At 45.0% G+C, this 576,716-nt stretch overlaps 1 protein-coding gene across 1 annotated transcript; it reads right to left on the reverse strand.

Moving 5' to 3' along the window:
• Nucleotides 1-10,667: 10,667 nt before the first annotated feature.
• Nucleotides 10,668-404,587, reverse strand: ADARB2 (adenosine deaminase RNA specific B2 (inactive)). The gene is made up of 10 exons (XM_019716542.3): nt 403,676-404,587; nt 137,038-137,124; nt 129,633-130,486; nt 65,398-65,515; nt 56,023-56,191; nt 52,943-53,094; nt 45,290-45,458; nt 29,196-29,377; nt 17,344-17,522; nt 10,668-15,667 (listed from the first exon to the last, which is right to left on the reverse strand). The coding sequence occupies exons 1-10, from the start codon at nt 403,773-403,775 to the stop codon at nt 15,491-15,493; spliced, it is 2,187 nt and encodes a 728-aa protein (XP_019572101.2). The 5' UTR covers nt 403,776-404,587; the 3' UTR covers nt 10,668-15,490.
• Between the last annotated feature and the right edge of the window lie 172,129 nt (nt 404,588-576,716).

The following is a 576,716-nucleotide window of genomic DNA, read 5'->3' on the forward strand; positions in this document are numbered from 1 at the left end:
TTGGAAGGAGGCCAGGCAGCTCTGGCTGGAAGGGAGGATTGTTGATTCCCCGATTCAGGTGCATTTATGGAAAATGCTGTCATTGCCAGCAAGTGGTTGTGACCAGGCGTTCCTTAGTTACGCAGAGGATGTTTCAAGCACAACATAGAATGTATGAAAAGGATTTTTCCCTGAAGAAAGTGGTGACGGGATGTGTTAGGAAATTCTAATCGCAATGTGGACATTAGGTCTAAGTTACCTTAGCTAAATGTACGCACTACCTGGGTTGCTGGCATTCTGTCACCACGTTATAAACACTTCCTTTCACTCTCTGGGTGCTACCTGCCCCTGACACTCATGGGTTCTGAGCGAGTGGTCAGTTCATGCTCCATCCAACCCAAATCGGGCCATCAGGACGCTCCCCACAGAATTTTGGAACTAGAACTGAGAAAGTAGCTCCTGTTGCTTCGTCTAAGTGAAAAATAATGCAGATGTGTTGAGAGAAAAGAACTAGATTTGGATGCTCAGCAAAGCTGCCTGTCAAGAATGAGTGTGAAATGCAGATGGCGAGGGGACGGTTTTCACCGGTACGCCTTCCCAGACCGGGCTTCCTGAGACACTGCAAGGAGAAAGTCGTGAGGGGCTGCTTTCAAATTGGACAAATGTCCCAGCAGACATCCATGTAAAATCATGTCTGATTGGAGTTGGTGATTTAAATTCTATTTTTGTTTAGCTTGGGGAGTAGAATATTGATTAATTATTGTCCTTGTTTATGTTATTAAATATACATATACATATCTGTAAGTGTGTATATATGTATATATATATACATACATATATACACATATGTACACACATATAGATATGTATATGTAAATAAAAAAGTGTCAGGGTGACCACAAAGAAGAAAACCACCTTGGAAAGGTACAAAAGAAATGAGTAAAAGTGGTTACTGAAAGGGGGATGGGAAATGTAAATAACGGGCAGAAGTGATGGTTTAGTTTTTACAGTTTTTTAAAAAAACTTCAGAACCATCAAAGCACATCACCCAATATCTGAAAAGTTTCCCTCTTTAGTCACACACATAAGGTACCTGGTAGGGCAAATCTGACCAAAAGAAAAGAGGTTTAACATCATCCGTGAGAATATTTTAACACTTCCACAGAGACATTAAAAAAGAATGAATGAGAGACCATCAGGTTTATTAACAGGAAGGGTCAACATTCTAAAAATGTCAGCTCTCCCACGTGGGCAAGTAGATTGAGTGCAATTCCAATGCAGATTGTCCCAGAGTTTTTTGAGGGATTTGACACTTTGATTACTAACTTTATTTGAAAGACCAAAGGCCAGCTTTAATAAGATGCCCAAGAAGAGAAAGCAGGAGAAGGAAAAGGAAAAGAAGAAAAATATTTACCTTAAACCTGGGAAGGCTGAGGTCCATGAAGTGTGGAGTTGGCATCGGGACGGGAGAGGTGACCAAAGGGACAGAAAGCCAAGTCGATTTTTGCAAATGTGAAGACTAGAAAACTTTCAGCTCATATAATAAGAGATCACTGAAAAAAGTGGTTTAATCACTGGTTCTAGTGTTACTGGTTGCCCGTGTGGAAAAAAATAATGAACTTGGATCCCTACCTCACACTCAAAGTCAATTCTACATTATATATTAAAGGAAAAAATACTTCTTTAAAAGTGATAACATTTTTATGATTTTGAGTTAAACAACTTTCCAAAAATGCATTAACCATACTAGAAAAGATTGGTATATTCAAGCATATGAAAAGAGGAATTTAGGACACCTTACGGTAAAATCTTAAACCACAAATTGTAGTTGTAACATATGTAACCCACAAAAGATTCATATTCAGGAGAGTCAACAAAACAAGATTCTGTCTGTCTCTAGGAGAGTCAGAAATTGGACAGCAGACACAAATAGGTATGTCACAAAAGAGAAAACTGAACAGCCAATAAATGAATACAAAAATCAAAAAATTGAAAATTCAGGCCATCAGATTGGGAAAACTGCCAAGCATGTGGACTGTTGGAACGTTTGTCTGTACTGTTGGCTTGGGTGTAAAGCAATGCAGCCAGTTGGAAGGCGCTGTCCTGTAAGTGGACGTGTGTGTGCTTCCTGCCCCTGCTACTGCTGGGTATAAACCAGAACATAGTCTATTAAAGCGTGATGCCTGCAGACCTTGCGTGTCTGAAAATGAAGGTTTCTGGTACAACCCCAGAGCTGCTGACCCAGCGTCTCTTAGCACGCAAGACGCTGCACTGTGGACAAGCTCCCGCATCTGATTCTGCTGTCCAGTGTGAGAGCCACTGTCCCGAGGATCCTTTTGCACACGTGTACTAGTGAATATGTGCAAAGTCGTGCCACCAAACTGGAAACAACCCAACCACATCGACAGGGACTGCTAAATAAATCATGGCGCAGCTACACAACACATTATATAGTAGTAAAAATGAACGAGCCACACACAACTATGTGAAAGTGTTGATCTTGGGGACAGGTTGCATGAGAACACAAGCCACGGAGACTATGCACAGGGTGGAACCGTTTTTATAAAGCATGGCAAGCCCAAACTGCACGTGTAATTATGGTCAAGTGTTTTGGGTCGGGGGTGAAAACCCGAAATTCAGCTTGGTGTTCTCTGGGCTAGGAGTGGGGGTGGGGAGGGAGGCAGAGGGTGGGCCCAGTGGGCCCAGAATCAGCAATGTCCGGTCCTTCTTTGAATGGTAGGCACATGAGTGTCTGCTCCAGTGTTCATACATCTTAATTATCTTCACAAATATTCCTTTAAAGCATCTAATAGCACATCATTAAGATAATAGAAACAATTCTAAAGAAAACATGCCTGTTATTCCACAGGTGGATAAAGTGAATGTGGTAAAATGGGGGGGTTATAGCAGTATTTTTGACTGCATCTGTTTCAGGCTTATCAGTGCATAACCATATTTTATTCCCTTCAGATATAGGTTCTTTTTCAGCTCACAACTATGTAGTTTTATTATTCTAAAACGTCTGATTTCCACTCGGTGCGTCCATTCCATAGGAGGAAACACAAAGCCAATTTTGTTCCAGGATCGTGTTTTTGAAAAAAAATAGTCACTAAGGAAATTGTAAAACGGCATGTGTTACACTGTGTCAAAATTGGGTTGCTTTCAAATATGCTTTGGAAATCCTCGCTGGAAAGTGGGAAATGTAATAAGGATTTCATTTACCAGGTGCAGTCATAAAACAGTAAAAGTAGTTTTCTTACATTGCTCAGAAACTGGGACTGAAGATAATTTCAGATCCAGGAGACAATCCAAAAACTGTGTTCAGCAGTGGCCACATATCAGAATAATTTTTATTCTCACACTGTGTTTTGGGGAAAACCAGCTTTTTTTGTTGTTTGTTTTTTAAATTTTGTTGGGGAAGGGGAACAGGACTTTATTGGGGAACAGTGTGTACTTCCAGGATTTTTTTCCAAGTCAAGTTGTTGTCCTTCCAATCATAGTTGTGGAGGGCGTAGTTTGGCTCCAGGTCCAGTTGCCGTTGTTAGTTGCAGGGAGCGCAGCCCACCATCCCTTGTGGGAGTCAAGGAATCGAACCAGCAGCCTTGTGGTTGAGAGCCCACTGGCCCATGTGGGAATTGAACCGGCAGCCTTCGGTGTTAGGAGCATGGAGCTCTAACCGCCTGAGCCACCGGGCCAGCCCTAAAACCAGCATTTTTAACTTGAGTAAGCTTTGGTGGTTTATGTTTCTTAAGAACGTGATCATGTCATCTGAGTGGTTGAACTTATTGGCATAAAGCTGTTCATATTTTTCCCTCATCATCATTTGATACCTGTAGCATCTGTAGTAACAGTACTGACACTCCCTCCAAACCGCTGCCATAATGTCAGTAACAGGTTCTCCCAATCAGGGAGGTCGAATGAATATATCAGGTCTGGGTCCTTGAGGGGTCCCATGGTTTTGTTCAATCTCTGCACACTTTCCACAGGAGCTGCCTCTTGCTGTAGTTCGTCTGATGGGAAGTTTCATACCTAAGGCCACACGTATTTATAAACCCAGAACTGCAGACGTCTCTCTTTGAGGCGAGGCCACTTGTATTTCCCTTTTTCTGTCTATGAAGAGGCTGTGGTCGTACCTCCTTACCTCTCCTCATTTAAGGTCCCCACTCACTGTGACTCTGACCTCTGACTTAATACGGCTCATGTGCCCCCACCAGGTGCCCTTTCTTTCCTCCCAGTTGATTCAAATGCCACCATCATTCACTGCCCTCCCGCATGCAATTTGCCTGGTCACTCTGTCCTGTCCCTTGCTTTAATTAAAAACACTGTCATCTACTCATCATGTCCTGCTATGACAACTCTCACTGTTGTCATTATTTCATTTCTCCATGTTTTTACGTTCTGTTTCACCAACCAATCCGTCAATTCCTTGGGACCCGAGATCATGGTACATCTTTCTTACTGTATCTACGGACTGAGGGTGGTGACTTTATAGCAGGGCTTGGGAAGAGTGGTTACTCCGAGTATCCCTCAGTGACCAGCTGAAATCCCAGGCATGGTGGGAAAGCGTCATCTCCAAGTTGGACAGTAACAGGAGCCAAGTCTCTGTCGATGCCAACAGCTGTCATTGTCACCGTTTACGGAGTGTTCACTCTTCTCTGTACAAGTTATCTCATTGAATCCTCATAATAATTCTTCAGGTATTATTTTGTTTTTAAAAGAGGAAGAATCAGACTCCAACGGCAGTAAGGTGCCTCAAGACCATGCAGTGGACACAGGTCTCTGTGACGCTCTGGTCTGTGTGAAAACAGACTCCCCTCACCAAAAAGCCAGCTGAGCAAGCACCTGGGGTGCTGCTGTGGTGGGAGTCTGCTCGGAGCTCACGCAGTGTGAGGCAGGCAGATCTCGGCCTCCATCTCGGAGATTTCCTCTCCTTATGGTTGGGGCAGGTGGCTGGGACGCCTCCAGAGGTGTGTGGTCCGCACGTGGCCTTTATTTTCAGTCAGCTTGCAGGATTCATGGTACCTTTTTCTTTGAGATGCAGAGTATTCCTTCATGCAGAATGGCCGATTCTGCCTTCAGTCTGGTGTTTATGTGAAGACGTGTGACGTCTGGCAGGCAAGGGCTGTGTAGTGTCACATGGAAGGAGCTGGGCTGCCTCCCTTCAAGGAGAAACTCAAGCCAGAAAGAAAAGGAGGTTAAAATCAGATGTCCCAGCCAAGGTAACGGCATCACCTCCGCCTGGAGCTGTGATGTCTCATTAACAACCTTGGCTCTGCCCCTATACACTGATTTGGGGGTGCGGCCCCTTCAAAGTCCTCATGTGGTGGGGAGGGCTCCATGAGAAATGTTCACAGTCAGCTTCTTCCACCTGTGAAGTGCTGGGAAGGCTCATCCCAGCCACGGTGCCCCGAGGGGACACCCATCGAGCCCCGTGGTATCGTGTGGCAGTCAGACTGTCCCCCGTTCTGTGCTGTCACGAGCAGCAAAGTGTCATTCTCAGCCCAGAGCATCAGTGGGAGGTGTTTTAGTACAAACAGCAGCTGCAGTTCATTTTGCTGAGGTCCCACCTGTCCCCTACAGGAGACCAGGGTCACTGGGATGAAGGACTGACATGACGCTGGACACAGGTCCTGCAGTGACGACCACCCTCCTCCATCACCCCTACAGTCCCCTCCCCCTTGACTAACAGGGTGCCTGTGTTGCTGGTGTATGAACTGGGTCACTACCTGTTGGCACCAGGCGCACTTGCCGGGTGAGTGACGCAGAGCTCATCTGCCTGTGGGTCTGCCTGTTATCAGGCTGTGCTCTCTGTCTTGTCCGTTCTGGTAAAGGTGGGCATGGGGTCACCGAGATGCCCATGGGCACCTGAGCGGCAAACCCCCTTCCTGCCCCGTCACCTACTTCATGCTGATCAGGTCCCTTGCCCACACCATGGCTCCCTGCTCCCGCTGGTCTGAGGAGCCCTGGTCAGCCCAGCCACAGTCAGAATAATCCCTCTGACTGTGACAGTTGCTTTAACAACAGTGCGGCTCTCACTGTGTCCCCTAGCCGAAGCGTCCCCCCAACTACAGGTTGGGAAGTACAAGTTCTCTAAGCGTGTAATGGGATTATGGGAGTGGGTCCACTCCTCCCACCACATTTTCTACCCAATGGGGACACACTGTGTGGTGGCTGTTGGTTTATAGTACAGGCTACATCCAGAATAATGGCACCCCAACCTGTGGGGCCACACCCAGGCGGTGCCTCCGCTGCTTCTCTGAGAGCCCTTTTCCTCACCCTGTCTGTATGGTCTGACGTGTGCGGCACTGGTGGTTCATGGGTCACTGTCATACCGCCTTTGATCTCACAGGGTCCCTTGTCTGAGGTGGCCCCACAGTGTTAGATCAGACACTTTGTGCCTGGATGGAGCTTTGGCTAAGTCATCGGAGGCAGGAAAGACAGATTAATTCCATCAGGATGGATGGTCATCCTTTCTGGGGAAGAAGGACCCGGGCTGGTCTCCTCTGGGAGCCGCACCAGCTGGGAAGGCCCAGCATCAGGGGAAGAGCATCGATCTCTTCTGCTGGCAGGTGAGGTCATCCGATCTTAGCATTAGCTGGACCCGCCTTGATGGGGGACCCATCTGGGTATCCACGCATAGCCTCCGTCTCTGCCACCATGGCCACTTTATCCAGGAGCCCATTGTGCTGGCTGGGTGTCAGAGGACAGAGGTTGGCCGAGTTGTCATCTGTAGTGGATGCTCTCTGGGGTCATCAACCTGTGATACCAAGATGGCTACACTTGTGTCCCCTCCTGTAAGCCCAGCCACTGGCCTTTGCCAGACATCCTTGCCCCTGAACTTCCAACCTTTCTCCTGCTAGGCCCTTGGCCACCAGGTGAGCCATTTGTCATTGCTGATCAGTCTGTGTATATGAGTCCTGACAATTAAGTTTGTGAACTCATCCTAGAAAAAGTGCCACATACCTCACTGCTGAATATCACTACTGTCACCTTCGAAGTCCTCCCCTTGGGAAGCTATGCACTGACTCCAGCACCTGGTCCATCCTTCAAAGCCATTTTGGAACTCTTTTTCTGGAATGGCCATCAGAACTGTTGTCCTATTACACTTGATGTCCTGAATGTCATAAAAATGTCTTCCTTTCAATATTTCCTTTATCTTTGGGTAAAGAAAGAAGTCATTGGGGGCCAGATCAGGTGAGTGGATCACTGTTCCAATACAGTTATTTGTTTACTGGCTAAAACCTCCCTCACAGACAGTGCCGCGTGAGCTGGTGCATTGTCGTGATGCAAGAGCCATGAATTGTTGGTGAAAAGTTAAGGTCGTCTAACTTTTTCACGCAGCCTTTTCAGCACGTCCAAATAGTAAACTTGGTTACCTGTTTGTCCAGTTGGTACAAATTCATGATGAATAATCCCTCTGATATCAAAAAGGGTTACAACATCATTGCAACAATTGTGAACTTAATTGTCAGACCTCGCATTCTCCCCCGGAGCTGACTTTCTCTGCACACTAAGTAGGTCACCAGCCTAGTGCTTGGAGCCGCCCGGTGGGGACGTCCATTCAGTCTCGTGAGCTGCTTCCTTGAAATCAGCCTCTCAGTCCCGCACGTACGCCTGCTGGCCCTGTGTCCGGAGCGCCCTAACTCACACAGTGTGGACGAACAGCCTGAGCAGACAGGAGCACGCAGCCTGCTGCACTGAGCGCATGGAGCGCCAGGCGCTGTCAGAGCATGAGGCACGAAGCCGGTGGGACTCCTAGGAGTCTGGTCTCCTTGGGGACTGCACGGGGTGTTCTAAGGGAGAACATGCGTCTGCCACGTGTTTGGGGGTGGGGAGAGGCCCATGCTGTGAACGGGGTCAGCCCACACACCCCTCACCACCAGTGGGCATTTAATGTTGGCGAGTACAGTACCACTTACTTATTCTTAAGTGTGCCATTCCAGGTGACCAAAATGGGCATCTCTTTTGTCAAAGCCTATGTGTGGAGCAGGGACGTACTGCGCTGCTCAGACAGGACCAGTCACTCTTGCTGACTGTGGTCCTTGCTCCCGGGTTTGTCCTGCGGGTCCTTGGGTCTACCCCCCTGCGCCTGGGCGGCTGTCTCCAGGGCCCATTATTAACTGCAGGTCAAGGAGCCTGGTCAGTGCTCCAGTGGGGCCGTGAGGTGCTTCACACAAACGGGAACTGATGGTCGCTTTCATGGGCCTGAGACCTGGAGAGACTGCAGAGGTGTTACTTGACTGCCAGGGTTTCAGGGCCATGTCAGCTGGTGACAGGGCTCTGGTCACAGGGACATTTACACACTTAGCATAACTGAAGGGAAGCAAAGTGGAAGTCACATTTGCTGAGTGGGCTGACAACTCCTCAAGGAGAATGGGCGAGCAGGAGGTTTTCTAAGGAGGAGTGGCTTTGTATCTTGTGCAGTTGCGAAACGTTGAGTGTGAGACAGACGAATAGAAGCGAGTCGGCGTGCAGGCATGGGGTGCCTTCTGCAGGCCGGGATGTGCTGGCTCGCGGGGTCGCTCCCTCTCCCCCTCCCTGTATAACTGAATGTCAAGTGCTCGACACCTCTCTTGTTCAGGCTTGGTCCTCTTCCCTTCCTGGCCTTAATGTGGAAATGCTGACTCATTTGTTTATGTGGAGATCTTATGGGATACCTGCCATACACTAAGCACTGGGGCTGCACTAATTTTAAAAAAAGCAGCCACGAATCGCTGCCCTCGTGGGGTCACTTTCTGGTGGCCTCTCCTGAGGCTGGGAACACAGTGGCTTCTGTCCAGGACTAGCCCTGCCAAGCCCAGGTGGCAGCAGGTACACCCCAGGTCAGAGGCCCTCAGGTGGTCCCTGTCTTTGCAGGAGCCCCTCAGTTCCCCTGTGCTGTGCCCCTTCTACTAACCCCTCTATCTCACTCCACATGCACGCAGCGTCCCACTGCCGCAGCCCCACCCCACTCACAGCACTTGCCAGTGTCCACCCTTCACTGGTCACTATGTTTCTCCTTCAAAGCTCAGCCTTCCTCTCGGTCATCAGTGGTGTTTTCTGAGCCCTCAGCCTCCTTGCCCCTGTCTCAGTCAGCTCGGCTTGCATAACAAACACCACAGGCGGGGGCTTACAAACAACAGACACTTAGCCCTCACAGCCTGGAGGCCGGACGTCCAGGATCAAGGCCCCGGCAGGTTCAGTGTCGGGTGAGGACCCGCTTCCTGGTTCACAGACAGCGTCTTCTCCTGTGACCTCGCAGGGTGGGGGTGTGAGGGGGCTCTCTGGGGTCTCCTTTATAAGGACGTTCATCCCATCATGGGGGCTCCGCCCTCAGGATCTCATCATGTCCCAATGGCCCACCTCTGACCACTGAGGGTAGGATGTCAGCATATGTATGTGTGTGTGTGGGGAGGACACATTCAGCCCACAACATATATTTTTTTACACGACTGACCACCTTCCTGATACGCTCTTTTCTCCTGGGCTGTATAAGCGGCAGCACCTCATTCCCTTCCTATCTCCGTGATGACTTACCCTTCCCCACATGGGTCCAATTCCTCTTGCATTCTCTAGCACTTTCCAACCCTGGATTGCTACCAAAATCATGGAATCTTTGAGTGGACCTGACCTTGAAAGTTGGTCGCTGGGGCCACCTGCCATGTGCGCTCAGCATCTCTGAAGAAAAGCTAGCAGAGTTTGCACAGCACCTTTCAGTTTAAGAGAGTCCACTGTGTTCTGCTGTGCTCCTTGCCACGACCCTGTAGGGTCAGCATTCCCCACTCGAATGCACACTCAAAGCTCTGAAACTCTGATGCCATTTGCCCAAGCCCTCAGCACTCAGGAGCAGGATGAGCAGGGGGTCCTGTGGCTCTGGAAGCATCGCTGTCCCAGGCTCCGTGCTGAGCCCCTCCCCAGCTCTGAGTGGGCCCAGCTGACGGTAAACTGCTAGGGCTCAGTGCCAGTAAGTATAATTCTGAAAGGCTAAGGGACTGAATGTGATCGCTTTGGGGCAGGCCATCATCGAAACTTCCTGTTTCCCTGGGCCCTGTTCACTCTTCTAGGACATACTTGGGTGGAGGACTCTGCATCCTAAATGTCGGCAGTGCACTAACTTCCTACAGCCCTGTACCATCCCCACCTCGCCAACCCTCTCAGCCTGTGGAGCAGTGGGGACGAGGGCTGTTCCTCCCACTTGACAGTGAGAGAACCAAGGACCAAACCATGCACCCAGTGGCTTATTCCATCCTCTGCAGTTAACGAGCAGCGGAGTCAGGGCTGGGTGGCAGTCTTCCATCCCCAGGCCTGTGATGTTGTCTGGAGTTCACTCACATTAATTCTGTGAGGGTGACGAATGGGCTAGAGACTGTCACCAGGCAGGACCCACTCACAGACAGAACCTTTAGGGAAAGATGGGGTTCAGGGCGGAGCGTGCCATTTCTTTGCAGTGGGCAGACTCACTATGGTTCTAGCTGAACCCACACATCGTATTTCCCAGAGGCCCCTAGAACTCTGCCTGATGAAGAAAGGCCCAACATCCTAGGCCAGCACAATTTTACTTGATATTTTTATTCACTTAACAGAAACATTCACTTATCAGATATCACTGAAGTGCAATTTACAGAACTTAGAAGCAAATATGTAAATTCATATTTTAGGATTTTGGATTTTTTTTTACAAATATTACAAATGTACATCCATTGGTACAATATTGCCATTCAATCATGCTTTTTATGTACAAACCTTCACTTAAGAATTACTATTTGTTAAGTTAATTTTGCTTAAAAAATGCTGAAAATTAGTTGAAAGTTAACTGGGCACTGCTGGGAAAGTATTTTTTTGTTTTTACTGATGCATATACTGCAGAGTGATAGAAATCTAGTGCCTGTGCGAAAAGAGGCCCTAAAATCCAGGTCATTTTATCTTAGAGGGTGTTGCATCCCCCAAATTTTGACTGTGAAATGATGAGTTTGGAAACAAAGTATTACTATCTGCAGATTTGATACTGTCTGCAGTTCCCTGCAGAAGTGGTATTGTCTAGTCTAAATTTCTAGAGACGTGGCCATCGGTATCCCTCTTGGTGGGAGGTCTGACTGCGTGGACATGTTACAGGAAACCAGGAAAGGACTCTCGTAAACCCCTCTGGACAACACGTCACAGGAACCCATCAGACTCAGGCCTATTCTGAGTGTCCACCTGCTTCACAGATGACCGTTGTGGAGCTTGGGGCAGACACATGCCTGACACTCCAGTCCGAGGGAATCGGAAGTTTAGGATAGGGAAGGAAGGCAATAAAAAAGGGAACAGGAAGTGGAGGGAGAGGAACATGTGAGAAAGAAAACCAGAGAGGCAGTGCTGGTGGGAGAAGCTGCAGACAGTGGTGATTGTCCAGGACCGAGAGGGGCTGCATTTGTTGTCCCAGGCCGTCGCTGTGCAGTCTGCATGCCTTGTCTGTGTCAGCTTCCTCACCCCCGTCCTTTATCGGATTCAGAATTTGTGGGAGGAGTTTGACAGGAGCCAACAATACCCCAGCGTTCCCAGAAACAGCAGAGCAGCAGGTTGCAACGGGTCAGGACCACAGACAGGGTCGAGAGCGCCCCCATCTCTGCACGTGTGGGTCCCACCCACCTGTCCTGTCCCCACCTACCCCACGTCTCATCACTGTGCCTGCAGAAGCATAAAAAGGCCAGGAAGACCTCAGAGGGTTGTTCTCCTTGCTAGATGCTGCTTGATGGTGTTACAGCCTGTCCTGAATCGTGGGCTTATAATTTGTCACACGGCCCACAAACTCCGTGAGAACTTGGAGCTGGAAACGTGCAGGACGCAGACCCTCCTAACCACGATAGGTGACCAACGCGGGAACTGGACTCCAGAGAGTGGGGTAACCAGCACAGGTACAGCAACCAGACTTCTGCCAGGTGGTCATCGCGGTCAGTGCACAGGAAGAAAGGCTGTCCCTGACCCCCTTTGTCCACACTAGGAAGTGTGAAGTTTATAGTGTTTTGGGCCAATTGCGCAAATGATTTCATTAAAATGGCTTCTTAAAAAATGGGTGTGTTAGTTTTCCTAAATTAAAAATGTCTAAGTTTTAAATGTCTTTTTAAATTTTTTTAAACAAGATACTATAGACACATCTTGAAATTTATAGTCTAAAAATAGGATTTCATCAAAATATTCTAACTCTTCTATTCTGGGCATTGATACCATGTAGTTACTGTCTATGACTCTCCAGATGTGGTGAACAGTCTAACAAAGGAAAAAATTTTTATTGATAAGAACAACTCCCTGTGAAAAGGAAAGTATGTGGGAACAACATGAGCTGTGTTCACCTGCATAGGAAATCAACTTGATGTTTCTGAGGACTAAGACTTGTCACAAAACCAGTGGTGGCAAGAAAGATACATACAGACTCAAAGAGAACCACAGACATGAAAAGAAGTGATAGTTACAGACCCTCAAATCCTTTCCTTGGCAAAAACCAAAACCAAAGAAATCCTAAATCCAGTAACTTGCTGTCACATGTTGTTGTGAAACTGGGCGCTGGAGCTGGACAAGCAGAGCTCACGTAACCGTGTGACCTCCTGGCCAAGTCACGCCAAAGCCTGGCACGTGGTCACCTTTTGTGAGAACCAGGCAGGGAAGCTTCCATGGCTTATCTCCCTGACAGGAAAGCAACAGGTGCTTTGGAGGCAGATAAAGGTGGTGCTGATTTTATCTGGACATTAGACATAGAACTAAAAAGATGTAAATACAGAACATGGGGAGGTTGGGAACAAAGGAGCTTGAGCCATCAGGTGATGCAAAGTGGTGATTCCAAGGCAAATTCAGGTGGGCAGTGGGGGCAGTTGTGTAACCTGGTTGCCTGGGGAGCCCCTGCCATTATGTCTGTGCCTCTTCCTTTTGTTCTGCTGGGTCATATTTTCAGGGTGATTAAAGTCATGAACCATCTACCCATGCTTTGTTCTCCTTGTGGAAACCTCAGGTGGTGAAGTGGGTGTGGTCTCCCTCCAGACCCAAATTCACCAGATTTTCTGTTTAAAAAGTGCAGGGTAGACCTGCCCTAAGGCAGTGTTGGGACATCCTTTTGGACTTTGAGGCAGACAGTGAAACCCTCAGGCTTCCCCTTCTAGATCTTCTCTCTCTGGGAAATGACCTGTCCCTCCAGCCACACCGGTGCCTGGCCTCCCTGTGCCCGGCCTCCTGGCTGGGTCAGTCTTCTGGTGGCTCAGCTCTCCACCCTTCACTGCCCTGTGCACACAGCAAACATTCCCCACCGCCTGCCCGGTCTCCCCCATTTCCCCGTGCACTTGACAAGTGCCTCCACGGAGAGTGCCAGGCCAGATGGACTTCCTGCTGCACTGGAACCTTCTCTTGCTGTCAGCCTTCTTTGCAGAGCCTAGCCTCCCTTCCAAGGAGCCCCTGCCTGCCTCACAGACTCACCCCCACGATGGAGCCAGGGGGCACAGTGGTGCTAGTGTGTGGCTTTCTCCAGAAGTAGATGCTTGTGTTTTAGTGAAGTCTGGGTTGTTTCTGTAGAGCCACGGCCTCATGTAAAATGACTTGTGACCAAGCAGCTTTAGTTTGGGCATTGTGGGCGTGTTCACTATGGGGTAGGAGAGTACCTTCCAGGTCCCTTGAACCAGATCAGATGGGTGGCCCACGGTGCCCTCTGAAGGGTGCTGCATCCTGCATCGCCTGCCAGTGTGCACTCCGCATGGAAGGGGGAGCATTGTCTGGAGCAGCTGATGTAAAGCATACACCCTGTCCAGGCAGCAAGCTCAGGGCGCAGACTTCACCCCGGGATCCCTGTGCCCACCACTTTCGGAGAAGGGCTTCAGTTATTGGCGGCTGAGAGTCTAAATCAAATCCACTCTTAAGGATTTTGGATTTCTAAGCCCCACCCTCGTGATACATCAGATTATTAGAAACTTATATAAGCGGGCTGTTTGTACTAAGATTTCATTCTGTTTCCTCAATTTTTATAACGGATTAATGAGTCACATTTGTAAAAACATTTTCTTATATTTCGAAACTTTATCTTGGAGAAATTGTACACCGCAGTGCCTATGTTCCTTTCTAAAAGAACTTGAGCAACAAATTTGACCTTATATGAAACCTGGGAAAAGCTTCTGTTTGCATACTAATGTGTCTACTTCTTGTTACCATGTAACAAATATCTACACTTCGTTTCACTTTTGCCTGATTGATATTGTGTCTGTAATTTGTACCCGAATATATACAGCATGATGTTATACGTGCATTCCCTGGGTTAAGTGGGAAACCTGTATTCTCAGGCTGTACCCCAAGGTGGTCAGTGGGGATTCTAACCCGGAGCCCAGAGTCTAGAGCTGCCTGCTATGAAGCTTTGCTACTTAACACAATCTTGTAGTCGGAGAAATTAGAGACCTGTCGACTGGCAGGCGGGGTGTTGGAGATGAGTTCTCGGTGGCAGAGTGCAAGTCCAGGCGCCTGACCACCTCACTTGCGGGCAGCGCATCCTCTGTCCAGCCGTGTGGTGGAGGGTTCTGTCGTCTGACGTCTGCTCTGGCCAGGACAGAATCCTGCCTCTTGCGTTTGTGCAGTTGCTTTGAGAATTTTTTCTGTCGTGCAAGATGGTGATGGTGATGGGGAACCTAAAGGAATGGAGAGCTGGTAGGTCTTCACGCCCAGAGTCAAGGTTGTTTTGGAGGCTTTTGTGCTTGCTTTGTAAGAACAAGTTAGTTCCTAAGTCAGAATTTGGGCTAGGCCAGGATTTCCTCACTCCCTGGTGGGGAGGGGTTGGGGTGCTTGCAGACACGTAGGCAGCTCAAACTTATTTATTGGTACCGCTATCTGCCAGAGACACAGAGCTGTGATGGACGAGAGGGACACGGGACAGCTTGCGACACTCAGAGAACTTTAGTTTTGTCGCGTCTAGTTCCTTTGCTGTGTACCAATGGTCTCATTTCTCTGGTCTTGTTTTAGGGGTTCTTTAGTATCGTGCATCCTAAATGCTTTGCAAAAGGAGACGGAATAAAACACTTAAATGAATAATGAAAACGACAGGGTGTTCTTACTGGCTTCTTTGGGGAGGAGCCCATGGCTTTTCTCTTCACTTGTGGCTTATCTTGAAGTTTCTATAAGCTTGTGCTCGTGACAACTAAGTGCATCGCTCGAAAGGGGAACACAGCGAATGGTGCCTGAGGTTTATTTCTAACTGGCAATGCCTCGGGACCACCTTTCAAGGCTGCCACCTGGAGCCTCCAGCCTGAACAGATAGACACCATCCCTCTGACACACTGAGGAATCTCACTGCCCTGGTGCCTGAAGGTGGGCCGGCTGTGCTGATCCAGCCCGGGACTGGCCATCTGAGAAGCAGCACGCTCCTAGTTCGAGTCTGGTTGCTCCTCCAAGCATTGCACACTTGGGTATTTTTGGAACACCAAAGGAAATGAATGCACAGACCCGGTCAGCATGGTCTCTCCCCTCACGCCTGCCCACCTCCCATCTGGCCCAGGCGCCTCACTCCGTCTGAGGGCCTGGGGCCAGCGACTCAGAGAGCGAGAGGGAACTGGTCCTGCTCGGGTGGCTTCCTCACCCAGGTGCCCAGGCCCGCCTTCTGGAACGCCTTGAACAGCTGCTGTTTAACGGACTGGTAGGTGTGTGCCCCCAGCTTGGCCTCACAGTACATGGCCGGTGTGTCCCCATGGCTCGGTATCCGCGTGCTCAGCTGTGGGACGGGAGTGAGAAAGGACACGTGAACTACAGGTGGAAATGGAGTGCCCGGGCACTGCAAGCAAATGTTACCTTGTGCTTTTCCTTCTCACTTCCTTTGAAATGGAAAAGTGATGTGACAGAGAGACAGTATACCTGACATGCTGTGAGACTAGATCTCACTGTGTGTTCGTAAGCTCTGGTCACCTCACCTGTTAGGCCACAAAATACCAAGTTGTGCACCTTAAATGTACAGCGGTCATGTGTTTGTTATGCCTTACTAAAGCTCTTAAATATTTATTCTCCCCAAATTGACCTACCAATAAAATAAAGTCTCACATAAAAGCCAAACATAAAAACAGGAGCTGGAGTAGTAACCTGCAATCCTATAATTCCATGGAGAACCCACTTTTTGGGGAAAGTGCTTCACCAGGAGTGTGAGTGAATACTGGATGAAAATGAGCATGTAACTTGCTTGCTATTAAAAATCCAAGCACTGTGTATAGTTTTACTTTTTTGGAGGAGGTTTAGGGGTTCAAACTGGGGTGGGGGTGGTGGGGCTGTGGCTGGCCCTGGGAAGTGAGACATCGTCATCTTCGAGGCGGCACCCAGGAGGGTTTCGAGTTATGTTCTAACTGGCTAGGAGGACAATGAAAGCAGAATATTTCCTCGTCCTGAGCTGCGACAGGCACAGCTGTGCAGCCAACACAGGCAGGGACCACGTAGGGCCTGATTGCCCCAGGCAGCAGGGAGGTCAGAATACTGAGTCACACTGCAGGGTCCCCAGTGAGTAGAGACTCGCCTCCCAGCTTGCTGCCACCATCACCTTGAGCCTAAGCAGAAGAGGCCCCTTTGTTTAGCAAGACAGAGTTGATGGTGAGCGCTGACCTTTCAGAACCTCAACACAGACGCCCAGTGTGTAGAAGAGAGGACCCGTGCAAAGTGTCCAGAACAGGTGGGGAAGAACAGACTAGGTCCTCACAGGGCCCATGGTGCTGCAGGGGTCACTGCAAAGTTAGGAGCTGAGATGTGCGATTTCCAGTGTCCTCAGAAAAGACACAATGTTTGTTTTAAGACTCAGCATGTCTGTCCTGTTCTTCTACGGGCTGACAGCCACAAAAGTCACTTCTGTTTGAAGTCGCTGCTGGGTAAGAAAGTATGGAGGACCAGCTCCGCTGCTTTAATTTGTTTCTTTGTTTTTGTTTCCTGGGTTTGTTGTTATAACTTGTTATGCTTGGGAAAAACCTGCAAGTGTATATTACAATTTCAAACCCAGAAATATTGTTATTGTGTACTGTTTCTAGAGGAGAGCATAAGTTGATACTCAGTAGAAACAAGCAGCCTGGGGAGCTGGGGAGGAATGACTGCAACCCTCTCTGGCAGTCACTACCTGCAAAATTCAGGAAATCACCTACCTTCTCTGAGGGTCAGTTTCCTTAGATCTGCACTGGGAATAACACCGACTTGCAGTGCCTTGTGCAGGCTTTCCTGTGGGGTCCTGTGCTGGCCACACCAGGTGTCACAGTAATACCCCCGCCCCCAGCCGCTGGGCCTGCGGGGAGTTGGGGAGAAGGAAACAGACCCGGCAGCGGCTCTTGTGTCACGTGTCCCCCTGGCTGCAGACCCAACGGCTTTCTGTGGGCCCTTGGCCTTGGTGGCCCGCTGGCTTCCCGCGGAGGCGCCGTCACCCACCTTTCCATAGAGCCGCGCCCACCGGGCGGAGAGCACGTGCTTGCAGAGCCGGGACCAGCCCCCACAGCTGCGCTTCCCGGTGGTGGCGTCCAGGATCTCCACGTCCGCGTGGCCCGCCACCCAGTTCACGCTGAAGTGGGAAGACTTCCTCGGCCGGCGCGCCTCGGCGCTGCTCACGCCTGTGGGAACAAGTGGGGGCGAATGCATGAGCACCGCGGGTGGGCGAGCCGGTGGCCTCCAGCCAGACCCGCGGGACACGTCTGCGCCTGCGCGGATTGCACGGGGCGACACCTCACCTCTCGCTTTTGGCCAGGTCAGCGCTGCCTTTCAGCCTGACCCTGGCACGGAAGCCTCACACTGACAGTACCGGAACCACGTTTTTCACCTTTTAATTTAAGGGATTTTTAATTTAAGGGAGTCTCGTAATAAAGAAGCTACCGATTTTTTCCCTTCCTGCAAAGATTTGTTGATGGATTAATGGAGAAACAGCTACTTGGAAGCCGCCTGAGCACGCGCTGGACACCACAGAACTGCCCTGAGGCTCAGAGTTTTGTGGGCGACACAGACGCCAACAACAAGAACAAGGGGTGTGACAGTGCAAACTGATTAACAAGCAGCGTGACCCGAACAGCAGATGAAACCCTGGGACCCGTGCCACTGCCAGTGAGAATTTGAGGACAACAGAGCGTTAAGCCAAGCGTGGTACCTGTGCACTGCTTGGTCCCACGCCCTGAGGTTGGTCCTGTCCAGAAAGCTTCCAGAATTGGCAGAGAAGTCCATCTTTCAGTTTGTCCCTTCGTCAGGTCATACGCCCATTTCTATTCAGGAGGATAGGTTCTGTGGTCGCAGGTTCGCACAGCCACTCAGGAGAGGGATAGATTGGGTTGCCCTGCTCTGCGGCGGCACCTGTTTGCAGCCTGGGCGTTGCCACACTGGTAGCGTCCACCCTCTGTCACCCATTCCGAGACACTGGTGGAGCAATGCCTGGACCGCCACGAGCCCTGGGTGTGGCCTCGCCAGCCCTCCCTGTGACTCCGCAGGATTCTAAATCATCCACGATTCTGATGCTGCTGTGGCCCTCCCAGCCGTCCTCTCCCCTCTGGCCGTGTGTCCTCCAAGAGTGGGTGACGCAGGACAGAGCTGGCTGCTTTACTGCACTGCACTTAGGCCAGCGCGTGGCTGCTCAGGGGTCATAGTAGAGTCATGACGCACGGTGAAGAAGCCAAGGTGTTGGGAAGTGAAGGGCTGGGTGGCTCTCCGCGCTTGCAGCAGACACCCTGGGAGGGACAGCCAGCGCCATGTGAGTGCCTTCTGTGCAGCTGCAAACTGAGAGCTACAGACCGGGTCTTCCCACTGCCCACACCATCCCGGGCTTCTTGCCTGCACAGATTCCCACCCTCCACACTTGCACCCTCGGAGTTTGCCTTCCGCCACCTGTGTGGCCTGGCTCCAGACCAAAATCACCTGCTGACCTTCTCCTGGCCACAGGTAGGCAATACCAGACATCCAGGCTAACTCCATCTACAGCAGCACCTTCCTTTTCCTTGAAGTGAGTCCGTAGGGCAGCTACCCATGCTAAGAGCTGGGTAGGGGGACAGTCTGGTGCGTTGACCATCGAGGCCACCCTAGTGGGCCAGAGGAGGCAGCGGCTGAGGTTGGGGTGACCGGCCACAAAGAGAGGCCAGCGGTGCCCCAGGGCTGCACACCAGGCCAGGACCCGTAGCACCTGCCTCTCTCCCTCCCTCTTCCCCACCTTCCTCACCCTCCCCATTCCCTGTCCCTCTGGCCTTCTCCACAGTCAGGACTGAGTACTGAGGCCCGCAGCTCTCAGCATACACGCCGACTAGGAGAGGGCTGGGGTGCAGCCACACAGAGCGTCCCGCACGTGTTGGCTTCGGCTTCTACCAGTCTATCCAGCCCCACACATGGGGTCACGGGGGAGGAAAACACGGGCGCCGCAGAGAAAGGCGCTGGCTGGTGGATGGATCTGATTTCAGCAACAGCCACCTTCTCAGTGCCTTTGGCCCAGCTTGTTGGAGAAGCAAAGAGGTGTGTGAATGGGAAATTGGCTTATGCTGTGACAGTCGCTGGGATCACAGATGTGACTGTGTAAACCAAGTTACAAATGTTGATTTCTAACTCCAGTAGCCTTAGTAACTGCTGTTTGCAGTATGAATGGACGTGTAAGTCCAGTGATGATCCCCAAACATCTCCGGGACCAGAGGGGGGACACGGGGGTTGCAGGAATCTGGAAACTTACTTCCCGTCTTGTCTTTGCTCCTAATTTTCTCTGTGACCTTCACCATTCTTTTCCTGACTGTGCTCGCGGATAGTGACAACTCTTGTTAAAGGTCAAACAGGACAGATAGGTGCACTTGTGACTATGTCCTGTGCCATAAATACTATTTTCATTTGAAGGGATGAAAGGCAACTCTGGTTTGTTTCGTGATCACCATGTCGTACATCAGAAATGTTCCCAGTAGGGTCACAGGGACTTCCCCAGTCAGGGAGACCTGCTCACCTAACCATGTCCAGGGAGTGGAGTGACGAACCCATGAGGAAGGGCCAGAGCCCCTTTCACATCAAGTATGTTTTGTTTCATTTGTGTGTTGTTCAGTGGTTGCCTCTGTTGGAGACGTTATTATCTGTCTACTTACACTTTGAGTTTCTACTTTAAGGATTATCTTCCCTCTGTCTTCTGCCTGTAAGAAAAACCCTGCAAAGCAACCTGGAGGAATGGCAGTGCACCCTCCCTGCCCTTTTCCTCTCTCCCTCTCAGTCCTATAGACATAGCACCTTGAATGTTCACTAAATATTCGTGCCAGTGGTACACTTGTGACGTCACTATCGCTAGTGATGACTGCTGATGATACCCAAGGAGACCGACTCGGCTGACTCTAACATGCAAATTTGCTGATGTAAAGGAAAGATAATTATCTCAGAATGCTGGTGTCAGTCTGTGTGATATGCTCTCCCTGTGGGAAACCTGAGTGGCTGGACCACATGCTGTCACCATCACAGTGTCACCATGACAGTGACAGTGGGAGAGTTCTTTGTTATCCAGCACTCACTGGCCTTGAGCAAGCAGATCTGGGGTGGGGGTGGGCCCCAGGAGGCCTTCTTTTCCTAGTTCTGATGAGAAGGCCACGGCCAGCCCGAGCCACGTTTATTTGCTTTCCCAGTTTCCTGTGTTTCAGGATGATTCTTCCTGTTTTCTCCTTGTTTGTATCAGTCACATAGGTAACCTCTCTCTAAACATGGTTTCTAAGGAGCCTTATGCACATATCTGAATGGTCTCATTCACTGTGTATTGATTTTACAGTTTCAAATCAATTTCCCTTGCTGGTACCTTGTTGGCGCAGGGACCAGTCCACAGAGCGGGAGTTGTTTGGTGCTTCCTCTGGACCAAGGACTTCTGAAAGTGCGGAAAGAGCAGCAGGAAGGCTGGGCCTACTTCTCCCCACACCGATGGCACCCTCGGTGACGCTCACAGACGGTGCTGATTCCAGGAAAGCGCGTGTGCTCAGGCCAGAAGTGAGAAGCTGCTCTGTGTCTTATTTGCCCTCCCGCTGGCTGGAGGTGGGAGCAGGAGAGGTGTGAGTTCCTGGGCTCAGTGTCCCTGAAGCAGACGTCTGCATCCTCACAATCACAGATGCACCTGAGACCCATTTTCCTCACGATCCTCAAGGCAAGACACGAGCACACCCTACGGACCCAGTCCACCCCCAAGGGGGAGTGGTGCCCCCCGCCCCCCAGGCCACGACTCTACCTCCTGGGAGTGTTCAGAAACCACAACCACAGAAAGCGGCGGACAGGTCAAATCTGCAGTTGACATGGGACCAGTCCTAGCTGAGACTTAGGGACGAGCATAAGGTATGTCCGTTATTCTGCCGACAAATAAACACTCAGAAAACAGCACTGTGCACAGACAAACTTTGTTCAAGGCCATGGGCTCCATTTGCAAGTACACACGTGTGTCGCTCTGAGGGCCGGACCACCTCAGCCAAGCGTCTGCCACCTGCTCCTTGGCATCCCAAACGAAAACAAAGCAAATGAATCCCAGGGCCGGGGCGGGGGAGGGGGAACCCTGCCTTAACTGTGTGGCAACACTGGCACAATGTGGCTTCTATGTAGACATTTTATACTTTAACGTTGTAGCACCGTATTGGTTGCCTGGACTGCTGTCATCAACTTCTACAAAGTTGGTGAGTTGCAGCAAATAATAGAAATGTATTCCCTCATAGCCCCGGAGGCCAGCAGTCCAATGTCATGGCGTCACAGGGCTGCGTGCCCTCCAGAGGGTCTAAAGGAGGGTCCTTCCTGCCTCCTCCAGTTCTGGGGGCCCCAGGCCCCTGGGCTTATAGCTGCATCTCTCCCATCTCTGTCTCCATCTGCACATGGCTTCTCCTCTCTCCCTCTTCCTCTCTGCTTCTTCTTCTCTCTCTTTCTCCATGTCCACCAGCCTCTCTTATAAGGACACTTGTGACAGCATGTAAGACCCACTGACATAATCCAAGATAATCTCATCTCAGAATCCTTCACTTTATCACATCTGCAAAGGCCCCTTTTCCAAACAAGTTGACTTAGACCCCAGGCATCAGGCTTAGGCACCTTGGGGTGGCCGTTCTGCATCCGATTAGCAGCATTAACTTTGAATTCTAGAACTGGTCTAAGAATCCAGAGAGACAACGTTCTGGGGAAAGAGTCATCAGACTCTCGGTACCACTTCTGGCAGGAGGCCTGGATTTGAAGGTGAAGGGCTGCAGCTGCTTTCAGCCACGTCTGGTGCCCCTTTTCTCTGAGCCCGTCACTGGTGGGAAGCCCAGTGCTGCTCGCTGTCGGGATGGATGGCTGGTGAGAATGGGATGCCAAGCCCCCACTGGGCATGTACGGTTGGCTTTAGTTGGCTAGGACCTCATTTTGGAAACTTTTTGAGAAAACCAACAGAGGGTAAAAGAAAAAAGGTGACCTGAAGGGTGGTGTAACCTGGTGAAGGGCAGAGCAGGCTTTCCTTAAGTAGTTTCTTAGTAGTTATGTCCAGTATCTTGGAAAGAACCCTACCTCCTACACAGCTGCTTTATCAGCATGATCCCTCGTGGACCCAGTGCTGAGAATCTGTGGGGCCTGACACAGACTCAGGGGTGCTGGCCTCTGCTCGCTCACGCTGCCATATTATCCATCTTCTCGCTCATGTTAGACACCTTCTGTGAACATTTAGAGGAGCATTTCATTTCTAAGTAGGTCTGTATGAGAATAAGCAGGTCTCCATCAGCCTCCCTCAGACACAAACGCTCTGCCAGGTGGACTAATTCATGAAGGTGGTCTGACGTTTCAGTCACGTGCATATGACTGTGTTACTAGGAAACAGATGACGTTCAGATGTCACTTCTGTGACTGGCTGGCAGTGTGGCCTTTGGTAAGTTAATGAACCCGCTGACTACTGCGATTACCACTACCGCCACCACTTCACTTACTGCTACTGTCACTGTGACCTCCCTGGCCACCACCATTATTTAAGAGCAATGACCGTGAACCCACAATTCAGCCATGAAAATGAGTTTTATCATTGCTTGTGTAGCTATTAAAAGATGCCTCACTGTGAGAAAATCCTATATATTTTAAAAAGCAGTGTGTAAGAGAGACATTACTGAATTTTTTTAAATAGCTAGTGGGCTTACTATATTTAAAATGTAATTCACTTTCCCTAAATTAAATTGACACAAGACATTTAGGAATGTAATTTTTACATGAAGTGAGGCAGGTCTGTGTTGCAAGGTAACACTGTGTTTAATTTGCGAAGTGAGTGAAGCAGCTTCCAGGCGTGCACAGAATTACAAAGGGGCAGCAAAGAAGGGCCGCTTGGGTTTCATAGATGGCCAGACACCTATGGGAGTTATGTGCACACATGCACACACACATATACACACATATGCATACACACACATGCATATGCACACACAATGCACACACATCACAAATCTATGCACATTCACACATTCACACACATACACACATGCATGCACACTCCAGCACACATACACACAGTGCACCCATACACATACATCACAAATCTATGCACATTCACACATGCACACACATCACACACAAGCACACCACACAATGCACACAGAGGCACACATGTACATGCACACACACGTGTGCACACACCATTAATTTATGCACACACCTCACACACACGTGCACATACATCACACACAACACATACATGCATATGCACACACATGTGCACACATCACAAATCTATGTGCACACACACCACACATAGGCACGCACCTCACATACAATGCACACATGGATGCACACATCACATATGTACAGACATATGCACACATACCTCACACACACCTCTCCCACCCCTCACTCTACACACACCCACTTTTTTTTTTTTTTAACAGGACTTTATTGGGGAACAGTGTGTACTTCCAGGCCTTTTTTCCAAGTCAAGTTGGTGTCCTTTCAGTCTTAGTTGTGGAGGGCGCAGCTCAGCTCCAGGTCCAGTTGCCGTTTTCTAGTTGCAGGGGGCACAGACCACCATCCCTTGGAGTTGAACTGGCAACCTTGTGGTTGAGAGCCCACTGGCCCATGTGGGAATCGAACCGGCACCTTTGGAGTTAGGAGCATGGAGCTTTAACCGCCTGAGCCACCAGGCCGGACCCACACCCACTTCTAATGGAAGAAAACTAGTGACACTTCAGTGTGAACTTAGGGATGGCAGTGACTGTATTAATGCTGTATTAATGTCATTTTATTCATTTTCATTATAATCAACACAATCATAATTGGCAGTGGTTTTGTAGCTACTGTCTCATCTTGAGCACATTCCAAGGAAACTGCGCGGGGTGAATTAGGTTCTGGAGATCACGTGTGAGGAGAATGGAGGGTGGCCGTGAGCTCTTCCTGCTGAGATACTGGTGACAAGTCTTCTGGGCCCCTGCCAGCCTCAGGGGAACACACAGTATGAGAAAAAATGGGGCCATTACAGGTTTCTCTTGCTTTCCTTCATCTGCAAGGCTGATGCACTGGTGGCCCAGACAGTTGAACGCCAGTGCAGGGGGCATGTGCTGGGCTAGCTGCTGGCCACGCATTAATGGTGTTCTGTGAAAGTCTCTGTTGCCAGCGTGGGAGGCTGGGGTGCCTTCTCTAAGGAGAGTTTTCCACACTAATTTTCAGGGACTTTCTCCTTAGAGCCAATAGGACCATGACCTTAATTGGACCATAAATGACTGTGGTTTGTGTTCCTCCTAGTGTGAGAGGCACGGGCTCACAGGACTCTATCAAAGATGTGACATTTCCTCCACGGCAGGAAAAAATGTGAATATTTCATTTTATAACCTGATAATGCCCGATAATGGTTATCGGTTCCTGTAAGGATCGTCATTATTTCAAAAGATATGGGATAAAGGGACTTTTGGCAAGATATCATCAGTTTTGCTTCAAATCACATATATTTCACTGCTGTAATATCCCAACTGTATTAATAAGCCAGGTTTCATACTGAATAAAAAAGTGGATGATTTTCATGTGTTTTTATTCTCATTACCCATCTGGCATCATTTCTCTCCTGCCAAATAACACATGTAGTGTCTCCTTCAATGCGAGTCTGCTGGAGTCGAATCAGCTATGCTCTGTCTGGAATGTCGTCTTGCCTTCATTTTTAAAGGATACTTTTACTGGGTTAGATTTGCAGATTGAGGTTAATTTTCAGTCTACATTTTAAATATATTGTTTCCTTCTTTTTGATCTTCCAAGCATCAGTTAGCCATTCGATTTAGCTCTGTGGAAGCTGATCTTTTATTTTCTGACTGTTTTTTCGATTTCCTGTTTTTTTTTTTTTTAATCACTTTTACTGCCGAGGGGAGGATTTTAAACTGTTCTTCTGGGGGTATAACATGCTTCTTAGATCTGTGACTAAAAGTGTTCCATCTGTCCTGGAACATTCTTAGTTATTATTATGTTTTTAAGTATCGCTCCCACTCCATTTTTTCTCTCTTCTCCTGGAACTCTTTTTACATGTATGTTAGACGTTCTCACTCTGTCTCTTACTTTTTTTTGTATTTTCCCTTTGAGATGGTTAATTTTACATGTCAACTTGACTGGGCTGTGGTTCCAGATGCTTGCTCAAACACCAGCTGGACATTGCTGTGAGGGTATTTTTAGCTGGGACAGACCTTTAAATGAGTAGACTCTGAGTAAAGCAGATCACCCTCCATTATGCAGGTGGGCCTCATCTAATCAGTTGATGGCTGTAGGAGCAAAGACTGAGATCCCTCTAAGAGGAAGGAATTCTGACTCCAGACTACCTTTGAACTTGGCTAAAATACCAACTCCTGCTGGAATGTTCAGCCTGCTGTCCTGCCCTGCAGATTTCTGACTTGCCAGCCCCCATGATTGTGTAAGCCAATCCTTAAAATAAATCTATTTTCTAGTAGGAAAATGAGCATATCCCATTGGATGTCTTCTCTGGATTACAACCCTCTGACAGAGACAACACACCCTCTGTCTGTCTCGTTTGCATTCTGGGTGTCTCCTTCAGAGTGACGTTCCAATTTACTCATTCCTTCCTTGGCTGCATTTAACTTGCTATTAAACCTATTCTGTGCTATGCACACTGTTTTGTTTATTTCTGAAATTTTCATTTGGTTCTTTTTTCCCCTTGGCTTCCATCTCTCCCCTACATTTTTCCTTCTTGTTTTTTAAACCTTTTTTTATCCTGTTGAGCACAGTTACATGAAAGTCTGTGTCCGTGAACCCCCATCTCTGGAGCTGTGGGTCTTTTTGCATCGTCTGTTGTGTCTGCTGTGTTTTTTTAAGGTGGTCTTGTCTCCTCCTGTGCCTGCTGGTTTTTGTTGTGTGCCAGTGTTGTATCTGCAAATTTCTGTAGGATTATTTTGCTCTCTTAGTCCGATCATTGTCATTGTAATCTAAATTTCGGTGTGGAGACTGTTTCAACCTGCTCTGTGAGCCCCCAGGGACCTGCTTATGTAGGGCTCAGACTGAGTCCTGACTGACATATTCCCATACCCAGCTGTAGCCCTGCCTATTTCCTAACCCCTGACACCTTGACACTCTTCTTCCAGCTCTGCCCCCCACCCTCTTCTCTCTGCCCCCCACAGGTTCCTTCTCTCGTCCTCCAAGACTTTGCTCAGAAGTCACCCTCAGTAACATCTTAGCTGACTCTCTGATTACAGGGGAGGGTCACTTTTTAATCCCCTCTTTGCCTTATTTTTCTATAAAGCATTTACATTTTGTTTGTTTGTTTGTTTGTCTCCCCACTGGAATGTATTCACCTTTGGGTATGGATTTTCGACCATCTTATTCACTACTCTATTCCCAGCACAAAGTCGTCCCGTGCACATCATAAGTAATCAATACATATTTGTTGAATGATTAAATGAGCACCTGGATTATGTTGACTGCTTAATGTTTGGATAAATAAAATGTATTGACAATGGAAGTATTTTCCTTAAATTGTAAAATTCTCAAGAGCAATGTAATTAAATTTGATGTTCAATTCTTTTGTGAAACAAGTCCTTAAAATCATGGTGGAAATTAAATGAAACTTAAGTAATACACAAATATTTTTAAAATAACTCCCCAGAAGACTGAAACAAGGTTTTTGTATAATTTTAAGTTTACCATAACCTGTGGACCATTTAATGTGCTGAGGGAGATCAGTGCTAATCTATGGAAATGTGTTATTAAATAGTTCTTTGTTGTATCTAACTTTTTTGATCTTCATGCAAAAGGTATTAGGATTGTTTTCAGACTCTTCTAGCAAGATATATAATAATTTTTCCTCCCAATTTTTTCAAGGACACAGGAGGATAAGTTCATATCGCTAATGACTGTAGGACAAAGGAAACTGTCAGATATTTTTTTGAAGCTCATGTGTTTTATGTAAACATTTATGAAAAATTTGTAGGTTATTCCATAATATACCTGTGCTTGTTTAATATATATAAGATTGTGAATTACTTACTTTCTGCATAAAAGAAAATGTTTGCTTCTTGCTTCTGCCGCCAGGTTATTTTGCAAACCACTGTTAATGATCATCAATTTCAGGACTGTCTCCCGAATCAAAGAGGCCGGAGACCCCGTGTCAGATTCTGCAGCTAAGTGTGACAGTATTTTGGAAATTCAGCCTCACACAAAATGTGGACGTCAACAGCAACAGGTCCCATGGCACCCACTGCTGTTCCCTAAAGGGAGGCCCTCGTCCGAGGGCACTGTGAGGTGGTGTCCATGCGGACTTAAGGCCACTGTTGGCAGACGTTTCTGTAAGTGTCAAAGTTCTCTCTGAGAGAGTCCGTTGCTCCTGAAACACGATGTCTGAAAAGCCTTCTCATACACCAGCTAGATGTTTTTACTACTTCAGGAAAATGTTCGGTGAAGAAAGGCAACTGAGGCTATTGTCTGCGTAGCACTGAGCTGGAGTTTCATCACATGACAGAACCAACTCTCACATTCAATCCCTATGGTCCAGCTCTCACATTTCATTTTCATTGTCAAGACCTTGCCATGGGCTGTAAAATAATCCTGAGTTTAATCTTCAGGTGAATTAAGGGTGTTCAACACTGAGAGATATCTGTGAAATGCGCCATCAACACGGACAGACTTTCTCAGTCCTATCCAGATTTCCCCCTTTCTTGTGATTCTTCTTGATGAAGAAAAATGAAAACTGAACCTTGAGGTTCAAAGCTCTGACAGACCACACCGCCAGCAAAGTCACTTCCAGTGCACATTACGTTTCTCTTAGAAGAGTATTCAAAGCACAGACTTTAATTACTTGCTCTCCCCCACTTTCCGTGTCGTTGAACATGCAGTGACCAGAGTCGCGTCTCTAGGGTGGCTCTCCGCAGACAGCGGCTCGGAAGGATTCCGGTGCAGGCCCCTTGGGCTCGCCCTGCCCGAGGCCGGAGCGCGCGCCGTTGTTCAGGGACACTGTTGGAGCGGACGGAGAGGTGTCCTTGCCTGAACACTTGCTTGGCTAGTTAAGTCCTTCTCATGGATTATTTCTCTTGGCTCTCCCTGCCACCGCCCTGGGGCGCTGTTACCGCCCCGATTTTATAACTCAGAACCGTTTTATAATCCTGGGAATCAATCTTAGGCCAACTCTTAGCCACACGCTGCAAGCAGCGCTCTATCTTCCCATTTTCTCTAGCACATGATCTGGTCCAGGGACCAGCGGTCGCGCAAGCCCCTCAGCCGGGCGGAGTTCGCACTCACGTCCCGGGAAGCTCCCAGCTGTCCCGCGGAGGCGGCAGCTCTCCAAACCGCTTCCTCGCGGAGAACTCCACCGCGTCAAGGCCTTGTGACTCCTGCTCCTTCCAGGTGGCCGTCCCCATTTCAGCACGGGGACACGGAGGCTCGGCTGCGGAGCTGTGCTGGGGCGCAGCGCCCTGACCTCCGCTTCTGAAATGCTGGCTGCGCCCCCGTGCGCCACCCCGCCCGCCCGGATGGCCCGCGGGTTCCGCGCGTGCCCGCCTCTCACATACCCGGCCCGCCTTCGGAGGTCCTATTGGACACACGCACGATTGCTACAGTTTATTTCCACAGGGCACTGTGGCCACCGCAGTGGAAGTGACACCGTGATGCGCCGATGTGGGGCGGCCTATCGTGCATTCACTCGAAAATGTGTCCCCTTCCTACATTCCGAGGTGCACTGTGACCTTCCTCCTTTTCGGAGGTGTGCATCGCTGTAAATGTGCTGGCTACCTCTGAAATCGCCATTGGCTAACATGGGTAAAGTCTGCCCGGTGTGGTCCCTCTGGGGTTTGCGGGGGACGGCCTGCTGATGGGAGGGGAGTGTCTCTGGGGACCAGTCGTCTTACCGCTGAGGAGGGGCCGGTTATGCCGGTACGAGGTGGGCAGCTGGCCGATGTCCTCGGTCCGGTGGCTCATCACCCGGGAGAGGTGGCCGGTGTGGTGCAGACTCCCCACGACGATGCTGTACAGGTACACGGGCTCGATGAAGTGGCAGAGAAGGGCGCCCTGCAGGCCCAGCACGTTCCACCTGCAGGGAGAGGCGGGGGTCAGCCAGGACGGGAGGGGCCACCGCGCGTCCCCCCACCAGGCAGGCCCAGCAGCAATTGCTGTGCAAGGTGCCTGCTCTGCTCCTGAGGTGTCACTGTCCCCACCGTGCAGGCGATGGAGCCATGGCCTTTGGCCTTGTGGCCACTACGAGCTCCCTAAGTGCTGGGGACCGGGTCTGATGGTGGTCTGCATTGCAGTGAGTGTGACCTCCTTTCTGGAAATGAATTGTTAGATGGGCTGGAAGCCACATATTCTTCAAGGGACTTAAAATTGGATTAAAAAGATGTCACTCTGTCCCCATAGTGAATCTGCATTTTTCTTTATATTAGTTGGGAAATATCAGAAATGGAATTTGTTTACTTCAGTGTAGGGACAATGCTCTCTTCCCTCCCTCTGTCCTCAGCAGTGAGCAGGACCTCTCATGTTGGAATGAAATGACATTAGTAAGTGACCTTGTTCTGCTCTGGGGTGGTTTTGATGTGAGACACCCAATCAGAGGTGAAGGGCGAACCCATTTTCTCTGAAATAAATAAACTCTGGCTGAGTGTTTTTGCTTCTTCAAGCGCAGATGACAGGAACATTTTAAGATGCCCCCTCACTTTGGGAGGTGCACGTTACATGGAGCTGATGAGCAAGGCGGCACATTCTGTGGTTTGCACTCCAACAAATGTGTTTAAAATCCAGCCTCCATCAGCAGCAAGCATCACGCAGCTCATTTCTTACATCATTGTTCTTTTCATTAATTAACATTTCTCCACGTTAGAGAGGTTATTGCGGTGCCTCTGGCACATTCCTCTTCATGATTAATAAGGACTCATTACATTTCTCTTTCCTGAAGCGGTCAATTAACACAGAACCCTTTCCTTTAATTACCGAGTGCTGAAACCAGTGCGCCCTACCTGGAGAGCAGTCAGCTCCCAGAACCTGCGACACCAATTGCTTTACAAAGTTCTCTTTAAATTTTATTTCAAAAACATGAGCAATTTAGCTGGTGATATTAATCTGCCTCAAGAGCATCATGGGGAATGAGGAGCATCTTTTAATCTCATGCAAGAAAAGGCAGCCATCTGGCCGGCGAGGCCCTCCGCCCCCCGCGCCCCCCGCAGAGATGCGGTCGTTAAGGTAATGTGTTCATCTACATAAAGCTCGAATGGAATATAAAAGGTAATATTTATATACAAACAGTTCAGTCCTACAATTTAAGCAGTCGTTGGTTTCATGAAACATTTACTTTACTCTGTCAGATTTCCACAGCTTCACTTAGAAAAAAATAACAGTGGTCACTTCTGTAAGTCCTGTCATTTGTCTCAGAAAGGAAGGAGCCGGCGTCCTTTGCGTGATTGTAATTTTGCCAGAGACTACATGGCAGAAAGTTCGGGAGAAGCAGACATTTCTGAAGGCAACACAGTACTTACCACAGATCTTTGGGACCCCTCAATGTGGCAATGTCCTTTCTCCCTAGCCTCTGTTTTCACCTGGACACTACACTCTCATGTGCAGCCTGGGCTCTGGGAGCTGGTTGCCAGAAGCCCAGTGATGAGTCTGTGATGTCCTAGCTGTTCCTGGATGGAACGGCTTTGATGTCTGAGTGGGTAAACCGGAGACCAGAGCTTCTGAGCAGTACTAGGGACAGACCAAAAAGTGAGGAAAAATTTCACTAAGTCACCTTCACTTAGTGTTTCGCATATCTCCTCTTTAGATCTGAAGAGGCTGGAAAGGTATGCCAAGAAGATAAACAAAAGAATACATTTGCTGGTTAGCCTATTTCACTAGAAAAGTGCTTGGTATGCATTTTTAAAGTGTATACTTCACTTTCGACCGAGATACAGGCTTTCTGGTGTTTGTATGTGTTGATGAGGGCAGTCGGTCTGGCAGCGAAGGGCCTAGATGGAGCAGATCAGCAGTTATACGAGTATGTGGAGTTACATTCTATGGCGAAGGGTTCTGGGATGCACACAACCTCAGTGGGTGTCATTATTTCCAGATACTTAGGGAAGTCTTCACACTTCTTATCAATTAAAAGCAGGGAAATGGACACTTGCCCTCTTGGTAAGAAAGCACTTTCTAGAAATAAGCCACATCTTGAACAATAAAATTAGTTTCCTAGAAGACACATCACTGCACATTAGGCCATCTGCGTATGGCTTTGAACAGAACTTCTGGAACATGTCTCAGTTGTGATTCTAAGGGGTTATCTAAAGACAGATGACTTCTCTATCTCATTTCCTCCTAATAACCTTTACAATAAAGAGAAAATCAACCTTCTTCTTGCCTGGCTAAAGGAGTTGAAACTTCCTCAGCTAACACGATCAATAAAAACAAATGTCTTCCTGAATAGAAACTGGAGAATTTTCAGCATTCAGGATTGAATGGAAAAATGCCTCTCCTTTTGTTCAAACAGCTGATATTCTTGCGATGTTGACAGAGAAAAAAAAATCCATGTCTAGTTTTCAATATAGATAATCCCTAAATAAATATATTTTTGTCTGTTTGTCAATCACTGAAATACCAAAGATAAGTGAGGGAGAGATCTTGGGGAAAGGCTGCCTTTCTTTAACCAAGAGAAGCAATCTCCTCACTCAGTTCAAACGTTGGCCTCCAAGTGTTGGTGGAAACAATCTCGGGTGGGTCCTTCCTCAGACGGTCACCATCCATTTGCACCTGGGACACAGAACAGCGGTCGCCGGTGCACGTCTTGAGCAGTTGTTGTGCCTGCCTGTTGTTTCTGCCTCCTTGACGTGGCCCCGAAATGAGACGTAACTCTAAAATAGCAGTGAACTCTGCTGCGTCCTTAGCACCATCACAGATATATGGCATAAGAACTGACACACAGATAAGTGGAACAGAATGGAAACCCCAGAAATAAACTCTGACAGATGTGATAACGACCCGTGTTCAGCAAGGACGCAAGCATTGCCACACGGCAGTGGTTTCCAACTTTGGTCCCCTTGGGCTCCTCTGGGGACTGTTGGGAATCTCCTGCAGCTGGGTTTTCCATTCAATCCTGAATCCACTGGACTCCAGGAATCCAGTGTGGGCAGCAGTGCCCCCAGGTGATTCTCAGCTAGGGCTGAGGACTGCAGTGAAGCAGGCAACACAGACTTTGGAGTCAGAAAATCAGGTGAAACCCACAACCTGACAGCAGTCGGCTGGGTTACCCTTGCCGCTTCCTGCTATTCTGAGCAGCAGTCTACAGCAGGTCCTGAGACCCTGGGGCGGGGCCGGCAGGGGCAGGGCTAGCAAACCTGGCAAGTGACTGTGATGGTCTCCCTGGCCATATGGCCATATAGTAATACAACTTCTCCATTAAGCAAGTCTCCATCAATAGTAGTATGACATCTCTAATTGTGAAGGTCACAGACTGGGGGTTGAAACTGTCCCCCTCCACACCCTCCACCACCCCAATCTCAAGTTTCTCCCTCCCACTTGTTTGGGAGGTAATAGTGCCAAGGGAGGAGCATTTTTGCACCAAGGGCCCATCCCTTTTCCAGCCTCCTGATATCTTCCCCTGGGCCTTTCTAAGCAAAAGAGACCAGTAACCCTTCCACTGACTTAAATCACTGCTAGGAATTCATCCATGGATAGACACTCAATAAAAGGCCAGGATATCTGTACAAGCAGTCATGAGAGGTGAGAGGCCTGTTTGCAATTGCAAAGCAAACTAAACGAAACAAAAAATTGAAGATAATCTCATTGCCTCTTAGTAGGGAATGATTCGATAAATGATGGAACATTCACGGAAAGAACAGCGCTAGGACCACTAGGACTGCGCATGGCCTGCCTGACCCCGGGGGGCATGAGTCACCATGTTCCCAGGTTCCTGCCCCACCCACCTGACCTCCTGGCTGCGCCTTCTCTTGGCTGGACTGCTTCCCTTTCCTAGCCGCCATCCCGTGGGTACCTCTCTCCCCACTCCCTTCTTGGGCTGTGAGCTGGCCAAGTTAGGGGATTTGCCGTTGCCATAGAAACCATGTATGTGATCATCCGGTCCTCACTCGTGCTGTCACCTCCAGTATCTCTTCGTCTTGGGTCCCAGCCACAGCACTGTGATGGATCCCCAGTAGTCCATGAGCAGAACTTCTGGCTGCCAGTCCACGCCCACCTACCAGCCATGAGAGAGTGTGTCATCCTGAAAGTGAGTCCTCCAGCCCCAGTGAGCAGCCATGTGGCACTAAGACGTGGCAGCCCCATCCGGCTCTGCACACACAGAAGGTTTGCAGCAAAACAAATGACTTGTTTCAGGTCACTGAGCTTTGGGATGACTTGTTACACGTAGCAGATGCCTGGTGTGGGGCCCGTTATGTTTCGGAGCTGACCTGTGGCAACCAAGAACTCCTCAGGAAGTCCTACTACAGTCTTTGCACACTGTTGGTATTGACAGCAGAAGTGGGCAATGGGCACCCCAGAAACACCGGTTATTCTGCTGATGGGGCCATGACACCATTGGGCCACTTCAGGCTATTTCTGGCTGACAGGCATTACTTTCACATCACACAATGTCTCGTTTCTCTTCTCTTCAACCTACCTATAAAATGTCCTCTCTCTTGACATGACATCTCTGGGTACGTCTACGCCCCAACACACTGGTGACCCATAAACATCCTTGGAGGACCAACAGCGTCACTCGTGACTCGATTGTTCCCAGTTGTGTCTGGTTCTCAGATCCTGACAGTTCCACTTTGTCCCCACCGCCTGCATGGGGCAGTGGCTGTGGGACCACATCCAGTACAGAGAGCCTTACCAGTTGCTGAGTTGTGGTCTGCAGAAGGGCTTCCCCCGGGACCTGCTCCAGAGCCCTGGGCCTTCAGCCCATCCTCAGAGGTGCTGCATTGGGCCTCTCGGTGCCTAGGGACAAACTACTTACCCTAAGGGATGCCTTTTTAATCCTTTTGGGAATTCAGAAGCTGTGGACAAAAGCTCTGACCTGTGTGTGCTCCACACAAGCTCCCGATCCAGCTGTTTCTTCTTCTCCCTGGACCTCAACATCATGGTCCCCACCTCAGCCAGCTGGCATTCAGGCCGTTTGGGAACCGTCTGTGCATTCTCTTACTTTGGCATTTAGCCCACTCCTGTTTCCTCTTAAAGTCCGTGTTGTTTATTTGCCTAACTAGGTTTTTGGCTTCCATTCGGCAGAAATGGTGCCTCTCTTAGCCTTTGCCAGTGGGGTGGTTGGTGGTTGGTGGGCAGTCGTTGGTCATTAGTGGTTGGTGGTTGATGGGCAGTGGGCCAGGGGCCTGTGAGCCGTGGGCGACTGCCTCAGACCTGGGTTTACTTTGAGGTGGTGGGGGTAACTGGTAGCAGACACAGAGCATTATTGATTGTTGCTGCTGCTTTTATATTGGATCAATATTATTGAATTTATCACTGACTGCTTTCATCACTAGAGATAGTATAAGATTTAACATACAAGTTATAATAAGATTACCACAGTTTTTGGTAAAGAAAGTATAAAAGGCTTCCTATGAAACAAGTGGTGAAAATTAGGGGCTGGGTGTTTGGGGAGAAGCTGTTTTTGAAGGACCTGTTTATTGAGACTGGAGAAATGAACAGCCTGGTCTCAGGGGAGCTGGTAACACTTCAAAAGTAAGGTGGCCGCCGGCAGGTCTAAGAGGAAGGGTGCCAGGGGCTCTGCTGGCGGGCTGGCAGCAGAGAGCACACACTCAGTTTGAGGATGGTGAGCAGCAATCGATACCATCAGGACTAACTCCCTCTTCACAGCCTGAAATTCAAGTTCAGGAGCCAGACACTGCCTTAGTCCCCAGACAGCCGCTGTAATTTTTTACAGTTCGTTTTTATGGAGAAAGTTTTAATCTGCTCATTTAAAGACCCATGGCGATCAATAATCAAGCTTGGGTACTTAAAATTAGAAACCATGTCTAAAGGAACATTAGTTCCAGAAGGTTTGGATTTTTATATGCCACTCAACTTTTGATTGTTAGAGACAAAAGCGAAAATCTCCTGTTGGTTTCCCCCCAATCTTCAGGAGACTGGTGTTTGCTCTTCAGTGAGAGTGCAGCCGTGGCCGTGACAAGATGTTTGCTGTCATGTGGCCTTGATACATGGAGGCGGAGAACTCGGTCTGTTGTACCCCTTTGAGCTGAAGGACAAAGGGACTACCATTTCTTTGGTGTGTCACCCAACCTAACTTGTGGGTTTGAAAGTCAGTTCTCACTGACGTGGTGACACAACCCACTTGCTGCAGTTTTGTTCCGTTTCACCAGGTGATGTTAATGGTGGCTTTTGAGGGTGGATTTCACTCAGACTGTTTCTGGTTCTGTCATTTTCCAAAGACCAAGTGGGTTGGGCTAAGTGAGTAACAGCTCTTCCCCGGGGCTGCTGTAGCACACCACCACACACTGGGTGGCTTCAAACAATGGAAATGTATTCTCTCCCAGCTCTGAAGGCCACGAGTCTGAAATCACGGTGTTGGTGTCAGCAGGGCCATGCTCCCTCTGAGGCCCCAGGACAGTCTACTCCAGGCCTCTTTTCTAATCGGCCTGTGGTTGCGGCCATCCTTGGCATTCCTTGTCTCATGGACACATGGCTCCAGTCTCTGCCTCCTTCTCCACATGACCTTCTCCCTGTGTGTCTGTCCCAAATGCCCTCTGCCTCTCTTATAAGGTAATGTAGTTGCATTGAGAGCCCACCTGAACAACCTAGGATAAGCACTTCCTCTCACCATCCTTAATTTAGTCCCACCTTCATATTCACTCTTTCAACACACAAGGTTATAGCACAGGTGAGGACATGGACATATCTTTTTGGGAGCCACCATTTAGCCCAGCACATCTTCTGCATCTCTTGTTTATGAAAACCTACTGTTTACCCTCCACCATGGGCCTCTTACTCTGCTGTGGGGAATATGTCCCAAGTACGTACTCAGAGATTTGGAAAAAAGCTTTTGTACAAAGATATCTTGGAAAAGTTACTCTCAAGAGTGACAACTGGGGAACATTCCAGATATCCAGCCACAGGAAAGTATGCTGAGGGCATAACTATAAGACACAATGTTACGCACAATGTTACCGATACAACACGAGACACGATGTTACACACCATGTTATAGACACAACATGAGAAATGATGTTATAGATACAACATGAGACACTATATTACACATGCATTAAAGTGCTCATTATTTTAAAAGAAGCCACAATTGTAGCATTAAGTAATGGCTTGTGAGCACACTGCTATAAGAAGCAAAACTCCTACAGCAAGAAAAAAGACATGTTTAGGAGAAAAGATGAAAGTAAATACAGCAAAAGCTGATTGCTGTTTTCTGAATATTGGGATATTGGCTGCATGGTTACTTTCTACTTTTCACTTTTTCCTTGTTTTTCTTTATTGTTTTTTATTCTTTACAGAGGGCCTGTCCGATCTGCGATGGCCGCCACTTTGAGCTGGTTCTCCAGGAGCAGAGGTGTGATGAGCTGATCTCCTAATACCATCTCAGTTGTCCCTGTTTACCGTGTTTTGCTTCAGGGGTGTGGATGGTTGTCTATGGCCATGGGGACTTTTGGGTCTTGTTTTGTTGTCGGGCAAAGCCAGTTTACCCACAAGGACCACTGTCTGCCTGGAGCTTGGAACTGGCCTTTTACTTCAAGGTGATGTTTTTCTCCAGGGTTTTAAGTAACATTTTGCTTTTTCATTTTGACCGAAAAATAGAAAGGAGAAGGTATTTTACTTTAAAATAAAATAATCTCATGGCCTAAAATCTTCCTGGTAATTCTGATGACTCTTCCAAACAAAGAAAGCAGATTTTGATTTCTGCTGTGTTCAATATCAAAATTATTTCTAAAGGAAGGAAAACTTGACTGGTGTGTGTATCCCCGCTTCAAGCTTCTGGGGTGTTTTTCCCATTGAAGCAGGAAAAAGAGTCTCGCTGAGATCCAGGATTCTCTGTCCGCATCTGATTTAAGGGTTGGGCGTACAGGCTCTGGGTGGCAGTCTGTCAGACACCTCCAAACTCCCACTGCCCAGGGACATCCCAGGCACTGCTTCCCTAAAGAGCTGAGGGTGACATCAGTCAGCTGGCCTGGGGACCCACCTGCATTCTGACTGAAGCCATCAAGAAAGCAGATGTCATTAGCTGTGCCAACTAGTGGACACACCTGGCACATCACACACATTTCCCTGAGCTGCAGGCCCCATGTCTTTGAAATGGGCCGGACAACAATGACATCAACAGTATAGCAGCCCTCTTCCCCTTGGAGAGTCAACCTGAGTACTGGACTTAACCTGGAGAAATGAAAACATTGTGTAAAATGTGCGTATGCAGGGGCGGCCACTGTCCACGTTCAAGGTGTCCTGGCTCAGGCCCCAGGTAGCACTTGGCCTATGTGGTTTCTTACTCTCCCCTGTGGCCCGGTGCCACCCCTCTACGTCCCAGCCCACGAAAGCTCTACCCTCCCTCTCTTTGAGTACTCGCAGCCCTGAGATGCAGAAATCGCCACTGTAGGGGACCTTGCAGTTTCTGTGCCAGATGCAGGGCCAACTTTTCCTGTGTCCTCTGTAGAGCAGGTCATCTTGCCCCCATCTTCTATTGGCTCATTCTGACCGTCATAGGTGATGGACAGGTACAGCCCCACCTTCCAGAGAAGGTGCTCTGACCTGCATGTTTACTGGTGAGAAGGCTCTCATTTTCCCAAGTCATTTGTCAGGTCACCCAGCTGGACTTCATCCATGGCTCCCAGGCTGGTCTCCGTGAGGGGCATCCATGTCCTTGAATGTTCCTTATGTCTCAGGATGGTTGTATGAAAGCCAGGGCAGTGGGCATCTGCCCAGGCCCTGCAGTGTGTTCTAGAACTCAGGGAGGGCACAGGGGTGCATAGAACATGGGCTGTCTTTTGGAGTGTGTCATCTGTTAGGCGGACGAGATATAACCCAGGGGAACAGCTACAGGAGATGAGATTCTTATCAGGGGAAAATGGTCCTTTGGGCCAACGATGTGCAATCAGTGAGGTTCTCAGTGCACAGAGGCAGGTAGGTCCCCGCAGGCTGCATACGACAGGGGTCCTTCCCTTAGGAGTGCAGCGCTTCTTCCACATGTGGCTGAATGTTGATCCTTGAGAGGGGCCACAGCCAAGACAACATTTCAAGTAGATCGGAGTGAGGGTGGGGACAGGCCTAGTGACATCTCAGGGTTATCCTGAATGGGGAAGAAAGATGCTTCTGGACAGAGGGAGGTGTGCAAGAATGTCCCATCTGCTCACATGGGCTGACCCTCTTACTTATGACAGAGAAATCCGTTCATGAAGTGATTTCCCGAGAGACGTAAAGGTCTCGTGTCAAAGCTCCATGCCACTGAGTCTCAGGGGACTGACCTTTCCGATAGGGCTCTCACCTTGACAAAGAATGGGAACAGAGATGAGCCCCATCAGTGAAGCCCGTCCCCCTTTTCTTTCACACCTACGCCCCAGCAGAATCCTGACTCTTATCCTGGGTCACAGAGAACATGGCGTCAATGTGGAGAGGACTGAGGAAAGGCTCATTGGAAACATTAGATGATATGCAAAGAAATGTGAAAAATTAGCCCATTGATGGAACTCTAGGAAGTGTCCTCACAATGTTTTATGGCTCATTGTAAATGACTGTAACAATTTCAGGGTTTCTGTAACATGCTTTACTGTAAAACTGCCTTTCCACTGACATTGTAAAATGATACCAATTGTTATTCATGGAGTTCCATACTCAGAAGAATGCGTGCTGTGGTCTACTTTATATGATTACTTAGGAGTTATTGACCCAAATGGTGAGACGTGTGCGTTCCTTCTGATCTGCAGGTGGGAGCTGGAGCTGTGCTGACTGCTGGGTCTTCTGATATAATCGGATCCAGTTCATTTTGCACTGGCGTCAAAGGGGCTTCGCAAAGAGCCTTACAGATGTGTCTGTGGATGCACCGTCTCTACCTTAATTAAAGCTACAATCTTACTCATTTATTTTCATTCTAATACAGAAATGTCACATGAAATAGGTGATGAAAGCAGTCAGCCTGACATTTCTGCTTCATGGCTGCTTCGATAATACTGCAGTTGTTAAGGGAGAAATTTCTAAACCACTAAATACATGTGACTGTGGGCTCCAGGCAGCATGTGGGGTAAGACCCTGGGCTACTTCCTGGGAAAGAGGCAGCGGTTGGACTTGGCTGTGGACAGCTCCCATGCTGGTGGGCAGACACGTGACACTTAGCTTTGGCAGCTGAGGAGGGCAGACAGCAGTGCAGAAGACACAGTTTTCATCTTTCCAAAGTTGTCTGCATGGGCCCTGGGAGGGTCCAGTTTCCAGGTAGGGCTCCATGGGCCACCGCATTCACACGTCACACCGCAGCGTCCTGACCAGCTGGGCTGCGCTCACCCAGCATTTCCTGGTCCTGACCACAGCACAGGCTTCCCATCACCCAAGGGGCGCAGAAAAGTACAACGTTTCACGCCTCAGTCAGCTGGTTGAAGGTCACACACGGCCTCTGTCTTCCCTGGTGCTCATGCTCCCATGCTTCCTTGGTGTTCAGTGACCGGTACAGGTCTTGTTTCCACACATTCACCAACTGGCGAGTTGTGTTCCCAACAGGTAGTGTCATGACAGCAGCAAGGACAACTTGATGGGTCAGCCCCTGCTGGCTCCGGGCTCTGTCTCTATGGTCATACGTTCCCTTCCCGCTTGACAAAGCGTGGCTGACACTGGATGTGGGGGTTAAACGCCACTGTGGCCCTGTGTCAGGAGAGCTTTCCTCCACCTTCCCCATGTCCACCCCCACTGTCCATCGTCTGCTCGTCAGTGTCTGCCATGCCTGTGTGTGTTGGTGCTGAAGGGACATGTGACACGGAGCTCGCTGGGAGGGAGCCATTCTCAGGAGGAATGCGGACTCAGGGGCAGGTTATCACTGATACGAACAGGGGTGGGTGTGAGGGGCGGGAGGCAGTTGCACGTTGCTCACAGTGAGGGGGGCGGTAGGGCAGGGGCATCCATGGCGACCTGAGCCTCTCCTCTCAGAGGTCAGATGCTGGGGCCCATCCCAGGGCAGGGAATTTGAAGGAGTGACATGTCCTAGGGCATTGGGAAGATGACAGTGACTCCCTGCTAGTCTCAGTGAGTGCAACCTCACAAGTGGTGCAGACGGAGGCGAGGTGCTCATGGAGAGAGAGGCTGGGTGAGCATGGACAGTGCCGTCAGGAGCTCTGGGTCAGAAAGGAAGTCACAGCCACAGGCCCAGGAGGAGGCTGGACTCAGATGCGTTTGCAGATGACAAAGACAAGCTGATAGGATGACCGGGCAGTTTCAGGTGGAGGAGGCAGGATGACAGGGAGGCGGGAGGAGGTGAGTGATGGGGATGGTCCTCGAGGGGCCGCAGCGCAGATGGAGCAGGACAGCAGAGGTGGCCCACCATGGTGCAGGGAGAGCTGCAGGCAGCTTTTCCCTCCTGGCTTGTTTCCCCAGAGGTAGGATGTGCGCCTTCTGGACGCCATTCCTGAGAGGTCATGGTTGTTGTCTCGAGTCTGTGAGTGGGAAGGGGGTCTCACGTGTCCGTCCTACTGGCCCCCTGCCCTCTACTCTCACACACCCCGAGTCTGGGCTCCTGACCTGTGACTTCACTGCCTCCCAGGAGACACAACAGATGGCAGAGCTGGCCTGACATAGTCACTTCCAGCATGTGCACTTGTGTGCGAGACCTCTCATGACACTCATGTTCAGTGGCGGGCCAGTAACAATCGGCTCACAGAAAAAGGCACTGATTTGTAACTTTTGCCAGTTTCCGAAGTGTAAATATCATCCCTGTGGCCTGTTTCAAGTGACCAGTGTGACGTCACTGAGCACAGATTTGGGTTGAGATGAGCAGTAGCAGGCATGTCACCCTGGGGACACAGTGGGTATGCGTGACTCCAAGAGCAAAAATAATGGTAGAATAATTAGGAAGTGCTGATTTTGAGTATTTGTTGCCTTTGTTTCACTGTAACCCATTCAGTTGTAAGTTTATGTAGTTTACTTTTTAATAATGGCTGTATTTAACAATTGGCTTGCAAAACTGCCCGAAACAACCAGCTCTTGCAGGTCAAACTGGCTGCAGCACGCATTATGCTAGGGCAGTGCATGCTGGTTATACGAGGTCTGACAATTCAGTTCGCAAACGCATCCTAGAAAAAGTGTTACATACCCCATTGCTGAATATCACTACAGTCACCTTCCAAGTACTCCGCTTGGGAAGCTATGCACTGACGCCAACACCTCGTCCACCCTTCAAAGCAATGTTGGAACTCTTTTTCTGGAATGGCCTTCAGAGCTGTCATCGTATTACCCTTGATGTCCTGAATGTCATCAACATGTCTTCCTTTCAATATTTCCTTTATCTTCTGGTAAAGAAAGAAGTCATTGGGGGCCAGATCAGGTGAGTGGGGAGGGTGTCCCAATACAGTTATTTGTTTACTGGCTAAAAAATCCCTCACAGACAGTGCCGTGTGAGCTGGTGCATTGTCGTGATGCAAGAGCCATGAATTGTTGGCGAAAATCTCAAGTCGTCTAACTTTTTCACGCAGCTTTTTCAGAACTTCCAAATAGTAAGCTTGGTTAACTGTTTGTCCAGTTGGTACAAATTCATAATGAATAATCCCTCTGATATAAAAAAAGTTAGCAACATTGTTTTGACTCTTGATTTGGACTGACGGAACTTTTATTTTCGTGGAGAACTGGCTGCCTTCCATTGTGTACTTTGATGCTTTGTTTCAGGGTCGTATTGGTACACCCACGTTTCATCACCAGTGATAACACAGCCCAAAACATCGTCTTGCCTCTCCAAAAGTTCTTGGCAAACTTTGACTCTCCTTTGCTTTTGTTAATCGGTGAAACTGATTTTGGGACCATTTTTGCACAGACCTTTCTCCTGCCAAGATTTTCAGTTAAGATTTTCCTAACTATTTCTCTATCAGTGTTTACTTGGTCTGCTGTGCTTCTCACTGTCAGCCGACGAGTTTGATGCACAATTTGACGAATTTTTGCAATGTTTTCATCTGTTCTGTTTGTTACTGGCTGCCCTGACCGCTCTTCATCAGTGACACATTCTCTCCCCTCAGAAAAACATTTAATCCATTTGTACACTGCTGTTTTCTTCATGGCATTATCCCCATAAACTTGGACTAACATGTCCCTGATTTTACTTCCACTCTTGCCAGGTTTAACAAGAAATTTAATGTTTGTTCGTTGCTTAATTCAAACTCATTCTCATGACGGCACACGACAACATGCAACAACAATAATGAACGCCACTTGGCAAAACACCACCACACGAACACAGCTCTGAGACACTGATATACCAAGGATAGGAAACCTTACCGAGCTGTTTGTACAGTGCTGCCAATGTAAGCGCATGGTGGCAAGTTCTTGAACTTAATTGTCAGACCTCATAGGTCTATGGCCATGTGTGTCCTGCCGCCATGTTACAGGCTCTGGAAGGAGGGACGGTGTGCACGCAGCCCTCCCTTCACCAAGCTAGGGTATTTCACCTGCATTTGTGCACGAAGTGCCTTCTATTTTGAACACGACGTGAGCCTGAGGTTTAATCTCTATTTGTGCATGACACTCACAGCTGAGGGACATACAAATAGGGACACACAGCATCATATGGCCTCTATGAAGCCTGTGCATAAATAGTGCAGATGTTCATGGCCTGAGTCATCAGCTCAACATATGCTCCTGCTCCAGACCAGCAGCGGCGGCCCCATTCTGAAATGGTTCATTCCTCGTGCCGGGCCTGAGCCTGGGGGACACACAGACGCCGCCACGCCAGGGGCAGGCAGAAGGCAGAACCACTTCCCTCATCCTTATCATCGCCCCTCCTCCCCCTCCTCCTCACCAACAAGTGTCGTTGGTCAGGAGCCACACGTGCACATTACTGCAACACGAACGACCCCTCAGACATACAGATGGCCCCTCAGATGCATGAGCAGACGAGGTGGTACTGGAAGTTCCTGCAGTATCTGCACGGGGTGTGAGTGGGTGGGGGGAACCCACTGGGGCAAAGGGCATCCTGGGTGGCCTGGGGGGGAGGGAGTGCACATGAAGTGCAAGAGGTGACAGAGGTGGTGGTGTGTCCAGGAAGAGGGGTGGGAGAGGGAGACATAGCGAGACAGAGACAGACAGACAGAGACAGAGACAGACAGAGACAGAGACAGAGAGGAGTGATAGGAAAACAGAGAGAAGGTGAGAGAGGAGAAAGCAAGCAAAAAGAAAGCAGCAGGAAGGTAGGGGCTCTCAGGGGACTCGTAGCAGGAGAGGAAACTTGGCACCGTGCCCCCTCCAGGTCCCCTCCCCAGTACCATTGTGGTCTTACCACCAGATTTTGGGATGAGAACTGGGTGAGTGGAGGGACTCCCCGTTGAGCCCCAATCCACCTGGCACTTGTGGATGAATCCTGGGTCCATTCAGGGCAAGCTGTCCCCCAGTCTGTCCAGAGCCAGGAGGTCACCATGTCCCCACACATGTACCCTTCCTCAAAAGCATTCTAGAACCTTTCTCTATCCCGGACACTGTTTGAAACCCCCTGGAGGGGATGGAGTGTGGACTTTGTCTTTTTAGTAGATTATTAAATAGATGTTATTAGAAAACGCACAGTCTGCTTTGGAGCAGCTGTGTCGCCATCAGCAGACCTCTCATCAGCAAACATAATGCGGGTTTTAGCACATTTAATTTGCTGTAGGACGTTTAAGATCACAGAGACCACGGAATTTCAACTCTGCAGTGTTAATTCACTGCATTTTCTAGGGAGTCAGAGAGTTAACTTAGAACACAATGCGGGAGGTCTCCGGGCACCAGGAGCATGTCGGGAAGGAACTTGTTGCTCCTTTTTCCAGCTTTGTGGGCAGATGAAAATAAGACAGAGCAGGAGTGCATCTTCTTCTGAAGGACGAGCTGGTGGACGATGGCAGCCTTTCCCTCAGATGCAGACTCAGCACTTTGATTCACTGTCACTAGGCTGTCCTGCTGCCTCTGCTTGGCCAGGAGCAGTCAAACCAGGCAGTACATGGCTTCATTTCTCCACAGCCACTTGGTAGTTCCCCAGAGAATCTGAGAATTGGGATCCCTGTTCTCAGGGCTGAGGTCTGGTCTGCCCTGCAGTGCTGAGAGCAGGGAAAGGAGGCCCTGAGGACGCGGGACTCTTGGCAGGGTCTGCAGCACCTGGGGACTCCTGGTTGCAGGAAGTCCGGCCTCATGAGTGTCTGGGACCACGTGCTGGGACCACGCCTGGGATGGTGCACGTGGCCTGGGTGCTGTGGGGCACCCTGCCACCCTCACGCTTGCCCTGCTCTCCCTTCACATCTGTGAGACCAGCTTTCTCATCTCCTGAGAGTTCAACCTCAGAACATTCCACGTGGAGCATCTCAGGGGGCAGTGTGGCTGGAATTGGGGCCACGTATGAGAAGGATGCGCTGTTTGTACTTGGTGGGTAGATGGCAGGTTACTGAATTTACCTGAGTTTACAGAAGTTCTGATTCGCTCTTAACACGGGTTTTCCATGACTACCTTGCTGCCAGCACTGGGGGTGGCTCCATCAGGGAGACTTTCACCCTCCACAGGAACCCTCCTCTCTCCCAGGGTGTCAGGGCCTGGGGAGCAGGTGGCCCCCGGGGGTGCTGAGCTCAGGTGGGCCAAGTGGATAGCACAACTTGCCTTCCGATCAGGCTGTGAGCCTGTGCCCAGCCCATCAGACAGGGACCTGCACCAGTGTTGCGTGTGTGTGCATGCAGTGGCAGCTTGGGCTTGCCAGGCACATGCTCGCTTCAGGCACCCTCTCTGTGGGCACATGAAACGCAGAGTATGGTCTATGAAGGAAATGGACAGGGCTTCCCTGGCTCCACTTCCTGTGCCCACTGTCCCTTGGGCCACCAGACCACGGAGGGGTTGTTACCTGGCGATCTTGTCTGTGCAGGACATGGTGACAAGCTGCTCGCCCAGCAGGACGCCGTCCCACGTCTGTACTGCGCTGGCGCTCCGGACGGGAACGGTGCCCTCTCCAGACTCAATCTTCGTGCGCAAGTGCCCACGGAATTTCCTGACGATGTGTTTGCTGCTGGTCACTAGGAGATAAGAGGTGGCGTGAGAGGCTGGGACCCTGTTTGTCCAGAGACACACAGGCTCCCCAGCCTGGAAGGCTGGAGGGGGAGTGAGCCCAGGAACAGCTCGAGGGACCCCGGTGCCACTGCCAGCAGATTGGGACTCGGAAGCATGAGTCAGTGTCAGGGCCGGGAGGACGTGGTGAAGAGCAGGCTCCAGCGCACACTTTGAGAGCGGCTCGGCCCCCTCGCACAGGGCTGGAGAGCAAGTGTCCGAGGCTCTGCAGCCATTTGGTTACAGCCGCTCAGCTCTTCCCCAAAGCACAGAGCCTGGGACAGGCCAGCGAGTGAGGGGCTGCCTCCCCCTCACTGTGGACACGGGTTTGAGTTCCATGTCATTTTTACATGTGGAATACTATTCTTACCACACTTTCAGCCATGTAAAAGTGTCAAACCATGCTTCACTTATGGACCATACAGGAAAGGTGGTGGTGGGGTTTGGCCCAAGGGCTAAAGTCTGCCCACCTCTATTGTTTCCTAGTTGCCTAATGTTGGAAAAGTTACAACCACTGTGACGCAGGTATTTCATACTAAACCCGGGGTAATAACGGTGCCTGCTCCTAGGCTGTGGGCATTAAATGAGACAGGACACCTGACAGTGTCAGCACGTGCCGCTTATTACGGATGGGCTACATTAGGCAGGTGCTCTCCTGCACCCTACGGATGGCCCTGTGGTCCCTAACATGCGCGTGCGTGCGCGCATGCGTGCACACACACACACACACACACACACACACACACAAACACACTACACACCCCATAGTTATTTGGAGAACTAGTTTGAACAAGTGGAAGATTACTTTTCTTTCTTTCTTTAAAAAAGTTCTGTACTTTGAGTCTGGACACTGTGATATGGAAATGGTTAATGGCTTTGCATGCAAATTACATATAACACTGCACAGTGATCCCAGCATTTACATACATGTTATGGATGAATATTAGATGCATTCTTTAAAACTTTCTATTGCAGTTTGAGAAGTTGTGGAGATGCGGTTTCTCTGTCACTTATCCTTACTGAAGGCATCAAATAATAAATAACATGGATTCACGTGGGTACCTTCTCTTACATACCTTGACTTAACTTCCAGTATGTTTTCTCATTGTTTCTAAGAACTGAAGTTCCTATACTACATACCATCATGCCAAAAGGCCATCTCCTGGGAAAAGAGATTGCTGTATGTCAGAGACAGTAAACTTTTGAGAGGTTTCAATTGCTTTTTGATCCTCTTGCCAACCAAGTACTTGATGCAAACCAATTTGAACTGGTCTGTGAGTCATCCACAGAAGGAAGGACCAAGGTGACAGACTCAGCCTGGGTGGGCACAGCCAAGGACATCCAGTCCTCCTCCTGGTGAAGCACAAATCTCTTCTTTGCAACTTTAAATGGCACTAGGTATCAGATGATGATGGCGATGGCAATGATGATGGTGATGACAATGGTGATGGTGGTGATGATGACAAGATAGTGATGGTGACAATGATGATGATGATGGTGATGATGGTGATGATGGTGGTGATGGTGGTGATGGTGATGGTGATGATGGTGGTGATGATGATGGTGATGGTTGTGGTGGTGATGATGGTGATGGTGATGATAAATTGAACATTAGATAGTTGACATAACTCAAAACACCTGAGGCAAACTTTGGTCTGACCTGACTTTTTATACTGTCCAGTGGGGTCTTTATAACATCAATTTCCAGTGGCCAGCAGCACTGGGAGAGTGGAGGGCCAGCATACCAAACAGTCTGCAGAGTTTACCACATGGTAGGGACCTGACTCTTCTATGTGAGGAATATTTTCTCAGGGAATGTGATACTTGCTGCCCCTCTCTTTCTGGTGATTATAGTGTCCATATCACTCTCTCATGCTTCAACCACTGTGTCACTTTTCAGACCTTGGAAGTTGCCTATTATATTGAAAGGCTTTTCTAAATTCTTACCCATTGCTTCTGCACAACTAACTTGCTTTCAAGTAGACTCCATAGTTGGTAATGACGTGACAAGAGCGAGGCCTGGCTTGAGTAACAACTGGTTTCTAGAAGCTACCAAAGCTTTCAAGTAGATTAATTTTTCCTGAAGAGCCAGGTGCACAAGGGGCTCCTGACAAGTATTTATTGGAGGGGGTGTTAAATCTCAGGCTGCCTTCTCTAGCAGCTCCCTGATGAGCTTGATCAGTGGTCTTACACAGCCCGTTTCCTCTGGCTCTTTCTTGCCTAATTGCGAGAGGCAGGAGGGAGTTGAAGATGCCACTTCTAGCAGAACAAAATGCCGATCAAACCAGAAACTGCGGGGAATGGAACTTAAATATCTGTAGTGGGTTTAGGGCATGTCCTACAGTGGAGGTGTGTCACGTGAAAAGGCTGCCTGCCATGTGTATGTCCATGAGAGTAGTCTAATCTAATTCTAATAGCCCAAGTCATCAGACTCTTCATTACAGTGCTTATTAACCTGAAACCCTTACATTTGGAGACTGATGTCAAGATAAAGTGAGGATGGTAATACACCTTAGGAAATTGTTCACGTAAATGCTTTATTTTTAGGAGAGAATCAAAAGGGGATGGAGATAAATGGCAATCGAAAAAGTCCATGTAGGGAGCCAAGATCTATCTAAAAAGTGACACAGGGTTGCTGTAAGGCTGTAAGGGAGAGAGAGCCAAAAAAGGGAAACAGGTATAGGAAAGGAAGAGAATGTTTTTAAACACCAAATAAACTTAATTTTCAAATCATCTTTATTTTTTTTTAAGATTTTTTTTTTAATTGGGGAAGGGGGACAGGACTTTATTGGGGAACAGTTTGTACTTTCAGGACTTTCTTCCAAGTTAAGTTGTTGTCCTTTCAGTCTTAGTTGTGGAGGGCGCCGCTCAGCTCCAGGTCCAGTTGCCATTTTCTAGTTGCAGGGGGCACAGCCCACCATCCCTTGCGGGACTCGAGGAATCGAACTGGTCACCTTGTGGTTGAGAGGATGCGCTCCAACCAACTGAGCCATCTGGGAGCTCAGTGGCAGCTCAGCTCAAGGTGCCGTGTTCAATCTTTAGTTGCAGGGGGCACAGCCCACCATCCCTTGCGGGACTCGAGGAGTTGAACCGGCAACCTTGTGGTTGAGAGCCCACTGGCCCATGTGGGAATCGAACCGGCAGCCTTCGGAGTTAGGAGCACAGAGCTCCAACCGCCTGAGCCACCGGGCCAGCCCCAAATCATCTTTAAAAGCCATATCCCAGGCCGGATAGCTCAGTTGGTTAGAGAGCAGTGCTTTTAACAACAACAAAGGTTGCTGGTTCGATCCCCAACATGTGCCCACTGTGAGCTGCACCCTCCACAACTAGATTGAAACAACTACCTGACTTGGAGCTCAACGGTCTTGGAAAAACACACTTAAATAAAAAAATAAAATAAAATAAAAGGCATATCCCAGAATCAATACCTGTGAAGCAATCTACTGTTTATTGTGATAATGTCTACAGTATTTGTCATGTGGTCACGTGGGAGTCCTTTGTCATAGTTGATGAAGATAGTGATGGTGACGATGGCGAATTAGGAGGCCATTTACATTTGTTGATGCTGCAATGCATGAACATGACCATATAATGGATGCGTCTCTAACTCGGTAAGCAAATCTGAAGACAGGGACTTCAGCAAGTGCACATCAGGTTCCCTGAGTTCCTATGGGATTGTGGGCTTACCTACTGAGTGGCCCTAATGTACAATAAGTGGACTAAGGCACACGAGGCACTTAGCACATGCTTGTGAGATTTGGCATAATCATGTGATTTCTCATGGCATCTAGAGGGAGATAGACTGGAAATTTAACTAAGCTGTCAAACTCTTGGGAAATGGCAGCAAATACTGAATTTACCGGGTTATTTGAGAACCTGTGAAGAAAGAAGACTTCATGAAGGATGCTTGTGGGTTAGTGGGAGGACAGTAAGTAGTTGTCCTACAAGAGCTCAGGCACAGGGAAGTGTCCTGGCGCTGTCATTGCTCTTGTCCATTCTGGTTCTTATCAGAATAGCCTTGGGTCTAGCCCCAGTCTCCCAGAGCCAATTAGGACCAGATCATCCTCGTGGGACTGGTCTCCCCCAGTGAGACACTGTGAGTGGGTAAGGTCAAGACCTCCCTCTGTGGCCTGTGGCTGCAGTGGCTCCATCCCCACCGGGAGCGGCCACACCTGCCTGACCTTTGGAGACACCCCCATAGACCTCCTGCACACACAGACCTTCCCACCGCACCAGTCGGGGCAGGAGACAAATTAGGGCTTCCAATCCAGGGCTGGAAACATGGCGAACCCTCAGAATCACCAAGGAGCTTTCAAAAGTACAGGCCCTGGGACCCCACCACAGTGAAGGCGCCAGAATCTTGGGGGAGGCATGGGCAGCAGGAATCTGTATTGGTGGAAACTTCCCCGTGGTCCTGACAGACAAGCCAGGTGTGGGGACAACCTGATCAAATGCGTGGCTGCTCGCAGGCCACACACCTCTGTGATGTCTCAGACCAGTCAGTACTGATTCCGTTTTTAGACTCCAGGGAGAGAGAATTTATGATCCATCCAGATGAGTGCTTTTGAGAAGAAAAACCTGGGGAATTGAGAATTTCATCAGCCACAGGCATCCGAGGGACCGGATGGGCAGGGTCACGCCAGGGCTCAGAAGCCCATGGAAGCTTTCTCGCCGAGGGACAACTGAGGCCAGGACAGCCCCGGTAGGTGGCACGGTTGCTCGGTAGCCGGTGGGAGTCAGGCGTTTGCTATAGTCAGACTCGGTTCTCTGCCGGCCGTCTGGGATGTGATACTGGCTTCCCAGGTTTAGACCCAGGGACAGACTTTCCTTCCTGTGCTCGCTCTGTGTTCCTTCGCTCTCTAAGGGCAGGGGGACAATGCAGGCACCTCTGTTCAGAGCATCTCAGACATAGTCAGTCATAGATGTGTCTGCAGACCCATGTTCTCATGTCTGTGTGTGCTATGCCCATGCCTACATATGTTCTTATGTACACAACACGCACGCACACATGTGCTTATGCATACACACGTGCACATAGTGTATATATGCTCATGTGTGTGCACAGTCATGTGCTCATAGCCATGTGTGGACTTGTAGGTACATGTTCTTATGTTGTGTGCACACACGTGCTTATGCATGTGTATACTAGTCTGTGCACATACTTGTATGAGTGTGCCCACATGTGTGCTTATACCTGTGTGTGTACTTGTGTGTGTATCTGTGCTTATGCACGTGCGTGTGTGTGTGTGTGTATGTGTGTGAGAAGGAAGTGGGTAGGAGAGTCGGGCACAGCTGCGGTGCTGTGTCTGTGTGGAGATGTACAAATGCAGAACAAATGAGGGTGTAAGGATAAAATGAGCTCAAGTGACGGGGACCATGCAGGGCAATGCTGGCAGAGAGAGGGCGGCCCCCGGAGAAGCAGGAGGTGGGAGGCCTTGGTCTCCAGGGCGGGGCTTCTGCTGGGTCGTGACATGCTCGTCAGAACTGATGACAACATCGGTAGGGGACGGTGCAAGTCTGTTTTGCACGTATGGACATGGCGATACTGCTGTGACCTTTGGGCTGTGTGCCCTGAGTGGAGGGACAGTGAGGCTGGGTTCCTGCAGGGCTAGCCTGTAGGAAGCAGACAGGCTGACCTCTGGGAGTGGCCCTAACAGGCAGGGTTCCCTGCGGGCTGTCCCCACGGCCTCTGCCCAGTAGGAGCCCCTCAGAGCGGAGGTCCTGGCTGCCTGCATCCCCTGCTCAGGCAGGGCTGTTCAACCCTCTTGAAAGAGTAGCAGAGAGAAACACGTGAGAGAGCCAATGCAGAGCCCGCACCCTTGATGTCAGCAGATTCTCTCTAACATGACAGTTATTACTGAGCCTTATACCTTCCTTCGGAGAGCAGGGAAATTGAAGTCTGTCTGGGAGGCCCTCCCAAGCAGGAATTTGGGGTTTCCTGCCCTTACTGAGTGGATGAGGAATAGTGATGTAGGGCTCTTGGCAGCTGGTCTGTGGGGGAACAGGCCAGGGACCCTCCTTGGCACTGGAGCAACACCAGCCTTAGTAACTTGGGAGCAGCACCTCATTTGTGTCTGGCATATCTGCAGCCAAAATGTGAGGAAAATGTTTTATTTTGTTTTCTCCTACTAGCACCTGCCACTTCTTAAAAGCACCATGAAATAAAAGACATCTGTGCCTGAAAGCAAACCCCAGGGCACATGTGAGAACGTGTGTGTTTGTTTTTCTAAATCACTGGCTTTGCATATTGGAATCAGGGCTGTAGAGGCCGCAGTGGGCGCCTGAAGTGCAGAGGTGGGGGCCCAATGACCTGAACAGACCCTGTGGGGACAGAGCCAGGAGTGCAGTTTCTAGGCTCTCAGCCTCATGTGGAAAGGTGCTGGCTCAGGTAGTAAATGGCCATCAACTGTGATTGGATGGCCATCAGCTGTGGCTAGTTGGCCGTCAGCTATAACCAGTGAGCCATTGGCCACTAATATAACTGTCGTGACTACACTAGCAGAAAATGGGGGCTAGCAAGAAGATGATGGCTGAGTTAGCAAGCGCAGATTGCAGTTAGCAAGTAGGGTTGATTGGTTGGCAGAAAAGCAGACAGCAGGTTGCGGATAGTGTGGTTCCTGCCTCCTGTGTCTCTAACCCAGCCGCCAGTGAGACTATAGTGGTATGACTCCCCTACCTATGGCTCCGTGGGTGTTCCTTTTTGGCCTCACCATGTCCTGCGTTCTTATATGGGGAGCGGGACCAGAGACCCTGCCTGACACCCCGCGTGTCAGACCCTCTGCAGACACCGGTGGCTCAGGTGGGGCTGGGGTTCCCGCCAGCAGGAAGCTGCATGAATTAGGGCAGCCCCACATGTATGGGTCTCCTCCCAGGACTGAGGGCCACTAAACTGGGTCTTCACGATGTCAAAGCGTCTGAGAGAAATGGAGCGCTAATCCCAGTAGCTCCACAGGCCACGTTTCAGTTGTCTATGGGTGTCAGGCTCATGCAGACCCAGCCTGATGAACATCTCAGGAAAAACGATCGCTCCACGTTATGTCCTCTCTCTCTTTCTGAGACGGCATAGTAGTGAAGGAACACCCTGCCTGACCCCACCTGGCCCACCCAGCCCCTCGCCCCTGGGGCAGCGCCTTGAAAGGTCCTTGATACTTACTGGGTTCCATATTCTTGATTCTCAATTAGACTTGATTCTTCCATTTACTTTTCATAGAGTGTTGTATGGAATGAATGTTTGTGTCTCCCCAATTTTTCTGTTGAAGCCTAACCCCAGTGTGACAGTGTTAGGAGGTGGGGCCTCTGGAAAGGGATGAGATCATGAGGGTGGATGACTGGGCAGGCCTGCAGACGCCACAGCACACACACGAGGTCTGGGCACAGATAACCTAGGACCATGTCCCACATGGAGGACAGCGTGGGGCTGCTTGTTTAAAAAGGTAAAAACGTGGTCTCTTACGGTCCGTGGTGATTTCGTAGGGCGAGTTGAGGCGCGCGTCTCCGCAGGGGGACGTGCTCACGTACAGATGGAACAGGGTGTTGTCCCTCAGCCTATAGCCTCCGTCCTTCAGCCGCACAAATATGGAGCGCTCCGAGTCCTCTCGACGCTGGCTAGGGGCAGAAAGAGGCGTAGTCACTGCTGCAGACCAAGCCAGATGCGTCCCACCTGGCGGGCAGATGCTTTTGTCCCATTTTGTCATTATTCCCACTTTCCCCCTCTTTACCCTTGCGTGGAAACCTTCCGAATAGCTGGAAGCAAACACAGCAAAAACCCATCCTCAACACCCTTCCCCAGCAGTCACGTTTGGGCTGATCGTTCCCACAGCCAGCTTCTGAGTAGACATGAACCCGGGTCTGTGTCTCTAAAACGGGGCTCACAAGCATCCTTGAGGGCACTGGGGGTTCCACATGGCCTCCACGGGCAACACGCGTCTGTATTAAAGGAGAAAAGGAACTTTGACAGGGGGCAGGGCTTGGCTGCCTGCCCAGCGAGGAGCCCGGGGCCTGTACCTGCTTTCCTTCGGCATCTAGCCCAGGTAGTCTCCAGCAAATCCAGTGGCCCTCCAGTGCCTGAAGGGCACGCTCTTTGCCCTTGGCCCACAACCGCCCATAGTCGTCACACGCTGTCTCCTCCAAGGTGCCGACGCCCCGCAGGGCACTGAGCTGGCGCGGCTGCTCCCTTCCCAGGCCCAATCTCACTAGCCACAGTCTCTTCTTTCTGCCGCTCTGGCTGTTTTTACATGTTCTGCCCCATTGGTGACGGATTCTTGCCTGCTGGGCCTGCCATCACACAGGCAGTAGAACAGACATTTTCTCCCTAGGAAACCCTCGAGGCGGCCCACAGCCTTCCTGCTTCCTTGCTTCTGCTCCTTCCGCTGCCAGGCCCCCTCACTCTCTCAAAGTGCCCCCCAACCTTGGAGCAAATGCAGAGCCTGGCCTGCCAGGGGACTGTGCTCCATTTGTCACCTTTGCTGGCTTTTTGCAGTCATTGCTCATCCTCCCATGGGGCAGACCATACCCCTCCCAGCCTGTGGCACAATTCCATTGCTCGTGGGTCACTCCCTAGAGCCCCCAAGACCCCATGTTAGTGGGTTTGAGGGACACTGCTTCAAAGGACGTGGAAGCAGCTGGGAGAGGCAAGGAAGAAATGTTTCTGGCAAAGACACAGCCATGAGTGCCTGTAACCACACACCTCACCGCAGGGCTGCATCTGGACGTGTCACGAGCTCACGTCCACCTGCAGTTCTGCTCCTGTGGTTGTTATAAAGAGATGGCAGCCAGTGCAGTGATAACCTGCGCCTTCCGGTGGCCCGAGCAGGTTGCCTGAGGAGCTGGAGCATGTTTCCCGGGGTCTCTGGGCCCCGTGCTTTCCGCACCTCTCTGAGAACATGCTCAGAGGAGCAGGCAAGAAACAGCCACTGCAGTGGTGGCGCCAAGAGTCAGGGTCTGGGAAGTGGGGTGCACTCGGGGCTGTGGGGTGTAGGAGAGGGCCAAGGTTGAACCTGGCCTGTGTTACAGATGTACTCCGAGCTGCTGGTGGGGGACATGGGAAGTTGGCCTGGGCTTCTCTGCTGGCATTTGAGCCCCGTGGCCTGGGGTGGGACAAGGTCTGGGGAAGGAAAATGAAAGGGCAGGCTGCCTTGCAGCCTGGAGTCTGAGAGGAGGCCGCACCTTTGTATGCTCTGTAAGAAGTGTTCTTGGCTGAGAAACTGTCAGAACAGGTCGCAGACAAGGGTGGAGGAAGGCACTGAGCTCTCCTGCGCTTTTCTGCTGGCCAGACACACCGAGCCTGGTGAAAATTCTGGGGCCTGGGTCCCCTTTGAAGTGGGCACAACTTCGTCAGAATGGAGTGGAAGTGTCAATATCACCACTACTCTGTCATGTTGGGATGCAGGGAGTTGCTCCGCGTAACAAAGCTCTGTCCCCACTGTCTCCCAGAGACAGCTGACTTTCTGTGAGGTTGTCTTTCCTTCTAAAATCTGAGGTTAGTTCTGGATTAATCATGGGGGCCCACGGTGGGAAGAATATTGTCTTCACTGAAACCCACAGGATGGGGCAGCTGTTACTCTGGGGACACCTTGTACGCCCCTCTAGCCAGCCCAAAGTCCTATCATCACCTTGTCTGTGGCATTTAGAGTGTGAGTGATGTGACAGCTGTCGGTGTGGAGCACAGGGCAGCTGTGCCCTCACCCTCTTTTTGAACGGTGCCCTTGACTTTGGATGCATGCTGGCCTCGTGATGAGAGCCCTGTGCCTGCGGTCTGTGCCTTTACTGTGGCGCATAGTTGTCATAGCGACCCCCTTGCTATGCGTTCAAAGTTTGTGTCCCCCCAAATTCCCATGTTGAAGACGTACCCCTCAGGGTGGTGATGTCAGGAGGCGGGGCCTCGGGAGGTGATGAGGTCACAAGGGTGGAGCCGCCATGATGGAATTAGTGTCCTTATAAAGGAGACCCAGAGGGCCCCCTTGTCCCTCTCTCCAGGTGAGGTCACAGGAGAAGATGCTGTCTGTGAACTTGGAAGCAGGTCCTTACCAGATACCAGACCTGCTGGGGCCTTGATCTCAGACTTCCGGCCTCCAAACTGATCTGTCAGTGACTCAGCCCCTACCTGGGGTGTCTGTTACAGCAGCCTGAGCTAAGACACCCCAAATGTTTTCCTAGAAAATGTCATCACATGGGATGGGTGTGTGACACGGTGTGTTCATACATGTGGGCATGCGTGTGTGGGGGGGTGACATGTGTGCACCTTGTAGATTGCCTGCTGCAGCTACAGTCACCAAGGGACAGGCAGGTGTTCCCTGGAGGGAGACCTGAGCATCATGAGGGAGAGTCTGGAATTTCAGCCTCCGACTGGCCTGTGTGGCCACATTGCTGGCGCTCAGAGGACACTGCCCATATGAGTAAAACCTGTGCTGTCAGGGCAGCCTGTCCGCCACATGCAGGGGGTCTGCTGGGATGCAGGGAAAACTAGGGGAGCTGGCCTAGGTCACCAGACCAAACTGGCGTCCATAGCCAGTGTCTCTGGGACTGGCCACTCACCTGAGGTGCAGCTCCAGCTGCGCGTACAGGAAGTGGAGTAGTGCCCTTCGTGCCACCGTCTCCGCATGGCAGTCGTTGACCACCAGCCCCTGGTCATTGAGGTACTCGCCGCTGATGCACTTGGTCCCCGAGGACAGGACGATAACCTGTGCTTGCCTGACATCCAGGCCTGGGGGACAGAGAAGATGTCATAACAGCACCCTCCCTGAGGGGCGACTGCTTTCCTCTCTACCTGCCTCATCCCGCAAAAGCCCGCTGTCCCAGCCTCCCCGTTCTCCCACCCACAAGCCTCCACGTTTACTCAGGCTGGCGAGCACCACATGGCTGCTGTGACGGGGCTTTGTGGAGGCAGAGCGAGTGCTCGGGTGGGCCACAGCCACCTTGTTTCAGGTGGTACAGCCAGTGGGAGCGCTCCTTCCCAGACTACTCAAAACCCCAGTGTGTCTCTATTTGACAAGCACATTTGTATAGCAGAGTCCTGAAAACAGAAGGTGTGGTGGACACCGTGAGGTGCCCTGTCACCAAAGAAGTGACAGAGGGCCTCTGCCACCTACAACCTGGAGGGAGAGCAAGCAGGGGGGCTGCTGGTGTTCAGGCTTCAATGCCAGAGTGCAGAGGCCCTGGCCGATTGCGCCATCATTACCCAGACAGACCTCAGAAATTCTGCTACCACCTCCCCCTGGTCCGGCGGGGTGAGAATTACATCTTGATTCAAAGATTTGCTGATGGGAACATGTGGTGCCTAGGAGGGGGGTGGAGGCCATGGCAAGTGTGGGCTGTGCAAGAACAGGACTCTGTCCACACGGTGGCCCCCCCGCCCCCGCACTGTCAGCCTTTGCCTCGGAGGCAGCCCAGGGCTCCAGGCAAGATTCCTGTGCAAATTCAAGACCCACAGGCCATGCGCTCACTTTGCCTTCCTGAGTGGAACCTGCTGTCCCTTAGAGCCACCAGGACCTGGTGATGAACTGAAACAGGTGCCTGAGTCCCCAAACGTGCATCTCTAAGTCACCTGGGACCTGGCCAGTGATTCCTACTAAGAGTCACTGCTTTTCTAATTTCCTTCTTGGGGCTTCGCTTGGACCGAACAAACCTCTGACTGTGGAAGTCAAAGCTCATCATCCCGAGGAGTTGGAAGTGCGAGTGTCACACGCTCAGCCATCTGTGCCCCAAGAGCACTCGTGATAAGTGTGGCGGGCCTTGAGGGCCACATGGAGAGGCCATCAAGGCTAGCTGACCACCATGCGAGTCACAACAGGATGCTGGGCCCAGCGTGTCCCCTCCCAGAAGTGCAGGGATGTCTGGTGGGTCCCGCACAGACATGGGGGTCCTGCTGAGGCTGTGGCACACGCTCTCCAGGGCCCCTGTCTGGGCCTGGCCTGCCTTTGGGGCTGCGTTTCAGGAGTGATGTCTGAGCTATGGAGTTTCTGCTTCCAAAACTCTCGCTTCCTCCTGAGGACAGTGCCTGATGCGCGTCACCAACAGCCATGAATGGCGCTGAGTTCTCTGATTCAACCCACACGCTTTCCATTTCCCCTAAAGAGCCACAGGACAGATGGGAGACAAGCCGCAGGGGAGACTGCCTCCTGTTCCATCGTGCTTTCTGTCTCTGGAGGTTGCGAGCCCTTACAGCTCCGCGGGAGGCATAGATAGGCAGCCCTCCCATTGCCATCTCATCTCCGCTTCCCCTCTTAGGGGTGGGCCCAGCTGTTTCCTGGGCCCTGCACACCAGGCTGGGCATGCTTTGCGGGTTTATGCTGACAACTAGGAAACAAGGCTTCTGTCTGCTGGCGGCTGTCACATGTGACCAACGGAGAAAGTGCAGTCAGCTCCACGAGGACCGGCCTCAGGAGAACTTGTGGAGCACCCCGACTGTTGTTACTTTTAATGCTCTTTACATATGGTAAGAGAAGGGTTTTGAGGTCAGAGTCACAAAGAGGGCAATTTTCTGACCCTCTCTGAGCCCAGGCTCCCAGCTGCAGGATGGGGGCCATGTTGGCTGCTGCCTGGGGACCCCCTGCCACCGCTATCTTGGCCTCAGCATGTTTTCCCTTTTCCCGCCTAAGACGGGCTCACGAGCCCTCCATGCCTGGCAGATGCCACGACTTACTCTTCACAGGACTGTGCTCATTTTGACCAGTCAAATGAATCTCATCAACAAAAAGGATATTCTTTGCAGGAATGGAAACAAAACAAACCCAAAGGGGCCTCAAGTGCCATATCTTTGAAGTGTGATTTATTGGGAGAGTTTTCTCAGGAGAAACTTGGAAAACATTCATGGAAACAGGCTAGGATGGGGCACCAAGCCAGGCAAAGAGGAGGTGTCACTTGCATGTGGTCTCAGCCTGATCTGATAGAAAACTGTTGTGCAGCGTGCCACGGAATCAACCTGCTGTGCAGGAAGGTGCTGAGCCACTCCCACCCGCTCGCTGGGGGCAGGGTCCCAGGCCCAGTGAGGGGCCAGGTATGGTGCCAGCAAGTCGGTGGAGAAGCAGGACTGAGTACCTCTCTCTCTATTCCTATAAAATGGCCATTGAGAGCAAAGCTAGTGCACTGAAGGCCTACGTGAGCAAAGGTCCCAGAAAATCTGAACGTACTGCTATCTGCGGAATAAATAGAAAAGGTGATCAGAGCTCCCCGCCAAGCACCAAGCCCAGTTAGTGTTGGGGGAAATTAACACCACTCTTTAAGCAGCAGACAATTTCATGGCTACTGGAGGTGTTGCAGAGCACACAAAGATAAGGAAAACCTTCCCGTTGTTCTTATTGTTAAATGCCTACATTAGCGATCTACCCACTTAACCAAGACTAGATAAGAAAGAAAACAACAGATGTCCTTAGTAATGGGTATGAAAATTCTAACTAAAATACTAACCACCGATCATCAGAGGAAAAAAGCAATATAGTCATCACTGCAAGATGGGTTTATTCCAGAAATGCAAAGGTGGGTTACATTTAAAAAATTAAAATGCAATACGGAACCTGATTATAACCACAGACACCAAGAAGGCATCTGACAAAATCCAAAAACCACTTTTTCTTTTTAAGGAGAGTGCAGGTCACAGTGGCCCATGCGGGCATCGAACTGGCAACTTATTGTTATCAGCGTCACGCTCTAACCAACTGAGCTAATTGGCCATCTCCCCAACTTTTAATAAAAATTCAATATGTAGAATAGATGGATTTTCCCAATGTGATTGTATATACAGAGGGTGCCCCCAAAAATGTATACATATTTTAAGAAAGGAGAACTGTATTAAAATTATAATAATATATACTGATAACAAAAGATGAATATAAGTCACGTTTGACTTCTGCAGTTACAAGAGGTGCTCAAAGTGGTTACCATCAGCGTCCAGACACTTCTGATTACGGCAAACTACTGCTTGAGCAATGTTGACCAAAGTGTCCACTTGTATACGTTTTTTTGGATCCCCTGTACACCACCCCCATCATGCTTGATGGGAAACCTAGAGGAATTTTTACTGCACCTAGGACCACAACAAGAATGTCCACTCTAAGTCTATTATTTAACATCTGCTGAAGCTATCAGCCAACACAAAAAGAGAACTTAGGTATGATAATTGGTAAGGAGCAGGTCATACCATCACTGTTTGAACACGTTGTGGTTGTATACGTGGAAACCTCTAGAGAACCCAGTTGAAATACAGGTATAAACAGTAAGCGAGTTGATCAGGTGATAGGGTACAAGTTAATATACAGAAATCAATAGCTTTCATATTACGCACACAACTAGTGAGAAATGAGTCCATTTATGATAGCAGCAAACAAGATAATAGGCATGAGTTTTAACAAGACATGAGCAAGAGCCATAATGAATAAAACATTAAAACCCGACTGAGAGACACCAAGAAAATCCAAACAGAAGATGTGCCACGTTGCTGGTTGCGAAGACTCAATGTCTTGCATCTTCTTTAAAGAGAAGGTTAACGACATTTCCATAGGAAGAGCACTAGAGCTTAGTTTATGACAGACAACCTGGTTCAAAAGCATAGTTTTGTGATTTCTGAATCACACAAGCGGAGTGTAATGGTTCACCCAGGAAATTCTGAAGAAGAGAACTGATTCTAGGAGGCCAGCCCTAGTGATACCAGCTCAGGGACAAATCACCTGTACCGATGCATGAAGTCGACAAGTGGAATGAAACAGCGAGTCCAGAGATTGACCTGAAGTCATGCAGGAATTTAGTGTGGGGTAAAGATAATAACATCTCACCCTGAGGGGCAGACACATCATTCCATTAATGACGTCCAGTAATGGAAGAGCTATCTGAAAATGAAGTTGCATCTTACCTTACACCACATACCAGGGTAAAGTCCAGTGGATCAAAAGTTTAGATGCAAAACATGAAGCAGCGCACATGGATGTTTATGGTCGCTTTGTTCATAATCACCTAAACTGGGAAGCAACCAAGCTGCCCTGCAGCAGGTGACAGATAAGCAGGCTTGTTCTGTAGGTGGAGATCCCCATGTGGCCTGACGGGAGTGAGGGACAGTGAGTCTGCTGTGTCACGCAGAGACAGGACACATGCCTCACCTCACATGCCACACGGCTCAGAGACAGTGCCAAGGCTGACACGGACACACAATCACTCAGTGACCCTGACCCCACGTGAGGGGCTGACTGGTGGCTGTGCCTCCCACGGAACCAAGATTCCACCAAACTTGATGAGCTGCAGGTGAGGCGAGAGGTGAACGTGGGGAGGAAACAACAGAGCCTTGAGGTGCTGTGGGGGACATGATGGCTTTCCCAGGGTCTCTGGGCGGCCCCCCATGGACACAGTGAGTTGCATGGCTAAGCCCCCTGTAGGAGGTGGTGAGGTGGGGGTGGGAACCACACATTAACAATCACGTTTCAGCTGTTGGGCTGATTTGTCTATGTGACAACAATGCGTCTGGTGTACATTCCTAAATAAATTAACTCAACTTTTCCAAATTTAACTTTCTGGGCTCAGGGACTGGGCAGACCCACTGTACACACAACCTTTCTCTTGCCCCCTGGATCTTTCTCCTCTCTTCCCATCAGAGCTGACAAGGAACTTGTTGGTCAGTATGAGATGTCGGTGACCAAGAGGCGTGAGGCTAGAATGAGGCCCGAGACACTCCTACCACAGTTCCTGAGCACCATGGCCTAGCCCTCCTCCCTCATCTGCTTCTGTGGGGAGAGAGCAGAAAAGTCTGCTAAGTTTGCAGGACACCTCCTCCCTCTCCCTGCGCTGAAGGGGCCGATGGTGGGACACGCAGCAGTGTGGGACAGGACGAGGGAAACTGGGAGAAGTGCAGACACTGAAACCACTAGGGGCCTGACCTGAGCCAGCAGCTCTGTTATGTGACACTGAGAAGATCGGGCCTTGTTTGCCACGCTGCTGATCACGGTCTCATTTCCCACAGTCAGGTGTGGCCCTAGTGATACAGCTTGAGAATACATGAACTCCAGGGTGGTGTAAGGTGGCTTTAGAGACAAAAGGTGGCCAGGTTGGCTTGCAAGGCGGCTACCAGTTGTCCTAAACACCAGCTCTGTGAGGGTCTCACTGGATACAAACATGGTGACGTCACACTTAGCATCCTACCCCCAAGGAAGTAAGATGACAGGGACCCTGCTGTTGGAGGACTGTCTTCCCATTTGGACGCCGTTGTGCACTTCGCCCCACTGAGAACCCGTTCTTCTAGATCAAAGGGACACGGATGCGAGCGCTGACGGGAGTGGCTGGGTGGCCAACAGGATGCCTGGCTGGAACTAGACACAGAAGCCATGAGTGAGAAGCAGAACACACATGTGTCCCAGGAGCTGAAGGCCGTTTTTGTAAGTGGCCACTTGATTTCCCCATTTGTCAGGATGAGGGCGTGGGACGTGTTTGAAGGGCTCAAAGGGGGACTCTGAGCAGCGCACGGATCCCATCTCTCTGACGGGCACCTCTGTTGATCTCATATTGAGTTCTTTCTTTTCTTTGTGTGAGTTACTTTGGGCTCAAAAGGCTGGTGACCATCTGTTTGGCGTGTTCAAAAAGCTTTAGTCAATGGCCAGTGGCACAGGGAGGCGCTGCCGTGAGACGGTGTGGTGGCTGGCCCTGCTCCTTCCTCATCCTTCCCCCTCCTGACTCGTCAGACCACTGGCTCATCCTCTTAGTGGCCTGTCTTCAGGAACTCCACAGGCTGTCTCCACCCCTGCAGTGTGACTGTCCTCCTTCCTCACCTGGGCGGCACCCTCTCCCCGGTCATCAGCACAGGTGACAGTCCCCTTCCCCAGGCTCTTGCTGGAGGCCTTCCAAAGCCCATCACAGTGTGAGTTATAACAGGAAAGTAAAATTCAGCAATTTATTCTTCAATGTTCATAAACTACTAATTAGTGAAGCTTTACCTCATAAAGTCTCACTTTCCTATACGTTTAGTTCGTAGAGGCACTGCTGCACACAAAGCAGTGTATTCACGGGCACTTTTTTTTCCTTTGTAAATCTTATTGGGGAACATGGGGGAACAGTGTGTTTCTCCAGGGCCCATCAGCTCCAAGTCAAGTTGTTGTCCTTCAATCTGTAGCTGCAGGGGGTGCAGCCCACCATTCCATGCGGGAATTGAACTGGCTCGCGCTCCAACCAACTGAGCCATCCAGCCTCCCTTATATTTTTTATTACTGGAAAAATTACCTTATTTCCAACTTTAAGTTATCTTAGGTAAGCAGTGTTTTCAAAATTTATTTGGAGTGTCCTATTGTGACTAAGAACATGCTTGCAAAACAATTGTTGTTTTAAATAATCATTTATGGTAATTTCAACATAAACAGTGAACCTGCAACATAAACAGTGAATAAAAAAACACTTTTACTCTCATTAACTTTTTGGTCAAAGGCGTATAGAATTAAACTAAAAGTTTATGATTTTACTTTAAGGGTAAAAGAATGTCCACTGCAGGAGAAAATATTTTAAAACAATGGACTAAAAGCTGAAGACGTATTCTTTGAGGACAATGCTGAGGAATGAGGAAGTCACGAAGGAGGTGCTCGTACACGTTTGCACAAGATGAAGTTCCACTTCCAAGGGAGAACAGTGCGCCAATATTCTATTCATGCAAGTTAGGAAACAGAACCACATAAACTCTTCTGTCCTTTCAGGGAAGTTCTGCAACTTCTGCTCCTTGTTCTACCCAACACTCCGCTCCCTGTCTCTCTGAATTGCCTTCGTGAGATGACGTTTCTCTTTTGGGGGGTTAACGTATACCGGGCTGGCCTCACTTTTGTCCTGGGCCAGCAGCACTGCAGCCCCGGGGGCCGCTTCCAGCTTGCATGCGACATGCAGGCCCACACGACCTGCTTCTGCGAGAGGCAGCCCAGATCTGCTGCTGTTCTGCTCCACAGCGGCTCCTGAGCAATTCAGGTAGAAGCAGCCGGGCCAAGCCTTTCCACTTAGCCTGTCTTCAGTGTGTGTGTGTGTGTGTGTGTGTGTGTGTAATTGAAGGGTACAGCACATTGGTTTTCATTCCTTCTTTACTGTTATTAAAGTTTACCCTTTGACATCTATGAGTGCCTCTCAACAGGGCTATTAAAAGCGTTTTTAGTGTATCAGTCTTTGTTGTGTGACACTGTTCTGAACCTTCTCTCACATCTCTGCTTCCAACCACTAAGTTCTAGGAATGCCCCCAGACATTGAAAGCACTAAACACCTCCACACATTTCCAAGCCCTCTAGGAGGACGGTACAGTCCTGTGTCTATGTTTCCTTTTAGTCCAAGGGAACTTTTTGAGTTTCCCCAAAGCGTGGAAAGATATTGGACAATGACAGCCCCAGAGCTGGGAAAATACTGAAAAACTGCTCAGCAGATCACGCTGACGTGTGCTTTTGGGGTTGGGAATATATTGCACAAGAAAGAGGACGCGCTGTTTGGAGTCTTTCCTTCCCTGCCTCGCTCCTTCACATTCATGGGTGTGACCGACTTCATTTAAACTACATTATCCTGGGATCTGTGGCAGAAAATCCGTGATACTCCAAATTTTAAAACTTGCTAATATTTTGTTTCTCTGATCCTACAACTCTGTGCACATAACCCACATTTTCCATGTTGGATTTACATTGTCCTTTATGACCCATTCATTCCCCTAAGGATGGAAGGCCCCTGCAGGCAGGCGCGTGGTCTGGTTTGTTCTCTGTGCTGTCCCAGATGTAGGCCACGCACTGGTGCCTCAGTGAAGAGTGTATGAACAGGAGGGCAGAGTTACTGACGATAGCACTTATGTGGCACTCATTATGGGCTGGCATCTTCCTAAGTGCTGTATCTCCATGAATGCTTTAACCTTCCAATGACCCGCCTGCCTACTATTGTCCCCAGTCCCAGAGAGGCTGATTGGCCCGTGGAGCTGGGACCCAAACCTAAGCCCGGGCTCTTTGCCTGAGCCAGCCCTCACTGTTTCCCGGGTGGGCACGTCTGGAGGTGGGACTGTGTCTTTTCTTGGCACCCCTGATGCATGCAGAATGGTGCCCAGCCTGTGGCTGCATCCAATTAATATCTGCTGGGGGCTGGACAGGAGCAGGGCCGCATCTGGCAGTGTGCTTCTGATGGAGGGGAATAGGGCATGTACCCCAAGGAGGCAGGCTCATCAAATGTGTAAAAGGAGGCTGAGTGTCATGGCTTAGGCGCACGTGTGCCACCATGTCACTGACGAAACGGAATTACCTTTGACTTAGAGCAGGGGCCTAATGAAGTGACTTTACCTTTCAAAGCATTTCATAGATTTTATCCCACTCACCAAGTGTCACTGTGAAGAAGCATTTTTACTTCCAATTTAAAAGGTGCCCCAAATGGAAAGTTTCTGTGATTGAGAAAGGACTTCTGTCTGTGAGCAGTGCGGATGGAGGGTCCTGGCAGGAAGCGGTGAGTTTAGTCTCCTGTGATAGATTCTTGGAGGGGGGTGTCTGCACCCCAGCGGGAAGAGTTTGGGACTCTCATGTGAACTGGATTCTCAGGACACATGGTGCTTCTGTGTCCAGAGGAAACGCATGGGGAGGGAAAGGAAGAGATGGAGGAGGAGGAAGCCTGGCCCAGCAGCCTGCCTGACCTCGGGCGCCAGCTGATTCAGGTACCGCCAGTGTTGCCCACTCTTGACAATGAGATGGGGAAAGTGCCTGATAGCAAGGGGACCGGCCAGGGCCTTAGTTCACCTTTCTTCATGGAAACTGAGAGAAGCTTGTGCAGAGATGGCTCTTAGAACTATGATTTTGCTGGTCAGGTCATACACTTTGTTACTCATCCCTCTGTGTCCTACTTTTATTTTCCTCTGCATTTCTGTGATGGAAGGGGGCATCTTTGGCTCCCAAGGCCAATACTGACTTCCCTCTTCTGATGAGATTCCCACAGGAAAACAAGAGACCTTACCTTTGGTCATGACGATCCCCGCCAGTGCTCTGTGGCGGGCATGCACAGACGACGTCAGGCCCACGGTCAGCTCGCGGAACTTCTGCGTGACCAGCTGGGACACGGAGTCAGCGAATTCCTGCAAGACAAGCACCAGGCCTCTTTGGTGCTGAGTGCTCGGCGCTCACGCCCTCCCTTCCTTCTCAAAGCCATGTCCCCACGCGCAGTGCCTGGAGGTCGCCCTGCACACAGAGCCCCCACTTCACGCACTGTCCCCCCCCAGGCCTCGGGAAAGAGTCAGACGTTGTATCAGATGGGCTGTGGGTCCTGACTCTGAGGAATCAGTCCCAGCTTGGCCGCCTGGGAATGAGGCTGCCTTCACTTGAGCAGTCCCTTTGTAAGACAACGTGTCTGCATCCTCCCTCTCCCTGCCTCTCCAGGAGCAAGCTCCTCGCTGTCCTGAGGGGAGCCTGGGCACCTGCACTCTGGACAGTTGGCTCCCACATTCTCCCCAGTACTGCTGAGCCAGTTTCTAAGTACCCCACTCGTACCAGGGACTGTCCTGGCTGAACTGCTTCCTGTCACTCACTCAAAACCTCTTCCCTTCATGTTTCTGTACGCGGGCCGGTGCACACACGTGCACACATAGGGAGGCGTACACACACATGCACACACAGAAACATACATGCATGTACACACAACACAATACATACCCACACATATGCACATACACACATTCAGACAGTGCATCCACATGTCTGCACACATGCAACACACATGGAACACACATAAACACACACACACACCCCAACTTGATATAACCCCCATTACTGAGTTGCCCTAACGTGCCTCTGTCTGTCTGTTAAAGCAGCATGTAGGACATCACAAGGCTGGTGTGGCCCAGGGCATGTGGCTTTGCCGCCTACCTTCCTCTGTGACACTTGCCCTCTGACTGACAGCAGGGAGCCAGGGTCAGCACACCTCTTCCGAGTGCCTGTCGGATTTGGGGCCTGGCCCTGCACTGCTATGGCTATTCCAGGAACCCCACAGGTGACAATGCCATGCCATTGTGGCTTCCCTGAGGGGTATGATGCCAGATCACCTCCTGGAGGTGACGATTAAGGCCTGGCTGGCTGGAGGCAGTGGGCCACCTGTCTGGGCATGGCTGTGTATAGAACGTGTGTCCTGGGGCCTCCCTGGCTCAGCCCTGACAGAAGCCCAGCCAAGTGGCCAGATGCCTCCCCTTGGGGCAGGAGCCACAGAGTCACGGCATTTTAGCGATGAATCCTGGAGGCGGTCTTACCCTTTTGTGTCCTCAAAACTGAGGTCCAGAGAGGGTGGGCACATAGTCCTGGGCACCTGTGAGTGTCTGCTGGACAGATGACCACAACCTAGGCAGCTTAGAAAACGGGAACTTATTATGTCACAGTCTGGAGGCCACAAGTCCAAAATCCACGTGTCAGAGGGCCATGGTCCCTCGGGACCTCCAGAGGTGGGTCCTTCCTGCCTCGTCCATCTTCTGGGGCTCCAGGCAGCCCTGGCTGGTGGCTGCATCCCTCCCATCTCTGCCTCTATCTTCATGTGGCTTCTCCTCTGTGCCAGTCCTTTTCTGTCTCTTCCAAGGACACTGTCTCTGGACGTAGGTCCCCCTAGATAACCTGGGATGATCCCTGAGTTCAGATCCTTTGTCATCACATCTGCAAAGACCCAGTTCCGGTTCTAGGCATGGGACGTGGACATGTATTTTGGGGCCACATTCAGCTATTTTTGCCTTGCTGTTTATTCCCACCCTGTGCTATAACAGACAGGATGGTGTCTGGTTTTCTCAGTGAATTTAGGTAATTGTTCTATTTCTTGGAAGAGCCTGACTTCTTAATTTGAGTGGGAAGGTGAATCAGCCTTCTCTGGGCATCCAAACCATGACCTCAGACATCATGACGTCACAGTGCCCTCGGAGCCCCAGCACAAAGCGTTGGCCTTATCCTTCCATCATAAGGATGGGCCCCTGACAAAATAGTAAGTCATCCTTCTGATTGGGAGGCCAGTGCAGGAAGCAAAGGACTGAGGGCAGCGCTGAGGGTGGGGCTGGAGCGGCCAGGGTTCCCTGAGAGCCAGGCGGCCTGGGAAGCCCCCACAGATGGCCTCCCGGCAGCTGCTCTCCAGAGTCAGATTCCAGCAGCTGCCTGGGTGTTCACCTCGCCTCCCGAGACTTAAGAGCCTTAAGGGCAGAGAGCACATCTTTGGGCTCCAATTTCATCTCAAGGTTCTGAGTGTCTGCCCCACATGCTGTGACCACAAGGCGCTGCTCCCAGCATGCCTCTCAGTGGGCTTTTCCTTCTGTTTCCAATGGGATTTTCGAATGTGCCAGAAGTGATGAGATTGCCAACCCAGGGAACAGGTAGTTACTTTGTGTCTGCCTGACAGGGCCCAGCAAGGCTCTCAGAACAGGATATCCCAAACCATTGAGGATAACAGAAAACCCACAGAAATGCCCTTTGTTAGGAAGTGCAGGACCACTCTCCATTACTTAGAGATGCAAAATGGACTTATGATGCCAGTGGCGTGACCACACGATCCCACTGACTCCTGACAAGGAAGCCACTAATGCCACGTCCAACTATTGGAGGAGTGTCACCAAAATCGTGCAGCAGGGACGGTGGCAGGAGAGGGATAAGCACAGAGCCTGATGCCATCCTTGCTTCACGTCCACCAACTGGACAGCCCGGATCCACCGGGCAGCCGACAGACAGGGAGACGCAGCTGGGGGTGGGTGCGTGGCAGGGGCTGCCCAGCAGCCACCCCGGGGCCCTGGATTCTCCCCGTGCTTGGCGTCCATTCTGCACTACTGAGCCCCGAGCCTCAGCCATCCCCTAGAGGAGCCATTTCAGGAAACGCTGGGGCAGAACCCACAGTAATGTAGTTGAAGTCCGGCATTTTCACAGATGAGGCCTTCCTCCATTCACTTGGGGTGGCAAGGTGTGTAGGCCCACGGGACTCTGGGTGGTGTGGGGACAGAGCCAGGGGAGCGGTTTCCAGGCTCTCGGACTCACATGGAAAGGTGCTGGCTCGGGTAGCAGATGGCCATCTGCTGTGACTAGTTGGCCATCGGCTGTTACCGGTTAGCCATTAGCCACTGATATAACTGCCGTGGCCGCGCTAGCAGGCGGTGGAGTGTGGGTTGTGGACAGTGTGGCTCCTGTTTCCTGTGTCTCCAACCCAGCGGCCGGCAAGACCATAGTGGTATGACTCCCCTATCTCTGGCTCCGTGGGTGTTCCTTTTTGGCCTCACCATGTCCTGTGTTCCTATGTGGGGAGCAGGAGCTGAGACCCCGCCTGATACCCTGCATGACAGTGGCCTGTGCTGTGCAAGCCATTCCTTGAGTGACAGTGCCGGGGACCTCTGCTCAGCAGCAGCAGCCTCCACTCAACACGTGACTGTGACCCTGCTCCACCCCCTGCCTCTACCCAACTTGCTGAGAGGTCCCCAGCTGAGAGCCCAGTGCCTGTGGGGAGAGATCCACGCACAGTGCAGCCCCTGACCAGGTCAAGGTCGATGGTTAGAGCGCCCCTCCCGGCAGGGCAGGGACACTCACCCATCCCAGGGTGTACGGTGGGGGCCCCCAGCCTCATTGGGCAGCTCCCTTGCACAGTTCTATTGCCAGTTAAAACAGTTCTTCATATGCACATCGCCATTATTCGGGCTTCATGTAAGGAAGTTTTCGTTTTTTAGTTTGTCCGTGTTTGGTGGATTGAAATATGCAATAGGAAGTACAGATGAGGCAGCAGATGCTGACTGGACTTTGTGCCAGTGAAGTCACATAGCTGCGCTTGTTCTGAGGGCCTGTCTACACCCCTGCAAGGCTGTGCCCACGAAAGGCACTGAGTGGTGGCTGGTGGGAAGGTGGGTGCCTCAGCTGGGCTGAGAGGTCGCTGAGTCATTCACGGGGGTGTCATCCCAGACTCCCATGTGCTTTCCCCAGGCATCCCCTCTGGCGGCGTCCTGCCCCTCCCTTCCAAACCAGGCATGAACCATAGTGGCCTTTTAAAAAACTTCTCCCTCCCTATATCTCTTTTTAGGAGTCCTCTGCATTTATGTTACACATGCTTCTCAATTAACATTTTATAAAGGTGAATATAAAAAGAAAAACAACAACAATTCGTTTAACTTCCCTTATGTTGGATGGTGGACTGTCCAGTTCAAACGTAGAGCTGTTTGGTTAGCTGGCCAATGCGGCCCTCTTTGGTATTTTGCCAGCATCACTTCCTAGCACTGCCTTGAAAAACCTCACTGCGGTTTTACAAGTTGGGATTTAATGGAATGTTTACGTACTGAACTAAGGAAGAACAATTATGCTGAATCGTCTCTATCAGAAGAAAGAGCATCTGTTACAGGGGCTCAGGGAGTCTTGAGGACATTTTTTGGTTTTTGATTTTGGAAGCGTCCAGAGAGGCTCAGCCTTCCAGGTTTCTGCTCTGCGGCCTCCGGTCTCCTCTAGGAAGCCGAGGCAGGCGCTCCCCCTGCAGGCCAGTGGGGAAGTGCTCGGCTTTAATTAAATCACACCCACGACTGCCGCTGCAAGTAGCGCCCCATAGCTGGCTTTGTGGGCGCATGACGTTGTCCTTGATGGCACAGGGCATCAGGAGAGGAGGCAGAGCTGGACGTCACGTTGGGAGACAAGTCGTTACTGATTTAACACCGGGGATTTTTTATGTTTTAATCACTGGGGATTTAATACAGACACCCAACTTGGGTTACTGCAAATCCAGCGAATCAGACCCTGAAATAATCTGCTTTGCTTCCGCACCTGGCACCTGGTCTATATTGTGCTCAAAAACTGTGTCTACAGTGCTCAAAAACAAGCTCGTGCCTCCGATTTTCATACGTTCAAATTCCAGGGTCCGTCCTAGGGCTGTGAGGATTTTGTCCAGTCTCCGAGGAGGGATAAGTGCAAACTACTCAACTTAAAGAGTATTTTTTGAGCATGTGGACCAAGCTGTACTGTATTGTCTAAATTAATGTGAGACATTTCTCTTGCCTGAGCGTAGAGACACCTCATAGTATGTTAGGAGCAACTGACGCCGTCAGTTTTGGGGCCTGTGTCCGGGGCCTGGCAGCAGTGGCCATGCTGCCTAGGAATGCTCTCCTGTCTCTGTCCACTGGATGTTCTGGGCAGTAGACAAGTAACCTCCTGTGTCTACAAAGTCCCACTTCAGGGCCCTGTGAAGGCTTCTCCATGATCGTGTGTTTCCTCCAACCCCAACAACTCTTACATGCTGTGTCCTTTTTGGTGCAACCTGAAAGAGTTGTTTTTCTTTCTGCTTTATATGCCGTGAATGTGCAATGTACTGTAGCCCCAGGGTGGACAAGGGGTCAGTATTTTTACTGACTCTATTGGTAATAGTAATTAGGGCCAATATAACTGCAAGATCATGACTTGTCAGACATGTTCTAAACGCTCTGCGTGTAACTGCAGTTTAGCCTCTCAAACTGCTTCCTGGTGAGGGGGCTCTCATAGCTCCATCCTATTAGGGGTCATGTGAATCAGTTACAGAGTAGGCAGCCTAGGATGTGTGTTTTCCATGTGGCCGGTGTTGGAGTTGTGTAGACATTTACAGGAGAGAGAGGTCACATCTGGGCTGTGCCTGGGGCGAAGCACTCAGGGAGAGCTGCCTGGAGGAGGAGCCAGGCTTGACCTGGGCCTGAGGCCTTCCATCAGCTACACTGGCAGGGAGTACAAGGGCAGGAAAGTCTTCGGAGTCACAACCTGAAGAAACTGAGGTGGGATAGTCTATTTCTGGGGTCAGGCGGTGAGTAGTTCTGTGTGGCCTGTGAGAAGGGCTTGGGCAGTGATGAGAGATTAAACTGTGAAGGCCCCAGGGAGATAGCAGAGGACCTGGATTCCCGCTGATTCCACAGCTGTCCCCTGACAGCATCCTTCGGCTCTGGCCCCAGGGACACAGCAGCACAGGAAGGAGGTGGAGGGTCATGCCCACAGCCTGAGGTAGACAGTAGGCAGGGCCAAGGGATGAATGACAGGCCTGCTTTGCAATACAGAAAAGACCTGCTCCAAAAATCCTGAATAATGAACCGAGGAGTCACTTGCAATGTAAATTCTTTGTTAAATATGGAAAAGAGATATCCAGCTGTCCTCATTATTGTGGTGATTAAGCAACTTAGAATATGCCTGCGTCTAAAGGGTCCCTTGCTAGCAGGAGAGGGTTCATGTGGTTCCCACGCCATTCCTGGCGTCCCTCAGCATTTGCACCAGGGGGACGTGGCCCCAGGGACAGCTCCTCCTCCTGGAAGCCTCCCGAGCTTCTCTCCCCGCTGCATGGAGCACACATGTGAGAGCTGCACGCTGATGCTGCTCATGCACAGTTTGGCAGCGGCCAGACGTTTGGAACAGAAACAATCAGAGAGAGAGGATTTGGCTTCTGCTGAGACAAGGCTGATAATCAGGTGCTTCTGTTCCAAAGGTTAAGTGGGGATGGTGGCCCCGTATTTAATGACCTGTGTGTTATTGTACTTAATGGAAAAGCAAAACCAAAATGCTACTTTAGCTTCCGCTTGTGGCCACACTCTGCCTGTTGGCCCCAATCACCATGGCAAATTACCAGCAGTACTCACATAGGAAAAATCAACTTCACATAGCAACTCTGGAAGGCTCGAGCCTCACTCATTTCCAACACTGATATTTCGAATGCCATAAATAAATAAAGTGTGTTCAAATTTGCAATGGCGGTCCTCAGGGTAAAGTTGACATTCAGCCAAAGTGGTAAGGATATTAAAATCGATAGATTATGAAGGAGAAATCCTTCAGTAAATATTTTCCTGTTGAAATCCTGTCTTTGGGTTTGTAATGCTGAAATATCAAAAAGGTTAGATTTGCATATGGGTGGGACAAGCAGAATTGGGAGCAGTGCCCAAGTAGCCTCTGCTGGTCCCTTCCTCAGACTTTGTTTTGCAGCCCCTGGTGGTGCTCTGAGGAGACAGGGAGGGGGGTCTGGGGGTTGGGGGCAGCCTGCCAGTGAGGGTCACCTGCCACACTTGTTGGAGTGTGTCCTCTGTAAAGCACGGCCACCCAGTGCCGCCCCTCCCGCAACTGGGAAGCCTGGAGAAATGCTGCGGGAAGCATCATCCAGCCACCAGACAGCAAGTTAAGGCCGCAAATAATCCCGGTGAACAGGAGACGACCCCCCGCCCCCCACCATCCTGACTTCCATCTCAACACCCTTTGTATTTCTGGGGGAAAGTCTGTCTCTAGGTCTTGGCCGCGACTCCTATTTGCTGGCAATGACAATGAAGCCTCATTCATTTCAAAGTCAGGCACTGGTGAAACCCAGCGTCCACCCAAATAATTCAAATGATCTGACTCTTCAATTATTCTATGTCTCAAACTACCCAGAGTCCAACAGATTTAGAGAAAGCATGAAAGATGAAATCCCTCATCATAACCATGGTGTCGTGGAAAAGCCCCCAGTTTGGAATCAGAAGAACCGGGCTTGACTTCCGCCCCATCTTCGCCTAGCGGTGTGACTGCCGATGGGCAGTAAGAATCTCTGGGCCGTGGTTTCCTCGCGTGTAAAAGAGGCAACATAGTAACTACCCCTGAAGTCCACGACTCTGCTTCTTGGCACAGAGACCTAGGGCATCACCACAGAGCGTTTCTGGATAACGTGTGTTCTTTAAAGGGGGAGAGCCTGCAGTGTCCTCAGAAGCTGTCACACCCATGGAGACCATGTAAAGGACATGGAGACAGCATCTGGGAAGGGCCTTGTTCCAGGAGCCAGGGCTCGGCGGTGCGACCAGACCTGTGTTTCGGGAGCGCTGATGGTGCCAGGACTGAGGGCAGCTCAGGCGACTCAGGGCCGAGTCCTGGCTTGGGTGTTTCAGCTGACGTGTCATGGACCTCGCGGCTGGGAGGCACTAGGCTGTGGCAGGTGGCGTTTCCCAAAGATGGCTGTGCCCGTGTCACCCACCCTCTGGCTCATCTCACCAGCAACCTCCAGGCTCCCCAGCTAGCAGCCAGCTCTGTGCCCTCTCTGTGGAGACTGTCCCAAACACAGAGCAAGGAGGAGCTGGTGGCAGGTGACTTCTGAGCACCCTACACGCCACACTCCTGTGCCTTGTGCCTCAGTGCTCCTTTAGGGACCCAGCCAGCAGCCAGCAGCCAGCACCAACCTCCTGCCCGGCCAGCCTTCTGGGGAGGGGGTCTTGGCCCCCGGCTGTGCTGCTCACCCAGCACCCTGTGGAGCAGAGGGGTGCGTCCCACAGAGCCCACCCAAATGGCAGGCACCTGAGCAAAATGAATGATCACGTTGTTTTAGCCACGGGGTTTTGGAGTAGTTTGTTGTACGACAGAAGTGACTAACACGGAGTGGAGACCCTGAGGAGTTTCTCAGCTGACGGCTGACAAACCGGCACTTTGAAGCCACGCAGGTCCAGATTCACATCCCGGCGTTGCTACTGAGCAGCGGTGTGATGTGAGCATCATTCAGGCCTCAGTTTCCTCATCTCCACAACAGGAGAGTTGCCTACATGGTTGGATTAGTACAGGTGAAATGAGATAGCAGGTGTAAGATGCCTCATGTGGTGCCCAGCGCTGCACTGCACACACCGTATCTAGGACTCAGGTAGTAACTGTTGTCATTATGATTGTCCAGACTTGTGCGGACACAAAGTTTCTTAGAAACAATGTAGAGATACTTTCCACTTAGTTACCTCATTAGGAAAATTGAAGTTTTCTCGGTAGTGAGCTGTTAAAGCCCATGTTTTGATCCAGTGAAGCAGGTGCATGCCGTGTTGAGGGGTGTGTACGGCAGCCGTTCTGGAAAGATTTCTGTGATGCTAAGAGCTCTCCTTGGTCCTCCCTCCCCCCTGCCGCCAGCTCCACCCTCAGCTTGATGGCTGCTCTCCTAGAGTGGTCTGTGAACAAGAACCCGAATAGTGAGGGACTTGGAAAGCTGCATGTGTGATGTTCAGTCCACACCCTGGGCACAGATGTGCGGCACATCTGGGATCTTAGGGAGAAATCACATGTCAACCGTCTCATGCAGTCATTTTTAGTGAAGACATTGTCAATTTTGGGCGATGAAACGCTCACAAGTCAAACTATTTGCTTGATCTTTTATCAACTTTAAATTTGTTATTTTTCAATTTAGTGTATTTTTCAAGACACTATATTTGGCAATGATGCATTCGAGCATTAAATAAATGTGGTTACGCTGACTCGCCTTACTGGCTGCTTGGCTGTCTATACTTGTTTCCTGACCCTCTGTCACGTGGGGTGACAGGAGGGGTCTCTGCTCCCGCTCCCCACATAAGAATGCAGGACACGGTGAGGCCAAAAAGGAACACCCACGGAGCCATAGGTAGGGGAGTCACACCACTATAGTCGCACTGGCAGCTGGGTTGGAGACACAGGAGGCAGGAGCCACATGATCTGCAACCCGCCGTCCGCTTGTCTCTGCCAACCAACCTCACTTGCTAGCTACAACCGGTTAGCCATTAGCCACTGATATAACTGCCGTGGCTAAGGTAGCAAGGTGCTGTAGTGGTGGTCTAGTTGTGGCGTGGTGGAGTGCTGATTGCCTCTCTGCTCTCCGGAATCTGCACTCCACCACGCCACCGCTATGCCAGCACTACAGCACCTTGCTAGCTTAGCCACGGCAGTTATATCAGTGGCCAATGGCTAACCGGTAACAGCCGATGGCCAACTAGTCACAGCTGATGGCCACCTACTACCCGAGTGAGCACCTTTCCACGTGAGGCTGAGAGCCTGGAAACTGCACTCCTGGCTCTGTCCCCACACCCGCCTTACTGGCTGCTTGGTTGTCTGCACAGTTTTTCAACTTCAGGTTGCCTCCTGTCTGGTTTCGCCCTCTGGCCACATTGTTTTGTGGCTGTGGTCGGAAACAGTAGCCTCATTAGCCGCCTGAGGACGAGAACTCCCTCCCCCTCAGTGTGGCAGTCGCGATGTCAGCTCAGGTCACAGTGTGGCCTTTCAGAGCGCACGGCTGCGGACGCCCCTGCAGGTGAGTTGAAACAGAACTGCTGTCAGAGCTGCGAATGTGGAAAGCTCCGCTGTGTCCACGTGGCCGGAGTGTTTCCAATGTCACTCCACATCTATACCTGTCCCTTGGGGAAGGGAATCGATCAGAATGTACTGAGCAAGACACTAATGAAAAACAGAGACGAAAACAGCCAGGCTTTCTTCATAGAAAAGGCCATAATACACAACAGGAAATACGAGATGTGGTGACAAGTGGCCGATGTTTCGCAGGACTAACTACGTCAGGTGCTCGATGCCCCATGCGCCTCGTGTCCTTGATCTACGTTGCCACCCTCAGGGGCAGGTGCTCTTACTACCAACTTGACTGGTGAACCAGGCGAGGCTGAGAGGGACCTGAAGTCAGGCCAGTCCCATGGCACGGGCTCAACCACCGTGGCCTCAGCAGAGACGCTGCGGGGAAGAGGGTGGGGGGCACCAAGCCGACTTACACTTTCAGACCAAGACGGCCCTGAGCCCAGTGAATGTCAATGGAGTCACACGGGTGGGAGGCGGGAAATCTGGAATTCTGCTTCTTACACAAACTTGGGTTTTATGATTGCCTTCAGTGCAGGAGTTTTGGGAGGAAATAACACCTAGTGATTAGAGGTAGACTTCCTGGGGCAGGAGGTGACTGCTCCTGGCAGGAGAGCCCCCGGGGACTGTCTCTGGGTCCACAGGCCCTTCCTGGTCCTTGGAATCAGAATGTCTGGCAGTACAGCTGTGCTGGCACTTCCCACAACTGCGCAGGCGAGTCTCATGTGCACGGAGTTTGACACCTCTGTGACAAAGACTCTCTCATTGACCAGACTCTACTCCAGCTCCCTTGAGCTGTCTTCTGGGCCTCTGTGTTTCTCTCTGCATTGTCCAGTTTTAGCAGGAATCCAGCCCCCACCCTCCATAGCTGACCAAATGCCTCATCCCTGACCACTCCCAAGTGATGTCTGATCACCTCACCTGTTTTTGGCAGGAGTCCTGGTTGGTGGGTTTAGCCAGAAGTGCCCCCCCCAACCCCGCCTGTAACCTTGATGTTCCTTTTAGTGATTTTTCTGCTCACCAAGCCCCACCTGCTCCTGGGTTTAGAGCACACTTCCCACGCTGTACTGAGCTGAGCTCAGTCTCTGCCCGCTGCAAATTCCACCATAGTGTCCTCCCCTTGAATCAATGCTTCCTTACTTCCTTTAACAAGTGTCACTGTAACACTGTCTATGAACTGGAGAGGATCTGATGGGCAGAGCAGTGACAGGACCTTTGTCTGTAAAAGCACAGAAGGAGGAAAGCCAAAGTCACAATCAGGGTGGCTGAGCTGGGGTGACCACGATGATTGTGACAGGCAGGCCAGTTGCCCCACCCATACCTCCTGGGGCCAGAGAACCGCAAGAGCAAGGAGCTGCACCCATGCTGATATATTAGTCCACCTTGTCATCTTCTCCTAGTTAGCCAGTCCCCCAAGTGGCTGCTGTCCTGCTTCCTTTCACCGGCTCCAGGGCTGGGCCCTTGGGTCCTTGTGGTGCTACTGTGTTACCCCACCAAATTCAGCCCCTCAGAGGATGCCCGCCGTCCTTACTCCTACCTCTGAAACCAGCTGGACCAATCCAGAAGCAGGACAGCAGGGTCCACTCTGTCGCCCCTGGGGCTGGGCTTTCAGCTGTGGGTGGTTTGCTGGACAAGACTTTGTCTGTGGACCAGACTGTGTGATGGGATGGATTTCATAGACAGGGCTGGGGGCTGGTCACACTCGTAAACTCCAAACTAGAGTCGTGAAGACATTTTAAATCTTGTATTGTTGGCATTTTAAAATTCTACAGGATTAATTACATTAAAGAAACAGAGATCAACAAACAGCAAATGTTGGTGAGGATGTGGAGAAAAGGGAACCCTCTTGCACTGTTGGTGTGATTGCAGATTGGTGCAGCCACTATGGAAATCAGTATGGAGGTTCCTCAAAAAACTGAAAATGGAACTACCTTATGACCCAGCAATTCCACTCCTGGGTATCTATCCAAAGAAATCCAAAACACTAATTCAAAAAAATAGATGCACCCCTGTTTATTGCAGTGCTATTCACCATAGCCAAGATATGGAAACAATAAAAATGCCCATCAATAGATGATTGGATAAAGAAACTGGTGCATTTATACAATGGAGTATTACTCGGCCATAAAAAAGAATGAAATCTTACCATTTACAACATCATGGATGGACCTAGAGAATATTATGCTAAGTGAAATAAGTCAGACTGAGAAAGACAAATACCATAAGATCTAACTTATATGTGGAATCTAAAGAGCAGAATAAACGAGCAAACAAAACAGAAATAGACTCAGAGATACAGAGAAAAAAACTGATCATTGCTAGATGGGGAGGGTTAAGGATGAGGGAGAAGATGAAGGGGTTAGAAATTGCAAATTAGTAGTCAGAAAATAGTCATGGGGATATGAAATACAGTATGGGGATTATAATCAATAATGTATATATTTTGTAGGGTGTCAGATGGGCACTGGACTTATCAGGAGGATCACTTCATAGACTGTGTCCAATGCACTAGACACCTGAAGCTACAGTAGAATAATACTGAATGTCAACTGTAACTAAATATATAGGTACATATAGTCACAGGACGTGGAGTACAGCATAGGGAATAGAGTCAGTGGTATTGTAACAGCTGTATACGATGTCAGAGGGGTAGTAGACTTGGGGGTGGGTTATCACTTTGTGAGGTATGTAAATGTCTATTATGTAGCTTTGTACACCTGAAACTAAAGAAAGAAAAGAAGAAACAGGGAAAATGAAGAAAACCATTTTCTTTTTAAATCAAGGGAAAAGTTACGTGACTGGCTCGTACTACGTTGGTGACAACAGTTTAGTGATGTGAGGAGCTGACCTCCTCCTTTTTATCGCCCCGCCCCCCAAGTGTGGAAAATACCTAGATTACATCCTCCACGTTTTGCTCTTTATTTCGTGAGCAAGCCCAGCCACCGTCCAGCTCACGAACGCCTCCAGTAGGAAGTGATGGGAGGACCAAAGGCTTGTGGGGGCTGGGTTATTGTGAATCATGCAGGGGTCCCCTAATTGGCAGGAGCTGACCCTGGGCTGCTCCCTGGGGACCAGGTGTCAGCCAACGAGCATTTTTTGGATGAGGAAACCAGGCTCAGAGATAAGCTGACTTGCCAAAGTTGGTGGGCAAGTCTGTGGCAGGGCTAGAATTCCCATCCAGACGTCTGAATTCCAGTGTGACATGTGGGTCTTGTCCACAAAGGCAGACATGCCTTCCAAGGGCTTTTTACTGATTGAGGATTTCAGAAAACACCAAGTAAGAGATCCCATGTTCATTACCTTGAATCATGGAGAGCTGAGGGCTCTGTGCAGAGATAACTGTGCATCTGCCTATAGATTAAGTAAATTTGTAGTTATTTACAAATGGTAGCCACAAATCTGTTTACACATGTGGAGAGTAGTTACTGCTTTAACAATCAACCTAAAATTGGAATACAATAACAAGGTAGAAAATAAACTAAAACTGCATTGGAAAAATGTAACATTTCTGTTTTTGTTAAACTGGTACTTTCTGATGTACTCAGGAAGATATTTTGCATCTGGGTTTAATTAGAATCTTTAAATTCTCATTAGTGTGCTAATATGAGGATGCTAACAGATGAGGTCCTTTGTTTGGGGTTGATTCATGGTTGTTTGAGTTCATCTGGATTGAAAAAGATGTAAACAAGAAGAACCATTTCAATGCATCAAGAAAGAAAAGAAGATTCCCAATGGGAAAAGCAGTTGTTTCATACAGGATATAATACTCACTTTCCAGCTTCTGTGAAATCTACGGAAAGCTTTTTAGTAATTGCCTGAGTAATAAAGGAGGTGAACACCAGTTTTGCGACAGTGCCACTAACGTCCATGTCACTCTCACTTCGAAATGCCATAAAGGATAAACTCTCAGGCCCCTTTATCTTATGACTTTGGCCCGCAATCTGCTTTCTTTGCCCTGCAAATAGGCTCTGGAGAGGAGAAATGAAGTATATTAAAATTGCTTAATTCCTAACAATGTGTCTTGAGGCCTTGACCGAAGCCAGACCCATCACTGAACAGCATCTCGAGAGACCTGAGGCCAGAGAGACCCATCAGCTCTGTATATCTGTACGCGCCATGTAGGAGGACGATGGCCCAGGAAACACCTGTTCTTTTGGGGAACTGTCACACATTAGAAAGTCATTGCCCCCTGTGTCCCGAACTCACACCTATCACCTGGACCCAGTGCTGCCACACTCCCTGGGACTAGAGCCAAGCCTGGCTCACTGCACGCGCCACCCAGCTGGCACTGTTGCACCCACGGGCTGGTGCAGGCCTCGCCCCACTGGCAACAGTCCTTAAAGTCGGGAAGATGTGACTCTTCCTTCAAATGAACAGACATCAATACAAGGCTACAAGGAACACAAAAAGAACACAGGAAAAAAAGAAAGAAGACTCAAATAAATAAAATGAGAAATGAAAAAGGAGACATTATAATGGATGTCTCAGAAATGAAAAGTATCATAAGGGACAACTGTGAACAATTATATGCCAACAACTGGATAATCCGTTGAAAATGGGTAAATTCCTAGAAACTTACAATCCACCAAAACTGAATTAAGAAGGAAATGAATGCCTGAACAGAATAATAACAAAGAAGGAGACTGAATCAGTAATAAAAAAAATCTCTCAACTCTATCTCAATTTCTAAAAATGTTTAAAAAACTCTCTCAAGAAAGTACCAGGTGGTTTTGTTGGTGAATTCCACCAAATGTTCAAAGCATTAACACTGATTCTTTTAAAACTCTTCCAAAAGATAAAACAAGAGAGAACACTTCCAAACTCATTTTATGAGGCCAGAGTCACACCGATACCAAAGTCAGACAGAGACACGCAAGAAAACTATGGGCCAATACTCCTGAACTTGCGTGCAAAAATCCTTAGTGGAATCCTAGCAAACCAAATTGAACACAGCATTAGAAGTGACAATGACCAAGTGGGATCGATCCCTGGGACACAAAGACAGCTCACCATAAGTGACTCTATGGATGGGCTACAACACACAACAGAGTGAAAGGTAAAAACCACACGGTCACCTCAATAGATGCAGTAAAAGCCTTTGACAAAACTCAAAACCCATTCGTGATAAAAACTCTCAACAAAATAGTACAGAAGGGAGCTCGTCAACACACAAGGGCTGTGTGTGAAAAGCCCACAGCTAATGTCGTGCTCCGTGGGGACACTGAAAGCTTCCCTTCTCTGACGCAGGGGAAGGGGCGGGTGTCCAGTCTTTCCTTTCCTTCACTTCACTGAGATGCAGTTCACACACGAGGATTGCACGTGCAGCCTTACTCAGCACAGCGCTGGGAGTCCCAGCAGAGCAGTCAGACAAGAGCGAGAGACAAAAGGCATTCAAATCGGACAGGAAGGAGGAAAATGGCGTGTTTATTGTTTACATGATTATATGTGGGGAAAGCCCTGAAGGTTTTCCTGAGGTTTCTGTATTTCGATGCGTGTGTACATATCCTATGTCCCATGGGCTGAAAGCTCCTGGAAGGCCCCAAAGTTACCTCTGTGTCCCTGGACTTCGAAAGGGGCTTGCCAGGCCATGGGACTCATAAATATTTGACAAAAATAAGCATCACAAGTGAAGCAGTAGCTATAGTCTCTTCAAGCCGGGTAATATTTCAAACTTGTTTAGGACAAACATGAAATCAAGATGACTCTGTTGGGTGTATTCTGGTGGAAGCAGAATTATGGGAGAAATCCTTTGGAGTGAGTGGCAAATAGGTTTTCATTAGATGGAAGTCTAAAGGTGAAAGGGGTTGGGGCAGGGGTGGGGGGCAGCCTTCATGGCTAAGGAGCTGGGTGTTTGTTTTGGGGACGAGAGGCCTGAAGGGTGACTTGGGTAGACCGTTGTGTGCACAGAGAAGGGGAGCGGGACAGTCACAGTGGCTGGCACTATGGAAAGCCCTTCTTAGTGCTCTAGAATCTGGCGCTTCTGCCACAGACTGAAGCATCTTCTGTGGGGTATCTTCTTCGTGTCCCCCTGAGCTCTCTCCAAGACTTGGATCCCTCAACACCACTCAGAAAGAAGCATTTGCGGCCAGAGCTGCAGGCCTTAACTTGAGTTGGTCTGTGTTAGGTGTGTGTCCAGATTGTCTAGTAGTGGGGAAAAGAGGGGGTGACCTCTGAATGCCCCGTGACCTTTCCTGTGACAATTACTTTGCCTCTGGATAGCTTCAGTTCCTGCTCTGCTTTGTGTGTCGCTGCAGAGAACGGCTGTGCCTTCCTTCCCTGAGCCAAGCTCGCTGGGCAGTGGCTGTCCGGACTGGCAACTTTGGGCAAAGACCCTGGACCTGAAACGGAATGGGACTTAAAATCACCATAAAGGCCTTTTCTCTACGATGAAAGGGGAGCTGTTTTCTATTTCTATTTCTAGTTCATGTTCTCTGGCTTCTGCACACGCACTGAATGTCCTTCGGAGTTGGGGGGAGAATAAAGCACCCTTGTGACACGTGATGTCAGTGGGTCTTCCAGGCTCTGAGCAACACAGAAAGCTCATTAGTTGCTTTGGGAAAATGTGGAGTGGCATACACCCCAGGGTCCCCAAACCCTGGGTCCCCAGATACCTCGCGGGGCAAGTCTCAGGAAGATAGCTGAGCTCTTAGGCCCCCCAACGCACTATCTACCCAGCTGGGTAACACTGGACAATGGTCAGTGACTATGTCCCTCCCCAGTCCTCCATCACTTGGCCACTAGGATGTGGGGCGCAGGCCTCGAGGGGGCCACGCATCCTGTATCACACTTCATGCAGTCAGCACAGCCTGTGCCTCATTCCCCTGGGACCTGACTGGTCATACCCTGGCTGGACACCTGGGCTCAGGAGCTGCGCCATGAACCCGGAGCCCCCAGCACATGTTCCTCTCTGCCAGGCCTGCCCTTTTGTTAGCCCGCCTTGTACCTCTCCTGCTCCAAACCTGGACAGTTAGCTGCACCGTCCAAACCACGAGGCAATGTCATGCCACTTCTTTTTTTATTTTTTTAATTTTAATTTTTAATTTTGTTTTTAATTTTTGTTTTTAATTTTTATTTTTTATTTTTAAGGGGAACAGGACTTTTATTGAGGAACAGTGTGCACTTCCAGGACTTTTATTTTCCAAGTCAAGTTGTTGTCCTTCAATCTTAGCTGTGGAGGGTGCTGTTCAGCTTCAAGTTGTTGTCCTTTCAGTCTTAGTTGTGGAGGGCGCAGCTCAGCTCCAGGTCCAGTTGCTGTTGCTAGTTGCAGGGGGCACAGCCCACCATCCCTTGTGGGAGTCGAACCGGCAACCTTGTGGTTGAGAGGTTACGCTCCAACCAACTGAGCCATCCGGGAGCTCAGCGGCAGCTCAGCTCAAGGTGCCGAGTTCAATCTTAGTTGCAGGGGACGCTGCCCACCATCCCTTGCGGGACTCGAGGAATTGAACTGGCAACCTTGTGGTTGAGAGCCCACTGGCCCATGTGGGAATTGAACCGGCAGCCTTCGGAGTCAGGAGCATGGAGCTCTAACCGCCTGAGCCACAGAGCTGGCCCTGTCATTCCACTTCTAAGGCACAGAGCTGGTGGAGGGAGGGCTGCTGACCCAGCCAGAGCATGTGGGGCTGCTCTGGAAAACCTCAGAGGGGGGGTGGGGGCTAGGACAGGGTTACCATGGCAACTGGGTGAGTGCAGGGCACAGATGTGCAACAGGAAGTAAACCCAAGTCTTTCTGGTTGAGTGTGATATGCCCTTCTCTTTCCACACTTTCTGTCCTGGTCATCCACCTGCTGAGGCTTCCAGTGAAGATCTTTTCTGTTCCCCTGCCTTCCTCAGTGATGTCTCAGCAAGGTAGCCCCAGTGCGACGATCCAGGTTCCCAGAAAGGGTCTGTTCTCACTCACTCCACCCGCCCTGGGCACTGGGTGGAGTCAGGCCCCCACTCTGACGGTTTTATTCCTGTCCCTGCTTGGAACGCAGCGTCCTCGTTCTCTCATGGGCCTGTCTCCTCCCTAGACATTGTCCTCCTGGAAACTTCCAGAACCCAGAGCACTGCTGGTCTGTGCTGCATGCCAGAAAATGTGGCCACATTTGGCTTTGTGTGACCTCTCCTGTGACTTCTAATCTGTCCAAAAGGGACTTTCAACTCAGTTTAGAGAAGCTTGTGGACCAGAAGCCTTTGTCTTCAGGCTCCATAGAGCTTAGGGACTCAGGAGACACAAAGTAAATTCTCGTGGAAATAAAAGGTTTAGAAAAATGGAAAACATTACATAAATTACCTTTTCAGGATCAATGACTATCACCCTACTGTGGAGCCTATCTACTCCCTTAATTAGACAAAATGCTTTTGCTCTGAAGCCAAGCTCTGGTCCTTCTATGAAGACATTCCTTCCCAAATCATTACAGCAGTTTTGAGTTTTTCTGATACAATTAGTAAGCATTTTGTTCACAGCATATTGCACCGGGAATCAAAGGTCGCTTATCGGTCTTGGAACCTGTCCTGGGGCAGCCTTGCTGGGTTCTGCTCTGCAGGTTGTCATGGGTTTTGTACTGTCCGGGAGGAGGTGACTCAGGCGCTCCGTGCGGGGCTGGGGGCAGTCACATAGAGGCCTGGCCACCAGTGCAGTCTGTTCTCCAAATAGGGTCCTTGCTAAGGGGATGCTTCTGACACAAGAACTCATTCTGGCTTTTCTTCAATAACTCGTGAAGAGAACAAACCCAAAGTTGGGTGTAGCAAGCATGCTGTTAAGATACCAACATTCTTTGAAAAGTTCAACCTTTTTAGGAAAGTCTATGTCACATCCAGAAAGAGAGGGAGACAGAGATTAAAGCGTTTACTTTCCACGAGGCCTGCTTTGTGCCCCTGCCCACTGCCTTTTCCTGTGTGCATCTTAAATGTTGTTAAAAGGTTTTGCAAAGCAAATCTTGTGTCTGTCGTGAGTGCCTCCATTACAGGGGACTCCCTCGGAGGGCTGGAAATGCCAGACCAATGGTTATACCAATGGAGGTCCATCCAGTTTCTGATAAAAGCAAAACTGACTTATTTTTTGTTTAGACTCCACTGCTGTTGGCAAAGCTTCCTCTAGAGATGTATATCATCATCCTAGCTCCCTTGGTTTGTCATCTTTTTTCTTTTTTTGCTTTGTTTTGCAACTGACAAGGGAAAAAAAAATCTGACATCAACCTTGGAAGATGGTAATGCATTCAAGACTGTATTTTTCCCTCTCAGATATGATAAAAATCTTGCCTAAAACCATGTCCAACCTTTTCAGCAGAAAGTCCAGATGGCTGTGCAGCCTGTGTGACAGACTGCACTCATGGCTCTGTGCACAGTGTCAGCAGGGCAATGTCTTTCTCGCAACACAAATGCAAAACAAAAGACTGCATTTGTGGTTTGGGCGGGGCTGGGGGCAAGGAGGGGCGGCTGATGGTGGTCTGGGAAGGGACCTGCAAGCAAAGAAAAAAATTTTAGAGCACGCTCAAAAGACTACCTCACGCGGATGGGAATTTTACCAGGTGGGGCAGGCGGCAGGGTGAGAGACATGCAGAAAGTCAGCTGCACACGGTGCAAAATGGATTATTCAAGGAAAAATGTAACTTTCCCACTGCTGAAGATGAACTATTGCTGATGGGATCAGTTAAGTGTGCAGCTGTGTGTCTCCAAGCGGCATCTCTCCTAGGACATTTCATTCCTGATGTGCTGAAATTTCTCACCAGCAGTGTGTGTAAGAACAGGGGCCCAGGAAAAGTCTAGACGGCAACAGGAACTGGTGGGAGTGATGTCTTTGGTCACTTTTTACTTGTAACCCAAATGGGTAACAATGCATCGTGCTCCCTTTGCCAACCAGCTAGCACATCCTGGGGTGGAGATTGGAACCATTTACAAACATAGCTGACGGGCCTTTGTCTTTCTGGAGATGTGTGCGTGTAGGCCGGACAGTCTATGTTAAAGCTGGGGAGACTGAGGTTTTCCTCTCTGAGGTCTTCCTCCAGCTGCCTCCTGCTTTTCCATCAGTGTCAGGTCCCCACCCAGCGGAGGTTGGCGCCATGGCATGGAGCTTGCCTGTCTTTCGCTCATTCATTGTCACACCTTTGGTGGGGTTCCAGTCAACCTACATCCTTCTTGTGCTCAACTTCACCTCAGCCGACAGCCACTCCTAATGGGCCCCACCCAATGCCAACCAGTGTCTGCACCAGAGCATGAAGTGTGTGTGTGGGTCCTCAGCCCCAACTGCATATTGCATTCTCCTGGGGAGGTTTACAAACATCCGGTGCTGGGGCCCCGAGCTGGAGGAGAAGCCCGGACATGGCTGCTCCAAGAGCGATGCCCTGTGCAGCTGGAGTGGAGCGTCACTGCACGGCGCTAAGTAGCTGCTTGTGCTGGGAAGCAGACGCTCTCTTGCTGTGAGAACATTTTGAACGTCTTCATTACTTGTGTTCGTCTCATTTCAGCTGTTGAAACTCCGGTGTTACTGGATGGCCAGTACAATGTCTGTCTGGCATCACGTCGTAATGTTTAGGACAGAACATGACATGGTGACATTCGTACGAGTGGGCTGGCTGATTGATGGGGGCTGAGACATGAAGCCGACACGGGAGCGAGGAAAGTCAGACGAGCGAAAAACGAAGCAATGACCTTCAAGTGTGCTACAGATGTGTGGGTTTCCATGTCACTTGGACACCTGTCAGAAATGTGTTGAAATGAATTGATGTGCACTTTTTGACCTTTTAAAGCCGTTTAGGTAACAGGAAGGTAAGATACCACAGTTTCATTATAAAAGATTGGGGACAATACCAGAGATCTTGATGCGACTTGGAGCAGGCTGGATGGCAGACTCCATGGGCAGCGCCGCCTGGAACGTGACTTGCTTTGTGCTTTTGTTTTTTTATCCATTGATGGGGTTGGCCCTGCTTCTAAAATCCTGCTTTGTTTACAGATGAGAAATAGCTGAGTATGTGCAGGGGCTCATTAAGAATGTTTGGTTTTTAGAGTTACCTAAATCTAAACCATAGAATAATAATAAGTGGCTTTCTTTCATTTGTTACTTCAAAGTATTCTTCAGAGAAATCTTTTTTAATATTATGTAAGATGGGAACTGTGGCTTCTTTATAGCCCTGTTAATTCATAGTTGCTCGCACGTCTCATCTCCTGGGCGTGCAGCTTCCCTACACATGCTCTCGTCACGGAGACTGCAGATGTGCAGAGGGCAGTGCAGTGCTCAGGGCCCTGAGCCCCACTGGCCTTGCGAGGTCATGTGTAAAAGTAATGTCGTGCACAGGACAGCATACAAGTGATTTCCACGGAGGGGGAGGAGTGAGCAAGTGGTTACTATTTGTGAGTGAATCTGTCTCAACAGGCTGAGTCCATGCAGAGCCCATGTGGAATAACACACGGCTCCAGGAAGGCTGAACTATTATTGTGTCCCTCCCTGTGGCTGGTTGTGTTTCGTCAGAGATGCTCACTGGTCCCAGCCTTCTTGCCACACCATTGTCAGGGGAAATAACTTAAAAGCCCTCGTATACCTGATGCCCTCCTCACAGCCCCCAACTGAGACCCCTGATGGGGGGAGGCCCGAGTGACACAGCTGGTGGCGGGGGCCGTGACAGTCTAAGGAGCAGAGGGCCAGGGCCATGGTCATGGAGGTTGGGCAGGCAAAGGGGAAGGAGGCAGAAATGACAACAAGCCGAGGGTGGCCCACACAGCTGTCACAAGCGTGCTGCGGTTCTCTCCTCCTCGTGTCCTCTAGCCACAGTATGTAACAGTGGGGAGGAGGCAGCCTGATCATCTCCGCTTCAAACTGGATGGCAGAACTGGACAAGTCCTGGCTCTAGGATGAGTGGCCCTTTCAATCCAGGGCTTCTCCTGCCAGCCGTCCCCTCATGTCAGTCACAATCATCCTCTGGGTCTGGCTTTCCAAGTCACCTAGGGTCTTTGGGCTGCAGCCTCGTTACCTCTGAAAGGAAATGCTGGCATTAGATGAGCTTTTCTGATTCTGAGCCCGTCCTGACCTACGGACTGCTGGGTTTCCCAGGACATCGGCTGCGGATGCCCTTCCCGCGTCTGCCCAGCCCAGTGGCTGTCCTCGCTCACCATGATAGGCCTGGCTGCCTCCTTCACTGAGAAGCACTTTACTGATGCCCCTTTGGAACTGCCTCTTCCCTCCTTCATCAGGGAGACCTTCTCCTGTCCCAGGCAGGCCCTGCTGATGGGCTGTGTTCTGTCCTCGCCAGCAGATGCCCCTGTTCTCCACCTTCAGCCTCTCCTCGACTTCTGCTTATTTCTGTATCTACTTTGGTTGTGTCTCTTTTCCTCCTACACAAATACCCACCTCAACAAAATGTCCTGGGACAAGTCGTGTCCTCCCATGTTCCTGTCTACCTGGAACCTCAGAATGCAGCCTATTGAAAACAGGGTCTAGAGAGCATACCCTCCTGCATTTCAGGCGAGCTCTACACCCAATGACTATATTTATAATAGAAAAGCGAGAGCAGTTTGCACACTGTTTTGTAAACGAGCAGAGGAGGCCTGTGCATGCTGGTTGGCTTATTTCTTCATTGCTGGCGGAAGCCCATTCAGAAGGCTGTGTGTGCCCAACTCAGAATTGTACACATTCAGTAATTACAAAAAGGCCCAAACAAGCAGGTTTCTAGCCACTTAGAGATGGCCTGCTTTACATGCCCCACAAACCTTACCAAAAGCTGTTCCCCATTGATAAGGTAGTCCTTCGGCATTCTCTGACCCAAGGTCCCCCACCGGACTGCTGAGTGACCTCACCTTGACACGGAACACCCTGCCCACGCCCCCTCTCAGCCTGGGGCCTCCCCAGCCTGCAGACCTGTCAAACCTCAAATAACCCTCGTGCGTGCTGCCTCCGCCTTATGGCTGTAACTTCTTCCTTATCTGCCTGGAGTCTTTACAGACACACACCCAAGGGGGATGTCACACGTGTGACAACAGACACAGCGATCAGAGCAAGGCATCTACAAGCCAAGACAGGTACTGCCGGCAGCCCCAGAAGCCTCAGGGCCGCAGAGGGGATCCACCTGCCAACACCTGGATTCCAGGTGTGGCCTCCAGAGAATGAGTTTCTGTTGTGTCAGGCACTCTGTTTGTGGTAATTGTCATGACAACCCTGGGAAGGTAGTACTCAAACAAATATGACCTTTCTCTCTACCATGCGAGGTCCCTGCTGTGTCCAGGGCTGTGAGGTGGCACATTTTTACCACATTTAAAAATGAACACAGATGCCTCGTGGTGGGCAGCCTGGATGTCCTTCCTGTGCCACCTTCTTCTGGGGAGCAGACCTCTCCCCCTCACATCGGAGATTGCAGGACATGGATTATTCATTCATTTATTTGTTCAACAAATGCGTATTGAGTGCCTCCTGTGTGCCCCACGTGGTTTTAGGTGCAAACACAGCAGGCAGTGACCTTCCTTCTGGGATGCTGACATGCAGTGGGGCCACTGCCCGGTGAAACAAGCAACAACACCGGTCCACAAGGACAAGTGAAGTTCCTTACCATGACTTTGCCACATGGCATGTGGGAACCACCAGCTGTGACTTTTTGCCAACGGAGGTATTTGCAGTGGTCTAAGGGCCAAGGCCATGGGATCCCTGAGATCTCTGGGAGCAATGTCCAGAGCTTAGTATTTCTCTCCAGCTGACAGTAGGGTTTACCGTCCGCCACGTTTACAGCGTCTGTCTGAGACGGTTAGTGACTTCGGAAAAGGTACTGTGGCCTGTGCAAAATACATGTGAGGGAGCCTGGAGAGACGTCCTCGACATGCCATAGAGCAGCCCGACTGAGAAACAGAGGGGCTGCCCTTGGAAGGAGCAGGACCGTGGACAGCGACCCCCAATACTGGTCTCAGGGGCCGCCCTCACTGCAGCCCTGGCCTCTCCTGTCAACACTGCTGTTGACTGAATCACAGGTTCTGACTCTCCTCAGGGGGTGAGCCAAGCCAGCTGGAGGGCAGTGCTCACAAACATGCTCAGTGCCAAGAAGGAAAGGTGTGCGCTCCTAGGAGGTCACCCAGGAGGGGACTTGGCCATGCAAGGGATCAGCAAGGGACCCCAGACTAGGCAACACGAAGCAAAAACCTGACAGATGGGCAGGAGTTGGTCTGTGAAAATTGGAAGGGGACCATCCTACCTGCTGAACATGTAGAGAGTTTGATCACTGAGAGGAGCTAAGTGTGGCCACTGCGACGCGGGCCCTTCACTTCTGCTTCCTGTTGCCCCTTCCACTTTGTTCAATGGGGCGGCCCTTCCCCTGGCTGCCCCTGCAGGGTCCAGCTCCTCTGGCCCCTCACAGGAAATCCTGTCATCAAATTGTGTCCCGGCCCCTCTGTGACCTGCCTTTGCCACTCTGTGCCTGAGATCTGCCTCTCCCTGGGCTCGTCTGTCTCTCCCCCCAGGACTCAGGTGTCACCTCCCCCAAGACCCTGCTCAGACAGATGCCACCTCCTCTATGAATTAATTCTCCTCAGCTGCTCCCGTGATACTTAAAAGCTATCTCTCTGCACATTAAGGTGTAGTTTGTTCACTCATTCAATAAACATTTACCAAACCCTTATTCAAAATGCTACTTTAGGTGCGTCCCGGAGGGCAGCAATTGTGTTGTCTTCATTTTCAAATTCCTGGCGCCTTAATCATTTTTTTTTTCCGGAAAATGCATTTGGGTTTGAAATGAAAGCACCGATTTGCATCAGCTCTGCCAGGCACGGTCTCGATGGTTTTGGGCAACAATCTACCCTTTTTCTTTCATTCCCAAAGCCTGTATAATACCTTCGCTTGTCCACCTTGACATCAAAGGAGAGACAATCAGGCAAACGGGTTGAGTACAAAGCAGAGCGATGACACAGATGAAGTTTCCTTCTCGTCAGGTGTCTCCACACTCATGGAGACAACCAGCCCCACTGCCCACCCACTCCCAGGCCAGCATGTGTCCCCATGGACAGTCAAAGCCTGTCCCAGGATGGGGGGACATGGCTGTACTTAGTGGAAAGCCCACGTCTCAGGGTAAGAGTGTGGGGTCACAGGCGCGTCCTCCAGCCTTCCCTTCCATCTGATGACAGCGTCGCTAAGGTTTCCAGGCGAGAATTCCCGCCCGTTCTCAGAAAATTTTTTTGCTTTCTCCTTCCCGAATCCCGAGATATAAACTGTTTTCTGTTCTCCACAATGAATCGTTTCCACAAAGTGACAGCTGATACTACCAACCACCTGGGTTCAAGGAGCCGATTTTCCCGATTTCCCGGCCAACTTTTCTTGGGATTCAGGAACAAGAAAGCGAAAGAAATTCCCGAGAACAGGTGGGAATTCTCTCCCGGAAACCCTAGCGATAAATAGGAAAAATGTCTAAGATACTTTGTGAGCAGTACGTTTGTTTCCCATTGTGGGTATTACTGGGCTCAAGGGGCCGATTTTCCCGATTTCCTAATCAATTTTTCTGGATTCAGGAATGGGAAGGCCAGAAAAATTCCTGAGAATGGGTGGGAATTCCCACCTGGAAACCCTAAGCATCACCACATTATGGGCACCAGGCCCACGAACTTACAGACACTGCACCACACTTAAAGATATATGACAAAATGTCTCAGCTCTCTGCTGTACCCCTGAAACTAATATAACACTGAATGCCAACTGTGACTGAGAAAAAGAAAAGAGATACAGGACAGAAGACAGAGCTATTTAATTGCATTAAACATCTAAGACAGGAGGTATTTAACTTCTGAATGTTCATACAAATCAACAAAATGAAGGGGCCAAGCCAAAGTTGTTAGTCTGGCTGCCACCAACAGAGGGCAATGTGGTTTCCTAAATGGGTTTAGAAGTGGACAGGTGGAGTCCAGCACCTACCTGATTAGAAAGAGAAGGGCGTCATGTTATTAGGACAAAGGCCACTAGGATAAAAAGCATCGAGGTCTGGCATAAAATGCAGACACCAGCATCACACAGACACAAGCACACCTTTCTCTTCTTGACCCTTCCCTTCCCCTCTCTCCCCAGGCTCGTTACTTTGGCTGATTAAATACGAGGATGACTAATTAGACTCGAGAGTGACTATTGGGCAGCCCTGAGAAATCATTACAGAATGTCCTGTGGTTTATTTTCTGTCACTGAATTCTGTGCTGACAGCTCTGGTATCATCTGTCAGGTAACTCATTTTTAAAAAGAGACTTTAATTTTTAGAGCAGTTTTAGGTTCACAGCAAAATTAAGGGGAAGGTACAGAGATGTCCCATAACCCCCTGACTCCCTATGCACAGTCCTCTATTATCAAAGTCCCCACCAGATGGTACATTTGCTACAACTGATGAACCTCCACTGACATGTCACCATCGCCCAGAGTCCACAGCTGAGACTATGGCCACTCTTGGTTTCGTAGCTTTTGTGGGTGTGGACAAATGTGTAATGACATGTACCCGCCATTCTAGTGTCACACAGAGCAGTCTCTCCGCCCTGAAATCTTCTGTGCTCTCCCTGTTCATCCCTCCTCACTCCCCAACCCCTGGCAACCTCTGATCTTTTCCTGTCCCCATAGTGTGCCTTTTCCAGAGTGTCATAGAGCTGGAATCACACAGCATGCAGCCTTTTCAGGTTGGCTTCTGTCACTTAGTCATATGCATTGAAGGTTCCCCCTGTCTTTTCATGGCTTGATGGCTCATTTCTATCTAGGACTGAGTAATATCACCCTGTCTGGATGGACACAGTTTATTTATCCATCACCTGCTGAATGGTAGCTTGGTTGCTCCCAGGTTTTGGAGATTATGAATAGAGCTGCTGTAACACCCGTGTGCCGGCTTTAGTGTGGACAAATTTTCTACTCCTTTGAGTAAACACCAAGTAGTGAAATTGCTGGATTGTCTGTTAAAAGTGTGTTTATTTTTGTAAGAAACCTCCAACCCGTCTCCCACAGAGGCCGCACCGCGTCCCCCCACAGTGACTGCTTCCTGTCGCTCCACGTCCTCCAGCACTTGGTGTCATCTGTGTACTGGACTGTGGCCATTCTAACAGGTGTGCGGTGGTGTCCTGTTTTAATTTGAATTTCCAGGTAACTAAGTTTTGATCATACAGTTTACTTTTTGGGTGATTAGCAGGTTGGGGAATGCTCTAACCACAGGTCACCTCTTTCCATTTTTCTTTTGAAAGAACAGGATAGAGACCATGGAATGAATATACTTCACTAGCATTTTATTTTCTCAGCTGCACAGAGTTATAAAAGTGGTTTTCTAGGACAAATAGATGTGGTTTCTTATAAATTGATTTTGGCAAGGATCAAAGTCTATCAGACCCATGACTGAGATTTCTGTGGGAAAAATAAAACAGGCAATAATTTGTCTATAAAATTGGGTTCTTTCACTAGCGGATATTCAGACTAAACCATACTCCCCTCCCCCCAGTAAACTATCATACTTTAGCGGATTGTAGGAATTTACACTTGTGGGAATGAGGCTTTGGGATGTTTCCGAGGTTGCCTCTAGGAAGTCGGAACTCTGTACCCAGAGGCGACCGATAATGTCGACTGTCACTTTAAGGACGCTGAGCAGTGAACTCGATTAAGAAAAAATGGTGCGATTTCCAAAACACCGTGATGGGGAGCCCAGCTGGGCCCTTGAGGAGTCAATCTTATCTTTGCTTGCAGACCACCTACTCTGTGCAGGGTACATTCTTGGTCACCACAAACACTTTTCAGCTGGGAATGTGTGGCATGACCCCTGCCACGAGCGGGGCACGTTGAGAGGACCGGGGCTGTTCCCAGGACAGGGGTTCTGAAAGTCTTGTCTGTGAGGTGCTTCTGGGTGGTCAAGGTGGGGGGTTCAGTGGAACAATTACCTGCAATTAGAAGCAATGCTTTTTTGTTTGTTTCTGGCTTAGATTTAAAATTTGAGAAGTGGTGAAATGGACTGGGACCAGTGACCACCATTCCAACAACAGGTTATCAGTAAATCACTTTCTCACTTTTACCCTGAGCACCTGCCCCACGGTCTGGCCCTGCCTCTAGGCAGGCCACGTCACAGACGTCATTCTGGGCTGTGAGTGGGCACGGAAGGGGGCTTGTGGGAGGACTCTGCTCCCTTCCTGAGTACTGCCTGAATGTTCCTCCTCCCCGGCTGTGATCAGGCCACTCCTCAGCTTCCCTCAGCTTCTCCTCCTGTGGACGATAGCTCCATCTTGCCAGTCTGATTTTAGAGGCATCGTCCCACCTGGAATTTCCAGCTTCAGCTTTCCCTGTCCTCTGGAACTGCGTTTAATTTCCATCCGTCTGTTTCTGTTCTCAGACCCATGTGTTCCCTTGATTACCTTCCACCCTTCATCCCCCATTTTAACATGGTTCTCAGTTCTTGATTCAGTGAACCCTCTATAATTTCCTGCTGCTTTCCTGCTTCATTCATTCATTCATTCATTCATTCATAAATGTTGATTGGGGGCCTATTTTGGACCAAGTGGTAGGCCAGGTATGGGGTACAAGTAAAGATAAGACCTGGTTTGGTTGCCAGGCATAGTGACAAACAAGCCCATGTGTGCTGTGTATAGACTCTAGATGAGCAGCCCCATGGGGTATTGTCTGCGTTAGAGGTGAACGTGTCTGATAAACTGGGGAGCATAAGGGCCAGCTGGGAAACACCTATTCTGTGTTTGCATATATGGGTGACCCTAATAACTGTCCTGGAATGAAAGAAAGAAAGAAAAGGGAGAAAGAAGGATCCACCCAAACATCCCCTCCCAACCCTCAGGGCCACAGGGCCAAAGGCTCCATTGCTGAATTCATCTATTAATCTAACGGATGGGGGTTATTGAGCACCCACTGTATGCCAGGCACTGTCCTGGGCAGGATATGGGCAGGGCTCCTCTGCTTCCATCAGGACTAGGATTCCGGGAGCCCCTGGCGGTGTGGTCTTGTGGTTGGGATGGAGGTGAGTGGGAAGGAGAGGACAGAGGTGAGAGGAAGAGCCCCACTGTGCAGCCAGCACCCCAGCATTGTGAGGGGCTCCCCCAGCTACCCTCTGTGTCCCCTGAATCTCCCTTTCCCTGGAGGAGATAGGGTTATAAAGACAATGAATAGTTGTCACTTGGATTTAAAAAAACTGAAATTAAAGGTTGAATTTATTTACTATTAAGTTGAACCATATGAAATTGGCCATATTTTGACTTACAAGGATGGCAATTGCATATATTCCAACCTAATAGCTAAAATGAGTGCTTTGGAGTAAATGTGGATTTCAGTGCCTCAAATGATTTCTACACTGGTCCATCAACAATCCAGACTCGGCTATGAGCAAATGAAATGTAAGACAAACACAGCAGTCCCGTTTGGGGACAGTAACAGAGCTGGGCAAAGAGTGTAATTGTGGGTTAACCAGAAGATCGGAGCTCACACCTGGCCTTTGCCTGTGTTGTGGGTCTGGAGCGAATGCTCTCACCAGCGACATCTTACTTTCCACAGAGAGCTGGCGCTGGCCAATCTGAGTGTGGAGAGCACGTAGAATGGTGGACACTGCCCTGGTGCTGGCGTCCGCCCGCTCACCCAGTGCCGATGCCTGAGTGCCCAAACTGGCGTCTGTGCTGTGGGTGATGGCATTTCTTTGGCTACTGGTGTCCACAGTGACTCAGCTTTTAGGGACGACACATGGCACAGGCATGGGTGCAGCCTAGACCTGAGGCCCTCATGGCAGGATGAGAGGGTCCCTGAGGTGTCTTGTGTTGGTTACAGGTGTGCTGTGGAGATGCACCTACCAAGGACAGTATTCTTTACATCCTTTAGCTGCTCATTGAAAGCAGGTCAACAAACTGACAAGCGCATCTTTTAGAAAATGAAAACAAACCATGCCTGGTGTCTCTGTCTTATAAGGAGGGTCCACACCTGTGAGCACCTGCACCTCCAGTGCACACACCAGATCGAGTGTAGATGCGAAGGACTGGTGACAGGGTTGCGGCACCAAAGGAAGCATGTTTGCTGCCTGTGCAGGTGACAGAGCTGTGATGAGAAGGACAGAGGGGCCACGAAACCTTGTACAGCCGCTGGCTTGGGAGACTCAGAAGACTCAGGCCCGAGCTGCAGGGCAGTGTGCCTCTGCGGCCCCATGTGCGGGAGTCAGGCTGAACCGTGCGTCTTCTGAGCCCAGGAGCCTGCTGGGAATTGGCTAGGTCAATCCAGGGTACATTGCTGGTGGCAGACATCCCATGGGAATGACTGAGTCACAGCGACCAATGTCCTTTCAGTCGGGGCAGATGTGCTTCTGTACGGACCAGCTGGAGTGTCTCCCTGAATATGGAGGAATGGGATGGGACCTGTCACGAAGGCCTAGGTCACCCGCCCAGTGAGGCCTACCAGTCAGGTCAGTAGATCGAGTGAGAAAAGGGGTCAGGACTGCTATCCTATTCCTCCAAGCCGGCCCGTCCCTGCCCGTGGGACCCCGTCCCCATGAAAGGCTGTCAAGGACGCCCCAGCCACCATCCCCACCCTGAAATGATGGAGGCGTACTTAAATAAGCTTCTTTCGGGAACCAATGGGCCGCATCCTAAGCTTCCCTGAGAACTGAAGTGTAATTTAAGAAACGGGAAGAAATGATTGAGTTGCTGTCCTAAGCCCCTGAGAGTGTCTGTGTTCACTCCCCGGAGCAGGCTAATCCCCGCCAGCGGCCCCCGTGGAACCCTTAATTACCAGAATCTCATTTCCCCGTTGCACGTTCTACCTGAGGAGCACCTGTCGCTCAAAGAAACGCATGTGAAAATAGGTATTAAAATCAATAATTCAACTTGGAGGTGAAATGGAACAGAAAAATAACTTTCTCATTTGCTGCTCCCGGATGCCAGGCGGCCACTTTCTGCTGATGACTAATTCCCACTCTGTGTCCCCCCACCCCTAGCTGTCCCTGACTGCTGTGCAGGGGTGGCAGAGCCTCCGCCAGAATTTGGGGTCTGTGTTCCAGCTTCTGCACTTGCTGGAAACAAGGACAGTAACTTCTACAGCACCAAGCCCCAGGCCCCCATGAGAGGCACGAGCCACTGTCACCTCCAGAGGGTCCAGGACTACCCCAGGGAGGCCACGGCAGGTCCTCTTAACTTCTTTGCATTTCTGTTTCCATCCTGATCAGATTTCAAAGCTCAGCTGCAATCCCCCCATCTCTGGGACATCTCGCGTTCCCGTTTCTGCGGTCTCGTGAAAAGCGCTAAGGTCAGTAGACTGCTTATTATACTCTGCGGCACTTTATATGCACCCTGCTATTTAGTTCTTGCAACAACCCTTTGAGGCAGGCCTGCTGCTTCCCCACAGAGGGCAAGTGACTGGCCAGAACCACATGACCAAGGCTTCGTTCTGATTCTTCTCTTGTTTTCCTCTACTGAGGTGGGATTTACATACAATAAGCAGTTCCCAGAAAGATGTGCGATGGGCACATGCACACCCATAAAGCCACCAGCACTTCTCTCTGAGTTCCTCACTGGAGAAGAGCTCAGAGTCTGTTTCTGCCTGACTTCAGTCTGTGTGTGGTGTGGGGGCATCTGCTAGGGCCCTCTGGGGTCCTGGCACCATGCCCTGATGCAGAACTGTAAATGCTGGGCAACTCTCAGACACGACCCTCTCACGTGTGCCTCCATGGCAGTGGCAAGGGTCCCTGATAGGCGGCAAAGCCCCAATCATTCCCAGCAGTGGGGCCCTCTCTGTTTGAGTCAACAGGAAACGGGAAAGAAAAGCAAAGAGAAGGAGCAGAGGCCGCAGGCAGCTGTGGGCCCTGCTTGTGTTATGCCAAGCTTTTCCCAAAATGTGCTTGTCATCGGACTTTCCTGTACTCCAAATGCTCGTGGCTGTGCTCCCAACAGGCCTCCAGCCAACTGGCGATGCATGTGCCTGGCCATCAGGAGATGTTGTACAAATCCATGCTGTCTGTACCCCAGTCATTTGACACGTTCTGGGGGAAGGTTTTAGCTCTAGCGCAGGACAAAGGAAGGAAGGACAGTCTGAAGCCCCAGGAATGTGGTGAGAGGAGAACTCAGGATCTGGCGACTCGGAGGCCCTTGGTAGTGTCTGGCCATTCATAAACCTGGTTCTCAAGGTCCTGGCTTGTTTAGGTATCATCACAGTTATTATAAAAGTCACAGCAGATGACCCTCGCACGCGTGTTTCCTGGCCAGTAAATTAAGTTCTCCTTAGCAAAACCGAGAAGCAGCCAGCTTTCTTTGATGCCCCCCTCCCTTTGGCAATGACCTCTCCCAGGACAGCACATGGCCAGCCATCCCTGCCCACAGCCAGCTCTGTCACCCACATGTGGAGGCCACTGCTGGCCCTGCTGTGGACATTTCCTTCAGGAGGCCAGGGAGAGTCCCCCCAAATGGGTTGAACCCAGCATCTCCCCTCACTCCCAGCACCCACCCCGAGCCTCGTCCCTCCTCTTCTTGCAACCTGGTGAGCAAGGGCGTCATATCTCCACCCAGCTGTACAACCAGCCTCCCTTCCTGCCGCTGGCTTCCTCATCTCCCACCCTGCCCATCCTGGGGCCTTCCCACAGGGCTGCAAACACTAGCCCAGGTAGACAGAGTGTGGGCTGTGCCCCACATGAGCTAAGGTCCCCAGGTGTGGGGACAGTCTGCTCTTCCTGGAGTGGCAAGGCCTCCCTGTAAGGCATTTCCATCAACAATCAGCAAAAACAGAAGCATGGAAATTCCAGATATTTGAAAGGTTCAGAGGTTCTCAAAAGGAGAAAGCAGACCACCCACCTGAGTGCGCTCAACTCGGAGGTGGGCTCCAAGCACACCTCAGGCGCCTCTCTCGCTCTGGCATATACTGCTGTGGGCACAGAATTTCCTAGAGATTTCCTCCCCCTCTCAATGATAAAAGGAGAAAGAAGTGTCCACTTAAAAAAGACTAAAGGGAGCTTGGGCCACCGGGCCCTGCAGACAGCCTGGCTCTCCTTGCCTATCGTCACGGCCATGATCAGCCTCGCAAGAGCAGCTGCTTGGTGGAAATATCTGAGTCCACACGGCCCCTCCAGTGGGAAGCTCTGCAGCGGGGTTTGTGTACCTCCGCTGGCCGCAGCACAGGAGGGGACCGGGAGGTCTGCAGTCCTCTGTCATCAGGCTGGCCAGAGCGCGGTTTCTATGGTCTCCAGGTTCACTGCTTCGTGGTGCCCAAGGCACGGCTGAGAGAGCACAAGGTACCCTGAGAGCCATTGTCGGAGGAACTGCCGTGTCCGAGGCCTCCCGCCAGCCGCACATCAGGAAATATTGACGTGGTACTACTCGACTTTCGACCCTGACATTTGATTTGTAGCTTTAGGTGTTCTTTTTAAATTCTAAACAGTCAATGAAGGATCAAAGGAAATGTCATATTTGCAGCCTTCCATCACAGAGTGACACCTCGGAAGCCAGAGAGGGGGTTGTCCAAGGTGGCTTCCCGTCAGCAGGTTCCACCCTGACACCCACTGTGGTCAGAGGGGCTCAGAGCCACCCCTGGTCAGGCTTCCCCTGCACCCCCATCGCAAATATTTATCACATTAAATATCAGCCTCCAGAATATTGCCTTCGTTTAAGCTTTTCACGTCCCAATGATTTTTTATTATTTCCATCGACCAAAGTAAATGAAGAAAATGTTTTAGACTACACTTGAAAGCATGTAAAAATCAATAACTGGATTTTAAAAGATTTAAAATGTCTTGAATACATTCATTTCCAAACATATTCCTCTGATCTTTAAATAGCTTTTCTTGGAGCATAACATTTTTTTTTTGAAAAGTCAAATATGGAGCATTAAGGGTATAATTACCATTTTAATTATAACTCAATCATTCTATCTGCTTTGCATAGAAATTAAAGCTTTTATGTCAGGATTTCTGGGCACTCACAAATGTTCAGGAGCAATTAATGTTAAAAGTTTAATTTTTTTTAAAGCGGGTATGAACTTTACAGTCCTTAATTTCATTCTTCCTTAGATTGAAAACCAGAATTACTGCCACTCGCAATTTTATTTCCAGAGTGAATCCATTCCCACTTGTGAGTCAGTGCCAACACCCTTCAGCCCCCTCCGGGGGCGGGGTGCACCCCGAGGCCCTGAGTCCCACCCCTGCTTGTGGGCAGAGGGACCCTGCACGAGTTACAGTCCTCAGTCCCCTCACACGTGCAGCCAGCACCGCTGCCACTTGTGGGACTGCGGTGCGAGGAGCCCCAAGCTGTCAGGCACCTGCCGGAGACAGGCCCTGGCACACACCTGGGCTGTGCTCCTGTTTGCAGACGGGTCTGAAATAATCCGCACCACTCTGAGAGCTGCTGATTGTCTTCCTGCCCCAAACAGGATTGTTGAAAAGCGCAAGACCTCTAAATTCTTTGTATTCAAGAAGCAGAGGGCTACTTTTATTAAATGACTAACTGTAGGAGCGCTTTTTGTTTTGTTCTCAGCCTCCAGGCGCACTGGCTGAGGCCTAGGGAAAGGGACCAGGCCTGAAAGTCTCATTTTGCATGAATGAAAACAGTGTCTGGCTGAAACTAGATTTCCAGCGCATTCAGCCCAGAGAAGTGATCGCTTTCCCCTCGTTTTGCTGCAGACGCAGCTCCCTGTGCTGAAGCACAGGCTGCAGGTGTGGGCATGGTTGCGCGCGTGTGCGTGCGTGTGTGTGCGTGCGTGCAAAATGCAGCCTGGCTATTTTTCTCCCGTTAAGCCCCCAGTTCCGATCTGGTCCATTTCCTTCCGCACTGCCACTGCTCGGGCTGGAAGGAAAGTCATTTTCATGTGCACTGCCGTGGCAAAATCAAATAATTCCATTTTTAGAAAGTCCGCGGAGCGGGTGCTTCCTCCCAGTGTGTTTTGCTGACTGCCTGTCCCTGCTGTACTTTCTACTTCAGCCTGTGTTGGAGCTGGCATGTTTCCCTCTTGCACAGACATCTTATTTTGCTGCTTTATTAGGAAAAAGGACAACGGAGGCAGGCACTCATAATTCAAAAGCAATGGTCACAGGCCCTGTCTACACAGGGAGTGAGGGGGCTCCTGGGCCTTACTGATTGGCACTTTGGCCTGCATAACCCTGAGCTGCCAATTGGGCCGCCAGGTGATCTAACTGCCTAGAATTTTCCAGGCCAGTGGGGATTTCACGCAGCTTTATTATTTCCAGGGAAGGATAATTTTCAAAGATCTGAGTAAATATGACTGGGGTTTAACAGCTCTGGAGGACTTCGTGTGTGAATGCGTTCAGCTTTCAGAAGAAGCCCCTTTCGTGGACACCATCTTCGGGTTTGGGTTTGGTGCACTTGGGGCGTTGAGTCCCAAAGCGTCCTGGCTGTTTCCATTTGCTCCTCCTGCGTCCCCTGGGAGCCAAGGGCACATAAGGGCTCCCAGGCCTGCATCCGGCCAGAGCCCAGTGGGGGTGCAGACAGAACTGGGGGCCTGGGAGAGGGTCAGGTAGCCTCTGGAGTGAGCAGCATCCCCAGGACCTGCTGCTGTCCTCCCTCAATTCCCATCCCTCTCTGGGATGTGCTGTCCCCGCCCCCTTCTGGGCCCAAGCCACACCTTGGTCCTGGTGTGAGTGTGGGGTTCCCGCTGACCCCGATCCACAGAGCCCCACCCCGTCTGAATGGGTTTGAAATGTTTGCTACTTAGACACCTGTGTTCTCTTGGCTGTGCCATGGACGGTGGTGAAGGATAGACTACAATTTTTTAGACAAAGTAAACTGCTTGTCCCTTCTCAGTGCTATTGTGATGAGTTTCACAGGAACACATACAAATAACAGAAACAAAATCCACCCATAGGGAAGGTGCGTGGGTTGCAGAGCCTGCCAGTGGGAAGGACATCAGCCCAGGTGGGTGACGGCACTGCTGGGTTATGTTGGCACCTTCGTAAAGCCGGAACCTCCCAGAAGTTCCTCTTACATTCTAGTACTGATTGTTCCCTGCAGGATGTAAGAGCCCCCCACAAGTGGGAGGAGGGACCACAGTCAGGCAACAGGTAACTTTGGAAAGACAAACCCTTCTAAGGACACAGGAGCAGTAGATGGCTCGGGTTTTCAGTCTCTTCTGCTTTGTTTGTACATTCACCAGCTCAGCACATCAATTTTGGGGCTGGAATGGTGTCTGCACCTTTCTAGCCGCTGGGACGTAGCAGGGTGAAGGAGAAGGCACCACCTGCCCTGGTGGAGTCGACATTCCAGGGGACACATTTGAGTCTCAGTTTCCTCTTCTGTAGGACAGATGGGATGACAGTGCTCGCTTGCTCAACGCAGGGTTGATACAACGGCCACATCGGGGGAGGCTTTGTGATTCTAAAGTGTCGTCAAATGTAATCTGTCCTTGTCAGAAAGAGTAACAGCAAGCCTTGGGTCCCCTGTTACTGTGTCAGGGTCCCCACCCTAACCACTGGAGAGCAGTGTTCTCAAACACACCCTGCAATCCCCCATCTCCAACATGCATCTGTATTAGTAGAAAATTATGCAGAACAGACAGGACCAGGTCCAACAACTTATAGACATGGTGAGTAGCCTTGACTTCTGATGTCTGCCATACGGCTCCTTCCTAAATCCTGGCTGAAGACTATTTTTTAAAAAAAATCCCAGAACCTAAAAAGAAAGATACTGACACACCCTGACAGTAACAGCTACTAAGACAATGTGGAACCACCACAAGAAAAAGCCCTGGCCTGTAAGACAGGACTGTTACCCACAACAGCCTTTCTAACAGACAAAAGCACAATATGTGATCGAGGGAGGGGCGGGACATCATGGACCAGGAAGAAAATGATTATTCAGTAAAGGTTTCTAGAATGACTGGTAAGCAAGCATAATCTTGCTCCTGGATCATACCTCAAAATACATTACAGGTGGGTGGAATTTAACATAAAAATAGCAGAAGAAAACAAAAATGAATATTGACTAAACTTCCTGGGGGTGGAGAAGATATTTCAAAGCATAAGAGCAGGAGAACAAATCATAAATTCAAAAGATTGACTACTTAGAAATTAAAAATTTCTCTTCATCCAAACTCCTCCATCATAATCAAGACAAAAAGCAAAACACAACACATGTAGCCAGTAATGATGGATTAGCAAGGTCTTGAACAAAATGGTTACGATCATGACATCTCTGGTAATAGGAACTCACTACATGAATCCCTCTCCTACCTGAACTTGAAAAAATTCAAATTTGAAAGGATAACTGGTACTTTTCCTATTGTAGAGCACCGGAGACTACGCACATAATTGTTCCCGCTTTGCCTGGCATGTGACAAACCCTGTGGTCACTCACAGGACCAGCTTTTAGCTCACTGCTTATTTCCTGGGACACCACTGTCCCTCTGGGAATCAGAGTATAGCTACAGTAAGATGGCTGTAACTGTCTTTTCTTTTCTTTTCTTTTCTTTTCTTTTCTTTTCTTTTCTTTTCTTTTCTTTTCTTTTCTTTTCTTTTCTTTTCTTTTCTTTTCTTTCTTTTCTGTTCCTCCCCTCCCCTCCCTTTCCTTTTCTTCTCTTTTCACCAATACAAACCACTTCCTTTGGATGGGCTCCCAGAGTGGAATCACTGCATGGGTGTGTGTTTCTGCATCCTCAGTGGGCACAGAGCTCACGAGGGCTCCCTCGCCCAGCCTTCTGAGGGAGCCGTATGAGGGTTGTGTCACTGGCTCACACTCAGCGGTCCCCAGCTGCACCATCCCTCCTGTCAGAATGGGGGCTATACATGGAAGCTGAGTCACTCATCCCTGGCCACCAGAGGCCACAAGTGTTTCTCAAGGCTCTGGCGTCTAGCAACATGCTATGGAGAACAGAGCAGGTCTCAGTAAATGCTGTTAACGCAGCAAAGTGGGGCTGCCAGGAGTATTAGAATTTTACATGGGAGAAGCCATAGTTTGTCCAAATGAATAAATGAGCCAGACTTCAGGTCTGGTGCCTGGTGTCTCTCCAGTGACACCGTACAGGCGCTCTGTTGATTTTGGGTGAGCTGGTCTCATGAGGGGCCTAGGCAAGGGCTGCCCTTCACCTCTTACTGTCCCCTTAATGAGGGCAAGGTGCCCTCCCACAGGCTAAAAATGACTAGAGCAGGTACAGCAAAGCTCTTAGTCATTGCACACACAGTGTAACGCCACCTGTGAAGAGGGCATGTTCACAATCAGTTATCTAGTCACTTAGGTGTTGACTTGACAACTGTCATTCTTCCAGATAAGATGGGATTTGATGACAGGCTGCTGGGCCCTATACATTCATTCATTTTCCATAATGGGAGAAGAATATATGGTGAACTACAAAATCAGAGACAGATGATACAACAGTTCTGTAAGGAAAACACATTAGAACACAGAAGGCTGGCAGGCAAATGATGACATGTCTGTGTGCTGGTTTTCAGGCACTTGGAGGGTAGGTGGTGTGGATGTGTCCTGCGGCACTGTGACTATAAACAGAGCAGAACTGCTCCCAAACTGGAGCCTCATGACAGCGTAGGATTATTGGGTTAGTTCGTCAATGAAAACATATTTTACTGCTAAATGTTCTGGTTACACTAAAGAGTGTAAATATCCGTCCCCTATACAACAGGTTTCATTCCCACTCCCATCTGTCAGATGGGCGCATCGTATGGCCCCACAGTTAAAAACCAATATGCTGCATTTTGCCATGGATAATGTGCACCCACATTTTTGGCCCAAACTTTCAGGGAAAAAAATCTTTCATTTAATTTTTTAATTCAAATTTTTATTTGTTTGTACTTAGGTACTTGTTTTTTGTATTATAAAGGCATTTTAGCATTTATTTTTTAACATGTTAAGGTACAAGAAATTTTATGTAACAAATAATTACAAAACACAAGAACAGATACAAGGTACAAGAAATTTTATGTACCGGTAACAAATGTACGATATTTATGCATCATAGAAGACCAAGAACTCTTCGTAGTTGCAAGTTCGTTGTAAGTTCAACAAACGAATTATCATATTCCGGGATATTATTTTGCATATGGATATCGTTATTGATTTCTTTAAGAGTTACACTTTTAACTCATAAGCATAAATAAAAGAATAAAAAACATTTATATAGGTACAGAATTAGTACTACCCATGTATAATGCACATTTTTATTTTTCCCTCACAAATTTGGGCACACAAGTGTGCATTATACACGGCAAAACACAATAAGTACCAAGGACTGTTGGTTGGGTTTGCCGTCTATAGGTTCCCCTTGTGCCTGTGATCACGTGGCTCTGTCCTCCCCCACTCTGCAGGGGCAGGTGCACAGCCTTCCTCCCTTGTGTTGGGCTCTGCCATAAACAAGCTCAGGGGGTTGTCCTTATTTTAAAGACTGCAGCCCAACCTGCACTCCTTGAAAAGTTCCTGTTGGGAGCTAAGACTAGCCTACCACCTGCTGTTCTCAGGTAGAGGATGATGCTATAGTGTTAGCATCCTCCTTGTAAATACAAATGTCATGCTCTGTTCTTGGGAGCTGCCAAGACCTTCATCCAGGGCTGAAAACAGCACACACCTGGGTCCCCCTGTACTTCAGCATGACAGAGCAGCTCAGGGATGTTTCTTCCCATTGGATCCAACTTCCCATTGTGGGAGTGGACATGGGGATAGGAGAGAGAGCGGGAATGCGTTCTTCCTTCCACATCCTCCTCCTCGGTGGGGTGACAGCCCGAGGCAGAGCTAGATCCTCCTTTTGCTTTGTTTCCATGCCGTCCTCTCTCCTCCTTGGAGCAACCCAAGTGTTGGGCTCAGGAGACACTAATGGGTCCCTGGTGATGTTTCTAACTAACACAGCACCAGAGGAAAGTGCAGGCCTCATCATCCTCGCTCTCTGTTTAATGAAAGTCTCTGAAGCTTGGTGGGAGGCCACGGAGGCACGGCAGTCATTAAGGACGGCCCATAGACTCGATTTCCTGATTATGGTGCTGAATCTCACGTTCTGCTGGTAGGAAGAACTCAGACCCATTTGATAAAACCTTTGGTGGAAGCTATTTTCTCTTTTTCACAAATCTCAGCATAGGGTATAAGAAAAAGCCTGGGCCTCAATGCCAGGTGGACTTCAGACTGAATTCAAATTCTGCTCTCACTTTCTCTCCATCTCATTCTCTTGGTCTCTGTCCCTGTGTTTGTCTCTGCCTCTTTATCCGTTTTTGTAAGTCTTCAAACTATTAACTATTTGAGTGGAGTTTTTCATTGCTTACTACGAGTTTTTCATTTAGGCAATAGAATGAATATGCTGCTTAGTTCAGGGAGCATCAGTAAACTGAGGAATGATGAGAAAAGACAAAGGGATATCACCGAGGCTAATACTGAGGAAGGAGAAAGAAGCATTAAAAAATAACAGGCAAGGGAATTTAAAACATCTGATCATTTGGGACCATTTGTGAAGGAAACATAGGGAATAGTCAAACAGATTGGAACAGCCATTGAGAGCTTCCTTTCATTGTAATAGAAATTAATCTTCTGAGTTCAAAATGATGGAAGATCTAGAAAAATATACTTAGTTACTCCTTTTAAGAAGAAAAGGCACTGCATTTTTAATGATTCCTATCTAAATTACTTAGAGAAAAAAGTTTGGCACTTAAAAATATAACTTTCCATTATTTCAAAATTCATACTTTTTGTCTTTTTCTAATGTAGGTAAGATGGCATCAGTAGCACAGGACTGAGAGAGACTTCATTCAACTCTATTTACCACCTTTGGCACAAGGAAAAAGAATTAAGACTCCACCGAACTCATCACAACAGTGCTTGAATCAGGAAAATAATGCCTCTTCAGTCTGTTTGTGGATAGGCTTTAAAAAGTAAATCAGGGCTTCTAAAAGCACTGGAGGTCATAAGGAGGAAGTCCTGCTTCCTCTTGTTCAGTGAATTCACATATGCGTACACTTGGGAGAGTGCCTAACTCCTAGTGAGAGCTACATGCCCTTCAGCTGCCACAGTCATCACCGTCTTCACATACATCACTGATTCTTTAAGATATTATCAGTGTGTAAAAGCACAGTTAGGATCTGGATGGTGAAAAGTACAAATGCTAATGAGAGAAATCAAGGAAGAGCTAAATTAATGGGGATACATATTATGTTCATGGAAGACAAACTGTAAAAGTGTCAATTCTCATGAAACTGACCTATAGTTTAATGCAGGTCTTACCAAAACACTAGCAAACATTTCCATAGATGTGCACAAGATTATTCTAAAACTTATATGCAAAGGCACAAGTCCTAGAATAACTAAAACATTTATTTCATAAAAACTGGAAGGAATAACTCTACCCAACACTGAGGTTTCCTTGAAAGCTGCAATAATCAAGACTGTGTGGTACTGGTGAGAAGACAGACACATAGATCAGTGGAACAGAATAGAGAGCCCAGAAATAGACCCACACGAATATACACAACTGAGTTTTGACAAAGGAACAACAGCAATTTAATGCAGGAAGAATGCCCTTTTTGACAAATGGGTTAGAGCAACTGGACTTCCAGAGGCACCCCACCAACCCGTTCTCCCAAAACCCATCACTGTGTATCCCACACCTTAACATAAAGATTAACTAAAAGTAGTATATCATAGACATAGATTCTTAGAAAAAAATAGCATTTCTGGATCGACAGCAAGGCAGAGAAAGCACGATTGACACTGAAAGCACGATCCATATAAGAAAAAATTGAGGAATTAGATTTCATCAACATTGAAAGCCTTTGATTTGTGGAAGACCCTCGGCAGAGGAGGAAATACAAGGTACGAGCTGAGAAAAAACACTTGGAAATCGCAGATCTGATAAAGAACTAGTACGTAGGACTCTCAAAATGCGTCAGTGAGAACGAATGATCAAATTGGAAAATGGGCCAGAGATAGGAAGGGCTGTTCTAGTGAAGAGGCTACGTGATAGAAGCTTGGCACGCTGGCCTGGAACTCAGTGTCATGTTAGGGACTTGGTGGGTACCCAGGCATTTTGCTTTCTTCGGTAGTTAGTATGTGATACAACGAGGGCCTCTGCCATGAATGCTGCAAATAAACTGAGCTCTGTTCAAGTCTTCAGTTCAATGCTTCTTTCTGTTGAGCTGTTCAGACATTGTTCCATACATCACTGACTACTACTGTCATCATATTTTCCAGGTGTCCTGGAGCAGGGCCTGGCTCCCCCTGTATTATTTATAAAGTGGGGAGAAGGTTCTGTTGACTTCCCCTGGGTTGTGTCTGTGTCACTTCACCCTGCATAGTTTTGGCGCGTAAAACCTTTATTTCACTATGTTTATCAAGAGCTGGAGCCTGAGAAACAGCTCCAGAAATTTGTCGCTGTGCTAATTTATGATATGCTGAGTTTAGACACGTTGCTCTGAGTCAATACGAAGTTTGCACTCTGATGCATGCAGCCTTGGCAGCTATGTAGATAAAGGGCTTAACAACACGTGCAATATTACGTTTCAGCATGACAGAGAGCTTCTTGGCAGCTGGTCGCATATTTTGTGCCTACTGCCAGTTGAGATGTAAAAATTGTTGGACTATTTATTTCTAAATGGAAATCCAAGCTCTAACAATAATGAAAGTGTGAATAAAATAATAAGATAAACCTCTGTTATTAAATTTGTTCCAGTGATTCTTAAGAATCTAAATAATTAAATCTATTAAAATGTATCATTTGTCAGAATCTTTCAAACTGGAAACAGAATGCCCTGACATTTTTATACGTTAAAGCAATTGTCTGCCTGGGGAGAGGTGGCTAGGCCTGGCTGGCACCCTTGCCAGTTCCCTTGACACCAGCGTTTCCTATAAAGGTCCTGATGCTGACCATTTCCAGGCTCTCTGTTGCCCGCTCTCTAATTCACAGCTTTACTCTCCCTTGTGGCTACGGTTTAAGCCCCATTAGCTTCCTCCTGAACTTTGCCCTCTGCTTAGTTACTTTGGAAGCTGAGAGTTTTTGCAGACAGCCTATTTAGATATCTTATTAATTGCTCCCCAAAACACTGCCTCTTTGGCTCTTTCAAGGTCCACAGATGGCAGCTTGGGGCAAACAGCATCTCAGTCACACATGGGCACCAGATTCTGGTGTCACAGACCATCCTGGGTAAGTGAGTTGTCTCCTGGAAGCAGGACTGGGCAGAAGTGTTCCTAGGGGTGGTGGAGCGGGACTTCCTGCTACTTGTTGAGAAGGTCCCAGAGTGCACGACTTACTCAGGGCCAGAAGTACTAGTCAAGATATGCAGAAGAAATAGTTTTTTCTCTTGTTTATCCTAATCATATCTGGATATGACTGGAGTGTTTTTCTGGACTGAAGTGACATGTTCAGTGTTCAATGGTCTCTTCCCTTTAGTGGTACTTTATTATTTGGGTATTTCCATAAAAGCAGGGAATAGCTGCCTAATAGCTGAATTTTATCCATGTTCTTCTGTACCTAAAGATGGAAACTCCTTCAGCAAGGAGGGAGAAGTTAGGGCTGATTCAGCCACATGCTCACTTGGTTTCCCATCATGCATTTGGACAGAAGTCAGCAGCGCTTGGAGTGTAACCAGGAGATGGCCTTCCTGGTTGGGGCCAGTCATAGTCATGGCCTTGAGGGCACCATGCTTGAACCCAGTGATCTTCATTTGATTGTATGTGATTTTGCCTAAACTGGTTTTGGCCACTTATTCCACATATGAGGTCAGACAATTAAGTTCTCAAACTCAACCTAGAAAAAGTGCTACATACGTTATTGCTGAATATCACTACAGTCACCTTCGAAGTACTCCCATTGGGAAGATATGCACCAAGGCCAGAGCCTAGTTCACCCTTCAAAGCAATTTTGGAACTCTCTGGAATGACCATCAGAGCTGTCATCATATTACCCTTGATGTCCTGAATGTCATCCAAATGTCTTCCTTTCAATATTTCCTTTATCTTCGGGTAAAGAAAGAAGTCATTGGGGGACATATCAGGTGAGTAGGGAGGGTGTTCAAATACAGTTATTTGTTTACTGGCTAAAAAATCCCTCACAGTCAGTGCTGTGTGAGCTGGAGCATTGTCGTGATGCAAGAGCCATGAATTGTTGGCGAAAAGTTCTGGTCGTCTAACTTTTTCACGCAGACTTTTCAGCACTTCCAAATAGTAAACTTGGTTAACTGTTTGTCCATTTGGTATAAATTCATAATGAACAATCTCTCTGATATGAAAAAAAAGGTTAACAACATTGTTGCAATAAGTTCGTGAATTTAATTGTCAGACCTTATATACATAACAATTAATTTACAGATGATAGAAACGACTCTATGCATGTAATTTGTAAAACATGCATAAAAATAGAAATTAAAAAACAATGAGACACACTCCACAAATGAGGAATAGAAAGTAATGTCCTCAACCCAGTAAAGAGCCTCTACAGAACCCACAGCTCACATCATGCTTAGTAGTCACAGACTGAATGCTCTCACCCTGAGATTGGAGTAAGACAAGTATGTCTTCTCTCAGCTCTTCTACTCAACAGTATACAGCAGCCTCCTCCTTATTCAAAGGGAGATACATTCAAGACCCTCAGTGGGTGCCTGAAAGTGTCGATAGCCCTATATGTACTGTATTTTCCCCATACCTACATACACTACATACACTTCTCTTTGGTATATTAAATTGCCAGGATCATGATGCTTGCACTTTGGGGCCATTAGTATGTAAAACAAAGATGACTTGACACAAGTACTGTGATACTGTGACAGTTGATCTGATAACCCAGACGGCTACTAAGTGACTAATGGAGAAGGGGTGGGGAATTGTATACAGCCTGAATATATATGGGACAAGGGTGAGATGGAGCAGAATAGTGAGAAATTTCATCATGCTACAGACTTGTACACAATTTAAAATTTATGAATTATTTATTTCTGGAATTTTCCATTTAATATTTTTAGACCTCAGTTGACCATGGTAACTGAAACCACAGAAATAATGAAAGCCTTGGATAAGGGGGGAATGACTGTCCTGGAGGTTCTAGCTAGAAAACATAAGCTTCTAGAAGAAAACATAGGAGTAAATCTTCATTACCTTGGGTTAATGATTTCTTAGTTATGACACCAAAAGCGCAAATTGAAAAAGGAAAAATAGATAAAATGAGCTTCATCAAAATTGAAAACTTTTGGGAGAGATCCAAGAGGCAGAGTAGATAAACACTGTGCCTATGTCCTTCCATGAACACATTGAAAGTACAACTAAATTATAGAACAATAAACCTGGAGAGCCATCTGAAGTCTAGTGGAACAGAAATCCTATAACTAAAATTATAAAGAAGAAGTCACGTTGATACTAGTAGGAGGGGCTGAGATGCAAAATGGGCCCCAAACCTCCGTGTGGTGGTGGAGAGATATCTTAGTCACAGATGTTCCCCACAGAGGAGTGAGGAACCCCAGCAGCCCCTCCCAACCTCCCCAGCCTGGAATACTGGCACCAAGAAGAGGAGCCCCCACAACATCTGGCTGTGAAAAACAGTGGGGATTCTGACCATCCGGGTGGGATGGAAGGCTGTAGGAAACCCAGGTATCCTCTTAAGGGAGCCCATGCACAGACTCACTTGTGGGCACTCACCCTGGGCTCCAGTGGAGGGATGGTGACTTGTGGAGTGTTGGAGGCGTATGGGGACAGAAGGAGGTGTATGGCTTCAGTGCGAGGGCTTGAGGACAGTCAGTGTCTTCCCTGTGATGAGGCTTCATTCCCTGCAGCCAGCAGGTGGGCACCACCTTTCCTGTGTTGAGCCCACCCCTACACTAACGGCCAAATCTGAATTTGATTGGTCTGGTGAACTCTGATGCTCCACCCTGCTAATTCACTGGGCCCCTGCCCCACCCAACTCCCCCAATGCCACAAGCACTTTCTCCCAAGCAGCCAGCCCCACCGACATTGTACTCTTTCTTGGAAAAGTATCAGAGTCCGTGGGCCCCAAGCAGGCAGTGACTGGCCTCAATTGCACTCTGAGACTTTTGCTGAATAGCTCCAGGCTCAGCACTGGCACCAAACCAGAATTTACATTAACCTGGTGGCCACAACTTGTCCCACTCTAGTGACTTCCTGAGACCCTGCCTTACCCAACTTGCATATTGCATGAGACTTTATCAGTGGCTGAACTGTAAGGGAGCCAGCAGGTGGCAGCAGGCCTGGGGGTATCCTGGCATTTTGCAGAGCTACCCCTGGTACTGGTGGTAGCCATGCTTGGTTTGCCGTGTGTCCTCCAGGTTTAGCACAAACAGAAAACAACTGTGGACCACTTTGTAGCTCCTACCACTTAGTCCCTGGCTGGTCACAGGCAGTGGCTGACCTGGGCCTGCACTGGAGCCCCTTGCAAGTGGCCCCAGAACCAACACACTTAGAGGTTGGCTTCAAACCATAGCAGTACATACAAAGGGTGATCTCAAAAGGCATCAGAGCCTGCTGGGATGAATCCTGCTTTGTGTGGTAAGCCCCCCCCCCAAGCAGCCCCTAAGCCATGGATGAGGCCAAACCTCATAGCCAACCAGCCTGAGGGTGAATCCCACCCACTAATATGCCAATAGCAGTAATGGCTCAACTATAACAACAGGGAACACAAAACCCACACAACGGACACTCCCTGAGCACCTGGAGCAGGTGATCAAGGAGACTGTGCCAGGGCTCCACATGGCACCTACTACATAAAGTCACCTGGCCAAGACTGGGAGACATAGCAGATCTACGCACTACATAGACAGAAACTCAGACAGGCAACCAAAATGGGAAAACAAAGAAATAAGTCCCAAATGAAAACCATGAAAAAACTCAAGAAAAAGAACTAAATGAAATGGAGGCAAGCAACCTACCAGAGACAGAGTTCAAAACACTGGTTATAAGGATGCTCAAGGAACTTAGTGAGAACTTTAACAAAGAGATAGCAAGCATAAAAAAGGATGTAGGAACCATAAAAAAGAACCAGTCAGAAGTGAAGAATACAATAACTGAAATGAAGAATACACTAGAAGGAATCACCAGCAGACTAGATGAAGCAGAGGATCGAATCAGTGACTTGGAGAACAAGGTAGCAGAAAACACCCACTCAGAAGAGGAAAAGGAAAAAAGAATCCAGAAAAAGGATAGTTTAAGAGACCTCTCAGACAACATCAAGCATAACATTCACATCATAGGGATACCAGAAAGATAGCAAAGAAAACAAGGGATTAAGAACCTATTTGAAGATATAATGATTGAAATTTTCTTAGCCTGGGAAATGAAATAGACATACAAGCTCAGGAAGTGCAGAGAATTCCAAACAAGATGAACTCAAAGAGGTCCACACCAAAACACTTTATAATTAAAATGGCCAAGGTTAAAGACAAAGAAAGAATCCTAAAAGCAGCAAGAGAAAGGCAACTAGTAACTTATAAGGAAGCTCCAATAAGATTGTCAGCTGATTTCTCAACAGTAACTTGGCAGGACAGAAGAGATTGGCACAAAATATTCAATGTGATGAAAAGAAAGGACTTACAACCAAGGGTATTCTACCCAGCAAGGCTATCATTTAAAATCCAAGGACAGATAAAGAACTTCCCAGAAAGGAAAAGCCTAAAAGAGTTCATTAACACCAAACCAATATGACAAGGAACGTTAGAGGGACTTCTTTAAGATGGGGAAAAATATCAAAATTATGAATAATAAAATGGCAATAGCTACATATCTACCAACAATTACTTTAAATGTAAATGGATTAAATGATCCAATCAAAAAACATAGGAGGGCTGAATGGATAAGAAACCAAAACCCGTACATATGCTGCCTACAAGAGACTCACTTCAGATTGAAAGACATATGCAGACAGAAAGTAAAGGAATAGAAAAAGGTACTGTATGGAAACGGAAACAAAAAGTAAAAAATCTGGGGTAGCAATACTCATACCAGACAAAGGCTATAAGAAGAGACAATGAAGGACCCAGTAATCCCACTTCTGGGTATTTATCTGAAGGAACCCAAAATGCTACTTTGAGGGGATGTGTGCATCCATATGTTAATTGCAACACTGTTTACAATGGCCAGGATGTGGAGGCAGCCTGGGTGTCCATTGATGGAAACCAGATAAAGAGGAAGTGGTACATATGTACAATGGAATATTGCTTGGCCATGGAAGGGAATGGGTATGGGTTCTCACCATCTGTAGCAGCATGGATGGACCTGGAGGGTATTGTGCTGAGGGGAGTATGACAGACAGTGAAAGACAGATGCAATGTGGTTTCACTTATATATGGAATATAAGAACAAAAATAACAAACAAAAGAGAAAAACTCATAGATACAGAGAATATTTTGATGGTTGTCAGATGGGAGGGGCATTGGGGAAGTGGGTGAAAGAAGGGGAAGGGATTAAGAAGTACAAGTTGGTTGTTACACAGTAACATGGGGATGTAGGGTGTAGCATAAGGAATATAGTCAATAATATTGTAAGAACTATGTATGCTGTCTGATGGGTACTAGATTTGTTGGGGTGATAGATGGGAGGGGCTTTGGGGGACAGGGTGAAAAAGGTGAAGGGATTAAAAAGTACAAATTGGTAGTGACAAAATATAGTCATCGGATGTAAATCATGGGGAATATATTAAATAATATGGTAATAACTATGTATAGTGCCAAATGAGTACTAGACTAGTCAGGGGGATCACTTCCTAAATTATATAAATGTCTAACCACTCTGCTGTACACCTGAAATTAATATAAAGTAATATTGAATATAAAAAAATAGAAAACTTTTGTATTTCAAAAGACAGCATCAAGAAAGGAAAGGACAACCCACAGAATGGGAGCAAATATTTAAAAGTTATTTATTAAGTAAGGGACTAGTATCCAGAATAGATAAAGAAATCTTATAACTCAGCAAGAAAAGGACCAAAATAAAAACGTTCTAAGAATTTAAATAGACATTTCTGCAAAGAGATATACACTGGACAGAGGCACATGAAAAGATGTTCGGTATCATTAGTCACTAGGGAAGTGAAAATCCAAAGGACAGTGAGACCACACTTCACATCAGCAGGACGGCCGAGATAAAGAAGAGTAATGAGGACAGGTGTCGAGGAGTAAAGAGGAGGAGAAATCAGTACGCATGCACCTGCGGTGCGATTGGAGAATGATGCAACCAGTCTGGAAAGAAGTTTGGAAGTTTCTTAAAATGTTAACTACATTTTGTAAAAGCAATTCCACTGCTAGGTGTATACCCAAGAGAAATGAAAGCACATGTCCACACAAAAAGGTGTATTTAAATGTTCATAGTAGTTTTATTCATGATAGCCCCAAAGTGGAAATGACCCAAATGTTGAATGGTTCAGATGATGAATGGATACATCAGATGTGGTAAAATCTATAAAATGGAATATTATTTGGCCATAAAAATGAATGAAATATTGATACATTGTACAACCAGACACAAAAGGTCTCATACTGTGTGATTTCACTTACATGAAATGTTCAGAACAGGCAAATCCTGAGAGACAGGAAGCAGACTGGAGTTTGCAGGGCCTCGGGGAGGGAAAACATCAATAGGTGTTTTTGGGGTGATGAAAGTGTCCAAAATTGGATAGTGGTGATGGCTGCACAGCTCTGTGAATATAGTGAACACCACTGATTGTGTACTTTAAAAGGAAGAATGTTATGGCATCTGATATACATCTCAATGAAGTTGTTATAAAAATGACAGTAAATACAAAGTTCTAAAAGTTCTAGATTTTCTTCTTTTAACACAAATGAAGCGTCTACACAGTCTGCACTTTGGAGACTTTACTGCACGAAGCTGACCAACTGTGGGCTCCCCCACTGGAAGGGTTTAGCGAGCATCTAGGGGTCTGCAGAACTCCTCCACCTGCAGTGCCGGTTGCTATTTGGGTCATTTGCAAGGCTTTCAGAAAAGCTACTCTTGCAACTGTTGCACAAGCTACAAGACTTGGATGCGATGTCACTCAGAATGCCACCCAGTGACATGTACATGTGAGCATTGGGATCTGTGAGCCTGAGATGTAAGATCCTGAAACATGCAAGACTGGAAATGTTTGTTAACCAGCATTGTTTTGGGGACATCTAGTAGGTGTTAGATATCTTATGCTGATTAATGAAAATCATTCCATTGGCATAGTTTTGATTTTGACATAGAATTCAAAGGGCTTTAAGACAGCACAGATGTTTGCCCACGGAGGGCAGAGGAGAGAAATATCAGAGAGAAATTGCTGAGTGAAGGACCCATGCCTTCTACTGGCCCCTCCTCCTCTTTGTAAAGTTTTGTAATTCTGGTTCTGTGATAGTGTCTAGTCAATACAGAAACAACTGGCTGGTTAATTAAGTTACTTCAGATTGGACGTTATCAATCTATTTGAGAAAAAAATCTCCAAACTTTCAAATGATTTGTTCCACTAACTTGACTAATTTATTAGGTCAAAGTAATTGATCTGCTCACATCAGGAAGCCCAGTTACTATTTTCCCTCTTTCCAGAATGTGGTTATCCAGTCCCCGTCCCCAACCCCTCCCGTCCTTAAAAGAGGCAAATCCAGTGTCAATCCGCAGACATTTTTGTTGACAGCAGAGAACTGTTTGCAGGGCCGTCCCTGAAGTCTGTGTCCCTTCTGTTGGTTCCTGACTCCAATTGCAAGTGACCAGCTCAGGATGCAAGTCCCTAAGCTCATTAAAGGAAAGTGCTTGGTCTGTTTTTTTCTCATTCAATTGCCAAGCTCATTAGAAGTGCCCTAGGCTTAGCTGAGTTAACTCAATTTTTACTGGCTCTCCCCTTGGTTGTGATTAACTTTGGTGCCATAATTGCTTACTTTGGAGTCATCTGATGTTATACAATAGTTAGGTGACTGGCGTGGCATTGCTGGGAAGAACGTGGCTCCTCGTGTGCTCCAGGCACTTTCATTGGTCCTTCCCGCAGCCCCCCTGCTTCCCCAACCTTACGGGACAGAAGGGGAACCAAGTGCCCAAAGTCGTGTGGGGTGTCACGGGCAGAGACTCAGACCCCGGGCTCCCGTGCAGACTGCCTCCCCATGTGGCGTAACTCTAAGGGGGCTGGTGGCCTCAGAGCATAATTGTCCTTCCATGTCAGCATACGTGTCATCATGCTAAGACATAATGCTCATAAAACATTTTCTCCAAAGTGTGTGATTGACAGAGAGGACTTCACACAGGAAGACAGGAGTATGTGCAGAAGGCTGGGGTCAGGGCGGGAAGGTGACGGGCTGGGGAGACAAGTCATCAGTTGCACACAGTGCCATGGGGGAGAGGGGCACTGTGTTTGTGCCCCAGCAGGAGGAGCTGCTGCTTTCAGGGATGGGGGAGGCTGCCTGCTGGAGGTGGTGCCTCTGTCTATTGCTCTCGCCCCTCAGGCTTCCCGCCAGGCCGGTGGCCCTGCCCTAAATGCAGCCCCTGCTTCTGGTGCCATGGATGGTGGGTGCTGCAGTGCTCTTCTCACAAATGCAGGCAAACTCATAATGGAAAGGCTCACACGTCAGGTTATTGGAACCAGCGAACAGTTAGACCGCAAGCATAGTGACAGTTATTTCTGTGAGAATGTGCCTTTCACCTTTTGGACCGGTGGAACCAGGACCAGAGGCAGACTGTCTGCCATGTCCACCTTGCTGTGTCGGCTATGGAGGAGGAGGGCAGTGTGTGCTGCAGGCTGGGTGTACGTCATGCAGCAAATGGATGGACTACTGACCAGTTTCTTAGGGATTAATTTGTTAATGACATGTAGTATGGAAGAGACCAGGCCCTCTTTGGGGTGACATGCATTTGAAATGCCTTGATTACTGTGGCTAGTGTTGGGTGCCGTCAGCAGTAATGTTTGAAGCTGTCATGTGTGAACTTCACAAATCAATCCTCTGCTTCTTGAAGAGAGAAGTGCTTCAGGGGAGTAAGAATGTCTTCATGCACCTGTACACACACAGACACATATATAAACCAATAATTTATATATGTATGTTTATGTATACTTATGGTTGTACACAGTTGCCAATCTGGCCACTTCCAATAGGTTCTTTTATTAAGATTTACAAGCTCAGTAGATGAATCTTTAAGATCTCAAGGTGGGTTATTTTCTAAGCATTTGAAGCTTTCCTTTTATGAGAAAAGTTGTTTTCACAAAAGCCAAACACATTTGCACAGAGTTAAAATTGACTTCCTATTTTACCGTTTGATTTTTTTTACAGGGTGTGTGGAATTGCTTTGAGCAGCTCCCGTGTGTAGGAGCCAAGCTGTGCTGTCTGTCTCTAACAAAGGGCCTTTATTTCATGGGATCTGAGTTAGCCCTCTTTTCTCAGTTTTTACTGGACTCTTACGTATCTCTCCAGCAGCACAATGAAATGTAATTATTTGTTCTTATTTCACACGCTTCCCAGAGTTTAATTCTGAATTTCAGCATCACTAAGAATCATTTGGGGTATTTATTAAAAATGCCGCCCAATACATTCTGATTTGGTGAGCCCAGGGTAAGTGCCCCATGTCTGTGTTTTTAAATATGACACATAGGCACAGCTTCTGCAGGGAGTTGTTGGGCCACAATTTGGGACACCCATTCACCAGCAGTGAGAAATTCTCAAGGACGAGGATTTTATCTGTGTTCGTAGCACCTGATACACAGCCTGGGACTGAGTACTTTCGTTAAATATTTGTAAGATGGATGGATGGATGGACGGGTGGATGGATGGATGGATGAACAGATAGATGGTCAGATGAATGGATGGACAGGTGGACGAATGGGTGATGTGTGGATGAACAGATGACTGGATGGATGGGCAGACAGATGGATGGTTGGATGAATGGATGGACAGATGGATGGATGGATGGATGGATGGATGGATGGATGGATGGATAGAACAGTTGGATGGCCAGATGAATGGATGGACAGATAGATGAATGGATGGATGGATGGATAAACAAGACCAGTCTCTTTGCAAGTAGGCCTGATTGTTTGCAGGCATTAGTTGATCTATGAAAAAACTTTGGCAGTCATTCATGTCTGTTCTAAATCAGAGAACATATTGGTGTGTCTTAAATAAGAATAAAGAAGCTCCTGGCTAAATGGGAAATACTTTGTCACTTTTCTCAGATTTCAAAAGTCACCAAAGCAAAACTTGCACATCCTGATTATCTCATTGTTTTTTGCAACTAACTCATTGCTTCATTTATCCTATTTACCTCATACAAGTCAGAGATGTTTGCATCACAAATAAACTGCCTTCCAAGTGCCTTGACACTGAATTTGGATTTGAATAGTGGTAAATGGGCCTTCACATTTGGCTGTTGTGGTTAATATGACCATTCATAGCATGTTTCCACAGATCTCCATAACAAATATAAACATAATTAGCTAGTATTCAAAAATAATTTGGTTGTAAAATCCAGTGATTTCCAAACATGTCTTCCATTTTAAGAAACATCAACATGCAAACACTCAAATTTACAGAATGCATAAATTCAGCACCAATTCATTTCAAAATTAGTCACTGCTGTACTAATTCTCTGCAGGGTGCTTTCACACAACGGGATTCCGTACACACGTAAAAAATGTTACTTACTTTGCAATAATCAGATTAACTCTCACCAGGCGCAGTAGCACCTTCCTTAGGGCAATCTATTCTTGGGTCTTTCATGCTTAATGTGAGCTTCTTAATGAATTTTTTCATGTTGCCTTTGTTTCCTCAGTGTGTTAAACACTCAGTGTCTAATTAACACTCTGAGTATTAAAAGGACATCGTTGGATTCTTGCTCATTTCTAGCCCTTGTGATTCCTACTACATAGTGTGGACCGCTCCCCAAATATTTACTACAGGAACGTCCTTGCTGTGGAAAGGCAGATACAGTTCTGTAGTGTGATGTGCGAGTACCACATGGCCGTGGAAGGGAATGAAGGGTTTGAAGCTTCCTTGGGTATTTCTTCTTGTTATGAAATAAGAGTGACCTTTGCAACTCCATTTAGGTTCAGCTGCTTCTGAATTATGAGGTGCTCCTTGTGGAAAAGGTGTTTCCTATAGCCTGCCACCCTCAGAGGACCACCGAAGTTCTCTGTAGGAAAAATGACATTTTCCTCATCTGTTGGGGGCTGCCCACGTCAGGTGAAATTTTGTTATTGTCCTTGATGCTGGGAAGAATCACTATCAGGGTCTTCCAGCTCATTACTTCCCGTCTCGGGGGTGGTGGTGGCTTTGCTCCATGTGCAGCCTCTCTGCTGTCCCCTCCCACTCCTCTTCCCTGGAAGCAGAGGTCTTGTCTGACAGAAGAGGACTGGGCCACCGGGAATCAAGGTAGGAGCACGTGGAACTCAGTGATTGCAGAACGAATTCAAAGAAAAGTTACTTTTTCATGTAAAGATTTGCTTTCTGAGTTTTATATATAATCAAGAATTGACTTTTACCAAGTCCGTTAATCCCTGGGAGAGAAGTGTAAAGTATACCTACACAGTCCGTGTTTACAAGCATGTGGTGCAGGGATGTGTGCTTGCCTACAAATTAAACTCCAAACTGTCCAAATAACCACATACTGGGAGAGACCTGATGCCCAGACTCATGTCACTACAGACAAATGGCACAGCTGTGTCACAGGAGGGAAGAAGCATGGAGACATGGCTGCTGTGACTGGTGAACGAGGCACCGGGTTTGAGTTGCCACGTGTTAGGTGAGTGGTCTGGTCTCTGGTGTCAGGGAGCCTGTGTGCAGGCGCTCATGTGTCTACCCCTCACCCCTGTCCTCACCTCCTGACACTCTCACGGGGATGGGGTGGAGGCTTAGGATGTGATAGGGACACTGATTCTTTTGTTTAGGTCATTCCAATTATCCAGACCATTTCACTAGATGGGTTTCATTGTATTTAATCCCCATTCTCAAATACCAGGCGACATTAAGGGACTGAGTCATAAAATCTTTCAAGATAGCTGGTCAGAGGTAAAAGGGAGCCCTTATCCACAAAGGCGCCTAATTGTTGAGTTTGCCTCCAAGGTCACAGTCCAATCCAGCCGACTTCAGGTCATGTCAATTCCGTGTACTGTTACACTGCATGGAAGCATTGTTCATTGGGGTGGACTTTGCTCTGTCACTTAGTCTGGCTGTGGTGCTTTGCAAAGTGAATTAGGATCATGACACTCATTACCATGTCCCGACACAAAATCATCTGTTTTAAATGAGAAACACTCAGGCAAGTCCGTGTGGAGACTCCCAGCCCTGTGGGCATTTCACTGGAAACAGGAAGCAGAATGGAAATGTGACAGTCACCTCTCCTGTCAGTCAGGCCAGCTGCTAAGTGCTTTGTCCACACCACTCCGCAAGTCCAGCCCGAGGCATGGAAATTCACTCAGCCAGAGGTGAGCATGTGGGGCTGCAGCTCCAACGTACTGATCACGGCCTCTGATCCCAGTAACTGCACTGTGGATGTGCTTCAGCTTTTATCATCCTTCCCCCATTCCCAATTTCTGTGCTTCCGACCCCTGGCCAATAAAATGTTCCGTTTTAGCCGCTCCCTCTTTCCTTCCCCGAAAACCCTCTATAGAGAAAATCAGGTCCAACTAGTCATCAGGGTATATCTACAATGATGCAGGATTTAAATATTGCATGAATTTCCCATGTAGCGGCTTCGCCTGCCCTGAAAACGCCTGCTCTAATGAGAGCCAGGAGCCCCAGCCTCTCGGATGGCTCCTGGAATTCCAGCATGGGTGGAGGGAGAGGTGAGGGGCTTCTGGGCTGGAGGAAGCCACGCTGGTCTTCCTCACATCTCCTCCAGCCAGTCGGTGCCAGTGACAGACGGGTTCCCAGATCCTCGGGAGGACTGAGGCAGACTGTGTCCACTTCAGTCTAAGCTCACCTCCACGTGTTGGTCACCGGCGGCCTTTGCAGGCTCCCAGGCTCTGGATTTCTGTCTTGACATCCTTTCTGATTCTTGGGTGGATGGCTCCTAGCTCTCCCCACATCAGTGTCTCTCTCCCTGGCAATCCAACGCCAGCCCGGCCACAGCAACCCTTGTCCAGAGCTAACGTGCTCCCCTAGTGAACTGAGTCTGCAACCCGGTGATGATGTGTCACAACTGCCAACGGTCTCCCTTACCGTCTACAGACATGGCTTAGCAGAGAAGATAGGGGTCATCCTTTTGGGCCACATTCCTGCCAACTGTCCCTTTCACATGGGGAGTGGATCAGAACCTCTCTTCATTCATTTAACAGCTTGTGAAGATGCTGTCAGAGACCGTGGGCTAGGTTTTTGTGGCTCCCACTCTCCTGCGTGCCTCTTTCTTCCCATCTGCTTTGATTACAAAACGGATGAAAACAGATGAACAAAGCAGAAATCCCAAACCGGCCCCGTGCCGAGCAGACTCGTGCTAAACTCTGAATAATTGCCAAGTCAATACTTCCACTAAGAAAGAGAGCTTGTCTGGCATCTAAAAGCTGAGCAAGTACTGTGGGGACAGGTGGCCCAGGTCCACCTACGACAGGTACCGACTGACCTGAGATTGTGTGCAGTGTTCAAAAAGTATCCCCAACAACAAAATACAGAGGTTTGGAACGATCCACCTTGGATGAAGCTATGCTGGTGGACGCTATCTGGGTGGCACTACTGCTGCTCTCCTTGTGCTGACAGTCTCCTGAGAGAGCAAGAATGCTGATAGCTGCGTAGAAAAGGAGCACGTCACACATGTGATTGTGGCCTTCACGTGTTCTGTGGCTGCAAACAGGTTGAGAAGCACGTCGGTCTAGAATTCAATTAACATCGCCCGGAAAAGCACCTGTCCTATGCCACTTTTCCTGAAGCTAAATGTCAGTCTCTTGGCATCAGTTGTTTTTCCTGAGACAGCTTTACCGACCCATGGCCCCTCCTGACGTTTGTGTCCCAGGCTGCATGGACCAAGGTGGCCCTAATGCTTTTTCCAGCCAGACTTTGACCTGAATTCAGGTGCAGATGGCAAGACAGTGAGCTTTGCCGAGGGGGCTGCGCGTCCGGGGGGCTGTCACATCTGGACCCTCACAGCTCCTTTTCTCCGGCTCATGCTCAGATATGCTTGTTGGGGTGAAAATAGTGACAGTCCCTCACTGCATTTATTGTAATCACCAACACAGGGAAAACGCCCGTATTAAAAGAAAAATTTCTCACGCTTGCTGTTTGTATAGCAATTTTTTCTGTAAGCTTATAATTTTGAGTACTTGACTGAACCCACAGTTCCATTGAATGCATTATTTAAGAAAAATGTTTAATTGTGGTGCTATTGTCACAAACAGTCATTCTACCTTCCATGCGTCATTGGGCCCTAACACGTAGGGGTGAGGGTGACAAGACGGTGAGGGTGCAGGAGGGAGGATGGGGGTCTGCGAGCAGAGGGTCTCGCCACCCTCATGTGACAGGAGGGAGAGTGACATGGCGAACATAGATTCACTCCAGCCCTGGGAGCACTGGGGCAGTCACTGTTTTTTACCTACAAATACCACGTAAGGAGGGAGTTGATCATAAGAGGCACAAGCTGGATCTGAACAGAGCTGAGTCCTTGCATTCCAGATCGTTCTAGGAGAGCTGAGGGCGGCAGAGTTGTGGACCGCCTCGGGATGCTATGTATTTAAACAGGAAGACATCCAGCAATCTCCTACCCTTGTAAAGCGCCTTGGTGGTAAGAAGTGGGTGTCGCCCCATCTCCCTCTCTGGACACCACTACAAGGCGGGTGCGGCTCAGGGACAGCTGTGTGGGGCACACGTCCCACAGCATCACCACAGCTTTCTCCTGTCTTCCTGTGGCCTCCGTTCCTTCTTCGGTTTGGAAAGCTAGATCAGAATGGAATACACTACTGGAGTGAGAGAAGAAAAGCTCTGCTTTGGGGCAAAATGCTGCAGATTGCATGTCAACGTGGTGGTGCGTTTGTGTTTGTTACTTGTAAGTATTCCCAAGTGTCTGCTGGCACACTGTGGGCGTCCTGCACTGGCTTTCATTTGCCCAGAGTGTGAGAGCTGGAACGAGCATCCAATATCGTCCCTGCTTCTCAAGACAAGGAAGCTGAGCCCAGAGGAGCCTGAGGGCCTCTCAGCAGCAGTCAAGGGTGGTGGGGGCTCTGGCAACCCCCTCTTCCCCAGCCAGGCTGAGCCCCAGCCAGGCTCACGTTGAGCCCCTCTTCCTCAGCAAGTCCCTCTCCCCACCCCTCTCTCTTTCTCTCACAGACAGATCATGGCTCTAGGGCACTTGTGGCAGTTTGCAGTGTGACAGGCTGTGAGGGGCCATGACGGTGGCAGTGGCTACAAAAGGTTTCTGATGGGAAGGTCATTCCCTCTGCTTCTAACTCTCAGGAAACATCCTTGAGGCGTTCCAAGGAACCACCTTGCCTGTTTTACTCAGGGTTCCTCAGGAAGGGCCAGGGTCTGGGGTATGGGTTCCCCATGTGGGCCTGGGGGCGCTGAGCTCTGTCTCCTGAGAAGACCCTGCACATTGCAGGGTGAGCTGGGGGGTGGTCCGCTGTACAGCCCCTCTCAGGCCCACGGGTGTCCCAGCTGTGGCCACCCAGGCCACACTGAGTCCTGTGCCTAGCCACTCTGTCCCTGTGGCTGGACTGTGTGCTGCCCCATGGCCTGGGCCCGACATGGCCTCTGTGCAGTGGGCAGTGGCCTTCCCAATCTTGCGCCTGCTGTGTTTCTTCCAGTCTCCCTGGCCCCTTGAGTCTGGGAGGCTCTCTCTCTCTCTCTCTCTCTCTCTCTCTCTCTCTCTCTCTCTCTCTCTCTGATGGTCCTCTTTGCTGTCTCTGGCTCATTTGCATGCTGGCATTCTCCCATTGGCTGGCTCTCTCCTTTCAGTGTAACAATGCATCTGTCCCCAAGGAGGAGGGGACCTGGACATCGCAACAAAGGCTGCTAAAGAAGGGCAGGCTCTCTGCTGACAGAGGTGGTCTCCTCATCTGGGGACTGCTGGCGAGCTCCCAGCCACCCCCACTGATCCAAGTGGGAGTCAGCTTACTGAGGGATACTTCTCCCGCCTGAGTCCTGAACTCATTGCCTGGCCTTTCCCATGAGCTCAGGGGCTCGTCTCTGAAACACAGCACACCATTGGGAGTAGGGCTCCTGCCCTAGGAGCCCTTTTCTTTTTTTCTTTCTTTTTTTTATTTGGGAATATTGGGGAACAGTGTGTTTTTCCAGGACCCATCAGCCCTATATGAAGTCACTGTTTTTCAATCTAGTTGTGGGGGGTGCAGCTCAGCTCCAAGTCAAGTTGCTGTTCTCAATCTAGCTCTGGAGGGAGCAGCTCACTGGCCCATGTGGGACTAGAACCGGCGACCTTGGTGTTATGAGCACTGCGCTCTAACCAACTGAGCCAACTGGCCGCCTGCCAATAGCTCAGCTCCAAGCACAAGCCGTTGTTTCTCACTGGTCCATGTGGGAACTGAACTGGCGACCTTGGTGTTATGAGCACCGTACTCCAACTACTGAGCAAACTGGCCACCCAGGAGCCCCTTTTATGCTCCCTGGCCAAACTCTGGGATCTCTCAAAGTCGGTCAGCACTCCTGTTCTGGCCACGTTTCTCTCTGTCTGGAAAGAGCAACACTGTCACTGTGCCCAGTCAAACATGCCACCATGATAAGCGTGTCCGTTTCCTCAACAACCCTGTGCAGGTGCTGGGGTCTGGGGAGAGGCCAGCTGGCATCCGAGGGCCCCTTCACTGTCCCCTCAGCTGACCAGCTGGACTCTGGGCAGAGGACTTAACTTTCCTGTGCCCCAGTGCCCTCGCCTGGACAATGGGAATGTGAACAGTGCCACCTCCAAGGAGTTTATGAAGTTTGAATGTGCTATTATATGCAAAACACCTAGAACAATACGTGACCCCCAGTGAGCCTGAGAATATTAGCTCCTAATGTTACCATCACCACCATAAATAGTGGCTGCAGAGTTGCAGACAAGTGGTGAAGCTTACTTTAGAAGCTCTGCTTAAATAATCAAGCCACATTAACTATATTTAAAAATGCCAAACATAGTAGTGGGAACATATAGGCTTAAACTCATATTTAACTCCTTACCAAAATTGCACCAAACTTGTTTCAGGAGGGAGTAAGACGGTGGAGGCTATGGTCTAGAAGTATATTGTGCACACCATGTAGTGTGTTTATTTATAAACATTGTACGTTGCATATACGTTGTATAAATGTGTATTGCATAAACATGCGTTGTATCACATTGTGTATATTTTGTATAAATGTGTTGTTAAGCAGCTACAAAGCCTTTAACACCCTCATTGAGGAGGGATTTTAGGAGATTTTTTCCATGGGTCATGACAGTGAACTGACTGTCCCTATAGTTCTAGTTGTCAGTGTATCTTCTGAGGAAACAGGGAAATGAAGAGGGGAAGTTCAAGGCCAGTTGGTTATGTGGAGGGTGGCTGCCTTTCTCTCTTCATGTACCACAAGAGGGTGCGTGTGGTTACAAAACCCAGGCAGGCAGAGATGTTAAAGGAAGAAGGCGTCTGGAATGATCACAGCTTCAGCCTGGGCAGGGTGGTCACAGCTGACTGGGAGAACAATTCCAGGGAGGCAGAGCATGCCGGGCCCCACTGCTGGGGGTCCCCCTGAGCTGGAGCTCTGAGCTTCGCTCTAGGGCCTGGGTCAGCCCAGGCTGTGCTGGTGGGAAACAGCAGAGTTCCACACAGGCCCACCTGCTGGCCGGTGACCAGGCTCCAGGGTATCTTGATAGGAACGAGGCCCACTTGCCCAGGTGTTGGCTGCATCTGCTCCAGGAGGGCGGCCTTAGAGAGTCAGGGTTGATTGCACTGGTTATGGGTGCACTGGAGGTGGTGACCATTTTAAAGCCCGTTCTTAGGGTTCTACAATTCTGGATAAAACAACAATGTCCTTTTTCTCCTCTTGCCTCCTTCCACCTTTCCCAAAACCGAGTACCTCGGACACACAGCTGTTCATAGCTTCTAAGAAACAAGAATTAACTTCAGACAAGCCACTCTTAATAATCAGGAGAATTTCCTCCCTCTCTCCTTAGAGAATTATAGAATTACTGAGAATTGTTGGGTAAGAAGGGCCCCTAAGTGATGAGTTTCTATTTGATCCTTCACCCATGTACGCACTGAGATCGTTTTGGGGAGAGAAGTCTCACATTCATTCCCTCCAAGCCCTTTATCATTTTATGCATCAGTGAAACAGTGACTGTTAGCACAGACGAGTAAGGGAGTTCATGGCGGCCACTAAGAGAGGTTCTAGATGGAATTCAGGACGCGGACATGAATCTCTGAGTCCCAGCCTGTTCAGCACTGGTTACCTGGTCAGCACCCCGCAGATGACACACTCACAGTGAGCAAGATGGATGCCTGGTTTCCAGCTGGAGGGAACTGTGGTGTCTGAGTGTGGGAACAGGAACAGCCCCAATCATGGTAGCCTCCTCCCCCCACCAGCCGAGGACTCTCAATGTCACTCTCGGAGGAGCAGATGCCTCACTCTTTCAAGAAAGTTGATTGGACGGCAAGTGCAGTGGCATCCACCCCTTCAGAGTGCTCCTTGCAGGTTTTTACCCGAGGGGCATTTGGGGATGAGGCTTACTCAGAACCTCCTGACCACAGAGCAAGCATCCGACCACTGTGCTGGTCCTGCTGTGATCCTGCTGTCCAGGCCGAGGCCCAGAGCACAGCCCTGAGGAGGTTCCAAGGGCGGGTTACCCAGTGGGGCAGTCGAGTGACTCTCCTGCGTGAGGGTCAGAGAGCAGGTTCCCAGCTGCCCCTCCAGCACCTACTGCTTCTCATGAAGCCTGGACCACGACGGCACTTTACACCTGCACCCCATATGACACTAGGCACCATCACACCTGAAACTGTTTTCACTGATTGTTACTGCATTTCACTGAATGTTACTTAAAGAGGTAACCCTCCACTCAGACAAGACCGACCTTCGGTTAAAGCACTAAACTAGATATTGTCTCTCAGCTTGCTTCTGTACAAATGTGACGCAACATGTGTGTCTTAGAACCAGACTCATGGCTTATCGTCCCCCGTGTAGGGCAGAACCTGGGACTTTGGGCAGGGAACATTAAATACTGGTGTTGGTACCCAAGTTCCCAAAATTGTCTGTCCGGCACCAAACGCCCCTGCCAACCTCCAGGGTGGGGTCCTCAGAGCTCAGTGGCTGGGGGACCTGCCTTTTCTGGGAGCCAGGCAGTGGTTCTGGGAACGTGGCAGGCGGGGGTGCCTGGCCTACTCTCCAGGAGCAGCTGCTAACAGTGTCGTGCCACTGGGACTGGAGCTCAGGCCCATGGCCCAGCAGGACCAGGCGTCTGCCGTATGGGCAGGGCCTTGGGCCCAGCAGGGGAACAAACAGCATTTACAGGGACTCTTGGAATCTTCTTTTTAAAGATGAGTCCCTGAATCCAGACCACGTTCAAGACAGCATTTGAATTTAATGAAGCCACTGATGGTACCTGGTCCTGGGTCCCCTGACCCACCTTAGCCCCACCCAGCCCGGGTGATGGGGCAAGGGTACGTAACGAGCCTCAGGATGGCAGTGCCTTGGGTGTGATGGATGGCTGACAGCCTTCATGCTGCTCCGTGCCCTCCATCATCCAGTCGGGGTGGTTAGCGGACTGTCAGAGAAGAATAATTTAGTGGCTGTGGCTTTAACTGATGTGCCACAACTGGGCTCAAATGATTGTTACAGAACGGCGGTGCTCCCTGCATGGCGAGCTCGCGGTGACACCATGAGAGAACACGCTGAGGTGGGAATGCACCGACACCCTTCAACTTCCATGAGGGTTGGGGCGGGCAGGGAGCAGGGGCGGCAGGGAACACACCACCACCTGCCGCACAGGGGGACCTCTGAGAAGGTGGCGAGAAGACAGAGCCATCGAGGTTGGGGGCAGGGGTTGTCTGTGGCTCATGGGGCCGCAGGGGGCACAGTGGCTTCCTTGGGCGTGGTTGGAGAAACAGAATTAGAAGGAAAGAGAGGAAAGTAATGAAATGTAGGTGCCAGGAGAGAAAGGAAGCTGCGACGCTCAGGGACCTGTGATGCTGAACTTCTTTGCAAACACCCTGTTTCCACCTGGACTGTGTATTGCCTGAGGGAGGGTTGAAAGGAAGATGATGGAGATTGTGGTCTAAATCCTCCCACCTGCTCCCGACAATGTGCAATAAATATGTGAAAATAAATGAAGGCTTTGGGGGTGAAGATGGTGGGAGGAACAGTCACCCCCATCGGGGTTCCTTGTTCTGTGTCCCTCACCTGGCCGGGCTGTAAGGAGAGGACCTCTGTCTGACACATACTTACTGAACGGCGGCACTGGGCATGAGGCGTGCATTGTGTGCCTCAGAGAGGGCCGCTGTGCAGCACTTGCCGTGCTCCCTGAGGTGTGTGCGGCCTCCCCGTCCTGGGTGCTATGACGGGATCGCGACAGTGATGGGAGCGACCGCCTACAACCCCGGGTACTTGCTGTGGATCGGTGCTGGGCTGAGTGCTTTTGAACCCTGTAAAATGTTTCTCCCCGAACTGACACCAAAGTGAGTTAAAGAGATTTTCCTGCATCTGATACATTAGCAACGCCCACAGACAATTCTCAGAACGCTGAGAAAGGTAATTTGCATAAGCAGTCAGAAGCCTGGGCATGGGGTAAGAATTGTTCCCAACATGTGAGAAATGCTACCAAGGTATTTTTCCAGTGAACAAGGGGGAACCAGCATGAGAAAGCAGACGGTTACTGGTGTGAAAGCGCCAGAGAGTTGATGGTGATTCGAGGCTCCCAGCCCCGCCCTGGTTCTGAGCTCCTTTCATGCAGCCGAGGGCTGGGCCCTCGGACCTCCCCTCTGTGTGGCACGGCCTGGGTGTCCACACAGGCACCTATCTCTGGTTAAAGTCACCGAGACCAGCCGACTCACATTCACTTCCCTTCCTCCAGCCTCCCTAGCGAGAAGCTGCCCGCAAACTGCCACCAACATTCATTTTCACCTCCCGCTGACCCTCCCTCGGCAGAGTGTTCAGCGCCCAATCACTGAAGGGCCCGCTGACGCCACCGGCCTTCTTGTGTGGGGCAGCGGCCTGGTCCCCGAGCTGCCTTGTCCGCCTGCCGCTGATGTCATCGCAGACATCACCTGCCTTCACGCATCCTCCCACCCCTATGCCAAGTCCGAGTGTTGATATTCTCTACACGCCCAGGGCTCTGTCTCCAAAGCCTGACGCGCGCTAACAGTGACGCTGGGACCAGCCAGTCGGCTTTTCCGGGAGGGGCGTGGGGCGCTACATACAGCCACTGGAGCAGAGGGGCTGCCGGCTGCCCGTCCCCGCTCACGGTCGTCCTAGCATCCAGCAGCTACCTGAGAATTCTCACCTGGGGCAATAGGTGACTTTTGCTCCTGCTGGGCACGTGGCCGGGCAGCCGGATGTCGAAGAGGGCCTGGAGGGCGGCCTGCGCGGCCTGGCCCTTGGCCAGCTTCTTGCTGCGTCCCGAGCCTTCAAACGTCCTCCCGTCCACGCTCACCGCCATGACGAACCTCCGGGGCCGCTCGGAGAGGCACACGTATCGCAGGCCGGCGCGCAGCTGGTTCAGCAGCACCACCGGGTTCCTGTCGCCCGGTGTGACCAGGTCCAGCGTGCGGCGCAGCAGCCGCCCCCGCCGGAACGCCGCAGACAGCAGCTCGGGCTCGGCGGGGCGGCGGCCCGGGAAAGTCGCGCTGGGCGCCGCCGGCTCAAACTCCTTGAACAGAGTGTCGGGGAAGTCGGCCTGGTCCGAGGTGAAGTCCGTGCAGGGGCTGGGGCCGCTCCCCATGGCCAGGTGCGCCTGGCAGGCGTTGGGGAACTGCACGAAGGAGCGCAGGGCCAGCTCGGCCGCCCGCATCTTGGCCTTCTTCTTGGTGGGCCCCGTGCCCTCGAACGTCAGCCCATTCACCTCTACGGCCACGGCAAAGACGGGCGCGTGCACAGGGCCGGTCTGGGACACCATCCGGTACTGCAGGCCCGGCCGCAGCTCGTGCAGCTGGACCAGTGCGTTCTTGGGTGCCATTGACCAGGACAGCGTCTTCCAGATGAGCTGCACTTGGCACAGGTGGCCACCGTTGCCCTCCTCCAGGGGCCTTTTCCTCTTCATGCCGGGGACGCCGCCTCGGGCCCTGTCGCCGGAGGGCGGCGGACGCGCCTCCAGGTTGCTCACATTCCGGTTTTCCTTCACATCCGCGCTGCTGGTACCTGGAGGTGAGAACAGACAGCGTGACGCAGGGCCCTCAGGTCGCCTGACGGCAGACACCCCTGCCAGGGACCGTACTGCACACGTGAGCCCGGCTGTCAGCTGGCACCCTCTCCGGGCCTTTGGGGGCACTGTCTGTTTCCATGCTGACAAGAGATTCTAACCCTTCCTGATCCCAGAAAGTGGGGTGTGGAAGCGAGAGGAGCCGGACTCTCTCACGTCTGCTCCTCCTGCTGCTCTGAGTGCGGATGTCACAAGCCTGAGGACAGCCTATCTTCTGCCCCTCTCTCCCAAAGCCACCCCCAAAACCAAATGAACACGTGGCCCTTTCTTTCAGCTTCAGGCAATGCTGAGGGCCTCACAGGCCTTCCCTGCCGTGTGGTGGTGACCAAGCTGTGGTGTGGTAATAGGCTGGGACACCTGGTAGCACTTATGCTCCGTGACCAGGTCTATGTACTACAATGTGGAGGGATCTCAGAACTACAGTGTTCTATGATAAAAGCAACTTGCAGAGTCATACATAAAGTGGGGTGTCGTGAATGTAAATGATAACAGCACAGACATCACACCGTTGTTTGTGTAATCAGGTGATGAAGCTTAGATACCCCTTTCCCAGGAAACAAGGAGGACATGGGATGGGGGCCCACAAAGGGGCTTCCATTGTAGCTCTGCTCTTTTACGTCTTTTGCAAGAAATTATATGATTTAAGTTTAGCAAAGTCATCATCCGCTAACTGTGGGTGATGGATTCACGTAATGATAATTTAGCTGTTCAAGACTGGCTGTTTTGGACCACTCTTCACCAGTGAGGCTGTCCCCTTTAGAAATCCTCAGCTAGGACCCCCACAGAACCACATGGCTAGAATCCCTGTTGCCTCCTGGTGGCACCACTGGTGGAGAATAATAATGAGAAGGGGCACAGAAGACTCTTGGCCCACCAGGTGCCCCCCACCCTCGACAAGATTCTTGTCTGGGTTCTGGGGCTGCAGGGCTCCCAGCTTGGGTGACGCCTCCTGCCTCCATTCCCACCAGTCCAACTGGAGGTTTTCCCGGCAGTGAGAGGCCTGTTTTGAAGGTGCTAAAACCTCCACGCCCACAAGCTTTGCTCTCTAAATTGTGGAGGTTCTGTTAGTATTTTCTTGAGCGGTTTGCTGCTATAAAACATTAGGTCTGCAGAGGTAATTTGTTCAAAGGAGTCAACCTGAGCGTTTTAATGTTAGAGGTGGATGGCGTCACTTGCAGACTATTGTAGTTGAAACAATTACCTACTGGCATCAAGAACCACATGTCACCCTTCTCTGTGAATCACTATGCATTTGTGTCCACACAGCCAGGAACTCTGCCATGGGGAATGTTTCAGGCCCAGGCCAGTAGATCGGATTAACCAGGCAGTTTTCCAAATTGAACGTAAAGATGGGGGAAAAAAAAAGAAAAAAAGAGAACGCAGCTGAAAGGCCCCCACAGAAGAAGGCCTAGAAAGTTGCTGGGAGCTCTAATTTCTTACTGATTTCTCGTGGTGTGGGGGTCGGGGGACTGGCATATCAGATGGGTTCTGTTGCCTTATCAGGTAGAAAGGTGTATCTTGGAGCAGCAGCCTTCACGGCTCCCCGGCCCCCTGCGCCTGCCATCTGCACTGAGATTGCTTCCATGCTCTGCTCCCCCACAACGCTCAATAGCCAATGATGACAGTCATTATGAAAGTCTCCGTGGCACAGACACAATTATCAGATAACTAATAACAGTAAGAACTGCCGGGCCCTGTCCTGCACACAGTAGCTAGAATCTCTGGGTGTGATGTTACCCAGTGGCTTTTGCAAACAATCAGACTAGGGATCATGCTCTCGGGTCAAAGTCCTCTCCATCCTTTATGTAAATGTGACCTTGGGCAAGTCCCTCAACCTGTCCAAACTCCATTTTCTTAAGATGGAAAAGGTGGGTTTTAATAAATCTTGCCTTATAAGATTATTATGAGGTTGGACTACAGGAACACATGTCATAGGCTCAGCAAAAACCCTGACATATAGGAAAGTCTTAACAGATTATTTGAAAATACAGTCATTCTCCTTATCTATGGCAGACACATTCCAAGACCCCCAGTGGAGGCCTGAAACAATGGCTAGCACTGAATTCCACACATGCATACCTATGATAAAGTTTAATTTATACATTAGGCACAGTAAGAGATTAACAGCAATAACTGATAATAAAACAGAAAATTGTAGCAATAGACTGCAATGAAAGTTAGATGAATTTGCCCCCCCCCCGCCTTTGATAGCCTATCTGATAACTGGGACGACTACTAAGTGACTAATGGGTGTGAAGCGTCCACAGAGTATATGCTGGACAAAGGGATGAGTCACGTCCTGGGTGGGATGGAGTGGGACAGCACAGCATTTCATCACGATTTTCAGAATGGCACACAATTTAAACCTTAAGAATTGTTTAATTTTGGAATTTTCCACCTAATCTTTTCAGGTCAAAGTTGACCAGGGGTAACTGAAACTGCGGAACGTGAGACTGAGGATAAAGGGGCGGGGCTAGTGTAGCAGGAAAGACAGTGACAGACACTTGTAAGCCATTTCTTTTTGTCCAGGCCCGGCCCAGCTGCTCTCCCTGATTATTTTAGATGCTGGAATCCTGCAGAAAGTAGGGGTCACAGTGCCTCTGGCTCCCAGGGCTGTGGGGCCAGGTTGGAAGACAAACATTGATTCTCACAAAGACTTCCTGGAACCTCCCAAGTGTCAGTAATCTGGTTCCTGGGTCAAACGAGGGGAAAGTGGCCCTTGCCTTTAGACGCTCGGTTCAGTGGGAGAAGCAGACAGATAGATACTTGTGATCTGCACAAAGTGACATGCTGTACCAGTGGCCCTTGGGGCCCAGAAGAAGGAGGGCAGAGAGACCTGCCCAAGTTGGAGCTGCGTGAAAAAATGCCAGCTGGTTCTTGAAAACCTGCCACCGGTTTGCCAGGTCCCCGCGTGAGCTTTCTACAGGCATCAGCTGTGGTGTCACAGTTCACATCTCCTTCCACATGGCGGTCCACAGGGTGGCAATACCTCCCCGACCCAGGAAATGAGTCTCACTTTCTCTTCATTTCCTTAATAGTTTTCACTCACTCTGTGGTCAGGAGAAAACCTGGAGGTAACAATTCAGGAAGCCAAGAACGCTCTCCCTCCTGACTGTGGGCTGGAGATGCTTCCTGCTTCCGTGGGTCTCGGCATGACAGGGGCAGATGGTGATGCCCCTTCTGCTCCCTGGCCCCAAGGGTCACCTTTAGGGTGGAGGGGGATTGTCCCCAGTAGGCTCCTGTCCTGTACAACCCCCCCTGGGGCATGTCGCCAGCGTTTAACCTTTTCCCTGTGCATTTAGGCAGCCTGGGACTGTCTGGTTTCTGCTCAGGAAATGCAAAAAGGAATTGGACATGGCCTTACTGGTGATCAACCCACAGACTTGCCTGTGTGAATGGGGAATGGGGGGTGGAGTGTGTGTGTGGGGTATGTGTGGGGGTGGGGGTGTCACACCGCTTTGGAGCCCTCAGGCAGGCAGGTGCTTTCCTCGGTCTCAAGTGATTGTGATGTGTCCTATCACTTTCAGAGGCCCAGCCTTGCCTGGGAGCCGACCCCAGGCTCACATATACTGCGAGCCCTGGCCGGTCACCTCTGGGAGAGAAGAGCATGGCCGGGACTCCATATACTTGGGGGCTGGCATCTGGTTGGTGTGCAGATGGACTGGGCCACACTGGGCTTTTGTGAGTGTGAGTGGGGACAGTGTGTAAAGCGATGTGGCTCTGGCTTGTCCATGTGTGAGAAGCACAGACAGGAGGGGCCACGGGGCCTGGTGACTCGGTCCTGGCATTGCTGGCTATGCACGGGCCTGACACCGGTGGCTGCTGCATCAGGCCTGCCATCAGGATCAGAAGCCTTCCTGCAAAGACCTGTCTCACGCTGCTGTGAGCCGTGGCCAGGGGGCCGCCTTCCCTCCAGCCCCCGAGCAAAGGGCGTGGGCTGTGCAGACTCCAGCCCTCATGGGCACTCTCAGGTCCCGAGGAATGCACAGAGGTGGTGGGCTGGGTCAGTGACCACTCCCCTCAGAATTCCAAGAAGAAAGCTTGCAGGACCACCAGCTTAGGCACAAAGGTTAAATAGCATGGCATAGTCGGCACACTGTCAGCCGGGACCCACCCTGCTGACCACTGGCTTCCAGGTGGGCTCATGGGCACTGTCCTTGCTCAGGCTGAGTCTCAGTCTGCCTACTGAGGCCTGAGCCCAGCTCATCCCTGGACACTGCAGCTCTGCTCCAGGCAGCAGCAGAGGTGGGGGCAGGAGAGACGGTCCTGAATGGGGAACCCACCCAGACATACCCATTCGAAAGCTGACAGATAACAACAGGGGCTTCAAAGCCAGGGTATGTGTCCTTCTACCAGCCACCCTCCCTCTGCACACACGTGTGTACACACTGCACACACATGCACATGTAGTGAACACCTACCTCATGTAACGCACACATCACACACACACCCATCACACACCCACCATACCCACATCACACACCCACCACACACCCATCACACACACCCATCACACACACCCATCACACACCCACCACACACTCATCACACATACATACACCCATCACACACCCATCACACACCCATCACACACATACACAGGCCCCTCCAGGGAAGTGGCCTTCACTCCTCTTCTACCTTCCAGTGGCATTTGGGCAGCAAACTGACAGACTGCATGGGCAAAACTTGTGCCAAGTGTGAAGACAAGGCCGTCATCTGGAGCGTCGTCTCTGAGCGGTGTGTGAGGAGAGGGTTTTCTGAGTATGTTCACAGCATGTATTACAAAGGGGGTGACTAATCCACTGGTAGAAATTTCACTGGTAGATTTTCTGAGCATTTCAAAGGCATTTTAGTATGTAATAAACAATTAAAAGTCATGCTTATCTGCGGGTTTCCACCTGTCACCAGTGAGCAGACTCAAGGAAAATAGCCTTAATCCCTGATGGTGGCAAACCTTGACAGAGCCTTTATAGATCCCAGGCCCTTGCCTAAAATGTCTTCATGCACTACGTCATTTGATTCTGCCTCAAAGCCATGACTCAGGATGCGTTACTGGTCCTGTCTTGGACACGAGGCTCTGAGGGCCTGAGCGGTGACGTGCACAGCCCAGGGCTGTGGGGCAGAGTGAGATGGTGTTGAAGGTCTTGCCCACACTGGCCCTCTACTTCTGAATTGTGCCTGCCTCAGATGTCGTCAGGAAGGGGAGAGACAAGGCCCTGCTGGGGAGACTAACCCGGCTGGGGTTCCCACAGCTTGGAGGGAAGACGAGTGACAGTAAGATCGAATTTCTCAAGCTCGCAAAATATTGGCTCAGTCTTAGAAAATTTCCAGTTTAGATCACACAAAACAGAAGCAATCATCTGTCCACATTTCCCTTTGACTCCATCTTTGCTGCGGCCCTGACCGTGTTCCGACTCCCACGTGACTTCTGCTCATCCTCTACGCCTGTCCTTTCTCATGTAGAAAACGAAGGACTCAGACTAGAGTGTCGCTAGGGTTGGCTCTGGGGCCAATGTCCAATGACTCTGTGACTTTGCTTTTGTGGAATAATCCAGGTCACTCACCTCAGTCTGTTATGTTTTCTGGGGAAGGGCTATGCCTATGGTGTGTTGTGTGTCTTACAAGCTGGTGGCAAATGGAGAGCATTCCTGGGCCACTGCTGCTTCTCGGTCACGTCAACAATCCTAGTGACCACCAGGAAATAGTCCACGTCCTCCCTCTCCCAAGACCACTGGCACCCTCTGAACTTTTTCTGGCTGAGACGGTAACCCATCTATTAGGTAATGCTGAAACACAAGAGGTATTCACATGGTTTGGAACGGTTTTCCCTCTTTGGTGAAATGCTTGACAATATGCTTGCAAAACAGGCAAGTACAATGTGTGCCAGCCACTGCCAGACTCTCTTACACTCCAGTCCTGGCAGCTCTGCCTCCTCAGTGGTCTGACCAGGGGCACTGTTCAGGTCCCCTCCCCAAGCCAGCTTCTGGTTCCCACACCACACTGCTCAGCATCTCTCTAAGTTCACGTGCCAGAATGTTTCCAAGGCAGGCACCTGTCCAGCTCTTTCCTTGTTGAAAAATTGTACCGTGCTCAAAGAGACTGTTCATTTTTCTTCTCTATCTCTTCTCTCTCTCTCTTGTTGGGAGAGGAAAGACAGGAAAGAGGAGAGAGATGCTTAAGAGAACTTTTTTTAAAAAAGTATAATTCCTGGAGTTTTCAATAACATAGTCACTGCTAATATTTTCCTACCAACCAGGTGAGGGTGGCTGTCCAGGTGTGCACAAGGTTCCAGATAAAGATGGGAGTCCCGGTGGGGACGGGATTCCAGGTGGGGATGGGAGCAGAACCTGCTGCTTCGGGAAGCCTAGAGAGCCCCCCCGCCCTGGCATCACACCAAGAGTCTTAGTCTTTGGTGACAGTGAAGGATACCCCTCAGCACATTGGGCTGGGACCGCCCCCACCCCCACTCTTCAGGGAGGGAACTGCTTACTTAGATTGTCTTCATCCTCCGTGTTTGTGGCCCCAGGGCTCAAGTGCTTGAAGGGAGAGATGAAGGCTGACAACATGCTGACTTTGTCTGGAAAGAAAAGAAGAACAGGAAATGCACTTTTGACATCGAGTTTCAGAACAAGTCAGTGCTTTCATATATTCTTATTACTGAGGGTTTGGACAAGTGAGGTTGAAAGGTCGTTTGGGTTTCAGCCACTTAATTCTGGTTCAGTCTTTTATTGAATTTCTGACAGCATTTTATCAAATCCCTCTCTCCATCCAATTTTAAACTTTATGATTTCCATCTTTCTTCTCTTCTTATTTTTGGCATATCTCCTCCTCTTGTTCCATGTCCCTCAAAACTTGAAGTAATCGTCTCCAGGGCAACAGCTTTGCCTGAGCCCACAGGATGCTGAGGGGGGCAGAGCCTGCCAGACTGAGGTCATTTCACAGAGAGGAACTAAAGCAAATAAAAAGACCCCACAATTAAATGAGTGTCGTGCAAATAAAACTAAGACTATTTTTCCCCTTTAGTGGAGAATTTGCTTTGTGGGCTTGAAGTGCATGAAAAAAATGGACGTCGTCCAAACTGTAAAGTGTACTGAGTGTGTGTTTGAACAGAAGTAAAAGAGGGGAAGAGTCAGAAGAAGACAAGGGGGACAGTGATGGTCTGCAAATGGGAGTGTGCAATTGAAGCCGTGAGTGGAATCGCAGACACCTCTGCCTGACGCACCCCCAACCTCCACCCCAGTGGGTGAGTAAAGGCAAGACTGGCCCAGCATTCCGGGCACTGGGCACCTCCGAGTACAGCAGGTGGGAAGAAATGCTGTGTGAGCCACAAAAGAGGTTCTATCCGTGACCTCAGCAGTTTCCTTCTCAAACAGAGAGGTTAAGGAGGTGTGGAGTTGTAAGAGTGACGTACAGACAAATGGGAGAAATTAAAAAACGACACATGAAGGGAGCCGAAAAAAGAACATCTTGTTTTGTAGGTTCCACTGGCCCAACTCAGCCACAGAAGTCAAAAGCACTTGTCCTAAGCAGAATGGAGTAGCCTGCCACCAGGTCCCTCCTTCTGGTGTCCTCCCCGCCCCTCCCCCACCGCAAGCCTAGAGGATTCATGGTACTCCACAGGAATCTTGACCACATTGTTAAAACACCACAGATGTCACCACTGCCTATGTAGTGTGTGACAGGGCTGCGACAGAGTCATGCCTGCTGCTCCTGTGGTTGGCTTGTCCAGGGCCTGGTCAACAGGGCTTTGGAGACTTTGCTCTGTGGGCACTTCACATCCACTCCTGAGGGCAGGGTCTTCAGGGAGGTCACTATTTGCGTCAGGCGGCCTCTGCCTGCCTCTGTCATCAGAAAGGAGGACTGTTGATGGCACACGTCCTAAGCATGGTGTCCCAAGACACGGATACCTAGTGGTTTATATGCAGTTAACCTGCAGGCGCCCAGACCCTGCCTGAAGCCTGCTCTTTTTCTGTCCATTCTCAGCCTGTTTTCTCTTTGGCCAAGCTTTCCAGAGGCCAGGGTGTTTACATTGACATTCATTCCTGAGCCTGTTAACAGCTGTTGTTTCTAGTAGGGACGGGCAACAATACAATGTTCACTCAAAGAGAACAATAAATAACTCACATACAAAGTGCGGTTCCTTCTTCATTCTCCCAAACAAGAAGAATAAGCCAGGAAGGACTGGCCCTCCCCAGCCCCTCGGCCCAGCCTAATTTACTGCCATGGAATGAAATCTCTTGCTTGAGTTATAATTTCATTAAGGGAGCCAGTAATATTGCACAAAGAGTGTGAGGCTCAAATGATTTAGGCTGGAGCATCTCAAAATGAAATTACAATTTTCTAATAAAGCAGGATTACCCGTCCAACACCCACAGAAACACACTAAACCATTTCACAGCTCACCTTAGCAAAATTGTGAGATATTTAAAGATTGTTTTAGATCCATCAAAGTTCTCGCTTCCTAGGGGTGCCAAATTTATCAAATAAAAAAAATGTAGGCTATCTTATACTAGTCAAAAATGAGTTTTAGATAAACAGCATACTTTTTAAGGACATATACTGTGTTTCCCCGAAAATAAGACCTAACCGGAAAATAAGCCCTAATGGGTCTTTTGGAGCAAAAATTTATATAAGACCTGGTCTTATTTTTAGGGAAATATGGTACCTCCTGGGAGGATCAAGAAACTATGTTTCCCCGAAAGTGAGACTGGGTCTTATATTAATTTTTGCTCCAAAAGAGGAGCACATTTCCGGTTAGGGTTTATTTTAGTGCTTAATTTCCGGTTAGGTCTTATTTTTGGGGAAACATGGTTCATCGCTAATAATGTGTGGGACATACGTATATTAAAATTTATTTATTCTTTATCTGAAGTTCAAATTTAAGGTAAAGGACTTGAACAGACATTCCTCCAAAGAAGGCATATGAATGGCCACTATGCACATGAAAAGATACACAGCATCGTCAGTCAGTAGGAAGTGCAAATCAGAACCACAGTGACAGGCCCCCTCACGTGCATCAGGATGGCTGCTGTCAACATAACAACAAATAACAAGTGTGGGTGAGGCTGTGAAGCTGGGACCCTTGCGCACTGCTGGTGGGATGTGAAATGGTGTGGCCTCTGTGAAACAGCAGCCCCATTTCTGGGCACATACACAAAAGAACAGCAGCAGGGACTCAAAGAGATCTCTGTGCACCCACGTTCTCAGCAGCATTAGTCTCAATCACCTAAAGGAGGAAGCAACCTGTGTCTACCACCAGATGACGGGATAACAAAATGCGGTCTATGTACAATGGACTAGTACTTGGCCTTAAAAATGGAAGGAAATCCTGACACCTACTACCATGTGGATGAGCACTGAGGACGTTATTCTCAGTGACATAAGCCAGTCATAAAAGACCAGTACTGTGTGATCTCACTCATATGAGGTCCCTAGAGGGGTCAGATCCACAGACAGAAAGTAGATGGTGGTGCCAGGGCTTGGGAGGGGGATAGGGAGTGAGTGTTTCATGGGGACAGAGTTTGGGAACATGAGAAAATCCTGGAGATGATGGTGGTGATGGAAGCACAACCGTGTGAATGGACTTAATGCCTCCGAACTATATACTTAAAAATGGTTAATGTGGCAAATTTTATGTTATGTACATTTTACCACAATTTAAAAAATAAAAAATAATTTAAACTTAACTAATATCTGTGTTTCACCCAGTAACCCTATCTCTTCTATGCCTTACCAACTTCCTCTTTTTCTGTCCAGGTGGGGATCTCACGGGCCTGTGAGACAGACGGGACAGAGAGCCAGCAGAGCCGCTGACCTCTGTCTGCTGGCCAGTCCCTGGAGGCTCCCCACACCACGTCGTCGTGCCAGGGAACTACCCAGAAAGCATAGGAGCTCCTGGGGAACAGCTGTTCCTAAGAGAGGGTGGGCCGTGCCTTTGAATGTCATTAGGAAAGGGCTGAGGAAGTACATTTTATATTTAGGAAACGACAGCAGAGATGATTGGATGTCAGGTCTCTCCTGGCAGTCGTTTCCCTGGCACACGTTTGCCAGGCTGGTGTGTACGCCAGTTGGTCCCCTATGAGCAGAGCTCCTCTGTCCAAACAGTTCAAGCTTTTGTGTTTTTCACAGTCACCTTTTCTTTTTTGGAACAAAGTTTCTCATGTGGATTTTTTAATTCTTTTGAACAAATTAATTACATACCAGCAATCTTATTTTATGAGCCTAGGAGGAGGACAGGAGACAGTGCCAGACAGGGAGGGATGGTTGAGGTGGTGACCAGCACCAAAGCTTTCTTCAGATTACAGGGAGCCCTTGTCAGCTCCCTGACCGGATTCATTGAAAAGACACTGTGAGCACAGCTATGTGGCATTTCCGCCTCCAGGATAGACTAGTCGGGGATGGGAGGAGAAGCAGAGGGAGGAGAGGGCGGAGGGGTGAGGCTGGTGTGGCCTGGCCAGGCCAGGTCTGGGGTTGGGGCAAGACACTGGATGTGGCCTGGTTTGCAAACGCACTGGCCTTGCCCTGCATGGGGCGGCCCCAGTCAGCCTCTGCCCGCTGTCCCCTGCCCATCCGTCTTTCACAGTCATCTTTGGAAAATCTGGCTTCATACAGGTTTCTGAGGAAAAATGAAGACCACACTTTTATTTTACTCAATTCTGAACATTTTGGGTATGCAGAGAGAAGCTGGCTAACAGAATTCCCCACACTTCCAGCACCCGCTCGTCATAAGGTCTGGAAGAAGGAGAAGGTGTTTTCCTGGGAAGGCGGCTGGAAGGGGTATCGGGCGCTCCCTGCTCCCCATGCCTGGATACTCAGCCCAGGTCCAGAGTGTCTGCCATGAAGCGCCCGAGACGCGCCCACCTGGACTGGCCCTGGTGTGGGACAGCGCCTGGGGCTGTCCTCTTACCAAGTCATGGCCAGGAAAGCTGTGGTCACTGTCCGTCACTTGTCCCACCACCATCTCTAATGCATTGTTTGAAATGGCCCAGGACGGTTGCGTATAAACCAGATCACTCATTGCAAAATAAATGGCTCTTGTTGAAATGATTTCCTATATTTTTGGAGCTGGTGGGGAAGCATTCTCAGGGGGCAGGAGCTCTTTCCCGGAGCCATAGGACACCACCGTGGCTGGGGATATTCCTAACAAAGAATAAATATAACGCAGTGATGACACAGAGACAGATAAATAGAACAATGGAACACAATAGAGAGTTCAGAAATAGTATCATACCTATCTGATCAATCGATTTTCAACAAAGATCTCAAAGTAACACAAGGGCGCGAAAGAAAGTCTTTTCAACAAACAGTGCTGGGAAAACTGCTCACCATCTCGGGTAAAATGAATTCTGAGTTATACTTCATACGACACATGACAATTACCACAAAATGGATCATAAACCTAAGTTAAAAGCTAAAACTATAAAACTGATAGAAGAAAATATAGATTACTTTCATGGTCTTCATGTAGGCAGATTTCTTAGACAGTACATAGAAAGCACTAATCATAAAAGAAAAACATAAATTAGTTTTCATCAAAATTAAAAATTTCAGCTCACTGAAATACACTGCTAAGAAAATAAAAACTAAGCCTAATCTATATTAAGATAATGTATTTATAATCAAGATAACTGATTTTTGTCCAGAATACAAGAAAAATTCTTGTACTTAATAGTAAAGGACAAACAAAAAATCCACATTTAAAAAAATGGGTAAAATACCTCAATAGAAACTTGACAAAGAAAAATAAACAAATAGCCAGTAAGCACAAGCAGAAGTGCCCAACGGCATTACATGCCACAGAAATGCAAATCAACACCATGAAGAGGTATCAATACACACCCATTAAAACAGCTAAAATTAAAAAGAATGATAATGCAAAATGTGGACAAAGATGAGATAAACTCTCATACGTGGGGATTATAACTTTGGAAAATGTTTTGCTGTTCAATGTACATCTCTTCTATGACCACCAGCGCCACATCTAGACATTTACGCAAGATAAATGAAATATATATATATATATATATATATATATATATATATATATATATATATATATGTTCAACAGAAGACTTGTAAAAGAATGTTTAGAGAAATTTTATTCATTATAGCTCAAAATTAGAAACATCCCAAATGCTCATCAACAGAAAGATGGAGAAATGAATCCTGTTACATTTATACAATGAGATTCTATCAGCAATAAAGATGATCGAAGTCTTAAAATACGTTGTGATATGGATAAAACTCTAAAACATTATGTTGAGCAAAAAAAATCCAGGTGCGAAACAGAACATGCTATGTAATTCCATTTATACGAGGTTCCAGAACAGGCAAAACTACTCCTGGTGAAAGAAATCAGACAGTGGGTCGCCTCTAAGGGTGCAGACTGGCTGGGAAGGGCCTCAGGGGTCTTCCTGGCATGATGAGAACATTCTAGATTTAGACAAGATATGTGTTAACTGAGTGTGTCCTTTGTCATTGAACCATAACACATAGTCTGTGCACTTCTCTGAATGTAAATTATACTCCAAGATTTAAAGATGTTAAAAGTAAAAACCATGACAACAAAGTAAATGAAAAGAAGCAGCCATCACCCTATTATTTAATCTAGAAAGGGAAAATGGAGGATGGAACAAAATGTTATTTAATCTATAAAGAAGAAAATTGAGGATGCTAGATATTAAAGAGAGGTGTCTTATACGAAAGGGTAAATTTTTTTTTTTTGCTTAGTTTGTAGATTTGAAAGCTCAAGTGTATTACAAAGGCATTAATGCTGCAACAAGAAAAGTCGCCCCCCCCAAGGATAAGACATCCTCAGATTGGTATCAAGACAATTGAATATACGAGAACAAGGGAGAAGTAACCAGAGAGTGGCATGGAGCCCCAGAACGTGGGCGCATGGAGTCAGAGCTGTGAATGGCAGGCCCAACTACGCACGCCTCAGAGCCCGGATCACTCAGTTTACCCACCATGATGACGTGAGGAACTGAGAAATGGTTCAGGTTTTCGGAGCCTACTTTGTGAAATCAATGTTTGCTTTCACAAGCTGTTTTGTTTCTAAACAATTTATCAAAAATTTTTACCAAGTAAGACGAAAATTACAAAAACACCTGCTGGTGCATGAGCACATATCAGTTATTCAGAAAATCCATTCATGTGAAACAGTGTGTCTGCTGGAAATTTTAACAAAAACTAACTGAAGAGAATATCTGTGATCACCTGAAGAAGTTGAAAACTTATGTCCACACAAAAACCTGCACGGATGTTTATAGCTTTACTCACAACTGCCAGAACCTGGAAGCAACAAGACATCCTTTAGTAGGTGATGGATACCTGAACAAAAGCAAAAACAAAACAAAACAAACCGCAATTTCTCAAATGTCCAAGAACTGGATCTCCTACTCTGCCCCTTGAAAAGCATGACTGTTTCATGGACGAGTTACTTGGAAAAATGACACAGATTGAGCATTTTTGTTCTGTCTTTATTTCAAAGACATAAAGCGTAGTTTTGTCCCGTGTCTGCCTTTTGTAGGGCACGCGCACTTGCATCTAGCACAGCTCAGCTGTCTTGAGCAGTTATGTAACTCGAAAAGAAGGGGACTGTTGGAAGCCACAGAACTCTGTTGGCCCCTTTGGGCTACAAACCTCAGCCTCTTTTATAAGTTCCCTTCTTCTGTTTTCTCTTCACCAAAACACACTCTGACAGATGGCCTCCCTCAAGCCTGACCCACTTTCTTTCACGACCGTATATTCTAATCAATCACAGGTATGTTTCTAACGGATGCAGCTTCTATCCAAACACAAATGCAAATCAGTTTGAACAGGTGGGCTACCCTGGGAAGCAAGAAAATAATGAACCTTCATGCAGGCAAGAGAACGGAATCACGTTTTGGGGTAAAGGCAAAGAATTCCCTTGCAGACTTTCAGGAATGTGTATTTTAAAACAGTTTTCAAGCTGCCACCCTGTGAACAGCACAATAGTTCACAGTGGCAATAGGACTCTGGGTCTGTACAGAGCTTCCAGGTGGTTTGGTTGTCACAAGAATCAGACCTTGTAAGGATCACTGTTGGCGGTTTCTAGGTGGATAAGACTCGTGGGTTTCATCTGGAATGGGTCCAATAAGCAGGCACCACCAGCCTACTGTATGTTACACATTCACTGTTTGGGGCTGAATTGTGTGCCCCCAAAATTCATGTTGAAGCTCTGACCTCTGGGACCTCAGAAGGTGACTCTATATGGAGATGGGTCTTTACAGAGGTGATGAAGGTAAAAAGAGGTCATTGGGTAGGTCCCTAATCCTGTATGACCCGTGTCCTTATAAGAGGAGGAGATGAGGACACAGACACACAGAGGGACGACCACGTGAGGACACAGGGAGGACGTCCATCTGCACCGCCTGGAGAGAGACCTCGGCAGGAACCAGCCCTGTGACACCTTGATCTCCGACGTCCAACCTCTAGAATGTCAGACAGTAAATATCTGCTGTTTAAGCCACCCAGCCTGTGGCATTTGTCATGGTGGCCCGAGCCAACTAATAACATTCAGCTAATAGTGCAAGTAGTTGCACACCTGATTAATGATTTCAAATTCTGACACTAAGAAGGGACAACACAGTGACCTGTCCTGGCCATGGAGACCTTGAGCATCAGGGAGGCATCTTTCAGGAGGATGCTGGTTACCTGAGATCTAACAGCTGACAAGAGTGTCCACCATTGATCCAGCTCAGAGATGGCCTTTGAACCAGGCGGTCTGGCTCCAGAGCCAGGGGTTAGCTACATTGGGGGAGGGGAGACCACTCTGGCACAGGGATGACACAGGCAAGGGCTCTGACTAGTCCCCAGGGTCCAGCTAAGCTCCTGGACTTGGCAACTCTGTCTGCGTGTCTCCTCACTACCCTGGGCATGGAGCCTGAGGCCATAATAGAGGACTTAGTTCTGAATTGGGGGCCCAGAGAGGAAGAGGGCAGCACATAGAGATCCTGGATTGTGAGAGATGAGCAGGAGGAGGAGTGGGGGATGGGGACAGACAGAGGGGAAGAGGGAGACAGACAGAGAGAGAGAGAGAAGAAAAGGGAGAGAGAGAGAGCGAGAGAGAGGAAGAAGGAGACAGAGAGAGTGGGGGGGAGGAGGGCTCATTAACGATGAGGCTGAAATCCAGATGCAGGTCTGCAGAATTACCTCACATTTGCCTCCGGGGATAAGCAACGCTAGGACACCTGTTACTTAGGGGACACGATGGCCAGTTAGAAACCCCGGGTAGGCACACTGCAACCTCGACCAATCCAACAGAGATTCTTTACTCCAATTTGCCTCTCCCTGGATGGGCTTAGAATTGGTTATGAGATGGTACATTTCAGTCTGGACTGGATTGGGTTTCACAGCTTGTAAGTTGTGACCGGGAGGTTATGGGCTCTGCCTGAGATTCCCTGAAGGATAGAGAGGGGAAGGAACAGACTGAAAGGAGAAAATGGAAAAAACACACATGAATTGCCCCATATTTCTACTCCAAGGAGTTGAAACTTCAGAATGAACCAGCGAGACCTGCTCTTTGAGGATCCCCAACTGCCTTGCTGCCCAGAAGGTAGGAGCCTACTTATCCTTTAAAGACCAAAAGGAGGGCTTGGAACATATGACTCCTAAAGTCCTCTTCAAAGTCCTCAAGTTCCATGGGACATAATACCCAAGGGAAGGTTGCTGTGGGCTTCTGGTAGCTATGAGAAATATTACCAACTAGGCATGTGAAAATATGACCTCTAATTCATAGGAGTTAGAAGCACAGCCCTCAGTGAGTTGTTTGGCAAAAATTGGGGGTTCCTTATAGAATCCATCCCTTTCTCAGGGCTTAATTTTTAAGGCATGTTGTCCTCCTAGATAGCTTCCCCTCAAAGGCAGAGCACTAAGACTTCCTGTACTAATGGGAGATACATCCCAGGTTGGATTTTGACCAAGCCATGCCCATGTGCTCTGAGAGCCCTTGTAGACCATGCAGACATTTGGGCTTGGCATGTGCATCACATCGCAGTGACACTTGGCCTAATTTTGGAAGTAGAGGGAAAAACCTAAAAACAAACAAACAAACGAACAAACACACCTGACTGCTCTGTGCTCTTCCTGACAGCAATAGCAGGCAAACACACAGATGGTCTGACAAGTGATTGATGGAGGAAGGTTACTCTTTGCAAGAAAGTGTATTTACATTAAAAAATATGTATCTAAACGTGTGTGTTCACACTTCACTTAGAGAGACTCATAGCCTTCCAAATTCTCTGCCAAGGCACCCAGTGGCTTTGCAAAGTCTCAACGTTTTTCATTTTATGCTCCATTGAGGAGTGGATACGTGTAGAAAGTGGATGACGTCATTCTCTAAGCTGCTCTAGCATCCTCCATGAGCTTTGAGGTACAAGGGCTACTTTAGCCTCTGTGCCCTCCCTGCTAGGATAATATATCATGCTGGATGACTAGTGTTTCAGACCTGATGGCCATCCAGCCTGGACATGGTTGTATGCCGCCTTCTCTCTTTGGGGCAGTGAAGATCCACACCAGTAACAGATAATCTGGTGAGGTGAGCAGATCACATTCAACTGTGACACTATTTGAGGCCACTTCAGACTCTGAGATCAGACGGGAAAGCCTGTAGCTTCTTTTAAGAGACTTTCCTTCTGCCAGGACCTGTGCAGTTGAAGTTCACTGGAGTGACTCCTTCTGAGCTTTTCCACATGCCAAGAGCGTGGCTGGGTGCAACATGCTGCTGGTAGTACATGCATTCCAGAATTTTTTGGGCAGTTAAGAAAGTGGCAAAAATTAGAGCTGTTTTGAGTGTTAGAGATGCCTTACAGAATCTGCCCTTTTACACAGGCTGAAATACATTTCTCAAGTTGGGAAAATAGACATGTTCTTGCTTTTTTTTATTGTCCACTCGTCAGCCCTCCCATGCTGAAATGTGCACTTGGTTACTCTCACGGCACTCATGTCCATAGATACTACCCCTTTCCTAATTGGGGAGAGGGCACTGTGGCTGTCATAGGAATCCCCCAGTTCTGGAACGTTCTCTTCCTTTGCCGTCAGTTGGCTCTCAGCTGGGGCAAGGTTGAGGTCAGCTCCAAGTGGTGTGAGACTCCAAGAACAATGGGTCAGAGGGAGCAGGCGGGCTGGGGGTTGGGGCTGACATGCAGAGCCTCCCTTGTTCACCTGGCTCTGAGGACCAGTGAGTCTGTGAAAAGTCACAAGAGGTGTTGGGCTGTGATTCTGGTCAGGTGTTCTGTCAGATAACCAGCTTGAAGCTGGAAATTCTCACGAAATCAACACTGAACCCCAGAGACCTACACGAGTTGTCTGAGGACTGTAGCTAGTGAACTGCAGAGATAATGGGAAATGTAATTCTCCATACAACAAGTGCTAATCCTATGCTGATTGTGGATTTCTCGTCCCTAGATGTGTTTTTTCCCAAATCCCTCCTTCAAAATTGTTGGTTCTTTATAAGTTCTGCAGCCTGCTTCCTTAGTATCCTCTCACTTCTCCGCCCTGTTTTCTTTGGAGACCTGCTAAACCCAAATCCTGTTTTAGTGTTACATTCCATTCCTGTTTTATAAAAGACCGCCTAATTAGTGTCCTCTGGCCATGACCGCTTCCTTGTGCAATCTCCCACCCTTCCTGTGCGAACCTGCCTTTACTTACTCCAGGTCACCAGATTCTTCAAGCACCAAGTTATGCATTTGTGATGGTTACTTTTACGTGTCAACTTGATCGGGCTATGGGATGCCCAGATACACGGTTAAACATTATTTCTGGATGTAAGTGTGTGTTTCTGGAAGAGATCAGCTGCTGCTGGTGGACCGAGTGAGGTCGATGGCTCTCCCCAATGTGGGTGGGCCTCACCCAGTCTGGGAGGAACGGAGGACTCTCCCTCCTTCCATCTGGCTCTTAGGCCCTCCTAGTTTTCAGGCCATGAGAACTGGACTAATCTTGGAACCTATATTGTCAGCTCCCTTGATCCTCAGACCTTCTAACTATTCATTTGGGTCTCCGCTACCCTTTCCTTGGTCTCCAGCTTGCAGACGGCAGATTGTGGGTCTTGTCAAACTGCGTTTCCTCTGGCGTGCCGGTCTGGGCTGTGGTTTCATGGGAGGCTGTGCTGAGCAGCGTCTCCATGATTCCTGGGCTGCCTTGTCCTGCTTTGCCCAGCAGGTATCTGGTGCCAGTCTGCCCGGCGTGTCCCTGTCAGTCTGCTGTAATTATTAGCAGCACTGGCTCACTCACAAGACTGCCCCAGTTTGGACAAGAAAGCACAAGGCCATCCTATTTACAAACAAAGCTCTCATTGGAAGCGGGGAGGCTGAAGGCCATCACACTTCTTCTTCTCTGACGCCCTTTCTGTGAGACATCATGTGGATTGTTTTAGAGGCATTTCTGAATCTCTGCTCCAAACTGCAAGGGTATCTCCTGTCAAGAACTAGCATGCGCAGTGTTTCTCTGACCCTTTTAACGCCATCAACTCAGGGGCCAAACTGAAACCCTTGATACTCACACTCACTGCTGTCCTCCCTCCACGTGTTAAGCAGGTCACCCACTATTCCAGAGTGTCCCTTCTGGCCATTCCTTGTTTCCCCACCCCGCTCTTGCCACATTTGCTGTCATCTGGATTTTTGCAATGATCTCCCATCTGTTATGTATCATCATGTCATCATCATCATCATCACGGGGCTGTTGTGAGAATGCAGTGAGACGCAGAGGTGATAAACAGCAGGGTGCCTGCCGTGGAGCACACTGAATACCGTCAGCAGTGATCGGTCACGTCCACCGACCTCAGCACGTGTCAGAGGACAATCATTCTCTTCAACTTCCCAGGGTGCCTGTGGCATTCCTGAAGGCAGTTAGGTAGAGCATTGTTTTTATTTTATTTTCTAACATTACTTTCATTATTTAAGGTATTGAATTGAACTCATTTGGAACCTAGAAACAAGATGTTATAGAGCCCCCTGGCAGGGCACCATACCCTCGGCTGACTCTCTGTCGCCCGTTGTCAACACTAATAATGTCTTCAACACTGTTAGAAACTTGCTCATTTCTCATATGAATTACGTACTCTGTAACTGAAAATAGAACACTGATCACACAAGTCTTTGTTTAGAGAGCAGGTCAACCTGTTAGTATCTGAACTTGCGCGTCTAAATTTAATTACCTCCCCTTAAAATGGAGCTCCTGGCTAATGTATGAAAATGGTATTTGTCATTGTTAAGCTCCCTAATAGGCTCATCTAGCCATGCAGCCCATCTCAGGCCAAGTGACACTGCTCCTAGAGGCTGCCCTGCTGAGCACGGCCGCAAGATCAAAGCAGCCGTGTGCTGCTCCGACATTCATAAGTGATGGGCTCCCACGTGTTGGCAAATGTAGGTCCTATGGAGTGTTGGTGAGATGCCCTAATTCCTGCCACCTGAGCCACGCCTACCTCTAGGCCTCAACTGCACGTGTATCCTTCACGTCAAGTGCAGTCTCTGGTCAGTTGGGGCTACTGGGACCCAGGGTGGAAATAGCATGCCCTTCATTCATTCCATCATCTGTTTATTCAACAAAGAATTATGAGCACTTACTATGCCCCAGAAGAGCCCAGAGCCGCCCCAAGCAGCCTAGCACTGCCTGCTTGCCTTCTTTTCTGCATGGCCTGCCTCACCAGCATCAGTGCTGTATGTCCTACTGTGCACCTCTCCCAACTAGGATGCAGACTTCACACGCGGGAGTCCCGTCTGCTGTCATTGGGCTGCTGTGTGCCCAGTGTCTGCAACACTGCCTGGCTCAGAGCAAGTGCTCAGAACTAGTTTTCAAATCACGGAATGAATGCAGCTCGAGACATCTGACCTTGAATTAAGCAAAACGATCTGTTAGCTTCTCTGGTGTCCTGTTTTGAACACTGCTGTTCTGTGCCGACAGTGTCTGCTGGTGTGACACACCACCTCTCTCTCTGCAGAGCTGCACTGGGGTCCCCTCTGTGAGCCCCTAGCCCCATGATCCACGATCCTCGTTTCCTTCCCTAAATTGATAGAAAACATCCTTGCAGTTTGGAGCAGAGATTCAGAAATGCCTCTAAAACAATCCACGTGACGTCTCACAGAAAGGGCGTCAGAGAAGAAGAAGTGTGATGGCCTTCAGCCTCCCCGCTTCCAATGAGAGCTTTGTTTGTAAGTAGGATGGCCTTGTGCTTTCTTGTCCAAACTGGGGCAGTCTTGTGAGTGAGCCAGTGCTGCTAATAATTACAGCAGACTGACAGGGACACACCGGGCAGACTGGCACCAGATACCTGCTGGGCAAAGCAGGACAAGGCAGCCCAGGAATCGTGGAGACGCTGCTCAGCACAGCCTCCCATGAAACCACAGCCCAGACTGGCATGCCAGAGGAAACGCAGCCCATACAGTAGAAAGACACATTGTAAGCATCAAAGACAACGTGAAGGCACCACCCACACTGGCCACAGCCAAGACAGTGAATGGTGTGCTCTGAAGAGCACATCCCGTTTCCACACGTTCCAGGACTTGGACTTGGGTTATGGAGAGCAGTCCACAGACACGGTTGGCAGTGTGGTTCCACTACGCTGTAATAGAGCGCTTATAAAATAACCCTATTTCAGTAATACCAGTGCTGTAGTAATCAGGGTTCTCCAGAGAGACAGAACCAAGAGACTGAGAGAGAGATTATAAGGAATTGCCTCGCTCGATTATGGAGTTTGATCAATCTAAGTAAATAAGTCAAGTTTTCATGTGGACTTTCAGGCACGGGGACTGGTGGACAGAGCTCTGCAGCTCCGCATGGTGTCAACCCACTAGCGCACGTGACCTCTGGGCAGCCTGCGTCCTAGTTTACATGGAAAGCCACGTCCACCTCTGGGGAGGAAGGGCTGGGCCTGCTTTGGCCACAGAGCCTGCAAAAGCCTAGCTCACAGGCAAACTGGAAGTGCCATGTGGGGAGGTGGGGGTGTGTGTGGGGGGGTAGGGGGAGACGGACCCCCACCAGGCACAAGAACCACGGGGAGTCACCCCAGGAAGCCTCGCCAAGCGCAGTTCCCCTGGAAAATCTACTCTCAGGACCTGGCTCACTGTGGAGACGGAGCCCCAGGTAGTAGTTTACAGGCTCTCGGCCTCATGTGGAGAGGTGCTGGCTTGGGTAGTGGATGGCCGTCAGCTGTGGCTGATTGGCCGTCAGCTTTAGCCAGTTGGCCAATTGGCCGCTGATGTAACTGCTGTGGCTACGGAGGAGAGCCGAGGAGAGCCGAGGAGAGCGGAGGAGAGCGGAGGAGAGTCGTCGGTCAGTTGGCAGAAAAACGGACAGCAGGTCGCACGTCCAGTGAGCCCAGCCTCCAGTGAGACCATAGTGGTGTGACTCCCCTACCTATGGCTCCGTGGGTGTTCCTTTTTGATCTCACCATATCCTGCGTTCTTGTGTGGGGAGCGGGAGCAGAGACCCCGCAGGCCGCCGCGCATGACAAATGGCGCAGTGAGCAGGGTCTCCCGCATGACACTCACATTTCGGCTTTGAGGAGAGCCACGGGAATGTTCACCTCGGTTCATAGCGTCAAGGACATTTGGGCAGAACCGTGCCTTCAGGGTCAAGGCTGGTTTACAGAGGCACATCATCGCCTGTGAAATCTTAGTTCTTATTTGTTCTCGTGAACAGCAGGGGAGGAGAGGGCAGTGTGGTGGGTGGACTTTTGGTAAGATCCACAACGTGCGTGCTGCTGTCTATTAGATTCCATGAAAATCAATCTGCAACCTAGTTCAGCCTGGTTCAATTAGATCTTAAACGATTTAATTTTGTTTCGGGCGTGTTCTTCCCATCTGATGGTTGGCCTGAGGACATACAGTGATAAAACACCTGAGTTACCAGCCACTGCGCCCCGGTCTGGGTGGGACTCACAGTTCAGCACGGGGTTGCAGTGGTCTGGCGCCGGGATAGAACTGCAAGCTTCTGACACTGAGAGGCTCATTTTTTATGCTTCTGCTGCATTCCACATCGTTGGTAATAAGTCCTGGCAAATGGATGATTTAATTTGCCTGAGAGTGCGTTGTTGTGCTTGGACTCAGACCCTCTTGGACTCAGACAGCTGAACACTCTGGAGAGTAAGTATTTGGGGGTTGGGCCCAGTCTGGTCTGCCTAAGCGCTCATGTGTCAGGGTGCCAGTCACCCTCAGGGCTCACAGAAAACTGGAGTCACCATCCTCTGTTTTGAGCCTGGAAGCTGGAAGCCGACCAGGATGAGAAGTACCTTCCAGCTAACAGGCTCGTGCTCTTTGGAGCGCCTTACATCTTATTTCATGACAACAGAAGCCATTTGTTCCAAAAGGAGGAGGACCAGTAGGTAGACCCTTTCTTTGAACAAAGGACGTGTTGCCAGGGCTTCCTCTGGGCGTGGTGCACGAAGAGCCACAGCATGGAGGGTTGTATGTGAACCTTGAAAAGTGCACGTGGAGACAGCTCAGCTTAAGAGCCTTTCTCAGGACCTGTCAAGCTTCTGGGGACACATTTCCGAGTGTGTCTCGCGCGCCTTGCCTCCTGGGACGCACATCAGGAGCCATAATGGGGGCTGTGCATCTGGGTCCCTGGGTGGCGAACGGACAGCCTGCCCTTGAGGGTCAAGACAGCCAATAACTGTGCAAAGACGGAGCTGCTCATTTTTGGGCTGTCACTGCCTTGCTGGTGTTTTACAGCATCCCTAGTGCACTGAGTGTCAGGGTGGGCGCAGCCCAGGAGAGCGGGCGCCACAGTGCGGGGTTAGGGACGCATTTGCCCTTCAGAGAATCAACCCCACTCCCATCACCTGGGCGTTGGGTGGAAACTTAGCATTGCATGACTCAGCAGGATACTTTCAAGTACCCACAGGGCAGGGCTCAGTGGGCACACCCTCACGGCCTCTCTGTAGGTTACTAGTGCTACCCAGAACCTCAGGTCACTGAGAGCCTCGTCTCTCCGTGAAATCCTCAGGCCAAGGGGATGCTTAGTGGACCCCCGAAGGCAACATGATGTACAGTTGTTTGGAAATCCCCAAGATGTGACATGGAACAAAGTGTATCTAGGACCATATTGCTCATCCCCAAGAAAGAAGTGGATTAATTCCCCAGGGCATGCATTTTCTATCAGTTCCTTTTGTTTATAAATCCTTGAAGAACACGTAGTTTGTTTCAGCAATAGGATCCTACATCTCCCTTTCCACCCAAATTAAATTAAATCCAGGTAGAAGCTTTACACACACAATTCCTGGTGTTGGAGCCAAGTGGGGATGCTGAGCCCCCATCCCTGTGCCCGCCATCCCTTGGGCTGTGCTCCGCATTGCCCCCCCCCCCCCAGCTCCCTTGGGGCCACGTGGGTGCAGTCAGCAGCTGGTGAGAGAGTGTGTTTCTCATGGTGCTCCATGTCTGTGATGGGCACGGGCTACATCATCAGTTTTCGTTGACTATGTCTCAAGAAAACGGTGGAAAACATCAATTTTCATGTATTACCTCAACTAATACTCATGACAATCTTATGAGGTAGCCGCTGTTATAAGAAAGCTGAGGGGTGGTGAGATTAAACAATTTGCTGAGATTCAGGCTGTCTGACTACCAGCCTCCACAGTGATCTCCACCAAAGAGACTCCCCGAGCGGATGTATTTTGGGGAAATGTCCTATCACACCCACACATTCGCAATTATATTGGAAAGACATGTACCACAATGAGAGGTTTATCGAGCCCTTTGTGTAGACACTTTGATGACAAATGTTCTTTTCAAAACTGCCTGCCTTGGTAGATTTTTATCATGATGGACGGGCTGAGTGTGTCATCCACATCCTCGTGCCACTGTGTTTCGTACACTGCTTGCTCTCACCAAGGGCTGATGGGCCAGCCTGTATTGCTGCCTTCGATATGTCACACCTGCTTCTGTTGCTGGACGTGGGGCTGACAGACACTCTTTGTCCTCAGGACACCATGGTTACACCTGCTTCTCATTCAGTCCTACAGCTTTGAGCACAAGCTCTCCAGGATGTGGGGAGTGGACAGTGGGTGACCTGCTGGCAGGTGTGCTAAGGGTGACTGAATGGTCAGCCGGTTGTCTTCCTGCAGGGTCCCCTTTCTCTTTCTTAATCTGCAGGTTCCCTACATTGTCACTGTGGGTTCCTAGGAATAAACATGGCCTTGACTTTCCCCCATGGACTGACGGTCATGCAAACTTTGGAGAAACTCTCCGATAATCTGACTTTTAGGCCACGATGACGTAGGACGGACAAAGCAGTGTGTTGGGAAGTACTGGGTGAGCACAGGGGATGATGAGTAAAGTGTCATGTTCCATTTTCTTGGGTTTTCTGAAATGAAGATGCTTCAGGTTAGACGGGGAGCTGACACCCATTGTAACTGGGGCGGAGGCCAGGGCCGTGATCGGTCGAGGGCCACCGAGGGGATGAGCCCTCACCATTTGCCGTGCCCTGCAGCTCCATCAGGCTCGTCCATCCCTGCTGCCCAGGACCTTGGTTCCTGCCACATCCTGGGCTGAACACAGGGTTACTGGCTTTCTCATTCGAACAGATAATGGGTGCAGGGGAGAAACAACAGGGTGGTGGTGGGGAAGCCGCACAAAATGGCAAACAGGAGCATGCCCTTCACAGGAAACCCTCTTCAGATCGCCTGCCTGCAGGGCCCCATGGTGACCTGGACCTGCAGGGAGACTCCCGTCCTCCGTGCAGCATCCACAAAGCCACTGTGTTTGTGGCCCGGCCTTAAATGAAGTATTATTTCACACAAGCACAAGACCCACCAAGGTAGTCCTGTTGGGTGGAGGGGCTGATCACACAGGGACTTGCTGGCCAGCGGTGAGCACCACCTGTGGCACTGTCTCCCTCACTGTCCCCCAGGAAGCCAGGCGATGGCCTGCAGGAACGTGCAGCACCTGTCTGTCCTCTCTTTCTCCTGTAGGTGCTGCTGGAAGGGGAGCAGGGGTCCACTGTCCCAGCACCTCCAGGGAGTGGTTCACGGCCATTTACAGGGTGAGTCTGGTGGGATTACCCCTGGTCACCAGGGCCGTCGCAATGGTTATCGACTGACCTCCCCTTTTGTGGGGCTGGGCTTCCCATAAAAAACATCAATTTGGGGGAGACTGGAGTCTAGCCAGTTATCATCCCTGCAGAGCCGGTACTCGGCTCTGGGCTCCTCGTAGCACAGCCCTCCATGCCTATCTGTGGGGTGCGGGCATCGGGCATCAGCCAAAGCCTGCCAGGGTGCCAGGGTCTCCTTCCCACAGGGAGCCTGGAGCAGGCCGTTCTGGACTTGGCAGGCTGCTGGTTCTGGCCACATTCTAGCCCAGGCAGTAAGCGGGTGTCTGGGAGGCTGCAGGTGGGACAGAGCATGTGCTGGCATTTTTGGGTGCAAGAGGCATTTTTAGGCACAATAAGCATTTTTAGGCAACAAGCAGTCAAATGTCTGGAAATAAGTCAATTCTTCCAAGTACATAGAAGTAGGTCATGTTTCCTAAGACACTCTGAAACACAACAGGACGCTGGCATGGTCAAATGAGGCATGATTTCAGTCGTTTCATTTCTTAGTATAATTTGGACACTCTAGGGGAAAAGAAGTCCACACCTCAATTTTTGTGAATTTTCTTGGGAAAGTTCCCTTTTCTGTGGCATGTACTTTATGCCGTGGACCAGTTCGGATGTCCTATGCCCCCTTTTTCAGTACGGCTGCATCGTCTAGGGTAGGAAGACGTCACCCCCAATGCTGCATCTCAGGCAAATAATGGAGTTAAGGAAATGGGCATGGGGACAGTGCTGGTTTTAAGAAAAACAAGACAGAAGCAGGTTTACAGATACACCAAAATGTCAGGTGACATTATTTGGCTGGGGAACATTTCACCTTTTCTGGGTCTAGGATTCAACTCTCCATTAGCACATGATTTAAAATTAGAATTGAGCATGTGGAAAGGGGAAACTCACTTTAGGTAAAACTCTCTAAAAAAATCAAGTGGGATCAGTTCAAGAGAGGTTTTTGCTGGCTCTCACCTAGTGTTATAGGAAAAGTAAGAGCCACTTTATAGGGGGCACGGCCTTCCCAGATGCAGGGCCTTAGATTGGGGTGCAGCCACCCCAGTGAATGAAGGGTGACCCCGGATGCTGCTGACACAGTGGTTCTTTTAACTTCTCATTATGCCTCTAAACAGTTCCTGTTACATACCCGGGAGAATTATGTCGTCCAAGGTTACTGCTCAGACAACCTACAGAAAATGATGGTTTTCCTCTTATCACACGGATCTAAATGTTAACTAAGTGCTTGTTAGCTTTGCGCATTGTCAGAGGCATTCATTAGCTCTGACATCTCTGGGTTTGTGTTTTAAGCCTCTTTAGATTAAAGATGAATCAAAGTGACTCAGTTCTGTGAGTTTTGGACTCGAAATCAGAGTCTCTGGACATTATCCAAGTGTAAAGTGTAGCACAAACTGCCTTTAAAAATTAATAATTCACAAAATCTATGGGCTAAGCCCAGTCTGGCTTGAGAAGATAAGTAAAATAAATATTGTAAAGTCAATTTTTAATAATCTGTGGCATGGAATTTAAGCACAAGAGAAAACATTTAGCAATTACGCAGGCGCACTGGGCGTGTGATTAAATGAGGATGATAATACGCAGAAGCCGCGAACCTTCCTCGGAGCGGGACACACCGCCGAAGGTTCTCCTCCAGCACCTCGCCCGCCTCCTGCCGCTTCTTTGTTTAATGAGTCCCTGCCTTGAGGTGCTCATGGTACGTGGTTACTTTTATAAGTATTTTTACACCACAGCTACGTGTGGGACTGACACACGTAGCAGAGACAGATGCGTGACAAGGGGCTGGCAGATGAGCACAGCCATGGAAGAGAAGATCATTAAATCCGTCACTAGGCTGCTGACCAGAGGTCGGGGTGCCATCTAATTATGGAGATGGCACATTTACATCGGAGGCATTTTATTGTAAGAGGTTTATACGCTTTGGACTTAAGGGTGATCTCCTGACTCTGTCTACCATGTAACGCGAGCCTCTGATGTGTGGTTTTCCATGATGAAGAATAAAATCCCTGATGTATGATGGCAGGTCGTCATCTTCCAGAAAGAGTCACCAACATAAAAGGCAAGGAAATGAAATAGCCTGACTGAAACATAGAGGGACAGAGAATACAGTTTTCTCTGCGGCTGAGAACTGCACTGCATTCAGGATGGGGTTCTGGAAGGAGAAAGAGGCGGTGGGATAATGTGATTCTGGAGGACCAAACAAATGAGAACACAGTCCCAAAAGAGGCAGCATTAGCCTTTCTCAGTGTCGAGCTCAGCACATGCTGCTCCCCAGGACTTTGCACCCCTCGTCTACCCTGAGTCTGTGTGTAGATGGGGCCGAGAATGTCAGCAGCCCTGACTCATCCCTCTGCCTCTCTGTTCTCATGGCACCCTGGCCGCCTCCACTGCTCCCATCGCAGAGCTTGTGAAGGCCACTGGCTGCTAGGAGGTGCTCAAAGCTCACCCTGCACCCTGATTAAACTGCTGCTAGGAGGCAGTGTGGTGGCCAGGTCCCCCGCACCGGTGGGGTACTGAGTGAAGAAGGAAGGGGGCGGGGACACGTCCTTGGACTTGCCTGGATTTAATTCAGACAAAAGCAACCCTCTGCCTTAGACTGTGAGTCAAAGTTTTTGTAATGGACTGAATGCGTGTGCCCACCCCCCAACCCCCTCCGCACATCCATAGGTTGAAACCTAACCCCCAAGACGATGCTATTAGGAGGTGGGGCCTTTCGTCTGACCTTGTTTGGAAAGTGGCTGGAGGCACTGTGCTCTAAGCGTGCAGTGCTGGGCCCGAAGCACCTGTAACTGGAAAGTTTTCTGAGTGAAGGAACCCAGCCGTCTAGAAGCCCAGCTTTGGGCCAGCGTCTCCCAGCCAAGCCCTGGCTGGACTAGTCCCTGGAAAAAGCCTCAGTGTTTGACCTCCACACACTTGCCATCCAAGGTCAACAGGAAGAATGGAGCATGGCTGCTAAGGAATGTAAGAGGATGGTGAAGGTACACGGAGTCAAATAAGCCAAGGGCATTGGTCAGCCGTATGCCTTTCCACAAGGTCAGCAGTTGCCGGATGTCTGATTCTGTGACTTATTTACAGGGACTGCCATCCTGGAATCAAGTGAGTGCTCATGAGTGAGGCGAGAAGCCACTGTCAAGTTCCAGGCCAGGTGAGCCGCTAAAGCTCCAGGGGCACTTGCAGAAATGGACCCAACCTGGTCAGTGTCCTGAGGGGTGGTGTGTACCTAAGCTGCAGGTGGTGGTCTGGGCAGGGCACAGAGCCCTCCCACATTGCGCTAGGAACACTGCTGAGGATGCAAGCACCGTTCCAATAACACCAGCTCATGCCCCCTAGTCCCGAGTCAGTCACCCAAGAGCAAGTCGGCTGCAAGTTACCAATACACAAGTTGACGTGTATGACAATGACCACTAATTGATCAATGTGAACTGAAGGACACAGGCTGCACAGTTATTCGAACTGGAAGGGACCACTGGGCTTTCACAGTCACTCAAATTTAGAGTATGAGGGGCATCAGTGTGCCTTTTCCGGTCAGATGCCAAACTTTCCCTTCCTGTCCCCAGAGCATCCTGCTGGTGGGAAATGGCTGCATCTTTCTACAAATGACCACTCAGAGCATGGCAGCACCAACACCCACCCTTTTGGTATTTACACCTGACAAGCCCTGCAGCTAAGCAGTGCTGTGAGGTGGGCAGAGTAAGCATGTTCCCACAATTTGCTGTGCAGCCTCCAGCCAGGACTAGCCCTCTCTGTGCTCAGCGTCCTGCAGTCTCTCCACGGCACTCCATCTCCATCGCCTGATACTAGCTCACCTGTCCAGCTGTGTCCCTGTCACCCTCTCCATGGCCCTCCACCAAAGCTGGGGTCCCCTGTGCGCAGGTGTGTGCTCCCAGCTGCATGCAAGTCCTCACCATCCAGCTCCTTCGCTCCTTCTTTTCTCTACTCATTGGAATCCCATTTATCCCTTATACCTAGTTCAGTCCCCACATCCTCTCTGAGGGATTCCGTGAGTCTCACAGAAACCTCTCCATTCCCCTTCCTCCTGCAACATTCATGGTGTCAAGCCGCTGGCCAGACTCGTATGATGTGTGTTCATTGCACTCCAGGAGATGTTACACTATCCCTGACTCACCTTTACATGTCCCAGTGCCTAGTGGGGTTCTAAGCATATAGTACACAGGTCCTCAAAGGCTTTGTGGATTGGTCTTAACAGAATTGTGGGAGAATAATAAAGTTTTTTGTGTGATTTTGGGAGTAAGAGGAGTCCAGGGCCTAGTACCCAACTATCTCCTCGTCCAGTGGACACGCTGTTTGTCTGTCTGAGGGCGAGAAGAAATGCTGTGCACCCCACTGGGCATGCATGTTACTGCCCTGGGCCCAGGTCTCAAAGAGGCCGTGCTTCCCACAGCCCCTTGTGGGCATCCACAGGCTTGTGATAAAGTTGCGTGTCCTACTGGGGTGTTTACAAAGAACTGTCCTACGCCACTGGAGAGCTCCACTAAAGCTTGGCCCAATTTTCCTGGATTCTATCCTAGGAAAGTTTCAGTGCATCAGGAGATGGAAAAAAACCCCAGAGAGAGAGAGAGAAAGAGAGAGAGAGAGAGAGAGAGAGAGAGAGAGAGAGAGAGAGAGAGAGAGAGAGAGAGAGAAAATAGAAGGCACAGATGGAGCTTGGACACTTTCTCGTTGCTTGTTCCATATGATAGAACTCGACACATCTGGTCTGCTACGAAAAGCATCTTTGCAATAATTTGTTTGTCAGTATCCATTGAGAAGACGATCTGTCATCCTGTCGCGTTTTGGGTGCCCTGAGATGTTTGAAGACAAGGTTGGCCACAGATTGGAACTGTGGCCAGCCGGGAGTGAGTGGTGGAAATCACCAGCTGTTCTAAGTGACATCAACTGTGATATTTTTAAAGCTGAAATTTCAACCTAACCTCTCCAAAGGCATTTAGCAGCTGCACAAAAAAAGCTCATCACTGGAACAGAAGGATGAAATTCCTCCTCATGTCCTGATGTGTGTGTGCACGTGTGTGTGTGTGCTAGTACGTGTGCATGAGTGTGACTGCGTGTGTGTGCACACACTCCTGTGTGTGTGTTTGACCCTTATCACTTAGTACTGGCTGGGAAAACAACACAATGGGCAGTCAGACTCCCAAGAGAAAGGAACGTCTGTCTTGCTCATGGTATTTTAAGGCTTTCCGGTCAAAGGAAACATTGCTTTATTCCATAATTTGTCTTGGTTTGCAGACACAAGAATTGAGATTTCATTGTATTGCTTCATTTGGTTTCATGATGGTGCAATCTGGTCACGGCTGTCCCCTCCTTATCTTCGCTGTATCCCATTCGCCACCTGCTTCCCAGGACACATTGCGTTAAATGACATGCATTTGTTTAAATTTCTGTCTCCCTGAATAAGTTTTAATCTTCCTCAGAGCACAGAGCCTATGCCTCACCCTGGAACACAACAAACACTCAGCAAATGTTATTTGTATTCAGTTAATTTAAGTTTATATCATTCGAGCATCATGTGAAGGGTGCTGACCTGTCACACTTAATGTTCGGCCAATCCTTTGCATCTCCCTGTCCGTTTACTCATTCAGCAGGTCTCCGCTGGGGAACGTACTGTGCTCCCTGTCCTTTGTCTCACAGGGAACCACCAGGGCCTCTGACAAGTCTTCTGAGGTCTCATAACTTGTCTGTTATACCAACAAAAGCCAGGCTTGGGGACCCGTTAACCCTGCCTTCCTTGTACTTCTCACGTGGCAGCGAGTTGGTTTGTATCCTAATGGCTCCCTGTGAGACAAAGGGCAGGGAGCACAGTATTTTCCGTAGCAGAGACCTGCTGAATGAGGCCCACAATTGACTTGAATACACTGTAATCTCCATGAAGACATCCTGGGCATGGAGCGGACAAGCTGGGGTAGCCCAGCAAACAGTGACTCCTGCCCGAACCGTCGCCTTCTGGCTGTAACTCAGTTGTGAGGGAAAGATGTGCAAAGGAGGGGGAGAGGGAGGCCGTGGTGCAGAGCGGACTGGGTGGCTGAGCTCCTGAGCACCTTTCTCAGAAATGCTGAACAGCTCTGGAGGCTGTGGTGCCGTTTGCGTCCGTGTTCAGGCAGCTCACTGGGGCTCTGCTGCATCTGTCAGAGGCTGTGCTTGTGTTTTGTACTGGATCCAAAATAACAAAACAAAAGTAATATAGTGTTGTATAAAAGAGACTGTGGTTTAAAAAATGGGGCTGTCTGGGCTCCTGGGTCCGGGGCATGAGGCCAAGCAAGGTGGCAGACAGATGACCCCCGCAAGACAGCAAGCCACAGGTGTGGGCAGCGTTAGGAGGGCTGCATGGTCCTTTGAAATGTACAGTTCCATTCCCTTGGAATGAATCAGGTATTTTACAGTAGAAAAACAAACCAGGAGAAACCTACGTCGTTCTGGGCACTGAGCTTTTGAAATCCTCTCCTTTCCCTTTTTCATTTTATTTTACTTTTCCAGTGCTGGTGTGAAATGGAAGACCACACGGTGGTTTGGAGAACTGATAAAGTCGGTGAGCACACATATCTATCTTTACAGGTTGGGGGGGGAGGTAGAAGGAGCACCCTGTCCTATTCCCGAACCCGGAAGTCGTTCGATTTTGTCTTCCTCCCCCCAGCATGGCCCTAAGGCCAATTGTAAATGTGGAGGGGACGGGGCTGAGCTCCGAGCACACACCCCAGGACAAGAGGCGGGGTTTGTTGCACTTACGACAGCAGGCACAAGGAACACATGAGCCATGTTTCTGAGACTGCGGGAGCCAGTCTCCCAGCGAGCTAGAGCACGGAACTGAGGTCTGGCCAGAAGAAGCAATGAACCAGGTGTGCAGACAGGTTGTTCCCAGTCGCCTCTCGTGTGCCCACACTTCAACCATTTGTCCCTTTTATACCTGAGTAGCCCATCAAAATCTTAAATAGGTGGTTTGTGTTGGACAAAATACAGAGGTGGCCAGCCACCCAAGGCAGCAAAGAAAAAGCCAGAGTTCTGGGCCGTCCTCCAGCACTTCTGTCCTCAAGCCCTGCCTGGTGCCAACGGCCTCCAGTGGTGGCTCCAACCTCTGCTGTCTGGTCCCTGCACTCAGCCCTTCATTCTCTCAGCCTCCAGCTGCCCATTCATACTGGGACATCCACACGTATACCAACCACAGTTACCAGTATTAGGGTAAATCCACCACCAACCCATGAGGAAGGCAACTGAGACCCAGAGAGTAATTTGTTGAGTGTCACCCTGCTAATAAGGAGAAAACCCAGGTCATCTGAATCCAAGCCTATAGTTTTCCCACCCTGCCTCCCTCACTCTAACACAAAGGGGGCTCACATCCTGACTCAAATTTCTTTCTAGGAAGGAAGTTCTCTCTCATTGGAGAGCTCAGGATTTTCTCACTGTTGTTTGGCAGGCATGAGATGCTTGACATTTGCCAAGGGAGCCAGACCTCCACCCCATGGCACCAGATGTGTCCCTGTGTCCTCAGAAGAGTCTGGTTTTGCTGTTGTTATTGTGGATGATGATTTCTTGTGGCCTCACTTCATCACACTAACCAGTAGCTATTTACTTACCTGTGGCTATATTCCTTTCTCTACAGATGCACAGCTCAGGTCAATTATAATGAAATGGCAGACTTAAGTACCAACATATCAATAATTACCTATGTGGAAATGGTCTAAACACCAATTAAAAGACAGAGATTGACAGAGTGGATTAAAAAGAAAAAAAAAAAAAAAAGAAAACCATGATCCAACAATAGGCTGTTTACATGAAATTCACATCAATTACAATGACATAGATAGACTAAAAGTAAATGGATAAAAAAAGATTTATAATTAACTATTAATTAAAAAAAATCAGGGGTGACTGTATTAAGATCAGATAAAGTAGACTGCATAACAAAGAAAATTACTAGAGACAGATGGAAATTACATAATAATAAAATAGGATCAATCCACCAGGAAGACATAACTATCCTAAATTTGCATGAACCAAACAGAAAAGCTGTTTGAAGTAAAAACTGATAGACCTGAAATGAGAAATAGACAAATCCAGAGTTATAGTGGGGACTTCAACTCCCCGCTCTCAGTGATTGATGGAACTACTGAATTGAAAGCCAGCAAGGGCATAGAAGAACTGAAGCACACTATTGACCAACAGGAGCTAATTGACATTTATAGAATATTCACCCAACAACACAGAACACACATATTTTTCAAGTGTTCATGGAACAGTCATCAAGATAGACCATATACTGGGTCATAAAGCCAATCTGAACAAATTTCAAAGAACTGAAATTAAACAGTGTGTGTTCTCTGACCATAATAAAATTGAACAGGAAATCAATAATAGAAGTCCAACAAGAAAATCTCTAAACACTTGGAAATTAAACCACACGTTCCTAAATTAAATAACCCATATATCAAAGAGGCAGTTTCAAGTAAAAATACACTGAACTATATGAATATAACATACAACATTGCAAAACAAGTAGGATGCAGCTAAAGCTATGCTAGGAGGGAACTTTATAGCCCTAAATGCCTACATCAGAAATGAAGAAAAATCTCAAATCAATAATGGAACTGTAACAGCTGTGTACGATGTCAGAGAGGTAATAGACTATGGGAAGGGGGATTATCACTTTGTGAGGGGTGTAAATGTCTAATTGTTACATTGTTTTGTACACCTGGAACTAAAAAAAATAATGATGATAATAATAATAATTAGGTTCCTATTTTAAGAAACTAGAAAAAGAAGAGGAAAACTCAAAGCAAGTAGAAGAATGAAATAATAAAGGTAAGAAGTCAATGCAGTTAAAAACAGGAAAGCAGAGACAATCAATGAACATAACTGGTTCTTCAAAAAAATCTATAAAACTGATAAACATCTCGCAAGACTGAGAAAGATAAAGAGAGAAACACAAACCACCAATCTCAGGAATGAAACCTGAGGCATCACTACAAACCCTGTTATCATTAAAAGAATGATAAAGGAACATTGTCAACAACTTTATGTTCATAGACTCAACAGCTTAGAAGAAACAGTTTCTAGAAAACGGCAAACTACAAAAACATAGCGAAGACGGACAAGCTAAACCTATAGTCTTATAAATATTAAGGTTCTATGATGATGATGATGATGATTATTATTTTTTTAAATTTTATTTTATTAAATTTATTGGGGTGACAATTGTTAGTAAGATTACATAGATTTCAGGTGTACAATTCTGTATTACATCATCTATAAATCCCATTGTGTGTTCATCACCCAGAGTGATTATTATTTTTTTTAATTTATTTTTTAAATTTATTGGGATGACAATTGTTAGTAAAATTACATAGACTTCAGGTGTACAATTCTGTATTACATCATGTGTAAATCCCATTGTGTGTTCACCACCCAGAGTCAGTTCTCCTTCCATCACCATATATTTGATCCCCCTTACCCTCATCTCCCACCCCCCACCCCCTTACCCTCTGGTAACCACTAAACTATTGTCTGTGTCTTCTATGATTATTAAAAGAGCTGAACTTGTAGTTAAAAATTCCCCCCAAAGAAATATTCAGGTCCCACCTCCTGTTTACCACAGATTCAGTACCTCTACTTTATGTCCTCATGACTCCTACTCTTTTCCTTTATAATGCTTATCCAATTTGTTAAGACCATATTTATTGATATGATTATTTTATTGAAGTTTCTTTTTCTTAACCCTGTAAATTCCATGACTATGCTACTTTATTCACTCTGTGTCCCCAGCATGATGACTGATACCTCATGGGAAAAGCACAGCTATTAAATGAAAAAAATGAATGAACGATCTCTGGGTGATAGAAACATAACTGTTAGGTTGCCTTATTTCGATTATGACATATTCAGAAATCACTTGAGAATATAGAAATTGATTTTGTTTAACTTAGCAGTGTCTGTGTCATTGAGCACATGTTGGCTTATGGGAATAATCAGTCATTCCAGCTAGTTAGAGAAAAAGTAGCTGGAGGTAAGAACAAAGCATATGTCCCCAGTTCTTTAAAGCTTTACAAAACACTGAGGTTGTCTTCCTTTTCATGAAATCTCAGCTAATTACTGTGATCTTTCCATCCACACTTTTGCTAAGAGCATATTTTCATTAGTGTATTTCTATCTAGGGTGCTCACTTACTTTTCCAAATGAAAAGTCCTGAGTCGTGGAGTTCTAGATCACTCTAACGAAGGTCGAGATTTATATGCATTTGCTTTGGCAGCCTAAACTCGCTGTTTGGCTCCTGGTATAGGTTTAAAAAAATTTATTCCAATATGAACAAAAAGGTCCCAAGGGTTCCAACTTTTCCTTTGTCTTTCCTTGTTATTGATTTTTGTACTTACTGGGTCAGTCACCTTGGGGCTGACCATGCAGACCCCAAGGTCAAGAATGGGTCTTCCTACTCCCTGATGTGCCCCAGAAACTTGCACAGCAATAAGGTCCCATGAAAGCTTCTTGCATGAATGAAGAAACGGTTGAGTGAACAATTAATTTTAAAGGCAGTCCTAGGTAGAGATAAACCTGGCAGATACACATACTTAAAAAAGAAAAGTGAAGAAACGAATAAACAAACCCAACAGCTTTCTGCTTTCTAAAGAATTCAAGCTGGCATATCAACTGAACATAAGCTTTGGGAATGGCAATTATCGTGACCGAAGAGGAAACAAAATGAAGAGAGAATAATGAAAGATGTTCGTTGCACAAGAGAAAGGACAGAAATGAGGTAACCACAGTTGCAGCATTCTCTGATGCAACCTGAGTTAAGACTGATGCACATCATGTGGCCCCAGTATGCTTTGCAGGGAGGGTAATGCAGGTCTTTAAAATGTTCTGTTTTTATTGCTTAATAGCCCAATAGGGGACCATATGGTTTGTGACTGATTTTAAAGTGATTTTAGGACAAGAAGACGGAACCTTCAACAAATGCTGTCACCTGGGAAGTGGATTAAATATGTGAATACTCTACTGCATGAAGGTCTCACTGATTCTATTTATTTATTTATTTAATTAGTTTCATGTGTACAAAACACTGTAATAGTCAGATATTTATCATTTATACCCCTCACAAAGTGATATCCCTCCTCCCCCAATCTACTACCCCTATGACATCACACACAGCCATTACATTTCCACTGTCTCTATTCTTAATGCTGTACTTCACTTCTTATAACTATAACTATAACTATATGTATAAAATTGTAGTTGACATTCATTATTGTTCAGCTTCAGCTTCAGGTATACGGTGCAGTGATCAGGCATCTACATCTTCCCTGAGGTGGTCTCCCTAATGAGACAAGTGTCCATCGGATACCCTACAAAATCTTTACATTATTGATTACATTCCCCAAATTGACTTTCGTGATCCCATGGCCATCTTGTGGTTGCCGATTGTGTTTTCTAATCCCCTCACCTTCCCCCTTATCCCCAACCTTCCCATCTAGCAACCCTCAGTTTTTCCTCTATGTCTCTGAGACTGTTTCTGATTAGTTCATTAATTTATTCTATTCTTTAGATTTCACATATAAGTGAGATCATATGGTATTTGTCTTTATAACTACCCTGTGAAGAAAATTATTATTCCTGTTTTGCAGATGTGGAAACTGAGGCAGGGAGGGTAAATCGTTTGACCCAGTTCACACAGCTGGTAACTGGAAACGGAGGGTCCCAGCCCGCTCTGTCCAGTGCCTCACCCAGGACTACCTCTTTCCAACCACGAGTGGCATCAGTACAGCGCACCATCACACTGATGGGGGAAATTTCCAGAAGAAGAAGAATACAGATGGTTTGAAATACAACACATTTAAAGGATGGGTAGTGGGGGTTTTGTTTATGTGTGTAGAATGTCTGAAAAATTTAAATAGCTCCTTGAGAACTGTAATAATTCTATAAATATGGGTCTAAAGTAAATTTGGAAAATGAATGAAATTCCCACTGAGACGTGTCTCGGTTGACCTCACACTGCAGCATGACTATTATACTGTTAACCATGGTCCTAATCGAACACACAATTATTTGATCACTTGCGAGGTGGTGCATATTGGACAATACTAAAGAACAGCATGGCTATTTACTATTTAGGAGTGGATTCAATCAGAAAGAACTCAATATTATCAACACGGAGTTAAGCAAAGAGTGAGTTTTGGATTAAGCTATTAGATTGAGAGGAAACTGATGAGAGAAGATTTCAGATGACAGAAGCAGGTGATGTTAACAGAAATTCCCATTTAAATAGAAATTGGAAATTGTTTTACTCATCCCTATTTTCACCTTTTTAAATGAATACATCCAGTGAACGTTCACCTGCGCCAGGGTTCAGATCTGGCGGGGGAATCAGAGGTGGGTGAGGACTGGTGCTGCCAGCCTGGATGGTCAGAGACCCGGAAGTTAAAATGCTTGCTCTCACAGCTCAGCAGGGGCGCTGAGGGCAGAGAGGGGCCTACATACCCGCCCATAAGAGGTGCCCCTGAGCGGTGGGCTGTTCCGGCGTGGGTGGGCCAGCAGGACCTGCAGCACTGGCCACGGGACGGCGGTGGCCAGTGGGCAGCGGCTTTTAGGTTGTAGCCTTCATGCAAAACTAATTTGAGGAGCTTTTTGTAATTGTGGTACAACTGACACGCACCATCGTATTGGTTTCAGGTGTACAATGTAATGGTTCGATATGTGTTTACACTGCAGCGATCACAGTCTGGTCACTGTCTGTCACCACAAGAAGTGACAGAAGGCTTGAACCTCTCAGGTTATTTCTGGTGGAGGAAGCTGGTTAAAGATCATACAGTCCGGCTGCCGTGAGCACTAGGGCCGTTTAGCTTGTCTGTCTCCGCCGTGCCCCGCCCCAGGCTTTCTCAGTTGCCTATACTGAGGCCCACTTGGATGGGACTCTGGGCAGTGTCTTCCCATGATCTGAGCTGCAGTGTGGTCCCAGCTTTTCTGCACACCTGATGGGCCGGACATCCGTGCTGACATCACTTGTTCACAGCCCAGATCTCCAGCACAGGCACTTGTGATTGGCGACATGCCTGCCTCCACATTCAACACTCCCCGTCACAAACAGGAGATGGGGAGACACAGAATGAGGCTGGGCTTTAGAGAAGGTGCTAGTCTACACATCACCGTTTCAAGAAGAAAACCAAGTCCCAGGAAGGGGGATGCATCTCCTTTCACAAAGCCACTTCAGTGAGAGCACGCGGCAACCTTTCTCCCTTGCTGGTGCTTGTCTTGTTATCTGAGCACATCAGCTGAGGTGAATGCCATTATCTACAAACTCAGTTCAAAGCCCAGTCGCCCCCTTTGTAACTAACATGACTTCATTCTGTAACAGAAACAACTTACAAGGTTCTCACTGTATGTGTGCATACTCGCGAGCACACAGTGAAGAACTTTATTCACACATCACAAGTCCTTGCAAACCACTTACGTATATCAGCTGTGTATTCATTTTCTAGAATTTTACAAAATGGAGAATTGTCATGAGGGAAACCTATAATTTCCTAACAGCTATTATATTTTTACTCCTTTTGCAATTAGCCCAGATCACTTTGTTTTAAAGAAACTTACTGATTTTCAGTCTGTTCAAATGCTGGTGGTGCTCAAACACTGGTGGCATTGGTGGTTTAAAAGGCAGTTATGTCTGGTTTTTCATTCAAAGACTACTTTGATAATACAAAGAAATAATATACGACAATGTGAGGACTGGAATTGGGTTATTCTTCATATAATACTTTGTAGTTGTAAACACCTTTGTAATAATAATTGAAAAAGCATTTGCACAGTGAACACCGTTTTTGTTTTTTAAAAGTTTCTACCTTCCAAAGCTTTCAGGGAGCAGAACATTAAAAGATGTTAATGCACACAGATGCGTCTCAATTTCCCTTGGGGGAGAAGCTGCCTTAACTGCCATTTCAAGTTTTACATTTTTGCTCTAAATGAATGATTTCATTTAAATAAAAAGGTCTTCTTTTCTATGATGAAAATTCATGTGCTTCATGTAATTCTGAAGTGTCTTGATTTATTATCTACTATATTCTCTTTTAAGGAGAATATTCTTCTAATGATAGTCTGTAAGAACCCATATATTTCTTGCTGTTTGGCATTTTCTATGAATCTCACCGTATATGTGTTCATGCTATTTGGATAAAAATTTCGAAATCTCTAGTAGCTCCATATTTGGACAAATACAGTTACAGTTATTAATGCGCTCTGTTCACCTGCGCGAGCCTGCCTCCTGCGGTCAGCTGTGTGCAGGGACTCTCAGGGAGCTGAGCATTCTCACTCGAGAGAAGGAGGATAATGGAAAAGTTCTTTCTTTGTCCTCTAGAAAAAAACTATAAAGTCTGTTAAAATAAATTCAGAAATTTTTTTGTAAAAGATGTAAATAAGGAAACGTTTTTCTATGAACTCATAGGTACGCACATGCATCTGTATGTATCGTTAGTTTTAGTCAATATATAGTTACAGTTCCCATGTTTAGAGTACATCTATAGGGTGATTGCTCATATATATTTATAGTACAAATGCTGTACGTCAGAAGCCACTCCTGTGAGGACATTTACAGATAGACATGTAGCCATCATTTTATAAGCAATGTCAGTCGGTCTTTGAGATGCATGGTGTGCCAGCACAGTGCTGATCTAAAAGATGTGATGAAGGAACTTTCTAGGCCCAAGATGGAGCTGCTCCTGCCTGGAGGCCACGGCAGCAATGGGAACTTAGATGCTTCTGTGTCTCTGTGAATGCTCTGCTCAGCCAGAAAGGCAGTGTCCAGTCGGCCAGCTCCAGCCTTCTGGAGCTCTCTTCTGAAAGGCTGGCTCTCTGGGCCCTGGCCTACCAGATACTCTTCCTTGTTCTTCACTCTTTATCCTATGAAAACTTCCTGCCATCTGCCCAGGCTGTTCTCAGAATGGAGATTATCCACTTCATGAAGGGTTGGAGAAGCTTGTTTGTACCACCTAAATTGTCTTTCTCAATCATTTTTAACAGATGTATATGAAATAGCTCCTGCCTTTAAGAAATTTGAATTTCAAGAGAAGATGACTCAGTTGAGCAAATTGGAAAATTATTAATGGCAAGAAATGTGAAGGGGGGGCAGAGTGCCTGTGAGGGCTGGGAAAAGCCTCAGAGTGGACTTCCCGTTTTGATGGGCCCTGGGGTCACGTTTTGACAATGACCCCATATCCTGTGGGCAAGCGAGCATTTCAAGCTGAAGCTGCAACAGGACAAAGGCTTGCAGGTAAAAACTGACGTGGAATGCACAGGAAAGTGCAAAAAGGTGAAAGTGGACCAACGGTAAGATGCCTGCTGTATGTACTTGGAGTAAATAAGATCGGAAACAATCCATTTAGTTATTCTGGACAAATGTTCGTGCAGTTCTTATTTTTTGAAGACAATTTGAATAATAATGATAATAGTAGCTACGATTTTCCTAAGTCCTTTACACATATTATTTCCGTGGACTGTCACATTTGATCCTTCCTATTAGGTTGGTATTACTCTACACGTATGCAAAATAACTCAGGAAATAAGGTCAATCATTTTTATTTATTTCCATGAAATTTTAAGTAGTACTTCTCCCCCCCAACCAGTGACAATCTATTAATGCTGTAATAATCAAAAGGGATTTTAACATTTGTTGGAATGCTCATGCTTCTAATGCTAAGTAGCAGACAGTCTTCTTTAATGTCCAAAACTGACACTGACAGCAGCACTTTAGTTTCTGTATTTTACACAGAGGAAGGAATTGAGCTCAGAGAAACTAGGTAACTTGTGCTAATTCTGTTATTCTGAAGTCTCTTTTTTACAGTGCGGAATAACAAAGAGTAGTCATTCAATTTTGTGTTGCAAGTCAGTTCATAACAAATGGTGTGGCTCTCCAACATGCTGGCCCCAGGCAACGAGTCACAAACAAAACAAGATTCAAATAAGTGGCAGGGTGGGTTTTAAGCCATGCATACTAAAAGAATTCTTGCAGTAGGATCTTTCTATAACTTTCTCATCACTATGAGGTTAAATATGCCAAAGGGATGGCATATTAAGCAAATGAAATTTACATCATATAATTATATAGTATCTGGATTATTCACAATTTCTGACCCAATAGGTACTTTCCCATCTTCCACGAAGCCATCTATGACCAGAAGAGAGTGGCAGGCCTCTCTCTTGGGTAGGCCAGGTTTCCCAATGTCCTCTTTGTTAAATATCATCTCTGTGACACCACAACCAAACATTTCCCCATGGGGTTTGTATGATGATCTCTGTTTTAATCTACATTTCAGATTTTCTCTGTGTTCGTGGGTGTTCACGTTTCCTGTCTCAGATACAAAACCACAACACAGGCTCATAGAGAGGGCTGTGCAATGCTTGAGGCTGAACTGGAAAACACCAGAAAACAGGGAACCAAACATTTTCATGTAATAGCTGGCCTGTTGTTTCAAATAACAACAGTGTTATTGTAGGCTCGCCCTTCGCCAGCCTACAGACAGTAAACATTTTCATAAAATGAAAGAATCAGTAGCTACCCTCTTGAGAATAAGGCTCTCGCTACTTATGAAATTAAATGAAAAGATCAATAAGAACTCAGTCAAACATTATATTGTATCTGATCAAAACACAGAACATAGCAAAGTTCAGTGTAACACTTTGTCTCTTTTATTTTTATTTTTTTCCTCATGAAACTGGGAAGGGTGGCAAAGAGAATGCTGACCTTGTATATGATAGAAATGGACCAAGACAAGCTTGGGGACAGTGTCCCCACGGACTGAATGGATGACAACAACACAGAAAATGGGCCAATGCAATCAGCCAGTCTGGAAAGTAAGCTCACCAGGCTCAAACCAAGGTCACAGCAGCAGTGTAAATGTACCTCAGAGCTGCAGTGAAGAGGGACAAAACATGGCAGCTTGGGGGGTGGCCGATTGGCTCAGTGGTTAGAGCGCAGTGCTCATAACACCAACATCACCAGTTTGATTCCCACATGGGCCAGTGAGCTGCACCCTCTACAACTAGAGTGAAAAACAACAGTTTGACTTGGAGCTGATGGGTCCTGGAAAAACACACTGTTCCCCAATATTCCCCAATAAAAACTGGAAAAAAACCACCCCAAAACACGAAAGCTTGGAAGGCTGTGCTGGGAAAACACCTGTGAGGGGGAACCCTGGAGAGAAGTGCATGGAAGAGGGAAAGAAACCAAGTTTCCAAACTGAGACCGACTGCAAACTAATTCAAAGTTCTCCTCTAAGAAATCACAGACCACATGGAAATCACCCCCAAAACAGCTGATCTCTGTCCTCTTCTTGGAACTTACTATGCTTTTTCAGCAGGGGCCCTTCCCCTGGCCCGTGAGAGACACGCTGGGAATCAGAACCGATAGCCACTCTCACTACAGAGCTTTCTTTGCCATTGTTCTCCCTCAGAACTCTCTGGCCTTAGCTCTTTCCTACTCGGCAAGCTAGTTAAGTCTCACATGTTTGTAACATACACCATTTGTTCGATGCTGTGAATGTTTGGTCTGTCACACACAACGTCTGATTCCCCTACCAAATTAAGCCAATACTTGGTTTAACCGTGTGCTTCAGCTTCTAACCTTTCCAGGTGTCTGTTGGAGGAATTGTCTGTGTGTGGGAATGAGATATAAGAGTGAGAGGGAAATACGGTGGTTTGGATAGGGCAGTTCAGGAGCACAAAAGAAAAACCTCTACAATGGGTCACTCGGCATTTGAGAGGAAAGAGAAAACAGCTGAGAACCCCTCAGCCCTTTTCTTGGACATTATAGTCCCAGATTGGACTGTCAAAAATCTCTCTCATCGGGTGCAATCTGGCTCCTCCAGGGAGAGCCTGTCTTTTGAGCACGCTTTCCACTGTGCTTGTGAAGATGGGTCTAAAGGTGACACTGCCGCTCACTGTGACCATCCTGTAGGATGGTGAACAAAGGGGGCGGGTGAAGGACGTGGCGCTGTTAAACGAGTGCGTTGTGGTGTCTGGAGCAGGGCATGGGGTCTGGAAGCAGCAGGCTGTGTCCCTGTCCTGCCACTTCCTGGGCAGAATTCCACCTCTTTGGGCCTTCACTTCTCCATTTCTGGAAAGGAAATACTATTAGTATTATTTTATTATTATATTGCTTCAGTGGTTGTTGTGAGAATAGGAACGGACCTCACAAACTTCCCAAATAGTACACAAATACTACAGTAATAATAGTGGCAAGAATAAAAACAGTCAGTGTTTATTGGACATTTACAAACTACTGTTCTAAGGACTTCATATGTACTAATTCATTTAATCATTACAATAACTATTATTTTTATTTATTATTATTTTTAGGTTTGTTATTAGTATTCCTACTCTACAAAAGAGCAAACTGAATACAGCCCAGGTTCCATAGCAGAGAATGGGAGCTGGGTGAGGACCCAGGCCGCCTGGCCCAGGGCCCCACGGGGCTGCCATGTGCAGAGCCAGCTCTGGGCAGGCAGCCAGGGACATGGGCGCATGGTCCTGTGTCAGCTAACAGCTGCGCTGTTCAGGGGAAGTCACCGGAACTCTCTGAGTTAGAGTGTACATTTGTTAAATAAATAAAGCAATAATTTATATCTATCTTCCAGTGTTCTTGTGAGGGTTAAATGTTAATATATGAGCATTCACCTATTATAGTATTTGGTTCATAGTAGATTTTGATAAGTGTTGCTTTTTCGTGTATTTATTCAATCATTTTTTTTAAACTCCTTAATACTCCTTTCAAAGTACTTGACTTATACCCAGGGAAGTTTGATTGTCTCAGAAGGTTTCAAGCTGTGCAATTGTCAACCCTTCCATTTCATTCTTCCCTTAATTTAATTACAGCTCTTGGTTTCTTGAAGCTTATGACTTCATTAAGAAAATGTTCAAAAACTGAGTGTTTAATCACTTAAGTGCAAAGCATGCATGGACGTTCTTAGTTAATTAAAATTAGTGGTAAGCATATGACCCAGCAATCCCTCTCCTGGGTATCTACCCAAAAAATCTGAAAACATTTAGAGATAAAGACACGTGTGCTCCAATGTTCATTGCAGCTTTGTTTACGGTGGCCAAGACATGGAAACAACCAAAATGTCCTTCGATAGATGAATGGATAAAGAAGTTGTGGTATATATACACAATGGAATACTATTCGGCGGTAAGAAAAGATGATATAGGAACATTTGTGACAACATGGATGGATCTTGAGAGTGTAATGCTGAGCGAAGTAAGTCAGACAGAAAAAGCAGAGAACTGTATGATTTTTTCACTGATATGTGGTATATAAACCCAAAACAACAAAAGAACAAGACAAACAAATGAGAAACAAAAACTCATAGACACAGACAATAGTTTAGTGGTTACCAGAGGGTAAGGGGGATGGGGGGTGGGAGATGAGGGTAAAGGGGGATCGAATATATGGTGATGGAAGGAGAACTGACTCTGGGTGGTGAACACACAATGGGATTTATAGATGATGTAATACAGAATTGTACACCTGAAATCTATGTAATTTTACTAACAATTGTCACCCAATAAACTTTTAAAAATTACAAAAAAAAATGAGTGGTAAGAGTTTAATTATGATTTAAATGCCAGCATTGCCCAGAATATTATGACGGTGGGTCACGACGGGGATCTCTGCAATAGGACGGACTCAGGGCTGCCTGGAGTACATTAGACCATTCAGAGCAAATGCTTTGTGCTGGAAGTTGGGAGCGCAGGACACTTGTTCTGCCTCTACAAATATCTAAGGTTATCCTGAAAAAAATCACTACACCTCTTTGGGAGTCAGTTTTCTATAAAATGGGATGTTTGACTTCTTTCCGGAAGGTGCTGTGCGAACCACACGATTCCCCAGTGGTCCATGGCAGTGAACAAGCCCCTTAGCCTTGGGTTGGAGGAGGAGCCATACTATGGAAGGTGTGCTGTGGGATGAATGTGGGCCCCAAATCCATGTGCTTACCCCCCACTCCAGTGTGGTGGTGTCAGGAGGTGGGGCCTCTGGGATGTGAGGTCATGAGGGCGGAGCCTCCAAGACGGGATCAGTGATCTTATAAAAATACATGTTTCTCTGTCTTTGCTCTCCACCACGTGAGGATGCAGGTAAGGACGCCGTCTGTGAACCAGGAAGTGGGTCCTCACTAGACTCTGAACCTGCCGGGGCCTTAATCCTGAACATCCAGCCTCCAGACTGAGAAATGAATGTCTGTAGTTTATCAGTCCCCAGTCTGTGGTGTTTCCTATAGCAGCCCGAGCTGACTGAGACAGGGTGTCACTGAAATTTTGAAGGGAGAACAAAACGGGGTGAGAACACAGGAGTCCAACTATACAGCTTTTGCATTTTTGATGTAAAGAAAGAAAGAATCAAAAACATAAGATTAAAATTGATGTTCTTCAGTTGTCAAAGGTGAGAAGTAATCGTATGCTTTGTGGTGTCTGATACACAAACTACAGATGTTTGAAACTTAAGAAAAATAACAAATGGAGCCACTTTATGATGGGGCTGGACCTGCCCCCCAGAGGGACTGCCTGGCACGTCTGACACCTCAGGTCTTTGGGATGTCAAAGTAACCTTGGGCTGGGCCTCAGAAACATTGTGTCCTAAAGAAGTGTTTGCAAAGATAACAACAAAACAGATATTATGAAGATGGGACTGATGACTACCGACTGAAAATTAAAAGCACTGTTTAGAATTAGCACCATTACATCACGTTATCTGTACCAATAGCAACTCCTTTCTTCTGTGGATGGAACTGTCCCCTTCCCTTTCTCGTAAATACCCCGGCCTTTGTCTCTTCATTGGAATGTTATGTGGGCTTCTGCCTGAATCAGTGCTTCCTGAGTAGCTGTTCTTATTGGTCTCAAATAAACGCTGTTGCCTCTCACTTTGAAAGGCCGTTTATTTTCAGGTCAATGTGTGAGCCATGTTGGATAACACATATGACAACGGCTGTGACGAGGTGAAGGGAAGGAGAGCAGCTTCACCCTGACTTGCTCTCTGCCTCCAGCTTACAGAGTCCCCACTGCAGCAGACTGGTTTGGCCTTGTCCCCAGACCAATGAGTGCTGAGCTCATTTTGTCTGCTGTTCAGAGTCCCCTGATGAAAGATGCCAGTGGACAGTGGCCCCCAGATGGGCACCAGTCACCATGTCCGGTTGCATCTTAGCTCTTGAGAGCACTGGTCTGACACAGTGGAAGGGAGTAACATTCTAACTGTCACCTGGTGGCATCCAGGCTGGAGGGTGTGGCCAGCATACGGCAACAATATCTTCCCGAGACTAGTCAAAGTGGCCCAACCTCAAAAATGGCTGGAAACTGGGAGGTTATGGTTTTAACTCTGATTTTATACCAGAAAGATGCACTAAGGTTTATGCTCTGAGGCCCGGTTTTTAGTTCTCATTGATGACAAAAATTGTTTTCTTAGTGAGACGGCCCAAAAGTTGGAACTAAAAACAAAACTATTCAGTTTAACATAAGGCTTTTCACTTCCTTTTCCTGTTTTAAAAATCTAGAGCCAGTCCTTAGCTCTCTGAAAACTAAGATGAACACAATAGAACATAATTTGTCAAATGACGTAGAGTATCACATGAGGTGGGCCGTGTATATTTTCATTACTTAGGCTTCCTGTCCAGGTGAATTTTATGTGCCACTCGACCCAGCATGACCAATTATTAGCCTCCTGGGGGAAGAAACTACACCCTTCACTTAAAAACAAAATTACAGCAGAAAGAAAGGCAATACAAACAAACAGGGAAGGAATGGTTGTATCCCCACCGTATGAAGAAACTGCCTCCCAGAAAGGCTGGCAATCTGACTTAGTTCCCACTGGGGGCCCGAAGGAGGAGTGGGGAAGCTACTCATAGGAATAACATGTCCAGGGTTTTATTAAGAGGAAGCGGGGTCACAACCCACAGACATGCTCTAGGGGAGCACGCAGTCCCCATCCGCTCCCCGGTTTCTGACCATGCAGGTGCCCCTGCCCAGCTGACAGCAGTCACAGCTGCCACTGTCCCTCCCTTCCTCATGCCCTTGCGCTTCTCCAAGCCCTGCCCATGGCCACGACACCCGCATGCACACATCACACACACAGTCACACAGGCTAATCTTCCCACAAGACCCGCGGGAGAGCCAGCGCCTGCGAGAAGGCCTGGGGTCTGCACTGTGCACATGTGCGTCCCTCACACGGGATGCAAGAGTATGGGGCGTTTCAGCCCCTGACAGCTGGCTCCGTCTTGGATCTCATCAGTCTGGATAAGACAAAGCCTATCTCCCCTGATGTAACCCCTTTCTTTTTTTCCAGGGAGATTTGCGCGTGTACTGTTATCAGTGTCACGTGCCCACACTGTGGACACTCTGCCCTTGATTGTTGCTGCTTTTCGGCCAGTGTCCCTTCATTTCTTATTTTTCATACTTGACCCTGGGCCCCTTCAGCTCTTGCTTCCCATCCTTTATCATCACCGTTATCCATCCCCTCCTCACGGTGTTTAAGTGTGTTCAGTTTAACCTAAAAGTAGAAAATTTTAAGAAGTCACATTCCATCGATCCACTCTAGTCTCCCCCTTGCTCTCCCAAACTTCTCCCTGACCTCTGCTTCTCTTCACTTGACACCTTCCATGTCCTCCTACACTAGCAGTTCACTCTGCTCCGTAAGGATTCTTAGAGCAGAAATCAGATTCTTATCCAAAGAGAATTCCCACAGCAGAAGCCTAATGGAACACGTGTAAAATTAGGTCCTTGTTAGCAGAAATTAAAGGTATTATGTACAAAGCAGGGACGGTGACCTAGCCCTGGGTGCTCTGTGCAAATCAGTTCCCACAAGACTGAAATATAGTCCATGTCTCCAGGTTTAATTTCATTTCTATCAGGCACTCAGAGGCTGAATTAAGAACTTTCCAGACCCTAATTTAGTTAAACCCTTAACTGTTACCCTCCAATAACACGGCCATTTCACTGAGTAGAAGAGAAAACATACCAGTGAGGTCAACCAGCCAGGGCACAGCGTGGAGGCCTCTGTGTTCTAACTGCGTCCCACTGGCCTTGGCAGGAGACTCCAGCCGGGATAAGGGATCACGGCTGCGATGGCCGTCCTGGAAGTGCACGGGGCTCTGCCTTTCTGGGAAGAGCCCTCACGGAACCTCTGTACTGAGTGCACAGGCGAGGAGGGCAAGGAGAGAGCCTGTCTCTGCACTGAGACGAAGGAGTTCTTTACGCAAAGCCTCGATCCTTAGTTAGAAGTCCATTTCTTTTTCTGCCCTAAAAATTGGTGATGGAGCCAATACCTGGATGTGGCCCCTGGGGCTCAACCCACTGGGGAGCCTGAGAGGTGACACAGAATGTGCCTCAGTTGTCCCACCTGAAAGACCAGAAAGTGGGGTGCTCACCTGCCACACCCCCATCACTGGTCCTAGGATCGGGTGGGGAAAACAGGGGGTGTTATCTCCTTGGATACTCTAGCTGGTCTGCCTGAAATGGCCAATAAAGTTCACATAGAGTCAAAAGTTCTTACAGAAGAGGCTATTGACAGTGTCTGCTATGTGTCCTCCTGAGACTGTTCTAGAAAAGGAAAAGAAAATTTAGAAAATGACTATGTCCTCACCTCTTCGAGTCTCGCCATTTTCTTACCGAAGGCTCTGAGGAGTCGTGTAGTGAAGAAAAAGAAGCCTCGCCTGGTTAACTTCGTTTAACTCGTATTTTCTGTAAAGACTTCATGAGAGGACACTTCTCTCTCTCTCTTTTTTCTCAGGGAACACCTAGTAATGTCACTTCATGAGATAATAAACTAGTGACCCAGGTAAGAGTGACTGCACCCTTTTGGTGTGAAAGTTGGTACAGTTCGTGCCAATGTTTGTCCTCCGGGAAAGGAGAAGATGGCCGAGTGTGGGTGTCACCCCGTGGTGAGCACCACAGGTTACACCAGTGTCCTGGGTGGCGGTGCTGCCAAGGCCACGTGAGGGTCACAGTCTGAAGGGAAATGAGGTGGAATCCTGGATGCACACGCAGGCTGGAGCCATGACTGTGCCAGGAGGGGACGCGGCTGATAAGCATGGGAGCTGCAGACGTGGGTGAAGAGCCCAGTGGGACATGCGGTCATTATAGGGGGACACACGGCAGTCAGCGCTCTTTCTCTGTCCCAGGTGAGAGGCAGGGGAAATTTTGGCAATTTGCTTACAGACTTAGGGAGAGGAATGACTCTGGGTTTTATTTTTCAGCAAGGGGTCACAGATAATGTCAGCTGTTTTTTAAAGGACAGATGCATGAAAAACAGGATGAAATAATAAACCTGGACTTCAGACGATGGGGACTGAGGTCCAGGCTTCCCTGCTGAGCTCTGTCCCCATCTGTCAGGGGCAGGTGACCGGCTTGCAGGAAGATGAGCTTTCTTCAAAGTCAGAATCTCTGCTTTAATGTGTCATGGCAACTTTTCAGTGTCAGAACCTGGGGGCATGATGACTTAGAAAATCGAGGGATGTGACAGATGTGAAAGCACTGGTTGTTTGTGACACATCCTATAAATCTGAATCCCTGTCCACAGAAATCACGTCAGGGTCCCATGTTTGGATAACCGAGGGAGAATAGTCTGGTTTTCTCTCCAGGTCTTCCTGGTTTATTTCTAATTGCCTAAAGAAGTCCTAGAACATAGAAGTTGATGACAGGGGTCCTCAGAGGCCAGACTGCTTCAGAATCTCCCAGAGGGCCTGGCACACCCCCTATGGTGTCTGGTCCCACAGGTCTGGGTGGTCCTGAGACTCTGTGTTCCTGCAAGGGCAGATGACACCTGCACTGCAGGTCAGGACCACGCTGGCAGAATCACTGGTCTTCACTGTGTTGGTTGTTACCTCAGAGGGACAATGCCAGCAGGATGGTGGCCCCAGGATCCCCTGCCCTTGTTTCCACAGAAATGACATTGGATGACTAAAATGACTGAAACAGCTCTAGGAATCAGTCCAGACCTGTGGTAACCAAGCAAACGCCCATCCAGAAAAGCCCTTACAGCACTGGGAAAGTTCATGGTGTTTTGCTCACCCCTGGCCTGCCCTGTTCCTGCAGTGGGAAGGTGTGGACAGGAAGAGCCCCAGCTCCCAGAACCTGTTTGCAAGTCTGGCTCACCTGGGGGCTGCCCAAGACACTGGTTTCTGTCTTACCTGAAACAGAACAATTGTCGATCAATAATTCTATGTCCAGCAAAATCGTCCCTCAAAAATGAGAAATAAATTAAAACATTCTCAGATAAACAAAAGCCAAGAGAGTTCTTTACTGCTAGACCTGCCCTGGCAAATGCTCAAAGGAGTCCTACAAATTGAACTAGAAAGACGCGGACAGTAACATGAAGCACGTGGAAGTATAAAGTTCTCCAGTAAACATAAACACAGTGTTACGGAATTTTGGCTCATTAACTACACTCTTTATTCTTTTACAGAACTTAATCTATCTCAATGGGTATAAAGATATAATTTATGACATTGAAAACATAAAATGTGAGTGAGAAACAATCACAGGAAAACAAAGAAAATCATAAAAATCACAGGAAACAAAAGAAAAGTAGATAACTTAATCTAAATTAAAATCTTTTGTGCATCAAAAGACAATCAACAGAGTGAAAAGGCAACCCACAGAATGGGAGAAAATAATTATATATGTCATAGGGGAGTTAATATATATGAGGTGGGATCACAAAAAAAGGTGCATGCTGCTGCCGAGTGCCATCCCACGGAAGGCAGGGATCTTCATACGGGAAGCGGTGCATCAAACCTTAGGAACAGCGTGTGACAAGGTTCAACTTGTTCAGTGCAGTCAGTCGGGTGTGAGCTACGGTTGAGAGAAGGTGTGTTTTAAAGTGTGCCGTAAATCACCCTCCATCATGACAACGCTCCGTGTCACACATCGCTCCTGGTATATAGCAGTTCCTGTCAAATAAAAACATTTCTGTGTGTCCTCATCCACCTTATTCACTGGGTCTGGCACCATGTGACTTCTGGTTGTTCCCCAAAGTGAAAATGATTCAGGACATCGAGGCAACCATGAGAGTACAACTAAAGACACTCACAAAAGAGGACTTCCAGAACTGCTTCAGAAAATGGCAAGAATGATGGGATAAGGGTGTTTGAAGAGAAGGGGAATATTTTGAGGGAGATTAATGGCAATGTGTCTTTTACAGTAATACTTTTTTTTTAATTTAAACATTCCCCATATTATTTGATCACACCTTATATAAAGAATTCCTATAAATGAACACCAAAACAAAACAAAACAAAACAAAAACAAACCCCAAACAAAGAAACAATCTGACCAAAACATGGGCAAAGGACATGAATAGACATTTCTCCAAAGAAGCCATACAAATGGCCATTAACCACATAGAAAGATGCTCAGTGTCACTAATCATTTGGAAAATGGGGATGAAAACCACAATGAGATAGCACCTCCCACCCATTAGCATGGATAGTATAATATTAAAGAAACAAGTGCTGGCGAGGACGTGGAGAAATCGGACCCCTTGTGCACTGCTGGTGGGAATGTAAATGGTGCAGCTGTTGCAGAAACAGTGTGGAGGTTCCTTCACAAATGAAACATGGAATAACCATATGATCCAGCAACCCGACTCCTGGTTCTGTACTCACTAGAACTGAAAGCAAGGACTCTACGAGATGTTTGCACACCCATGGTCATAGTAGCATCATTCACAATAGCCAAAAGTTGGAAGGAAACCAAATAGATAACACAATGTGGTCCATCCACAATGGAATGCTACTCAGCCTTAACAAGGAGGGACATGCTGACACATGCTGCAACATGACAGACATGGAGGATGTTATTCTAAGTGAACTAAGCCAGACAAAAAAGGGAAAATACTGTAGGATTCATATATAGGAGGTCCCTAGAGTTGTCAGATTCACTGAGACAGAAAATAGGTGGTGGGTGTCAGGGGCTGAAGGAGGGGGTAGGGAGTGAGCGTTTCATGGGGACAGAGTGCCAGCTTGGGAAGATGGAAAGTTCTGGAGATGATGGTGGTGATAGATGCACAACAACGAATGCACTTAATGTCACTGAGCTGTGCACTTAAAAATGGCTAAGATGGTACATTCTATGTTATCTGTATTTAATATGTGTATTTAATCCCAATTAAAAAAATGAAAGAGAGAAAACCCTCCAAAGGCCAGGCTTTAGGAGCGAGTCCCTGCCTCCTAATATTCTGTAGGGACTCAGACTCTTCCGTGTGGCTCTTTTACTATCGACCAGCTATGAGGTCATTCACGTCCTAGAAATCTGCTTACAGAACCCAGGGTGAGACTCAAATTCCTCAAGGGTTCTTCCCCCTTCCATGGAAAGAGTGAATACCCTGTTACTGAACGAACAACATGATTTTCACAGGTACGGGTTATTTACAAGCCAACGCTAAGTCCTGCTTCTGTGGACAAGTAGTCAACAGATGTCTGCAGCCGGGATTGCAGGTGAGAAGAAGACAATTTGTTGGGGAGCAGATGCTCCCCCGTTCTCCCGCCAGATGCAAATCAGGCACCACCTGGAGGAAGTTTAATCATTTGATATGTATTTAAAAATAGTCACTCTATGAATTTAAAATGTTAATTTATAATGACTGTGATGAGTAAAATAATTAAGAAATATAAATTTACTAACTTAGGATGGCAGGTAATTCAGACTATGATAATATTGAATTACTTGTGTACCTGTAGCTAGACGTAAGTAAACAAAAATGAAACAAATCTTCACAGAAAAGAGAGCGGAAGCAATGGCTGAATAACAACGCATGGAAAAAAGGGATCTGACACGTTTTTAATGGGAAGTTAAGCTCTGCTCAAAGCTAACAGTACACTTACGTAATTCCCTTTCATTCTTGAAAAAGGCTTAGTGGGGGTGTTTTTATTTTTTTTACAGTATCAGAAAAGCTTTCTACCTGGGATTGTTAACATTTTTAAAAATTAACATTTTCACTACTACTATTTTTTAGGGAATTAAGCCATTTATAAATGTCAATTTCTGAATTTCTTATGCATACAAACCCATTATTTCTAATTCATCCAACTACAGACTTATTTTCCTGGAAGAGAATTCTCCAGAAGAAAGCAATATGCATGGAAACTCTTCCCTTCTCAGCTGTCAGCCCAGATGTGTACATGACAGCAAAGGAAATAACATGTGCTCTTAAGCCAAGCGCATTTCCTTTACTACGTGTCACTTAAAAGATTGTGCCTGTTCATAAGTTGATCAACCGCTTTGTAAATGAATGGTGACAAAATCTCACTCATATTAGGACATTCAGAATAAATAATCTGGTTCTAAATATTTGTATACTTTTCCTGGCAAACATACACCTGAACCGAGTTAAATATATAATTCCACGCACAAGTAAATGTTTCAAATCATTAAAATAGCCTCTATCTAATTTCCCTAGGGACCAGATAGAGCGAAAGCTTAGAGAACTTTTGAGACCTCATCTACTAGTGACAAAGAAGGCAATCTGTTTCCTGGTCCCCGTGCTAAACAATGCTGGGATGGAGCAAAAACAAACTTGCTGCTTCTCTGGGAAATATCTGATCCTGGGAACCAACTAAATAGCTGCCTTATCAACATTGGGACTCATACCCAGACCACCTGTGTCAATGTCTTTATCCCAGGCCCAGAGCCTCTACACGCCCTGCCCTCATTTCCCTGTGACACGACTGGGCCCCATCAGGTGACACTGTCCCTTGTGCAGGAGCCGAATAAAGTTGGCTTTGGTTGATTAACAGGTCACCTGGAGGTCTTTTTGGGGAGTTGACAGCTGGCATTATCAATAAGCAAGGTAAGCTCAGGACGTGCGCGCGCGCTCAGAGTGTGTGTGAAAAGGGTCATTAGTCCCTCTGCTCCCATGCACCCCCTTAACCTTTTATTTGTGTGTGTAAAATGCAAGACTGAGACTTTAGGGAAAACAGGATCTTCTGACTACTTGAGAAGGATGAGTTCCTTCTCTTGAAAAGAAATTGCATCTCATGATCTCCTACCGTGTTTCCCCGAAAATAAGATTGGATCTTATATTAATTTTTGCTCCAAAAGACGCATTAGGGCATATTTTCAGAGGATGTCTTATTTTTTCATGTACAACAATCTACATTTATTCAAATATAGTTGTGTCATCTTCTTCTGGAACATCGTCATAACATACTAAATGTGTCCGTCTGGCTGACGATCTTAACTGAGGCTTATTTTCGGGGTAGGTCTTATTTTTGGGGAAACATGGTAGGACAGATTTTTTTACCCTAAACAATGCATTTTGCCTGAAAAAATAAAATAAAAAACTACAAAAAAGTCTTATGATTATAATTTTCTGGTCACTGAAATAAAAAATAAATTTAGGAAGATGTGTCAGCTTTACTGCAGGAGATTAATGACCATAAAGGCTGAGTAGAGGTGTGGCAGTGAACAATCATTAGGGGTGTTGCATTCGTAAACCCCATTCCAGAGGGAATTCAAGTCAGTTAGCATGAGCGATCAGAGCTCTGAGCTGACTTCTCACGTCAGGCTCCCTTTTCTGACGCTGCTGTGATGAGGCTTCTTCCAGCCTCTCTTCCATCAGAGATGGCAGACACACTTCATTAACCCACAGCCATAAAAGCACCTCATGGCCTTTAGGGCCTCTCTTATGCCCTAATACATATCCTAATATGTATATATCGGCATCTTGCAAGTCCCCAAGGGAGGACCGTGTATGTCTGCACTTAAATTTCTTGCAGACACTTCCCGTCTGCAAAGCTCGCATTTCAGCTCCAGACCACCTGTCTTCCCTGATGTGATGTGCAATCTAGAAAATTAAGCTCCTCTGCTTTTTGATATTAAGTGCACGTTTTTATTCATTACCAGACGCAGTGGAGAAAAGAAAGCAAGAAGCCAGTCCCCTGCTCAAGAGCTGACGGCAGCCCTTCGTGACCCAGTGTCCCCAAGAAGGGCTGTGCACTCAGAGGTGGAGGCTCTTCTTCCTCTTCTCTGACGCCCGTCATTTGTAACTGTGTGTGCTCCGTGCTGAGACACCCACTCTTTCAGCAGTGCCCTACTGTCCCTGCATCTGCCGTGTCACTGCATTGCTCAGGTTTCCTTCACGGCCTGATTTAACTCCAGATTTTGGGCCAAGTTGGTCCCTCAGATTCCCACGTTGAGTCCTGACACTCCAGGGCCTCAAAGTATGACTGTATTTGGAGCTGTGGTTTTTAAAGAGGTGGTTACGTTAAAATGAGGCTTTAAGGTGGGGTCCTGGTCCTGATCCACCAGGACTGGCGCCCCATCAGAGGGGGAGACGAGGACACAGGCATACACAGAGGGACGAGCACGTGAGGACACAGGGAGAAGTCGGCCGTCTGCATGCAGGGAGAGAAGCCTCAGCAGGATCCCGCCCTTCTGTCCCCTGGGTTTTGGACTCCAGGCCCCAGACTGAGAGGACACATTCCTGCTGTTTGAGCCCCGTGTGTGGTCTGCGGCAGCAGCCTGAGCCGACTGATACCCTCCAGGCAGATTGTTGTGAGCAGGACGTGACTATTAAAGTAGGGGCCTCACACATGCTTCTGTCTCCCCACAAGGTCAGACTTTATGAGAATAAAGCTGTGGATCTAGTCCTACTGACTCGGTTTACCATGGGCATTAAGCAAGGCTCCGGCCAGAGGACAGCCTCCAATAGCCGAGGTAGAGCAGTTTCACACTAGAGGGTCACACCGATTTGCAAGCCATAGGCAATTAGGCAAGGTGAACAGTCTTACAAAAGAAGGATGAGAGAGTCTGGTGTCCAGCGAGAGTCCCTTCGGCGCTGGGGTGCGGAGCATCGGGCATCAGTCTGGGCTGGTGAGACAGTCAAGAGGTGAGGTTTCAAGTGCCCCGTCTGGAATGAGTGCAGGTGCGGCTGTCAGCTCATCGGCTGAGGCCTGAGTGAGGAGCCGTCAGACAGCTCTGAGCTTCTGCTCGAGACTGCAGTGTCCCCATCTGCAGTCCTATAAAGTGTCCAGATGGTCACACTCCACCCTGTGCCTGGATTACCTGATTAGGGCGTACACTGGGTACACCTTTCACAGGATACTTTGGCATGATTGTTACTTTGTGACTGACGTAGCCATCAGAATTATTAGAGTCCATTCTATGTTCATAATTAATGCTCTACACAGAGATTTTTCTGGATGTACGGTCCTGAACGCTGACTGCTGTCCTTGGAATGCAGTCAGCCTCCTGTGAATGTGATTTTGAATGATTCTGCCCCATCTCTACCCACATAGGAAATTTCTCTGTGCCAGTGTATTTGTGCTCAGCTCGTGCCTTCTGGAAAATTCCCAGCATCCTCTCACCAGGTCACATCAGGGCACCAGGGACACTCATCTCCGTGCTCAGAACTGCGACTGCAAACGCACCCTCGCCTCCCGTTGCCTGCCTCCCCTCCCTCGCTCTGGCCGCTCGTGTCTATGGACACTTCAGTGATCGGGGGCTCCCGTCAGAAAGCTCTGGATGGTGAGGTGTTCAGCGTATGTAGCAATACTCATGACCTCCCCCTGAAGTACAGTTTTTAAAATTTGATACTAGATGCGCTCAAAGCGGGACACATCCAATAATCAACAGACCCGATGTGAACAAAGCAGTTTTGTGTACAGTGAGCTGATAGGTTTTATGGCCAAATTTAAATGCTAATTTGAACGTGATATATTCTGTTGTTTTGGATTATCGTTACTAAGACAGAGAAAAGTGGTTATTTTTGACTCAACTGAATTAACTTTGAAATTAGAACCTGCTGCGTGTCGTGGATGGGATGTAAGGAGGCTTTGTAAGCACCGGTCTTACACTTGAAACCTCGACAAAGAAATGTTGTGTGAACGACATCATGGAAAATGCCTCAAAACCAAATTATTTCTGTGTCAGAGCTGCTCACGGGAGCTCTGGCTTCGGTGCCATTTTCCACTTCGAACATTTGTCCCATTGTCTTTACCGCACACGCATACTTGTCAGGCTGCTGTCCCCATGCTTGGCTCAGAAAATATGGTCACTGTCGTGACAGTGCTTCCCAGAGCAAAGAAGTGAGAACCCACTCATGATTCCTTCATCATGCAGTGGAGGACTGATTTCTCACTAAATGCGAGTGGAGAAATTTCAGGGGCACTTTAATTCTTTCCCTGCACATCATTTTTAAAAAGAAATTCACTCTGATGAGGAAAAGTGTGTTTTTCAGAGGGATTCTTAAAGACACAGATGGCTCATGCGTTTGCTGACCTCTGACAGCTTCCCAATAATTGTCCCAATTAAACAAGGTCAGTCCCCACATCTTTCTTTCCTTGAAGCAGCACAGATGATGTAGCAATTAATTTAATCACTATCTTGCAAATGGGTTTCTATTTCCCGAAGCAAGACTAGTTAAGGCTGTCTTTTCGCCTGCCTGCCCCACATTGCAGGCGCAGCACCTTGCCCCTTCCATCTGCAGCACTGCGCCTCCAGCCCCCGGCGGCAGTCTGGGCCTGCGTGCACCTGTGCCTCACTTCAGGCTCTGTGGCTCAACCGTCCAAGTGGTTATGCTCTGTGTTAGCATCTCACAGTGGCTTAATGTCCCCAAAAACCTTTTGGGAAATAGAGATGGAAGGGGGAAGTAAAATAGTGGACGTCGTGGACTGAATGTTTGAGTCTCCCCCAAGTTCATACGCTGACACCCTTCCCCCAGTGCGATGCTGTCAGGAGGGGGCCTCTGGGAAGTCAAGATGTCACAGGGTGGAGCCCCACGATGAGTGACCTTACAAAGGAGGCCCAGAGAGCCCCCTCCTCCGCCCACTCTGTGAGGCCACAGGAGAAGACCCTGCCTGTGGTGTCTGTCACAGCAGCCCGAGAGGACAAAGGCAGGAATGATTACGGCTTCTCCCAGGAGCCCGGATGACCGTGCAGTCTCTGCCCACTGCTCAGGCCGTGTCCAAACCAAAAAGACTCAGGGGACTATGGTGGCTTAGTCACGGGATGCAGGTGTGTGGGGTGGAGAATTACCCATTGGTGTACGTGTGTGTCTACATATTTATATACAAGTATGAATAAAAGAACCTACAAACATGAATATTGTCTGAAATGAGAGACAGAATCACAACACACTTTTGAGGTTTCTATAACATGCGGTTTGCAGACATGCTTGTCATACGTGCTCCCTGCTGGCCACTCGGCTTCCGTCCTAGCTGCCCCATGGTCAGTTCTGAGACTTTTTGGAGACGCCACCTTGCAGCAGTGTGTGTGGGAAATGGGGACACTAAGTGGGGTCCTGAGCGAGGTCATGACCCCGGGGTGGGGGTCAGGGTGGGTTTATGAGCCACCGAGAGGGAGATGACATCCATGGACTGGTGAGGAATGGAACGGGGGTGCTGGAGAGGATACCCACTCTGAGCTGGAGGAATGGGTGTGGGGAAGCCGCTCTGGTTCTTTAAGGGGAGCGGAGCAGACCTGGGCGATCACTGAGTTTCGTGGCTGCCTTGTCCAACCTGCTGTTACAGGTCACCTCGTGTGTGCTCCCCGTCGAAGGCTGCCTGCCTCGGGCTCAGGGCGCAGCACGCAGGCTGCCAGACATGTTTGGTGTGTGAATTAGCAAATGGGAAACGTTGGAGGCCCTCCTCCTGGGGAGGGCACGATGACAGTCCCAGCAGTTTAATGTCATTGGCTCTCCCGCTGAAGGCAGTTAACCCGGACTTAATAAATGTGCCTCTTCAAATCAGTAATGAGTCCTGTTACGGCTGATGACTGAAATGCCTTCATTCTTTTCTGGTGTAAACAGTCAACAGATGACCTGTTTTATTTTTTACAATATACCAAAATGATTCTGTCTAAACTTACATGGCTGAAAGTGTTTTCCACACAGACCCACTTTAGAAGCTACTTAAATATATTGATTTCATCAAAATTAAGAATGTGTGCTCTTTGAAGTGTACTTTAAAGAGAACGAAAAGGTAAGTCAGACAGGGAGAAAATATTTGCCAGTCACAAACCCAATATAGGACCAGAGTCCAGAATATGTAAAGGTGCTCAACAGTAAGAAAATGAACCATTCCCTAAAAATACAGAAAGGATTTCAGCAGACACTTCGCTAAACAAGAGATTGAAGGGCAAATAATAGAGGAGAAGACGATCAAGGTCCTGGTCACCAGGGAACTGCAAACTTCAAGGACCATTCTCACAGAAAGAGAACAGCTAAAGAATATCAGCTGACAATAACAGGTTCGGATGAGCGTGTGGACATGGGGACTGTCACACGTGCGGCTGCTGATCCACAGCAGCACAGCCCTGGCACAGCGCCTGCAGCTTGTTTATGAAGTTCACCCTGGCACCCTCCAGGTGACCCAGCAGTGCCATGCCTCAGCGGTCACCCAAAGGACGTGACAACTTCCCTTCCTTCACACGGGAACCTGGCTGACTGTCTGTGGTGGCTTCGCTCAGAATCGCCCCAAATGGATGCAGTGCTATTGGCCTTCAGTGGGTGACAGAGGATAAATAAACTGGTGACAGCTGTAATGCAGTACCACTCAGCGACAGGATGGAATGCTCTGAACAGAAGTCTTAGGTGCTTCGTGCTCAGGGTAAGGAGCCAGCCTCAACGGCCACTTGTGGGGTGGCTCCACTGGTGACAGCCTGGAAAAGGCAGCGTTACCGGATGGGAGACAGGTCCACGGTTGGGACTGGGGGAGGAATTGCCTGCAAAAAGCCATGAGGGATGTTTCTGGAGTCATCACACTATTTTATGTTTTGATAGTGCTTTTAAGACTGTGCTTGTCAAAGCTTGTAGAACAGGGCACTAAAAAGAGTGAATTCCACTGTGTGTTATTATACCTCAATTGATCTGATTAAAAAAAAATGGTGAGGGCAAAAGAGGCAGCCATGGCCTATTTTTAGTTAGAAAATGTCAGAAAAGGACTTGTAGCATCCCTCTGCCCTGCGTGCTGAGTCCTTCAGACGAGCAGCAGCTGGAAGCACCAGGATTCTGGTCTCTCCTGTTAAAACACTGGGTTTAATGTTGGCTTGATAATCTTCATCTCCACACTGTAAACAATAGTATAAATGGAGCCACTTTGTGATGGGGCTGGAGCTCCAGCCCGAGGAATGACGCCTCACACCTTTGAGATGTTAATCCAGGGCAAAGTAACCTTGGGCTGGGCCTCAGCAACAAAGTGTCCCAAAGATAACAAAAAGCAGATGTCATGACTACAGGCTGAAAATTTAAAATGTTGTTTACAATTAATGTTACTATGTTCCATCATCTGCACCCATTGCAACACTTTCCTTCTATGGATATAATTAATTGTTCTCTTTCCCTTGCTCATAAGTCCCCATCACCTTTGTCTCTGCATGAGAACACTGTTCGGGCTTCTGCCTGAATCAGTGCCTCCCAATAGCTGTTCTTATTGATCTCAAATAAATGCTGTTGCCTCTCACTTTGAAAGGCCATTTATTTTTAAGTTAACAACTGTCACAGCTCCAGCGCCCTCCCTTCCCCCAGGAGAACAGTGCCCGTGGAGAAAAATGCACACAAATAATGGGTTTGTAGATACAGATGGAGAACAGACAGTGGGAACCGTATTCTTATTTTCTTCTGTTAATTTTTAATGATAAGAAAGGAATGACCAGTATGGACCTGGAGGACATTATGCTGAGTGAAGTTAGCAGTCACAAAGGACACACACTGTGTGATCCCACTTGTGTGACATCCTCAGAGCAGTCAAATCCCTAGAGACAGAAAGTGGGGAGGTGGGACCAGGGCTGGGGAGAGATGGGGAGCTGGTGTTTAATGGGGACAGTGTCAGTTTGGGGAGGTGAGATGACTCCTGGAGATGATGGTGATGGCTGCACACTGAGCTATGCACTTAAAAATGGTTAATATAGTTTAATTTAGTCTATGTACATATTTTTAAAATAAATGACTAAAAAGAAGCCAAGAAAAAGGAATGGTTCATCACCTCTCATGCGAGACCAGTGGACCGACTCTCATGCGTGTGCTTACTTTCGAGAATGGCCTTTCCACAGCTGTGGTGGGCCCAGACAGAAGCTCAATAATAAACAAGCATCTCTGCCTTCACGGGTACTCTGAGCTTTTCTCCATCGTCCACTCTCTTTTGAGCCCATGACACTGTTTTGGGAGCCCTGGTGCTAACAGAGGCCTCTCTGTTGGGAGGCAGCTGGGCAGGCTCTGGCCACCAGGTGGGGAAAGGGGGGTGTGGGTACTGAGGCGAGCAGTGTCCAGTCTGTGAGGTGTGAGTGTCACCTGTTAGGGACATGGCAGGGAGGACTCACATCATCCCTGTAAAGCACTATGTGTGGCTCACAGCCCACAGTGAGCCTTCAGTGGAGGTGGGCATATCAGTGTGGCAGTTCGATGCCAGGTGGCCTGGAAGTGTAAGTGGCCCCGGCCAGGTGCAGGCCCCTGCAGACAGGAGCAGGGCTCCCTGCCCCGGAGGCACCCTGGTCGGGGCTCGTCCAGGTGCCTGGCTCATCCGGTCCTGGCAGAGCCCGCTCTGGCGTTGCGTTGGATACCTCGGTCCACTGGCCCGCGTGAGGCTCAGGTTCTTGTCGGAGCATGACTGACTGTCGTTTAGAAATTTTTGGCTGTCTGTTGTGCTGCTGAAGGTGTTAGAGTTACAGGTGTGGGGTGCAGACTGTTTTCTCCTTATGGGAAGGATCAGACTGAACACCTAGAAAGCCTGCAGACTGCGTCAGAGCACGAATCCCAGGCCTGTGGCCAGTAGATGCACAGATGGTGTGGGCCAAGGGCTGCTGCCAGACCCCACACCTCACTCAGGTGGGCAGGGAGGGGGGCCACCTGCAGTCTACCAGCCTCAGCCCCATATGCCTGGGGAGGGTCCTTACAGTCCACTCCCTGCACTGCTGGCCTTTCTATGGAGATGTTGCCTAAATTCCCACGCCCCCATCACCGGCCGTCTGGTGGACTTCAGAGGGAGTTCCTGTTCAGACTCCTCGCTGACACTTGCTGATGGCTTCAGGTGAAGGAGAAAAGGAATTTAAGACGGTCTCCTTCTCCCTCCTCCCTCCGAGGCACATGCAGGTCAGGACATCCGGGTGGCGCAAAGAGACTGTGTTCCCAAGCAATGTCACATTGTCACCCCATGTTCAGCAGAGTGTGAGTGCTTTGTAAACAGGTGAAGATGCTGTGAAAATGCCATGTACACAGGTGACCAGGACAACACTCATTGCTTCTCTTGGGATCCCTAGTCGTGGCAGCTGCGTCTCAGTGGTCAAGGTGATTTGTCCAAGATCACAGCGGGTCACAGGGGGTAGAGTCCGGCTATGCTGTTGCCCTCAGACAGCTTGGGGTCCCCAGGGAAAGGAGATCAATCGGCTCGAAGACATTTTCCTCCAGGCTGTGTCACAGTGACACAGTCCCCACCCTCCCTTTGAATTCATAGGGCTTCTCCATGCCCTGTCCCTGGGAAACCCAACATGAAATTCAAATCTGTCTCTGGAGGATGAGCCTTCTCACTGTGATGGTGCCACTAGCCCTGTTGTCTGAGGGCCCTTCTCCCCATCTTTGCACAGATTTGATGTCAACATGAACTGGACCCCAGGGAAAGGCAAAATTTGGCGCAGTCCTTGAGTGTTGAGTGCAGACGCAGGGTGATTTTAAAGAGAGGAAGAAAAATGGAAACGCTGAATGCAGGTGTCACTTTCCAATTTTTGAAGGCTTGGCCTTGACTCTCCTTTGGTTTCAAATCCACTTGCTGGGTCTTTCTCTCCCTCTCCTGCCATGTTTCAACCCACTCTGGCAAACCAGAGAGCTCGCTCTGGGTGTGTGTCCATCGTGGAAAAGTCACAGCACTTTCTGCCTGCGCACAGAAACCACTTAGTCCGCATCCATCTTTTTAGCACTTTAAATGGGTGTCAGTTTAACTCTTGGCTACTGATTGGAGAGAGACACGATTCAGGGAAAACATTCTTGTAAAAAGGGATTATTGGTTTTCATGCTTCTGTCAGTTCTAAGCAAGCGTTTTTTTTTTCTCTTTTTTTTTTTTTCTGATGGAAACAAACAAAAAAGCCCAGTTGGATTTTCTAGCCCAAATTAGGGACTGCACAGCTTCCTGGGAAATAACTGCCTTTTTCCTTGTTTCCTTCTCAGTGCCTTAAAAATTGGACTGAGCATGGTTAGCACATCGGAAGCCGTTCTAACTGTGTTTTTGTTTTGGGCTGTGTTAACAGATCAGAGCCACATGGCCGCCACTGCTGGCACCACAGCTGCAGGGAGGCTCAGAGACAGGGCGAGGTGACAGCACAAAGGGCTCCGTGCCACCTCTGTGTGAGGATTAAACCCTCCGCAGACACCGCGCCGTAGAACCCATGCTCACTGGCTATTAATTGGTCAGCCTCGTGCCCAGGGCAAGGGAAGCAAAAAACAGGAATAGTGTAAGCAGTCCTGATCCTGCTCGTGCACTCCATGCTTTGGGAAAATAAAAACAAATGTTTGTGCTGGCGAATTGTAAAATCCCCTACGACGCCCTTTATTCCCTCTTGTGCTTTTAAATAGAACGCATTAAGCTCGCCAGGGGTAGCGGGATCTGGCACGGTGCCGCGTCCCTCCTCCTGGAATGAAAGCCGTCTGTGTGATGAGGACAGTGAGGCCCAGTAATTTACTACTTCGGCTGTAATGTTCAATGCTCCCCACTGCATGAAGTGAAGCTTTCTGTCCGTAATTACGGTGGGTGACAGGACTGGCACACTAATGTGCTCCGCTATTTAAAAGACTTTCTTCTCAGCCAACATGTTTTTAATATGTCTTTGGGAAGGCTGCTGGGATTAGTCCTCTCCTTTTTGTCTGCGTTTTCCCTTTTAAAATATTATCACTTGAAGATTCAAATATTTGTGAAACCGGAAAGGAAAAGGAAATTTTAAAATATAGTCAAACCTTGTTGTCTCTTTAGTCTGCCCCAGAGTTCTGCTTTCAGACAGAGACCCACAATGGACCGTCAGCGCCACCAGAAACGGAAGGAGACACTCTGGGCCTCTTGTTCTGGCATGTGACAAGAGCCACCTTCTTTCTTTGGGTAAAATTGCTCCCTGCTGGTGGGGTGTCAGGCGGGGCTGGCCACCTGCTGTCCCCTCACGACATGGCTTTGTCCACCTAACCTTCACCATCAGTCTCGATGGCGCCCCTGTGTATGGCTATCTCTCAGCATGCAGTACCCTTCCAGCACCCAAATACTCTACGGTGGAAAAGGCAGACGCAACTAATGGAAATAGCAGACACCTGAAGGTGCTGAAGAATAGACTGTGTGACTAAGGCAGGACTTTTTCACTCCCAGCAGAGCAGCAGCACCATCTGCTCTCGTCCAAGGAGGAAGGGACCATCCTTGTGACCCAGAACTTCAGCTGCTTTCTTGTCAGAAGCGGAAGTGGCCACCATGTCGGGGAAATCTGACGCTGAAAAGGAGCCAGGATGGTCATAGGAACTAAGGGTCCATGCCCCAGAGAAACACCTTTCGTACTTTCCTAGTTACCGGGTATGAAATCTGAATACGCCGGACATTTTGTTATTTTACGGATAAGATGCTGTAGCTCAGAAGGCTGAGGCAGTCTGCCGAGCCACACAGCATGAAGGACTGTCCCCTGCTCACCACCCACATTCCTTCAGTGCAATAGTGCTTTCTTGTGATTCAATCAATGGCCCCTAGGAGTCGGTGGTGGCTTTTGGCCACGTCCACCTCCTCTCTTTCTGACAGAGCACGTTGACCACAGATGCTGAGAGGGTTGTTTCCATTAGAGATGAGACTGTAGGCAGCTGATGTGGGCTCCCCAGAGCAGAACACATGGTGCCCTCACTGCTCTCTGCGAGACACCTGTTGACAGCTTAAGGTCACCGCAGGGTGTGGCCATCCATTGGTTGGCAACATGCAGACTTTTCAGATAACATTTAGCGGTCACATCTTGACTTATGCCATCTTTATTGCCTTGTATGAGTTTGGAATTATTATTATTGTTACTTTTTAGTATTCTGATCTTGGAATTTGTCTTTAAAAACTGCAAAAAGTTTTGAAAACCATTAGATACTTCAGATTTCACTTAAGCTCTCTGATGATGATTGCCAGTTTTTTAAACACCACACTTTTACCATGTTATATATGTTAAATTTGAGGGCTTTTCGAGAAGCTCAAATAACAAAACTCTCTAGAATAGACTGGTAGAACGAGGAAGTAATGATCAGGTAGGATAATAATTCGCTTAAGAATTCTGACATCAACTTATTTAACTGAGTGGTTTGATGGCAGTTTTCATAACTGACATTTATTCACTCCTACATGTATCATATATTTTTAAAACAGGACATATTTAATATATACACTGTGATGAGTTTGCAGATATACACCCATGAACCCATCACCATAATCAATACAATAAACATATCCAATACCTCCGAAAGCTTCGTCCCACCCTTCTTTTTCTGGTGGTGAGAAGACGTTACTCTAGACACAAGCTCTTGCCACAGGTTTCGTGCACAGAACAGCAGTTTTCTCTGCAGGGGTTCTGCTGGACTCACTCATCTCAACCACTGACACTATACCCTCTGAGCACCCGCATGTCCTCCCCAGCCCCTGCTACCACCTTTCTATTCTTCATTTCCTATAGTTTGACTATTTTAGATTCCACATCTGAGTGGGACCATGCAGCATTTGTGTTTCGGTAATTGACTTATCTCACTGAGCATAATGTCCTCCAGGTTCATCCATGTCGTGTGACGGCAGGGTTTCTTTCTTTTTAAAGGCTGAGTACTTTTCCATTGTGTATATACTGGGGGTGCCAAAAAAAAGTATACATATTTTAAGAAAGGAAAAAACTGTATTAAAATTGTAATACTCAATGTATACTGACAACAAAAGATGAATACAAGTCATGTTTGACTCCTGCAATTACAAGAGGTGCTCAAAGTGGTTACCATCAGTGTAATTTTAATACAGTTTTTTCCTTTCTTAAAATGTGTATACATTTTTTTGGCACTGTCTGTATATACATATTTTCTTTATCTGCCTGTCTTTCAGGGATATTTAGGTTGTTTCCATATCTTGGCTATTGTGAATAATGCTGCAATAAACATCTTAAACTCTTCCAAAAAATTGAAGAAGAAACACTTCCAAATAAACTTTATGTAGTCAGCATTACCTTGATATCACAGCCAGACAGACACCACAAGAAAACTATGGTCCAATGTTCCTGATGAACAGATGTAAAAATCCTCAATAAAAAATTAGCAAACTGAATTGAAAAGCACATTAAAAGGATCATACACCACAATCAAGTGGGATTTCTCCCTGGGATGCAAGGATGGTTCAACATCCACAAATCAATTAATGTGACATACAGATGGGCAACAGGTACATGAAAACTTAATCACCAGAGAAATGCAAATAAAAACCACAATGAGATACCACCTTATTCCTGTCAGAATGGCTATCATCAATAAATCAGTAAACAACAAGTGTTGGTGAGGATGTGGAAAAAAGGGATCCCTTGTGCTCTGTTGAGATTGCAAATTGGTGTGGTGATGATGGAAAACAGTATGGAGTTTCCTCAAAAAATAAAAAATAAAGTTACCTTATGACCCAGTAATACTACTTCTGGGTAGAATTGGAATCAGGATGTTAAAGAGATACTGCACTCTCATGTTCACTGCAGAGTGATTCACAAATATTTTTAAATAGTTTACTATCTATGAGTCACTGTCAGGTAATTTTCGGGGAGAAAGAGAAATAAACTAAGTGCTGTTATCCTGTAGATGAGAAGAAGAGACATGAACTCTTCTAGGGGTGATGACAAATAGGAAGAAGTCACATGCGAGAAGCACAGATAAAGTGTTGAGAAGGTCCTAGGAAAGATGACATCCACCAGAGAGATTTATAAAAGGGCCCAGAAAGGAGGTGGACAGCGTGAATCCGGATGGATGATTGAATCTGGAACTTGTGGAATCGATCCAACCAAACGAAAGACATAATCAGGTCTTGGAGACAGTTATGAACAGGACTTGCATGGGGAATGTGAGCTGTTCAGTTTGGAGGAAGTGTGTCCTTTAGAGGATGTGAGGCGGGAACTCGGATGTGACTCTGAGTAGTCTGGACTTTGTCAAGGCAACACTGGAGAGCTGCAGGTACCTAGAACTGGAAGGCCCCTTGTAGCTTTTACCTAGCCTGACCCTCTCCCTGATGCATGAGTTCTGCGTCTAGCCACAGTTCATCTGGGGGCAGGTCCCCTGAGCCACCGAGCAAGGGCATGTCTGTTTGTGCAACACAACTGATACGACTGCTTGCCACACAAGCCCATTTGTGGGCATTATGTGCTTATCTGCTTTGTCAGAAGGTGCATGAGTTACTCAGATTTGAACTGCAATGCATACATCTTTCCAAATCCAGCTATTGGAAATTATAAGCCAAAATATTGATGAAAACATGCATTTCTATACACTGTAGGGTTATCAAATGACAGATAACTAAAAATACTAGCACTACATTAATAGAAATTTATCCTTCACAGAATGAAAAGTGGCAACTTGAAATCATGCCTAACTCAAACTAACATTAAGCTGTGTTTCTAACAAGCATTCCTCCACAGACTGTGGGATCCTACTTATCTGTGGGTGCATGTGTTCACAGGCACTTTGGACCAGCTAGGAGTTATCGTAAACAGAATTTCAGCCTTTATTAACTCGGAACACTAATTTTTAGTACACTTTATGACTCGTAGTGACCATATGTAAATAATATTCGGATATAAACACAGATAAAAATCTATGGAACCAATTGTTTGTAAGAACCCAGGAGAAGAGAACCCATAAAGACTCTGTCACATTTCTTAACAGCCAGGCACCCTACTGCGGAATGATCCTGAACGAGTGCTTTGTCAGCCTTAAAAGAATGTGCACATACTATTCCACAGAGATTTTACTCCCCAGCCAGACCTCCCCAGAAAGGTTTTCTTGTATTATTATAATCTACCTCCTTGTCAAGTCTACCTCCTAAAACCCACAGGGCTAGTAGAACTCTATTTGTACATGTCTTCAACTATCAGACAAAAACTAATTGTAATTATTCTGTATTTCATTTTTTTTTGGGAGGGGGTCAGAAGAGAAACTAAGGTATCATGTTTTCTTGTTAAACTTTACGTTGCTTAATTGTTCACATTATTGCATCCTGGTGAGATGTGTTTGCTGTTCAATCCTAGCACCTACTGCATCCCCCAGGCTTTCCAGGTTCATGTGCCTTAATGATTTTAGGACCTATGTCCACATCTAACATAAGACAAGGTGAAGGACAGCACCTCCACCTCCTATTCTTCCTGTGAACAGTAGTCTCTGGGTGTGGTCTCTGACCAACGTGGTAGTCTGGTGACGGTCATTTATACAATTACAAGATGATGAGTTATGCTGTAATTTAGCTCACACTTCATTATCTCACCCTTAAAGAAAAGAGTTCAGTGTAAGAGTTCAGCCCATGTGTTGGGTACCTACTGTGTGCCTAAGAATGGGACTGCAGAGATGGGCATGATACTGCGTCTACACTTGAGATACTGCTTTTGAGAAAATGGGTCATTTCAGAACATTGCGGTGATGGCAGTGGTAGGAGAATGCATGGGGTGACTGGGTGGGTGAGAAGTGGCCATGATCATGACATCCTTCACAGAAACCCTCCCTAAAGGATCAGTAGGAGCTGCCCCAGCACAAGGGATTTGGGGCTCTAGGTGGAGGGACCTGGCTGAGCGAGTCTGAGGAATCAAATGGCATGGCGTGTCCATGAGGAGGCAGGGATCCGTGCGCTAGAGGGTCACGCATGGGCCAGTGCAGGAGTGGGCACCAGGTCAGAGCGAGGCTAGTTTGTCCATTGAGGGATTTGGACCGTCTCAGGAAGAGAGGCCAGTTAGAAGATGGAGCAGTAATGCGGGACAGTAATGACGGTGCCCACAGCTGCAGTGGCTTCTTGGAACATTGGAAAAGGAAATTTGTCCAGTGTAATTTCTTCGTAGTATATCTTTGTGATCGGTTTTAAGTATTCATAAATGGTCTATGGGATGATCTTTCCTAGAATTTTCCCTGAGATTCCTATGACACCTACTGAGCTTTTGTTTTTAGAATATACATTCATCCCTTTTTGAAAACAGGAGATATTTGCTCAGATCCCATACCTAGGCCACTTCCCCATCCTTAGAGTGGAGGAAAAGGGTTACACAAAGAAAGAAAGGCATGTTTGAAAATTTGGGGTTAGAGTTCACATAGTTTTAAGGAACTAGCAAACCAATATGATTAAAATTGGGAAAGAAATGAGGAGAGGGCAAAAATAAGGGAAAAAGTCGTGGAAGACACTGCCGACCATTTTAAAGCTTTGGAATCTTATCTCAAGCACCATAGGACTCCACAGGGGAGAGACATGGCCAGTTTTGTGCACATAACGAATTGATCAGACCCAGGGACAGGGGCTGGTGGTGTGAGAAAGGACGAGGACGTCAAGCCACAATCCAGCAGAGGCAGAGGATGTCAGCAGGGGTCACGAACACTGGGCAGAGTGGGATGTTGGGGCCTCTGCTACTTGGTGACGGACGGAGCTTAGTTGTGATGCTGTGCCCTGCTCAGAGCAGGCTCTCCAACCACACCTCCCCCCTCAGTCTCCTCATCTGCAGGGTGGGACATTACTTCTCCATCTCACAGGTTTGCTGTGAGGATGACTTAAACCCCGTAGAACGGCATGGGGAATAACAGAAGTACTGGTTGCTGTGAGTTGATGGATTTGGGGCGGATTTGAGGCATGTTGGAGGTGACGCCTGCGTCCTGTGGGCAACGTGGCAGACATGGTGCTGTGGCCAGAAGCCAGCTCTGGGAAGGGTCATTCTGGGGGGTTGTGGCCCTGACACGCATCACTTCTGTGCGGGATTTTGGGGAGAATGTACGTGAAAATGTGAGATAGATGGTCTTTGAGGAGCTGTGGAATCAGCCCAGGAAGCAGGGGCTGTGGCTAAGAGGCAGGCGTGAGAAAGAGCCAGACGCCTTTGGGAGGTGACAGAGGTAACCTGTCTGAACCAGCGTGGATTATGGAGGGTGTTAGCGGATGGAGGAGAGGAAGAGTTAGAGTTGCATTTTAAGTAATCCCGTTATCACCAGAGTTGGTGTTGTCTGCATGAGAATGATAAAGACTTGAATTCAGTGCTACAAGGATGGAAAGGAGATATTTCACAGAAACATAGCTCTGTGCGACCTGCTGACTTGCAGTATGGGCTCAGGGCAGAGAGGTTTCAGATTGGACAAGTGGGGTAGATCCCCATGGTGTTCGCCAGGATGAAAAATGCAGAGTCAGACGCGAGTCTGTGGGGGAGGGAATGTGGTGAGTTTGGTCCTGTGGTCCTTCAGGTGGGCTGACCAGCAGGCAGGTGGGTCACTTGTGGGAGCCAGGGCACCCGGGTGACATCCCGGGCAGGTGCTGGCCCTGGTGTTTCTGGGGTGGAGTGGACATGAGCCCTATACCAGAGGCCGTCAGCGTTTTTGGGGTGGAGCGGTGGACAAGTGCATTTTGAAAATGATGCCTGATAGGACACCGGGCAGGGCCCCAGGCACACGGGCGCCATCTCCTTCTGCATGTGGGCGCTGCCACGCTTTCTGTTCTCCAGCGTGGACATAAGGAAAATATGGTCCTCAGGCTGCTGTTCCAAGTGTTTCTGAGCAGTTTTCTTCCTTGGGGTTTATTGATTTATTTTCTCACATATTTCTTTAAGGTGATGTGACAGAAGCCAGCACACTTTTGTTCTAATCTCCTGCTTTTTGTCCCCAAAGTACAGATTGTTGTGCTCTGGGCCTCAATTGCCTCATCTGTGAAAGGGGAGAATGACGCTGTACCTGCCCAACTGGAGGGATTGTGTGAAATTTCCCGGGTGACATGCGACAGAATAGGAGTCTTCAAATGGCCCTTGGAATTGCCCCACAGCCTGAACGACTGTGAAATGGAGAAGGGTACACATACTAAAAACAGAGGCAAAAGAGTGTGATGCCTTCTCTTTTTTACCTGGTAGGCTCTTCCATATTTTTTAAAGTGCGAGAGAGACCTTCCAACGGGAATTCGGAGTGTTTTATGCTTGATGAATATTTTGCATGAATTTTGAACTGAAGTTGGCAGATACAGGGCTGAGCAGTGGAAAGGAAAACGTGTAAGTCAGTTAACCTTCTGTGTTTGGGCTTTATCTCCAGACGCAAAGGCCACTGGGATGAGTCTCCACAGGCCGCCAGGGGCATAAAGCTGGGTTTTGTGGGCGGATGAGAATGGTATGTGTTCTCTAGCACAGAGTCTCCAGACCTGGTGAAAAGTCATTTGTCTTAGAGGCAGTTAAACAGGATGGTGAGAAAAGTCTCAACTCCTTTGAAAACAGCTAAAACACTGCATTTTCAACAAAAGAAATGCATTTTGAAAGTGAGAAGTTGTTACTACATGATTAAAGAGAAAACTGGAAACTAGGAAAGTAAAGCACCTTCTCGATGGGGAAAGAGAGAGGGAGGGGTGAGGAAGGAAGAGAGAGTAAGGGATCGATGGAGCAGAGGGATACAGAGCTCTGGATGGAGCAGGCAGGACGGTGGGGAGAGGTTCAGTGGTCCGCAGAGAACCTGGGAGAGCAGGGTGGGGACCCCAGGACGGAGGCAGAAGATGGGGTGACTCACGGGGTAGGAGGGTGCAGGGAAGAAGCCCAGGCCCCAGGGTGCCCCCTCTGCTGGGTTGCACTCACCTGAGAGGGGGAAGGAGGCTCAGGCCCTGCCCACCAGCAGAGGGGAGCTCCACGCCTGGGCCCTGGGCCAAAAGTCCTCGTAAAGCTTCCAATTCTTACATTTAGGGTAAGTTCAGGGTCTTGAAAGGGGGCCCGAAGCTGCCTGACAGCCTAGGAGACCTAGACAGCCTGGCCAGTGCTGATTGCTTCTGCTTCCATGGAAACGAAAGAGGTGGGGAGACAAGGTAAGGCTTTAAAGACAGCCTTCTTTTTATAAGTTCCTGTACCTTATCCTTTTCCATCTGCCGCCGTTCCCATGGCAACCAGATCGCAAAGGCCAGCAGCAGCCACAGCTCTTATTTGCACAGTGGATTCTGCCAAGTGTGAGAGTACCTGGCTCCTCTAGGCAGGCAAGGGCGGCCTGTGCAACCAGAGCCCCAGAGTGGGCGATGGAAGCGCCAGAGGGCTGCGGACGCCCTGGCCCTCTGTTGTGCAGATGAGACTTCAGATGCTGCACCCCGTTGGGGACACGTGAGTGTGCTGGCCATAGCAAGTTCACCAGCTGCAGACGACTTGTGGCCCACAGTATTTTCCTTCCCTAATGAGCAGAGATAGAAGTATTGGGCTGCCTGTGGGTTGGAGAGTGTGGGGAGCCATGGTTGCAGTTAACTTTAAAGCCTTAACAGAATGGCTCGGTTTATACTTAACCTATTTCCTCCCCCTGAAGCAATTGTCTCTGCCTGCATCTGGAGAGTGCTTGCATGCTGCTCAGGAATGTGGTGGGAGTGGCCAGTTCCCAGAACAGAAGGCTGATGCCTATCAGGGCAATTGATAAGATAATTACATTTGGGAGTTTCAGTAAATTTTGTGTCTCCTGTGTTAAAGTTAAAGTTTTACTGTTAACTAGGTAATGCATTTTTGTACTTGCTAAACTGCACGTCCACAGAAGGTATAAATTCTGGGGACAGAATAAACTCAGGGTCTCCAGGAACACTGGGGTCCGCGATCGCCATCATCAAAGTGTGAGTGCCTTTTTTCATTCCCACTCCCCTTGTCAGGAACCGTTCGACTCGTGGCGGCTGGCCCGCTACAGGAGAGTAGAGGTCTTGGGACAGATCATGGCAATTCTTCCTGGAATGCTCCCCCAGCACCAGTTACTGCCACTGGAGAACAGTGTTCTGCCTCTTCTGTGCCAGTTGTGTGGATGTGGGGCAGTCACACTTCTGTAAACCCTGCATTTCTCCTCTGACCAGAGGACTAATAACCCTTTATCAGACATGGCTATTGCCGTTCCTCAAAACTCCGAAAACAAGCATGGGGCTATCAGTGTCTCAGTAAACACAGGCGGACCACAGCCTCACCCTGTGCATCTCTCGTCGGATGCGAGGCTGGTGATAACTTTCAAGGAGCTCTTGCTTTGTTACTATTAACCTTGGGTTTCTGGGGCAGACTAGGCCCAGAGGTGAATTTTATGCTAGATTTAAATTGACTGTGGGATTTCTATGGGCCACAAATGTCTCTGAAAATCTGAAGGCAGGTGTGGGCCTGCTCTCCAGAAATTCTGGCCAGGTGCACTTTTATCCCCTGGGAGGGACTCACTGTTTGGAAGGCCACCTGGGGGAAGGCCCCCTCCTTAGAGAGCTTCAAACTGGTGCCTTGGGGACATCATCATGCTCAGGTTCACTACGTGATCACGTGTCGCTGTTCAGTGTTTCTGCTAAGTGAAGACTCTCAGTTCATTAAACCTTCAGAAAACCTTGCCTGAGCCCATGAGTAAAGATCTGGGGACGCAAAGGTAAGTAAGATACCAAAGCCACCTACACTCCAGTTGTGTACCAGCCTCCTGGCCCTCCCCCAAACACTGTGAAAAGTCCCATCAAATGTGTAACATTAATTTTTCCATTACTGTTCTCATTTCCTCAGTGAAACCGAGCTACACTGACAACGCAGCTGACTCCCAGAAGCAATCCCGAAAACCTAAGGTCGAGACGCTACCGCAGGTCCCATCCTGACTCTGACACAGGGCGGGAAGACTTCAGCGGCCGAATGGACTTGGAGTTACAAGATTCTCTCGTCTCTTCCTTGCTGTCTTAACATCCCTGCTGAAGTAGCTTAGAACGCTGGGCCCAACTGTTAAATCTGGGTGTCACATTTCTGTACACTGACATAGTTTGCAAGATTTCAACATGACAATATGACAATGGGCATAGCCCCTGGCTGGGAGCCCTGCGTTCCACAGTGTTGGCCATGAGGCACTAAATGGGCATCTGCAGAGGAGCAGGACTGCGAACAGATGGGTCCCAGGCTGAGGGTTCCAACCACCAGTGCACTGTCCCCAAGGGACAGGCTGGGTTCTGGGTTAGTAAGCACAGCCTGGGAGGCTTGTGGGAGGTCGCATGTCAGCATCTCAGCTGCAGGACAGGCTCTCTGGGTTGACAAGAACTCCAGTTAGTAGCTGGGGGGACAGAGCCCAGTTCTTACTGCAGGAGTGAGACCAGAGGCTGGGAAGCCAATTCCAAGGGACTGGGGTCAGGGCAAGTGTCTGCGACACAGACCAGAACGTAGGCAAGCCACCCACCATGTGGACCCAGGAGGAACCGGAAGAAATCCTGGCATTTGAGAGGTGTGCTGGAACCTCTGCTGGGGCAGATCGCCCATGACACATAGGATAAAAGTTAGGGACAACAGAGCCTTCTGGATCCTCCTCGGGGAGATGGAGCTATGTAGCCAGCCTTGGTAGCTCAGATTCTGGGCAGCGTGAAGACTTGCAGACAGAGAGCTGGGAGCAGGCAGCTAGAGGGGTCTCGGCCTGGACCTGGCCAGCAGCTCTGTGCCTGAGGCAGACGAAGCAACAGCACACTGGACACACGTGCCATCCTGGGTCACCTCTGCCTCTGTCACTTGTCATCTGAGACTGGACAAATGACCGCCACCTCTGGCCTGGTCTGGAAGTGAAGGGACAACCCTCCTCTCCTTGAAAGGTCGGCATGAAGATTGAAGAAGACCGATGTGCAAATATTTTCATCCAGTGCATATGAATGTTTTGGGGGAGCATAGAACTAACTCTAGGAAGCTACCTTACACCAGGTTTTCCCTGCTAGCACTCATGGGAATGGTCTGCACACCTGCCGTGGCTTGCCCTCTGAGGACACTGCTATGACTCAAACTCTGAAACTGTCTGCATGTCCAGCTGCTGGGCACCCGTGACTTTCTCAAGTGGTCAGAGACAGTGCGTGGCTTGGGCAAGTCAGTTCTATTTCCTGGGGACAGTTTGTACAGCTGTGAAGTGGGGCTACAATAACTACAATAAACACCTTTCTAATGACAGAATCTTGGCTGTGACCAAAACACGTAGTCCCTGAGGACTGTACACCCTCTGGAAAACAATTCAACAAAATAAGTGCCCAATGAAGGAAGAGGATGGCCTGATGGGTGCTCACAGAAGCTTGCTGCTGGCCTGCCTGGGTTCAAATCCTGGCTCTACCCCAATAGCTTTGGGACTTCTTAACCTCTGAGAGTCTTAATTTTGTTTCCCTCCATAACTATAAAAATATTATACCTACTTAACACCACCAAATTGTACACTTAAAAATGATTAAAATGATAAATTTTATGTTACATATTTTTTACTATAATAAAAAAGCAAAGAAATAAAAAATCCAGCACACACACACACACACACACACACACACACACACACGCGCACGCGCACATGAACCTCTCACTTTACCTTCTTGTTCATGCATTGAAGGGACACTACGAGGACACAGCCCCGTCAGCACTGCATGTGTGGAAGCTCATGTGTAGCCCGTCTTCAGTCTGTGTCCTAGGCTTCCCCTGAGATGCTGGTACACTTCCCCCATGAACAACAACTTCACAAAACTGTAATCTAGTCAAATGTTTCTTTACACTTTGCAAGGAAGCCCAGAACTAAGTCTGTAACAACTTATAAATTGTATAGCTGTATGTCCTAGCTTATAATCAAAATTATCTTTCTATTTTATCCTGTTTCTGGATGTGATTTTAATATTTCTTTCTCAATTTTTTTTTTCCAATTCTTTTTTTTTTTTTACATCGTAAACATTCTAACAACTGACTTCAATCTTCTTGTAAACTGTGGTGGGCTAATTATTATAACAAAATACATCTTTGAACCTATAGCACACCTTTCAGTTTTCCCTTGTTTCCTTTTTTTCTAAAAATCTCATAGACTATAAATTATAGATTCAAATGATGCTGAAAGTAAAAGTGAAAAAAAATAATGAATTTCAACATAGCATATTTTAACAATTTCCTCTGCCTCCAACAACATAGTTATTTTGTCAGTTGCTTTCTGGACCCTGTCTGCTACAGGGTTTGGGATCTAGACAACCCACTACTGGAAGTACAGGCTCGAATTGTGTAAGTGGCATGACCCTTAATGGCAACTTTACAACTCGGCAGTAATTCCAGGAAAAACTTAGTCATTTTGTTTTAGCTGTGCAAATATCTACAGAAAACCACACTGAGTTCTCCAGTGAGCAGATAATTTTCACCAGTATTTGGCTGGAGAAGAAACAAAGATCTGTCTGGAAAACTCAGGGACCCCTTTTTTTCCTTGTAAGATGCTGTTTTTCTGATCTCTCAGTGGGTGCTTTTTACACTGTTTTTCTGATCTCTCAGTGGGTGCTTTTTACACGATAACACCCAGGAAGTCAGTTTGTTACATGACACCAATGAAAATTTAAAAAAATAAGGTGCTTCTTCCAGCTCCAAAGTGGACAAACTAATGCTAAAACAAAATAAACCACAAGAACAACAACAAATGTGGGGCTGGCTGGGTCTAGCTGTTATTTCTGAATTGCTGGTGGTGCTTGGAAACTCTTCAGTTGTCACACCTGCTTGTCCTTGGGAGACTTCCGCAGCTCTGTTTCAGGAGGTAAACACAAGGCCCACAGGCTGCCGAAATGATGGCCTTTAGTAGAGTTAGGGCTGAGCCTGTAACGACTGCTTCCACTTTCCCTGTATTTGCAAATTGCAGCTTTGGAATTGCCCCTCCAGGTTCAGAAACAACACGGAAGTGACTTAGACGGAAACACCCTTCTCATCCCACTGGGTGCCAGGGGGTTTCTCTTTTGCTGAATGAAAAAGTCAGCCTTCACTTATTCATGACACAGATACACATCAAAGCCACTCTCGGATCTGTCTCTCCCCACGTATGCCATCTTCCCATTCCCACACCCTATATTTCTTGTTTAACAAATTGCTCTTCAGGTGATGTATTCACAATGAGCCCATAAGCACGGCTGAAACACAATTTCCTGCTAGCTTCAGTCAAAATACATTAATCCTCTGGATATTTCCCCAAGACAATACTATCTCTCACGTGCAGACTTTATTTCTCTCCTTCGGCTGCAAGGGAAACAAATCCTTGAAAATTGGTTTGAAAAGTGACACACAGGAAAGTCAGGGCAGAAATTCTTGGTGTGCACAATTTTCTTTACCCTCATGTTTCTGTGATGCCCTGCTTGTTAAACACTCACGTGTGAGGGAAATGAAGAGTAAGAGGAATCCCCCCACAGCCATGTCTCTGTGTAGATGCCTCCACACAGCAGCCCAGACAAGGGCCAGAGGCAGCAGCTTGGCGACAGGTGAGCTTGGCTCTGTCCACTGCCTCTGCCGGGGACCCAGCCCTGGGCTCAGGGGTAGGAAGCACTTGATGCAATGTTTAAAGATTCTGGCACCTAAGCATTGATTCTCCTGACCACTCATCTGTCGGGACTTACGCACGCTCTGCATAGCTCAAAACATGAAGACCTGCCTTTATGTGTAAGTAGGGATGTAGGAGGTAAGTGTGCATGTGTGATCTATGCTTCATGCATGTACGTGTGCAGAGGAACATGTAAGGTACCAGGTATGGATGTAGGCATGTAGGGACCCAGGTATGCATGTGTATATGTATGCATACATGCACGTAGTAAATCATGTATGCAGTACACATACATGTAGTCATACAGCATGTATGTGCATATGTATTTAGGTACACATGTAGGTGCCTATGTAGGTGTATGTGTAAGCATCTGTGTATACATGCACATATGTAGGTAAGCATGCAGGTTGTTGTGTAGACACCTATGCACACGTGTAGGTACAGATGCACGTGTGTAGTAGGTGAGTGTGCACATGTGTAGGTACAGATGCAGGTGTGCAGTAGGTGCGCGTGCACACGTGTAGGTACAGATGCAGGTGTGCAGTAGGTACGCGTGCACGTGTGTAGGTACAGATGCAGGTGTGCAGTAGGTGCGCATGCATGCGTGTAGGTACAGATGCACGTGTGTAGTAGGTGCGTGTGCACATGTGTAGGTACAGATGCAGGTGTGCAGTAGGTGCACGTGCACGCGTGTAGATACATATGCAGGTGTGCAGTAGGTGCACGTGCACATGTGTAGGTACAGATGCAGGTGTGCAGTAGGTGCGCGTGCACATGTGTAGGTACAGACTTACCCATGACTCACTTTCCAGTCTCTCTCGCAGCCTGCTCTGCAGGGATACCACCATGCCAAGGGGCAGACATGCACACAAGGTAGAACACTAACCTGCTGCTGCACTCCTGTCACTGTGTCATGACACATGCCTGATAGGCAGTAATAATGCTCTATCTCACAGTGAAGGCTGTGAGAATAATGGTGATGACAAATCTCCTTTGTCCATCCAACCACCGCACCCCGCTTTCATGCACTGGGACAATAACGGCATGTGCTGGAGCCTGGCCAGATTCTGACTTCTAATGTCATCTGAATGGGTGAAATGTTGGCCTTGGCTTGGAGCCCTCAAGTTTCCTCAGATGAGAAATGAAATATGTGACTTTCCCTGCCCCCTCTGGTTGCATCATCAGATTTCAGCAGTTGAATGTTTGAGGAAGGCTGGCAGGGGATTAAATCTACTTCAGGTGGTGAAAGCTCAGAAGTGATGTGTGTCTGGCACATATTTAAGAGAGAAAAGGCACAATTTCTGGAGGTGCCACATCAGCTAATCACTCACCCAAACTTGGTCACTGGGCCACTGATCTCACTCTGTGATTATAAGAGAAACATTAATGTGCGCGTGCGTATGTGTGCATGTATATACGGATGTGTGTGAGTCACATGTATTTATTGAGCACCGATACACAAATAACTATAGCCTTCTAGCTGGCAACTATGACCGAGATCTTTTTAAATTATTATTATTAATTAGAGTTTATTTGGGTGACAATTGTTAGTAAAGTTACATAGATTTCAGGTGTACAATTCTGTATTACATCATCTATAAATCCCATTGTGTGTTCACCACCCAGAGTCAGTTCTCCTTCCATCACCATATATTTGATCCCCTTTACCCTCATCTCCCACCCCCATCCCCCTTACCCTCTGGTAATCACTAAACTATTGTCTGTCTCGATGAGTTTTTGTTTCTCATTTGTTTGTCTTGTTCTTTTGTTGTTTTTGGTTTATATACCACATATCAGTGAAATCACATGGTTCTCTGCTTTTTCTGTCTGACTTATTTCACTTAGCATTATAATCTCAAGATCCATCTATACATACTTCATTATGTATATATACCACAACTTCTTTATTCATTCATCTATCGAAGGACATTTTGGTTGTTTCCATGTCTTGGCCACCGTAAATAAAGCTGCAGTGAACACTGGAGCACACATATCTTTATGGATACATATTTTCAGATTTTTTGGGTAGATACCCAGGAGAGGGATTGCTGGGTCATACGGTAATTCTATTCGTAATTCTTTGAGCAACCTCCACACTGCCTTCCATAGCAGCTGTACCAATCTGCATTGCCACCAACAGTGTATGAGGGTTCCTTTTTCTCCACAGTCTTTCTGACACTTGTTACTATTTGTCTTGATGATAAGCCATTCTGACGGGGTGAAGTGATATCTCATTGTGGTTTTTATTTGCATTTTTCTGATGATTAGTGATGTTGAGCGTTTTTTCATATGTCTATTTGCCATTTGTATGTCCTCTTTGGAGAAATGTATGACAGAGATCTTATCTGCTCTTTGGGAGATGATAAGTACAATTCCTGAATATTCTCCCAAAATTCCAAAGCATTGATATTCCACATGGGTAACTTTAGATGCACGAGTGAGTAAAACATCTGTTGAACTGAATAATATAGACAAAAAGTATGAAAACTTGAGGGCACGGGGTTGGGGCCACAGATGTGTGGGGACTGTCAGTGTACCTGGAGTACCTGGGCTGGTCTGCAAAACAGATTTGCTTTGCTTGTGTGTTAAACAGTCAGGACTGCTCTTCTGCAATTATATTTGAGTGCGTTCTTCTTGGTGTACGCTTTATTTTCTTATTTTCAGAGATAGGGGAACACAGAAGTCATTATCGACCTCAAGAAAAAGCAACAATGCAGAGTAATGCGGGACAGCGCTTAACACTGGGCCTCAGAGTTGGGGGTCACAGAGCTGGGTGAGGCCAGCCTTGGGAAGGCCTATTACCACACAGGAAGGTGGGCCCATTTCTGCTGGGTATATCAAGAGAAAACAGAGATCTCAACGTTTGTGTGAGGTTCTCCAGTTGAAAATGCCAAGAAAATAGCTAACAGCGTTGGAATTCAGACATATGAAAGTCTGTGCACTGGCTTTGTGCTTGGAGGAGGAAGGGAGAAAGAATACATCAAATTTTCTTAGTTTTCAACGGAAACCTTGCTAACTGGAATTTCTGTGGGTCTCTAACTGCTCTGTGTATCCGAGGCCTGGAGGACCTGTGGGCACAGAGCCATGTGCTCTGAGCCCCAGGTGGCCACTGTGCTGGACTTCAGCCTCTCTCACCCCCTTGGACAGGGCGTGTGTAGCTGGGCGGGGATTAGGCAAAGGGTTTTCAAAGTCCCGGGTTGGTTCTTGTGCAAAGGAAGTGCTCAGGAAGACTGTAACATTTAAACTGCTTCAGCTCTGCTACAAATGATTTAGACAAGCAAGAACAACCCCCCACTAAATAAACATTCTCCACACACACGCATCCCACTTAAAAACCAGAATCATTTGGTGAGCTACCCTCTCACTGGTGCAAATCTGCAAGGGGGGCCCAGCAGAGGCGCTGCGGTTTTCCGGTTTTCCGTAGCTCTCATGGGGGAGGAAACGAAGTGCCCCTTTAGTGAGGGGACAGCAGAAGCAGGGGTGTGGCCGCCTCTGACAAGGAACATAACTGCACAAGTGAAGGTCACACAGCTCCAGCTGGGACACAAACTTATTTCTAAGACTGAGCCATACTCAAAAACACAAAAAAGGGATGGATCTAGACTGCAACAGGCAAAGTTTAGGAAAAACAGTTTAAGGACATAAAATGATCAAAAACATGTTTGTTGTCCAGTCATGTTTTCGGGCTTGTGTTCACTGAGCACAGATCACAGCTCTGCAGAATGAAGAGTGATCAGAGACATAAAAGTCACAGTGGTTCTCACCTACCGTGACCTAAGAGGAAATGCCCAGGAAATGCCCTGCCCTTGGCACCAGCAAGGACCCGCCAGGATTCCAGAGAGGAGGAAGGGGCAAAAGAAAAAACAGACAGAAGGGAATGAATCGAATTTAGAGCAGACTGCAGTCTTTCCATTGTACTAATTTAAATACTAATATAGCAACTCCTCATTTTATGAAAATCGCAGAAATTATGTGAGAAGGCCATATTTTTGTTTCTTCATTTGCTTTACAAAATCATTCAATATGCAGTATCCATTCTATTATTTTTATACATACTAAAATCTCTCTTAAACGTATGAATACTTTATAAAAATTTATAACATATTACAGATTTTTGAGGCAAATACTCTCTTTTAAAAGATACAGACATCATTGCAGGTTTGGTAAAAAATGGATGTGCAAAAATCCTGCAGTTGACACTGCCTTTTTAATTATGTTAAAAAATGATACACAGCAAAGTGAAAATGGTAATATTTGTTCACACCACAAGTCAGTTTGGGTGGCCAGTGGTCTGTGTCTGGTTTGCTGCAGGGTGACACATGGCGGTTCCTACAATTTGCTGTGGGCAGAAATCTTAATGACGGCCACTGCTGGGTAGTGCTCTGCAGGGGGCATTACCAAATTGGTGTAAAAATAGACGAAAGGCCAAATGCCCAGGGAGATCGCAGGGTCTCACTGAATACATATTTTCCCCCAAGGCTGTGTGATCCTTGATACGCAGGCTGCAGGACCCTCTGTTATCAGTTAGCCTTCCCCTGAGGGAAGAGATCCTTAGTACTGGGGAGAGGGTCAGAGTCACCTGTGTCAGCCATGCTCTCTGTATGTCACGGCCTACGAGGGTTCTGATGATGAAAGCAGACCTCTTCTCCTAACCAGGGTCCCATTCATCTATTTCCATTGGATGGGAAAGACTGTGATAATTCTGGGGTTCTTGAAGCTCCTTCCTGACAGGCCTGCATTTTAGACGATTTCTTCTTGGTCGGCAAAATGGGAGGAATACATTCTTGTCGTATGATGCTTGCCCTCCCCTCAGAGAAAAACTGGAGGGTGTCCTCTACCAGGTCACAGACGGTCGCTCTGCTTGACGACACACAGAGCCCTGCCATACATTGCTCGGCTCAAATCGGTCAGCTTCATCCTTCCAGTTTCCTCGGGCTGCATGAGGTGTTGTGGCCAAATGTTTCCCAATCTGCTCATTCCTTAGCCAGATTTATTCCCTGATGTTTTAACTCTAAGACATTTGACCAACTTTGCATTTACTCATGGACACCCACAGACTCATGTGACCTTGTGTCTTTGGGCGAGATATGACCATGCATTTCTGGAAGCTTCCATACATTTGGGCACTAGATGTGGCTACACCATCTGGTAGTATTTAACCATTAATCCATCTTTCACATCTGCCAGCATCCTCTGAAGTAACATTTTTCTGATTCCAAAGGAACATATATCTTCACAGCCCCGACTTAACAGTAAATCCACAAATCTAGACTTTTCTATTTGCACCAGCAGGAGGAAGACAAAAACCTCAATCTCAGACGTTGTTAAACTACGAGGAAAACATGAAGTTGGAAAATGTTTCTGAATAGTGACACTTGGGTAAAAACCACCTCAATTATTTCAACCTGACCGGTCTTTGACAGAGATGAACTCTGAATTTCACAAACAAGCACTTTTTAAAGCCCAGAATGAGAATATTCAGGAAGGACCAACTACACCACAATGCTAGTTAGGAAAAAAATTGGGTGATTCAGGCATATTAGGATAAAAGGAACAGAGTGAGTGACCAACATGCTTTCTTAACTTCTCTTTCTTGAGTGTGATACCTTGTGAAACTAAATGAGACAGAAAATATTATAGGAAATTTAAATTAAAAATATATAATCTTCATACAGTGAGGGCTTATTAATGCAGGCTGTTGCTGTGAATGCAAAGACAGCTAAGACACTGGCATCGCTGAACCAATGAACAACCTAATGGGTGGGAAGCAGAAGCAAGCATGATGGAAGCACGTGTGTGTAAAGCACCATCGCCAAAGAGCAAGTGAGCCAAGGACAGTGTATGTGGGTCTGGAGGAGGGTAGGAATTTGTCACCGAGGAGGCAAGGATAGGACACTAAGAGCAGGCCATAGTATGCTATAGATTATATGGAAACAATAAAGGACCGTAAGGTAAATGCTAAAATTATCTTGTAGGTATAAGCACGTCATTGTTTACAAGACATGCTCAAATCCGTTCATTCAAATGATCTACATAAAAATCCTGCAAGGTAGCTATTAATCCTTTTTTATAGCCGCTTAAATGGCTCACTGGAGGTCACGTACAAACTGAAACCCCAGATAACCTTGGTTATCTGGTGTTTCCGTTTCTGAGGCCATCTGCCTCCCATCACGGGAAGTGGGTCTGCAGTAAGTCAGGAGGTAGGCTGCCAAGTTTAAAACCTCAGGGTTTGCAGTGATTAAGGAATGGGAACTTGAAGTCTAAATTAAGGCAGAATGCTTCATATCTGTTAAAAACAGTGAACAGTACTTGGCTAAATTAATGGTCTTCCCAATTAGTCCTCACAATTTTGCAACTTCTTTCTAGGAACTATTTTGCACATTTTTAAAAATTGAGGCATAATTGACATGTAACATTGTGTACGTTTCAGGTGTACGAGACGTGCTGATTTGATCACTGATGTGTTGCACCACGCTTGCCTTCCTAGAGCTAGGTGACATCTCGAACACCTCTGTCCTGTCACAATCTGATTACAAATTGGGCAGACTTGTTAAAAACTAGACATTTTTTCCAAAGAGGACAGTCAGATGGCCAATAAGTGCATGAAAATGTGCTCAAGATCCCTAATCATCTGGAAAATACAAACCAAAACCACAACGAAGTATCACCTCACTCCTGTCAGAATGGGTATCATCAATAAATCAACAAGTAAATATTGGAGAGGCTGTGGATAAAAGGGATCCCTCAGGCACTATTGGTGGGATTGCAAATTGGTGCAGCAACTGTAGAAAACAGTATGAGGTTCCTCAAAAAATTAAGAATAGAGCCACCTTATGACGCAGCAATCCCTCTCCTGGGTCCCTGTTGTGGGGGTGCTGCTCCTCCCACAAGTCACATGAGGCCACAGCAGGACCAACTCGGCCACAGGTGCGGAAGGGCAGCTTTCAGCCTTCTGGACACAGAGCAAAAAGCAGGCCTCAACTCCCAGCAAATGTGCCCCAATGAGCCCTCGTACATGCATGTTCACGGCAGCACAATCACCAAAGGTGGAAACCTTTGGTGAGGGGATAAAGAAATGGTGGCAGATGCATCCGACAGAATACTCCTCAGACATAAAAAGGAATGAAGTACTGACACGTGTTACAATGTGGACGAACCCCCAAAACATTATGCTCTGAAGGAAGCCAGACATAAAAGACCACATATTATGTGACTTCATTTATGTGAAGAATCTAGAATAAGTAAATTCATAGAGACAGAAAGTGGTTTCCAGGGATAGCACATGCCCGGGGGTGGGGAGCAGGGTAGAATGCACAGTGACTGCTGACTGGGTATGAAGTTCCCTCTGCGGGGGATGAAAATGGTCTGGAACTAGTTAGAGGTGGTGGGTGAACAACATTACAAATATACGAATGTCCAATGGAAATGAATTCTTCTGATTTAACCATTTTACACTCTCGTGGATGCACAGCATTCGTGCGCTGCCCCTCGAATGGTTAAGAAACAACTGGTCACAAGGACAAAAGCCTTTAGTGGTGTGTCCACCCTTGGGTTTGGCATCTTGTGCCCTCATTCTGCCTGACAACTTAGAGGTCCCAAACCGATGCCCTGTTTTTACAGAGAATGAGAACACAAGAGGCAGGACCGGGCTGAATGACAACACCACCCCGAGGACAGTCTGCACAGACCTCGCTCCCACTGAGCCGGTGGTCGCCTTCAGTCACTTATCTTTCCATACACACACTCCTTCCGCAAGACGATGAGCTGGTCTGTATAAGACTTCAGGGGAAAGGAAAGGAAGAGGAAAGCAGAGTCACAGGATGGGTCTCACGCTCCCCCTGCCATTCCTGGTGCAGCCATTCACCTCCCTGCACCCAGCTTTCCATGTGAAAAAGGGAGAACACGTCCCTTGCTGCCCAGCTGGACTGTTGTAAAATTCACAGGAGATAGGACTTGAGACAGCTGTTTTTAATTTGTAAATTGCTACACAACCAGGGTTATCGTCACAGCTCTAGATCTCCAATAGTTTATACCACTAGCCTTCATGTTGTTGAGTTTTACTTTGTGACTTAGCATCATTCATTCATTCTGTAACTATTTATTGAGCCTTTGCTTTTTGATTTTGGGAACTGAGCAGAGAACAGGACAGGAAAGGTCCTCAGTTTCACAGAGCTTACAGTTTAGTGGCACAAGACAGGAAATAGAGAAAGAAGAAAGTGGTCATGGCATACCAGGTGGTAGGAAGTGCTACACTGGGAAGTACCACAGGGTCACATGATGAGGATGTTGGGAGGGGTGTCTCTACAGAGTGGTCTCTGTGGGTTGAATTGTGTCCCCCCAAAAAGATATGCTGTAAGTCCTAGCCCCAGGGCCTCCGAATGCGACCTTAGTTAGAAATAGGGTCCTTGCAGATGGAACGAAGGTAACTAAGGTCATGGAGAAGTAGGCTGGACCTTGATCTGATCACTGGTCCTTGTGAGAAGACAGAAACCGAGGGAGAACAGACAGCGTGGGGCGATGAAGGCAGAGACGGGGTGGGTGCGGCAAGTCCCCAGGCATTGGGGAGTCAGGTCCTCCCGAGAGGTTTGGGGGGAGTGTGCCTGCTGACTCCTTGGCTTTGGACTTGTGGCCTCCTGGATGGTGAGAGGATAAACTTCTGGGGTTGTGTGCGTCCCGCCTGTGGCACTGTTGTGAGCGCCTGCAAAGGCATTCCGCTACACTTCAGTCTCTTCCTAAAGTCAAGGAGACGTTAACCCCTCAGCAGGGCCCTACGTCCCTGTGTGGTACTTGTGACGCAAGTGGGGAACAGAGTCCCGGCACACAGATCAGATAGAGTGAGTAACACAGCTTTATTTGGGAACCAGTGTCCCTCCAGAGACCAACGCTCCAGTAAGCACAGAAGGTTATACAGAATAGAACAGAATTCAATAACGAACCAAGTTCCAGAGTCAATTGAGGTGGTGAAGGTCCCTGTTCCGGGAGAGACGACTGGGCCCACGACGGGTCTGAGGCGAGCAGATCTTGCAGGGAAGAGCTTCCCAGAGCCCGGAGTATCGCTGCTTGCACCTCGCAGAGCACTCTGTCCGATAGTGTCTTGCTCAGAGCCTCGCACAGGGGCTTAGCCGAGCACCCAGTCAGACCGTTCACAGCACTGCTCTGGAGCTCTGCTTTTATCTTCTTTCCCTGGGACTTGTTTACTTCTTAGGTGATAACCAGAAGTTTTGGTGAAGGTGTTCATCACTCAATTTTGTTATGCTCAGTTTCACACAAAAATACAAACATGTTTACTTTCATGTGTATGCTCTAAACATAATCATGTTTACTTTCACTTCACTCTTGTCAGTCTCACACATGTGCGGCCATAGTCCTGTCCCTACTAGTAAACAACTTGCTTTGCAAACCTCAATCCAACATATATAACACATTTTACATGCTCTATACAGGGACCTTGTTCTGGCAGCTCTAGGAGATAAATATGTAGCCAAGAAGGTCTCTGCAAAGTGAAGGCCTGGGAAGGAGGGAAGTTTGTGGTCCCCAGTGCAGGCAGGCACAGGCATGGTGTGTCCCACTCACAGAGTTGCAGGGGAAGCTGGGTGCCACGGGCTGGCATCCTGGCATGTGAGGGGAGCTCAGAAAGGGAACGAGGACTTGCAGGGTGAGGGAGGGGTTAGGGCTTCAGGCCCCAGAGAACCGTACATGTGACCATCACTGACATTGAGTGCAGCTGGGAATACTGGACCCTACGCAGTCTCCCCAAACCATATTACACGCTTCCAAACACACAACGGATAGGCCCACGCACATTGTTGTAGCCATCTGACATGATCTTCTCTGCTTCTGTTCAAGGGACTTAAAAATGCTTCAGCATAACTTCTAAACCATGCAACAGGGACTGCCTACTGCATGTCTCGGCTAGGTCATAAAGTATGCTCCAGACCAAAAAGTCAGTGTTCAAATTTCTGGCAACACAGTGTCTGTCATTGCATTTTACTTTTGCTATTTAATAACGGAAGTGTTTTTGTAATACTTTGTGAAGTGCTAAGCGGTGCAGATAAGGGAAAAATTAATTTCTTATTTTTTGTGAATTCATCATGTATGGTAGGTTTACTCATCTCTTGTTGATTTCTTTGGCTATATTTTCAAACTAAGTCTGTGTATTCTAGTTTTAGACTGTGATGGGCTCAGGTCAGGAGTCTATCCAGAGGGGGAACAATGTTGAATTGCTGTGTATCTGTGACCCACCAAAGGGCACTGGCGGGCAACTAACGGGCCTGAGTTCACGGTTGTCAGCACTTTCTGGTGACCTGACCATGGTCCTCTCCTGGCCCACTGGGATCTATTTCCTTATTAATTAATTAATTCGTCCATTTATTTACCAAATTTATGAAGCACCTGGTGCTGGGCATGCGCTGCTGTAAGATGAGTGTGGTCCTGCCTTTGATCTGCATCTTACTCCATTCGTTTGTTCTCCTATAAACAGACTTTCAAAGCTTGAAGGAATGAGCACATCTTTTTACAGTCTCCATATCTCCTCTTGGAAATCAGCTTTGGGCCTGAGGTTAATCAGCCACCTTGGATTGAAATACTGTCCTGTGTGGATTTCTGCTTCTTGTTTACTTTTAAATATGGACATATACGCGTATGTGGCAGATGGAAACACTTCTCTTGTTAGGGAACTTCTGCTGGATTACTAACGCCACAATAACAGCACCACCAGCTACGAATACTAAGTGAGAATAACCCTTTGTTCTAATTTTAAAAATATGTGGACTAAAACAGCACTCATGGGGACAATAACCCACACAGTAGATTAAAAGCCTGTTAAATGTTATTTTCAGCTTGGCAGAACACCAACTGCTGGGTTATCCTTCAGATCTACTGCTTTTGAATATGGCAAACTTACCGTAGCCAGGTGACAACACTAATGTGTCATTTTAGAGTGTAAATAAATGTATAAACAAATGAACTTAAGTTATTCTCTAATTCCTAAATATAAAATGCAGGCTGAGCCAAGGGGTGAGTTGGGGGGCTTTTAACTCCCAAATGTCCAACATGTATCCCACACACCCTAAATATGTATATAATCTAGTAGGAAGTATGCCTGCTGAGTTAGTTCAGCTTGAAGACAAACCACTTCTCACTTCCCTACCCTCACCAAAGTATAAACCTCTCCTATATGAAAATCTTGAGTTACCTCTGGTTAAAAACCTAAAAGCTGTTATTGGGTTAGTGATTTTCTAGACATTCTCTCTTTTTTTTAAATTTTAAATTCTCAACCAAATCACAGGTATAACTTGTATTTTTCTGTGCAGGAAACCTTAAATCATCCACTAATTTTAAATAGTTTGATTCTGGTTAAAATAGTTTTAGACCACAATTCACATGATATGGTTGATTTGAAAATTGTTTTTACCATAAACATTAGAGGTTGGCAATTTGAATTGTTTAAGTCTTGCTACAAAATCAGTCTTATAAGAATACTTCCTCAGTTACACATGTGGCTTTAGGAGAATTACCAGTAAAAGCAAGCAGTTAGAAGATCCATGCTATAGGAAATATTCCAATTGTGGGTCTAATATGTAAAGTTCATAGCAAGAAGTTCACCTTTACATTTATTTATAAAATCCCTCAGAGAATTTCTACCTCACTAAGGACAAAAGGGGAATTCATAATTTCTGAATTCAATAAGAAGTATCTCAGAGGTTATGCTGCCAAGTAAAAATGCATCCAGTACAGTGCCACTATACAATGGACTGAAACATGTACACCTAGAATAATGACTGGAATTCCAGGTCCAGTGCACATTTGGGCAGAACATATTCTTACAAAAATTTTGGAGCAGACTTCAGTCATTAAGATGTGTGAGCTTTAGAGATGTTCCTAGTCACTGAGTTAGAAATAGAGACTAGAACCCCATAATCTTGTTTGGGTATGAAGAAAAGTACAAACATTCTAGTCATCATGGTGTTGTCATCATCAACATCACAAGTGCCATCATCACCACCATCATCATCACCATTATCACCATTGTCACTATCATCACCATCATCACCATTATCATCACCATCATCCCAACCACCATCATCACCATCATCACCATACAACCACCACCATCATCACCACCATCATCACCGTTATCACAACCATCATCATCACTATCATCACAACCATCGTCATCACCATCATCACCACCATCATCACAATTATCACAACCATCATCACCATCATCACAACCATCATCATCACCATCATCACCATCATCACCACTATCATCACCATCATCACCATCATCACCATCACAACCACCACCATCATCACCACCACCATCATCATCATCATCATCACCATCATCACAACCACCATCATCACCATCCTCACCATCACAACCACCACCATCATCACCACCATCATCACCATCATCACAACATCATCATTACCATCATCACCATCACAACCACGACCATCATCACCATCATCATCACCATCATCACCATCATCATCACTATCATCACCATCACAACTACCACCGTCATCACCACCATCATCACCATTATCACAACCATCATCATCACCATCATCACCACTATCATCACCTTCACAACCACCACGATCATCACCATCATCATCACCTCATCACAACCATCATCATCACCATCATGTAACTGAACTTCTATCTTATGGTAGGTGATGAACACTGGGCTATGAACAATGTGTACGTTATTGTGTACTTTGGCTTGTTGGGCTGAGACATGAGATAGAAATAATAAAATATTATGGAGTTTTAGAACAGGTATTTATAACACCATGTCTCAGTGGCAAAGACTAGGAGTATAGACTCAGAATCTTAGATCCAGTTCTATCTCTGGCAATCACCAGCTTTTGATCTATGGCATATCCCTTAAGCTCTGAAAGCCTAAATTGTCTCATGGATGAAATTGGGTAATACTTGCCTCAGAAGTTGTTGTGAATTTCACACAATATGCTTATCAAAATGCCCATTTTTCAGGAAGAAAAATTAAGCTCATTCAGGTTAAGTAACACAAGGAAGCACCGCTATCAACTGTCAGACTCTGCATATGAAATCAGGATCTTTCTGATTAGAGAATTCATCTCCTAATCACGTGTCTATATTGACTCCATCATATGGGATAGTGCACGTTTATTGCTGCTCTCCACTTTATGGACTCACAATAAATTTCTAAATAAGCTTGATAAAATATGAAGAAAATTTACTCCTTTATTTGAGATGGATTTTTATAATGAGATCATTTAAAATAAAGGTCCATTTATAAATTGTTTTTTAATCCATCAGCTCCACTCAGTTCTCTTAAAGTTATTGTTCCTCTTTCCCTTATAGATAATTGATACAAAACTACTAATAAGTTATATATATATATAATATACACTTATATAAGCTATTATATGACATATATTATACAATGTACTATATATAATTATATATTGAATTTGGTGCGCCTATGCATGTAATGTTTTAGATTTACGTGCCCAGAGTTTCCTCCAGGTTCTCAAAAGCAGTCTTCTTTGTAGTGAACCTCACAGACCTTTTGTATCAGAATCTCCAAGGTGTCAGGGCCAGGGCTCCACCCAAAACAATCACTGAATGTGGAACCCAAGACTCTGCATTTTAATAAATGGCCCACCTGCCCCTCTCCCCGACAGCAGAGTGACTCTCAGTGTTTCTGTACACACACACACACACACACACACACACACACACACACACACACTCATGTATCTGTTTCTCACAACCATCCTAGCTTCAATTAGAAACAAAAAAACGGTGAGCAACTTCCAAAGAGGCAATTCCACAGAGGGCCCCAATCAAGACAGCTCAAATATATCGCTCTCCTGCAGTCTGTTTTGATCCAAGGGTAAAATGTACAGTAACCAGGGGAATTTATGGACCTCATGTCCTTCAGACAATCCTCTATAAATATCACTTCCCCCACTGGGCATTTCAGGAGGATTAGAAAACAGAATTCAAGGTTTCCTCTCCTGACAAGAACCTGTAGCCTGGAAATTCAGTGTCTCAGCTGAAAACAAAGCCCTTTGATTTGTTCGTGAGCTGGGCAGAGGGCAGGATGACGATTTTATTCTCTTCTTTCTACGAACTCTGCCGGACTCAGCAGTCATTGCCCTCCTCAATCCCAGAGCAGACCGATGACAAGTGCTCCACTTTGGGACTAGCCTGGTGAGATCTGAAATTGGAACTGGAAGGGTGAGGCAGGTCCAACACACAGAAGCCAAGGCCACTGAGTGGAAAGGCTGGCGACGCTCACTTGTGAGCCGGACCATTGTTCTCACAGACGGAATAGCGCTCATCTGGCCGACCGCAATCCAGTGGCCAGAGGTCCTTGTGGCAATGCTGGCCCCCAGGTTGGATACTTGGATGTTGCATTATCCACAGCTGCTGGCCAGTCATGGTACCGATGGGCCACTTCCTGGACATTTCCCACCGTGTTTTCTGTTTTCTATTTCTTACATATACACCAGGAGAGAAGATGTAATTCTGTGTTATGGAGACATATATGTATGCTCATGCACGTGCACACACACTCTTCTGAGACAGAAAATGTGATCTGTAAGCCACATGCCTCTTTCAAAAGGCAGACATTCCCTCAAACGCTTCCTGTCGCCCCTCCTGACTCTCAGTATGGTGACCCATGGAAGAAGGGACTCCACCAAGTTTATTCATGTCTGAAAGGAAGTCGAGCTACGACACACCAGCCCCATCTGTGAGCCCTGTGCCTGCTGCCCGTCTCGGCAGCCTCCTGCTGTTCACACACCGCCTAAAGTTCCTTCACTCCAGAGAGCTGTACCGGGGTGGAGGTGGGGGGGGGCAAGGGGCATGTTTGCTGCTTTAAATCATCCATTTCCCAACCTGCATAAACTTCACATTTCTTTTTTCCTCATAACCCCTATCAAATAGAAAAAGAAATGGGATCATGGTGTCTGATTATTGCAAAAAAAATTGTTATGCATGTAAGAAGGAATTATTTTTCAATAAATTGTGTTAAGATATCTGTATTTTGGGTAGATCTCAGCACTAGCACAGCCATATGGTGCCATTTCCTTTCTCCCACCACTTTCCTCATCTCCCTATTATTATTTTGTGCTGCAATCTAGCATATTATCTTAATTATGTTTTAAATGACTTTTGGAAAAACATTAGGAAATGGCAGTGAGACGAAGCCTAAATGCATATATAATGTGCACATTCTACAACCAGACTTTCAAGAAAAAAACTAAACAAAAACCATTTCTACTTCCACTATCTAGGACTCCATTAATTAAGTTACACCACCACCCCTGGCATAATACATACATGTGAACTTGTTAGGAAAAAGGCATCTAGTGTGAACATCAGGCTTTCATATGGGATTTATTAAAGAATAAAATGAAAAGGTTCCTGCAACCTCAGTGAGTAAATACTTGTCACTCAGATTTCCTACATGTAACCTTGTAACTGCACCATGAGAATTTATATTTTTATACTGTTGTACTTTGTATTTGGATGGAAAATCATCAGGGAGCATTAGCCCTTCAAGTCAGAAACTATGTAAGGATACTGATATGTTTACTGTGCAGGGACCCAGTACCCCAGACTCAGGAACGTGAGCTTTGTCCTGCCACAGACTCAGCGGCGCCTGCGTGAGCAATGTCCCCACCCCTGCCACATCACCCTGAGACTGCACATTTGGGGAACTCTGCCAAACTTGGCCTTGCCACTGCTTCCTCAGGCCCTCTGCCCATTTGGTCCCATCTCTGCCTGATAAGCAGCATGGTGGGCCATGTCACCTGTGAGTCCTCCAGCTCCCTCTCTCCTCCCGAGGACAAAGCTCCTTCCCGCGGTCACGGCACTGCTTTGGAAAGACTGTCTCCACTCTTCCACCTTGCACCGCGGCCCCTCCTTTGGCCGGGCTATGGTGGACACGATGATGGTGGGAACCCCTTCCTGTGGCCTCCCAGTGCTACAGTGGGGAGTCCATTCTAGACGTACTTTAAACAACCAGTAAATGTTTTGTATAAATTATTATCTGGCATGTTTTAGATCTGCTGGCAAACATTTTCTGTCAAGGGCCAGAGAGTTGGCATTTAGGGCTATGGGTGCCTGTCACTGCTGGGGGCACATGGCTGAGTCCAGTCTCTTCTGTTTGTGCTCACAGCCACGTCTGCTCAGAGCCATCCACATCCAATTCCCTCTCAATCCCTCAGAAGCTGTTTAGTTAACTGCCTTGGTCCTAGTACCGCCTTCCAGATTCTTCCAGAAGCATCCACCCTTAGATCTCCCTCTCCTCATTTTTCAGAAAAAGATAGTAATTGGTATTTACTGTAAGAATCAAAATAACACTGAAACCTGGCGTTGGCAGCCAGCCCCTGCGCTGCATGTGGGTGGCAGTTGTGCAGCCTGCACCCCTCTGGAGCACCCCACACCCCCGTCCTACTGTGTTGTCCTATCAATTCAAACCCTTTGTTTCACCAAACTCCGCCGCTGCGTGAAGGCACGCAGCCCATCTGGCTCTGATTCTCCTCCAATGTCTTAGTGTGGATGTCCTTGCAGACGTGTGGCCTTGTGGACCTCACACAGCCGGGCGGGCCGCCCTGAGCCTGTCGTCGTCCACCAGGGCTCAGCCGAGTGTGCAGTGATGCGCCCACTCTGCTTGTGTGTGGGTCTCTGCCCGCTCTGCTCTAACCCAGCACGTCAGGAGGTGCCTTTGCACTCTGGGCTACACGCTCCAGATGCCAGCCTGCAGGCTGGGGACAATGGGCCACACAGTTTTCATCAGCCCGTGACCAAAGGAGAGAAACAAGGACACTGAGGTGGAGTTTTTATAAAGCTGCACGTTTTCAACATCTAAATAGTCCTTAGCAAGATTTCTACTATTTGTTTTTACGACTTAGACAGAAGATTTAGTCCTTCATGGTCTCACGATGTGCCAGACATCATTTTGTTTTGAAATTGTACTGAACTGTGCGGCCCCCCAACCTGGGGACTGCATGTTACAAACACACAATCAGCCCAGCACAAGTGACAGGCTCACTGTCACCATGTTACCTGTCCATTCCACTTGAACCTACATTCTGCCTCGTCGGGAGATCTGGAAATGACGGTGCAGCCACATAGGACCACAGGCATGAAAGGAAGGCAGAGCCAAGTGGTATTAAAGTCGGCCCTTCTTTCTCGCTCTTTCTCTGGTTAGTAACAAAGAACTCAACTGCCGCTTTCCAGGAAGTTTCTGGTTGGGTAGCTGAGTCGCAGGCAGTTAAGTGATCTCCCCGCGGCATCTTCTGACACACACACCTTCCCACTGAAAAGCTGGTTCTGCTCGAGTTAGAACCCAATCACCTCCCAGCCCTGAGCCATTTGCTCCAACTACTAAAGCAGGGCGCCCCGCCGGGGGGCATCCGGCTACGCGGCACCCCACAGCTGTGCGGTCGCCTTCCTTGCCATCTGTTTTTCAACAGACATCTTTTATTAATCAGACCCTGAACCCTTGTCCATTAGCTCTGTGTGCGTGTGTATGGTATGTTAAAATAAGAGGTAATAAATACTTTTTTTATTTTATTATTTATCATGACCTTTCTCATCCTTGAGATAAAAATCAGGACACAGTCTGATAATTGGCTAATTGTTACCAGTTATTTTTTTATTATCGGAAGATCTCCATTAACCCTTGATTGGATAATCCATTTTACCGTGTCTTTGGGTACAAAATTGTGCATCTAAATTATTAGGTATGTTCATTCCTTGCTGCGAGAATTCTTCAGAATATTTTTCACATAAAGAAGAATATTTCTTCTTTTGCTATTGGTCAGGAAGAAATTTAATGACATGTGACTTTGACTTTGGGGGGAAATGTTGGAATGCTTCCTGGAAGCTCCCCAAGTGATCCACTCTGAGGTCTAGAAAGAGCTGGGGGGTCACCAGTGCGCCCTCTGCTGTCATGTGAACGTCAGCTATGGCACGCCCGTATCTCAGAGGCCAGCAAGTGCCTCCCCAGGCCCTTTTTGGGCCTTTCTGTTCACTTCTTTCGTTTTTCTTTTTTCCTTCTGTTCATTTCAACAGCATCTGTTTAGGCAAGCTCTCCCAGAAAAACACAGGTTGGGGCTAATACTGACAGCGACACTAATCCTAGGTGCACTGAGCCCCTCTGGGTCCCATCGTGTCCTCCTGTGAAGCCGCCAGCCCTGGCGGGAGCTGGTCACTATGTCCATTCACAAGACAGCAGAGTCAAACTGAGCGAGCTGATACAAAGTACCTGAGACTGAAATGTTTCTGACCCCTTAGGGCTGAAGGAAGACTTGATGTCCTCATTCTTCAAATTGTTATTGAGTGACACTGGTATTTGTTATATAATCATAACAAATAATATTGCATGTAGGATGGTGGGAGGGGCCGTCTGCTGGTGAGTGGTGGGGTGGAAAATCTCGTCTTAAGTGAGAAGGTGCCAAGCCCTGGAGTTAGGAAGGAGAAAGGCTAGACCAACTGGGGAGAGATTTGAAACCAAGGTAGCAGGAGGCAGGGGCAGGGCCTGCCTCTCTCAGGTCTCACAAGTGCCCAGGTCCCAGACCTGGATGCTGGTGCTTTTTCCTGAGCCGGCTCAAAGTCTATTCCAGCTCCCTCAATTCACAATGCTAATCTGACAACTGCCTTGTGGAGTTTGGATTCCTCCCAGTGATGGTCACACTTGGTCAGGGTGACAGTTTTCGACAACAGGGATTAAAATCTGCTAACATGCAGAGCAGCTGCGCCAACGTGCATTCCCACCCGCGGTGGTTGTGTGAGGGCTCTTTCTCTCCTCAGCCTCTCCCACACTGCGACTGCTTGTCTCGTCCATGGTAGCTGTTCTGACTGTGGTGACGTGACATCTCACTGTAGTTTTATTTGCATTTCTCTGATGATTCGTGATGCTGAGCAGTTTTTCCTATGTCTATTGGCCATTTGTATGTCCTCTTTGGAGAAATGTCTTCTGCCCGTTTTTAAAATTGGATTGTTTGTTTGTTTTTTGTTGAATTTTACGAATTCCTTACATATTTGGAATATTAGCCCCTTATCAGAGGCGTTGTTTGCAAATATCGTCTCCCATTCAGTTGGTTGCCTCTTTATTTTGTTGATGGTTTCTTTTGCTGTGCAGAAGCTTTTTAGTTTGATATAGGCAGTGTGGACATTCCTCAAAAAATTAAGAATGGAATTACCAATAGGATTCCCAGCAATCCCTCTCCTGGGAATTTACCCCCCAACCCCCAAACCTGAAAACATTTATCCGTAAAGATATACATGCTCTGATGTTCACTGCAGCATTCTTTACGGTGGCCAAGACATGGAAACAACAAAAGTGTCCTTCGATGATTGGATAAAGAAGGTGTGGTATATATACACAATGGAATACTATTCTTCTATAAGAAGAGATGAAATAGTGCCATTTGTGACAACATGGATGGATCTTGAGATTATCATGCTAAGCAACATAAGTCAGAAAAAGTCAAGAACTATATGATTTCACTGATATGTGGGATATAAAACTGAAAGTAACAAAGGAACAAGACAAACAAATAAAAAAAAAAAAAACCCTCCTAGACACAGATAATAGTTCAGTGGTTACCAGAGAGTAAGGGGGAAGGGGAAATAGGAGAGGGAAAAGGGGATCAAATATATGGTGATGGAAGGAAAACTGACTCTGGGTGGTGAACACACAATGTGATATATACATGATGCATTACAGAATTGTACTGTACTCTTAAAACCTGTGTAAGTTTACTGACCATTGTTACCCCAATAAAGTATAATTAAAAAAAATCTATGAATGCGGGTTACATTTCGGGCATTAGTTTCTGCAGTGAAGGGAAACGAAGACGCTTGCATGTCTTCCTGCCCCACTTGCGAGGTGGCCCGGAGCACGGGTGAGGAGACGGGTCTTTCCTGCAGGAGTGCTTCTGACTGGGTCTGAATCATGATGCCAGGTGTGGAAAGTAGCCAGCGCTGTTGTCACTGGTATACACATGGCTCTCTTGGCACAAAAGGGTGGGGAGCCAGTGGGAAGAAATCTGGAGGCACCATCCCTTTAGTGTCTGCCTCCAACTTCCTGCCATCATCTCGGTGGCTGGGCAGGTAGAGATGACTTGGCTTTTCATGGGTTCCTTGATGGTTCAGACACTAGTAATATGATCAGAGCTTTTCTCTGATTTTAGGGGTATTTGATGTAAGCTCCACAGTTTATTAATAGTGTGACATCAGGCAAACTATGGAATGTCCCTAAACCTTATTGTTCTGAACCACATGATGGAGATAAAGACAAACACCCAAGTCACATGTTCGTCAAAGCCCAATGAAGTCCCACGCGCATCTATAATCTATTGGGGCACAAGCCAGGAAGCCCGAGAACATTACTGACTTTGATTGACAGGTAAGTTGGAGGGAACTGCAGTGGACAGTGAGCCATCATGTGATTTGACCTCCAAGGTAGCAGGAGGCAAGTCCTTCCATCTTCAGGACCAGCATCTTGCAGAAGTTTAATCAATGTCTCCTTTGACGATCGGTGTGGCAGGTGGAGCGCATGCGGGCAGAATTGAGGCTGCCCGTGTCCTGACTTGAACTTCAAGCCCCAGCTCCCCCACGTACAAAATGAGAAGAATCCAGCAAACCTCCCTCAGATGCTTGTTTGGAGACTCACATGAGAGCTTGCACGCCACCTACATATGGTATGGACTTATGGCGTCTGTTCACACTGGTCTCTGAAGAGGCCACACTCATGCTGTTGGCCTCTGAGAAATCAGCCTGGGTTTTAGTGGACATGAGAAGTCCTCAGAGCTCCAGCAAGTCCTCCCCTGACCCGGGGCTCCAATGAGGGTGGTCACTGTCCTGTGCCTCCAGGTGAGACAGCTATCTGACCCCCCTCACTGCAGACACTGGGAGGAGCACAGCCTTTTCTAGAAGAGCAGTCCATTAACAGACCACATTTCAGAGCATCGCGTGAAGAGCTGGGTCCATAAAGACCCCAGTAATCATGCTTGTTTCCTGCTTTTATTGGGTGCCATGCAAGAGCTGATGAGTGTGTTTTTCAGACTAACAGTAACAGTATACTGAACTAAAATGCCATTCCTGGATAAAATGATCAATCTCTTTGACTTCACCAGTAAACACGTCCCACTGGGGGTCACTCATATGCTTTTATGGCCTCCCTGTCAGAGAGGGTCCCATCACCATGCTTGATAAACCACTCTTCGGGGCCTCCTTTAGATTTTATTTTGCACGCCGTCATGGGAGACCATAACCGATAAATTTAGGCCAATGTGTCCTCACTATTAACTAACCCCACAGCAGCCCTCTGGGGCCCGCCAGGCACAACCCCGCCCGAGAATGCGTGCAGGATATTGGAGATGACGCCCACCATGGGATGGAGGGGGAAGGACTGACATGCAACTCTTTTCTTTGCCATTAGAGTTACAACTTGGCTAAATGTCATTTAGTCAAAATGCTGGATTCGGCAGGATTTGCAGACAGGACTGACTGTTTGTCTTTAATACATTCATTGACTCACAGAAGAGGCATGAGGTTATTTGTTTGAGGGAAGGATGTGCTGATGTGCAGGTTCTCATTAGGTCCGTCAGGCTCAGAAGCGTCCAGCCCAGATTAAGCTCCAGAGTCTTCTCGGAAAACATCGTAACAGCTGTGCAACGGCAAAGGGAATTTAAATGACTCCGAGAGGGGGGTTTATAGGAGCATCAGCTCCAGCCCTCTGCATGCTATGGAACCACAGGCACGGCTGCTTTGTTCTGTTCCTTTAAAAAACTGTTTCAATGTCTGAATTGCTCTTGAGGTTCCGCCATCTTGAAACCCCATTTGCTTCTAATTACGCTTTCAGCCACTGAGGACACTTATTGACAAATGATTATATTTAAATGAACACTCATATTTAAGAGGAGTTTTAGGTTAACTGTGGGAATAGCTTCTCCTTTGAAGTTCATGCTCATAAACCTGTTAGAAGATCCTCGGAGATGAAGGAGAAAACCAGTGACACCTCAGGATTCTTAGGATCTGTGATAATTATTGTGAATCTTGGATCAATATTCTCATCTGTTGTAGTCACTTCTTCACAAGAACTAACCTAAATCTGCAGCGGAATGCTAAAAACTTTGTCACAAAACCAGTAATAATCAGATATCAGTTGGAAGGAACTCTCGATTCTGAAGTATTTTTTTATTTGCTGTTTCATTCTATTTGTTGGTGTGTGTTTCCTGAGGGCTGGGTGGCGGTATGTAGGAGCCCTTAGAATATTGCTGCATCCCAAGCTGAGTCCCTGATTTCAGCACATGATTGTTTACAGGAATGTCTTTTATTAATTCAACAAATATCTACTGAGCGCCCACCATATGGTGGGCTTTGTTCTCATGCTCAGGAGAGCAGTGAACAAAACAATGGGGATCTCCTTTCTCATGTAGCTAGAGGAGACAGAGTCTATGTGTGCATATGTGTGTGCATGTGTGTGTGCTTTGTGCATGCATGTGCGTATGCGCGTGTGTGTGTGTGTGTGTGTGTGTGTGTGTGTTTTCGCACGCTTGTGCAATGAGTCCTTTGGAGAACAGAAAAGCAAAGCCAGCCCAACAGGCAGTGCTGGGGCTAGGGAAGGCATTGCACTGTTTGGTTGGCCTGTGAGCAAAGCCCTAAAAGAACGGAGTGATGAACGTGAAGATGAACTGAGAGCTCACTGAGAAGAGAATGTCACACCCTCTGGACACAGGGAGAGACCACGTGCCTGACACCAGCCGTCTCCTCACAGATCAGCTCAGTGAGGGTGGCATCACTACATCCGTCTCATAGATGAGAAACCTAGCGTCCCAAGAGTGAATGCTGTTTCTGAAGAAATTAAGGTCACGCAACACTGAGCAGGAGGGTTGGGATTTAAATTCAAGTGCTCATGACTCCACAGCACATTGTGTGTCCTCCAAGTTGCCGCTTGGTGGCTGGCGACACTTTCTCACAGGCTAGTCCTTTGCCGCAAGCGCAACGCGAAATGTTCTGTCATACAGGGAGATGTGGTGCAGGAGGCCGACCGTATTTTCCCATATTTTCAATGAGAGGAAGTAGGATGGGCGCTGCTCTCGCTGTGCTGGGAAATATCCCTAATCCGCATTCCACCCACATTTGTGTCCGTCACAGAGCCGTTTACACAGCGGGCATCCAGCAAAAACCCATTGCATAGAACAGAACCTGCCAAACTGATTCCTATGAAACATGCCTGGCAGTTTGTTGGAAAGTTTACCTGTTCTAAGAAACCTGTCTTCACCTTGAGCTACGAGAAACCCATCGATTGATGACTCGTATATCTACAGACGTTGTGTGAATACGCTCAATGACAGGGCTTGCTGTTCTGTGATTTTGCGTGGATCCCAGGTGTCACTGCATCACCGTGTGGGTCACTGTGGTACCTCAGGGCTGGTCAGGTGGCCTGGCTTCTCCATCCTAGTTCAGGGTCCCTTTTTCTGGGTGCGTCTGGGACTTTGGTGGGTTGTAAGCAAGTGGAGTGCTCGATACACAGCTTATACACAGACCCACACAAATATGAACAGCTGCGTTTGTACAAACGATCCAAGAATATACAACGGGGACAGTCCGTTCACTAAGTGGTGTTGGGAAAGCTGGACAGCCGCTCGCAAAAGAATGACCACTGTCATATACCGTACACAAAAATTAACTCCAAATGGAAAGACTTGAATGTAAGACCTGAAACAATAACATACATACAAGAAAACATGGGCAATAAATTGATGGACCTGGGTACTGGAGGGGTTTTGTGAACCTGCCCCAAAGGGTCAGGGAAGGGAAAGCAAAAATAAATGAATGGGACTATATAAAACTAAAAAGCTTCTGCACAGCAAAAGAAACCATCGACAAAATAAAGAGGCCACCAATCGAATGGGAGAAGATATTCCCAAACAACGCCTCCGAGAAGGGTCTCATACCCAAAATAGACAAGAGACTCATCCCAGCCTACATCAGCGAGACCTTCCTCTGCAAAGCACCACCGGGGTGACGAGGGTCTGTGACTTTGGTGTGGCCGCCGTGACCCAGGGCTGCCCTGACCTGAGGGGCGCCATGATCTGACATCTCCTGTGATATGTGAGTGGAAGCCCAGGGACCATTTCCATCTGGTGGGTGAGGGAGAGCTGGGGAACAACAGCCTCCTGCTATCGACACAGGACTCGTAGCTGATCACATTTCCTGTCAGCTGCTGAGATGCTTATGGTTTGTGCTTGAAATGCTTTCACTCGTGAGCCCATGTTGGTGTCCTGCCAACTCTCTCTGGCTTCCCCTCATGGTTCCTCCCTTGATTGTGCCCTCTTTTTATCCTACTATGTCTAGTTGAATTAGCCATTCAAAATGTTTTTGAATGAGAAGGTGTGCCAACAAACCAGCAAAATCGTATCAATTTATAAAAATATACTTGACGTCGCTGATGTAGTGCGCTCCTGGACACTGGGAAGAACGGAGTCAACATTCTGGGGTAGCAGTCTGGGACTTAGTACAGCTCCCTTCCAGTGTAACAGCAGTTAATCCTCAATGGCTTTTCAATGATTTAAATCAATCAATTTGGAATTTTAATGTCTCTCAGTGACCCTGTGATACGTAACATGATTTTCAAATGTCTATTTCCTGGAAAACATTTTCCATCTAATGTTCATCATTCAGTAGATACCATTTCAATCTGGACCAGAGTTACTAGGACTTTCTGCAATAATGGAAACTTTCTATGTCTGGGGTTGTCCAATATGGTGGCCATCAGCCACGTGTGGAATTGGAACACTTGCTCTGGGGTGGGTGAGACTGAGAAACTGAATTGAAAATTGTATGACTTGAGTGCAGCACAGGAACCATCCTCAGCAATAGTATAATGACTATAATGTGGTGCCGGGTGGTCCTAGACTCATGGGGGTCGCTTCATAAACTATACAAATGTCTAACCTCTATGTCTTATCCCTGAAACTAATATGATACTAAACGTTGACTGTAACTGAAAAACAGAATTAAAAAATTGTGGTTAAAAACTTAATTTTGATGAAATCTGAGGACCCACATGGCTCATAGCTACTGTGTTCGCGCAAGTCTTAAGAGTGATGTGTCAGCCTGCCACCAAAAGGCTGAAGATGACAGTGCACTCACGTGTCTGATGGATTTTATGTTGTGAGAATAATAAATCTTTTATGAAGAGGTATTTATAGCTTGCGAAGTACATGGAAAATTGTGAAATTTGGCTGCATGGCAAGAAATGGTGCAGCTGCCTGGCTCATGCCAAGGCCAGTGTTGAGTACTGGGTTTTAACACTTATGCTGGAGAAACAGGCAACTCACACAACTTGAGGCAGATGGTGACCATTAGGTCACGGCAGAAGAAAACAGAAAAAGAGGCCAAAGAGAATCAAATGGAGAGGTCACAATGTGAGCGAGTGCCGATGGCTGACAAGATTGAAAAGTCTTTGTTTTGTAGCTGAAAACAAACCTACGGGCTGCGTTCAAATTAAATTTTAGCTGAGGCTTTTGGGAAAAAAACAGCAGTGATAGTACAGCATCACTAAAAAGGAGAAAACAGGAGAAAAACTTCAATGGCATGAAGCCACCCTGAGGGCGGCCTCAGGAAGCGTGGGGGGTCTGGAAGCACACGGCCTCTTACCCAGCGCCCAGCGGTCACGCGCGCATCACGTGGCCACGCACAGTCTGAGTGACGGTGTCTTGAGCCCTGAGCCACCGACCAGCAGCCAGGTGAGTGCGGGCTCAGGTGAGCACAGGCCTGGTGCTTTCAGGAGGAAACTCCATCTGTCCGGCTCCCGCTGGGACCAGTTAGGTCCTCATTCACACAAGCTCCCACCTTCTGAGAACTCATGTCACAGGACAGTAAGGACACCATCCCTCAGTCAGCGTATAGCCAGGACAGAAGTGAATATAGCCCCTGCCACCTAGAAAGCTTGGGGATGTGGGACAACTTTGTAACTTCTGCCCTTTACGCAATGGAAGGACAGACCCTGTTAACTGCCCTGGCTGCCCCCAAGTGCCCATCTGGTCCTGTAGCCAGTATCACTCAGGGGCCCAAGAAAACAGTGACCTCAAATCCAAGAACACCTTATCCAAGCCCCGGAAAAATCAGGGAGCTGCCTGGCACTCAGTGACCGCTGGTGCTTGTGGAGGCGAGGCAGTTCTTACCCGGTGCTTCTGTGAGCAGCTCTCTGTGGCGCCCACGTGATCCCACGTGTGCGTTTGCTCCTGATTTTTGCTCTCTCCCCAGCACTGAACACACCATCTGGGACTTTCTCCATGTTCTGCTTCCGTATGTGTGGGCACGGAAGCTGAGCCCACCTCAGATTTAGGGCAAAGCCTAAGCCCAAACCCAGCCTGGCACCCTGTTGTGGCAGATGTCGTGGGCTCCGACCACAACGCTCACCTTCCACTTCCAGGGACAGTGAGCTTCTAGCTGCATCGACGCTGCTGTGCCTGAGGTTTCTCTGGGGCTGGGCCCACCGGCCACGTCAGGGTTCCCCCGTGTGCCGGGACTGGCCTGTACTAGAGCTGAGAGCTGTCACCCGGACCCCCGGGTGTGGCTCTGACGTGTATTCTACATCAGACCCTGCAGCCTCCGCAGGAGGACTGACGCCAGTGCCCACCGGGTATTGGCAGGAGGGGGTACCCCTTCTGGATGCCTTTCTCCCTTGTCTCATTGTCCTGTCACTCCAAATGAGCCATCTTGCCCCAGTCCTTGCCCAAGTGTCTGTTCCCACCTCGGGGAGATGGGGGCCATCGGGAAAGGTCTCTGATCAACAACTGTAGTTAATGATGATGCAACAGAGGCAGCTTCTGTCTTTTATCTTCCGCTTTCACGCTGCGTCTGGCCAGCTCATGCCTCAAGCTCCCTGACGTGGCCCCTCGGCACTGAGCCTTTACCTGTGTCTGCTGTTCTGCTCTTTGGAGAGGAAGGTTGGCCTCATCTCCTGCGGTAATGTCACCCGGTTTCATGCCCTCGTAGGGCCTAGAAAAGATGCACTTATTTTACTGGGTCACATGCGAGCCTCATGTAGAGAGTGGCCTGTCACAGGGTCCCTGTGCACACTCCCGACGGTGATGTAACAGGAAACACGAGATCACGCTGGGAAGCACACGCAGGATGATAACAGTACAGCCACCAATGGCTGCACAGAGGCGTCTGGACTTCAAGGTGTCGGCGATGGCAGCAAAGGGGACAGCAAAGGGGACACGTGCCGGGAAGTGTATCCCAAACCCGTAGGAGCAGGGAGGAGCAGGTGTGTCCCCATGTTGGCTGCTGCTTTCCCGGGTGCTTAGCCACACTCACTGAGGTGCGACATCTGATGCAGACGCCAGGCTCCCTGCCCACTGGGGGGAGGGTTTCCATCAGGAAACTTCAAATTTGAAGTTAGACGCAGCTGCACCGAGTGAGAGACAGATAATGTCACTCAGGCGCTGGCCCTGGAAGTCACCCTGCTTTCTGCCATCCTTTACTGGAAAATGGCAGCATTTGCTACATGGTGAATTGGACAGGAAATAATTCTAATTTATCTTTCAGATCAGATGGTTTAAGCAAATTCATATCAAAAAGCAAATTTTCCTTGTCCTTCTTCACAGTTCTCAGTACAAGCCAAGTGAGGTGGAGAAACCCTGGATGCTGTGATTTTCTCTGGGCAGAGCAATCATGGAAGCTGGGATCATGGGTGAGACGCCCCCGAGGTGTGCAGTCTGTGCATCCCCTCTCGATGTGCCTGGGAGAAGATAGGGACCCACTTGCTTTTCTCATATATTGGTATTTAAGTTTTTGTATTTATTATTTCCGTTTCTTATTTTCCCGGTCTGCTTACCTACTGAATTTGCTGACACCATACGCTGCTTAGGTTTCTAATTAGCAATTTTGTCAAGATGCCTGCGCACAACCCTCCCAGGAGAGCAGGCCCCTGGCAGCCCAGCCCCCCATAACACAGATGGCGAGAACAGCACTCAGCATCATGAATTGCTTCCAGCTTTGTTACTAGCCACCTAGGAAATTCTTTAGTTTCATTAGGTCCCTGTTTCCTCACCTGAATAACCAGATGTAAGCTCGAGGGGGACACTGTTTCCCACAACTACAGGCCCAACATGGAGGACCCAGCCTATTATGTAGTAGGTACTCACTAAATGATTCTCGAGTCAGTGAAGGATGGCATAATGCACATCTCTTTCAGTCGTCAGTCACCAAGAAACAGACTTTCTAAGTGGAACGGTAAATCAATTCAAAGATAAGACAACAGATGACACATAGCAGATGATATTTAGTTTGGGTGGAGGGGACCAAGCCCCCCAAAATATTCTAGCAATGAAACTTAGGGACACAGAATTCTTCCAATCAGATCAGAAAAGATCATGTTGACTAAGTAGTTTTGGAACCTCCGTTCCTCTTAAGTAGAAACAGCAGTTCAAAAAGATGAATTCACAAAGATGGACATTTATCTAAGACTCAGTTTTATCACAAATCTTACTCCAAAACCAACCAACTGAGCAACCAAGCAACTCTCTTCACCATATTCAGTTCCAAGAAAGTGATGACTTTTAAAGTTACTTAATGATCAAATTTTATTTTTACATTTGTATCCACTGGTATGCCCTGTGCATGGAACCCCTGCAGCACCTCTGGAAACATAAATAGGTTTAATGCTTCAGCATGTTTCCTATTAAAACCATGCTCTGTACATCAAGTCTTGTGCAGGGAAGGACACTCCTGACTCCCCTAAGGGGTGCATCTACCATGGGAAAGTCCCCTGGAGGAGTCCGCTGCAGCTGAGCCAGAGATGGCACCACGTCTCCAGCGCCCAGTACACGGACCCTCCACAAGCCGTGTGTGTCCTCCGGGCTCCACTGACTTGTCTGCTGCTCTGATGTGTTCATTGTATTATTAGACCATGAAAAAGTCCAGGATTTGGACTTTCCATTGCATGTTACCAAGGCCACAGACCCAACCATGTTTCCATCTTACATGTATTTTGTAACTCTATTCTCCCTTTGCTCTCTTGAAAGAGTAATGATAGGGCATCACGTAATTGCCCCACAAGCTACATTGTATCATCTGGGAATGTTTTTGCTGAGGCTGAACTGCTTTGCGCAGATACTCTCACTTAGTTTCAGGGCCCACGCTGCCTTTGACCCAGGAAATCCACTTTCGAATTTATCCTAAGAAAGTATTGGATAAATTTGCATTGGCATATGTGAGAGTTTTCATGACAGTATTTCTCACCAGATCAAAAAATGTAAGCAGTATGAGTATCCACTGAAAACTAAATTAGGTTGTACAAGGCGAGGGAGAATGTGCAGCCTTTTATCTTGATAAAACATTCACTTAGGAGTTTTTACATACTATATTGTTAGGTTAAAAACTCAGTTTTTGAGTGGTATGCATTGTATGATTCTGTTTTTGTAATAGTTACATATATGTATATGCATAAAATATATCCAGAAGGACATGCACCAAAATTATAAGAAGACTTATATCTGGGTGGTGGGATTATGAGTCATTCTTCACTTTCATTTTTAATATCTTATGTATTGTCTAGATTTTTTACCATGGGCAAATATCATATTTTTAAAGACAAACAAGCAGGCAGATAAAAAGCTAAGTTTAGAGAAGAAAGAACAATGGGTCTGAGTCCTTTGCAACACATGATAACAAGTAAGACAACTGGGCTGACCAGTGGGTGCAGACAGCACTCGCCGGCTACTAAGCTCCCGTCCACTTTTGACGTCCCAGCACAGAGAGGCAGGAACCAGCTTGTTCATGAGCTGGTTGTTTGGTGGAGTTGCGAGACTACAAAACCTGACTTCGTGTCACTCCATGTTTATCTTTGCTTGATGTAGGTCACTCCCTATGGGAAGAAAATGAGGTACAATAACCTCACAGACTTGCTGGGTGATTGGCTCTTACAGATTTCTCAGAAAAGGCATCATTTTTACGTAATGATGGCATCAAACAACACCTCAGGATCTGCCACAGGTGTGACACTGAGAGCAAACTTCCCAGACAGCCTGGGGCCTATCCCATTCCTGAGAACGAGGCACGACTGTCATATAAACCAAAATGCTTAATTTGGGAGGACCCTTTGGGGAAGGTCGAAGGACTTCATCTGGGTCCATTCCATCGTCTTCCCATACTTTCACTGCGACTTCAAAACCAGTCACACTAGATACAACAGTTCACCCGGGAAGCTTGCTTTCCTATTCAAATGTGCTCAACAAACGAGATGGCGGTCCCTGCAGGCTGCGTACCCCGGCCGTGTAAGCTACATGTTAGTCGTGGAAATTCTTCACAGCAGCCATGTGCATTTTAGCAGCAGGTAACAACAAGGTTTCGAAGTGCAACACCCAGGTATGAGTCCTGACTTAATGACTCATAACAATTTTACATATTTTAAAAATCCCTCCAATTCTCAGTGCTGTCATATATAATCCTTAGTTAAAAAGTCCAGAGCTGTAAATCTTACCAGTGGCTCTTAGCCGCATGCTTTATTTGTCCTGTGTTTTCCCCACGGTGTAAATGCCTTCTCACTGGCCAGGGTGAAGATTACGGTGTTATTGGTTATAAAGCCTTATAAGCTCTCTGTTCGGGTGTGTGTTTCAAAACTTGATCTCCCACACTAACTAGGACCGCCTGTCCGCCACAGAGAGATGCTGAAGGATGGAGCGGACGAGGTGGCATGCAGGACACCGCTGCCGCCTCTGCCGCCCATCTACCTCACGCAGGAAGAAGGCCCATCACAATGCTACCGGCAAGTCAGTGGGGCTAACGGATGCAATCTGAGGTCATCACGGTTACTACTCTCTGTTTTACATTTGCGTTCTTCACAGGGAAAGGATGGCAGTTACGTATGAGTCTCTGCTTAATCGGAAAGCAAATAGATTAGCGATAATAACAAATGACTATCCACTTAGATATCTAACCTAGAAGATGAAAAAAATGTTTCATCATGAGAGTTTTTAATGAGAATCATAACGTCCAAGCATGTAAGCAAAAAGATGGTGCAGTCTAGACATCCCTTGAGATCCTACAGATCTGAACATTAAATGCCAGCATGACTGGGTGACATTAGTTACCCGGCTTTATGTGGGTGAGTGAGCGGTAGGCACCTCGGAGCTTTCTGGGCATCTCACCTCCTGTCAAGAGTATTTCGAGGGCAGCTTGTCTGCTGCCTCGGTCTTTAGTTTTTCAAGGTCCAGCATTTTTACCGTGATCCAATCCCAACACACAGAGAAGATTCAGACCCTCTATTCTTCATCAGCACAGTGATTTACCCCAGTCTTGTACTTCCCAAATTGCTAGGAGTGCTTTCCTCCCCCCAAAACCAATGGCAATAATCACAGGAATAAGGTCACAAGTCATTTACTCTAGGGTTTAACTCCCTCTAAAATCTGTTAGATACTCCACAGCTTCGTCTCATCACCATGGCGACTCAACTCTGACTATTCCCACTTCTAGCCTACTGTCCTTACTCTACTATTCTGTGTTCTAGTCCATCTCGTTTATTTTATTACTCACCATCCATCCATCCATCCATCCATCCATCCATCCATCCATCCATCATCCATCCACCCATCCATTCATCCATTCATCCATCATGTCATCCATCCATCCCTCAATCCATCCATCCATCCACACATCCATCCATCCGTCATCCGTCATCCATCCACCCATCCATCCATCATCCATCATCTATCCATCCATCCATCCATCCATCATCCATCATCCATCCATCCATCCATCCATCCACCCACCCACCCATCCATCCACCCACCCATCCATCCATCCATGTGTCATCCATCATTCATTATCCATCCATCCATCCATCCATCCATCCATCCATCCATCCATCCACCCACCCACTCACCCATCTTCCTTCCTTCCTTCCTTCCTTCCTTCCTTCCTTCCTTCCTTCCTTCCTTCCATCCATTTCTATTAAATATTTCATTCATTTATTCAGCACATACTATGCTTCAGACAATTCTGAGGAATATGGAGGTAGGTAGACAGATAGATGATAGACGACAATAATGTATTATAATCATCAAAGTTATTCCCACCACAAAAAAGAAATGATAATTATGTGACGTGACAGAGCTGTTAACTATTGCTAGAGTGACAGTCATACTACAATATATAAATGTGTCAAGTCAACATGTTGTACACTTTAAACTTATACGTTACATGTCAAATATATTTCAATAATAAAAAAGTGTATAGGAGCACTTGTAATAAGGATGTTTCTAAGAATGTGAAAAAAGATGATGGATGATAAATGCCAGATAGATAAAAGATAGATGGATGGGTAGATAGACGAATGGTGGATGATAGATAAACCATGGTATTTGTGGAACACAAGAATTTGTAGGAGAATCTGGAAGTAACAAATTCTTGAATACAATGGGTACGTATGTATTTGGTGCAGCAGAGGAAAAACAAGGCCTGAGCTTTATGATTACTACACATAGAAGTTTCCATGTTAACAATCACTGATTACGAGTCCACTAAGTTAACAGTTATTCCTCCCTAAAATTCAGTAGCAAAGGTATAAACTAAAATTTAAGTTACTAGGGTTCCCTAATTATGTTTTTTTTTTTTTTCCTATCACAAACATGCATTCATTTTCTTGGTTTTTGGGGCAGTTTTTTGAACCGATCGGCATCCCAATTTTGGGGTTTTGCCAAGTTCCTCAACCTAGTTGATTATGGGTCAGCAAGAAAGCTGTATTCCTGAGCCAAAGCCTGAAAGCTTTGGAGCAATGGCTCTAATGAAAAATTTAATATCTCTCGTTTTCTCTTTCTATTGCCTTTTTGTTTGGTTTTCAAGGAAATCTATTTCTGTGAGTGTTTGCTGTAGGCAGGCAGACACTTCTGTTCTCTTAGCCTTAGATTAAGAGAACAGTTCAGCTGGGTGGCTGCTTAGAGGGCAGTGGTGGGAACGGGTCAGAGGGTGGCGTGTATATGTGTGTGTGAGCCTATGCACACACGTGTGATGTGCACGTGTGCTATGGGGCTGCAGGAACCACGGGCTATGGATGTGAGACACCACGTGAAAGCTTGGGAGGCTATGCTTAAATAATACTTCCAGCCTCAGAACTGGCAATCTGCCAGACGTGAAACACACAAAATATAGAACAGTCAAACCTACATTTGAGCCTCAATATGTAAAGGTAATTTATATCCACAAATACATAATGCTACCTTTTTGCCCTTCTATTTTCACAGCTAACTGCCAATTTGAGTAAGTGTCCTGCTTTAGTGATGAGCTTTAGTAATAAAATGATAATAACTTCACAATAAGGACCACATTTTATAAATCCTGACTTTCACATCAGGAAGTTACCCCAGGAAATACTTTATGTGCTAATAGCTGTAAAAAAAGGCAGTGACCTGACTTAAATAATTTCTTTCTCTTGGGTATTTTTGGGAGGAGGAATTTCAGGTTGTACTTGTAATGTGTACATGGCAAGTTACAAACAATCATTTTTATGTAATCCTATACTTTGAAAATATGAAATAATCATAATTAAAGCTACAGCATAAGAATAGGAAATGCTGCCATATCCTTTTTCAGAAGTCATCTGGCGGTGGGGTGGGGGGGACCTGAAATCTGAAAAATTTACCTCATTTACTACAATTGTTTTTACTCTGAAACCGTCTGGAAATTGTCCTTTGACTCTTCTGAAACATTCTTATCTGTGTGTTGCATAGTTTACCTAAATGGCCCAGTTCCATGAAGGGAAGGCCTTTCAACTCAAAGTGTGTTTAACAGCCTGACAGCTGGCCCACCTCTGCCATTAGCACGCCCCCACTGTGATTTCTGGTGAACTTGCAGAAGTGCGTTAGTGGGCACTGGTGAGGGAGGTGGCCTCAGCTAGGGTGGCACATGGACGCCTGCCCTTACACAGCTGGCCTTTTGTCAGTGCTGGGTGCTGACTGGGAGGGGCGGGCATGTGTTAGGTGGCTGGCACCCTAGGGAAACACTAGGTTGCAGAGAGCAGAACCGAGTATGTGCTTGGAGAGGACACAGATGGGAAGGGAGACGTGTGGCCTGCAGTAAGTGGAATGGGCCTTAAGGGGTGTGAGGCTGACCTCTCTCCCTCTGCCTCATTTGCAGGCCAGGGATGAGCTGTAGCTGGCCACACCCACCGTTGAGAAGTGGTTTTGTCATCTTGTGCCCCCAACACACACATTTAGCTCATGGAGCAGAGGTCCCACACATAGGCACAGATGGCTGCTTTGCAGCACAAGTCCTGGAACAGGAGCACCCAGGGCATTGCAATCTGCTTTCATCACTATTTCTTCCAAGTAGAGAAAACAGCTCTACGGTTTGCAGAGTTGCACTTCCAAAGCAAATCGTACTCAGGCTTTGGGGAGAGTATAGGACCAGTGAGTACAGACAGAGAAGTTCACCATGGAAATATTTACTCAGGGAGACAAGTTTGTGTTCTTATGTTGTTACTGTGATTGACTTAAAAAAAAATTCAATGAAGAAGTTTAAAATATCCCCAAACTGTTACTTATGTTGCTACTCTTAGTAAACTGCATAGAGTAATCAAAATGCAACATTAGGCAGCACACCCTGTGAAGAACGGTACCTCAGAAACACTGGCCTATGCTGTAGGGACCGGAGTGCTTCTACAAGGAAAGGAAGATTATACTTTTAGTGTACTAACAGCATCAGCTAGCAAATAAGGATGCTACAAGGACAAGAAGTAGCAACTTAAGTAACAGTTTTGGGAGTATTTGAAAACTTCATCACCGATTTTCATTGTAAATCAATCAAAGAAAGTCATCAACAAAAACGAAGCCCAGACCTGTGCCCTTCACAGGACAGGCCTGCAGGATGCTGCTTCAGTTGTGAACATACTGGGGAAAAAAGCCCATCAACGCACACACACAGGATGGTCCCAAGGTAGAAACACAGTGCTGGGTGATGCTATTTGGTTTGGTCCAATGGGAGGAAGATATTATATTGGAATCATTTTCCTTCTGTTTGATCACGCATTTTATTAAAAGAGTGAGAAAATCTCTCGGCTTGAGATATTTAAGGCTGCATTGGGGAGCGTGGCAGACGGATGACAGAGTAAAAATGCCACAGCTGCAGGAAGTGGGTGAGCGATGGCTCTTTGCTGCTGCTAACATCCCAAAATCTATCATTCCAGATGCACAAATTGAAATCATTCACTAAGTAAGAGTGCTGCTGAGCTGCACCTATAACGACCCGAGAGTAAACAGGCACGTCCCAGGCTGACAGATGTGCCCAGTGAGAGGTGTATAATCACGCCACCTCCGAGAACAGCCCCTGCTGTATGGACGCCGCTCTTTCTGAGGCAGCCAGGAATAACCAAAACGCACGCGCAGCGTCTTGCCCAGGCCACAGCAATGGATGGAATGGACACACAGCGCCGGCGACTCCGTCTGCAGCTGTCAGGCATGCTGCGCACTCTGCTGACATATGCGAGCTGCAGCAACCCCACCTACCTGTGGGCTCAGACCCTGCTCCCCAGAACCATCAGCCTGCCCCGCCCTTCCAGCCGACACCAAGTAACACTGAGATGTGGTTTTCATAATGCCTGGCCACATTGCATACTTTTCTTTGTGTGACCCATCTAACCTGTCATGTATGCAGAACTGTGAATAGTTATTTATTGAGTGAATAACTATGTGAAGTGCTCAGTTGAAATTCACACAGATGCTAAATGAGGTCATGGGCTGCCTTGCGCAGTCCTACGAGGTTCACATTTTTAAGCCATGGCACAGAATTAGCGTGATCTGTCTGAGGCCTCCAGCATTCACACCCACTCCATTCCTCGTGGTTTTTCCATGTGTGGTACCCTGCCAGTGCTGACATGTGACCCCCGTGCCCTTTGGGTGAATCAAGTCCTTCCTTGGGCGGGTGATGCTCTCCACAGTCAAAATAATTACCATATTTTGCCGTGTGTATTATAATGTGCACTGTTTTGCCCAAATTTGTGAGGGAAAAATAAGGATGTGCATTATACATGGGTAGTATCTCTTGCTATGTAAATGTTTCCTTATGTATGTAAATGTTTCCATATCTATATAAATGTTTCTAATTCTTTTATTATTGCTTATGAGTTAAAAGTGTAACTCTAATAAGACAAGTGCCCATCTGAGGAGTGTAAATGTCTAACTATTACATTCTTTTTACACCTGAAACTAGTAAAAAAAAAAAAAGTGTAACTCTAGAAATCAATAACAATATCCGCATGCAGAATAATACCCTGGAATATGATCATTGGTTTTGCTGAACTTATGACGAACTTGCAATGACAAAGAGTTCTTGGCCTTCTATGATGCATAAATGTCATAAATTTGTTACTAGTACATAGAATTTCTTGTACGTCGTATCTGTTCCTGTGTTTTGTAATTATTTGTTACATAAAATTTCTTGTACCATAACATGTTAAAAAATAAATGCTAAAATTCCTTTAGAATACAAAAAAAGTACTTAAATGTAAACAAATACAAATTTGAATTAAAAACATTAAAACGAAAGATTCCCCCCCGAAAATTTGGGCCAAAAACGTGGGTGCACATCACATTATACATAGGAACGCGTTATACACGGCAAATAGGGGAGCTGTTGCTACATTTGGTCAGGAGATGAACAGCAGAATGAGGCAAAACAAGCCTGAGAGGAAAACAGTTTTCCTCAATGCTTGAACAATGCACAGAATAGGGCTTTGAAAGCACGTTTAGCTAGTGGCGTGTTGTCCCACGTAGTGTCCCTTTGGGTCTCTGTGGCCCTGTCCCACGGCCTGCGCATTTCTGGTCCTCACACCCTCTCTTTGCCACACCAGGACTCTGCACCAGATGGTTTTGGGTGCACAGGTTGTCACCTTTGAGATGGTTGAGACTGTGGGAAGCCAAGGGACCACGGCTGTCCTCTCTGTGCCACCTTGCGAGGCTCCCCTCACAGACTCTGCAGAACACGTTCCCACTCGTAGTCACTTAACAACCTCTTTTCTCCAATCTTGGATGTGCTATAACTGTGTCTCAGCCACCCCCTTAGGTGGATGGGGCGATCTGGGGACCCTGAACCCACGGCAGCCAGCACCGACCTGTCAAACTTGCCCACCTCCGTCGTCTCGCCTCTGCTGCTACAGGACCTGCCCCTGCATGGGCCAGTGTGAGCCCCAGGTTCTGTGAGCTCCAGGACCCCACCTTCTCAGGTGGGATATGGCCTCTCTTTCACTCTTCTATATTCTTCCCCCAACTACATCCTTAGTGCCAGACTTTGAACATTTTCAAGTCTCTCCCATTAAAAAATTACAACACTTATCTGACACCTCACCTTCCTCTAACTCTACAGCTTCAATGGGGTGGGGGGGAGTCCTCCAGGGACATCTGAGAATGTCTGGAGACAGATGTGCTTGTCACAACTTGAGGGGTGCTACTGACATCTAGGGTAGAGGTCAGTGGTGCTGATAAACATGGTGCAGTACACAGGAATGGCCTCCAGTAGCCAAAGAATTATCTGTCACCAAATTCAACGGTGTCAAGGTCGAGAATGGGCTGTAACTGTTCACCTGGGAGCCACCTGCTGTCACTGTCTCTCATCTTTCCTCATCTCTGCTGATGTGTCAGCCACCGCACTGGGACTCTGCCCCATGACCCTACTGAAGCATCACCCTCAGAGACCACTGATGACCTCCTTCCTGACAGCAGGTGCAGACATCACTCTGCTCTCACCTTGCATGGCCTGTGCAGCTCAGGCATCCCCGCCCGGTCTTCCTCTCTTCCTCAGTTTTCTTCACCTAGTCTCCACAGCCCACAGTCACGCGTAGTCAGTTAACTCCCTCTTTTCTCCGATCACCCAGGTCCCGAAGAACCCACTTTGTCTCTGTCTCTGGAACTGTTTCTCCATCTCATCTCTACCATCCCCATCCAGGTTCCAGCTCACCTGGTCCCTCAGGGGCCCCCTAACTATCTGCCAACTGAGATGACCTCTCCCTGATCTGCTCTTCATGAGGTGGCCAGACGGGCTTTTCTCATCATAAACTGAAGGGTGACACCTGTGTACTCAGAGCCCTTCAGGGGGCACTGTCCTCTTCTGTTCCCTTCCTTCCGAGATCTGCGAGGTCCTGTGCAGTGAGGGGCCCCCCAGACACCCCAGATGCATCTGGTGTCACGCCCCTCATCTTCCCGCCCTGCTCATCGTGCCCACTTCTGACTCAGGGACTTGGCACAGCTCCACACTCCTCTTCACCCGTCTGAGTCCTGCTCATTCCTCAGGTCCCAAGTCACTTGTCACTTCCTCACCTTTCCTGACCTTCTCGTCTGTTTATTTGTGTCAAACCCTTGAACTGGAGGCCTTCAAAATGGTCATCACATCAAAATAACTGATTGAAGCCTGGCTCAGGTGGACACTGGGCCAGGCAGGCTCACTGCACACCGGGGCCCAGCGCCGGGCTCTCCATGGCAGGGTGTCACTATAACCACGGAGTGAGCCAATGAATGAGCAGGTCCTGTCCTCCTGAGACAGCTCTGCTTAGTTTACACATCTCTCCTTACAGGGCAGAACTAACAAGGAGGCTGTCGTGTACCTCAGGTGACAGGCGTGACCAGCCTCCCAGAGGACAGCTGAGCACTTCCTGGACCTGACTGTTTACAGTTCCTAGACTGAAACTCCTCTGTCTGGCTCCGACGTGGACCACAGATCTATACTATTCCACTATTGCAACTCAATGAAGCATTCTGTTCATGGAGGTGGTAACTCTGCCGGCTGGTCTCTGCTAGAGTGAATAGTGAGAACACGTTTCAAATCCAAGTTTTCTTCCTCAAAATGTACCATCAAAATCCACATCTGGTTTCCAGTATCGCTTCAGATTTCTTCCAGCTCTTTGTGTTTTCTGCATGCTGTTTTCAAAACACATTCCATAGTGTCTCAGACTGCAAACTGACACCAAATACTTCACGTCTGCAACTGGAATCAGAGCAAAACACCACTGGGCTCTGTCCCGAGTTAAGACTGCTCACACAGTGTGCTTTCTGCAGGCAGCGCCTTACGTCACCCGTGCGCCTTGCCCTGACTGTGTGTGGGTGGTGGCTTCCCCTCCACAGTGCCAGGCTGATCGCTAACCCGTGTTCTGTTTTCTTTCTTCTAAGAAACCAACACACCCGACATCGAGCAGTTCTTCACCCTCACAGCCCTCGAGACAGGACCAGCTCTCCCCATACTAGTTCCTGTCCTGACCTTGGGTGATCAATGGCCCCCTCGGCCCCATTAAGGAATGGCCACTGTCTCCACATGGTGACGTGCCCTCCTGTGGTCTGTCCTGTGAACCCTCAAGGCCCTGCCCAGAGCAGTGCCCGTGTCAAATGGCCTTAGGGGCGATGGAACCCAGAAAATCCTGTGTTCTGCTGCTGTTTTCTCCCCAGAGCATCTGCAGGGGTTCTTGTCTGTGGATACAGTTGCTCTGAGGAGTTGGCTCACGCGCTGATGGAGGCTGAGAAGTCCAAGAAATGCTGCTGTTTTGCTGAGGCCCAGGAGTCTGTCAGTCTCGCTTCAGTCCCTCTGCCTCTTATGGACACTCTCTGCCACCCTGCCCAGCCTGGAGGTGGCCTGACTTTCTGGACCACCAGCAGCAGGAGTGGCAACCAAATTAGTTTTTCAGGCTGAGCCAGTGGCCTGTGGGGTGCTGAGGTTATTGGGGGGCCTGGTGGGAAGTGTGAGGGTGGACGGTGGCCTGCACCTCTCAGTCAGGAAGGGGGGGAGGCGCTTCCCAGGCTCAGGTGCCCCATCAGCAGCGGCCCATGCCTACGGTGGCACCTCCCTGCTTGGGGACACCGCAGATGTGCTGCCTTAGCAGTGAGGCCATATGTCAGGGAGAACCTGGGCTGCAGTAAAGCCAGGGCCGAGCCCGCAGGTCGGGGTGCTGGCAACCACTCCCATACTTGTCTGAAACACCGCCTTTTCATCTGCCTCCAGTGACAGCCCTCTCGCTGAAAACAGAACACATCTAAATTCCAAATCTGCTCTGAACTTCTAGGGCCATGGTGGCCCCTTCCAGGCTTCTGCCAGCTCTGAGCTCAGCCCCTGGTTGTTGGTTTTTTTTTTTTTTTTTTTGCTATTTTTGGTATTTTGTGCAGATTCCCTTAGGAACATGGGGCACAGATCATCCCAGGGGGCCTTCCAGACTTAAGGTCACTTCCAGTGCCAGGAAACAGAGGACGCCCATTTCTGTTGCTGCTCCCACCTCGAGCCGCAGCCCTGTCGCCAGCCGGGAACCCCGGTCCAGGCTGCCTCTGCCTCAGTGCCCCTCCTGAGAGAGGATGCATGGGTTCATCTAAGTGAAGGACACACACAGTGAGTGGGCCCAGCTGTGAGTGACAGGCTGGTGATGACTGGGGCTGTGGCTTGGCTGAGAGGCCGGGACATTAGCTGCTGACTGCTCTCGGAGGGGGATAAATGCCCAGGCAAGCCCGGGTGGGCCAGAGAGGGCGACCTTGCTCAATAGTGCTAGCTTTTCTGGATTATTCTGCAGAAACCCTTTAATGCCAGGTAATCAAATGGGACGTCACTGCCCCTGCCCTCTCAGTTCACAGTGAGTGTGGCAGGTGTCATGGGTGGGATCATGAACCCATCCAGGTGGCACCCTGTGCGTGTGAACTTGGGCCAAAACTTCCAAGGCCAAATGAGGACAGGCCACTTCCCCGATAGGGCAGTGAGACATCACGTCTAAAACAGAGCTGGGACCTGTCAGTACACGCAGCCCCCACGGTTCATCAAAGCCCCTGGGCAGGGCCATCAGCATGTCATCCCGCAGACACTGCTGGCTCAGGAAAGCCAGGGTGACTGAGGTAATGCCACTAGGCCATACCCAAACGCCAGCAGTGACGACTGAAAGCTGAAATGTTTCCTTAGGGTCAGGTAACAGAGGCCCAGGGTTCAGAGAGTATGTCGAGCAGGAAAGTGGTGTGGTCAGATCAACATTTGCTTGTATTTCTCTGGGTCAATGGGTTTGAGGGGAAGAAAACCACCAGAGACTACGTAGACGGATCACAGGCGCCACCATACTTATTACCTTGGACCTGAGGCTCCGGAAGTCATGCACAGCTCAGGATTCACACTCAGTAAGTGATGGGATCAGAGTCCAGCACAGTCCCCCTCCCAGAGTCTGTGCCACTAACCAGTCTGTCACGTCATGACACTCACCAGAAAGCTGGGCAGTTGAGTCCCAGGTTCAAGGAAGCAGGCAGGCCTGGAGATGCCTCAGACCAGCCAGGCTGGCTGTGGGCCAACATGCTCATTGGGCAAATGTCTGAAGGTCTCGATGCTGGAAAGATGACACACTGGTTCCCAGGCATCTGCCTGCTTTGCCAGTTAGGCATTAGCTAGGTGCAGTTGTCACAGGAAGAGAGGCCACAGAGGGAGGTCAGGAGCGTGGCACATGGGAGCTGTCCCCTGGCAGTGAAGGGCACAACCTCAGGAGGACAGTTCACACAGCCCTCTGAGTGGAACCCTGAGAAAACAGCACCCACTGTCCCAGACTCTGTGTGCCCAATGGAAAGCAGGTAGAGGCAGTTCTGCAAGTTATGTGACTGAAACGTGCATTGGGACATTTGGGTACATGGCCACCATGGACAAAGTGAGGCCAGAGCAGAGCCCAACACACACATGGGTGAGGGACCCCCAGCCTGGAGTTGGCAATTAGAGACACAGACTGTGAGGAAGCAACAGGAGCCCCTGATGGAGAAAACACCACCATAAGCAGGGGTGGTTGGGGGGCAGGAAGGATGGAGAGACAGGCAGAATCTCTGGGGAACAGGACTTGAAGAATGAAAGGCACAGAGTCTCAGTGGGGACCTCATGGTCCTGGGGTCAGCCGAGCACTCTCATCTGACCCCGTGTGCCGGGCTGGCCTCAGGAAGGGTGGCTGGCAGCCTCGTCAGGGGAACGCCGGATCTGGTGGGGGTAGGAACCAGTGTCAGTCATTTGAAGAGCTGGTGGACAGGACGGTGGGCAGATTCCATCTCTGGTCTTTGAAGGAACTCAGCTTGGAAGGAAAAGGTGGGAAGAACCCACAAGCTCCCAAGTCCAGAAGAAGGTTTGCTAGAGGGCCGTTTTCAGGCCGGGGAGAATGGAGACGGCATGGAGATGCGAGGCAATGGAAGCTGTGCAGTCGCAGGAGGTGTGGGAACTTAGGACCAGAGCACCAGGGCGGGTGGAAACAGAAGCTGGTCCCGCAAGCCTGTGACAGAACACATACCCTCCTTGGAGCGAGATAAACATGGGGGTGTTGGCACATAAGGCCAGCACACGAAGGTCTATGGGCATACTGAGTGGGGCAGGTCTTGCCACACTTACTAATACCCTTTTCTTATCTCATATTTCAATAAAGAGCTTTCAAAAATTTGGCGATGGCTACTTTAGAAGCAGTCGGTCCCCGGGGAGCACTTGCTTACGATCAGTTGATTAAGCTTCGCCTCCCCTAGTCACCTTCATTTCTCTTGCACTGGGAGCCCCAGGGTTCTTGGAGGTCCAACGGCAACACGGGCTTTCACTAACCCCCTGTTTGAAGACGGAAGCGTACGTGCGATGCCTACTGATGCTCTGGGTGTCCAGAATGGGCTGAGGGACACCGAGAAGGCATGGTGGCCATCTGGAAAGACCCGTATATTTTAGGACAGTTTATAAGTTCTGCAATGCTCCAGTGTCACGAGGGCACAGGCCCCATGGAACCCCAGAACTATGCACCCCCTGAGCTGTAGGAGGTAGGGGCCACAGATTCTATAGCAGTGACGTTGTCACCCCATGCTGGTCCACGTCCTTGATGTCCACATGTTCTGCAAAGCTCTGTAGCCAGAGCTGCTATTGCTTCTCTGTTTTCACAGCTGTTTCGACTCTGCAAACTCCTGCTGTTTGGGGGTGGGGGCAGTGTGCAAGTGTTTCCCCCTCTTTTTAAATATCTTCCCTGTCCTGTGAGAGACAGCAGGAGCACATTCTTGTAGGTCTATGCTTTCCATGCCTATGTGACGGCACAGTCAAAGGGAGCCTGAGGCAGGGTCGGTCAGGGGCTCAGAGCCACCAGGAACCGAACCAAGGCCCTGGCACTGGCCGGTCAAAACGCCAGGCTCTTAGAGTGTAGCAGGAGCCGGTCATTACCGCTTCCTTCGTGGTGGTCGGAAGCTGGCCCCTAGGTGCTGCCAGCATCGGTGCCTGCTCCGGCCTGTGTCTCTCCTCTGTCTCCAGGAATTGTTACTATATGTGCAGTCCCATCACTGATCGGGGCACGACATGATGGCAGCTGGGGAGCGGGGTGCCAGAGCTGGGAGGACCGTGTAGACAGGTGAACGTGTGACACAATCAGACCCACTTCTCCATCTGCCAGTGATGACAAGCTAAGGTTCTGATGAGACGGGACACTCATGTTCCTGCCCCCACCCGTCATGGCTACACCCCACAGGCCCCGGGGTCACGACAACCTGGGTGTCAGAGAAGTCAGGCTCTTCCCTTCCCGACCTGAGAAACGTGAAGCCTTGAGTAGGATGCCTCCTGACGGTTCATAACATTTCCCCCAAGAATTGGTCTGATTTGCAGGTGAAATGAAATGAGCTTCTGATAACTTCCCGGTCTCCGTGCATCTAAGTTCTGGGTAAACACACTAGACCGAGCTGATACCGTGCTCTCTTCCCTCAGATTAAATATATCTTGTGCTCAGATTTATCCTGGCACTTTATGGCTTCTGCAAATGACTGCCTCAGAGCTGCAAAGTAATTCCACACTGTCATATTTGTCTTTGGAAATTGTAACAAATTATGGTGATTTATAACATCAAACTCAACTCTTGCATTTTTCCCCAGACGGCCATGTCGCTGATGGCAAGATTCTAGGCCATTCATTTGTTCTGTGAAGAAGGTGACAGTGACACATGTTTCATCTCCCTGGCACGACACTTGCTTTCCCTTTGAGGGGAGTCTGTCAACATAATTCAAGCTGTCACCGCACCTTCGCCCAGGGTTCCAACACGTCTCTGGCCCTGTGTACCTGCAGCCTCCCAATAAGAGGTGACTTCCCCTCCAGGCTGCATGAATGGACGGATGTCCTTGTGTCAGACCTCATCCTACCAGTCAGGGGGAGTCAAACCCCGACCTGTCATGGTGGGAGGACAGCCTGGGACCACAGCCACAGGCCAGGCATCCCTGTGGTGGAACACAGCCTTCCCTCCCAGGCTTTTGTCTCCGAATCCAAATGGAAGCAAGTGCCAACTCTCATGGTTTCCTGGACAACTCAGAATCCTGGCCTTTACCAGTAGAAGGAAAATGGAGAGATGCAGGCACAGCAGCCCAGGACACTGGGGTGGCCTTAGAGTGAAAGGACTGAGGTGTGGCTGGTTCAAGCCATGTGCTGTGGACTGAACTGTGTGCCTAAATACATGTGTTGAAGCCCTAACCCCCACCAAGACGGTATTTGGAGGTGGGGCCTCTGGGAGGTGATTAGGGTTAGGCGAAGTCATGAGGTAGGGCCCCCCGATGGCATTAGCACCCTTATAGGGACTGACACCAGAGCGCTCTCTCTACCAGGTGAGGACACAGCGAGAAGGTGGCTGCCTGCAAGCCAGGAAGAGAGCCCTCACCAGAGCCCACCACACTGCCAGCCTGCCCGCACATGTCCAGCCTCCAGAACGGTGAGGAGTACATGTGTGTTGTTTAAGCCCCAGTCTGGGCTGCTGTCACAGCAGCCGAGCTACACCCCAGCATGTCATCACTGTGCAATCCTCAGGCTGCCTTTGCCTTGGTCACCTAGGGTCACTCCACACCCAGCTGGTGGAACCTACTAAAAATGCAGTCTGCTAGTGACAGCTCCCCTCCCTCCCTCCCTCCCTCTTCCCCTCTTCCCCACGCCCCACCCCCCAATGTAGGCGCTGGCTCCATGCTGCTGCTGGGCGGTCTTCACAGCCTAACACATCCCTCTTATGGGTTTATTTCATAAACACCTAAAGTCATGGGACCAGGACTCTGACTTTGAAGACTGGGAAACTCTTTTTCCTTAAATTATCCTTAGCAAAATGAAGTCAAAACTGTCCCCACCCCCCCTTTTTCTGTTTAATTGGAAGTGTTTTCGGAAATGCCAACAGCCGTTACTGTGAGAGCAAGTCAGCTAAGCAGTCCAATATGAACACTTTGACCAATGTCAGTGATGCATGGAGGCACTGAACATGTCACAGAGGCCATGGGAGAGGCCCCCCCAAGGAAATTTGGGGCTAAAATGATGAAATGACATTGCCAACCATGCCAGAGCATCTGCCTCTGGACCGAGCTGTGTGGGGATTTTTCTTGACCTGTTCTATAGTTGCCAGCTGCCTGAGTGACAGGTGTCCAGAGTGGATCAGCAGTGCAGCAGTGCCGTCACTTTCCACGTGTGTTGTTGGAAAACCTAGATGCTGAGCTACGTCCTCCTCACTAATGGTCACAGTGGTGCCTCCTCTATGCCTTGGTCTCGCTTGGTACGGATACATCACCCGCTGCCCACGCCGACCCGTCAGTGGGCTACAGAAGGCAGGACACTTGGCCTGGCAGCCCGAGAGGTATGTCTACCACGTCGCTGGGACAATGCTAACTATTCGGGCACCATTTCTCTAAAACTGCAGAAACACACCCAATTGAAAGGTGAAGAGGAAGCTGGGCGTAAAAGAGGCCACGGCCTTATGGGACCTGCTGTCACCCCACCTGGGAGAGCTACTGTGCCTTCACCTCAGAGAGATTTAAAGTGACACACTCCTGTTTGACAATTTTGCTTATATTTACAGGGGTGGATCAAACGTATATTTTACATGATCAGTGGGAAGTGTCAGAGTGAGCTGCAAATAAAGGGGTGACAAAAGAAATCATTTCAGTAAAATTACATAATGTAAAACAAGTCATTGAAACAGCTACACTAAGTATGGCTTGCAGGCAGCCCCATGTTATGCAATTTCTGACACTCGGCAGAGAGGTACCAGGTCTGAAGTAACTACAGTGAGAAAGCAATTTGCAAAATTTCTGTTCTTTTAGCTGCTTTGAAAGCAGTGATAATTTTTTTTTGTAGCTGACAAGTGAACAAAAACCAATAATTGAATCGTACCATTTTACCCAGAAGGCAGACTGATAATTAGAGGTGTAGCAGACAGACTGGATGTTATCTGAGTGTGGCAGCTCTGATGTTTTCTTTTTAAAGCTGAGAACCAAATCAAGGCCCCTTTCCCAATAGCAGTAAAAAGGGGAAACAGGACTCCATTTCCTAGTCCTCCTTCCTGGTTGGCATGTGCCTTCTTCTTGTCCCTAAATGAAGATCTAGGATCCTAATTTGGGAAGGTGTGTCCACCTGGGAAGCAAAGAGAAGTTCTCAGTAGTTGGCATGGTCAGAAATATAATACAAATAAAGCCAGTTTCTGCCACGAGGGAGCTTGGGAGCAGCAGCACCCACAGCCACCTGGCCCGACTGCCTTGTGAACGATCCTAGGAGGACGGATGCACCCCTGCGGGTCTCAGAAGAAATGTCCCTGACTGGAACATGGCTTAGCCCTGCAGCAAGAAGACTCACTCAACTCATGTTTTTAACTTGGGGTTTGGTCGCTGGACTGTTGCAGCCCTGGTGACATTGAGAGGTGAGCACCCCGTCCTGCTGGAAGCTGGAGCAGACGGGCCCTCAGGGCCGAGTGTGTATGCGACGAGGGTCGCTTTTGTCTTTGGACTGCAAGTGTGTAGGACGGTGGCATTCGTAGCTGGAAAAATGTGAGTCAGATGCGGAAGCCTGAGCAGCACTCGGGAGGACTCGGGTCCTCTCTGTCTCCATTCAGCCCTTCAGACTCTAAAAGGAGATGCCCTCGAGGTGGGTGTGTAGAGCCAGCCCAGGGTTTGCTCCCACAGTCAATATGCTAAAAACACATTTTAAAATAGCTCCCCACTCCTTTTAACAGCACTCGCAGACAAAGGAGCTGTTATTTAGTATCCCATTTTTGATAGCTCATTGTATCTAAAAGGAGATCAATTAAAGCACTAAATCTCTCAAACTTAATTGAAGGACAGTGCAGACAGCCCAGAGGCACAGATGATGCCGTCCCCTGTGCATTTATTTAGTCCTGGCACATCCGTGGTGCCAGCGAACCCCTGCTGATGAGCACATGTCACACGGAAAAAGAAACTTTGGCATCTGAAAGAAGATAAATTGCCACCAAGTTTATTCTTCAATGGATGATGGGAGATTTTGAAATAAAAGTATCTCTGACAAGTGATGTGATGGGACTATTTGTGCCTGAGTTCAGAATGATCAGGAACTAGCATTCATCATCTGTCCTTCACAAAGAGTGGGTGCTGGTGAGGCGGTGCCAACAACAGGAGTGTCTCATCTGCAGTGGAAGGCGCAAGTTGCCCATTCAAGTAGATTTTGTCTTTATTTTAAGAATGTATCTCTCGCAAAATGGGGCTTTGCCGTGTTTCGAGGAGCCCACCAACAGCTCTGTTGAATGCAAGACTTGCAGTTGAAGGAAGAGCGTGAAGTTGATGGCCCAGGGGCCCATGGTTTGTGCCATGGTGGCATCTGTGCATAGTGGAGCTGTCCTGCATGGGCCAGGAGATGGGGCACAGCTTGCTGCCAGTGCAGCACGCTCAGAAACCTCCCGTCCAGGTCTGGGCTTTGCATGAAGTCAGAGCTGGCAGGTGGCTATGAGAAGGGTGAATGCAGCCTGGGGCCTGCATGCACAGTCCAATGTATGCATAGCGTGTCCATGACACGCAGTCTGTCACACACATGTACATGCAGTCTGTACATACAGAGTCTATATACCACGCGGTGTTTATACTATATATGTGGATACATGTACACGTACATAGAAAGCACAAACACACACACACTCACACACACAGTTTAGACCAGGACTCTGACTGTCCCTAGGACATTCAGGAGGCTCAGCGAGTTAACTTCTAGAAAACCCCCAATTACAGGGAGTTAAAGATCAGCCCTTTTCTCTCCCACTGTCTCTCAGTGTTCGCCTCCAGGATATTGAGGTGTCAGTATATTGAGGTGTCCAATCTGAATACCATGTGCAGTGCTGTCACCATCACTCCTTGCTGCATACGGAGTACCGGTGACACCATAAAGATATTTTCTGAACCAAACACGCTCACTATGATTAGCAAGCATGACTTCTCAAAGGCTGCACGTGTACTGCAGCTCACTCTCGTTTTCTATCTTTCATACATTTAAAGGTATTTCAAGATGATTGAAGTCAATTAAGCTTTGGACATTTGGGCAATATTTTCAATTCCCTCAAGATAAACAACAGATACTTTGGGATCAATATAAAGAAAAGCAAATTAAAATCCATATAAAGACAAGGAGAATGGCTTTCCTTGCACGCCAAGAAATCTCAGTGAGTGAATGCTGGTAGCAAATGTGATATTCTGGAGAGCTTTTTGTCCCTCAGGCTGAATTCTTTTTTCTCCCTGTTCTCCTCCTTCCCCTTTATGAAGAAGGCTGCTCTTGGCCAGAAAGGGTTCTCTCCCATCCATGGAGACCCTGTTGCCATAGCAACCAGATGGTGTTACCTCCTCATGGGTGTTGGGGAGGCATCAGGAGGTGGTGCTGGAGGGGTGATGGCCAACTACACTGTGCTCTACAGAAGCAACAGCAAAACCCTAACATCATCCAGCACAGCACCGGCAGGCCTGATCCCCAAAGGTGTCCCCAAGTACCCTGAGCAAGGCACATCTGGACAGCCTCGTGGGCATCTGCTCAGTTCCCTGAAGTACTTGAGGGTTGAATCATTAAGCCACGTACAGTGGTTTAACTTGGCCGGGCATAGATTCATGCCTTTATAACTGCAGCCTCCACTTAGGAGAAACGTCCCTGTCCTGCTACAACTGGACCCTCAACTGTCACTCAGACCCAAGGGCAATTCTAACCTCGGCTCCTCCTTCTCCTTCTCCCCTCCACCCAAGTCCAATCCCAGGCAGAGGGAAACAGGGGTGCAGGATTCCCACATGGGGGTGGAGGGATCAATTCCCTTCCCAGCTCTAAAATTGCCACCTGCAGCTCAGAGGTTGAAACACCTATGTGTCTGTCTGTGTCTTGTCCTTTAGTAGAACAGGGAAGATGCACAGCGCCCATGCAGAGGAACACACAGCCCTCACACACCAGCTCGCTACCCAAGTCACTGCAGAAAATGTAGCAGCGGCTGTCTGTGTCTCACCTCTAAGACAGAGGGCAATCCCCTTACAGGGGTCTTTCTGCCCATTAAGGCGGACAATGAAATCTCCATAGAAAGGTCCCTTACAGCCAGAGAATGGTAATGATTTTCAGAAGACCACATTGGTTCAGGGTAGAGACAATACTGGAGAGGTCAAAAGGGTCCAGAACCCATTACTGATCAGCTGATAACTATTTCAATGGAAGGATCCTGGCAAATTGCTCCCACAAAGCTGGATAAGCTCTCAGTGTCTATCACCTAGAGGCTGTGCACAGCCGGCCCATTGGCCCTTACAGGAGGGAGCCTTTTGTCGAGTGCTAACGATTGGTGTTTGGGAAAGTGCGAACCACCGAGTAAGCATCACATGTCAGGAAGGGACAGCTCTAGAGATTGTCTCCTGGCCTGGGGTGGATGCAGCACACAGCCTGGCCGGCTGGCAGAGTGAGCAGGAACTGGGCCAGAGGCCAGGCTCCACGAAAGTGAGACATGGACATGAGAGATGCGTGATGTGGCTGGTGTAGCCCATGTAGTGACAATGGGCAAAGAAGGGGCTATTCAAGAGATAGTTGGGAGAGAGAGTCTCTAGGACTTAGAGATGAGATAATTAAGGAAAAAGAGGCAAATAAAACAAGATTTTCATGCAAGTGAGTTGGCCACTGAGCACAAAAGTGTTAACTCAGCAGGACTGTGTTGCTCAAACCCTTTCTGTCTTCAGCACTGACACCTGGACAGCTCCCAGGATGGGCCCTGGCCTCTTGGAATGCTGTGACATCCCTTCTTTTTGAAAAAGATTCTGAGTCTTCATAAACGTAAACCTGAAAGGGGTCACCATGGTAAATGTGGGTGACTCCAGGTGAAGAGACACTTCAGTACTCAGTCCTTCTCTTTCTCCTATCTGGTAGGTTTATTACCAATCAAAACACACAGACGGCATTATGGAGACAAAGTCGGACAAAGGACCTCCTGGCCCTCCCCCCACCTGTCCCGTTCCACGGGTAGAGCTGTGGTTGTGCTCTCTGAGTGGCACATGTGTCTTTGATTTTGTTCTTTGCTCTCTCTGTGCATCCACTATGCTCGAACTTGTCCTGATAATGTGAGCAATAGAAAGAATCTCCTCCCCCCAAAACCCAGCAATTTTTTTTTTTTTTTAATAAAAGGCTGGAAGGGGCTTCAAGGTGCACACACACACAAACGAGCCAACAAAATCCCACACACCCAGCAGGACCCAGGAGGCTTTTCTCTGTCTCTCCAAGGGGTTCTGAGAATGGGGTCCCTTGAAGCCTCCCAGGAGCCCCTCTTCCTTGTGAGTTCCATGACTGAGGTGCCCTTTCCCTCTGTACTAGGCGAACGCATACAACGACACTTGCTTCCTTCTTCCAACCTGTGACTGAGGCTCCAGCACTCTCTTTGTCCCTTTGATTTCCCTGGATTTCCTGGAAGTGTTCGCCTCCAAGCCCCCTGGACAATCCCTTCCTCACTGTGCCCCTGGCCTGACAATGGGGGCAGCCACTACTCCCCAAGAAAGCTCATTCTTTTGAGAGTTTCAAGGTAATTGTATGATTTCTGCTGGCTCTGGAAACCTCCGTGCATCTTAGGTCTTTGAAAACCAAGAATGATGCGGCCAGAAAGATGTTGCAGTGGCTAATACCTTTGTGAAAGGGTGAATCCATTTCCTACCTGACTAAAGCCAACAGCTCCAATGAGCGAGCACACCGTGGTTTACTGAGACTTAAAAGGCCCACTCTCAGCCGCCCTCAGGTCTGTCATTGTCACACAGGTTTGCATGGGGGCCATTTTAATGGAATGCACTTGAGGTCATCACACAGCTTCAGAATTTAATGATATTATTGTGAAACTCGCTTACAGAGCCCTTTGAACTAGTTGAGACCTTGGAGAACATTTTGTAGACACCCAAAGTTTACAGGTGAGAGAGCTGGGACCCCCCGGGGTTAATCATTTGGCTGACAGATGGCAGATCTGGGACTCCAGTCACAGTTTTAAGTTGCTATTTGCGCCACAACAGGATGGAATGACACAGAATTCAGAGCCATCAATGTGCTGTGTTTAAAAATACAAAGAGCACTAGGAAAGGCCTGTTGTGGACTGAATTCCTGTGGTGAAGTCCCAACCCTCAGGACCTCAGAAGTTGACTGTATTTGTACAGTCTTGCTCTCACTGACCGAGTCAGCAGCTCTGATGCTTCTCTTGCCTCTGAAAGGAGTGGCTGCTTCAGAACACATTCTGTTTGGGAGATGCCACCCTGTTTGCCAAGGACTTCTGGGCAAATGACACATGACTCGCGTCAAGTACCCAGTGTCTCTTCAAAGCCAGAGGTCACAGGACCTGGACGCCCAAAGCCAGCCCCCTTGCTGGATTAGTTGGCCTTCAGGGCTCCATGTCCCCTTAGCCTTTTGCAAGGCAAAGGGTGCTCAGAATTTTCTGGATGCAAAGTGAAAAGTGACAGGATTCACATGGTCTCAGCTTCCCAGAGCACCAGCCTCCAACCTGGCAGCTACAGAAAGCAAGCTGCCGGGGCTTAAAATTGATCCCCCCAAACCACAAAAAAGAAAAGAAATGAATGCATTCCACTTTCCTGCGCATTATTTAATAGGACAATTTGCTTTAGCCAGTGCCCTCATTCCTTCTTAATTAGATTGTTAGTATAATTAGGCTCTCACCAGGCTTTGCCATGTGTGGATCACATACATTGTCCATTGGTAACGAACTTAAAAGGTCAGGAATCATATTAAATAAAAAACTGACATAGTTCCTCAGTTCCTGCCCCTAAAAGAATGACTATGCTTAGGGCCAGGGTAACTCAGGAAAGTCAGAAGCACACGTGTCCTCCCACCGTGGGTCGGTCCTCCTTTCTGCTCTGCACCCCGTGGTGGCCCAGGGACCTGTGCCCTCACCCAGCACTTGGCATTGTTATGCCATTGGGTCTGCACTTTCCAGCAAGCACAGGCTCTGCAACTTGTTAAACTTTTATTATTTTTAAAGCAAGAAGTCTTTCTTCCAAGGAACAGGAACTAAAAATCAAGGAGTGGTTGCCCCGGGGGATTGCCACTGTGGGGTCCTCAGGGCCTGGAATCTGCTTTCCCACATCTTTCATCCCCTTGGTCAGTGATGGACCAAAGTCTCGGAAATGGGCTAAGTCGAACAAGGGAGCTGCTGCTGTGACAGGGAAACACCGTGTGACCAGGTGGGTCGCAGGCTCCTGTTGCTGAGCTGGCTTATTGGGTGTGGTGTGGAAAGCAGCGTGGTTCTGAATGTACTGCAGCAGTCACAGGGCCTGAGCTCACGGGATGTCCCCACCCAGGGAGGCTGAGCTGGGCGAGGGTGATGGACGGGCTCTGCTGGGCTTCCTCCTGTGCCTGGTGGCCCTTCATCACCAGGACTCTGGTGACCAGAAGCCGGAGGCCTATGAGAACTCTACTGCAGGTACACGGTGGCCCTCTTCACGGCACTGTCCCTCTGATCCCGACAGGCTGGGGTCCCCTCACTGGAGGGAAGGGGCATGTGGGGATGTGAGCAGATCCGCTCTGGATCCCCTTCTGAGACGGGATGAGGAAGGCAGGTCACTGTGCACCCACAGGGGCCCCCAGGCACAGTGGTTGGCTCAGCACTGGGTTGAGGGGGGTCCCAAACGGTAAGGAGCAGAGAACAACTTTCTTACATCGATCACTAAATCTACTAAGAAGAGGAAGGAGGAAAGACTTTCAGACCCTCCGGTGCCACTGACGACCTTGAGTTGGGCCTGGTTCAGGGGGAGGGAGGGATCCCTGCAGGCACTTGCGTTGTCTACAGCTTCTGTTTGTTTTGGGATTTGTTTCCCATGGAATTGAATCATTCATTCATTCATGCATTCATTCATTCATTCAGCAAAGATTTATAAAGGTTTTTGAAGTAGAAACTGTACCTCCGCCTCATGGTGTGTGTCCATGTACTCTGGGGACAGTGAGCACAGAGCCCAGAGACCCAAGTTTGAGACCCCTCCCCCAGTGACAGGGAGCACAGCCCCTCCCAGCCCTGGTGGGTGTGCCATCTTTAATCATCAGATACCAGGTGGTTGATAACACTAGGAAATTACTGTTTTAATCATTAATTACCAAATAAATGTCACTTTGCTGGCATAATATATGCAGTGATTTCTGTCATAAATTGACATCTGTAAGTCATAAATTGCTTAGTTTTAGCTGCTTTCAATTGCTGAATTTTTGCAAGCTGCATGGCACATGCATTTTGGACGTGGTTCAGAGTTCCTGTGCACGGAGGCTTCTGAGAACTGGCACTCGGTCGTGCAAACACACGATTTGGAGGGCCAGCCTGCAGGGATCCCTCCCTGGCAAACGCATTTTGCTGATCACAGCCACCTTTAATCAGCCCGCCTCACAGGAGCTACAGTTCCCACCGTGGAAAACGGAAATCTAGGGGGAAGTCTCTCTAATGGGCATGAGACCTTGGGAGGCGTCCGCCTTGCTCAGAAACACCCTGGCTTCCTCTGATTCACACAGGCTGTGCCTAGAGGAAGTGTTCGTCCTTTCTACCCAGAGGCCCCAAAATACCAGCATTTGAGGTGGCCCTCAGTAGGTTAAGAAAAAGAAGGCACTTGGAGCACGGCTGAAAAACTCACTTTCCTTCTTCTAAGCAGAGATGATCACGGGACTGCCATGCTCCCAGGTTCCCACATGCATGTGCAGGGCAGGTGTGTGTCCCACCTTCCCGACGCTGTCCCCTTTGTGAACGAGATCCATGCTCACTTAGGTGAAGGGGGCCTTTGGAGCAGGGCCAGGAGCCTGCGTCCTGTGGCCTCGCCCAGGCTCCAGAAGGGAGGGGACGCTGGCAGAGGCCCAGCCGTGGGTTCTCTCCCTGGGTGCCCAGAAGGGCCTGCGCTTTGTCCCTCTCTTTCTCTCTGGTCTTGCGGGAAGGACCCTGGTTTCGTTTGTGCAGGGTGGCCGGGCCCTGGGCTGTCTACCCACATCTAGCTCAGTTTCTTTCTTTTTCCTTCCTTTTCCTTTTTTCCTTCCTTCCTTCCTTCCTTCCTTCCTTCCTTCCTTCCTTCCTTCCTTCCTTCCTTCCTTCCTTCCTTCCTTCCTTCCTTCCTTCCTTTTGGCTTCTCAGCCCTTCCCTAGCCCTTGGAACCAACCCGCTCTTTCCATTCCCCTGTTTACTCAGAAGTGGCTTTTGTTCTCTTGTTGTGACCCTGACAAGAGCCACCCAAGCTCTCTCTCACCCAGGTTACACTAGAGATGAAACTGTCATGACTGACCCCTGGCTCCTGGCAGCCCTTCCCGGCTCTGCTCACCCTGACGTCCATGGAGCATTGTCAGCCCAGCTGTCCCAAGTACGTATGGCTTCCACCCGCGACCGAGAAAACGACGTCAGAGCTGGATGGTAGTCTCCTTCGTTCCCCACGGCACACACAGCACCGGAGCACTGCCCGTTCATTAGCTCCTTTCAGATTTCAGCAACATGTTTGCACGCCTGTCTGCACCCTCATTTCTGAGACCTCTTGGCTACACTGGTAAAGGGCAAACATCTTAGACACCGTTTGTGGCTCAGTCATCCTTCTAAAGAAAAGGGGAGGCTGACCATGTGCTGGGCGCAGAGCGTCTGTGATTTCTGGGAGCGAGTCAGATGTCCGACCCGAGGAACCACATATGCTCTGGGCAAGGACACAGAACAGGCCTGACTAAGCCAGTGTCCCTGCATCACATACGTTAGGCCATACAGCAGGGCTGTGACTTTATAAAAACATGTATGTCACGCATGTTCATGAGAAAATGATAACATATTAAACGTAAGAATGCGAAGGTTTCCTTGCCTGTATTTTATACGCTCCACGTTATCAGATCTTAGAAGGTAGGGTCACAAACCCTCAGCTCTTCACAGCATTTAACATGATGCCAAGTGATAAAATTCACAGGATAAGACAGACAATGACCCCGGGCTTACATTTTAATAAGGGGCAGAAGCAGGGGGATTTCGGGGGCAAACGACGGTTCTTTACTCTTCACCCTTTCTAAGACCAACTGCAAAGAAAGCCTCCTCTCCCCCATCTTGTTTCCTTAAAATTCCTTCAAGGGAAAACAAATCCTTTTTCTTGAGAGAGCTTTCAAATGGGGTGGGGATGCACACATTGTTTAAATCTTGGCTGTGTGTTTCCATTTTCATTAAGGACGAGATTCTCAAACCTCATGGATGCTGGCAGCTCTGCTTCTGTGTCCTCCAAACCCACACTATCAGCAAACCTGCAAACATTTCCTCAAAACACACTCTTTACTGCTACTCCCCACGGCACTCCCCAAACTGCAATGTGCATTCGAACCACCTGGGGTCTTTTTTTAAAAATTAAGTTTATTGGGGTAATATTGATTGATAACATTATATAAATAAAACCTGAAGCAATAAAATACATAGGAGACAGCATACACACTAAATTTACGGACCTTGGTCTCAGAGGACTTTTTGTGAAACTGATCCTAAGGGCAAGGGAAGGAAAAACAAAAATCAATGAATGAGACTATGTCAAACCCAAAAGCTTCTGCATAGCGAAAGACACCATCAACAAAACAGAGGCAACCAACTGAATGGGAGAAGATATTTGCAAACAACACTTCCAATAAGGGGCTAATATCCAAAATATATAAAGAACTCATACGCCTCAATAGCAACAAAAAACCCCGAACAATCCAATTAAAAAATGGGCAGAGGACTTGAATAGACACTTCTCTCAAGAAGACATACAGACTGCCAACAGATATATGAAAAAATGCTCAATGTCACTAGCTATTAGGTTTCTTGTTAAATGAAGATGTCCATTCGATAGTCTAGGCTGGGGGTGGGATTTGCATTTCTATCAGGTTCCCAAGTGACAATAAGCTGAGGTGCTGTGAAGTTCACACAGCCTTTGGAGCACATCTGCCTCCTGAAGCATGGACCTGCAGACCCTACCTCACTGATGGAAGATTTTAGTTTGTGGAGCGTTGCCCCCTTTCACCTCTCTTTCCAGCATTGTTTTTGGTGACCTCACTCTCCATGAAGTGAACATCTGGTCTTTAATTGCACGAAATTTCTAGCTGCACATATCTTGCCCTTCATCTCTGTTTTCTAATCGATTCCCCCACACATGACTCCTTTGAAACCTCAATTTTAAGCACCCTACTTTCCAAATACTGCTTTCCTCCCAGTTCCCTCAGCACCAGCATCCCCTGCAGCCATGCCTCCCATCCGCTGTGCCTGCCGTTTTTCTTCTGCCTCCACTTCAGAATCCCTATCCACTCTTGGCTCCTGGCACCCTTGCCCTCTGCTGCTGTCATGCCCAGCTGGAAAAGCCCTGAGTCACCCCACGTCCAGTTGGTTCCAACCCACAGCCTCTTTCAGGTCTGCACTGACAGTGTGAATGCTGGCTGCAGAGAAACGCCAACCCTGGCTGCTGGCGTCACCTAAAATTCATCGCCACAAGCCTCCCTCAGGTCCTCATATGTCGTACCAACCCGATCCATCTCCTAGTTGATTTATAATGTCATTACATAATAATCCCACGTGGGGACTCTTCCACAACTCCTCTCTCAACTCCAGCCTCCAACACTCCTCACCTCCCTCCCTCTCAGCTGCTGAGCACGCTTTTCTGTTTTCTCCGAGGACACTCGTATTCCCCCAGCCACATACACCCCCATGCGTGCCCACACCTTACACCCCACCTTCTACTCTGACACAGCAGGGAGCGCTCTGGCTCTGACCCAGGCCACTCTCTCTCTCTCCATCTCCTCCTCCTCCAGTTACACTCCCCAAGCTTGTTTCATCAGGTTTTCATGTTTTATGGAACAAACTCCATTAGCACAAAATCTCCCGACAAAATCAGTCAAAGCAGCCCTGTGCCCTGCCTTCCCTCTGCACTGCATTTCTCTGTCCGCATTCCACCATGTCCTCTGAACTCTTCGATCTGAGTTCCCCAACGTGTCACCAAGAGCACATACTTCTCTAGCTTACCCACAATCCCCATGCCACCTCTCCTTCTTGGAAACTTCAGCAGCATTTGACCTGTCCTTCCAGAACCATCTGCTCTGCCTGCTGTCAGGACATCCTACTCTCCTGGTGTCCTCCTCCCTTCCGGCCATTTCTCCTTGTCCGTCTGCTTCGTGGGCAAGTTTCCTCTTCTCGCCCCTCAGATACCAGTACCCAGCCCACAGCCCTAGGCCTCACCCTCCCTCTTTACCACCATGCTCTGTGGCCTCTTTCAGTTTCACAGTCTTAAATTCTACACCCCACCCCTGCACTGACAAACTTTCATCTCCACTCCTGTCCTCCTTGAATCCAGGCTCCTGGGGACACAGAAGAAGCTTGCTGAGTGTCATGGTCTCAGAGCCCGTGCCTTCACAGACTCTCCAGACAGGAGTTAGCAACTCCGTTTGCTTCGTTATTTAGGAACCAGAAGCCCCATTCATCCTCAGTGTGTCCTGTTTCCCTCTCACTGCACATCCAGTCCTAACAGTTCAACCCTGAAACTGTATTGCACAGGTGACCACCTCTAGTCAGCCCCACCCCTGGTTCCTGAGACTAAGATGCCATCATCCCCAGTCTGGGCTATGACAGTAGCTACTGGTGGCAGAGTGTGATTTTTAAGAAAGTGTAGTTCTAGTTCCACCTTCTCCAGGTCCCAGTGGGCCCGTCTCCCCCTCTCTGCCCCCAGTGGGGTTTTGTCCCCTCCTCGCTATGGAATGCAGCAGAAGTGTGCAGCAGGATTCTGAGGCTACGTCATCAGAGGCATTGTGGCCTCTTCTGTCTCTCAGCTCCACACTACTGACCACTGGCCAGATTCTGAGGAAGCCCAGGCCACACATGTCTGGCCAAGAGCTCAGGTCTCAGCCTCAGCCAGTGACACCATGAGAGGTGGTACTGGGCCAGCCTCCCGATGGCTCCAGCCCAGCCTTCGAGGCCCCCCATCGCCCACCTAGGGGAAGAGAGCAGCTGCCAGGAAGCTCTCTTTCCAGAAAACCCCAAGGCTGTACCCCCTCCATACAGGTTTGTGCTCAAGTGCCATATCCTGAGACAGGTCCCTGAGTGCCCCATCTACGCTGACACCTGAACCTTGCCCAGGCCCTCAGACATCCCATATCTTGCCCTATTTTTCTTCACAGCCAGCATCATCTCTCAGTGTATTATACATTTATTACCTGTCGTGTCCTACTAGAATTCAAGTCCAGCAAGAACCGATGGTTTGTTGTTCACACTTGACCTCTGTGCCTGACACATAAGTGCTTGACAAGTGTTTGATGTACGGTGGTGTTTTTGAGGGTTAAACAGAGTAAGGCAAACTCTTGACAGTATGGCCACCTCTGAGAGCTTGATGGGCCATGTGCACATGAGGCTTTCAAATGCCGACACAAGTAAGTTCTGGAGACCCACTGGCCACATAGCACCCAGAGTTGACAGCTCTGCTGAACACTTAACATTTGCTAAGGGGGTAGATCTCGTGTTAGGTGCTTGCTACCAAATAATAATAATAATAATAATAATAATAATAATAATAATAATAAAAATACTAGGACTAGAGGAAACTGTGACGTGATGGGTGTGTCTATGGCCTTAATGGTGGTGATGGTGTCACAAGAGTCCTTATGTCCCCAAACTCATCGAGCTGTGTATGTTAAACATGTGTTGATGTGTATATGTCAATAATACCTCAATAAAGTGGTGTAAAACATAAATAACATGCTGTAAAATCATATCAAAGTCCAGAAGAGAAAGTGGAGGGCTCTGAAGGGAAGTACCAAATACGCACTTTCCCCATCAAGGGCCCCACTGCTCTGCACAGAAATGCAAATTGTGCTGCAGATGGAAGGAGGCTGAGTAATGTCACCATATGGATGCAAGCCTTAGCCACTGAATTCTGGGGACACTTGCTCTTGAAGCTGTTCCCGATCACGTGATAAGTTACCGTCTCTGGAAATACCAATGAGCACGGTGAAGTCACACGTTTCCTAAGATTCTGCAAGTGGCTGGGGTCCTGTGACTACGTGGGGACCGGATGTGGAGGTCAGCGGGCAGGGGAGCGTGGCCCCAGAGGCCAGAAGCCGTCTGTCCTCCTCTGCGGGCCGGTCTCAGGACATGCATCCTGTTGAGGAAGTGGCCAGTGCTCTTGGTGACACTGACAGATGCAGGAACATAAACGCTGAGTAAGAGATTCTTGCCCAGATGTTGACAAAAGGCAGGGAGAGCTCAGAGGTCAGTGACATGTGGGATAGGGCTGAGAAGTGAGGCCAAAGAACAGAGGCACACTGGACTATTCCGCGATTTTGCCCTGGGTTCCCTGGAGGCGATTTTAGAAAATTTAAGAAAGTTCATAGCATTTTTTTTTACAGATTTGACAGATCTTTGCATCTTGAAGTGGGAAACAAAAATTATGGACTAAAGAAAGGCAAAAACAAGAAAAAGAAACACAAGCTGGTCTGCCGGTTACAGCTTGCAATTGTAGCCGGTGATCGAACGTCTCTGCCTCAGTTTCCTCATTAGGACAACGGGGACAATAGCACCTCCTCTCCCAAGGGTGTTGGGAGGTTATCACGAGGACAGGATAAAGTGTGTATAACGGTTAGCGTCGCTCTCTGCCACTGCACATGCAGAGTAACTGATGGGATGCTGTCACAATTATCATCATCAGTCTCCTCCACAAAGTGTCCCCTCCATCCCCCGGCCAGAAAGAGTCACTTCTGTCACCCAACTCCCAGCGCCGGGAACCTCTCCTCAGACCTCCTGTATGCTGTGGTGATGGTGGCCTCGCCTCATCTCCCACACTAGGCAATGAGCTTCTGATGACAGTAGCCCGACTTTTTCATCTTCTTAACCCCTTTGGCCACTTTAATGGTAAAAGGTCACTCATAAATGTCTGTTGGATGAATGACAGGTCACAAATACAGTCGGGAGCCTGTGGAGCAAAGCCCTGCCCTATGAATGCACGCGCGGGGACAGAGACAGAGAGACACACTTGCTCTGGGTTCGTTTCCTGCCTTGTCTGACCATTGTGTCACCTCTGTCTGGCTCTGTGCACACAACCCCTCCAGCGAGGCCTGTGCTGCCATGGGGACACTCGTCTTCCCAGTTCTCGTGGGAGCGGGGCTGGGAGCCCAGCATCTGTACCATATGACAAGGCATCAGCGTTGCCTCTGGTTCTGGGCAGCCTCCTTATCAGTTTCTAATTTTATCCTTGAGCTGCATTGCGATGAGCTGCAGAGGAGAATGCCTTAGGAAATGAGTATTTTTACCTTAGCTCCTGTCTCCATCCTAGAAACCAGATGTGTCCATTTGCCACATCTTCCAACTAGTTAAGGAATTAATTGCCTGTAAATCTGATCACCTTTACCTCGTACTCTAGACACATAGAAATCATTTTCTAAGAATATCATTTTTTCCCCCTGAAAATGCAATACTGCTGCGGGTTTTATAAGATATTACGCTCAAGACTTTCTTGTAAATGACTTTTTGAAAGAATGACAGGATTGAGGGCTGCTTGCTTTTTATCCCTACATTTCCATACCACTCTGGGATATTGGCAATTATTATTTAAGTCAAAAAGGAAACAAAGAATAATGTGCATCGTTCATCACCGCTTCCTCCCTTTAATAACTGATTAAGTCACCTCTGAGAACCCCATTTAGGATGAAGCAGTTCATTCTGGGCGTGAACATGCTGGTTTTCAGCAGCACAAGCAGCCTTTCTGGTCCCCGCATATATACATTCACGCATCTAACATGACCCCAAACTCCAGCACAAGTCACCCGCTCCTTGGTGCTTGCTTTTGTGCCATATTCGTTTGCGAAGTTTAGCTCTTCAGTGGTATTTTTTGACATTGTGTGCACGACTATTTGAAGAGTTTTCAGGAAAAGTGGGCTTAGATTGGGATTCACCCTGAGACTGACCTTTCAGTGAGATGCATTAAAAATGCTATTCACTAACTCTGTGTATTTGGGCCACACTGCTGTATTTGGGCCTGACTGCCCATGAGTATCTAACCTTTGAGTTTCTGCCACCAGAACGGGAAAATTCATACACCACAGATGCTTCTGTGATGTCAGGGACATAAGACAAGTGGCCCGGGAGATAACACTCAACTTCCAGTTCCAACCAGCCCCCCTCCTAGGTGTGCATCCTCCAGCTGACCTTTGTAGTGTTAGCTTGTCCTTCCTACAGAAGGTCCTCTGCAGAAGCTCAGGCTCATCACCTTGGGTGATGGTGACATGCTGCTCATTTCTTAGGATTCACCAGTTTAGCACGAACTGTTATCCTCAGAGGACAATGGCCATCAAGGAGGCAGACCTTCCCAGGGAAAGGCCAAACTGAAGCCAGTGGATGCAGGATGGGACAGGGGCCAGTGGGAGAGCAGATACAGAGACAAAGGAAGGTGGGGTGCTGAACGGGGCTTGGGGACAAGGATGAAGTCACCCTCCCGGCACTTCCAGTAGGATCAGGGGCACGGCTATTCTGGAAACGTTACCCATATGATAGTGACAAATGGAGAACAACGCTGCTTTGATTGTACAATTAAAAAAAGAATGTAAAGATGATTCTGGGCCCATAACTCGGAACAAACACCCACTGAGTTTGTTGGGATCCCCGGTGCAGAGTGAGCAGGTTATTAGCTCTTCTTCGTTTAACAGAATTAAATCAAGTCCATTTATTTATTTCACTAAATAGGTATTGAATAATGGGAGACCCCCCCGAATTTCTAAGGATAACCGTAAATGTGTCCCAAAGTAAGATACATTGAAAGAAAGAGCGCCTCCGAGACTTTCTCCCCGGACCCGCCTTGGACGCCTGTCCTCAGCCGAGGCCCCGGGTGCGGCGCATCGGCCGTCGCGCTAGCAGAAGATTGCGACGCAGTTCTGTGCTCGTGTCTGAAGCCAGGACACAGGTGTTACTTGCAGCCTCACGGGAGTCCTTACAGAGCCTCGCTCACAGCTCACGTCAGTGGTCTGCTGCCACAGACACTTCCTCTTCGTGAGTGTAGCCGGTGAAACAGCGCAGCGTGCGAGGCTGTGCGCGCGACACCGCCGCTGGGCTTCAAAGGTTCAAATGAACGGGGATTGCGGCCACTCGCCATGAGGACGTTTACTGAGAAGCCGCAGAGCCCAGTGTCAGCACCTGCCCGTCAGTGTCCTCCGCTGCCTCTCTTCAGTTGCTGGAGGAGCCAAGGCCCTGTTTTGTGGGGTGACTGTGCCAGCCCCAAAGCCTTGCACTGTCATGTGGAAAGCCACCTGCATTGCTCCTGCGGCCACATACTGGTGAGTCTCGTGGCTTAGCTGTGCCCGGGGCCCAGCCTGCTCCTCAGTGGTTTGCTGTGTGTCTCACACCCCACGGCAGAGACGGAAAGGGCTGCTCTTCTCTTCCGCTTTAGCCTACTTCTTATGTAGAAAGAGAGGGAAGTTCGGCAGAGACGTAACTTTCTAATGTCCCTGCTTCTGACCACTGGGGTCATGGGAAACCCCAGGTGGGGGCCCACCATGCCTCAACTCATGTGAACAGTGTGTGAGGTCGGGGGAGCATCTTATTCTGAGCACCCCTGGTCCCCCCAAAGCAAAAGCAGAGCCTGACACGGAGCCGTGCTCTGGTGGTTAGTTAGGGAAACTGTTCAGGGACAGAGTGAGAGACTGAGCGGGGTGGGCAGGGATTGGGGGTGGTCATCCCTTTGCTGGCCGACCCAGGCAGTGAGGACATTCCCTCAGTGGGGACCCAGCCCTGCTGTTATTCACCCCATTCGTCCAAGTCCCTTTCCTAAAGAGCATGATGACCCCCACGTGGGAAAGTGAAAAGGGGTCTTGGCGATTATGGACTGCCCTGCCCACACCCACGCTGGCTACGTGGCAATCCTCCATGTGTTTTCATTGTGGGCCTCTCCCTCCTCCTGTCCTTCCCCAGGCATAGACCACTCTAGGCCCACCTTGCACATACCTGCCTATGCATGGAAAAAACACCCGGGAGGACCTGATAGACAACATGCAGACTCGGTCATGTCGGTCAGAAACCCCACACATGCTGGGACAGGGGAGCGTGGACCGGGGAATTCAGGAAGTGTAGATGGTGGAGTATGGGACACCGGCCTGCACTGCCCTGCACAGACTGTTGTGCAGGGTAAAATGGGACTTCCCAGTCTGCAACGACAGGAGGGCTGGCAGCGAGAGGTGGGTGCAGAAGTTGGGTAGGAAGTCAGGTGTCCTCACGGCTGGTGTCTCCAGAAGCCTCTCGCCTTAGCTGTCTTCCCCGTGTCCTCACAGGGTTATACCTCTGTGCATGTCTGTGTCCTAATCTCCTCTCCTTAGTGACCTTATTCCAGTGACCATTTTACCTCAATCATCTTTGTAAAAACTCATCCCTACATATGGGGTCTGACAATTAACTTTGTGAACTTGTTGAAATGATGTTGCCAACCTTTTTTGATATCAGAAGGATTATTCATTATGAATTTATAACAACTGGACACACAGTTAACCAAGTTTACTATTCAGAAGTGCTGAAAAGGCTGTGTGAAAAAGTTAGACAACCTGAACTTTTCACCAACAATTCATGGCTCTTGCATCACGACAATGCACCAGTTCACACAGCACTGTCTGTGAGGGAGTTTTTAGCCAGTAAACAAATAACTGTATTGGAACACCCTCCCTACTCACCTGATCTGGCCCCCAGTGACTTCTTTCTTTACCCAAAGATGAAGGAAATTTTGAGAGGAAGACATTTTGATGGCATTCAGGACATCAAGAGTAATACGATGGCAGCTCTGATGGCCATTCCAGAAAAAGAGTAAATTGCTTTGAAGGGTGGACTAGGTGTTGGTGTGGGTACATAGCTTCCCAAGGGGAGTACTTCAAAGGTGACTGCAGTAATATTCAGCAATGAGGTGTGTAGCACTTTTTCAAAGATGAGTTCGTGAACTTAATTGTCCAATGTTGTACAGTCACCTTCTGAGGTGCTGGGGGTTTGGGCTCCACATGTGAACTTAGGGGACACAGTTCAACCTGACAGGCTGTGTCATTACCTGCCTGGGCAGGTGGTGTGCACAGGACAGTGGATCCGAGGGATGTTTCTGGTGTGTGTAGCCATGCTAAGTGGGAGAAACAGGGACCGCACTGACAGGCAGAAAAACAGAACCCACACGAGAAAGCACTGGGAAGTCAGATTTCAACAGGCAACGAGGCCTCCTGACTGTCTTACAGGTTATTGGGCTGAACCAGTTTTGTGGGTGAATTAAGATTATTGATAGAACATAATGAATCGATAGCCGTAAAACCTTACGAGTAGCGCTAATTAATTCACCCCTCAGGAGCAGAGTGCCTGGGACTGCATTTTATGAGCAGAGCAATTGTACTGTTTTTGTTTCATAAAAAAAAAAAGAAACTAATATATTCCCCTGGCTGCTTAAGAAACTGTGATAAATTAATGGCCAGGCTTCTCGGCTCATTAAAAAGGGAGCAGTTTGATCCTGTGTTTCCACTGCTGATTATTTGTGTGGCAGGAAGAAATGCACGACTGTGCCAGCTCACAGGTGGCAGTCCTGGGGAACGATGGCCCCTGAAGATGCCAGAACAGCATGTTCCCCATTGGAGAAAAACGCAGAGTGAGACAAAACCGACCGCAGTGGTTTTCCAGCGTGAGTTCCCGTGGGATCAGGGAGGCCCATAAAACATCCTGTTTCTGACATTCCTGTCTGCTGCCCCATGTCACAGACACTGTCACACTGGAAACACGTGGCCTGTCGGTGCCTCATTGCCCCAGCTTCCTCCCACCTGCCCATGCACCTCTGCGGGGCCTCTCACCTGGGGTGTTGGTGGGCCTGGTGATGGCCAAGATTGCTGTGGGTAAAGGAGGGGCTGGGGTTTCTAGAGCAGGGCCCTGCAGATGGGAGGGTGGGGGTGCTGAGGGTGGGACAACAGCTTCCGGGACAGGCAGGGTAGCTCCCGTCTTCCTTCCACCATCTTTTGCTGGAGGCCCTCTTCCTATCAGAGCACAGTGAGAAGGGGATCTGCGTCTCCCAGTGCCACTGGAAATGGGCAGTGCAGTAAAAACAGGAAAGCCCGGGAGCCCTTCCCACATCGGTCCTCAGTGCCTCCCAAGGGAGCAGGACGAAGGGGACTGTGTGCAGAAGGGGCTGCCATCCCCTTTCCTGGGGCTGATCAGGCCCATTGCCAGATACTGGGAGCTGCACTGCACCATCCAATGGTGGGAGGTGCTGGAAATAACAGGGAGGGATTTCCTGGAGACCAGGCATTGCCCAGGAGTGGTCCCATGGGGTTCAATTAGGTGCTGGGGGACATGGAGATGGTAAGATGGTCTCCATCAGATCCAAGCAAAGTGAGGAAATAATGGGCACTTAGCACAGTGCCCAGCACAGGTAGGACTCAGAGATTAACAATCCTTATGCAGTCAACTGCCCTTAATAGACTCTTGCGTCACTCCCAGGGGCTGTGAGGGACATGATGCCCCCACGACCCACAAAGTCCTCCACCTTGGAATTTGCAAAGCTCCTCCCCCCAAAAGCATTAGAATAACTGTGAGTTAGCACAGAGGCCCACGATATGGCCAATCACTTGGCACTGGGTTCCAGGCTTAAATAAAAACACAAGATGGCCATTTAAAATGAATGATTTTCACGTAAACAACAGATGGATTTTAGTGTACGTATGTCCCAGAGAGTCGTTCCCTTCACATCACAGGTAGACAGGGTGGGAAATCTCACATGCATTCTAAGTGTGAAAGAAGACGAAGCTTAGGAAGGTTGCTTGGCATTTCCCCAAGTGACACAGACAGGATGTGGCAGGATGGGACTCCACCCCAGGCGCTATAAGTGGAACAAAAGGCCAGTCACAAACCCTTATGGAGCATTTTAGACCAGTTTAAACTAAGCTTTAAAAATAGTTTTTATTAAAGTTTAAACATTTTTCTTCAATGAATAAGTACTAATCAGGACACTTGCAAATTAAAAAAATGTTAACTAGTTTCAGCTCATTACCAGTGGCTACTTTGAAACCTGCATGGAGAGTGTTATTTTGACGGCAACTTTGAAGTTAAAAAGTTCCTGGCAGTAAAAGTGTGTGGTGGGTCCAATGGGTTATCACACACTGCGTGTGCCTGTGCGATTTTCCAGTGGGACCTCAGTGAAAGGGGCCGCTGGCTCCCAGATCCTCTTCTAAGAATGCTTTTCTCTGGTGCCAGTGTTTTTACACCACGCAGCCCCTCCGTACACGCACGCTCCCTGGTCGCAGTCACTGAGGAAAGGACGTCAGACCCAAGAGGAGGGAATCTGTGGGGAACACCTGTGAACCTGGCTGTGGCGAATCAACTGGGTGAGAGGACCTGGAGTTGGGAGGCAGGAAGACGGAGCCACTGAGCGGGGAGCAGTGATGCGAGAAGAGCACTGCCTCAGTTTACACCTGCCTTCCAGCTGCAACGCGGTCTCGTCACCACGGCACACCCACTTTTCTCCGGGCGCTCTCCCATCTCTGGTAAGAGAGGTGATGCGTGCTGCAGGCCCCTTGGCCTGGCGCCACCGGACAACACAGGAAGACGCGGTCACCTTGCTTACACTGCTGCTGGCTGGGGTTCAGTCCAGTCACACACTTGGTTTGCAGGTGATTCATGCAATTTTGCTTTTCATTAAAGATGAAAATGGGGAAATTATAGGATATGCATAACTGGAAGTTAATCATCACTCTGTCGGGACAAAACAATTGTTGACTACATCTGAGATACTTTCAGCTGCAACGTGGATACAACATAACATGCAAATCAGTGAAATGGACTCTTTTATTTACATTTAATACAGTCGTAGGCTTTGAAGGGGATCCTAAAACGCCCTCCAACCAGGTGTCATTATGGCATTGCATTAAAGAAGCCCAGAACCTCGCTTTTCTACACAGAGCAGAAATGCTTCATAAAGAATCAAATCAATTGTTAGTAAAATTACATAGAGTTCAGGTGTACAATTCTGTATTACATCATCTATAAATCCCATTGTGTGTTCATCACCCAGAGTCAGTTCTCCTTCCATCACCATATATTCGATCCCCCTTACCCTCATCTCCCACCCCCCATCCCCCACCCCCCTTACCCTCTGGCAACCACTAAACTATTATCTGTGTCTATAAGTTTCTGTTTCTCATTTGTTTGTCTTGTTCTTTTGTTGTTTTTGGTTTATATACCACATATCAGTGAAATCACATGGTTCTCTGCTTTTTCTGTCTGACTTATTTCGCTCAGCATTGTTTCTCAAGATCCATCCATGTTGTCACAAATGTTCCTATATCATCTAATAAAAAAAAAAGAATCAAATCAAATCAAACTTCAACTCAGAATTTGTGGAGTTTATCATATGATGGAGGAGCAATGAAATACATCCCTTCAGCTGGAGAATTCCTTGACCCCAATGGACGTCTCTAACCTCAACATGGATTCTTCCTCATCCCAAATTCTCTGCTACATGGAATCTGAGCTCTGAGTTCCCCAAACAACACTGCACAGTGTGGCCTTTCTGTGTTTCACGCGGCATTTCCTCCTGCGACCGCTACCCTCGTCCTCGTATTGGTGGCGGCCAGTGCCCCTCTGCAGTCCTGTCTGATGACCCAACCCTTATCCCTGTTCATAACACTCTCCACTCTCACAGGATTTACAGTTTGGCACATGAGACTGACAAGCAAATCATCTATTACAGAACAATGCCCTCTAATTGTCTGAATGGTGTGCCATAGTTCCAAAATAGCGATTATATCTTGGTCTGGTATTATTATCTCTTCATGGGTTTTTGTTTTTGAGATGAAGAAATTTGTCTTAAAGCTTTACAGTGGTACCTTGGTTTTCGAACGTCTCCGTTGATGAACATTTCGGTTTACGAATGCTGTAAATTTTATGGATCTATGGTATCATTAGATAGTAAAATTCATGCTAAATTTGTAGTTTTAGGGGTTGATTTTAAAAGTCTGGAACGGATTAATCCATTTTACCTTACTTTTTATGGGGAAACTGCACCTTGGTTTTTGAACATTTCAGAACTCGAACGGTCTTCCGGAACAGATTACGTTAAAAAACCGAGGTACCACTGTATTTTAAGATAATTTATTTTTTAGAATAGTTTTAGGTTCACAGTGAAATGGAGAGGAAGGTGCAGACAACTTCCCTGTACCCATATTTCCAGGCTTCTCCATTCACTCGCAGAAGGACATCAATCACCTCCCTGGAAGGTAGGGAGTGTGGGTGTCCACAATACCTGCACCTTGAGAGCAACTGGGTTCTGGGCCTGGTTGCACTTAACTGCTGTGATCTTGCCTGGGTTATAGCCTCAGTGCAAGTCTGTAAAATGGAACAACAGCACTGCCACACATGGGGGTAGTTTCTGAGTATTTAATAGTACCGACCGCATGGGGTCATCTTTAGAAATTACATGCATATCTATGTGTACATATGTATAGATTTCTACATCTATGGAGCTCTAGATACACACACACACACACACACACACACACACACACACACAGACAGATGATTATATATGTCTATATAGAAAGAGAGACATAATGGCACACATGTGCATATACCTGCCTCTATGTGTGGATCATTTGTCTATCTATCTATCTATCTATCTATCTATCTATCTATCTATCTATCTATCTATCATCTATCTACACAGTGATGGACCGTCCGATTGCACCTGTCATGAAGCAGGAGGCAAACTGGCTCCCGCCCTTGGTTGTCCTGACTGCCTGTGTCACGGAAATGGTTATCTGGGGGGTGGGGTGGGAGTGCGGGGACTGGCAACATGAGAACTTATAACCACAACCACAAAGGGCCATGAAAATAAAACCCATGCATTTTTTTTCACCTGATATAGTTTCCGTCTTCACTTGAGAACAAGGATAATTGCAGTTACTGAATGACCGGCGTGCCTTCATTAAAGCGAAGCTGGACTCTACGGCCTGACCCCTGACCCCTCGGCACGTGGGTCTGTGTCCTCATAACCTCTCCATCTCTGGTCAGATGTGTAGACTGCAAGTACCTTCCCAGCTCTGCTGAACACAATAGTTTCATGAAAGATGACCCGTGGGCCCTCTGAGAGCACGCGCATGTATGGACCGAGCCTATTGCTTCTGTCTCCTGCAGACAGCACTTACATCTCCTCACGGTCAACATCACTCTTTTTCCTGGTGGTTGCTGGGTGATAGGACCCCGTCTACCATCAGGAAGTAACCATTGGTTGGGTTTTACTAAAAGCATGAACCATTCGCTAGAATCACAATGGCGCTTCATGCTTCCCATCACTACTGACCAAGGTCACTTCTATAGAGGCCCATTGCAACATTCAATGCTCCAAAAAGTTAGGCTTCCAGGAGGGGAGTGCAAAGTGCCACACTGTGAGATGGCACAAGGGGTCACCACTTTACAGGAGTGACAGAATTCTGTATCCTGGTAGGACCTCTACCATACAGGCGTGGTCTGAAACACCTATAGGTATGTGCATTTCACAAAGGGCTTTCAAATGTGCTGTGTTACTCGGTCCTTATGACCGTCTATGAAGCAGACAGAGCAGCATTTCTTAGAAGAGGATAGGCTGGTGTGAAGAAAATCAATGAAGATCAGGAATTAAGTATAAAAGGAGCCAGTTCTCCCCTCCAACCCGAGGTGGTGAGTCTCCATTCTTGCCCCAACCATGAGGAAGACGAAAACGCTGGCTGAAGGGATGTGAGCGCAGCCACTTGGGTGGATAGCCATGGACTCTGGGACTTACAGAACTCACGTGGGCTGCAGGACAGTCAAGAGGGTCCAAGGCGCGTTCTCTGTGCTTTCGCACTCACTCCACCTCCAGAAAGCAGTGAGGCCTTGCATGTGTGGATCAGCACAGGCCGATATTTCCAAGGGCATTTAAAATGGGGCATTGTTCTGATCGCTCGGGGCCTTCCAGACACTGGGAATTAAGTCTCACCTCCTCTGTCGGGTGGTGACTGCGGATGTTCTTGGGACCTTCGTGTATCAAGTGAAAGCTGGAATCAACTTTTCCTGGAAAACCAGGAAAATGGACTCCCTCCTAAACAAATAATGAATTCTGGGCTTCTCCTTGATTATTCAATGTTAGTTAAACAACATCATTGTTATTATACTAAGAGAACAAAATGTGTTGCCCAGGTGTGATTTCTATTCAAAAAGTAGTTTGGATTTGTGAGTGGTATAAAGGGATACATAAAACAGCAACTTTATTAACTCGTTAAAATGTGAAACAATAAACAGAAATGAAATACAATGTAATGAAATCAATATGTAAGCTGGGGTATTTTTAATTATAACTTAAATTAACCAGCGTATTTCCATTGTGGAAGAATTAATTTCCGAAACAAAATGAACTCTATAAAAGGATACTCAATTACATTGGGGAATTGCAAATTTTCTGTCTTCTGGCACTCAAAAAATTCTGTTTTAAATTCTGGTTAAAGTTATTATAACTACTTGTGTACTCATTTTCCCTACCAAGGGTTCTCATCTCCTTTCTTGTTTACACAGAATTTGGCTGTAAGATTGGTTTTCTCCTAAACAATGGCTATGACCTCAAAAAAAAAACAACACCAAAAACAAACAAAGAAAACAACGCTTTCTGGCATGAAGACTCCTGATTGTCAACTGAGTTCCTCGGACTCTCAAGGGTCTCTTTGACAAGAGAAGGAATGGTGAAAGCTTCACCCATCATCCAGAAAGCAGAGGAGCTCAGTTTTATTTGTTTTAAATACATGACTTTCTTGCTTACTGAAAACAAAAAAACAGTGCTGGAGAATCACTGTGGCCCAGCCAGGGCTGATGACCCTCCTCAGGTAGGTCTCAGCAGAAGCAGCAGCTATGTGAGTGTGCTCACAGCTCTGGTGCCTCTGCTGGTGATCGGATCCCGGGCACTTACAGAACGACGCAGGTGAACCTGGGGCTTAGTCTGGGCTCACGGCTAACACATGAGAACTGGTGCCGATATCTTTCTGGCTCCTCAGCTCAAGAATTTGGAACCAAGCATATTTTGTCTGTGCTAAACACTATTAGGACAGGGGACAATGAAGTTAGCTCCAGGAAATCCTTGTTTCTGGATGAGAGATGGTGAGCTGATAGCACTGGTTTACCGAGACCAAGCTGGTTATACACTAAGGGCTCACTTCAGGTTTCTCGCCTTGCACACCAACGTCTCCCAAGCTCTCCAGTCTACACTCTGCCCAGTCCCGGCCAGTTGGCTGCCTTGCAGGACCTACCTTATCGTCAGCCAGCTCAGGCCCTAAGACCCTAACATCCTTTAATTTTCCCATTTTGAGACCCTCCAGATACCATGTGAAGGCGGTTTCTTTCTGACCTGCAGTAGGTCTGAGAAACTCAGTGTGCCTTTGTCAGTAAGTCCTCTCGCGATCTTTTGGGGGAGTCGGCAATCCATATGAGAAATGTGACAGGGCACACCGTGTGTACCCATGTGTAGGTGGTCCTAAGGAATCCGACTTGGGGATGTAGGGTGAATGGCTGTGCTTCAGGAAGATTTGCTGGGAGCAAGCAAGCAGGCTGACGGTCAGGGTGTGGCACATCCCAAGGGCCATCCCTATGCAGGGAAAACAACAACAGCACACACCTGGTTAAGGGATGACTGAGTAACAGGGAGTATGTGAGTGCAACAGTGGGACAAAGGGACAAAAGCGAAAAGAAAGAACTCAACTTGATGCTTCTAAGTGCCTGTACCGTGTTTCCCTGAAAATAAGACCTAGCTGGACAATCAGCTCTAATGTGTCTTTTGGAGCAAACATTAATATAAGACCTGATATTATATTATATTATATTATATTATATTATATTATATTATATTATATTATATTATATTATATTATACCCGGTCTTATATTAAAATAAGACCGGGTCTTATATTAAGTTTTGCTCCAAAAGATGCATTGGAGCTGATGGTCCGGCTGGGTCCTATTTTCGGGGTAACATGGTATTTGGGCTCACATTCAGCTGTGGCTAATGTGTGCAGGTGATCTGGTTTGACCAAAGTTCACGGGGGAAAAGGTGCAGAGTGCTCGGCAGGTGACAAGGGTGAAACGGCCCGGCAGGCAGCGCTCTGTGCAGACAGGACGCCATCTCAGGCCACCTCACGGACCTAGCAGAGTGGTATGGGAATGCCTGGGGCCCATTCGCTGTGTTGCCATTAGGTGGGTGGATGCCGAACTTCAGAGGGCTTGTGATAAAGCACAGATTCCTGCCCCGCCCCACCTCCAGTTCTGATTCGGTGGTCCGGGGAGGGGTTGAGAACTGCAGACAGACTCATGATGCCCAGCACTCTTCAGGACAGGTGGCCAGGGTTTTGCTCTAAGTGCCACTTCCAGGCCCCCTGAGATGGCAGGACTCTGTGGAGGGTCAGGCGGGTGACCACTATGCCTTGAGTTTTAGGGAGATCACGTCTGGGGCCAAGGGTCATAGTGGCCCCTTCTGGTCAGCATGGGTCGCCTCCCTCCCAGGAACCAGGGAGCCCCTCAAGGTTTAGTGAGAGAAATGACATCACTTCTGGAGGAAGGAGTTTAACAGTTGAGTCAGCACCAGAAATAAATTCTCAGCCCCGAACTAAATTCTTCTGGCATGTGAATTCGCATTCATCTCTGTGTCTTATGTAATTCTTTTGGCCACAAAAATGAGCTGAAGTGATACGAGGCTATTTCTCTCCATTGTTTGTCCCTCTTAGTCGGAATATTCATATGTTCTAATGCACAAATTGTAATATGGTTCCATGAACTCTACACTGTCTTCTTTCCTTTCAAATCTGAAATTCTCCTGAATTCTGAATTCTGAAGCATATTCGGAGCAGGGATGGTGCACTGTGTGATGGGATTTTTAAGGACTGGTATTGCCTTACCAGAACCTACTTACCATCAGCCCAACTGTCCACCTTAAGTGAGAGGAAGAGGGCTAACAGGTTGTGTCCTTAAAGATCCAAATCACAGCAGCAGCCGGGGTGTTTTGCTCCCTCCAGACACTTCTTTACATTGCTTCATCCCGGTGGCCCCCAGCTCGTCTGCTGACACTGGCTGACTAGTGGCCTGAATTGAGAGTGTCCCCACCTCCATGCTCATCTGCATGTCTTATTTTGGAATGCCCTTTCATTCCCCACTGGGGTTCTGTTCCTATCAAGCAGCTGAAGTGCATTTATTGGTGTATGCCTGGGCCCAAATATATTCAGGGTGCACAGACAGTGGATTGCATTTGGGGCAGGGTCTTCCCTGGATCTTTTGGGGTCATTTCAGGCCCTTGCAGGTGGTTCTGCTCCCTTACCTTCAACGTCTGAATAGTCAACAGAGCACTGTTCTGTTTGCCATTTTCTCATCCACATTAAATGAGCCTCCAACCTCTGTCTCCATCACACATGCACACACATGCACACACACACACACTCACACACATGCACCAGGCATCCCCCAGCCCCTCCCATCTTGTTTGCTGAGGCAGAGGACTGCGTTATGCTTGTCCAACAGGATTCCACGTCTGCCACTACATGGAAAACTCCTTAGGGCAGAAACTTGGTTCAGCACAATTTCATCTATTATTCAGCAATCTCCTTGTAGCTCTGGTATCTTGTAAGTGATAAATGATTATAATGAAAGCAAATCTGCTCACCAGTTAGTCTCGGAAAACGCAAGATCAAATTCTTCCCGTCAACATTATTCTTGAGCTCATGAGCCCGAGAGAGAGGGGAGCTCTGAGCCTCCTGGGAGGGGTCTTCTGTGTCTGTTTAACCCTGCATATGGGCACATCACCCCGTCTTTTCTCCTCAGATCCTTATTTTATAGTGGGATCACTTGACAGTGAATTTGAGATCCTGCCTGGGAAGGCTCCAGAGTAGATGCTGAGAGCATCAGGCAGCAGAGAGGGATAAAACCCTCATGGCAGTAATGCGCTCAGTTCCCGCTCGGTTGATACAGACACGTGCTGCCCCTGACCCACCAGCCTCCACAGCCATCCAGTGTCATCACAGCTCCCCAAGCTCTGCTCTCCTGTTTCCCTCTTTTCCTTCAACACAGGCTCAGGCATACCGTGGGCGCTCGTAGTCTCGAATTTAATCTTAAACAGGATTCCACGTCTTAAACATCCTGTAGGTTACTTGCAATTAGAAATAAAAATTGTGATGATAATAAAGAATTACAATAATTTACCAAGCATGTACCATTGTGCACTGTTACTGTCAAATAATAATAAGTGAGAACTTAAAGAAAAAGGAGAGGGTTCTATGCTTTTAAGACTTTGAAAATGTCCTCTTTATATCCATTGACTGGTGGGTTGATTCATTGATTGTTCATTTGCTTATTACTGTGGAACTCCTCAGAAAAGTCAACATGCAAACATGAATGACTTCTTTCCATACTTGCTTGACCCCCACTACTCTCCTTCTTTTTCCCTAGTATAGTGCTTGGTGGAACAGTCTGGGACAAATCAGAAGACGAATCCTTGCCTGAGATCATCATTGGACAACATTCAAAGTGCTTCCGTGTGCACATCGTATAATCACGACCCCCAACACACAGTTGCCTGCACAGGGCCTGCTGTGGACGCTGAGCAGCAAAGTGCATGGTTAGAATTGCTTACCTGCTGACTTAGAAGCATATTTTTATTATGACACACGCTGGCCTAGCGATTGCACTTTCGCGTGCACAGCCACGGCTTTCTTCTCCCTGCTTTTTGCTAAAGCCCTCAGCGACGGGGCTATTGCATCTTAGCCTCCAAGCGCTGACACTTTCCACTAAGGTCACTGGAAGAGATTTTGGCATGGGTGCCTGCTGGGAGCCAGTGCTGCTAATTACCTGTCAAATGGCTCAAACTCTCCTAGTGGGTGGAGCTCCCACAGTCTGGGCTCCGAGCATTTGTCAACACCCCAGTGTGCCAGCATAGGGACACTGACAAAAACTTAATAATGCCTTTAATGCTACTGGAAGCTTTCATTCATTTTCTTCATTGACCAGAAGACTCTTTTTCAGAATTAACATTTCAAGCAGCTTAAGTCACTGGAGCAAGATAAAGTGAGTGTTGGAAAGCAGGTAAAGAGCCTCAGCTATTCTGCAGCCAGTTGCATGAGTTTAGGTCCTGAAAACCCTGTGAAAAGTGACTCTCTGAATGTTAAACTTAGGGTTCATGTCACTCAACTCCTTCACTGTGTCGGGGAAACCAAAGCCCCAAAGTTTGACCTGTCTGTGACCAGGCTAGTCCATCCATTGATTCGTTCGTCTGCCCATCCATCCATCACCAACCATCCATCCATCCATCATCCATCCATCCATCCATCCATCCATCCATCATCCATCCGTTCATCCATCCATCCACCCATCCATCCATCCATCATCCATCCATCCATCCATCCATCCATCCATCCATCCATCCATCATCCATCCATCCATCCATCCATCCATCCATCCATCCATCCATCCATCTGTTCATTCATCCATTCATTCATTCAGCAAACATTTATGGGGCACTGACCCCCTGCTCAGTGTCCACTGGGATCAGCTTGTGGAATGGGGAATGTGAGGCATGTGAGAAATGGTCTTTGCTCAGGGAGCTGGGACTTGTGGTGAATCGGTCCCACTCGCACACACTCAGCATAAACAGTGCAGGGAGCTGAGTGGGGCCTGGATGCACAGAAGTGCTAAGGCTTAGCAAGTACTGAGTGTCCCCCAGGCAGGTAATCTTTGAGCTGGCCTTTGGGGAATGAGTACAAGCTTGCTAGGTGGAGAAGAGGTTGTGGCTTTGCAGTCAAAGGAAGATGGTTTTTAAAGTCAAGAAAGGCTCTGGAGAAGGGCCTTTGATGCACGATGGTGGGAGGAGAGCCACGGGGAGACCAGCAAGGCTGGAGGCACCCAGCAACAGAAGGGGGGGGTCAATACACGAAATCTTCCAAGGTTGTTTGGGAGGAGCCAATACCATCAGATCTGCATTAGAGAAAGTGGTGTGGGGGGTGGGCTCAGCAGGGAGCAACGGGGCCAGACGGCAGCTCTAGAAGCCACTGCTGCAATCCGGGTGAAGGCTGAGGGCTCAACATCCTCTGCTCCTGTGGGAATAAGATGCCGGGCTTCTTCCCTTGGCTCCTACAAAGACTCCAGAGGGAAGACAGACGACATACCCAGATTGGCGCCTGTCCTCAGGTGCTCACGGTCCAGCCGAGAAAACATTAACCCAAGTGAAGCTTTTTAAAAATGTTTTGGCACTGACAATACTGGACGTCACAGCTGGACACTGCAGCCTTCTACATAGACTGGCACGCTTCTATATTCTGAAGCTTGGAGAGCCATTTCTGGGGGCCTCATTGCCCAGAATGAGAATCTCCTGCGTGACTTTCTGTGTTCTGAGTCTCCCACGGTTAGTGGCATGGAACAGCCTTTTCCGCCTGTGCTTTACCATCTGTCTGCATAGACCGCTGGGTCTTCCTGGTCTTCCCGTGGATTTGCTGGAGAAACAGGAAAGTCGGCCTAATTCATGCAGTGACTGCCAGCCACACGCAGTTCAGGTGATAGATCTCGTTAGGATTTGTCTTGTAAGAATTCATACTAAAGGGTGGCAATAACAGTCTGAGACAGAACTCAACGACAATGGCGTGCTCAGAAAAGAAATGAAAGCAACTGCAAGGATCCAACACCACAACAGTTTTTCTCGTATCTCTTGTTCTTAAAAAAAATTAAAAGCACAACCAATCTATCTTGTTTGCGGACAATACGGTTCAAGTACAAAGAGAAGTTACCTGTGTAGAAAGAGGGATGCTTTTTGCCTCCCTGCAAGTCTCATTGCCCATAAATGATTTAATATCACGCAGTCCTTTGCGTGTTTAGAAGCCCCGGGAGATGCATGCTGTTCTGGGCAGGATGAGAGTCTGTCCTACAGAAGCTGGCCCAGGACAAGCCCTCTGGGCCTGCAGTGGCCCAGGAGATGGCTAGTGATGACCAGATAACCTGTGATGGGAAATGCCAGGGCTGAGGGCACAGAGGGGCACTGCCAGGAAGGTCTGCTGGCTCCTGTGCGAGGGCTGAGATGGCCACATCGTTCAGGGGACAGAGAGGAGGACTGCAGGACAGGAGAGAGGTGGGGAATGGGCCTGACGTCCTGGTCAGCCGGACGCAGCCTCTCTATTCCACATCCATCTTTGGTGCCTGCAGGGTCCTCCCAGGCCCAAGTGAATGGGGCAGCTTCCTGACACTGCCCTCTCAGTGGCAGTGTCTCCGGTTAAAGGGAAAACAAATCTTTTGCATGGAAACTACGAGACCCACGAGCATCACCAGAGCCACCGACCACAGTGTTGAGGGAGTGTGATCATATAAGCACAGAGTGCAAATGCTTATTTATATATTATACTGGCTGTGACTTTCTTGTGAAGAGGTATAAGCCTTCATTAAAATCCTGCAAATGACAGTAATGAAATGAAAACAGAGCCTTTCAAGTCAAGCCCTCTGGGTTTGCTTCTTTTTCTTTTTTGATATGTGTGTATGTAGCAAAAATAAAGCAGATGTTTAGGTGACTGTGATAGAAAGGTTTTTGAAAATCATCTTTAAAACAGTTCCCCATCACCCGATCTTGCTCAAAGCCCATAAATAGAGAGAAGCCCCTCTAGAAATGAGTGGTAAACTGCGTACGTTTTCTGGAATGGCAAAGCTGGGCTACACTCCAGTCCACGAGCCCTGTTTCCCTGGGAGCCTGCCCGCCCCAGAGGCTGAGCTGAGCAGGAAATGCTGCCCCAGGCTATGAGGGCGCTGCAGAGCATAGGCCTAGCAAGGGCCACCAGGAGCGGCTGCACGGGGAGCTTGGGGCCCAGCGGTCACTTTGCGGCCATTCCCTGACAAGGGTCAAGACCAGTAAGTGCTCTTGAGGGAGGGATCAGCTCTGTGCGGGCGGCGGGTCTGGAAGTGGCACGGGTTAGAGGCTGTGCACCCGGAAGAGAAAGCAGAGGGGTGACCAGGCGCATGGACAGCCTGGAGCTGGAAGACCTGGTCACATGTGCCCAGCCACACACACTGGTTGTGGCACACCACGGCAGAGGGCTCACGCTTGACAAGTGGGGACTCCTGTCCTACTGGATATGTACTAAACACATATCTCCTTCCTTTGCCATGCATTTGAAGAGTGTAACTTATGGGGTTATAAGAAGGACTAAAAAGAAGTGTCACTGATAAATTAGGAAATGTGTTTTGTGAACTAACAGTATATCTTAGACATAAATTTCTAAGTGCTCAGTTTCTGACTTGGTCCTGACAATCGTCCATCAACCTGGACTCGCTGGAGAAAGGGTCTCAGGCCTAGGTGCACACGGAAACCACCAAAGGCCATTGATATGCTTACTAGGACATTATCAAGGCTTCACTTATGTACTCCCATTTGCTGATCTGAAAAATGGGGACGATGACAAGTCCAAATTCACAGGGTTACTGTAGAGATGAAGTGGGACAAACAAAGTGCTTAGTGCACTGTGTGACTACGAACATACAGTCACTAATGTTAGCTGCTAATATTGTCGTCGTTACTGCTGTTCTGCCACTAGGATCTCACCCACAATCCTGTGTGTCACGCATGTGGCCCACACATTGTCCTTGATGTGGAGGTTTGGGGTGGGTGTGCACCTCAGGTGGCTTCAATGAACACTTCAATATGCTACCATGGTACCTTAACAGATATTCCATTTGTCCTTTGGAAGATGTGGTTCTCCCTACAATCACACAAATTGACCCTAAGATCACAGAAGAGAAATGGCCAGCTCCCAGGCTGCTGCTGAGGAGTATGTAACTGATAATGACGACAGTGACAGTGAGCTTGTGTCAGGAAAGGCCGTACGCCCACCTCCTTCCCCCAGGGGCATAGCGCCACTGCTGGCAGGAGCAGCCACTCTTAGCAACCCGTCACTGAAGAAGATACTGGATTTGGGACAGATTGGGCCCCAACTTCTGGTTAATATTTTAGGATTCTGAGCAGATGCTGCCCCATGAAATTTACAGGTAGAATTCATTTGTTTGGTCCCCACTGTGTGTGTGTGTGTGTGTGTGTGTGTGTGTGTGTGTGTGTGTGACTGGATGCACACAAGCCTACGTAGAGGGCGCAGGGACTGTACAGTCTGACAGCAGGGGCTGATGGTCTGGTTCAGTCTTGTGAGGAAAGAGCAGGCTGTGATGCAGACAGGTTAGAGAGTCGTGTCCACCTGCTGGCAGGTCACACGTGGCGAAGTGGCTGACTTCAGGAGTCGCAGGAAATGTCCAGGGTCAGAAGCTGCAGTTCGAGGATGTGCCTTGTAGGGCTTGATTTTGGATCAGTCATCGATTCACAGCAACACTTACAAGGGCCAGCATGGGTGACGTCTCAGGACCATGGATGCCTGTTCTTTATTTCTACATCCAATCTTATTGCAAATGCCTAATGCAATAGACATTAAGATTCAAGTAGGGAACCAATACATAACTGCAAGCCCGTGGCTCCCGGCTTGGATGAAGGTTTATTCCCACTCTCACATTCACTCCCACCTAACAACAGCATGTCTGGGGCAAATTTCCACTCTGAATGCAGTGACAGTGTCAGTGCCCCGTCACAGGTTTGTGTAAGGACTCGGCCAAGTAATGAGTATGCAGCACTCAGCCTGCGGTCCTCAAAATAGCTTGGCTTCCAGTTGTGGCAACAACCACAGTACAGCAGGGCCTACTCAGCCACAGGGGCTATTAAGTACAGTTTCTTGGAAGAAATCATCTCTGTGTGTGAGCTGCCCGAAACAATCAGAAGCAAAACCAGTCAGGTTTTCGTGGCCCACAGACTGACTGCTCACAGCAGGAAGCCACCTGCCCGTTTCCTTCCTCCTTGAAACTCCTAATGTAGTTCCGAATTTCAGAGAGACCAGACTGGCTCTGAACTTGAGACAGGGCACCCCATGTGAACAGGCGAGCCCAAGGACTCAATGACCCAATGGAAAATGTCATGTAACAGGTGGATATCATCAGGTGGGAGCTAGGTAGTTATTAGGTAGGTATCGTGTGGATAACAGGTAGGTCACAGGTGGGTATCAGGTGACTATCAGGTGCGTGTCTGGTAGCTATGAATGTGTGACCATCGGAAGAGAGTCTAAGGTGGGCCGCCCGGATCCCCTGCGATCTGATTCTAAGCCTCATTTCTGTCTAATTCTCCTGCCAGCACTCCCATCTCCTGCAGTGTGGTCTCGTTCGCATTGTCCCCTGCGCCCCAGTGAGTTTCCTCACCTCAGCCTTGCCAGGTGCTGTCTAGTTTTCTGAAACAACATGATGTAAAGATCGTCTGCTTCATAAACGCCTCTCTTACTCTGCTCCTCCCCGTCTTCAAGTGCTGGTGCCGCTTCTAAAAATCTCACAGCATTTAATGTCTCTCTTGCCAGTATCTATATTTACTTTATACATGTTTTATATTTTGTTTCTATTATAAGTACTGTATTTATAGTGTATGGCTTATGTTTCGTGTGTATATTACAGATACACACACATTTATATTATGTACATTTAGTTTATGTTATACATTATACATCACACTTCGCATCATAGTTTAGGGCCATGGACTCAAATTAAACTCCCCGGGTGCATCCCCTGCCCCCTGCCCCTGCCACTCACCGAGTAACCTTGGGTTTCCCTGATATTTTAGGCCTGAGTTTTCTGGTAATCTAGGGACTGTTGTGTTGTCCATCCCAGGAATGTCAAGAGAATTGGTGTGTTTTTCATAAAGCTCCTAGTTCAGTAAACTCTTAACTGCTTCTGAATCTTACACCCTGAGCCGGGCCTGCCTTGTAGGTCTCCCATTAGATGTGGGTTACGGGGCTGAAAATTTCTGTCTGTGAAAAGAAAGCCCCCTGACATCATGCCTGTAGCATCTGCAATTACTCTGATTAGAACGATTTCCTGGCTTCTAAGGGAAGCCTGACATTTACTGAGTATCACCCGTCAGCTTCCAAGGGCCATGTGGGTGTGTTACTTACACTGCGACTTAAGTGTCTCTAGTTCATACTGTAATTCACACATATATTCATTACAGGGCATATAAAATGGTCACAAGTATTGTAATTGCATGAAATTTTAGAGTTGTGATCAGTTATTCTAGCATTTTGAAATTACACAGTAAGAAACTGAGTCCAAAAATTTTGGCAATTTGTAGTTACAAGCTGTGGTATGAAGCCACCAGCCATCATCAGAATTTATATCAACTTTCCAGCTCAGTTTCATTGTGTCGGCTACTATAGGACCCAGATAAATTCCACCCCAACCCCGAGGGACCTTGCTTTATAAAGCGGAAACAATATTAGTAGTTTCTCTGGAGTTAGTGGGAAGCACTCAGCCCTTTTTGCATTATCTCATTTTAATCCTTACAGGAATTCTTCAAAGCTGATCTGAGGTTTGTTGTTTACAGAAGAAACTGATGTGAAAGGTTTAAGTTACTACTCTGTGGGCTCCAGGCCAGGAGCTGGAGGAGAGATTTGACCCCAGAGCCCGTGGTGTCAGCACTGCTAACAAGAGAATGGCGTTGATGGAGAATTATGCCAAGATGAGTGTGGTGTCGTGAGCTCTGCCGCAACTTCTGCAGACACTCCTGATTTACGGTGGTGTTTATTGGGGTGTTACCCCATTGCAAAGTGGGGATGCATCTGATAAACCTAACCAAGTGAGCAAAAAGCACAGCTTCGCCTGGCCCCATACACGGGCTCAGAACACTTGCATTAGTTTCCAGCGGGGCCACGTCACCTCGCTGCCCTGCCCAATGTCATGAGAGAGGATCGTACCGTACACCGACAGCCTGGGGAGGGATCAAAATTCAAAGTACATTTTCCACTAAATGCATATTGCTTTTGCACCCCTGTAAAGTTAAATAATTGTAGGTTGAGCCATTGTCCGTTGGGAACACACCAGAATTAGAAATATTTTGGCACAATTTAGGAGATGAAACAAAAAAACACAGGATTTGCAGTGTTTTGAATCCTGCATGTGGAATTTAGTACAGCTGTAGTGTTGGAAAGTCACTGTCTTCTGTAAGACTCAGTCCCTACTCTGTCAAATGTGAGCGATCGTGCACCTCATCTGGTGTGTGTGCATGTCTGTGAGTGCGTGTGTGCGTGTGTGAAAGAGAAGGAGACAGAAACAGTGTTTTCCAATGACCCCTCCAGCCTCAGGAGTCCATCCGTCCGTTCACAGGGGATGCAGAAGACTAAGGGCTGGGGAGAAAGCCCCTATGCAAAACGCACTCTTCAGCTTTTACAACAAGGAGGAAACACAGTGTTTCACTTTCAAAAACTGCCTGGCAATATTACAGTGGAATCACACACACACACACACACACACACACACACACACACACACGCATGTCTATGTGCACACACACATGCATAATTTGTGTATATACACATATACACTTATACACTGTCTGACATGGGTATGCTACCTCAAAATGTGCCTCTTTGGCATAAGGACTATTTCCAGAAACAGCAGACAGAAGTGGAACTCTGAAAACAGAGTAGCACTTTCCCTTTTGTAAGGGAAATTTACATTTATAAAGAAAATCTCCATTTGTAAGGGTGTTCCCCTGTCAGTACCAGGGGAAGGATGGCTTAGATGGAGAGAGCACCGGCTTGCATGGCATAGCAAGTCTTAGCCTTGTGGACTGGGCTTTCCTGTGACCTCGCTTCCCCAACACCCTCCCTCTTGCCCCAATTTTCTTCCTCTGTTTTAGCTGAAGAAGGTATTGGAGACTGAGTTCTGGCCGCCTCTGAGTTACTCCTCCCTGAGGTTGTTAATCTGTCTTTTTTTAATAAGGGCCCCAGCTGAGAACCTGGAGGGATATAAACATGTATATATATATTTCCTTCCCTACAAAACACACACACACACTTACACTTTAACACTAAAGGACTAAAGGTCAAAGTCAATTTTATAGTGGCAGCTGAAATCATATTTAGGGGTCACCTAGGGAAGGCATGTGAAAAAAGGGACATGAAACATAGATGTTCCATGAGTAAGTCTGCATCTTTTTAACAGTTTACATCAAATATCCTTTCTGGGACAACTTGGGGGTGGAATGTGGAAAACTATGGGAAGAAATAATGAATTTTAAGCCATTTGGTTGCAGAGACTGTCTTTTTTCACATAGAAGCACATAGTATAGTCTCTTTCTTGTTAACATCGAGCAGGAATAACCCATAACCCATATGAAATCTATTATCTATAAATTTATTCTTACCTGTTAGTTTATTTTTTGGGCCTACTCCTCTTTAATGAATAAGAATGTAATAATAAATTAAGGCACCAACTGTACTATAGTATATGATGTATTTTATTTCGTTTTATATTTAAAGGTTGCCCAACCCTTCTGGTAATAAATCTGGTGAGGAAGTTTGTGTGCATTAACCTCTAAATAAAACTACAATTTCCTCTGAATTTTATCATTTGTGCTATGCTGAAGAAGCATGACATTTTTATCTGTTCATTCTGAGCTAAAACTCAGAAGCCTGAGATAAGAAAAAGGGCAAAATAGTATGGTCAGAGAATTCAGAAGGCATATTTTCCATGCAATTATTTTTGTAGTAGCAGAATAAAACCATTTATTATATATAATGGAGTTATACTAATAAATAGTGTATTAACGTTCCCTACTGAGAAAATAACAGAGATGATGGAAATCTCATCTATATGAAACCAGGCTGAGTAAGCAGTTTCGACAGATTTCCAGGGAAGGGCAAATCCGCTTTCAGACTCCTCTCCCTTTCTGTCGGTCTCACTGGCAGGTCCCACTTGGTCTCGGTGACCTCACAGCTCCTGTGCCTCTCATCCTATCAGTCGGTGATTCAGAGGGACTCTTCAGAGGTTTGCTGGTCACTAATCTAATCAGGTTTTTCTGATTACGGGCAGCTCCTATGTTAATTATGTCATTGTGCCTTTTATCAGAGACACTGTGGGGTGTGGGGCGAAGGTGGCCCAGATGTCACTTGGCTGCCCTTTCTTCCATGTAAATCTCTGATTCCGGTTAGAACAGAGTGAGCAGTCTCCTCAAGGAAGCCAAGTTCAATGCAATCACCAGGGCGATCCTTTCCCGAGGGGTGGCCTGGGCCCCAGGGGGCAGCAGTGCCTCTTGCTGGTCAAGAAAGCATTCTTTGCAGCTGGAATCAGTAATAAGCCCTCATTTACTTGTAACTTATTTTTATGATGTGTAGGTTCTATTGGGGCAGAGAAAATAAACTTTATTTATTGAAATGATAGCAACTTTTGGTTATTACACAGATTTTCTTAGACAACACCATCTACCATACAGCATGGCGACCGTGGTTAATAATATTGCATTGCATACTGAAATTTGCTGGGAGAGTAGACCTTCAGCATTCTTATCACACCAAAAAAATAAAAAGGTACCTATGGGAGGCGATGGACATGTTATTTATTAATAGCTTGTTTGTGCTGATCCTTTTCACAGTACATACGTATATCAAGCCATCATGTTGTACATTACATATATACAATTTTCACTTGTCAAGGTTACCTCAGTGAAGCTGGAAAAAATAACAGCGAACCCCCACCGTGCAGCTACCACCATATGCGGACCCAAGAGATTCTTGACATTTAAAGAGGGCCCTCTTCTCTGAAAAGATTGGAATTTCTGCTCTAAGGGATGTCTCAGTACCAGGAAAGGTGACGCTCAAGGGCTTCAATAATAAGGACTGGAATATGAATTTGTGGAAAACTAGCGAGCGTTTAGAGGAATGGCAGCATGTCATTTGCCAAGTTTATCCTGTGTGTTGGCACTTTGGGGTTCTCAAGAGTATCCTGGTAGCTCACTAGAATGTAAAGCTCTGCCCCCAACCGACCTGGCACCCTGGGGGCCCAGCAGTCTGCTGTCCAAGCTTCCAGGTGATGGGAGGTGGCAGGTGAGGCTCTTGGCTCTGAGGGGCTTTCCACCACAGGGGAATTACACCTTGAGAAGGGGAGGAGGAGAAGGTTTGGGGCCTGTCAGAGAAAGTGGAACTTTGAGCAGGAGGCCGATTGGCTGGACGGGTGATGAGATGAACTCTCCAGCCCCCGCCACGTGGCCTGAGCTGGCACGGCTCTGAGAGACGCTAAGCTGGCCACGGAGTCCTGCCATTGTCACGAGTGAGAAGAGTGGCCCAGGAGGCACACTTCCGTCTGGCTGGACATTTCTTTTCTCCAGATCCTTGGCTGGGAGGTAGCAGGAGGGACTCTGCAGAGGCTGTGTTGGGACACTGGTAGCTGTTTTAGTCCCCGAACCTAGGGAAAAGGGAGTGGAAACAGGCAGGAACCTGTCTCCCACCCGGACACCGGGGCTGGAATGAGTGGGCATATTCAGATAGTCCTGAAATTAAAATGATCTTAGTGAAAGACACATGCTTTTGTACCATTTTGTACCACTTTTGTCTACCTGACAAATTGCAGGGCCAGTGATTGTTGACAAAGAATAAAGTAATCCACAGCCTACTTAGTTTAAGTACCTTCTAAGGGGAAGTGAGGACTGTTGACTTAAAAACACAACACAACACAAAACAACAAAACAAAAACTCATGTAGGAGATGTGTAGTCACTAGCATGCACTATTTTAATTTATACAATCCAATGAGATAATTCATTACAAAAACCAGGTCTTTTAAGCTTTGATAAAGGACAGTGGGATAACATGGCATCCAGTCTCATAAGTCTGGGAAGCATTTTGGCCTCTGTGAGCCTCTGAGGGCTGACCTCTGACCTCTGTGTAGGGCTAATAATGTAGACTTCCAGGGGTCGGTAAGATTTCAGTGGAACAGGGACTTTAACAGGTAAGTGCCGGCAGTTGTAGCAGCACCAGCCAGCTTGATAATCCAAAGACCACCACCTACGGTTATCTACCGGTCACGCCCAACACAGCTTTGTAATGGTGTAATGTACCCCAGGGTGAGCTCCTGAGGTGCTAATCCTGTCACTCCCGGGTTCAGTCCACACGTATTTACTGAAAACTGATCTCCATGTGGTGGAGCTTCTAAAAAAAGATAAAATTGAGTCTCTGCCATCAAATCATTTATCATCACATTCATGAGACAAGACTTATGGAAATGAAAAGTGATATAGGATATAGTTTAAAAGCAAGAGCTAAAGTCCGCGGCATAGCCTGGAAAATCTGTGGAATATTGTAGGAGAAAGAATATTTTGAGAAAAACTTTTCTACTTGCCTCACAGTTTATTTCACAGATTTATGCTAATCGGCAACTTGTCCCAGAGCTAATGAAGTCAGCTTGCCTGTGCTCAGGCTTCACCATTTGTCCAAGGGAATTTAAGCTGTTATCTCCAGCAGGAAACAGTGAATATGCAGTGCATGGAAGTGGCCTCTCAGTCTCGGCAGTTGTCCTCAGCAGAGAGAGGAAAGGAGGACGGAGAAGAGTAGGGAGAGAATGAAGGAGGAGGGAGGAGGGAGAGAAAGAGGGAGGGTGAGAGGGAGGAGAGAAGAAGGAGGAGGGAGGAGGGAGTGGAAGGAAGGAGGAAGAGAAAGAATACAGAAAGCCCCTCACTGTGCCATATTTCCAACTGCTTTGTCTAAAGCCTGTTCAGCTCCGTGGACGGAGCCTGACAATTCTGTCACGTTGGCTGTAACTTCCAAACGCAGTTGAGTGATGGCATTGTCTTTTTGCTGCCCCTGTAAATTGTTTGGGTGCACATGGGTAATACAGGAGGAGAGAAAGAAGGACGAAATGATTCCACCAAACTGTAAATTAATGCGCAGAGCCTTGGGAACCCGGAGGAAGGATGCGGCTGGGGGAAGGCAGGGGAGATGGCACTGTCTCCTTGCAGGGAGCCTGACCTGACTCCTAGAAATGCGCGTCTAGGATTTGTTTAGGTCACAGTCGGGATGGAAATGAGCTTCTGAGCTGCTGCTCCACACATCCGGATTTAATAGACTTTTTTCCACTGATAAAAGACCACTAATGAGTTCATTTTCAAGCTATTAAATTGGCTATAATAGCTAGTTCTACTGATGATTGCAACAGACCTGCTGGTCACAGGGGGTTTTGTCTTGGGGTTAACTGTTTGCTGTCTGGCACTGGCATCTACACAGCAGGGTGGGGAGTGGGACCTACCAGCTGCTGGCTCTGTTTGTCTCTGCATCTTACCTTCCTGTGCCTGGGCAGCTTACACGCCAGGACCCACACTGTCTCACCTTTCTTGCACCCATAAAAATTGCTAAATCATTTCACTCTTTATTATAAATTTTGACTCTTAAGTCAGAATATTAGCTTACTGTGTGTGCCGAAAAAGACACATCTATGGGATTTTGCCTGTAATCGTGAAAATGGGCCTGAAAAAGAAATGTCATTGGGATGCGTGCATCTTTATTGGCATGCTAAATTAAGCATACGGGTGTGGCCAGAATCAATACATTAGGTTTGTGTGGACCATGACTGGGCTGCCGTGGAGCTGAAAGGAATTTGCTCCTCCTGAGACTATAGTCATTATAACGTGTGCAATTAGCCAGTAGCCTCTCCAGGTGTCTGGCTTAAATACACTTCTCCAGCATTTTAAGGCAAGTAATTAATAGCAGGGCTGCTGGCAGCCTCAGTCTGCCCTTAGCATTATGAGTTTAGCAGGGTGCTTTCAGATCAGCACCTAATGTATTCGTTTATAATAATTTTGTGTTTAGCTATTTAAGTAAAGGTGCCTGGAGACCTTCAAGCTTGGGCAGCCACCAGATGAATTGGATTGCTGATTTTATTATTATTATTACTGCCTGTTTTCCTTTTTACGATTGTTTTATTAGGAGGGCCCCAATAGGTCCAAGATCTTAAATTGTGCAGAGAGACCCATTTGGGGAGGGGATGGCAACAACAGGAGGGGTCCAGAGGGGCTGCAGGGAGATGATGGATGAAAACTGGAGAGGAACCTTGAAGGACCAGAAAGAATCACCGGTGATAAACTGTAATGTGCAGTAAGTGATGACCAACGCGGATCTCTGGCTGACTGTGGCCAGGGGTCACTCAGGTAGTCTGGTGACTAGTGTGGGGGTGGGTGGCAGTTCCGGGATGACCACCAGGAGTTCTACTGATAGCACAAGTGTCCCTCTAAGCCAGGGCTGAACGAAGGTCTCACTGCTTCATGTAGGTCTCATGAAGGAAACCTTACAGAAGACCCACCTTTAAATTGGCACAATTCTTTCTGCCGCCCAAGCTGGAACAGGCACGTCCAGGAATGAACTCACCTTTACCTTCTGCCTTCTCAAACCTCTTACTTGGCTTCTGTTACAAGGGTTACGTTTCTGCATGTGTTCAAAGGCGTCTTCTGGGATAGGCCTGAGAGTTTGGGGTGTGGGGGTGGTTTTGAATAGAGACAGAACTGAGAGAATGAGGCACATTGGCCCTTCATCCCTCCTTGGGCTGGGTGGTTCATTCGGGACCTTCAAGCTTCCTCTTCAGTTTTCATCCATCGTCTCCCTGCGGCCCCTCTGGACGCCGCCTGCTGTTGCCACCCTACCCCCAAATGGGTCTCTCTGCGTACCTAGCTCATGGAGAACCGATGTTTGTCTCCCTCAATAATGCGTCCCTTTGTCCCCCTTTTTCTTGCACAACGAGTGGCTCTAAGACAGGGTCAGAAACATGCTTCCTGCAGGTCTAGTCTCCAAGCCCAGTACGGTGCCTGGCTCCCCATCGATGTTCAATACGCGCCTTGGGAAGGTCACTTTCAGTGACCAGCAGAGTTTTCTGACAAAAACCCTGGCAGGGCCCCAAGGGGCCTGTACACCTGGGACAGTTTGCTCGGGGTCCACACAGTATTGCTTTGGGTTCTCATCAGCCGTGTCTGTCACTGCGAGTCCAGGTGCGCCCAGCTAGAGGAGCCAGTGTGGCACCACCTCCTAGTGGTCTGCCTCGAGCCTCCCAACCCCCACTAGTACCTCAAGGTCAAGAGCTCTTTTTGTTTGTGTCCCAGGATTAACAGGGTCCCTGGACATATTACATGCTCATCAATATGTGGGTATTTCTTCCAATCTTATACTAAAGATTCAAAGATAAAAACAACAAAACACCAACTGTAATAAAAGCCATGCAAGAATCCTTCACACATGAAAGCATCACTGCCCTGAAGGCCACAGACACATCCATCACCTCCCTGAGTTTCCTCCAGCCCCTTTAGTAGTATGATTGTCATTATTTTTGCGTGGTTAGTAAGAACACGTAAGATATACTCTCTTAGCAAATTTCAAGGACGCAATGCAGTATCATTACCTATTGTCACTGTGCTATACACCGATCCCCAAGACCTACTCATGCTGCATAACAGAAACTGTACCCCTCAACCAGCATCTCCCCTTCCCCCAGACCCTGGCACCCACTGTTCTACTCTCTGCTCCTATGAATATTGACTATTTTAGATTCTACATATAAGTGAGATCAGATGGTATTTGTCTTTCTCTGTCTGATGCATTTCACTTAGCATAATGCCCTCTAGGTCCTTCCATGTTGTTGTAAATGTCAGAATGCCCTTCTCTTTACAGCCGCATAACATTCCAGTCTATGCATATCCCACATCCATTCATCTGTTGATGGACACCTAGATTGTTTCCATGTCTTGGCTATTGTGAATAGTGCTGCACTGAACATGGGGGTGCAGACATCTCTTGGAGATACTGATTTAAATTCCTCTGCTATACGCCTGGAAGTGAGATTCTATGGTTTCATGGGCATATACTTATCCTCAACCTCATACGTTACGTATATTAAACATGAACAGCTTTTTTAATGTGTCGAAAAAATTAAACTGTATCTTTTGATTATTTGTAAAGTTCTAAAGCCTTCCAGAGAAGCCCCCAATGCAGGAGAAGTAGGCAGCCCTTCCTCCATGGACCAGCTTTTCTCCTAAAAGGTTGAGAAAAGTCACACATCTCAGAGTGATTCTGTTAAAAGCAGCTGATCTTTCCTTTTCTCTTTGGACCTCCAGATGCCAGAGGCCCATAAATCAGAGTGCGTCCTAGTCGCTGCTAGGATCTGCACTCCTTGCTTCCTCATTCACTTATGCTCAGAACAAATAATTTAAGGCACTAGACAGTAGCCGTATATTTGATCCAAGGGGGAAATTCACTCCCATTCCTTTGGAAATCGCTTGTCTAGATGATATTCTCTTTCTGATAATTGATTTTCTCCCCCTTGCAGCTTCACTAATCAAGACCTACATCCCGTGACCTTCTCCCCCCCACCCCCCACGATCAATTCAACGGAGGGTCTTACAGGGTAAGAACTTGGCTTCCTTCCTTATCTTTGTTACTCTTGTCCTACACGCACCTCCGTCCTCTCCCTCTCTCCTTGGAAACAAGACTCTGTCCTCCTGTGACATTCTTAAGACAGGAATATGACATGTACATTAGATTGAAGGAAGGGAGAAAAAAAAACAATTTTGCCTTTGGTGTAATTTCAGCCCAGAAGTATAGGATTCATTCTAGATGACCTTAGCTCAAGGTGACTTGATATATTTTCCCAGCAATGAGGGTATTTTTTTGTGTCTCTTTCATCCACCCTTTCACTTCTGGGAGAAACCCTAGCAGTGGTGAGTAAATAAATAAGACAGAGCCCTGACCACGCCTGGCCTCCCACCACCCTGTGAGTGGGTTCAGTCAGACACACAGGCCAGGAGGATGTCTTCTCTGTCTTCTCCCGTTTTCATTCGGAGCTGAGCGACGCTTGTCTCCAGCATCACAGGAAATGAAGAAGGGCCACTTATAATAGGGCTACATGGTGCGTTGCAATTCCTCAACCCAACCTATGGAAATGGCATGGGAATGGCTGTTTTCTGTCCCTCCTTCATGGCTAGCAGGGTCCTTTCTCGTTTGGGACTCCATCTGTTCGTTAGACTCTGGTGGTGCTGTCTGTAGCACCTACGCGTGCTGATTCCAAGCGTAGGCTCTGAAACTGAGCTTTGCATGCCGGTGGGTCTTGGGAAGGCTCTGAGTTCCAGCTGCTGGGAGGGTAAGGGAAGCGGGAGTAGGAAGTTGGCTGTACTGCCCCCCACAGGGAGTGAGAGAGCTAGAGCATCTTTCAGCACTGTCCTGAGTCCAGGTGGGGGCCCGGCTCTTCCTCTTCTGCACCAACCCCTCCTCTGCCGTCTGGCAAGGTGGCTTTCCAAGTGGAGACCTGGGGGCACCCATGGTGTCCACCAAAATATAACCATTGGCCGAAACCCATGGACAAGTAGGGGGTACTCACTCAATTTTGTTGAAGTAAAGACTTTTGAACAGTGCTAACCATTGTTCAGTAGAGATCACCCACTCCTAACATTATTTCTCGTCACAGTGCTGAGGCAGCCACTGCTATTGTCTTCATTTATGGAAGATTGGAGCTGAAAGACGTGAAATAACTTGTCCAGATCATAGGTGAGTATTGCAGCTGGGGTGGTACGGACCTGGAGACTGTGCTACTGATAATCCTGCCGGCGCTGAGATCAAAGAAGTGGCCAGTGCACCTCAGCCCCCGGACCGGGTCCAGACAACAGTCTACATTGTTTGCTTGTTTTCTTTTGCAACTTGTTTTATTTATGTATATATTTTGTTTTTATGACCAGCTAAAAATGTTTTTTTAAGTTTTTTTTTAAGTGGTTGCATTTTAACTGCTTATCTAAGTGCCTACGCAATATCCTATTTTTGCCTTTGGGCCTGTAAGGCATAAACAATTTGCTGTCTGAACTTGAGAAAGTTTGCTGAACTGTCTTTTAAACTATTGGGCTGTAGTAGTGGTTGGTACTGAAATAAATTTTGTTCTAAATTAAATAGCGTCTGAAGTTTGGATGAAAGGCACTGATAATGAGGCGTGAGTAGCTTAACACCCATTTCACTCTAGAATACTGGAGTCAATCAATCACGGCCCATGCTGATTACATGACCTCTAGCAAACATATAGGTTCTCAGAATGATAAAGGGTCTAAAGTTAGCTCAGCAGGATGTGTATAGCAGAGATTAGAACAACTTTGCTACTACTCTAATACCTCAAGAATAGGGGTGTGAGGAAGGAGAAATATACAAGGAAAGACAATTACAATTTACCTATAAGCGAGCCATACATTCTTGAAAATCTTTGGGGCAAAGTAAACATTGATTGTAACTGAAATATATGTCCTGGGTATTGGTCAGTTGAGTTATCTAAAGCCATTCCATGGAAAGTTTTTCAAGCAAAAACATGAATTTTATGATTCTCCAACAGGATGTCTGCATAGTTTTTTCCTGTTCTTCTTGTCTTTACTATATTGATACTGATACCCATGAAGACATTTTCAAACCTAAGGATCACCTGCACTTTCAAAATGAAATTTTAAAGTCGGCTGCTGCAATAGTCTGGAGTAATTTGTCTAGAATTTCAAGAAACAATGTAGCCACCCAGAACAACAGTGACTTTTAAAGCAGGTGCTCCTTTTAGTTAACGTTGATTTGATGGTCCAGAGTCGTCCATGAACACTTCAGTGTATCCAGGTTCCCATGTTGTAATCTTGTTCGTCCATGAGCTGAGATTCAACTGGTACTTGTCTTGTGGTTCAGTCTTCAAAGGTGGAGTTGAGTAGTCAGGATTCTTATTAGCTGGCTTCTGTTGCTTCATGATTAGAACACGAAACCTCCACCTACAAAGCTACTACCGTGTTTTCCCGAAAATAAGACCTAGCCGGACCATCAGCTCTAATGCGTCTTTTGGAGCAAAAATTAATATAAGACCTGGTTTTATTTTAATATAATATAAGACCAGGTCTTTAATATAATATAATATAATATAATATAATATAATATAATATAATATAATATAATATAATATAAAAGACTGGGTCTTATGTAAGACCCAGTCTAATATAAGAGCCCTGGTCTTATGCTATATAAGACCAGGTCTTGTATTAATTTTTGCTCCAAAAGACGCATTAGAGCTGATGGTCCAGCTAGGTCTTATTTTCAGGGAAACATAGCAGTGAGCTAAGCTGGGGCAGTGAGCTGAACGGTGCCGAGACCAGCACACCAGGGGTTAACCACGCTTGGTAGCACGGATAGATTCAAGTGGTTTATTTCTCCAGGCTTACAAATTTGATTAGTATAGAGTACAAAGCTATTAAAAATATGACCTTTCTATTGGCAAAAAGCCAGATAATAACTTTGTTTGACTTGGTTAGTGTGATAGAGTGCTTATTCACATGGAAATAAAATGACTTTTCTTTACTGGAAATTATACCTTGAAGTCTAAATGTCCATCATCGATATAACACACAGACAGACATGTTAATTCAGGCCTGAAAGCAGCCAGAGCTGTGAAGTAAAAAAGTACAGCATTTCCATCTTCTGGAAGGAAAATGAATATTTTTGTACAGATGTCACCAACTTAAAACGGCGAAAGGCAAAAACTATTGTTTTCAGACAAGTGAAGTAAAAAAAGTTGATTACACTATATTATTAGAATGTAAAAGTGAGGATTTATTACAGCCTTAAAAGCAAAATAATCAATAGTTTCTCCTTACACTGGTATTTTCTCCTTGGGATTTTTGAACCCAGGAAAACAAGCACGTTTAGACATACCAGTCCATGTTTTAATTTGAGTATCATAAAATACAAAAAAACAACGTTTTTATTTTCCTAAATGATGGATTAATTTTTGAAAGTTTGTAAACCTGGAAGTGTTGCCACTAGAGTTTACAATGAGTGAATGAAAATGTTGGCATTTCGTTGTCTAGTTCCCATGAGTAGGATAGGAAAATAAGTTCTCTCTGTGTGTTTGTAGGGAGGAAATGTGTGTGTTTCAGCATTTCATGGAAGAATGTTATAAAAATACCTGTTTTCTGTTGGGTGCAGGCAGAGAACCAGAACTCTGGGTGGGTGAATTCTCTCCTTTCTCGGCAGCTTGTAACTGAGCCGTGATGCGTCCTCCCTCCCCTTCTACGCCCTCTGTCTACAGAGATGAGTTTGTGACAGAATGGTTAAAAACAACCAAATGAGTATTTTTTTCCTCTGAGGTCTAATATTTTACTTATTTTAATTTTTTTTGCTATTAGAAAATGATGCAAAATGGAAATGGTACAAAAAGGTGTGAAGGAGAGTTCTAGGAGGAGTCAAGAGGAGCGCTGGGCTGCATGCCCTACTTTGCTGTCCAGGTTTGCTCTCCACACTCTCTGTCCACTTGCTGCTGACGCCTATGGATTTGCCTTCCTCTCCTGTGATGCTCAGCTAGCAGCAGCGTGCCTGGGCTTCAAGACTGCCCGCCCATTGCCAGAGCAGCCCATGTGTTACTTCCGACCGTGGAAATCATTTTCTTGGGGAGGAAGAGCTGTTGTCTCAGGCTGACACCCCAGCGGTACTCATCACCCAGCGGCACTTGACCTGGAAGTATGATGGAGTGGACCCCAGGGCCTGAGCTCTGTGCTATTTCCCTCAGAGTCTGAACACGCAGGTCTAGGAACTGGGGTAGGGTGGGGAAGTGAACTGGCCCCTCTCACTATTACATCTCACAGAAAAAGTTGTTTTTTCCTACCCCTATTACCTTGCGCATGGTACATTAGAGGTGACAGTGACAAAAGGAAGTGCACTTCTACCAGAGAAGATGGCCAAGGTTTCTTTAAATAGGAGGCTAAGACAGCCATGGATATCTTCAACTCCTCAGTCCCTAAAACACTTGGCATAGAAGAGGCCATGTTCCTGAATGCTCCCATCCGACGGACCAGGGACACTGATGTTGGGAGCACACAAAATTCACCAGCCCTCTGATGTCCACTGAGTTTGTCAATGGGAAACTATGACCGTCCAGTAAGGACAGACCACTGAGGATGGGATCCTGTGGGAATGAAGCGTTGAGCCACCCCATCATGTAAAATAAAAGTCTAACCAGCAAGGGGTTGGTGAAGCCTAAGAGAAATTTTACAAGGTTGGTGGCAGAAGAGAGAGACAATGATACACTTAGGCTCTGTAATTGCTTCAGAAGTGAAGAATATGGCAGCTGTATTTTTTGCCAATTAATTATCCCTTTCTCCCATTTTTATTGCCACCGTATAGGAAAGACATTGACGGCGGCTTACATTTCAATAGAGGATACCAGTAGGAGTGTGAAATCATCATTCAAAAATACCTCTGCTGGTGTAACTCTGTATTTCTTTTATTTTGGGGACTTGAATATTTTATCCAGGAAATAAAGAAAAAGAATGAGGGTCAGAAGGAATGAACTGTACTGGGGGCTCTCCACCTGCCTGTCTACATCCCTTCTCCACCCTGTTACGCTCTGCTTTGCATCCTGGCAAACTGACCTCTGAACATTGTGTCGCCTCTGGATTCTGTTTGCTTCAGCCAATCGGCCCTGGCAGGCCTATTTCAGGGGGTGGGAGAAGAACACTGGGGGCTTTATCACCAGCCTCTGTTGGGCAGTTGCTGTGTTCCTTCCTCCGAGATCACAGCTTCTCCTGGACGGCTCTACTCCCTCTGTGACAGATCACCCTGAGTTCAGATAACAGCTCCCTCCCGTTTCCTGAAGCAATGGTTTCCATCTATTACATGTTCTGGCTGTTTCCCCACCCCCTTAGTTCTCCTAACATTACCAACACCTTTAAGAACTTTCTTTTTTTTAAATTTCCTTACTTATGACATCTATTGCCCACCTAAATTGGTACCCCTAAGTTCTTGTCTTTGTTCTAACACATGCCTTTAGGCCTGTCATACAATTGCTCCTTAAATTCAAAGAAAAATGGGTCATGTATGAGCTTTTTCTCATTTAAGATCTTGCGATTCTAGCTTTATTTAAAAAATATCCACCACTACTACTATCATCTCTTTACTTCCATTCAACAACAAAAAATTATAATTGTTTGTTGGATAACATTATGTTTATCAACATTTTAAACAAGTCCTCTAAAAGTAACAAACTAAAGAGGAAATGAAAAGATTTGAGTAATCCTGAAAACTCATATGTCTGTAGGAAATGCTGATATGTTCAATTAGAAAATTTTGTCGTCGTTTGCCAAAGTAATTTTTACCTCTAACAAGTAATTTTTTTCCAGGTATAAAGTTGTAAAATTAGATCTTAAGTGAGGTCATCTATTAAAGTTGAGGCAGTTAAAAATCTGTGACTTGGTGATTGACAGTTGTTCAATGAATTAAATAAACAGGATAAGAGCTTTGTTTTTGTAGAGAGAAGTTGCAGCAGGCTCAACAACAACAAAAACATTAAAACCACTAAAAATATATTGCAGGTGGGCATTCTGGCAATGGCCAGTTGAAAAGATCATCAAATCCTCTCCTCAAAAAGCAACTATAAAACTGAACATGGCCCACACCCTGCAGATGGTAGAGATTCTGCCAGATTAGAACAAGCTGTGAGGACCTGAAGCCTCTTGATTGTACTCAGTGGCTCACTTGATTTGGAGCAAGGGATGATGTGAAATAGACAGTAAAGGAATTAAAATAGCACACTCAGTCATTCAAAGAGAGATCTGAGAAACAAACAAACAAAAAAGGCAGGAAACCAAAAACAAAAAACAAAATGTCAAATGTAAATCCAGCCATATCAATGATTGCATTAAATATAAGTGGTCTAAACACACAAATAAAAAAAAGGCAGACATTGTAAGATTAGGTAAATAAGGATTTAACTATAAGCTGTCTACAATACACAAACCATAGATTCAAATAAGTTAAAAGTAAAATAAACGAAAAACTACGTACTATGCAGACAATAGCTCCAAGAAAACTACGTTTGTTGTATTATTAATTGATTGAATAGTTTGATGGAAAATTAGCAAGTATATGGAAGACTTAAACAATGATATAAACAAACTCAACCTAATTGACAAATATATTCCATAAAATAACTGCAGAGTACACAGTCTTTTGAAGTACAAATAAAGCATTTTACAAGTAGACAATATGCTAGGCTATAAAACAAATTTCAATAAATTAAATGAAGTCAAATCATACAAAATATGTTCACAATAGAATTAAATTGAAAACAAACAAGAGAAAGATATTTGGGAAATCTCATATTTGAAAGTTAAACAATTAACCTCTAAATAACCTACAAGTTAACGAGGAAATCACAAGGGACATTAGAAAATATTCTGAACTGGATGAAAACAAAATTGTCACATGTCAAAATTTGTGGGGTGCAACTAAGACAGTACATAGAGGGCAACTTGTAGCTTTATATACCACCTTCAGAAAAGAAAAAGGTTCTCTAATTGGTAACCTAAGTGTCTACCTGAAGAAAACAGAAAAAGCAGACAAAATAAATTAAAGAAAGATACAATAAAGAGTAGAGCAGAATTCAATGAAATAGGAAATAAACAAAAACCAAAAAAAATTGACAAATGTTTAGGTAGACTAACCAAGAAAATAGACAAAAGCTACAAATTACCACAATCAGGAGTAAAAGAAGGAACGTTACCACCAATCTAGAGAAATTAACAGGATGATAAGGCAATGCTATGAACGTATTTATACCCCAAATTGAAAAAACTTAACTGAAATAGAGAAGTTTCTGGAAGTGTATAGATTTCCAAAAGTGAGTAAACAAGGAATGGAAAATCTGAATAGACCTATAACAAATAACAAAATTAAATTAATAATTAAAGTCCTTTCCACAAAGAAAAGCCCATGCCCAGATGATATCATTGGTGAATCTATTAAATATTTAAAGAAGAAATAATAGCAATCTTTCACAAACTTAGAAAATAGAGGAAGAGGCAGCAACTCCCACCTCATTAATAGTTCTAATGTCATACTGATGCCACACAGAACGATATCACAAAAAAGAAAAATATAGACCAATGTTCTTCATGACTGTGAATGCAAAATCTACAAACAAAACATTAGCAAACCAAATTCAGCACCATATAAAAAGATCAAGTAAGATTTTTGCCTGTAATGCAAAGTTGGCTTAAAAGATTAAAAACAATTAATTTACTGCACCATATTTATTAAATAAAGGTCAACAACAACTGATTATCATAACAAATGCAGAAAAAAGCATTTGACAAAATCCAATTCCATTCATGACAAAATTCCTCAGCAACAGTCAGTAGAAGGGAATACTTTCAATCTGAAAAAGGACATATATGCAACACAACTAATGACTGAATGCTTTCCCAGAATATCAGGAACAAGGAAAGGATGTCTACTTTCTTACATCATTTGAACATTATATTACTGGTTCTAGCTAGTGTGGTAATGTAATAATAATAATAATAATAATAATAATAATAATAATAACCAAGCAAACAAATAAATAAAGGCAGCCAGCATGGAAATAAATAAATAAAACTGTGTTTATTTGCAGTTAAAAGTATTGTTTATGTGGAAAACCTGATGGAATCTATAGAAGAGATAGTAGAAGTACTAAGTGATTTTAGCAAGATTGTAGGATTCAATATTAATATAAACACATCAACTGTATTTTTACATACTTGTAACAAATAATCTGAAAAGAAAAATAAGAAAACAGTTCCATTCTTGAGAACATCAAAAATAAATAATTAGGAATAAATTTAACAAAAGAATTGCAAGGCTTATATCCTGGAATCTATGAAACATTGAGGAGATAAATTAAAGATCTAAAAAAATAAAGAGACATTCCATGTTAGCTGGTTAAAAGACTCAATAATGTCAGGAGAGCAATTCTTTCCAAACTGATCTGGATTCAGTGCAAACCCTGTGAAAGCCAAGAACACTTTTCTTTTTGTAGAAAATGACAGGATGATCCTAAAATGTCCATGGACATACAAAGGACCTAACAGCCAAAACTATTTTGCAAAATAAGAACAAAATTGGAAAATTTGCATATCTGATTTCAAAACTTGCTATAAAGGCATACTAATCTAGATTAATTGAACAGAATCAAGAGTAATAAATAAATGCTTACATGTATGGGAAAGTAATTTCTACAAAGGTGCCAAGGCAATTCAATGGGTAAAGGATGTCTTTAAGTGGTTCTGGGACAGTTATATAACCACATTAAAAAAAAAATGTACTGAGACCTTTACTTCACACCACACACAAATATCAACTCAAGTGGATTATAGACCTGAAAATTGAAAACTTCTAAAGTAAAACATAGGAAAAAATTTGACAAATAATTCTTAGATACAACACAAGAAGCACTATCCATAAAAGAAAAAAGTGAAAAATTAGACTTCATCACATTTTGAAATCTCTGAGTTTCAAAAACCATCAATAAGGAAACGAAAAGATAAAACTTAAACTGGGAGAAAATATTTTCAACATATATATCTGATAAACGATTTTAATCCAGAATATATAAAGAATCTTACAACTCAATAAGAAGACAAAAACCCATTAAAAATGAGTGAAAATATAAATGATAATTCCACCAAAGACGATATACTGAAAGCAAATAAGAACATGAAAAGATGCTTAATTTAACAGCATTTTAGTCATTAGGGAAATCCCAACAAAATGCTTAAGATATAACTATACTCCCACTAGAATAATAACTCTAATTAAAAAAATACTATTCAGACAGTTGAAGGAGTGAACTTCTGACATGTGCTACGACATGGATGAGTCTCCAAATATACTGAGTGAAGGATGTTGGAAGTAACACAGCACATAATGCCTGGTACTACTTCTATGAACTTTCAGGAAGCAGCAAGAACAGACACAGAAGGTGGATTAAGGGTTGCCTAGGGCTGAGGTGGGAAGGTTTCAGTGCACGTGGTCATGGGGTAGGGAAATGTGGAAAACTGGATGATGATGGCTGCTCAACACTATACATTCCCTAAAATCACTGAGCTGTACACAGTATAGGTGAATTTCAGTGGTACAAAAATTAATCAGTAACCCTGTAACAAACATTCTACTGCAGTGTGCGCGGCACCACTCTAGTACCACTTTATTTCCCTTGTGCACGACTATAAACAGCGTTATTTTGGAAACATTTTTGTTACAAAAGCAGATTTTATATAGCCCCTGTAAGCCTGTATTTTTGTCACTAACCATAGAATTCCATTGCTGGCACCAAATCCTGCATTCTCCCGCAGGCTTCTCTGTGTGTGGTGCTAGGTCACAGGGAGAGACCTTTCCGTGGAACCTGTCTCTGTACCATTCAGCTTTCATTACCTTCTCTGTCATTATATAATCTGCCATTTTGAACAAGTGCTTTTTCTCTGTGCATGGATTCTTTGTGTCCTTGAATAGACTGGCACGTCCTGAAGACAGAACCGGGACAATGCTCCCTGTTGCTCTATAATGCAGCATGAGGGTGAAGCTGATATTACCGTACACAGTGGAGGAACTATGGCATCTGCCGTGACACAATCCTGTGGGTGACACTGTTATTCTGCTTATCTCATGACGATGCAAGTGAGGGCAGCGAGGTGAAATGAGTCGCCCAGGGTAACACAGCTAGGCAGAAGTGGACCCGAGTGCCTGACTTTTGAACCCTGAAAGACCATGTCAGATTCAGCCCACAATTCCTGGCACAAGTGGAGGCACCGTTGCTTTTCTGTAGTGTGGCTTTTCAACAAGTCATTCGAGTCACAGCAATCATACAAATTAGTGTGCTGTCCTATCCTGCTGTCACCAAAGCCAGGCCCAGGACAGCTTGGGAGGTGGTGGTTTTCCAGACATGGCTGACAGTCGTCCCGACAGCAAAGCCCCCACCCTGGTGACATCTGTCATCACAGACCCAGTGAGTCTTCGCGAGGTTATGACAATTCCCCCCTTGAAAAATAGCATTGATTGATATGTTTTCAAGAGACTGACACATGTAACTCTTTATTAAAAAATTATTAAATAACTCCTTGAAATAAAAAGGCAGTCATGTAATTAATAGTTATGCACTGCATGACAGCATAATTATTCATTACCGATATGCAGGAACAAAATGACTTCTAATTTCATCTCAGAGTCTTTAAAGGTAAAAAAAAAGTACTTTAAAAGGAAGTAAACTAGGAGGAGAAGATGGCTTTTGTAAGCGCTTGAAATTTTTCTCGGAAGAAAAATAATCTAGAGATTAAATGACAGATGATGTCATGCTATATTTACTTAAGGAGAAGCAAATGACTAATTAAAACTCATGTACACCTCAATAAAAATAAATTTAAAATATGCATGTAGAGAGGGGTGTCTAACACTTTTTCCCACTGTTGTTTTAGCTGAAGATTATTTTTTGAGTTCTCAGGAAAAATGTGAATTTACTTGTATCTGTTCAGAATTGCCAAAATGCCTCTGTAAATCATTCAGAACTAATGATGAGGCCAGAGATACATGTCCCAAGAGACATTTTCTAGCTTGTTTTCTGTGACGCGAACATGAGTCTGGTACAGGACAGCAGGGCTCAGTGACAACTCAGGCAGGGCATCCTGCCCTGGGCTGGCTGGTTGCACCAAGGCCTAAGTCATTTCTTTCTCCTCGTCTGAGGGGAAGTGCCTCTTCCAGGAGTAACCGAGAGACAGGCTTTACATTTGATATCCAGACCAAAGGACCCATCAGAAGTGGGTGAGGTAATGTAGTGCTGGGCCAGTAGGGCCCTGCGCCACAGGAAACAGAGGACCCGAGAGCTGCACTGTGTGCTGAGGCTAAGCTTATACTGGGTCATGGAGCAGCACCGCTGGGCTCTCCATTTGCTTCAGAACTGGGGGCCGTGAAGAGTTTGGGAGTATAATCAATTTAGCACTTAGCAAGACGAAACTGGCAGCAAGATGCAGGACTGCAAACTTGGACCAGTCAGACACGGACACGATCAAGGCCGACAGCCTGCAGTGGCTTGGGCCCACACGGCCCCGTTCTAACTCCTTCAACATCGGGAGGCGTCCTGTCTACCCACCTCACTCCTTCCTGGTCCGCCTGCTGCCTTCCTAAGCTCCCAGCCAAGCAGCTAGGTGTTCCTGGCCATGCCCGTCGTTCTCACTTCTGTTTCAGTCCTGCCAACCCTGTTTGGTCCTGCCTGCCTCTTTCCCACTCTTTTTATGCGAGATACCAGTCTCCACTGGACTTCCAACACAACCCTGCACCTGGCCTGTTGTCCCTGGTTTGTCTTGACCTTCAAAGGTGACCTCCCTGGGTGCCCATGATTTCCTCCTGCCTGTCCCTTCCCTTCCACCTGTCAATTCTTGTGTGTGCACTGCATGGGGCTGGCTCCAGAGATTAGGAGTTTCTGGCCATCACACATGGAAAACTGACTTCAATTCAAAACTTACAGTGACTGCCTGTTTTTTGTGCTATTTTGAGGCCACAGCTGGTCTGAACAGGGAAGAATGACCTAAATGATTCTCAGGGCCATAGGGAGGGTAGGGTAGGGTGGGGTGGCCAGAGACTTGTAGAAGTCTGTCATTCCTACGACCCATTAAAAGTTATTCATGAAGTAACCTACATTTTCTGATGGTGCCGAATTTTGTATTTTGTGTAACCAGATTCAAATGTCTGCTCTGGTTATCCAGCTCCGTCCCCATCCATCAAAATGCCTCCTTGTAATGCATCGTCTTTCCGCTGTGCCCTACTTGTCTGCTTCGCTCTCCTTGCCTAACTAACTCTGGGCTCCCTTCACACCCAGGCTCAGCACGTGCGTGTGCCGGCCCACATATCCTGTGCTCCTGGGAGCTGCTCATCATGCCAGCCTGCATTCATGGGTGCCTGGGCACACCACCTACCTGAAGCTAACTCCTCACGTCCACTGTCAGCTTCTCAAGGACTGGGGCTGAGCTTATACATTTTAATAACTCTACATGCACGAGAAGGGGCTGACGAGCTTCAGATTGATTTATTGATTCAGAGGTGGCTTTTCTAGCCAAAGTTACTGAAGATTAGACTCCTGGAAGATTGTGTCAGGATTGGAGACATGAAAAGGACGTCAGGGATCCTGAGTGCAATTCCATGGAGTGTGGGGCCAATCTGTGCATTCAGGATTGCTCTGCAGGGAGGAGAGGAATTCCTGCCCCTTCTTTCTCCTCAGTGCCTTTCCGCCTGAATGTTTTTTCTATCTCACTACCTTCTCATGTCTGCTGGAGGTTAAAGGTCACAGCCCAGCATCTAACAAACCAACTTGGACTCTAAACCTAAATCTTAGTCTTTCCACAGAGCTCTTAAAGAAAGTTCAAAAGTATACACAATGCAGACTTGTGTAGCAGTTAATCCACACAGACAGCGCTGTGGCGTCCAATGAAAATTCCTCATTTGTCATAGGAGACGAAGACGCAAAGATACTGGTGGGTATATGGGACACACACCAGGTGTAGGAGGGGTCCCGCCTTCCTCACTGCTAGGGTTTCCAGGCGGGAATTCCCGCCTGTTCACAGGAATTGTTTTTGCTTTCCCCTCCCCGAATCCCGAGATATAAACTGTTTTCTGTCCTCCACGATGAATCATTTCCACAAAGTGACAGCCGATACTACCAACCACCCGGGTTCAAGGAGCCGATTTTCCCAATTTCCCAACCAGCTTTTCTCGGGATTTGGGAACAGGAAAGCGAGAAGAATTCCTGAGAATGGGTGGGAAATCCTGCCTGGAAACCCTACTCACTGCACAGCCACCTTCCTTGCTGAGCTCTGGTTTCTCCTCTTGGCTTCTACCCTTCCCGTCAACTACCTGTCCTGTACTACACTGAAAAAAACTGTGTGAAATACAGCTTTTGAGAAATCTAATGTCGCTTTGGTCACTTTTCTACTCAAGATGACGTAGCAGAGGACGTGGGAACACGATGGAAGGTGTCTTGGCGGAGACCACATACAGTCTCATCCATGTCCTCCCACTCCGGTACTTCTGTCTGGCTCTTATCACAGCATGTCTTTAACATTATGTGTAACAGATATGCATATGTCATTGCAATACAACTCTGTCTCCTTCCACTAAACTGGTCACCTAGAAGTCAGGGTCCTCCACCCGTGACTTCTGTCCCCACCCCTGCAGCTCCCACACACGCTTCCTGCATGGCCGAGATGAGGATGAATCCGGTAATGCTGGTGTTTACCCCATGATCTCTATGAGGGAGAGGACCAATTTTGGAGCCGACAAGTCCAGACGACAGTCAACGTGATGCTCACTTAAAGTCATCTTGTTTTTCATAAATTGGCAACGGCAGTCTTGTTGAAGGAAAACGAAGTGAATCGTGCAGGGCCAAATGCCACGTGGCACTAATCATTTCTACTCCCAAATGCTTCTTGGCTAGGGGTTGGCACTCTGACCAGTCCTGGGTGGCGAGGACACTTATATTCAATGATAACCTCTTAGTTATGACGATCAGGACCTACCATGTACTAGTTAGGGCTTCACGGGGCGCTGAGCCCCGCGCCTCTGTGAGGCGCCCCCAGCGGAGAGCAGGTGGGAAGGGCCATAAAGAGGAGCAAACCCGGCTGCCCGCTGCCCTAGTAGCGGATCGCTAGCTGGTCTTCCTAAACCAGCACAAAGCCTTTGTCCCTCTGTGACAGGGGAGGCCTGTGGTGGCTGTCCACCTGCCCATCCGTCCATCCATCGTAGGGGGAAGACGTGACTTGGCCGTCCTTGGAGAGCACAGGTGAGTCGGAGAGTCCTGGGATGAGAGTCAAGAGATTAGGAAATCCAGTTTTCAGAGGCTTCCTTCTGCGTTTCCTGATCCGCCCGGGGATGAGCTTCCAACACACCGCGAGGGGCCAGCGCGGCCTCATCAGCGCTGTGACCACCAAGAGTAAATCCTGCGTGATGGATACTTCCGCGATTAATTGTGTTCTGTCGCCATCAGGCTGCGTGGTGATCAGCAGTTTGCTAGGCTGTTAATTATTTGTTTTGTGGCTCTCAGGCATGTTTTCAAAACATTTAAAAATTCTGCCACAGGGATGGCACAGGGAGGGGTTTAATGAGACACCATTCTGCATAAGAAAGACAAACGGACATCTTAACACGTGGAAGTAGTTTACTCATGGCTTTTTTCTTCCCAAGCTAGTGCTGACAAAAATGTGTTCCCAGCATTTCACCGGGTGTCAGGGGTGACGCCAGCCACCCTGGATTTCCGGTGTATTACGCGCACGGAACCTGTCACGTGAGGGGGTGTGGATTCCAAATGAGGGGGCGTGGACTCCTGGCCTGGCCGGCCTCCACCTGTTTAATCAAACACGTCCAGTAGCCCACTCTGAGTGGCAATGGACTCAGAAAGGCTTTCGTGGTTAGTCTGTTGTCCCCTGGACGTAATGGACGAGGTGAGCCCCCTCAGCCTTTTCTCTGGGTTCACTGGTGCCCATTGTCAAGTCACCACGTTTCAGGTGCCACACTGTATTTCTGGAGATTGGGCTTTAATTCAAGGCAAGTTTGTGCTTCTTTGTTTCATGCAAGCACTGGGCATGGAGCTGGAATTCCATTTTGTTTCCTGAGGGACTTGGGGACTTGGATTAGTACAAAGTGCAGGACATAGGGCACAGTCCTTGTGTTCTCGAGGCTTCACGAGGAACCAAGTGGAAGGTGGTCATTGAAACAAGGGCTTCCCTCATGAGGAAAGGGAATCAGAGCTGCTGTTCACAGGGGTTTCCAACATCCCTGAACGCTGGACTGGGAACGTGTGATTTATATTCAGCAGGTTTTGTTTTAAATTCTTTTAGATCTTTGCAGTTACTCTGCAGACTCCCCTTTCCCTAAGTCCCTGACCTCAGCTCCACAGCCTTCCCCAGTGACTGGATAGACCTGGGTCTAGAGCACACTTTCTACCCTCACCTTGGAGCTCTCCCCATGCAGTTTTATACCTCCCTCTCCCCCAAATACAGCATTTCTAGAACAATTGTGGTTTTATTCCTGCTAATGCTATTCATTTAGGCCTGATGGTAACCTCTTTGTGATGACGTTCAGGTGCCCACAGTTGGATTCTCATTTATTTTCTCCAACTTGGTCTCCTCTTCCCACTGACCCTGACCCCATCAGGTCCAATTTCTCCCATGAGTAGCCACAGATGTCCCAATATTTCCATCCCTGGTTCCCTCCTGCCACTCCACACACTCCCGGACACCTCACAAGGCCCCACTCCAGTCCATGTCCTTTAAAAGTGTCCCCCAAACGCTGTCCAAAATTTCTCTCTCTTTTCTACACCCTCTAGGCTTGTGATCTGAGACACAGAATTGAGCACAGAGAAACACACAGTTCTGTTCTTTCCAGAGACTTCCTGGGACAAGAAATGGGAAACACTGACAGGCTGTGCTCCCACACTTGCTGGAAACCCTAAGAAAACAGAGGATCTGCTGTCCATGGGACAGGACTTGGTGCTTTTCCAGTCACTGTTCTGTGGATCCCACAGCCGCCTTGCATGGCCCTCAATAGCGACCTACTGAAGAAAAATGCACCAAAAAAAAAAAAAATAAATAAATAAATTGAACGCAGACGCTGGGGTGTAAGAGAAACATTGAAGTTAGACATAGAAAATGAGAGAAAATGGGGGCAAGGAGAGAGAAGCTGACCTCATTCGTTTGTTCATTCATTCATTCATTCATTCATGCATTCGTTCATTTGTTCAGCATCTGTCCCTTGAATGGGTCTTATGTCAAACCTCTGCAGTGCTCCAAGCTCAGCTATTTGGGACTTTGCTGCTTCAGGTTACCTCGCCAAGGTCCTAAAGCCTTATTGACTGGGGTTCCAGTCCACTTATAAGAGACGACCAATCACTAGGTAGTTTGGCTTTCACTGTTTCAACGCAGAAATAGGAGAAACTGATTTCTTCCTGTTGAGCCATTCTAGGTCTGTGAATGAGACAGACAGGGCTCTACCCTGATGCAAGTCCCATTCTGGTGATGGCAGGGGCAGATGACATACAAATGAAATGATTTCACATGGTGATGAGGGCTCTACTGACATGAGCAGAGCACACAGGTGGGGATGACAGGTGCAGACTTTTCAAGGATATTATTCACTGTTGTAGCCGTGTGTGTCTTGGGGAAGAGGCGTTCACTAAACTCAACTCTTGACCCAAAGAACTGGATTGTGTACATTTTTGGATCATCGGAAGCAGCCTCAGTCTTCATTCTGAATAGGTTCAACTCTCTGGGTCATATTTGGTGACAGTATCTCTGCGCTGGGTGGTGAAGGAGGCATTGTGTCTTGTGTCCAGAAGCTGTGGTTTTAGTTTCAGGCAAAGGAATGCTGACACCATAAGCCACCTGTCAGTCCATATATCCATAGGGGTCTATGGTAAGATTTACATGCATTTTAGATTTCTGATTTACAGAAATGGAAAAGAAATGCTTATATCTCAGTAGAGGCAGCTCCCCATTCAAACATGGCAAGAGAATGGTCTTTGAACCCAGGAATCCCAAAGGACAAGAAGAAGACTAAGATTTGTGATGCGCTTAACAGTTTACCAAGTACTTTCCCAAGAGGGCCTCACACCAGGCTGTGAAATGTCCACTCTTCCTTCCCTCCCTCATTCTTTTCTTTCTTCCTTCTTCTGCTCCATAATTCCTATCGAGAAACCATGATCACCAGGCACTGAGGTCAAATTTGGGGCACAGCAGGGCAGGTGCCTGCCTGCCATGCACGTGCCACGAGGCTGCTCTTATTAACCTCAGGTCACATGCCCAGGGACCAAGTAGGCTGGACTCAGAGCCAGCTGGTCTCATTTAAAAGTCACATGATCTTTCAAATGTACCATGTTAGGATGCAGTGAGTATGTTACCACAAAACTGTAATGAACAATGGTAGGAAGCTGGGCTGGAGGGATGGGTGGATAAGTGGATGAATGGATGGATGGATGATGGATGATGGATGGATGAGTGGATGGATTGGCAGGTAGAAGGAAGGATGGATGGATAAATAGGTAGAGAGATAAGGTAGATAGGTCTGGTTATTTGATGTATTTTTAATGGAGATTTTGAGTAAAGTATAACACTATATGAGGATAGAGAGAAACAAAATATTTTTCATTCTGCTCTAGCTACTATATCTAATAAAATGTGACTCTACTTACATGCCTTTATAAAGGGTAATGTGTAATTTTAAATGGTGATTTGTAAAAGCAATTGTGAGAATTTAATCAGATTATTGTAGCTATTTTGGAAGTATATTGTGTCACAGAAGTTCTAAATAACTTTCTTCTTTCCCTTAAAATGATCACCTTCCTCTTCTAATGGCTACTGAAAGGTGTCTATGGTGTGATCTTAGAGAGGACCCCGCATGTGTCAATTCTTTGCAGAGAAGAGAAATGGCAGTGGTAGGACTGAGAGACAGTTTAATGAAATGCAATCGATTTTCAAAGTTGTAAATCTTAGAAACTTAATTGTTGTTAGCCAATGCCTAAGCTGTTCCTAAGTCCACAAAGGAATCTAATTTGGATGATAAGCTCATCATTGCACTAAACGTGAAGAAAGACAACACAGAGCTTTCTAAATTGCTTAAACACACCCAGGCACTCACGTGTGCTGTGCACACTTCCAGTCACACAGGGCTGGCTCAGAGTCCTAGATTTGTGATCACACACATGCCCATACGATGGGTCCTATGAAGGGGCTGTGGGGCTGAATCATAGCCCTCATCGCCCTCCTGAGACAAGTGTCATTGGTCACCAAGTCTGATGGGAGTTGGTGGGAAATCACTGACCTGGAACCCTGGGAAGTCAAGGACAGATGGTAAAGCCTCTATAATCTCTCTGAAGCACTCACGTTGCAGACAGACCCCCCCCCCCTCCTATTCAATTACAGGACTGTTTGAGTGGCATTTTAATGAAGACACCTCACAGACTAGTTGTAACCAAGAACTAGTTCTACCCGGATGCTCCTTCTGGGTTAGCCTGGTATGCCGTCTCACACTGTGCAGTGTGGGGTGCTTTCCCAAGTATTTCTACAGGAAGGTTCATCACCTGACCCTCCTAACTGGCACATGGCATAGACTGGCCTGGGGGTCTTCCTGATGGCTGGGGCAGGCTGTGTGGCAGTCCTGGGTTGCACTGTGACAGCCCTAGGACTGCAGCTGAGGACGTGCCACTCTGGCCAGTGCCTTTGTGTGCCCACAGCACAACTGTGACCTGAAGCCCAAGGGTGTGTTTGTCAGGGTCGCACGAACTGTTAAGATCCTCATGGGAGTTGTTCTGGGGCATCTCGATGGGGCTTTTTGCCAGCCTAGAGTAACACCAGGCCTTTCTACACTCTTCTCACACCTCCCCTGCTCAAAGCCTCCACCCCCACACCCTTCCTGGTGCATGTGACTCCTTGCCTGGCTTCCTTCCTGCTCCCTCTCCCCCATCACCACCAAGCCAAGCACACTCTGCATGAGTCTCTTCCCTCCACACCAGTCATGATGGGCACACATGTGGCCAGGCCTGCCCCAGGATCAGATTCCAAATGACCAATTTCTCTAGCCGGAACTGCCCTCAACATGATACTTTAAATTTTAATCCAATTGTGGCAAAATTTAACTCCAGCATGTTTTATTTTGAAATCAGCTTATAGACATAGTTCATTAGAGATGCTGCTTGGTGAAAACACAGGGTCACTCTTCTGAAATTCCCCATGTCCCCAGCCTATTTAGGCTGGTAACAAAAGTGACCTGGCACCTGGTTATTCTCAACCCTGTTCCTTTAACACGTGGACCTTCCAGTTACTAGGATCAGACAACATACAGCCCGCTGATCCCAAACCAGAGAAGGTCTTCCTTCTGGTCACCGCTGCTACCCAGGAAGGAGTTTCTTCTCAAGTTGGCAGGTGTTATAACTCCAGGTGTAAAAGGTGATTGCAGGTGACTCTGCCAAGTATTGTCATATACTCAGCAACATTCTGTATTTGTATTTTATCACAGTCTTTCAAGTTACTTTAAGAGCATTACAGGCAACACCATATTTGTACAGTTTTTCCAGTTGATACACTTTAAAGAGGTGTATGTGTGTGTAATAAAAATACTTTAATTGAATTCATTTCATTACCAGAACAACCAATACTGGTTAACTGAAAGCAATATCAATGTGCAAATATTCATTAATAATCCAGCTTTAACTAGCTCTAATAAGCTTTTCATGAAAACCAGTAGGTACTTTCCAAAACAAACAATTCTTAATTTTTCTGGTCTATTTTCATTCTAGTCAATTCACTGTCACAGCTGGATGCAGCCGAGCAAACCGATCTGTATTTACAGAAGCCAGTTTTCACTTAAACCCGTTAGGGCGGGTATAAACTGAAACATTTCTCCAGCATCCAATACATAGTAAATAAAATAAGTGTATTTGTAGAACTGAAAAGATCATAATGTACGCTGCAAGGGTTTATAGCATTTTTACAGCTTTGCATTAATTTTACGCTGGTGCCTTCTGCTTGTATCAGCCCTGCTTGTTAAGGTTAGAAATATACAGAAGCTTAATAGGTTATCTTGCGAAGGACCCTCTCCATTCATTAGTTAAGGCAGTTAGTTGTCAGGGAAAATGCTCACATGTGCTCCACCTCTGTGGGAAGGCGAGGGTAGAAGAACCGGCAGTCCCAGGGAATGTGACCTGCTTAGTGCATCGCAAATGTGTGTTTGACACAACTTGCCAAGCATCTGAAGGGTCTTCACCTAAAACAGCACTGAGCCTCCAGGTCACATCACCTCAAGCGTACTGAAAGCCCTTATGTCAAATTTGCTCTTGGAGAGAACCCACCCTAAAAGGCCCAGCTCAGATGTCGCTCCTACAGTTCTGCAAAAATCTCTAAAGTTCTCTGTACGCGTGCACTCTAAGACATCACCATGCCGAACAATGGTCTCTCACACATCCTCACAAGGAAGTGAAAGCTCTCCCGATGCCTGCGCGTGGGGTGATTCTGGCCCCTTTTAGCTCCCTAGGATTTCCCTTCAACCCGGCTCTGGCTTTCCCCCCGACTCCATCGTTTTCCTCTCTGATCTATCCTTGGTGTTGCTGTGCGGGGTCCACTCCACGTACCTGGAGGGCTCTCCTTCAGCAAACAGCTACCAAGAGCATGGTGAGAATCCTGAAGTTGGTGAGAAATGAGCAAGGCTGCTGAGGGGGTAGACACAGTGCCTCTGGGGTTCATGTGTGGGGGTCTGTGCTGAGGTCTGTACCAGGGTGCTGAGGTCTGTACCAGGGTGCTGAGGTCTGTACCGGGGGCACTGTGCCTGCCTTCCATGCAATGTTATATAGGTGATGGCTTCCCAGCATTGATCAGACAAGAGAGAGCTCATCAGAACACGGGCAGCAGGCACTAGGAGCAAGAGTGACAGCGAGGCTGAAGAAAAAACCCATGGGTTCCTGAAAAACCCACAAAAGCAGATGGTGCCTGTTTAACGTGTTCTGCTCACATCAACAACTGCTGGAGATGGCACAGGACTATGGTGAATGTAAACATGATGTCAATGAGAAAACTTTGAAGGCACATTTGAACTTATTCAATTTGAATATATGTACATGTGTATGTAGTATATATGTATGCATATATATATGTATGTACATGTGTGTGTGTATAATAATTCCAACCAACAATTTTTGGTTTCTTTTGTGTAACTTTTGGCACTTACAGCAATAGGCCTTTTTTTTCCTGAAAAATGTCATTATGTTTCAAAGCTCTCTCATTATTGAAAGCTGTTGGTTGAAATCTTCGGGGAAAGTGCTCCCAATATGACTGAGCAGAACAGGGGCGCTGCTCAGCACACTGTTTTATTTTAAATGTTGAGATTCTTTTACAAATGGCTGCCCTCCAGATCCCATCAGACCTGTCAGTGAGGATGTAAATTCTGTTTCATGGAGTCCTTACTCTTCTGAAAGATGAGTGAAATTTCATGGACTTGCAGGGATAGCCTCAGGTGCCATTCTTCAGAGATGCTTCTCTCTCGATTAGAGCTATAACCTCACAGGGCCCTCTAAGTCTCCATCACTCGTGAAAAGTGCACGTCTCATGAAAACTCACATACACACAAAAGCAAATACGCTGTCCTTTAGTAGATGGTGAAGAGTTTTTCTTAAATAATTTCTCTCAATGTGGACTTTTAAAGTTTTCAAATACTTCTATGTAAACTAACTCATTTGTTCTTGGACACTAAAGAGTGAGAAAAAAAAAGAGTGAGACAGAATTCATGGCAGAATATGGGGAAAGTGTTATGATAACTTTGTGTCTCTTATCAGTGCATCTTCTTCTTTTTTTCCTTTTTATCTTTTATTAAATTTATTTGGGTGACAATTGTTAGTAAAATTACATAGATTTCAGGTGTACAATTCTGTATTACATCATCTATAAATACCATTGTGTGTTCATCACCCAGAGTCAGTTCTCCTTCCATCACCATATATTTGATCCCCCTTACCCTCATCTCCCACCCCCCACCCCCCTTACCCTCTGGTAACCAATAAACTATTGTCTGTGTCTATGAGTTTCTGTTTCTCATTTGTTTGTCTTGTTCTTTTGTTGTTTTTGGTTTATATACCACATATCAGTGAAATAACATGGTTCTCTGCTTTTTCTGTCTGACTTATTTCGCTCAGCATTACTCTCTCAAGATCCATCCATGTTGTCACAAATGTTCCTATATCATCTTTTCTTACTGCCGAAGAGTATCCCATTGTGTATATATACCACAACTTCTTTATCCATTCCTCTATCGAAGGACATTTTGGTTGTTTCCATGTCTTGGCCACCGTAAACAAAGCTGCAATGAACACTGGAGCACACGTGTCTTTAGCTATAAATGTTTTCAGATTTTTTGGGTAGATACCCAGGAGAGGGATTGCTGGGTCATATGGCAATTCTATTCGTAATTTTTTGAGGAACCTCCACACTGCCTTCCATAACGGCTGCACCAGTCTGCATTCCCACCAACAGTGTAAGAGGGTTCCTTTTTCTCCACAGCCTCTCCAACATTTGTTACTATTTGTCTTGTTGATGATAGCCATTCTGACTGGGGTGAGGTGATATCTCATTGTGGTTTTGATTTGCATTTCTCTGATGATTAGTGATGTTGAGCATTTTTTCATATGTCTATTTGCCATCTGTATGTCCTCTTTGGAGAAATGTCTCTTCAAGTCCTCTGCCCATTTTTCAATTGGATTGTTTGTTTTTTTGTTGTTGAGTTGCATGAGTTCCTTGTATATTCTGGATACTAGCCCCTTATCGGAGGCACTGTTTGCAAAAATCTTCTCCCATTCAGTTGGTGGCCTCTTTATTTTGTCTATGGTTTCTTTTGCTGTGCAGAAGCTTTTAAGTTTCATATAGTGCCATTCATTTATTTTAGCTTTTACTTCCATTGCCTTTGGAGTCAAATTCATAAAATGCTCTTTGAAACCAAGGTCCATAAGTTTAGTACCTATATTTTCTTCTATGCAGTTTATTGTGTCAGGTCATATGCTTAAGTCTTTGATCCATTTTGAATTAACTTCGGTACATGGTGACAAATAGCAGTCCAGTTTCATTCTTTTGCACGTGGCTATCCAATTCTCCCAGCACCATTTATTGAAGAGGCTGTCTTTGCTCCATTGTATGTTTTTAGCTTCTTTGTCAAAAATTATCTGTCCATATTTATGTGGTTTTATTTCTGGTTTCTCAATTCTATTCCATTGGTCTATGTGTCTGTTTTTCTGCCAATACCATGCTGTTTTGATTATTGTAGCCCTGTAGTACAAGCCAAAGTCAGGAAGTGTGATACCTCCATTATTGTTCTTTTTCCTTAAGATTGCTTTGGCTATTCGGGGTCTTTTGTGGTTCCAAACAAATCTGATGATTTTTTGTTCTATTTCTTTAAAATATGCCATTGGGATTTTGATGGGGATTGCATTGAATCTGTATATTGCTTTGGGTAATATGGCCATTTTAACTATGTTGATTCTTCCAATCCATGAGCATGGAATATCTTTCCATTTCTTTGTGTCTTCTTCAATTTCTTTCAAAAATGTCTTATAGTTTTCAGCATATAGGTCTTTCACGTCCTTGGTTAAGTTTATTCCTAGGTATTTTATTCTTTTTGCTGCAATTGCAAAAGGAATTGTTCTTTGTATTTCTTTTTCTGAGACTTCATTGTTAGTATATAGGAAGGCAATGGACTTTTGTACGTTGATTTTGTAGCCAGCAACTTTACTGTATTCGTTGATTATTTCTAATAGCTTTTTGGTGGAGTCTTTAGGGTTTTCTATATATAGCATCATGTCATCTGCAAAGAGTGATAATTTAACTTCTTCCTTCCCAATTTGGATGCCTTTTATTTCTTTCTCTTGCCTGATTGCTCTGGCAAGGACTTCCAACACTATGTTGGAAAGCAGAGGTGATAGGGGACAGCCCTGTCATGTTCCTGAATGTAGAGCAAATGGCTTCAGTTTTTCACCATTAATTATGAGATTAGCAGAGGGTTTGTCATATATGGCCTTTATTATGTTAAGGTATTTTCCTTCTATACCTATTTTATTAAGTGTTTTAATCATAAATGGATGTTGTATCTTGTCAAATGCTTTTTCTGCATCAATTGATATAATCATATGAATTTTGTCCTTTATTTTGTTTATGTGATGTATCACATTGATGGATTTGCAGATGTTGAACCATCCTTGTTCCCCAGGGATGAACCCCACTTGGTCGTGATGAATAATGTTTTTAATGCATTGTTGTATTCGATTTGCTAGAATTTTATTTAGGATTTTTGCATCAGTATTCATCAGAGACGTTGTTCTGTAGTTTTCTTTTTTTGTGCTGTCCTTACCAGGTTTTGGTATCAGGGTAATGTTGGCCTCATAAAATGAGTTAGGGAGTACTGTCTCTTCTTCAATGTTTTGGAAGAGTTTGAGCAGGATTGGTATTAGATCCTCTTTGAAGGTTTGGTAGAATTCACTAGTGAAGCCATCTGGTCCCGGACTTTTGCTTTTGGGAAGGTTTTGGATGACTGATTCAATTTCATTACTGGTGATCAGTCTGTTTAGATTTCCCAGTTCTTCACGGTTCAGCCTTGGAAGGCTATATGTTTCTAAGAACTTGTCCATTTCTTCTAGGTTGTTGAATTTGGTGGCATATAGTCCTTCATAGTATTCTTGGATGATCCTTTGTATTTCTGTGGTGTCCGTGATATCTTCCCCTTTTTCGTTTCTGATTTTGTTAATTGGCGTCTTCTCTCTTTTTATCTTAGTAAGTCTAGCCAAGGGTTTGTCAATTTTGTTAATCTTTTCAAAGAACCAGCTCTTTGTCACATTAATTTTTTCTATTGTCTTTTTGTTCTCTATTTCGGTTAGTTCTGCTCTAATTTTTGTTATTTCCTTTCTTCTGCTGACCTTGGGTTTTACTTGTTCTTCTGTTTCTAGTTCTTTAAGGTGTAACATGAGGTTATTTATTTGGGAGTTTTCTTGTTTCTTGAGATAGGCCTGTAATGAGATAAATTTCCGTCTTAAAACTGCTTTCGCTGCATCCCCAAAATTTTGGTAGGATGTATTTTCATTGTCATTTGTTTCTATGTATCTTTTGATCTCTCCTCTAACTTCTGATAAGACTGTGATTCCTTCCCTAGGGCAATTTGGGCTCGTTCTTGACTTAAGGTTCTGTCTGCTGCTGTGTTAGCCATCACGCCCAGTGACTTGCCTCCTTAGTTGACATGGCATAAGCAGAGAACACCTTCTAGGTCCAGGATGCTTTCTGATGCACTGCTGCTATTTCTCTAAAGTTATTTGTATGAGACGTGCCGCATGGGAATGTGCAAGTTAAAGTGGCAAATTTAGGCGTCTGGTTTTGAAAGAAAACCAGCAAATATTTTTGTGTGAGTAGGGACAGTGGGAGCTCCGCCCACCAGCAGATAAGCCTTTGAGGTTTGGGGATAGAAGGGGTTTGATGATACGAGACTGTTATTGACCTGGGGAAACTGTCCAACAATAAGAAGTGTCCTTTCCAGCTCCCATCAGCTGCCATTACATTTCTTGCATCACCCTGTCAAATTCAACACCCAGTATAAATGAAGCAACTTCTAACCATTCCAGAAGAGACTGAGTGACAGCTACAGATACTATACTTCAATATATGGAAATAGCTTCAAAATGTCATTAACTTTTGAATTAACAATGAGCCTTGATTGTTTGAGAAAAGGTGACATATTTCCCCATTTAGAGTTTGGGACAAGAAGTTAATTTCAATGCCCAAAGTACATATATTAGAGTAATGTGGTGTCAAATAAATCTTTTAGCATTATAAAAACAGCATTTATAAAGCTATAATGAATGTAGCTAAAGGCATGCTTTCTCAAACAGTTTTACTCGATTGTTCTACTTTCATTGGTGTTTTTCCAAGCCAGTTACAGTAAGGGGTGTACATTTCCAGCTAACGTTCATTGAGCGTGGACCATGAGCCGAACACAGCTTTCGGTGCGCATGTGCACTGTACAGTTTCTTACAGTTACCCCACAGAGAGCCTCTCGTCATCGCCATTTGCAGGTGAGGATGGAGACTTTGGATTAAGGACATTGTCTGAGGTCACCTACCCAGCAAAGAGTGGCTCCTGAACCAGCCAGTTCCCTGGAGGGTCTGCAGCCAGGATCTCTGCTCCTCTGTTGACTCAATGTCCACAAAACGAGGCAGTCAGACCTACTCTCCACCAAGAGAGAGGAAAGCTGCCATTCGCTCAGCATCTTCTGTTTGCTTAACACGGTTGCCAGGTGCTCAAATATTTCGAATTTCTACACCCATGTTACAGGTAATATTGGGACCTTTCTCCCCACCCCCATTTTTAACTAAAGCAGAGAGAATGTGACTGACTTGCCCAGTTACCAGTTGCCATTTGGGATGGAATGGTCTCTGTGAGTTTCTCTGTTTTGGAATATCAGGGCCATTATCCTTCACTACGATCAAGAGGTTTGTGTGGCTGGGGTGGCAGCACTAAAAACATGTATCCAATACAATCAGAAAGTTCTAGAAGAATAGGAGGAGCCATGGCTCTGTAAACAACCTGCAGCCCTTCTCTCCATCCAGCATTTGCTTTTAAACTCTCTCCTTCTGCATGCTTAGTTTTTTAATGGGACAAGCTGGAAGGGGAGTGGTGGAATGTTACTTTCCCTTTTAGGAGGATAATCACTTATGATGTGTTAAAGAAAGTGGGTGAAAACTGATAAATGAGCCTAAAACAATTCTATCTTTTAGTGAAAGTTAAAGGCAAGTGTCAGAACTTACAGCTTGTCACAGCTAAAGGGGCTCAAGTGGCCCATTTACGTTTTGACTAGAATTGTGAGGAAAACATAACTGAGAGAAAAATAGAAAATGGTAGATGCTCTAAACTAAGCGTGTAAACTGAGCCAAACATTTTACAGATAAAGGACCAACAAGAAGTGCATCCTACCGCTACCTGGGGGATGTATGTGGCTATGTTATACGTGTTATGTGTGTGTGTGTGTGTGTGTGTGTGTGTGTGCAATATGCATATATTATATACACACACTTTTATACTATCAATATGTATTTTAGGGGACGTCCTCTGAAACACTATTAAACTAGCAAAAGAAATATCTTCTGCCTTTGTATGTCAGTTGAAAAATATATTAGTGAGAAAATTACTTTTGAAAAAGAGACAAATGATAGATAATGAACTTTATTAACAGAAAGGAAAGAATATGAGAGGGAATTTCCAAACGGGAAAGCAGGTGAACACGCTCGTACTCACAGGGAGCAAGCGGCTTCTTACTCTTACCTGGGATGACAGCAAGGGCTGCAAGCTCACTCCTAGCTAAGGTAAAGTGTACTATGAACACAGAGAAAGTTTAGTTTCTTGGGAAAAAAATAATTGTTTCTATCTTCATGCTTAGTTGCTCTTGCTGAAAGTCAAAATCAGCTAACTTCAAGAAAAATTTCAGTAAATCACAAATACATATCCAAAGAAAATAATGTGGAAACGCTGAATTACACATGTGAGAACTCATGCTATTTAGCACCTGATGTAAAATAACTCAATACAAAACGGTTAAGGCACTTAAGTCTAACTCAGCACTGACAGGGCATGAAGTGTCTCCGAGAGCTTAAAAGCCTGCGTGCTGCAGTCAGATCACCACTATGAGATGGGTTTGCTCACATTTTGACCTGCCATGTGTGAGCCCACAGTAACTGAGCTCATGTGCTTATTGTAATGTCATGGAAACTAATGATGGGAACAGCCCAGTATCAGTCCTTAAAATTGTACTGAGTGTTGTTTAAGCCAGTGTTTTTACAGGAAAGGAAAGGTCTGCATTTCTTTCTAGAACATAGGAGCTATTGGTCTTCAAACTGAGAATCCCCCACTGCTAACAGAGCAGCGTAGGCTGTATTTTATCACTTCCTGAGAAACGTCGTGTCTCAGAATGGGGCAGTTTCTTGGTGTCTCCACATCTTTTTTTTCAAAGTGTGTGGGTGACTTAAATATTGGTAAAAATTATCAACAGCTAAAGGCAGTCTTATGCACATTTTGGCACATTTATTTAAGTATTTATTATAATTAAGAATGTCCCAGTTCTTATTTCTCAAGTTATATATTACTGCCAATTGGATCATTTGATCAGAATAAGCACATCACATTGATATAATTTATCAATAAAATACAGCAAGAAAAAACTCATCTATTAGAGTTGGCTTACTACCAGTAAGTACAATTTACCTTAGAGTTTTCAAAATATAAACAAACACGCACTCACAAACGTACACACACACTCACATACTCACATACACTCACTCACCACTCACATACTAACACACACCCACCACTCACTCACACACTGACACACACTCACCACCCACACACTCACACACACTCACCACTCACTCACACACACTCACACACTCACTCACATACTCTCACACACTCACCATTCACACCCTCTCGCACACACACTCACACACACATACTCTCACACACTCACCACTCACACACACACTCACACACTCATGCACACTCAGTCTCTTGGCGGTGACCAAAGGTGTGTTCTGGGAGAAAGGTGAGAGGCACACTTGTGCAGCACCAACTCCTCCAAATCTGGTCCATCACTGATTTAATTATCAATAACATCAGCATTGACTGGCCACCAGCTGCACGCCCAGTGCTAAGAGGCTTGCAGGCAGTATCTTATGTAAGTTAAGGAGGATGAAGGAAGTCTCCTCCAGTTCCCAGATAGGGGAACTGAGGGCTGACATACGAAGGCCACAGAGTTGGGATTTAAAACTCAGGTCTGACAAACTCTGACACTCTGCTTTATCCTAAGTAAATTGTGCCCCATAACAGTGAAAAATAGAGTAAAAAAAATCCTATCTGCAGGCCATTAGTGATTTTTTAAAGTAGAAGTACTGAAATCTCTCTTTGCAGGATTTTTAATATAGTCTTTGTACCTATATAAACTTAGCCACCAAAAGGTCAGTGATTCTATTTCTCCCCTCCCCCTCCCACACTCACTCTTGTATCACTCACTACAATTGTCTTGTACTCCAGATGCTAAATTGTCCCAGACCAGAAAACAGTGGACCATTCCCAGGGCTGGGCTACCGGGAGGGCAGCTCATAGTGGGACCTCAGATTATGTCATGATTTTATTTCCAAAAAAAGGTGACTTCAGCTTCACAAAAGGTGAGGAAATGCATGGACAGGGCAGAGGAGGGAGGCCATGTGACCCCTTAGAGAACAGGAAAGACAACCAACCTGCAAATGCTGACTCCACTGGTCAGCACCACGGACAGCTCACCAGCTCCTCAGTCTTGTCTTAACCAAATTTTGCTGAAAAGAGGCACTCTGGCCAACCTGCTGCGTCTGCAGAAACCCAACCTCAGGTCTCTAGCTCAATTCTGAGAATGATGAGGAGCTAAGGGAGTGACAGTGACAAGATGCCTGGTGGACTCGACGGGTCTCCTGGAAACTGCGAGTACCGGATGCTGCATGAGGTCAGTTGTGTGGAACCCGTGCTGAGTGCTGGGTCCCCCGTGCCTCATGAACGCACAGCCTGTGACTGTCTCCCGCTCCAGGCTGCCTGGAAGGCCGGATGCACATGGCCAGTGCAGGGAGACGCAGCACTCACCGTGCCATCGACACAGGCTGAGGATAAATGACCAAATTCCCTGTGTCAACCACAAAGAGCTCAAGTATAATTTTTAAATGCAAGAAGTATTTCTCCAGGGCTCTGATATTTTCTTCCTCTGGCTGCAGCAGCATTTGCGAGTGTGCCAAGCTACGCCACTACTGATTTACTGTGCTGGGAGCGGCACTCCATCAACGTCCCTCAGCTGCCACTGCCACCGAGCTCTCCCTGTCCCCGGGCATCTTGCTTACAGAAGAAAATTATTCACTTGCTTGTATGTTACATGCAAAACAAACTATTTTTAGCTGCCTACATCTATCACCTCACTTAGCTACCAAGGCTTGGTTGGGAGAGCAGAGAGAAAAAGGACAAAGGAATGCTCAGGCTTTTCCTTGCAAAAATTAAAGGAGCACACGCTGGCGGTGACACAGGTTATCATGGGCAGTGACAGAGAAATGTGCAGGCTGTTCCAACTGCTGTCACAAGAGGTTTGTCTTGTCCTGCTTGGCACCAGCCCGGAGTGGACAGTCAATGATACGCTGGCATGCATGCAATTTTTCTTGTCTGCACAGAGCTCCCTGCCACTGACAGAAAGGGCAGGGAGCCTTTTAAATGACTTTTCGGATAAAGTGATAGATTGCATTAGAACCAAACTCCTCTTTTTGAGGCTTCGGATTTTTATTTTGTTTTATGAATGTTTAAATTTATGACATGAGACTTCACTCTTAAAAAGATGATGCCTAGAGATCATTCATGTGTGACTTTGTCATGCTAATTTTCATAGGCACTTTCAAAACGGTGTGTCATGTGTATGCCGACACTCACAGGAAAGATGGCGGCAGAAGATAGGATTCCAGTTTCTGGTTAACTGGAATCTTCACGTGGTTACTGGATGTAAAAGTAACAGACATTTGGCAAAAACCTCAACACATGGAAAATTTGCTTCTGAGAAGAGAGCCAGTAGGATGCTTGCAGGGGGCTGGAGAAAGTGACCGCCAGGAATGTCTCTGCTGTGCTGACATGCTGCTTACCTAAGCTGTCCTGTGGCACAGCTGCGTGGAGCAGCTCTGCAGTGTCAGGCGGGGCCGAGCTGAAAGATGGGGCTTCAGGAAGTCCCTGCTGAGGAGCTAGAGGGGCTGGGGTAGGAGATGCACATCGACCCATGGAACCCCGAGAAACGCATGGCTCGTGAAACTCTCTGCCCCCAATCGATGCCATCAGGTGGCAGCAGATGGTGGAATACACGAACATAATCACTTCCCACATAAAAGCCTCACACTTGAGCTCTTGAAACTAGCAGAAGACAGTATACATCTAAAGACCAAATCCAATTGTAACAGCTTCCAAACTTGGTCTAAGGATTTCCTCAAATGAAACTAAAACCAGTGATTTGTGTGCGTGTCCAGGTATCCAGTTCCCAGATGCTGTGACTTCTGACCCAGGTCTTCCTGGGTCCTTTACCTCACCCTCACCTGCCTCCACTCTCACTGTGGTCCACTCTTCATCTGGAAACTCAGCAACGCCACACTGCCTACTCCCTCTGCTCCATGCCACTGTCTCTAATGCCCACATGCCAAGCTCATGACCCCTTCTCTTGCTTGAAACACCCTGTTCCCACTCTTCACTCTGTTTTCCATTAAGGTTTATTGTTCGCAAATGCAGTCCCTCAAAGCCAGTGTTATTCAGCATGAGATGGACTCTGTCCCACCCCTGGGGACCTCACCGTCCAGGGGGAATGACAGACAGACAAGTAACTATGACCCTGAGAAACATCAGGAAGGTTGTCCTGGGGACACATAACCGAGGCACTTAGCTTTATGTAGGGAGGTTCTATGGAAGGTGACATTTATGCTGATGAAAAAGGGTTTGCTTAAAACTTTTAAGGGATTTCCATTAGAATATATTCAAATTTATAGACATGGCCTGAATTCTCTGAAATGTATGGGTCCCATGTACCAGCCTACCCTGAATCAGTCCCCATTACTGCTGCCCTTCAGCCACATCAGGCCTCCTGGCACAAGGCCACTCACACCCATCCTCCAGCCATCTACACGTGCCAACACCACATGTATCCCAAGGGACTCACTCAGTGGTGGTGTCCTGTACACACCTGTGCATCCTATGTGTCCTAAAAGAATGGACAGTGTTCTTATTGCATAAGAAGAGAGAAAACAGACATTTAGTGAAAAACCCTAGTGACGCTGGATGTTACTTAGTATTGGGAGAGGGGCTTGTCTCTGAGGTGGGTGAAGGTTCCTGGTTTGATGGCCTGTGAACTCTCACCTTGCTGAGAGTGAGATCGCATAAAACCCTCTCCTGACTCCACTGGCACAGCAGCTCAAGTCTTCCAGGCGCAGTGGGAGGGGCACCGTGGTCAGAGGTGTCGCATGTCCTTCCTTCCATTCCTGGGGACCATCGATTCCTCCCAACACTCACAACAGTCCTCTCGCCTTCTCTTACCAGCTTGGTGTCTCCCAAGCAACCCCGGCTTCCTTTTCATGTGTTTTACTGTTTGGGTGGGGAACGTGTTGAAAGCTCAGTGGAGACACTAGATTTACGTGGAGGTGTGACTGTCATTCTGCCACTGCCTGCACACCTGTGATGCTGGTCTCTCTGGAAACACAGCAGCCATGCCTCTATCAGTGATGGGAAGGGTCTGAAAGTTGGGGAGGAGGGGGTCTAGAGGAGACAACTGCTGCCACGTGACCACAGCACTCACAGGTCTGCGTTGTCACAGCAAAGGGCTTGGAATGTAGCTCCTGCTGCTTTTGAGGCATAATTCAGAGAGCTAAGAAACTGCAGAGACCCTCACCAAGGCAAATGAATAGTCTGAGGCTTTTATATTTTGACGCCTTTTTCAAAAGCATTAGAGTTTTTGAGTTCTTTGCAGAAAATATATTGACAATGTTTGCAAGCTTGCATGAGCTGCTACTCCACTTTCGCTGTCATTTCTTCCCCCATTGGCCCCATGTGAAAACACAAACAGGCATTTCGCTTTATCTATTTAGGGTGTATAAGAACTGGGAAGTCTAATTTATGAGCCTGAAATACCATTAAGCTGATGCAGGAAATTCTAAATGCAGATGTACATGTCTTTTCTGAGAGGAATAATTTAGGGAAATCCAACAAGATTGGGGTTTGAAGATATAAAAGCATGTGAGCAGAAAGCTTAGAAAACTGAAGAAAATATACATTTTTATAGTTTTAGAAAGCCTCTGCTTCCATTTTTTCTTTTTTGAATGAAGTGTAATGTTTCTGTGGCCTTTTGCACTTGGGAGGGTTATTATATGCGGTTTGCACTGTATCCACGCTGGGCTCTCCCTGTGCTTCCTCAAGTCGTTTCTCTTCCCCAGGAACACCTTGTCAAAGGTGGTTTGCCTGTGTCCCTTCCCCCAGGACCAGGCACAGAGCCACCCTCCTCAGGCAGCAGCTCCCAGATGCACACACTTTATTTTCGGCCGCCTCCTCAAGCAAGCCCCGGACGCTGCATGAACGGAAGTAATTCAAACTGGCCTGGAGACAGCCTAGGAATCGGCGAACTGTGTCTTTTAAAAGAATGTTTTTTCTAGAAAACATTTGTTTGGCTTTTTCATGCTGCTTTCCTAGTTTTGCAAAATAAACACATTATGCTTAGGGTCACCGCTGCATTCCCTTAGGACCTGTCAACTGAGAGAATAAATATTCGCCCAAGGATGGGTCTGTGTTGGTCCTCCTGGAACTTCTGGCCCATAGGTTTCCAAAATCAACCTCCGGTGCGACATGAGGTGTCCTTCTGGGTTTCACATGTGGGCGGAAGATAAAGCTACAGTTACACTGAGTAACAGAACCTAGTAACAGTGAGAGCGATACCTCAGCAGCAGACGTTGCCAGCTGTTTTTGGAGGCCTTTTATGTGCCGTCTGTGTTAGAAGCATCTTCTATGCTTTGGGCCCAGCATCAGCACCACAAACTATGGAGGGCAGTATTTGGGCACCATCGTGCCCTGACTGACAGGAAGTGCAGGCTCGCGGCCCACCTGTTGGCTGCCTGTCGGATAGCCAGTAAGTGCCGCCATGTGACCTATTCCCTCACCGCAGGCTGGTTACCTCTCAGCACTTTCCCAGCACTTGGCAGAGATCCCATCATAGTTGATATTTAGAGCAGACCTGACAAAGTTAATGGTCAGACGAAGCTCGGACTCTAAAAATGTACCTGGACGCACGGCTACGAAATTGTAGAGCCACGTCTCTGATTTAAACAACTCCTGACTTGAACCTTCCCTTTATGTCTGTTCGCATCTACTGGGTTTGCTTGTATGAACAAACTCAGAGACAGGAAAGCTTTTCTGATGGCCTGCAACATGTCCCCAGTAACACATCTAGTTTGAGATGATACACACTGGTGCCACCGAAAGAGTGTTCCAGTCCAGTATGACTGACATGCTAGCCCCCCCGTGGGGTGTGGGGCACGGTGTTTCCCACCCTCACTGAACCTATGTCCGTCAGCCAGTCCACACTTCCATCTTTCCCGACTGTTCTAACCCACAGGAATTTCTCCCTTCTACTGCCTCCAGCGCTGCTTTAGCAGACAGCGTGTGCCCACGTATTCTGCTTATGTGTATCTTCGCGGCCGGCAGAGTCTTCACACGCGACATGGGTACCGCAGGTGTGCAGGCTGCAGAAGGCATTCTGACTGTCGGCCACTCTGCAAGGAAGACTCCGGTGACCTGGGCCAGCTGCCAGACGGGAGCTCGTTCTGCTTTGATCCATATGCTCCCTGGAGTCGGCCGAGTGGCCACTGGGCTTGCGGCTGGCACCCAATCCTGGGTTCTCTTCCACCTGCCAGCTCCCTGAGCCACGACTTGCTGGGTTGCAGCTGTATCAGCACAAAAAGCACATTTGGAGACAGACAAGATGGTCTCTTTAGTTGTACTAAAATTCTCAGATTTGTGACCGGCTATATTATTCCCCAAATCACCTAAGACAGTTTCTGGGACCAAGCAGTTGCTGACACCCTGAGGGGTGGTAATTACATACAGCTAGGGCTCGGCAGGAGGCATTGCTCATCCTCGGGGTCTAGGGCCGACGTGCACCAGCCTGCACTCTGCTCACACTTGGATGGGACACAAACTCCATTACACACTCTTTCTGAGGGTCTTTAAAATGTCAGATATTGGTGGACAATGAAAACAGTGCTTATTTGCTGGTGTTTACACAGAGGCGCACACCACAGACATTGTGACAGTTACTTTGGGGTTCTCCATAGTCACCTTGTTTCTTGCATTGTCTTTTGACGCAGAGGGTTAAATGACACCTCCACACAGCAAGACTCAAAAGGCTGGCTTATGTATTTACACATTTGGGGGTGGGGTGGGGGAGCGGAGGCCCTCCCAGTGTCAGGAAGCCAGTTGCTCAGGTCTTTGCGACTTCAAGGGGAAGAAAATGCTAGAAGCACAATGGCAGCTGCTTTTACTCAAGTCAGCACCCGCCTCCTGAGGACGGAAGGACAGTGGAAGAGATGCTTGTGGAGCTGAGGCTTTTAGGGGCTGTGACAAGTGGGAAGGACACAGAAGGAGAAGAGGGGGCATGCAGCCTCACAGGTAGGCTGGCTAAGCAGACTTGCACAGGTGTGGGAAGAGCAACATAAGGATGGAAGCTTTCCCCAAGCCTTTCCTTGGTGACCTCACCGACCTTCCACCATGAGTGTCAGATGTCGGTCTGACCACGTAGCAGCCCTGGCTATTGGCTACGGAAGGTCTCATTTGTTCTGCGGCTTCCTCACCCGGAGCACCAGCCAGACTTTTAGGATGTGGAGTTTCAATCTCTGTTCCCCACTCAGTCTCCCCGAGGCAGTACAAGAAGGCCTGGCATTGGTTCTGAGGGGCGTGGGAATTGATGTTGAAAAACAGGCACACGTGCTCCCAGGTTTAATTGCCATGGGGTGTCAGCTTTTAAGCGAAGGCCAGCGGCAAATGCTGACATGTCACAGCCACTGAAATTCCGTGTTTCCTGTGAGGGGGTGGCAGCTCTTCACTATATTAAGGTTGGCTGATGGAACAAGGTCAGCCTGACCTTCAGAAACGCTCTCCTCTGGTTGAGGTCGTCTCAAGGATGCTGAAGAGCCGTGTGCTTCTCCTTGCTGCCAAGGTGAACCACACATGCTCCGGACGCCCGGCTATTCCCACTGGAACAGGCTGCTCGGCGTTGCTCGCTCGCACCGGGGGTGCCAGTGTGTGCTCACCGGCCGCAGGATGACAAATTACCTTGCTGCCAGTATCAGAGCAGGCGACAGTCCCTGCCACAGCCCCTCCAGATGGGCCTAATTATGCTGGTAGCCAATGAGGGCGTCTGATGGCTCCATCGGGAACCTCCTATGTGCAAACAAACAGCTGGGGGTGGGGTATCTGTGGGAGCAGTGCCAGGCACACCCTGGGAGTGCAGGTACCACAGGCCGGCTACCAGGGGCCCGCTGGGAGGCTGAGTGGGACGCATGCCCACAGTCCCAGATACACCCGGACACCCGTGGGTTACAGAGGAGTGGGCGGCTGCTTCCCTGTGGGGTTCAGGTCGTCTGGGGCCGCTGTCAGGGTCACTGTCACTGTTAGCTACTTCTCCTGGTTTGCTGGAGTTTCCTTCCAGAATCATTGCGTGCTGAACTAAACATGCTTCTCCTAACACACAGGAACTGTAGACAGACACTGTCTGTCATGTGTGACCGTGGCCACGGCTGACACACACACACGTTGTATGACGAATGCAAATGCTGACAAGGAAAGTTGGGCCGGCCCTCCCAAGCTCATGGAGCCCAGGTGACATTAATCTCATGAGGAAAAGCGTGCTTGATCTCACTCAGATGTGACTCTAATTGAAACAGTCAACCTCACAGAAGCAGAGAGCAGGGTGGTGGCTGCCAGGGGCTGCGGTGGGGAATGGAGAGCACAAACTTCTGATTATGAGTAACTTCTGGGGACTGATGCACAGCCTCTCCCAGGGGCCCCCCACATTCTCTCAGACGTTTCCTGTCACAAAATCCTTGAGTGGGAAAGCCTAGCTTGGTGTCTGCTTCTCAGAGGACCAACTAACTCACCCCAAACTGTTTCAGTGTGCCAGCCTGTTTCAATGACGGCCCCTCCTTCTGTTGGGCTCTCTCTGATGCCTTCTTCCTTTCCTGTCCCACCATATCCATTGGAAAAGTGAGTGGGCCCAACTTCAGACTCTACCCAGAGCCTCCCCTCCAGGTCACCCCACCTCCCATGTGGGGCTGCCCTGCCCTGTGCTGCCTATCTTAGCAGAACCCCAACTTTTAGTCCTCTCAAGATATAAGTAAGACCGTGCTCAGAACAGAATGCCCTTACCCTATCACCTCTGGACCCCATTTCTCCAGCTCATTGTCTTGGGGGCAGCCCCACTCCCACCTTCTGCCCCGTGGCTGCTCTTCATGAAGGCTCTCAGCCAGCTGTCCCCCCCTTCTTGTCCCTGCTGCTCTCCATAACCACCTGGCCCCACCTGGTCATTCCACACTTGGTCCCCACAGGTCACATGCTCCACCACTAACTTATTCTTGTCAGTCGTGTGTCTGTCGTGTCCTCTGCCTGCTCCCTCTAGAGCATGAGACCCTCGAGGCCGGGGCTCTTGCTTTGTCCACGACGCATCCCACACAAAGCAGCTCCGGGGGCATGAAGCCTGTGATGACGGCCATGATGCTGCCCAAGGAAGCGTATTTTGGCTCATGCGGCTGAGCCACACTGCAGGGGACCCTCCATCAGGAGGTTGCCATGTCACCTCTTCCTCCCTAACTGCACAAATCCTGCCTCGCCAAAGCTGGTCCTAGTCCCACTGTGGGTGCCCACGGTGAAGCTCTAGGTTGTGTCACGGTGTTGGCAGACCTATGAGAGCTGACATGGCAGCTACATCGTTCACATTGTCCTTTACCAAGTTCCAGTGGGAAGTCTGGGCAGGGTGGGAGGATGACAGGTCAGGGAGGACCTGCCCAATCCCTGGGGCTGAGAGTCAGGGACAGCTGGCAGGACGAGTGTGGGGGTAGCAGGCGAGTCTGGCTGACTGCAGCCTTCCCTGGGGCTTTCTTTATGGGGTGTTCTTGGGGTGCTGGGTGGCTGTCAGCCTGGCTGCTCAATCTGACCACCCACCGTCCTCAGAGATAAACCACTACAACAACTGGGAGTTGACTTTCAAACTGAAGCAAAGCACAAGCTACAGAAGATGGGCCTGTTAGAGACCTAGGGTCTAAAGGGGCCTTGGGACGCTCTGGTCACCACTGGCCAGAAGGATGCAGACAGTTGGAAGCAGGCTGTTCTCACCCCTCCCCCCGCCCCTGGGTTAGGTTTTCCGTGAGGCTCACTGGGCCCATTAAGAGCAAACGTTTAATCAGTAAGCGGCAAACACCTCTGCAACATGCACTTAATTATAACTAATTTGCTATTGATTACCCGTTTATTCTAACAGGACCATGGCAAAGGTATCCTGGCTCTCAGCCACCAAAATGAAGGAGCGCTGAAATCTGCCATATTTCCAAACACTCTGTTCTCTTGTTCAAAGACCAGCATCTGATTGATTCTAGAATGGATGTGGAAAACCGCACTAGGAACAGTGGAATTAAAAACAAAATTGAAATCTGGAGAATGTCTTTTTATTAGTGAGCTCCCGTGGGGCTCTGCTGATATTCACAAGAATTTCGTGACCGGTTGGTCAGGGCTGGGATGCACATGATTTTGAGTATTGTATGTGGCGTCTCTGATCCTGACTAGTCCTATGTCAAATTACCTCTTGGAGCATCTATTTTTCATGTTTTCATTACATGTGAACTGGTAAATTAGTGGGATTCAATAACACTTGTTCAGAAGTGACTGCTGTGTATGAGGTGTGAATCTCTCTGTCTCTGTGTCTCACACGCACACACACACACACACACACATACACACACACACACAGATGATGGATGACTCCTCTACTTCATCTCCATAAAATAATGCACGGGTTTAATTGTTCAGATAACTGAGATGAACCCATTTAACAGTAAAGTGTGTATGAAATGTTAAGCTTTTTCATTAATATATTTCTGGGACACTTGGCTTACTTCCCTGCCTTTTCAAAAACACGCACCATGATTTCACCTTTTTTAAGGCATGTGATCATCCATATGGGTATCAATTAATATCCTAGAAAGTAATTTTAAAATGACTTCCTTTAGGTTAATAGAGTGTTCAGAACAATTTATGCTTATCTGAGGGTCCCAGACATCCTAGACCCTGGGATTCTGCAGCTCCTACTCTCTGCTCATCACTTGCCACCAGGAGAGGGAGGGAGGGAGGGAGGAAGGGGAAAGGAAGGAAGGAAGAAAGGAAGGAAAGAAGAGAGAGGAGAGAGCAAGAGAGAGAGAGAGGGAGGGAGGGAGGGAAGGACAGAGGAAGAGAGAAAGACAAAGACAGAGGAAGAGAGAGTTCAGTTGCATAAAACTCTACATTTCCCTGTGTTATAAAGTACACAGCTTTGTGAATTATATATTTCTGATTCTGTGTTTTCCTGAAAATCAGACCTAGCCGAACCATCAGCTCTAATACGTTATTTTGGAGCAAAAGTTAGTATAAGATCCGGTCTTATATTATATTACATTTTATAAGACCTGGTCTTATATTATAGTAAAATAAGACCAGGTCTTATATTAATGTTTGCTCCAAAAGATGCATTAGCGCTGGAGTGACTTCATAAGAATGGCGGCAGTGGGGCGTACTTTTTGAGTTCTCCTCCAGATCTTATCACAAACAGGACATCTATAACCCATCAAAGGACTCTCTGCTCATCACGCAGAACAGCTAAGAGACTTGTGCAAGGATTACTTGAAGGTGGGCAAATTGGGTGAGCAGGGGAAGAGGGAAGGGAGTGGAGTGGAGACGCGGCCCGCACCTTCGGCTGTGGAAACACACCCGCATCTGCGGTGGTGGAAACGCGGTCGGTATCTGCGGCTGTGGAGAGGCAGCTGCGTCTGTGGCTGCAGAAACACGGCTGGCATCTGCAGCTGCAGAGACACAGGGGATCCCAGGACGGAATAGAGAACACAAAAGCCAGGAGGTGGGCTCTTTCCCTGCATCCCACAGCTGATCTGTCCCACCGAGGGGGCAGCATATCCAGCATTTGAGGCAATAACCTCAGTGAGAACTCCAGTTGGGCCCTAGGGTGGACAAAGGACACAAACTCCATACTTGGGCCCCTCCTCCCGCTCTTCCAATCCCCAGCCTTCCAGAGACTTAAACTGGCCCCTGAACTGAGGAGTGGTGTCAGATTACAGAGGAACCTTAGTGCTCAGGCTCTGGGAAGACTGGCGTGCAGCTCTGACCCAGGGAAGACGCTGGGAAGAGTGTGATTTTTGCTGGGCTAGGAGAGAACAGACTCCTTCACCCCCAGCCACCACCTTTTCTGGCCTGCGGGAAGAGTGTGACATGGCTGGGCTGGGAGAGAGAAGACCCCTCTATCCCCAGCCCCCACCCTTTCTGGCCTGCCTAGGGCAGGGCAATTACAACTGCAGAGGCATTCCCAGGGATCAGCAGTAGGCGGCAAGCAGATGCAGTTCTGGGCTTTCAGCAGCTCAGAAATCTCCCGCCCACCACACACACACACACACACACACACACACACACACACACGGAAGTGCCCTAAGACTCAGGAGAACTGGACACAGGGCTGGTGGTGTTACTCTCAGTGTGCATATGTGCAGGCAAGAGCAGAAACTGCACTGACTTTGTAGAAACTACCATCCAGATCCCTCAGCCCCACGCATATAAATCTGCAGTTCCAATGTCACTCTGGGCACCAGGTGACCCGGCTCTGCCTGCACAATATGCAGAGGACTCTTTGGTACAGCAGAGGACAACCTGGAGATTACTTGGTGGGCTTAAACCAAGACTGGCGCTGCTTTTTGTTTTGTTTTGTTTTGTCTTTATATCTTTGATATCTTTGCCTGTGTTGAGTGGGGGTTGTTGGTTGTTTTTACATGTGAAGGTATTTGATGTTTTCTTTGTTGTTGTGGTGGTGGTGCTTGGTGATTTGCTTTGTTCTGAAATTGCCCTACCAGGGCCCAGCTTAAGAGGCACAAGATTCAATATACCTAGAGGCCAACTCCACACCAAACCAGAGTACTACCGGGTTTGACCTACCAGCAACACACCCAGAGGAAATTCTCTACAGGCACAAGAGCCCATAGAGGCCAAACCACATTTAAGTGGTCAACCCTCACGGAGCAGAACACCCTGCGGTGGGCAGAGCCAAGTCTCATAACTAGTCAGCCTAGGCGTTAACCCCACCTACTCACAAGCGAAAAGCAATTAAAGATCTTCTTTAACAGGACAATATACACAACACAAGAGTCACCTTTGGAGCACATGCAGAGGAGAAGAGTGAAGTAGTGCAAGTCAAATATGAAGGACACATACTAGATAACCCAGCAAGAACTAAGAACTCTAGGGGATCTACCTAATGCATTGAAGCAAACACAGAGAGTCAGCTAGAATGGGGAAACAAAGAAACATGTCCCAAACAAAAGAACAGAAGAAACCTCCAGAAATGGAACCAAATGAAACAGAGGTAACCAACCTATCAGAGACAGAGTTCAGAACACTGATGATAAGAATGTTTAAGGAGCTTAGAGATGAAATCAAGAAGGATAGAGAAATCATAATGAACAACCAGTTAGAACTAAAGAACACAATTACTGAAATAAAGAACTCACTTGAAGGAATTACCAGCAGGTTAGATGAAGCAGAGGATCGAATCAGCGACTCAGAAGACAAGTTAGCAGAGATCACCCAAACAGAACAACAGAAAGAAAAAAGAATAAAAAACAATGAAGATGGTGTAAGAGACCTCTGGGATAACATCAAGCGCAACAACATGCGCATCATAGGAATACCAGAAGGTGAAGAGAGGAAGTAAGGGATTGAGAATATATTTGAAGTAATAATGTCTGAGAACTTCCCTAACCTGATGAAGGAAACCAACATACAAGCACAGGAAGTGCAGAGAGTTCCAACCAGAATAAACCCAGACAGGCCCACTCCAAGACACATTATAGCTAAAATGGCAAAGATTAAAGACAAAGAGAGAATCCTAAAAGCAGCAAGAGAAAGACAGAGGGTTACATACAAGGGAACTCCCATAAGACTATCAAATGACTTTTCTACAGAAACATTGAAGGCCAGGAGGGAGTGGCAGGAGATACTCAAAGTGATGGAAAAAAAGGCCTGCAACCTAGATTGCTTTATCCAGCAAGGCTATCATTTAAAGTTGACGGAGAGATAAAGAGCTTCCCAGAAAAGAATAAGCAAAAGAAATTTATTACCACCAAGCCAGCATTGCAAGAAATACTAAAAGGACTTCTGTAAATAGAAGATGAAAACAATCTAACTACAAATTTAAAAATGGCAATAACTATGTACCTATCAATAATCACTTTAAATGTAAAAGGATTAAATGCTCCAATCAAGAGACATAGGGTGGCTGAGTGGATCAGAAAGCAAGACCCTTGTATATGCTGTATACAAGAGACTCACCTCAGATCAAAAGACACACACAGGCTGAAAGTGAAGGGTTGGAATAAGATATTTCATGCATGGAAATGAGAAAAAAGCTGGAGTTGCAATACTTATATCTGAGAAAATAGACTTTAAAATGAAGAACATATTAAAAGACAAAGATGGGCATTATATAATAATAAAGAGATCGATCCAACAAGAGGACATAACCCTAGTAAACATCTATGCACCCAACATAGGAGCACCGAAATATATAAAACAGATACTGCCTGACATAAAGACAGAGATCAACAGTAACACTATCATAGCAGAGGACTTCAACACACCTCTGACAACAAGGGACAGGTCTTCCAGACAGAAAATCAATATGGAAACAACGGCCTTAAATGACACATTGGACCACTTGGATTTAATCAATATTTTCAGAGCATTTCACCGCAAAGCTGCAGAATACACATTCTTCTCAAGCGCACATGGACATTTTCCAAGATAGACCATATGTTAGGCCACAAAACAAGTCTTGATAAATTTAAGAAAATTGAAATCATACCAATTGTCGTCTCTGACCACAGTGCTATGAAATTAGAAATGAACTACAGGATAGAAACTGGAAGACACACCAATTCATGGAGGCTGAATAACATGCTGCTAAATAATGAATGGGTCAACCAGGAGATCAAGGAAGAACTCAAAAGATATCTCGAGACAAATGAAAATGAAAACATGACGACCCAAAATCTATGGGATGCCATGAAAGCAGTCCTAAGAGGGAAATTCATAGCACTGCAGGCCTACCTAAAGAAACAAGAAACATCACTCATCAACAGTTTATCTTCATTCTTAAGGGATCTGGAAAAAGAACAGCAAAATAAGCCCAAAGGGAGTACAAGGAAGGAGATAATAAAGATCAGAGCGGAAATAAATGAAATAGAAACCAGAAAACCAATACAAAAGATCAATGAATCCAAGAGTTGGTTCTCAGAGAAGATAAACAAAATTGACAAACTTTTAGCCAGACTCATTAAAAAAATAGAGAGAGGACCCAAATTAATAAAATCAGAAATGAAAGAGAAGAAGTGACAGCAGACACCGCAGAAATACAAAAATTTGAAGAAATTACTATTAGCAACTATATGCCAACAAATTTGACAATCTGGAAGAAATGGACAATTTTCTAGAGGCATACAACCTTCCAAGGCTAACTCAAGAAGAAACAGAAAACCTGAATAGACTGATTACCACCAGAGAAATTGAATCAGTAATCAACAAACTCCCAACAAACAAAAGCCCTGGACCAGATGGCTTTACAGGTGAATTTTACAAAACGTTCCAAAAAGAATTATCACCTATTCTCCTCACTCTCTTCCAAAAAATCCAGAAGGAGGGAAGGCTCCCAAACACATTTTATGAAGCCACTATCACCCTGATCCCAAAATCAGACAAAGGCACCACAAAAAAGAAAACTGCAGGCCGATATCTCAAATGAACATAGATGCAAAAATCCTCAACAAAATATTAGCGAACAGAATTCAGCAATACATTAAAAAGATCATACACCATCATCAAGTGGGATTCATCCCTGGTATGCAAGGGTGGTTCAACATCCGCAAGTCAATTAATGTGATACACTACATTAACAAAATGAAAAATAAACATCACATGATCATATCAATAGATGCAGAAAAAGCATTTGATAAAACCCAGCAGCCATTTATGATAAAAAACCCTTAAGAAAGTGGGAATAGAGGGATCATATCTCAACATAATAAAGGCCATATATGGTAAACCCACAGCTAACATCATACTCAATGGGGAAAAGCTAAAACAATTCCCCTTAAGATCAGGAACAAGGCAAGGTTACCCACTTTCTCTACTTCTATTTAATGTAGGGCTGCAAGTTCTAGCCACAGCAATCAGACAAGAAAAAGAAATAAAAGGCATCCAAATCAGTAAGGAGGAAGTAAAATTGTCATTATATGCAGATGACATGATACTATATATAGAGAACCCTAAAGACTCCACCCAGAAACTATTAGAGCCGATATATAAATTTAGTAAAGTAGCAGGATACAAAATTAATATTTGGAAACCAGTTGCATTTGTATATACCAATAATAAAACATCAGAAGGGGAAATTGAAAAAAACAATCCCATTTACAACTGCTCCAAAGACTATAAAATACCTGGGAATAAATTTAACCAAAGAAGTAAAAGATCTGTACTCAGAAAATTATAAGACACTGAAGAAATAAATGAAAGAAGATACAAATAGATGGAAACACATACCATGCTCATGGATAGGAAGAATTAATATCGTTAAAATGTCCATACTGCCTAAGGCAATATGCATACTTAAAGCAATTCCTATCAAACTGCTAATGACGTTTTTCACAGAAATAGAACATATAATCCTAAAATTAAAGACCATAAAAGACCCCGGATAGCCTCAGCAATATTGAGAAATAAGGACAAAGTGGCAGGTATAACAATACCTAACATCAAATTATACTACAAGGCTACAGTAATCAAAACAGCATGGTACTGGCATAAAAACAGACACATAGAACAATGGAACACAATACAGAGTCCAGAAATAAATCCATGCCTATATGGCCATTTAATCTATGACAATGGAAGCAAGAATGTACGGTGGGGTAAAGACAGTCTATTCAATAAATGGTGCTGGGAAACCTGGACAGACAAATGCAAAAAAATGAAGCTGGACCACCTCCTTACACCATATATAAAAATAAATTCAAAATGGCTTAAAGACTTAAATGTAAGATCTGAAACCATAAAATTCTTAGAAGAAAATATAGGAAGAAACTTCACAGACATTACCTGGAGTAAGATTTTTACTGATATATCCTCTTGTGCGAGGGAAGTAAGAGAAAAAAATAAACGTGGGATTACATCAAACTAAAAAGCTTTTTCACAGCAAAGGAAACCATCAATAAAACAAAAAGGATCCTACTGAATGGGAAAAGGTGTTTGCCAATGATATATCTGATAAGGGGTTAATATCACAAATTTATAAAAAACACACTCAACTCAACTGCAGAAAAACAAACAACCCAATTAAAAAATGGGCAGAGGACATGAAGAAACATTTTTCTAAAAAGGACATACAGATGGCAAACAGACATATGAAGAAATGCTCAACCTCACTAATCATCAGAGAAACGCAAATAAAAACCACAATGAAATACCACCTCACCCCAGTCAAAATGGCTATCATCAATAAATCAACAAACAACAAGTGCTGGCGAGGATGTGGAGAAAAGGGAACCCTCATGCACTGTTGGTGGGATTGCAGATTTGTGCAGCCACTATGGAAAACAGTATGGAGGTATCTCAAAAACCTGAAAATGGAACTACCTTATGATCCAGCAATTCCACTCCGAGGTATCTATCCGGAGAAATCCAAAACTCTAATTCAAAAATCTTTATGTACTCCTATTTTTATTGCAGCACTATACACAATAGCCAAGACATGGAAACAACCGAAATGCCCATCGGTAGATGACTGGATTAAGAAACTGTGGTACATTTCTACAATGGAGTAGTATACAGCCATAAAGAAGAAATAAATCTCACCATTTGCAACAACATGGATGGACCTAGAGAACATTATGTTAAGTGAAACAAGTCAGACAGAGAAAGACAAATACCATATGATCTCACTTATATGTGGAATCTAAAGAAAAGAAGTGAATGAACTAATCAGAAACAGTTTTGGAGACATAGAGAAAAAACTGAAGGTTGCTAGATGGGCCGGGGGTGGGGTGGGGATAAGGGGGAAGGTGAGGGGATTAGAAAACAGTCGGTAACCACAAGATGGCCATGGGGTTTTGAACATTAATTTGGGGAATGTAAGCAATAATGTTGTAAAGAATGTGTAGGGTATCCGATGGACACGTGTCCCGTTTGGGAGACCACCTCAGGGATGATGTAGATGCCTGTTCTCTGCACTGTACACTTGAAGCTGAACAATAATGAATGCCAACTATAATTTTATATATATATATATATATATATATATATATATATATATATATATATGTATATATATGTATGTATATGTTTACAGGAAGTGGAGTACAGCATTAGGAATAGAGACAGTGGAAATGTAATGGTTCTGTGCGATGTCAGAGGGATAGTGGATGGGGGGAGGGGGGTTCACACAGTGTGAGGGATATAAATGATAAACGTCTAAGTATTGCTTTGTCTTGTGTACCTGAAACTAATAAAAAAGAGAGAGAGAGAGAGAGAGAGAGAGAGAGAGAGAGAGAGAGAGAGAGAGAGAGAGAGAGAGAAGATGCATTAGAGTTGATTGTCCGGTCTTATTTTAGGGAAAACAGGGTTTCATAAAAGGCTTTTACACTTAATATTGAGTTCTTAAGGATGGGATTTCACCACCCTGCATTTGGGATGGGTATAGAATTTGACTCTGTGTATGAGAGTGACATTTCTTTGGGCTCATGTGCACATTGGTATCAAATTACTTGCAATAATTTTAACTAATGATTGTAAAGTAATGTCCTTGTCATATTGAGTGTTTTTAAATGGTTCTCAAGGTGGGTTCTCTTGCAGCCCGACAGCGCCAGCGTTTCTCCCACCCCAAGAAATGGAGGCATAAGGACAAGCCACAGAAAATGAAAACAAACTTGTTGAAAAGCAAGATGCTTTAAGATAAAAAATTTAGACACTTCATACAGCAATGTTTTCCATTACTTTCTTTTTGAGCAAAGGTGCTCATGAAGCTTAGGATTTCTGACTAATTCAGTGACACCACTTTCCACGTGTGATATTATTTAGAGATGACACCATAGAAAGTGTCGACTAGTGAGCAGTTCAAAGGATTCAGTTCCAACTCAGCATCTCCAGGTGACAAACTTCTTCAGATCTGGGTTTTCAAAAGAGAATTATGAAAGCAGTGACATGTTATTAATCAAAGCTCAACGGTACATCTCAGCTTCAATAAGTTGATCTGGTGCTATTTTAATTAATGGCTGGTCCTCACAATTAGGCAGTGCAGTTTAACCCTGGGAAACGAAAGCAAGGAATAACTCATGGAATTTGAAAAATCCATATTCTTTTATGCTTAAGATTTCTTTCCTCTTTTTAAAATGGAAGTAATGGTTTTTCTTTGTCTTACTGACATTTTTCAATTCCTTCTCTTCTCTCTTGGCCTTTGACACATTATGGAAACCGCACACCATGCCTCTTATCTCACCTTCAAAACAACCACTTCCAGGACATCTCCTGTTTCTAACATCCCTTCAGGTGTCTGACAAAAGGTGACTCCTTTCCTGGAAGCAGTCATCAAGTAACAGACCTCAGAAGACGTCTGCAGGTTTAAGTGCAATATTTAAGGTCATCTTACACAGTGAGTGGTATTGGTAATTTTAGAATTCCAGAATATCGAGGGGCCTAATGAAAGCTTCCTATGCCTGAAAGATATTGAGGAAAGACAGAAAAAGCTGGGAGCTACCCTGGAAATCCAGATGCACAATCTCTCTCTCTCTCTTTTTTTTCTCATCCCCACTACCCCCCTCACTTTTGTTCTCCGTCTCTGTCTTTCTCTGTCTGTCTCCTTCTGTCTCCCTCTGTCTCTCTCCCTCTCTCTTTCTCTGACTTTCTCTCTCTTCGGTTCTCCCCACTCCCTCAGTTCCATGCAGCACACAATGGCGCTGAGAAAACCCTGAGGCAGAAGACAAGCAGTCACAGATGAAACTTTCTGGGCGTCTGCATCAGGATGCCACCTGGGCCACGAGGGTCTAAGAGCTGTGGTGTCCCCAGACAGCACTGTGAAGAACCCACCACCAACCCGCTGCGGTTTGCATGACTCTGGAGCTCCCCAGCTCAGTGCAATTGCTGCGACCTGTGTTTGTGTGGTTACTTTGGGCCCCATCTCTTCCTCGAGGCTTCCACTGCTCCAGGTCCAGTGAGTATTGTCAGTATTGGTATCTTGTGAAACCGCATGGAACTCCTGCTTCTCTGTCTGAAATGCCACGATGCCAGCCAAGTGGGAAGAAAAGGTTCCTCTGAGATTGATTTTTTTCTAGACACCACGGTTCTGTTCAATTGAACTCATTCAAGTTGTGGTTAACATAAACACTATGGAGGGTAGGACATGTCAAATTAGCAGCTTCGCAAATCTCCTGTTAATTGTCAACCTAATTAAAAAATTGCTAATTATAATGTTTATAACTTCAAATAACTGCTCAGCTATAAAGTACGGCCTGTCAGGTGTAAACAGGGAACTGGAGGGAAAGAAATCGATCGACATCTGTTAATTTATCAGCGACGGAACGCCAAAGTGAAAAATGGTTGGCTACTGCCCTGCACATGTGCACTGCGACCAGAGGACCAGGTGGTTAACAGCCACCGCCACCGCTCCACTCGCGCTGCCTCTGCGCATCAAACTCCTGTGCCGTCTCGGAGTCGTGGAAAGGCTGGGGCCGGCACACAGGATGGATCTCCAGGAGACAACAGCCTTTGACAAAATGTTGGCCCCACTTATCAGAGAGCATAGGTCGAGCAAAGGAAAACATTTAACATTTGGTGATATGCAAAATTAAAAATAAAAGAAAAACGGAAATGCACATAGACACACACATTCGGATGGTAAACGTGGGGGTCTCTCTTCCCTGAGAAGTCTGCAGCCCTGAGGCCCCTCACTTGCTCACGTCAGTCTGAGTTAGTCCTGCAGTGTCATGGCCTCCTAGACACATGGACCAAGGAGGTTGGAACATGGCAACATCTGTCTCCACACTCTAATTCTAGCCCCGTGTGCCTGTCCTTTGTAAACCCGCCCACACACATTGGATCTGTGGCTGCTTGTGGAGTCTGTGGTCACACTCTGGTCCCTAATTTATCCAGGTGCATGCCCTTTGTCCCTGCTCTGTCTTGAGAGCTCTCGAGGGTGTGGACCCTCTTGCCACTTCCATGAAACCATGTTGCTACTGGGGAGGGGAGGGCTCAGGAAGGGGGAAATACTTGTATGGGGTAACAATAGATGCTTTAACAAGTAAGGCCTAAATTGCAGCAGCTTGTCATGGTCCCCTAAAGATGTTCACCCTACGTCCCTGGAACCCACATGTGTCACCTCACGTGGCCAGAAGAGCTTTGCAGACGTGATCAAGGTTACCGACCCTGAAGAGGGGAGGTGTCTGGATTATCTATCACCCTTCAAAGCAAGGCAGAGAAACTTTCCCCAGTAATGTCACAGAAACACAGCAGGGAGGGACCCAGAGAGACTGTAGGCGGGAAGAGTCACCCACCCCCACTGCTGAGCCAAGGAGTTCCGAGGTCAAACAAGGGATTCACTTGGCAGCCTCTAGGAACAAAGACTCACTCAGCGGACAGCCAGCCAGGGACAGGGCTCAGTCCTTCATCCTCAAGAACCCAAATTCAGCCAATGGCCTGAGTGAGCTGGGAGGAGAATGGGGAGGAGAATGCCTCCCCCCACGCCCCACGGGAGCCCAGCTAGCAGAGTTCTGACCGATGGGCTGTGTGGGTGTATGTGGGTTGTTCAAAGCCACCAAGTGGGCAGTGATTTTACACAGCTGTAGGAAATGAAAAAAGCAGCTTTTTGCTCCAAATACTGTCGAATCTGTGTGGCAGCTCATCAAAGTGGTGTGGGCTCTGTGACCAACTACAGCTCCTTGAAATGCACACTGCCACGGCTGGTCCGAGAAGAAGGGAACACTTCCAAAAAGCCCTGGCCAAGGGATTTACAGCTTTCTGCTCATGAGCAGCCACACGACGACCCCAGGATCCCAGGTCAGTGAATGCAGTGGGCGCATGGCACAAATGCGCTGGGGAGGGGGACAGACTCATACGTTCCTCAGTGGACGCTGTCTCTGCTCCTCGCCATGGTCACACGTGTCCTGCTGTCTATGCAGGGGACGGAGGAGATGGTGGACATCAGCAGGCCCCAAGAGATGACTGGGGAGTGTGGACTTGTCGCCTGGAGTCCGAGGTGGTGTGGACACTTGTCGGAGTCTCTGTGACAGGAAGTGTGCGGGTAAAGCTGAGCTGCAGTTGTAATTAATGTTCAATGTAAATACTGGGTAAATTCAGTTAATAAATTATAGTGTGTGACTCAAGTGTTTTTTAATCAAGAGACTTAATAGATTTTTTAGAGCACTTTTAGGCTTACAGAAAAATTAAGCAGAAAGTACAGATGGCCCCCACGGTTCCCCGTCCTCACACACAGGTTTCCCTTATTATTTGCATCCTGTCAGTGCGACAATTGATGAAGCAATATTGATGCATTAGTAGTAACTAAATTTATATTTGGCTCTACTATTTGTTGTGCATGTCTAATGGGTTTTGACAAAAACATATTTGCCACGAGGCTGTCACACAGAGCAGTCTCATCGCCCTGAAAACCCTCTGTGCTCCCCCTGTTCATCGCTCCCCCCAAACCCTGACAACTTCTGATCTTTCTCTGTCCCCACAGTTGTGCCTTTTGCAGAGTGTCATAGAGCTGGAATCACACAGCATGCAGCCTTTTCAGGTTGGCTTCTGTCACTTAGTCATATGCATTTAAGGTTCTCCATGTCTTTTCATGGCTTGATGGCTCATTTCTATCTAGTGTTGAGTAATACCCCCCTTTCTGGATGGACACAGTTTATTTATCCATCACCTGCTGAAGGGCAGCTTGGTTGTTTCCAGGTCTTGGAGATTATGAATAGAGCTGTTGTAACATCTGTGTGGAGGTTTTGTGTGGACACAAGTTTTCAACATTTCGGGTAAATACCAAGGAGCATGATTGCCGGATCACATGGTGAGAATGTGTTTAGTTTTGTGAGAAACCACCAAACCGTCACCAACGTGGCTGCACCATCTGTGTCATCCCCACAGTGACTGAGGAGAGTTCCTGTGGCTCCAGGCCCTTCCAAGGCCTGGCTTGGGGACCTGCACAAAGCTGACAGGGAGCCTTCCTCACTGAGGTCTTATGGCCCCAGGAACTGCATTTACTGAGGGCATGTCCCCATCTGCTAGGTGCGAGCGCATGCTAGCTATTTCACAATCGTCATCTCATTTAATCATCTCAGTGGCCCACTGGACATGTGCTATTCTCTCTCATTTGCTGACAAGACACTGAAGAGTGGGAAGTCATACAACTTCACAAAGATCACAAACAGCCAAGATCGGAAGTTGAACTGGGGTCCGGCTGACTCTGGAGCCCATGCGCCTCCCACTGGGACCCTCTCTCTGTGCCATGAACTCTACTCACATCGGAAACGCATGTGGGACCATCCAGGGCCATCCTATGCCTGCGGGGCAGTGTGGGCTTAATTGCTTAGCACGAGAAGGAAGAAGAAACAGAGAAAGAAAATGAAGGAAATAGATCACCCTTGGGAGGCCACAGAGCCCAAAACAAACAAACAAAAAAACCCTGACAACAAGCAATCCTGAAATCCAAGGTTAATCATGTGTATAGCCCCACCAGGGCAAGGCGGATGAGCCCCGATATTTTGTTACTAAAAGCACTAAACATGCCAGAACTTCTGTATTATGAGCTCCTCATCCTCCACAGGAAGCAGGGGAATCATAATTAAAAAAAAAAAAAAAAAAAAAAAAAAAAGCTAGGTCATTGCTAGCTTCTGACTTGAGCATCTTTAATTTTGTTTATTTCCCCTGGCGCCTTTGCTCATTGCCCTGGGTCTTTCCTTAATATTTAAAACTCTGTACGGCAGTTTATGTAAAATCTTTGCAAGTGCTTCCAGCTAATTCAAAAAGCACGTGGAGTGGGGATGTGTGCAGATGCTGCCTTTGGTCGCAGGGAGTGGGGACACTGTGTCCCAGGAGACGAACAAGGCTTGGGATGAGGTGTTTCCTGGGGGAGAAGTGATCCCAGAATGTGACGGAGCTTGGGAACCAGGGTCACTGGATCCTGGGTGAGTGCCATGCCTGATGGAAGGACGACGCAAAGAGCAGGGACAGTGCAGGACACAGAGGGCATGAGCGCAGCGGCGGGAGCAGGAGGGGCCAGAGCAGTGGGCAGGCATGCCGAGCACTGTCTGCACCCCAGCAGGGCTGTCATCCTAGGGGGGGCTCCTCCCACAAGCCCCAAAGCAGAGTCTTCAGGAACAGGCTGTGTTGTAACCCCGGGCACAGGGGTTTCCGGCCAGGCGCATCTTTGCTGCGACCCCGGCAGCGCCATCTCCTTTGCAAAGCTCTGTGAGGTTCCCCAATTCCAAGGACACTGACGCCTGCTGGTTCTGTCTTCTGAGGCACCCCCCGGTGTGCCATGGCCCAGGCACCCCTGTCCTCCTACAGGATGTGCACATCTTCCACTCCTGGGACAACCTGAAATGTGGTGCCAGCAACAGTCCCTTCATCACTTGGTTTCCTGACACTTACCCAAACATGCTCTTCAGTGTTTTGCTTTGCTTTGCTTTGCAGAGGCCGCGGGCACTGGAGAAGTATGACTCCACAAGGAGATGTGGTATATCAGTAAGTGTCCATCATTCTCAGCTAATAGTTCAGGACATCGGCACTTAATGACACCAGGTTGAACAAATACTATCGGAATACTTGATGTTGTCTGTGCAACTGATTGAGTTCCATCACAGGTTAGGTAGACCCATTCACTCAATAGACACAGACGTCCTTTTGGCAAAGATGTATGAGTTTACAACTTTGGGAATTTGTGCAGACTCTGAAATATCCCCTGTCATGATCTACTAGAAACAGTGGGCTTTTCTCGTTATTATTATAGAAATAGCATCTGTTTCAGCAGTTGAATTCAGGAAATGGTTTTGCATTTATAGTAGGTACAGTTGTTTTGGAAATTGTTTGCATATATTGTCCCAAATAGAATTTAATTGGAAACCACAGATTTCATCATCGTGTCTCGTTGGAAAGTTCAGGACGATGAATCAAACATTAAATTAAATGCCATGATAGTTAGTCAGGTGCTGTGAGCTTAGAGCTAAGATCTGTCTGACACTCTCTGTTTCGCTCTCTGTGTTTTCAGGTAATCAGGACCGAAGCACATGTTTTATGGAGGCTATAAAACATGTGAACATTTCATTTAGCTATTTTTTAAGGACTGTACAGACATACAGATTTGGTGTGTGTAAGTGCAGCTCATATATCATACAGTGTAAGTGAAACTGCACAGCAAATTACAAATGGGTTCTTTGTAAGCAGCTCTGCTAATACAAACATTTTCATCTGGTAGATAATACCAGAGATACTCTCAGGAAACTCATGCATTTAAAAACAGAATTGCCTAAAAGAAGCAAACTAAGCAATTTTCTGCTCACCATTGGAACTGAGCAATCGTTTTCCCAGCTGAATATTCAAAGCGTTGTTTACCATAATTGGGAGGTACTTGACAGTTTAAGTAGCCCACACTTAGCAGGCTTCAAAATAGGGACTAAATTATTTGTTGCAAGCCCGTTAGATAAACAAGCGGGAGTGCCACTCAATTGTCCTAAAAGCCACAAATTGGAGGCATTTCTGGGTTGTGCCGAGTGATTTCTGAATGTGATGATAAAATTCTGATTTTCATTTGTATCAGTCTTCTTCTGAACTTCACATGAGCTAACTTTCATAAAAACAATTGCAAAACTGTAGATGGGAATCCGCAGTCCCCGTGTCCATGTCGGCGCCGTGTTGGACTGAAGTATGAGGTTGGTTCCCCTGGCGACAGGGCTGTCCTTGACCACACTGTGGTCAGGCCCCCTTCTGCACCTGGCCTGGTCCTGCCAAGGCCAGTTTATAGGGAATCACCATGTGACCTTGACAGCCAACAGGCTTCTCTTCCCTGACCGTTGACACCTACCCAAGCTCGTCTTAGTCATTTTCCGTGAATACATGTCAGATGCAAAACAAGTGATTTGATGTTTTTTTTGGTTTTTAAAAATATTTGTATAATTTCAATATATTATATATAATAAGGATTTTATATATGTACGTAGACCATATATGTGAGTGTGTATACATATACATATATATTCTTTTACATATATACATATACATACACACACTTAGTAAATTACTAACTGTAAATTAACAAAAAATACTTACTTTGTAAGCAGCAATTCACTATCTAAGTCTGAGACTTAGAATACCCTAAGGAAGGTTCACAAGTTTTTTTTCTTAAGGGAGATATTTGTGAAAAAACTCCTTGAAACAAGAAGCAGTGAGAAATGACTGTTGGAAAATAATTTCTGTGCCTTTTAGTAGGTGTGAAAGATGAAGTCACATGACTTGCACACAAGCTGCGTCTGAGGTGTTGGTTGTACTAATAAAGACACAGCACGAGGAGAGCGGGCACACACTGCAGACCGTAAGCTGATGCCGTAAGATGACGGGCAGGGACGTGAAGGCCTCGATTTCTCTGGTCACTGCCACCACGCGTGCAGCACTCACTACACAGGGCAGGACCCGGCCCCCCGTGCAGTGTGTCCTGGCTCAGCCATGTGGGACGTGATCTCAGGATGTGTCCTAAGTTCCCTGAGTTTCATCCCCTATGTGGAAAGTAATACTACAGGAGTATTGCTTTTTAGCATTTTTGTGTGGATTACACAAGTATTTGTAAATTGCTTAGGATAGTAAATAGGAATACACGTTAAATGTGAGCAGTTCAGGAAACAACATGTGAACAGTCTGAATCCTGATCTGTAGGAGATTTTTAGCCACTGCAGTCGAGTGAATTTGGATGAGAGCTGGGAGGGAAGGCAGTCAGGAGCCACCCCTTGGCAGGTTGCCCAGGATCCTGCTCTCATGTGTGTGCTTTTCACAACATTATTTTTTGCGCATTTCAGAACAAATAATTCTTTGAAAGATCCCCATGCTAGAAACTGGTGAGTGTGGTTGCCCCAGCAGCTTCAGATGTATGAGCCCTAACTTTCTCCTTTGAGGGGAACTTTTAAGCTGAATTTCACTGAATTGGTTTCATGCATTTGCCCTATTGCACTAGCATGGTGGATCTCCTGGGTTGGTGTTTTGAAAGGTTTTAGTGGCAGCTGCTCTGCTTTTCAGTAGGTGGCACTTGTCATAACATGGGTTTGACCAATATTAAGATGGCTTGTAGTAAAAAAGTCAGAGCCAAAAGTTCATATAACCTAATACACAACTGTGACATTTGCAGTTTGATAGACTGCACAAAAATTGTTAGGCCAAGGTCTCTAGCTATTTGTGCAAAGCCCTTGACCCATGTGTCAGCTGGAAAGGTTGAAGAGCGTGTTTTGGTTTTGATTTCCAGTCTGTGGGTCATTCCATGATACATGTCCATGAGACCAGTCACCCCAGCCAATTCTACTCACTGATCAACTGCAAACTCACACCCTTGGGCGACCAGTCCTTACACAACCAGCTGGGGCTGTTGAAGTGTTGAAGATCAAAACGTGTCTCTGCTGTCGGTCTGATGACTCGGGAGCAAAGGGACTTCCTTGGGTTTGGACTCAGGGACATGCGATGATTCTCACTCGGAGTCTTGAGACCAGTGAGACCTTGTGCTGGCCACTAACACTCGCTGAGCCCATTTCCTCATCTCCAACAACTGAAATGATACTCATAGCACAGTCTCCAAAGGTCGCTATGAACTGTGTCTAACACAACAGCTTGCACTTAGTAGGTGCTCATGAAATGGGAAGGACATTGGTGGCCCCACCCTCCCGGAGGAGGCAGCTAAAGCCTGACTCCGCCTACTGTGAGTGGCAGCTGTGAAGTACAGGTGCTTCTGACCTCTGTCTGGACCCTCCTGGTTCCAAATCCTCCTAGACTGGGAACAAAACGCCCACTCTCGGGAGCCCAGTGCCGCACCCCAGGCAATGAAGGCGGGAGTCAGGGGAGTGATGTGCCACTGTTCTCCCTCGGTGCACTTTCCAGTCGTGAGTCACCGCAGGCGTGCAGATGCCTCGGGGTCACGGTCCCGCAGGCATGGTGGGACACACATGCCATTCAGAGGTGGAGGAAAGGTGCCACACCCAATGAACTGAGTACATATGCCACTGCAGAATTATTAGAGAGTCACTGAAACTGCCCCTGCCACAGGAGACCGCGGTCGCTTCAGGGCCCCAACCCCCTCTGTGCTGACAGACAGAGGTCCCTAATCCCCGGAGCTGCTACAGCCACCACGTCCGGGCTGCCTTGGGGAAGCCCCAGTGCACGACCCGCTGACTTTTATAGACTCTGGTGTTTTCTTTAAAAGCTCATGAAAATTTTATGGTGAGATGTGTGCAGCACACTCCAACACCACTTTTAAAGAAAAATAGTCCATTTGTTTTAATAATGTACCTCAGAACTACAGATGACCATATTACCTGTTAAATGGCCTGTGGGTTTTTTCCTCCTTTTTTTTTTTTTTTTTTTTTTTTTTACTTCAATTGTTAAGGAGTTTAACAGGAACGGAACGGAAGTTCTTAGAAACATTCTGGGGATTTTAAAAAAAAATTCTCAACTAAAGTTGCAGATGTGAACATTCTACACTTAAGCAACATGATATTTTTAGTATTAAAATATTAGATTGGGTGCAACGGGTTTGCTCCAATGAGGGCCGGCCATTTTTCTGAATAGTAGAACGTGCTAGAGTGAGCGAAGCTGGGCTGGCACTGCTTCGGTGACAGGTGTGTGGGGTTGTCAGCCACACCCTGGGGGAAACTGAGGTGACAGGTGATGGACAGGAGCTGTGTGGGTCAGAAGGTGGGGACAACCCCACCTCCCTGGGCAGGTCTCCTCCTCGCCTATTCAAGGCATCTTGACTCCCAGCCTTACGAAGGTTGCTGTCTACTGACTGTTGGATTCATTTTCTACCTTGAAAAACTCTCCGCTAGAACCATACACTGTGTAGTGTGGTCACCGTCACAGCAGAGTGGCCCACAGCTTGCCCCTCGCAGCCGCCCCGTGGCTTCTTGGCCCCATACCACCCAGATGCATGGCCTCGGCCCCAGGAGCCTGGCCTTCTTGAACCCACTCAGATGCACTTATTTTCCTGCATATTTTTGCTTCCAGCAAACAACACTCTCTTTCACAGAGAGCAGGTAACTACCATGTGGTTATAACACTTCCTCTAGCTCCCCCGTAAATGTCTCTGACTAGGACAGTCAGGTAACACGGGGTGCAGGCTGGACAATGTGATGCCCCCACAGGCCCAGTGGCTCTCAAGGTCACTCCTGTGACTGCAAACACACAAGGGCACACGGGAGGTGCCGCCTTGAGGGTCAGTGGTGGGTCAGTGGTCACTCTGCATCTAACTCCCAATCCATATAAGGCCAGGCTGTGACGGCACATCCCTGTGCGTGGCAAGGTGCCTGGAGAGTCACGTGACGTCAGGGATGACTGGAGCCTCCCTTTCTCCCACTGAGTCCCCCCTTTTGGGGTTCGCCTCTCTTTCTCTGCCGCCTCCTGCAAATTCAGAGCTCCAAGCAGACCTGTGGCCTTCCCACTGGAACCTCTTCCATGGTGCCGGCAGCCAGATAGCTCCACACCTCAATTGTTTTTAAGTGTCACCCTGATTGGCAGGTAAAGTTCTCAGGAGGCAGCATGGATCCCAGCAGTGACTGGGCTGGTGTCCCTCCCGCGTCATACCTGCTCCAACACTTGAAGGCTGCACCCTTGTCACCCCGTGAGCCTCCCCTTGTCATGCTTGCTCCCACCTTGTCTTACAGCCGTGGTGCTCCAGAGCTTCTCTCTGCCTCCTGTTCTTCTAGGCCAGTGACCCCAGAACCGCCCCCAGACCTGGCCCTTGGGAGCTGGGGGTCCCATCAGTGGCATCAGTGAGCAAGGGACCAGGGTTTCCCATGTCTCCAGCTCCTACACACCACGAACTCAGACACAGTTAACTTGTCAGGTCGTCTTCCTGTCATCTCCTCTCAGTCACGATCTGGGGCAGTTGTGACAGTGAGGAGCGCACGTCCTGTGCTACATTCCTGGAGAGGTTGATTTCAATAACAAAATGGGACACTTGCTGTTTCTTCTTTGCAAAGAGGACTCAGGCCACGGAAAGATGAAAGGTAGACGGGAGCACTCCTTGTCATTTATGCTCGGAGGCAGGGTGACCTTCTTTCCGTGTTGTCTGGGACAGTCCAGTCTGTGCCTATTGTCCTGGCATCATTATTAATAGCACCCTCTTCCACTTTTAAGATGCCCTGGTTTGGATGACAGATGATCTGAGCGCCCTATTTCGAGGAGACCTATGCCTTGTGCCCTCACCTGCCCCATGGCCAGACTTTCCGAGCAGAGCCCATTAGACGTTTGTAGAAATGGAATTACTAATGAGAGATGGACCTGGAAGTATTATTTTGGCTGGAAACCTGTCCTGCCCAAAAGGCTGGTCACAGCCAAAGTGATGGGGTATCACTCAGGGCGGCTCCTAGACCCTTAAAATCTCACTGTGAGACCCAGGTAAGTGAGGTGTTTTATATGAATGCGCCATTGTGGCCACTGAGGGGAGTTTCTATTACAAGTAGGGTTTCCAGGCACGAATTCCTGCCCATTCTTGGGAATTTTTTTCACTTTTCCATCCCCAAATCCCAAGAAAAGTTGGTCGGGAAATCGGGAAAATTGGTTCCTTGAACCCGGGTGGTTGGTAGTATCGGCTGTCACTTTGTGGAAATGATTCATTGTGGAGAACAGAAAACAGTTTATATCTCAGAATTCGGGAAGGGGAAAGTGAAAAAAATTTTCTGAGAATGGGTGGGGATTCCTGCCTGGAAACCCTAGTTACAACACTGGCTCACTCTCTGCCCCTGTCACTTTGAATTCCAGATTTCAGAGCCACAGACGTCCTAGCTCACTCACATTTGGCATGTAAGTCCCGGTCTAGCCTTTCATCATTTAGGGAGTAACTGTTCAAACCTCTATTACTAAAGCAAACTCCAGGCACCTGCTATGTGGGCATCTGGATGATTATACTTCTCTTTAGTCACATGTCATCACTCTTATTTTGTATGTGACGTTTCTTTTGCGAGCCTCATGTCTCTTCCACTTGCGAACATTTGAAGGTAGGAATTCCCTGTTACCCCTAGGCCAACCAAAGGCAGGTGCCCTCAAGAGGCTGGGTGGCACTGGGAATCCTGCCGAATACAGTCCCAGTGCTGACCTGGGTATGCTAGGCTCCCACAGTCCAACTCTCTCTGCTTTCTGAAAACTCATTTTTCTGCATCTTCTTCCCCGTGTACAATGCACCATTCAAACTAGCAGGTGTCCCAGTCCCTTCCAGGACGTATGACTCCTTAGTCTCTCCTGACTCTGCTTTTTCCTCCTTTTGGTCCCACATCTGTCTTTGTCCTTCGAAATCCCGTGCACACATAAGGTTCAGCCCAGCTTCCTGCATAACGATTCTGATCATCTTGACCAGGGCTGGTCCTGCGAGCTGGTGGGATTGGCAAGGTCACTCATACACTGGGCTGTATGGTTTACATGTGTGCACTAGCAAAGCGTGGTGGTTAGAGACAACCGTATTCTCCCAGCAGCATCACACACCGAAGACTCCCTATTAAGAGGCACTGACTGAGGGCACAGAAGAATGAGAGATGTGATTTACTGCTGGCTAAGGCAAAAGTCTCCACATACCTGCTCCCCCAAGTGCCAGGACGGTGTTGCTTTACCAGTCCACTGTGGGCACACTGGGATGAAATGACTCACACGGGTCTCTTGCCAGAGGTAACTCAATGCAGCTAGGATCTCTGGGTTATGACAGGCACTGGGGTGAGATTCGGGATGCAAACATTAAAAACAAATGAAAACTCTTCTATAAACTCCATAACTGAGCACTGCACTTGCATCGATCAAGTAATAATCTATTTTTTTTTGTCCAAGAACAAAGTATTCCCAGGCAAACGGTGATGGCTGAGTGCTACTCACTAGGGGTTAGGGCCGGGATGGAAGCATGACTTAAACTAGCCCTGAGAGAAATGACAGTGCCAGGTGTCTTGACGGGCCCTGACCAGTAGGAATGTGGCATGGAGAGCCCCGCCCCACGGTTACAGCATAGACTTCTGACCATACCGACTGAAACAACACGACCGATTTAGCTTGCTCAAGGGGAAGAAGTTTGCCTTGTAGCAGTAATGAAACCATTTTTATGTCTAAGTCATGTGGACAAGGTAACTTTCCGTCCATCTATTCCCTCAGAGCAGCCCCTCAGCCAGACTCCACGCCCCTTCATGACCCTTTCCCACCAACTTGCATAAGAAAAGTCTCGGAGACATGTTATGATCGCTATGGCTATTTCATTTCTCTCTGTTATAGGGAAGTTCAGAACAAAAAGAGTCAGCAATATAGTGAAGAAAACAATGAAAGAGACCTAACCCAGGAAGTGGGACACCAATTCTAGTCCTGCAATACATCATCTGTGTCTTTGGGCAAGTTGGCCTGAGGCTCATCACGTGTACACACCTGTGAAATGAGGTGATGGGACTGGACTGCCCAGGGCTTTCTGAGAGCTCCACTATCCTGTAACTCACTGGTGAGGTGACGGTCCCCAGTGACCCCGTGGCTCCATATGGGGCTTCTGTAATCTCACAAAGCTGCCCACCAGCCTCGTAATGGTGCCTGGTCACGTTTACTTCATGTGTAGTGTAAATCATTCTGCCTGTGGGGCTTGGGTGTCCCTGCAAACAGCCCTTCCGGCCACAGAATCCCGAGTCAAGGGGCAGCAAATGGGACCCAGGATTCAAGGCTGTGTGGCTACATCGAGGAGCAAAGCGGGTTCGGTGTTACTGAGCAGGACAGCCCCAGGATGGATTGTGCTGGGATAGGAGGTCATGGCAAGATGAAGCTTCCTGGCATTGGTGCTCTCAGCCAGGACTCGGTCCTTTTTGGTTTAACAGACAGGTAGCTCCGTGTGGAGCAGCCTAGGGCAGTCACACTGGGACAGTTCAAATAGATTTCAAAGCGCCTTCTCCCCTGCTGCCCTTTGCCTCACTCATGGAGGAAGAGCTGGAGTCAGTTAGCTGGATGGGGTTTTCACGCAGACGGAGAAGCACGGAGGCAGATGAGCAGGGTCTCTAACCAACAGGTAGTTTCAGTCACTCAAGATGGACGTGATGGTGCACATGAAAACTCGTTCAAGAGGGTAGATCCCACGTCGAGTGGTCTTACCATGGTAAAATCCAGTCACTTTTCAAAAGAGCCTGGGGCCTCAGAGATGCACAGACACTTCCGTCCAAAGCTCGGAGATGCCTGTGTTGTACAGGCTGAACCACCAGAGGAGGGCCAGTCAGGTTATGCTGAGGGCTCTGGTTCCTCTTGTGTTTCTAGGGAGCCACTTGGTCACCACCAGGTAATTTGCCAAAGGAGAAACAAATGAAGAAAGCAGCCTGGCAAGCAAGTTGTATTTTGAAGAGAAAAGTAGCCACAGAAGGTATGTTTTAAAAACCAATCAATCACACACAGAAATAAAAGTGACCCCAAACCCAAACCTGAAAAGCACCACTCAGCGTCAGGGAATTGCTCTGCTTTCGCTGGCTTCATCATCTCTCCTATTTCTCCTGACTCAGGCGAGGTCAGGCGTACTTTCCGAGTTCCGCACGGTCTCCGGCTCAATCTTAGAGTTCCAAATGTGCCTTGCAACGTTGATAGCGTCCACTGCAAGCAGGAGGACATGTATGGCTGCAATCTCCTAACCGTCCCCCAAGTGTATCTCCTTGGCAGCTGATGGCATGAGATGTGATCTCAGAAACTTTAATTGCATGTGTTTACTAAAACAGAAGAATATTTTCAGATCATGGGTAAGGGTTCTCTTTGCAGTCACTGTGACAAAGACTGTGGAAGGAAGAGGCTGCTGAAAGGTATGCGACCAGCAATGGATACAGCTCTTTGAAATACAGACCGACAGTTTCAGACAAAGAAAGGACTATGGAATTAGGCTTAAGAAGCATACTGTTATGGAATGTTGCAGTTAATTATAGGTTTATTGGAAACAGATGATTAACGCCATCTACATATTCTTGTACGTTTTCATTTTCTTATGGGCTATATATCATCCCTGGTTCACAGATGAGAACAGTGGGGTATTATTGCTCAAGGTCACATAACTAGCAAAAGGTAGCACTAGAATTCCTTCCCAGCACATCTGACCCCAAATACAAGGCACTTTTGCAGTTTGACTCTTGGTTCTAAATTAAACTTATTCTGAGAATAAGAAAATTGTTTCTTGTATGGGATCCAAATTGACCAGGCTGACAGCACTTTTGGATTCTAGAAGGAGGAAGCTGGGTACGAACAGAAGGAAAGCATACTTGACCTCCATGAATGATTTCTAATTTGTTTCTAGGTTCAGAGCTGGCATCTCCCGTGGGGTGTGGCTGGAAATCACTTCTTATTATGGGACGTGAAGAAGCTCCCCATGCAGGGGTTGCCTTCCTTGCCTTTGGCTCCACACACGCAGGAAGTTGACTTATCGTCAGATCCACCTGTGTCCTCCAGTTCAGGATAGATCCTGGGGGGGAAAGTGCTCAGTGTTTTCATACTAGCTGCACCAACTTGCTCACGTGGAGCCAAGACAGATCCTAGGAACACAGTTTACTGGGTTAAGTCTACACAACGGTCCTATTTTGAAATAGAAGAGGAGAGAGAAAGACATCTTGACCATTGCCAAAGGAATTGCAGCCGGGAAGTGATAGCTTGGTTTGGATGAGCCAAGAAACACGCAGGTAAGACACACAGTAATGTCAGAACATGGCGGGGATATGTCACCAGGCGGGGCAGGTCACTGATGCATTCTGCAGACAGTGGTTCTCAATGCAAGAAGGCACTGCTCTGAACTGGGCTATTTCACCACGATTATGTGAAGAGTGAGCTCGGTCAGTGTGAGCACACCTGTCCCCGTGTCAGAATTGCAGAACTCTGTGTGGGGTGTGTGTGCTGTGGTCAGACAGAGGCGCTCTAGGTAGGCCCCTCTGTGAGGGGAACAAGCACATTTTAAGACTCTAAAGAGCATAATGTAACACATTAAACGTGAGATGTAAACTTCTAAATGAGTCCCCAAGCACAGAGGTCAGCTCCTTCTCTGGTATTCTAAGATCCTAAGTATCAAGTCTGTATAAATACAGAAAAACAGGCTTCTGAGAGAACTTTTTTGAGAAAACAGTGAAAAACTGAAGACATCTTTCTCAGCTACTAAAAGGTTTTTGTAAAAACTTCCAGAACCTCTAAGAAACCCTAAAAATATTTTTTTGGAACTCAGAAAAGCAGTAGGTGCACAAAGCATTTGTCAAAACATTAAGTAGAATTTTGTGCTGAAGAAATATTACTATATGTATGTCCACATGTGAATAGTCTTGTCACTTAACGATAGGGACGTGTTCTGGGCAGTGTGTCCGTGGGCGAGTTCGTCATTGCGTGAACATCACAGAGGCACTTATCCACACCTGGATGGCACAGCGAGGCTATGGTGCACCACCTTTGTACGTGCAGTCTGCTGTTGACCAACACATCCTTATTCAGTGCATGACCGTGTGTGTGTGTGTGTGTGTGTGTGTGTGTGTGCGCGCGCACGTATGTGTATGTGTCTCTGTCTCTCAATGGAAAGAGTGAGTGGGGTATAATGATGATTGTGGGACACTTTCCTCATGGCTTTGTTTCAGACATCACCAGACATAAGCATGAGAGCTTCAGAAATGGACTGCGGAAAGTTCTAGATCTCCCCTTCCACTTGTCCCTTAATCGAAGGTTTATATACAGCTGTCCAAACGGGAATAGCTTTTTGCCCCTTTTCAATGACTCCTATGTCCGATGCCCTTGATTATTTTATAAACCCCAACTGGTTGTTTTGTTTTTCACCAGTAAGCCATGTTTGGACAGGTCAGGTTTTGGCAGAGAGTAAAAGCTGATTTCTGCAAAAGGTTTTCTAAGCAGAGAAGTTAGGATGGAGACTCTTTGTGACAGCATCAGAGCTGACCCAGAAGCCAGGAGAGCAGTCAGTTCTAGGACAGTTCCCTCCTCTGTGCCGACTGCGGGTGGGCGTTGTGGGGACGAGGGAGGGGACAGTGAGAAATAGGAACGACATCCAGCCTCATGGACAGGAAGGGATGTGCTTTCAGGAACCTGGGAGATGGACTGAAAACCACATGCTGAGGAGATCCTGGAATAAAATAGTATGTTTATCTTCAAATGCCTAATTCTTGAGGAAATTTAGAGGTTTCTTTGGAACAAACTTCCATAAATCCTCATCTCGTCATAAGCTGAACCCAATAAATAACTCACAGTCTTGTGTTTGGTATGTGTTTGCTTTCTGTTTTCAAATGTGGACTAACCTTTCCACCTCGGTGTGTGGTGGAAATTGACCAGGGGAAAGTGAAGTCACTTGGGAGCAAGACGGCGTGTTTTAAACTATAAGTGCCAGCACGTCTTCAGGAAACATCCGAAGAACCCTGCACAGACTTCTGTGGTGTGAACCGGTCCTGATGGGTCATTACGTAAAATATGCAAGTGTTGGAGGCTGCCTAGTTGTGTGGGACCAGGCTGGGACCCTGCAGTGATGGGCTTGTGTGAGGGCAGCCTCCTCCTGGGTCTGACAGCCTCCCAAACCCACTCACGGCTGCTCCTCTAAGCCTTTTCTTTCTCATCAAACACTTCTAAGTGAAACAACCTCAGTATCTGAGGGCTGTCAGACTTCTCACGGCCCCTGAAAATAGCCTCTACAAAAACAAAAGCAGAAACCAAGGAAAGCTAGTTAGTCAGGACAGACGCTTTAATTTGAAGGCTCGAGCTGATGGCTGGGTCCTCGATCTGTAAGTGTGGGAGATGCTATGACGGGGACGTTCCTGAGGGCTGTGCGGGTAGTTAAGTGAAATGAATAGCATGGTTACGCACTGATGGGAGTGAATCAATTGAGTTGAACAAAGGGCAGATCCCGTGCTGAGGATCAGAACCAAATGGGCTGCAGCGATACTGGTTGGAGGGGTACATTGGCCGCGAGTCTTCCCGCCAGGGGACTGACACGCAGTTAATGTGCATGAAGCTAGACAGTGGTCTGTCTAATGGTGTTGAGGTGACAAGAAACAAAAGCCACAGGGTGCTGAGGGCCTCCATCCATCTCCCAGGAATAGCACAGCGTCCCTCAGGTGGGTGAACGGGGCATAGGACCAGCAATGGGTGGCCTTGGAGGTCGAATGTTCTCTCAGACCCTTCTATGTAGAGGGCACAGTCACAGTGCTCTAACGTCAATTACGATGAGTAAGAATACTGTTGTGATGGCCAATAACATTGTAACAGCTACGTGTGGTGCCAGGCGGGCTGAGACTAACCGGGGGCATCACTGCATGAGGTATTATATAGAAATGTCCAACCACTACGCTGCACACCTGAAACTAATACAGTATTGTATGTCAACTGTAATTGAAAAAGAAATCAATAAATAAATAAATTTAAAAGAATACTATTATGGATATAATATTAACATTGATACATGTTTCCTGTTGCTCATTCTTACCAATAAGATCATTCAAAACCATAAATGTATTGAATTTGACATTTGAAACTACCAGCTAATTAATCAGGATCCAGGTCCAAAAAGAAGTAGTTATTATTATTACTCTTTATATGTATTTGCCCCCACTGCCTACTTCTCATTTGCATTGAACGCCTACACCTAACGCTGTCTCCTGCCTCATCCCAGAGAGCTCACTTTGGCGCCGTGCTGATTCCTACCACCTGGGTTCCAGAGACCGCTTCTCCTCTCACATCTGAGTGAAGGAAGTTTCCCGAAATGCTGACTTACATGAAACCATGCTCATTATTTGCATGCTCTTATCACAGCTGTCTGTGGGACTCCATGTCCTCTCGCAGTGGGGGCTAAACCAGCCAGCCAAATCCACCGGTGCACCCCAAAGCTCACAGAATAGTGAAACTGCTAAAAAATAATTTAAAATGATAGAATGATAAACAAATAATAAAATACAATAAAAATAAAATAATAGAGTAATAAATGAATAAATGAATGAATGAATGAATGAATGAATAAATAAATAAAAAACAGTTGCTCAGATGCTCAGATTGAAAATATGACGCTATGAAACTACTACCCATATCTTCCTCCTTGATTGAGCTTATATGACAGCAAAATATTCACTTGCTTCAAGAAATACAATTATGATAACAAATACAACGTGCATCAAATTATTTAAATAATTATATCATTCTCTTGGTGAAGGAACATCGCTGTGGCAAGGGTGTCCTGCTCCCTGCTTGGGGGCCGTGGCTAGGCTCTGGGTAGTGGTGAGTGGCCCCTGACGGTCAGGGTTGTGATGGGGAACCTGCAGGTGCCAGAGCCTGTAGACACTTGGTGACAGGAGAGCCACCCCACCCGGCCCACCCATTTGCTCCACTGTTTTCCAGATTAATGGCCTTTGAATAAGAAAATATTGAAGTTACTCATGTGTATAAAGTTCCAGATAGAACGGTTTAAATGTTTGCATGTCACACATGCCATTTAGATTCACAGCCTACTTTTTAAAAGGCTCTGAGCAGATGGTACTTTGCTTATAATATCATGATTCTCTTCAAATTTGTGGTAGAAGAATGTCTCAAAAGCAAAATTATTTTTAATAGACAACGTAATTTACTCCCACCACCACAAAACCTCCAGCCTGGCTGGACCTTCCCCAACAGGGCTGTTCTGGACTGTGCCTGGGCAAACTCCAGAGAGGTCAAAGCATTAGTGGCTCAGCAGGGCTGTTGTGGTGGCCCTGCCCACCCTCCCTCCGCCCTTCCCATGCCCTGTCCAGACGGAGCTGGCTGTGAGCTTGTCAGAGGGGGAGGGGCAGCGGGACCACAAGCTCTCCTAGACCCTGAGCCTTCCCCTAGAGGACACTTGGGTGCCCAGCTCTGGGGCAGGGCTGGGTCTTTCCTAAGGCATCTGCCTCGTAGGTCCCCCTCATATTTGGGGGCTTGAAAAAGACCAGCTGGAACGAAAGCAATGAATCTCATTGGGGTTCGCACACCCCTCCTTTCTCCCCTCACCCTTGCTCCACCAGACCTGCTCCCTCAGACTGCTCCTCCGGCAAAAAGAAAGAGTAGAAAACCGAGGGTGATTACTCATTAAACTAATGGGCTTGGAAATAGAAGGTAACTCCTAATTTACTGGTTCAATTCGAGAGGGACATTGAGATGTGAATTAGCATGGATGCTAGTGCTGGCTCCCAAGCCTTTTCTGACATCACAAACTATTTTTATGAGTCTTCGTATCATTTCCATACCTGTTACTAATGTTTTAAAGTCAATAAATGAAATGGTTGCAAATTAAAACATATTTTAAAAGAATCAAAGTGTTTTAAAAAGTATATTAAAAAGTAAGTCACTTACATCCTCAGTACTCCTCACCCCAGAGCAATATCGGCAGTCTTGTGTCCGCTCCCTGAAATCCTTTATGACACAGACTTGACAACACACAATAAAGAGGCATCTCCACCGTGCACTCAAGCAGGCGTGGGGACAATGCCCGTCAGCACCGGCACACCTGCCCCACTGTTTAATGTATACAGGCATTCATTCTGGGATGGGTGCAGCATAGTTCATTCAGCAGCCCCCTCTTGACTGGCATCCAGGCAGGTTTTTGCTCTCACAAGAAATGCTCTCACAATCAACATTCTCATTCAAGCCTTGTTGCTGCACACGTGTGTCCGCGTGTAACACATGTGAGCATATGTTAACATGGATGGACAAACTGAGTCACAGGTTAAGTGGATTTCAGACTCTGAGGGAGTTAAGTTGAGCACAGAGTGATATTCACCACAATTAGGTAGATGACCCTTTTCCTACAGATCTGAAGGGTTCTTTTAAAAAATGAAATTGGAAATGTCACTATTAAGGAAACAAACTTCCTTTGCAAAGCCTGCCTACCTAAAACTGATACCAAACAGCTGGTGGGTATAAGAGGAAAACAGAACACTGCACACTGACATTCGTTAGTTATTCTTGGACAAAAGGCACTACAAAAATGCCAAATGAAAGGAGAGATTAATTTCCATTGAGAATTCACAGCCTCTGCCATGGGCTCTGGTGAAGCTTATGTTCCCCAGCTTGCAGAAACGTGTGCAGTGCTGAAGTTTAACTAATGATAGTTTCCTGCAAAAGACACAGCAGCAGAAAGCCTTGTTGTGATACGTAATTAAATGCCAACAAGCTGTTTTAGATGTTAGCAACTCACAACATATCTGCTTCAGGATATTAAACACAACTGTCATGTGATGGCGGTTATGGCTGATGCAAAGTGTCCTCGGTGGTAAGAGACTAAAGGTCTGGATATGGCTGCTGATGGGGGAGTGACACATTGTAGGTGTCAGAGTGCCAGCGATGGTAACTAGTTTGCCAGTCCTTCTGCTATGCAAGGGGTTCCTGGGGGCTAGTAAAAAATATGGAGAGGAAAGTGGAAGGGAGAGGGAGGAACAAGAGGGACCTGTGCTGTGGTCTCCTGCTGGTCCTCACACGGACCGCCGCCACGCCTTCCTCACGCCCTGTCCAAGGTACCCTGCTCCCGAACATCTCACAGTCCCACCCTCTCGTTCCCAGAGACACACAGACAGCCGTTGTCCCCAGGCTTGCTCCTTCATAATCCTCCCCCAAAAGATCGTCCCTAAATGCAGATTGGATCCGGGCCTCGTGACACCTTCAGATGTTTGTCCTGTCCACCTCCAATCCCCATTCTGTGCCCGTTTCCTCTGGGTCCGCATCATGATGAAAACATTGATCGTTACCGAGCACATCTGCCTCGTTATTCACCATAATGAGTTATTGAAGGGGGAAGGCCTGGGCAAAATCAGCCTCTCAGGCGATCTGCAATTAACTGACTTTTCACTGAGGGCTGTGTAAAGGAAGTGCTTCCATTGCGTGCTGCTGGAGGGCTACAGACATTTCTCCTTAAAACTGGAAACAAACGAAATGGATCACAATGAAATGGACTACCAGGAGAAGCAGGGCCAGGCACAGCAGGAACAGAATCAAGCGATTTGACGTCTGGATTCCAATTGGCCCACCCCACCTAGCTGAAGACAGTGTATTAATTCATGCTCACAGATTCGTGCACCCACAGTGTTCTCAAGCTCACATAGCTGGTTTTCTGCACATTTTCCTCCTCTGTCTACATGTTTGCCTTCCTCCTATACCCCTGCCCACCGGGAACCCCACAGCTTTCTGTCTTGGGAAGGGGCCCTGATCACCAGAGCGGGACTGGATGTCACCGCTGACACATGGCTGAGCATCACCACCTCTGAGGGCTTTGCTAAGCCTTTTATCTCTAATTAGGGAGCAAATGGATTGTCTACTGCTGAAGGCTGTGGGGAGCACGGGGAGGATACGTGCCTCGATTTCCAACCTGCGAGCAGCCTTGGAAACCATCCATGCCCAGCTCCTCATTTTCCAGATGAAGGACCGAGGTCCAAGGAGATAAGTGGCTTGTCAGGGTTGTTGTGTACCATCTCCAGGGAAACCTGCCTGGCTATGGTGACATTGCAGAGTGGGTCAGAGGACCCACAAAGAGCCACAACCACCCCTCAGATTCCTCCTCTTTTCTTTTCTCTCATGTTTGGCATCTTTCCCGAATAGTAATGGGATAAAAATATGACTCAACGTAATGACCTGACGTAACCAAATAAATTAAAACATTCCTCTTACTGGATACCATTTGGGATTACTTCGTCTTAAAACAACCTGCAGTTATTGTTTTCAAATGAAAACATAATGGCAGAATCACAGGTGGCCAAGTCCTTATAAATTATAACTGAAATTCATTCATTCTCTAACATGCTTGACTTTTGTACAATGGAATAAATGTATCACAGTCAACATGCTCATTTGATAGCCTCCTTCCGTACTGACCCGAGACCATCCCTGCAGAAGAAAAACAGGCAAAAGTTTACATTAAAAGAAAAATCATCTCAACATTTTTAGTTTTATTGATAACATATTAAGAATAATACTTTTTTTTGAAATTCCCTTCGAAGAATGAATTTGGGCATTGTAGAGTATCTCTGCGTCCAACCTCATTTTCGAAGAGTTGATTGCAGCTGTGGCTCTCCTATAAGCACATTGGTAATGTGGTAATATCAGCCCACGCAGTTCCCAAAGGGTGTGCCCTGGGACGGGAACTCAGACCGCGGCTGTGCTACACAGAGAAACTAGTGTTCAACCAAAGAGCCCTGGGAGGACCTAAGCATTTCTTTACTGAAGGACTTCTCTGAGCCTTTGCTATTTTAATTTAACAAATATCTTGTGAGGGTATATAGCATAGAAATTCTCCATATTTATTTATTTTTAGAACACTTATATTTTTGTTCGGCTTTAATTCCAAAGAGTGAGGATTTCTCTAACATATTCTGTACACTTTCTTTACCTGTATAATCTACAAGGAAATACTGATTAAGGTTCACTTCTTGGTGTGAAATTCAAAGCTTTTGAAATCCATGCTTACTGTGAGTAGCAAAGCGTTCCATATGTTAATTAGGGTAATATGATATGTAGCTCATTCACTATCCTGCAAACTGTCAGGTGGAATATGCAGTTAATCCTTTGCAGGGTCAATGGAGGATTAATAATGGATATGCCGATTTTGCCTCGTGGATGCTGAGTTTTAACTCTTTTGGAGTCTTTCATTGTACGCAGCCTGGGCTGCATGAAATGTGCACATAGCTGCCCACAAGGGCTAAGCACTTCCTGCCCGGGAACTCCTGTGCGTGCAAAGAACAGTAGACAAACGCAGTGGTGACCTTTACTGGGGCTGCCGTTTGGCAAACCAGGCTCATCTCATTCTTGGTCAGTGTATAAAATCTCAACCAATGTTCGCACTGAACATATTTTGAACTAGAGGGACCTGGAAGTAAGGTCCGCGTTGGGCACCCAGACACAAGCTAAGTGCATGCCCACGTGTAGCCCAGCCTTTGAAAGCAGACCCGGGTCATGGGTGGGAGGGAGCTGTAGAGGCAGGTGCAGGGTGAAGGGGAGGGTCAGTGGCTTACGGTAAACGTCTTGGGTGAAGGTTTCACTCTGGATCGGGGGTGGCAGACTGCAGAAAGCATAGGAGTGTGTCCCTTCAGGTCACAAGGACCTCACTGCTGCACCTGGAGGGCACCCCACCACTCTGCTGTCAGGGAAGGAGGGCTGAGGGGACAGGTGGGTCGCATGGCAGCTGGTGCCCCTCTGGGATTCTGAGCAGGAGATGTGTTCAGGAGACCAGCTCAGACATGGCTGGGGACCTAGGAAACGTCAGCTCCCTGACAGAGATGCTAGCAGTGCATGGTGGGCGTTAACCCACTCTCCTGACAGGGCAGGGTCTATAAGACGGGCACCCTGGGGCAGGTGGGCCTCCTGAGCCTCAGCTTCCTCCTGCGTGAGCAGGACCCCAAGGAGGGCAGAGTGAGTGCCAGGTTAGCCCAGTCCTGATGCGTCCTTCTCTCACCCTGATGGGCCTCCGGGTGCTCACCGTCCTGCTGCATTCACTCACCTATTCACCAGGTGGTGGCTGAGCGCTGTCTACACATGGGTTAGATGGTGATGGCTGTGCAGTGAGTGTGTGAGTCCAGAATCCTTTTATTTTTAAAAGTGTATCTGTTGCTCCTTTCTCCCTCTCATCAACAGCCTGAACTGCTTATCCCCGCCAACACCTAAGGCCCACGGTGGGGGGAACGTGGGTGTGGGCGGCTGCCTGGGCGGGGAGGGTTGCCCTTGGAGGCTCAGGCCACCCCCTCGTACCCTCACCAGCTCCCTCCACAAAGTCAGGCTTGAGGTGCCTGTCTGCCCTCAGGTGTACTGAGCTGGGAGTACAGAGGGACACACACTTCCTGCTCTTATGTCCCACTTTGTCACAGTAAGAACTGCAGCTCCCCACAGTGGCCCAGTCAGACATGTCCTCCCTGACGCCCCAGCACAGCGCTCCTCAGCGGTCCTGCTGGGAGGAGGGTGCAGAAGCAGGAACTGGATTTTAGAGCGATTTCTAACACTGGAAAGAGGTACAACTATATGCCCTAAGGAAGGGCAGTTCAAGTGGAGCAGAGGATTGGAAAACAGATTTACCTGTAATCAGACAGTGAGGTTAAAACTAGCTAAGGGGCAAATGACCCCCCCTGCGCACACGCCACCCCCACCCCCCTCCCCGCACATTTGGTCAAGGATGACACTACAGTAATTTTAAACAAGCAATGTCATCAAACCCAAAACACTTCCATTCAGTGGGAATCAGTTACTTTCTAATACATTCTATTGTGTAACGGGTGTGTGCACAGCTCGGGGGATGGGGTGGGGTGGAAATGGAAAAAGATGGTGGAGGTGAAAGACAAAGAGAAAGAGATGCAAAGGCAACAGAAGCTCAGATGTCACCTGTGGATGAACAACCCTCACGAACTGTGACTGAGGATAAGTGTTGCTGCCCCTCTATGTAACCAGGATTGAGAGTCTAACGTCCAGTAGAAAAAACCACCTGCCACTGAGAGCTGGAAAAGCAGCAAGACTTTCATACACAAAGACTTAAGTACAAGAGTAGTTAATGATGGCGCCCACTTTGTAAAAGCAGCATTTGAACTAAATTATGGGCAGGATTGGATAAACGTATCATGTTCCCTGGATGGAGTGACGTGGCCATGGCGTTTCAGAGCAGATTTTCTGGCTCTTCACAGGAAGGCTGCAGGAACGGGGGAAGGAGGCCAAGGACCCCAACTTTCTCCTCTCTTGTGGCAGCTGTGGCATTGGGGTTGGTGGGACCTGAGCGACTGAGGCTTTTCCTTGGCAGCGGTCACCCTGCATCTCTCTAGCCTCTTGATTAAAATCTGGATTGGCCAAACAATGACTGCTAATCCACAAGGGCAACTCCTCTGTTCCCAAACTCTCAGAGAACCGTGACTCCTCCTGCTGAAGCCCTGTAAGATGTTCCACCCTGGCCCTTCCAGCTTCCTTACATCCTGCCCTTGGGGACACGCTCACGCCAGCCTACCTCTGGCTGGTTCCTACACAGGTTTCAGACGGGATCTCATGCTGACCATCCCTCCTCTAGAAGAATATTTCCTGATATGTGACAATGGACATATGGTTAATTTTGGAAAGCAGATCAAATAGGATGCAGGGTTCAAGCCCCTTGCTACGAAGTTATCCGCTTTGAAAAAAAAGGCTGGAAGGATCTGCCATAAAACGGTAGCTGCTCCTATCTTCCCGTGGCAGGAGGACAGCAGAGGTGAATTTTCTTCTCACACTGCGCTGTATCTTCGGACACTTGCGTCGGGACCTTCAGCAACTGTTATCAGGTAAAGAGACAGCCACCTAATCACTCACGCTGTAATTCTGACTCTTATTCTGAGCATGACCTTTGGGGTACTAAGTGCAATCCACGTTTTCTTGTGGGACGTCACTGCGTCACAGTAAACAGGCAATGTGGTAAAATCCGATGGATGCTGGAGGGAGCACCTACCTCGTGCCTGCTGGGCACCTCCTTTCTGACATAACCCCATTCATGCTTTGGCAAGCTCCTATGCTTCATGTCGGCAAATGAATCTGACCCTTTCTCCAAAAGACCAGAAGAATCTGGAGCCCTGGGTGGAAACACCCAAACCCACGGCCCCTGGAGGTTCCCAAAGGCTGCCCAGGCCCTGCTGTTATCTTTGTGCTCTGGTCACCTCCGGGGGTGATCTCATCACCCACCAGCACACTTCCAATGCATTGCTCACTTACGTCACTTAGATTTTTTTTTTTTTTTAATTAAAGTTTACTGGGGTGACAATTGTTAGTAAAGTTACATTGGTTTCAGGTGTACAATTCTGTAATACATCATTGATATATCACCTTGTGTGTTCACCACCCAGAATCACTTCTATTTCCATCACCATAGATATGATCCTTTTTACCCTCATCTACTACCCTCTGCCCCCCTTACCCTCTGGTAACCACTAAGCTATCGTCTGTGTCTGAGTTTCTGTTTCTTCATTTGTTTGTCTTGTTTCTTTGTTGTTTTCAGTTTTATATACCACATATCAGTGAAATCATATGGTTCTTCACTTTTTCTGTCTGACTTATTTCGCTTAGCATTATAATCTCAAGATCCATCCATGTTGTCACAAATGTTCCTATATCATCTTTTCTTACCGCCGAATAGTATTCCATTGTGTAGATATACCACATCTTTTTATCCAATCATCTATTGAGGGATACTTTAGTTGTTTCCATGTCTTGGCCACCATTAATAAAGTTGCAATGAACATCGGAGCACATATATCTTTACTGATAAATGTTTTCTCTTGGGTATCTGTCCCCAAAATCTGAAATCATTTATCCGTAAATTCACTTAGATTTGACTTCTGTTGTTTGCAAACAAAGAAGCACAATAGACAGAGTTGCGTCCTCCATGTCAGGTACCATGCTGGGTGCTGGGGACCCCACGAGGAAAGGACACAGCTTCAGAAGGGACTCCCAGCCCGGTGGGGAGGACCACACACTGAGGAACGATTAGAGCACAGGTGGTAAATCCCATAAAGCAAGTGTTCTAGTTGACTGTGAGCGTTGGAGAGTCAACAGAATATTTTAACCAAGAACCAGTAATTAGATTAAACCCAAAGAGGATGGTCAGGTGAGGAAAGTGGTAGAACAGAGACTGTTCCAAAAGAAGGAACAGAATGAAAACTACCTGGGGGTCAGGACTGGATTTATTTTCTGTTTTATTCAGATGCATCCACTAACCCTGGCCCCCTAGTGGGGACTCCATGACTACTGATTTGACAAATATACAGGGCACAGAGGCACCAAAAGCCTGAGTGTGATGGAGGAGGAGTGAGGGCTGTGTGGCTGTGTGACATGGTGAGGGTGACAGGTGACAAGGCTGCAAGGATGGCAGGGTCAGACTGTGTAGCGTCTGAGCTCAACGCCAAGGGTTTTGAGTTATATTCAGTTGGCAAGGGGAAGCCTTGATGCTTTTTCATCAAGAGCAGCGTGGTCAGATAGGTTCATGACCAGCTCAGAGGATAAGCTGTGCTGGGAAAGTCTTGAGTGGGAATTCCATCCAGGAAGTAATCACAGTGATCCAGATGAAGAAATTGTTCTCCTTTCACATAATTTGAAATAAGCACGGCAGATGCACCTTTTGTGCACTGTGTAATTTCATCAGCTCCATTCACCAGCTGAAAACAGAGGCTGACAAGGTCAAATGGCTGCTGGGTCAAGGAGCTGAGGCCCAGTCCATGCCGTGTGATCCTGGGGTCCACAGTCCTAACCAGGGTGCCTTCCTGGGGAAAAACCAATGGCACCCTCGCCCAAGTCAGTGCGACCGGGAGGGTGAAGAGGAGGGGCTCAAGGGTGCGGGATGTCTGGGGTTTGAGGGCATGTCCTAGCATCAAGTGAGTATGAGAGCTCTGAGAAGGGAGGGGTCAGTGGAGCTCCGCCTGTGGTGGGCAAGGACAGTCCCACGTGTACGGGGTGGGGCCCAGTTTCATGCACTTGGGACACTGGCCAATCACTCTGTGAGTTGTGTCCCATGCTCCAGCCTTCATGTGTCCAAATATGGCTGACTTTCCCTCCCCAGGTCACTGTGTGAGTGGGAAATGGACAGAGGGAGGCAGTGAGGGTGTGTGGAGCCACCATGCCCTGGTTCCCAGAGGTGCCTGGTCCACAAGCAGAGATCCATTGGCAAAGGGCTGATGGAAATCCTTTTGATTTGCCTCAAATGGTATGAAGAAATTGGACTTGAAATCCCATAATTTCATTGAAAACTGAGAGACTGAATTAGATTGGTTTCTCCATTGTTTAACTAAATTTCATTTTTTTTCAACATCTGTAATATTAGAACGGCTTTGACGTGACGGTTGTCTCGATTTAATGAAATAGTGATTTCAAAGCTTTTTGGCCCAGAGGGTGACTGTGCTCTGGAGGGTGGGGCTTGCGTTCCATGTTCACCCATGGCTATCCTGTGCTGGTTCTGTGACGTGTTGGGAAGACTGGCTGGTGGGATGGGCGAGGTGAAGAGCTGTGGTCAGGGACTGGAAGGCTGGTCAGGGTCACTCGGCTCTAGCACTCTGTAAAGCCTGGGAACCAGGAGCACCAGCCATGGGGATGGGGGAGGGGCCGATGGGATGGGCTGGGTAGGCAAGGGGCTGAGTGACAGGTTAGCAAAGGCAGAAAGACTGTTTAAAGGGACATTTGTAGAGAATATGTTTATTAAACTGAAGTCTTCCGACATGTAATTGTGCCCCAAAATGCAGTGTCTGGCCAATGAGGAGGGTGGCTGAAGTGGCCTATTTTTCTTTTCAACATTCTCCATCAGTTGGTTTTACCTATGTCACAACCTAGAGACTTTCTTACCAGAAAGAAAGGTGCCATGCCCTCCAGGACTTCCTCTCACAGGTTCCCATTGGTCACGAGCCCTGCTGTCTGGCTCCGCAGGCACTGACTCTGAGAGAAAACTGGAGGTCTTAACAAGAGTTTGTTTGGAACTTCTTTGAATTGTGAGACCAAATTTTGCTTTGATTTTCTTTCTTTTACACATTTCTTCCCTAGATGGTATTGGCCGCAAAGTTACAAAACACTTCACAGGAGCATTTCAATGGTTTAGTGTCTGATTTTTAAGTGTATATTTACCATTTTATCTCACTTTTTACTCTTTATCTAAGGTTCAGTCCACATTAATGCTTACCAGCCATTAGCTTTTATTAGTACAGCTAAAATGGATGATACCAATACAAGCAGCATAAAACATTGACCTACTTTTATTAGAGAAAAGAAGAGCAATGATACAATCAGCTAGGTTGTCTTCTGTACCTTTTCAGCTGCATTATTTACTGAGTCCGCTAAAATGCTGGCGTTTTCTCAACCTGCCTTTTCATCTGAGCAGAACCCCTGACTCACGTCCAGGGTGTACCTCTGACATCATCTTACTTCCCAGGCAGAAGCAGCCCGATTCCATGTACGACCCACAGGGGTGAGAAATGGGTGCAGATGGACCTGGGGGGTAGGGAAGATGACATAGGAACAACGGAGGTGAATGTCCACACTCCAAAATCTTACCTTCCTTGCCTGCATCTCTCAAGGGCTTGTCTTCATTCTGCAAGCTGAGAGAAGGCAACCCAGGTACTTTTGTATCTAGATAATAAGCTTTGTGCTGCAGTCCTTCCTCCCTCCCTCGTGGTGTTCCACTAGCTTGTTTTCGGTTCCTTTCGGGTCCTCCAAATAGTTTCATTTCCTAGAAAAAAGGTCCCGCTTTTCAACAAGCGTGAGGCTGTGTCTCTGCATGACATTGTGTGATGACTTGAAGAATCTGGTGCCTCAGATTTCGTTCTTCCTGCATCTGAAGTCACAAGTCTGCCTCCATTAAATAAACACACAGTGAAGTGCTAACCAGAAAGATGACACTTTAAAATGGCTGGTGATCGAGCCCCCACTGGGGGCAAACGCTTTCTCCCAGTGCCTCCTGGTGTCATACTGTGTAAATCCTCTCTCCACACACCCAGTTCAAAATGAACTACTCAGTTGTTAAAAGTTTAGGATTTCTCTTCTTTCGTTGAATCGATACCAAAATTATTTCCATCAAAACCAAAACTGCTTATATATACACAGTTGTACACCTGAAACTAATAATAATAAAAAAAGTAAAAAAAAAATATAAATGAAAGATAGACATAAGACAAATTATGAGAAAAAAACAAAACAAAACCTGTTTTCAAAGACACGTCCTTGCGCATAGGAGACCTTGCTCGCAGCTTCCCTCTTGAGGTCTCCAGACTCCGATCCAGCTTTGCAGTTCAACACTCACGCACCCAGGGGGCTGCAACCTCCCCACTTGACTCTTTTTTTGCTTTTGCGTCATATCTACCTTATCTGAGGCCATGAGGGGATGCTCTGCAGGAGAAGAAGACTAGATGTGCACTGCGATTCCTCAAATCTTGATTCTACTTTTTAGAATCTTCTTTCTGTAAACATTTGCATTACACAGTGATGCATCATTTTAATCTACGATTTGAAATTTGTTCAGCCCTAGGAGTGCTCTTCTCATATCCATATGGTTTTCATATCATCATTTCAACTCAGTTTCTTAATACTATTTTCTTCAGCCTTCAAAACTCTCTGATAAACATGAACTTTATTGTTTTATTAAAACTGTGTTTGGACACTGTTCCAGGGGCTTGGCCTGTTAAGTGGAGACAACCAGAGGCTCAGGGCTGCGTCTCACCTTCCAATGGCAAGACAGAGTCAGTGAGTGCTCAGAACAGTCCAGTGGACTTGGTTTGGCCTGCCTAGAGCTTTCCAAAAAACATTTCGTCTTCTCCTTTGGTTATAAACAAAATAGACACTGGGCTCAGAAGGCCGTGATGTTAATGCTTAGGGCAAAGCTCTAGTTTCTGTAACAGCACAGAATTTGAGCTCTGCCTTGACTTGTTGCCTACTAGGACTAGTTAGCACACAGGAGGGGCAGGGGCTCTGAAAAGTTAGCAACCAAACTTCTTACTCATCATGAAAAACACCATGTTGAATGTCTTCAACATGCTACAGTGTGCGAAAGCTTAAGACCTGGGTCTCTTTAGGAAAAGTGACACGTGGGCACATGCTCATACCAGGGAAGGGATGGCAGGACATGATCTGCAAACCTCATGCTGGTAGCCATTCTGTCCGGGCTTGTGCACAGCGCAGGTTTCCCCGGGGCCCCGGGGATTTCTCTTTCTCAATGGCAGATGTTCTAATTTACCTTCTCATCATCCATTGCCTGGTACAAAGTGGAAGATTAAAGAAACAGGAAAAATCCTGTTTATTAATGGTGAGGTGAGAAAATAAAAGGGGGAAGTGAAGGGAGCTTGTACTGCCCAAGCCAAACCACTGATGTGCTATTTCCCCAGAGCAGCTATCCAAGCCATTCTTTGGTCTGGAAAGCACGATCTTTCCGTCAAGATGATGAAATGATGTGTGCATTTAAGTAGCAAGCAGGGATACAAATCAGCCTCGAGCCAATCACTAATAATTTTAGATGGCCAGGAAAACATGCGTGCTTAGCCCCATCAGTGAGGCATCCTGCGGACAAACACTGAGGCTCAGGCCGCGTTGACTTAGGACGGCCCTGAGAACGTGTAAGTATTGCACGCTTCTGCTTCTTCCTGAGCTTCCCAAATGGGTTTTGCAACGTTAGTGACGTACAATTGATACACAAAGAATAGCACATACTTAATGTGGACAGTTTGATTAGTTTGGACACAGGCCAGCCCTGTGGTAACATCACCACAATCAGGTGACAGGCACATCCATCACCCCCAGAAGTGTCCTTGTGTCCCTTAGGCTGTTTTGTGTTTGTGTGTGTGTGTGTAAGAGGGAGGGTATGGTAAGACCATAAAAGGAGCTCTCACCCTCCTACCAATTTTTAAGTGCACAAAACTGTATCGTTAACTACTGTGTTTCCCTGAAAATAAGACCTAGCTGGACAAAAAACTCTAATGCATCTTTTGGAGCAAAAATTAATATAGGACCCTGTCCTATTTTACTGTAACATAAGACCAGATCTTATCTAATATAATATAACATAAGACCGGGTCTTATACTTATTTTTGTTCTAAAAAATGCATTAGAGCTGATGGTCCAGATAGGTCTTATTTACGGGGAAACAGGGTATAAGCTCGAAGTTGCACAGCAGATCTCTAGAACGTGTTCATCTAGCATAACTGAAACCTTATGCCTGTGGAAGAACAACTCCTATTCCCCACTCCCCACACTCCAGTCCCTGACAACCACTATTGTATTCTCTCCTTCTATGAATTTGTCTATTTTAGATAACCTCATGTAAATGGAATCATACAATATTTGTCCTGAGACTTGCTAACTTCACTTAGTGTAATGTCATCCAGTTTCATCCATGTTGTAGAAAATGGCAGGACTTCTTTTTATTTTCTAAGGCTGAATAATATTAGAACCCATTTCAAGATATGGCTCATTTCCATTTCTTACTTATTGTGAGCAATGCTGCAACAAACATAGAAGTGAAGAAATCTCTTCAAGAGACTGATTTTATTTGGTTTGGATATCCTCGTATATACCCAGAAGTGGGATTGCTAACACACTCAATGGTGAAAAATTGAATGCTTTTCCTTTAAGATCCAGTACAAGGCAAGGATTCCCACTCTCACCACTTCTAGTCAAGACAGTACTAGAAGTCCTAGCCAGATAAAATAAATTGGGATGGTGGGGGTGAGAAAAAAAAGAAAAGAAGTAAAAGAAATCTAAATCAGAAAGGAAGAAGATGATTTATATTTGCAGATACTATGATCCTATATCTAGAAAACCCTAAAGACTTCACAAAAATTGTTGCAACTAATAAATGAATTCATTAAAGTTGGAGGACACAAAATCGACATAAAAAATCAGTTGCATTTCTATATAGAAATACTAAACCATCTGAAAAGGAAATTAAGAAAACAATCTCATTTGCTATAAGATCATAAAGAATAAAATATTCAGGAATAAACCTAACTAAGGAGATGAAAGAGTTGTACAGTGAAAACTATGAAGAATTGATAAAAAAAATTAACAGAGATAAATAAATGGAAGGACATCCCATGTTCATGGATAGAAAGAACTAACATCATTAAAATATCCATACTACCCAAAGCAATCTACAGATTCAGTGCTATCTCCATGAAAATCTCAAAAGCATTTTTAATAGAAATAGAAAATACCATCCTAAAATTCACGTGAAACCACAAAAGATCCTGAATAGTGGAATCCATTTTGAGAAAAATATACAAAGCTGGAGGCATCACACTTCCAGATTTCAAAATATATTGCGAAGCTACAGTAGTTAAAACAGTATTGCATGGGCATAAAGACAGACGTAGGCTGATTGGATGGGACGGAGTACCCAGAAAAAGCCACATGTATCTAGTCAACTGATTTTTGACAAGGGTGCCAAGAATATGCAATAGACAAAGGGCGTGTTCGACAAATGATGTTGGGAAAACTAGATAACCAGGTGAAAAAGAATGAAGTTGAACCCTTATTTACACCAACAGCATGGGCTACAAAAGTAAAAATTAACAAGTGGGGCTATATCAAACTAAAAAGCTTCTGCACAGCAAAGGAAAAAACCAACAAAATTGTAAAGATAACCTATAGAATGGAAGAAAATATTTGCAAATCATATATCTGAGAAGAGGTTAATTTCCAAAATATATAAGGAACACCTACAATTCAATAGCAAAAACAAACAAACAAACAAACAAAAACCCAACAAGAAAACAAACAAACAAAAAACCTGATTAAAAAAAGGGCAAAGGACTGGAGCAGACATTTCTCTAAAGACATGGAAATGATCAACAGGTACATTAAAAGATGCTCAGTATCACTCATTATCAGGCAAATGCAAATCAAAACTACAATGAGAAATCACCTCAACCTGTAAGAATGGCTATTTGAAAAAAAACAAACAAACCAAAAAAACAACAACAAGTGTTGGTGGGGATGTGGACAAAAGGGAACCCTCGTGCCCTCCTGGTGGGATTGTAAATTGGTGCAGAAACTATGGAAAACAGTATGGAGGTTCCTCAAAAATAGAGCTGTCAAAATATTGCTCGATATTTTAAGAAGCCATGAGCTTTGAGAGGCAGTCTGGTGTCATCGGAGAAGTATAGGTTCAAGACCTCTTTTTGCCACATTCTTTATCACTTCAGGACCTGATTTTTCTTTCCTGCAAAATGGAAATACTATTACCTCCTGGAGTTATTGTGAGAATTCAATGAGACGATACGCATGAAAGCATGTGCTGTTCAGTCAGTGATCAATGAATATTGACTCTGTCCCTCTTCCTTCTTCTTTTGAGAGTTACTTGTAAGATGAACCCATCAGCCTGAGCCCCGTCAAAGGACGCCCAACAGTGCCGGTTAATCTGGCCATGGGACCAGGGATGTTGCGTGAAAGTAAGTGTGCGGAGCATGTGACAGTAGATGGAGGAGACAAATGAGCTTAGGGAAGGAGAAGCGCAGTAGCCGAACATTTTAAATAGGGAGGAATGAGACAAATTTGCCTCAGATGCCGAGGGGAATTCTTACCCTCAATCTCCTGATACCATGGATCTTACACTGAGTGACCATCCACGGGTGTTTCTTGCTCCTCTACTGAAAAACTGTGCCACAGCTGTAAACTGGAGACCTGCTTGCATTGCTGTTTGAACCTACCATCCAGTGGTTTATTGATCAGCCCATAAGGTGATTGTTTAGACTCGTACACATTGCTGCCATGTACAAGCCTAGTGCAGCTCATTCATGACAAGACTGAATTGACAAGTGGCAAAGTGTTCCTTGCCCAGATGAAAGGATGACGCTGTTTAGCCATGTAACATTGTAAGTACATCCTTTCTGTGTCCTGCCGAGCATGTCTTCCTAAAAACAGAAAACGTCCATCTGCTTCCTTGCCATAGACTCTAACTTTCAGGGTTTTCAGCCCTTGCTGTGTATGATTCTCATCTGCTTCTGAATTCTAATAAGGAAATGGGAAGATGTGTGCAAGACATGTTAGCTGATGACTATGACATATCCCTTCTTCTTGCTTTATTTTAATTTTTCTCACATGATATTTTGGACAGACTTTTGATCCAAAGGAAGCTGTATTTCGTTAGGGGGATGACTCGATACCTAGCTGTTGACATGGGCTCGCCACGGTGGAAAAATCTAAAAGGACCTTCAAAGCCAGAAAGAGAGACTAGGGAGTGTTCCAGTAATGGTACCTGTGCTGTGGTGTTTTCTTTCAAAACACCTATGGTCGCATACCTTTTTCTTGGGGAAGAACGTGAGGTTGTCCATATGTTCATCTCCTTCCCTTTACCTCAACCAGACGATTACCTCGGCAGCTCAGCTGTGTTATTGAGACATTTCAGCGTGAAATTTGTTTTTCCTCACTGAACTTTAAGCAGAATTTCAAGTGCCAGGCCTCCAAAGCCAAGTGGGGCTATTAAGAGATAATTACTAATTATGCTAATTTGAGAAGGAGCTGCCTTTCCCTTCCCCGGTCATTTTACGTGCAGCTCTCCTGAGAGCTGTCCCCTCCAAGCACTAATCGCCTTCCCTCCGAGGTGTGTGGTGGAGGACAGTTTGTCCTGAACCTCCACACCCAGAGTCTGGGAAGGATTCTTATCCTCAGAAAGTGAAGCAAGACCGCACATTTCCAGGGCAGTCTGTGTCCTAGTCACCAGTGACGTGTACTAGCTGGTCACTCCTGTCATGCTAACAATGTTTATCATCCTTTATACTCAGATCAGGAGAGTACCTTTAATTTATCCTTATTATCTCTGAATCGTAATAATAAATCCTAAGTATCTGAGTTCTCGATAGCATGTGTGGCACTGAAGCAGACTCCATGGGTTTTATGGGTCTTGAATAGTGATCACCATTTCTCTTAAAAAGTTGCTACTTAGGAGAAAAATGAATGACGCACCTCTGGGTTTCACGGTGATCACATAAACGCTGCATTTGTAACTGGCATGCACACATAGAGAAGAAGCTGGGTCAGTAAGACATTTCCGGGTCATTCCAGATGGTGGAGCCCTCACTGATGCCTGGAACTTACTACAACGCCTATCTGTGCTTTCACACCTCCAACGCATCCTTGTAAGAAATTAAAACTTAGATACAGTCTCTGGTTTTATCCACTTAATGTTACACTGTTGTTTACTTGTGGATTTCCAGGATTCTCAGACTGCCCATTATTTTGTTGCTCAAAAAACACCCATGAAAAAAATAAATTTTCAAATTATGTATGTGTAAGATTCATTAAGAAAATTCACAAAGCAATAATGTTATAAGCTGTATGTAAAACAGGTGTTTAAAATTCATGCCCTAAGTTCCTCCAGGACAGGGCCGTAAGTGATGAGTGTTTTCTCATTTATAACGGAATCTCTGTATAGCCCATGACACATAACAGGTGCTGAGAACTGTTGCTTTATACAATCCAGCCATTGTCCATGCAGAAATATAACAGTTTTTCGTCTTGTAAAAATGAATACCTTTGAAAAGAATTCACACAGCTCCTATGCAGACAAAAATGACATATGTTTGATGGACTCTGTTTTGTATAAAGGTAAGAAATTACCAGGTGTATTATACTGTTCATTCTTTTCTTCTCTGCATATGCTCTGCATGAGGACATAGGTGTGGAAAAGCACCTGATGCAAACACGTGGTTCCTGCAGGGAGAACTGGTGGCTGCCTGTGAGATGACTTCAGGGCCCAAGAAGTCTCCCTATAAGCTTTCCAGAAAGATCGCTCTCAGTTTGCTGTTGACGACTAAACCCACTATCGCTATAATTGCACTGGGCAATAACTGCTTTCCCACTAACAAGTAGCTCCTCAGTTGTGACGGCGCATTTCTCATTGCTCATTTCACTTCCCTGTGAAAGAATCTAGTGTATCATGTCCAGGGTCAATGAGGTGACATCAGATTTTAAAAGTGACCAGTTGGAGAAAAGAGTGTAGCTGGAAAAGCTTGGGTGAGAGTGAGGTCTGGGTCATGAGAAGTCTGACTGAAGATGCAGAGCGCGTGGGAGAACACACCTGGGGCAGGGAGCGCAGGGTGATGATGGAAGGTGCAGAGTCAAAGACGGCTGATCTGTTTCCGAGAAGCGGCGTCCCGGTGACACAGCCGGGTCACTGAGCAGCAGCAGCAGCAGCACTCGCCTTGCCTCTGCGACTACTCTGACTGTGTGTGTAGCGAAGGAGGGAAGAAAACGACGCAGGCCATGAGGCTCTAAGGATCTTCCCATTTGGTAAGCAGGGTATGGGGCCTGGTGAAGGACAGATAAGTACAGACACTGAAATGCAAATCCTGCGCTTAAGTCATGTTCACAGCGGGACGTGCTACAAGGCTTTCCCTGGGTTTCTAGTTGGCATTAAAGATCATTTTTAAGGCCCAAAATGCTCCTTGGTTTGGCAAAAAAGAAATGGAAATGAAGTATTTTAGGTGAGGTGCTACGTAGAGACTGTAGGCCCACCCAAGCATTTCATGTGCAGAAATCTGTGCCATGAGGATGTGGACCAGAAGCTAACCTGCGTGCGGGCCGAATACCTACTGCAGGTGAGTCTGTGCTGCTGATGTCCCAGGGAGCAGGGAAAGGGCAAATCATCCTCCTTGGCACTTTCAAGCTAGCTATATTTACCTGCTTCCACAAGGAAATAGAGAAAGCTAAGTTGGGACACACAGGATAGGCGGGTATACAGTACACATTTGAATCAGGGTCCAATGCTTGGCCAACCAGTGATTTATGCAATGTGATTCCTCAAGTCCAAAGGGTTTGCAAACCTGAGCTCTTTCTTTTGCATGAGGAGACTCCATGTGATTTCAATTAATACATGTCCCATTGCTTAACAAAAACATTTGACCAGAATTGGCAGGGTGATATGTGTGTAGGAAATTTAAGAGAAGAAAGTTTCTCTTTGGGTTAGAATGGTAGTTTTACAAAAATGAAAATGAAGCAGTTTCTATATAAAACTGGAGGCCAGGGTTTGAAAGCAACAGGGAGGTCAGTGTCCCGAGGCCACTTTGCTTCAGGAAGAGGGGTGGTCACACAGTTCTGTCTGAGTGATGACTGACACTGAGAAGCACTCCAATAAACTGAGGTGTGAGTATCTCAGTCTGGCAGCGGTATGAGGAACAAACAATTTAGGCACAATTTTTTAAAGGCTAACTGCTTTATATCATTTACTAAACACCAAAGCTAAAATAATTGACCTAATATGCACTTCTCATCTGTGTGGGGCCTTTTGTTCATTGGTCAGTGCTGGCTTACTGGGCACTCATTTAGTCTCCATCAACACCCATTTAATGCTTCACAGTCTGCACATGCATTCAAAATACAAAACAGTATCCTCAAAATTCAGTCTTAAATGGCAACAACTAGGTCCATGTCCTACCCACCTCTTACGTTTTGCATTGAAATAAGAACTGGCTTTTATTCTACTGGATACGATATGTCCCCTCTGGCCACAGGAAGACCCACATTTGCCTTTCTGATTCTGACAGAGCCATGCCAGCCTGAGCTGTATGAAGTGACCCTGTGAAGACCGTGAGCTCCTTTAGCCGTCCGGGTGCACATTTTTAGAGCTGGCTGTGCCTGGACAGTCCATCAGGACCAGCTACCTAAAAGCCAGATGCTTCATTGAAACCTTAATGAGGTTCTTTTATAACCATAATATCCAATTAGTTACATCTGCTCTCATATTTTCCTGAGTCAAATTACCTAATTTTTTTCTTCCTGTGGTTTGACATCTGGTGTTATAGCTTTTATTAGAAAACAAGAAGTCTGTAACTCACTATGTTTTACTTTTGCCTTGGCTACCAGGGAGCTCAGTAGTCTCCCCCAGGGTTTCCATTCAGTCTGGAACTGTATTTTCATTTGCAGAGATTCACTGTATCTGTGTCTTTTGTGGTAATTACATAATATTCTTTTTGAAAGTAAGGAGGGTTTAAGAATAAAATAATGCATTTGTAGTGTCTCTTTTAGTCTATGAATAATGGATTTTGATGAACTGATTGAGAAACTTTCAAGGTTATTTCAGGATAGGTATAATAATGTAATTGTTTATAAAATTTTGAATGAAAATTGACCACAAAGATCTAGGAAGGTAGTAATGTGCAAGTATCATAATGCAGAAATTGCTGAACAGGAGTGAAATAATTAAGCTGGTGGGTGACCCAGTCAATGATTCAACATGCTCTTCTCAGTAGTCTGTGTTCCATTTTGCCTTGTCCTATTATTTTCAAAAGATTCTGAAAAGAAAATAATAGGCTAGTCCTTATTTATGAGCAGTTGAAACTAAACCAATTATCTTTAAGGAAAAAGAGCATTTATTAGATGTACAGAGAGGAATCGTAGAGGCTGGGGCAGCTGAGGGAAGGAGGAAGAGCTCTGGAAGGTTCTAGGACTGTCAGGACCGTGAGGCTAACCACCTCTATCACCACTGCCCTCCCCTCTCCTCCAGCTGTTGGACCAAGTTCTGGACCCCTTCCTGGACAATGAAGTGGCTGACAAGGAATGCGGGCTGTGGGTTACGCTTTGGGGAAGGCCCTCCAGGTCTGTGGCTCGGGAGCTGTCTTTTTCCAGTGCAAGACACAAGGTCCCCTTCTCGGGCTCCAGACACAAGCTGATGGCCTGTCAAGTGACTTAGATCATAAGCAGAAGATGGAAAATAACCCTAAGTCTGATCAGCATTTGTTCAATGCGGCAGGTGACAGCAGTAAAGCTGTTAAAGGGCCTAAAAAATTATGGTACTTAGGAAGAAAATATAAATTTTAGACAAATTCAAAATCGTAATAGATCACTCAAGAGCAGATTCCGTTGTGAAGGAGCCAGTAAAAATGCTCAGCAATGCTCAGTTATGTGGGCATTTCCTAAACTTTATCCTGTTGAATGCTAATGTTAAGTAATGTTAACGTACCATTCCCAAAAAGTTGTTTAAGGTTGAAATATGTTTGTGAAACACCGTGTGCTTCTCCTTGCCTCGGATGTTATCAACATACACTGAGCTCTGAGAAGTCTGGTAGGTAGGAGAACAATTTATTCAGTGTATAGAAATTGAAACATCCCAAACTTAAAAACAAACAAACAAAGAAAACAATCAAATGTATCTTGCATGTTGTGTAGAACTGGATTTGGCCATTTTACTTCACTCTGTTCCATGGGAGAAGTGACCTGCTCTAGAAGTACTGGCAGGTTTAGGATTCACAAATCTCTGAGTACGTATCTCTATCGGTATCAAGGACCTACTGTACAGAATATTTCAATAAAATGTAATCACTTTTAAAAAGTTCAGAAAATAACCCTCAAGTTCACACATACCTTGGATAGCAATAACATATATCTACATCTTCCTAATTCACACCAGGATTGAGAACACTTGTAAAATAGCTTAATGAGTGTGATTTGTGAAACACACTCCCTTCATTCTGTTCAGGTCCTTTCTCTTTTCACACAGGATAGGGAACAGTGTGTTCACTGCACAGGTTTTACAAAACATTTCCTGTGGTCCTGCCTGGGTCTGGTTGTGTTCGTTTGTGTTCCTTTGGTTTTTGGCTTTGCATGTGGAAAACCTGAGCTCCTCTTATTTGCAGGCACAGACTGGCCTCATTTCTCAGTGATTTGGGGCAGAAGCAACATCAGCGTGGATGTGTGGGGGGTTGATGTGTAGTCACTGGAGCCCTTTGTGTCAGGCATCGGGGATTGTGGGTTGGCTGAGTGTCCTTGGGCTTCTGCACCCTGAGCGGTGAGCTCCTCTCTGGAGGGCTGGCTCACTGGACTGGCTCTCCGCTCTCATCTCACAGCGAGACCTGCCTTGGAAATGGCTGCAGGCTCGCCCAACATGTATGCAGAGTAAGGGTGGATTTCAGGTGGCATGTGAAAAACATGAAAGATTAAATGCTGTATCATATTTTAATGAGGATCAGAAAAATATAAAGTGGGAACACCAAACCTGCAAATGTATGGGTAACATAGCTTAGGAAAATGTAACAAAGGAGGGAAGGACGTCTTGGGGGGGGTGTATTTAGGGTAATAATAATAATAGTGTTTTGTTTCATACGTTCTGGGGCACGTGTCGGTATGATTAACTGTCTGAGTCAGGATGCTTAGGAGACAGAAGTGGGGCATGGCTTCTAATTAACCCCACACTACGGGTGGACCCTGGCACTCCCCGGGCACGTGATTCCCCTCGTTAAGAAAACAGTTGGTGAAGGCTTGGCCGTCCACTTCAAGCAAATTTTGGGACAGCAGCCAATACAACAATGAGAAGGAAGAGGGAATCGTTACAACAGACAAGTAGATGAAGTGTATTATCGTTCTTTTTTTAAATTTGCAATGTGCCTGGTTAACTTGGTAGTATTTGCTAAGAATAGATGGTTCTACTTACAAAGTTACCAACAGTTTAAGGCATTCATGACTTTTCCTTCAGTGGGTCTACACCGAGCAGTGTCCATTTGATCTTCCCATCACTTTGATGAAATGATTCCAAAAACACTATCCCATTGTGAAACTTAATAAAGAACACAATTATCATAACTAAAAACAAAATCGGTACTCGTTTGGATGAAAAGTAGGAGATTCATGAACAAACCTAAATTTCAAACGCAAGATTTCTGCCTTCTTCAGCTCAGAGAAACTCGGCAGAAACACTGAGCAGTACAGTAATTGATTCATTATTATTCAACTTAGGTAAAGAATTAAAGTCACTTAAAAAAATAAGGCAACAAAGGGAAAGAAATGAAGCAAAATACTGTGAGAGGTGAAAGTTTACTGAGTGTTTTAAGACCAAACAAATGTTAATGATGACATAATAGAATTTAGAGTGAACAAGTATTAAAAATAAGCTTCAGAAACCTAAGCTTATTATCAGAGTATTTTCTAAATTGGCCCATGCATTTGCTCATCTGGAAAGATGACATTCACTTGAAACACCCTGGCTCTGCTGCCTTCCTCCTGGGGACGTGGGGCGCAGAGGCACACACTCACAGCCACAGGCACACACACTCACACGTGCACTTTAAGTCACTCTGATTAGGAGACACTTCTACTGTAAATCAATAGGGAGCTGGAAGGCATTCTTACAAATAAAGAATTTCCTGCAGTTACCCTGTTGGCGGGGAGTTCACAAAAGCCCAGTGATGCTGAAATCCTGACTGTCCTGTGGGACCTGAGTCCCACATATAATGTTGTGGGACTGGGCTGCGTGCCCCACATGTCCCTCCATCCCCAGGAAATGGATGGAGTCTGTACCTTGATCTGCCCTCAGCTCTCCCCTGATCCCTGGTCTGGGTCTGGAGCTGCCTGCAGTCCATGACATTGGCCCTGAGGGATCTAAAGATATCTGCCCAGTCCACTGTTCTCTTTGAGTTCAGCACCAGGGACCCTCCCCCTCTCATTTCTGGACATAAGGGATGGAGATTCAGTGGCCCATTATAAATAAAACATCACCGAGAATCGCTGATTTGTTTACAAAGGAATTTTAAAAACTCAGAAATCCTACCTGTGTGTGTTTATGTAAAATGATTTTATGAAGACGATTTTGAACAGATGGGAAGAGCAATTTTAGTCAATTTGTGTGCGATGAGTTGCACATATTCTCCTTACTGTCAATACCCTTTTGTTCTGTTTGGGAGCACAGTGTTTTCTCAGGAGGGTCTCATTATTTAACTGTTTTGTTTTAAAGCTGACACCTCCAGGACCATCAGCATATGGTGAGTTCAGCTGTCCTATTTGACTTTTCTCTACTCAGATTTGTTTCTGTAATCTACTTTTCATCCGTTTATTCAGTGAATTTAAAAGAGAACCTACATGTTTACCTGTGGCTTCAACTTGATTTTGACTTTGTATCGCCAGCACAGAGTCTGAGCCGGTTTAATCTAGGAAATTGGAACATTAAACTGATCGTTTATGCATGAAAGTGGATGGAAAATATCCTGTACACAAACACAGAGACACACACACAAGGTCATACAAATGTTTTCATTTTAAATCCAGATGCACAATAACCAAAAAAGTGTATTTAAATCTGAAGAGAACATTTTGTAATATTTAAATTTAGTTCCAGGGTTTTACTGAATAAGTAACATGTTTTATTTTCATTGCAAAATATTAACTAATTTGAACATCACAACGAACAATGTGCTCATTGAGACTTATCGTTCTGCGTATGGTGCTGTGTACGTAGGTGCTGTGTATGCATAACACACTGGCTTCCATTCCTTCCTACTTGTTTTTGAAGAAATAGAATTTAAAATTTCCTCACCTGTAATCTTAATTCACAGTAGTCCTTTAATATTTTTGCATTGCATAGCAATTCGTATTTACTTTGGAGTTTACTATACATAGTACATAGAAATCTGGAAAAGAAGATGCTGAATTCTGAGCTGGTTCAACAATCAGAGGTTGTTTTCTAAAATTTGGATCAGAAAATGGTGTTACTGATGCTACATAAGCAAATGAAAGTGGAGTGGCTATGCATAAATATGTGTGTGTATGTATGTTTACATATATGCAAACACATCTACACAAACACATAAAGTACATACAGAACACACACACACACACACACACACACACACACACACGTACACACTCATGAAGATGTTCTGAGCTGGTTTCATTCTCTTCAGCATCTTCCTGAGAATAGCATGCACTGAACTCTCCTTTGATCCCCTCTGCATCCTGGCTCCAATGTCCCAGCTTTATGGGCTCTGGTCACATGTTTCCACAGGCGTCTCCTCCATGGCAGGGAACTCCACTTGCCCAGAGAACACCTGCTCTTGTGTTTGTGCAGTCTCCCCTGACAGTCCCCTCCTTCCTGGGGCCCGCACTCTCACAACGACCTTTCTGTACCTCCGTGTTCAATTCCACACCAGGGGATGGCTCCTTGTTACCAAGAGCATCTGATTGAAGACCAGATGACCTAGAGTCCAATTCAGGCTCTTCCCCTATTGAGCTTCCTGAAATGGTCACTGATCTGCTTGGGTCTCACTGCCCTCATCCACAAAACAAAGATGATGCTGAGTTAATGCTCTTCCAGGATCTCTTTTACCTCCTAATCCATAAGGTATACAACTGATTCTATTCAGTTGGAAAAAGTGCTGTCAGTGGGAGGTAGACGTGGTCCTCATGCCATTTACACTGTGGACGCTAACCCTTCTTAGAACCATGGTGGCTCTCACGACTCTAACTAGAAATGGGGATTTTCAGAGGGACGGGAAAAGAGGAAAGAAAAGGTGGAGTAAAATTCACATAGTTTCACACCATTAGATAGTAACACTCATGACAATAATGCAGAGAAATTTTCTGGACTTTATTTAATCAAATGTGATGTTAGGCCAGTTCAAGTATTCCTCATCCACTACAGATATATGATTTATATAGTAGAGATATTATGGTGATGGAAATGGAGCTTATGAATTTTCTGGCTCTTATCGAGGTAGAGATAATGTTTCTGGAAATAAGGCACTGAGAACCTAACAGCATTCTTTTGTTTCCAGGAAATATCTCTAAAGATGAATAAACTGTGCTTTTCTGTCTATTACGGGCTGAGTTGTGTCCCCCAAATCCATAGGTTGAAGCCCCAACCTCCAAGACCTCAGAAGGTGACTACATTTGGAGGTGGGGGATCTTTAAAGAGGTGATTAAATTAAAATGGGGTCCCTGGGGTGGGCCATAATCCAATAGGGCTGGTGTCCTTATCAGAAGAGATCAGGGCAAAGACACACACAGAGTGACGAGCATGTGAGGACACAGGGACAAGACAGCGTCTACACATCCAGGAGAGAGGCCTCAGTAGGAACCAGCCCCACCCACACCTGGATCTGGGACGTCCTGTCTCCAGACTGTGAGATGACAAATGTCTATTGTGTTAGTTCCCCATTCTGGCATACTTAGTTATGGCACCTGAGCTCACCAATATCCTATCTAGACTTTTTTGTATAGTTAACTTAGACTAATACGTAGAAAAAGCCCCTCCTATTCTAAATTTTATCTTAAAAGTTCATTTATAGGTCATCTAAATGTGACAGACATCTTGCTATATACTTTTTGAATGTACACAGAAGGTGCCAAAAAATGTATACTCGTTTCAAGAAAGGAAAAAACTGTATTAAAATTGTCATACTCAATATATACTGATAACAAAAGATGAATACAAGTCACGTTTGACTTCTGCAATTACAAGAGGTGCTCAAAGTGGTTGCCATCAGTGTAATTTTAATACGGTTTTTTTCCTTTCTTAAAATGTGTATACATTTTTTTGGCACCCTCTGTATATGTGAGTGTATATATATATATATATATATATATACATATATATATATATATATATATATATGCACAGGTATATGCACATGAAATGTATGCCAAAAACTATGTATCACAACTTACAATTCAAAGATTGTTTATATTTTATGATAGGCAAATGGTGCAGCAGAGAGGAATTTCGGGAGAAGAGTGTAAGTGCTCAGTAAACATGACTCACTAATTTGTAGTCCTTATTGCCTGTGGGCTACATGGGCTGTCGGGTGAGAGGCCTCATCATTGCGGAGCTGCACTCCACTCATCAAGAGAATCTTGTTGAAAACACTGAAGCAGAGTCTCAACTAAATGACTCTTTAGGGTTTGTCCTCCTGTTTTGTTAGCTTTTTGGGCGAGGCTAATATTCTGCAGAAAAGACACTTCCAGTTTCATGAATGCTTTGTTTAGCCTGTGGCGTAAGTAACTCTGTGTCCCTGCTTTTGGGACCAGAATGTCCAGGGATGTCACATGGGTAGTGCCACATAATGACCTACTCATTTTCTCTCCATCCACTGTGGGGGCTTGTTTTGACATGAACCCAGAAAGTCATTCCCTCCTGCAAAGCCATAGCAGGAGACCCCACACAGCCTCGCTCCCAGGCCCTGCAGACACGTTGTGGACAGGTGGCCTTCCCAGGGCGACACCCAGAGAGAACTCCGCAGCAAAGAAGCTGCTTTAATACAGTAGCTAAGGTCTCTGAGCCACACGTGAAGTTTGACTCTTCTTAGATACAGAGGTAGTTTTCATATTAGTGATAAGAACCCTGATATAAGGAAGTACCATGTCACATAGAAAGACGTGGTCACGGCCATCTTGGGAAACACTTTAAAGGATCAGCTGAGCCTGAACAACTAAAGAAGAAAAGTCCAGGGGAGTCAGAGTGAAGGCAGTTTCTTTAAGCACGTGGATTAAGGATAAGACAGTTTCCCAGTGAAGAGGTGTCGTGCTGATATCGCATTTCTGCTTGTAGAGTTTATAAATTATCACACATAAATATATACGAATGGCATGGAGCATTCCATCTATGTGTGGTTTGAGTTTTATCAACTTGCACTGCGATGGTTTCCTTGATGTTTAAGTTTGGAAATGTTCCTAGTATCACCATAAATATCTAGACCGACCAGCAGCCAGTGTCGCTGTTGCCAAAGTGAACAGACCTAGTAAGTTTTACACAGCAAAGTATTTAAATCTTAGTGCTGGATACTGGGTGAGGGTTCTGTGTGTCTCCTGCTTAATTAATGTATTTGAGATAGAGACTGAAACAGATGAAGACAGAGAGGTGAGGGAGAGAGAGAGAGAGAGAAAGAGAGACAGAGAGAGACAGAGAGAGAGAGAGACAGAGAGAGAGAGAGAGAGAGAGAGAGAGAGAGAGAGAGAGAGAGAGAGAGAATTCCTAAGTTATCTTATAGGTAAGAGAAAAAAAAAACAAAAACAGACCCAAGAACTATGGTATCTACATAGAAACAAGGGACCCATTCATTTAGTGACTCTCGTCTTCTTCACGGGGTCCACAATATTGAGTGGACATGGCAGTGGGAACAGCTATGACTGTTCCCACTTTTCAGGACCTCCAGGCAAAGAGATGCTTCCTTGGTCACCAGAATGTCACACTGCATCACGAGTTGGAAGCCACGTCTATGTACTTCCTTGGCCTGGTGCTCAAGTCTGCATTGCGCTGATGCACCCAAAGCTTGTCCTCAGCGATGATGGCACAGTTGACTGTGAACCAAGAAGCAAGATGGTGTCTGAGTTCTGGGCAGTACCTGGACCTTCTAGAAGGATGAGTCTGGCACTGGTTACAGCTGTGGGGTTTTCAGGGCAGATGTGCACCCACAAGGCAGGAGGAGGTGAGCCTGAGTACCCAAGCTGGATGCTCGGGACAGAGAGGCTGAGAAGAACTCATCGGCGTCAAGGTGAAGGGGCAGGCTCCACAGGGCTGTACACTGAGCAGCACCCCTGGGATCTGTCTGGCTCTGTGAGTTCCATCCTGTCCATCCAAACAGACACGCGTGAGTGGGCCATCATCGGCACGGCCAGTTTGGTGGACAGTAGATGTGTACCTTCTGCACTTTCTGAAAGTGTTTTGTAAACTGTCTCTTCCAGGTGGACACCGGAGAAGCAGTCAGAGCCAAGGTGGGAGGTGCCTTCTGCCTCTTCCGGGGAACACTGTCCGCTTCCATCACTGCTTCCTCCCTGCTGGTCAGCACAGCATCTGACACATGAAGGTGTGGCAACCATGCTTGTCTAGTGAACAAATTCAAACCCAAACAGCAATGACAAAGATAAACCAGACAGTGCCCTTTAGAACCTCTCAATCTAACTCTGATAATTAGCCCCCCAGCAAGCATACACTGAGGGTGTACAATGCCGCACGCAGCCTGTCTGCTGATTTCTGAGAGGTCATATGCACACAGAGCAACGCCCGCCAGTCAGGCCTGCAGAAAATGCTACAAAACAAGAACTGAAGAAGCCACGTCCGTCCCCATTGTTATCACCTGGAAGATGGCTTATGAATGTCATCCCCGTGCATGTCCCCACATTGTGTGTTCTGTGTCAGCTGCTACAGCTCATACGATTTGTACACACTCTCTTTAGAAAAACGTTTCCTTCTATTACACTGTTCTCAATATTTCTTGAAGCAATTCTTATATCAAAAAAGAAATCAATTTTCTCAATGGGTTTTAATTGAGTAGCTATTATGTTTTGACATTGTGGAGGGAATAAAATGTTCAAACTTGGAGGAGTTTATAGTTTAATATTGAGTGAGTTTCACTTGGAGTAATAAAATACAGTAGAAATCAAGTTTTGTAAAAAATATGATATTTTGTATTTTAAACAGTTTCCCACAGAACCTAATAGTGTTGCTGGAGTCTTGGGGTTTATTTTTGGTCCCTGTTTTGATTTGCATGTGTATGTCTGTATCCATGTCTGTCATCTAAGCTCAGAGAGAAGGATCCTGCCAACTTGTTTTTCTTGCATCTTTTCAGTTCCCAGCTCCTTGCTCAGCCCCTAGGAGGCACCTGAGGAGATGTATTTGCAAATGAATAAATGGAACTTACACACATCAAATACAGCCCTCTGAATACACACAGAATGTTTAGGGAAAACGGCAAACAGCAGAATTGGGTAGTGTGCCCCATACTTTTTGATCAGGAGCCTTTTCTTTCTGTTTGGGAAGATACAGAGTGTACAGTGCAGGAAGAGGAACTCTGAACAGAGCACAGGAAGAAAGAGACTTGGGAATTATTCTCCCCCCGCCGGCCCCGCCCCATCTCTCTGTCTCTCTGTCTCTCCTCTTTCCTCTCCCGCTGTGAAAATCCCTTCTCACCACTGTGGTTTTTGTTTCTCTCTTGTTTTATGATGTAAGAACACAGGTTATTTTTTATTAGTGTCAAAGGCAAAAAGATTTATTTTGCTTCTTTATTTGAAATATGCACAAAGGGAAATTAAAAAAACACACGATGTTTTGGAACTTTTACCATGAAGGAGTTAATGTTTTCCTTAATACTATAAACCAAGGTCACTTTTTCACTATTTCTCAAGGAGTTTGAGCTCTCAGGAGTTTAGTGAAGAATTTTTTCTATAAATTATTTTTGAAATGTTCATCTATAAATGACTATATACAAGAGTTGTACTGTTCCAGAGTTAGAGAATATTTTAACATTACAATATCCATTATTCCAATAAATGCTTATATGTATTTTACATCTTGAGTCTGTCACCTGTACATATTGTATGCATGTAGTAGGAATCTACAAAAAACTCACACATGCAATTTTAATGACTTAACTTCCATTCATATAAAAGCCCAACTTATAATTTAACTTGCCTAAAAATATTGGACTGAAAAAACTCAAGTGATAACATAAAATTATATGAACTCTCAAATGTGTGAGCGCTACTCTAACATGAATAACCTCGCCATCCTGAGTGTTTAATGAGTAGCTATCTCCCTGAGTTCCACTCAGAGCTGAGTAGGTTTCCATCTGCGCTCGTTGACAGTAGAACGGTGCAGGGATCGGAGTCAGACTTACTACCATCAGAGTCACCGTCAGAAGGGACACTGTCCCTTAGTTCAGTGTTGCTAAAGAGCTGTGAAAGGTCAGTGTTTTGCCCACTCTAGTGTCCTCAAGATTTTTTTTTTTTAAAGAGCTACTGTTTATTCTGGTATTTTTCCTAGGAATGTAGCAATTATTTTTATTTCAAACTTATTTTGTCTTCAGAAAGAAAGTCAGCAGCATGGACTCATTTGAATTTTAAAAATGTCTCCTTGAACCATATGTTTTGAATTAAAAAAGTCACTTTCTGTTAGAATTCTTTTAGAATCTGAATAGTCCTTTTCTGACTTTCTTCTACAGTATTAACATTTAGGGTGGACGAACAAATACAATATCTTTATGTCCATGGTTAAATTGGGCCCAGTATGCTTTTATCCACCTTAAGGAACATTATTTCCTTAATACCTTAAGGTATTATTTTTAATATCCTTTTCTCATCACCCAAATTTATAAAACAGCCCTTTTTATTTTTAGTTGTACATGTCAGATAGTGTCTGAGCTCGTGTACATTTAATTTCGGCTCTCAGGTAGGAACACAGTCTAATAAAAAGAGAGGGTGTGTTTCCTTTAAGGACACGTCTGTTTCCATAGCCGCCAGCCAAATGTGAGCGGAGCATCTGTGATGGACAGGGGTGAGTGAACCCAGCCAGACTCGGGGTGCAGAAGAGGTCAAAAGCTATTTTGCTGACGTTTCTGTCATGTTTATTAAATTGCACTTTTCCAAAAGCAATTAAACTTTTAGGAAATATTGCATTCATTTTAAAGAGAGGAAATCTCTGTACTTCCGATGGATTCAGACTGATAAAATCAGTTTTATAATTGATTATGGGTATCCAGGGTGTACGCTCTGAACCAGCATATTACGGTCCTCATGTCTTGCTTCTTAGAAAAAGCACTGCCCCCACTTTCTGTTTGTTTTCAGCCTAAGAAGGGATTTGACTGGGTTGGCGTTTTCAAGCAGCAACTGGCTCCCCAGTGCCAGAGAATTGAGCCCCCCTCCGTCCTGTTTTAATACCACATTGAGAAGACATATTTGAGAAATCACAGAAGACACTGCCAAATGATGAGGCAGGTCTCCCGTCTATCGGCTGTAGGAAACAAGAATCGGAGGTTTCATCTCGAATAAATGGAGCGGCAAAGATTAATTAAATCTATAAAATTCTCCAGCGCACATCCTGGTTGGGGTGTTTAAAGGAGCACTTTCTTTTACGTGCAAATCACCTGGAATAGTTGACGGATCACTGAGGTGTAAGACTCACTTTGCTGAGTAGGGGCCTCCAGAAAAGAGGGCTTACTGATTACTATAACCCGAGCCATATACATTTTATTTATTACCCAAATGGTGAAGCCACAGCAACCGAAAGAAAGGCACCTTTGTAAATACGTAGTTCTCTGTGGGCACCATTATAAAGTGCTTGGTGGGATGGGGGTAACCAGATTTTAGCTAAGGCGAGCAGGTACTAACACTGGAAGTAATACCTGTCGTAGTCCACATTTTGTCTCCACTGCTGACTACTCCCTAACCGCTCGCTGGGAGAGTCTGATTGTACAAGGTGTGGACACAGGGCTGGACGTCTCGGCTTGAGCTGGCTGCCGTGAGTACTGAAGCTGGAAGTGTGTTAGCAGCCCGACAAACGCTACTATAATTGCCCTCTTAGCATCGGAGCCGCTCCGCCAGCCACCTCCACCCTGTCATGTCAAGGGGACACGACTAACAAAAGCTCTTAAGATTTTATGTCCTAGGGATGCCAAAGAAATGACCTAAAATGTAAAAGTCACCTGAGCATTGATATTCTGTGTCGTGCCCATCTTAAACCTAAATGCTATTTTGCATTGTTTATATGGATGTTCCATTTATGGGCAGTATTTCTTAATCAAGTATAGAATCCCCTCTTTAATATGAATATAAAATTTACATTACCTATTTGCTATTTTTTGAGATTTAAAAACTGTTAATATTAACTATTGGTAATTTTCACAATTTAAAACAGATGATAGTGAATTTGCATGATCTATGTACACATGTGTGTATTTTATGACACAAAGAGGACATTTACTAGCCACTTTGTCACCCCAAATCAGATACTAATTGTATTCATTCCCCATCAATAAAATAATAAAATGAAATTATTTTGCTGTCCTTCAAACTGAGTACCTGTAACTAGAATAAAAGATGGCTAATTAGCCACAGTGTATGGAGAGGTCCAGGCACTGCAATTAACTCTTTATTTTCAAATATTTATCATTCTTCCGAAAAATTGTTCTGTCTTTGCAAGCAGCCATGTTTATTTTGGGGAAAATTAAGACTTTTTAGAAAGCGAACATATCCATCTCTAGGTTGCTAATTCTTTGAGGTGTTTCCTGGGAAATTAAATTCACTCATAAATTTGCAGAAAACTCAGGGCTCCAAGAACTGCATTTGCTGTGATGCTGATGATTACACAAAGTCAAGGAGTCAGACACACCAGCCGGTCCCCTACTCCTTGTAAATAGAAGTTTACTAACTGCAGAGAGATGTCTTGGCACTAACACAATCACACATGCAAGTGCAACAGCGTACCTTGCTACATTTCCACAGACACCTCCCCTCCTCTTTCTAAGGTTTTCCTGGAGCACATCAAATTCACACATAGATCGAGAATTGCCTCCCTTCTTTTTGAAAGTAATGTGATAGGGATACATTCGTAAATGAATTATAATATATTAACGGCTAGGAATAAGCAATTCTCTTTGCATAATCGAGAACTTAACGTCATGCATTTCTGTATTTCAGTGGAGGGAAAACATCTCATTAAAAAGACCAGGTTAATTTGGGGTCACGCTGGATACAGACACGGACGCTGTGGTTCGGTCCTCTGCCGCACCTTGGGCCACTCTCGCTACATAGCTGTCCTTAGACTGTGTGATCACATGGATAGTGCTGACACTCAGGAGTTCGGGTGTCTGTGAAGGACATCCCTGCACTTCACATTTCACTCGTTTGCTTTATTGTTATTTTTCAGTTTTGAAATGGCTGCAATAAGTGCTTTTAAAGTCTTGCTTACCATGTGGAAATGTATCCTTTTAGAAATCGTGTTTGCTAGTAATGAAGAGCCCAATTTACCAGTGCAGGGCCTATTTAAATGAGGAAGGACGAAGCAATATAATTGTTTGTGGTTTTATGAGTTGCCCCAAACTGGCCATATTCCCAAAACACTGGTCTTCACTTTCAAACATTTTAGAAAAAGAAGTAGGCAGATATAAAAAATTGTTAAAATGCTTTAACTGTCCTTACTGTGTATCTATGTGTATATATGTATCTGTGTATCTATGTGTGTGTGTATATATATATATATATATATATATATATATATATATATATATACACCATACTTCCCCGAAAATAAGACCTAACCAGAAAATAAGCCCTAGCATGATTTTTCAGGATGACATCCCCTGAACATAAGCCCTAATGCATCTTTTGGAGCAAAACTTAACATAAGACCCGGTCTTATTTTCGGGGAAACATGGTATACATGACAAATGCATGTGTGCCCGCGCGCGCGCATTGTGTGGTTTTAAAATTGAACACTGGATGCTTTTAGAGTATGAGTTATTTTTCCACTCCTCGAAACAGAGAAGTAAATTTTCCTAATTCTGCATTTCCTTACAAAATGCTTGGAACAGGACTTGTGCAACAATCTAGTCACACTGTTTAGATATGGATACATAAATTTCAAATTTTTACTCTAGATTCACGTTTACTCATCATATCTAATACCCTCGAAACAATCTCAGATCACTGCTTTTACACGGGTCACCAGAAACCAGAGGTACTAACACAAATTCTACACAAAGAAAGAAAAAAAGAAAGCCCTACACCATCAGATGGTGGCGACGGTTTAATCAATTTAATTTCTTCACCAAGTCCAGTCCTTCCTCTCGAGCTGTCAGAGTGAGGGGACACGGCTGTGTCCCCACCGGCCACACGCGTGTGTTGGTTTGGCACTGCAGGGGATACAGAGCCACACGGCCTCTCTACCTGTCCTTAGCACAGTCTCTCACTTCCATTAACTTTTCAACTTCATTTCACAACAAGCCTGTGCCTGTCATCCCTCTGCCCTACTCCTTCTTTTCCCCTTTGCCAGTGTTTTATGTGCATTTCCCAGCGCCCAGCACCTGGTCCGTCTCCCACCTTCCTGGGACTCCTCAGCCTGCTCTTCCAGAGCTGCACCTTGGGTTGGCAGAATTCACCTTCAGCTTGCTAAAACTCTCTGTAACCCATAACCCTGGAACTGGACGTAAATTTCAAGAGTTAACTTACTTTGCTGTCAAATGCCTAAAAATAAAAAGTCATGTGCCGATGCCCAAGTTCAATTAGACAGACTTACAGATGATTATTTACAAAGCATTTCAAATAGGTCTCCAAAGTTCCTTCTCTCGCTTGGTTTTAGTGATTGACGCACTTCACTTAGAACGTATCCTCCTGTTTACCTTGTGGGACCAGCTGATTCTGTCTTAGTTCCTAATCCATTTCCTAACATGTTTGCATTAAAAGAGCAATTTAAAAAAGATTTCCAGAACTTCAGTCATTTTACACATTATATATGCTAATGGATCAAATACTAAATACATTCATTATTTACAGAATGCACTTCATGCTAACACATAGCTTTTTTTTTTTTTTTTTAGGAACACTACATGCATGAAAGAAAGAACAACAAATATATGAAACAGAATATATGTACTATTTTAATAATTAAAAGCACACCTGTGAAATTTCTCAGACATATTACCCTAAAGGCATGCAATGGGTCAGAGATTAATTGATGACATTTGAAATGTTTTCTCCTCATAGATGACATTGTTTTGATGAGTACTGCCCCTTTTTCTGCCTGCTGGAGCTGACACTAATTTAAAAAACGTTAAATCTTTACTTTTGTGATTTTGGGTTAAAATATACACCTTTTATAATATTCATAGGTTCAGTTCTTTTCGAATACGGCAGACTAATGTAACCACACAGCGCCGATGTGGCCATGCATGAGTCTCCCCAGAACTCTCAGATAAACAGCAATATCTTCAGATTGTCCATGAGAATGGAGCTCTGTGGGCACAGGGAGGGCAGGGAGCAGATGAATCTACTAACTACCAGCGCTGCCAGCATTTGCTGGAAGTCTCTGAATGAAACAGGAGCAGAATAAACTGATGTGGCTCTCATATATTACATGGGATATGAGCGGATATAACCACACGGGGAAAAATGAGATGGTTTCCTTGTTCTTTTCGGGTTTTTTTTTCAGCTGCCTGTTTTTCTCACATAAAAAAGCCAACTCTTGACATTTCTCATTTGCACAGAAAATGTAAATCATTCATCAATAATGTCTAAAAGCAAATCCCAATGAAAAATATCACACAGAGAAAATGCAGGAATGGTACAGAACCACGTCCTGAAAAGATAACGAAAGGGACTTAATTGGTGGGTGGGTGCGGTTCCTTCCGAGTGTCTTCCTAAAGTTTATCTGAGAGAGAAATGCAAGTTCTGGCTAGTTAAGAAGTTTTTCCATTTTATTTTATATTTTGGATTTTTGACGACTATGTTGCTTGCTGTGTGGTGTGGTGGCTGAGGACTAGAAGACTACCCAGGGTGGGAAAATACTTCGCTCTGAGGCCGTGGCTCATACTTATTCATAATGAACGTTATTGTATCAATTCCATGCTTAAGCTGTAGCTACTGAGTTTTTCATTTCAGAGCCCATACATTATATTGACAATAAAAAGTGTAATAAAAAAATCTTGCCAAAGCCACTTTTGGAGTACACATGCAGAAAGCTGATAGCATTTCACAGCACCGGAAACTGAGAGTTCCCCTGCCTCTTCAACGCTGACTCTTGTTCATTGAAAAGGTGGTAAAATAAATACCACTGGCAAGAAAGGCTAACGTTCATTTTTAATGCATCTGTTCTCGCATCACAAGAGCCCGTGGTGTGTGCTCAGTGTAGCTTCCCTCAGTGTTTACGGGAGCCTTACTGAAACTCCTTAGCTAGCATCCACACACACCTGGATTTTAAATTGTGACACAGCAGAGTTCTAATATTAGACCCACTTAAAGGTTGAGGCTATTCTATTAAATTACTGTTGTCAAGAGTCATGAATAGTAGAACATAATTTGCATTCCCCATTGTGCTGATAGAAGACGAAAACAACAACCAGCCCCTGTAGTCACGAGGATCATACACCAACTGATCTACTCCCAGGAAAATGCGAATGCCGACTTCACTGTCCCATAATTGCTATGTCTCCTTTTAACACCTACTTTGTTAGTTTTTCCCTAAAAAGTGAGTATCTTGCAGTTTGATTTGACTTTCTTTCCAAGCTAGCAGTCAGCAGCCACGCCACACATATATCTCTGTGTAATAGAAATTAGTGTACCATCCTGATTACCCTTCCTCACTCGTTTTTGGCTATGAAAATTAAGAGACTTAGTATATCCAAAAAAACCAAAGCATAGAAATTTTTCATATAAAAATTTTCTCGGGAATTGTTATAGTTAAGTTTATAGCCAACAAAGTCTTCAGATTTCTTGTTTTTCTTTCCCGAATTGAATGCTTCCTAAGCTGGCATGACTGACATTTAAAAGTAAGAAAAATAAATTTGGAGAAAAGCACCAATGACCATCAGTTTATATTTTATTTCTATAGATTGCTTTATTGTGAAATACTACCACTCTCCAATTTTAAATATTTAAAGAGACTTAAAAATATTGGGGAACATGAAGACTTGAAGTACATCAGATCATGTTTCCTTTTGCCTCTTTTCAAAGATACAATCATTAAATTCTAATTTTTCTCAATATTGATATCATTTTTTGTTTGTATTATTTTGGGAAGACATGAACAGATCTGTTTCAAAATGAGAATTCCAGATAACAAAGTGAATGGCCAGCATTCATTTCATGAGCTCCAGAGTTAACGAGGACTCCAAAATCACCTGCTTGCAAACCAAGGGCTCTGGCACCTTTCAAGGAACTTGCCACCGGGCTCCTTGAGGTCTTGCCATCATAATTAGTAACTGTTTTGTATCGGCATTTTATCTTCAATGTGTCCGGCTAATTTCTATCAGTGGAAGAAGTCCTGAGGGACTTGAGGGCTGTTTGGGAGCAGTTAGCAAAAGACGTGGCACAAACTTATTGCCGGCTACTGTGGAGATGGCATTCTCGGGGGAGGACTTACGACTCAGCCCTCCCTAAGGAGGCCTCCTGCCCAGAAAAACTGGAAACCTGGACAGTTGTAGTGGTGTCTTTCCATCTGTTCTTTATGGCTCTGTATTCACTTTCTAAAAAAGTCAATACCTTTCACGCAAGCACTGAACTTTCTCTTGCAGACTCCTAACAAGGGGCTGTGTGTAAGCAGCCACTGTGTGGGCAGTGCAGGTGGCACCGGGAGACCTGCCATCCTTGCAGGGTGTGTGGGCACTTTAACACATGGCTCTGGAGAAGGAGCAGGGGCTGCTTTTCCATCAGCCCCTCCATGGAAGGACGCCCTGGGCTGGGCCTGGGGCTGGGGTGGCTGGCCTCATGGAGGCTGACAGCAAGAATACCAGTAAGGAGGCACAAGCACGGCAGGGTGGCAGCCGCACCCTGACATCGGCTGTTGCTTCTCCTTTCCTGCTTTGCAGTTTCTTCCCCACTAACAAGCTATAATGCCTATTTCTCTTTTTACGTATTAATTTCTGCTTATTTCCCCTGGACGAGCCCGTGCTCGCAGTTGGTCCCAGTGTTTACAAAACAACGGAAGCACACACAGTGGAAACTGTCAGCCAGTTTGGGGAGGCGGCTGGCTGGCAGGGTGTCGCCCTCCCCTCCTCCGTGACAATTTGGACCCAAACGCTGGCACGAGGTCTCCTCCCTCGTTTTCAGGGATGCCAGTGTGAGTGAGTGTTTCCTTCGGCCCGAGTGCTCGTGTTGCTTCCCAGAGGGTCGGAGGCAGTACGATGGCCGAGGAGTGACCGGGAGGGACCCAAACTCCAGTCGGAAGAACGGCCAGTGCCCTGCCCCTCTCCTCGCCCGCCACCGGCTCCAGCCAACACTCTGCGGAGCCCTCTGCTCCGTTCGCAGTCCCCTCTGGGCTGGCAGAAGCCCCTAACCGTTTACAAAGATATCTGAACTCCGAGCGCTCTGCTCTGCGCTGATGCCCCACCAGCAACCTACAGGGGAGCCGCTGGAAACAGCGGAGCCCGCAGACGGGAGGAGAGTTCGCAGGGGCGCCCCGCGCCGGCACCGGCACCGGCACCGCGTCCTTACCTTTCCTCTTGGACCTCCGTCTCCGACGCCTCTTCGACTTGCATCTGAGTTGACCGCTCAGCCCTCCGGACCCTCTGCTGGTCCCCAACACCGATGCCATGCCTGAGACTCGGGAAGTAGAGCCGGACAGGAATCCTTTCTTAAGCAGTTTCACCTTTCCGCTCCCGCCGCCGCAGCTGCCGCCTCTGCTAAACGCTTGTGCTTCTGCAAACCAGGCAGCTGGCTCACTTTTTAGGACCGAGCACTCCTGCAGCCCCCACTCCCTTCTTGTCTCTCCAATTGTTCTGTCACTTGTTTCCAGCTGGGCTGCAAGCCTGTGGTCTGAGCCTGGGTGCCCACCGCTCCAGGAACCGGCAGGGCGGGAGGGAAAGGCGAGCCGGCGGACAGTCTGGGCTCTCCACTCTCCTCCCAGCGGCGGCCTCTCGGGTCTGGGCCCCAAACGCAGGGCTTCCACTTTGGCACCTCTGCTAGTTGTTGGGCATCAGCCACTTTGAAGTCAATCACGCAGGGAACTTGTCTATTTGCTGCTGCGAAGTCTAATTAGATCCAATCACAACTGTCTGCTGTCTCTGACATCAGCACCGCCAGCCCTTTGCCTCCCCTGGCAGCTTGCAAACTCAGCTCCCATTTGGACAGAGAGAGCTGCCCAGGACCTGGTGGAGAGGGAAGCAGGCTGCAGAAAGGGAGGGACAGCCACTCGGCAGAGCCAGCCTGTCAGGAGAGCCTGCCATCCAGGCTCCAGCTCCAGACCAAACAGTGCTCTGTGCTCTGCCGTCCCAGAAATGTGCAGCGACTGCCTCTCCAGCTAGTTTTTAACTAGTTAAGTCATTACAGAGCTTGTCGTGTTGAGGTGGAGATCTAAGAAATTCGGAGACCTCACTTCCTCAGAAGGGGACCAAGATTTGCAATTCCCCTGAGACAGCCTCTTAAGGGCATTCATTTTTCAGAGACTGCCTGTTTGTCTCTTTGCTTGTCTTGTTTTTCCTTTATATCCCTTGGCTGTTCCTTTTGCAAAAGAGAAATATTGCATAAAGACAGAGGTGTTTGCATCTGAGTTTGATTTTTAAGGTGAAGAATTTCAATGGGCTGTTCTATTTAGGGCACGATGAAAGGGAAGGTGGACAGGGCCTCCAGCTGGTACTTTCACTGCCAAATGTAACATTCCAAGAAAAGAAAGTAATATTTACGAGCAGGTGGATTGCAAATTGAAAGTTTTTAACATTTTTCTGGGTTATCCTATTTTTCCCCCAGACTATACTTATGGAACTCTAGATCTCCTATGTAAAATATAACAAGGAAAAGAATCCAGCCATTACCATTGCACTTTGCATTTAGATCACATACAATATTAATTATAATAGTAATGGTTTTTGGGGAAAATCTACTCATTAGCAAGCATTAACACACAGATATGAAAACCGCACACAAATATTTCTGTTATGTCTACTTTACAGACACCCTTTCTAAGCTCCTACCGGCCTGGAAATTTCCAGGTAATTTTCTTTATGTAAGAAAATGGAATTTCTCTAGGGAACATGGCAAACAATTAGGTGCTCAGGTAGTTGCTGTGTATCAAGCTGACTGATGGGTCAGGTTCACTGACGAGAGGGAGGGAGAGGGGGGCAGGACATCTGATTTCTAATCCTAGCTCCACCATTTTGACCTTGGACAAGTGATGTAAATGAGCCCTCAGTTTCCCCACCTGTGAAAAGGGGATAATAATAGTGAGGCCTCATAGTTGAGAATCCGTATACACAGTGACTGGTTCATAGGAACCATTCTGATTGTTCAGTCAATTGGTCCGGTAAATAATTTGGAAAAATGAGCATATATTATGGGCAGACCTCAGGGAGAAGGGGCGTTTAGATGTCTGGCTCATCTCCTATGGATAAATTCAATGAAACCAGGCCTTTCGTCTGTGCTGCATTCAGAAATTTCATTCCACCTCCAGCACAGCTTAAAGCTGCTGATACTTTCCAGCAAATGTTGGAAAATGCAGGCCTCACCCGCTTGCTCGGCATTTGAGGGCTCTGCCTGTGCACACACGTGCATTCTCCCAGATTTGTCCTGCTTATTTGGCTTTGGCAGAATCCAGTCCCTGAGCTAAGAAACCAGGGGATGTTTCAGGCAACACGACCAGTAGCACAGTCATTGCAGGCCGCTGGCATTTACACAGCACCATGCTGACACCCCACCATCACACAGGGCGGGGGGCTGCCCAGAAGCCTCCTGTGCACATACCCTCCCCTCACGGAATCCTGGGCTTGGTGACTAGAAGACACAACTTCTGGCTTAGATGTGGCTGCAGACTTTGGTGGGGTCAGCGTAACAAAAATGAAACCTGGATTTCAGCCCTGAGTTCAGATCCAGTTTGAAAGTCGGTTAAGATCAAAAGCTTGGCTGCTCTCCACCTTTTCTTGAAGTTCCTCCAGTTGGTTTATTTATTTATTTTTATTTTTAATTTTTTTCTTTTTTTTGGTATAATTTATGCAAACACAGTTTTAGCACAGATGTGTGCTATTTTCTGTATTTTATTTATCTTGCATAAAGTAATGTATGGTAGATGAGAGAGACTGATGGCAACGTCTGTGTGTCACTGGAGGAAAGGCTTCTAGAGAAGAGGCTCGTGATTACAAATGCTTTAACTCAATACTTTAACTCCATGGTGGTGCAAAGTGAGCAGCGTTGATGACCTCCTGGTCGTCCCGGGAGCCTTTTGCCTTTTGTCTGCTTCCCAGATTCCAGCACAGCTTGGCAGCTTCATGCCATGAGAGCAGAAGTTGGAAGAAGATCAGGAGGCAACGTCACCCTATTGCCCGTCAGGAGATATCACTGATTTGTGTCTTAAGCCAGTGTGAGCCAGTCCCTGCTTTTCCCACAGAACAAAGAACTGGGAGTGGGCTCTGAGGAGGAGCTGGCTGCCCTGAGAGTCAGCTGTGACCTTGAGCTGACCTGTGAGCTAGGGGCTCGGTGAGGAGCAGACACCAGGGTTCCAGCCTGAGAGAAGCAGTTGGTCTTCATGCCCAGATTCCGCCCTAGTGCCAAGGAGGCTGTGGCTTCAATCAGGCTGACGGGGTCTCCCTGTGAGCTCACCCACGGCACCCCAAGATCTCCGCCGTCACTCTTATCAGAACTGCCATTGCACAGTTATTATGTGTGCTGGTTTTGTTTGCTTCCTTAACGTCCATCTCTGCACAGACCAGCAGGACCATGAGTGGAGTCCTCTGCCCATGTCTCCAGCAGTGTGGAGGGCACTGAGCTGGGCACAGAGTGATGTCATGATGGCATCTGCCATTTGCTCAAAGGACAACACCAAGTTTAGGTTGTACACTGAATGTCGCTTGATTTTCACAAACACTCTGTGAGAGCAGAACGGATGAGGAATGCTTTTATAGGTTAGGAAGCTGAGGCTCAGAGAATTTAGGAAACTTGCCAAAGGTCACCGAGGTCAGGGTAAAAGTTTACGCTCAGATCCTTCCAACTCTTCAGCCTGTGATGTTTTCCACTTTGCTACACTGGTTTTTATTCTAGAGTCTGTGACTTGGTGACTTTGTGAATTTCTACAAGCCTTGTCTGGGACTGGTGAAAATATATTAAATAGTACTGACCCTGAGCTTCGGTGAGTGTGTGTGTGTACGCGCGCACATGTGTGTAATTTATGTATTTATATAAATAACTCATACCTATTTATCTGTGTCTTCACATCTATATCTAGATATCTACACCGACATGGGTATCTAGACATCAATAGGTATCTGGATATCTAGATACAGGTGTCCATGTACAGGAGTCAGGAGCTGGCTAGCAACAGTGACTGTGACTTCCGCTATTACTAAATACAGCTGCAGCATGGGATGTGTGTATTTATCACTCTCAAGCTCTCCGCATTTATATTTCTTTCTCAGAACAAACATGCATCATGGGCAGGAAAGACCTTATCTCCCTCTTTTCCCCCCAGGGCTCCGAGTGTTATTGTGTGGACCAATGCTACATTACCAGACAGAGGCAGAGCCAGCACTCAGCTGGCATGTCCCAGTCAAGTCCAGAAAGAACATGTGTCAGAATGTCATGGACTAACAGAGCCAACCTTCTATTTCCACAAAGGAAGAACCTGAGTCCACACCAGGAAACATAGTCTCAGTGACGGCACCTTCTCACTGAAACGCGCGTCCTCTTTCCCATGCCGTCGAGCTTCCCTCCAGACTCCTGACTCAGTACCAATGGCTAATACCAACTTACAATGATGACTCTTCTTCATTCAACACGTCTGCACTGCCAGCCAATTCACAGTATAGTAAACTTGGTTTCGTATACGTTTCCCCAAACACATGAGAACACCCATAAAAACCAACAGGACTTATTCAGGGTCCGAATTTTAGTTAGGACCTGCTCCCGACCCGACAATTCCCACTGCTGGGAGGGGAAGCAGAACCGAGGGTCCCTGAGATATCTGTATCTGTCGGCTCATGACATCATCACCTACGGCACCAAATTGTTATTTTCACAAAGAGAGAAATAGCACGAGAGAGCGTCTTCACTCTTTCATCTTCAGCCACTGTTCTTAAATATAAATAACTCACATCAAAGAACTTGGGCCTGAGTCCTGAAAGTACTGGAAAATAATACGCTGAGATAACATGCTGTGCCACATGCGCGCTTGTTCGCAGCCTCATGCCAGCGGCCGCGGGGCAGCTGAGAGGTCTGAGGCAAGGGAGCGTTCTGAATGTGAAAGTGCACTTCACACAATGCGTTCACTGGGATTATTGTTTGCTTTGTCCTTTTTTTTTTTTCTAGGCACACCTGTGGCTTGAGAGAATACCAAATGCATACTTGTCAATGTCCTGAGTGAGCACAGCGTAGGGCAGATTGAAAAGTTTATTTTTCAGAGTTCTATGTGATGCAGATCTCTGATTCTCTCTGTCTCTCTCTCTCTCTTTCTCTCTCTCTCTCTCTCTCTCTCTCTCTCTCTCTCTCTCTTTCTCCATCCATCTATCATCTATCTATCTATCTATCTATCTATCTATCCATCTATCATCTATCTATCTATCTATCTATCTATCTATCTATCTATCTATCTATCTATCTATCTATCTATCTATCTATCTGAGTCCCTAGGTGAAATAATTTTGGCATACATAGTTTTCCTTATTGGTCAATATCACATATTTTAATTTGCCAAAGTTGACCCTTGAACAACATGGGGGTTAGGGATACTAACTCCCTGTGCAGTTGAAAGTCCATGTATGACTATTTTTTTTTTTTTTTAATTGGGGAATATTGGGAAACAGTGTGTTTTTCTAGGATCCATCCGCTCCATGTCAAGTTGCTGCCTTCAATCTAGTTGTGGAGGGCACAGCTCACTGGCCCACGTGCCAATCAAATTGGCGACTTTGGTGTTATGAGCACTGTGTTCTAACCACCGAGCAACCGGCTGCCCCACGTATGACTTTTGACTTTCCGAAATCTTAACTTGTCCCTTGGTGTCTGTGGGGATTGGTTTGAGGACCCCCCATGGATAACAAATCCGCAGACATTCAAGTCCCGTGTATAAAAAGGCGTACATAGATCGATGCATACAGTCTGTCGTCTGTATCCATGGGCTCCCTACAGCGGATCAAAAAGAGTACCAGTATTGTCACAAATGTTCCTATATCATCTTTTCTTACCGCCGAATAGTATTCCATTGTGTATATATACCACAACTTCTTCATCCATTCATCTATCGAAGGACAATTTGGTTGTTTCCATGTCTTGGCCACCGTAAACAAAGCTGCAATGAACATTGGAGCACACGTGTCAAAAGCAACAAAAGAACAAGACAAACAAATGAGAAACAGAAACTCATAGACACAGACAATGGTTTGGTGGTTGCCAGAGAGTAAGGGGGGTGGGGAGTGGGGGGTGGGAGATGAGGGTAAGGGGGATCGAATATATGGTGATGGAAGGAGAACTGACTCTGGGTGATGAACACACAATGGGATTTATAGATGATGTAATACAGAATTGTACACCTGAAATCTATGTAATTTTACTAACAATTGTCACCCCAATAAATTTAATAAAATTAAATAAAAAAACCACAAACAAACAAAACAAAACAAAAAACAAACAAACAAAAAGAGTACCAGTATTTATTGAAAAAAAAAATCCACGTATAAGTGGACTTGCATAGTTCAAACCCATATTGTTAAAGGGTCAACTGTGTATCTTCAAGCTACAACTAACGGAATGTCTGTATTAATGTTTAAAGGAAACTACAGGTAAAGGAAAATACAGGTAAAGAGAAAAAAATGTCCACAATTTGTGACCACAATATCCGACTTCAAGTTCTACTTATATATTTCATTATGTCTAATCTTGGAAAATATATTTTACCCTTCTGGGCCTCTTCCATAAAATGAGGGGGAATAGCAGAGCTGGATGTGAACAAGTTCTTTGTGTTCTTTGTGAAGGGACCTGAATGTTAAAGTCACTTAAGATGTTTGTCATCTTTCAACACACTGTGCATCCACGGGAATCACTTCCTTAGCCAGGAAGGACCATTCGAATCGACATGGTCTTTGAGATAAAAGGAGCCTATGAGAAGATGGTCTTCCATTGCCTGAGCCCTGCAGGCCTCACGGCCCATCTACTATGCAGTGCAGGTGACCTTGAATCATCAATCTTTTCTGCGGGCTAACTGTAACAGCTGATTCCGTCTCTTACACAGGTTGTTTTTTTAGATAGGTCTGCCAGCGGCAGGACAATGTCCAGAAATAGTGTTTTATGATTTCTGTGACCTTTGGATAGAGTAAAGAATGATATTTTACTACTAAATATTTGGGCAGGCTATGAGAAATGATGACCTGAAATAATCCTAGATCGATTCAATTACTTACATTTACATTTAAAATGCCCTTGGTTGCTAGTTTCTGAAAAGTAAAACCTTAATATTTTATGGAATCATAAAGAGTTACCACTTCTTAAAGCTTCATTAATGCACACCTTCTGTTAGATTTCCCCATTGTGTCTTAAACAAGTACAGTTCAAAGAGTTACTTTTTTTTCTGTTCCATATTTTCTCTTGGAACCAGTGCTTTTCAAAACGAACATTGTCATATCCCCAGAGTGCTGTGTGATGGCATGAAGAAAGGAAGACATGAAACACAGATGGGATTGATGGTTTGGGGTGTTAATCAATGTAATACATTGAAAGAAAGGGAGAGGAGCTTGTCAGGAATACATTCCTGTATTTGGAACTGGGCTAAGCTGATGTAATGGATTATTTTCAAATCTCTACCCAGATGTTTAAAGTCTGAACACTTCACTTCCTCCTTCGGGTTCCTGAGTTCTCTTGTTATCTGAGACACTGGCTGTGCACGTGCTATGAAACCATAATTTGTTTTTGACTCAGTGTTTTCTTTACCTCTGCCTACAACAACTGCAGATGGAGAAGAGGAACGATGGCTATTTGTCCCATTGTTCAAATGGTTTGAACCAGGGTCTTGTGACCATTTATAGAAGTCATTTTTAAAAACTTCATCATAATACCCTACTTTTGGTCAAGGTAGGGAGAGAAAGAACTAGGAAAAATCTACCAGGAAGATAGAGGTGGGTTCCTTAATCAAGTTCAGAACATGGATGAAAACTGGGGTGCTACACAGCTCTGGGGCGCTGTTTCCAGGAACCCCTGCACCTGTGCCCTGGTGTCTCTGACCTGGCCCTGGGGGAGGTCCATGAAGACCCTCTGCACAGCTCCCTCTCCCATCTGTCCTTCTGAACCCATGTATGAGTGACACCGCAGTCACAGAGTCACAGCAGAAAGCTCTGCAGGGTTGGAGGTGTCCCTGTGAGGAGAAACCACTTCATATGATCCCATCACTGAGTAGACAAGGTCCTCGGGGAAGGTAACCACATATATCAGTGAGAAATACACTTTGGTTAGAAGACATTTGGTTACCAGCATGTGACAAACTTGCTTCCTCAGATAGCTAGCTTTGCTGTCATCTGTTAGTGCAATATGAACATAGAATGTAGTATTATTCTCTTATTCATCAAAACCCTAGACCCATACAGAATGGCCTTTGCTCTTAGGACTACTATATAAGTGGGAAAATAGCTCCCCCCACTCATTTCTGTGGAAAGTGGCAGCACCCTCAGCTCTCCACCACTGCCATTCCTAAAGGGAGCTGGAGCAGGATGAAGACGGAGGAAGGGGTCTCAGCAGAGAGGACAGAGTACAGACTCGGTGGCCAAGTGCGTGGGGTGGCACCTTCATCGGTTTCTCCCTGTGGTTCCAAAGCGAGTGAGAGAAAGTCAGCCTGACAAGGTCTTCTTCCAGTGGAATGGTCTTCTCAGCCTAATTCTGGACCACCTTGGTGCTCATTGTGGACCTCCAGCTTTGCAGCCGCCCTGGAGGTCGTGAGGTTCCTCTAACACTTTCTAAGCAGGAAGTTGCCATCCCAGGGCTCAGGAAGTCCTTCTAGAACTCATGCTTTCCTCTCCATGTGTTTAGTGCTCAGCCAAATTATTTACAAAGCAATCCCTGACTTTCACATCCACCCCATGGGGAGTTCCCAGAGGGGTCATTCTGCGACTGCAGAACGAGACCCTGTGGATCCGGGTGTCCTTTCTGTGCCAGGGGAGGTGTGCTTTCTCCAAAGCATTATAGTGAGGATTAAATGAGGTGAGTTTTCTATACGTTATTGGAATAGTAGAAAGCTATGAGCAAATACGAGAAAACATTGTTATTGATTGCATCAACCCTTGCCTACAGAACACCTTCCAGGTGCATGGACATGGACGGGCTTTGACAAGTCAGGAGTAGGACAGCACCAAGCATGCTGTCAAGGCCATAGTGGGCAGAGCTGGTGGACTTGTCACCAGCAGAAGACAAACAACGTCAGTGCCAACCTCACAAGGCAGCTGTGAAGTCGAAATGTGTCAGTATTTGTAAGGCACTTAGACCAGTGCCTGGCATGTGCTAATGATGATTTGTTAAATTGTGGTGAACATTCCAGTGAGTTTATGGTATTGCACTGATGGCAGTGTTGAATGCTCACTTTTCACACCAGTATTGTGACCTTGGGCATATGTTTATGGCATTGAGATGGCTGGAGGCTTTCCCTTCACTGTATAACACAGATGAACAATTAAGTTCGCAAACTCATCCTAGAAAAAGTACTACACACCTCATTGCTGAATGTCATTATTGTCACCTTCACAGTCCTCCCCTTGGGAAGCTATGCAACAATGCCAGTGCCTAGTCCACCCTTCAAAGCAATTTACTATTTTTCTGCAATGGCCATCAGAGCTGTCGTCATATTACCCTTGATGTCCTGAGGGTCATTAAAATGTCTTCCATTCAATATTTCATTTATCTTCAGGTGAAGAAAAAAGTCATTGGGGGCCAGATCAGGTGAGCAGGGAGGGTGTTCCAATACAGTTATTTGTTTACTGGCTAAAAACTCCCTCACAGACAGTGCTGTGTGAGCTGGTGCATTGTCGTGATGCAAGAGCCATGAATTGTTGGAGAAAAGTTCAGGTCGTCTAACTTTTTCATGCAACCTTTTCAGTACTTCCAAATAGTAAACTTGGTTACCTGTTTGCCCAGTTGGTACAAATTCATAATGAATAATCCCTCTGATATCAAAAACGTTAGCAACATCTTTTTGACTGATTTGGACTGATGGAACTATTTTGGTTGTGGAGAATTGGCTGACTTCCATTATGCACTTTGAGGCGCTGTTTCAGAATCATATTGGTACACCCATGTTTTATCACCAATGATAACACAACCCAAAACATCGTTTTGCCTCTCAAAAAGGTATCGGGAAACTTGGACTCTCTTTTGCTTTTGTTCATCGGTAAACTCCTTTGGAACCATTTTTGCACACACCTTTCTCATACCAAAATTTTCAGTTAAGATTTTCCTGTTTCACTATTGATGTGTATTTGATCTGCTATGCTTCACACTGTCAGCCAATGATTTTGATGCACAATTTGACAAATTTTTGCTATATTTTCATCAGTTCTGCTTGTTACTGGCCTCCCTGACCTCTCTTCATCAGTGACACATTCTCTCCCCTCAGAAAAACATTTAATCCATTTGTACACTGCTGTTTTCTTCATGGCATTATCCCCATAAACTTAGACTAACATGTCCCTGATTTCACTTCCACTCTTGCCAAGTTTAACAAGAAATTTAATATTTGTTTGCTCTAATTCAAGCTCAGACATTCTCACAATGGACACAAAAAAATGCAACAACAATAATGCACAGCAAGACACTGCCCCACGTCAACATGAACACAGCTGTGAGACACTCATATACCAAGGTTATGAAATCTTACTGAGCTGTTTGTACAGTGCTGCCAATGTAAGTGCACGGTGGCAAGTTTGTGAACTGAATTGTCATGCTTTGTAAGTGACTGAACTCCTTTCCCTCTTCCCAGGGTGACCTGTGAACTGGAATAAGTTGGGGCCCAAAAGAATATGATTATTAACTCATATTTCCTTTTCTATGGATCCTTCTCTCCAACACAAATTGTCATTAAAAGATATTTTGGAAAAGGAATGGGAGAGGCAATTGCAGTCTTTGAAGAAGAAAGAGTGCAGAGAGAAGAAGGAGATAATTCAGGAACTTTCCAAGAGAAATGAATGAGAACAAGGAAAACTTAAAGCTGGGGCAACAAACAAAACAAACATGGGTCCCTAAGATGTGTCCGGGGGGCAGGCACAGAACATGGGGGCAAAGGGTGGGCTTTTGAGCCCAGTGATGGGCTGTGGTCCTCAAGAGCCAGCTCCAGCCTGAGAGGGGAATGGGATGGGATTCTCTCAGGACGATGGACAGCGATCCATGTAAATTGCAGTTTGAGTGAAATCAATACATGTGACAAACTGTCAATACTGGTGACTGGGGACAAAGCGAAGGTGTACCTATGTAAATGCTCGCAGATGACAATGCAGGGGAAATCACAGGACAGGGCTGTATTGAATAAGTATGGTGTGTGTAAAATGAGCTGCCATGCTGGGTCAGGTCTCCCGCCTAGCGAGTGTCCGTGCTCTTGTCCCTGGTAATTGTTAGTGGCAGCAGAGCCCGCCAGAAGCCAGGCCAGGTATTCAGACACACTTGTTCTGCATTTCAATGCGGTTCAGGCTGCTGATCTAACCTGTCATTGACCACCTCCCAGCGGACAAGACACCACCGAAAACCAAGAGTCAAGAGGCCCCTCATTAAAGCAATAATGAATTCCCAAGTTTTCCTGGAAAAAGGTTGAAACGGATAATCACTTTGGGCTATTGTTAAAATGTTTTCAGTTTTCTTGGTATCCAGGAAACAATTTGTGAAAAATGAAGGGAAATATGCTAATATGATATTTCTTTTTAGAAGGGAAAATTTTAGCAATGCAATTTGAAAAATTTAATTTTACATCCACAACCTACATGTAATACAATGGTGTTTAGATGATTTTTAATATTTTCATGACTTCTATCATTTGTAAATATATTTCTGTTTTTCTAAAACTGTTTTTTTTAAATATAGAATATTACTTGGTACTGTCATAACTGCGCTTTTCCAAGGGACTCAAAATTTTATGACTGAAATAACCATTTATTTCTCTGATAATTGCTGCATTGATCATTAAATATATTGGCTATTTAGATTCTTTAAATCTTTAAACACAGTAAAAAATAAAACCATATGATAATTGAGTCATTATATAATAGTAATATGTGTATTAAAATTGTTTAAAACATTAAAAAAATTGATGAGGACTCTTGTTCTTACAACAATTTACAAGCTGAAGAAACTGAAAAATCAACAACTCTTCTTAGATACATCAGAAAAGTAAGGCCATAGGGCAAACCCCTGCCCCCAAAACTGTAGAGATAGCCAGGTGGGTATAGAAAACCACAGCTAGAGCAGGAATAAAGTGGTGACCACACTGGGGAACCAGGTGGGGTGGGGAAACTTCAACTACAACTGACGAACTGCTGGAGGTTTGATGTGGACAAGTCTGAGAGATGAAGAATCTGGGGAGACCCAGTCATAGGGGAGCCCCATAATATTGTGAGATTTACCTCTAGGAGCCCTGCCAGGTCCTCACAGTGGGTTCCAGTAGGGGTGGGGAAAGGAACCATCTTGAGACTGGACAGAACACTCAGAACTCCTTAAGCATGTTGCCTCAGGGGAAACTGTTAGAACAAAGACCCCCGCCCCATCTCCATCACATCAGGAGGGTGCCTATGTATCAACAGGGGACACAACTGAAATAACTCTGCACATCTCAGACCTTATCTAGGAAGAATATTCAAAGACATCCGAGAAGACCAAACAAGGCCACCAGAGAACATTTCAGATTCTGACACCATAGTTACAGCAAGCAGTGAACCTGGTCTAACTCCTGGTTGGATGAACATAAACCCTCACACTGGAAGTCTACTGACTTCAGTTTTTTTACACAGTACATCATGTCCAGCTTTAAAGAACAAAAAATACATGACACACTGAAAGACAAAAAAACAAAACAAAATGAAACAATAATCACAATTTGAAGAGAGAGGGTCAGGACCAGGCCAGACTCAGATTTGGTACAGATCATCAGACCAGGAATTTAAAACAGCTATGATTAATGTGCTAAGGGCTCCAATGAAAAAAAGGTGGACAACATGCAAGAACAGTTGGGTAATGTAAGCAGAAAGGTGGAAACTCTAAGAAAGAATAAAAAAGAAAGGCTAGAAATACAAGTACTGTAACATAAAGGAAGAATACTTTTGATGTGTTAATCAGTAGACTGGACATAACTGAGGAAAGAATCAATGAGCTTGAAGAAATGTGAAGAGAAACACAGAGAGAAATAAAAGGGGACAAAAAAAAGACATAACAGAATATCCAAGAACTGTGGGGCAATTATAGAAGGTATAATACTGTGTTTCCCCAAAAATGAGACCGGGTCTTATATTAATTTTTGCTCCAAAAGACACATTAGGGTGTATTTTCAGGGGATGTCTTATTTTTTCATGTACAATAATCTACATTTATTCAAATACAGTCATGTCATCTTCTTCTGGAACATCGTCATAATGTACTAAATGTGTCCGTCTGGCTGACGATTTTAACTGGGGCTTATTTTCGGGGTAGGTTTTATTTATTTCTGGTGACACATGGTAGGGATATCAGAAGGAAAAGAAGAAACTAGCAGATGAATATGGGAAGTTTCAGAAGAAAAAGAAATAAACAGAAGAAATATTTACAGTAAGAATAGCTGAGAGTTGTCCACAATTAATGACAGATACCAAACCATAGAGTCAAGAAGCTCACAGAACACCAAGCAGGATAAATATAAAAAAAATCTATATCTAGGCTTACATTTAAACTGCAGAAAATCAAAGACAAAGAGAAAGTTTTAAAAGAAACTGAGAAATAAACAACCTTATGTACAGAAGCACAAAGATACGAATTACATCGGATTTCTCTTTATAAACAATTAGAGCAAGAAGACATAAGAGTGAAATAGCTAAGTGTAGAAAGGAAAAAACCCATCAAATCTAGAATTCCGTATCCAGCAAAATTATGCTTCATAAATGAAGAAGAAAAATCACAGACTGGGAGAAAATACTTGTAAAACACACATCTGATAAAGGACTGGCATCCAAATTACACAAAGAACTCTTGAAACTGCACGATAAGAAAACAAACTAATTAAAAAGGAGGCAAAATATCTGAATGGACACCCTACCAGAGAAGATACACAGATGGCAAATAAACAGATGAAAAGATGCTCAATATCGTATGTCATCCGGGAAATGCAAATTCAAACAACGGGATACTAGAGTCACAATGACAAAAGTCCGGAACCCTGGCATTACAAAATGCTGGCAGGGACTGGAAGCAGAGGAACTCTCATCTATTGCTGATGGGGATGCTACATGGTGCAGCCACATTGGGAGACAGTCTACTGGTTTCTTACAAAAACTAAATATATTCTTAGCACATACAACCCTCCTTGGTATTTACTCAGGTGAACTGAAAACTATGTCACTCAAAAAGCTCACACATATGTTACAGCAGCTCTAGTCATAATCGCCAAAACTTGGAGGCAGCCAAGCTGCCCTTTAGGAGGTGATGGATAAACAAACTGGTCCATCCAGACAGTGGAGTGTTATTCAACAATAAAAAGAAACAAGCTCTCAAGCTCTAAATAGGGATGGAGACATCTCAAAAGCATATTTTAAGTGAAAAAAGCCAATCTGAAAAGGCTGCATGCTGTGTGATTCCCACTCTATGACATTCTGGAAAAGGCAAAACTATGGGGACAGTAAAAGATCAGAGGTTGTCAGGAGTTGGGGGTTAAGAGATGAACAGGGGGAACACAGAGGTTTTTAGGATAGTGAAACTGCTTTGAGTGACACTATAATGGGGGATACATTTCATTATATGAGTACATTTGTCCAAACCTATAGAATGTACAACACAGAAAGTGAACCCCAAGGTAAGCTATGGACTTTAGGCAATAGTAATTAATTATTAATTTATTACTAATATTGGCTCATCAGTTGTAACAAATGTACCACATTAATGCAAGATATTATAACAGGGGAAACTGGGGTGGGGAGGGATTCTATGAGAATTCTCAGTAAAATTTTTCTGTAATCATAGAACTGCTCCAAAATATAAGCCTACTCCTTACAATAATAAAAAGTTAAAAAATAGGTTAAAAATTCCTCTCACTCTAGAAAGGTATATCTAAGGACAGTGACTATTCCTGTTTTAGAGATACTGGAAGGAAGGTAAACTATGTGAGGAAATCACACAGGGTTAAAAATAAGAACACCTTTATAGAAAGGGACATTTTCAATACATGCCAATGTTATGTGACAAGGGTCATAATTCTCTAAGCTTTCCTTGTAAAGAGTCATTTGCTTAAGATGCAGCCGATCATTTTGTGATACTGGACGTTGACTGTTCTTGACAATGAAAGTACTGCAAATTCGGCCCATCTTTAAAAATGTTATATAGCACTCATTATCTTGACTGTTGGAAGATGACACTAGCTACCCAGGGTAGAATTTTCCATAGATTCCTGAACTGGTAAAGTTTAGCAGCTGATTTATCACAGCTCAGTCTCACTTAAAAGGAGATCTCACCACAAGAGCCTTCAGTTAGCTACAATAATTTCCAGTACTTAACAATCAGAGACCAGAGAAAATGACAAGAAAACAAGTTGGCATCAGAGATTTGTTAAAATTCAAGGCAACTTTCAGGATGTTCCTGAGGTCGTCGCATAGGCGCAGCCATGTTCCAAGCGTGGCCGCATACTATGCTGTGAAGTTCAAAGCAGATGTTAGCGCCTCCACAGAAGACGGGGGTGGGGGGGTCAGGATCACTGAGGCTGGGGCCTGGCATCCAGCTTTGAAGGCTCCACAGGGGGAGTGAGTGTCCAGCCAAGTACAAGGACCCTGACCCTGCTGCCGGGCACGTTAGTTGTGAACAACAGCCGTGAGCAGATCTGCCAGACGGAAAGGAGAGTGCACTGGGAGCTGCAGCACACGCAGCCGCGAAGCGGGCCAGACACAGAACCAGGCTGTCACCAGCAGCTGGGAAACTGAGTGAGGTAATCTCTTACCTCCGTTAAGTAGCACTTGAAAGAAGCAGGACAGCTATTGTGAAAGCATCTGGGCAATTAATCTTTTTAGGATTCACCACGCCCCCAACTCATGTCTCATTCGAGTCATGGTCTGAGCACAAGGCCACTAGGATAGCAATGGAAACAGGCTGCATCACAGAGTTTGGATACGGCACCCCTCTTCCCAAGGGGGTCATTCACTCCTTCAGGGGGCATGCATTCAGAAGCCCTGAGTGCCAGGTACTCTCTTCATGATTGCATACATGATGTGAACTCGACTTAGTCGTGGTGTTTGCCTTTCAGGCATGTTCAGTAGTGAAGGCAAGGAATGGTTTTTGTAGAACATGGTGTGTGAAAAGGTGTACAATGAAAGTATCAGCTGTCCAAAGAGGACAGCCAGGAGGGTGTGTGCTGGAAAGTCTTTCCAGGCCCACTTTTCTTTACCACCGATTGTAAAGCATTCGTGTGTGTGTGTGTGTGTGTGTGTGTGTGTGTGTATGTGTGTGTCACATGCTTATTATTGATATAAGACAGGAAAACACTGTATTTATTTAAATCGTCTATTAAGAAAAATCCTGAGGATAGATGGTGTCATCAAGCTTACCCTTGTGACATAAACAGTTAAGAGAAAAGCTCTGGTTACTGATCAGGTGATTTGAATCTCCCTCTCCTTGGCTTTTAAATGCATCTTATGAAAGGTTCATGAGGTGACAGCCACAGCACCTCTCCACATGATGTCCCAGAAGACTAGGCAGCTTTTAAAAAAAACGGAATCGAAAAAAAAACAATAAATCCACATCTCTATAAAAACCAAATGCTTCCAACCAACACTATTATATATTAAAATTTCAACAGTTTGTGGAAAAATAAAACGCCCATGGGATTTGTGTCATCTATGTCTGGTGTGGATGTAAAGCCCATTATTCTAAATATTCTTCCTAAAACTCAAAATATAAATTTTTCATGACTTGCATACCTGATAGGCTATAGCTTATTTTTAAAGCTCAATTAACACCCAAGTGGTTTGTTTCACTTTTTTGTTATGTTTTTATTTTACCTATTCTGTATTTAAAAGGTTTTTGGTAAAAATAGGAAAAACACAGGAAAGAGTACTTTCATATCTTTCCATATTTAATATTAATTCAAATCTTTAAACTTAAAGAAATTATTTCTGTGCATTTTGCTCTAGGCTTCATAAGTATCTAGGTACACAGAAGTTTTTTTTTCTCTAATTTTTTGTTTTCCTTGCAAGTTATTAATTCAAATGTTCCCTAGAAGAAAACAAAGATTAAAAATGAAATTCAGATGTTTGGCTAAGGATATTCCATTGCACAAGGATTTTGCATGTATTAGCCATCAACCTGTAATAAAAATGACCAAATCAAAATCATGCTTCAATGTGTGTCCATACAGTGTTACAGTGAACGTGTCCAAATACACGCTCTAGTTTTTCCCATCGTGTATAGTTAGGCAAGGATGCTGAGTAAAGTTTTTTGGATTCTTGCTTCATCCGTGTCTCATGAAATGCATAAGTTAAGTGGGCAGAAATCATGAACTTACAAAAATATATATAATTTTTTTGATATTTTACGTGTATCTCTTGGTTAGTAGAGGGTGTGCAATGAATTGATTCATCTCAGGTCTATTACACTACTGAAAACAAAGCCACAGCGTAAAGACAGTTTTCTTTTCCGGGTCACAAGTGCATGGCCGTCACTCATGCTCTTTAACATTTCATCAGCTGAGACAGAGGAGCGATATTCCCTTTCTGAGTAGCAGGCAAAGGCCAGCCATCTAATGCTGACCTCTGCCAAGCGTAACGCATGGGACAGGAAGCACGGGCAATTACGGCTCTACTGGACTCTACAGAACACAGGGGTCAGAGCGATGGGATTGTTAGCCTGCGGGGACCAATAATTCAAGACCCGTTTCCTTGTGCTGAGCTGCAGCAAGCTGCCCGGGTCAGCGTGGTTATCCTGTCAGAGGACAGCCTCAAGTGGGCTCTGGGAGCGCACAGGGCAGACTTGGGGGTCAGGCTGGGCGTTGCACAGAGGTTGTAATGACCCTCAGAGTCCCTGCTGTTTCCTTGTTCATGGAAGAGGAAGACGAGCCGCCTTTTAGCTCTGAAACACAGATTTTACTGAAGCCCTGAGGAGGCACTGAAGAGGCAAGGGTTCTTCTGATCTCTGCTCTCTCACTGCCCTTCCCTCCTGCCCACCAGTGCCTTGCTGCCAGCCAGCTGGAGTGCAGGGGGTTAATCACCTCGCTCCTTCCAGAAGGCCCTGTGTACAGAGAGGGCTCCTGCTGATTTAAGGAGGCTGCAGCCTTTGCATTTGAGCTCAGACGCCAGCATTTTCAGAAAAAGGGACACAACAGAATGAAACAGACACAGCTGCAAACAACAGGACAAAACAAAGGAAGAACCCGAAAACAAATGGGCTGGTATCCATGTGTCAGAAGTGACCTCCAGAGCTCTAGGCCTTTGGGTTAGTTGTACCGTGCGTGCACAGGTTAGCCGTTTCAGCTGCACTTAGTAACCCATGCGTTCTCATCGTTACCAGCACACTTTCTCTTCTTTGTCCTTGGAGTGACACCAGGGACTTTTTCTCAAGTGCATCTCCAGTGTTCCCCACCATCGCTCACCGCCCAACATACTGCCAGACGGAGCAGCCTGGCCACACTTTTCAACCCTCAGCATTCATGGCCATCTGATCGGAAGTCCTAGGGGTGCCTGTTTCTGTTATTGGGTTCCGGGACGGTGGGGACTCTCAATTTTAAAGAGTCATACTGTTCAGGTTAATCTGCAACTAATCATGTAATCTGCTTTCCACCTGTGCCCTACAAACTCTCTCTCTCTCTCTCTCTTTCTCTCTCTCTCTCTCTCTCTCTCTCTCACACACACACACACACACCACACCACACACTTCATACACCACTCACACACCACACATACCTCACACACATATACCTCACACACGTATCTTACACACACACCACGCACATACCACACACCTCATATACACTCACACACAAACACACACACACCACAGACACACACCTCATACACCACACATATCTCACACCACACACACACTTCACACACCACTCACACAACACATACCTCATACCACACACACCACACACCTTATATATACATCTCATACACACACCTCACACACACCACACACACATACACCTCACATGCACACACCACACACACACACCTCACACACTCACACACACACATACACACCCCTCAACAAGTCCCCTACCCCCACACACACCATTATCCCAAATGCACAGGATGCTTGCATGGAGTTCAGTGCACCGAGCAGCCACAGGGGGTCACTGCACAGCAGCCCAGTCCCCAGCTGACACAGGACCAGCTTCTCTTCCAGCCTCTCTTGTGTCAAAAAGCCTCCTCTACATCGTCAGAAATACTCCTGCTTTGCCTTAGAATGATCTTATAAAAGAACAGATTAGAAAGGATGGTAGAGAGAGAGCCTATCTCCAAGGGCTTACTAAAGGGGACAAGATTCACAGGCAAATCGCCATGTGAAGACAACTTCTCTACGGACGCCGCTGTAAATGACCACTCTGGGGGGCTAGGTGCCTAGGTGTGCACATCCCAGAAAGGAGCTGAGAGAAGTGCCAAAGAATTTGGCCTTAGAATTTAAAAGAAGTAGTTTTATTATAAGTTAAGGGAATCATTAAAAACAAAAAGTCTGTGCCAATGAATGGAAGTAGCGCCATAACGCTTAGAGAATAGATTTGCAAACCTTAGCTATAGCTATTATTACCGGTCTAGTAAGGAAACTGAACACTGACATGCTAAATCTAAAACCCAAAGTGTGGGAGAAACTTGTGTCTCATTTTATTGTTGGTATAATCTACCGAATCAAAATGCAGGGGTCGGGCTCACCAACTTGATAGATACATCTAATCTTGGGCAACCAAATTCCTAAAGAATTTTTTAAAGTATACACATATAGTATTGCTAATAAAGTTCTGAAATAAGAGAAAGGGGGCAAATTCAGTTTGGGCTAGGAGGGTGGAGTAGGTCTCAGAGTTTTCAGTTACCAAGAGTCAGTTCTCAATCTTGGAAATCTGGGTTAGTGAAGGAAAATAGGGAAAATCAGATAATGTGCACACAACACGTCCCGTGGGCACTGTGTTCGTTGTGATGGCTCAGCCCAAGCTGCCGAACCACGTGTGGGGGATGAAAAATGCCTGCCAGTGACAACTACCCGAAAATGCGACCTAACCAGGAAAGAAGCCCTAGCATGATTTTTCAGGATGACTTCCCCTGAACATAAGCCCTAATGCATATTTTGGAGCAAAAATTAATATAAGACCCGGTCTTATTTTCAGGGAAACATGGTAACTATTAATTCACAGTAGCCTTAGTGTTAGTGCTGCCAGTTTTGATGGAAACAAGAGGCGGTTATGAATGAAGAACAGACATGACTGGAGCATATGAGGGCTCTTCATTTAGTAGGTGTGTTTGCATCAATCCAGTGAACACTTAGTATCCAACACCCTTTCTACAGGAAAATGGCTTTACCTGATGATGCAGGTTAATGTGGTTAGAGACCGAAGAAGTTTCAGGCAGACAGACAGGAAAGGTCTTGTTTTGTTTTCGGAGATTCTGGAGAAGTCATTCTAGCTTGCACAGAATATAAGAACTAGGAGGAGATATGGCTAGATGGACTGAGAGGAGTTACTGAGAAGCTTTCAACAGGATAAAGATTTTGAATTTTATTTTGTAGAGAAGCCATAAAAAATGTCTCAAGGAAAGAATGGATGACCGTTGGGAACACGAAGATGACCAGGAAGCCTGTTTCTGCCCATCCCCCATTTTCCTGGCTCTAACACACACTCCGAATGGGAGATTCCTAGAACTGATGATGACCTTGGCCCTAGAGTGTAAATGGCTTAAACACGCAAGATTCCTTCTCGGTCACATTGCATGTCAGCTGTGTGACTTGTCTCTAGAAGGTCTTCTTCATGCTCTAAGATCATGACAGGCCCTCCCCAGGACAAGGCTGTGCTTATGGTGGATGGGAAAGAACAAAGGCAGAACTGTCTGGCTTTCAAAGCTCCTGCTCAGACGAGGCAAACATCACTTCCAGTCACCTGCTGTTATCCAAAGCAAGTAGTACAGCTCAGTGTGAGGTCAGTGGACTAAAAAGCATGGTCCTGTCCAGGAAGGGCAGTGGGTAATGGAGCTGGGATACAAAACCACGTACCCGGACAGAAAGACTGATACGTGGAAGGACAAAGCACAGTGAGTTAGGATCTTTCTCCAGGTTTTTCATGTCTCTTCTTTGCTGTGCCTTGGACACTTGGGGGCGATGGAGCAGAGAGAAAGGGCACAGACTCAGGGCCCATCCGCCAGGTGTACCTTGCCTGGCTGGTTCATGGAGTTTAAGAACTGAACTGTATTGCCTTCAAGATGGGACCGTGTACCCTGCACCTCGCCATACACCACAGCTACCCTCTACTATCTGATCCCTGATGTGCACCCTCCTCTCTCAGATTCACTCAAGGACACTGTGGACATGGTCCCTGAGGAGACAGGCCTCTGAGGTTGCTACCTCCCAAAGGAAATCTGAAAATTCTGAAGAAAACAAGTCGAAGTCCCTAAGAGTGTGGAATTCACATGTCGCATGCTGTATAAATATAGCCTCAACTCTAAGCTATAGAGAGAAAGGTACAGTATGTCTTCACATGTAAAGACAATACTGATGCTGGAACACAAGACATATCAAAATAACTGTGTCTGCTTTTTCTTATAGTGGTTTCATGGCTGCATCTGTGATCAGTCATATTCAGAAAACCAAACTTTTTTTTGCCCAAATAGTTTTGAGTTTTACTAATGTCTAAAACAATTGTTTGCTCTGCTACATACATTTTAATTAGTGATGGTTTGATTCAATGTGAACATCCCAATAAGATAAAAAGGAAATTTCTATCTCTACAAGTTGTAGGAATTGCTTATCGATAAGCGTATAGCTAACTTATGACTTGTTGGAACACTGTGCTATTAAGCATTGACCAGCAAATAAGTATGGAAAATGTACAAGCCACATAGTGATTCCTCTGTACTAGATCATGTAAGTCCTTGTCAGGTAGCCTACAAACAAGTTTTGTATCTTCTATACACTTGTAAATGTTATAGAAAATTAAAAGAAATATTTCATGAAAAACACTGCTGTTTGTTTTTCCTAACACAGGTGAAGAATGTAACATGATTATTGGAATCCTTGAATGAATTCTTTCCAAACCCAGGTGCAGGAATATATTTTTCATGAATTTAAATATATGTCGCAAGAATTTCCCCCCCACAATATTCTCTTATAAAAACAATCAGAATTAAATTTATCAAGCTGTTATTATTACTTTTTAGTGGGCACACTAAATTATGGGAAAGATGATATAATGTTTATTCCTTTAAAATACTTTAATCTTTTAAAGATTGCTCAAATAAAAAGAATTTCAGAGACGGATGCATGTGTCTTCATTATTTGAGGTTAAAGTGAAAGAAAAAGGAAAATATAATAAATCAGTCTCATGAGAGGCTATTTCTGTGATGAAGGTGAGAATTTTAAAGAGCTGTATGAACTTTTATGTCAATAATTTACAAGTACTACCCTCAACATGGAAAGAACTCAGGTGATCTTCTAGAGTGGCTGCTGTCGATCAATTTTTTAAAATAAATTTTTTAAAATTAGTTTTAGGTGTACAAAACAATGTAATATTAATAGTTGGGGTGACAATTGTTATTAAAGTTACATAGGTTGCAGATGTACAATTCTGTAATACATCATCTATATCTCACATTGTGTGTTCACCACCCAGAGTCAGTTCTCCTTCCATCACCATATATTTGATCCCCCTTACCCTCATCTCCCACCCCCCACCCCCCTTACCCTCTGGTAACCACTAAACTACTGTCTGTGTCTGTGAGTTTTTATGTCTTCATTTGTTTGTCTTGTTCTTTAGTTGTTTTTGGTTTATATACCACATATCAGTGAAATCATATGGTTCTCTGCTTTTCTGTCTGACTTATTTCGCTTAGCATTACTCTCTCAAGATCCATCGATGTTGTCACAAATGGCACTGTTTCATCTTTTCTTGTGGCAGAATAGTATGCCCATCAATTTTAAGTAGTCAGGGTTCAACCATGATATAGGAAGGGCCTCATGTGATTAGCCCCACTCCTCCAGTTTGCATTTATTTATCACAAAAAGTATTGCATTCCTAATAGTTTTTAATATAAAGAACAGTAAGAACTCCAGTCAAAACACAGAAACCCAAATACACACATACACAAATTCACAAAACTCATAAATATGTTAGCTACCAGAAGAAACCTAATTTTGTTGCTTAAGAACTGAGAAAAGTTTGAAAAAGTGGAAATAGCCCAAAACATGATTTTAAAACAGTGAAATTAGCCTTTGAAAGAATGATTCAATGGTTCATAAAATTAATATTACTTACTTGTCATGTAGAGGGGCAGTGAAGACTGGAGAGGGGTCAGAGAATGGGGAGGGTGATAGGGAGAGAGGACGGGGAGAGAGGAAAGGGAAGAGGAGGGGGAGAGAGGAGAGGGATGAGGAGGGTGTGGAGGATAGGGAAGGGGAGGAAGGGGACAGGGAGGAGGAGGGGGAGAAGGGGAAGGCGGAGGGAGGGGGGGGGGAGGAGCAGACTAGATGGCCATTGCCTAAAAATCAGATGTTTTACTGTCACAGACAAATCTTCAAATCAGGGCACGTCACACTGCCCACATTTGCCATTTGAAATCATAAAAGCAAAGACCCTGAGAACATCAGGTTGGAGATGTTTGGTTGACAAGGTGAAGTAAGCTTCCAGCAGGTGTATGAAGCCTGGGTTCAGCATCCCTGAAGCACATCCCCAGATTCTGACAAAGTCTGTGAAAGGCACGAGCTGTCTAAGGGAGCAAACTATCTTGGAAAGAGACCCATGGAGCAGCAGACAGTTCTCGCACTGCACCTCACTAGCACCCTCCCTGGTAACTATTATCTTCTATGATAAGGCGATATTAGAAGCAATGCTCCACTGGTCCGGCTGCTAAGTTGTTGACATATAGAGTTGATTCTCATTATTCTTGGCTTTCATGTTTGTGAATTTGCCCATTGGTAAAATGTTATTCCTTAATCGGTACTCGCGGTGTTTTTGTGGAGGTCACTCATGGATGTGCCCACGGCGCCCGAAAGCTGGAGCCGCCCCTCGGGCGTTCCCAGTGGAGGTCCGACAGGGCCCTGGCCTGCCTTCCTGTTTCAGACTGTAAACAGAGGTCCTTTTTGCATTTGGATGCTTTCTGTCGGGGATCTCACTGTTTGGGGTGGCCCCACACCTCGTGCTGAAATGCTGTCTGCTATTCCACAGCACAGGAAGGCTGAGATGTGCCTCATGGAGAAAACATGCGTGTGAGACAAGTTCTGTTCAGGCAGGAGTTACTGTGAGTGGATCAACAGCTTGTGTCGAACAAGGTGTCTTCGAAAACAAACACACTGAGAACAAAGTTGGGGCTTCCTCAGTGGACGAGCACGTGACCAGAAGCTCTCAGGAACTGAGCCCTGTATTTCCTCTGGGAGCAATGGCTCAGTGCTCACAAATTCAGTGCTTGTGACAAATTTACAGGACATGGCCACTGCGACTCATGAGGACCGACTTTCTTTACTCTGCATGACCCCCTTATTTAGCTGTCATCCTAATGCCTCTGAGTGCCATCACTGTGCTCTGTGATGGGGTTACGGTGGGAAGCAGGGACACAGGTGGCCTTGTCCTCTCGGTGTTTACAGTGAAGATGGCATCACACACACTCCGTGCGGCAGTCACTGCAGCACCTCAGAGACTGCACAGAGCCTGACGGCGGTGCTGCGTAGCAACAGGACAGAACCAGGCGCAGCTTCTTTTTCTACAGCAGTGACAGCAGGGCTGAGATCTGTGCAGCGAGAAAAAAGAGTGTGACGTGGGCATGTGAGTCCGAGAGCAGCCCCCCACAAGGGGTATTTCACGGGAAAGCTTGAGTGAGAGAAGCCATGCCTTTTGGAGGTTCTGTTACGAGGATACATGGTTGTTGGAGGAAGAGCTGGGTATTGCTGTCCCCATTTGGGGACGAGCCAGCAGAGACAGAGAGAAGTGACTTGAGGAAATGCCTTCACTCAGGGTGCTGCTGGCTGGCCTGGCGCCAAAACACACGTAGTTCTTGCACTGAAACCCCTGATATATTCGCTTCCCACTTCCCCTCCACTCCATGCCCCTCCTTCACCCCAACTTTTAACCTGGTGTCTTTTCAGCTAAACATTGTCCCCTGTATTTCATAGGGGACAGTAAACAGCTTCTCCTTTCCTAAGCCTTCCTGGAGGGTTCATTCCTACGTTCCAAGAAAGCTTGGACCTGAGCATCATGTTAAACACACCAAAGGCAGCCTCATGCCTGTCAGCCTTAAATGCCCAGAAAACCTGGTGAATTAGTTGCATTCTGTACCATTAACCTCAAGGTCAGACTAGGTTAGCTCAGGTACAAGCTGGTGTCCAAATGACTGAAACAGGTAAGAAGGTCCAGGACACGCCGGGAAAGCTCACACCACAGCAACATTACCCTCAGACCTTAGGGCTTTAAAACCAGACAGAGACCTGATTTATTTAGGAATATGCATGTGTACCTATAGACGCATACATATTTGTACATGCACACGTTTCTACCCTCTGAAGTGCCTGTGAAGCCACTTTCAGAAGTTCATTTTCCTGCCTTGCCAAGATTCTTTGGGTGCTGTTTGACTTTTGTTGGTTTGTTATTGTTAGACAACAGTGCAAGTTACAAATGTTCGTATATGTCCAGTAAATCTATGTATGTGTGAGATCACAAAACCCTCAAATTGCCATTCTTTGTGTAGAAACTGAGTCACACTGGCCGGCCTCAGAGCTCCCTGCAGTTTGCCCTCAGTTTTCCTGTATTGCACCCTATGTCACAGACTGAGTTTCTGTGTGACCAGTCACTTCCTGTTTTATGACACGCTCACCTAAGTCTACCTGCAAATACAGCATCCTGACTTACTTCTGTTTACGGTCTGCAGTGGAGTCGCACTCTATACGGAGGGGACAGAGGGGACGATGGCTTCAGAGATGCTTGAGCTGTGCTCATGCTTGTCTGGGAAGCCTCAAGCCAGGTGAAGGGAGCTGCGAAGGTACACTGTGGGCTTTGGGCCAGGCACCATCTCCTGACCCAAAGGATGCACGTTCTCTTCCAGTCTTCTCTCCTCAGATGTTCCTTACAAATGAGCCCCTTCTATTCCAGTGCACCCACACCCCACACCTCACCTACAGTCTCAGAGGTGTCCTATTACGATGGCTCCCTTGGTGGGGCCCCAAACTGGCCTTCCACCATACAGAATGACATGGTTACTTATATGGTGTGGTTGGACAGATGTACAAAATCCTTTGCCCAACCTCCCTCAGAACTCTCCACCGAGGTATGAAATCTGGACCACCGTCAAACAATTTTTCCGTCAGCACCGTGCATTTTTAAAGTGCTTCCTGCAGCACACTGGTCCATGCCCAGCCCTGCCCCTTGTGGACGCTCCTCATGGAGACAAGAAAGCCTCTCAGAAACCCTAACTGCGTTCGAGGAGATGTAAACACATCCTGAGTCCTAGAAACGAATTCTGCCCCCTAATAGGAGGGCCACCAGGAGAGGCTGCCAACGCTGCCGGTACTCCGTCTTCCCTGCTTTGGGATGAGGAGTGCTGGCTGCTCCAAGATAGGATTAGCAGGAGGACAGAAATCCAACAATGCTCAGAACAGCTGAGCAGAAAGATGTACTAAGACAGGTAGGTCCCCGATGACTCCCTGAGGTGGCAGCACACCGAGCAGTGTGTGCCTCCCGTCCTCTTGTCACATGGAACAATGACAGGTTTTTGTTTCATATGTGTAGGCAACAGTTCAATGTATTTGGGAGGCGATGACATGAATGAAAGACTCAGTGCCTTCCTGAGAGTCAGCCTGATGAGGCGGAAAGAGCAGAGACTGTGCCAAGAAGCCCTGCCCTCTGACCTCAGGGCTGACCTCTGGCAGCATTCCATAACTCCTGTCGTCTGTGACATGCTCTTGGCCACACCTGGTACAGGTGTGAGAAGCAGAAATAGAAGCTCTAGGACCTAGCACGCTCCCCAAAAGGTGTTAGTTGCAACTAAGATTATGTCACTTGAAGCACTAAGACACAAGAACTAAATAGATACAGTGATAACAGGAATCACGTAATTATTATGGCCTAGACCAGTGCTGCCCAATAGAAATGTAACGCAAATCATATGTGAGCCACTTACAGAATTTTGAACTTTCTAGTAGTCACATAAAAAACCAAGACCTGGGACAACTTTCTTAAGTTCTCTAATCCTCAGTGTCTTTGCTTGTAATATGGAAAAGTCTGTGGCCCCACTTCCTAGGGCAATGGTGAAAATGGAATGGAGAGGTTAGGGAGGACCCAGCCCTAGGGAGTCCCCAGGTGTTAGGTCTCAGGTGCCCTGAGGCTGCTCTGTTTGGGTTCCCTATGAATTCGGTTCCCTTTGTCACTGTGTGTGGTGAAGCAAAAACACTAATTTGTGAATGAATATATTTGATGGTCAGCTGAGCTGTTGACAGCTAAGGCTCTAGAAAAAGTTAAATGATAGCTTTTGCAACAGTTCTGCCATGAACTGGAATTTAATTACAAAGCAACATTTAAAAAACCATCTTGTTTCCTCAAGCCATGTCTTCCTTGTTCTGATTACATAAATCACCCAATGTGGAAGGTTTCTGAAATGAGATAGCCAGAATCACTATTGTTATTATTGTATTTGTTATTCAAGAGATTGTAATTACACAAAATACTGGTCTTCCGAATGCCAATAACGACCACAAGCATATGAATTTAAGACTATCAACAATTTCTTGAGGTGCTAAAAATACAATTTCATAACAATTTTTACTGGTTAAGTGTGTGTGTGTGTGTGTGTGTGTGAGAGAGAGAGAGAGAGAGAGAGAGAGAGAGAGAGAGAGAGAGAGAGAGAGAGAGAGAAAGAGAGAGAATTTTAATAGAGGGCAGTAACATTATTTAATCTTTTTTATCAAGCGGGTTTTCAAAATATACTTAAAATTCTCACCTTTCCGCTTTTTTTATGGTATATTTGGTTTTATGCTAAACTGCATTGGGAAGATTGTATTAATGAAGATGGTTTAATGCCTGTGCATTATTATAATGGACTCCTTTGTTCTACAGTTTCTCCCTGTGTCATAGACTAAGTCATTAATCAATGGGTGCTGAAAATAATTGTCTAGTTCTCAACAATCATCTATTGTTGAAACATTTGGAATTTTAAGATAAAGATGTACGAGCTGTTCTGAAAAATGGTTTAAGATTACCCTTCATGGAATTGTGGACATATTGTTGGAGACGCCAAGCAGCTGACCTGGTCTTAATGCATTTTTGAGTCCCGTTGTTCAATTGCCTATTCAAATTGTGCTTGAAAAGCTGACTTCATTAATGTCAGGAAATAATGATTTCGTATTTCTTAATTGAGCTGGCACAATTATTAAGTGCAGAGCTATCATAGGATTCTTTAGCATTTTAAACCAGAAGTGCAGCACGTGACTAATTGTGATGGCAACTTGCTGTCTATTTAGCATCATTTTTTGTACATGGCACTCCCATCTGAGATACCTGCTCTAATAAGAACCTGTATCTCTGAACGATTACTATTCAGCAAGATATATACGACTATGCCATGCTGTTTCAGCAGCTCAAAATTAGATACCTTTCTCATTGAAAATGCTGTAATTTGAAATGTCAATAAATACATTTCATGCCATCTCATACTATAACAGATTACCACTTAAATCTGTCAAGATTGAAGTCTAACTCACAGCCTACAAGAAATGTGAATTCTAATTGGGGAAAAATGTGTGCCTGACTTTTTAATATAACTCACCTTTATGTAAATATCTGAATCATTGGATTCAGATTTTATTTGACTATATGACTAACTCTCCCCAGAGTGTTCTGATGGATAGTCTCTGGGCCTATTTATTTTTGGTATATCACTAATCTTTTATAGACTTTAATGAATAATTGTTGGGTGGCTTTTATTTGATGAGTGCCTGGAACAAACACTATTTCATAACTGAACAAGAAATACCTGTATTTCTTTCAGTACCTCCACTCCAATGGGACCTATCATAACTAAGCTTTCTCTTCTTGTCCCTAGCAATACACTAAAACAAGCAGCCCTCCCCTTTCCCTTATGCGCATTCTATGAATCTTCACAGCGTGTTACGTGGAAGGGGACAGTGGCATCAGCTGATCCTTCCATCACTTCAAAGTCCAGGAGGCTGAAGCCTACTGAGGGCACCTGATTATTTCAATAGAAAGACCTGTCTCTTGAGCAGCATCTGTGGGCAAATCACCAGGCACATTATCCGTTAATGTTGAAGGACACACGTGCTCCCCCTGACCCTGGGAACACGCAACGATGTCCAATATGAGCACTTGCCCCCAACACTGTACTGGAGCTCCTAGCCAGTCCCGACAGTATATCTGCAGGGGTGGGCCTACGTCATGATGTGCAGCCTGGCTGGGCAAGGCTGAAACCCGCAGGGCAGGCCAGCAGTGCAGACTCTAGGGAAAGATTTAGTGCTGTCGTCTTGACGTAGAATTTGTTCTCCAGGAAGCCTCGTTTTGCTTTTTTTTTTTTTAATTAAAGTTTATGTGGGTGACAATTGTTAGTAAAGTTACATAGATTTCAGGTGTACAATTCTGTATTACATCATCTATATCTCACATTATGTGTTCACCACCGAGAGTTAGTTCTCCTTCCATCACCATATATTTGATCCCCCTTACCCTCATCTCCCACCCACCACCCCACTTACACTCTAAACTATTGTCTGTCTCTATGAAATTTTGTTCCTTCATTTGTTTGTCTTGTTCTTTTGTTGTTTTTGGTTTTATATACCACATATCAGTGAAATCATATGGTTCTCTGCTTTTTCTGTCTGACTTATTTCGCTTAGCATTACACTCTCAAGATCCATCCATGTTGTCACAAATGTTCCTATTTCATCTTTTCTTACTGCCGAATAGTATTCCATTGTGTATATATACCACAACTTCTTTATCCATTCTTCTATCGAAGGACATTTTGGTTGTTTCCATGTCTTGGCCACCATAAATAAAGCTGCAATGAACATTGGAGCACACATGTCTTTATGGGTAAATGTTTTTAGGCTTTTTGAGTAGCTACCCAGGAGAGGGATTGCTGGGTCATATGGTAATTCTATTCGTAATTCTTTGAGGAACCTCCACACTGCCTTCCATAGCGGCTGCACCAGTCTGCATTCCCACCAACAGTGTATGAGGGTTCCTTTTTCTCCACAGCCTCTCCAACATTTGTTATTATTTGTCTTATTGATGATAGCCATTCTGACTGGGGTGAGGTGATATCTCATTGTGGTTTTTATTTGTTTTTCTCTGATGATCAGTGATGTTGAGCATTTTTCATATGTCTGTTGGCCATCTGTATGCCCTCTTTGGGGAAAGGTCTCTTCAGGACCTCTGCCCAGTTTTTAACTAGATTTTTTTTTTTTGAGTCGTATGAGTTCCTTATATATTTTGGATTTTAGCACTTTACTGGAGGCGTTGTTTGCAAAAATCTCCTCCCATTCAGTTGGTTGCCTCTTTATTTCGTCAATGGTTTCTTTTGCTGTGCAGAAGCGATTTAGTTTGATATAGTTCCATTCATTTATTTTAGCTTTTACTTCCCTTGCCTTTGGAGTCAAATTCATAAAATACTCTTTGAACCCAAGGTCCATAAGCTTAGTACCTATGTTTTCTTCTACACAGTTTATTGTTTTGGTTCTTATGTTTAGGTCTTTGATCCATTTTGAATTAATTTTGGTACATGGTAACAGATAGCAGTCCAGTTTCATTCTTTTGCACATGGCTTTCCAATTCTCCCAGCACCATTTATTGAAGAGGCTGTCTTTCCTCCATTGTATGTTTTCAGCTTCTTTGTCAAAAATTATCTGTCCATATTGAGGTGGATTTATTGCTGGGTTCTCAATTCTATTCCATTGGTCTATGTGTCTGTTTTTCTGCCAATACCATGCTGTTTTGATTATTGTAGCCCTGTAGTACAAGCAAAAGTCAGGGAGTGTGATACCTCCAGCATTGCTTTTTTCTTAAGATTGCTTTGGCTATTTGGGGTCTTATGTAGTTCCAAACAAATCTGATGATTTTAAGTTCTATTTCTTTAAAAAATGCCATTTTGGATGCACTAAATCTGTATATTGCTTTGGGTAATATGGCCATTTTAACTACGTTGATTCTTCAAATCCATGAGCATGGAATGTCTTTCCATTTCTTTGTGTCTTCTTCAATTTCTTTTAAAAATGTCTTACAGTTTTCAGCATATAGGTCTTTCACATCCTTGGTTAAGTTTATTGTTCTTTTTGCTGCAATTGCAAAAGGAATTGTTTTTTGTATTTCTCTTTCTGAGATTTTATTGTTAGGATATAGGAATGCAATGGACTTTTGTACGTTGATTTTGTAGCCAGCTACTTTACTGTATTCGTTAATTGTTTCTAATAGCTTTTTGGTGGAGTCTTTAGGGTTTTCTATATATAGCATCATGTCATCTGCAAAGAGTGATAATTTAAATTCTTCATTCCCAGTTTGGATGTCTTTTATTTCTTTCTCTTGCCTGATTGCTCTGGCAAGGACTTCCAACACTATGTTGAACAGCAGAGCTGATAGGGGACAGCCCTGTCGTGTTCCTGAACGTAGAGCAAAGGGCTTCAGTTTTTCACCATTAATTATGAGATTAGCTGAGGGTTTGTCGTATGTGGCCTTTATTATGTAAAGGTATTTTCCTTCTATACCTATTTTATTAAGTATTTTAATCATAAATGGATGTTGTATCTTGTCAAATGCTTTTTCTGCATCAATTGATATAATCATATGAATTTTGTCCTTTATTTTGTTTATGTGATGTATCACATTGATGGATTTGCGGATGTTGAACCATCCTTGTGCCCCAGGGATGAACCCCACTTGGTCGTGATGAAAAATCTTTTTAATGGATTGTTGTATTCGATTTGCTAGAATTTTGTCTAGGATTTTTGCATCTGTATTCATCAGAGATATTGGTGTGTAGTTTTCTTTTTTGTGTTGTCCTTACCAGGTTTTGGTATCAGGGTAATGTTGGCCTCATAAAATGAGTTAGGGAGTACTGTCTCTTCTTCAAATTGTTGGAAGAGTTTGAGCAGGATTGGTATTAGATCCTCTTTGAAGGTTTGGTAGAATTCACTAGCGAAGCCATCTGGTCCCAGACTTTTGCTTTTGGGAAGGTTTTGGATGACTGATTCAATTTCCTTACTTGTGATTGGTCTATTTAGATATTCCAATTCTTTGTGATTCAGCCTGGGAAGGCTACATGTTTCTAAGAAGTTGCCCGTTTCTTCTAGGTTATTGAATTTGGTGGCATAGAGTCCTTCATAGTATTCTTGGATGATCCTTTGTACCGTTTCCCCAAAAATAAGACCTAGCCAGACAATCAGCTCTAATGTGTCTATTGGAGCAAAAATTAATACAAGTCCCGCTATTATATTGTATTATATTATTATATTATACCAGGTCTTATAGTAAAATAAGAACGGGTCTTATTTTAATTTTTGCTTCAAAAGATGCAGTATAACTGATTGTCTGGCTAGGTCTTATTTTCGGGGAAATACAGTATTTCTGTGGCATACGTGATAACTTTGCCTCTTTCATTTCTGATTTTGTTTATTTGTGTCTTTGCTGTTTTCAACTTAGTGAATTTAGCCAAGGATTTGTCAATTTTATTAATCTTTTCAAAGAACCAGCTCTTTGTCACTTTAAATTTTTCTATTGTCTTTTTATTCTCTATTTCATTTGGTTCTGCTCTGATTTTTATTATTTCCTTCCTTCTACTTACTATGAGTTTCATTTGTTCTTCTTTTTATGGTTCTTCAAGGTGTAATATGGGGTTATTTATCTGGGATTTTTCCTTCTTGAGATAGGCCTGTACTGATATAAATTTCCCTCTTAACACTGCTTTTGCTGCATCCCAGACATTTTGATAGGATGTATTTTCATTCTCATTTGTTTCTATGTATCTCCTGATCTCTCTTCTTATTTCTTCTTTGACCGAGTTGTTCTTTAAAAGTAAGTTGTTTAAACTCCACGTATTTGTGGTTTTTCCTGCTTTCTTTTTGCAGTTGATATCCAATTTCAAAACCTTGTGATCAGAGAATATACTTGGGATGATTTCAATCTTCTTAAATTTGTTGAGGCTAGTTTTATGTCCCAATATATGATCTATCCTTGAGAATGTTCCATGTACACTAGAAAAGAATGTGTATTCTGATGTTTTAGGATGAAGTGCTCTATAAATGTCAATTATGTCCATTTCATGTAATATGTCATTTAGGGCTGCTATTTAATTATTTATTTTCTGTTTCAATGATCTTTCCATAGCTGTCAATGATGTATTTAGGTTCCCTACTATAATTGTGTTTTGGTCAATTTCCTTGAACTTTAGTTTTGTTAGTAGTTGATTGGTATATTTCAGTGCTCCCTGATTGGGGGCATAAATATTGATGACTGTTATGTCTTCTTGTTGTATAATCCCCTTTAGCGTCATGAAATGTCCATCTTTGTCTCTTGTTACCTTTTTTATCCTGAAGTCTCTTTCATCTGATATCATTATGGCTACACCAGCATTTCTCTGGATACCGTTTGCTTAGAATGTCAACTTCCACTCTTTCGCTTTGAGTCTATGCTTGTCCTCGTAGCTGAGATGTGTCTCTTGGAGGCGGCATATGGTTGGGTTTAGTTTTTTTGATCCAATCTGCTACTCTGTGCCTTTTTTATTGGTGAGTTCAGTCCACTTACATTTAGGGTGATTATTGATACATGAGGATTTCCTATCATTCTATCTTTGGTGTCTACTAAGACTGTGTCTCCATTGTTTCTTTGGCTTTTTATTGCTATCTATTATTTCAGTATGGTGGTATTCTATGATTTTCCCCTCTGTTTCTTCTTTTATTATGTTATATATTTCAGTTCTGGATTTTTTTGAGTGGTTACCATTAAGTTTATGTAAAAGAAAGTTTTATATTCAGAGTATTCCATTTTCTTCAGAATGCTTACTTTTTCCATTCCCATATTCCAGTTCAGGTCTTTACTCCTCCCTCTTTTATGTTTTTATTGTCACAAATTATCCCTATTTATGATGGTCAAAGAGCCTCCTTCAGTATTTCTTAGTGAAGGTCATTTGTTAGAAATTTCCCTCAGCTTCTGTATGTCTGAAAAGGTCTTTATTCCTCCTTTATAGCTAAAGGATATGTTTGCTGGATATATCAGCTTGGCTCATACTTTCTCTCTTTCAATAGTTTGAATATTTCATTCCACTCCCTCTTGGCTTGTAGAGTTTCTGCTGAATAATCTGATGATAATCTAATGGGCTTTCCTTTGTAGATTACTGTCTTATTTTCCCCGGCTGCCTGGAGGATTCTTTCTTTGCTGTTAATTTTTGACAGCTTCAATACAATATGCCTTGTAGGAGGTATGTTTGGATTGAGGTAATTAGGTGTTCTACTTGCTTCGAAGATCCAGTTCTTTCCACAAGTTTGGAAAGTTCAATTGACTATTTCTTTGAATATACTCTCTGTTCGCTTCTCCCTTTGTTCTCCTTCTGTTATGCTCAGTATTCTTATATTGCTCATTCTGATGGAATCAGAAAGTTCTTGCAGAGTTCTTTCATTTCTTTTAAGGCTCAAGTCTCTGTTCTTCCATCTGTGTCATTTTCAGATTTCTATCTTCAATGTGATTGATTCTTTCCTCCATCTGGTCAACTCTACTACCTAAGCTGGCTATTTCATTCTTCATTTCTTTTATTGAGTTCTTAATCTCCAGAAATTCTATTTGGTTCTTTTTTTTAAAATTTCAACCTCTTTGTTAAAATGTTCATGTTGTTCTTTGATTGTGTTTCTGAATTCATTAAACTGCCTGTCTGTGTTTTCTCGCATCTTGTTGAGTTTTTTTAAGAACTGCAATCTTGAATTCTCTGTCCTTTAAATCAAATATTTCCATGTCTTTAAGTTCATTTTCTGGAAACTTTTCATTTTATATCTGAGCTGTCTTGTTATCTTGGTTATCCATGGCAATTAATGAATTATTATTTCTCTTCCTAGGCATCTATAGGATGTGGTTTTGCAACAGGTTGACAGAAAGAGGTCTTTCTTTTGTTTTCCTGTAGGTGTTGGTAGAATGTTTTAATTTCTTTCTGACTGTAGCTTTTTATTCTGTCTCACACTGCAGTGTTATGTTTTCTCTGCACTGTTCCAGCTTCTCACACAATGGGGCGATTCCCTGGAAGGCGGGCTTCTCCTCTGTGAACAGTTCACCTGAGTCACAGGGCAGGGTGGGTTGTGCGAGGTGCCCCAGAGCAATGGCGACGACCACCACCACAGCCGGTCCTGCACTCAAGGCTCCCTCTGCTTCGTCAGAACTAGTTGGGCTGCAAGTCTGTGGCTGTGGGCCACAGGTGTCAGAACTGCAAATTTTCTATTCTTTTATCTGACACTGCTACCGTTCCACTTCTAGCCCTGGGAGCGTGGGGGTGGGGCAAGCTCTGAGAGGGTGGGGAGGGGTTGGCTGGGCTTTGTGCCTATGCCTTCAGTTCTCTGCTCATCAGTGAAGGCTTAAACCACTGCTCTCACCCTTCTTCCCTCACTCTTTCCTCTGAGGTCTCTGCGTAAGCCTTGGTTTCAGCCGTGTTATATGCTGATCCTCCAGGCAGGATTGTGGGCCATAAGCAGAGCCCTAGCAGTCCAAGGTCTTCTCTCTACCATGGCCCTGGTAGCTCTGAAATGCAGGAAGCTTGGCTCTAAGTTAGGTCTGCGCCTTGAGTGTGTGGCCGCGTCTCTACACTTCCCTCTTCCCTCCTCCCCCACTCGCCCAATTTTCCCACTTTTAGATGATTTCAGTTGCGCACCTCTTAGTTTTGCCTGTCTACTGCACAGGGAGTCCTTTGTGGAATTAGAGTTGTTCAATTTGTTGTAAATTCCAGGGGAGATTTCAAGAAGCTCACCTCACACATCCATTTTTATGACATAATCCAGTTTTGCTTTTAAGACCTTCAACTGATTAGATAAAGTCCACCCACACTATTGGGGATCACCTCCTTTACTTAAAGTCATTTTAGAAGCTAACCACACCTCCAAAAAACAAAAAACAAAAAACAAAACAAAACCCTTCATAGCAACAACTAGATGAGTGTTTGAATAACTGGGGACTGTAGCCTGGCCAAGTTACAGAAACCTGAACTTCACGCCATTGTAATAAAGCAAGAAAAGTAAATAAAAGACAAATATATTTGAAATAACTAAATCAGACTTTTTTATATTTGCACATCGTATGATACACTATGCAGACAATGCCAAAAGCACTGCAAGTAGACTATGGTATCAGAACTTTACGTGAGTCTAGCAAGGTTGCTGGAGAGAGGTCAATATTCAAAAATCAATTGTATTTCTATATGCTAGCCATGAGCACTTGTAAATTGAAATAAAAATACCATTTATAAAAATTGTAAAGTAATATTAAATCTTACAAATAGAGGCAGGTTGTGTATGCTGAAAAATACAAAACATTGTTGTATATATACCACAACTTCTTTATCCATTCTTCTATCGAAGGACATTTTGGTTGTTTCCATGTCTTGGCCACCGTAAACAAAGCTGCAATGAACATTGGAGCACACGTGTCTTTAGGTATAAATGTTTTCAGATTTTTTGGGTAGATTCCCAGGAGAGGGATTGCTGGGTCATATGGCAAATCTATTCGTAATTTTTTGAGGAACCTCCACACTGCCTTTCATAACAGCTGTAAGTAAAGATGATATAGGAACATTGTGACAACATGGATGGATCTTGACAGTGTAATGCTAAGCAAAATAAGTCAGACAGAAAAAGCAGAGAACCATGTGATTTCACTGATATGTGGTATATAAACCAAAAACAACAAAAGAACAAGACAAACAAATGAGAAACAGAAACTCATAGACACAGACAATAGTTTAGTGGTTACCAGAGGGTAAGGGGGGTGGAGGGTGGGAGATGAGGGTAAGGGGGATCAAATATATGGTGATGGAAGGAGAACTGACTCTGGGTGGTGAACACACAATGGGATTTATAGATGATGTAATACAGAATTGTATACCTGAAATCTATGTAATTTTACTAACAATTGTCACCCCAATAAATTAAAAAAAAGTAAAAAAGAAAAATACAAAACATTGATGAGGCAAATTAAAGATGACCTCAACAAATGTAGAGATATAGCATACCCATGCATTGGAAGACTAGATATTGTTACATCAGTCTTTCCCCAACTGATCTATAGAGTTGCACAATCAATCAAAATCCTAGCAGACTTTTTTATTCTGGAAATTTGCGAAGTGATTCTAAAATATATTTTAAAGCAAATGATCAAGAATAGCCAGAACAATTTAAAAAAAAAAAAGAAAAGAAAAACGTTTCATGTTTCAGTTGACCACATTTCAAGTTTTCTAATAAAGCTAAAACAGTAATCAAGACAGAGTGGTCCTTGTGAGGGTAGAAGTGTGGATCAAGGCAACAACATGAAGAGTCTGGAAAGGGACCCAAACATTCTCAACAGTGATGCTAAATGGCACCATGGAGAAAGGGCAGTCTCTGAAAGAAATGGTCCTGGACAGTTGGAAATCCAGATGCAGAAAAATGAACATGGGCCCAAACCTTGCACATATTATTGGTAGCCACAATATTGCCACAGGGATATGAAAAACAGTTTGGAAAATATAATCAATAATGTAAAGATTTTGTAAGGTGTCAGATGGGCACTTGTCCTATTAGGGAGACCACTTCATGGATGGTGTAGATGCCTGACCACTGCGCTGTACACCTGAAGCAGAAGCTGAATAATAATGAATGTCAACTATAATGTAATGTCAACTATATATATATAGTCACAGGATATAGAGTACAGAATAGGGAATAGAATCAATGGAACTGTAACAGCTATATACGATGTCAGAGGGGTAGTAGATTGGGGGGAGGAGAGTTATCACTTTGTGAGGAATGTAAATGTCTAACTATTACATTGTTTTGTACACCACAAACTAAAAAAAAAATCAACACAGATTAAATGCAGAATTGATAACTATACAACTTCTGCAAAAATATGAGAAAAGCTTTGTAAATATGGGTTAACCAACAATTGATAAAATAGGATACAAAAGCTTAAAGAAAACAAAAAAAACAATAAATGAACCAAAAAAGACCAAATAATAAAGGAAAAAATGAATGAATAATGCTGTATCGATATTAAAAGAGTCTGTTCTTTAGAACACAGGCAGTAAGCCATGACACAGGGAATGGGGAGTGTGTTGGGATAACGTGTGGAGAGACCATCCAACAAATACCTAGAAGACCCATTGCTGTCTGCAGTTGGATTGGAACCTCGAGGCTATACATACTGAAGGAATTGAAGACAGTGGTTTTACTTAATATTGGATGCAATGAGGGCATACATTATAATGTCCCTTATAAAACTAAGGAAATGACCCAATGTGATTTTCTTCAGTGTGTCATGACTTACGATTGGCACAGGTGTTCATTCTTTTTATAATAAACTCCCACCCCATCCACTGCTGAGTGTGAAACAGCCCCTGAGGCGGAGTCACTGAAGGTTGGGATCATTTATACCTACCTGACAAAATTTTGGTAAATTTGGGCATTTTTATCTATGGGAATGAAGTGTATCAACATTCTTTTATGTAATAATATAATAAATAAGTTCACTTTTTTATGCCTGCCGGTGCATTTATTTCCCATAAATATCATTCACATTCCTGTTTCTTCTTCTGGATGGCTTAAATCAGATAGAATCTATGCTGATAATGCTCGTTCCACCAAGTTACACTACATTTTACTGGGTTCAATTTTCTTTTCTGACTGTGTATGTATTCTGTATGTTGAATGAGTTCCTATAAGTTTTACTATCTACAAATTTGCTACCTAATCACCTGTCTTCATTCAGCAAGAACATGGGCAAAATTGGTATTTTCAATCAAATGATAGAGATGGATTTATGAAATAGGATTTTAGTAGTTATTCTACTGTTGCCCGCATTAAAATATTCCCTAAGCCTTATTAATCTTTCTTCTGGCTTCATCCATGTGCCATATTGTGATGGGATTGCCTCATAGCCTAGGTACAACCTATTGGTGCCAGGCTCTTCATGGATGGTGTAGATACCTGACCACTGTGCTGTACACCTGAAGCGGAAGCTGAATAATAATGAATGTCAACTATAATGTAATATATATACATATATATATATATATATATATGTATATATATTTGTGTATAGTCACAGGATATGGAGTACAGCATAGGGAATAGAATCAATGGAACTGTAACAGTTATATACAATGTCAGATGGGTAGTAGATTGAGGGAGGGGCTATCACTTTGTGAGGAATGTAAATGTCTAACTATTACATTGTTTTGTTCACCTGAAACTAAAAAACAATGAACACAGATTAAATGTAGAATTGAAAACTATACAACTTCTGAAAGGAAGTATATGAAAAAAGCTTTGTAAATATGGGTTAACCAACAATTGACAAAATAAGATACAAAAAGCTTAAAGAAAACAAAAAAACAATAAACAAACCTAAAAAGGCCAAATAATAAAGGAAAAAGTGAATGACTAATGCTTTATCGATATTAAAACAGTCTGCTCCATCTTGGTGCAAATGCATGGCTGTGCTGTGCCTGAGTGTGAAGTCACTTCTCAGGTTAAGTGTGTACAATGTTAGGGCTGGTGGGGACACTTAAGAGGATGTGTTCCAAGCCTTCACGTTATAAACAAGGACCCTTAGTCTTTGAGTGATACTAACTCAAGCTCAAGGGTTAGAGCTAGAATAGGGCCACTGCTCTTTTGAACTCTGCTGTCTCATTTGTGAGCTTTATGGTGTCCCCACTCCCCCACAAGCGTGACTTCCCATACACGTACACCCTATACCCAGGAGTGAGCCGTTACTCTTTTGGAAGGTTAATCTCATGAACAAAGCTCACAGCTCTGGGAGAGACGCCCATGGATGAAAATCAAAATTCGATGACAGACATTTGCTGCAGTCAACATCCTCCCTCCCGCCCACAACCCAAGATCATCAAATAACAAATGTGCACCGACTCTGAATTAGGAAAATAAAGTGCCAATTGCCAAAAGCAAAAGCACAGAAATTCTGGGCCAATATGTACCAAGGGAGTGAGCAGAAAGCTACTCCAGATAGGTTTTGTATCAAACACAAAATTTCTCTGAAAGGTGGCACATGAGGACACAAATAATATTTCTGGGGAGAAAATCCTTATTGTCTCCAGATCCTGGTGTTCTCACGTGGACATCCAGCTGATAACTCTAAGTAGAAATACCTGTCCCAGGTCAATACATTTTAACACATTTCTGTTTAATGATTAACAAGAAGGAAACTAGAGAGTATTCAGTGTGGTTTCTATTAAAAATTCCGTTTTTATTCAAGTGTATTAATGTCAAGATGATAGCGGTCCATGCAATACGTTTCTTAATTTGAAAGGTCTTAGAATGTACGTGTTGTCCTATGACTAGGATGCAAATTCTGTCGAACCCAGAGCTGACAGACACCCAATAAACACACACGTTATGCCCATAAACCATGACATTTTGGAGCACTGCACTCAGAAGCGGCTGTGCTAACTTCACTGCCATCCGACTTGTAGTCAGAGATGAAACTATTGTGCATGCCAACCTGTCGGGACTTTTGTGTGCCTCTCAATTCTGTATTTCACAGGAGGATCCTGTTGACATCACAGACTGAGATACCAGAAAGAGATACCAGAATTCATTTACTCACTAACTTTCCTCTTATGGGAGATGCTTTGGAGCCACAAATTAAAGCTGTACTTCAACAAATCAAATAAATAAACCCATAAGTAAAGCCAATGGCAGGGCAGGAAAACAAACTTAATACCCCTTTTCAGATCACAGTTCCTGAGTGTTGGGCTCTTTCTCTAGACACAAAGGGGTGGCCTTGTGTCCATATATTTAGGGTAGTGATGCTCTAAACTTATGCAAGTTGTGCTGGAAGGAAGACTCTAGTCAAGTCTTGGAATGATTCTTTTTTTTGCCATATTTATTGGGCAGGAACATTAATTAATTAAATGGAAAATCCCCTTAGACTTAGGTGAAATTTTAAAATAGAAACATAAAAATTTATAGTAATAATGATGCAGATCTAATAATTTTTAGCCTATTTACTGCTGCTTAAGAATTTTATGTGTTTTGTACTCCTTTCCTAGATGCATCTCATAAATAAAAGGCTTGAAAGTGATTATCGGCCAGCTGGGAATATGTGGGAACATAACTCAGTTTTAGTGTCTAATATGGGACAGAGAACGCAGTTAAGATCAGTTTATTTTTATGTTTCCTTCTACTTGACTGGCATATATAAAGCAACTGAAAAATCCATATTGGAGACGGGAAAGAGACAAATGGCTTTGCCAAGAGAGATTCTACTTTGTACAATGCGTGTTTCTGGTGGGCAATATTTTGCTTTTAACAATGAATATTTCAATGGACATGCTGCTCATCTTACAATTGGACAAAGTAAAGGGGAACGTCTCCCCATCCCCCCTTACCCAGCAATTGTTTAGTTTTATGTGACTTTTACCTTGTCCCTGAAAATAATGCTTCCTCCATATTTATTTTGGGACCTCTTCATTTTGCACTTATTTCCCATGGATTTCTTTATAACCCTCACCTTATTTTTTGCACTGTAATCTTTTTCTTTTCCCTGACCTCAGGAATCCTGACAGACAGGTGGCAATGGTGGACCACGGCCAAGGAAAGAACATGTAGCAGGGCTTTTACTCAGGGCTCACATTTAGAGAAAACAACAACAAATCAACTGCTGAAGTTCAGATCTGGAGAGCCCTCTTGGAAAGTTGAGACTTTTAGTTGACAGTAAGCTTGAACGTTCACGAAGCAAGTGAAAGCAAATCACAAAGTATGTATCTGGGGTCCCTTTAAGGAAGTGACAATGTCAACTTACAATCTATTCAGAGAAGAGTGATCAGCATGACCTGGAACACAAATCGATCCATAACTACTGTGGTCAGCCCTACTACGCTCAGTCCACTGAGAGGGCCTGCCGGAGCTGTCTGGTTGCGCCTGACGAGGACGCAAAGAAGAGCCCTGAAATCTGCTTTCAAGTGTTGGCACCCGTTCTAAGGCAGCTGGGCCACTTCACTCCATGTGGCTCCAGGAAGTGGACTGAGATTAACGTTTACACTTTCAAAAGAACCAATCTTGCTACTCAGCGTGAGACTTCCTTAAGTAAGGGCATCAGCTCTTAAGGAAAGGGCATTTCTGGAAGGAGGTGAAGACGTGCAAGTCCACAGTGTGGTAAGAGTTTGCCAGGTGGATGAGAGGAGCCTTAGAGATGATACAAAGTTTAGATGGTTTACGAGGTGGGCAAGAAATCTAAAGCGATTCCAGCTGTGTAACTAATCCCAAAATGAGTGCGGACACTGTATGGGGCCCTATTCTATTTCTTTACAGTCCACTTTAAAAGGAATAATAGTGTCAAAGAAAAAACAAACCAGGAACCAGATAACAGATGACTTTATTGGCAAAGAGCATTGCAGTGGGGGTAGGGTGGGGGTATTATAATTGGAGCAGGGTCTGACCTTAGCATCTATGAGGATCGTAAAGGTCAGACAGAGCGCATTTATCTGTCATAAGGAGGACTGTGAGCACAGCTAGCATGTAGGTGGCGCTGGCGCCAGTGGGGGTGTCATCACATGGGGAACTGCCCAGGTTTTCCTCTGTGGTCAGCGGGTTCTTGGAGGGGCTATTGGGAGCGTGCTTCTGTGTTCTGATATAGCTCAAGCTCAAGGGTCAGGGTCAACATCAAGGGCCAGGGGGAAAGAAGCCTCGCTGAGGTTTGGTCAAGTCAAGGTGGGGGTCATTTTGTCCCGATTGATCTATGGGGCCGAGCAGCTCAGTTGATCATTGATGGGGCAAAGAGTGGGGTTTGGGAGATCTGCTTCTGGTGTGTCCAGGAACAGATGGAGTCATCCATGAGCCTCACCTAAGTGCTATGGGGTGGGGATTTTTTAAACTGTGGCTGTTCTCCAGCACAGCAGAGCTCAGGTCAAGTTCAACACTGACAGTAGAGATTGAGAGTGAGACCCCTTAATCCATTTCTGTGAAACCTAAGCTTTGACCTGGTGCCTGGACCATCCTGATCATGGGATCTCCCCTGAGAGGTGTGGGGTCCTAGGTTTGAGCAGGCTGGTGGTGCACAGCGTTGTGGGGGCTGCCCACGGGGAAAACAGACATGGAGTCCAGGCATGCAGGACGTGGAGGAGATGTCTCAGGTGGGGTTGTGTCTCAGGTGGGCTCCAGCTCTGGCCACAGGCACTGAAGAGGGGTCAGGGGCATTAGCAACTGCACAGCTGCGTTCTTGGGAGGGAGGCTGGTGCCTCCCCCTCCAATCAGACTTCCCGGGCAGTGGCCATTTTGGGAGAGATGGCTTCGCTGGCCAAGGACATTCCAAGAAGGGGACCAGAGCACCATGACCAGCTCATGCTGAGCATCAGGAGGATTGGCTCACCTGCTCAGATAAGGGCGTCTGGATGGGGCTTCTTTTAGCGAGAGCAATGGGATCCATCTTCCTCCCAGTCTATCTTTGGCAAACATGTTGGCAGCAATATTTGGTTGAATTATCATTATATTACTTGGACTTCTCTAATTAGGTAGCTAGTTCTCAGCTTGATGCAGAGATAAACGTTACAATACACGGTAGTGAAAGCATAATTCAACAGTGTTTCTCAATGGAAATTGTATTGGGCCATTAGGACACCAGGAGCAGACATGTTTATAAATCAGTAAAATGTTAGTTTATGTTCCAAATCACTTCCCATGTCTTCTTTTGTTCTTTTCTGCGTAAGCCATGCTGGCTTCAGCATTCCCTATAAGGAGGGGTTTTGGAGTCAGACAGACACAGGTTTGAGCCCTGGCTCTGGCACTACTATTTGACAACTGGCAAGTCAGTTAACACCTTAGTCTCCTCAAATTATGCTGCAACTAGAAATGCCTGTGAGAACTAGGTGAGGAGCCGTGCAAGCATGTTACCTGCCATGTGATAGGTGCCTGTAGGGGGACTGTCACTGCTGTGATTCGTACCATTTCCTGAACCACAGCACCTATTTCCAGTCGGTCTAGAGCACACCTGTCCCTCAGAACAGGTGTTCACCCTCCAGGAAGCCTGCCCTACTGGTCCCCCAGATTGGATCCCTCTCTAGTGAACTCACGTGAGTTGTCATAATGTTGTCTCAACCCTGAATACTGCCTTATAGGTTGTGGTCTGATGTTTCAATACAACCAGTATAATTTAGTTTGTAAGTAATAGTGTGGCTGTTTATGTATAAATGTCTACAATAGGGACTTATCCATTCTTTGTAAATTGGATATACATTTTACAGTCAAAATCAAGAAAAAAAAAGACAGAAAAAAACTCATGTTTACCCCAGAATGATTTGCATCATGAGTTGAATTCGAAAGCTTTTTCTTAAAAGATCCCAAGTGAAAAAGGAGGCATTTTGTACTTTAAAAAATGACAATAATAACAGTTATCCTTATGTAGTTTTTTTTTGTTTTCTTTAAATTATGGCTATCAGAATAACAATTTAAAGTACAATCAAATATCAGATAAGAATTTCAACAGCACTGTCTACCATATTTAGATACAATTATAATTTTTCAATATTTTATTAACAACAAAGTCATATTATTATAGCAAGACATATTAGCATATTTATAATTTTACCCTCTGTGACCAGCCAATCACGTGCAGGCTCCCTCATGTGAACGGTCTTTTGTTTAACGGTAACTACCTTCCCATTGCTAACAACACCATTGACCCCAGTGTCAGGCAACATTATCTCCTCAGTAATTTGCACCAATAGCCTCATTGTATTTCATTTAGCAGAATGCTTATCAGGGAGAGACAGGAACAGAGAAACCCACAGCTCTTTGTAAAACAAATGGAAGTCATAATAACAAAAAAACGTCAGGAAGCAGATTGGCAGAGCTGTGGACAGGTGACAGAGCGACCTGGTATTTAGCAATTGATGGCGGCGATAAAACAGGAATGCCCCTGTGTGGCTCCTGTGATGAGTGGCTTTGGGTCAGGAATGTGAGGGTTACGATTCCTTGTTCCAAATTTCAGGTGTGTAGGAAACCCCATTGCTGGCTTGTGGAGGTGGAGAATAAAAAGTGGGAGCTGGTTATAGGGTCTCTGAAGCCTTGATGGGAACCCCTGAAATGTGTTCATTCAATGAATCTTTGTCTGAGACTCGTTTATGTCTCGGTAAGAGCCCTGCTCCCATGGTCTTGAGACCATGCTTGGTGGAATCAGCTGGAAGGACCGGCTCTGGAATGAGGCTGTTTGTGTTTAAATCTTGATTCTGTCCTTTATTGGCCATGGCCTCAGAGTGGTTACTGTATCTCTTGATGCCCCAGTTTCCTCATCTATGAAATGGGGATAGTGACAGGACCTATATCACTGCGAGAGACTGAACATAACAAGCTGACAATGACCAGACACAGAGACAATAGAAGCCCGATCCACAGTTTGCAGCCACCAGCCAGAGGGGCCCACCACAACCTCTTCAACAACGGGCCCCAACAATGGGTCAGGACTCAACAAGTAACTGGCAGATCCCCTAATCTTTGCTCCTGCTTCCAACTCAGACCACCCAGAGAGAGCCAAACGCGCTCCCCTAAGCAGAGACACAGGGCGTCCTCTTCTAGTCAGCTTCCTCCAGCAGGCACATCCAGATCTCCTGTCCCCTGGAAAGTGCTCTCCTCTGCTGCTTGCCTTAGAGTCTCTGGATGGTGGCCGACCCCATGCTGTGACAAGCTCTGGACAGTGGCCAACTCCTCACTATGAGGAGCTCTGGATGGTGGCCTTTGCTTGCTCTCACTGGGTGGCCTTGTTTCATTTATTCCTTTATGCCTAGATAGCATCTGGAGCATACTCAGCACTGAGTCAAAGATAGTCTTAGGCAATCTCACTCAGATGTTCATGAACATTCCTGAAACACTGGCATGTTGTGCGATTCATAACTTCCTGCGTGTCAGTCCATTCAGAAGGTGGTGGGCTCCACCATTAAAATATAAATAGATGTGCTTGGTGAGGAAGGCTCATAGCAGGAGACAGGGAGAGAGGGTGAAAGGGAGGGAGGGAGGGAAGGAGGGAAGGAGAGAGAGAGAGGGAAGGGAAGTGCCATTTCTTTAGCTCTATACTCTTAAGTGCACTTTAAATGAGACATTATAAAGACAGAGGGTGAGTAAATTGCAACAAAGCTAATTTAAAAATTGCTAAGCAGCTCCTCTGGCCGTAATAGAAATGGGTGGCTTGGGTATCTCCCAGAGCACTGGGGGACTGACAGGGCCCTGGAGGCCATGAAGGACAGACACACAGGACCTGCGGCCAGGGGACGGACTCAGCAGTGAGATATTCCCAGGGTCTCCATCATCTTCTACAGACTTCAAGCTGTTTGCTATGTGATGCTGCCTCCATTCCCCCTCCCAGAGTGCCACTCAAGTCTGCAATGCCCGCATGCTTGGCTATTGCACAAAATCATGTAAAAGGACATCATTGCCAAGAAAAGACGGAGCTCAAATGTGAGCATGGTGGGGATTCCGCAGGGATAAGAGTTAGGCAGAGGTGGTCAGGACGTTTAGGGGGAGGCCACAGTTCCCAATCACCTTGGGTGGAAGGTGTGGTCCAATTTCACTTAAATTCAAAGCACAGGGTGGTCCCAATGGACATTCAACTACATTTTTAAATTAAAAAAGTATAATAGAAAGAAAGCCAGGCCATATGCGATTATCTTTCAAACTAAACCCGAAGTTCACAGTTCTCTTCTGGGCTCTGTGTGTGGATGTTCAAAGTCCTCCTGATTTTCCATTGCTAGTTATTATTTCTCTGTTGCATTCAAGCCACAAAACTCACCATTAATAGAACTACCCTTAAGTATTTTATTAATCAGCACAAAATTATGAACAATTGGAAATATAATGAAAAATTTCCAAGACCATTAGACTATGAAGGAAAAATAAGATAAAAACCAAACAAAACAAACTGATGAAACATACCTATATGGGGATATGTGCAGCTACATGTTTACTTACATGGAATCAGTTATTTTACTCCCAGAATTTTCCACACCTTTGATATTTTGTACTATATTGCTCAGACAAAACCTGACATTCTGTAAAGCTGTCTTGGAGGGAGCTAGCTTACTTTGGATATATGTTTTTTGCCATGGGCGGTGACTGAGAAAAAGTTGGAAATGCAAGCTTTTGGGATCAGCCTTAATTTATTTGTCAGAAATTAAATGGCTGCATTTAATAGTGGTTATCTGAAAATCGTGGGGCAATAAACTTAGAAAATGTCAGTGGAACTAAAGTGTGAGCGCTTTGTGGCAAATGAATAGTAAAAAAGACACCTTAGGAAGTAAAGGGTGAAGGTTTTACAGGCATGCATTTAGACCTGGTTCTGCCGCTTATAAACTTAGAGGTCATGGGATGGCTATCTGATTTTTTGAACTTCACCTTCCTTGTGAGAAGGTAACAATTACCTGCCAAGGGTTATTTGCATTAAATACTATGGTGTGCTTGGCTCAGTGTCCAAGTTACACAGATATTAGTAAGTGGCAGCAGTTTTTATTACTATCATTATATTGTTGCTATTATCATCATTATACTTGGTAATAGGTTGAATGCTGTTGACTTTGGTTTGTCTAATGGTCCGACACTGGCTACTTTAAGACCTCCTTTAAGCTTCCCTGGTTAGGATATCACGTTAACCTGCCTAAGAAGAGCGTTTAGGTTTACAACGTGGGGTCCCTTTGTCCAAAGTGCTCAGGCATTAATATTGCCTGTGTTCATAGTCTGAATGAGAAGCAGTTATAGAGTCACAGGAAGTTTCTGCCACGAGGGACTTGGAATAATTCTTGATCCCGCACCCCTCCCCCTCCCCCTCCCCCAGCCACCACACGGCTGAGGCTTCTTAGGTCAACAGACAGTAAGTGTTTCAAAGTCACGCAGCTCATAGCAGCCTGCAGTAGAGTCAGAACAGGACCCCGGTCTCCTGGCGTCTACACTGGGACTCACACCTCTGAAAACAGAGCGTACAGGTGGGCTTGTTAGTGTCGCAGCAGAGATCAAAGCAGCCTCTGTGGTGCATTAATAAATATGATATCACAAAAGTTAATTACACACAACCAGCCGAGGAACAAAATATCTCAAACTGTAATTCACGGTAGAATCTTTGTGGTTTCCATGGTAATGGGAGGTCATGAGTTCTCAAATAGAGCAATCTTGCACAAGATATGTACTTGGTACTTCTCCCGATTTCTCCTGTGTTTAATCAGGCCAGACCCTTGGTGATGCTACTGGGAGCAGAATGTCAGAGAAAAAAGGCAACTGCGTTTCAGTTCACCCCAGCATGCACACACTCAGCTGGTACTTCGAGCTCGCTCTGCTCTGGGCCGTGAGATGATAAAAAAAGGAGGAGACAACGTCTCCCGTCTTCTGGGTGCTTATGACTGACTAGAAGGAAATCACTCGTAAACACCCTTTTACTGGTGCAGGACTTTAAACGCTACGTTCTCAGGTCAGGTCTCTGGATGCGTCCACTGGCCTACGGTCCTGCTACCGACCAAACTGCAAAGAAAAAGAAAGAAACCAACAATTGACAACCATAACGATAGCAAAATTCACCCATTTTTGTATGGTGTGGCTGACAGTTTCTCAGCTATTTGCTCATTGTTGAAGCCAGGTCAAGGTCCATGAGTCTCACTGCACTGTTTTCTTCACTCTTATGTTTAATAAACACATAACAAAAAGTCAGGAAAGGCAATAAAAATATATCAGTTTCAAATAACAAAATGTCCTCTTATGTAGATTGGCAGAAGGCATATATTTGGAGGATGCTGAGGGTTCCCCAAACGAAAGGAGAATTCCACATGGTCCTGAGGAATATTTCCACAGGGCAGCTCACGGACATCTGGGCAGCACAGAATGTGACCTCCTTCAAGGTCATGGCAGTGAAAGATCTGGGCTAACCCTTTCTCTCTGCTCAGTGTACATCTCCACTAGGCCAGCTCGACAATACTCCGCTCCTGTGACCAGGACGTGGTTTTATAAGGAATGACACTAGGCACAAGTACGGAGATGTGAAAAGAGTCTATCTGAAGAACTCATGACATAAAAAGACAGATGCTGGGAAACGATCAAAATACATGGATTGGGAAGACAAAAGGTGGGTGGATGTACAGAGAGAGAACGTGAGTTCCTCATGGATGGGAAGGAGTCAGGAGAACTGGGTTTGTCACGTGGGGCCGGTAACCTCAGAGAGACATATTTACGTGTCATGCATGCAGTCAGGATGCAGGCTTGGCCCCCGCCTGATGCTCTGCTGGGACGGAAAATGTTTCATGTACACGTAAATGTTCTTAAAACATAATGCATCATCTTTGTGGGTTTACAGTGTGATGTACAGCAATAAGATCAGCCTTGCTGACTTATTGTTTATGTGTTTTCCATTCTGATTTGTCTGTTCTCTGCGCTCTGCATTGAAAGAAACACATGAAAGTCTTTTGTTACTCCAATGTTTCTGTCTCTAACTCTGAGTTGTCTGTAGCTTCTGCATTACAAACACTTTTACTGTTTTGTTGGTTATTAGGCATTAGTGACTATTAGAACTTCGTGGTTAACTGTACCCTTCAGCACTGTGGCACAAGTTCCCTTTTTGTCTCATTAAATGCTTTACCCTCTGAGTTACTCTGCATCCTTGCCAGCGTTTGTCAAATACTAAGGTGTGACACTTGCTTCAGCTTCACTTGCATATACCTGGCATCACTATATTCATTTTTTAACCTTTAATCTTTAGAATATTCTTGTTCATTCATGTTATGATACAGCATAGTGTTGTATCACCAGTACCGGAAATAGAAACAATTTTACTACAGGTTTAATAAACATTAAGGGGGAAAAAGAGAATATTCTGAACAAGTTAATGGCAACAGATAAAGCAAACTAGATAAAAGCAACAGACTCATAAAAATAAATAAAATTAGCCAAAACTGAGTCAAGAAGAAACAGCAAATGTTAATAGCCCTATGTCAATAAAATAAATTTAATTAATTATCAAAAACTTCCCCACAAGGAAAGCTCCAGTCCCATGTGGTTTCACCGTGAATTCTCTCAAACATCTAAGAAAGGAATAACACAAATCTTACATCACATATTTCAAAAACTAGAGCAAAAGGGAGCACTTCCCAATGAGACAAAAGAAAAAGAAAGAAAATTTAAGAAACATATTTCTCATGAATATTGACCTTAAAACTGAAATCACTCATGAGGATAGATGCAATTATCATTAATGATTTATTATCAAATCAAATCAAAAGACTGAGGAGGAAAAACCATACAATCATTTGAATAGATGCAGGAAAATAATTTGACAAAATTCAACATCCTTTAATGTTAAAAAACAAGACTCAGCAAAATTCTCGGGGAATTCATTTAACATGCTAAAGGTTAACTATGAAAAATCTACAGCTAGCCTCACATTTAATGTTGAAATACTGAAGCCACTTCTATTAATTATTATACAAGAGGTCATAGATGATACTGCAATAAATAATAAAAAATACATAAATGGTATATGTATTTAAACAGAACTATTACCTCAATTTTCATTTTTTAATGAAGATAGAAAATCCTTCATAATCTACAACAAACGTGATAAATAATTAAATTCAGAAGATTTCAGGATGCAAGTTCAGTATAAAAAAAGCCAGTTGTAGTTTTTATATGAACAGCAAAAATTGATGACTAAATTGTTTTTTAAAATCTCTTTTACAATGCTTTCTGAAAATTAAAGTACTTGGCAAATAAATTTAACTAAAGACATGCAAAAGTTTGCAGAAAATTATAAAATATTGAGATAAATTACAGAAGACCTAAAGAAAGGGTGGATTTACCATGTTCATGAATTAGAAGAGTAAATATTAAGATGCCAGCTCTCCACAAATTGGTCTGTAGTTTCCATGCATTTCAATGTAGGACACATACTCCATGCATTTCAAATCAATATCGCAGATGTTTTTGGAAGAATAAGCAAATTGATCATAAAATCTATATGAGATGCAAAGGGTGAAGACCATTCAAAGCAAGCATGGCAAATTACAGAAGTTTGGAGTGCTTATATCACCTGGGGCCATGACCCACAGGAAGGCGCTATAACGAGGACAGTGTAGTGCCAGCATCAACACTGGCAAATGGACGAAGTGATGGAACTGAGAACATGGAAACAGACCTGCCCTTGAACAAGCAACTGATTTCCAACAAGGGCAACAAAGCCGTGCAGCAGACAAAGTCAAGTCTTCTCAGTAAATGGTACGGGGACAAGGTTATTTTTATGGGACCCACATGGACTTTGCCTTCTAGGTCTCACACTGTACACAGAAATCAATTTGGGATGGACTGTGGATGTAAACATAAAAGGCAAAACTATAAATCTTCAGAAAATCATGTAAATGGAGGTCTTTATGGCTTTGGGGTGGGCATATATTCCCCAGATAGGTCACCTGAAACAATAATCATAGAAGAGATAACTGATGAATTAGTTTTCATCAGCATTTTAAAATCTCTTCCAGAAGACATGATTAAGAAAATGAAAAGTAAGGTGCATATTGGGAATAAATGTTCATAGAACAAAGATTTGAAAAAGGACTGGCATCCAGCATCTAAAATGTTCTCCTGTAATTCAGTAACAAAATTGCAAGCAGCGCAACAGAAATGGGTAAAAGATGTGATGAGACATCTAAGTAAGGAAGATACACAAATGGGGAATAAGCACATGAAAACGAGCTACTTCTGCATGCTAACTACATAGCTGCAAAAAAAAAGACTGAAAATACAAACACTGGTGAGAATGAGAAGGACGCAGCTCTTTCATATACATATGTGGTGGTGGTGGTGTAAAGTGTTAGAACCATGTTGGAATATTATGTAGCAGTTTCTCATAAACATTCACACGCAGCTACCTTATGACCCAGCAATTCCACTCACCAGTATTCACCTAAGAAGTTAAAATGAAAGTTTACAAAAAGCCTTGTACAAGGATATTCACAGCTCTATTTGTAATAAAACCTGGAAACAGCTCAGGTGACCATCAATAGAAGAATATATAAATAAACTGTGAAATATACATACGATGGATACTAACGAGCAATTAAAAACGGATATATGCAATAACATCGATGAATCTCAAAAACAGATAAGCTAAGCTGAATGAAATATGTCTTAACAAAAAAGATTACACATTGCAGCTGATAACATCTATGTTGGAAAGAAATGTGAACTCCATTTATGTTGGTGGAGGTCATGGAGGTAGGGGTTTCTGAGGATCTTGGGAGGAAAATTTCTGGGGTGATGATAACAACCTAGGTCTTGAACAGAGTTTGGGTTACACAGTTATGAGTAGGTGATGGATTTAAATGCCTAAAGATTTCATAAATGGGAATTATCAAATACAGAATATAAAAGAACTAAATATGAAATATTTAAAGAAACATTGCTGTAACAAAAGTGAGCAAGCAGCAGGAGAAAATTAAGGAGAGACAGGCTGGTTTAAAAACAAATGACAGATATAAAAATGAAAACTATAATGTCTTAATTTAAAAAGTCAATGGATAAATTAAAAATCAGATTCTACTCACACAAAGGGAGAATTCATTATGTACAAGATAAATCTGAAGCTACTACTCAGAATGTGTCACACAGAGAAAACTGCAGAGAAGAAGTTAAAGGATATGAGAATTTGGTCACTGGATTTAATATAAAAGTCTAGAAAGTGCCCAAGTGTCACTTGAACTGCCAAAGGGCATCATCACACATACAGAAAGTCCAGGCTCGACGAGAACAATAAATCCAAACCGACCTCATGATGCCATAATGGTACTGCTGAAGAAAGAACAAATCAGAATCTTCAGTGCAGCTGGAGAGGTACACTGTCTACCGAAGAACAGCTCTTTGACTGACAGCCAACTTCTCAACTACAAAACTGGAAATCAGAAGACAGGGAAGTATCTTCAAAGAGTGGAAAGAAAATAAACTAAACTTAGATTTGTGTACTCAGCAAAAACGTCGTTCAAGGAGAGTAGATAAAGATATCTTCAGATCGACAGGCACTGAGCGTTTTCCCCTAGCAGATTGACCCTGAAGGGACTTCTAATAAATGGGTGTCAGAAAAGAGAAAATCGTAACTAGAAGCAAGATGCACAAAGAAATGTCAAGCAAAGAAATCTTTAGTCAAGCTTCATTTATAAAATAGTGATGCTTCATTTTTGTGAAATTTTCAAAAAAGAACAGAACTAAAATACGGAGTAAGAATAATAGGCTAGTTAGGAGGACCATATCAAAGGCAAAATGTTCCTACATCCCCCCTCCTTTTTTTTTCAGCAGGTGATACAATATTTACCGTAAAAATCGTGAATTATACATGCAAAATTTCAATGTAAACCACAAACATAATAGCAATAAAGTGAAGACATTCTAAATTAATAAAAAATAGATAAAACAAACAAACCCAAAACACCAATAAAATGGACTAGAAAGGAACAAAAAAGTAGGACAAATGGAAAGCAAAAGATAAAATAAAAGAAATAAAGTCTGTATCAGTAATCCCAGTAAATAAAAGTGAATAAAATTATCCAGTTGAGGGTGACGTGGTAGATATGGCGGCACTGAGGTGGGCTTCTTGAGTTCTCCTCTAGAACTCACCACAAATTGAGCATCTATAACCAATCAAAGGACTCTCTGCTCACCACACAGAACAGCTAAGATACTCCCACGAGGATTAATTGAAGGTGGGCAAACCCGGTGAGCAGGGGAAGAGGGAAGGAAACGGTATGGAGACATGGCCTGCATCCATGGCTGCAGAGACGCCAGGGCACAGGACACAGACTGGAGATTGCAGCAGCCAGGCTCTGGTCTCTTTCCCTGTGACCCACAGCTGATCTTTCCTGCCTAGAGAGCAGCATCCAGCATTTGAGGCAGTAACCACCTTTTCTGGGTGCTTGCGGCAGGGTAATTATACCTGTGGAGACACTGCAGGGGTCAGGAGACACTGCAGGGGTCACACCTGGTGGCAGAGGCCGCTCAGAAATCTCACATCCTTCACTCCCCTCCCCACCCCCCCAAAGAAGAAGTGCCCTAAGATTCAGGAGACCTGGGCACAGGGAATAAGGCCACATCCCAGTGACTGTCTGTAGTGCTCTCAGCATGCATTTGTGCAGGTGAGAGCAGGTAGTTTGTAAAAACTACCAACCACACCCCACAGCCCCATTCATCTAGAACTGCAGTGCCAGGGTGACTCTGGACACCAGGTGGCTGGCTCTGCCTCCACAAGATGCAGAGGACTCTTTGGTACAGCGGAGGACAACTTCTGCTGTAGACAGCTTGGCGGGCTCAAGCCAATACTGGTGCTGCTTTATTTATTTATTTACTTTTTATTTATTTATTTATTTATTTATTTGTATTACTATCATTTTTAGCATATATATATATATATATATATATATATATATATATATATATTTATACACACATTCCCTCCTTTCTCTGTCTCTTCTTTTCTTTTCTTTTTCCTTGCCATTCTTTTCCTCCCTCTTTCCATTTTTTTTTCTGTATTGATTTTTTGTTTTGTTTCTTTAGTTTTTTCCTTCCTTCCTTCCTTCCTTCCTTCCTTCCTTCCTTCCTTCCTTCTTTCTTTTCTTTTCTTTTCTTTTCTTTTCTTTTCTTTTCTTTTCTTTTCTTTTCTTTTCTTTTCTTTTCTTTTCTTTTCTTTTCTTTTCTTTTCTTTTCTTTTCTTTTGATATTTTTACCTGTGTTGAGTGTGGGTTGTCAATTCTTTTTACATGTGAGTGTGTTTGGTTTTTCTTTGCTGTTGTTGTTGTTGTTGTGCTTGCTGATTTGTTTTGTTCTGAAATTGCCCTACCAGGGCCCAATCCAAGAGGCACAAGATTCAACACACCCAGAGGCCAACTCCAGACCAAACCAGAGTATTACCAGATGTCGTGCAGGGAAGCCTGCGGGGTCTCTGCTCCCGCTCCCCACACAAGAACGCAGGACATGGTGAGGCCAAAAAGGAACACCCACGGAGCCATAGGTAGGGGAGTCATACCACTACGGTCTCACTGGAGGCTGGGTTCACTGGATGTGCGACCTGCTGTCCCTTTTGTCTGCAACCCACCGACGACTCTCTTTCACTCTCCCCCACTCTCCTCTACTCTCCTCCGTAGCCGCAGCAGTTATATTAGCGGCTAATTGGCTAACTGGCTACAGCTGACGGCCAATCAGCCACAGCTGACGGCCATCTACTACCCGAGCCAGCACTCCTCCACGTGAGGCCGAGAGCCTGTAAACTACTTTCTGGGGCTCTGTCCCCACACCAGATTTGACCTACAATTGACATACCCAGAGGGAATTCTCTACATACACAAGAGTCGATAGGGGCCAAGCCTCACCTGAGGGGTCAAATCTCACACAGCAGCTCATCCACTGTGGGCAGACCCAAGTCTCACAACTAATCAGCCTAGGAGTCAATTCCACCTACTGACAAGCCAAAAGCAATTAAAGCTCAACTTCAACAGGAGAATATGCACAATACAAGGGTCACCTTTGGAGCACACACACAGGAGAATAGAGAAGTGGTGCAAGTCAAATATAAAGGACACATACTACATAGGTTCACCCAGCAAAGACCGACAACCCTAGGGGACCTACCTAATACATTGAAGTGAACACAGAGAGTCAGCCAGAATGGGGAAATGAAGAAACACGTTCCAAATAAAAGAAGAGAAGTCACCTCCAGAATTGGAACCAAATGAAATAGAGGTAGCAAACCTATCAGAGACAGAGTTTAGAACACTGATAATAACAATGTTTAAGGAGCTTAGTGATGACATAAAGAAGGATAGAGAAATCATAAAGAACAACCAGTTAGAACTAAAGAACACAACTACTGAAATAAAGAACTCACTTGAAGGAATTACCAGCAGATTAGATGAGACAGAACTTCGAATCAGTGATTCAGAAGACAAGTTGGCAGAGATCACCCAAGCGGAACAAAAAAAGAAAAAATAATAAAAAACAATGAAGATGGTTTAAGAGACCGCTGGGATAGCATCAAGCACAACAACATGCGCATCATAGGAATACCAGAAGGTGAAGAGAGGAAGCAAGGGATCAAGAATACATTTGAAGTAATAATGACCGAAAACTTCCCTAACCTGGTGAAGGAAATCAACATAAGATCCCAGGAAGTGCAGAGAGTTCCAACCAATATGAACCCAAAAAGGCCCACACCAAGAAACATTATAGTTAAAATGGCAAAGGTTAAAGACAAAGAGAGAATCCTAAAAACAGCAAGAGAAAGAGAGCGGGTTACATACAAGGGAACTCCTATAAGACTATCAAATGACTTTTCTACAGAAACTTTGCAGGCCAGAATATATTAAAAGACAAATACATAATAATAAAAGGATGGATCAAACAAGAGGACATAACCCTAGTAAACATCTATGCACCCAACATAGGAGCACCTAAATATATAAAACAGATATTGACTGAATAAAGACAGAGATCAACAGTAACACAATCATAGTAGGGGACTTCAACACACCACTGACAACAAGGGACTGGTCCTCAGACAGAAAATAAATATGGAAACAGCGTCCTTAAATGACACATTGGACCAGTTGGATTTAATCAATATTTTCAGAGCATTTCACCCACAAGCTGCAGGATACACTTTCTTCTCAAGCACACATGGAATTTTTCCAAGATAGACCATATGTTAGGCCACAAAACAAGTCTCAATAAATTCAAGAAAACTGAAATCATATCACATGTCTTCTCTGAGCATCGTGCTATGAAATTAGAAATCAATTACAAGAAAAAAATGGGAAGACACACAAGTACATGGAGGCTGAATAACATGTTACTAAATAATGAATGGGTCAACAATGAGATCAAGGAAGAAATAAAAAGATATCTTGAGACAAATGAAAATGAAAACACAAGGACCCAAAATGTATGGGATACAGCAAAAGTAGTCCTAAGAGGGAAATTCATAGCAATGCAGGCCTACCTAAAGAAACAAGAAAAATCACAAATCAACAGTTTATCCTTATACTTAAGGGATCTGGAAAAAGAACAGCAAAACAAGCCCAAAGGGAGTACAATGAAAGAGATAATAAAGATTAGAGTGGAAATAAAAGAACTAGAGACCAGAAAAAGAATACAAAAAATAAATGAAACCAAGAGCTGGTTTTTTGAGAAGACAAACAAAATCGACAAACCTTCATCCAGACTCATCAAAAATAAATAAATAAATAAAAATAAAAGAGGAGAAGTGACGACAGACACCACAGAAATACAAAAAATTTTTAAGAAATTACTATGAGAAACTACACACCAACAAATTAGACAATCTGGAAGAAATGGATAATCTCCTAGAAGCATACAGTCTTCCAATGCTATCTCAAGAAGAAATGGAAAACCTGAATAGACTGATTACTACCATGGAAATTGAATCAGTAATCAACAAGCTGCTAACAAACAAAAACCCAGGACCAGATGGATTTACAGGTGAATTTTACAAAACATTAAAAAAAGAATTATCACCTATTCTCCTCAAACTATTCCAAAAAATCCAGAAGGAAGGAAGGCTCCCAAACACTTTTTATGAGGCCAGTATCACCCTGATCCCAAAATCAGACAAAGACATCACAAAAAGAGAAAGCTATAGGCTGATATCCCTAATGAATATAGATGCAAAAATCTTCAACAAAATTTTAGCAACAGAATTCAGCAATACATTAAAAAGATCATACACCATGATCAAGTGGGATTCATTCCTGGTATGCAAGGTTAGCTCAACATCTGCAAATCAGTTAATGTGATACACCACGTTAACAAAATGAAAAATAAAAGTCATATGATCATATCAATAGATGCAGAAACAGCATTTGACAAAATCCAGCAGCCATTTATGATAAAAATACTTAGGAAAGTGGGAATAGAGGAATCAAATCTCAACATAATGAAGGCCATATATGATATACCCACAGCTAACATCATACTCAATGGAGAAAAGCTAAAACCATTCCCCTTAAGATCAGGAACAAGGCAAGATTGCCCACTTTCTCCACTTCTATTCAACATAGTTCTGGAAATTCTAGCCACAACAATCAGACGAGAAAAAGAAATAAAAGGCATCCAAATTGGTAAGGAGGAAGTAAAATTGTCATTATATGCAGATGACATGATACTATATATAGAGAACACCAAAGACTCCACCAAAAAACTATTGGAACTGATAAATGAATTTAGTAAAGTAGCAAGATACAAAATTAATATTCAGAAATCAGTTGCATTTGTATGTATCAATAATAAACTATCAGAAGGAGAAATTAAGAAAACAGTCCCATTTACAATTGCTTCAAAGACTATAAAATACCTAGGAATAAATTTAACCAAAGAAGTAATAGACCTGTACTCAGAAAATTATAAGACACTGAAGAGAGAAATTAAAGAAGACAGAAATAGATGGAAACACATACCATGTTCATGGATAGGAAGAATTAATATTGTTAAAATGTCCATATTGCCTAAGGCAATATACATATTCAATGCAATTCCCATCAAACTACAAAGGAAATTTTTCACAGAAATAGAACAGATAATCCTAAAATTTATATAGAACCATAAAAGATTCTGGATAGCCTTGGCAATCTTGAGAAATAAGAACAAAGTGGGAGGTATCACGATACCTGACATCAAATTATACTACAAGCCTATAGGAATCAAAACAGCATGGTACTGGCATAAAAACAGACCCATAGATCAATGGAACAGAATAGGGAGTCCAGAAGTAAATCCATGACAATATAGTCATTTAATCTATTGCAATGGAAGCAAGAATTTACATTGGGGTAAAGACAGTCTATTCAATAAATGGTGCTGGGAAACCTGGACAGACACATGCAAAAAAATGAAGCTGGACCACCTCCTTATACCACATACAAGAATAAATTCAAAATGGATTAAAGACTTAAATGTAAGATCTGAAACCATAAAATTCCTAGAAGAAAATATAGCAAGAAAGTTTGCAGACATTACCTTTAGTAATATTTTTACTGATATATCTCCTCAGGTAGGGGAAGTAAGAGAAAAAATAAACATATGGGATTGCGTCAAACTACAAAGTTTTTTTCACAGCAAAGGAAACCATCAATAAAACAAAAAGGGATCCTACTGAATGGGAGAAGATATTTGTCAATTATATATCTGATAAGGGGTTAATATCCAAAATTTATAAAAAACTAATTCAACTCAACACCAAACAAACAAACAATCCAATTGAAAAACGGGCAGAGGACGTGGAGAGACATTTTTTCTAAAGAGGACATACAGATGGCAAACAGACACATAGAAAAATGTTAAATGTCACTAACCATTAGAGAAATGCAAATAAAAACCACAATGAGATCCCACCTTACCCCAGTCAGAATGGCTATCATCAATAAGTCAACAAACAACAGGTGCTGATGAGGATGTGGAGAAAAGGGATCCCTCGTGCACCGCTGATGGGATTGCAGACTGATGCAGCCACTATGGAAAACAGTATGGAGGTATCTCAAATTACTGAAAATGGAACTATTTTATGACCCAGCAATTCCACTCCTAAGTATCTATCCAGAGAAATCCAAAACACTAATTCAAAAAAATTTATGCATGTTTATGTTTATTGCAGCACTATACACAATAGCCAAGACATGGAAACAACTGAAATGCCCATCAGTAGATGACTGGATCAAGAAACTGGTATGTTTATACAATGGAGTATTACGCAGCCATGAAGAAGAATGAAATCTTACCATTTGCAACAATATGGATGGACCTAGAGAACATTATGTTAAGTGAAATAAGTTAGACAGAGAAAGACAAGTACTATGTGTTCTCACTTATACGTGGAATCTAAAGAATAGAATAAATGAACAAACTAATTACAAACAGTCTCTGAGATATAGAGGAAAAACTGCATGTTGCTAGATGGGAGGTGGGGGGGATGAGGGTCAAGGTGAGGGGATTAGAAAGCACAATTGGTAACTATAAGATTGCCACAGGGATATGAAAGTCAGTTTGGGGAATATAATCAATAATGTTGTAAAGATTTTGTAGGATAACCAATGGACACTTGTCTTACTAGGGAGACCATTTCAGGGACAGTATAGATGCCTGATCGCTGCACTGTACACCTGAATAATAATGAATGTCAAATATAATTGCACACACACACACATATATGTGTGTGTGTGTGTGTGTGTGTGTGTGTGTATAGTCACAAAAAGTGGAGTACAGCTTAAGGAATAGAGACAGTGGAAATGTAATGGCTGTATGTGATGTCAGAGGGGTAGTAGATTGGGGGAGGGGGGTTATCACTTTGTGAGGGGTATAAATGTCTATTACATTGTTTTGTACACCTGAAACTAATAATAAAAAAATTATCCAGTTAATAAAAAATGTTAGATTGAATTAAAAAATTCAGATTTCTAATGTTTATGAGAGGGAAACCTGAAACATAAAAATACCCAGAAAATGGAAACTAAATAGAAGGAAAGGGGTTAACCAGGCAAAATTAACAACAAAAAAAACAAAACCTGATATTGTCTGACAAAATAGATTTTAAGATGTAAAGCACTAACAATAATACAGATAATTATTAAAATATCGTATCATATCAACAGGAAGATAAAGAAATTTTAAACTTGTATACGTTTACTAAATAGCCTTAAAACACATGATGCAACAATTGAAAGAATCATGAGAAGAAATGTAGAAATTGGCAACTGGCCCTATTTTTAAGTTCCACTATCATAATGGGTAGATTAAGTGGTTTCTCACAACTTTGGGTGAACAAAATAAAAAATTAAAGCAACACATATACACACACACACATACACACACTGTAAATATTTATGCTATCTAGCAGGGAAGAAGATAATATTTTATCAAAGTTAATATTCAGTTAATGTTCATTTGTCAGAGTTTTTTGTGTTCCTACTAATATATATATATATATATATATATATATATATATATATATATATATATATATATATATATATAGAGAGAGAGAGAGAGAGAGAGAGAGAGAGAGAGAGAGAGAACTATATATAAAACTATATAAGCATATAATTAACTCATCACTTTGTGCAAGACAGCCTCTGCGGATCTTGCATAACGTAGTACAGAACTTCTGTTATAAAGAAATGTACTTATTATTAATGAAATCTGAGCAAGTTACAACTAGAGGGACTTCCTATTTTGTTTATTTGAAAATTTAAAGAAAATAATTTGTAAACATAATTTTCATTTATAATAAGGAAAAGGCAACAAAAATGCATCCTGAGTGTTTGGTTAGACTCACAGAATCTTGTGCTCAGTCAGAGTTCTTTAAAAGTATGTGCTATGGCTTTGTCTTTCTCAGCAGGAAAAATCAGGTTTCCTGCATGTCTATCATCATGAAGATGCTGAACATCAGAGGATTATAAAGTCTAGAAAGAACTTGAAAATGTGTAGTTAATTCCAAATTTGAATACGACATGAAAGGTTGAGCTACTGGGGGGGGCTTAATCCTTTTATTTTTGATTCAAGGTTATGTATGAGAATATCTTAATATTTTGGCAAATTTCACTCTAATATCTCTATATCTATCTATCATCTCTCTCTCTCTCTCTCTCTCTCTATGTATGTATGTATGTATGTATGTATCTATCTATCTATCTATCTATCTATCTATCTATCTATCTATCTATCTATTTATCTATCTATCTTCTAGAAACTTGAGTAGAAGCTGATTAAATTCTCACCCAGCAGCATGCATCCCAAGCACACGTAGTCCTCCAAGAGACTTTAAGCAAGGGAGAAATGTGTTTTTCTTTCCACGGTATAACCTATATTTTAGTAAAATGATGCACACATCTTGGTGACATTTGAGATAAGCAGACAATGTCCACAGTCTAGTTCATCTGCTTCCCATAGAAAGGAAACTTCAAGAGGACTACGTTAGGGCCTATTCAGAGCATTTACTAAGTTTATGCCAGGGCACCTATTCCTAGCACATATCACAATTCAGTTAAGTACTTCCGTCTTGTCCATTTTGGCTGTTTCCCATTTACATCCTTATAAACGGCGCCATCATAAACATATGCACATACACATCTCTGATTAGGAAGGTGAAGTTAATCTCTAATACAGAAATCTTGACTAGAAATGTTAGAATTTTAAAAGACCTTTGATAGATAATCTTAAACTATTTATACTATTCTGATACCTATATTCCCATAAGTGTGGATGATAGCTCTTTGTTTTTGCCAAAATTAATATTCTTAGATATATTCTATACCTCTTGATATATAAATTATGGCATCAGGTATAATTTTACATTTTATTGCTTGTTAGTGATTTTTTCTCTTTAGTTACATTTATTCCTATTTTTATTCATATTTTATTATTAAATTGTAAAAGTCTTTATATATTAAGGTTATTAGCTATAATTCTTGAAGGAAATAATTTTTCTGAGTTAGTTTGTTTTTGAGAGACAGAATGAGAGAGAGAGAGAGAGAGAGAGAGAGAGAGAGAGGTTTATTATGATTTACCTGTCTTTGCTTAGTTTTCTAACAGAATATACAGAGGCCAGTGTTCAATTGATCCTATTTTAAGTGTACTTATTCAGAGTGGGTAATTTTTTCATATTTATCCAGTATTTCACTTTGTTCTTTATATATTGCCTATTTAATTTAGGGGCACAGACAGTTACATCTAAAAGAACTATTTGATAATTTGAAAGTTGTTTACCTGCATCTAATAATTTATTCAAAGATTCAATGTAGGAATTTCTCATCATGCAACAAAAAGACAAAGATTGCATCAATCCTTTTTTTTTTTTTTTTTTGAATGTGTAGAATGATTTGCGGACACAACCAGTTTATAAAATGCATCTATCAAAGAAGGATTTAAGAAGGGAACATTATGGCATGAACTCTAATTATTTTACCAGAACTGTGTAAATCTGTGAGCTCATGTTATCATCTGTTCGTTCTGCTTCTTCTTAAGCAACCTCTATCTCTCCGAGAAATTCAGGCAGCACCGCGGACAGGGCACGGAACTACCCGTTGACGAGAGGACCACACAGTATACTGCCAGGGAAACTGAGGACGCAGAAAATTGCAGTTTGTGTGTACGTTTGCTGGTGTGTGCATACGTGTGTTCATGTGTATATGTATGCACACACTTATGTGTGAGCATGCATGCTTATGTGTGGTGCGTGCATGTGTGTGCATTTGGGTGCGTGTGTGTGTGTGTGTGGATTACGAGGAGAGCTGTAAGGAAGTAAGACTCCAGGGGTGGGTTGGGTCATCACACAGTTAGAGACTGCGAGTCTTCTTTCAAAAGTTGCCCCGGTCACACAGGCAGGTGTATAGTTTAGATTTTGAAAGAAGACAGAGAACTACTGTTCAGACAGATACATCCAGGGGGAAATGAACACACGGAGGTACTTCCCAACGTGAAGGACGGCATGGGGTGGACTTGAAAATCTAACTACCATTCGAAATTGTAGAGAAATTTACTCACTGTAATTTTCACCCTAAGTCTCAGAGGAATTCCTCAGCAGGTAAAATATAAATTAATATGTTTTGTAAAAACCCAGAGATACTCGGCTGTGATTCTTTTGTATGATAAACTTTAGTCATCTGCTTCAAGTTTTCATTTTCTTAATATTTAATCTGTGCTTAAAAATGAATTTGTATCGTGAAAAATGACAAAGCTCCTTCCTCAGTAAGTCATAACTGGGTTCAACAAGATAACAGTGGAATAGATGAACTTCCAGCCTTTTTCTTCCTAGTGGTTAGACTTTAGCAGTTATATTTTATCCATGTAATAATAACAAAAATTAAAATGACCCTTTAGTGTTACCTTTTATCAGTGTCTAAATTTCTGTGATTTCACTGTGTAGAATGGATAAGTTAGAAAAATCTTACATTAAAATTTTATAGGCAATGCAATAAATATGTTAACTGCAAGAAAAATTCAAATTAATAGACACAAAATAAACTATATCTTCCTGTGCTTATGATCTTATGCTTCTTGGTAATTACATAATAGAGATGAGATATTTTTGTATAGAACTTTTCAAGTATTTTTACTGTCTATAAATCATGCTAAACATCTACAGCTTCATATTTTTATTCAGATGTAAAGATAATATGATTTTATTTTTATGACAGTCTGAGACAAGTCTTCCTATCAACTAGGCTAAACCAAAGCTTCATGGCAATTAAGGCACAGGGAATGAAGTTTCAGTAAACCCATACATGAGTAATTCACTGGGTAAAGTTATTTTTCTGACCTCATTATTGGTAATGGGACATACAGTTCAATGCTCCCCTCCATTTTATGGTCTAGTCTGTAGGATCACATCTTATCCTTGTTGGGTAAGTTACTTAAAGATTTTTCATCTAAATGCACTCATTAATCAGGAATTGCCTAAATATAGTTCCTGTAACTTTTTTTTATAGCTTTATTAGGGTATAATTCACATGCATTTATTTATGTATTTTAAAGAGTAGAATTTGATGACTTTTGATGTATGTATAAGAAGTTTGATGATTAAGTTCGCGAACTCATCTTAGAAAAAGTGCTACATACCTCACTGCTGAATATCACTGCAGTCACCTTCGAAGTACTCCCCTTGGGAAGCTATGCACTGACGCCAGTGCCTAGTCCACCCTTCAAAGCAGTTTTGGAACTCTTTTTCTGAAATGGCCATCAGAGCTGTCATTACCCTTTATATACTGAATGTCATCAAAATGTCTTCCTTTCAATATTTCCTGTATCTTCAGGTAAAAAAGAAGTCATTGGGAAGCAGATCAGGTGAGTAGGGAGGGTGTTCCAATACAGTTATTTGTTTACTGGCTAAAAACTCCCTCACAGACAGTGCCTTGTAAGCTAGTGCATTGTTGTGATGCAAGAGCCATGAATTATTGGCAAAAAGTTCAGGCCGTTTTCGGCTTTTTCATGCAGCCTTTTCAGCACTTCCAAATAGTAAACTTGGTTAACTGTCCAGTTGGTACAAATTCATAATGAATAATCCCTCTGATATCAAAGAAGGTTAGCAACATCGTTGCAACAAGTTTGCGAACTTAATTATCAGACTTCGTATCTATGTATCTTCAGTTGCATATACTTTTTAGAAACTTGATGTCACTGATGTTCCTGTTGCCGACACATCCCGGGTAGAAGTTCAGGGATGTGAGTAAGGATGATGCATGTGAGCTTTGCTAACAACTGCAGTCACTTCATCGTTTTCCTAGTGGCCTCTGAGTGTGGCGGTGCTTGTCATTTTCATGGGAAGACTCTATCCCAGGTGCTTCCCTGGGTGAGTCAGCCACGGCAGGAGTCCCTGAGAAGGAGAGACTCTGCTGCTTCCCCAGGAGTTTCCTAGGAAGAGCCTACTGTCCGCACACGGGTCAGCGAATGTGGAGAGAAATCAGACTGACCAGCTCCAGCACAGCCAGCTTTCCTGAGAGCAGGACTTGGGGAATTCCAACATCACAGTATACTAACAACTTATGTGGATGTGATGCTAGGAATTAAGGTCGCTGGAAGATTGACCTTCCAAAGGAAGATGGGAGGGAAGGAGGAAGTTTTTAACTGTGGGACCTACAGGTGAAGAATATAAGAGAAAGCACTGCTCTGATGAATAACTTCTCAAGGCAAGACTAAATGACCCTGTCTTCATTTTGCTGCATTCACCCCACTGATACAGAGGCCAGGCACATCACAGAACTCGGTACGTGGGACTGGAGTCCTCACTAGAAGCATCACCACCAGTGAAAACAAATGGACTCCACATCCCTCCCATTGGGAGCCAAAGGCAAGTCCCGCATAAGCTCACTGCCCTTTCTCACGGCCACTTCATGAGCCTCCTGAACTGGCTAGAGTGCATCATGCATTATATCTTCCTCAAAGACTTCTGGTCCTCACATGTGCACAGAACACATACAGCTGCACACAGCTGCATACACACATGCATACACACATGCATACATGCACATATCTGCACACAGCGGCACACATGCACATGCACCTACATGCACACACACACATGCACACACAGATATGCACACCTTACCTTCTTGGTGAACACGGACTGTTACGATTGCGTCTCTTCCTGAGCTTTCTGCTGCAAATCACTTAAAGTTCATAGCTCACCATGAAGCCAATGTCAATCTTAGGACTGTAACAAAAGTATGTAATTTTGTGTGAGGCTGTGTCTCTGTCTCATTGTTTGTCCCAGGATGTCAAGTACAGGGGTCTGTACAGAGCAGAGTCTCAATAATTGTTTGTTGATCGACTGATTAGGACTCACATTTCAGGAACGCAGCGAGGAGCAGGAGCACAGCCATGCCCCTGGGAAAAGGGTCGGGCATGCCCTCTGGGCAGGTTGCCTGCACCACGTCTGGGGTCCACTTTTTCTCAGCATCTTTATATAATGAAGTAAGATGCTGGCTAAAAATACCAGTTTCAGAGATTTTTCTACACTTGGATTGGAACTGAATTGCTTTGCACATTCTTAGGAGAAAAGACCGAAACCCTGTTAGTTAGCATTATGAGTCAGCCGTCTATATTTATGACACAGATTTTACGGTGTGCATATATTTATTAGGGAATGGTACCTGAGGGAATAAGGAAACAAGATAGATGGCTTAGGATGCCTCTATGTGATACCTGAGCAACTTACACATTCTACCAAATCAGTAAAAAAAGAAAAAAGAAAAAAATCATGCAAGCATGCAAGTTAATTATTTGGAATTCTTAGTGCAGAAAGTCTGAGAGAATGTGTTTTACATTTTTCATTATTTTTGCTTAGTATAGACACCATTCAAATGCTAAGAATTACATGGCACCTTTACACTAGATATGTGAAAACTGTTTGCAGTGGCTTGATGCTCTTCACCTTGAACATTTGTGAGGTGGAGGATACATTTTTGGTTCCACAGAAGGCATTAGAGTTCATTTTATGGGGAAAAAATCATTGTTTAGAGAAATATTTTTTACCCTCCTAGCATCAAGGTAAGACCCTGGGTGCTGGTGTCAGGAAAAAGGGGTGCTCTTCAACTTGAAAGTACTTACGGTTCTTCCAAAGGAGAGAGACAGAAGGTGGCAGGCCGTGCAGCCAGCAGGAAGCAGGACAGGGTCTGAGGGCAGGCAAGGAGAGAAAGTGGAGCGGTCAGTATGAACTCTGGAAACTCAAAAGATCTGACGTGGATCCATGACTTATAGGAATCGTGACCACACTCCGATCCCCATGGCAGTCAGAGTACCCTTCCCACCAAGTGTGCTCTGCATGTGGGCTCTGAACTGTAAACCACGTGAGGTAGAGCTGGGCTGACTCAGGGGGACCTTGGAGCACATGTGTAGAACTAGGGACTAGGGGGCTTTGGTTTCCGTGGCCAGTAAATGGGAAATCCAGGATACCGTAATTTAAATTGCAGAGGACAACATAAGTTCCAGTTATATTTTCATGGTTTCTGAAAAATCAGGATATTAATGTGTCTAAACATGTTTTAGTATAAAAATTTAATCAATTGAACACACATTTTCTATAGGAAAGGCATGATGCAACTTTAGGAGGATAGCAACAAGCATAGAAGAGACACAATGTACCCATGTATGGAAACTAGAAAAGGGCAGAATGGGATTCAAGTTAAAACATGAAAGAGTGCTGTGAAAATATGGTGGAAGCATAGGGGAAGATTTCTTTGCAGAAGCTGAAAATAAAAGGAGGGAATGGGTTTGATTTCTAGTGGGAAGGAATGCAGATAAAGCAAAGGGGGTTCTGCTGTGGGTACACACAGAGATGTCTGAGGCAACAGCAATAATCAGCTGTCAATAATGGTGCCATCAGGATCCCCAAAATTAAGTAACCAGGACCTGAGGCCATACCTCCTCCCACACTCTCATCAACCTGGTCCTGAACCCATTCACATTTCTCCTCAACTCCTAAAATCCTGCCACTTTGGCCTCCAGAACTGCAAGTCAAACTTCAGCAAAATCTCCAGTTCCCAGCCCTAATTTTAACTTTCTCTCCCTGGCTGGGCTGATGGAAACCTAGGTCTGCTCCAAGCACATGGCTCCTCTGTCTCTCCCCATGGCCAACATGCTGGGTGAGTGTCCACACTGCTCCATCTCCGTTTCCTCCAAAACCTCTGAATCTCCAGATATGGGTCTGCACCATTCATTCCTGCACAGCCTCTCCCTGTAGTTACTGTCACACCCTGCACCCCAACATTTCAGCCCCTGGATCTCCGTCATGTGCACCTGGAACGTCCCCAGGTCTGGGCACAATTTCCTCACCTATGAGGTCTTCCCGAGGGCCACTTCTTGTGAGGCCATCTGTGACCATCCTGTTTGTGAGTCTGCCTCCCTTTCCTGACACATCTCTCTGCATCGTGCCTGCCACCTGTCACCTCTCTGCATACTGCACACTGTGATGGTTTTTATTGTTATTGTTTCATTTTATTATTTATTTATTTATTTATTTATTTATTTATTTATTTATTTATATTAGTTTCAGGTGCACAAAACAATGTAATATTTAGACATTTATCATTTTTAACCCTCACACTGTGTCAACCCCCTCCCCCCTTCCACTATCCCTCTGACCTCGCACACAATCGCACACAGCCATTACATTTCCGCTGTCTTTATTCCTAATGTTGTACTCCTCTTCTTGTAAATATATATATATAAACTTGTAGTTAACATTCATTATCATTCAGCTTCAGCTTCAGGTGTACAGTGCAGTGATCAGGCATCTACATCATCCCTGAGGTGGTCTCCCTAACGAGACAGGTGTCCATCGGATACCCTACACAATCTTTACATTATTGATTACATTCCCCAAATTGACTTTCGTATCCCCATGGCAATCTTGTGGTTACTGATTGTACTGTCTAATCCCCTCACCTTCCCCCTTATCCCCAACCCCCTCCCATCTAGCAACCCTCAGTTTTTCCTCTATGTCTCTGAAACTGTTTCTGAAAATGGAACTATCTTATGACCCAGGATTCTGCTCCTAGGTATCTATCTGGAGAAATCTAAAACTCTAATTCAAAAAAATTTATGCACCCCTATGTTTATTGCAGCACTATACACAATAGCCAAGACATGGAAACAACTGAAATGCCCATTGATATACAACTGGATTAAGAAACTGTGGTACATTTACACAATGGAGTATTACGCAGCCATAAAGAAGAAAGGAATCTTACCATTTGCAACAACATGGATGGACCTAGAGAACATTATGTTAAGTGAAATAAGTCAGACAGAGAAAGACAAATACCATATGATCTCACTTATATGTGGAATCTAAAGAAAAGAATAAATGAACGATGGTTTGTTTATGTCAGGTCTTTTCTCCTGGAGAGATGCTCCCTGGAAGAGGGGAGAGTTTTGCTTCCTTTGTGTTCTGCCTTTAGAACCTAGGACAGCTCCTGGAACACAGACTCCATTAGCCGCTCAGTCAATACCTGTTTCAGGCATGAATGAAGGAGTCTGTTTATGTGTTTTCTGAGCAAGCTCCTTGGAAACAGGGATGGTAACAGCTCCTTAACATGAGCAGTCTCCTTGGGTGGAGAGACAGCTTCGTCATGGTGAATGTGGGCATTTCTGAGTCTGAACTGACCCATCTGTAATGAAATGGTGAATGCATTCCAGTATCATGCCCAAGTCCAAAGATACTGTGTTACAGACAGAATTAAGTAAATGGTTATCATTTTGTTTGATATTTAAGTACAAGATGCTATATAAACTGTGATACTGCTTCTCTTCCTGTATCTGAAGCTTGTAAATGAAAGTATACATTTTTACATCCTCTCCTTATTCTAAATAAACACACTGAAGAGTTGGGGTTGTACAGGAAATAAAACCCATAAAGAAAAACAGTATAGATATCATCTGTATTTACAAATTCATTTTCTTTGGGCAGAACTGGTGAAATCCAATTTTCTCCTGGTTTAACATTGCATCTTTCCCAGCTATTTTTAGGGTTTTGGGAGTGGACGTTCAGCCCTGGTGCCTCTTGCAGCTGTCTGCCAGGAAACCCCCTGGCTGAGTGTGATGGCAGGCAGAACCTGCAAATGGAAACGCGTGGGACAAGAAAGGAACCAGGGTTGAGGTATGAGGCTGATGTCTTGGAGAAGGGCCGCTTTCTCTCTGTGAATCCTGCACTGGACTGGATTCGGGAGACATGTCCCCTCAGTAAATAACATGTAAAACTCCTCTCTGTAGAGAGGACAGGCTGATCCTTAGAAGGATAATCTGGCAGTTTCTTCCTGAGGACATTCTTTAACAGCTGTTCTGTGTCATTCTTAGTGAAATGCCTCTTATGTCCTGAGAGTGCTGTGGGTCTCAGCATACCTGTATTTTCTGAAGGAGCAGGACTTTGATATTGCCAATAGGCAGACATTAACTTTGGAGAATGAATCCATGACTGACACTGCAGATGAACTTTCTATGTCCAGCATGATGCACAAATTTTGGCTGTTGTTTCATCTTCATTTAAAAAATCTTGATCATGAGCAGGATGCGATGAACACTTGCCTGGGCTGTAGCATCAGATCTGAACATGGATGTGGGGCAATGAGCCAATCAGTCAAGTAAGTTAGATACGAACTTTTGAGTCAAAGCAAAATCCCAAAACAAATATTCTAAATAACACTTACCATCCAAGAAAACACACGCACACACCCAAGGGACACATTTACAATTCTACTGTTGTGTCAATTATGTTGAGCAAATACCGTTGGTATAATTTCTACACGTGGGGATCTATGAACGATCTAGTACAGGGTTTCTTTTGATTGTAGGTCCTTAAAAGATAGTCTGCTTTCATTATTTAATGCAACTAGAGATTTTATATATTTTTTATTAATCACATGTTAATTTTACGTGCTTTAAGCTCTTTTAGGTCTATTTGTTATATCAAAGCTGATGGGGTTCTAAACACTCCACTCCCAATAGATTCCTGTTACTTTTTGTTGTTTTAACAACTCTTTCATGTATTTCGGTGATATTGGTTTGAATGTTTTTAAAAACCAATATGAGAGCCATTGTGTTTTAGGACGTTACTGTTTTTTTCTGCTATGCTTTTATATGTTTCCTGATCTTTGTTGTTTCTTTTCCTGTGTATCTATGTCAGTGATTTGGAAGGAAGTAATACAAAACTGTTCCATTTAATTATTTATGTTTGTACTTATCTAGTTATCAATTAATTAGATAAGTAATTTATCAAACTGATAATTATACCCATTTTACCTTCTATAAGATAAGGGACTTATTACACATTTATTACTCATGCTACTGCTTATTTCCATACTGACAAATACCCGGTCTTTTTAAAATTTTTATTTAAAAAGTCATTTAATTAAAAGTGTGTTGATCTCTATTGACCACACTTAGAATATCTGACCCAGGTTTATGCTTACCAGCTTTCAGTGTTCACCATTAGTCACTATATTCCATATTTTTAGTCCTAGTTTAGCTCTAAATTACATTAGTTTATTTTTGAGTTGCTTATTACCCAATAAATCCATAGTTGAAATTGTGTTCAAATTATTTTTTTCCAAGAAGGATAAAAGAATAATTTATAATCTGCATGTCATTATTTCTGATTCTTCTATCGTTGGTACCATCACATGTTAATGAACACTTGGCTGGTTATAAAATTCTCAAGTTCTTGTTTTTACTAGAATTACTCTAAAAACATGCACCACTGTCCTCTGGAAATCAGGGCTAGAAAGAATCATGAGGCTACTCTGATCTTGATTTGTTCTTTGTAATTTTTTTTTTTGTATCTGTATACCTGTACAATATTTTCTTTAGTTTTCATAATTAAAATTTGTTCTGTTTTTGTTTCTTCCTCCCTCCCTCCCTCCCTCCCTCCCTCCCTCCCTCCCTCCCTCCCTCCCTCCCTCCCTCCCTCCCTCCCTCCCTCCCTCCCTCCCTCCCTCCCTTCTTTCTTTCTTTCTTTCTTTCTTTCTTTCTTTCTTTCTTTCTTTCTTTCTTTCTTTCTTTCCTCCTTTTTTTAATTGGGGAATATTGGGAACAGTGTGTTTCTCCAGGACCCATCAGCTCCAAGTCATTGTCCTTCAATCCAATGGAGGGTGCAGCTCAGCTCCAAGTTCAGTCGCCGTTTTCAATCTTAGTTTCAGGGGGCACAGCCCACCATCCCATGGGGAATTGAACAGGCAACCTTATTGTTAAGAGCTCGCGCTCTAACCAGCTGAGCCATCCGGCTGCCCCTGTCCTGTTTTTCTGTAGTTACTTTATTTAAATAGAAGAATAATCTGCACACTGTGGTCTTTTTTCACTTTTGGATTTTACTTTCAGTTTGTGTCCTTAGACTTGGCTTTTGCTTTACCTTTTCCATGTTCTTCTCAGGTACACTTAATAAATATTCAACTTAGAGCCTTTTCTTTGCCTCCCATTTTTAACATCTCATCATGGTACTTTCTTCACTTTGTACTTTTCCTCTTTTAAGATGGTTTTACAAGTCATATATTTAACTTTGTACCTTTCGATTTTGTATTTTAATGAATTTCAAAGTGATTTTAGTTGTTACTGCATTTTTAAGGTTCCCCCCCCCCATTCCTCGTCTTTCTCAGTTCTGCTTCCTCACCTTCCTGTTACCTGAGGCATCAGCATCTCCCTCACCATGGGTCCTGACCTTTTTAGTTTATAGAGACCACATTTTGTTATGTCAAGTTATGTCCACCTCTCTAAAGGTCCTCCTGGTTCTCCTTTAGCTATATCAGATGTTTTCACCTATCTTCATATTTCCGTTTCCTTTGTTGAGATTGAGATGACACCATGGTGATGCCCGATGAGTCACACCCTGGTGGAGTACCCTCCCCTTGAGTGCAGGTGGGACGTGCCACGGCATCTAGCCAATGGAATATGACAAAGGGGATGCATGTCACTGTCATGCTGGATTACAGAGGGAGATTCTGCTGCTGGCCTTGAATATGTTGGGTACCAGGTGGTGAGGGATGATTGCCAAGTGTGTGTGGGGGTGACTACCAGGTGGGGAGGGGGTCATGTGGACAGAAACTGTGGGCACTTCTATTGTTGGGAGCTCCCCCAGTGAAAATGCAGGACCTCAGTCTCCACAACTGTAAGGAACTGAATTCTGCCAACCCATGAGCCTGGAGGGAAATCTCAAGCTCCAAATGAAAATGCAGCCCATCTGACATCTCAGTTGCTCTCATCCAGGTGCCTGGCCATGAAAATTTTGAGACAATAAATATGTGTTGCTTTTAGCTCTCAGGATTTTGGTAATTTGTTACTCATAATATAAAATAATGCACTTATTTAGAAGTACTTTGAAAGCTCTATGTTATTATTTCTGTTTATTCATTTTTATAAGAAATTCCACGGCTGAAGATCCTCATTTACTGTGTAAATCATTACTTTCCATTATCATTAGAATAAAAAAACAGAACAAAACAAAACAAAACAAAAAAACAACAGCTTCAGAACCAAAGCTTTATATTTTGTAAAAATTTACTTGAAGATAAATACATATTTTTTTGTCTGTCATTTATAAGAGCTCTTAAAGTAGCTATCTAGAGATATAGAGATTATTTTCGATGCTTAAAAAATATTTGTGATATCAGTCAGGAATGCCTCGATGGAGCAATTTTGATTCACAGCTGAGAAAAAAATCTTGTCTTTCTGTTGGCATCCTAAAAAACCTTTTTAAAGCTTGCTACTGAATAAATTAGACTACTGAATGTCAACATAGCAAAAATATACATAAATTTCACCCCTGCAATAATAATCCAAATTTATTTATTTTTTTCTATTTTGTGGCTCATAGCCATAACGAAAGAGTTTGAGCTGTACTGAAAGGCTATGTTTTTGTTTTAAGTGGATACTTTGCTATCAGCGGGATTGTATCAAGACTTCCTGGGGAACAGTTATGTACTTGGTTCACTCAGTGTTCCCGTCTTCTTTCCTGTGGATGCTTGACAACTGCTCATGGCCTAGTGGGTAGTGAAGCTCCACACAAGTTGCAAAATTAAGCACAACTTCCCACCTTAAGCTGCATGCACTTCTGCAAACTTCACTCTGAAGATGAGGGAAAGTGGCTCCTCCCCTCTGGAAGCAGGGTATGGGTTGCCCACCAGGAAGCTGCTCTGTGCCAGCGCCCTGCAAACGGGACTGTGTTCCCACTGAATCCTCTCACCGCCTGTAATTGTCAGCTCTGGTTGATGTAACAAGGACCACACATGGGGAGGCTTAAACAACAGGAATTTGTTTTCTCCCAGATCTTAAGGCTGGAAGTCTGAGATCCAGGTATGGGCGGGGCTGGTTCCTGCTGAGGCCTCTCTCCCTGGGGTACAGACGGCTGTCTTCCCGTGTCCTCACATGGTCGTCCCTCTGTGTGTGTCTGTGTCCTCATCGCCTCTCCTCATAAGGACCCCAGTGACACTGGATTAGAAGTCCACCTAATGATCTCATTTGACCGTAATCATCCCTTTAAAGACCCATCCATCTCAGTCACATTCTCAGGTCCTGGTGGTTAGGACTGAACATATGAATTTAGGGCAACATAACCCGTGGCAGTGTGTTTCTGCATCCAAAAAACCAGTATTTTTCTGTCGTATAATCTTTGAGTTGGAAGCCTTCATGGCATCAGCCGCAACGTGATCCTGGTTTGAAACAGCCCAGCGACTCCCCTCCCCCCCAGGCTCACAGGCCTGTTCATGATGAATTTGAACAGATGGGGGCTACTGTGATCTTTCCACCATTTCTTCCACATCCCTCCATGCTGCCAACTTCAGAATGTATGAATCTGTGGTAAAATACACTGCCATCTTTGGGAAGAGAATGGGGTCCGGGGTGTCCTCTTATGGTCCTTAGAGCAGGTCCATGTTTGGGGTGCAATGGGCACACAGATGCAAATCTATTTATCTTTTAGTGAAATCATGTAGATGCATAAAGAGCAGATATTTCTTTAAAAAATCATAACATTTCTTATATTAGTGTAACTGATGAGAAATATGGGTAAAAATAATCTAAGACTTTTCTTGCAACAAATATCGGACAGGAAGGAATAACCACATGTGCTATTCAATCTAACTCCAATTTTAAAACATGAAATATTTTGTCTTTTTAATATTAAATCAAAGCCCAGGTAGGTGAGGAGAATTTATTTATGGAGGAAGAAATTACTTACGGAGAGCACCAACATCTCGGAAAGCTGTATCTGTTAGCAGTACCGTATGGGCTTCTCTTTAAAAGCATAAGTTTTCTCAGATCCCATTAGGCATGCACTTTTTTCTAAATAGTTACCTTTAAACTTCATAAACAAGCCAAACAACATATGGAATGATTATGATTTACATAAAATGTGATGTGGGAAATGTCCCATAAATTCCTCCAAAGTTTGTGGCACTTTTCCTTTTCAGAAAAAACAAACTCAAATGAAGAGAAAAAAAGGCTTCAATTTATGATGAAGGTATTTTTAATTGACCTCCCTTCTAGTAACAAGCTGCTTTTCTAAGACCCCCCCCCCATTGTTCTGATGAAGTGTTGCCCTTCCTTTTTCTTTGGAGTTGAGTGAACCCTTTCTGGCCACAATGTTTTGTTTCTATGATGTTCCAGCTTCGCTGTGATTATTTAATACTAAAGTTGTAATGTGGGACACACTCAGGAGAATTGAGAACAGACTCCAGGATTGGTCCCTCCAGCCACCAAGAAGGGAATTTTCCTCCGTGTTGTGGGGCAAAAGTCTCATAACCCCCAAGGACAGCGAAAAGAAGCTGTGACTAAGCATGACCTGTGGCATCACAGGCATAACCAGGGCACAGCACCACCTCTTCTGCCTTTAGTTTGATTTCAGCCACTCCTATGAAAATCCATAGATGCCAGTGTTCACATGTCCCTGTGTATATTCTGCATTTATGGAGAGGCTGGAGGGCATGGGTCATGGGTGGGGGAGGGATGGTGGGGCTGAGTCTATTACACATCTTGAAGTTTATCATGTTTTCTCCACTCATTCCATCTGTCCCTCCTTTACCGAATATTCCTTGTGGCCACCAAGTGTGGAGTGCTGTGCCCTGTGACAACACCACATGGGCAACTAAGACTAGAAATGGGCTGGCCACCTGCACCCCAGTGCTACTGCATCCTTCCTTGTGTCTACAAATGTGGGTGATGACACTGCTCCAGGCCCACAGCACCACTGTGTTTTTCAATGAGGTAATGTACAAGAAAGCACTTTGAAATAGAAGGAGTTCTCATTTTATGTTATTCATCATCAGATTGATTTGACTTTAGACAATGCCACCACCAGAGACTGGGGACAGCCGTGGAAGCATCATGTGACCCTACTCCCAGGTAGAAACACAGGGGTTCCTGAGAGAGACAGCTGTTACCTCCTCTACCATTAGAATCACCCGCCCTGTGTCTGCCCTCAACTTTGTTTTGCACAGTGGAGGTTTTCATCTGGCTCACATCTCTGAGGGGTCTACAATGTCTGAGTGGCATTTTAAATATCAACCATTTATGATGAACCCAATCACGGTTAATGATGACACTGAGATATAATATGCACCCCCCCATCATCATTTTTGTAACTGGCCTTCTTTTTTTCTAGTTTATTTTCCTCATTTGGCACTAACGGGACTGTGACCAGTAATATTTCCATATGTATGGAATGCTTTGTGACAGATTAGATAGCTTCCAACAAAGCCATTCCCCAGTGCAGTAATGGGACCCAGAGCTTTGATTTCATGCAGAGTTATAACACTCATAATTTACACAGAACAAGCTTTAAGAATCAAATTATTAGGGGCTTAGGTGACTGCCAGTATGTTGACCTCTTCTATGAACGAAGCTTGGGGCAGAAGAGCAAAGGGACAGGAAGAAATTCTCCAACATAGATACGGATTCAGGTCACAGTTTTAACAACATTAAGAAGTGAGAGTATGCTAGAATGATGGGGGCCTGAACCAACGTATTTCCATCCACTCTCACTGTCTGCCTACCCATTAGCTTTTCTGAGCAGAGTGTTGTCAAGGCCAGTCGGTGGCAGTGGGCTTGGAAATTCACCCAGGTCCCTGGGCTCTGTGGGGCTGGGGCTGGGAAAGGGTATCTCATGAAATAGAGTGAACCCATTTATAGCGATGTGTGTGGGTGTCTATGTAGACATTGAAGCAGAGATCAAAGGACAGCCTCCATCATATTAGCAGTGAAATTTTTTTATGGATTAGTATTGTTTTTCTTATAAATTACTTCTATTTTTGACTTTCTTTTTATATTTTCACAATACGTTATTTCAATAATAAGAGAAAAAAAACCCACACAACATGAAGCCACATTCTCTGTGAAGTAAGAATGTATATTCATAATAAGATCCAATTGCAACTTTCCCTATCATTGTATTCAACAAAATGTCTAGCTGAGTATTATACTTCCACATGTTCCTTTAGAAAATATTTCTGAATGATCAATTCTGAGATCTAAATACATTTTCCATTATTCACTGTAAGAGATTTCATTCCCATGAAATATAAGTAAAATAAATGAATGCTGATTAAAGGTAATTAACATCAGTTTTATAGAAAAAATAAATGTCAAGAGAATTTAATAAGGAAAATTCAGCATTAAAATTTTGGGGAGGATGGGGTATTATAAATCAATCACTATTTGTAAAATTCCAATTTTTAGATAGAAATATATCTTTCATAGCTTACATTTTTTTTTTACCTTATCACTGTTTCTATATATGAGGTGTAATAAAAAAATGGTGAATGTTTACATAAAAAATTTATTACAGTAAAAGACACATGCTATTAATCCCCCTCAAAATACCCACCCCCCTCGCTTCGAATACACTTATCCCATTATTCTTGCCACTTTCTGAAGCAGTTCTGGAAGTCCTCTTTTGTCAGTGTCTTTACTTCATTATCCATTGTGATAACACTTTGTGTCACACATCGCTTCTGGTACAGCAATTTCTGTCAAATAAAAACATTATGGTGTGTCCTCATCCACCTTATTCACCGGATCTGACACCATGAGACTTCTGGCTCTTCCCCAAAGTCAAAATGACCATGAAAGGTAAACATTTTGAATTGATTCAGGGCATCGAGGTAGCCATGACAGCGCAACTAAAGACACAAAAGAGGACTTCCAGGACTGCTTCAGAAAGTGGCAAGAATGATGGGATAAGTATGCTCGAAGCGAGGGAGAGTATTTTGAGGGGGATTAATAACAACATGTCTTTTACTGTAATACTTTTTAAAAAAAATTTAAACGTTCACTGTAGTTTTTGATCACACCTCGTATAATTCTTTTTTTTTAAAATTAAAATTTATTGGGGTGACAATGATTAGTAAAATTACATATGTTTCAAGTGTACAGTTCTGTAATTCATCATCTAAATATCACATGTTCACCACCCAGAGTCAGTTTTCCTTCCATCACCTCATATAGTTCTTTAAAATAACTTCTCCAAATATGTCTGAGTAATGTGTATAGAGTGTGACAGATCTCATTACTTTGAGTTTTGGTGTGAGGAGTGAAAGGTGGGAGGGGGGCTCATGGCTTTTCCTGAAGAATGCTGATACATGTCCACGCCCACGTGTTTATTTAAATCCAGCCATGTCAGGAACTGCCTAGCAACACAGTGAGAGACAGGATTCAGGAAGAGTGGCAGAAATTATGACAGCAGTGAGGAGAAAACACTGTAGAAGCGAGTGTCATAAATGCTTATATTTTTAAGGGGAAAAATATAAGATTAACTTTCAGGTTATGTTTGCTGTGTAAGCTCAGAGGACCAAACCCACAAGCAGTACATGTGTCATATTCTAGGCTTGAGTGACACAATTTCACCATCTCATCTGGACATCCAGGTCTGTAACTACCAACCGTTATGCTTCTCAAACCAGCGAGGAATGGAGGGAGCTGTGTCCTAAGCCACTCCAGGGTCTCCATCTTGTGCGTGTGATATGAATACTTATACATGCATGTACACACTGTATACATGCCTCGTATGTACACAGACACACATACAGAATGTACATGTATAGAGGCATTATAAGGAAGTGGCTCACATGAGCATGGAGGCTGGGAAGTCCACACACTGAGACACAGACAGCAGATGGATTAGCTGCAGTCTCAGTTTGGGTCCAAAGGCAGAAGACCCAGCTCAAAGATAGGCAGAGAGGGAACTGTTTCTCACTCAACTTCTTGTTCTTTCCAGGCCTCCAGTACCAGTCCATCAATCCGCTGATTCACATTAATCTCATCCAGAAACACCTTCAGACACACCCAGAATCACGTTTGACCAAATGTCTGGGTACCTAATGACCCAGTCAAGAAGACACATAAAATTAACCAGATATATATATATATATATATATATATATATAGATAGATAGATAGATAGATAGATAGATAGATAGATAGATAGATAGATATAGATATAGCTATAGACAGATACAGATAATAGATAAAGATATGGATACATACGGATAAATATGGATATAGATAGACAGATAACTGTATAAAACCACCTAGAATTCTATGACCACCTCTGTAAAAGTTGGAGAAAATGTGTTTTAGACTCATCCATAGAAACTTGAGTAGAAAAAACCCATTTAAAACAATAGATATCTACAGGACAGCAGCAGAATAACTTCTAAAATATGAGACAACTTCAAGATAAGGAAAATACAGTCATATTTCTCTAGTTTTGAGTGACTTAAAACCTGGTTTTCATATTTCCCCCTTAATACTAGGTAATCATAATGTTTTTGTAAGTTAGAATGGTATTATCAGTTTCAGTACATAGAAAATCAAAAGCTGGTCAAGTGATTTGTCTAGCTTGTCATTTCAGAAAGAGTTTATGTTAGAACATTCATTACAACACATTTCCATGTCAGCATTCCATTTTGATAACATAGTCATTCAAATGTAGCTAGGCACACACATTCAAGTTTATAGATCAAAATTTTCTTACCACATACAGTAGGAGGAAATCTAAGAAATGGTATGCAATATTTTATATATGTTAAAAAAAAAAAAATATATATATATATATAAAATAAAATTATATAATATATAATACATGTAATGTATATATGTGTTATTATATATCTATATGTATATGTAAATGTATATGCATATAAATATCTATATCTATATCAGCATAAAAAAATATCCTGGTACATTTAGAATCTTGGGTTCATAAGCAAATGTAATGAATAAAACATTTTAGAAATAGCTTTTCTTCTTTATGTCAAGTGTAAGTAAATTCAAAATCAAAGGGAAAATAAACTCTTAATTTGTATTCAAAGACATTCAATCTGTGTAAATTGGGGAAGGCCTATATTCATCCACAGAGCTGTGCACATCTAAACTTGTAGATAAATGTGTGGAATGATTCTTTCAGTGAGGAACCAATTTGTCCTTTACAAATGGATCACCACAGGTTCTGTTAATTTGTTCATTAGGCCTCCATATGGGGCATGCTGTGCTGAGAGACAAACAGAAACAATTTGGAGTGAATCTTTTATGTAAATCAGGGCATGTGGATGAAAAGGAGAACCCAAGATTCTGTGGCCTTTATTGCCTTTAACTAATAAAATTACACAGTTCCTTTGGATAATGTCTCAGCAGCCCCCGTCTAATGAGTAAAATAACACAGGGAAGGACTCAGTCTCCAACAAACATCAGCATTTCAGGGCTCTTTTTTTGGAATCATCCAAGAAAGGGACATATGCAATTCAACCACGTGAAATTAATGTGTTTGCACATCAAAAATGATCAATTATTGGCAGTTTCCTAGCGTTCCACCTAAACAGCTGTTTAACAGAATCAGTATCAATGGATTCAAGGGGATGTGAGCAAGTCTGTGGATGTTGCTCAGACCAGGGGTGGGGACTCGGGCTTTCTAATCACGTTATTTAAAAGCAGATAACTTTTTAGGCAGGGTAGGTAATATTTTCCCTTAGAGCTTTTAAGCAATAAATTGAACATTATTCAAATAGATGTAAAAGAGGGCATGAGAGAGATGATATGAACCAAAATGTGCCACCGCAAAGCAAAATGTGGTTAGTAGAACTGTAGTTTCATCAAATTATTAAATTAACAACCACTCTCACACAATTTTTACTCTATTTCCAAATTATCTGCTCACCCTTCCTCTGTTACTTTTATATTTTATTTTTATTCTCGTTGCAACTGTCAGCTCTTTTAGTGTATAATTCTCAAGTTTGATTTTTAATAACCACACAGTTTCTAAGCCCTGTTATTTTAAACATCTTACATCCAAACCCTTCTTTGATTTTAAGTTAGGCAAATCCTACCCATCTTTTGTGCCCAAAGATCAAGCCCCACTTCGCCTAAAAATCTTCCCTGGCACAAATATCTTATTTCTCAATTCATCAGACATTTCTGAGCAATTGTTTTCTCTACTCATCATTTATAACATAAGCACTTCTCCAGTTAGATTACAAGTTCTTTGAAGTTTGGATTCAGCCTTCACCATTATTATCTCCCAGACACACATAAGACCTTAATGATTAATTAATGATAACTTACTGGTTACCAACATTACCTAATAGACACATTTAGAAAACTCCACTCAACAGCAGAAGAATATGCATTGTTCTCAAGGATATACCATAGTAGAACATATAACCAGTGTCAATAAATTTAAAAAATTAAAATTACAAAAAAGTACATTCTTTGACAACAATGGTATAAAATTATAAGTTGCTAGTAGAAAGGAATTTGGGAAATTCACAAATATGTGGATATTAAATGACATTCTTAAATAATCAATGGGTAAAATAAGTAGAAGAGAAATTTCAAAATACTTTGAAATTAATGGAATGAAGGCACAACCTGCCAATTTTATGGGATGCAACGAAAGCAGTATGTAAAGAGGAATTTATAGACAAATGCCTACATTAAGAAAAAAGAAAGATCTCAAATTGATAACCTAAGTTTTTACCTTACAACACAGGACAATAAAGAGCAAATAAAACCCAAAATAATCAGAAGAAAAGAAATGATAAAGATTAGAGTAGAAATTAATAAAAGTGAGAATAGAAAAACAAGAGAGAACTGACTCTGGGCGAACACATAATGCAATATATAGATGATGTATTCTAGAAATGTATACTTGAAACCTATATAATTTTATTAACCAATGTCATCCCAACAAATTTAATAAATTAAAAAAAAACAACAACAGAAAAATCAACAAAACCTAAAGATAATTATTTGAAAAGAGCAACAAAACTGCCAGATTTTAGCTAGACTGAACATCGAGAGAGAGAGAGAGAGAGAGAGAGAGAGAGAGAGAGCTCATTAATAAAATCAGGAATTAATGAGGAGACCTTCCTGCTGATCTTACAGAAATAATATATATTATAAGTGAATACTGTGAACAACTGTATGTCAACAAATTAGATAACTTAGATGAAATGGGCAAGTTTCTAAAAAGACACAAACTACTGAAACTGACTCAAGAGGAAAGAGAAAATCCAAATAGACATAAAAAAGAAATAGAATTAGTAATAAAAAAAAAACAAAAAAAAACTACCCCTCCAAAAAAATCCAGACCCAGTTAACTTCACTGACAAATTCTACCAAATATTTAATAAGTTCCGATTTTTCTCAAACTCTTTCAAAAAATAGAAGAGGAGGAAATACTTCACAATTTATTCTACAGTCAGTATTACTCTAATCACAAATCAAGACAAAGACATAATAAGAAAATCAAACCACAGACCAATATATCTTATGAGCAAAGATACAAAAAATCCTTAACAGAATATTAGCAAACAACCAGAAGCATATAAATGGATGATATAATAAGACCCAAAGGGATCACTCCCAGCATGCAAGATTGGATTAGCATCCTAAACTCAATCAATACAGTACACATATCAACATAATAAAAGATACATGGAAACCTCATAATCATCTCAACAGACATAGAAAAAAAAGTTTACCAAAATTCAACATGCTTCGTTATAAAGCAGTTAACCAAATCGTAATGGAAGGGGACTCAGGAACTGATAAATTTCATCTATCAAACACTCAAATAAAGACTTGCCTATTCTGGATATCTCATATATGTGGCATCACACAACACTTGTCCTTTTGTGTCTGGTTTCTTGCACTTATCTACTGTTTTCAAGGTTCATCCATGGTGTAGCACATGACAGTATTTCAATTCTTTTTATGGCCAAATAATATTCCATTGTGTGGATATCCAGCCTCTTCCCATTACTTGTGCATTTGGTATTGTGAATTCCCTTACTCACTAAATTTTATTTGTAACCCCCAAATAAATACTGGTGATGGTTTTGTGGTTATTTGTGGACATACATAGAATGGCAAAAAATTTGAGTCACCTAATTGAGTCACATTCTCATTGAAGTTGAACAAGGCAGTGTTCTGTTTCTTGTATTAATTCTCATGCTACAAGCAAGTGTCATTTTCATGGCATACTTAGTGCCATATCTTTTGTATATTTTATACTTTTCTTGGTGATTTTGCTGTTTAAAGTGGCTCTCAAGCATACTGCTGAAATTCTATTTAGTGTCCTTAAGGGTAAGATAAAAATAGCTTATTGAGGTATATAAAATATACAACTCATTTTCATAGATTGCTCTTGTTTCCATCAACATTTCTGACTCAATCGTTAACTCTGATTTTTTTTTTAGTGTTTTCTATATGAGATCATCACATCTGCAAATAAAGATTATTTTAATTTTCAATCTGGATTCCTTCTATTTCTTTCTCCCCTAGTTGCTCTGGCTGGAAGTTGCAGTGCAATGTTGGATAGATGTGATAGAAGCACATAGCCTGTTATTCTTGTTACTCTCCTAGGGAGAAAGCTTTCAGTCTTACAATATTAAGTATGACATTAAATATAAGATTTTCATAGATGCCATTTTAGCAGACTGAGAAAGCTACCTTTATTCTTAGTTTGTTGAGTATTGTATCATGAAGGAGTGTTGAATTTTGTCAAATGCCTTTTTTTTCTCCATTGAGATGATAATGTGATATTTTTTACTTTATTATATTAATGTGGTAATATTATAGTGACTGATTTTCATATATGGATCCAGCTTTGCAATACTAGGATAAACCCCACATTAGTCATAGTATCATAGTGTACAGTCCTTTTTATATGCTGCTGTGTTTAGTGTGCCCATATATATATATATTTTTCCAAGAGGTTTTTCATTCACATTCATAAGGAATATTGTCCTGTAGTTTTCTTTTGATGCATTTATCTGCTTTTGGTATCAGCATAATAATGAAATCAAAGGATGAGTTGTGATGCCATCACACCTCCTCTACCCCCCTTTTTTTCTGGAAGAAGTTGAGAAGAATTGGTATCAATTCTTCATTAAATGTTTGGCAGAATTCACTGGAGAAACCAAATAGAATTGGGTCTTCCTATGTGGGTAGATTTTTTTCATTATTAATTTAATCTCTTGGGTATTACAGATCTAGTCTGAATTTTTTTGGATTTTATTCACATTAGATGTATTGAATGTTTATAAAAATAAATTTGTGAAGGATATGAAGAGTCAGCCTAGATCTTTACTGCAATGCATAGCTATTGTTTTTTTAATTTTTAAAATTTATTGGGGTGACAATTGTTGGTAAAATTACATAGATTTCAGGTGTACAATTCTGTATTACATCATCTATAAATCCCATTGTTTGTTCATCACCCAGAGTCAGTTCTCCTTCCATCACCATATATTTGATCCCCCTTACCCTCATCTCCCACCCCCCACCCTCCTTACCCTCTGGTAACCACTAAACTACTGTCTGTGTCTATGAGTTTCTGTTTCTCATTTGTTTGTCTTGTTCTTTGTTATTTTTGGTTTATATACCACATATCAGTGAAATCACATGGTTCTCTGCTTTTTCTGTCTGACTCATTTCGCTCAGCATTACACTCTCAAGATCCATCCATGTTGTCACAAATGTTCCTATATCATTTTTTCTTACTGCCGAATAGTATTCCATTGTGTATATATACCACAACTTCTTTATCCATTCATCTATGGAAGAACATTTTGGTTGTTTCCATGTCTTGGCCACCGTAAAAAAAGCTGCAATGAACACTGGAGCACATGTGTCTTTATGGATAAATGTTTTCAGATTTTTTGGGTAGATACCCAGGAGAGGGATTGCTGGGTCATATGGCAATTCTATTCGTAATTTTTTGAGGAACCTCCACACTGCCTTCCATAGCGGCTGCACCAGTCTGCATTCCCACCAACAGTGTATGAGGGTTCCTTTTTTTCCACAGCCTCTCCAACACTTGTGACTATTTGTCTTGTTGGTGATAGCTGTTCTGACTGGGGTGAGGTGATATCTCATTGTGGTTTTTATTTGCATTTCTCTGATGATTAGTGATGTTGAGCATTTTTTCATATGTCTATTTGCCATCTGTATGTCCTCTTTGGAGAAATGTCTCTTCAAGTCCTCTGCCCGTTTTTCAATTGGGTTGTTTGTTTTTTTTGTTGTTGAGTTGCATGAGTTCCTTGTATATTCTGGATATTAGCCCTTTATCGGAGACACTATTTGCAAAAATCTTCTCCCATTCAGTTGGTGGCCTCTTTATTTTGTCGATGGATTCTTTTGCTGTGCAGAAGCTTTTAAGTTTCATATAGTCCTATTCGTTTATTTTAGCTTTTACTTCCATTGCCTTTGGAGTCAAATTCACAAAATGCTCTTTGAATCCAAGGTCCATAAGTTTAGTACCTATGTTTTCTTCTATGCAATTTATTGTGTCAGGTCTTATGCTTAAGTCTTTGATCCATTTTGAATTAACTTTGGTACATGGTGACAAATAGCAGTCTAGTTTCATTCTTTTGCACGTGGCTATCCAATTCTCCCAGCACCATTTATTGAAGATGCTGTCTTTCCTCCATCATACGTTTTTAGATTCTTTGTCAAAAATTATCTGTCCATATTTATGCGGTTTTATTTCTGGGTTCTCAATTCTATTCCATTGGTCTGTGTGTCTGTTTTTTCTGCCAATACCATGCTGTTTTGATTATTGTAGCCCTGTAGTACAAGCCAAAGTCAGGAAGTGTGATACATCTATTATTGTTCTTTATTCTTAAGATTGCTTTGGCTATTCGGGGTCTTTTGTGGTTCCAAACAAATCTGATGATTTTTTGTTCTATTCCTTTAAAATATGCCATTGGGATTTTGATGGGGATTGCATTGAATCTGTATATTGTTTTGGGTAATATGGCCATTTTAACTATGTTGATTCTTCCAATCCATGAGCATGGAATGTCTTTCCATTTCTTTGTGTCTTCAATTTCTTTCAAAAATGTCTTATAGTTTTCAGCATATAGGTCTTTCACATGCTTGGTTAAGTTTATTCCTAGGTATTTTATTCTTTTTGCTGCAATTGCAAAAGGAATGTTTTTTTTATTTCTTTTTCTGAGATTTCATTGTTAGTATATAGGAAAGCAATGGACTTTTGTACGTTGATTTTGTAGCCAGCAACTTTACTGTATTCGTTGATGGTTTCTAATAGCTTTTTGGTGAAATCTTTAGGGTTTTCTATATATAGCATCATGTCATCTGCAAAGAGTGATAATTTAACTTCTTGATTCCCAATTTGGATGCCTTTTATTTCTTTCTCTTGCCTGATTGCTCTGGCAAGGACTTCCAACACTATGTTGAAAAGCAGAGGTGATAGGGGACAGCCCTGTTGTGTTCCTGAATGTAGAGCAAAGGGCTTCAGGTTTTCACCATTAATTATGAGATTAGCAGAGGCCTTGTCATATATGGCCTTTATTATGTTAAGGTATTTTCCTTCTATACCTATTTTATTAAGTGTTGTAATCATAAATGGATGTTGTATCTTGTCGAATGCTTTTTCTGCATCAATTGATATAATGATATGATTTTTGCCCTTTATTTTGTTTATGTGATGTATCACATTGATGGATTTGCATATGTTGAACCATCCTTGTGCCCCGGGGATGAACCCCACTTGGTCGTGATGAATAATCTTTTTAATGCATTGTTGTATTCGATTTGCTAGAATTTTATTTAGGATTTTTGCATTGGTATTCATGAGATATTGGTCTAGTTTTCTTTTTTTGTGTTGTCCTTACCAGGTTTTGGTATCAGGGTAATGTTGGCCTCATAAAATGAGTTAGGGAGTACTGTCTCTTCTTCAATTTTTTGGAAGAGTTTGAGCAGGGTTGGTATTAGATCCTCTTTGAAGGTTTGGTAGAATTCACTAGTGAAGCCATCTGGTCCCGGACTTTTGCTTTTGGGAAGGTTTTGGATGACTGATTCAATTTCATTACTGGTGATCGGTCTGTTTAGATTTTTACAGTTCTTCATGGTTCAGCCTTGGAAGGCTATGTGTTTCTAAGGCCTTGCTCATTACTTCTAGGTTATTGAATTTGGTGGCATATAGTCCTTCACAGCATTCTTGGATGATCCTTTGTATTTCTGTGGTGTCCGTGATAACTTCCCCTTTTTCATTTCTGATTTTGTTAATTAGTGTCTTCTCTCTTTTTATCTTAGTGAGTCTAGCCAAAGGTTTGTCAATTTTGTTAATCTTTTCAAAGAATAAGTTCTTTGTCACATTAATTTTTTCTGTTGTCTTTTTGTTCTCTATTTCATTTATTTCTGCTCTGATTTTTGTTATTTCCTTTCTTCTGCTGACCTTGGGTTTCACTTGTTCTTCTTTTCCTAGTTCTTTAAGGTGTAACATGAGGTTATTTATTTGGGAGTTTTCTTGTTTCTTGAGATAGGCCTGTAATGAGATAAATTTCCCTCTTAAAACTGCTTTCGCTGCATCCCCAAAATTTTGGTAGGATGTATTTTCATTGTCATTTGTTTCTATGTATCTTTTGATCTCTCCTCTAATTTTTCTTTGACCCAGTCGTTCTTTAAAAGTATGTTGTTTAATCTCCATGTGTTTGTGTTTTTTCCTGCTTTCTTTTTGCAGTTGATATCCAATTTCAAAGCCTTGTGATCAGAGAATATGCTTGGTATGATTTCAATCTTCTTAAATTTTCCGAGGCTGATTTTATGTCCCAATATATGGTCTATCCTTGAGAATGATCCGTGTACACTAGGAAAGAATGCATAGTCTGATGTTTTAGGATGAAGTGCTCTATATATGTCAATTATGTCCATTTCATCTAATGTGTCATTTAGGGCTGTTATTTCATTATTTATTTTCTGTTTGGATGGTCTATCCATAGCTGTCAATGATGTATTTAAGTCCCCTAGTATAATTGTGTTTTGGTCAATTTCTCCCTTTAGTTCTGTTAGTAGTTGCTTGGTATATTTCGGTGCTCCCTGATTGGGGGCATACATATTGATGACTGTTATGTCTTCTTGTTGTATAGTCCCCTTCACCACTATGAAATGTCCATCTTTGTCTCTTGTTATCTTTTTCACCTTGAAGTCTGTTTCATCTGATATCATTATGGCTACACCTGATTTTCTCTGGATACCATTTGCTTGGAATGTCAATTTCCACCCTTTCACTTTGAGTCTATGCTTGTCCTTGTAGCTGAGATGTGTCTCTTGGAGACAGCATATGGTTGGGTTTAGTTTTTTTATCCAATCTGCTACTCTGTGCCTTTTTATTGGTGAGTTCAGTCCATTTACATTTAGGGTGATTATTGATATGTGAGGATTTCCTGTCATTCTAGCTTTAGTTTTCTGGTAAGGCTGTGTCTCCATTGTTTCTTTGCCTTTTTGTTGTTGTCTATTATTTCTGTGTGGTGGTATTCTATGATGTTTCCCTCTGTTTCTTCTTTTATTACAGTATATGTTTCAGTTCTGGATTTTTTTTGAGTGGTTACCCTTAAGTTTATGTAAAAGAAAGTTTGATATTTAGAGTATTCCATTTTCTTCAGCACGCTTACTTTCTCCATTCCCATATTCCGGTTCAGGCCTTTACTCTCCCCCTTTTTGAGTTTTGGTTGCCACAAATTGTCCCTGTTGATGGTGGTCGAATAGCCTCCTTTAGTATTTCTTGTAGTGCAGTTGGTGTATTAGAAAATTCCCTCAGCTTCTGTATGTCTGGAAAGGTCTTTATTCCTCCTTCATATCTAAAGGATATCTTTGCTGGATATATTATTCTTGGCCCATAATTTCTCTCTTTCAATAGTTTGAATATTTCATTCCACTCCCTCCTGGCTTGTAGAGTTTCTGCTGAAAAATCTGATGATAATCTAATTGGCTTTCCTTTGTAAGTTACCGTCTTCTTTTCCCTGGCTGCCTTGAGGATTCTTTCTTTGTCATTGATTTTAGACAGGTTCAATACTATGTGCCTGGAGAAGGCCTGTTGGGATTGAGGTAATTAGATGTTCTATTTGCTTCTTGGATTAGGGTCCAGTTCTGTCCACAAGTTTGGGAAGTTCTCATCAACAATTTGTTTGAATATATTCTCTGTTCCCTTCTCTCTTTCTTCTCTTTCTGGTATGCTCATTATTCTTATATTGCTCTTTCTGATGGAGTCAGAAAGTTCTTGTAGAGTTCTTTCATTTCTTTTAAGTCTCAAGTCTCTTTCTTCTTCCATCTGTTTAATTTCCAGGTTTCTATCCTCAATGTCACTGATTCTTTCCTCCATCTGGTCAACTCTACTACCTAAGCTGGTTATTTCATTCTTAATTTCTTCTATTGAGTTCTTTACCTCCAGAAATTCAATTTGTTCTTTTTTAAAATTTCAATCTCTTTCGTAAAATGCTCATGCTGTTCTTTGATTTTGTTTCTGAGTTCATTTAACTGCCTATCTGTGTTTTCTTGCATCTCCTTGAGTTTTTTTCAGAACTGCAATCTTGAATTCTCTGTCGTTTAAGTCACATATTTCTGTATCTTTAAGTGCCTTTTCTGGAGACTTTTAACTTTCTTTCTGAGCTATCTGTTGCCTTGGTTATTCATAGCAATTACTGATTTACTATTTCTCTTCCTAGACATCTACAGGAGTGGCTTCTGCAACAGGTTGGTAAGAAGAGGTCTTTCTTTTGTTTTCCAGTACTGGTTGGTAGAATGTTTTATTTTTTTCTCCGACTGCAGCCTATTTTTCCTCTCCCACACAGTAGTGCTATGTTTTTTCTGCACTATTCTAGCTTCTCACACAATGGGGGGATTCCCTGGGAGACGGGCATCCTCTCTGTTAATAGGTCGTCTAGGTCACAGGGCGCAGTGTCCCAGTGGGTATGCGGAGAGCTTTTGATGTTGCAAAGCTCTTCCAGCTCCAGATTCAGAGTCCGAATGTTTCAGCAGTTCTGTTTACTCCTGCAGGGGTCCACCCAGATAGGTGGGGCCAGGGGCGGGGTGAGTTGTGAGAGGTGGCCCAGAGCAATGGCTGCGACCACCACCATAGCCGGTCCTGTTTTCACAGCTCCCTCCCCTTTGCTGGAACTCGTTGTGCTGCGAATCTGTGTCTGCGGTCCACAGTTCTAAGAACAGCAAATATTCTGTTCTTTTGCTCTGACACTGCTACTGTTCCATTTCTAGCACCGGGCAGGTGGGGGTGTGCGAGCTCTGGGAGGGTAGAGAGGGGATGGCTGGTCTCAGTGCCAAAGGCTCCATTCTCTGCTTGTCAGTGAGGGCTTAAACCACCGTTTTCAGCTTTCTTCTCTAAGTCTTTTCTCCGAGGTCTCTGCCGTGAGTGTTGGGTTCAGCCGTGTTATATGCTGCCCCCTCAGCCCCGTGGGCCATAAGCAGAGCCCTAGCAGTCCCAGTTCTTCCCTCTCCCACAGCTGCGGTAGTTCCGGGCTCTGTCTCCGGGCTTCTTCCTTCCCTCCTCCCCCGCTCACGCGATTCGCGCACCTGTAGGTGACTTCGGTAGTGGGCCTCTTCGTCTTGCCTATCTTCTGTGCAGGGAGTCCTTTGTGGAGTTATTGTTGTTTGATTAGTTGTAAATTCCAGGGGAGCTTTACAGAGGCTCACCTTTACAGAGGCCGCCATTTTGATGACGTCCCCCTAGTCTGATTTTTAAATTTCTTTTTGAGTTGAATCAGGTTGAATAGTCCTTTCATTTCATCTAAGTTATTTAATTATTTGACGTTCAGTTGTTCATAGGAGTCTCACATAATACTTTGTATTTCTGTAAGGTTGGTAGTAGTGTACTCTCTTTTATTCCTGATTTTATTAATTTGAGTTTTTTTCCCTTTTTTCTTGGGAAGTATATCTACTGATATTTTCAAAGAACTAACATTGAATTTCATTGATTTTTCTCTACTGTTTTTCTATTCTCTATTTCTTTGTTTCCCTCTAATATTTATTGTCCCTAATTGTTGCTTTGGGTTTAGTTTGCTTTTCTTGTTTCTTAAGCTGGAAGTTTAGGTTATTTGTTTGCAATCTCTTTTTAACTGTGTAAATTTGTTAGTTAAAGAGAGATGACAAGATGAAAAATATTAAAGAGAAATTAACAGTAATGAGGATATAACAAGTTTTCAACATACTTCTAATAGACATATAAGAAGGGGGTCATTGATAAGGTGAGATGATTATTTTTCTAAAAAGAGTGAAGAAAGTCCTCAAATTTACGGTTCACAAGGAAACCAAAATGGGATAAAAGTAAATGCACTGAAACAGTGTGCTGAAACTTCAGAATGCCAAAGGATGGGGTTCTAAGATGAGGGCAGACAGCAGTAGATGGCAGAAGATGCTGTCAGCCTGGAATTCTATTCCCAGTGATGCCGTGGTTCAATATGGTGGGAAAGTCAAAAGGTTTATGTACAAGAGAAGTGACCACTTACATTAAAAGACTGAACAGAAGATATTTTCCAGGAAAAATAAAATTACTTCTAGAAGGTAGGTCTAGGATTCCAAAAATGAACACAAGCAAAGATATTTGTAAATATGAGAGAAATTTAAATAAACATAGACTGCATGATATGCTGAAAAAAAGAGATGTCCCATCACCTCTTACCCATGCCCCCTAAAAACCTGTCCCTACCCTAATCCCTGGAATGTAAAAATGTGACCTCAATTGGAAAAAGTCTTTGAAGATGTAATTAAGGGTCTTGAGATGTGATCATCCTGGATTATCTAAATGTGACCAAGTGTCCTTATAAGAGGAAGATGGAGGTTACACAGAGGAGAAGCTATGTGAGGATGACAGAGGCAGAAATTGGAGTGACATGGCCTCAAGCCCAGGAACTCCTGTGGCCACTGAGAATGGGAAGAGGCAGGAAGGACCCTCCCCTGGGGCCTCTGGAGGGAGTGTGCCCAGCAACACCTCAATGTGGAATCTCTAGCCTGCAGGACCATGATCACAGTGAATTTTTGTTCTTTTAAGCTACCCAATTTGTTTGTCGCAGCAGCCACAGGAAGCTCACACTCTGTGGGACCAACTGGGTTTCAGTGTCATTAATGAATTAACACTGGAAATGAATTAATGAACATATGAACAGAAATTAACAAGGTAGAGAAAAATCAGGTCAAATTAATAACTCAAAATCCTGGTTTTCAGTAAAAACAACACTAACAAAACAAACTACTAAATAGTACAGTCAAGTCAGAAAGGGAGATTGCACTGATGGGTTGCTGTCCTCCCGTCCCTTTCTCTCTCCTCCCTGTCTGGTTCCGGGGAGGGCTATGACTGTCGGACTGGGCGGTGGGTATTTATGTTTTCCTTTATCCCATGACCTAATCAGTGGCTCACATACAGAAGAGGTTTCATAGACTTTTCTAGATTTTTTTTAAATTAAAGTTTATTGAGGTGACAATTGTTAGTAAAGTTACATAGATTCCAGGTGTACAATTCTGCATTACATCATCTATAAATCCCATTGTGTATTCACCACCCAGAGTCAGTTCTCCTTCCATCACCATATATTTGATCCCCTTTACCCTCATCTACCACCCCCCACCCTCCTTACTCTCTGGTAACCACTAAACTATTGTCTGTGTCTATGAGTTTCTGTTTCTCATTTGTTTGCCTTGTTCTTTTGTGGTTTTTGGTTTATATACCACATATCAGTGAAACCATATAGTTCTCTGCTTTTTCTGTCTGACTTATTTCACTTAGCATTATAATCCCAAGATCCATCCATGTTGTCACAAATGCTCCTATGTAATCTTTTCTTATTGCCGAATAGTATTTGATTGTGTATATATACCACAACTTCTTTATCCATTCATCTATCGAAGAACATTTTGGTTGTTTCCATGTCTTGACCACCATAAATAAAGCTGCAATGAACATTGGAGCACATGTATCTTTATGGACAAATGTTTTCAGATTTTTTGGGTAGATACCCAGGAGAGGGATTGCTGGATCATACGGTAATTCTATTTTTAATTTTTTGAGAAACTGCCACACTGCCTTCCATAGCGGCTGCACCAGTCTGCATTCCCATCAAAGTGTATGAGGGTTCCTTTTTCTCCACAGCCTCTCCAACACTTGTTATTATTTGTCTTGTTGATGATAGTCATTCTGACTGGGGTGAGGTGATATCTCATTGTTGTTTTTATTTGCATTTCTCTGATGATTAGTGATGTTGAGCATTTTTTCATATGTCTATTTGCCATTTGTACATCCTCTTTGGAGAAATGTCTCTTCAGGTCCTCTGCCCATTTTTCAATTGGGTTCTTTGTTGTTTTTTGTTGTTGAGTTGCATGAGTTCCTTGTATATTTTGGATATTAGCCCCTTATCGGAGGCACTGTTTACAAAAATCTTCTCCCATTCTGTTGGTTGCCTCTTTATTTTGTTGATGGTTTCTTTTGCTGTGCAGAAGCTTTTAAGTTTCACATAGTTCCATTCATTTATCTTAGCTTTCACTTCCTTTGCCTTTGGAGTCAATTTCATGAAATGCTGTTTGAACCCAAGGTCCATAAGTTTAGTACCTATGTTTTCTTCTATGCAGTTTATTGTTTCAGGTCTTATGCTTAAGTATTTGATCCATTTTGAATTAATTTTGGTACATGGTGACAGATAGAAGTCCAGTTTCATTCTTTTGCACGTGGCTTTCCAATTCTCCCAGCACCGTTTATTGAAGAGGCTGTCTTTTCTCCATTGTATGGTTTTTGCTTCTTTGTCAAAAATTATCTGTCCATATTTATGTGGTTTTATTTCTGAGTTCTCAATTCTATTCCATTGGTCTACATGTATGTTTTTCTGCCAATACCATGCTGTTTTGATTATTGTTGTCCTGTAGTACAAGCTAAAGACAGGGAGTGTGATACCTCCAGTATTGTTCTTTTTTCTTAAGATTGCTTTGGCTATTTGGGGTCTTCTGTGGTTCAAAACAAATCTGATGATTCTTTGTTCTATTTCTTTAAAAATTGCCATTGGGATTTTGATGGGGATCACATTAAATTTGTATATTGCTTTGGGTAAAATGGCCATTTTAACTATGTTGATTCTTCCAATCCATGAGCACGAAATGTCTTTCCATTTCTTTTAAAAATGTCTGGTAGGACGTCATCAAAATAAATGACCTCACGTTACACCTTAAAGAACTAGAAAAAGAAGAACAAGTGAAACCCAAGGTCAGCAGAAGAAAGGAAATAACAAAAATCAGAGCAGAAATAAATGAAATAGAGAACAAAAAGACAATAGAAAAAATTAATGTGACAAAGAACTTATTCTTTGAAAAGATTAACAAAATTGACAAACCCTTGGCTAGACTCACTAAGATAAAAAGAGAGAAGACACTAATTAACAAAATCAGAAATGAAAAAGGGGAAGTTATCACGGACACCACAGAAATGCAAAGGATCATCCAACAATACTATGTAGGACTATATATGCCACCAAATTCAATAACCTAGAAGAATGGACAAGTTCTTAGAAACATATAGCCTTCCTAGGCTGAACCATGAAGAACTGGAAAATCTAAACAGACCGATCACCAGTAATGAAATTGAATCAGTCATCCAAATCCTTCCCAAAAGCAAAAGTCTTGGACCAGATGGTTTCACTAGTGAATTCTACCAAACCTTCAAAGAGGATCTAATGCCAATCCTGCTCAAACTCTTCCAAAAAATTGAAGAAGAGACAGTACTCCCTATCTCATTTTATGAGGCCAATATTACCCTGATACTAAAACCTGGTAAAGACAACACAAAAAAAGAAAACTACACTCCAATATCTCTGATGAATACCAATGCAAAAATCCTAAATAAAATTCTAGCAAATCGAATACAACAATGCATTAAAAAGATTATTCATCACGACCACGTGGTGTTCATCTCCGGGGCACAAGGATGGTTCAACATACGCAAATCCATCAATGTGATACATAACATAAACAAAATAAAGGACAAAAATCATGATTATATCAATTGATGCAGCAAAAGCATTTGACAAGATACAACATCCATTTATGATTACAACACTTAATAAAATAGGTATAAAAGGAAAATACCTTAACATAATAAAGGCCATATATGACAAGCCCATGTGTTTCTGCTGTTCTGTTTACTCCTGCAGGGATCCGCCAAGGTAGGTGGGGACAGGGGCGGGGTGAGTTGTGGGAAGTGGCCCAGAGCAATGGCTGCGACCACCACCACAGCCGGTCCTGCTTCCATAGCTCCCTCCCCTTTGCCAGAACATCTTGGACTGGGAATCTGTGTCTGCGCCACACAGTTCTCAGAACAGCAAATATTCTGTTCTTTTGATCTGACACTGCTACTCTTCTGCTTCTAGCACTGGGCAGGTGGGGGCTGGGTGAGCTCGGGGAGGTTAGGAAGGGGGCGGCTAGTCTCAGTGCCTAAGGCTCCGTTCTCTGCTCGGCAGTGAGGGCTTAAACCACCGTTTTCAGCCTTCTTCCCTCAGTCCTTTCTCCGAGGTCTCTACCGTGAGCGTTGGGTTCAGCCGTGTTATATGCTGTCCCCTCAGCCCTGTGGAGCCCTGGCGGAGCCCTAGCAGTCCGAGCTCTTCCCTCTCCCGCAGCTGCGGTAGCTCCGGGAAGCAGTGAGCTCGGAGCACTGCGCTAGGGACTTTTCTAGATAAATAAAATACAGGATCTGTTTTGGCCTCTTATCAGCAGACTTGCCACTTGGATAAACCACAATTAAAAGGCAAATGCATGTTTATTCACGAGGAGTGAGTTCCTTGTGAGCGCTCGGGTCCTGAAAGAGGACGGGGAGAAGCAAGGATGATTCTAGGCAGCTCAGGTGAGATATTCTGCAGGACTTCTAGTACCTGCAGTGTGCAGGGAACGGGAAAATCTCAGAAATCCACTGCTGTGTTGTGCCAGAGCAATTCAGTTCACTAGCTGCCAACCCAGTGTTCCCTGGTGTCACACTGCCCCCTCTGACGTTCCCACAAAGATCCATCCAACCACCTGGGACCTCCCAAAAGCATGTGAGCAGCAATGAATTGCATGTGCCCTGAAGGTGCATAACTTTCTTGTATAACTGGACCCTCTGGGAAGCAGGTATAGGACAAGGTGACCTCAAGGTGATTCTGAGGGCACAATGAAGAGAAGTGTCTAGCAGTCGGCTGACATGGAGCAGGGAAATCCACATGTCTGCACAGAAGGGTCCACACAAGGAGGCTCAAACCAGAGAACAAAGGAGCATCATCACAAGTAAGGATGGATTTCAGATTTAGATTGCAGAGTGTGGAACGCTGTGCCCAGAGTACAGTGGGGATGAGAATGTCATGTCCTGTGTACAGCTGGCAGGACAGTGGGCAAGTGACTGAGGGCATTGGGGGTGTAGGCGACCCCACCTGCTTTTAGGTGTCCAAGGTAATACGGAAACACTCGGTCCTTAAAAGTCCAGAACCTCTGGGAAATGTCCAAACTTCGAGTGCAATTGCTACTCTCTGGGCCGCAGTAACAAGGTCTTTTTTTGCCACAGAGCCCTGGCCCTGTGTGACGTTCTCGCACCTGGAGGAAGAAAACAGGACTGTCTGTAAAGCCATGCCACTGTGGAACCTCTGATCTTTGCCTGAGGGTACAGACCCCAAAGCCCAAGCCCAAAAGGCCCCGGGTACATGGAGCTGCTTCAGAGGGTTTAGAGCGAGTCCTTATCATTGGTTATTACTTTCTGCCTTGGTAGGACACTATTTTTGCCTTGCGTGTGTACAAAAGTTGCCTCTTAAACTATTCCAGATAAAACTTTTATACAGCAACTCACCACCTCATCACTGTGTCCTTGTTTCACTTTTCAAACTGTACCATGCCCCAGCACTGCACGGATTTCCTCGGGTGGTAGCCCGCTGCCTTGTTAAGGCCAGTTCTTCATTCCGGGCAGTGCATTGTTCACTTTCACACGCAGGAGCTTGCCGACCATCAGGTGAGTTGACAACCTCCACAAGGCCTCTTTCAGCAATGAGTCTCTTGCTTTATTCTCATCAGCAGCATCTTCATATCATTCCATCTTCACTTTTTTTCTATTTTAATTCTTTTATTAGTTTCAAGTGTACAAAACAATGTAATAGACATTTTTATACTCCTCGTGAATGTCCATCTTCACTTTTTTCTAATGCTTTGTGCCAATTTCTCTATTGCAGCTGAAACTGTTACTTTGTCACATTGTCAGCTAAACATTAGGCATCGGATATTTCTCTCATAAACAACCTTGCACTTCACCTTCAGATGAGATCCAGGGAATTACTTAATATCTATACTATTTCTGACAATAGCATTTACATGACTTCACCCAGCGTCTATGCAAGGAGCTGGCTATGCTTGGAGATGTGAAGGGACATGTCCTCTCCCAAGCAGCTAACGGCCCACTGCAGAAGTTAAGACATGCGTTCCCAGGAGCACAAACACCCTCGGCTCCCTGTGCAGCCTGATAAATACTGTGCACAACAGGGCAGAATCAGTTTTCTAAGAGCAGATTATGGAGTAGGGTCCTGGAGTCGGAATCTGAGCAGCAAGCTTGGCGCTGATCGGCTGGGACTGTGGGGCAGTGAGGACAGACTTCCACCAGGAAGTCCCCTTGGGACATGTTTTCACTATCCACACTCTACGCGTCATGTCTGTAGAGATTTAACATGTAGCCGTGGTGGGATACCACTTTCTGCCACCAGCGGAGTTTTAGAGACCCTCGCTCTGGTTCATTGAGTGATTAGAATGCCAGGCACCTGCCTATGTGACTTCATTTCTTGCAGGTCAACCTTCTGGAGCCCGTTCCACCCTGCTGTGAAGGGTCCGCCTCCTGACTAATGTTTGTTGTATAACTTGAACCATCAGTGCCATATTTAGGTCTTGCTTCCAGAAAGTCTCGAATGCTGATGCTCAGAGAACTTTCCCCGTGAATATGGAAGAGAAAGTATGTCTTTGGACTTTTGATGGAAAGCAGATGTTCTCTTCCTTCCATATGTTGAGGAGGAGACATTTCCCAGAGCTCCAATTCTGGTTCAAGACGAGTCTCTTCCACATTTCCTTTAAATGTTCTTGTGCTCTTACCGGTGGGGTGTGTTTTATGAGCATATGGATGTTTCTATAGTGACTCAAGATTGGCTTGGTCTTTGTCTTTCCTAGGTATTCCAGAAGCCCCAAGTGTCTAGAACTGCTGGGCAGGGCCCCAGGACAAAATCCAGACAGGAGGTAATTCAGGTGCAGGAGGTAAGGGAGGGGATGACAAGACCACCATGGAGCCCATATTGTTCCTCGTTGGTTGATGACTCACAAGACCACATGTCCACTCTGCGGATATGATTGACTTCAACACACAGCTAATTCAAAGAAAATAATGTAAATACTCAGGAATTACATATTCTGTGTGAAGTCTTTAGAGACCAAAAACATTGTAAATGCTTTGTCATGCTCTCTACCCCTGTATAACTGTAGATGCACACTGTTTCACTCTTCTTGGGATAATAACAATGATTTGCAAATTTTGAGCTGAGTCCATCACTAATAATATACTAATACTTATTTACTACTTAATATGTGCTAGGGATTATACTAAATGCTTACATATGATCCTATATAACTGTCACAAGAACTCTGTGGCATAGATACAACTGGTATGCCTCTTGGTACACATGAGGAAACAAGAGCAGAGACATTGGAAAACTCTCCTGTGATCACATAGTTAGCAAATGGTGGGGCCTGGAGTAGAAACTCAGACATGTGACACTGTTTGTGATCTTACTATCATGTATGCCGGCATTAATTCATCATCTATTCATAGCCAGCCCTGTCATCACCTTCAGTCCACAGCTTGAGTGAACACATGTGTGTGCACGTAATGGCTGACTATTGGCTTTTCACATAATATACTTTAATAGGTCCTTTTAAAATTTGTCATTCAAGTCATAATTGATTTAAAGTCAGCAGTTGGAACAAATACAGGTGAGAGCAAAAGAAATGTATCTGTCCTGTGAGGCCTCACTCACATCGAAGTTTGAGCTTTCTGAACTGTTGGTTGGGGCTGATATAAAGAAAACCGAACAACTCTAGTGTATCCTGCCTATTCTAAACAAGGATTTGGGAAGAGATTAGTCAGAATCGTCTCTTTTAGTAAAATGGTCCTGAACTCTGTCACACACATACGAGTGCGCCTGTACTGACTGGCACATCTGGTTGTGTAACCCCTGCAGTGTTAACATTTCATGAAGAGCGCTGAAATGAGTAAACCATGCTATCTCAAATTGCTCTTCAATGATTTGATTTCTACTAGGAATCTCATAAGAAAACAAGCAGACATTTCTTAGGTAACAAATGTACTGTTAATTCAATAGAGAATAGAAAGTCAGGTCTTTGGTTTGCTATGAAACAAAACTATTTTTGATATGTGCATAGCAGCATTATAATAAATACAGTAAGTACGGGCCAGGGATAGTAAGTGAAGTTATGTTATAATTCTGTTTATACAACAAAAAGCTATATTCTTTTTTTTATACAAGGGTACAATTAATTACCATGAAAATAAGTGTGAACAATATGAAAAAATTAACTTTGCCTCTTTGCACTAAGAATTTTAAATGGAAAGTGTCCCCAAACATGACGTACATACACATCAGGACTTTTTTGGAAATACTCCTGATCTTCAAGGAAAGGCTATTTGGAACACTTGTGAGGAATGAAGTACTTCTTCCACTATCGACATTCTGTTCACCATCAGAGTGCTTTCTGTGAGGGTAGCAATTACAGCATGCACAGCTAGGGCACAGATAATCACTGCCTTCCAATGTTTACAAATGAAAAGAAATGCTGACAGATCTGCAGCTGTATTGCCTTACTTGTGGCCATTAGGCTCCTCTCACATGATCTCACGCTCTTTGAAACATGTTATATTTTCCATTTCCATATCACTACTTATGTCTGACCCCAAAATTAGAATATCAAAAAGGTCACAGAGAACTGAATTCCTTAATAATTCTTCACTACTCAGTATTCTGATTGATTTTTTACCTTCATTGTTTTTCACTTGTTATATGTAGCATTTTCACCCACTAAATATTTCTTACCCCTAAATTATTCATCAAAGGTTCATATGACATCTTCTCAACTTGATGTTTCCATAAAGCTTTCTGCATCTGTTTTCCCCCTTTCCATGACCAGCGATGAGATTTCCATGACATGAAGTGTGGTCTACTTCAGTAAGAGCCAACACACTCCCCAGTCGCATGCATAGGTGTGTGTCCATGGAACCAGGTATGAGGGCTTCACTGGGGAGCCAGTCATTCCCAGGCTTCAGAGAGCTTACAGGTTAGTCCATGACATGACCAGATGAACACACCCATAATATGCCCTTTGTAACTGCATGCACACACACACACACACACACACACATGCATGTACGTGTACACATGCATAAACACATAGACATACACAAACGCATGCACAAACACAACAAATCTCATGTACATACACACATGCATAAATGCACACACACACTAGCAGATGTGTGCAGACCTATACATGCATGCACCTTAATAAACACATATAACACATTTTTCACACATACATAAACACAAATGAACACACACACGCACAACACACATGCATGCATACATGGATTATAGGCACACATGAGCATATAGACATGACACACACAAAGAAACACACACACATAAGTACACACAGGGGCAGTGTGATCATGTCCTTTTGAGCATTTGAACACAGGACAAGCTCCTGGGCATGCAGAGGGCATGGCACCCTCGCCATGTTTGGGGCCTTGTTTCCGCAAGGCCTCTCCCTCTCCGTTCTGCACACCACTTTGTGCAGCACTGTGGCACACCCCCTTGCTACTTTTATATTTAAGCTTACTGTTCATTACAAAGTTTCAGGGGCGGATTACTGGGCTGATATTTAAGGCAGCTCATGATCTTGCCTGAAACGTCCTTTCCAGATTAGCTTCCACCATTCCTCACATAAAACCCCGAGTGCCCATGTGGAGGCCATATAGCCTGTGCATCCTGGACTTGGCACCTGTGCAGTGCCCGTGCCCTGCTGACTCCCGGATCTCGTCTGTATTCAAGTCCCATGTGCAGCCGCATGTCCTTATGAAGTCGTTTGTTTAAATGGGGGCATCATGCATCACGGGGTGTGTGAGTGGGGGCATCATGCATCGCGGGGTGTGTGAGTGGGGGCATCATGCATCGCGGGGTGTGTGAGTGGGGGCATCATGCATCGCGGGGTGTGTGAGTGGGGGCATCATGCATCATGAAGTTTGTGAGTGGCCACAGCGTTCCTTGTCTACTGTCCTTTAGGATTTCTGTACGCCTCGTGGAAGCTGATTGGTTTCTAAACACGTTCCTTGTTTCACATCTGAGGTTGGACTCTGCAAGTAGAAAGAAGAGCAACCAGAGGCGTGCAGTTGAAAAGTGCCCTGAAAGGTCAGCCACCGTTTTGCCTGTCTGTAGGGGATGGAAGCTTTGTCGGTGTTTCCCCCACTCCCCAGCGGTGCTGCGCAGAAGGACTGTGTCAGTGGGTATGTCCTCAGCACGGCCCAATACGGTGCCGGTGCTTGTAAGTGGCTTCTGTGCGGTTGAAATGTGGCGGGTGTGATTGAGGAGCTTAACTGTCAATTTTATTTCATTTTAATAAATTTGAATCTAAATCTAAACAGCCACAGGGGGTTCCTGCAGCTCGGAGGATGTCGTGCCATGTAGTCACTGTCTAGGAAACAGGGAGCCCTATGCCTTGCAGTCCGAAGCTGAGATGTCAACACGCACTCAGTGAAAACAGGTACGTTTTCCTTCTTGTGCTGTGCTGAGAAGGCTGAGTAACGTCTATCGCATAAATGCAAACGCACTCGTTGCTATGAAAGAACTGAAAGTCTAGGTGAGGATGGAGGGTAATTCACAGCAGCTGTAAACAAGGGTTGTCTTATAAGTGGGGGCACAGAACTAGGATGGAATCGTGAGGGCAGGAGTCACAGAGCAGTGGTGTCGAGTCAATTCTTTTATAATAGCAGCATTTTCTGAGTCTGCCTGGTGCTGGGCAGCCAGCAAGTCATGAGATAAGTTATATGGACACAGAAGGCTGCCCATGGTGTGAATCAATGGGACGACACCCAATGCACAGCTTTGTTAATTACTTATGGGTCCTCAGGTCCCAAGTATACATGCTGTGTCATGACTCAGAAAAGGGACAAACGCACGTCACAGAACATTTCACTAGCACTATCCTTGGCTTGTCATCTGTTTGAGCCCAGCTCAGCCCTGCCAGCTGTCCTATGCTCAGTGGAGAGCTTCAATTATCTGAAGCTTCCCAGCAGCTGGGCCTGGGAGACCTGGCATCTGGAGACTCCTCGTGGTTAGGAGGGACAGAGGCTTGGGAAAGGCCATAAGTGGACCACAGGTCTGCTTCATATGGCAACTCTGATGGGTGACAACCAGCTTCTGGATGTGGGCAGTGAGAGTCTGAAGCCGATGCCCCAGCACAGGGGTACAACACGATGGGAGAGATATGTGGGGACCCCTTTTCTGTTCTGGAGCTTCAGAATCCCTCGCATTTCTGAAGATTAGATCTTGCAAAGGTATCACTAGGAAGGTATCTGAACTTCTGAACAAGGAAGAAGCTTAGGCATGGATGGATATGGCGGGAATCCAGCTGTGGGGTTGGTCAGGCTCGTGGGCCGGGCCCTTCATCCTCAGCTCTGCTCCACAACCACGTGCACACAGGCTCCTGCAGCCCCTGTGCTCTTTCACCTCACTGCGCTTACAAGAGGTTGTGATGATGCTTTCCATGTTCGCCCCGTGGACTGCACTCTCCGTGAGGCCAGATTACTTCTACCACGCCCTCCACTGTATCATCAACCTTATGTGCAGAGCTCAATAAACATTGGTCAAATTGTGTTAAAAAAGGAAAGACTGCTGAGCTGTTTAACAAGAGCTGTGGGACTGTTTCCCACTTCACGTGTCTATAACCCAAGGGACTGGGGTCGAGAGATGATATTGAAAGTCTTGGACTCTACTGGACATCAAAGGCCCTTTACAGCTTAAAAAATACAGCACCTCAAAGAAAATAAAAGTTTGTTTCACAGACATCTGTCCTAGAGCAAGTAACATCCATCGTAAGATTCAAGCTTTCACATCTGAATGGGAAATTTAGCAGAAAAAATTGTTAGTTTATTTAAGTATGGAATAACAGCTTTTGCCTAAAATCTGGGTTCAGAATATCTGAAAGTGGTACTTATTTATAATGTTTGCAACAAATTCAAGGAAAACACATGCCATAGAAACACACACACACACATACACACACACACACACACACACACACACACACACACACACACAAAGCATGTCCTACACATAAATAATTCACGTATCCACTAAACTCCTATCATACGACAGATATCATCCTCATGAGGGTAGTGGGTGTAGGAATGACAAATGCTACAAGGAAAGATAAAAGAAGATATTTCCATTTTTAAATAGTATGATCAAGGGAGCCTTCACTGAGAAAGCTGGATTTTCGTGGAGTCCTGGAAGTGGTGAGGAAGGGAGGGATGCAAGGAACTGGTAAAGAAGATTTCAAGTAGAGGGAATGGCAAGTGCAAAGTCCCTGAGGCAGAGAGAGGGACGTCTGGAGTGTTGGAGGAACAAGAATGAATCAGTGAGGAGGAGTGAGGTGAGAGCGTCATCTCAGGGCTCTGTGGGCCACTGTTAGAGCAAGTCCTTACGTGCCTGACACTTAGAGGCACAGGGTCTCAGAACTCAACTTTCCCCAGATGTTTAAAAGTTAATTTTTGTAAAGGAAGTTTTTTTTTTTTTTAAATTAAATTTATTGGGGTGACAATTAGAGAACTTATTTAGCAATAAGTTAGAGAGGTAATACGCTACATATTGTGGTTATTGCATCCTGGCCCCCCCAGGGTCTCTGACAGCACCCTTCAATTCCTGACATGTCGACAGAACTGCAGTGAAGAAAACAGATCATCTCACTTGGTGGAGAAAAGGCCAGAACAAACCTCATTTTGATTCAGGTCACATTTTTCTACAGTATGATTTTTGAGTGTACATCCAACTTATTCAAATTTTGAGGAATTCAGAACTGTGGAAAGGGGTTGGGACCCTGTCCTGTAACTGTGATCAGAGTGAGGCAGGTACAGTGACAGTGTTGAGCAGAGGGAGCCGAGCTGATGAGTTTGAACACTTGCCAGTAGCTGTATTGAGATGATGGATAAAACCATTTTGGATGGGTTTGCTCTGCAAACCCCATTCCTAACCCTAGCCCTAACCCCTAACCCTAGCCCTAGCCCCTAATCCCTAACCCTAACCCCAACCCTAACCCCAACCCAATTCTATGCAGCACATCGAGTGTCCTATTTTCTTGAGTAACTGAGATAGACCATAAGATGACTTCACTATGTATAACCTGCTCAGCATCCACGCCTTAAATGTTTTAAGTTCATACACTCAATTAGCTCTTTTCCTAAGGTCTTTCTTATGTAGGGGTCCCCTCAGAGTAAATTTACAAACTCTACAGATGAAGTATCATTTTTTTAACTTTCATGTCTCCCTGGTATTTTCTGAAAATGCCTTTTATTGTTTATATTACACCATGGCATGTTGGTATTACATTATCTGTGGGCTGTTATATAAATATCTGTTTTGAGCTCTGATACAGTTGTTCCACAGCTATCTCATTGCAATAGCTAGTTAAGAGTGACGTGGAAACCACCGGAGTGATGTGTACTCAGCACACTCGAACATGCTGACCTCGTTTAACACGTTCTCTATTCACAGACGACACTGCTCTGTGTCTGGTGTCCTTAACAGAAATTCAATGGCTAGAGTCATGTTTTGTTGTTGTCCTCGTTGCAGAGTTGATAATTTCAACATTTTTCCTAAAATGCAACATGGGAGACCAGGTCCACCTCTTCCCAGGGGAAAAACTGCACCCGACACACTGTTTGAAGGGCTGTGTGGGGTCCTGCTGTGTGTGGGAAGAGGGTACACTTCCCACCTTGTGTGGGCTGGGCTGCAGCTTGCCCTTGAAGGTCTCTGTTGCGGCTACTGATGTGTTTATTTGTGACTTGAAGTGATGCAACTGTAATTGCCTTTTTTATTTTTAACAATTAGATAGCTTTCTGTGTAAGTTCTCTTTTAAGTGGGGAGGAGGAGGCATTGCAGGAGGTCGGTGGCCACCTCTGTCTAGTCTTGGACTGAAGCTGACAGTGTCCTTCTTGTTCCTCAGTGGCCTGACCCCCAGCGAGGCGTCTGTTCACCCTAAACATAGCTCTGTGCCACCTGAAGGGCATAGTGATGATGGGGACACGCTCTTTCACCTCCAAGTCTCCTGGCTTCCTCCCAGCTTCATAGGTCATAGGCTGATGACATGTGACATGTCCTCCTCTCTGTCATACAAGGATCTGAGGTCCAAGAGGGAAACATCTGGTTTGCATTGATTTTCTGAGCCCAGGACAGTGTACACGCCTGCTAACCTCTACATGCTTAAGTTTCCACTTGTCAAGTACATCAGTACTCAACACTATTTCTGAGACTGCTGTAACATCTGCAAAATGCAAATATCTAACTTCTGTCTGGGCTGTTATAATGGCTGAATCACCTTGGAAATTAATACTGACCTGTTCAGCTGAATCTGTGGCTCCCCCAGAGCACTGACAGTGGTGCCACGAGCTGGGATTAGAGAATTCCACCCACTCATAGCCACAACTCCACTAAAGCCACAGTGATTTTGGTTTTATTTTTTCCCATTTCGAATCACGAAACTTTGCCCCCCAGTAATCACCATTTCAACAATAATGGCAGTGCATTAACTAGATATACGAGGTCAAACAATTAAGTTCAAGAACTCATCCTAGAAAAAGTGCTACATATCTCATTGCTGAATATCACTATGGTCACCTTCGAAGTAGTCCCCTTGGGAAGCTATGCACTGACACCAGCGCCTAGTCCACCCTTCAAAGTAATTTTGGAACTCTTTTTCTGGAATGGCCATCAGAGCTGTCATTGTATGACCCTTGATGTCCTGAATATCATCAAAATGTCTTCCTTACAATATTTCCTTTATCTTTGCGTAAAGAAAGAAGTCATTGGGGGCCAGATCAGGTGAGTAGGGAGGATGTTCCAATACAATTATTTGTTTACTGGCTGAAAACTCCTCACAGACAGTGTTGTGTGAGCTGGTGCATTGTCGTGATGCAAGAGCCATGAATTGTTGGTGGAAAGTTCAGGTTGTCTAACTTTTTCATGCAGCCTTTTCAGCACTTCCAAATAGTAAACTTGGTTAACTGCCCAGCTGGCACAAATTCATAATGAATCATCCCTCTCATATCAAAAAAGGTTAGCAACATCATTGCAACAAGTTCACAAATTTAATTGTCCAACCTTGTATGATACTCAGCAGTGACCTATCTTGAAAATATAAATATTAAAAATAATAATAGAACAGAGGGCCCAACAGCATACATCTCAAAATCTGACTAGTTATTTCTGAATCATTTGTCAGAAACTCTGTGATATTCAGATGTTTTGAAATAATGTGTAACTAGTATGCTAATGCCTTATCAGCCATTTTCCTGTAATTGCCAGGCCACGTTTTTCAAAACAAGAATAAATACATAAAATTCATTCCTTTTGCATGTGCCGCCTTGTCCCAAAGTCCCTGACGACCACGGTCTCTTTCACTGGAACGTGTCATGAGATGGAAGCAGGAACTCGAGTGCTCCTTACATTTTGTGCTTGCTAAACAAGCTCATTAGTCTTTCTTGATCTCCATTTTCCCATATACACATTCTAAAAGTTACATAATATTATCTACAGTGAGCTTTCAGCTGGAAGCTTTTGTTTTTCTCATCTATCTGGTTAAGACCCTATGCGCTGTTATTACTAATACCCAAACAGTTAAAATACAAGCTGCTGAGACCTTTTCTACATTGTTAAGCACTGATATTGTATTAACGTGTGTGTGTGGTAGTTTTGAGGGGGAAAAAAGTATGAAACACAGTTGATACTCTCTCGGAACTGTTTTTGAGAAATAAGACAGAAATAAATGACAGAGCCTGGACAGTCTAACACTGAATGTCACAGGAGTGGTGGAGATATGGAGAGTGTCAGGAGCCAAGGCCAGGGTGGTGGGGCCACTGTGCCCAGGAAGGTCAGGGCCATGTGGGGGCAGGGGTATACAGACCGGGCTGCCAGCGCATGTGGGAAGCTAGACGCCCTTCTGAACATGTCAATTATATGTCACAATAATAAAGAGAGGTGATGGGCCACGCTGTCAGAGCAGCTCTGAGTCTCCCAAATGGAGAGAATTTAGCAGAAATTGGTACAGCAGGTGACAGAAAGGGCTGACAAGAAGAGGGTGTGCAGGGAGCCAGACCTCGAGGACACACAGCAGCTCCCACACCCAGGACAGCAGAGCCCAGGCTGGCTTCTTTGCATAGGCAGGAGCCTTCTCTTTCTGTGTCCCATCTCCCTTTCCTGGAAATCAGCTGTCACCGTACCTGCAGGAGAATGGCCCCGAGGGCCATCACGTGTGGCCAGTAGAGGTGCTCATGCCTGTGGAACACCCACCAGCATGGTTGGGACTGAGCTTTATACAAGATTGAAGTAAGTCTAATTTGGTTGCAAAACTCCCAACTGGAAGAAGGCAGCTGTGAGTTCTTTTGGCTTCCCCGTCCTTGCTCCTTCCACTGAAGGTGTGAGATGCCGCACGAGTAAGTGCCAGGTCATAGCAGTGGTTACTGGCAAACCCCTCCTGGCTGGACTGTAATATTGGCTAGAGCACGGTAAGTGCTAGAATACAGGGGTATTTTCTAAAGAACTTTGGGCTTAAACATGAACCAACCTGGCTATTCTAGTGGCTCCTAAAATCGTCATGGAGGTTTCAGCCATGCTTTCTTTTCAGAGCCAGAACTTGCCAGCTGTATGTTGAAATATCAGGAAGCATTTCAGAGGGCTGGGCACATTTAAGAGTTATGGTGGAATATTCTAGAGAGGAAAAAAATCAAGGAGGAAATCAGGGTTTGTGGAAATGATTTCTCTCATGGTTGACATGCAACTACCTTACAGTGCCTTCTGTAAATTGTTCGAAACAATATTACCAAATTTGATTGCAAGTAAAACAATCAATATCCATTAATTTTTACAGGTCAGTCCCTCTTCTCAGATGATGTGGGAAGGTGTTGGTCAAGGCCTAGTCCGTCACCTGATTCATGCTGCTGGCTTGCACAGCTGCCAGGCTCCATGTCACTCCTGAGGTGAGGATGGTATCTACAGTGCGTGCTGAAGGACGTCATTGCTCAGAGAACACTGGAAGAATATGAGCAATTTCTAGAAATTCTGTGCTGCATAGATGTACCAAGTACAAGAAATAGTTTAAGTTCCTGTGATGTTTTTGTCCTGGCCCAGGTCTCATGATGTCAATCCCCAGCCTGGAGTCAGAGCTCCAGGGTCCTGCATGGTGGGGGTGGAATAAGAGCCAGGAGGGTTCATTCAACTCCCCATGGCACAGAAAGTGCTACTGTTAACATCTACAGTTGCTGCAGATATATAGATATATAGATCACACTTTATCCCTAAAGCTGGTTTTGGCTCAGAGCCATTATTAGGGAGCATTAGACAAGAGTGCCTGATTAATATGATGGAACAACTAAGAATGAAAGACAGAATGGAGAGCTTGGGGATAAAAGGGCTCCTGTCCCAGTTCCCTGGAGCAGCTGTACACTGAAACGTCTACACACATCCTTCAAGGGAGTTAGATGCCCGAGCTTAGCAGGTAGGTCCCCTATGTCAGGATGCTTTTTGTGCATTTCTTCTCAACTGCTTTCTAGAACCCATGGTTAGCAGTTCAAAGATAGGGGTTAGATATTAATCAAATGGAAATGATTTGTGCATGTTATGTATAGTACTACATTTATAGACTTTTTTTAGTTTCTTAAAAATGCTCTCATTAAAATGAGATCATGACACAAATCAAATCATCCAAATACACATGTTTCACTAGTAGTTTATTTATCCCCATTCCTCACTTTCATATAAGAGACAAACTATCAGAGATTTACTAGCCGAAAAATGATGAAGTTCATTCATTGGCTAACAGGAGCTCCCTGGTTAAAAAACAGCTTCCAAGTCCAAACAAGGTGTATAGGTCTTCAAAAAAAAAAAAAAAAAAATTAAAAAATTAAAATGTCTAACTGGAATCCCAGTTAACCTGATATTTTTTCCCCCTACTGATTATTTTACAAAAGAGATGAAATGACACAAAAGTGACCTCACTGAATATGGGTATTTAAGATTATTAAATATCAAGGATTGGGCCATACTCAATTAGTGGAGAACTTGATACTTTAATGTACACGCCACTATAAAGTGATTATATGTCGAGGGTACTACATATGATCACCAGTTATCAAACACGTTTTAAATTCCTCCCCGGGGAATCAGAACTTTTAGCAATATTTTCGTCAAGGACACATGCATTTTTCCTGGAGCTTGAAGACCTCTAGATTCTAATCTTAGCTTTGCAACCAACGGCCAACATAAACTCAGGAGATAGCCCTTAAACATCTGTGGCACAGTATTATCAACTGCAAAATGAAAAGCTTAGTGACATTTAAGTTTTCTTTTTTAACCCTTCCCACATACTGCTTTGAGGCTCAGCACAGCTTTCCTTTAGTGAAATAACTTTGCTTCGAACCCATGACTCCAATGGGAGCTGCCAGCCCTCCAGTACCTACTCATTGGGACCACCCAAGCTAGTGGGAGGGGGGGTACTGCACCCAGGGTTAATTGAAGTTGGTTTCTTTTAAACTGAGGCTGGGAAAAGATTTTCATGCTCATGGGGTCTTAAGTTTAGGAGTCCAGGATTTTCAGGGCCAGCTCCCATCTCATCCGAAGATTGGGCTAAGGGAAAGAAGCTCACCCCAGAAAGCAGCAGCAACAAAGGGCAGAGTCCCAGATTGCAGGCCCTCCTAAGGGCAGGCACACCCTTGTCTTCCCACAGCTCCTTACAGAAGCCCTACTGCAATCTAAGGTCAAGTTGGATCTCTGACATTTCAACCCAAAGATTTGTAAGGGTACCAGACAGCATGGACTCTAAAATCCCTTCCACCTCTACAATTCCATGATTTTATGGCCTATCAAGTGAAAGTCAAAAAGAGATTTCTAGGTAAAGCTCAGTTAATTTGAAAATTATATTAACCAAAAGACTCAAATTTCACATAGATTAAAAATATATAGACTAGAATACTGTCTGACACATCAGGACCTACATAAATATTTGTTAACTGGCAGAATGTTTCTAAGTAATTTATACATTGCTGGGTATGATAGAATTACACATATAAGGATTTATACTTGGCCATCAACCACAGTGACTGAATCCTGCAGGTTTGTGGTGGACATAAAGCCATGCTTGTACACTGATAAGTTTTCAGGTTTAGGAGTGTTGGAAATGGTGTACTTGGTTTATACTGTAACATTGCTGTGGTGGCAGGCTGACAGAGCACTGACACTGAGATGCCATCGGTGGGGCAGGGGTGAGGGGCGGACACTTGGTGAATGCAGGTGAGATTTCCCAAGGAATGAGCGCCCTGGGAAATTAAATTACACTTATATATGTATATATGTGTGTATGTATATAACATGTATATATAAAATGTATGTTATATATAATACACATACAGTATATATAAATAAAATATAATATATATTTCCTTGTATAGTTGATTTGGGATACATTCTTCAAATTTACGTCCTAATAGTCTAACACTTTGTTATTCAGAAAACCTGGAATTAAATGATTATAGTGATAATGATGATGAGAGCAACAATAATAATAGGTAATATTTATTGATGGCTTTGGTATAATATAGCATAATATATCTCTATACCTGTCTTCATTATCTTTATATATCATCTACTGTCAATCATTTTCTCTTTATCATCTATTTATCACCTAAAGAAATATTCAAAACATGCAGGTAGGTTCTATTTATATCCTGGTTTTCTGGATGGAATCTGAGGTACAGAGAGGTATGTAAATTCTCCAGGTCCCCAGAGCAGTAGGGGTGGAGTCCTATTTGAATCCAGTCATTCTCACTATGCAACCTGATGTTTTATGTGAATGGAAAAGAAAGCAAAGCAAAAGTCTCAAGGTAGTGAATTTTTCAGATGGGCTCTCAAGTTGTGTGCACACATATCAATTAATGATAATTACACATGATATTCTAAACTAAATCTTGATGGGTTAAAGCACTTAACCAAGCAATGAAATACACTTAGTCACCAGTCTCACTGAGTCCTCAGGAACTTTGATGACTCAGGTGTCAATCACACTGAGCGGAAAGTGAGAGACTCAGCAGCTGCAGAGGCCAGAGTCTGTCTCCAGGAGTAAACTCTCCAACGTAACTAGAGTTTCATGTAAATGATAAATGTCTATTACATTGTTTTGTACACCTGAAACTAATAAAAAATAAATAAAATAAAAATAAAATAAAAATAAAAAAAGAAAGGAAGGGAGACAGCAGTGAGATTATCACTGCAAAATACAAACACGAATTTCATACCAGAAGAGCTAAAATGGGCTTTCTTTCTCTGTGTGTACACACACACACACACACACACACACACACACACACACACTCAATGTGTGTGTGTATGTATATATATATATATATATATATTTCTGAGATTATGTAAATCTTACTTTCATAGATATAATTTGAATAAACACATAGAGCACATATTAAAGTAATCTAATTGTCACAGCTTTCACTTCTTAAATCGCTTTTGAAAATACACAAACTTGACAATTTACACAAAGCTTCTTGAGAAGACTTTCAGACTTTTTATAAGTGAATGAACTAAATATGCTGGAGCCTTCTAAATTGCACTTCAAAGGCAGCACAAAAGTCTGTAAACAGTAAAAAAAAACCTGTATCACATTTCATGCACTGACTAACAATTTGTGGGGTCTGAATGCTTTAATCTATAAAAGAATTCACAAAACCTTTGTAGAAATAAAAAGAAAATATCTTAACCCTATAGAGAGTGACCTTTGTGATTCATTTTGGGGGTCATTTCTATTCAGGTGAATGAATTGTGGATTGTAACTATAAAAAATTGAGTGGGAAATTTTGTATTATTCATTTTGAAGCCTCTTTTTATTAAGAGAAGAAATGAAATTCAATGAGAATCGTTTTGCTGATAATTACAGTGAAATAGGAAGTACCCGACTATATTCCTTTGCAGGCGATGGTGAAGAAATGGCTTTCTCTGCTCAAAGCCCTAGGTAATGGATTGGCTCCACAGAGATGGTCAGGCTCATTTCTACACGCACTCATCAGACATCAGAAGTGACAGCTGGTACAGCTGCTTCCAAAGAGGTCTGGTCTGAGAGATCAGGAGAATCACAGACAACCTCGTTTTAATTCCCTGAGACTTAAGCACGTGTGAGCTGTTACTGGATGGTGTCGGTGAACAGCGACGGCTTGACCTGTAAGGTAGTCTGAGCAAGCCATTTTGGGGGCCACAGGGAGCAGGGAGAAGCCATGACCTTCACTGCATGAGGAAACAGGCTGAGGTCAGGGCTGCAGTGAGGCCCTGGTTTCCAGAGAAGAAACAAGGGACACAGAGTGTGACGCAGCTATGTTCAAACAGTCCTCACATTGTTCAGGGCCTGGTCTGGCCCATCAGTTTTTCTAACCTGCCTAGTACAGTCCTGCTCTTTTTTTCTGTAAGGAGAGTAATGAAGATGCCAAACCAGGTATGACTACGTGAACGCTGTTGTGTATTAGCAAAGATTTTTTAAAACACACTTTGGGATGTGGTTCCCAGGGACACACTCTGTCTAAAATCAGGACGTACCTGGAAGAGGTGGGCAGGCCACAGCCTCCTACGTCCGTCCTGGGCTGCTGAGTGAGGCTGAGTGCCTGGGACCGGGGGAGGCAACTTCCATTACACAGGCGTGTAGTGAGGACAAGCTGAGGACTTCGAAACACGTGGTTGGAATCCTGGTACTGCTGTTGTGCTTGACGATCCAGCTCATGATTTTAATTGTGAATAATGGAATTGAGGCTCTTTGATAAGACACATTAAAACCTAGAATATATATTTTTAAAGACAACATAACTTTCAAAGGATTTGAAGGGCTTCAGATGTCATACAAACTGACTTCTTAAATATTTTTAGTCTGATTAGTTTAAAAGTGAGACAGAAAATTTAGAATGAAAACCTAAAGGCCCAAAAAACCTTTTTTTTTTTTTAATGGATTTTATTGATTTTATTAGATTTTACTCACTACACTATTTTTTCAGTTGGAATACTTGTATATTAATATATGAGATACTGTAAATACCATAAGTCAAACCCCCAAACTTAATTAATAATAATATTTGAACGTAATACCCAGTGATTCTGATTGTAACCCCTGGATGTTTTCGGTTATTTCACTGAAACCCATTTACCCGATCATCGACCGTTGATGAGATGTGGGGTCCTGAGCAAATTACTCCCTTCTCCTGGCCTCAACACTTCCTCATGTATAAAGTGGGAATAATAGTAATACGTGTATCACAGGGTGGCGTTGCAGATTATATGACTAGAAGACACACAACGAGTGTGTTCAGTGCCAGGTATGTCATGAGTGCTCCTCAACTGTTGGCTGTTATTATGAAAAATAATGGCAGTGAGAAATCTGAATAATGTAACTGAAATACTAATTAATACACACACACAATTAAATCCATTGAGGCTTACACAGATCATGGCCTTTCTACTGATACTTTATACTGATACTACTGATGTCAAACCAGGCCTAGTGTGTGGGTTGGCGTTGAATTCTACTGAATACAACAAGCTTTCCTCAGAAGGAAACTCGGAATTCATGGAGTCCTCAGGGCCAGGTAATAGGTCCATGGTCAACAATTTCCAAGGCAACTTATAAATCAGGAACAACACTAACACGGCAGCTCCGTGTTAGCTTGTAGGAACAAATCACCATTGTAAGTTCCCCTTAAGGGTATTAGGGTTCTGTGGAAATGCTGCAGACAATGCCCCATTGTTTTATGGGTTGAAGAGTCTTTTGAGCATCACCTGTTACCTCAACCCCTTATGACACACTTTTAAAAATTAGCTTCAGGTGTACAAAACAGCATAGTGATTAGACATTTATATACCTCACAAAGTGATAATCCTAGTAAGTCTAGTACCCATCTGACACCATCCATAATCATCACAATATTAGTGACTATATTCCCTATGCTGTGCTTTACATCCCCATGACTATTTTGTCACTACCAATTTGTACTTCCTAATCCTTTCAACTTTCTCACCCAGGTCCCTAACCCCCTGCCATCTGGTGACCATTAGTCTGTTCTCTGTATCTATGAGTCTGTCATGAAGATGAAAAGGTTGGAATATCTGGGATTAGAAGACTGTTAGATTTATAACTAGGCAGGTGCAAGCCATTCAGTTTACTATGCGCTAAGATGATTTAAAATATACAAATGTTAGAGCACTTGTATTTGATTTGGAAAACCTCAAATGAAAACCCGAATCATCACTTTTGTCTGTGTACAAATGATTTCTAAAATTACAGACAGATCTTTCTTGAATTTGTTTACTATTGAAAACATGAAGAAAACTCCCAAGAATATGAATTTACAAATAACTTTCCAATATATTCAATATCTGGCCAGGATTTTGGGGGTGTCTAAACAAATGTGCCAAAGTTCTCTTTGCTTGGAAGTAATCTGTACTTAAAAATAACATCCTTTTCTTATTTACTTATGAAACCAGTTCTGCACAGTTCAAAATACAGGTACCAGAAATAGAACTCAGGAAAACCAGGGAGATAAAGTCAAAATGTCTCAGTGTGAATCTAAATCAAATTTTGATGGAGTTATTGACCACAGCATTAAAATGTCTTATCTATCTTTTAAATTCCACGTGAAATGAAGAAAAAAAATATTTGGAAAAAAATGGCAAGAACTTTGTATAACTTGAAATGTGGGTTAATTTCACTGCTGTGAACACATTTCACTGTACTGCTCGTGACATTTCACTGAACTCCGGCCTATTTCTACGTAACTAATTTAGAACAGTTGAGCTGTCAGGACCAGATCAAGGTAGGGAGTGATTAAGATTTGTCTCTTCTTGCAATTTAACTGTAAAACAGAATTTCATGCATTTCAAGTCCTATTAATGTATCTGGTGTAAGTGACCTTCCCAATAACCTTTACTCAGATCCAGGGTGCTGGGCTGTGTCTGTCATTAGCAGAGAGCTCTATGCTGAGCGCGACTTTTAAACCTATTTTCTCATTCAAATTTAGCAGATCTAATAAAAAGAAATACCTTAGGCTTTGCAGCTGCATCCATTTGTACATGCAAATTCAGTAATTGCTTATATAAATTGAGTAAACTGTACATGAAAACAAGCTGTTAAATGTTCAATTAATCAGTTTGCAAAAATCTCGGCGTGTTCTTGCTACCAGCAAACTCTTCCACACATCATTCATACGCATAGGAACTGGAAACAATCCCATATTTCACCTGCACATGCAACTCATTTTCTTCATTTCTCATTCATTCGTTCATTCATTAATTCGACAGTATTTTCTAGACAGTGTCAGGTGCAGAGAGTCTGTGGTGAAGACAGGTAAAATCCTGTCTACCTCAATTATGCTCACTTTGAAACACTGATTAAACAGTGGAGATTTGAACAAAAGTTACATATCCTCTAATTTTGCTTCCTCTTGCACATGGCCCTCAAAGGTGGGCAGAATGAGGCCATGGAAATAAAGCAGCACTGAGATCCCGTTTTTACTCTCGAGGATTAGGATTTGTGACTCCTTGTGAGGGGCCCAACCAGCTCTCACTAGTCTGCGATCTCTCTGACGCCCCTTGAGTCCATGTCACATACTGACCGGCCATCCTGTTCCTCGTCCCATGGTCATGGGGGAATGGTCCTGTGTATACTGGGTGCGCACACGGCTCACTGGGGGATGGGCTGTGAAAGTGCCGATTCTACTTGGACAGGTCTGGGACTGGATGCAGAGGCCGCATTCCTGACAAGGCCGGGCAAGGCTGATGGTCCCTGTACCGGGGACGCATGGGGAGTGGCCAGGGCATAGCAGAAGCTGTATTCCGCTTTCCCCATCTTGGCTTCTACATCTAGATTGGTCTTGGGAAAAGAAATAGCATTTTGTTAGAGAGGAAGGTGCTCTTAATGAAGGTAAACACACAGGGCCTGGTGCATATGCAGTGGGGTTGCAAGAATTACATAAATGTGAATGTACCAGTGTTTCTCAACTTACACGTGGACAGAGGCTCAAGATGGGAATTTAGCTGATTGTCTTCATTACAAGGAAATGACAGTAGCTACCGCGTGATGCTGACAGTGAAAAAAATCTCTTCCTCGTACTTTCCTACATCATTATAGAAACCCTTTCCTCTGCCATGTCTGACATAAGAAAACCGAATCTTAGAGATGTTCAGTAATTTTCCCAATTTCATACAACTAGTGAATGGCGGAGCTGTGATTCCAAGGCAATTCTGAGTAACCTCGAGCTCAGAGGACCTTTATGCTAAATTATGCTATGCAAAATTCTTTCTGATACCACTCAGCTCCCTCCTTCCCTATTTTGATACAACTATTGGTTTGGTGGTAGAAGGCACACTACACAGAGAAATGAAAGAACACTGATTTTATCAGCTGATATTACAAGTATTTAAAACATCAGCACTTGACAAAATTCATGTTTCTAAAATGATGAACTATTAAAGAATTCAGATTTTTACATTTCTCAGATTTAATGAAGATACAGTTCAGTGGATATAGCATTCAACGGAAGTTCCTATTAACCTGTACATGTAACAGTAGAAAGCAGCTTGTCAAGTGTTCAAGGTGAGCACTGGGATGTGTAGTTGTTAAAATCCTTTCTAAAGTAAAGAATAATCTATTCACAGAATTTCAGCCAAAAAGTTCCAATAATTATTTTTGTTACAATTTGTTATAATTCCTTTGGGAACTGAAGAATTTGATTTTCTTATTTATTTATTTATTTAATTACATTTATTGGGGTGACAATTGTTAGTAAAATTACATAGATTTCAGGTGTACAGTTCTGTATTACATCATCTATATATCACATTGTGTGTTCACCACCCAGAGTCAGTTCTCTTTTCATCACTATATAGTAGACCCTGTTTACCCTCTTCTAGAGACCCCTTTCCTCTTCCCCTCTGGTAACCACTGAACTGTTGTCTGTGTCTATGAGCATTTGTTTCTTCATTTGTCTTGTTCCTTTGTTGTTTTCAGTTTTATATCCCACATATCAGTGAAATCATATGGTTCTCGACTTTTTCTGACTTATTTCACTTAGCTTAATAATCCAATCATCCATCGAAGGACACTTTGGTTGTTTCCATGTCTTGGCCACTGTAAATCAAACTGCAAAACGGATAAATGTTTTCAGACTTTTGGGGTAGACACCCAGGAGAGGGGTTGCCGGGTCACATGGTAATTCTATTCGTAATTTTTTTGAGGAACCTCCATACTGTTTTCCCTAGCAGTTACACCAATCTATAAATTTGATTTTCTTAAAAGTTGAACGTAGGAGAATGAAAATAAAACGGTGTTCTCATTGTGGGCTGTTTTCTTCCTGCCTGGTGCATGTGAGCTTTTTGAAGGCGATGAAGAGCTTTGTCTCAGGAATCCTCCTTCTAGAATAGAAGGCCTGATGTGCATTGATCCCCAGAGGAGTCCTGCTGCATTTCTAGGGGTACCATTTGGGAGGAGACCCATTTCCCTTTTCTTCTTCCTTTTTCAGACAATATAGGAAGAAGTGGGTTTAGTTTTCCACACATTAATAGACACAGTGGGGTCTTTTTTGTGACGGTGGCCAGAATGGTGAGATGTCTTCTGAGTAATTATTGAGAAAACTGGGAACTCCAGTGGGGAGCTGCAAAGTTGGTGGAGATGCAGTAAATTGCTCCAAATGTCTGAAGGGCTAAGCTGTGGAAGAAGTGGGCGATTCTCTCCATTGACCTCTGTTCTCAGCTAAAGCCAATATGTGAAGTTTAAAGGAGGCAGATCTGGGCTCAGTATGAAGGCCTTGCTCATCGCCAGAACTGTCTACAGATGTAAATGCTGCTCTAGGCGGTGGTGACCTCCAGGAATCTGCAAGAGGTTGGGCCCACAGAGCTGGATGCCCAGGAAATATCTTAACATCAGAGGGGGAATTAGACCACATCCTCCTTAAGGGCTTTCCAAGTTTCAGGGGCACTGTGGTGTGAAGCTGTCCCTTTAGTCAGGCTCTGATAAGAATCCGACTGGTTTAGCAGGAAAGCCCTAGGGAAAATTCCTGTACTGTAAGAGATTTACCTTCCTTCTGATGGGCCCTCTGCTTTCAAGTTTCCTTCTGTACCAGCCCCTGAATTCCTGCAGTCTGATGACCTGCTTTGTCCTGGAGCCCAAGTTATTCTAGTTATTTCCACAGTATATCGCCCAACCTGCATAAAATCACCTGCATAGCTCTCCTTAGGGCCCTGACAGACCAGGCAAAGGGCCCACAGGAGCAATTGCAAAGGTAAAAATCTACCGAAGACTTTAGGCAAGAAATAATAGCAATTCAACATGAAGTCTTCCAGAACACAAGATAAGAGACGAAACCTCAACCCGTTTGATGAGACCAGACGAGTAAGAAGACCATTCTTCTTGCTCTGAAGTAAGCCATACAAAAACATTACAGGAAAAAGTACTACAGAACAGCACTCCACACTAACGGCGATGTAGCAATCATTTACAAAATTCTGAGGAAAAAAATTCAGCAGTATGAGAAAAATGTATGATGACCCATTGAAATTCATCCCAGAGTATAAAGTTGTGTCAACATTTATAAACCAGTCACTGTAATTCCCTACATCAATAGATTGAAAAGTATATGATGATATGGTTTTACACAAATCCACTCATGATAAAAATCTCTTAGCAAAACAGGAAGAGAAGATGTCCTCAACCTGATCGTGATAATATACTTCCTCCATCCATAGGAAACATCACACTTATGGTGAAAGACTCCCCCCTAAGATTAGGAACAAGGCAAGGAGGGTTTCTTTAACCTTTCCTATTCATATTTGTACATATAACCAAAGCAAGATAAGTATTTTTAAAAGGCTAGCTATTAAAAAGGCAACATAAAACTGTCTTTGTTTGTCTTTAAGATAACACAATTTTCAAAGAAAATCCCAAAGATTCTGAAAAACACAAGTAGAGTTGATGATGAGTTTAGCAAATTCTCAGGAATAGGCATGAAATAAAATCCAATAGTTTTTTAATACTGACCAATAAAAACCAGAAATTAAAATAAAAAATACATTAGCAATAGCATCAAAACTATGGAATATGTAGGTAGAAAACTAAAATACGTGTGTAAAATTTCTCTGCTGGAAACTATAACATGTTGTTGAGAAAAATGAAACTCTAAATAAAATTTATAAAGAAGAAATATGTATCATGTTTATAGATATAAAAACTCAATAATGTAAAATGGTCAATTCCCCCAAAACTAATTTATAGATTCAACACAACCAAAATTGCAACAGCCTGTTTGTGTTAAAATTCATATGGCAAACAAATGACTTAGAATAGTCAAAATAATTTTGAATAAGACCACTATCTGATTTTAGGACTTTCTTCAAAGATAGAGTAATGGAGACAATGTATATTGGTGTAATGACTGATATATAAATCAATGGAATAGAAGAGAAAAACTCTCTTTGATTTTGACAGTTGTGCCAAAGCAGCTCAATGAAGGATAATCTTTTCAATGATTGATGCTGGAACGATTGGGTATCCATATGTACAAAAAAGAATTCTGACTCATAACTGATACATAAAACCATAAAAGAAAAATTGATCAATTAAACTTCATTAAATTAAAAACGTTTGAAAGACTCTGTTATGTAAACGAAAAGACAAGACATGGGCTGGGAGAAAAAATCTGAAAAGCACATATCTAATTGTGGGGACAGAGCCCCAAAAAGCAGTTTCTAGGCTCTCGGCCTCACATAGACAGGTGCTGGCTCAGGTAGTAAATGGCCATCAACTGTGATTGTATGGCCATCAGCTGTGGCTAGTTGGCCATCAGCTATAACCAGTGAGCCATTGGCCACTAATATAACTGCTGTGGCTAGGCCAGAAAAAGAATGGGGGCTAGCAAGAAGATGGCGGCTGGGCTGGCAAGCGTGGATTGCAGTTAGGATGGCGGGTTGTGGACAGTGTGGACCCAGCCTCCAGTGAGAGTACAGTGCCGCCAGCGAGAATATACTGGTATGACTCCCCTACCTATGGCTCCGTGGGTGTTCCTTTTTGCCTCACCATGTCCTGCATTCTTATGTGCGGAGCGGGAGCAGAGACCCCGCATGACACCCTGCATGACACTAATAAAGGACTAGTAACAGAAATATGTATGTAAAGAATTTTCCAAACTCCTTAATAAAAAGACAAATAATCCGATATGTAATGGACAGAATATTTGAACATTTTAGCAAAGAAATGTGTTCAGTAAGCACACTGGGAAAGATATCATCTCATTGGTAATGAATGAAAGCAAATTAAAACTACAGTGAGACAGCATTTCTACTACCAGGACTGAAAACAGCCAAACAGACAAAAGAACGGAAAACGCCAGAGGCGTGCCAGGATGTGGAGCAATGGGCACTATCATACGTTCCTGATGTAAATGAAAAATGGTACAGCCCATTTGGGAAAGAGTTGGGCAGTGTTTTACAGAATTAAGCACACGTATCCTAAGGCCCATGTCATGCGGGAGACCCTGCTCGCTGCGCCATTTGTCGTGCGGGAGACCCTGCTCGCTGCGCCATTTGTCATGCGGGGTGGCCTGCGGGGTCTCTGCTCCCGCTCCCCATACAAGAACGCAGGATATGGTGAGGCCAAAAAGGAACACCCACAGAGCCATAAGTAGGGGAGTCATACCGCTATATTCTCTCTGGCGGCACTATACTCTCACTGGAGGCTGGATCCACACTGTCCGCAAACCGCCATCCACGCTTGCCAGCCCAGCCGCCATCTTCTTGCTAGCCCCATTCTTTCTCCTCTTCTTCTCTCCTTCTCTCTGCTCTACTCTCCTCCGTAGCCGCAGCAGTTATATTGGCGGCTAATTGGCTAACTGGCTACAGCTGACGGCCAATCAGCCACAGCTGACGGCCATCTACTACCTGAGCCAGCACCCCTCCACGTGAGGCCGAGAGCCTGTAAACTACTTTCTGGGGCTCTGCCCCCACAGCCCAGCACTCCCACTGTGGGTATTTTACTTACGTGAAACCAGAACGTACCAAAACGTGCCTGAGCACGAATGGTCACAACTGCATTAGCTACAGTCACTGAGATACGGGGAGGAAAACCTACGCCTGACAAATTTTGAGTAGATAAACAGCTTATGGTGCCTCCACGCAATGGAATGAGACTAAACATGAAAACCGCGATTGATACAACCGCACTGGCGAGTCTCCACAGCCTGAGTTAAGGAAAGCAGAAACTGAGGGCTCCATGTGCGCACACGACTTCAGTCACAGGTCATTCTGAACAAGGATGGACTTGGGGGAGCCCGACCAGGGTAATTCAGAGTCCTTTCGCATCAAACATTTTTCATGAGCCAGCACTGTTCATTGAGTTTCCTTTGTTCACCTTGGAATCCCTGTACCTTGGAACTTTGATTCTCTACCTTCCTCTCCAACAGCAAACTGACACTGCCCACCTAACACCTGAGAATCTTTGATAGCCTGGATGCACATAATCTGCCCAATGGAAACATAGCATTCTTACAATGGCTTCCGTCCTCCCAGGAGCCTGAATTACTTATGAATACCCTCATGTGTCTCCAAGTAAAACACAGCTGTTCTAATGAACCAGAGTATAAGCACTGGTCCCCAGTCAGTCTGGGAGACAATTGCTGAGCGCACATAGCCACATAGGGACCGCTCTGTCCGTGTGTGTGATCACGGTCCCTTACAGCTGGGCAAAGTCAGAGAGTGCTGTCCCACCTGTGCCTCGCAGTGCTGGTTTTGCTTTCATTAGCATTCCCACGATGGCAGAGAGTTCTGCTTATACATTTGAAGCACAGTGAAACCAGAGGGCCTTGGGGCCCCTTACCAGCGCCAGGCCAAGGCAGCTGTCTGCAGGGGGACGTCCATGGTCCCGGCGAGGCCTGCTGGTGCATGGGTGGTCTTCGGGAGGCTGCATTCTTTCTTGGCAGTTAACTTTGCTCCCTGAAACATAGCAAGACATTTATCTTAGGTGTGATATTGTGGAGGGAATTTGACTTTAAACCCAGAGAAAGCAGGTTTGAATTTCAGCTCTTCACTTAATAAATGGCCCTTGGCCTGCTTTCCAATAAAGTAGAGCACAGTAATAATGACCACACTGGGCTATTGTGAGATTTGAGAGAATAAATACCTCAAGTTCCTAGCACAGTGGCTCCCAAGAAGATGCTTAATAAATAGCAGCTACTGTGGTTTCTGTTGCATTATTTGTGGGTCCTTTAATGTTTGTGTAAATGGCATGTATCATACCTTAACAAGTATAACAGTAAGAAAAAAGGCAATGCGATTTTTTTAAAGCAAAGATTTTTTTATTTATTTCTTAGTTTTATTTATTTATTTGTTAATAATAAATAAATTTTATTGGGGGTGACATTGCTTAATAAAATTATATACGTTTCAGTTGCATAGTTCTATAATACAGCATCTGTATGTTGCACCGTGTGTTCACCACCCAAAGTCAAATCTCCTTCTGTCACCATATATTTGACCCTTTTTATTATTTTCTACCTCCCTCACCTGTACTTTTTGGTAACCACTGTGGTAGATGATTGGATAAAGAAGATGTAGTACATATATACAATGGAATACTACTGTGCCATACGAAAAAATGAAATACTGTCATGGATCTTGAGATTATTATGTTAAGCGAAATAAGTCAGACAGAAAAAGCTGAGAACCATGTGATTTCACTCATATGTGGGATATAAAACTGAAAGCAACAAATGAACAAGACAAACAAACAAAAGCTCATAGACACAACAGTTTAATGGCAATGCAATTTTTTGATGAGTGAATCATAGTAGATGATCCATTAATAGTCTTTGTTTGAGGGGGATGGACCATGCAGACTTTACTCATGTGTTTATCACGTTAGTAACCTGACAGACATTATGAGGCATAAAATCTTTAAGTGTGGACACTTGTGTGTGTCCACATCTCCCTCGGCCACATCCAAGTCTTCCTTGTCTACTGGGAGAGACTAGAGAGGGACTGGGTACCAGAAAGTACATTGGGGACTGCTTTCTTCAGATTAAGATGGTTTTTATTCTTCTGCCAGCTGCCAGTTGTTAGTGCCTATGAAGGAAATCAAGTTATAACCTTGTGAAATACCAGAGATCATGAGTCTTTATCACTGGAGGATAGCATTTCTTTAGATAATCCTGAGTTGAAAGAATGGAGCATGGCCTATGTCTTAGTCCATTGGCTGCTTGAAGAAATTACCACAGACTGGGGGGTTATCAATAATAAAACTTGTTTCTCACCATCTGAAGGCTGGAAGTCTGAGTTCAAGGCAGATTCTGTATCTGGTGAGGACCTGCTTCCTGGTTCATTGATGGCATCTTCTTACTGTGTTCTCATGTGGAGAAAGGGACGAGGTTGCTCTCTGGGGTCTTCTTTACAAGGGCACTAAACCCATCATGGGGTTCCACCCTCACGACCTTATCACCTCCCAGAGGCCCCACCTCGTGACACCACCACACTGGGGGTTAGGTATCAACACATGAATTGGGAGGAGACATAGCATTTAGACCATAGCAACCATAATCCAGAGAAGTTCCAAAAGTTGAATTATTATTAAAATATGTGAAAGTCATTGTATATACTTGTTTTTAGATCTTTTTGTGCTCCTTTTAAATGTTACCAAACTTTGAAAAACAAACTTAAAAAATGTATCAGTCTTACTCCTGTTATCAGTAGGTGACACCAATGCCTACTCCCTTCTCATTGCTTCTCATCTGGCCAGAGTGAAGAAAGCAGAGTGTAAACCACATTCTAGGTTAGTCTTATTACTTTAAACAGTTGGCATGACTTTTAAATTTGGTTGAAATCTGGTAGAAAATTTGGTTCTTTAGATTCCTGTGAAAGTGACTGAGTGTCAATTAGAAAGCACACTTAAGAAAATGCCCAGGGCTTCTCTCTTGTAGCTGATGGATTTTTCTATAAGCAATAGTGTCCGTATGGAATATCTGAACATACCTACGACTAGCATGTGGAAGATTTTCAACCCTCAGTCAAGCAAGAAACAGTTTAATAATCCGAAGGAAGATTTTACTGTTAGAATTTTGTTTGTCTGTTTGCAAAATGGAGATATTCAATATTTTATCAGAAGGTGCAAAGAGCACATTTCATGCTTGTGTACATCTTCATGAGTGAGATATAATGCCTAAGATTTTTGCAGAAGAAACCACAGGCATGTTGATGAAGTCCCAATCATAAAGCAGTATTAAGCATGTTGATTTATGCATTCAATTATTACAGACTTTTTGTGGGTCCAGAAATGTGTGAGGTTCTAGGTTGGTAGGCCCCCACCAGTCAGACACTGCATTGGTACTGGAGGAGTTACCCAGTTAAAGGGGGTTGTCAGAAACATAAATGAATTTCCAGAGTGAGTGCTGTGTTATAGGGAGGAATTTACAAAATATAATGGAAATGTGGTAAACAATGTCTTCGGGGCAATTGGGGTAAATTTTTAACTTAGGTAAGATGTGAACTGGATCTTGAAGGATCGCAGGAATCTGACAAGTAGAAGAGGGTGGATCTGTGCAGAGGAGCACAGTGTGCCAGAATGAAATGCTCACTTCTGCTGGGCCACCGCCCGAATGAGGCACAGTGGGTGCTGGCCATTTCCTGTTCTGAGGACTGAGGACGGGAACCAATGGACAAGTGGCCAGAGAACCACTCTGTGTACCCTGGCCATCCAGGAACCAGTAAGAAGGCAGATCCAAGCTGAAGGCTGAGAAGCGTTTCCATGTGACCTTGCTCTGAGATTTTGGCTTGGCTCTGGCACGGCGATTCCTCAGAAGGCATCCTTATGGCTTCCACATCTAAACACCCCTCACGGTATTGTCAGGGACAGTCATGGACAGCCAACTCCATTTTGCTAAACAAAACCAGTGATTTGGAAAAGTTACCATTTTGGATGCCATCCTCGGTACTGCAAGAGCACCCTCCCTCTAATGGTTAGAAAAAGAGAAGACTGGCCGGCGCACCGGATCAGGAATGCCTTGTCATCAGTGTAGATTGTGGCAAGCCTTTGGAACGGGAGCAGAGCAGAACGCTGAGTGAGTGGGCGGTGGTTTACCCCAGGATGGTGGCCACTTAGAAAGTGGTGGTTCTTCTCTCTGAACAGTCACTCTGAAACAAAAATGGCACGTTCTTGGCAGTGTGACCCACTCGTAAGTACTGGTCAGTGCACTGTCCATATGGCAACATCCTCGGAGGAGTTGGTCAGCTGGGAGGCATATACACAGTAGGGCGCTGGCTCCTCCTGCCCGGGACTCATGTAGATGGAGGTGTGTGAATATCTGAATTATCGAATCTGATGTAGAATGCCCAGGGTCACTTTGTTGTTTTTCTGTCCCCCTCTGCAACTGACCTGGAATTTTGCGAACTTTTGGAAAGCAGAGATCTTCACTCAAAAGTGCTTCTAACCTCTCTTTCTCAGTATTGTATCTGGAGGGAAAAGAAACAGGCGGAGCTCAGCCTTCCCCCTCACTCACTCGGTGCCATGAAGCTACGCTCGCCATCTGCTTGCTGAAGGCTTGCTCACAAATGCAAACTACACTTTTCTGTTCTCTGCTTTTTTATGACTGTCTTGAGTTTTCACAACAGCCTTGTTGGGGGAGTCGGGCTAATGAGCTGAGCTTCCAGCTGACCATTTCTAAGGCCCTGCATATTGTGACTTTCTCTTCCCATTACCCACAGCGAGTAGCACCACTGTGTGACGTGTACAGCTGTTCTGCTGCTGCCGTCACACTGAGACGATAACATAGAGCGGGTTTTGATCACTGTGTACCAGGTGACAATGACCACGTAAGGAAGAGGACATTATCCTGCTCATTTTACAGACGACAAAACTGAAGCGCTGACGTGAAAGTGAGGTGCTGAGGGCATCTAACCAAGCCCGACTCCAGCGCTCTCAGTCACTTTGCTGTTCTGCCTTTCTGATAAAGGCACCTGCTGGTTTCTTAGCAATAGCCAGATTCCTCAACAAAATGGAACAAACAAACAGAGCTGCTGTGCACGGATCCCACAGTGGCTGGCTCGTCAGCTGTGGGCGCACCTCTGAACAGTGACACTCACTGTTGAGTGAAAGCACTTGTCCAGTCTCGCTAAGACCGGATCCTCCAATGTGTCATGTGGACTGATAATGCTGGAAGCTACAGCGTTGTTGGGGGACAGTGCATACAACTGTAGCTAACAAGTAACATCTATTGGATTCATAAAATTGGCACCTGCAGTCTCAGCACCCTGGGCCAACCGTACATAAGTGTTCTCAGAACAGGAAAACTCATGAAGCACCAAAATGTTCTAGTGAGTTAAAGCCCCGGTCCCCATTAGCCCCTCTAGGTCCTCATCCGCATATCACTCGGTCCTTGGGGCACAAACACAAGCAGGGAACCAAATAGGTAGTCATGACAATGGGAAGGCCACATCTGGGGTGTGGGTGACTCTTAGAGCTGGTGAGCCAAACAGCAGCTGGGGGACCAGGGCTGGCCTCCCTTGGGGCGGTGAAGGGATGAGGTGGCACTCTCCACACTCACGCCAGACCTCAGAATTAGATGCTCACATGGACATCTGTCTCTTTCTCAGATTAACTTTGAGCTCAAAAACATTTAGGGCGAAACAGAATATATCCATTGCTGGTTCATCATATGTATCAATTCCATTAGTTATCACATTAAAATTTTGATCTCCATTCTCAAAAAATTATTTCCTGGAGATAACCATTCCCACTGACGCTTCACAGGAATGATTTCCTGTTCCATCACATAATGTTCAGTCCTCCAGCCCCTGTCTCAGCCTGTCCCTTTCAAATAGTCTCATTTATAACTGCTTCCAATTTGTTTACACTGTACATGTCTATGTGTTACATACTCATGCACACGAACATATGTGTTCATGAGCCCCCAGGAGTACAGACAAGTACAGTGAGGGTACCTACTTCTTTCGTGTAGGGTCACCTTGACCCTACACAGCCCTCCCTGCCACTGAGCCTTGTCCTCCTAAATGTGGGATGCAGACAGCTGTATGCTGGGAACGGAGATTACAGGGGACAAAACCTCTTCAGAATCATGCTCTCTTGAAAAGCTTGTCCTTGCATGTGGCAGATGAAACTGCACCTGTATATGAAAAAGCTAAATTGTCTTGGAAAATCATTAGATTTGTTTAAAAATTGGGAGATGTTTGGTAACTAAAAAATTAAAGCGAGAGCGATAATATCATAAACAACTGAATATGCACCCCCCAAAAATGATAGCTGTTAATAGTATCTTATATTTGTTTTATTGTTTTAATAAAAGAAATAAAATACAATGGAGAAAGTTAGATTCTTCAGTATAGTGATAGAACATCTGCACAAACAAAGGAAATTTCCTCTAATTTATATGTAAACTATGGATTCACTCTGTCTCATATCTATGTGTCATCTGTCTATCTACCATCTATCGTTCTATCATCTATCATCTATCTATCATCTATCTATCTATCTATCTATCTATCTATCTATCTATCTATCTATCTATCTATCTATCTATCATCTACCTACCTGCTATCTATTGATCTATCATCTATATTAATGGAACTTCCACATATTTATTGGCTGTATTGAGATGACTTGGTCAGAGAATAAGACTGATTTGGTCACTGAGATATTCCACATGACAACACTTGAGCCATTTTAATTTCCACCATCACCCAGTGGAGTCTGGAATTATGTGCATCAGGGCATGCAGTGAAATGGGTATCAGGAAGCGCACTGGGTTTGCCCAGGTCTGGGGTCCAGTCCCTTATTGTGGGGACAGAGCCCCGGAAAGTAGTTTACAGGCTCTCGGCCTCACGTGGAGGGGTGCTGGCTCGGGTGGTGAATGGCCATCGGCTGTGGCCGATTGGCCGTCGGCTGTGGCCGGTTGGCCGATTGGCCGCTGGTATAACTGCTGTGGCTACGAAGGATTGCCGAGGAGCCGAGCAGAGCCGAGCAGAGCCGAGGAGAGCGGAAGAGGAGAGCCGAGAAGAAGAGGAACGGAGTCGAGAGAGTGGAGGAGAGTCGTCGGTCGGTTTGTTGGCGGAAAAGCGGAGGGCAGGTCGGCGTCCGGTGGGCCCAGCCTCCAGTGAGACCGTGGTGGTATGGCTCCCCTACCTATGGCTCCGTGGGTGTTCCTTTTTGGCCTCACCATATCCTGCGTTCTTGTGTGGGGAGCGGGAGTAGAGACCCCACAGGCCGCCCCTCCTGAAAGATGGCACGGCGAGAAGGCCTCTGCGCACGACAAATGGCACAGCGAGCAGGGTCTCCCGCATGACACTTATGAAGGAGGGTGAAGCGCCTACCATCCCAAGCCCCTTTAGTCATTGGTAAAAACCAATTCCGTGCCCATCACCTCCCCAAACTGTTCTTTACAGACAACAGTGCGCACAGAGAAAGCATTCTGAAAAGCCAATGGCAGAGTGCGAAGGTGAGCGGCACCTCAGCCAACCCCGCCTGGAGCAGTAGGATTTCCTACGTTATCTTCTGAGGCAGGTGTTCTGCAGCCCATTTCTGACTCTGGGACCCTAGGGGCGCAGGGTGCTCTTGTTGTGACAATTTGCTGAGGAAAGAGGCACCATGTCCCTTTCACCTCTTCTACAAAGGTCTTTCCCAGTCCATAAATATTTGTTGGCTGAACGAAGAGGTGAATGGCAGAGAAGTGGAATTAACAAGGGGCAAAGGCCATGTGACACCAGTCATTTTATTAGGCTCCAGAACCGGAAGGTCTCAGGGGTAGAGCACAATAGAGTAAATTCCCATGAAACTGTGTTCTGCAGGAGAGAGGCAGCAATCCTTTCCTGCTCGTCTGTGTCTTATCTCTGGTGCTATGACTTTTGCTCAGGTATCCTGCAACCCTCACTTCAGCAACAGACTCCTTTCCCTCAGGGCATGGCCTCCATAACCTCTTCCATTACAAAGAACACTTATCAGTCTCACTAACCTTCTTGAGAAGCCAGGAAGATCTTCCAGTGTCAGTACAGTTCTTGTTTCTTCTTCAGTGCAAATTCCATGTCTGTAACATCAAATTAAAAATAACATGAGCGTTGCAGTGTTGCACATACCTTCAGAGCACCGCTAGGTCACTTAACATATGTTTATTTGAAACTGGCTCACGGGTTTCAGAATGCTGTGTGCTCTTGGGTTTATAACAGACTTCGCTGCTTATATTTTCAGATGTTTCTTTCATGTTTGGCACTGCTGAACAAAAATGGTTTACTTCTCTGCTTTCTGTACTTTCCTGTCATGTCATTGTCTATCTACATGTTCCACATAGCAGCAGTAGTAGAAAAACACAGAAAGTCATTATGCAAAATAAACCTAATTGAAAAAAAAAAAAAAGAGGCTTTGAAATAAAAAAAAAAAATTTCAATTACAGTTGACGTACAATATTATATTAGTTTTAGGTGTAAAACATAGTGATTAGACAAGTATATAATTTATGAAGTGATCCCCCAATAAGTATATTACCCATCTGACACCATACATAGTCATTACAATATTATTGATGATATTTCTTATACTGTACTTTATATCCCTGTGACTGTTTCTGTAACTGGCAACTGGTACTTTCTAATCCCTTTTTTCCTGCTCCTTTTCTACACAATGCAATTTGTATTTGAATCCCTTGATTTTCAATGTGGAGTCAAAAAATACTAGTTTCTTTTTGTGTTAATAATTTAACAATTGATCCCTATCCTAAACATAACAAGAATGAACAGACATTTCTGCATGTAAGTATTTTCTATACAGTCATTTTCTTCTGGCCTGATGCCTTTCACAATTACATATAGTGTCTCCATCATCTTGATTGTTGAATCCTTGCTAGAATTATTTTATGAGTTATCGGATTATCTGATTGTTTATCCTGCAATACCTTTACCAGATTTTATTGCATCATGATTCAGTGACCGTAAAACTACCATTAATTGGAACTGAATTATCCAGACTCAATTTTATTTCTGAGTTTGGATTTTGTTAAATAAAGACTCAAAAATTCATCACAGATGTATAATCATAAAAATACATTTCTGTAGTTTCTGAAGCTAAATCTAAGGTAATCTGCCAGGTAAGGACTCTAAGGTAGGAATTGTGCCTTACCCAGATAATCAAATTACATTCAGTTTTATTCACTATTCACTTCTTAAGGAAGAAAAATATACTAAAAGCATTTTAGCAAATACAACAAATATTTATGTTACACGGAAACTTCGCTTCCTCCTAATCACTAATTACCAAGTGTGGCGCGTTTTTGTAATGAGTAAGCAGGGGTTTATTGGTAGCTGGACATGACTGACTAAGCACGTCTTGGTGCTAAATGGTAAAGACAACAGGATTGTAGTGTGAGTCCATCTGAGGAAGACCGCTCTGGAAGAAGGGGCCTACATTTGGGTCTGTAGCTTCTCAGTGGGTTTCAGCGAGGAATGGTGGGACTCCCTGAGAGAGCAGAGTGCCTAGAACTTGCTGGGTTTATAGGAGGCCATCAGAGGCCACTGCTCCTAGCGGTGGCACTCTACTGAATATTTTGAGTGTCTAAGGAGTTTTATGTGGATTCCCTTACTTAATCCTCACACTAATGGCTGTTATTATAAACTCCACTTCACCTATGAAGACTGCAAAGTTTGACTGAGGTCAACTTAAATTAAATGGTGATGTTGGGATTGGGCTCTAGGCGTCGCCACGCCACACGGGAAGCTAAATCACGCTACACCGGGGAACTAACTGCAACCTGGGCTCTGGAGGCTCCACTGTCACCGCTGCATGCTACCCCACCTGGCCAGGCAGGCAGACTCCTGGTTCCTCCTCTGTGTACCCCAGGAACCTCTGCTTGATGGAGGAGGCACTGTGAGCAGCTGGATGAAACTGAAGCAAAGCAGTCAGGAGAATGGCAGGGTTTCCACAGCAGTCTGCATGGGACCCACCTGTGGTCTCCATACTGGATGCTGGTGCTCACAGCTGTTCTGCCTGTGACCAGCTGTGGCGGCCCTGCCTGGCCCCATGCCTCCTCCTCGTCCACGCTTGTCTCCTACTTCACGATAAGCCTTGGGTATCTCAGTATCTTCCAACCAGTCTCAATTAGGTTTTGCTATTTTAAGGGAAAAACACAGTATTTTGGAACAATAGGACATTTGGGGATATTCTGTATTAAACAGCATTGTATGTGTGTGTATTTCTGGGCATGGAGCCCAGGCCCCTGCAGATATGACATCTGTGTCCAGGTGATTCTGGGCCATTGGCCTACACGATGAGAACCATGTTGTAGGTATTTCTCTACCCCTTCTGAGTCCCTGTCAGAGTCCCCAAGTCAGCTGGAAGGTTAATTGGGGAGCCCAGTTCATACTCAGGTACAAACAGCTGATGACTTGTTAAAACCTTCCACTGTCTTAACCCCAGAGGGTGAAAACATTGACGTTTTCAGCAGTCAGGAAGATATAAGAAAGTCTTTTATGGCCCTGATGCCATCTGGTATGCAGCCTTGTTGCACCAGCCTCAGCCCCAGACACCTTCACCATAATAGCTACGACCCACGTACCAGGCTGGCGGGTCCATCCAACTTAGAAATAAATGCATCACTGAGGCTAAACAGGAGATATTTATGTTCTGAATAGCATGCCTAGGGGACCAATCTCCTAAAATTGGATTTTCTGTCTTTTTATTGACCAACAATGAAATGGACAGATAAAAATCAATTGGATGCTTGACCCACATGTAAATGAAATGGACCTGGGTCCTCTCCCGTGAGGACCATGCCCTCGGGTTAGGGTGGAAATTACTTTGTCATAAGAATGCGGACACTCTCCTGTGATGAAATCTCATCCCAGTTCCCCACTGAGATGACACAGTTATTGGTTTGCTCTCTCCCGGAGGACTGGTCTCAGTTTGCTGCTCCCCTCCAATCTTCATATTGCTGCTGCTCCTGACTGACTGCTTGGAGGCCAAATGCATGCTGGCATCTGCAGTTGGTAACCAGGTAAGTGGTGAAGGTGCCAAAGTGTGACGTCTCCACCTGCAGGGCACCCACCTGCTGATACTGTGGTGGACCCCGGAAGATGGGGTTCAGACATGTGGCCTGTGTGGCCTAATTTACAAGTAAGTCTGCGTGTAAGGGTTTGGAAAGAAAGCAAGAAGTGAGGGGGAAGAGAGGGACGAAAGAAAGAAGAGGGAGAATTTTACCTCATGTTTTCAGATACTCCATTTCCATACACAACTCACATTCATGGCGACTCATGAAAGCCACTCGTACTTTGGTTTGTTTGTTTGATTCACGGTGACAAAAGTGATCCCCACATCTTTTGGAATGCACAGCTATTGGGGAATTTCCACTTAGGCCTCTTGCCCAGAAAGAAGCTAAGAGCTGTGATACACGGGGTAGATGACCAGCTGTGTGGAGTGTGGGTGGGAGGACATGGCCCACTCCAGCTGGGGGAGATGGCCAAAGTCATCAACACCTGCTGGGCAACCATTCTAGTGCAGCAGTGGGCAAGGCTGTGGGGACGTCGGGACACATGTGCGGGTCTCTGCCCCATCGGAGCTCAGCCTCTAAGTGGGAAAGCCGAACTGTGTGACAGGACAGCTAGGAGGCTGGTATAACAGGACAAGGACCAGTTAACCCGTTAGGGGAGTGCTGCAGGCCTGGAAGGTGAATGAGGGGACTGCCGCCGCAGCAGTGGGAGAGTCCCCACGGAGAGGCTGAGATGGGTGCTACCTACTCTTAGGAATTTTCTGAGATAAAAGATGGTTTACAGGAGACCAGGGCACCCGCAGGTCTCCACATCCTCAGGACATAGCAGGGCTGGGACACTTCCAGGCTAGTGACACGCTGCCAGTGTCTCCCAAGGCTGTTTGCAAGGTGATCACCCTGTGCGGGAAGCATCTGCTAAAGGGAACACCTTCACGGCCAGTGCTGACCTTCACTGTCTGATGGGCCATGGAGGCACAGAGACCTCTCAGACGCATGCCTGACTGTGCGGATTGTAAAAGACAAAATTCCACACACATCGCTTTCCTTTCTTTACATTATTTTAACTGAGATAATTTTTTCCAAAGTATATTTCTTTAGACGATATGGGCAGTAGAAGTGTAAATTTTAGGGGAAACTTAAATGCTTTTTATTTGTGTTTGTGGAAGAAGCTGAGATGTAAACTGAGGTGTAGACCTGGAATTCTTAGGAAAACAATGAAATCATTAGCATGCATACGTGTATGTATACAACATGCTAGTCATGTATAAATACACAAAAGTACAAACACACAAGCATTATACATAAAAAGTGACAATTACTAGTGAGGGAGACAAACAAGAACGCATTACTCCGGAGGAAATAAGCCATCCCTCAGAGGCCATGTTGTCTTGCTCATCCTGTGCCAGTGGCGTCGTCACACTGTAATGGAGCAGCTTTTCCCTTCTAGAAGCAGCGGCATTTTAGTGATGGATAAGCTGCATTATTTTCAGTACATAATAAGTGTGGGGCCATTCCGTCTGAGCGGAGCTTTCCAAGCGGAAGGTCATTGTCCTCAACACCGTTAGGGAGGCTAGTGTTTCTAACAACAGTCCCCTTTCACTGTGGCTGTCACTGCACTGGAGTCAGTTAAAGAGGTGACCTGACCCCACCCGCCTAGCGTTTCCTGTTGCTATGTCCAAGGGATGGGGGCAGAGGAGCTGGCCCGAAGGATGGAGTGATTTGTCAGACGCTTAAGTGGCTCTGTGTGACCACCGTGACACCTCCTAGAGGGGTGCTTGTGGGGAACCTTTTCCCAGGCAACAAGAGGTGGTTGGGTGTATTCTTTCCCTCACCTCTGTTCAGGCCAGATTTATGGGACTGAAGTAATGCACAGATGAAGACAGAGACTGACCACAGGGCTGGTGTGAGGAGCCCCCCTGCCTCCCACTTGGCTCCTTCTCCTGAGGACAGAGGCCAGGGGAGCAAGGGGAGCTGGGCAGGCAGGAAGCACCTGCCGCTCTGGAGCCACAGAAACGGGGGGCAGTGCTGCTTGACTGACGAATCAGTGTTGCCCCTGTTTTCCTCATTCTTAATTCATAGACTTTATTTTTTTGAGAAGTTTTAGGTTTTCAGAAAAATTGAGAGGAAAATACAAAGTTCCCATATGGGCATCCCTTCACGGCTCTCTGAGTTTCCCTGATCGTTAACATCTCTCACTGCTTTGGTACATTTGATCAGCCAATCAATATTCATGCAATATTAGTAAGTAAAGTCCACAGCTGACACTAGGGCCACTCTTGGTGGTGTCCATTCTGTGGGTGTGGACAAATGTGTAATGACACGTACCCCCATTCTAGTGTTACTCAGCAGTCTCACTGCCCTGAAACCCTCTGTGCTCCCTCTCTCCCCTTCATCCCTCCCCTTCAACCCCATTACTCCTGGCAACCTCTGATCTTTTCCTGTCCCCATAGCTGTGCCTTTTCCAGAATGTCATCAAGCTGGAATCACACAGCATGCAGCCTTTTCAGATTGGCTTCTGTCACTTTGTCATATGCATTTAAGGTTCTCCATGTCTTTTCATGACTTGATGGCTCATTTCTCATTAGCGCTGAGTCACATCCCCCTGTCTGGATGGACACAGTTTGTTTATCCATCACTTGCTGAAGGGCGGCTTGGTTGCCTCCAAGTTTTGGTGATTATGAATAGAGCTGCTATAAATATCCATGTGCATGTTTTTTTGTATGAATTATTTTTAATTCATTGGGTAAATATCTAGGATATATATTTAATAAACATATATCCTATATATAATAATAACTGCAATAAATAACTGCTGGTTCATATATTGAGTTGTATAAGAAAACCCCTGAACTGCCTTCCAAAGTGTCCACACCATCTGCGTCTCCCAGAGAGTGATGGAGGTTCCTGCTGCTTCACGTCCTCCCAGCATGTGGTCTGTCAGTGTTTTGATTTTAGCTCTTCTACATGTGCCTAGGAATATCTCATTAATTTAACCCTAATGAAATATGGTGCTGAGCACCTTTTCTGTCTGTGACTTGTCTTCTCCTCCTCTTAATAGTGTTTTGCAGAACACTTTTTAATTTTTATAAATTCCACTTTATCAGTTATTTCTTTAAGGATCGTACTTTCAATGTTGTATATCAAAAGTCATTGCTATACCCAAAGTCTTCTAGGTTTTGTCCTGTGTTATTTTCCCGCCATTTTTATTAGCGAGCTGTTTTCCATTTAGATCTATGATCCATTTTGAATCAATTTTTGCAATAGATGTAAGGTCAGTGCCTAGGCTTGTATTTTGCCCATGGATATCCGTTTGCTCCAGACCATTTACTTCATTACTGCTGAGGAGACTACTTACTCCATTGCACTGCCTTTGCTCCATTATCAAACACCAGTCGACTACATCTATCTGTGTTATTTCTAGGCTCTCCATTCTGTTCCATTGATCTATTTGTCTTTTTTTCCCTCAATACCATACTGTCTTAATTACTGTAGCTTCATTGAAAGTCTTGAAGTACGGGAGGGTCAGCCCACTGTCTTTGTTCTTCTCCTTCAATACTGTGTTGGCTCTTCTAGTCTTTTGCCTCTTTATATAAACTTCAGAATCCATTTGTGATAGCCACATAATAACTTGCTGAGGTTTTTATTGGGATGGCATTGAGTTTATAGATCAAGGTGGGAAGAACTGCCATCTTGACAATACTGAATTGCTTATTTTTCTTTGTAACTTGTGCTATAGACTGAATTTCACCCCCAGGCCCATTAACATTTTGAAGTCCTGCTCTCCAATGTAATGACATTTCGAGACGAAGTCTTTGGGAGGTGATTAGATTTATATGAGGTCATGAGGGGGTGCTCCCATGAAGGGATTAGAGGTCTTATAAAGAGGCCACCAGAGAGCTCACTCTCTCTGTCTGCCACATGAGGACACAGCGAGAAAGTGAAAGTGGTCGTCTGCAACAGAACCCCCCATACTGGCACCTGATATCTGACACCCAACCTCCCAAACTGTAAGAAATAAACATCTGTTGTTCAGGCCCCCAGTCTACAGTATTCTATCTGTCCAAACTGACTACAACAGTTGGCTAAGAGGCAAATGTGAGGTTCACAAATTGAAATTATTATTAAAAATTTCACATTCCCTCAACAAATACTATACAATTATTTGAAACTTGATTACTTCACACTTATTTGGGCTCCTGTAATACATCACATTATTTCTGACAACGTGCACATGGATATAGTGATGTCGACTGATTATCGTTCTTGGTGCACCTTTGTTTTTTTTTTCCCTCCTGAAGGGAATGCTTGACATACATACGAGGGGAGCTTTTAACAGAAGAGGATCAAGTGAAGCTGCGATTATCTAGGAAACACACGCATTTTCATTCCTGGAAGGATGGAGATGATTTTATATCGATGAGATTCTGAATTTTCTCTTCAGAAGATACAGGTATTTAAATGTCAATCTTGGTACTGGAAACTATAGTGTCTTTTACAAAAAAAGTAATGTTTAGAAAGTAAAGGACTACTGACAAGAATACATTTAAAAAATCTATTTTCTGATAGACTTGAAGGAAGATTATAGCAACATTTACCTTTTAATGGAAGCAATCTGTGTACAGTCTGACTTCAAAGACCCAACGCTGTGGATGGCTGTGTTACTGTACGCAGTGCCTGGTGTGATTAGTGGTTTAGGGCAAGGCAGTAATGAGACCAGGACGGTGACCTGGAATACACTCAGTCCTGCCGCCATAATCTGCCTCTCAAAGCTACACAAACTCGCTTGGTGGCAGATGATCAAAGGCAGATCATAGAGGTGTATGGGCAACCCAGGCAAATGTCATGAGGACCATGGGGATGGGAAGGGTGTCAGAACCGACTCTGCTGAACTGATTCAGAACCACTATATGTAGACAGAAAAACACACTGACTGCAGGCAAAATATCCTAAGTCAAATGGGGTTCAGCCTTCTTCCTTAATTGTATGTGTTTCTTTTAACTTTTATTTTTTAAGCTTGACTTTTAGAATAATTTTGTTTCTTTTTATTCATTTTATTGTCAACAATTTAGTCTATCTGATGTTCTCAGTAGTTTAGTAACATGCAAGAAAGCATTAGCTTGATACGTAAATGTTGAATTATTTCCTACGTAAAACCAATGGAGTTCAATAAGCTAAAGCCACAGCAGAAGTTATTCATGAAAATTCACTTACAGGAGTTATACTTTTTATTACATTAAATGTAATCATACTACATTTGTTTTCTTTTTCTTTTTTTAATTAAAATGTATTGTTAGTAAACTTACATAGATTTCAAGTGTGCAATTCTGTATTACATCATCTATAAATCCCATTGTGTGTTCACCACCCAGAGTCAGTTCTCCTTCCATCACCATATATTTGATCCCCTTTACCCTCATCTCCCACCCCCCACCCCCTTACCCTCTGGTAACGACTAAACTATTGTCTGTGTCTATGAGTTTCTGTTTCTCATTTGTTTGTCTTGCTCTTTTGTTGTTTGGTTTATATACCACATATCAGTGAAATCACATGGTTCTCTGCTTTTTCTGTCTGACTTATTTCACTTAGCATTATACTCTCAAGATCCATCCATGTTGTCACAAATGTTCCCATATCATCTTTTCTTACCGCCGAATAGTATTCCATTGTGTATATATACCACAACTTCTTTATCCATTCTTCTATCGAAGGACATTTTGGTTGTTTCCATGTCTTGGCCACCGTAAATAAAGCTGCAATGAACATTGGAGCCCACGTGTCTTTATGTATAAGTGTTTTCAGATTTTTTGGGTAGATACCCAGGAGAGGGATTGCTGGGTCATATGGCAATTCTATTCGTAATTCTTTGAGGAACCTCCACACTGCCTTCCATAACGGCTGCACCAGTCTGCATTCCCACCAACAGTGTATGAGGGTTCCTTTTTCTCCACAGCCTCTCCAACATTTGTTACTATTTGTCTTGTTGATGATAGCCATTCTGACTGGGGTGAGGTGATACCTCATTGTGGTTTTGATTTGCATCTCTCTGATGATTAGTGATGTTGAGCATTTTTTCATATGTCTATTTGCCATTTGCATGTCCTCTTTGGAGAAATGTCTCTTCAAGTCCTCTGCCCATTTTTCAATTGGATTGTTTGTTTTTCTGTTGTTGAGTTTCATGAGTTCCTTGTATATTTTGGATATTAGTCCCTTATCAGAGGACTGTTTGCAAAAATCTTCTCCCATTCCATCGGTTGCCTCTTTATTTTGTCGATGGTTTCTTTAGCTGTGCAGAAGCTTTTAAGTTTCATATAGTCCCATTCGTTTATTTTAGCTTTTACTTCCTTTGCCTTTGGAGTCAAATTCATAAAATGTTCTTTGAACCCAAGGTGCATAAGTTTAGTACCTATGTTTTCTTCTATGCAGTTTATTGTGTTAGGTCTTATGATTAAGTCTTTGATCCATTTTGAATTAATTTTGGTGCATGGTGACAGACAGCTGTCCAGTTTCATTCTTTTGTATGTGGCTATCCAATTCTCCCAGCACCACTTATTGAAGAGGCTGTCTTTTCTCCATTGTATGTTTTTTGCTTCTTTGTCAAAAATTATCTGTCCAGGGGCCAGCCCAGTGGCTCAGGCGGTTAGAGCTCCATGCTCCTAACTCCGAAGGCTGCCGGTTCGATTCCCACATGGTCCAGTGGGCTCTTAACCACAAGGTTTCCAGTTCAATTCCTCGACTCTCACAAGGGATGGTGGGGTGCAACCCCTGCAACTAGCAACGGCAACTGGACCTTGGGCTGAGCTACACCTTCCACAACTAAGACTGAAAGGACAACAACTTGAAGCTGAACGGCACCCTCTACAACTAAGATTGAAAGGACAACAACTTGACTTGGAAAAAAGTTCTGAAATACACACTGTTCCCCAATAAAGTCCTGTTCCCCTTCCCAAATAAAATCTTTAAAAAAATTATCTGTCCATATTTATGTGGTTTTATTTCTGGGTTCTCAATTCTATTCCACTGGTCTATGTGTCTGTTTTTCTGCCAATACCATGCTGTTTTGATTATTGTAGCCCTGTAGTACAAGCTAAAGTCAGGGAGTGTGATACCTCTAGTATTGTTCTTTTTCCTTAAGATTACTTTGGCTATTCGGGGTCTTCTGTGGTTCCAAACAAATCTGATGATTTTTGTTCTATTTCTTTAAAAATTGCCATTGGGTTTTTGATGGGGATTGCATTGAATCTGTATATTGCTTTGGGTAATATGGCCATTTTAACTATGTTGATTCTTCCAATCCATGAGCATGGAATGTCTTTCCATTTCTTTGTATCTTCTTCAATTTCTTTTAAAAATGTCTTGTAGTTTTCAGCATCCTTGGTTAAGTTTATTCCTAGATATTTTATTCTTTTTGCTGAAATTGCAAAAGAAATTCTTTTTTGTATTTCTTTTTCTGAGATTTCATTGTTAGTATATAGGAATGCAATGGACTTTTGTATGTTGATTTTGTAGCTAGCAACTTTACTGTATTCATTGATTGTTTCTAATAGCTTTTTGGTGGAATCTTTAGGGTTTTCTATACACAGCATTATGTCATCTGCAAAGAGTGACAATTTAACTTCTTCCTTCCCAATTTGGATGCCTTTTATTTCTTTCTCTTGCCTGATTGCTCTGGCAAGGACTTCCAACACTATGCTGAAAAGCAGAGGTGATAGTGAAGCCCTGTTGTGTTCCTGATCGTAGAGCAAAGGGCTTCAGTTTTCACCACTAATTATGAGACTAGCTGAGGGTTTGTCATATATGTCCTTTATTATGTTAAGGTATTTTCCTTCTATGCCTATTTTATTAAGTGTTTTAATCATAAATGGATGTTGTATATTGTCAAATGATTTTTCGGCATCAATAGATATTATCATGATTTTTGTCCTTTATTTTGTTTATGTGATGTATCACATTGATGGATTTGCGGATGTTGAACTATCCTTGTCCCCCTGGGATGAACCCCACTTGGTCGTGATGAATAATTTTTCGTGATTTTTTTTTTGAGTGGTTACCAGTAAGTTTATGTAAAAGAAAGTTTGATATTTAGAGTATTCCATTTTCTAGAGCATGCCTATTTTCTCCATTCCCATAATCCGGTTCAGGGCTTTACTTTCCTCTTTCTTTATGTTTTGGTTGCCACAAATTGTCCCTGTTGATGGTGGTCGAATAGCCTCCTTTAGTATTTTTTGTAGTGCAGGTGGTGTATTAGAAAATTCCCTCAGCTTCTGTATGTCTGGAAAGGTCTTTATTCCTCCTTCATATCTAAAGGATATCTTCCCTGGGTATATTATTCTTGGTTCACAATTCCTCTCTTTCAATAGTTTGAATATTTGGTTCCACTCCCTCCTGGCTTGTAGAGTTTCTGCTGAGAAATCTGATGATAATCTAATGGGGTTTCCTTTGTAGGTTACCATCTTCTTTTCCCTGGCTGCCTTGAGGATTCTTTCTTTGATGTTGATTTTTGACAGTTTCAATACAATGTGCCTTGGAGAAGACCTGTTAGGATTGAGGTAATTAGGTGTTCTATTTCTTTCTTGGATTTGAGGATTTAGTTGTTTCCATATATTTGGGAATTTTCATCGACTATTTGTTTGAATATACTCTCTGTTCCCTTCTCTCTTTCGTCTCTTTCTGGTATGCCCATTATTCTTATATTGCTCTTTCTGATGGAGTCAGAAAGTTCTTGTAGAGTTTTTCATTTCTTTTAAGTCTCAAGTCTCTTTCTTCTTCCATCCATGTCATTTCCAGGTTTTGATCTTCGATGTCAGTGATTCTTTCCTCCATCTGGTCAACTCTACTACCTAAGCTGGCTATTTCATTCTTCATTTCCTCTGTTGAGTTCTTAATCTCCAGAAATTCTATTTGGTTCTTTTTAAAATTTCAATCTCTTTCGAAAAATGTTCATGTTGTTCTTTGATTGTGTTTCTGAGTTCATTAAACTGCCTTTCTGTGTTTTCTTGCGTCTCTTTGAGTTTTTTATAACTGCAATCTTGAATTCTCCATATCTTTAAATTCATTATCTGGAGACTTTTCACTTTCTTTCTGAGGTGTCTTGTTGCTTCGGTTATTCATGGTAATTACTGATTTAGTATTTCTCTTCCTAGACATCTGCAGGAGTGGGTTCTGCAACAGGTTGATAGGAAGAGATCTTTCTTTGTTTTCCAGTACTTGTTGGTAGAATGTTTCATTTTCCCTCCGACTGCAGCCATTTTTTGTCTCACACAGTAGAGCTATGTTTTCTTTCACTATTCCAGCTTCTCACACAATGAGGGGATTCCCTGGGAGACGGGCTTCTCCTCTGTTACCAGTTCACCTGGGTCATAGGGTACTGAGTCTGTGTGGGGATGCGGAGAGCTTTTGAAGTTTCAAAGCTCTTCCTGCACTAGATTCAGAGCCCATGTGTTTCAGCAGTTCTGTTTACTCCTGCAGGGATCCGCCCAGATAGGTGCGGATAGGGGCGGGGTGAGCTGTGAGAATTGGCCCAGAGCAATGGTGGCAACCACCACCACAGCAGGTCCTGCTTCCGTAACTCCCTCCCCTTTGCCGGAACTAGTTGGCTTCATATCTGTGTCTGCGGACCAAAGTTCTCAGAACTGCAAATACTCTGTTGTTTTGATCTGACACTGCTACTGTTCCGCTTTTAGCACTGGGCAGGTGGGGGCGGGGTGAGCTCTGGGAGGGTAGGGCTGGGGTGGCTAGTCTCAGTGCCAAAGGCTTCCATTCTCTCAGCAGTGAGGGCTTAAACCACTGTTTTCAGCCTTCTTCCCTCAGTCTTTGCTCTGAGGCCTCTGCTGTGAGCGTTGTGTTCAGCTGTATTATATTCTGCCTCCTCTGCCCTGTGGGCCATAAATGGAGCCCTAGCAGTCTGAGATCTTCCCTCTCCCGCAGCTGAGGTAGTTCGGGAATGCAGTGAGCTCGGAGCACTGAGCTAGGTCTGTGTCCTGCACCTGCGCGGCCCCGTCTCTGCACTTCTCCCTTTCCTCTTCCCCTGCTCATGCAATTTGCCGGCCTTCAGGTGAATTCAGTAGTGGGCCTCTTTGTCTTGCCTGTCTGCTGTGCAGGGAGTCCTTTGTGGAGCTATAGTTGTTCGATTAGTTGTAAATTCCAGGGGAGATTTCCAGAGGCTCACCTCATGCCACCATTTTGATGACGTCTTCTTTTTTTGTTTTTCTGTCAGTAAAACGGGTACACTTTTAGTGTTATAAAAGTGGAAAGCAAACATATTGCTACACTGTGTTTTTATGGTTTTAGCTGTCCATTTTAAAGTCCTGTATGTTTAAAAGCTATATCTCTTTGTGATCTGTTAAGTCATACAAAAATTATGTTACCATGACTGCAAATAAGAGAATAGTATGAAGGAGGTAAACAACATTTTTAGGATATGCCCCTCCTCTTTGTCAACACTGATGGCATTTCATTGCCCTTAAGGCCAGCAGACCAGATATGTATGTACTCAGAGCCCAACACGATTTTTGCCCAACGAGCCTGATTTGGAGCAAAAGTTTGTTTTGGAACAGGAAAATATAAAGAAGATGAACACTTGAAAGATGGACAAGAGGAAATGAAGCATGCAGCAGATTCAAATCCATCAAACTGTCCTAAGGGATCTATTTGTCCACTGGGATTTGGTCAAAATATGCACAAAAGCTTTGTGTCCCAAAGGCAACAATTAGTTTTGAGATAAATTGTTCCACAGTGTTATAATTTGACAGCCATTAAAAATAAAACTATTTTAATATCAAATTAATATTTTCATCTGATTCAGAGTACCTCTTAAAAATATATCAAGATGTGAACTTCTCTGGAAAAACAAAACAAAACAAAATAAAACCACATTAAACATGATGACTCTGTTACCAGGCAACCAATTCTTAATCACTTAATTCAAAAAGAGGTTATCATAGCAACTGTTATGATCTTACAGAAGTTGAGTTTGGGAAACAACACATGCATCTTACAGGAATTTGTTCAAGCCAGGAACTTATGTTTTGATTTTCAACTGAAGTATAAATGCTGCTGTGAATTTTGTGACATTTCAAAGTATTCCATTGTTTGGATAGGTGCCATTTTAAAATAAATGCATCCTTACCCTAAGTCATGATAATCTTCTACAGATGGCAAAGCTGAGATTGTCCTATGGCTTAAGGTGAGAGAAACAAGTTGCTTAAAATTTCTGTTCTCCTCCTACACGTTGACTGTGTCAATTCGGCAAGATTTTTTTTTTCTTTTTCTTTTTTTTACTACTTGTCTTGTGAGTAGTAGAGAGAAAAAGCTAAGTGTCAAGAAAGATACAGAAAGATATGATGGTGACTGTTCAAAGGTGTTTCTATAAGGAATTCAAAAACATAACTACAGAGCAATTCTCCCATTTCTGTCAACATATTTTTTCTTACTCATGTGTAACCTACCAAAATCAAGTCCTAGATTCAATCTGTAGATTACAAAACTGGACAAACACTTTATAACTTCTGCCATCAAGAAGCAGGGATTTTCCTTCTCCCTGTGAATCTGGGCTGGCTTTGACTTGTCTTGACCCATGGAATGTGGTGGAGGTGTTGTTTTGAGTTCTCAGACTGGCCTGCAAGGGGTGTGACAGTATTCTCTCTTGTCCCTAGAACTGTGCCACTATCTGGAAAAGACTGTCCACTCTGCTGGTGAGTGAGACACTGCATGGAGAAGAGACAGTCATCCAAGATGAAGTAAGTCCTCCTCGGCCAACATGGCCCTCGCTAATTTCCAAGTAGCTCACAGTGATCCCCGCTGAGGATCAGTGTCCAGCAGAGTTCAAGCCTAATTGAATTCCTCATTGTTCTAAACCACTAGGGTGGTTTGTTATGTAGCAAAAGCGAATTGATAAGAGAGATAGGTAGCTGGAAGTAGGATGCTGATAACAACAGCAAAAATCTAAAACATCTGACGTTGGCTTTGGGACAAGGCAGTGAGTGAAGGCTAGAGCCACAGGCTGGAAAAATCACGAGCAAGTTATTTGTGGAGACTAGTTAGAAAAATTCTATATGAAGCTGGAGAAATGCTGGCCCATGTTATGCAGAAGCAAAACAAGTGGAAAAATGTGTCCTCTGATAACCTGCGTGAAAGAAAATGCACCTTATGAACTTGTAGGCCTTGCCAAGCGATGTCCAGGCAAAATGATGACATGTGCATTGGCTTCTTCTAACTGTCTGTCAGACGATATGGAAAGAGTACGATGGACTAAGGGAAAGACTATTTGGTTTGCACATGGGATTCTGAGGGAAGGCAGAGTAGGCAGAGCTTGCCAGTTTGAAAAATAAAACAATTTCCCAGACTCCACAGCTAGTAGAGGATACTTTAATGAACTGAGGCCTGGAGGTAAAGCTTGGTTGAGACTCTGGAAATGTTGGAGGTGGTGCTCACAGTGACACATAAGGGCTTCCAAGGTTCTTTAGAGTGCAGTCTCCCAGCAGCTCAGTCACACAGCTGGAAGCACAGGCTGAGAAACTCAAGCCTCCAAGTCACTGAGGGGGTGGCCTTGGTTGACTGGGGAGGACTAACTTGCAATATATAAAAGCCCCAAGGTTTTAAGATAGTTGTGCATGAAAATGTGACACCAGCTTGGATGAGAAGAGACCGAGATGGATGACACTGCACAGAGGCCTCTAGGCCCTTGGTTTTCTAAGGACAAGAAACCAGATGAGAAAGGTGCTTATCCACAAACCCAGCCGTTTCCTGTGGAAAAGGAAGGCTGTCTTAGAGATGAACACAAGAGCCCAGTGGGTGAAACCAGGAGCCAGAGAGTGACACACAAGGGGTTCTCTCCCAAGGGCACAAAGGGAACACTGAGCTCAGGCTCCCTTTGAGGAATGATGGACTTCAAGGTCACTTCCAGGGTCTAGAGCAGGGTAATGTTGTCATGACATGTCGGCAGGATTTCAGAGCTTTTATGGGCCGTGTCTCTGTTCCTCTTGTACCTAAATGGGATTGTCTGCCACAAGTGTCCCCACATCCCACTATTTCCTGGGTGTGAGAAGGACAGATAAACTAATCTTTTAAATCCTAGGTGTCTGAATCAAGAGGGGCTGCATTCAGTGAGCTGCATATGGCCATGATGTGCATGGTGAGATCCTGGACCTTGAGCTTGAGGCCGTGGCAGGACGACACATTGGGGCCTTTGGTTGGGCGAGTGAGTTTATAACATGATGGGATGGAGATCACAGGGCCAGAGAGTGGATTGTAATTGACTGTTGCAGAAATGGTCTCCACTAGTCAACCCTCTCTTGGCGGGACACATACAAAGTCAGGGCTCGACCACTGAACTTGCTTTGACCAGTGGGACAAGAGCACATGTGATGCAAGCACAGCCTTGAAAAGTGCTTGCACGGTGGGACTTGGCCTTATTTGCTGATCGTGGAATACTGGCGTGACTGGGTTAGTGTGATGGATGATGAAAAACCCGTAAGTTGATCTCTCCCACTGTCCCTGCTAACAGCGAGCCAGTAAGCAAATATGTGAGAGAGACCACAAAGAGAAGTAAATGACACATGTTCTGTGTCAAGGAGTAAAATGCTCTGATGACTTGAGATTTCCCATGCCTTAGATCAAGGGTGTCCAAACTTTTTTAAACGTTTTTTACCAAGGGCCATATGTGGTAAAATACACAAACAGCTGGGCCACTCACTCGAGGTGAAGTACGTATTGCCTCACCTGGTTTATTTAAGTAAACTAAATATATTTTTGGAATTTGCTGCGGGCCAATTAACAATGGATTGCGGACCGCAGTTGGCCCGCGGGCCACAGTTTTGACACCCCCGCCTTAGATGATTTCTTTAAAGCTTGTTGCTCAATAAAAGATGTATGCTTTTAATTTGTAATATGGTGAGACAGATTGTCCCTTCTCTTTGTATTCAGAACTTGTTTGGGTACAGATGCCACTGAAGTATATAACCATCGAGAGAGAACAGAAACAACGTGCCTGTCAGTGCCCCTTGGCCAGAACCCCACACGACTCCTCACTGCTCCATTCAGAATGGGAGGCCCAACGTATTACAAACAGGCTTCACTTTAATTCTGCTGCATTTCTTGCTGATTGCTGCAACGTTTCTTTACCCTCACCTACTCAGAGACAAAGTCTATACATCTGAGTAAAGTGTGCTGTTTATTGTATTTGCTTACATATTAGTATAAGTGCTGTTGGCATAAGAATGTCCAAACCTGCAGAGCATTTCTACATGAGTTTATTTGAACCAAACTGACGACATCTGTCAGGAAGCAAGATCTTAAGTGCTCTGCAGAATAACAGCAGCTTCTTTTAGCAGTTGGAATTAAAGAGGAACCTGGGGAAGATTACGTGGAGGTGGGAGAAAGCAGGAGGGGGTGGATTCCAGGACAGTTAAGATTATGTGCTTTCCTGAGAGTGCTCACACTTTAGGAGGGGTCTGGCAGGAGGCATTTCTAAGGTATATGAACCTGGATGCACAGAAACAATGGGCAGGGCTGGCTTATGGAAAAGATAAGGTTTTCCCAGGGAAGTTATAGGGCTGCGGCAGGGTGGCCCCCCATGACCTGCCCAGATGGGAGGTTACTTTCCTTAGAACTCCTTAGAATTCAGAGAGTGACCAGATATTTATGAGCCAGGTTTTGTACAGCTCGGACCCCCAGATTCTGCAAATACTTAGATGGAGAAATCACTGAACAGGGCTCTGACAATGAGAATCAGATAGGTTTAGCAATGTTCCCTTTCAGCTGGTCACACCTTCCATCACCGGGCATCATGCCTGTTCATGGCTTTGTGTTCTGAATGCTACATTCTGTAGTTATGACTGTCACATTGGAAACAGGGCAATAGATACTGCCGATGGTCCTAGCTGGAGATACCCCTGGAGTGTGCAGTTTTAATGTCTTCAGGCTCCCATGACTGTCATTGGCACAGGTTCTCGAGCTGTCAGTGTCTGGCAGGGAGCCCACAGCACGATGTTCCTGAGATACTTCCCCACTGAACTGTGAAAGCCACACTATAAGGGACAGATGTGCTGGTTGCATTTTTTTTTTAAACCACAGTACAGAAACATCACACTTGCTGGGAGAAAATAGCATCAATTTTGTGAACTATTCCTTTACTTTAAAAGTATGCAAGGGAGACCTTGACTTTTAGTCCTACCTACAGCTAGCTCCTCCCGCTCTTGACAACCATGACACTGGACAAAATATACAAGACCATTGTTTGCAGGCTTTGGACAAAGACAGTCCAAGACCACTGTCCATTTGATGGCATTTGTTTTAGAGAAAAGAAGCTCATGGCATGAGTGCCCCAGCTGGGGACAGAACTTGGAGTCCAAGCAGAGTGTCATAATCCCACTGAGCTGAGAGGCAGAGCTCTGAGTTTGAAGCAGGTGAGAGGCTTGAATCTGTGGGGCTTGGCCCTGGAGAACATGATGCTGCACAGAGCAGGCTGGCGTCTTACGCCCAGTGTGAGGGACAGCAAATCATATCAGCAAAACGGGCTGCTCTGAGGTTAAGGCCCAAACTGAGATGCTAAAGGTCATGTTGGGGTAGAGTCTGTTTTGGTGCAGCCAGAGCAGAGAAAACTCAGTGTCTCATTAAAAATGTGGACATCGAGGTGAAACACAAGAAATGCCACAGTAAAGGTAACACACGACAGTGTGGCCCACGCTACAGCCTCGGCCCACTGCAAGGCAGCAGCTTGTTGGGCGATGACAAAACAGAACCAAGGTGTAACTGAATAGAACTGAAAAAACAGCCATCAAAATGTGTGGTACTTTGCTCAAGTAGTGTTTAGAGGAAAATTTATAGCAGTATGTGCTTATATTAGAAAAAAAAAGAAAGTTCTGAGGTCAATGAGGAAAGTACATAGCTTAATAAACTAGACCAAGAAGAGCAAAATAAGTGTGAGGCAAGTAGAAGAAAGGAAACTTAAAGATAAGAGATGAATGGAAATAAGAAAAACAGTAACAAAATAACATAGAATCCAAAAGCTGTTTCTTTAAAATGAGTGAAACTGATAAATCTGAATCTATAATAATTAATGAACTAAGAAAAGAAGAATAAATTACTAATATTTGGGATAAGAGCAGGGACATCAGATTCCATGGCCAGTATTAAATAATAAGGGGAAAACACTTCTATACCAAGAGAAGAAATGCAAGTTTCTTGGAAGATTCAAATTAACATAGTTCATTTAAGAAAAGCATGAATGACCCTATATCTATTAAACAAATTAAACTTTTAGTTAAAATATTCCCCGCAACATAAACTTTGGCGTACAGTTTCAGTGGTGAATTCTATCAAATACACAAGAAAGAAACAATACTAATTCTACACAAGCCCTTCATTTTATAACACTAGCATTTATCTGATATTAAACCACAAAAACACATCCCAAGAAAATGAAATCACACAGCATTATCCTTGATAAATATAGACTCAGTAATTTTAATAGACCTTATTTTTTATAGTAGTTTTAGGTCCACATTAAAATTGAGAAGGTACAGAGCTGGCGCATGTGCCCCCGGTCCCCATCCCCCACATGCACAGCCTCCTCCACTGTCAACGTTCCCACCAGATGGTGCATTTATGGCAACTGATGAACCTACAGTGAGACGTCACCATCACCCAGAGTCCACAGCTGACATTAGGGACACTCTTGGTGTTGTCCATTCTGTGGGTGTGGACAAATGTGTAATGACATGTACCCACCATTATAGTGTCACACAGAGCAGTCTCACTGCCCTGAAATCCTCTGTGCTCCCCCTGTTCATCCCTCCCCGTAACTCCTGACAACCTCTGATCTTTTTCCCATCTCCATAGTTGTGCCTTTTCCAGAATTTCATATATTTGGAATCAAACAGTATGTAGTCTTTTCAGATTGGCTTTTTAAACTTAATAATATGCATTTAAGTTTCTTCCATATCTTTTCATGGCTTGCTGGCTCATTTCCTTTTAGCACTGAATAATATCCCACTGTCTGATGGACCACCATTTATTTATCCTAGGTGCAACAATTTTTGAGGAATCATTAGCATACAGAGCCCAGCAATATATTATATAAAGTACATCGTGATCAAGTGAATTTATCCCAGGAATGCAAAATTGTTTCAACTTTTGAAAATCAATTTAATTCACCCCATTAGTAGACAAAAAAGGAAAAATATACAACCATATTAAAAGATGTAGAGAAAGAAAGATCATTAACAAAATTCAATATCCATTGATTAAAAAGTCCTCTAGGAAAACTAGAAATATAAGGGAAACATGTTAGCTTCAACAACCTACAGCTATGTTATACTAAGTGGTGAAAGACTGATTTCCCCTTTAATTGAGAACAAGATGAAGACATCCATTCTCACTGGTTCTATTCAGCACTGTACTGGATGTTTTAGAAAGTACAATCAGGGAGGAAAAAATGAAAAAAGAATAAACCTGATTTAATTCATAGATGACATGACTTTCTTAATAGAAAATCCCCAAGATTCTATCAATAATACTAATACAAAAACTTTCCAGAGCCAACAACTAAGCTTGGCAATGTTATAAGTTACAAGATTAATATCATAAATGAATTGTACTCCAATATTCTTGCTCTGAAGAAATGAAAATTGAAACTCAGCAAGCAAAAGCACTTTCAAAAACATCTAACACATAAAATACTTAGGGATAATTCTATCAAAATTTGTGCAAAATGTGTATACTGAGAAACACCAAACATTGGGAAAGAAACTTAGGAAGATCCAAGTATATTAAGAGAAATACCATATTCATGGTTTTCTCTTGGGTTGGAAGACTCAATACATTTCTCTGGGGTTGGAAGACTCAATACATTAATACGTTAATCCTCCACAAGTTCATATAATTGATGTAATTCCAATCAAAACTCCAGCAGGCTTTTTATTTAGAAATTTATAGATTTAATATGAAGATCCTTTACTAAAGACACTGTAGTTTTTGTATAAAGACAGTTGTAAATATTAAAGAAACAAGATATGGAATCCAGAAATTGACTCAAACATCTATGGCAAGTTGACAATACAAATGCCATTCTATTTTAATGGAGAAAGAACAGTCTTCAACAAACGGTCCTGAAAGATGTTTATTTGTATATATAATATATATAATTACATATATATCAACATTTACTTTATATAATAAAAATAATTTAAAATGGATCATAGATCTACATGTAAGAACTAAATCAATAAAACTTTTAGAATAATACATACGAGAAAATCTAAATGGTCTTGGATAAGGCGAAAAATGATTTTCATTTTGACATAAAAAGTGAAAACCACAAAAGAAAATTCAGATACATTGAACCTCAACAAAATAAATAAGACACGAAAAATGCTCTTCAAAAATCACTTTTAAGAAATGACACTTTTAAGAAAAGAAATGACAAGCCACAATAAGGGAAATAATATTGTCAATACTTTGGTCTGATTAAGAACTTGCATCTGGAATTTATAAAGAACTTATAAAATTCAATAAGAAGGGCTAGAACATAATATTTTAAATGAGCAGATATGTCAATAGATACCTCAGAAGAAAATATACTGATGGCAAATAAACACATGAGGAAAACACTCAGTATCAATAGTGATTTGTAAAAGTTAAATTAAAACCATTATAGAAAGTAATAAGTACAGTTTACAATTGTTACCACTCAAAATACAATACCAAATCTTGGAGAGCATGTAGATAACTGAAAATCTCATAAATTGTGATTTGGAGTGAAAAGCAGTACAGCTACATTGGAATATAATTTAGCAGTTTCTCTCAAAGTTAAATGTACATTTAGCATATGATTCATTTATTAGGTAATGAAAATGATATAAATCAAACATTATGGACAAAAGACTTGTTTTTGAATGCTCATGACAGTTTTATTCATAGCAGCCAAAATTTGTAAAGAAATCCAATGTCTGTCATAAACTGGAAAATGGATGAATCAATTATGCTTATGCCCATAGAAAATAATACTATTAAGGAAAAAAGAAATGAACTAATACATGCAATGATTGGAAGAATTTCATAAGTATTATGTTAAATGAAATGGTCAGACAAAAAAGACTACATATTGTAAGATTTCATGTATATGAAATGTTGTACTACACAAAATTATGGTGCTAAAAAGCAGATAGATGGTTGCTTAGTGCCAGGTGGGATGGGAAGGATTAACTGCAAAGGATTTGGATGGAAATTTGGGGAAATGTTCTATACTATGATTGTGTTGGTGGTTAGATGGCTGGATATGTTGTCAACGCTCATCAAATGGTAAACTTAAAATTGATGATTTTATTATAAGTATATCATACCCCAATAAAGCTGAAATTAAAGTGAATAGAAATAAAAACAGAAGCTGAGAGAAAATATTGCTAGCAGCCCTGTACTACAAGAAATGCTAAAATAAGTTATTCATACATAAGAAAAATTACACCAGATGGAAACTTGTATCAACAGAAAGAAATGAGAAGTGCCAGAAACTGTAAACATGGGAAGACATATAAAAGACATTTTCCCTATTTTTTTCATCTTTTTAAATGATCATTGACGCTTTAATGAAAATATATCATCAATGTATTATTGACTTTGTAACATATCTGGATTTGAATTGTATGACAGCAATAGCAGAAAAACAGGAGTGGGAAAAAAGTGGTATACTGTTGAAATGTTCCTACATTGTATGTGAAGAGCACCTGAGATAAGTTCAAGGTATGCACTGTAAACTCAAGAGCTACCCCTGAAATGTAACGAGGTATAGCTGTTAAGCCATTCATGGGGTTAGACTAAATCCTAAAAACCGTCACCTATTCAAATACAGGCAGGGAAAAATAAACAATGATCAATGAGCCAAATAGAAAACACAGGGCAATACAGTAGATTTACATATAACTTTGATAAATTATATCAGATATAAATAATCTAAGCAGTTAGTAGGAAGAGGTTGCTTGGACAAAAAAGCAAAACTATGAAAGATTACTTCAAAAAAGTAATCTGAATTGTTCTATAGCTATTAAATAAATCAAATTCACCATTAAAACTCTTCCACAAAAAATGTTCCAGCCCCAGTTGCTTTACTGATAGATTTTACCAAATAGATGAAGAAAATGTTATCATTTCACCAAATCTATTATTAAATCCATTTAAGGAGGCCAACATTACCCTGATACCAAAATCACACTTGTATATATTACAAGAAACCTACTTGCCAATATTTTCATGAATATAGATATAAAAATTCTTAAGAATTAGATCATCAAATCCAGCAATATATAAAAATGAATATACATTATGAGCAAGTTGATCTTAAGAATGTATTTCGATTTAACATTTGAAAAATCACTGAATGCAATCTACATATTAATAGACTCTTGAAGAAGATCTACATGATTTTCTCAATAGTTGCATAAAAAGCATTTGGGAAAAATCAAAACTCATTTATGATAAAACCTCTCAACAGATTAGAAATAGAAGATTAATTCCTGAACCTTATAAACAACATCTATCAGTAACCTACAGCTAACATCAGGTAGAATTACATTTCTCATAAATTATAGTACAAGACATGGATGTCAGTTCTCACTACTTCATTTCAGTATTTGAAAGAAGTTCCTATCCAATGCAATATGTCAAGAATAATGAATGATATTTATAAAGCTTATAAAAGTAAAACAACTTTATTTGCACATTACCTAATTACATATGCAAGAAAATTCAAAAATCTACTAGAGGTAATAAGTAAATTCAGCAAAGAATCAGGATATGAAGTCACTAAACAAAGATCAATTGTATTTCTTAGTATTAGCTGTGAACAACGTGAAAATACCAATAAAAATAGCATTTACAAAAGTAGCAAAAACACCAAATACTTAAGGGAAACTCTTTAATAAAAACTAAAGCATATTAGATTTCTGGTCAAGGTGGCACAGTAGGTAAACCCTGTGTTTGCATCCTCTCACAACAACATCAAAATTACAACTAAACTACAGAATAACCGTCATTGGGAATTGCCTGCAGTCTAGCTGAACAAAAGTCCTATAACTAAGGACATACATTAGAAACCACTTCCAGATTGGTGCGGGGACAGAGATGCAGAACAAACTGGATCCACACCCAAGTGTGGCAGTTAAGAATCAGGAGAAATACCTTAGCTGTGGAGGTGCCCCCTGAGGAACTAGGGACCCCAGCCCTGTACTAGGCTCCACACTCCAGGGTTCCAGTGCTGGGGAGGGAAGCCTCTGCCAATGACACACCCAAAGGGCAGACTGGGCAGGCACCAGAGCCCCGCTAAAGTGAGTTCTTCTCTGTAGGATCAGCCCCTGCACTACAGCTCCTCCACTGTAATCATGGCCAATCCTCACAACCAATCAGTCAGAGATTCAATCCCTCCCACTGATGTGCAAATAACAACCAAGCTCAATTACAACAGGAGGGCACTCACAACCCATACAAGGACACACCTAGAACACGTGGCTCAGATTATCAGGAAGACGGCACCACTGGGCCCCATAGCACACCTGCTACATAAGGCCACTCTACTGAGACCAGTAGGTAGAGCAGCTCCACCTAATACATAGAAACAAACATAGGGAGGCAGCCAAGATGGGGAGACAAAGAAACATGCCCCAAATGAAAGGAGAGAACAAAGTTACAGAAAAAGAACTAAAGAAAATGGAGACAGGCAATCAACCAGATGCAGAGTTCAAAACACTAATTATAATGATGCTAAATAATGTTAGTGGGAATTTCAATAGAGATAGGCAATATAAAAATGGAGATAGAAAACATAAAAAAGAACCAGTCAGAAATGAAGAATATAGTAACTGAAGTAAAGAATACATTAGAGGGAATCAACAGATTAGATGAAATAGAGGATCAAATTAGTGATTTAGAAGGTAGCAGAAAACACCCAATCAGAACAGCAAAACGAATCCTCCCCCAAAAAACTGAAGATCGTTTAATTAAAGGGCCTCTGAGACAATATCAAGGGTACCAACATTCACATTATAGGGATACCAGAAGGAGAGGAGACAGAGCAAGTAATTGAAAATGTATTTGAAGAAATAATGATGGAAAACTTCCCTAACCTGGTAAAGGAAATAGACATACAAGCCCAGGAAGTGCAGAGAGTCACAAACAAGATGAACCCAAATAGGCCCACACCAAGACACATTATAATTAAAATTCCAAAGATTAAAGACAAAGAGAGAATCTTAAAAGGAACAAGAGAAAAGCAGTTAGTTACCAACAAGGGAGCTCCCATAAGACCATCAGTTGATTTCTCAACAGAAATTTTGCAGGCCAGAAGGGATGGGCACAAAATATTCAAAGTGATGAAAAGCAAGGACCTACAACCAGGATTACTCTACACAGCAAAGCTATCATTTAAAATTGAAGGACAGATAAAGAGCTTCCCAGACAAAAAAAGAGCTAAAGGAGTTCATCACCACTAAACCAGTTATTATAAGGAATGTTAGAGAGACTTCTTTAAGAAGAAGAAAAAAAGATAAAAAATATGAATAATAAAATGGCAATAATTACATATCTATCAACAATTACTTTAAATATAACTGGATTAAATGTTCCAATCAAAAGATAGCGTGGCTGAATGGGTAAGAAAACAAGACCCTACATATGCTGCCTATAAGAGACTCACTTCAGACTGAAAGACACATACAGACTGAAAGTAAAGGGATGGAAAAGTTATATCATGAAAATGAAAAACAAAAAAAACCTGGAGTAGCCATACTTATAGCAGACAAAATAGCCATACTTATATCAGATAAGAAAAGGCTCTTAACAAGAGACAAAGAAGGACCCAGTAATCCCACTTCTGGGTATTTATCCGAAGAAACCCAAAATGCTATTTGGAGGGAACGTGTGCATCCATATGTTCACTGCAGCATCGTTTATAATGGCCGAGATGTGGAGGCAGCCTGGGTGTCCATCAATGGATGAATGGCTAAAGAGGAGGTGGTACATACATGCAATGGAATATTACTCTGCCATGAAAAGAATAATATCTTGCCATCTGCAACAACATGGATGAACCTAGAGGGTATTATGTTGAGTGGAGAAAGTCTGGCAGAGAAAGACAAATACCATATGATCTCACTTGTATGTGGAATCTAAAAGAACAAACTAAATGAACAAATGAAACAGAAACAAACTCATAGATACAGAGAACATATCGAGGGTTGCCACATAAGACGAGGGTTGGGGGATGGGTACAAAAGGGGAAGGGATTAAGAAATATAAATTGGTAGTTACAAAATAGTCATAGGGATGTAAAGTATAGCATAAGGAATACAGTCAATAATATTGAAATAACTATGCATGGTATCAGACGGGTACTAGATTTATCAGGGCGATTACCTCATAAGTTATACAAATGTCTAATTACTGTTATACACCTGAAACTAATATAATATTGCATGTCAACTGTAATTGAAAAATAAAAAAATATATATTAGAAAAGCTAAAGCATACTACATTTAAAAGGCAAAAGATTTATACGATCTGAAGAGAAACCAGAGTACAGCATACTACATTTAAAAAAACTACAAAATTTGTTTAATGGAAATCAAAAAGACTTTAAATATTGGAGAGTTACAGCATAGTCATGGATTGGAAGACTCAGCATTTATAAGATGCCATTCCCCACCAATTAATCTGTACATTCAATGAAGTCTAAATAAAAATTTTAGTATGTTTTATTTTGCAGAACTTGACAAACTGATTCTAAAATTCTTATGGAAATTCAAAATATCTAGAATAGCCAACATAAGCTTAAATAACAGAATGAGAGGACATACACTATAGAGATAGAAAATTAGACCAATGGAAGAGAAACCAGAGTATAATACGGAATCCAAAAACATACACATTCTAGTTTTCTCATTTGATTTACAGCAGAGACTCCAAAACAATTCAATTGCTAATGGTAAGTTCTTACAAGAAATAGTACTGAAATAACAGGAAATTGATCTGGAAAAAAGTTAACTTTGACACATACCACACAGAGAACAAGTAATTTAGATTAAAATGTAAAGACCTCAAACTACAAATCTCTAGAAAAAAAGACTAGAATATACCTTCACAACCATTAGTGCGGCACAAATGTTTTTAATAAACAGAACAGACAACAAAAGCATGGGACACGTACAAGAAGAAAAGGTAAGTTTAACTTCACAATTAAACATTTCTGCTCACCAAAGAAACGGTAAGAAGTGGAACTGCAAACCATGGATATTGACAATACATATCTGTCATGGGCTACATCCATAATATATAAGAAAATACTACCAAACAGAAATAAAAAGATAACTGATCTATAAAAATTGGTGGAAAGACTTGAATAGATGACTCACAAAACAGGTATGTAAATGGGTAATAAGAAAACAACAAAGGAACAAGACAAACAAACAAAAGAAACTCAGACACAGACAATAGTTTAGTGGTTACCAGAGGGTAAAGGGGATGAGGGTGGGAGATGAGGGTAAAAGGGATCAAATAAATGGTGATGGAAGGAGAAGTGACTGTGGGTGGTGAACACACAATGTGATATATAGATGATGTATTACAGAATTGTACACCTGAAACCTATTTAACTTTACTAACCATTGTCACCCCAATAAACTTTAATTTAAAAAAAAGAAAAATAAAAAGTGGTCAGTTTCATTAATAATAAGAAAATTGCAAATTAAAACCACAAAATAATGCAACATATATGCAAGAGAGCAAAAATTAAAAAGATCGAAAATACGAGTTCTTTTTTTTTTTTAAATGTTTTCAAGGGCTTTCTGGAACATCAATACATAGATTTTTTTTTTTTTTTTTTTTTAAAACCCAACTTTTTATTTGGAAATAATTTCACACACACAAAAGTAGGAATAGTACAAAGAATACCCATATACCATTTTGTTAATATTTTACCCCATTTGCTTTATCATTTTGTCTATGTAAATATACCCACACCCACATTTTTCTTTTTTTTTCTTTTTTTTGCAATTTTTTTTTTTACTATTAAATTTATTGGGGTGACAATTGTTAGTAAAAATTACAACGATTTCAGGTGTACAATTCTGTATTACATCATCTATAAATCCCATTGTGTGTTCATCACCCAGAGTCAGTTCTCCTTCCATCACCATATATTCGATCCCCCTTACCCTCATCTCCCACCTCCCACCCCCTGCCCCCCTTACCCTCTGGCAACGACTAAACTATTGTCTGTGTCTATGAGTTTCTGTTTCTCATTTGTTTGTCTTGCTCTTTTGTTGTTTTTGGTTTATATACCACATATCAGTGAAATCACATGGTTCTCTGCTTTTTCTGTCTGACTTGTTTCGCTCAGCATTACTCTCTCAAGATCCATCCATGTTGTCACAAATGTTCCTATATCATCTTTACTTACTGCCGAATAGTATTCCATTGTGTATATATACCACAACTTCTTTATCCATTCATCTATCGAAGGACATTTTGGTTGTTTCCATGTCTTGGCCACCGTAAACAAAGCTGCAATGAACATTGGAGCACACGTGTCTTTATCTCTAAATGTTTTCAGATTTTTTGGGTAGATACCCAGGAGAGGGATTGCTGGGTCATATGGCAATTCTATTCGTAATTCTTTGAGGAACCTCCACACTGCCTTCCATAACGGCTGTACCAGTCTGTATTCCCACCAACAGTGTATGAGGGTTCCTTTTTCTCCACAGCCTCTCCAACATTTGTTATTATTTGTCTTGTTGATGATAGCCATTCTGACTGGGGTGAGGTGATATCTCATTGTGGTTTTGATTTGCATTTCTCTGATAATTAGTGATGTTGAGCATTTTTTCATATGTCTATTTGCCATTTGTATGTCCTCTTTGGAGAAATGTCTCTTCAAGTCCTCTGCCCATTTTTCAATTGGGTTGTTTGTTTTTTTGTTGTTGAGTTGCATGAGTTCCTTGTATATTCTGGATACTAGCCCCTTATCGGAGGCACTGTTTGCAAAAATCTTCTCCCATTCAGTTGGTGGCCTCTTTATTTTGTCAATGGTTTCTTTTGCTGTGCAGAAGCTTTTAAGTTTCATATAGTCCCATTTGTTTATTTTAGCTTTTATTTCCATTGCCTTTGGAGTCAAGTTCATAAAATGCTCTTTGAACCCAAGGTCCATAAGTTTAGTACCTATGTTTTCTTCTATGCAGTTTATTGTGTCAGGTATTATGCTTAAGTCTTTGATCCATTTTGAATTAACTTTGGTACATGGTGACAAATAGCAGTCCAGTTTCATTCTTTTGCACGTGGCTATCCAATTCTCCCAGCACCATTTATTGAAGAGGCTGTCTTTGCTCCATTGTATGTTTTTAGCTTCTTTGTCAAAAATTATCTGTCCATATTTATGTGGTTTTATTTCTGGGTTCTCAATTCTATTCCATTGGTCTATGTGTCTGTTTTTCTGCCAATACCGTGCTGTTTTGATTATTGTAGCCCTGTAGTACAAGCCAAAGTCAGGAAGTGTGATACCTCCATTATTGTTCTTTTTCCTTAAGATTGTTTTGGCTATTCGGGGTCTTTTGTGGTTCCAAACAAATCTGATGATTTTTTGTTCTATTTCTTTAAAATATGCCATTGGGATTTTTGATGGGGATTGCATTGAATCTGTATATTGCTTTGGGTAATATGGCCATTTTAACTATGTTGATTCTTCCAATCCATGAGCACGGAATGTCTTTCCATTTCTTTGTGTCTTCTTCAATTTCTTTCAAAAATGTCTTATAGTTTTCAGCATATAGGTCTTTCACATCCTTGGTTAAGTTTATTCCTAGGTATTTTATTCTTTTTGCTGCAATTGCAAAAGGAATTGTTTTCTGTATTTCTTTTTCTGAGATTTCATTGTTAGTATATAGGAAGGCAATGGACTTTTGTGCGTTGATTTTGTAGCCGGCAACTTTACTGTATTCGTTGATTGTTTCTAATAGCTTTTTGGTGGAGTCTTTAGGGTTTTCTATATATAGCATCATGTCATCTGCAAAGAGTGATAATTTAACTTCTTCATTCCCAATTTGGATGCCTTTTATTTCTTTCTCTTGCCTGATTGCTCTGGCAAGGACTTCCAACACTATGTTGAAAAGCAGAGGTGACAGGGAACATCCCTGTCGTGTTCCTGAACGGAGAGCAAAGGGCTTCAGTTTTTCTCCATTAATTATGAGATTAGCAGAGGGCTTGTCATACATGGCCTTTATTATGTTAAGGTATTTTCCTTCTAAACCTATTTTATTAAGTGTTTTAATCATAAATGGATGTTGTATCTTGTCAAATGCTTTTTCTGCATCAATTGATATAATCATATGATTTTTGTCCTTTATTTTGTTTATGTGATGTATCACATTGATGGATTTGCGTATGTTGAACCATCCTTGTGCCCCGGGGATGAACCCCACTTAGTCGTGATGAATAATCTTTTTAATGCATTGTTGTGTTCGATTTGCTAGAATTTTATTTAGGATTTTTGCATCGGTATTCATTAGAGATATTGGTCTGTAGTTTTCTTTTTTTGTGCTGTCCTTACCAGGTTTTGGTATCAGGGTAATGTTGGCCTCATAAAATGAGTTAGAGAGTACTGTCTCTTCTTCAATTTTTTGGAAGAGTTTGTGCAGAATTGGTATTAGATCCTCTTTGAAGGTTTGGTAGAATTCACTAGTGAAGCATCTGGTCCAGGACTTTTGCTTTTGGGAAGGTTTTGGATGACTGATTCAATTTTGTTACTGGTTATCGGTCTGTTTAGATTTTCCAGTTCTTCATGGTTCAGCCTTGGAAGGCTATATGTTTCTAAGAACTTGTCCATTTCTTCTAGGTTGTTGAATTTGGTGGCATATTGTCCTTCATAGTATTCTTGGATGATCCTTTGTATTTCTGTGGTGTCCGTGATAACTTCCCCTTTTACATTTCTGATTTTGTTAATCAGTGTCTTCTCTCTTTTTATCTTAGTAAGTCTAGCCAAGGGTTTGTCAATTTTGTTAATCTTTTCAAAGAACCAGCTCTTTGTCATATTAATTTTTTCTATTGTCTTTTTGTTCTCTATTTCATTTAGTTCTGCTCTAATTTTTGTTATTTCCTTTCTTCTGCTGACCTTGGGTTTTACTTGTTCTTCTTTTTCTAGTTCTTTAAGGTGTAACATGAGGTTATTTATTTGGGAGTTTTCTTGTTTCTTGAGATAGGCCTGTAATGAGATAAATTTCCCTCTTAAAACTGCTCTCGCTGCATCCCAAAAATTTTGGTAGGATGTATTTTCATTGTCATTTGTTTCTATGTATCTTTTGATCTCTCCTCTAATTTCTTCTTTGACCCAGTCCTTCTTTAAAAGTATGTTATTTAATCTCCATGTATTTGTGTTTTTTTCCTGCTTTCTTTTTACAGTTGATATCCAATTTCAAAGCCTTGTGATCAGAGAATATGCTTGGTATGATTTCAATCTTCTTAAATTTGTTGAGACTGATTTTATGTCCCAATATATGGTCTGTCCTTGAGACTGTTCCGTGTACACTAGAAAAGAATGTATAGTCTGATGTTTTAGGATGAATTGCTCTATAAATGTCAATTATGTCCATTTCATCTAATGTGTCATTTAGGGCTACTATTTCGTTATTTATTTTCTGTTTGGATGATCTATCCATAGCTGTCAATGATGTATTTAAGTCCCCTAGTATAATTGTATTTTGGTCAATTTCTCCCTTTAGTTCTGTTAGTAGTTGCTTGGTGTATTTCGGTGCTCCCTGATTGGGGGCATAAATATTGATGACTGTTATGTCTTCTTGTTGTACAGTCCCCTTCACCACTATGAAATGTCCATCTTTGTCTCTTGTTATCTTTTTCACCTTGAAGTCTGTTTCATCTGATATCATTATGGCTACACCTGATTTTCTCTGGGTACCATTTGCTTGGAGTGTCAATTTCCACCCTTTCACTTTGAGTCTATGCTTGTCCTTATAGCTGAGATGTGTCTCTTGGAGACAGCATATGGTTGGGTTTAGTTTTTTGATCCAATCTGCTACTCTGTGCCTTTTTATTGGTGAATTCAGTCCATTTACATTTAGGGAGATTATTGATATGTGAGGATTTGCTGTCATTCTATCTTTACTTTTCTGGTAAGGCTGTGTCTCCATTGTTTCTTTGCCTTTTTGTTGTTGTCTATTATTTCTGTGGGGTGGTATTCTATGATGTTTCCCTCTGTTTCTTCTTTTATTACAGTATATATTTCAGTTCTGGATATTTTTTGAGTTGCTACCCTTAAGTTTATGTAAAAGAAAGTTTGATATTTAGAGTATTCCATTTTCTTCAGCACGCTTACTTTCTCCATTCCCTTATTCCGGTTCAGGCCTTTACTCTCCCCCTTTTTATGTTTCGGTTGCCACAAATTGTCCCTGTTGAAAGTAGTCGAATAGCCTCCTTTAGTATTTCTTGTAGTGCAGTTGGTGTATTAGAAAATTCCCTCAGCTTCTGTATGTCTGGAAAGGTCTTTATTCCTCCTTCATATCTAAAGGATATCTTTGCTGGATATATTATTCTTGGCCCATAATTTCTCTCTTTCAATAGTTTGAATATTTCATTCCACTCCCTCCTGGCTTGTAGAGTTTCTGCTGAAAAATCTGATGATAATCTAATAGGCTTTCCTTTGTGGGTTACCGTCTTCTTTTCCCTGGCTGCCTTGAGGATTCTTTCTTTGTCCTTGATTTTAGACTGCTTCAATACAATGTGCCTTGGAGAAACCTGTTGGAATTGAGATAATTAGGTGTTCTATTTGCTTCTTGGATTCAAGGATCCAGTTCTGTCCACAAGTTTGGGAAGTTCTCATCAACAATTTGTTTGAATATATTCTCTGTTCCCTTCTCTCTTTCTTCTCCTTCTGGTATGCCCATTATTCTTATATTGCTTTTTCTGATGGAGTCAGAAAGTTCTTGTAGAGTTCTTTCATTTCTTTTAAGTCTCAAGTCTCTTTCTTCTTCCATCTGTGTATTTTCCAGGTTTCCACCTTCGATGTCACTGATTCTTTCCTCCATTTAGTCAACTCTACTAACTAAGCTGGTTATTTCATTCTTAATTTCTTCTATTGAGTTCTTAATCTCCAGAAATTCTGTTTGGTTCTTTTTTAAAATTTCAATATGTTTCGTAAAATGCTCATGTTGTTCTTTGATTGTGTTTCTGAGTTCATTTAACTGCCTATCTGTGTTTTCTTGCATCTCGTTGAGTTCTTTCAGAACTGCAATCTTGAATTCTCTGTCATTTAAGTCACATATTTCCATTTCTTTAAGTTCGTTTTCTGGAGACTTTTTACCTTCTTTCTGAGCTATCTTGTTACCTTGGTTATTCATGGTAATTACTGATTTAGTATTTCTCTTCCTAGGCATCTACAGGAGTGGGTTCTGCAACAGGTTGATAGGAAGAGGTCTTTCTATTGTTTTCCGGTACTTGTTGGTAGAATGTTTTATTTTCTCTCCGACTGCAGCCTTTTTATTCTCTCTCACACAGTAGGGCTATGTTTTCTCTGCACTATTCCAGCTTCTCACAAAATGGGGGGATTCCCTGGGAGACAGGCTTTTCCTCTGTTAATAGTTCACCTGGATCACAGGGCACAGTGTCCGTGTGGGGATACGGAGAGCTTTTGAAGTTCCAAAGCTCTCCTGCACCAGATTCAGAGCCCGTGTGTTTCAGCAGTTGTATTTACTCCTGCAGGGTTCCGCCCAGATAGGTGGGGCCAGGGGTGGGGTGAGTTGTGAGAGGTGGCCCAGAGCAATGGCTGCGACCACCACTACAGCCGGTCCTGCTTCCACAGCTCCCTCCCCTTTGCCGGAACTAGTTGGGCTGCGAATCTGTGTCTGTGGTCCACAGTTCTCAAAACAGCAAATATTCTGTTCTTTTGATCTGACACTGCCACTGTTCTGCTTCTAGCACTGGGCAGGTCGGGGCGGTGCGAGCTCTGGGAGGGGAGGGAGGGGGCAGCCAGTCTCAATGCCTAAGGCTCCGTTCTCTGCTTGGCAGTGAGGGCTTAAACCACCGTTTTCAGCCTTCTTCCCTCAGTCTTTTCTCCGAGGTCTCTGCCGTGAGCGTTGGGTTCAGCCGTGTTATATGCTGCCCCCTCAGTCCTGTGGGCCATAAGCGGAGCCCTAGCAGTCCGAGCTCTTCCCTCTCCCGCAGCTGCGGTAGCTCCGGGAAGCAGCGAGCTCGGAGCACTGAGCGAGGTCTGCGTTCTGTGCCCGTGTGGCTCCGTCTCCACACTTCTCCCTTTCCTCCTCCCCCTGCTCGTGCGATTCGCCCACCTGTAGGTGATTTCAGTCGGTAGTGGGCCTCTTCGTCTTGCCTGTCTGCTGTGCAGGGAGTCCTTTGTGGAGTTTTTGTTGTTCAATTAGTTGTAAATTCCAGGGGAGTTTTACAGAGGCTCACCTCATGCCACCATTTTGATGACATCTTCCTATATACATATTTAGTTATAGGAAGCACAGCAGATATGGAGCCACATGTAAAGAAATGTCTTTTTTGGCAATGCTGCCATCAACCCCCTAATGTATGACACACGGGAAGATTCAAATGGTAAATACAAATAACAAAAGGAAATAAAAGTAGCTGATAGAAATAATGATGCCATTTTTATAGTTTATGAAAGTGAGTGAAGAAAAAGACTTTTCTAGAATAAAAAAATGGTACTTCAAAAATCTACCAGTTAACTCTTCCATAGGCACATCTGAAAAAAAACAAAGAGCTTCTTGATCCTTTGTGGCTTTGTATAGATGTAAATTATTGCATAAATAGCAAAAAGACAATAGAGTATTGTCCCTAGCTGGATGTGTTTTCAAAATTCAAAAATATATGCTGACATTTTGGTAGAAATTAGTATGATGTTCCATATTAGGGACAAATGCTGATGATTTTGACAAGCCAGTCAGAAAAGTGAACAGGACACATGAATGTAATGTTTCATGCAATTGTGAGAACAACTAGAGAGAAATGAGGAAGATAAATTATTCCCTGTCCCCACTATGTGGTTAGGACACACTGGTCCAAGCACAGGGTGGTAGTTTGTGCAAGGGGTTCACAAGTCACACTCAGTGCCTTTGAACCATGTTGTAAAATATATGGTGACAAAACATAACAGTTAAAGCTCCACTGGATAGATGACATTGGAAATAAACCCACTTTGAGCGTTTAGTAATCTTGTGAAATAGCTGAAGGCAGCACTCAGGAAGCTTAGAACACACACACAGAGACTGCAATCCCTTTTGCAGATTCATTAGAGAATGTGGAACTCTCTCCAGTAAAAAAAACCAAACAAAACAAAACAACTCACAATTTATTAAACCCTCAGGTTTCTTTCATGCCTTATCTTTAATCAAAAGGATCCTATTTCAAATGTCATTTTTAAATGAAAACCATTTTAAGATATGCTGGTTTGCAGTGTACCTATTTATAGAATAATGTATCTGTTTTGGTGCCAATGATTATAGACAATAAGTAATTTTCTTCATAAAATATTTGCAAGTGTGGGTTAAATAGCACTAAGTGAATTGGAAGTCTGTAAAAGAGTTCAGTGACTTCAGAAAGGACATTTTGTTTGGATTTTCCATATGGACCCCTCCTGTGCTCTAACTTTCCCATCATAAAGAGTAGCTTAAATGGTCAGCTGAGCATCCCTGCTTGTGAAAGAGCAGGCATTACAAGGTGGTAACTGGCATATATGGTGACTTCTGACTACTCCAGAGGGTAGAGCAGATGGACGGATGGGTGCCATTTTGGGAAGTGTTTTATTGGTAATCTTTAAATTTATCTGTACTCTTTAGACCATTGTCAGTGCATTACAGGGCTGCCTGTGAGTCCCAGCTTAAGAGTCGACATTCTTTACTAATCTGGGCCTGGAAATAAAAGCAGAGCTTTGTTGAATTCAGTTATGTTCACTGATACAAATAGATTATTATGACAGCCAGCCCGAATTTCCTGTTTGGGGAATCAAAAGTGACACTGAGCTACTTTCTGATGTAGCAGGAAAAATATCCTGTTGCCACAAGCCCTAAAGTGATTTGTGGGGCAGTGTTGTCAAATTTCAATGTTGTTATTTTATTGTACCGATATTTTGATTTCTTTCCTTTGGCTTTCTCTATTCATAGCAGTCCCATTTACCTAGCTCAATATGCCCACTGAGCCCATAAAAACACACTATGCATTTTATCTCTAATTTCAGTTGATCTGTTGTGCATATACTCCTATATCTTAAGTCTGCAACTCCTTTATGTTTATGTTAAAATATCGAAGCAAAGTCCGATTTTATGATCGCATCTGTTTTTACTTATATGTGTTTCATGCCGAGTATCATTTTGAGCAGCCTATGCCTGGTTCTATCAATGAAGTCGCAAAAAGACTCACTCCTGGGGTCAGATCATTAGAGGCACTTTAATCCTTTAGAACAATTTTTCAATACTGTTTACACCAGGGACTTTCTTGTACAAATCCTCTTTATACAGACAAGAATAACACAGGAAGAAACTATTTGTTTCTGATCTCTGCAAAGAAGGAGAGCAAACGGGAATCCTTAGGGGGCTTTCCATCTTTTAAACCTACCAGGAGGAGATTAATCAAAGACCTCTATGCTGCCTGATGTACAATGAGTTCCATCGCTGCAGTGCCATTGATCAAGTTATGGGGGAGTAGCAGGATCACAGCTCCCATCGCAGAGCATTACTGGAGCAGACAGAGCAGGTACATGCTCACAAAGAAACATCTGGTAGTTCACTCCTTCTCCCAAAGACTCAAACAAGTGCCTGCGTGATGCCTGTCCTCATGTGAGCTTCACTTTACAATCATGAAAATCCGTCGTGTTTCCAATTCATAGCTGGCCTTCTCTTAATGAAGATCTGCAGTCTTATCAGCATTGATTTGCTTATGACTTATCTGCTGTTTCTATTGTACAGGACACTTTCATGGATGTGATCTCATTTAACATCTGCAATGAACATGTGAAGTAAGCCTGAGCTATATGTTCAAATACTTCATCGACATAAATGGACAGCAAATATCTCAGTGGGTAGAGGGCTTAAAAATGATGGAGACCAATGTCAGGCTATGCCACGAACTTCTTTGCACGAGTTGCTTTTAATTATCCAGTCTCTGTTCCTCAATTAAAATATAATTCTCTTTAGGATCTTACACACTCCAGTATTTCTGGTTCTATTGTTCTCATTTAAAGCTATCACATGCTCTAGTTCAGATAAATGTGAAACATCTGAAGTCTATTTTTATTAAAACTATTTTTTATTTAAAGGACTTTTATGCAAGATTAAATTTGAGTAATGAATTTTAAATTAGATATCTAGGGAATTTTGTACATCTTAGAAGAACTTTTTAAAATGAAGAGAATGTAAGCTTTCTAGACTTTCTGAGAGGAGACAAACAAAAACAAAAAACTGGACAGATGTGATTAAAAATAAGCTAAAAATAACCAGAAAAGGATCAAGTATTGTTTTGAAGGAACTTGAATCAGAGAAAGTAAAACCTGACTTCACTAAAGTAAGAAAAGCAAACAAAAGTTATAGCTTATAGAATGGAGACCATTAATGATGCTTTGAGGACAGATTGGGGCTCAAGAACAAAGATGGTGGAAGCAGGATGATGACAAGGGACACAAAAGAATGTCTTTCAGCTGAAGAAGTGGAAACAATCCAAGACTATCTCTTATGTTATCTCTGGGAATTTTATAGTTTGTGTTTTACATTTGGATCTATAGCTCATTTTGAGTTAGTCTTTGTGAAATCATGTAAGATCAATATCCAGACCCATTTTTTTTTTTTTTTTTTTTTTTGCATGTGGATGTCCAGTTGTCCCAGCACCATTTGTTGAAGAGACTATACATCCTCCATTGTATTGTCTGCTCCTCTGTCAAAGATCAGTTAGCTATATTTGTGTGCTTCTATTCTGGCTCTATATTTTTTCCATTGATCTATGTGTCCATTCTTTTACCAATACCATCTTTTTATTAAATTGCTTTATTGAGATATAATTGAGTTATAAATAACCACACATATTTAGTATATATCAGTTTGATGAGTTTAAACATAAGCATACATCTGTGAAACCATCACTACAATCAAGATAATAAACATTTTGAGGTGTGATCAACTAATATGGTGAATGTTTAAATAAACAAAAATTGTTACAGTAAAAGACAATGCCATTAATCCCCCTCAAAATACTCCCCTTTGCTTCGAACACACTTATCTTTTCGTTCTTGCCAATTTCTGAAGCAGTTCTGGAAGTCCTCTTTCGTGAGTGTCTTTAGTTGTGCTGTCATGGCTTCCTTGGTGTCCTGAATCATTTTGACTTTGGGGAAGAGCCACAAGTCTCATGATGCCAGACTCAGTGAATAAAGTGGATGAGGACACACCGTCATGTTTATATTTGAGAGAAATTGCCGTATACCAGAAGTGATGTGTGACACAGAGCCTTGTCACATGGAGGATGATTTATGGCATACTTTAAAACACACCTTCTCTGAACTGTAGCGCACATCTGACTGACTGCACCAAACAAGTTGAAACTTGTCACACACTGTTACTAAGGTTTGAAGTGCTGCTTCCCAAATTGAAGATCCCTGCCTTTCTGTTGGATGGCACTCAGCAGCAGCATTCACCATATTTTTTGATCACACCTCGTATCTATCACCTCCAAATGTTTCCCCCTATGCTCTCTCTTTTTTGTAATAAGAACACTTAATATGAGAGTTACCCTGTTAACAAATGTTTTCGGTGCACAATACCGTATGTTAATTATAGGTACAGTGCTGTACAGCAGATCTCTAGAACTTACTTAATTTACTCATCTTGCTTAACTGAAACTTTGTACCTATTGAACAACATCTCCCCATATCCCTTCTTTCCCCAGCCCCAGGAAACCACCTTTATCTCTCTGCTTCGATGAGTTTGACTACTTTAGATTTCACATCTAAGTATGATCACACAGGTCAAATGTCCTTGTGTGATGGCTCATTTCACGTAGTTTAATATCTCCAGGTTCATCCATGTTGCTGCATATCTCAAGAAGTGTTGTGCTGTTTTCAGTGCTGTAGCTTCATAGCAAATCTTGAAGTCAGATTGTGACAGTCCTCTGACTTTGTTGTTCTTCAGTATTGTGTTGGATAGTCTGTCTTTTGCCTTCATATAACTTTTAGAATCAGTTTTTCAATATCCACAAAATAACTTGCTGGGATTTTGATTGGGATGGCACTGAATATATAGATCAAGTTGGGAAGAACTGGCATCTTGACCATATTAAGGCTTCCTATAAATGAGCATAAAATATCTTTCAATTTATTTATCTTCTTTGATTTATTTAATCAGTGTTTTGTAGTTTTCCTCATATAAATCATGTATATATTTTATTAGATTTATACCCATTGCATTTTTTCTGGTGCTAAAGTAATTATGTTTTTAATTTCAAATTCTGCTAGTTCATTGCCAGCATATAGGAAAATTGATTTACTTTTACATACTAACCTTGTATCCTGTCACCTTGCAATAATTACTTATTAATTCCAGGAGCTTTTTGTCAGGTTTTTTTTTTTTTTTTTTTTAATTTTCTACATAGACAAACATGTCATCTGTGAACAAAAATAGCTTTATTTATTCCTTCCTAATTTGTGTAACTTTTCTTGTCTTGTTGCATTAGCTAGGATGATGTTGAAAGGAAGTGGTGAAAGGGGACATCCCAGCCTTTTTTCTGTTCTTCATGGAAAGCTTCAAATTTCTCACCATTAAGTATATTAGCTGTAGGCTTTTTATACATATTCTTTATCAAGTTGAGGAAGTTCCCTCTTTTACTAGTTTGCTAAGAATTTTTTACCTTGAATAGGTGTTGAATTTTATGAAATGCTTTTTCTGCATCTATTGATACAATCCTGTGATATTTTCATTAGTCTATCTGTTGATGTGATGTATCATATTAATTGATTTTTGAATGCTGAACCAGTCTTGCATACTTGGGATATGAAAACATCGCAAATTTGAAATATTAAAAATAATGGTAACTTCATTACTAGTGAGGGTAAACTTTTTTACATACTTATTTCTCATTTTGCAAATATACTGTCTATATACCTTAACCATTTTTATATTGGCATAATATTCCTCACTGCAAGTACAATTTGTGAATTAACAACGCTAAACTCTTGTCTTTGAGAAAAATGTGTTCGTAGTTTGTTATTTTTATTTGAATGAACTTACATGGTTTCCTGGCCAGGTAGTTTTAATTTCATTTAAAGTTAGTTAAATGTACTGATAATTCTATTGTGACTCTATAACTAATTCGGTAATGCCCTAACCAGTTCTAGACAGATGTCAGTTTCTTCATCTGTGAAATAAAGCAACTGAAGCAAACTCTGAAGTTCCTTTTCTCTGTAAAATACTAGAATTCTCTGTCTCATTTCTGTTCCCACTGAAATTCAGGTACAACTGAGATGCTTTCTTACTCAAAGGTCCTGGTCTAAAAGAAGACTGACAAAAGGCAATTTGTAGCAGAAGTGGTTTTGTATCATGTTTCTATGCTGTGTGCTGGTGAAACTGTGCTGTTTACTCCAGTGGTCTGGAGATAGCAGGAGAGCAAGCATGTCATCAAGATTTCTTTATAAAAATTATCTTTTCCCAGTTGAAAGAGAATGGCAGGATTCTTAGGTAGCCCCTATTCTATATTCATTCTTAATGATATCATTGAATTTCAAACTTAATAGAAAATTTGAAATCATCATCCACACAAATAATGGTTATTCAAGTCACACATGAAAAGAAATGGGTATATGTTGAAATTGATCATATGAAATTTTGAATTTAATGGCATTTTACTGGATTTATGATTGATAATTCCTTTTGTTATTGGCATCTGTGGTGCATGGGCAATAAGTGAAACTCCAGGCTTCTGAAAATAAATTTAAAAAATTATATTATGTATGACAACATTTTGGAAGTGATTCAGTCGCTTGAGTCATCCAAGCACCTCTTGCATCAGAAAACATCTTTTGGGAATAGAAGTATTTTCTGTCCTGGAGACAAATATATGACTAGATGACCTCAGACTTGCTTCCCAAGCCTCCCAGGTTTTCACGCTGCACCTCTGTCAAGCAATCATGATGTGCTCCACTTCCCCTCTGTTTTCAGCACTCATCAGTTTCTCATTCAAAACTCATTTTCCATACACCTTAGTGGGTAAACCAAGGCCACTCCCACTCACATCACCTACTCCACACTTTACAATTCAGATTCAGGACACCAGATGGTCTGTTTTCAATAGAAAGTATCTGAGTGGGTCCGATAGACTCTCATCCACATCACAATATCTCACAAATCTCTTGACAGTTGCTAGGAGGCTGGGAGATAAACTTACCACTGGACATTCACAAAAAAGAGGAGAAAAAGGTGAAGTATTAAAGAATGGACACACACACACACACACAGAGACACACACACACTGAGACAAGGAGTAATTAGAAAATGATGATCAGTAGTTAACTTAAAATGCGCAATGTGCATCTGCAATTTTCTGTAAATGATTCTTTTCCGAGGCAACAGTTTGTGGATAATGAATTCAGTTTTAAAACCACAGAACTTTATTTTGATGGTGTACACACTTTGAGATGCTACAAATGGCAGTGAGTGAGATCACGAAGAAAAAGTGTTTATTCTGAAGGTGTCAATTTGAATGCAATTATAGCACATATGCATGAAGCAGCAAACAGATCAAGCCAGAACATACACTGTTCCCAAGCTTTTGATAGATAAATTACATAATGAGGTGGAATAATCTGATTGGACTACTGTTTTTTGTTTAGGAGACTGAAGGAACTGAAGACTGTCTACATGGCCACTTATTTGTATTAAGAATCAAATAAAGCAGACTGGTGCAGACACTGTGGAAGGCAGTGTGGAGGTTCCTCAAAAAATTACGAATAGAATTGCCATATGACCCAGCAATCCCTCTCCTGGGTATCTACCCAAAAAATCTGAAAACATTTAGAGATAAAGACACGTGTGCTCCAATGTTCATTGCAGCTTTGTTTACGGTGGCCAAGACATGGAAACAACCAAAATGTCCTTCGATAGATGAATGGATAAAGAAGTTGTGGTATATATACACAATGGGATACTCTTCGGCGGTAAGAAAAGATGATATAGGAACATTTGTGACAACATGGATAGATCTTGAGAGTATAACGCTAAGCGAAATAAGTCAGACAGAAAAAGCAGAGAACCATATGATTTCACTGATATGTGGTATATAAACCAAAAACAACAAAAGAACAAGACAAACAAATGAGAAACAAAAACTCATAGACACAGACAATAGTTTAGTGGTTACCAGAGGGTAAGGGGGGTGGGGGGTGGGGGGTGGGAGATGAGGGTAAGGGGGATCAAATATATGGTGATGGAAGGAGAACTGACTCTGGGTGGTGAACACACAATGTGATTTATAGATGATGTAATACAGAATTGTACACCTGAAATCTATGTAATTTTACTAACAATCGTCACTCTAGTAAATTAAAAAAAAAGAATCAAATAAAGGATGCTTCTGTGCAAAGCATCTCAGTCCTGTGTCAGACTGCACAGCGAGCATGTTGACCACTGATGGTGATTCCAATTAAAACAACAACACCCAAACCAAAAAAGAACCCACTGGCCCTTGTTGCATTTGTCTTTGTGTATAGCTGATAGGTGACTGGAGACCAAATGGGCCTGGAAATGCTCTTTACAAGTCCTTTCTCCATTTAACTGATAAGAACAGAGATGCTCCAGGTAGTGAGGAAGTGATCTCAAATTAGGTTGTTTGAAGAAACTCAGAGATTAGGCTAGAGTTCATACCTATAGAGTTCCTGCATAGAGTATTTTTGTTATTTATTTGAGTGTTTGTTTACTTATCTGACATTTATTTGGTGGAATAGGTAATACACGGATATATACAAAGAAGGGTGAAGAGTATCCTTTGATTTCTATCTTTCCAATGTTCCTCCTCAGAAGTAACGAATTTTACTAATTTCATTTACAAACGAATATACATATAGACACGATCATTTGTGAATATTTCTATTCAATATTTCTTGGCTGTCTTTCTATTTAAGTATATTAAGCTCCCTCTTTCTCCTAAATGCTCCCCACTGGGTACTCTATTTTACTGATGTACATAATTTATTTAACGAGTCTTCCATTAATGTACTTATGTCTCATCCAATTTGTGTTTGTATAAAGCATGTTGCAACAATTTAAACATATCTCCTTTCACATAGGTGAG

Source organism: Rhinolophus sinicus, chromosome 1 (genome assembly GCF_057876585.1).
Source record: "Rhinolophus sinicus isolate RSI-liver-muscle chromosome 1, RSI-T2T, whole genome shotgun sequence".
NCBI classification, from domain to species: Eukaryota; Metazoa; Chordata; class Mammalia; order Chiroptera; family Rhinolophidae; genus Rhinolophus; species Rhinolophus sinicus.

What these genes read in the sequence shown, in the direction of transcription:
- ADARB2 (XM_019716542.3), bottom strand. Translation starts at nt 403,775, where the DNA reads ATGGCATCGGTGTTGGGGACCAGCAGAGGGTCCGGAGGGCTGAGCGGT. An exon ending in GGAGGATGAAGACAATCTAA is followed by an intron (nt 130,487 to 137,037) that starts GTAAGCAGTTCC and finishes TCTCACCTCCAG; the next exon opens with GTACCAGCAGCGCGGATGTG. An exon ending in TGCACAGACAAGATCGCCAG is followed by an intron (nt 29,378 to 45,289) that starts GTAACAACCCCT and finishes CTCTCCCTGCAG; the next exon opens with GTGGAACGTGCTGGGCCTGC.